Source organism: Meriones unguiculatus, chromosome 9 (genome assembly GCF_030254825.1).
Source record: "Meriones unguiculatus strain TT.TT164.6M chromosome 9, Bangor_MerUng_6.1, whole genome shotgun sequence".
In the NCBI taxonomy this organism is placed as follows: Eukaryota; Metazoa; Chordata; class Mammalia; order Rodentia; family Muridae; genus Meriones; species Meriones unguiculatus.
Window position 1 is genome coordinate 39,123,670 of NC_083357.1, and position 576,716 is coordinate 39,700,385.

Below are 576,716 nucleotides of genomic sequence, written 5' to 3' on the forward strand. Positions count from 1 at the left end.
TCTTGGTCAACAGGGAAATTCAAATCAAAATGACTCTGAGATTTCATTGTACACCAATCAAAATGGCTAAGATCAAAAACTCAAGTGACAACACATGCTGGCATGTGTTTGGAAAGAAGGCAACATTCTTCCATTTCGGGTGTGAGTACAAACTTGTACAAACACTTTGGAAATCAATCTGGCACCTTTTAAGAAAACTGGGAATAGCCATACCACTCCTGGGTATACACCCTAAAGATGCTCCACCTATGACAAGGACATTTGCTCACACATGTTCATAGCACCTTTATTCGTAATAGTCAGAATCTGGAAACAAGATGTCCCTCAACCAAAGGATGAATAAAGAAACTGTAGTACATTTATGCAATGGAATACTACTCAGCCATTGAAACAAGGAAATTGTGAAATTTGCAGGCAAATAGATGGAACTAGAAAAGATCACCCTGAGTGAGGCAATACAGACCCAGAAAGGCACACGTGGTATGTACTCACTTACAAACAGATTTTAGTCTATAGCACAGGATAGACATACTACAATGCACAGACCCCAAGAAGATAAGTTAATAAGGAGGACCCAAGGGAGGATGTGTAAATCTCACTCAAAATAGAACAGACAGAGATAGTGGTTGAAGAGTGGGAACAAAGTAGAAGAGGGATTGCAGAGAGAAATAAGAGAGGAGATCAGACCTGAGGAGAGTAGAGGTGGGAGGGCAGAAGGCCTTCAGAAAAAAGGGTGGTGGGTTGGGGCAAGCTGTGACAAGCTGCAGACCTGAATGAGAATAGGCCTCTGGGAGGATATGAGGGGTACTCAAGCTAAGATTCCTAGTAACAGGGGCAATGGAGAGTGAAGAAGACACAACAGTTCCAGTAGATGGAGGAGATCATTAACCCACTCACAAAATCTTCAATCCAAAACTTACCCTTTCTACAAGACCCAGAGGAACAAAGATAGAGCAGGTAGAGAGCAGAGATTGAGGAAATGTCCAACTAAAGCAGGGCCCAATCCTAAGAATCACTCTATGCAAGAAAGTCATCCCCTATCACTATTTACAACACTCTGATATGCTTACCAGAGGCTCCACCCAGCATGGATTGAGACAGATACTGAGACTCACAGCTAAACATTGGGTGAAGCATAGGGAGGAGTCTCTTGGAAAAGACAGGGGAAGGATAAATGGACCTAGAGGTGCAAAAGCTCCACAAGAAGACCGTCAGAGCCAATTAGCCAGCGGCCAGAGGGGCTGTGGAGTTTGAAGCACCAACAAAGGACAATGTGTGGTCTGGATCTCTGTCCTTTACATGTTTGTAGCTGATGGACATCTTAGGCTTCATGTCGGCCATTAGTTAGCAGAGTGGGAGATATCTCCGACACAGACTACGTTGCCTGCTTTTTGATCACTTCCCTCCTGATGGGGCTGTCCTGCCAAGCCACAGGGGAGGAAGAGGAACTCAGTTTTGTTGTGAATAGATGAGCTGGGGTGTCTGGGGGGGGTCCCCTCTTCTGAGGAATAGTGGAGGGGTGATGCAAGAGGATTTGTGGGGCTGGGAGGAGAGGAGGGAGGGGCCTATCACTGAGAGGTAAATGGAATTAATGAAAAAAGAAAAAAGAAAAATTATCAATCATTACATGAACATATTTTAAATGTTCAAATTCTGAGATATGAGTAATAGCTGTCAAATGGCATTAGCATTTAACACCTGAGTATTAATTCTGCCAGTAGATGGCAGTGGTACAAAAGAATAATAAAGTAAAGAAATTCATGAGACTTTTGAGAAGCCCCAAAAGAAAGCATTAGGAGTGAGGAGCAGGCCAGTGCATTGGCTTGGGCATTAGCGAATGCTAACAGACTTGGCAAATTAGAATAAGCAGAAAAATGAGTTATGAAAAAATGTTGAATTCATTGTCATATAAACATCTGAAGGGAGAGAAATCACGGTGAAATAAGATAAGTGAGTTGGGTTTAAGTCTTGCAGTTATTAAAAGTGGAACAGTTTGAGCACAATCTGCAGTCAGTCAAAATTTTCAAGGACTGAGAAAAATCTAATAAAAGCTGGTTGATTACAGTGAGTTCAGCTGTTGAGCTGTACAACTAGGAGTGGGTACAATTTCTCTCTCTTTTGTGGATGATGTGGAATTTGTATAAAAAAATAAACTCCTCGTCCTTTTGAAGAGCCATCAGTAAAAGCATTAAGAGCAATCTTTATAAGAATACTCTACACATGATGATGTAGCCCCAAGAACTAAATAAGGTTAATGCTAAGTAGCTAAACAAAGAGAATAATATTTTAACTCATTGACTCTGGTCCCAGTAAAAGCTGAGTGGGGAGAAATTTAGCCAAAGGATAAAAGCTTAAACCCTAGTACCAACCAGTATTTGATTCTGTTTTGTAAGAATCATTGGAAATTGTTGTTGAAAATATATGGTATCAGGCTAAATAATGTTTATTACTATCCCTATAATTGTTATGCCTAACCCACTATGTTAATCAATAAGACACAGACACCTGTAGATTTTATAATTGCTTTATAACACCTCAGCCACATCCACCTCTCAGCCCCCATCCAATGCCACCTGCCAGCGCCAGCCAGGCAGAGTAGAATGGTTCTTGAGTTGGGTGTGAGGATTAAAATTAATAAAATAAACACACAGCACACAGGAAAGTTTTAAAGGTCTAGACTCGACAGCCATAGCAAAAGGCAGACTGCTGCAGCAAGCAGTGCCAGCAGCCAGTCTCAAGACTCTGCCTGCCTCCACTGCCTCCAGCCTTCTGACCACTTTATTCTTTGAGGAGTTACTTTAGCCAGTAAAATATCTCAGAACAATAAGTTAATTTGCACAAGGAGCCTGAGCAAGAGGTGTAACCCTCACAAGCTATCCCACCTGTTGTCACAAACAAAAGGAGATGGACTTGCAAGTTCTCCTCTGCCATTAGTAAAGGCCTGCTAAAAGCCATCTCTCCGCCGAGATTTAAATATCAAAGCAGGCCGCTGAGTCACGGCTCCTGACAGCGACCAACCTTAATCATCCTTATCTGGCTTCCATCCATAATTTCATAAATATTTGCTTATCATTCATCTGGATCACTTTTTTCCACCATCCTCAGAATCCTTTCTCCCTGCCCACGTGGTTTCTTTTCCACGCTAATCTATCATGGCATCCCTCTCTCTCCTCTCTTCCCTTCTGTTGTCTACTTCCTGTGATCCTCCTGTCCCAAAGCCCTCTAACTTTGGCCATGCCTACCCCATTCTGTTCTGCCCAGGCTTGGGTCTTTTAATCAGCAAATTAGGAATAATTTCATGGCCAAGGTTAAATGGCAATACTTGAGGTACATGACAGTTTGCTCATAAACAGTAAAATCTTGGGGACAAGCAATTAACAAATACAAAGTACCAGATCATACTCCAACAGAAAAATGATCTAAAGTGACCAATGTCTTAGGTCTTTATGGCTCATTGCCATAATGGGGGCTACACAAAAGATAATAATAAAAGGAGGGAACTAAGCCCTACATCGCTAGACAATGTCTCCTAAAGAAAATTCTTGGATCTCTAGGAATAATTAGAGTCCATATTCTTATTTTTTAAATCATATACCCTCAAAAAATTCAAGAAAATCTAAAGAGATTCTCTGGAGACCCCAGAAAATCACTAGAAAGCTAATGATGTTATCTAGGCACACAGGAATGAGTTCATTTTATTATTGGAAATGTTGGGGAGTTCTAGCAAAGCCCCCACATGATGCTGGGAAAATTTGGGCTTTCCTCTTAGGGTTCTCAGTCTCATTAATAAAATAATTTAAGAACAGACACAAATGGAATCTTGATGACAATTTATTAGTTTAGAAGAAAAACCCAAGGGCAGGCAAGTTGTAAATCTGATACTTACCTGGAGGAGGATAAAAAAAGGTAAGCTGCTAGGCATATAGGTCAGCCAAAGTCAGGCAGGCACATAGTCAAAAGGGTACTTTATAGAAAAAGAGTATGGAATCCCAAAGCACTGACTTTAAAATCATACACACACTGTGACCAGTATCTGAAAAAAAAAAAAAAAAGAAGGTAAGAAAAGTAGTGATTAAGAAAGGCAGAATTCCATGGCAGCTCCTAGGGACTGCTCTAGCAGGTGGGTATTCTGGGAAGGAAAAGCTCATTTTCATAAAATGAACACATTTTCCTAATGGTGGTCATCTTGCAGTCCCAGACCTGTACTATGGGACTAATTCTTTTTTTCATTTTTTTATTTTTTTATATTAATTACAGTTTATTCACTTTGTATCTCAGCTGTAGCCCCCTCCCTTCTCCCCTCCCAATCCCACTCTTCCTCCCTCATCTATGCCTCTCTCCAAGTCCAAAGATAGGGGAGGTCCTCCTCCATTCCCATCTGACCCTAGCTTATCAGGTCTCATCAGAACTGGCTGCATTGTGGGACTAACTCTTTTTTATTAATTATTTTTATTTTATTAATTACAGTTTATTCATTTGTATCCCGCCCTGTAGCTCCCTCCCTCCTCCCCTCCCATTCCCACCCTCCCCCCTCTTCCCCACCCATGCCCCTTCTGAGAAACATACTCCAGCCAAGGACCATTCATGGAGATAAGCTAGAATCCCTGCACAGATGTAGTCCACGGCAGTTCAGTGTCCAAGTGGGTTCATAGTAATGGGGACAGGGACTGGCTCTGACATGAACTGATTGGCCTGCTTTTTGATCACCTCTCCCTGAGGGGGAGAGCAGTCTTACCAGGCCACAGAGGAAGACAATATAGTCACTCCTGATGAGCCCTGATAGACTAGGATCAGAGGGAAAAGGAGGGGACTAACTCTTAAGGGAGGAAAAAAAGGGCATGTTTTCACCAAGAGGTAAATGCTGTTCTTCATATTAGTATACAATGGCCATGTATAAATCTGCCCTCATCTTGATTTTTTTTCTTCTCACAGGCACTTAGAAACCCCTCCGTTCTCTACCTCCAAGCCACAACAGTCTTCCTTCCTGTTACCTTCTCAAATAAGTAAGACTATTCCTCATAGCTATGCGTGCTATTATTTTTCTTTTAACTCCTTAAAGAATATTTCTAAAACTTACTCACAGAAAGAGAGAGAGTGGAGGTGTAGGGGTGGGGGGGTGTCACTGTGCATGTGTGGTCAGAGGACAGTCCCCAACCCCTACACCTCTACTCTCTCTCTTTCACACACACAAACTCAGACACACAAAAATGAATGTAAAATGCTATTTGCTTATGTAAAGTAAGCTTAATTGGGATCATAAGATTAAAGTTTCATTAGAGTAAAAAGGGAGCATAGAATACAAAATCTTGAAAATGGTTTCTTCCCAAAACAGGTTCTAAAATTTTTATTATTTTATTTTGAATAATATTTGTATTTTATTTGAATAATAGCCATGGATCACATAAAATAACAGACATAAAAATGTTTTATGTGCTGCACAGGGTGGTACATGCTTTAATTTTGTTAATCCAAGGCCAGCCTGATCTACATAGAGAGTTTCAGGACCTCCAGGGCTACATACTGAGATTCTGTCTCAAAACAAACAAGCAAAATGATTTTTTTTTGTAAAACAATGCTTTATGTTTTAAACTATGTAAGGGTATAAATGAGAAACGTCCTGTACAGGATCACAAATCTGAACACACACTCTCCAGCTGGTGGTACTGTTAGAAGAAATCATGGAAACTTTTGCAGCATTACTGGATGAAGTACTTTACTGGGGATAGGCTTTTATATTTATAGTTTTGACCCACTGCCACTCCTTGCTCTCTGCTTCCTGTGAGGAGTTGAAAGATTAAAAAGTGGTTTTTCAGCTTTGTACTCTGGACTCCTGCCACTATGCCTTCCCTGCTGTTATGGGGATAAGATCTTCTGGAACTATAAAATCAACCTTTGCTTCTATAAGTTGCTTTTGTTCATGGTATTTATACAGCATTAAAAAAGTAACTAATACAGAAATTGGTATCAGGAATTGCATTGCTGTGTAGAACTTGACCATGTTTTTTTAGAGCAATATGGGGGACTTTGGAATTGGGGCTGGAAAAGCAAGTCAATGCTATCAGCAGAGCTCAATGGAACATTCTCATCTCCTAGATAGCATGAAATAGACACAACCTGGAAGATAATAGTGCTTAGAGAAATGTGAACTACGGAGGCCCAGCTCATGGAGCCTCAGAGAGAACCAATATCAGCAATTGGGCTACAGTCCATTTGTGTGATATTTTTACAAATATAAAAATAAACATTTATTTTTAAAAAGAAACATTCTTCAAGTGTTTTCTGTCATTTCCTAAAAATTTAATGAATCTGAATTTTAAAATAATGGACTAATTTCTTTGATGAAAGAAGTTTTAAATCAGCATATTATTGAGTCTGTGAAACAGTCATTACTGATTTACAATGAAAAAGAGATGTTAATTGTTAAGGAGACCAGAGACATTACAAAGAGTTCTCCTGTGTTCCCTGTATTGGAAAGATGCCCTTGGTGTGAGATCACCACTGAGATAAATGTGGAAGAAGAAAGCCTTATGAGGTTTTTGCTCTTAGAGTGTATAGATAAAATGACTACAAACATGTCCAAGCCATCTAGGATCCATCGCATGAGGGAATCGGAATATGGCAGTGTCATCCACATGACATTAGCTTCGGAAGCATGAAAAATGCAAGAGTGATGTCCTCTACAGTTTCAGAGAGAGATGAGGCTAGCGGTATAGCAGGAAAGTCCCTGAAAAAAAGGCCCAGGGGGAGATCATTGAATGAAGCTTGTGAAAGTGAAGCCTGAGTTACAATGGAGATGCCAGGCTGCTGGAGATGTGAGAGCTCTGGGACACCTGGTACGGAGACCTTCATACAGAGACTAGAACCAATCCAAGTGAGAGATAGCTGTTGTTGACAGCAAAACTGCAGGGGCAAAGGCATCTAACCCCTTCACAACTAAAACACCAGGTGCCTAATATGGGGCTATAGGATTGGAGTTTTCGCTGATGAATTTCAGTTTTGCTTTGGTTCAGCATTTTCCCAGTATGCTTGCATTATTCATTTATGAAATAGAAATACATATTTTATCCCATTTTATTTTGAAAGCTTTGATTTTAGAGGGATTATATTTTCTCTGGAAAGACTTTAGACTTTGATTTTTTCAATACTTTTGAAATTATAATTACATCATTTTACCCTTTTCTTCCTCCTCCAAACCTTTCTATGAACTCCTCTCCTCAATCTTCCTCAGACTCTGGCCACTTGAACAGATTATGATTATGGGTACTTTTGAAGTTGTACTAAGTACATTTTGCATTGTAAGAATGGTTATGAGCACATGGAGGTCAAGGAGCCAAAAGGACTGGTTTAAGTGAGAGATAGTCCATATAACCTCATGTACTTTGATACCATGTTTTTTTCCAGGTGCTGGCAGGCATGGTTTGAGAATGTTATGGAGGAGCAGCCTTGCTGGAGGAAGTATATACATAGGGGCTGACCTGGGACTATAATCTCCTCCCATTCTCACATCCCACTTCTTGTGTGTGGCCAAGAGGTGGAAGTGTGATTTTTCAGCTTCCTATCTTTGATTCTGGCTACAATTTCTTGTCTACCTCTTGCCTTCTGGAATCATAAGCCAAAAACCTTCTTTATATAACTTGCTTTTGTCCATGGTATTTTATCACAGCAACAGAAAAGTAACTAATACTATCCAGTACACTAAAATATTTATTTTACCAGTTCCTATGAATTTCTTTTTCAGGAACTGTTGTTTTAAAAGCAAGATCTAATTCTTTCTTCAGAGACTTGAAATTTTTTTCATACAAGTCTTTGACTTGCTTGGTTAGGGTCACACCAAGGTACTTTATGTCCTTGGTGGCTATTGTGAAGGGTGTTGTTTCCCTAATTTCTTTCTCAGCCCTTTTGTCTTTTGTATACAGGAGGGCTATTGATTTTTCTTTTTGAGTTAATTTTGTATCCAGCCACTTTGTTGAAGGTGTTTATCAGTAGGAGTTCCCTGGTAGAATTTTTGGGGTCACTCAAGTATACTATCATATCATCTGTGAATAGTGATACTTTGACTCCTTCCTTTCCAATTTGTATCCCCTTGATCTCCTTCAATTGTCTTATTGTTCTAGCAAGGACTTCAAGAACAATGTTGAAGAGATATGGAGAGAGTGGGCAGCCTTGCCTTGTCCTTGATTTCAGTGGGATTGATTTAAGTTTCTCTCCATTTAGTTTGATGTTGGCTATAGGCTTGCTGTAAATTGCCTTTACTATGTTTAGGTATGTTCCTTGTATCCCTGATCTCTTCAATGCTTTAAACATGAATGGATGTTGGATTTTGTCAAATGCTTTTTCAACATCTAAGGAGATTATCATGTGTTTTTTTCTTTCAGTTTATTAATATGGTGGATCACATTGATGGATTTCTGTATACTGAACCACCCTTGCATACCTGGGATGAATCCTACTTGGTCATAGTGGATGATATCTTTGATGTGTTTTGTGTTCAGTTTGCAAGTATTTTGTTGAGTATTTTTGCATCAACGTTCATATGGGAGATTGGCCTGAAATTCCCTTCCCTTGTTGGGTCTTTGTGAGGTTTAGGTACCAAGGTGGTACAGAGCTAAACAGAGAATTCTCAATAGAGGAATATAGAATGCCAGAGAAACACTTAAAGAAATGTTCAATGTCATTAGTCATCAGGGAAATACAAATCAAAACAACCCTGAGATTTCACCTTACACCCATCAGAATGGCTAAGATGAAAAACTCAAGGGACAATACATGCTGGAGAGGATGTGGATAAAGGGGAACCCTCCTCCACTGCTAGTGGGAATGTAAACTTGTACAACCACTTTGGAAATCAATCTGGTGTTTTCTCAGACAATTAGGAAGAGTGCTTCCTCAAGATCCAGCTATACCACTCCTACACATATATACAAAAGATGCTCAACTATACAACAAGGACATCTGCTCAACCAAGTTTGTAGCAGCTTTATTTGTAATAGCCAGAAGCTAGAAACAGCCCAGATGCCCCTCAGTTGAGGAATGGATACAGAAATTGTGGTACATCTACACAATGGAATATTACTCAGCAATTAAAAAAACAAGGAAATCATGAAATTTGCAGGTAAATGGTGGGAACTGGAAAAGATCATCCTTAGGGAGGTATCCCAGGAGCAGAAAGACACGCAGGGTATATACTCACCCATAAGTGGATATTAAGCATATAATATAGGATAAACATACAAAAATATGTACACCTAAGGAAGCTAATCAGGAAGGAGGACTCTGGCTAAGATGCTCAATCCCCATTCAGAAAGGCAAAGAGGATGGTCATCAGAGGAGGGAGAAAACAGGGAACAGGACAGGAGCCTACCACAGACGGCCCCTGAAAGACTCTACCCTGCAGGGTATTGAGGCAGATGTTGAGACTCATAGCCAAACTGGGCAGAATGCAGGGAATCTTATGAAAGAAGGGAGAGATAGTAAGACCTGGAGAGGACAGGAGCTCCACAAGGACAGTGACAGATCCTAAAAATCTGGGTACAGGTCTTTTCTGAGACTGATACTCCAACAAAGAACCACTCATGGAGATGGACTGGAACCCCTGCAGAGGTAGCCTATGGCAGTTCAGTATCCAAATGGCCTCCATAGTAATGGGGACAGAGAATGTCTCTGACATGAACTGATTGGCCTGTTCTTTGATCAGCTCCCCCTGAGCAGGGAGGAGCCTTACCAGGCCACAAAGGAAGACAATACAGCCACTCTTGATGAGACCTGATAGACTAGGGTCAGAGGGAAGGGGAGAAAGACCTCCCTTTTCAGTGGACTGGGAGAGGGACATGGGTTGGGAAGAGGGAGGGTGGGATTGGGAGGGAAGGATGGAGAAATGTACAGGGGGATACAAAATTAATAAACTGTAATTAATAACAATAAAAATAATTAAAAAATAAAAGCAAGATCTAGCAAGTTTTATTAAAAAGTTACTGCCTTAATTTTTGTCATTCTATTCTGGAATTCTTCTGATAATCACCTGAATCAATGATAGCCACTCTGCATACTCTAGTAGCTTTCTTACGCTGTTCCCTATTTAGTAGTACTGCCAGTATATTGATGGATATCAGTCTTGGCCAACAGGGCATAGTATTCCATTTTGGATTTCCTTGAAGCTGGACCATTGTTGGTGAGAATGACCAATTTCCCTTTGTCCTGTCTAATCATATTCAAAATCTGCATGTATCCCAGTATGTACTTTCAATTTTCCCAAATAATTGGAAGCCTCAAGTTGACCAATTTTTGAGATTGTTTTTGTTCTTGTCTTTTTTTTTTTTTTTCCTGTAGTTACCATCTTTCTTCTTTTAGTGTATGATAGCCCCAACCAAGAGCAGCCACCTACATGGCTAGGAACTAAGAAACTAAAAACCTCCCACAATACTCAACTCTTTATGGCAGGTACAGAATTCTGGGGCAGGAACTCACACATTTTAAATATCAAATGTTAAATATAAGACTTTTGTTAAGCCTGTAATACATGAAAAATAATAGTTTTTTTTTTCAGAACAGGGTTTCTCTGTGTAGCCTTTGCTGTTCTGGACTCACTTTGTAGACCATGCTGACCTTGAATCCACAGAGAACTATGCGCCTGCCTCTGCCTCCATGGCAAAATGATAGATTTTTGTTGTTGTCAAGTATCTTTTTATTAAATCTCCTTTTCATGGTGGGTGTTATAGGGAGTTTAATATGAAAAAACAATAACATTCCAAATTTAGATAAGCTTATTGAGTGTAATAAAATGTCTACATTATTAAGTCTTATAATAAATAATATATTTTAAGATAAAATTTAACTTATAGTTTTATATATAATTCATATATATGTATAACTATAGTTTGTATATATAAAATATATTTGTATTAATATATGCATTTATTTATTTATAAATATATATAAATTTGTATAAATATACAAATATTTATAGTTATATGAAGTAGAAATTTCTGGTTCCTTTGAAGACTCAGTTTTGTCATGAGATGTTTTGTTGTAGGTTGTCTTGTGAGAGGGCACATAATGTTTTGCTGTGAGCTCTCACATGGGAGGGACGTGACTTTGGCAAGCTGAGACCATCTGTGGGTGGACTCTGTGTAAAGGAGATATATAGAGGGATATTCAAAGTGAAGCATCACTTTTTGGATCAACATCACTGTGCTGATCTTCATTCTTCCACACTTGATTTTGCAGAGAGAAATGTTCCAGAGAACATCTAGGGGCAATCCAACTGAGTCTTTTGGCTTTTGCTGACTTTGTGTTACTGCTTGGTGTTGGCCTTTGGATTGGGCTGCTGGTATCTTGATGACTGGGTTTGGTAATTCCCTAAAGACCCATTGACCCTAATCAGCAGGAAGTAGGTCTACAGCCCTTTTCCCTACTAATATCCTATCTAAGATCAGGAGGTTGGAAGGGAGGTAAAGGTGTTTAAGAGCCCAAATAAAGTAGGTTTGGTGAAAAATCTAGGCCTACAGTTAGAACATCAAGAAATAAAATCATTGCCTAAGTAAAAGATAACAATAAAGGTGATGGTGGTGCACACCTTTAATACCAGCACTCAGGCAGAAGCAAGTAGATCCCTGAGTTCAAGGCCAGCCTGGTCTACAGAGTGAGTGCCAGGACTGTATATAGAAACACTGCTTTGAAAAACAAAAGCAAAACAAACAAAAAAGGAAAAAGAATAAAAGAAAGAAAAACCATGTTCTCCCTTTTTAAAAACAAGGTTCTTATTTTATTTTTTGCTTTTTAGGGTTCATATGTTGTACACTTTAAAGAATAAAAGGTAGTAATTTTAAAAGTTTATGTCTGTTTAAAGCATATCAATGATCAGGTTGAACTCATATCTTTAAAATAAATTTTTTCTTTATTTTAAAAGTCATATGTTTAAAAGAGCAGAGTTTTGATTAAGGATTACTAATGCCATTAAAATATAATCTGATCAACAGTCTATCTTAAAATTGACAAATGAAACAAAATTCTGATTAAAAACTGTCTTTATATCTGGTTATATATAACTATCTGTATATGCTTATGTTTATAAAACATTTATATAGTACTAAATTGTTTTATTTAAAATGACCATATTAATTTAATCTGTCATATTAACCCATGCTCCTTTTAGTTTAAAATGTAACTCAAGTTTTAAAACAAAACCTGAAGAGTATATGTAAATGAACAATGTTAGTCAAGATGCTCTTTGGTGTCCCAACTGTGATTCTACAAGTGGTATATAGAAATTCCCTTTATTTGGGAAAATAAACAGGTTTTCAGGATTTGAGGGTTCTGCTTCAGGGTACAGTCCACCTTCTTGAATAATTGTTTTTATTTCCTAGAATCCAAAAATTGTAACAATGAACTAGTCTTGTGCTTTAAAATTTAAGTAATTAATGTGTGTATTAGTTACTTTTCTGAGTTTACTTGGACTTATGATTCCAGAGCACTGAATTCATCACCATCAATGGGAAGTGTGAAGCATGGCAGCTGGAGTAGCTGAGAGCTCACACCTTGAATCACAAACAAGAAAAACCAAAAGCAACTCAAAATGATGAGTTTTTAAATGCTACACTAACTCCAGTATTGTCAGTGTAGCATATCAATAGATTGTGCTACAAGATGGAAGACACGTTTCCTATGGGAATCAGCTTCCTGGAAGTCCCTAGCAAGAACCCTAACATGGCCATCTAAGCCAAAAGACATATTCTAAGTCCTACGCTTACTTGGTTGCAGGATTAAATTGATGAGCTTTTTTGCTGTTTCTCTATGATTCTTGAAACAGTACAATTAACTATTCAAGGAAACATTTCTAATAGATCACTAAAAGCTTTAGCAAATAAGAGTAGAAGGAAAATAAAATTTTAGGAGAGGTAATAAATCAGATTCAGCATCAGGAACTGCTTGTGGAAAAACAAAACATTGTAGGTAGTAAAAGGACAAGAGTTTCAGGGCTTTCTAAAGAAAATGTTTAATCAGGATCTGTTAGGATAAATGCTCTGGATATTCCCACTGCAGTAAAGCTACTACAAAACCATTACCTAACACAGATGTTTATGATGAGGCAAAAAGAAGATAGGCAAACATAGGTCAGAGAGTTTTGTATTATACTATAAGTTTTATGGACAGGCTAGCACAAGCATCTTATCTCTGAGGAAAGAGTGTAAATCCTTAGCAAGACAAACAGGAGGAATTCCCTTAGTGCTTAACTCTAGCGGGGGGGGGGGGGTTGTAAATCTTTAGCTGACTTGGTTTGGAAGGCAATGACAGCCCCTGGCCTTCCACTCACTAATTAGTACCAGTAAACTGTGTAAACACCATTCGTTCTATGTTTGCTCTGCTTAAGAGGTTGTTAGGCCAAGATTTTTGTAGACACTGCTTTTACCAGGTTACTCTTTCAGTTAAAATGTAAACTTTGTATTGTTGGTAAAAAGTCTGAATGCTCCGGGAAATATGTCAACTTCAGGTGCTTCTTTATGTAATCACTATATAAGTGCTAGTTTGACTTCAGTAAATTGCAGAAGATCCAAATCAATATTACATGGTGTGGTCTCTGTCATTTCACCTCTCTGTGCCTTCCTGATATCTGAATTCTGTGATTCTCCCTTGGGTGAGGGACTCCCAGCTGGGTCGGCCTGCGGCATTTAAATTCTCAAGTTCACCTCCACTGGCATAGTTCTTTCAATAAGGCCACACCTTCTAATCCTCCCAGAGTTCCATCACCTGGGGACCAACAACTAAAATGCCTGAAACTATGGAGGACATTCATTTAAATCATCACGTTACGTTCTCTGGTTCCTATAACCTCATGGACATATCATAATGTAAAATTTATTTAGCCTAACTTCAAAGCTCCCCATAGTCTTTTATAGTCTCAACACTCTATAAAAAGTACAAAGTAGAGGGACTCCAAGATGGCGGCGAGCAGAGCCCACTGTTTTGGAGAGGCAGAAAACATGAATCTCCGTAATTGGTGAGTGGAGAGTCAATCAAAGCTAGAATTTGGACTGTTGGGCTTTCTAAAGGAGAGGGGACACCACAGAAGCGTGGAGTGCTTGTAGATTTAGATGGGGCACAGACTTCTCCGGGAAGGAAATAGGGCGCTTTCCTTGTCTGGGCCTCCCGTGGGGAAACCTGAACACAGCAGCAGGCAGCTGAGCACAAAGCTCACATCCGGGAGATCAAGGCAGCAGAGAGAGACAGTGCTCTGGGCCCCTTACAGCAGCGGTCTGCTGTAACCACCCGTTGAACACCCATCCCCTCTTGGGACACAAGTCCCACTCAGGACCCTCTGGACGCGTGGAGCGTCCCCTCCCCCATCCCGCTGACGTGATCCCGCGGCTTAGACCGCAGCAGGAAGTGCAGTGGAGCTCACGTCCCAAGCGGCCAGAGCACAATAACCCCAGAAACCTCCTCACAGGAGGAGCGCAGGCCCAATCACAGAGCTCCAACCACTGAGCGCTAACCACAGAGACTCAGAGCAACAATACAATTCTTCCTGGATACCAAAGCCGCAAAACTCAGTGCCTGGGACCGAAGACAGGTGGAGGCAGGGAGGCAGGGCTCCAGACCCCGCAGCCGCAGCAGAGAGCAGTACACACCCCACACTACCACCACCACCCGGCTCTGCAGGAGTGCACGCACCGCCAGAACTCCATCCTGCCAGAGTGCACGCCCAATACAGTGCTAGCCACAGAGACTCAGACCCACACTACAACCCTTCCCAGATCCCAAGCCTGAAAGTGGCAGCACGTACTACACAGGGCTGCCCAGCCAGTGATTGTATGGGCCATCCAACCCCTCAGTGGCAGAAAACCGGCTGAATAGACACCAAAGACCAGCAGACCTGTAAAATCAATACGCGCACGCATTCTTCAACAGCGCTTGCGATCCCTTAGCGCCTGCAACAACTTCAGTGCCTGCAAAGTACCCCTCTCACACACTGAAGGCCTCTTCATTCACCAACACCCTGTCTCTTAGGACACACCCACAAGCACACGCTCAAACACACGCTACCCCGCATTTGCCCTTCTGCGCCTGCGAACTTTCCTTCTACAGGTATAGCTGAATAACCAACACACACACTGAAACCACTAGATCTCACTAGACCTTCATTTTCCTGAAGAATTCTCCAGATACCAGAGAAAAACCAGTCTGACCTGCAGAATCCAGGAACAGACAGTGAACACGACAGATAACCAAATGGCCAGAGGTCGGCGAAAGAACACAACCAACGCAAATCAAGATATCATGGCTTCACCGGCAACCTCCAAAATTATTGGACACTCCAACTCAGCAGAAATAGAAAAAGAAAATGATTTTAAAGCTATGATTATCCAGTTATTTGAAGCACATAAAGAGAAAACAAAAAAATCTCTCAGAGAAAGAGTCATAGAGATTCAAATAGTTAAAGAGGATACAAAAAAAATCCCTGAACAATTTGGACTCCCAAATAGAAACAAAGAAAAACGAAGTGAACGAAGAAGCTCTTAAAGAAACACATGCAAAAATAGCCAAACAATTGGAAGCAGAAGCAGAGGCACTAAGAGAGGAAACAAACAAAAAAGTAGAGGCCATCTTGGAGACACAGGAATCCACACTCAAACAGATGAAGGAAATGTCGCAAGACATGAAAACAGAATTAGAATCAATAAAGAAAACACAAACTGAGAAAACCCTGGAACTGAAGAACTTAGAGAAAAGAGAAGGAATCTCAAAGGTAAGCATCTGTGGTCCCTTAGGGCCTGCATGATATCTCCCCAGGCTCTTCTGGCTTTCATCGTTTCTGATGAGAAGTCCGGTGTGATTCTGATAGGTTTGCCTTTATATGTTACTTGGCCTTTTCCCCTTGCTGCTTTTAGTATCTTTTCTTTGTTCTGTAGATTAAGTGTTTTGACTATGATGTGTTTTGACTAATAGAATACAAGAGATGGAAGAGAGAATCTCGGGTGCTGAAGATACACTCACAGAAATTGATACTTCTCTCAAAGCAAAAATTAAATCAGAAAAATCCCAAATACAAGCCATCCAAGAAATCAAGGATGCCATGAAAGGCAAAATATAAGAATAATAGGAATTGAAGAAGAAGAGGAGTCCAGGTTACAAGGTCCAGAAAATATTTTCAAGAAAATCATAGAAGAACATTTTCCCAACCTAAAGAAAGAGATGTCCACAAACATACAAGAGGCCTACAGAACACCAAATAGACTAGACCAGAGAAGAAACTCTTCACGCCACATCATAGTCAAAAATCAGCAAAATCAGAAATAAAAAGGAGGACATAACTACAGACACTGAAGAAATCCAAACAATCATTAGGTTATACTACAAAAGCCTATACGCCACAAAATTGGAAAATTTAAACGAAATGGACAATTTTCTTGATAGATTCCATCTACCAACATTAAGTCAAGATCAGATAGAAAGACTGAATAGCCCTATATCCCCCAAGGAAATTGAAGCAGTCATTAACAATCTCCCCTCCAAAAAAAAAAAAAAAACACAATCTCCCCTCCAAAAAAAGCCCTGGACCCGATGGTTTCAGCGCAGAATTCTACCAGACCTTCAAAGAAGTGGTAATATCAATTCTCCTCAAACTATTCCACAAAATAGAAACAGAAGGAACATTACCAAACTCATTCTATGAAGCAACAGTCACCTTGATACCCAAACCACACAAAGACCCAACAAAAAAAGAGAACTTCAGACCTATCTCTCTTATGAATATTGATGCAAAAATACTCAATAAAATACTTGCAAACTGAATCCAAGAACACATCAAAGATATCATCCACCATTACCAAGTAAGCTTCATCCCAGGCATGCAAGGGTGGTTCAACATACAGAAATCCATCAATGTAATCCACCACATAAACAAACTGAAGGAGAAAAACCACATGATCATCTCCTTGGACACCGAAAAAGCATTTGACAAAGTCCAACACCCATTCATGTTTAAAGTATTGGAGAGATCAGGGATACAAGGCACATACTTAAACATAGTAAAGGCAATATACAGCAAGCCTACAGCCAACATCAAACTAAATGGAGAGAAACTTAAATCAATCCCACTGAAATCAGGGACAAGACAAGGCTGTCTACTCTCTCCATATCTCTTCAACATAGTACTTGAAGTCTTAGCCAGAGCAATAAGACAATTAAAGGAGATCAAGGGGATACAAATTGGAAAGGAAGAGGTCAAAGTGTCACTATTTGCAGATGATATGATAGTATACATGAGTGACCCCAAAAATTCAACCAGAGAACTCCTTCAGCTGATAAACACCTTCAGCAAAGTGGCTGGATACAAAATCAACTCAAAAAAATCAGAAGCCCTCCTGTATGCCAAAGACAAAAGGGCCGAGAAAGAAATTAGGGAAACAACACCCTTCACAATAGCCACTAATAACATAAAGTACCTTGGGGTGACACTAAGCAAGTGAAAGACCTGTTTGAGAAAAACTTCAAGTCTCTGAAGAAAGAAATTGAAGAAGATCTCAGAAGATGGAAAGATCTCCAGTGCTCATGGATTGGTAGGATTAACATTGTAAAAATGGCCATCCTGCCAAAAGCAATCTACAGATTCAATGCAATTCCCATCAAAATACCAACTCAATTCTTTTCAGACCTTAAAAAAAAGATTCTCAGCTTCATATGGAGAAACAAAAAACCTAGAATCTCCAAAACAACCCTGTACAACAACAGATCATCTGGAGGTATCTCCATTCCCGAAAACTGCATGGTATTGACATAGAAACAGAAAGGAGGATCAATGGAACCGAATAGAAGACCCAGAAATAAACCCACGTACCTATGAATACTCAATTTTTGACAAAGCAGCCAAAACCATTCAATGGAAAAAAGATAGCATCTTCGACAGATGGTGCTGGTCTAATTGGATGTCTACATGCAGAAAAATGAATATAGATCCACATTTATCACCCTGCACAAAACTAAAGTCCAAGTGGATCAAAGACCTCAGCTAAATCTGTTAGAAGAAAAAGTGGGGAACAGCCTAGAACTCATTGGCACAGGAGACAACTTCCTGAACAGAACTCCAACAGCACAGGCTCTAAGAGCAACAATCAATAAATGGGACCTCATGAAACTTAAAAAGCTTCTGTGAAGCAAAAGACACCGTCATCAAAACAAAACGACTGCCTACAGATTGGGAAAGAATCTTCACCAACCCTTTATCTGACAGAAGGCTAATATCCAGTATATATAAAGAACTAAAGAAGCTGAAAAGCAGCAAACCAAGTAATCCAATTAAAAAATGGGGAACGGAGCTAAACAGAGAATTCTCTGTAGAGGAATCTCGAATGGCAGAGAAACACTTAAAGAAATGCTCAATGTCATTAGCCATTAGGGAAATGCAAATCAAAACGATCCTAAGATTTCACCTTACACCCACCAGAATGGCCAAGATGAAAAACACAAATGACAACACATGTTGGAGAGGTTGTGGAGAAAGGGGAACCCTCCTCCATTGCTGGTGGGAATGTAAACTGGTACAACCACTTTGGAAGTCAATCTGGCGCTTTTTCAGACAATTAGGATTAGCGCTTCCTCAGGACCCAGCTATACCACTGCTAGTCATATACCCAAAATTTGCTCAAGTACACAATAAGGACATTTGCTCAACCATGTTTTGTAGCAGCTTTATTTGTAATAGCCAGAACCTGGAAACAACCCAGATGTCCATCAACAGAGGAATGGATACAGAAATTGTGGTATTTTTACACAGTGGAATACTACTCAGCAATCAAAAAGGAGGAAATCATGAAATTTGCAGGCAAATGATGGGATCTAGAAAAGATCATTCTGAGTGAAGTATCCCAGAAGGAGAAAGACAAACATAAAATATACTCGCTTATATAGACCTAAAAGATAGGATAAACATAATGAAATCTATACACCTAAAGAAGATAATCAAGAAAGCAGACACGGGGTATGTTGATCTATCCTCATTTAGAAAGACAAATGGGATATGCATTGAACGTATGACAGGAGTTTACCACAGAAAGCATCTGAAAGACTCTACCTAGCAGTGCTCCAAAGTAGATACTAAGACTCATAACCAAACCTTTGGCAGAGTGCAGGGAATCATATAAAAGAAGGGGAGTTTGATGTGGAAAAGATAGGAGCTCCACAGGACCAAACGTATCTGGGCACAGGGTCTTTTCTGAGATGGACACTCAACCAAAGTCCATGAGAGGATAAAACCTAGAACCTCTGCTCAGATGTGACCCATGATAGCTCAGTAATCATTTGGTTTCCCATAGTAAGGGGAACAAGGACTATTTCTAACAGGAACTCAATGACTGGCTCTTTGACCTCCCCACCTACCAAGGGAGGAGCAGTACTGTTAGGCCACAGAGGAGGACTTTGCAGCCAGTCCTGAAAATACCTGCCAAAAGGGAGTCATATGAAAGGGGAGGAGGTCCTCCCCATCAATGGACTTGGAAAGGGGCAGGGAGGAGATGAGGGAGGGAGGGTGGGATTGGGGAGGGAAAATACAGCTGGGATACAGAATTAACAAAATGTAACTAATGAGAAAAATAGAATTATAATAAAAAAAAGAAAAAAAGTACAAAGTACAAAGTCCTGAGACTCAAGGCAATCTCTTAATTGTCATACTTCCAATATATGTACAGAATGTACATTACTGTTCCAAAAGGAAAGAATGGTGGTATAGAGAGAAAATACTGGAACAAGGTAAGCCTAAAACCCAACAAGGAACAATACCAAATCCCGTTGCTTCATTTGTGGTGTCCAAAGAATTCAATGGTTCTGACCTTTCAGTTTTGCTGCCTGAAACATGTTTCTTTCTGTTTTTTGTTTGCACCTCTTCTTAGTAGATATCTCATGCTTCTGTCATTTCCCATGTCATTTGAACACATTGGAGACAGCTCTGAGACACCAAAAATGCATTGGAAAGAAAACAAAGCACTTCCTCTTGGAGTAATTTGTCTAAGAGTGAGCCCAAATTTGAATTATTCTCTTCTCTCCATGTAAAGTGTGGTAACATGGGAATCTAAAGCAAGTAAGTTTGGTTGTTGTTATCTTAAAAGTGCTTAAACAAGCAGGTTAAATATAAAAAAGGATATCAAATTGACATCTTAAATGACCTCAAGGTATATTACTAACTTGTCTGTCAAGTCTAGCAAAAGTTCCAGTTTCTTTGAATGTAAGAGATATTTTCATAACAATTTTATTGCCACAGTTTTCAATATCTTGTGGTCTTCAACACAACCTCTACAGACTTACACAATTCCCTGTCAGGGACGCTTGTTTTCTCAGGGTCTTTGCAATGGAACTCCTCAGCAACACATTTCCTGGTCTCAGTGGCTCTCAGAAACCAAGGAAAAATTCCAAGACCTCTTTACTCTTAAGTCCTGGCCATGTAGACAATATGGCCAAGTTCAGCTGCCATTTTCTGATGGATTTTTTCCCCTGTGAACTATATTTGCAGGAGCTTTTGTTTATTGTTGCTTTTTTTTAGCCCCAAGGAAATCCTTCATTTGTTGCAAGCTAAGCTGAGCAGGGAGCTTAACTGAGGACACTCTTCCCTTTATTCCAGTGTGAATTAAGACTCTCCTTTAACAATTTCAGTCTTCTAGCTCAAGCCTTGGTTATAGCATCAACTTTGTCAGTGTTCTTTTTTTTCTTTAAACTGTACATTTTGTATTTCTTTTTTCCCCATTTGCTCATGGTAGACCAGCATTGGTGGTTATTAATAATCACATGTCAGAATCAATATTGGGCTGTCTTGAAATCTTCCTGACCAAAGAAATGAGTGCATTACTTTTGAATTTAGCCTCAGACAAGTTCTTAGGACTGGAGCAGAAAGGAGCCACATTCTTTGCCAAAATCACAAGAGTAGTCTGGAGCCCAGATGCTAATATTTCTTTCTCTGTAAACCTGTAGCCTCCATAGTTCCTATTGCCTTTTGCTCCACTACAATGGCCCATTTAGCTCCACTTATAGTGTTAGTATACTTTTTCAGTTCAAAGTTCCAAAGTCTTCCACATTCCTCCAAAACCCAGCATGATCTCTTTCCTGGTACTAATTTCTGTTGTAGTTACTTTTTTTTTGTGATAAAATACAATAGCTAGGGACAAAGATTTTATTTGGGCCAATGATTCCATTGGGTTGCATCTTAGTTAATGTTTTACTACTGTGAAGAGGCACCATACATAAGACAACTTACAAAAAGGAGCATTTAATTAGGATTGTTTATAGTTACAGAGGTCATGAATATCATGGGAGGGAGCATGGAAGCAGGCAGGCATGACTCTGGAGAGATGTATGCTGAGAATTTACATTTAATATATAAATTGCAGACAGAGAACGTTAGAATGGACTTGGTGTCAGCCTTTGAAACTTCAAAACCTACTTCCAGCATAGGCTTCTCCAACAAGGCCACACACTGTAATCCTCCTCAAACAGTTCCACTAACTGGAGACCAAGTATTCAAACATATTAGTCTATGGGGGCTATTCTCATTTAAACTACCACAATTAATATAATGGGAAAGCAGTGAGCATGGTAGCAGGCCTGGTGGCTGGACTGGAAACCGAGCACTCATGCATTTTCTTTTTGCATTTACTGGTTTACATTTGTTTTCATACAATGTATTTTGGCCATATTTTCTTTGTTTTTTGTACTTTTTATTAAAGCTTAATATTTTATATTAATTATAATTTATTGATTTTGTATCCCAGCTGTAGCCCCATCTCAAAACCTACCCTCCCTCTCTCCTCTCTTCTCATGCCCCTCTCCAAGTCCACCGACAGGGGAGACCCTCCTCCCCTTCCATCTGACCCTAGCTTAGCAGGTCTCATCAGGACTGGCTGCTCTGTCCTGCTCGCTGCTCACCAATTAGGGGGAGGTGATCACAGAGCCAGCCACTGAGTTCATGTCAGAGACAGTCCCTGTTCCCCTTACTAGGAAACCCGCTTGGATACTGAGCTGCCATGGGCTACATCTGTGCAGGGTTTCTAGGTTATATCCATGAATTGTCTTTGGTTACAACATCAGTCTCAGTAAAGACCCCTGTGCCCAGATTGTTTGGTTTAGTTGCTCTCCTTGTGGAGCTCTTGTCCTCTCCAGGTCTTACTATCTTCTCCTTCTTTCATAAGATTCCTTGCACTCTGCCCAAAGTTTGCTTATGAGTCTCAGCATCTGCTTTGATATACTGCTGGGTAGAGCCTTTCAGAGGCCCTCTGTGGTAGGCTTCTGTCCTGTTTCCTGTTTTCTCCTTCTTCCAATGTCCATCCCATTTGTCTTTCTGAGTGAGGACTGATCTTTTACCCAGGGTCCTCGTTCTTGCTTAGCTTATTTAGGTGTACATATTTTTGTATGTTTATCCTATATTATATGTCTAATATCCACTTATAAATGAGTATATACTGTGTGTGTCTTTCTGCTTCTCAGATACCACACTCAGGATGATATTTTCTAGATTCCACCATTTGCTGAAAATTTCATGATTTCCTTGTTTGTATTTGCTGAGTAATATTCCATTGTGTAAATGTACCACAATTTTTGTATCCATTCCTCCGTTGAGGGACATCTGGGTTGTTTCCAGGTTCTGGCTATTAGGAATAAGGCTGCTACAAACATGATTGAGCAAATGTCCTTGTTGTGTAGTTGAGCATATTTTGGATATATGTCTAGGAGTGGAATAGCTTGATCTTGAGGAAATGTTATTCCTAATTATCTGAGAAAGTGCCAGAATGATTTCCAAAGTGGCTGTACACGTTTACATTCCCACCAGCAATGGAGGAGGTTCCCTTTTCTCCACATCCTCTCCAGCATGTGTTCTCCCTTGAGTTTTTCATCTTAGCCATTCTGATGGGCAGAAGGTGAAATCTCAGGGTTGTTTTGATTTGCATCTCTCTGATGGCAAAGGAATTGAGCATTTCTTTAAGTGTTTTTCTGCCATTCTATATAACTCTACAGAGAATTCTCTGTTTAGCACTGTATGACATTTTTAATTGGATTACTTGATTTGCTGCATTTTAAGTTCTTTAGTTCTTTATATATTCTGGATATTAGTCCTCTGTCAGACATAGAGTTGATGAAGGTCCTTTCCCAGTCTGTAGGCTGTCATTTTGTTCTGATGACAGTGTTCTTTCCTTACAGAAGCTTTTCAGTTTCATGAGGTCCCATTTATTGATTGTTGCTCTTCGAGCCTGTGCTGTTGGTGTTCTATTCAGAAAGTTGTCTCCTGTGCCAATGAGTTCTAGGCTCTTCCCCCCTTTTTCTTCTAACCGATTTAGTGTGTCTTGTTGTACTTGGACTTTAGTTTTGTGCAGGGTGATCGATATGGATCGATTTGAATTTTTCTACATGTAGACCTCCAGTTAGATCAGCACCATTTGTTGAAGATTCTGTCTTTTTTCCACTGTGATGTCCTCCTGGTGGATTTTTCCTTTGATGAGAATGTAGTGTCCCTCCTCATCTTTTTTTGATTAATTTTGGTTGAAAGTCTATTTTATTAGATATTAGGATCGCTACCCCAGCTTGTTTTCTGGGTTCATTTGCTTGAAAAACATTTTTCAGTCCTTTACTCTGAGGTAGTGTTTATCTTTGTTGCAGAGGTGTGTTTCTTGGATGCAGCAGAATGTTGGCTCCTGTTTCCACACCCATTTTGTTAGTCTGTGTCTTTTTATTGGAGGGTTGAGTCCATTGATGTTGATAAATAATAGTGACCAATGAATGTTAGTTTCTTTTATTGTGGATTTGGTGGTGTTACTGTGTTTCATTTCTTGTTTCCTTTTAATTTTTTGTTTTGAAGTTATCTACATCATATATTTTCTTGGGTGTATTTGTTTTCATTGGATTGACTTTTTTTTTCTAGTATCTTCTGTAGGGCTTGGTTGCTGTGTAGATATTGTTTAAATTTGTCATGGAATATTTTTTTTTCTTCATCTATGTTGATTGAAAGCTTTGTTGGGTACAATAGTCTGGGTTGGCATCTGTGGTCCCTTAAAGTCTTCATGACATCTGCTCTGGACATTCTGTCTTTCATAGTTTCTGTTGAGAAGTCTGGTGTGATTCTGATAGGTCTACCTTTATATTTTACTTGGCCTTTTTCCCTTGCTGCTTTTTATATTTTTTCTTTGTTCTGTAGATTTAGTGTTTTGACTATGATGTGATGTGATGTTTTTCTTTTCTGGTCTATTTGGTGTTCTGTGACCTCTTGTGTTTTTATGGACATCTCTTTCTTTAAGTTGTGCTGTAAGCGGTGATTAATTTTTACTATTGATTTATCTTCTGGTAATGCTGCTGTTAATCCTAAGCAGCTGTATAACCAAATCACCACACATACACTGGGATTTCTTTAGTTAACCTAGAACACAATGCTGGGCAAGTTACTCCTTCCTAATCCTCCAAGGCCTCATAGTTTCCTAACATTTAGATTTCCCACATTATACTTGCTTTTTGTGAAATCTTAGGTCTGGTTCATGCTCCACGTATTTCCAAAATCTCTCCTCCAGCTTTGTCTCTCACCCTTTCTCCTCCTACTCATTTCCTCCCCTCTAGCTCCTCCCCTCTTTCCTGTGCTTTGGCTCCTCCCAGCTCAACATTGTGTCTAGTTGCTTTATTTGGAAGTTTACACCAAGTTGAGATAGGATGCTTAGAATGAGTATCACAATGTAATATCTGGATTGGAAACCAGAGAGTGGGGGGTAGAAATCAGCATTTGATTGAACAAAGTTGGGAAAAATTTCTTCTGTGATTTTCTTGAAAATATTTTCTGGACCTTGGAGACTGGAATCCACTCTTTTCATCTTTTCATGGCATCCTTGATTTCTTGGATGTTTTGTGTTTGGGACTTTTTCAATTTTACTTTTTCTTGAGAGAAGTATCAATTTTGCAAGTGTATCTTCAGCTCCTGAGATTCTCTCTTCCATCTCTTGTATTCTATTGGTGATGCTTACCTTTGTGGTTCCTGCTCTTTTCTCTTAGTTTTCTAGTGCCAGGGTTTTCTCTGTTTGTGTTATCTTTTTTTTTTTCTTGAACATCCTTTTTTTTTCCCCGTGTTTTCTTTATTGAATTTAATTCTGTTTTCATTCCTTGCACCATTTCCTTCATCTGTTTGAATGTGGATTCCTGGCTTTTTATGATGGCCTCTATTTCTTTTTTTGTTTGTTTTTTTCTTTCTATATGCTACTAATTGTGCCTCTACTTGTGTCTCTATTTGTTTGGCTGTGTTTGCCTATATTTTTTTGAGAGCTTTGTTCACTTCCTCTTTATTTGCCTACGTGTGTGGCTATTTCTTTGAGAAATTTATTTGTTTTTTCCTTGTTTGCTTGTAATAACTGGATAAGCACAGCTTTAAAATATTTTTTTCTGTGTTTCTGATGAATTTGAGTATCTATTGATTTTGGGGTTTGCTGGTGAAGCCATGATATCCTGCCTTTTTTTTTTTTTTTTTTTGTTGTGTTCTTACTCTGATCTCTGGCTTATCCTTAACCTTCACTGTTTGTTCCTGGAGTTTGTACTTCAGACTGGGTCCATATTTCTCTGGTATCTGGAGTATTCTTCAGGAAACTGAGAGAGGTCCACTGGTTTGAGAATGTGCATTGGTGTTTCAGCTCTACCTAAGGGAGGAAGGTCCACAGGCACAAATGCACGAGTGTGGGGGAGCAAGCATGTACGGGTACCTGGAAATGTGCCTTGAAGGATAGGTTGCTAGAGAGTATAGATGTTTGGAATGTGGGGCAGGGGAGGTGCAGGCGTAGGAGGGGGTGCAGGGGCTGGCTCTGTTCATGGGTGCAATTCGCATGCGCAGATTCTTTGAATACCTCAGTGGCCTATAGGCCTGTCATACTGTCCTTCTGGTATTCAGATCTGTCTGGGTTCTTGGAGTTGTTTGCCTGGACTCCACTGGTAGACCTGCAGAACTGGGGCTTCAATGGTGAGATCGCTGTCCCAAGAATCCCTATGTTGCCCACACTGGGGCTGAGAGTAAGAGGGACCTAATGTCTGGCTGCTAGGGTAGAGGGGCCCTGGATCTGGGGCTCCACACACATTCACATGAAGATACACTCATTCTCTAGCAGGTCTAATTGGAAGGCACAGGGTTTCACCCTGTTTTCTACTCTCAGATTTGGGCCTGCTGGTGCAAATGGGAGTGTAGATTTGTCAGCTCAGTGGTGCTGCAGCTGCAGAACTTGGAGGTTGGTACAGTGGTCCACTCTGAGTCTAGCCACAGCAGCAAGAGGTGTCTTGCTACTGGTGGGAGGCTGTCGGTACAGGTGTCTGCTGGGAGGTCCTGGGAAGCTCCTACAGCTGTCTGTGGACCTGGATGGGTCATCAGTTCTGGGTGGCCTCGTGGACCTGGGTGGCCCACACAGCTGGCAGCCCACTACTGGGGGACTGGGAGGCCCACCTTCTCTGTCTCAGATACTGAGCAAGGAGTTTTGGGCTAGGAGCATTGGGCACTGTGGGCTGCCTCCACCAATGAAGAAGGAGGGAGGCTCAATAAGGGGAAGTGCAAGGGATTGAATATTCGCCATTCTCAGTCCCCAGAAAAGTCCATGGTTGACCTAGATCCAAATGGTCTCCGCTCATGGGCTGTCCCCTCTTACCCAGGAAGGCTCAATGTCGATGTTTTGACTTCAGCTGCCCCTCCACTCAACAATTTCGGAATTTCAGACCCTCTGCCTCTCAGATACAGCACACGCTGGTTGCCACCATCTTGGATCCCCTTCGGTCAACTATCCTCCTTCTTTTCCAAGATTTGCCTATCCACCCTACTTCATGTTCTACACCCCCTCTGTGCATGTGTGTGTGCATGTATGTGTATGTCCCCTCAAATCCCCTGAAAGTCAAAACAAACAAACAAACAAACAAACAAATATAAAACAAACAAAACAACACCAAAAACATGTTGTCTTGACTCTAAAAAGAGATAAAATAATTCAGGTCTTATGTTCCCATTAAATCCTATGTGTGGACACTCATAACAGCTTGAGCTATGATATAAATCTAAGCTCTGCCATGACCTCCAGGGAAAAGTGCAGGGGAGTTTGGCTCAAATTGTAGATTCAGCAGAACCAAGGGACTCCAGGTGGGTTGTGTTGATCCCTTTACTAGTTTTCTCTGAAAGTTTTAATCCCAGATAGTTTAGGGTTCAATGAAGGGACAAAGAGCAATGATAAACATACAGACTTATCACTTCCACCAGATGTGTTCTTAAGAATCATGGTCAAATAGGAGCAGTAAGCATAATATCCTTAAATGTCCTAAGGTAGGGAAAGGAAACATTTTGTTCATGGTATTCCTTGGGCAAGAGGGGGCGGCATGTCTCCCTGAAAAGTAAACAAAACTTTAAGGGAGAAGAGTTCATGCAGAAGGCTCATATAGGAATGTCTATATTATATTCAGGCTCCAAGCTCTATGTATATAAATGTATTCAGATAGATTTTTCTAAGTTTATCAGTAGTGATAACCTTTAATCATGCTTTGGTTTGCTACAATATTTTTCTTTTGGCACTGTTGGCACTACAGCTTTACAGACTCTTCCTTTTAATGTAGTCCACATTAGATTTTTTTCTTAAAATTTTTCTTTTCTATCTCACCAACTTATATTGAAAATATATAATTTTATATTTATGCTTGCTTTTCCGGCTTGTGTGCATGTGCATTACATTCATTTATTGCACACAGAGCCCAGAAGATGGCAGCGGATCCTATGGAACTGGAATTGTTGATGGCTATTAGGCTCAATATGGGTGCTGGCAACCAAATCTGGGTCCTCTGCAAGAGCAACAATTGTGCTTACCCTGTAAGTCATCTCTTCAGTCCCACTTGCCATACTCTTTTTTTTTTTTTTAATTCTAGTTTACCTGAGTTTTTTATTTTATGGTCCAATATTGCTCCACAAAACTGAGTTTGAAATATAACATCTTGGTCCTGTTTACTGTCCTAAGGCCTTACTCAGCTAGTAGAGCTGGTGATCCTTAGAGCACCTCCCAGGCTCACCAAGGGACATGAACAGCTTAGAGCAGCAGCGCCCTCAGACGTCCAACCACGAAGAAAGCCCGCCCTAAGTCTGTGGAACCAGAGCCTCGGCTTCCGCAAGGGGCGGGACGCGGGAGAGGCCTGCTTCCGGGGGGGGGGCGGTAGCTTCCGGAAGGGCGGTGAGTGAGAAGGGAGAAAGGTCTTTGGAGGAGATGTCTGGAAGCGGTTGTCCCGGCACGTCCAAGGTTCGCTGGGCTGTTGCTATGGAAGCAGAGGGCTCCTCGTGGCTGGTCCTGGCGGGGTGGAGGGATATGGTGCTCTCAGTTTGTGGGCACGAGCTGGTTGGTGGCTGCTGGTCTAGAGCCGGGCATCCTGCCCTGTCCTCTTGCCCAGGTCTTCGCGCTATGGTCCTGGCAGCCGAGCGAGTGGGCGGCAGACTGGGAGGACGACACACGCTGCTGGGGATTGATTTGGAATGCGTGTGTTAGCTGGCGCCTGGCAGTTCGTTTGCCTACGTTTTATTCTGTTGCTTAACATTCCAAGATAGTAGTGATATGTTAGACTAGCTCTTTTGATTTTTCCCAGGTATCTTTCGCTACACTTTGCTTTCTCGCCCAAACTTTCTGAGAGGAGTTGCTTTTCATGAGTCTCCCGCGGTCTCTGTATACTGTAAAAGTATGGAATATAGGAACGTACCTTCTATTCATTTTTCCTTCATTGTATTCCTTTGGATCGTATTTTGCCTTTTCAAAGTTTCTTATTTACAGATACGTGTTTCATAATTCTCAAACTTTAAAACAGCAAACAGTGCTTCATTCTCTGGCCTGCTCTTCATTTTACTGAAAAACCTGCTGAGGAAAAAAAATCCCATATAAATGCCTCAACACCTTATCACTGCTGTTCTTTCTCAAACCAGCCCTGATAGACTACACTTTGAACTTTAAGCAAAAGTACATATAACTTATCACTGAAAGACCAATTCAATTTCAGAAAGACTAAAATGTGAAAAAAAAAAATCAAGGAATTAAAACGTTGCTAAATCTAACATAAATTGTTTCATTATTGCAGCCTTTGATACCCTTGACACCAGTGTTTATTAAAAGCATCCCTAAAGTCCTGATCGCTCTCATAGCTTCTCTTTTACTTTTTCTTATTGTCTTCTCCAAATTTTGACTTTGTACTTTTTCTCCACTTTAAGAGTTTACCCCCTGGCGTCTTTACATTGATTTTAGCTGCCACTATTGTATAAACAAATTATCGTGTATTATGAAATCATTCTTTTAGTTTACCAGGCCCTAGCAATTTTTCCTTAGAAATCCAGTGTTTTTGACTTATTTATTTCTGCCCTCTTCATTCTATTATTTTTCAATAGTTTTTCTTGTCAGTAGTTGTGTTACTTATTGTTGTGTAAAAATTGCCTCAAAACTGAAGCAGCTTTCAACAAGTAATGCTACTAGGAATCCGAGTGTAGCTTAACTTTGTGGTTATAGCCCAAGGTTTCCCACAGGGTCATCTCCCAAGTTCACTGAGGTGGTGGTTGGTAAGTTTCAGTTTGTTATTTCCACAGGGTGGCTCACAACAGAGCAGTCAACTTTCTCAAGAGCAAATAAGACAGGATCTTATGTAACACAGGCTGGCTCTGAATTCACTGTTTAGTGAAACTAACCTTGAACTCATCATCCTGCTTCTACCTTTCTATTACTGGCATTATAAGTAGCATGTGCCACCATGCTTGGCTTTCATTTCATTTCATTAATTAATTAACTAACTAATTTATTTTAGGTGTCGGGAGCAGGGCTCATAGCTAGTTTGGAACTTACTATGTAGATGAGGTTGCAGTTTTCTTTTCTCTACCTCCCTACTGTTATGATTACAAATGTGAACCGCCACACCAAGCTTCATTTAATTTTTTTGTCAATTCTTTGAAGAATGTACTACTCGTCTCATTTTATGGATAATGAAAGTGACTGCTAGCAGGAGGTTAAGGATTTTGCCCATGTGTACAGCAGTTGAGTAAAGAAGTGAAGATTTTATATTCAGGTTGTCTCTCATAGATCTTCCTTTGTGTTCAAGCTCTCTTTCACACTTTCCATAATATGGTTTAGTTCTTAAATTAATAGTCTTCTTTGTTATTTATCCTCAGATAAGTTAGACTTCTTGACTTCTTGTTACTGTACGTTTTTGGCTCTTAGTATTTGCTCATATTCTTGATTTGGAGTATTGTCTTTTTTTTTTTTTTAAACTGTTATTGCTTATTGAAGGTAGCAAAGCCTACCTTTACTGCAGTTATCCCAGTTAGGAGCTTTCTTTTGTATTCCTGTGGAATTTTGTGTTTCATTCTTAACCATGTCATGACTTGTAAATATCTGATGAACTTGTGAGTATTCTAGGTGTGAAGAAACATGGAGAAATACCCTGATCAATAATCTTGAATATCAGCTTCAGCCCTTTAACTTCCTGGTCATAGAGTTTTGGACAAGGCATTGTCAACCTAAATAACACCTAGAGAGATATTTCTAAATACTAATGATACTAATTTGAGATGTGTAGTAAAATTATAAGGGCATTCAAAGAGATTGAGGCAAGGGGATAATTTTAAATATTATAAGAGAGAAATAAGGAAAAAGTGCATTTTTCTGATGTCACATTCTGACTTAGGATTTCTGTTGCTCGAATGAAACACTATGACCAAAGCAAGTTTGGGAAGAAATGCTTATTAGGCTTACACTTCCACATGTCAGTTCATCATCAAAAGAAGTCAAGACAGGAACTCAAAACAGGAACTTGGAGGCAAGAGCTGATACAGAGGCCATGGAGGAGTGGTGCTTACTAACTTGCTCCTCCTGGGTTACTTAGCCTGCTTTCTTGTAGAACTCAGGACCAACAGCCAAGGGGTGGAACCACAAACAATGGGCTGGGCCCTCCTTTATTAATCACTAATTAAGAAGATGTCCTAAAGTTTTGCCTACAGTCTGATCTTATGGAGGCATTTTTAAAAACTTTTTATTGATTCTTTGTGAGTTTCACATTATGCACCCACGTCCCACTCATCTCCCTCATCTCCTGTTCTTTAGTTCCGCCCTCTGCCCTGTCTTCTCATACTTCCCCTCCAAAAGAACACACACACAGACAAAAAAATAAATCAAGAAAATCTCATCCTGGAAACTGTGGTTTGTCATAGTGTGTCCCATAGTAAATCCCTCTGTCCATGTATCTTCATTTGCAAATATTCATTGTAGTGAGCCATTGGTCTGATTTGAGGTCTCCAGCTTCTGTCTTACCATCAATAATGGATCCTCAGTGAGACGCCTCCTGGTTATCTTCTTGCTTTCTATGTCATGGAGATCCTGCAGCTTTGGATTGGTCCTTTAACACATCCCAACAGTTCACAGATGATGTAGATTATAGGGTGGAACAACTCAAAGCCCTGAATATGGGTCTGGGTGGTAGCTGAGCTGGCTCTCCTGGGTCTCCTCTATCTGCACCACCAGCGTGAGCTCCCTAGCACTGCTAGCATGTTGGGAGATTGTTAAAGGATTTTTCTGCATCTTTTGAGATGGTCATGTAATTTTTGGCTTCAAGTACATTTATATGATTTCATTTATGATTTGCATATGCTGAATGAGTTCTACATTTCAGGGATAAGCCAACTTAGTCATGGTGGTTAATCTGATGTATTCTGTTTGCAAGTATTTTATTGAACATTTAAAAATCTGTTCATAGAGGTTATTGACCTGTAACTTTTTAATTTAAAAAATTACTTTGTTGCTTCTTTGCCTATTTCTGGTATTTAGAGTGATACTGACTTCATAGAAACACTTTGGGAATACTTACTCTTTTTTTTTTTTTAATAGTTTAAGAAGGTTATTGGCTATAAGTCTTCTTTGAAAGTCTGGAAGAATTCTGCTGTGAATCTCTGGTTCTGGACTTTTCTTAGTGGGAAGGCATTTTATTACCATTTTAGTCTTGCTTGTTATCAGTCTTTTTTAGGTTGCTGATTCATGTTTGGTTTAGTTTTGATGGTTTGGCTGAATCTAGAAATTCATCCTTTATTTTACGTTCTTCAGCTCAAAGGAACACAAGTATACCCTTTAATATTATGAATTTCTTTTGTATCTGTTTTGATACTTTCTTGTATATTTCAGATTTGGGTCTTTATTTTCCCTAAAATTTTGAGTTACATCATCAAGTCATTTATTTGTGCTCTTTCTGATTTTTTTAATGTATGCACTAAAAGCTATAAAATTTCATAAGACTGCTTGCAATATGTAAATTAGCTTTTGTTATGTTGTGACTCATTTTCATTTAATTCCATGAATTATTTTAATTTTTTTAAATTAATTTTTCTTTATTTTTTATATTAATCACAGGTTATTTACTTTGTATATCAGCCGTAGCCTTCACCCTCATTCCCTCCCAATTCCACCCTCCCTCCCTTATCTCCTCCTTCCCCCTTTCCAAGTCCACTGCTAGGGGAGGTCCTCCTCCCTTTTCATCTGACCGTAACTTATCAGGTATCTTCAGGACTGGCTGCCATGTCCTCCTCTGTGGCCTAGCAAGACTGTTCCTCCCTTGGTGGGGGGTGGCGGGTGAGGTAAAGGAGTCAGTTCATGTCAGAAATAGTTCCTGTTCCCCTTACTAGGGAAACCCACTTGGTTACTGAGCTACCATGGGCTACATCCGAGCAGGAGTTCTAGGTTATATCCATACATGGTTGTTGGTTGGAGAAACAGTCTCATAGAGGACCCCCATGCCCTGATATATTTTGTCCTTGTGGAGCTCCTGTCCTCTCCCAGTCATGTTAACTCCCCCTTTTATTGTATGATTCCCTGAACTCTGCCGAAGGTTTGGTTAGGAGTCTCCGAATCTGCGTTGATACACAAATAGGTAGAGTCTTCAAAGGCCCTCTGTGGTAGGCTTTTGTCCTGTTACTTGTTTTCTCCTACTTCCCATGTTCATTCCATTTGTCTTTCTAAGTGAGGATTGATCATCTTACTCTGGGTCTTTTTTCTTGTTTATAGGTGCACATAGTTTAGTACATTTATCCTATCTTATTGGTCTATATAAGTGAGTATATACCGTGTATTTCTTTATGTTCCTGGGATACCTCACTCAGGATGATCTTTTCCAGATCCTACCATTTGCCTGCAAATTTCATGATTTCCTTGTTTTTAATTACTGAGTAGTATTCCAGTGTGTAAAAGTACCACAATTTCTGTTTCCATTCCTCCTTTGATGGACATCAAGGTTGTTCCCAGTTTCTGGCTATTACAAATAAAACTGCTACAAACATGGTTGAGCAAATATCCTTGTTATGTACTTGAGCCTCTTTTGGATATATGCCTAGGAGTGGTATGGCCGGATCTTGAGGAAGTGCTATTCCTAGTTGTCTGAGAAAGTGCCAGATTGATTTCCAGAGTGGTTGTACGAGTTTACATTCTCACCAGCAGTGGAGGAGGGTTCCCCTTTCTCCACATCCTCTCCAGCATGTGTTGTCACTTGAGATTTTAATCTTAGCCATTCTGATGGGTATAAGGTGAAATCTCAGGGTGGTTTTGATATGCATCTCTCTGATGGCTAAGGACGTTGAGCATTTCTTTAAGTGTTTCTCTGCCATTCGATATTCCTCTACAGAGAATTCTCTGTTTAGCTCCATGCCCCATTTTTTAATTGTATTGCTTGACTTACTGCTTTTTAATTTTTTTAGTTCTTTATTTATTCTGGATATCAGCCCTCTGTCAGATATAGGGTTGGTGAAGATCCTTTCCCAGTCTGTAGGCTGTTGTTTTGTTCTGATGACAATGTCTTTTGCTTTACAGAAGCTTTTCAGTTTCATGAGGTCCCATTTATTGATTGTGCTCTTAGAGCCTGTGCTGTTGGTGTTCTGTTGAGGAAGTTGTCTCCTGTGCCAATGAGTTCCAGGCTCTTCCCCCCTTTTTCTTCTAACTGAATTAGTGTATCTGGTTTTATATTGAGGTCTTTGATCCACTTGGACTTTAGTTTTGTGCAGGGCGATAAATATGGATCTATTTGCATTTTTCTTCGTGTAGACATCCAGTTGGACCAGCACCATTTGTTGAAGATGCTGTCTTTTTTCCATTGAATGGTTTTGGCTTCTTTGTTGAAAATCAAGTATTCATAGGTGTTTGGGTTTATTTCTGGGTCCTTTCTGATTCTATGCCAATACCATGCTGTTTTTATTACTATTGCTCTGTAGTACAGCTTGAGATCACGGATGGAGATGCCTCCAGAGAATCTGTTATTGTACAGGATCGTTTTGGAAATTCTGGGTTTTTTCTTTCTCCATATGAGGTTAAGAATTGTTCTTTCAAGGTCTGTTGAAAGAACAATTCTTTCAATTGTATTGGTATTTTGATGGGAATTGCATTTAATGTGTAGATTGCTTTTGGCAGGATATCTATTTTTACTATGTTAATCCTGCCAAGCCATGGGCATGGGAGATCTTTCCATCTTCTGATATCTTCTTCAATTTCTTTCTTCAGAGACTTGAAGTTTTTTTTTTTTCAAACAGGTCTTTCACCTGCTTGGTTAAAGTCACCCCAAGGTACTTTATGTTATTAATTTAATGGCTATTGTGAAGGGTGTTGTTTCCCCAATTTCTTTCTCAGCCCTTTTGTCTTTTGTATACAGGAGGGCTATTGATTTTTTTGAGTTAATTTTGTATCCAGCTACTTTGCTGAAGGTGTTTATCAGCTGAAGGAGTTCTCTGGTTGAATTTTTGGGGTCACTATTGTATACTGTCACAGTGAAAATTTGACCTCTTCCTTTCCAATTTGTATCCCCTTGATTTCCTTTACTTGTCTTACTGCTTTAGCTAGGACTTCAAGTACTATGTTGAAGCAATATGGATAGAGTGGGCAGCCTTGCCTTGTCCTTGATTTCAGTGGGATTGATTTAAGTTTCTCTCCATTTAGTTTGATGTTGGCTATAGGCTTGCTGTATATTGCCTTTACTATGTTTAGGTATGTGCCTGTATCCCTGATCTCTCCAAGGCTTTAAACATGAATGGATGTTGGACTTTGTCAAATGCTTTTTCAGCATCTAAGGAGATTATCATGTGGTTTTTTTCTTTTAGTTTGTTAATATGGTGGATCACATTGATGGATTTCCGTATATTGAACCACCCTTGCATACCTGGGATGAATCCTACTTGGTCATAGTGGATGATATCTTTGATGTGTTCTTGTATTCAGTTTGCAAGTGTTGAGTATTTTTGCATCAATGTTCATAAGAGAGAGAGGTCTGAAGTTCTCTTTTTTTGTTGGGTCTTTGTGTGCTTTAGGTATCAGGGTGACTGTGGCTTCATAGAATGAGTTTGGTAAAGTTCCTTCTGTTTCTATTTTGTGGAATAGTTTGAAGAGAATTGGAATTAGCACTTCTTTGAAGGTCTGGTAGAATTCTGCACTGAAACCATCTGGCCCAGGGCTTTTTTTTGGATGGAAGACTGTTGATGACTGTTTCGATTTCCTTGGGGGATATAGGGCTATTCCGTCTTTGAATCTGATCTTGACTTAATTTTGGTAGATGGATTCTATCAAGAAAATTGTCCATTTCCTTTAGATTTTCAAATTTGTGGCATATAGGATTTTGTAGTACAACCTAATGATTGTTTGGATTTCCTCAGTGTCTGTTGTTAGGTCACCCTTTTCTTTTCTGATTTTGCCGACTTGGATTGTTTTTCTCTGCCTTTAAGTTAGTTTGGCTAAGGGTTTGTCTATCTTGTTGATTTTCTTAAAGAACCAGCTCTTTGTTTCATTGATTCTTTGACTAGTTTTATTTGTTTGTAATTGATTGATTTCAGCTTTAATTTTAATTATTTCCCGCTGTCTGTTCCTCTTGGGTGTATCTGCTTCCTTTTTTTCTAGGGCTTTCAGTTGGGCTATTAAGTTGCTTGTATGAGATTTTACAAATTTCTTCTTTGAGGCCACTTAGTGCTATGAATTTTCTTCTGAGCACTGCTTTCATTGTGTCCCATATATTAGGGTATGTTGTACCTTCATTTTCAGTGAATTCTAGGAAGTCTTTAATTTCTTTCTTTATTTCTTCCTTAACCCAGCTGTCATTGAGTAGCAAGTTGTTCAGTTTCCATGTATGTGTATGCTTTATTGTATTTCTATTGTTGTTGTGGTCCAGCTTTAGTCCATGGTGATCAGATAGAATACAGGGGATTATTTCAATTTTCTTGATCTGTTGAGGCTTGCTTTGTGACCAACTATATGGTCTATTTTGGAGAAAGTTCCATGAGGTGCTAAAAAGAAGGTATACTCTCTTGAGTTTGGGTGAAAAATTCTGTAGACATCTATTAGGTCCATTTGAATTAGGACCTCCATAAGTGCCATTATTTCCCTATTTGGCCTTTGTCTAGATGATCTTTCCTTTGGTGAGAGTGGGGTGTTAAAGTCTCCCACTATTAAGGTGTTGGGATCTATGTGTGGTTTAAGTTTTAATAATGTTTAGATGTTCAGAATTGTGATGTCTTCTTGGTGGATTTTTCCTTTGATGAGAATGTAGTGCCCCTCCTCATCTTTTTTGATTAATTTTGGTTGAAAGTCTATTTTAGTAGATATTAGGATCACTACCCCAGCTTGTTTTCTCGGTCCATTTGCTTGAAAAACATTTTTCAGTCCTTTACTCTGAGGTAGTGTTTATCTTTGTTGCAGAGGTATGTTTCTTGGATGCAGCAGAATGTTGGCTCCTGTTTCCGTACCCATTCTCTTAGTCTGTGTCTTTTTATTGGAGAGTTGAGTCCATTGATGTTGATAGATAATAGTGACCAATGAATGTTAGTTCCTCTTATTTTGGAGTTGGTGGTCTTACTGTGATTCATTGCTTGTTTTCTTTTAATTTTTGTAGGGACATTATCTGTATGCTGTGTTTTCTTGGGTATAGTTGTTTTCATTGGATTGAAGTTTTTCTTCTAGTGTCTTCTGTAGGGCTGGTTTGCTGTGTAGAAATTGCTTAAATTGCTTAGTTTTATCATGGAATATTTTTTTTCTCCATCTATGTTGATTAAAAGCTTTGTTGGATACAATAGTCTGGGTTGGCATCTGTGGTCCCTTAAAGTCTGCATGACATCTGCCCAGGCCCTTCTGTCTTTCATAGTTTCTGATGAGAAGTCCGGTGTGATTTTGATAGGTCTACCTTTATATGTTACTTGGCCTTTTTCCCTTGCTGATTTTAATATCTTTTCATTGTTCTGTATATTTAATGTTTCGACAATGATGTGATGTGAGGTTTTTCTTTTCTGCTCTAGTCTGTTTAGTGTTCTGTAGGCCTCTTGTATGTTTATGTGCATCTCTGTAAGTTGGGGAAATTTTCTTCTGTGATTTTCTTGAAGTTATTTTCTGGACCTTGGAGACTGGAATCTTCTTTTTCATCATTTCCTGTTATAATTAGATTTTGCCTTTTAATGCTGTCCTTGATATCTTGGATGTTTTGTGTTTGGGACTTTTCCAATTTTACTTTTTGTTTGAGAGAAGTATCAATTTCTGAAAGTGTATCTTCAGACCACAGATTCTCTCTTCCATCTCTTGTATTCTTTGGTGATGCTTACTTTTGTGGTTCCTGATCTTTTCTCTAAGTTCTCCAGCTCCAGGGTTTTCTCTGCTTGTGTTTTCTTTATTGATTGTAATTCTATTTTTATGTCTTGCACCATTTCTTTCATCTGTTTGAATGTGGTTTCCTGTCTCTGTATGATGGCCTCTATATTTTTTGTTCGTTTCTTCTCTCTGTGACACTAATTTTGCCTCTACTTGTCCCTCTATTGGTTTGGTATATTTGTCTATGTTTCTTTTAGAACTTTGCTCAGTTCCTCTTTCTTTGCCTTTACCTGGGAGGTCAATTCTTTGAGAGATTTGTTTGTTTCCTCTTTAACTGTCTGTATTTGTTTGGCTGTTTCTCTGAGAGATGTGTTTGTTTTCTCTTTATATGACTCTAATAACTAGGTAAGCATATCTTTAAGGTCATTTTCCTGTGTTTCCGAAGAATTGGAGTATTCATTGATTTTGGTGGTTGCTGTTGGAGCCATTATTCCTGATTTTTGTTGGGTGTGTTCTTTCACCGACATCTGGCCATTTGCTTAACCATAACCTTCACTGTTCTTGGGTCCTGCAGTTCAGATTGGTACTGTATTTCTCTGGCATCTGGAGAATTCTTCAGGGAGATGAGAGAGGTCCAATGGTTTCAGCATGTGCGTTGGTGCTTGAGCTATACCTGTGGGAGGAAAATCCGCAGACACAGATGGACAAATGTGAGCAAGCGTGTATGCTAGAGTGTGTGTGGAAGTTTGCCTTGAGGGACAGAGTGCTAGAGGCCTTCAGTGTGAGGGAGGGGTGCCTTGCAGTCACCGAAGGGGTTGCAGGCCTGAAGTTATTGCAAGTGCTGGTGATGATCGTGTGTGCAAATTCCCTGAGTATGTCAGTGGTCTACAGTCCACTGGTATCCGTCTGTAACTGAGATCCAGGAGTTATTTGCCTAAACTCCGCTGGTAGCTCCACAGAGCCAGGGCTTCCTTATCCCAAGAAACCCTCTGTTCCCCACAGTGGATGGGTGGGAGATTTCTGATGTCTGGCTGCTAGCTTAGAAGCACCCTGGATCTGGGGCTCTGCAGGGACTTGGGGGCACACTCACTCTCTAGCAGGGCAAATTGTCACTTACAGGGGTTCCTCCTGTTCTCTTCTGGCAGGTTTGGATTTGCTGAGCCAAATGTGCGCTCAGACAGCTCAGAGGTGTTGCAGACTGTACCTGCGAATCCAGCCACAGCTGCAGAACTGGGGTGTCTAGGTGCCTGCCGGAAGTCCTGCTGCGGAGCCAGTGCCTTGGCTTCGCGCTTGGTGCATCTGGGCGGTTTTGAAGGTCTGCTGGACTTTGGTGGCTGCACAGCCACTGAGGGGCTGAGCAGCTTGTACAGTCAGGCTCTGTGGAGTCAGTAAGGCTGGCCGCTTGCAGGTGTGGGGCCCCTGCAGGATTATACCGCAGATCTCGTGCTTGTGACCCAGATGAGGCTGGCTGCTGAGGCTGAGGTGCTAGTTTTCCCGCCTCTGCTGTCTCGGTTCTCAGGCAGCAAGTTCTGTGCCATTGGTGCTGTGGCTTGATTCCTCTGAGGGGGAGGGAGGTCCGAAGAAGGAAAGTGCCCCTCTCTGTTCCCAGAGAAGTCCGTGTCTGACCTGAATCAAAAAGTTCTCTGCTCCTGTGGTGTCCCTCCTCCTTCAGGAAGCCACAATGTCAATTTTCCGATTTCAGTTTCTCCTCTACTCACCAATTTCGGAGTTTCAAATCCTCTGCCTTTCAGAAACGGTGCGCGCTGATCGCCGTCATCTTGGATTCCCTATTTCAGTTCTTTCTTGATTTTTTTTTTCCTCTCTAGCCCATTCATCATTCAGTAATGAGTTGTTGAATCTTCATGAATGTATGTATTTACCAGAGATTTTTTTCTTTTTTCTTTTTTTTTCTTTTTGCTGTTGTTTTAAGTTGTACCATGGTCAGAGAGGATCCAAGGGGTGATTTCAATCTTCGAATTTGTTAAGATTTGTTTTATGTTTCAGCATGTGGTTTATTTTAGAAAAGCTTTCATGTGCTGCTGAGTAGAATGTGTATTCTTTGATGCTTGTGTGGAATATTCTGTAGACATCTGTTAAGTTCATTTGATGTATGATGTCATCTAGTTCTAATATTTCTGTTTATTTTTTGTTAAGAGGACTTGTCAGTCAGAGTGGTATACTGAAACCACTATTAATGGGTTGATGTTAATGTATGTCTTTAAATCCAGGAGTAGATTTTTATGAAATTTCAGCATCCAGAGGTTGGTGAATATATGCTTAGGATAGTAATGTGTTCTTGGTTAACTGTTTTCTTGATTACAATGAAGTGTCTGTCTTTATCTCTTATGATTCATTTCAGTTGAAGTCTATTCCGTCAGAAATTAGTTTGACCGCACCTGCTTTTTTTCTGGTCCCAACTGATTGGAGTGCTTTTATTCATCTTTTTACTCTATGGCAATGCCTATCCTTAAAACTGAAATGTGTTTCTTCTAAGCAACAGATAGGTGATTCACCAAACTCTGGAGTGCTGAATTACATAAAAATAAAAATTTACTCTTATTACACATCCTGGTGCCCCTTTCTCCTCAAACTATACATTTTGTATTTTTCCTTGCTCATCTTGCACCTTTTCTTTATAGATCTGCCTAAGATTGGCCACTAATAACTGAGATACAGTCAATGCTAGGCTGTTTTGAATTCCCCTTTGCCAATGACATTAATCCAAAACTCTTCAATTTAGCCTCAGGAAGACTTTTTGGACAAGGGCAAAAAGTCACATCCTTTGCCAAAATAAGTCAAGAATGATTTCTAGGCCACTTACTAGTATTCTTTTCCTTTGAAACCTGCTGATCTGGGCCATCATAATCAACATTGCTCTTAACACCTACCATTGCCTTCCATGCTTCTACTAGTATGGGTCATTAAGCCCCACTTAAATCATTGAATTGCTTTCATAATCTGAAGTCTCAAAGTCCATTCCACCAACAAGTAACATGGGCAGGCATGTCTGTAGTCCCTGCTACCAACTTCTGTCTTATTCAGTGTTTTATTGCTGCGACACCGTGATCATGGCGGCTCTTACAAAATAAATCATTTAATTGGTGCTTGCTTATACTTCAATAGATTTAGTCCATTATCTTCATGGTTAAGATCCTGGTGGCATGCAAGTAGACATACTGTTGGAAAGTAGCTAAGAGGCAGGTAGCAAGCAGAGTGACATTGGGGATGGCTTAGGTTTTTGAAATCCCAAAGCCTGCCCCCAGTGACACACTTTCTCCAACAAGGCCACACCCACACCAACAAAGCCACATCTCCTAATCTTTCAAGTAGTACCACTCTATGATGGCCAAACATTCACTTATATGAGGCTATGGTTGCTAGCCAATAAATTTTCTTGGGCTGACACTGCTACCCTATTGGACTGGATAGAGCAGTGCCTCTTTGACTTCTTCATTTTCATGCCTCTTGGAATTTCTAAACTAAAGGCAACAAGATTGCAATAAGCACGGAAAGTCACAGGAACACACAAAACTAGAGTCCTGACAAAGACAAAAAACCAGATGCTAGCTAATTAGCAAATCAAATGTTCTATAAGCAAACAAATTGAAGAAAACAAAGCATATACCATTCAAAGGTCTGAAAGTGAACAAATCTGAAAACTTTGGAAAGGTCAGAAATTGAAATGTGTCTAAAGCAAACAAAACAAATTGATATCTTAAACTAGAAACAAATAGGACTCTCCTCCCCAATACCCACATCTTACCAACTAAACATCAGTTATATTAAATGAGATATGAGCCCCAGGAAAATCTCATTATCAGACACTTGAACACAGAGGGCCCTGTGGTGATACCTTGTGCCTTTATTGATTAATTGTGCGAATGAAAACTTATTGTTTTCTTGGGTCCCGTCAGTAGAGAAACAGCTCTTACCTTAAAGGAAATAGTTTGTTTTGTTTCCTGGATCTAAAGATGAATGACTCTGCACGGTCCAGAAATACAGATTCAGTTTCCCAGAATACCATGTTTCAGAAAAGTAGCACAAGCTTTAAAAAGTACAAAGAAAACCAGGGAGAGTCCACTTGTAGGCCATAGTAATATGTGTGGGGAATCTTTTAAAATTGCTTTTTTACCTTCTGTTTCTCTTCCTTTTTTTAAAAGACAGTATATATGTATTTATATTAAGATTTATTTATTATGCATACAATATTCTGCCTACACGCATGCCTGAATGCCAGAAGATCCCATTCTAGATGCTTATGAGCATCTAGATCTCATTCTAGATGCTTATGAGCCACCATATGGTCACTGGGAACTAAACTCAGGACCTCTGGAAGAGCAGCCAGTGCTCTTAACCTCTGAGCCATCTCTTCAGCCCAGCCCCCTTTTGCTTTAGTCTTTTCTTTCTTTCTTTCTTTCTTTCTTTCTTTCTTTCTTTCTTTCTTTCTTTCTTTCTTTCTTTCTTTCTCTCTCTCTCTCTCTCTCTCTCTCTCCTTTCTTCTTTCTTTCTTTCTTTCTTTCTTTCTTTCTCTCTCCTTTCTTCTTTCTTCTTTCTTTCTCTCTCTCTCTCTCTCCCTCCCTCCCTCCCTCCCTTCCTTCCTTCTTTTTCTTTTTCTTCTTTTTTTTTTTTTTTTTAGACAGGGTTTCTCTGTGAGGTCTTGGCTGTACTGGACTTGCTCTGTAGACCAGGCTGGCCCTCGAGCTCACAGAGATCCACTTGCCTCTGACTACCAAGTGCTGGATTACAGGCATGCTTCACCACTGCCTAGCTTGCATTAGTCCTTTTACACCTCAGGAGATATTTAAATTTTATTCTGCTTCTTTCTGGCTTTTCATTTTATTTCTGAGTATTACTGAGTATTATAACAATATTTTCCCTTGTATTGAGATGTCAGCTATTGGTTTACCAGTTTTGTAATTGAAAATAAATTCTTTTTCATACAATACCTCCCAACCACATTTCCCCTCTCTCCACAACTTCCAGCTAACCTTTTCCCTCTTTCCAAGATCCACTTCCTTCCTTTCCCTTTCCTCTTCAGAGATGAACAGGTCTCCAAGAGATAGCAGTCAAACAGGGCAAGACAAAATGCAGTAAGACAAGGCAAAAGCCCTCATATCGAGGCTGAACAAGACCACCCAATAGGAGGAAAAGAGTCCCAAGAGCAGGTAAGAGAGTCAGAGATACACTTACTCCCATTGTAAGGAGTTCCACAAAGCTACCAAACTAAGAGCTATAACATAGATGGAGAAGACCTGGTGCAGACCTATGTAGGCTTTGTATTTGCCACTTCAGCCTCTGTGAGCCTATGTGAGCCCTACTTCGTTGATTTGGTGAGCCATATGTGTCCTGGTGTCCTTCATCTTTTCTGACTTTTAAATCTTTCCTTCTCCTCTTCCAAAGAGTTTCTTGAGCTCCCAGGGGAGGGACTCAATGGGGACCTCCAATTTAGCTTCTCTCTGCATAATGTCTGGCTGTGGGTCTCTGTATTCTCTCCCAGGCATGGATCTATAGGAATCATTTCCCTCCTTTCCTCCTTCTCTCTCTTCCTTTTTCTTTCTTATTTTTGCTAGTTGTGTTTGGTTCTACTCTAGGTCTCTGAGTTATACAGTCTCTGGGTCCTGGACATCCAGGCAGGATGGGCTTCCAGGTAGAGCACAGGCCCTCTCTCATGGCACAGCCTCAAGTTAAACCAAACTTTAGTTGGCTATTTCCACAAGTTCTGCTATGACCATTGCCCCAGCACATCTTGCAGGGCAGGACAGATTGTAGGTTGTAGGCTTTGTGGCTGAATTAGTGTCTAGGTTTCTCTTTCAGTAGCCTACAGAGTACCCTCCCACTCCAAAGAGACTAGAACATGAGGATGAAGACTTCATGTATGCATCAGCTTAAGCTCTCCACATTTAATGAGCTACGTGGATGTTGTCCTTGGCAATGGGCCCCACTGTTAGTTTTCAGAGAGCAAGAGAGCAACATTCTGCCCTACCATCAGCCTGCATTGTTTAGTAGTCTCCATGTGGACCCCCTCAGCCAACAACTTAACTGAATGTAACCTAGTCCTACTACTGGAAGCCTTGTCTGACTACTACTTTTTTTTTAAAATTTTGATGTATCAATTATAAGAATTCTTTTATAACTTTAAAATTATTGAGACAGAAATGTTAGTATGAGAGGTGAAAATAAGTTACTATGGTTCACTAGTGATTAACTTGATTAATTTATTATTCCCTCAAAATGACACACCACTTGCCTTTTGATTTGTTATTTTTTTTTCATTTTATTTTTATTTGATTTTTTTATCAGTTACATTTTATTAACTCTGTATCCCAGCTGTGTCCCGATCCCTCATTCCCTCCCAGTCCCTCCCTCCCTCCCTCGTCTCCACCGTGCCCCTTTCCAAGTCCACTGATAGGGGGGGACCTCCTCCCTATTCATCTGATCCTGTTTTATCAGGTATCTTTAGGACTGGCTGCAAAGCCCTCCTCTGTGGCCTAACAGGACTGCTCCTCCCTTCGGGGGTGGGGAGACCAAAGAGCCAGTCACTGAGTTCCTGTTAGAAATAGTCCTTGTTCCTCTCACTTTGGGAAACCAATTGAGCTACCACAGGCTACATCTGAGTGGAGGTTCTAGGTTATATCCATACATGGTCCTTGTGTGAATGTCAGTCTCAGAAAAGACCCTGTGCCCAGATATATTTGGTCCTTGTGGAGCTCCTATCCTTTCCCCATCAGACTAACTCCCCTTCTTTCTTATGATTCCCTGTACTCTGCCAAAGGTTTGGTCATGAGTCTTTGCTTTGAAAACACTGCTAGTTAGAGTCTTTCAGATGCGCTCAGTAGACTCCTGTCATACATTCAATGCACATCCCGTCTGTCTTTCTAAACGAGGATTGATCATCTTACCCCATGTCCGCTCAATTGATTATCTTTTTTAGGTGTATAGATTTCATTATGTTTATCATATCTTATAGGTCTATATAAGTGAGTATATCCCATGTTTGTCTTTCTCCTTCTGGGATATTTCACTCAGAATGATCTTTTCTAGATCCCACCATTTGCCTGCAAATTTCATGATTTCTTCCTTTTTGATTGCTGAGTAGTATTCCATTGTGTAAAAATACCACAATTTCTGTACCCATTCCTCCATTGATGGACATCTGGGTTGTTTCCAGGTTCTGGCTATTACAAATAAAGCTGCTATAAACATGGTTGAGCAAGTATCCCTTTTGTGTACTTGAACGAACTTTGGGTCTGACTACCTCAGTAGGGTCTCCTAGTTTCCAGGAAATTTCCACTGCACAAGGTTTCCATACCACTCCCCCAGTGGTCCCAAATTCTAGCCCTATTCCCACCCATCTGATCCCTCCCAGACCTGTTCCTATCCACTCCCAGTTTACCCACAAAATTTATTCTTTCTCCTTTTCCCTGAGAGGTCCATGCATTCCCCTTAGAGCATTACTTTATCCCTAACTTCAGGGTCTGTGGATTGTAGCTTGATTATCATGTACTTAATAGCTAATAGCTAGTTATGAGTGAATATATACCATACCTCACTCAGGATGATTTTTTTTCTAGGTCTACCCATTTGCCTCCAAATTTCATGATATATATTTAAAACAACTGAGTAATACTACACTCTGTAAATGTACCACATTTTTAAATCCATTCTTTGGTTAAGGAACATTCGGTTGTTTCTAGTTTCTGGCTCTTATGGATAAAGCCATAATGAACATACTAAGCAAGTGTCCTTGTAGGAGGATAGAGTGTCCTTTCTGCATATGCCCAAGAGAGGTATCGCTAGGTCTTGAGGTAGATTGATTCCTAAATTACTGAGGAACCACCATAGTTTTGACTTGCATTTCTCTGTTGGCTAAGGATGTTGAACATTAAATGTTTCTCACTTAAAAAAATTTGAGATTCCTCTATTGAGAATTCTCTGTTTAGATCTGTACCCTTTTTAAAAATTGGATTATTTAGTTTTATTTGTTATCTATTTCTTGAGTTCTTTATATATTTTGGATATTAGCCCACTACCAGATGTGGAGTTTGTAAAAATCTTTTCCCATTCTGTAGGCTGCCTCTATCTAATTCATGGTGTTCTTTGCCTTACAAGAACTTTGCAGTTTCACAAGGTCTCATTTATTAATTGTTAATCTTAGTGCCTGTGCTGTTGATGTTCTGTTCAGAAAGTTATCTACTGTGCTAGTACATTCAAGGCTCTTCCTCACTTTCTCTTCTATTAGATTTTTTTTTTGTTTAGTTGTTGTATCTTTTTTAAAAATTATTTTAATTTTTATTAATTACAGTTTATTCACTTTGTATCCCCCCTGTACCCCCCTCCTTCCTCCCCTCACAATCCCACCCTCACTCTTCCTTACTGGTGTCCCTCTCCCAGTCCACTGATAAAGGAGGTCTTCCTCCCCTTCCCTCTGATCCTAGTCTATCAGATCTCACCAGGAGTGGCTGCATTGTCTTCCTTTGTGGCCTGGTAAGGCTGCTCCCCCCTCAGGGGGAGGTGATCAAAGAACAGGCCAACCAGTTCCTGTCAGAGACAGTCCCTGTCCTTATTACTATGAACCCGCTTGGACACTGAACTGCCATGGGCTACCTCTGTGCATGGGTTCCAGGCCATCTTCATGAGTGGTCCTTGGCTGGAGTATCAGTCTCAGAAAAGACCCCTGTGCCCAGACTTTTTGGATCTGTTGCTCTCCTTGTGGAACTCCTGTCTCCTCCAGGTCTTACTATCTCTCCCTTCTTTCATAAGATTCCTTGCACTCTACCCAAAGTTTGGCTATGAGTCTCAGCATCTGCCTCAATACTCTACAGGGTAGAGTCTTTCAGAGGTCCTCTGTGGTAGGCTATTGTCCTGTTCCCTGTTATCTCCCTCTTCATTTTTTTTTCTCTTTTTATTATTAGTTATATTTTATTAACTCTATCCCAGCTTATCTCCCTCTTCTGATGTCCATCCTCTTTGCCTTTCTGAATAGGGATTGAGCATCTTAGCCAGAGTTCTCCTTCCTATTAGCTTCCTTAGGTGTACAGATTTTAGTATGTTTATCCTATATTATATGTCTAATATCCACTTATGGGTGAGTATATACCCTGTGTGTCGTTCTGCTTCTGGGATACCTTCCTAAGGATGATCCTTTCCAAGTCCCACCATTTACCTGCAAATTTCATGATTTCCTTATTTTTCATTGCAGAGTAATACTCCATTGTGTAGATGTACCACAATTTCTGCATCCATTCTTCAGTTGAGGGGCATCTGGGCTGTTTCCAACTTCTGGCTATTACAAATAAAGCTGCTACAAACATGGTTGAGCAAATGTCTTTCTTGTGTACTTGAGCCTCTTTTGGATATATGCCTAGGAGTGGTATGGCTGGATCTTGAGGAAGTGCTATTCCTAGTTGTCTGAGAAAGCGCCAGGTTGATTTCCAGAGTGGTTGTATGAGTTTACATTCCCACCAGCAGTGGAGGAGGGTTCCCCTTTCTCCACATCCTCTCCAGCATGTGTTGTCCCTTGAGTTTTTCATCTTAGCCATTCTGATGGGTGTAAGGTGAAATCTCAGAGTTGTTTTGATTTGCATTTCCCTGTTGACTAAGGATGTTGAACATTTCTTTAAGTGTTTCTCTGCCATTCTATATTCCTCTATTGAGGATTTTCTGTTTAGCTTTGTATCCCATTTTTAAATTGGATTACTTGGTTTGTTCCTTTTTAATCTCTTGAGTTCTTTATATTTACTGGTACCAGCCCTCTGTCAGATACAGGGTTGGTGAAGATCCTTTCCCAATTTGTAGGCAGTCGTTTTGTTCTGATGACAGTGTCCTTTGCTTTACAGAAGCTTTTCAGAAAGTTTCATGAGGTCCCATTTATTGATTGTTACTCTTCGAGCCTGTGCTGTTGGTGTTCTATTCAGGAACTTGTCTCCTGTGCCAATGAGTTCCAGGCTTCTATTTCCTTAGGGGATACAGGACTATTTAATTGATTTACCTGGTCTTGGTCCAGCTTTAGTAAGTGAAATCGATCAAGAAAGTTCATTTAGATTTTCAAATTTTGTGGTGTATAGACTTTTGAAGTAAGTCCTAACGATTGTTTGGATTTCCTCAGTGTCTGTTGTTGTGTCCCCCTTTTCATTTCTGATTTTGTTAATATGGATAGTGTCTCTTTGCCTTTTAGTTAGTTTGGCTAAGGGTTTATTTATCTTGTTGATTTTGTCTTCTATTAGATTTAATGTATCTGGTTTTATGTTGAGGTCCTTGATCCACTTGGACTTCAGTTTTGTGCAGGGTGATAAATTTGGATCTATTTGTATCCTGCTATGTGTCCAGACATGAAGTTTGGCAGCACCATTTATTAAAGATGCTTTCTTTTTTCTAGTGTGTGTTTCTTGCTTCTTTATAAAAAAAATCAGGTGTACATAGGTTTGTGAATTTATGTCAAGGTCTTAAGTTTGATTCCGTTTATTAACTTGTCTGTTTTTTATGCCAGTACCATTCAGTTTTTTATTACTATATCAAATTTTATTACTAACATCAAATTTAATGGAGAGAAACTCAAGGCAATTTCACTAAAATCAGGAACAAGACAAGGTTGTCCATTTTCTCTGTATCTATTTAATGTAGTAGTTCAAGTCCTAGCTAGAGCAATAAGACAAAGGAAGGAGATAAAGGGGATACAAATTGAAAAGAAAGAAGTCAAAATATTGTTATTTGCAGATCATATGATATTATACGAAGTGATGCTAAAAATTCCTTTAGGGAATGCCTACATCTGATAAACACATTTAGCAAAGTAGCTGGATACAAGCTTAACAACAATAAAAATCAGTAGCCCGCCTATGTACAAATAACAAATTGACTGAGAAAGAAATCAGAGAAACAACATCTTTCACAATATCCTCAAATAATATAAAATATCTCAGGGTAACTCTCACCAAGCAGTGAAAAAGGCTGTATGATAAAAACTTCAAGTCTGGCTTTCCATTTAATTTGTGTGGTTTGTCCTTGATCTGTTTTCATTGTGTATAGGAATATTATTCTCTTTTTTTATTCTTTCCCCTCAACAATATGTGTGGCATGTATCTTTGATACTTCTTTGTTGTTTATTTTTATAGAATAGTTTTTATGAACTCTCCTATGGATATAGAAACAAGGACACTCATTTTCTGTTATGTAGATGCCTCCTGGTACTGCTTTGTGCTTTGCCCTACTAGCCTTTTTTTTTTTTTTGGTCTCTGTCACCTCTCTGTTGTTAAGTGGGTTCTACTTTCTAAGTGAGAGTCTTTGCTTAGTTTGGAATAGGTTTCAGTGTAAGTGTACTTCCTATTGATCAATGGGTGTAGAAAAGGGAAGGGTTATTTCCTCCAGCTTTCTTGGCTTCTTCCCCTCAGATATGGGTACATATAAGAGTTTATGTTGGTGCTGGTTTGTCCTCACTCTTTGAAGTTTGTTGATTAGTTATCAGTGAGGTTTCAGTTTTGATATCTAGTTGCTCTCTCCATATGAAGATCCAGAGGCGTATAAATGCTATCCTTATCCTGTCACCATTCCTGGCTTCTAAATTGCTAATTATATTGTAACAAAGTTTCTTTTTTCTTTTCTTTTCTTTTCTTTTTAAATCACTTCTGCAGAGGAAAAGGAATTGGTGTGCGGAGCACTCATCCTTTCTAGAAGAAAGGTCACAACAGTTGAAAAGAGCACATTTCAAAACAGTGGAAACAGCGCTCTCTCTCTCTAAAGCATGGCTCAAGTGTGGAGAAGGATTTCAGAACGCTTCTGAGTTCGTGGTAATAGAGCTATAAAATTGTTTTTCCTGAATGTAGAAGGTCCTGGGTATCTAGACTGTTGTAGCTAGTTTCTTTGGAATTCTCTTACTTTTCAGAGCACTACTTTTCCTGAAGAATGTACACTGAGAATGCTGTCAGGTATGAATGTAATACTCCTTGTAAGGAATATACTTATAAAATATTTGTATATTCAGAGTCTTTTGTCAGTCTGATTGCAATTAATTTTTATGTATGGTGTAAATTATAGAGGAATACTGTTATAAACTAAAGATAATATAGTTACATGTAGTAAGGTCATATATATGAGAAGACATTAACATTGACTACTATGTGAAATGTTTCAACAGCTTAATTTAGAGTCCAGAAAAAGATGAGAATAAATTTTTGTATCTACAAGGACTACATGTTTTGGGAACATTCAATTGGTGACTATTTTTAAAAAGCATAGGAATATGTCAGAGAGGGTATAATTTAGTACATTTTACAAAATACTATTGGTGGTTAGCCTTTATTCACGTGAGTCATATAAGTGAAATTATTTTTATTATTATTTTGCACACAGCCATTAACAAGTGAAAAGACAGCTGTTACCGAAAAACATGTCGAATTATCTCCAAGACCAAAGAAAGGTAACAATGCTTTGTTGATTATTTCTTATTTTTTATTTTTTTAGCTTCTGGCTTTGGAGACACAAACTTTGGAGCCCTTAGATTTGTAGGTAAGCCTTCTACCACCTAACTAAATTCCCAACCCCTAACATGTTGATTTATTTACAGATGAGCTTAAGGCTATTTTTCTGTGGTTTATTTTCATCCTTTTAAAATGTCAGTTATACAGTTTGAATAGTTTGTATATTCAGGGTTAAAAGGAAGGAAAAAGGTGTTTTTTGAGAATTCATCTTTCATATTTATCACTATCTACCCATTTGCTCCTGCTGGTGACCATTTAACATGTTGGTTGTTTTTACTGAGTTTACTTAAAAAAAAACAACTTTTATTTATTATTTCATATATTACATCTCGACTACATTAAATCCCAAGTCTCCTCCCTCCTTTTTTTTCTGACCCCTCCCTTCCCTCAGTTTCCCTTCAGAAGAGGACAGGCCTCTGTTGATATAATGTTCTTTTGGAATGTATACAATTTACCTTGTTCATTCAAATGCTGATTTTTCTCCCCCACTATATGATTTTAATCAGGACATTGCATTGTGATGCTTATCCTTAAGCATCACCTGTCTCAAGTTTGTGTGAACATGCCACCATTTGTTCTCTAAATTGTCAGTTAAAACAACTAGCGACAATGTTGAGCAATGGAGAGGATAGGGTGGGACATCCTGGTCTGGAGTGGGAGGAGGAGGAAGGAAGCAGGAAGAGAGGAGAGGAGGAGGAGAATCTGCTGGAGTGGTCTGGAAACCACATGGAGAAATGAACTGGTTCTCAGATATGACTAAAAGCAAGTGTAATGGGTGAAATCTGAATGGTAGGAAACTGCAGGCTTGGAGATTTAGGATGGAGTAACTTGCTCAGCATGTGTTCTAGGTTAATTAAATAAATCCTAGTCTCTGTGTGGTGATTTGGTGATACAGCTGTTTAGGAATAACTGTGGCTTAACTGAAAGATTCAACAATAGTAAATTTAATTTATAACTATAGGCCTCCCAGGGATATCAGCCAAACATGTCAAGTTGCAATAAAACTAGGCACCTCCCCTCATATTAAGGGTGGTTGAGGCAACCCAGTAGGAGAAAAAGGGTCCCAAAAGCAGTCAAAAGTGTTAGAAAAAGCCCCTGTGCTCAATGTTAGGTGTTCACAAGAAGACCAAGCTCTACAACCATAACATTTGCGGAGAGCATAGGTCAAACCCATGTAAACTCCCTGACTGTCAGTTCAGTCTCTGTGAGACCCTATAAGCCCAGGTTAGTTGATTCTGTGGGTTTTCTAGTCATGTCCTTGATCTCTCTGGCTCCTACAATCCTTCCTCCCCCTCTTTCTCTTCACGATTCAGTGAGTTTTGCCCAATATTTGGTATGGGTCTCTGCATAGCAGAATAGCATTAGGATTTTTTTTTTTTCCAGGTGTGTTTGTCTCTGGGCTATCTGGCCTCCAGTTCCTAGTCTTCTAGGCAGTGTCAGGGGTATGCTCCCTCTTGTGGCATGGGTCTCAGGCTGGGCCAGTCATTGCTTTGACACTCCCACATTTTCTGCTACCTATACCCCTTACTGGGTTTACTTTAATAATAGAATCTAATACAGTAGTTCTCAACCTGTGGATCATAACCCATTTTGGGCCAAATGGAGTTACCTAAGACTATTGGAAAACACAGATATTTATGTTATGACTCATAACTAACAAATCACAGTTATGAAGTAGCAATGAAAATAATTTTATGGATAGGAGTCACCACAACATGAAGATCTGTATTAAAAGGATACAGCATTTAAGAAGATGGAGAACCAATGATCTAGTATAATAGCTCAGGTTTAGAACTTTAGGGAAATAATGAATAAATGAAGAAGCAAATGCTCTGGTTTGAATTCTAGTACTAGAAAACATTTTCATAAGGAAAATAAACATATGACTTATACTGTAGGAACCACTGCTACAAACTGTAATTTTTGCTTGATAACTATATGGGTGTTTTCTAACTACAAATACGAGAAAATTCTGCTCACAAAAATTAAGGATTGATGTTATCTTCTGCAACAAAACATCTAGAGAATCAACTATTTTGAGCTCTGTAATGTTAATATGGGGTTGGTTCTCCTGAGTGAAAGGTGGATTTTAGACTAAATTCTTGAGGGGACTGTTTTTGTTGAGAGTTTTTTTTTTTTTTTTTTTTTTTTTTCAATGCAGTTTATTCAGGAACCTTGAACAATCATCTGACCCTGGGTAAAGGCAGCCCACTTTAAATAGCCTCTGGGTAGCCAACCTCAGCATGCCACATGGGCAATGCAGATAGGTCCACATACATGGAAGCAAGCCAGATCCTCAGCCTTAGCCAAATGTGGAGTTGTTTGTGACAGAGAGCACTCACCATCAGGAAGGTGGAAGGCGGAAACCAGCTCCATCTTTCAGGCGCAACATTACGCAGCTCTCTACAGTTCCCCCTTTTTGTTTTGGACTCATCAGGCAAGAGTAGAGGTCTGATCTCTGATATTAGAAATAAATTGGGACTTTGTACCGATGTTCATTTAGGTGTCATCCACCCAAAGAGCATCAGACCCATCCGATACCTTTTTCTCAGAGGCGGGACCTGGGGCATCAACCCGCATGCAATCAGACATGCTCTTCTCTGGGTCGAAAGAGGCTGACCCTGAGTGCAGTGCTTAGCCTCGCATCCTGAGCATAACATTTTGGCTTTTTATGGTAGCCAACCATGCTTGGGGAGACTGTCCTGCTTCAATGGCTGTAAAGGCCTGAATGGTCATGGCTGCATTACGCTGTTGTGAGACTCTAATCTTGCATATATACCACAGGCAAACCAAGGTGACCAACACCAGAAGGCCTGCTAACGCTCCCATGCCCGCCCATTCCTTCAGATGATTCATGGCTGCAGCAATCCATGATGATAATCCTGTGGCTAGTCCTGCGTCCACTCTGGTAGAATTTACCATGACAATGGCCACTCTCAGCTGCTCCATCGTAGTATCGAATTCTCCAGTCCAGTTACCTAAAATATAGCTAGACAATTGTTTAGACAGATTTGCAGCACATGTAAATTGACTAACTCCATGTTTTCCTCCACTTTTGGAAGTCATTTAAGGTTCTTAAATTATTTTTTCCCTTTTTTTTTAAAATTTTTCATCAATTACACTTTATTCATTCTGCATCCCCCCATAAGCCCCTCCCTCCCCTCCCAATCCCACCCTCCCTCCTCCCTCTGCATGCATGCCACTCCCCAAGTCCACTGATAGGGGAGGTTCTCCTCTCCTTTCTGATCTTAGTCCATCAGTTCACATCAAAAGTGGCTGCATTGTCCTCTACTATGGCCTGGTAAGGCTGCTCCTCCTCAGGAGGAGGTGACTAAAGAGCAGGCCAGTCAGTTCATGTCAGAGGCAGCCCCTCTTCACATTACTATGTAACCCAATTGGACTCTGAACTGCCCTGGGCTACATCTGTGCAGGGGTTCTGGGTTATCTCCATGAATAGTCCTTGGTTGGAGTATGAGTCTCTGGGAAGTTCCCTGTGTTCAAATTTTCTTGTTCTGTTGCTCTCCTTGTGGAGACCCTGTCCTCTCCAGCTCTTACTATTTCCCAGTTCTTACATAAAATTCCATTCACTCTGCCCAACAGTTGCCCATCAGGCTTAGCATCTGCTTTGATAGTCTGTAGGGCAGAGGCTTTCAGAGGCCCTCTGTGGTAGGTTCCTAGGCTGTTTCCTGTTTTCTTCTTCTTCTGATGTCCATCCTCTTTGCCTTTCCGGATGGGGATTGGACATTTTAGTTAGGGTCCTCTCTCTTGCTTAGTTTATTTAGATGCACAGGTTTTAGTAGGTTTGTCCTATGTTGTATGTCTATATGAGTGAGTATATACCATGTGTATCTTTTTGCTTCTGGGACAACTCACTCAGGATGATCCTTTCCAGATCCCACCATTTACCTGCAAATTTCATGATTTCCTTATTTTTCATTGCTGAGTAATATTCCATTGTGTATATGTACCACAATTTCTGCATCCATTCTTCAGTTGAGGGGCATCTGGGTTGTTTCCAGCTTCTGGCTATTACAAATAAAGCTGCTACAAACATGGTTGAACAAATTTCCTTTTTGTGTGCTTGAGCCTCTTTTGGATATATGCCTAGGAGTGGTATGGCTGGATCTTGGGGAAGCACTATTCCTAGTTGTCTGAGAAAACGCCAGATTGATTTCCAGAGTGGTTGTACCAGTTTACATTCCCACCAGTAGTGGAGAAGGGTTCCTCTTTCTCCACAACCTCTCCAGCATGTGTTGGCACTTGAGTTTTTGATCTTGGCCATTCTCATGGGTGTAAGGTGAAATCTCAGGGTTGTTTTGATTTGCATTTCCCTAATGGCTAGTGAGGTTGAGCATTTCTTTAAGTGCTTCTCTGCCATTTGGTATTCCTCTACAGAGAATTCTCTGTTTAGCTCTGTTCCCCATTTTTTAAGTGGGTTACTTGGTTTGCTGCTTTTCAGCTTCTTTAGTTCTTTATATATACTTGATATGAGTCCTCTGTCAGATAAAGGGTTGGTGAAGATTCTTTCCCAATCTGTAGGAGGTCGCTTTGTTTTGATGATGGTGTCCTTTGCTTTGCAGAAGCTTTTCAGTTTCATGAGGTCCCATTTATTGATTGTTGCTCTTAGAGCCTGTGCTGTTGGACTTCTGTTCAGGAACTTTTCCCCTGTACCAATGAGTTCTAGGGTCTTCCCTACTTTTATTTCAAGCCGATTTAATGTGTCTGGTTTTATGTTGAGGTCTTTGATCCACTTGGACTTCAGTTTTGTGCAGGGTGATAAGTATGGATCTATTTTCATTTTTCTACATGTAGACATCCAGTTGGACCAGCACCATTTGTTGAAGGTGCTATCTTTTTTCCATTGTATGGTTTTGGCGTCTTTGTCAAAGATCAGGTGTCCATAAGTGTGTGGGTTTATTTCTGGGTCCTCTGTTCGGTTCCATTGATCCACCATTCTGTTTCTATGCCAGTACCATGCAGTTTTTAAAACTGTTGCTCTATAGTACAACTTAAGATCAGGGATGGAGATACCTCTAGAAGATCTTTTATTGTAGAGGATTGTTTTAGCAATTCTGGGTTTCTTGTTATTCCATATGAAGTTGAGAATTTTTCTTTTCAGGTCTGTAAAGAATTGTGTTGGTAATTTGATGGGCATTGCATTGAATCTGTAGATTGCTTTTGGTAAGATAGCCATTTTTACTATGTTAATCCTGCCAAGCCATGAGCATGGGAGATCTTTCCATCTTCTCATATCTTCTTCTAGTTCTTTCTTCAGAGATTTGAAATTTTTTTCATACAAGTCTTTGACTTCCTTGGTTAGGGTTACTCCGAGGTACCTTATGTCATTTGTGGCTATTGTGAAGGGTGTTGTTTCCCTAATTTCTTTCTCAGCCCTTTTGTCTTTTGTATACAGGAGGGCTACTGATTTTTTTGAGTTAATTTTGTATCCGGCCACTTTGCTGAAGGTGTTTATCAGCTGTAGTAGTTCCCTGGTAGAGCTTTTGGGGTCACTCACATATACTATCATATCATCTGCAAATAGTGATAATTTGACTTCTTCCTTTCCAATTTGTATCCCCTTGATCTCCTTCAACTGTCTTATTGCTCTAGCAAGGACTTCCAGAACTATGTTGAAGAGATATGGAGAGAGTGGGCAGCCTTGTCTTGTCCCTGATTTCAGTGGGATTGCTTTAAGTTTCTCTCTGTTCAGTTTGATGTTGGCTATAGGTTTGCTGTATATCGCCTTTACTATGTTTAGATATGTGCCTTGTATCCCTGATCTCTCCAATACTTTAAACATGAATGGATGTTGGATTTTGTCAAATGTTTTTTCAGCATCTAGGGAGATTATCATGTGGTTTTTTTCTTTCAATTTGTTAATATGGTGGATTACATTGATGGATTTCTATATATTGAACCATCCCTGCATACCTGGGATGAAGCCTACTTGGTCATGGTGGATGATATCTTTGATGTGTTCTTGTATTCGGTTTGCGAGTATTTTGTTCAGTATTTTTGCATCAATGTTCATAAGGGAGATTGGCCTGAAATTCTCTTTCTTTGTTGAGTCTTTGTGAGGTTTAGGTACCAAGTTGACTGTGGCTTCATAGAATGAGTTTGGTAATGTTGCTTCTGTTTCAATTTTGTGGAATAGTTTGAAGAGAACTAGAGTTAGCTCTTTTTTGAATGTCTGGTAGAATTCTGTGCTGAAACCATCAGGTCCTGGGCTTTTTTTGGATGGGAGACTTTCGATGACTGCTTCTATTTCCTTGGGGGATATAGGACTATTTAATTGATTTACCTGGTCCTGATTTAGCTTTGGTAAGTGGAATCGATCAAGAAAATTGTCCATTTCATTTAAATTTTCAAATTTCGTTTCGTATAGACTTTTGAAGTAAGTCGTAATGATTGCTTGGATTTCCTCAGTGTCTGTAGTTATGTCCCCCTTTTCATTTCTGATTTTGTTGATTTGGATGGTGTCTCGCTGCCTTTTAGTTAGCTTGGCTAAGGGTTCGTCTATCTCGTTGATTTTCTCAAAGAACCAGCTCTTGGTTTCATTGATTATTTGAATTGGTTTATTTGTTTCTAATTGATTGATTTCAGCCCTGAGTTTGATTATTTCCAGCCGTCTGCTCCTTCTTGGTGTGTCTGCTTCTTCTTTTTCTAGGGTTTTTAGGTGAGCCATTAAGTTGCTTGAATGCGCTGTCTCAAATTTCTTCTTGAAGGCACTTAGTGCTATGAACTTTCCTCTTAGCACTGCTTTCATTGTGTCCCACAAGTTCGGGTATGTTGTGTCTTCATTTTCATTGAGTTCTAGGAAGATTTTAATTTCTTTCTTTATTTCTTCCCTGACCCAGCTGTCTTTTAGTAGCAAGTTGTTCAGTTTCCATGTATGTGTAGGCTTTTTGCTATTTGTGTTGTTACTGAGGTCCAGCTTTATTCCATGGTGATCTGACAGGATACAAGGGATTATTTCAATCTTCCTGTATTTGTTGAGGCTTGCTTTGTGACCACCTATGTGGTCTATATTGGAGAAGGTTCCATGAGGTGCTGAGAAGAAGGTAAATTGTTTTGTGTTTGGGTGTAAGGTTCTGTAAATGTCTGTTACGTCCATTTGATTCATGATCTCTGTCAGAGATATTGTTTCTTTGTTTAATTTCTGTTTTGTTGACCTGTCCTTTGTTGAGAGTGGGGTGTTAAAGTCTCCCACTATTAGTGTGTGTGGATCTATATGTGGTTTAAGTTTTATCAATGTTTCTTTCACAAATGTGGGTGCCCTTGTATTTGGGGCATAGATGTTCAGGATTGTGATGTCTTCTTGGTGGAATTTTCCCTTGATGAGTATGAAGTGTCCTTCCCCATCTCTTTTGATTAATTTTGGTTGAAAGACTATTTTATCAGATATTAGAATGGCTACTCCTGCTTGCTTCTTGCGTCCATTTGCTTGAAAAGCCGTCTTCCATCCCTTTACCCTCAGGTAATGTTTATCTTTGTGACTTAGGTGTGTTTCCTGTATACAACAGATTGCTGGGTTTTGTTTACGTATCCATTCTGTTAGTCTGTGTCTTTTTATTGGAGAATTAAGTCCATTGATATTGAGAGAGAGTAATGACCAGTGGCTGTTAAATCCTTTGACTTTGATGTTGGCTGTGGTGATCAGGTTGTGTGCTTGGTTGCTTTTTGTTTTACTGAAGTGAGGTTATTTATTTCCTGTGTTTTCTTGAATGTAGCTAGCTTTCTTGGGTTGTATTTTCCCTTCCAGTGTCTTCTGTAATGCTGGATTTGTTTGTAGGTATTGTTGAAATTTGTTTTTGTCATTGAATATCTTGTTTTCTCCATCTATGAGGACTGAGAGTTTTGCAGGGCATAGTAGCCTGGGCTGACATCTGTGTTCTCTTAGGGTCTGCATGATATCTGTCCAGGCCCTTCTGGCTTTCATAGTCTCTGTTGAAAAGTCAGGTGTGATTCTAATGGGTTTGCTACTTGGCCTTTTTTTCTTGCAGCTTTTAGTATTTTTTCTTTGTTCTGTATACTTACTGTTTTGATTATTATGTGACAGGAGGATTTTCTTTTCTGGTCTAATTTATTGGGTGTTCTATAGGCCTCTTGTATTCTTATTGGCCTCTCCTTTAAGTTGGGGAAATTTTCTTCAATTATTTTGTTGAAAATATTTTCTGGGCCTTGGTGCAGGGAATCTTCTTTTTCCTCTATTCCTATTATTCCTAGGTTTTGTCTTTTTATGTTGTCTTGAATTTCTTGGATGGTCTGTGTCAGGAATTTTTTAGATTTATCATTTTATTTGACAAATACATCTATTTCTTCCATTGTATCTTCCACACCTGAGATTCTTTCTTCCATTTCTTGTAGCCTATTGGTTATGCTAACCTCTGTAGTTCCTGCTTTCTTCCCTAAGTTCTTTCTCTCCACAATTTCTTCCATTTGTGTTTTTTTTTAATTTTTCCAATTCTATCTTCAGGTCTTGAGCTATTTTGTTGGTTTCCTTCCCCTGTCTGACTGTATTTTCATGTTTTTCCGTCAATTCCTTCAGCTGTTTGTTTGAACCATCCACTGTTTCTTTTATTTCATTCAGTGATTTAAGCATTTCCTCTCTAAAGGCCTCATACTTTTTGGCTTCAGCTTCTTCTATTTCTTTTCGTATTTTATTTGTTTCCTCTGTTATCATCTTCTTGAGCATAGATGTTAGGTTGTCTCCTTGAATTTCATTTTTGCTGGGGTATCTAGGGCTATTTGCCCCTGGATAACTGGGTTCTGGAGATGCCATAATGCTCTGGCTTTTGTTGGTTGGACTTTTACGCTGTCCTCTACCCATTGGGCTATCTTAGTTGTTTGAATTTAGTTTCTGGTTGTTCCTGTACTCTTGTAGTGGAGAGAATCCCTTTGGCAGGAAGATGTTTTTTCCTGAAGGAAGCCTTCCCAGCTTTTTGGGTATAGTCCCTGGATGTCCGGTGTTTTTCAGGAGTTCCTACAGCTCACCTCAGGCCTAGAGACCTGGGTGGTAACTGTGGTCCTGATTAGTCAAGAGGGCTCTCCTCTCACCTCGAGAAGTCCTGGGGGCAGCTGCCCTCCTTCTGGGTTTCTTGCTGTAAATTTAGTGATCAGCTTCGGTAGTCTGTGGTGGGTGAGTACTGCTCTGGTGTCTTGGGGCACTCAGTTCTGTCTGTTTACAATCTGCAGTCTGCTAGACTTTCCCTAGGTGACCCCAGCAGCACGGTTTCTTCCTTCTCTGTGGGGTCCTCTCCAGACAGGGGTTCCCAGTCCCTGTTGTACTGGGGCGCACAGCTTGTCTGTACAACCACTGAGCTGAGTGCAAAGCTCTCTGCGCGCGGCAGGAGCTCGGCTGTGATGGCAGCAGAGACCTTCTGGGGAGAGACTGGGTGACCTGCGATCAGACCCGCAACCCTGCTTCCTCGTGGGGTCCCCCCGCGACTGGGACTCCCAGTCTCAGGTACCCTTGTGCCCATGGATCAGCCTGGGAAAGTGGCATGGACCCGCCCGCTTGTGGCTCCAGCCCGGAGACCCAAAGCCCGCGTTACCCGGGATTTCTTCCGGGTTCTGGCTGGGTAGCCGTGAGTTGACCCGACCGATTCCCACGCCGTGGGAGCCTCCCCTCACCTGGGAAACAGGTGATCGATGTAGTTTCAGGGCCCCGAGTTCAGTCTCCTGGTCTCTGCACGGAAAGTGCTGTCCTGCTGCTCAGACACGCTGTTTTCGGCGCTGCCATCTTGGCTCCCCCCACCTTGTTGAGAGTTTTTAATCCAATGAACTTTGCCTTCTTTGGGAAATAGACTTTTTTCAGGACTGTTGTTGGTTCTAATGCTAGCCCTCAAGATCTGGTTAAACCTATCCTTGTTATATAAACCTGCGTAAGTCATTATATCTGATTGGTTGATTAAACAGCCTATACCTGGGCAGGGCAGATTGAGGTAGGCGTGGCTAGGGTTCCCAGCTTTTGGGTTAAAGAGAGAATCATGGAGAGACAGACAGACAGACCGGAAGAGAGGAGGAAAGAGGATGCCACAATGGGTTAGCATGGAAAAGAAACCACATGGGTGAGAAGAAAAGACTCCCATATGAAAAAAATAAAAGCAAGTATTTATAAGATTATGGATGGAAGATAGTTTATATGAGGACGATTAAGGCTGATGGCATTGGATGGGGGCTGGGATATATATGGTGAGGTTACTGAGACACTGTAGGTGAAATATCTGCCCTGCCCAAGGTAAATAAGGCAACTATAAAATCTAACAGATGTCTGTGTCTTATTATTTGTGATAGCGGGTTACATACTACTGCTGTGATAACCTTAGGGCTAATAATAAACATTATATAGCCCAACATTTATTTTTATTTTTAATTTTTAATTTATAATAACACAGGACCATGGCTAGAATCTGTCATATGGGATTATCTCTATTAAAAATGGTGTGGTGAAGTTCGGGATTTTAGGGATTTTTATACATGTATATTGTTGCTGGTAAAATTAGGATTAGTTGTAATGGAGAAGAGTGGGTATATGGAACAGGTACCACTGACTTTATTGCTATTATCATTTCATCTTCCTGTGGGTGGATTAGAAGAGTAAAGCCTTGTGATTTCAGAGATTTTTCTGTCTTGGGAAAACAAGGTAAATGCTCAAATCTCAGATTCTACATCTGGAAAATGGGCATAAGGTTGTGGGTTTTCTGGGATATTAGGTTAGCTAGAAAGCTAGATAAAATTTCTAGTTCAAATGTACTCATTTGATACCAACAATTACTGTTGTATCTGATAGCATAAAGAGCTGTGTGTGGGCTTGCCCAAAATTCTCTATGAGTGGAGTAATTTTCTATGATTCAGAGGCTGATCATTCTAAGCCATATTATCATTCCATTTTCCATTCAGTTTCTTTTCTTTTCCCCTTTCTTTTGGGACACTGTCTGATGTAACTGCAGCTGACATTAAACTTGTTGTGTAGCTGAGGCTAACCTGGAACTTCTGATCCTCTTGCCTCTGCTTCTAGAGTGCTAGGATAGCAAGTATGTACCTCTGTGCTCCATTTGAGGATGCTGAGGATTTGAACTCAGGGTTTCGTGTACTGTAGACAAACCGTCTAAAAATTGAGTTACTTTCATAGCCAGTGTTTCTTTTCTGTGTGAATGAAAAATAAAATTCCCAAAAATATTTCTTTAAAATTTGTAAAATACTGTCTTGTAGAAAAAACTGTCAGATATTTTTGTAATATCTTCTGATCGTAGTCCAGAATTATGTATTTCTTTCTATTAGTGCCAAATGCTCTTATATTTATATCAGTTTATAATATATATGTAAAACAAGGTCTGTTTCTTTGAATAAATATGGGTTTATATATTTTTCTGGAATTATAGTATATTCAGCTTTGGGAGAAAACTAAATATTACATAAGTAGCTACTTGTAATTAATTAAAAAAGGTTTCTTTGAGATGATTTCCTCAGGCTGGAAGATATTTGACCCACAGTGTTGTTTTTATTATGTAAATGATATATAATACATTCTGGAATGCTCAAAGTGTTTGTTCTTTATATATAACATAGCTATAACTAAGCAAAGATAAAGATATAAAAGACTTATGAATAGAGGCCACTGGGAAAAGGTATGTAAAACATTTCCTAGAACTTGTTCATTTTTAAAGTAGCCGTTCCTAAAATTAGTTTACAGTAGTATTAGTAAGAATTTCAAGGTAAAGGTTCACAACAACAACAACAACAAAACCCTCTAAAATAAAAATCAGGCAAACAGGAAAACTCAACCACACTTATTTAGTATGCTGAAGAGCAAATATTTTTATGAGAGCTAGAAAATATAAGAAAGGAACATATTTTTGCAAATGATATTTAGGATCTGAGGCCTGTGTCCATGATGTTTCCTTATCTCTTTCTGTTTTAATTTACCTTTTTATAATTCATTTTAACTCTAGATTTTGTCCTTGGCTTTAATTCAGGAATTCTTGTGAAACTATTTTTGGAACAGTGTATGAAGATCTAACACAACAGTATTTTCATTGTCATTAGAGTTTTTTTGTTTGTGGCTTTGTCTAAACGATATGCATAAAATCTCATTCTGATAAATAACAATTATTAGCTAATATTTGTGTTTTCTTTTTCTGTAACAGAAACAAGTAAGAGTGCTAGTGAGCTTGTAGATATAACATGGAGTTCAAGTGAAAGTGATTTCTCAGATGAAGAAAAGGTAGCCCCTGAATTACAGAGAGATGGTGCACATGGCTGTAGAGCAGACAGGACTCTGTTATGTCCAGAAGATGGAGCCACTGAAGGTAAAATGCTGATTTTGTAAAGTCCACTGTTTTTTTTTAAATACCAGGTTCAGTAGTAGTGGAAGAATTTTTGTTTTATATATTTATTATGAATTATGACTTTACTGAGTTATATCCTCTATAGAAATTTTTTTTACATAATATTTCTCATGACAACTTTAAGAAATAAATATCATAGTGCCTTCATATTTTGTTTTTGCTTTATTTTTAAATTCATTTTTTATTTTTATTTTTTGTGAATTTCACATCATGCACTCCAATCCCACTCATCTCCCCTTCTCCTCATACCTGCCCTCCACCCAAATCTGTCCAAAAGGGAAAAACAATATCTTATTGTGGAAGCTGTAGTGTGTCACAGTTCATTCCCTGTTACACTCTTTTGTCCACAATTCTTTGCTTGTAAATGTTCTTTGCAATGAGTCATTGGTCTGGTTTGAAGCCTTTGTCTTCTGCTACACTGTCAGTATTGGAACCTTACTGGGACTCCTTTCAGATATCCTGTTGTTTCCTTGTGTCATGGAGATCCTGTAGTTTTGGGTATATAGGACTGGCTGCTTTATGCATGCCAGCAGTTCATCAATGGGTTAAATATTGGGGTGGGCCAATTTAAGGCCCTGGATCTGAGACTGAGAAGTATTTGAGCTGGTCATCCCACCAGCTCTCTCACACCCACACCATCAGTGTAAGCTCTCCTGCCCTTCCCAGATAGACTATCCAGTGCCTCTGCCATCAAGGGTAGAGCCAACTTTCCTAATCTCATGTCCATGGGCCAGGCTCATCTGTGCCCATGCCAGCTCTACTGTGCTGCCCAGATGAGGTGGAGGGACTGCTCTCCTGAATGCTGTAGCAGGTAAGAGACAGGGCACGTTCTCCCACTTTCATGACCCTGGTGCCAGCTCACTCACCATACGTGATGAGGGACAAGGGAGGGAGGGAGGGCATCTTTCCCTCATCTGCACCACCACACAGCAGACAATAGTCAGGGTCAGCTCTCCTATGTTCACACTCTCCAGCTGGCTAGCCTACAATCCCTACATTCAGGGCTCCCTCTGCTGTGCTGCCCAGGTGAGGTCCAGAGCCCACTGTGCTGCAGCAGGTAAGGGGCAGTGCCAGCTCTTTCACTTGCCTTAAGTGGCAGAGGCAAGGATGTGGGAGGGCATCTATCCCTTGTCCATGTTATAACATGGCAGACAAGTTGCGGGGCGGCATACCTGTGCTCCCCACTCTCCCCCACCCCTGTCAGCTTTAGAGGTACATGGCCTGTCAGATGTGTATTTAGCAAAGGATTTTCTCATTCTGTAGGTGGTTTCATCATTCCATGGCTTCAATTGTTATACAAGAGCCTTTTAATTGCATGATGTCCTATTTGATGATTGATGGTGATAGGAGTCCTTTTCAGAAAATTCTTGCTTATACCTACATATTATTTTCCTTATTTTCCCTCTAATAATTTCAGAGTTTTATGTCTTATATTAATGAGTTGCCTTAAGGTTGGCAACTCATTTGGAGTGAACTTTCATTCAGTGTGAGAGTAAGAGACCTAGTTTTGTTCTGCAAGTGGATATACAGTTTTCATATATGATTTCCTGAGGCTGTCATTTCTCCAATGTATTTATAGGCTGTAGTTACATGGTTTTACATGTGGGCCCTCTATTAAACACATTGATTTATGTATCTTTATTTTAAAAATTTATTTATTTGAAGTGTATGTGTGTATGTATGTATCCCTACAAGCATGTGTGTTTGTCACAGCTTGCATGTGGAAGTGAGACTAACTTTCTGGAGTTGGTATATGTGGTGGTTTGAATACTTGGCCACAGGGAGTGGCACTATAGGAGGTGTAGTTTGTTGGAGGAAGTGTGTCACTGTGAGGGTGGGCTTTGGGGTCTTGCTCAAACTACACTCAGTGTGATACACAGTCTCCCTCTGATGCCCATGGATCAAGATGTTGAACTCTCACTGGATGTGTGGTGCACACCTTTAACCCCAGCTCTAGGAGGCAGAGGCAGGTGGGTTTCTGTGAGTTTGAGGCCAGCCTGGTCTACAAATCGAGTCCAGGACAGGCAGGGCAACACAGACAGGCTAAACCCTGTCTCAAAAAATAAAAAAATAAAATAAAATAAGTAAATTAAGATGTCTGACTCTCCAGCACCATGCTGGCCTGTATACCAGCATGGTCTTGTTTTTGCATTTTACTTTTTGAGATAGAGTGTGTGTAGCCCAGGCTAGCCTTGAGCCTGAAATCCTCTTGTGTCCACCTCTCATGAAAACCTGTGCTACTGTACCTATTTTTACTGTGTGTCTTACAAACCCACACCACTGTGCCTGTCCTTACTGTGTTTTGTGTCTTACAAACCTGCACCTGTGTGCCTGTCCTTACTGTGTTTTCTGTCTTATAAACGTGCATCACTGTACTTGTCCTTACTGTGTTTTTTTGTCTTGCTGAAGTAATAAGTTAGGTTTTATTTACTTAGATTTAATTGGAGTTCTAGTTTCATTCTTTAATGCTACACCAGCTCTTCTAATTCCTAAGTAATGCCACACCTGTGCTTCTTCCAGGCTAACTTTTTATTAAAATGAATAAATATTGTAAGAATCAGTATATGGTAGAAGTTTAACTTAGTAATAGGTATCTGTTCTAATGATAGTTTATAGTGTATTTTGTTTATTTTAAAACAAGGCTTCTCCAAATTAGCACTTTTGTTTTCAAAATAAGCTTGTTGCCTTTACTCAGATTGTTCATGTTAGTTACTCCATCAGCTTAGGTCTGCTCAGACGTCTCTGGAAGATGCTTCAAATCCTCTCCCCACTGTGAATGCCATCCTGGCAACCACCAATGACATTTAGTAGTTATCTGATAATATAGTCTTTTGTGTTATATGAAGCTGATAACTGTTATGTTAGTAATTAACTTATGTTGATTGAGACTCATTGTGATATGACTCTTGGCTTGTCTTACATGATTTAGAACATAGTTTCAATATTAAAAACTGGGTGATTCATATTAATTATATCTTAATAAGGCTGATATTTAAAAACACTGTTGTCCTTTTCTACTAAAAGATATATTTGGTAGGTTATAAAATTCTGTTTGTAAATAGAAACATACTCTGGGCTAATTATTTAAAATGAATTAACCTTTCAGTACTTCAGGGTCTGAGAAGTGAGATGGTTGTGAGTTCAAAGGCAGCTTGGCATACCTATGGCGTTTCAACCCAGGCTTGGTTCCATATTAAGATCTTGTTCCAGAAAAAAACAAAAAAATAATGACTAGACCAATAAAGTGTTAGCTGTGCAAGTGTGAGAACCCAATCTCAATCCCGAGCAGTCATGTTAACAAAGGCTGGGCACAGCATGCGTCAGCCCGCGAATGGAAGACATAGGAAAATTCCTAGTGTTTACAGCTGGTTAGTTAGATCATCCTGCTTAGGAAGAGGCCCTGTCTCCAAGTACAAGGTTGAAAGTGATGCAGAAAGATACCTGACACTGACTTCTGGCCTCTACATACACGTACACACACGTGTGTGTGTGTATCCTCACACACTAGCCAATAAATTAAAAATTAGAATACTTAAAAGTGATATTATTTAACATATGTTGACTTTTCTTACAAAGGTGATCCTTAGGTAAAGAATAATGATTCTTTGAAGTATTTGTAGGCATGCATGTAGTTGCTGAACTGTCTCCATCTTGTTCTATAGTTGTTTAAATCTTTAATGGAGGACAAATACCATAGTTATCAAGACATTATTTTGTCTAAGACACAAAGCTAGGTATTAAATGTTATTTCCTTTTATACATACTCTATTTAATGAGCTAAAATATCTTCATTTTATTAAAAGAAGATTACGACTTATAAAAGGTCAGGTGAAGAGAGGCATATTAATTAGTACTCTATTTGATGATTCAGACCTAGGGATGCCTATGTTTAATAATATACTGCTTGCCAAATCTTTCTTCATTTTCTTTACAAATAATATCCCAGACCTAGGATTAGAATGTCTTGATTACAGGGTCCAGAATTGGGTTTAAGAAGGAAGAACTCTAAGTTAAAATTGTAAAAATATTTTTTTCTTAAAAATTTCTCTTCTTAGGCCCAAGGAAGTAGTTCAGTTGGTGAACAGAAGTTGCGCTCATTACCCAGAATCTATGGTTTTAAAGTCACAAGGCAGGGTTTAGTGATACACACCTTTTATCCCAATACTTGGAGGATCTCTGTGAGTTCAAGGCCACCTGATCTACATACCAGATTCCATTTCAGCCAGGACTAAACTATAAAACCCTATAAACAAAGCAAAACAAAACAAAATCAGTGGTGTAGGAATCTGAGCATTAGGGACAGAGATAGGCAGATCCTAGAGTCTTGATGGCTGGAGGGCCTTGTTTTCTTGGTAAGTTACAGGCCAGTGAGAGACTCTGTCTCAAAAAACACATATGACAGTGTATGAGGATCAACACAGTCATATATACCCATGCACACATGTACCTCCCCTCTCCACCCATGGACATAAATCTAGATAGTTCTGTCTTTTAGAGCTTTTGCAAAGACCCTCAGTCATAGGTTTTTCTCCACCGATGAAATGAGCTAGTTAAAGATTAAAGCATTGACAGATTTATTGGATGCAGATCTTAGGCAGGTTCACTACTTCCCAAGGAATGAGGCCAGTGAGGTCTCCATGGGGAGGAGACAGACAGAAAGAGGGAGAGGAAGAGAGAAAATGCAGAGAGAGGGAGGGAGCCAAAATGTCTGGCTTATATAGGGAAGCCCTGCCCCTGGGCTAGAAAGTTCAGGGTAGAGGGCAGGTATGCCAGCAGTGTCCTGTAACAGGTAGAATGCTGGGAGAACCTGGAGCGGAGGTCCATCCACTTTGATATATTAAATATTCACCTTAGCTGCTTGTCCCAGGTCTGAAACCCAACACTTAGCTTATTAGAAACCCAGTCTTCATTTGTAAAGTACATGGCATTACTATGGTTTAGTCATAAGATCCATGTTTTGTTTCTGGAATATTATTTAATATTGTAATATGTATGTTAGTTTTCTTTGGACTACTTAAAGTCAGTACCTTTTTTTTTTTTTCTCCCCTTTCACTTCCATATTTTCAATGTCCATGTCTGGATTTTGACAGACCCTTCTAAGACACTCTCTGTTTTGAGTGAAAACAAGAGTTTATAATGGTTTCTCCACAGATGTATAGTGTTAGTGGCAGCGCTGAGTGTGTGCTCCTTCAGCTCACATGACTTCCTGCTGTGATAATGCAGTGGCTAGAGAATATGTCGGGCACTTCCTTGCCTGGATTCTGAGTCTAAGTACACACTGAGACGTGAGACGTGAGTGGTGGTTTAACCTCTAGTTTTCTGTAATTAGTATAGTGTACTTTTACTGTATCTCCTCAAATCTTAACAGACTAAAAAAGTTATATCTATCTATCTCTCTCTCTCTCTCTCTCTCTCTCTCTCTCTCTCTCTCTCTCTAACTCTCTATCCATTTTTGTTTGTCTTTTCAAGACAGGATTTCTCTGTATAATAGCCCTGGTTACCATAGAACTTGTTCTGTAGATCAGGCTGGCCTTGAAGTCACAGAGTCTGCATGCTTCTGGCTCCCTAAGCACTGGGTTAAAAGTGTGCACTCGCCTGCCCAACAATAATGCTCGTATTTTTTAAGATTTATTTATTTATTGTTTATATAGTATTCTGTGTGGATTTGTGCCGACACACCAGAAGAAGGCAGTAGATCACACTGTAGATGGTTGTGAGCAACCATGTGGTTGCTGGGAATTGAACTCAGGACCTTTGGAAGAATAGCCAGTGCTCTTAAGCTTTGAGCCATCTCTCTAGCCCTCAGAATTTGTACTTTGAAGTATAGGGAATATTTATTTCATGTATAATGCCTCACAGTTTAATTTTTCTGTGATAACTACGTTCAGTTATTTAGGTATCTCAGATTAAATTTAGTATATTTAGTCATGTAATATATATGCATAATTTAACCTGTCTTAAAATTTTTCTAAGGTTGTAATGAGATTATGTTTATAAGGTAGAATGAAAATAAATTAGTTTTTTTTCTATATTGCTGAAAGATATTTCTTTTCAAACTAAGCAACACATTTTATTTTATTTATTTTTTAAGTTTTTTTTCTTTATTAATTACACTTTACTCACTTTGTATCGCCCCTGTGGTTCCCTCCCTCCCTCCTCCCATCCCAATCCCTCCCTTCCTCCACCCTCTGCCTGCATGCCCCTCCCCAAGTCCACTGATAGGGGAGGACTTCTTTTCATTCCTTCTGATCCTAGTCAATTAGGTCTCATCAGGAATGGCTGAATTGTCTTCTTCTGTGGCCTGGTAAGGCTGCGAGGGGGAGTTAATTAAAGAGCAGGCCAATCAGTTCATGTCAAGAGACAGTCCCTGTTCCTATTACAATGGAACCCACTTGGATACTGAACTGCCATGGGCTACATCTGTGCAGGGGTCTTAGGTTATCTCCATGCATAGTCCTTGGTTGGAATAGCAGTCTCAGGAAAGACCCTGTGCTCAGATTTTTTTTGGTTCTGTTGCTCTCTTGTCCTCTCCAGATCTTACTGTTTCCCACTTCTTTCCTAAGATTCCTTGCACTCTGCCCAAAGGTTGCCCATAAGTCTCAGTATCTACATTGATAGTCTGCAGGGCAGAGATTTTCAGAGGTCCTCTGTGTCAGGCTTCTGACTTGTTCCCTCTTTTCTCCTTCTTCTGATGTCCAGCCTCTTTGCCTTTCTAGATAGGAATTGAGCATTTTAGCAGGAGTCCTCCCTCTTGATTAGTTTCTTTAGGTGTATAGATTTTAGTAGGTTTATCCTATATTATATATCTATATGAGTGAGTATATATCGTGTGTGTCTTTCTGCTTCTGGGATAGCTCACTCAGGATGATCTTTTCCAGATCCCATCATTTACCTGCAAATTTCATGATTTCCTTCTTTTTTATTGCTGAGTAACAGTCCATTGTGTAGATGTACCACAATTTCTGCATCCATTCCTCCACTGAGGGGCATCTGGGCTGTTTCCAGCTTCTGGCTATTACAAATAAGGCTGCTACAAACATGGTTGAGCAAATGTCCTTATTGTGTACTTGAGAATCTTTTGGATATATGCCTAGGAGTGGGATAGCTGGATCTTGAGGAAGCGCTATTCCTAGCTGTCTGAGAAAGCGCCAGATTGACTTCCAGAGTGGTTGTACAAGTTTACATTCCCACCAGCAGTGGAAGAGGGTTCCCCTTTCTCCAAAATCTTTCCAGCATGTGTTGTCTCTTGAGTTTTTCATCTTAGCCATTCTGATGTGTGTAAGGTGAAATCTTAGGGTCATTTTGATTTGCATTTCCCTGATGGCTAATGAGGTTGAGCATTTCTTTAAATGTTTCTCTGCCATTCGATATTCCTCTGCAGACAATTCTCTGTTTAGTTCTGCACCCCATTTTTTAATTGGATTACTTGATTTTTTGCTGTTTAACTTCTTTAGTTCTTTATATATACTGGATATTAGCCCTCTGTCAGATATAGGATTGGTGAAGATCTTTTCCCAATCTGTCGGCTGTCGTTTTGTTCTGAGGACAGTATCCTTTGCTTTACAGAAGCTTTTCAGTTTCATGAGGTCCCATTTATTGATTGTTGCTCTTAGAGCCTGTGCTGTTGGTATTCTGTTCAGGAAGTTGTCTCCTGTGCCAATGAGTTCAAGGGTATTCCCCACTTTTTTTTCTAACCGATTTGATGTGTCTGGTTTTATGTTGAGGTCTTTGATCCACTTGGACTTCAGTTTTGTGCAGGGTGATAAGTATGGATCTATTTTCATTTTTTTACATGTAGATATCCAGTTAGACCAGCACCATCTGTTGAAGATGCTGTCTTTTTTTCCATTGAATGGATTTGGCATCTTTGTAAAAAATCAGGTGTCCATAAGTGTGTGGATTTATGTCAGGGTCTTCTATTCGATTCCATTGATCCAGCAGTCTGTTTCTATGTCAGTACCATGCAATTTTTAGTATTGTTGCTCTATAGTATAGCTTGAGATCAGGGATGGAGATACCTGATCTCAAGCTATACTATAGAGCAACAATACTAAAGATACCTGAAGATCTTTTACTGTAGAGAATTGTTTTAGCAATTCTGGGTTTCTTGTTGTTCCATATGAAGGTGAGAATTTTTCTTTCGAGGTCTGTAAAGAATTGTATTGGTAATTTAATTGCATTGAATCTGTAGATTGCTTTTGGTAAGATGGCCATTTTTATTATATTAATCCTGCCAAGCCATGAGCATGGGAGATCTTTCCATCTTCTGATATCTTCTCCTAATTCTTTCTTCAGAGACTGGAATTTTTTTTTCATACAAGTCTTTGACTTGCTTGGTTAGGTTCACACCAAGATACTTTATGTCCTTGGTGGCTATTGTAAAGGGTGTTGTTTCCCTAATTTCTTTCTCGGCCCTTTTGTCCTTTGCATACAGGAGTGCTACTGATTTTTTTGAGTTAATTTTGTATCCAGCCACTTTGCTGAAGGTGTTAATTAGCTGTAGGAATTCCCTGGTAGAGTTTTTGGGGTCACTCAGGTATACTACTATATCATCTGCAAATAGTGATACTTTGACTTCTTCTTTTCCAATTTGAATCCCCTTGATCTCCTTCAGTTGTCTTATTGCTCTAGCTAGGACTTCAAGAACAATGTTGAAAAGATATGGAGAGAGTAGACAGCCTTTTCTTGTCCCTGATTTCAGTCAGACTGATTTAAGTTTTTCTCCATTGAGTTTGATGTTGGCTATAGGGTTGCTGTATATCGCCTTTACTACGTTTAGATATGTGCCTTGTATCCCTGATCTCTCCAATACTTTAAACATGAATGGATGTTGGATTTTGTCAAATGTCTTTTCAGCATCTAAGGAGATGATCATGTGGTTTTCCTCCTTCAGTTTGTTTATGTGGTAGATCAATCACATTGATGGATTTCCGTATATTGAACCACTCCTGCATGCCTGGGATGAAGGCTACTTGGTCCTAGTGGATGATGTCTTTGATGTGTTCTTGGATTCAGTTTGCAAGTATTTTTTTGAGTACTTTTGCATCAATGTTCAGAAGGGAGATTGACCTGAAATCCACTTTTTTTGTTGGGTCTTTGCGAGGTTTATGTACCAAGGTTACTGTGGCTTCATAGAATGAGTTTGGTAATGTTCCTTCTGTTTCTATTTTGTGGAATAGTTTGAAGAGTATTCGTGTTAGCTCTTCTTTGAAGGTCTGGTAGAATTCGGCGCTGAAACCATCTGGCCCTGGGCTTTTTTTGAATGGTAGACTTTTGATGACAGCTTCTATTTCCTTAGGGGATATAGGACTATTTAATTGGTTTACCTGGTCTTGATTCAGCTTTGGCATGTAGAATCGGTCAAGAAAATTGTCCATTTCATTTAGATTTTCAAATTTTGTGGCATATAGACTTTGGAAGTAAGACTTAATTATTGTTTGGATTTCTTCAGTGTCTGTGGTTATGTCCCCCTTTTCGTTTTTTATTTTGTTGATTTGAATAGTTTCTCTCTGCCTTTTAGTTAGTTTGGCTAAGTGTTTGTCTATCTTGTTGATTTTCTCAAAGAACCAGCTCTTGGTTTCATTGATTCTTTGAATTGTTTTATTTGTTTCTAATTGATTGACTTCAACTTTAATTTTGATTATTTCCAGCTGTCTGTTCCTCTTTGGTGTGTCTGCTTCTTTTTTTTCTAGGGCTCTTAAGTGAGCCATTAAGTTGCTTGCATGAGATGTTTCGAATTTCTTTCTGAAGGCACTTTCCTCTTAGCACTGCTTTCATTGTGTCCCATAAGTTTGCATATGTTGTGCCTTCATTTTCATTGAATTCTAGGAAGTCTTTAATTTCTCTCTTTATTTCCTCTCTGACCCAGCTGTCATTTAGAAGTTGTTCAGTTTCCATGTGTGTGTAGGCCTTTTTCTATTTTTGTCATTGAGGTCCAGTTTTAGTCCATGGTGATCAGATAGGATACAAGGGATTATTTCAATCTTCTTGTATCTGTTTAGGCTTGCTTTGTGACCAATTATATGGTCTATTTTGGAGAAGGTTCCATGAGGTGCTGAGAAGAAGGTAAATTCTTTTGAGTTTGGGTGAAAGGTTCTGTAGATGTCTGTGAGGTCCATTTGATTCATGACCTCTGTCAGAGTTATTGTTTCTTTGTTTAATTTCTGTTTTGTTGACCTGTCCTTTGTTGAGAGTGGGGTGTTGAAGTCTCCTACTACTATTGTGTGGGGGTCTATGTGTGATTTAAGTTTTATTAAAGTTTCTTTTACAAATGTGGGTGCCCTTGCATTTGGGGCATAGATGTTCAGGATTGTGATATCTTCCTGGTGGATTTTTCCCTTGATGAGTATGAAGTGTCCTTCTCTATCTCTTTTGATTGAATTTGGTTGGAAATCTACTTTATTCGATATTAGGATGGCTACGCCTGCTTGCTTCTTGGGTCCATTTGTTTGGAAAACCTTCTTCCAGCCCTTTACTCTCAGGTAATGTCTATCTTTGTGATTTAAGTGTGTTTCTTGTATGCGACAGATTGTTGGGTCTTGTTTATGCATCCATTCTGTTAGTCTGTGTCTTTTTATTGGAGAATTGAGTCCATTGATGTTGAGGGTAATTAATGACCAGTGGCTGTTAGATCCTTTGATATTGATGTTGGCCATGGTAGTGTGTTTGTGTGTTTGGCTACTTTTGTTTTGCTGTAGTGAGGTTATTTATTTCCTATGATTGCTTGAAAGTAATTAGTTTTCTCGGGTTGTATTTTTCCTTCTAGTATCTTCTGTTACGCTGGATTTGTGTGTAGGTATTGTTGAAATTTGTTTTTGTCGTTGAATATCTTGTTTTCTCCGTCTATGAGGATTGAGAGTTTTGCTGGGTACAGTAGCCTAGGCTGACATCTGTGTTCTCTTAGGCTCTGCATGATATCCGTCCAGGCTCTTTTGGCTTTCATAGTTTCTGTTGAGAAGTCAGGTGTGATTCTGATGGGTTTGCCATTATATGTTACTTGGCCTTTTTCCCTTGCAGCTTTTAGTATTTTTTCTTTGTTCTGTATACTTACTGTTTTGATTATTATGTGACAGGAGGATTTTCTTTTCTGGTCTAATTTATTAGGTTTTCTGTAGGCCTCTTGTATTCTTATAGGCTTCCCCTTTATGTTTGGGAAATTTTCTTCAATGATTTTGTTGAAAATATTTTCTGGGCCTTGGAGGAGGGAATCTTCTTTTTCCTCTATTCCTATTATTCTTAGGTTTTGTCTTTTTATGTTGTCTTGGATTTTTTGGATGGTTTGTGTCAGGAATTTTTTAGATTTATTATTTTCTTTGATGGATACATCGATTTCTTCCATTGTATCTTCCACTCCTGAGATTCCTTCTTCCATCTCTTGCAGTCTGTTTGTTATGCTTACCTCTGTAGTTCCTGTTTTCTTTCCTAGGTTCTCCCTTTCGGTGATGTCCTCCATTTGTGTTTTCTTTAATTCTTCCAATTCTATCTTCAGATCTTGAACCGTTTTGTTGATTTCCTTTACCTGTCTGACTATATTTTCCTGTTTTTCCTTAAATTCCTTCAGCTGTTTGTTTGAGCATTCTTCTGTTTCTTTTATTTCTTTCAGTAACACAGACTGTTCGGCTGCATCTTCCTGTATTTCTTTACGGATGACCATAATCTCTTCCATTATATCTTCCCCTAATTCTTTTCGCATTTTATTTACTTCATTCATTAACCTCTTTATTAGCATGGATGTTAGGTCATCTTCTTGAATTTCACTTATGTTAGGGTGTCCAGGGCTACTTGCCCCTATATAACTGGGTTCTGGGGATGCCATGTTGTTTTGCCTTTTGTTGGTTTTACCTGTTTGCTGGCCTCTACCCATTTCTCTGTCTCAGGTGTTGTCTGTTAATTTCTGGTGCCTGCTGAGTCCTGGGGTGGGGAGAGTCCACTTGGCGGAGTTCTGAAGTTCTCCTCTGCTTTTTGGGTATGGTCAACTGAATAGTGGTGCTTCTCAGGAATTGTCTCAGTTCACTTCAGGTGTATGGACCTGTATGGTAACTATGGTATTCAGGAAGGCTCTCCTCTCCTCAGGAGAGGTCCTGGTGATGGCTGTCCTGCTGCTGGGTTTCTTGCTTTGAGTTTAGTGAGCAGCAGCTGTTGCTCTTAAGGTGTAATTTTTGGGTGCAGCCCTCTTGAAGGACCAGGGATTCCCACAGTTTTGTCAGTCTAGCTAGGATAACTGGTTGATCCTTGGCACAGTATCTGAGGGCTGCTGTAATGGCTCTCTGGCTTTTGTAGGTCTGAGGATGCAGCTGTGTGCCCCAGTGCCCTAGGGGTACTCAATAATGGCGGCTGAGCACAGCGCTCCTGCCTGCAGTAGAAGGCTAGAGCCTAGAATCTGCGTGAATCCAGAAAGTCTTTTGGTGCTGGGTGTCCTGAGCAATAGACATGATGATCCCCCCGCTGTGGGGTTTCCTCATGACAGGGACACCCAGTCTTTGCTTTGGGGACAAGTCGTTCTGTCTGGATGGTGAGTAGAACCCGCAGGCACAGACACGCGTGTCTCTGCCTTTCCAGTCTTTGGGAGTCTGGGAGTCTGCCTACACTGGGAAATTTTCCTGAGACCTTTTCAGGGTGGGGGTGTTGGCTCAGTGCTCTGAGATCAGACCAGCTGTTTCTCTCCCTGTGGGTTTGCACCCCACAGTGAAACTCAGTCTCTGGTGCCCTGAGGCCCGCAGTTCTATCTGAGGCGGCAAATCAGGAGCGCAGGCAGGCAGGGCTCTGTGCTGGAGCCTGGGTCCCCGGCTCTGGCTCTGGGCTGGCTCCTGGGGTGCCCTTGGAGCCCGAGTCTTTTTCAGGAGATGTCTGGGTGACCTAAGGTCGGTCCCAATCGTTTCCTGCTCTGTGGGGTTATCTCTCGACTGGAAAATCCAGTCTGTGATGTTGTGGGCCCACAGTTCAGTCTGGGACCGTGACCAGAGCACACTAGCGTGTGGCTCTGGGTTGGCGACCAAGCATCTGGCAGAACCGGGATTTCTTCCGTGGTTTAACTGGGTGAGTTAAAGCTGATTGAATCCCCCACCGTGGGGTATCCTCTCACCTGTGAAACACAATCACTTGTGTTTTATGGCCTCAAGTTCTGATTGCTGGTCACTGTGCCAATCCTGCTGTGCTGCTGGTCAGACGGAGAGTCCTCCCAGCGCCGACATCTTGCCCCCTGAAAGAAATATTTTGAAAAAAAAAAATCTTCGGTGAAATTATTTCTTTTAATTAAATCTATTTATTTATTTATTTTATGTATGTGGATGTTTTGCCTACATGTGCCTGCATACATGTTTGTACACCACATGCATGCAGTACACATTGAGGCCAGAAGAGGGCACTGAATTTTCTTGGAACAGGAAGTACAAACATTTTTTAGAACCACGTGGGAGCCAGGAATTGAACCTGGGTACTTTGCAAGAGCAGTCAGTACTGCTAACTACTGAGCCATTTTTCTAGCTCTGAAAAAGTTATTTTTTAACAATGAACTATGTAAGTAAACCATGGTTCATTGATAGCCTAGAGCACTGAATTATGTAGAAAAATGATGCAGTTTTCTGTAATTGATAAGGAGGGATTAAAATATTAAAAAAAACAACAAGATGTATAAGACAGGAGAAATAAGATGTACTTTTCTTGAGTATGATGGATAAACTGCAAGGATTCAAAACGATTGGATAAAAGTTGTTCACTTGTATTTTAGGTTTGGGTAAGAGATGGGAAGAGGGGTTACAGTTTTCAGTGTTGGTGTTATGGGTATGTCAATCACTGAACATAAGTTTGTAAAATAAATGTTAAGGGGATATAATATTAATAAAGTTAAAAATATATTTTGTTTTAGACGAATTACAGTTTATTGACTGGGAGATTAACAGTGACACAGAAGATCCTAGGGAACCTAGTGAGTGTGAAGATGGTGATGGGGCCGTGGACATCTCGGATTATGCTTCTTGTGCAAGTGGTCATTCTTTGACAAATGATGACAGGCTATCTGAGGTAAGAACAAATTGTTTAAAAATCTCTTATTCTCCTTATAACATTTGGTAATTGTAGCTTTCTTGGTATCCAACCTTAATCCCATCTTTTCAAGGACAGTTACTTTTAACTCTTGCTAAATCATTTCCTTCTTCATTCTTATCTCTAAAGTAACAGAGACCTCCTGTCCTGAGCTCACATCTGTCCTTCCCTCTTCTGTGTGTTGTCCTTGTAGTCTCCCTCCTAGTATATATATGTCAAGGTTTGTGACTAGCATTTGACATTTTTCACAGTTGGAATCAATCATGTTTATGAACGAGGCTACTATTTTTTCGTAGTTTTTTGTTTTCCTTGGACATAGTAATTACTATTTTTTTTTTACTTGTCTAATTTAGCACTAATAATTAATTTGCCACTCTTAGTTAGCTGTTTAGACATAGTAGGGTTTTTATCCCTTTTGTTTTCTTAGAGTAACTCTACAATCATCTAGCTATTCAAATTTTGAATATTGTATTCTCACTAGTTATGGATGTTGTCACTATGGGGTCAGTATTAGTTATTTTTTAGTAGCCATGACCAAAAATTCTACGATAACAACTGAAGGGTAAAGCATTTGTTTTCATTTGCCATCTCAGTAGCTGTGTGGTATCATGTGCTTAAGCAGAGCATCATGGTTATGGATTTGGTGGATGCCACGTAGTAATAGAAAGGGTGAGCTATCTGTTATAATCTTAAGAAGCATGGTCCTAGTCATCAGCTTCCTTCAGCTTAACACTAGGTGTTTCAGAATTTCACAAAATAATGTTTGCAGAGGGGACAAGTGTGCACCACAAGAGTCTGCAGAGGATTTTCCTACCCAGCTGCTACCACTGTCATCCCAGGAATTTACTTATGAACTTTAAGGCTGATTTTTTTTTTTTCTTTTAAGGCTTTGAAAACATGCCTTTATTGTCCTTTGTCTTGAGTCATTTTTTTTTTTTTCTGGCTTTTTACTGGTTTTAAACAGCTTGTTTGATTGTGTTGTGTCTTGGTATGGTGTTTTGTTTGATATTTGTTAGGATTCTCGTGAATCCATGATTGTGTTTTGGGAAGTCCTCAAGACCAATAATAACAGTATATGTTATCTTCTGTATTTTGCTGATAGGGCAGGCATATATGCTGGTATCTTTGTATGCCACTGAAGTATATGACCTTAGTATGTTTTTATAATAGCTATTTTAGCCAGTACTGGGTGATAGCTCATTGTTTTTTTATTAAAGATTTATTTCATTATTTGTGTGTATATTATTGTGTGTGCACATGCACATGTATGTACATGCTTGTGCATGCTACAAGGCCAGAAGAGGTCATCAGGTCTCCTGGAGTTGGAATTATAGTAGATAATGAGCCACACAAGTGCTTTTGATAATGGAACCGTTTCTCTAACTCCTTATTGAGATTTTACTTTGCATTTCTTAGAAGAAAACTGAGAATGTGCATATTTGGTCATTTGTGTGTCTTCTTACATTATTAAAGTTTCTCAACAATAGCAACAATAAAAACCCCACTAAAAATTAGAACTACCCTATAACCCAATAACCATACATTTGGATATATATGCAAAGGAATTGAATCAGTGTGATGAAAATTTATCTGTACTTCTGCTATTCTTCTTTCCTTCTCTTTCTGTTGTGAAAAAACCGACCAAAAGCATCTTGAGAGAGGATGAGGAGTCAAGGCAGGAATTAAAAGAGCTTCAAGTAGAAACTACTGATGAATGCGGCTTAATGGGTTGCTCCCTGGCTTGCTACCTTTCTTTCTTTATTTTCTTTATTTTTTAAACAATTTTTTAAATTTTAATTTTAAATTTTAATTTTAATTTTAATTTTAAAATTTAATTTTAAATTTTAATTTTTTATATTAATTACAGTTTATTTATAGCCTAAATTTTAATTTTAAATTTTAAATTTAAATTTTAATTTTAATTTTAAAATTTAATTTTAAATTTTAATTTTTTATATTAATTACAGTTTATTTATAGCCTAGCTTTAGGCCCTTCCCTCATTCCCTCCTAATCCCACCCTCTCTCCCTCATCTCCTTCCTGCCCCTAAGTCCACTGATAGGGGAGGTCCTCCTCCCCTTCCACCTGACCCTAGGTTATCAGGTCTCATCAGGAGTGGCTGCAGTGTCCTCCTCTGTGGCCTAGCAAGGCTGCTCCTCCCTCGGGGGAGGGGGGAGATCAAAGAGCCACCCACTGAGTTCATGTAAGAGACAGTCCCTGTTCCCTTTACTAGAGTTGCCATGGGCTACATCTGAGCAGGGTATCTAGGTTATACCCATGTATGGTCCTTGGTTGGAGAAAAAAACCCCTGTGTCCTGATATATTTGGTCTTTATGAAGCTCCTGTCCTCTCCAGGTCTTACTAACTCCCCCTTCTTTCATATGATTCCCTGTACTCTGCCCAAGGTTTGGTTATGAGTCTCAGCCTCTGCTTTGATATTCTCCTAGGCAGAGTCTCCCAGACGCCCTCTATGGTAAGCTTTTAGCTTGTTTCTTGTTTTCTCCTACTTTCAATGTCCATCCTGTTTGCTTTTCTAAGTGAGTATTGATCATCTTACCCCAGGTCCTCCTTCTTGTTTAGCGTCTTTAGTTGTACAGATTTTAGTATGTTCATCCCATCTTTTAGGTCTAGTATCCACTTATAAGTGTCTTTTTAGTATCCACTTACCATGTGTGTCTTTTTGCTTCTGGGATACCTCATTCAGGATGATCTTTTCTAGATCCCACCCTTTGGATTTCCTTCTTTTTATTGTTGAGTAATACTCCATTGTGGCTCCCCAGGACTTCCCAGCAGGCTACCTTTCTAACACAACCCAGGTTTCTATGCTCAGGAATGATATCCCCTGGAGTTAAGAAAATGTTCCACAGATATTCCCAGAATGCAGTCTGATGAATTCAGTTCTTAATTGAGATTCCTCTTCCCAGGCTTGTCTAGTTTTGTGTCAAGGTGACAGAAATTGACAACTATGGTACTGCAGAATTATTCATCATAGCAAGATCTAGAAGCAACTGAGATGTTGAGAGATGAACAAATGCAAATAGGTAGATAAAATGTGTTATAAATATGTGATTAATTCTATTCATCCTTTAAAAAGAAAGGAATTCTGGCATTTGTACCAATGCTGGTGATCTTAGAGGACATCTGCTAACTAAAATAAATCAGATACATATAAAGATAAAATAGGTTTAGTATCCTATATCTGAGGTTGCTTTAGATAAAATATGTTTTAGATTTTAGAGTTTTTGGAATATTTGCATACATATAATGAATTATCCTGGATAATAAGTCTAAATTACTTTGTTCAGTTACACTTGGTTTATAACCATGTACACAAAGACTGAAGAAAATTTATCCATTGCTTTTAGTGTGCCTGGCTTTTAACTATAATTGAACACATGAGATCAAGGGTACAATTTTCCACTTAGTGTATCCTGTCAGCAACTCAGAAAGTTTTAGATTTTGGAGTTTGTATTTTTGATTTGATGCTCAGTCTATTTTACTATGGGATAATTTAGGAAGAATTGGTATTAGCTTTTTTTTTTTTTTTTTTTTTTTGAGACAAGATCGCACTATGTAGTTCTGGTTGGTCTGGAACTTCCTATGAACACCAGATGGCCTCAGATTGACAGAGATCCACCTGCCTCTGCCTCCCATGTGCTGGGATTAAAAGCATGTGCCACCAACCCTCCTCCATTGCTGGTGGGAATGTAAACTGGCACAACCACTTTGGAAGTCAATCTGGCACTTTCTCAGACAATTAGGAATAGTGCTTCCTCAAGGCCCAGCTATACCACTGCTAGGTATATACTAAAAATTAGCTCAAGTACACAACAAGGACATTTGCTCAACCATGTTTGTAGCAGCTTTATTTGTAATAGCCAGAAGCTGGAAACAACCCAAATGTCCATCAATGGAGGAATGGATACAGAAATTGTGGTATTTTTACACAATGGAATACTACTCAGCAATCAAAAAGGAGGAAATCATGAAATTTGCAGGGAAACGGTGGGATCTAGAAAAGATCATTCTGAGTGAAATATCCCAGAAGGAGAAAGACAAACATGGTATATACTCGCTTATATAGACCTATACGATATGATAAACATAATGAAATCTATACACCTAAAAAAGATAAACAAGAAAGCGGACACAGGGTAAGATGATCAATCCTCACTTAGAAAGACAAATGGGATGTACATTGCACATATGACAGGAGTCTACCGCAGAAGGCATCTGAAAGACTACCTAGCAGTGTTTCAAAGCAGATACTAAGACTCATAACCAAACCTTCGGCAGAGTGCAGGGAATCATATGAAAGCAGGGGAGTTAGTATGACGTGGAAAGGATAGGAGCTTCACAAGGACCAAATATATCTGGGCACAGGGTCTTTTCTGAGACTGACACTCCACCAGGGACCATGTATGGATATAACCTAGAACCTCTGCTCGGATGTAGCCCGTGGTAGCTCAGTAACCAATTGGTTTCCCATAGTAAGGGGAACAAGGACTATTTCTGACAGGAACTCAAAGGCAGGCTCTTTGACCTTCCCCCCTACCCCCAAGGGAGGAGCAGTCCTGCTAGGCCACAGAGGAGGACTTTGCAGCCAGTCCTGAAGATACCTGATAAAACAGGGTCAAATGAAAGGGGAGGAGGACCTCCCCAATCAGTGGACTTGGAAAGGGGCAGGGAGGAGATGAGGGAGGGAGGGTAGGATTGGGAGGGAATAAGGGAGCAGGATACAGCTGGGATACAGAGTTAATAAAATGTAACTAATAATAAAAAATAAAATTAAAAAAAAAAGCATGTGCCACCATTAAGTTGCTTAAATGTGCTGTCTCAAATTTCTTCTTGAAGGCACTTAGTGCTATGAACTTTCCTCTTAGCACTGCTTTCATTGTGTCCCACAAGTTCGGGTATGTTGTGTCTTCATTTTCATTGTTTTCTAGAAAGACTTTAATTTCTTTCTTTATTTCTTCCCTGACCCAGCTGTCATTTAGTAACAAGTTGTTCAGTTTCCATGTGTGTGTAGGCTTTTTGTTATTTCTGTTATTGTTGAGGTCCAGCTTTATTCCATGGTGATCAGACAAGATACATGGGATTATTTCAATCTTCTTGTATCTGTTGAGGCTTGCTTTGTGACCCACTATGTGGTCTATTTTGGAGAAGGTTCCATGAGGTGCTGAGAAGAAGGTAAATTCTTTTGTGTTTGGGTGTAAAGTTCTGTAAATGTCTGTTAGGTCCATTTGATTCATGACCTCTGTCAGAGACATTGTTTCTTTGTTTAATTTCTGTTTGGTTGACCTGTCCTTTGTTGAGAGTGGGGTGTTGAAGTCTCCCACTATTAATGTGTGTGGATCTATATGTGCTTTAAATTTTATCAATGTTTCTTTCACAAATGTGGGTGCCCTTGTATTTGGGGCATAGATGTTCAGGATTGTGATGTCTTCCTGGTGGAATTTTCCCTTGATGAGTATGAAGTGTCCTTCCCCATCTCTTTTGATTAATTTTGGTTGAAAGTCTATTTTATCAGATATTAGAATGGCTACTCCTGCTTGCTTCTTGGGTCAGTTTGCTTGGAAAGTCGTCTTCCAACCCTTTACCCTCAGGTAATGTCTATCTTTGTGTCTTAGGTGTGTTTCTTGTATGCAACAGATTGCTGGGTTTTGTTTACGTATCCATTCTGTTAATCTGTGTCTTTTTATTGGAGAGTTGAGTCCATTGATGTTGAGAGAGATTAATGACCAGTGGCTGTTAGATCTCTTGATTTTGATGTTGGCTGTGGTGATCAGGTTGTGTGCTTGGTTGCTTTTTGTTTTACTGAAGTGAGGTTATTTATTTCCTGTGTTTTCTTGAATGTAGCTAGCTTTCTTGGGTTGTATTTTCCCTTCCAGTGTCTTCTGTAATGCTGGATTTGTTTGTAGGTATTGTTGAAATTTGTTTTTGTCATTGAATATCTTGTTTTCTCCATCTATGAGGACTGAGAGTTTTGCTGGGTATAGTAGCCTGGGCTGACATCTGTGTTCTCTTAGGGTCTGCATGATATCCGTCCAGGCCCTTCTTGCTTTCATAGTCTCTGTTGAAAAGTCAGGTGTGATTCTAATGGGTTTGCCATTATATGTTACTTGGCCTTTTTTTCTTGCAGCTTTTAGTATTTTTTCTTTGTTCTGTATACTTACTGTTTTGATTATTATGTGGCGGGAGGATTTTCTTTTCTGGTCAAATTTGTTGGGTGTTCTGTAGGCCTCATATATTCTAATTGGCCTCTCCTTTTGCTTGGGGAAATTTTCTTCAATGATTTTGTTGAAAATATTTTCTGGGCCTTGGAGAAGGGAGTCTTCTTTTTCCTCTATACCTATTATTCTTAGGTTTTGTCTTTTCATATTGTCTTGCATTTCTTGGACGGTCTGTGTCAGGAATTTTTCGGATTTAACATTTTCTTTGACAGATACATCAATTTCTTCCATTGTATCTTCTACACCTGAGATTCTTTCTTCCATCTCTTGTAGTCTGTTGGTTATGTTTACCTCTGTAGTTCCTGTTTTCTTCCTTAGATTCTTCCTTTCCATTATTTCTTCCATTTGTGTTTTCTTTAATTTTTCCAATTTTATCTTTAGGTCTTGAGTTGTTTTATTTACTTCCTTCACCTGTCTGATTGTACTTTCCTGTTTTTCTTTTAGTTCCTTCAACTCTGTTTCTATCATTTCATTCAGTGTTTTAAGCATTTCCTTTCTAAAGGCCATAAACTGTTTGGCTGCAGCTTCCTCTATTTCTTTACGGATGGCAATATTCTGTTTGAGTTTATCTTCCTCTATGTCTTTACGAATCTTATTTATTTCCTCTGTTATCATCTTCATGAGCATACTTGTTAGGTCATCTTCTTGGATTTCAGTTATGGTGGGGTGTCCAGGGCTACTTGCCCCTGGGTAACTGGGTTCTGGAGATGCCATATTGCTCTGTCTTTTGTTGCTTGAGCTTTTACGCTGGCCTCTACCCATTGTGTTATCTTAGGTGTTTGGGGTTATTTTCTGGTGCTTTCTGGGGATCCTGTGGTGGAGAGAATCGCCTTTGCAGAAAGCTGGTTTTTCCTGAAGGATGTCTTCTCAGCTTTTTGGGTATAGTCCCTGGATGGCTGGTGTTTTTTCAGGAGTTGCTCACCTCAGGGATATAGACCTGAGTGGTAACTGTGGTCTTTGTTAGTCGAGAGGGTTCTCCTCTCACGCAGGGAGGTCCTGAGGGCAGCTGCCCTGTTTCTGGGTTTCTTGTTGCAAATTTAATGATCAGCTGCTGTGACCCAGTTGGACATCAGGTGCGCCTCAACTGTTTGTGCTTGTGTCTGGAGCACAGCTGAGTGCTGGCGCCTCGGCCCCACTAGACTGCTAGACTTTTTCTAGGGAAGGATTGGGTGATTTAGATCAGTACAGTTTCCTTCCTTCCCCGTGGATTCTCTGGAGACACGGACTCCTAGTGTCTTTTTTTGCCCTGGTGCACACTGCTCAGTGTCCGCCAGCTGGCTGGCCGCAGAAATTGCCTGTGCCTGGAGCACAGCTGTGTGATGGCGGCTCAGTCTCTGCCAGCTGTCTGGTGTGCAGAAACTGCCTGTGTCTGCCTTTGCGGCTTTTGGGAGCCTGAGTGGCTCCCTAAGCTGGGTAATTTTCCGGGGACCTTTTCAGGTTGGGGGTGAGCTGAGTGCTCTGAGATCAGACCCGCCGTTTCTATGTCCGGCGGCGAATCAGGCGCGCAGGCAGGCAGGGCTCTGTGCCGGAACCTGGGTCCACGGCTCTGGCTCCGGGCTGGCTCCTGGGGTGCCCGTGGAACCCGCCCGAGTCTTTTCCAGGGGATGTCTGGGTGACCTAAGGCCGGTCCCAATCGTTTCCTGTACCCTGGGGTTATCTCTCGACTGAAAATTCCAGTCTCTGATTGTGTGGTGCCCACGGTTCAGTCTGGGACCGTGACCAGAGACACTGGCTTGTGGCTCTGGGCTGGGGCTGGGGCTGGCGGCCGGCAGCCAAGCGTCTGGCGGAACCCGGATCTCTTCCGCGGTTTAGCCGGGTGAGTTAAAAGCTGATTGAATCCCCCACCGTGGGGTATCCTCTCACCTGGGAAACACAGTGACTGTGTTTTATGGCCGAGAGTTCTGATTGCTGGCCACTGTGCTGGTCCTGCTGTGCTGCTGCTCAGAATGAGAGTCCTCCCGGCTCTGCCATCTTGCCCCTCTTATTATTACACACATTTTTAAAATATTGTTGTACTTTGAAGTATTGAAATAATGAGCCATGGTGATCAAAGTATTTAAAAAGTGCAACTGATAAGTAGATTACATGCCCATGATGATATAAATATAGGTAATTAAATTACTAGTGTTGTGATCTCATAACCTTTGACTTCTATTTTGTCATTTCTACAGTAGTAGTATATACTTACATTACTTTGTTTCTCATTTCTGAGAGAAGTGTTTGAGGGAAAAAAAAAACGGTAAGGAATGTTTGATTATGGCCTGCTGTTTGAAGACATATGTTATGGAAAACATGGTAGTGGCATCATGTTGTGACTGGTCTCATTGTTTCTACAGTCAGGAATCAAGACAGAGGTAAATCCTGGTGCATGGTTGACTTTCTCTTTGGTACTTTTTATTCAGCCTGGAGCCCTAATCCATGGGATGGTGACATGAACATAAAGGGTAATCTTCCCTCTTTTGCTAAACCTCGCTGGAAACATCCTCATTGGTACACCCAAAGATGAAGCCTCAGGCAATTCAAATCTAGTCAGGTTCACATTGAAGATTAACTATTATTATTCCTTTAGCACTGTATTATTTATATGAAGTAATAAGATAAAGAAGTGTTTTGTAAATGGGAATAAATTACTGCTTTTTAATTTAGTTAAAGTCAGGCATAGTGTCATATTTCTATTGTTCAACCCCTGAGGTGGCTGAATCAGAACACCTGTGTTCAGAATTTCAAGGCAAGCGTGGGCAACTAGATGAGATCTTGTCTCTCAAAAAACAAAAAACAAACAACAACAACAAACATAACAACAAAACCCAGTTCATCCCATACTGAATGCCTTTTAGTTATCTAAACAGTGGTTAGGAAGACACAGAATGAGCTCACAAAGATGCTGCTTTAATGTAGTCTGGATGGAAACCATTAGTCATTGTTCCAGAAAAGGTTACATGCAGTCATGTCAACAGTCATTTTTTTCTTTTCATTATTGTGCCTTCTCACATATACATATTCTCATGTTTTTCCTTCTGTGATATACTGGTTCCCTTCTGAAGCTGTAAAGGAAAATAAATATAAATAAATTATATATGTGTATATGTACACATATGGATGTTTCTATGAGGTTCAAGTATCTACAGAGGAAGAGACTAGAAATAACTTTTTACTAGTTATTCAAACCTTATGATGGAAACATTACAGCTGTATTGCCAGAGAAAGGACAGGTGTTGTATTTTTTAACTAGTGTACATTTCCTAGGCACATGGAAAACAGTCTTTCTGTGAAGCTAGCCATTCATCATATAGAGATTGAAAGCTTACTGGAAGAGAGGCTTTGGTGGTGGTAGTGATTATAGCTGAAGAGGATACTTTTTTCAGGTGTTTGTAAAATGAAGATAAACATTACCTTAAGATTTTTACAGTGGCAGGAGCAAATAAGGGAGAATATTTCCCCCGACACCATTTAGTTGGTATCATTATCATATTTTTCTTTCCAGAAAATATTTGTATCAGAAATACAGTTGGAGATAGGTAGCTACTTCTTAATGGAATGAGGTTTACATAGACATGATTTGACTTGTGGACTGTCTTTACAAAGTGCATTGTTGAGGTTTTATATTTATAATTAAGGATAATCTGAACTTAGTATTTCAGTTACATTTGAGACCTTAGTTTCTTCAGTATTTTCTTAAGTGCTTAAGACTCTTACTCTCCCTCCTAACTTCCTCTTCATCTTAGAAGCTGCAATTTCCTTGTGAGGAACAACTTACTGCTGTGTGCTCTTCTTTCCAGCCACTTCTGTCTTGAGTGCTTTACGTTTTTATCTAAAGCTGTAAGTGCATTGCGACACTAACTGGCTATTTCATCATGATTTGAATTGAGAAAGTCTATCAGGAAATCACAAGTGGATTGTCCATAGCATAGCCTTTAGACCCCTGTTTCTCAGGTGCTATGGTGTTCTGATTAGCACAAGTGTAGTAATTTACAGGTTAAGTAATGGCTTAATTGTATCATTTGGTCTATTTGGAGGGGCTGTTCTTGGATGTGACATGTATAAATGGCTCATCTCATGAGGCAGAAGGAACCCCTTCAGTTTCCCTGTCTGTTAGCCTGAGAAATGATTCAAAGTGTAGCTCCTCAGTGTTCTTTAGAAGTTGCCCCTGGGGTCCTGGAACCTGAGGAGAAGGTATGCTGTGAATGAAGAGTCTTTCTTGTCACTGTTTAAGTCAGATGAGGAGTTTTCAGTGAGGATAATGGTGAAGATTATGTATCTCATAGTTTTTCACAGTAGATTACTCCAGGGTAGACTATATTCTTAGGCAGATACATAAAATATAAGCCAGACTTTCAAAGAGCTCACAGTCTGAAAAGTAGTTGTAATACAAATAAATTTATTAATGAAACGATCATAGTATGTGCTAGTGATCCATCCTTAGTGGGTTAAGAAAGCCCTTATAATATATGCTCCTATAGCAAGTATAGGAAGCCTCCCCTAATGATTGAACTTCAGTGCACTGTCTGGACGCTCAGCTGTAACATTTACCCAGAATGTTGAGTTGGAAAAAAGGAATTATAGGTGAAGGACACTTGAATTATGCCTATGGCACCACAGCTGGAGCTGGGGCTTGGTGATAGAGTATTTGCTTAGCATGCACAAGCCACTGGGCTCTGTTGTCAACTATATTCTTTCCTCATACTTGTATTGAGTAGCAGTTAGGGTAGGAAAGAAAGAGGAAGACCACTTCTGGTAGAAGAACAGTGTGTGTGTTTGGGTGTTGTGTGTAAAAGAAGCCACCATGATGGCCCACCTTGCTTCCTGGCTTTCTCTTTATATATAAGTTGCATCTTTCCTTACTTGAAAAATTTATGTATTTTTTTACATAATCACATTTGTATGAAAAATTATTATATTTAATCCCCTAAATTGCTAATTAATCCCCGTTTGAAAAGAAGTGGAATCCTTAAGTGTGTAGCCTTATTCAGAGTACATTTTTTTTGATCCAAATCAAGTTTTACCTAACAATGTGAAAAGAATTGGATATACACAGTAGTAATTAGCATCATTTCCCAACAAGTTGGAGGTGACAGGCATTCAAAGCATTTTCAGTTTCACGGTTTAAAAGTTGTCAGCAGCTTTGCTGGAGGTTTTCTTTTACAGGTACATCAGACCCTTTCATTGTATGCTTTGCCAAATGGAGTTAGTATTTTCTTTTTTTCTGTAGCCACGAAGTCAGTTCAGCATTACTGATTTTTCATATCAAGAGGAGTTTTAATTTTAATGGTAGGCACAAACCATGATTGTTTAATATGTTTCCAGTAATATAATCATATTTGATTGTGTTGAAAGTCTGGCTTAAATCCATCTTTTAGAATTCTAAACTAAGACTGTAAATCAGGAAGGGACTGATCTTCAGATATAGGTATGTACCAGGCAAAGCCTAGGAATTAGTTTGGGCAATTACCTAAGCCCTGCTTTTAAAACTGCGGTTCCTAGTCTCGATAATCAGTTTGTTACTATTTGGTTTTCTTTTTTTCTTTTAGTGAAAGTTGAACTGTTTCTTGTAAATTAGTTTTTACTCTAAGTTTGGTTTTTAGTAAGCCATGTATCTTTTTGTTTATCAGATAAATTTTAAATATGAATTGATTAGGGTTAGACATTGAGAAAAGCAATCATAATGGATTTTAGGAGATATCCATTTTTCCTAGAAGTTAAAATGACATGATATAAACCAGTACTATTAAAAGATTGTTTACTTTGTATATATCCTTAGTTGTCTGTTTTAATTTTTAAGATGAATACTATACTCACAAGCAATTAAATTTTTTACTTCAAAGTAAGAAAAAACTAACAGTCTCCACAGTTTGTATGTTTCCAAACTATTTTGCCCCGCATATCTAGTTTTGGAGTTCCTACTTGTGTCTCCATAGAAGCTTCAGTGTTGCTAATTTGTTCTCTGTTCAGTATCATACAAGGCTATTGGGTGAGTTAAGTTTTCCTTTGTAATGGCCAGTGGAAGGATCTGTGGATGGCTAGGGTAGCCCAAAGATTAGCTATTGCTTGATGGCTTTGAAGATGGAGGAGATCATGGAACAGTGCTGACTGACTGGAAGCAAAGAAGCCGAACAAGCAAGGGACAGAAGATTGTGACAAAGATAAACTTAGAAAATCATCTTGGGAAGGAAGGGAAAGATGGCTCAACAGTTAAGAAGATTGATTCTTTTTTCTCAGAACCCAGTTTTAATTCCCAGCACCCCTATGGTGGTTCACAATCATCTGTAACTCTGGTCCTAGGGACTCCTGCGTCCTTTTCTGGCCTCTGAGGGTACCAGCTACACAAGTGGTGAACAGATACCTGTGCAGAGAAAACAAAACATCCACACACACAAATAATTAAACCAAAAGGAAGGATGTTAAACTCCAGAAGTGTAGGGAACCCAGCTAGCCTCTTGGTTATAAACTTGGGAACTCTGTAACGACCCATCTATGCTGTGTCAGGCTTTCTGTTTGCTGAGATAAGGCCTAAATAAAACCTGTGACAATGAACATGTGCTATTTTAAAGCTACTAAGTATGGTAATTTTTTATGAAGCATTAGAAAACCTGTGCAAGGAAATATTAGCCACTTCTTAATATGACAGTACAGTGAGCAAGCAGTAGGGTTTTTTCTTTTTTCTTTTTTTCCCCCACCGTTTGGGATTATACTAAATTTATATTGTGTCAGTGGATATTGTGTTAGTCAGTTTTCTGCTACTCTAACAAATACCTGACACAACTGATTTATAAAGAGAAAAGGTGTATTTTTTAAATTTATTTTTTATTAATTACAATTTATTCATTTTGTGTTCCAGCTGTATCCCCCTCCCTTGTCCCCTTCCAGTCACACCCTCCTTCCTTTATCTCCTCCCATGCCCCTCTCCCAGTCCACTGATAGGGGAGGTCCTCCTCCTCTTCCCTCTGACTCTACCCTATCAGGTCTCATCAGGACTGGGTGCATTGTCTTCCTCTGTGATCTGGCAAGGCTGCTCCCCTCTCATGGGGAGGTGGTCAAAGAACCAGTCCCTGAGTTCATGTCAGAGACAGCGCCTGTTCCCACTTGGAGACTGAGTTGCCATGGGTTACAACTCTGCAGGGTTTATCTCCATAAAAGGTCTTTGGTTGGAGTATCAGTCTCAGAAAATACCCCTGAGCCCATATTTTTTGGTTCGGTTGGTCTCCTTGTGGCGCTCCTGTCTTCTCCAGGTCTTTATCTTTCCTCCTTCTTTCTTAAATTCCCTGCATTTTGACCAAAGTTTGGCTATGAGTCTCAGCATCTGCTTTGATAACATGCTGGTTAGAGTCTTTCAGGGGCCCTCTATGGTAGGTTCCTGTCCTGTTCCCTGTTTTCTCCCTCTTCCAATATCCATCCCCTTTGCCTTTCTGAATGAAGATTGAACATATTATCCAGGGTCCTCCTCCTTGCTTAGCTTCTTTATGTGTATAGATTTTAGTATGATTATCCTATATTATATGTCTAATTATGTCTAATATATAGGTGAGTGTATACCATGTGTGTCTTTCTGCTTCTGGGATACCTTTCTCAGGATGATCTTCTCTAGTCCCTACTATTTGCCTGCAAATTTCATGATTTTCTTGTTTTTAATAGCTCAGTAGTATTCCATTGTGTAAATGTACCACAATTTTTGTATCCATTCCTACATTGAGGGACATCTGGGTTGTATCCGGATTCTGGTTATTCCAAATAAAGTTGCTATGAACATGGTTGAGCAAATGTCCTTTTTGTATACTTGAGCATATTTTGGATATATGCCTAGGAGTGATATAGCTGGATCTTGAGGAAGCAGTATTCCTAATTGTCTGAGAAAGCACCAGATTGATTTGCAAAGTGGTTGTACAAGTTTACGTTCCACATCTCAAGCTGTACTACAGAGCAATAGTAATAAAAACTGCATGGTACTGGCATAGAAACAGAATGGTGGATCAATGGAATCAAATAGAAGACCTGGAAATAAACCAACACACCTACAGATACCTGATTTTTGACGAAGAAACCAAAACCATACAATGGAAAAAAGATAGCATCTTCAACAAATGATACTGGTCTAAGTGGATGTCTACATGTTGAAAAATTCAAATAGATCCAAATATTTCACCTTGTAGAAAATTAAAGTCCAAGTGGATCAAAGACCTCAACATAAAACCAGACACACTAAATTGGTTAGAAGAAAAAGTGGGATAGAGCCTTGACCTCATTGGCACAGGAGACAACTGCCTAAACAGAACACCAACAGCACAGGCTGTTGATTAACAATCAATAAATGGGACCTCATGAAACTGAAAAGCTTCTGTTCAGCAAAAGGACACTGTCATTAGAACAAAACGACAACCTACAGACTGGGAAAAGATCTTCACCAACCCTATATCTGCCAGAGGGCTAATATCCAGAATATATAAAGAACTCAAGAAGTTAAAAAGCAACAAAATAAGTAATCCAATTTAAAAATGTGGTACAGAGCTAAACCGAGAATTCTCAATAGAGGAATGTCAAATGGCAGAGAAATATTTAAGGAAATGTTAAATATCCTTAGTTATCAGGGAAATGTAAATCCAAACAACCTGAGATTTCACCTTACACCCATCACAATGGCTAAAATCAAAAACTCAAGTGATAATACATGCTGGAGAGGATGTGGAGAAAGGGGAAAAGGTATGTTTTGAATCACAGTTTTAGTAACTTCAGCCTGCAGTCCATTGACCCGGTTACTTTTGCTCCTATGGTAAATGGGGAGTCTGTGGCGGAGCAAGCCTCTTGGTGAAAGTCAGGAACCAGAGATAGAGAAGAAGAGAAAAAGGTCCTTTGATACCACAGTGTTGTTATTTTCTCTGGATATAACCTTACCACTTTGATTTTGAAGAAGAGGGACTTTGATAACCTACAGGAGACTTTGTCCAAAGCAGCTAAGTGTCTGCTAATAGGACTACTGACACTCCCTCGGTGTAAGTTTGTGTGTCCTGGGACTCTACTGAGATTCTAACCTTCCCCTGCTCCACTGCAGATTATACTGCATTATATATGAGGCTAAAAAAATTAACTTGAAGCAGGACATTTCAGTCATCTGTGGGTCACTCATGTGTTTCCAACTAACCTCAATAACCGTACTCAGCAGGTTAGACTGGATGGAACTGTTCTTGCATTCATTGGCTCTTTTCCTGTTAGGGAAGAATAGAGAATAATAGGAATAATAGAAGGTCATGAAACATTTTTATTGAGAGCTAACTGCTACTGACTCAGAACCTCTTATGTGATCCATTTCATGATTCCGCCATAATCTGGGGACCACGGCTCTTGGAGGGCACTTACTTAAGTCATAGTAAATAGTAAGTTAAAATTTAAAATTTACTCATCCTTCTGACTTAGGTGATTGAACTTTAGTTGTTAATATTAAGTTAAGTGGCGTAATTAAGAAAAAAAATCTATGTTGTTCCCTTTTGTTGTTTAATTGCCCACTTTTCTATTCCAACCTAGGAAAAAAAGTTTAAAAAATTTTCTTATTGAAAATCAATTACTTAGCAATAGGATTGACAGATTTTAGTTTGCAGGCCAAATCCAGCCTCCCACCTATCTTCACAAATACAGTTAAAACTGTAGTTCAGCTACATTCATTCATGTGAAGTTTATAAGATGTAGGTGGCTGTTCTTATGCTACAGTGGCAGAGTTGAGTGTGACACGCACATATGGTCCTTCATAGAAAAATTTGTTGAGGGCTGGTGAGATGGCTCACCAGGTAAAGGTGCTTGCCTGCAAGCCTGACAATCTGAGTCTAATCCCTGGGACCTCCATAGGGGTAGGGATGAAGGGAAAGAGAGAGTGAGAGACAGACAGAGACAGAGACAGATGGAGATAGAGACACAGAGAAAGAACACCTGCCAAGTTGTCCTCTAACTCCTTCATGCACACATTTCCATAAATAAATAAATAAGACATAAATGTAAAAAAATTGAGCCCTGTTTTAGATGATTTATTTTTTTAGCCGTATTCACTTAAACTTAAGTAGCTCCCATGTATTGAGATTTCTATTTTTTTAAGTCCTAAACATGTTATTTTAAAAATTCAGGTTTAGCTGATTACCAAGGATATATAACTATATTTTTACTCCTTTCTATTGAAATGATGAAAAATGTGTTAAAATAATAAAATCCATAAACTTTGTGTCCTGAGTTTCCAAGACCATCTTCAAGGTCACATCCTCCCCAACAATTTATTTTATTTTATTATTATTATTTTTTTTGATGAGGTTTTTAAAAAATAATTTATACATTCACTTGTATCCCAGCTGTAGCCCCGTCCCTTTTTTTCTCCAAATCCTCCCCTCCCTCCTGCATCTCCTCCCTGTCCCCTTCCTAGTCCGCTGATAGGGGAGGTCCTCCTATCCTTCCATCTGACCCTAGCTTATCAGGTATCTTCAGGACTGGCTGCAATGTCCTTATCTGTGGCCTAGTAAGGATGTTCCTCCCTTGGCAGGGAGGGGACACTCAATGAGCCAGTCATTGAGTTCATGTCAGAAATAATTCTTGTCCCCCTTACTAGGGAACCCACTTGGATACTGAGCTACCATGGGCTATGTCTGAACAGGGATTATAGGTTATATCCATGTATGGTCCTTGGTTGGAAAAACAGTCTCATAGAAGACCCCTGTGCCCCGATATATTTGGACCTTGATGGGGCTCTTGTCTCTTCTAGGTCATACTAACTTCCCCTTCTTTCATATGATTCCCTGCACTCCGCTGAGGGTTTGGTTATGGGTCTCAGCATCTGCTTTGATACACAGTCCTGTTATTTGTTTTCTCCTTTGTCCAGTGTTGATCCCCTTTGTCTTTCTAGGTGAGTAATGATCATCTTACCCCTGGTCCTCTATCTTGTTTATCTTCTTTAGGTGTATAGATTTTAGTATGTTTATCCTATCTTATAGGTCTAGTGCCCACTTATAAGTGAGTATATACCATGTGTGTCTTTGTGCTCCTGGGATACCTCACTCAGGACAATATTTTCTAGATCCCACCATTTGCCTGCAAAATTCATGATTTCCTTGTTTTTAATTGCTCAGTAGTATTCCATTGTGTAAAAGTACCACAATTTCTGTATCCATTCCTCTGTTGAAGGACATCTGGGTTGTTTCCAGGTACTGGTTATTATGAATATAAAGCTGCTACAAACATGGCTGAGCAAATGTCCTTGTTGTGTACTTGAACATCTTTTGGATCTATGCCTAGGAGTGTTATAGCTGGATCTTGAGGAAGCAGTATACCTGATTGTCTGAGAAAGTGCCAGATTGATTTCCATAGTGGTTGTACAAATTTACATTCCCATCAGCAATGGAGGAGGGTTCCCCTTTCTCTGCAACCTCTCCAGCCTGAGTTGTCACTTGAGTTTTTGATCTGAGCCATTCTGATGAGTGTAAGGTGAAATCTCAGGGTCGTTTTGATTCTCCCCAAGAATTTAAAAATTAAAAAAACTTTTTTTTCTCACAAGGCAGAGTTTCTTTGTGTATGTACCTCTGGCTGTCCTTGGACTCACTCTGTAAACCACGCTAGTCTTGAGCGCAGAGATCCACCTATCTCTGCCTCCCTAGTGCTGGTATTTTAGGTGTGTACTATCACTGATTGAAACACACACACACACACACACACACACACACACATTATCTATCTATCTATCTATCTATCTATCTATCTATCTATTAAAGAGAAATGTATTTTTTAATGTTTGATTTGTTTTTTTGCCTTTGTTTTCTTGGACGCCAACATGGTTCCATTACTCCACTGTCTTATTTTTTCAATTTTATTTTATTTTATTTTATTTTTTTGTTTTTTTGAGACAGGGTTTCTCTGTGTAGCCTTGACTGTCCTGGACTCACTTTGTAGACCAGACTGGCCTTGAACTCACAGTGATCTGCCTGCTTCTGCCTCCTGGAGTGCTAGGATCATAGGTGTGTATCATTGAGCAGGCTCCTCTGCCTTCTTAAAAAACAGCTTCTTTGTCAATTCTTCCCTTCCTCAGTCTTTGCCTTGAATATAAAAGAAGTCTTACTTGTAACCAGAAATAGTGTATGGGTCTGGAGGCTTAGCTTAGTGGTAAAAACATGCCTATAGTGAATAGGTCTCTGTTCCAAATCCCGAACCTTGAAGAACAAGTCATAGCAATATCTTGTGTCTTTCTGTTGCTTTGTTTATGTAAATGAATAAGTTTATTTTTATCAGGCTGTTGTGTTTGTTTTTTGGTAAGCTCTAAGCAGATAGCCTTCAACTTTTACCAGACTGAGAGTGCCTGTTGGTCTTGCCTGGGGCTGGCAGAGGAGGGCAGCCTTTGAAAGTACTCTGGGCTGTGTCCCAGTAAATTCGCCTTGAAACAGTATGAGTATATAGTTTTCATCAGTTTTAATCAAAATTCCAGTTTGTATCCTGTACTTTGTGGGTCCTTTTTTCTTTCTTTATCCCTTCTCCACCCCTTCACTTCTTCCCTTTCAATACCCTCATGTTAGATATGAGAACAAAAAAAAGGATAGAAGGGAAAGGGAACATTATTATCATTAGACTACTTTCTGTTGATGAGGGGTTTCTAATTTCTTGGGACAAGTTTGATCTGTGCCATCAGGATATTTAATTTCTTTCCTCCTCTTTATACACAACCTCTTGACAAATAACAGCCAACAGCATCTAACCATCAACCAGCCACCTATCATTGGGACATTTATATATCCTTGGAAAAGTCCCTAGAATTCCAAATGTCACACACTTGCAGAAATTATCTGCCACTGGCAAAATCATGCCCTTGTTAGAGCAAAGCAGCTCCATTTCCCCATTCCTAGGGTTAAAATGAAAATATATTACAAAATTCTCACTATAGTGCCACGGACCAGCCCAGTCGGGTTCCCCGCGTCCGCCGGAGAATCAGAGGTTTGGATATCAGGAAGGCACAGTTTCAGACGAGTTGACAGTCAGAGGCCACACCAAAGAGTGATTCTGCTGCAATTTTGCTGAAGTCAGGCTAATAATTTTATAGTAATTACATAGGGAAACACCTTAAAGTTGGCATACTTCCCGGAACACTTAAATTTTTACCAAGAATACAAAGTTTACATTTTAACTCAAAAGTGTAGCCAAACATAAAGCAGTGCCCACAAGAAATTTCGGCCTAGGAACTTTTTGATCAGAGCAAACAAAGGACAAAAAAACCTCAAACTGCAGTTTCATTATTGCTAACCAGTGAAGAGGAAAGTCAGGAGCTAAGTCAGATACCTGCCAAAATCTTTCTCTGTATCAAAGTCTAAATACACCTTTGTTAACCATCCTCTCGTATGTCTTGCTAAAGATTTATAATCTTCCTTAGAAACAAGACGCCAAAGGGAGGCATGCTCGAACCAGCTGTACTTTTCTATGCTCCCTTTTCCTAAGGAGGAGCCCATTATTTTTTCACTATTCTTGTAATGCTTTCTGATACTGAATCTGATTCATTACTTCTTTTAAAATTATTTTTTTCCATTCTATTCTTGTTAAAGCTTTAGTAATCTATCAAAAATATGTTTCCTTGAATAGTTAATTGTGCTATTTCAAGAATCATAGAAAAAAATCAAAAGACTCATTAATCCAACCCCACAACCGCGACCGAGAAAGCGTAGAAATCTTAGAATACGTCTTTTTAACTTAGTTGGTGGGGGGGGGAGGAGAGGGGGGACACACTTGCTAGGGACATCCAGGGAGCGTATTTCTGAAGAAAGTGTATCTCCCACCTAGTAGCACAATCTATTGATATTCTACACTGACGATGCTGGGTGTAGCACTATAGTATAGCATTTCTTTTACTTTTTGTCCATCTGTGATCAGTGCAGAAAAAAACAGAGGCTGAGGGAATGAGGGAGTGCTTGTGTCAGGCAGAGTTCTGCATCGTTTACCTGAGAAGTCCTTTTGGCCTTGGCAGTACTCAGCTCTTTCCCCTCTCATCTACTGCTCAATGAACTTTGATTCAGCAGATTCTTTTCCAGAACATTGTAATTTCTCCCTCCATCTATTCTCCTTAGGTGTACCTTTGCCTCATGTTTCTCATTTTCTTTCCTCTTTCAGCCTTTGTGCTTTGGGACAGAGGAGATGAACAGTATCTTTTTAATGCACCCTTTGTCTGAACATGAATTCTCATTCTCAACAAACTGTCACTTGAGGTTGGAAATGTTTGGTTTGGAAAGGTGAACTAAGTGGGTTACAGATCTGTAACTGGCTGTAGCTTGTGAAACCTGTTTATCCCAGCAAAGATTTTTGTTTGATTGTTTTCTTTAATGTGAGAAAATCCATGGCTTTAGCTTTTCCACAGATAAGGCCTTTGTAGCAGCTGGGTGGAAGCTGAAGAATGACTGCTATAATTGAATAACCTCTCTAGGTCTGGAGCAATGGCTCAGTCGTTAAGAGCCTATGATGTAATTTTAAACAATCATTCCAACTGCAACCGCTATATCATGACTTTCCTTGTTTTCTTCTTTAACAAGTAAGAAATAGGTACTTGTAAAGAAAGCAGAAGACTCTTCACCTTTTTCACAGTCTTTTTGAAATTGCCAGATTAACTACCAATTGACTGTAGTGTGAGTAAGGGAAGACCTTTGCAAGACTTTCTGTTAATATATCTTCTACTCCCCCCCACCAGTGATCTTGTATTCTGTGCTGTGGTCAGATATGGAGGCAATCCAGGCATTTCTCCTACTCACCAGGGTCTCCTAGCTTGAGCGCATTAACATACTATGTAATCTGATATGTAACATCCTTATATCTATCTATACAGCACACCAGAAGTAATTTGCTTTCAGTTGTCAAGGCCAGTAGCACACTGTCCAGTAGCACACAGTAGGTCACTGTGATAACCTCCATTCCTATGTCATCATTTAGTTCATAGTGATCTTGGTGTCTTTCACTAGTGATCTGATACATGGATGGCACAATGCAGATTGGACCAAGTGAATATGATATAGCAAGTATGCCATGGGATGGGAAATAAATCAGACCAAATTAAAGCAGGAGCTAAACTTCGTGGAGTCTAGGGGTATGGATCATGCGTAGATACACCCTCTAAGATGAAAGATAACTTGTTGTACCTTGTCTCAGATACCATCAAAGTAAGTTATAATGCTTTGTGGGCATATTTGAATTTTAGAGGTAGTACTTTTGACACTTGGATGTGTTAATGTGGCCTGTATATCAGCAGTCCTCAACCTGTGGGTTGTGCCTCCTTTGGAGATCAGACTTCCCTTCGTGTATCATATATCCAGCATATCTGATTACATTATACATTATGATTCAAAACAATAGCAAAATTACAGTTATGAAGTATCAATGAAAATAATTTTGTGGTTGGGATCAACACAAACATGAGGAACTGTATGAAAGTGTCACAAAATTAGGAAGGTTGGAAACCAGTGCTGTATACCAAGTTACTTAAAAAACTTTCAGTAAGCCTAGAATAGAAGACTTGACAGTTTCATGCTGCTCTGCCATTTTGAGTCATATGACCCAGCCAGTCCATTAGTATTTGAGATTTCCCTAGCAGATAGGTTTTAGATCTAGAAGCAGGACCAAAAAAGCAAATCAGCAGAGATTCTCAGGGTTTGGGTGCAAGGACTCAGTGTAACTTATGAGCATCTCTTCTCCCTTCTAGAGATAGCTCAGGGCTGTAGTGGAAAGAGGATGTTTGATGATAGGCCACTAAGTTTTCATGTGTCCTGCATGGTCCTTTGTGAACTGGCTGAATCACTAAGTCATAATACTGTATGTGTAAACCAGTGATCTATCATCAAAGGGTTGTAATAAATGTCAGCAAATACAGGGAGACATGGCTTCACTTGTCTGTATTGTCACTTGCTCCAACTTTAAGAAGTCATTCCAGAGACCTTCGAGTATGCCAAACTGGGATTCATGGCTTTAATGCCAAGAAAAGTAACTTTGGGATGAGCCTTAAGGAAGAAAAATTTTATAACTGTGTAAGAGTGATCACTAATAACTACTCAAGAGTCAGTATTATGCTGTCTTAAAAACTTTGCCAAAGAAAGTAATCTGTTACTTTTTTATTTTTATTTAACTTTTATTAATTACACTTTATTCATTTTGTATCCCCCCCATAAGCCCCTCCCTCCTCCCCTCTCCATCCCCTTTCTACATGCATGTCCCTCCCCAAGTCTGATAGGGGAGGTCCTCCTCTCCTTCTTTCTGATCTTAGTCTATCAGTTCTCATCAGAAGTGGCTGCATTGTCATCTTCTGTGGCCTGGTAAGGCTGCTTCCCCCTCAGGAGGAGGTGATCAAAGAGCAGGCCAAAATCAGATTATGTCAGAGGCAGTCCCTCTTCCCATTATTATGTAACCTACTTGGACACTGAACTGCCCCGGGATACGTCTGTGCAGGGGTTCTAGGTTATCTCCATGAATAGTCCTTGGTTGGAGTATGAGTCTCTGGGAAGTTCCCTGTGTTCAAATTTTCTTGTTCTGTTGCTCTCCTTGTGGAGTTCCTGTCCTCTCCAGCTCTTGCTATTTCCCACTTTTTACATAAAATTCCATTCACTCTGCCCGAGAGTTGGCCATCAGGCTCAGCATCTGCTTTGATAGTCTGTAGGGCAGAGGCTTTCAGAGGCCCTCTGTGGCAGGTTCCTAGTTTGTTTCCTGTTTTCTTCTTCTGGCTTTCAGAGGCCCTCTGTAGCAGGTTCCTAGGTTGTTTCCTGTTTTCTTTTTCTTCTGATGGACATCAGATGAATGCATTTTTTTTTAAAAAAAATAACCATTTTATTTTTGCAACAGAATTTCATTAATGTCAGATGCCCTGGAATTTGCTGAATGATAGAGAATGACCTTGGGCTTTTATCCTCATGCCGTTAGCTCATGGTAGGACCATGATCTGCAGTTTTGGGGATCAAACAAGACTTCATTAAGGCTACCAAATGACAAATAGGAACTTAAAATCAAAAATCTTCTGTATAGTTAAAGAAACAATCAACCAAGTGTAGAGGAAGCTCATAGAGTGGGAGAGGGTCTTTGCCAGCTCAACATCTGACAGATAATTAATATCCAGAATATAGAAAGAACACAAAAGCCAAAGAGTTTTATTTTTCTTTCAGAGACCCATTCAAAAAGTGGCCTATAGATCGGAACAGAGTTCTCAGAAAAAGAAGAAAAGAAAAACAGATCTTAAAAAATGTTCATTATACCTAGCAATTTAGGGATATGTAAATCAAAGCAACTTTGAGATTTCATTTCTCCCCAGTCCCAAGGGTCACTGTCAAGAAAACAGCCAATAACAAATGCTGGTGAGGATATGAACAAAGGAACCCTCACTTGTTTGTGGGATTGCAAACTGGTGCAGCCACTATGAAAATTAGTGTGGAGAGTTCTGAAAAAAGAAAAAATATATTTACAGTTTGACCCACCTACACCACAACTTGGCATATGCTCAAAAAATTCCATAGCCTACTCTGCACACTGCACAGCTGTGTTCATTGCTTCTCTATTACAATAGCTAGGAAATGGAAACAACCTAAATATCCCCAAACTGATTAGTAAATAATAAAAACGTGATACATACAGTGGAATGTTATTCAGATGTAAAGAAAATAGAAATGAATTTTTCAGGTAAGTAATTTGAGTAAACATTTCTAACAGTTAGTTTCAGTATAAGACAACTTCTGCCTGTTTAAATATCTTGGTTCTGTCTGTGTTTATGCATGGAGAGTTCATCTGTCTTCTTCAGATTCTATGGATGTAAGCAAGTTGGTTACCCATTGTTCCCCATAGATGTTCGTTTGTACTTTGGTTCTGTTAATAGGATACGATGAATTCATGTTTTCTTTGGTCATCTAAGACAATGTTATTTTTATTGTCACCAAATACATTACTTACTAAATTTTTCATTGCCCTTTATTGTATGAAATTTGTGTTAAAACTGAGGAAAAATCTTTATAAAAATAAATATAAAATGTATATTTAAACTACCACAGGAGTTTAAATATAAGCACAGCTAACATTTGCTAATTATTTAATATAGTATTATTCTCTCCAGTTTGAAGATGAAGAAACAAAGGAAAGTTAAATAAATACTTTGCTTTTAGTGTAGTAACTTGGCAGCAGGTCAAGGCTTGGGACCCTGTCAGAGTCAAATTCTATATGGAAAGAATATCTAAGCTATTCCTGTCCCCAGTGAACTTCTTTGTTCCTTTTTCTTTTCTATACATACTATGTTTGGGATTGTTCCCAAGTTGTTGTGTGATTTTAGTTTATTTTCTCCTCTTCAATTTACTGTAAGTATATAAAACAAGCTAAGGGTTTTATCAATTATAGCAGCTATGATAGTGTGTGGATGGGAGACATTCATTGTATTCTAATATATAATTTACTTCTCATTTAACAATTGACAGCATAAACCATAAGTAAATCATGCTTGATGCCTGATTTCTAAGACACTACCTACTCTACTCTTAATATTTACTGTCCTTTGCTGAGTAAATTTATGTGGATTTTATGATGTGACTTTAAAAGTATCTTACTAGCTGTGTAAAGCTGAAGAAATGCTTCTTTTTGTTACCTTTTCTACTATTGAAAGCAAATACAAGAGCTATGAGCTTTCTAAGAGGATTAGCAGATCTGCTTTTTTAAACCTCACCTCCAAATTATTCTCCAAACATATTGTCACCAGGTCTTTTGGGTTTTTTCTATCTGCAGTCTCTCTTTTGTCAGATGAAAACCATTTTTTTTTTTTTTTTTTTTACACTGTCTTCCTTGCCACAAGTCAGCTTAAGTGTTTTTAATATTCTCAAGTTGCTAGACTGGCCCTTCTCTTCTCAAAGATATGTACTTTCCTTGGGTAGTCTCTCTTTTTTTACAGATTGTTCCTAATCTTTGGATTCCCAAAGGTGTATCTTCTACCCAAGCCACAGCTTCATGATGGCCAGTTTGTCCTATGAATTCCACGTGTGTGTATCAAGATCAAACTCATTGTTAGAATTGCCCATCCACACCTGAGTTCCTAAAATCCCTTCTGCACAAATGCAGCCTCACTCATTTCTTGCTCACGTGTGATACATAGAGTCTTCTGACTTCATATCCACATTTCATTCCCAGTAGAAGAGGCCTCCATGTACTTGGATTTTTTTTTTTTTTGTTGTTGTTGTTGGCTTTCTTTCACATCCACCTGTCCCTGTTCCCAGTCTACTCAAATTCTCTTATGACTTGCTCTGATTATTGAGCAGCCTTCTGGTAGGCTTATGCTGGCATAAGTCCTCTCACTTTCTTATGTCACAGTCTGTTCTTCAGAATGTTGTCTTGCTAATCCTTCCACATTAGCATTTGATATTATAAGCTTCTGCTTAAAAAGTCAGAACAACGCTGTATCCACTGCCCAGTAGTGTAAACACTTAAACAGCTGTGTCTCTTGCTACTGTTTCCCTGCCTGTCTTGTATTCCCTTAGATCACACACTATTCTTTCTGCTTGGACTGTCCTTTCTCCCTGTCTTCAATGAGAATACCTAGCATTCTATTCCATGTGACAGATCTTGGGAAGTAAACTCTTACTTCTCCTCGTCTCTGTCCTCTGAGCTTTGCTCTTAGTGATTTTTTGAACCAAAGTAAATTTTCTCTTGCAATACTTGTACTGCAGTGTTTTATAAGGAATTGAGTTCAGCCTCCATCCTACCTCCAATGTACTTTGAATCCTCTTCACATTTGCCTATGAGTCTATAGCACAAGCTGTGTCCCTTTCTAGGACAGTGGTTCTTAATAATGGTGTGTTGAGGGTTGGCCTGGTACTGTGTATTTTAAAGATGCCCCCCATCTTATCCCTGCTCAGAAGAGCTCATTCTCACATATACCTATCCTTATTGTGTAAACCTATCCTTATTGTGTAAACTTTACCAAGTCATTATATCTTGGTTGGTTAAACAGCCTATACCTGGGGAGGGCAGAATGGGGTAGGCATGGTTAAGGTTCCCAGGCTTTTGGGTTCAAGAGAATCATGGGGAAACAGATGGACAGGAAGAGGGGAGGAAAGACCCCACAGTGGATTAGTGTGGGGAAAAAAAACCACGTGGACCAAGAGGAAGGACTCCAGTAATGGTGCAAAAAGGCCAAGATGAAAAATACAAGCAAGTACCGTGGGATTATGGATGGAAGGTAGATCAGATGAGGATGATTAAGGCGGATGCCATTGGATGGGGGCTGGGAGATGGATGGTGAGGTTATTGAGCCAGTGTAGATGAAATATCTGCCCGCCACAAGATACATAAGGCAATTATAAAATCTAACAGGTGCCATTATTTGTGATAGTAGGTTAAATAATACTGCCATGATAATTTTAGGGCCAATAATAATAAATATTATATAGTCTCACACTTATTTTTTTTTTTTTTATTTACAACAAGGGTACTTTTGTTTCCAGTAAACATTAGGCTATGTCTAGAAATGTTTTCATTGTCATGACTTGTTCAGCATGTGCTACTATTATCTGGTGGGTATAGGCCTGGGATATTACTAACCATTCCACAGTGCATGACCTTCATATTGTCCTAACAATAGCTGGCAGTAGAACTGAGGTTGAGAGATCTTGCTTTAGAATGAAATGAAAACCTTTATTCTAAAGAAACTTTCTCAGCCATTCTTAGGGGTACAGTCTTAAAATCCCAGCTATTCAAAAGTTGAGGCTGGAGCATTACAGTTCATAGTATACCTGGGCTATGTAGAGTTTCTAATTTAAAAAAAAAAATGCTCAGAGTTAGCTAAGTGATGAAGAATTCAATCCCCGAAGGGGTTGGGGGGACGTCTCATAAGGAAAAGGTTGAATTATTTAGATGTACAGTTCTCAAGGAATACAAAAGGTATCATGTATCATCCTTTTCAGTTTAAAATGCTCTGGTTCCTTTTGTGGCTTATTTTCAGTATTTATGCAGAAGTATTGTGAGGAAAGCATGTACTTCTAGTGCTTATTAATTATGTAGCTGCCATGACTTAGACTTAGAACTACAAGTATGGAAAGGCAATAGAACCATGCTTTTCATTCTTTTCAAAGGTTGTTTTGTTTTGTTTTTGTCTTTTGAAAACTGTGAAGGTATGTACCAGAACTATTTCTTAAATGATACAGGATGGATAATGTAATTTTAAAGGCTCTTCACAAGTACTTAATTATATAATTTCAAAAAAGACCCAGTGCAGTAAGCCTCTGTCTACATTAGCAAACTCTAGCACTTTCTGTACCCACTTGGATATTGAACTGCCACAGGCTACCTATGTGCTGGGGTTCCAGGCCATCTCCATGAGTGGTCCTTGGCTGGAGTATCTGTCTCGGAAAAGACCTCCATGCCCAGACTTTTTGGATCTGTTGCTCTTCTTGTGGAGCTCACACATGCTCACAGACTCTGCTGCTTGAATATTCTTCCTGTTTTCAGTGCTTCCTGCATTACCAGGGATGAATATGGACTCTTAAGGATGGGACACAGACATATGTTTGAAATAAATGTTTATAGAAGTCCCATTTAACTCATGATGAAGTACACTTTTAGGAAATTTATGCTTTAGTGTACATAGTAAATTATAGAAGGCTGCTAGAAACTGTGAAATCCAAATATTGAAGGATAAATTATTACTAAAACTAGGACAACATGGAATTGACTTGTAAAACCAAGTAATATGAAAATAAAATTCCATTGCTGGAATGAAAATGAAATTGAAATGAAATGAAAATGAAAATTTCTATTGCTGTAATAAGACAGCAAAAGTGTCTTATTACAAAAGTGACCAAAAGTCACCTGGGGAAGAAAGGCTTATTTCACTTACACTCCCACCTCACAATACTTCGAGTAAGGAAGTCAAGGCAGGAACTCAAGCAGAAACCTGAAGAGCAGAGCTAATACCTAGGCCTTGTAGTAATGCTGCTCACTGGCTTGTTGGATCTGGTTTTTATACACTGCCAGGACTACTTAGTAGAAACAGCATCACCCACAATGGTCTGGGCACTCCCTGTTAATCACTAATTATGAAAATGCCCCAAAGGCCAGTCTGGTGAGGGCATTTTTTAGCTGATGTTCTTTTGTCACAAATAACTCTGGCCAGGGTCAAGTTGACAAAACCAGCCAGTATATTTAACCTGTGTCAGAGAAAGACAGAACATCAAAAGAAAGCAGTGATTAGCTCCTGTAGGATGGTCTTGTGATGCAAATTTCTTTTTTCTAATCCACTTCATAAATATGAGTAAGAAAAAAAATGCTAGACAATTACATTCTTAAATAATTCCTATTAATGCTAAAGATTTCTAACTGGACTCTAGAAAATATGTTGGAATTATGACAGATAAAGCAAGTTTATTTATTTATTCTTAGTGGCTACTTTGCTGAATTAAAATGCTTTATACCTAAGGAGACAATATCTTTATATTTGGTTTGTGGCAAATAATGAATGTTATCTACTCATTGAAATTTAAAAGCTAAGAAATAACCATCCATCCCCATGATTGTTAGGTATTGACTGCTCTTAGACTTTTAGGTAGTGTTTATTAGTTTACTTTGGAGATTTCTGTATATATGGTGCATGTGCCTAGTTTGCTGAAGGAAGAGAAATACAATTGTGGTGATTTTGGTGTAGTCTATAAGATAATCCCTGGCTTAAAACTAGTTTAACCTATTTTTGTCATTTATTTATTTATCCACTCATCTATCTATCTATCTATCTATCTATCTATCTATCTAGAACACTTAGACTTTTTCTTTTTTAAATCAAAACGATATATATATTCTTAAGTGAAGAATATTTAATTATATCTATTTTGATTTTTTTTTTCAGCCAATTTCTACAGAAATTTTGGAGTATTCATCAGATAGTGAAAAAGAAGATGACCCAGAGAATGCCCTGGTCATTGATTCAGAATCCCCTCACAAATACCAGGTGGATTTTAAATCAGATGCAAGACAATTTTTAGGTAGACAGACTCACTCAGAGCCAAATTCAGCTGAGCCCATATTGAGCACACCCAAGAAGTATATGGCCAAGTTTCCAAAGACTCCAGAAAATTCAGCAACAAAGAAGAAGCTTTTAAGGTTAAATCATCTTTTAAATTTCTTTTTTTTTTCTCTGTTCTTCTCTTTCTTTAAAATGTTGACTGAGACTTTAAAAATAATTCTTTAATTGAGAAATAAAATTAACAAAATAAAATTCTGATTTTGGTAAACAATTATTAAGCCTGTTAGGGAGGTAGTTTATGAAATTCTTCATTCAAGTGGAGCATTAGTGGATTTAGTCATGACTAGCTTGCATGACTGCTTTCCTTAATAGAAATGTGTTGTTTGGCTTATCAAGTTTTATTTTATGTCAGTGTTGCAGGTGGTGCATTTGACTGTAGAGACGTGTGAATCATTGTTTCATTATCAAATATAATTTATAAAGAGAAAGATAAAAATAAACATAAGCTCTTTAGCTTACCTTTATGCCATGTATGGCTTGAACATGTAAGAGAGATTGACCAGATTAATGGCTTACAAGTGGAAGAAAATATAATAGAGATCTATCTGTTCTATCTTTGCAGGTCTTGTAGATGGGTTAAGTTTTGGATTGAGGTTTTTGTGGGTGGGTTGGTGATTTCTTCAGTCTTCATGGCTCCTGTTATTCTCCCAGAGGTCTATTCTGATTTATGTCTGCAGCTTGTTGCAGAAATGCCCCTGCCCACCATTTCTCTTTTCTCTGAAGGCCTTTTGTCCTTTTGCCCCTATTCTCTCCAGGTCTGACCTTCTCCCGTATTTCTGTCTGTGCTCCCTCTCCTACCTTGTTTCCTCTCTTCAACCACTACCTCTGCCTATTCTATTTCTCCTTCTGGGTGAGATTTATACATCCTCCCTTAAGTCCTTCTTGTTACTTTTCTTCTGTGCACTGTAGTATATCTATCCTGACTAAAATATGCTTAAAAGTGAGTACATACCATGTGTGTCTTTTTGGGTCTGTGTTACCTCACTCAGGATGATCTTTTCTAGTCCATCCATATGCCTGCAAATTTCATGATTTCCTTGTTTTTAATGGCTGAGTAGTATTCCATTGTGTAAAAGTGCCACAGTTTCTTTATTCATTCTTGGTTGAGGGACATCTAAGTTGTCTCCAGGTTCTGGCTATTATGAGTAAAGCTGCTATGAACAAGCTTGAGCAAATGTCCTATTTATATGATGGAGCATCTTTAGGGTGTATGCTCAGTAGTGGTATAGCTGGGTCTTGAGGTATGGTTATTCCCAGTTTTCTGAGAAAGCTCCAGATTGATTTCCAAAATGGTTGTACAAGTTTGCACTATCATCAGCAATGGAGGAGTGTTCTCCTTTCTCCACAGCCTCTCCAGCATGTTTTGTCACTTGAATTTTTGATCTTAGCCATTCTGACAGATGGTATATCAGAGTTGTTTTGATTTGCATTTTCCTGGTGACTAAGGTTGAACATTTCTTTAAGCGCTTTTCCATCATTAGGGAATCCTCTCATGAGAATTCTGTTTAGGTCTGTATTGCATTTTTTTAATTGGATTATTTGGGTTGTTGGTGTTTAACTTCTTCAGTTCTTTACCAATGCCAGGCCCAACTCTAAGATCCATCCCATGGAAGAATGCCATCCCCTGTCACTATTAATGGTATTCAGATATGCTTGCAGACAGGAGCCTACCAGAATTGTTCTCTTAGAGGCTTCACCCAGAAATAGCAGAAATAGCTTGAAACAGATACTGAGACTCCCAAACATTGGGTGAAGCATGGGGAGTCCACTGGAAAAGAGGGGGGAAGGATAAATGGACCTAGAGGTGCAAAAGCTCCACAGGAAGACCATCAGAGCCAATTAGCCAGGGCCCAGAGGCGCTTTGGAGTCTAAAGCACCAACAAAGGACAATGAATGGTTTGGACCCAAGTCCTCTAATTATAAGTAGCCAATGGGAATCTTAGGTGTCATGTGGGCCCACTAGTTAGGAAGGTGGGGTATATCTCTGACATGGATGATGTTGCCTTCTTTTTATCATTTCCACCTGATGGGACTGCCCTACCAGGTCACAGGGAAGGACTACCATCTCAGTCCTCATGTGAATAGATGAGCTGGGGTGTCTAGGTACGGCTTTGCTCCCCTATTCTGAGGAATAGGAGAAAGGAGATGCGGGAGGGTGGGACTAGGAGGAGAAGAGGGAATGGCATATGAGGAAGATGTAAATTGAATTAATTAATAAAAAATGAAAAAAAAAAAGAAAATATAAGAGAGCTTTGATGAAAGGTTAAAAAAACACCTCATATGGCTGAGGAGAGCCAAGTAGAGGAAAATCTTTGTTCTTGCTCTATCAGTCAGAGACTGGCCTTTGTTACCAAGCAGATGTGTAAGGGAGCATTTAGAGACGTGTTCCACCATCATGTCATACATTGGTTATAAATTGGAACAAAAATAATGTTTTTTTTTTTTCCCTACAACAAAACCATGAAAGTGAGAAAGAACTTGTCAAGCTGTGTGCCTAATAAGAAAAAGTAGCCAAGAGTTCCTAGGAGAATGTATCATATAGTAGGAAGAACATATGTGGAGGGGTGGGTCGTCTATTAATACTATTTCTACCGCAAACCAAGAGCAACTGGCTAAAGAGTACATGGGACATAGGACAGACTGATGGAGAGATGGAGTGTTATATTTCGAAAGGGATCTAGTCTTTAAAGCAATTTCAAAGAGTAGTATTTCCAGAGACAGATAATGGGATGAGCACTTTATGCTAAGAAAATTATTACCTATTTCCTATTGTTTTCACAAATAAGGCACAAGTTTGTGTACTCATTCTAGAAAAACCACTTCCTAGTATCCAAAAACCTTGGAAGATGTCATTAGACTAAAGAACAAGAAAGATCCAAGATTACATAGAGTACAATTAGTGACTTAGTGATAGAAGTTTGGTTGTATACGGCTTTAAGACCAGTGGCTTCCTGTGATTTGAGTCAAAGGAAGAGGGCTTATTAAATGGTCAAGAGAAAAGTGACCTCACCTAGGCCAAAATGGACATGGCCTATATGAAGCTAATATCAGGTATGTCAGACATATTCCTGATGCTGATGGGTCCAGTAGTAAAGCGATGCATACTACTCTGATGGCTTAGTTTACTTTTATTATACTGGAAATGCTGCAAGTGAGACCCTCCAGTATTACTCAGTGGCCATTATGACTGAAGATAGTCACAGTTATGCCAGTTTGAATCCATCAGTGCCCCAAATGAAGTTGTGGTTTTAGAAGGGAATGGTAATTGGACATGATAATGCACGCAAATAATCCTACCACAAGCAGTAAGTTTGTAGTTCACGACAAGCTCAGGTGACACAGTTACTTTGGAATCTGACTAGAGTGGTATGTAGTTAGTTCTCATCTCAAAAATTCAAGATCTATGAATCTACCTCAGTGATAGAATATTTGTCTGGTATGTGTAAGGCCCTGGGTTCAGTTACCAGGAAGGAAAGAGACTGTGGGGAAGATGTTGTGCTTGACATTAGAAAGATTTTCATGGCACAAGTGACATCATCCAATTCCAGACGTCATGTTTTCAACTCTATTGAGGACCTTTTGTGTGCCAAGCACGTTTTTTATATGCAGGAGACAAAATAGCCAATGAAACCTCAGCCTGTCCTGTCAGCCAGAAAATCAAGTACTTATAATATTAGATGTGAGATAGTATATTTTGGATGGGAAGTAATTGATTAAATACATTTGAAGTTATGCTACTAGAGGATGGTAGGTTCTTAGACTTGAATTAATGGGGAGAGACACCTTGTAAATTTCAAATTAAAAAATAACTTATTTATTTATTTCATGTACATGGATGTTTTGCTTGCATGTATGTCTCTCGAAGGTGATGGACCCTGGAGTTATACACAGTTGTGAGCTGCCATGTGCATGGTGGGAATTGAACTCAGGTCCTCTGGAAGAGCAGCCAGTGCTCTTAACTGCTGAGCATCTCTCCAGCTCGTAAATTTCAAATTTAGAATTGATTGTAGTGTGGGTAGATGAGGTAGGTAGAAGAAATAGAGGAAAGTCATTCAAGAAATCTACAACATTTTCCTTTCCTTCCTCTACTTCTTTCCCTTCTTCCCCTTGCCTCTCTTTCATTCCTTTGCCTTTCCTGTCCTAGTCCTATAATTTTTTTAAAAAAATTCTTACTTTATTTCTAATTTTTCTCAACTTTGTGTTCCATATAGTGTGTTTGTAATTGTTACTAAATTATCTTAGGGAATCCAGATACTATTCTTATTTGATTATCGCGCCCATCAACAAATTAGCAAGTTCATTCTTGTCTGAGTTTGCATTTATCTACTTGCATGTTTGGAGTCCCTATTTGTATGATAGGATGGAGCATTTTTCTCACCCTAGCAAAGTGATAACTGCAGGTAGTAAATGCACAACACGTTTAAGGAGTGATCAAATTAAGTGTAGAAAGGGAATCAAACTGATTTAAGTGTCAAATTCTGTATAATAGCAGTCCAACTTTTTTGTGAATCAGGAAATAGACCTGGTAAGAAAACTAGAAATTGGAAATGATACACAGAAAGAGAATGTAATATAAAAAATGTTAACATTTCCCTTGTTTCATCTGTTTCTGGTTGGGGGATGTAAAATGTAAAAGCTGCAGCTATTTTGAAGACTTTAGCTTTTAAACATAGTATATTACAATTCAACAGAGGCGGGCTAGCAGAAAGACTACAAGAACTGCAGAATCGAGAGAGATCTGCCATTTCTTTATGGAGACATCGATGTGTTTCTTACCAAATGACACCTTTAGGTAAGATTTTTCACAAGCTTCTAAGTTAATGGGTATAAAATATTCCAGGTAAAAAGTGTTTTTATACATTAAAATACATTTATATATTTATATTTATAATTTTGTGACTTAAATTCTTTCCTATAGTCTTTGTTTTGGGGAGGGTAACTTTTCAAAATATAAGTTAAAACTGTTTAGGTGGGGTATGGGGCTTGGCTAAGGTGGTCAAATGCTTGTTGTGTAAGCATTAGGATCTAAGTGTGAGTCTCTGGCATGCACTTGAGAAACTGGATGTGACATCGAAGACCTGTAATCCCAGCTTTCTGGAGGCAGGGAGAGAGGAGGAAGGATCCCTGGCCTGTCAGTCTAGCCAAATGGGTGAGCTCCTGCTTCTGTGAAAGATACTGATACATGATAAAGATACATGCACACACACACTACACATGTATCCTTCTCTCACACACAGACATGAATATCAGTTGTTAAAACATTTGCAAAAACCACACATTTTATTTCAGCTTTATTGTATAACAGCTATAAGAAAATTTAGTATACAAATCAGAAAACATAAAACATGTTTTCAGTATAGAATAGGCATTCTAATTTTAAAGATGACATAATATATAAATGCCTACTCAAAAATCAAACTCTTAAGAGATCACCAAGCTGAGCCTATTGGTGGTGGCCATACCTTTAATCCCAGTACTCTTGGGAGGCAGATGTAGGAGGATCTCTTGAGTTTGAGACCAGTCTGGTCTACAGAGTGAGTTCCACAACATCCAGGGCCACACTGAGGAATCCTGTTTAGAAAAGCAAAAACAAACAACAAAACAAAAGAAACAAACAAATACAAAACAAAGAAAGAAGGAAGGAGAGGAAGAAAGAAAGAAAGGAAGGAAGGAAGGAAGGAAGGAAGGAAGAAAAGAAAGAAAGAAAGAAAGAAAGAAAGAAAGAAAGGAAAGAAGGAAGGAAACAAAGAAGGAAAGAAAATAAAGAGAAGTTATCAGTCAGGACAGTTACTTCAGTAAATCTCATACATAGTCAAAAACACTTAATCAAAACTGAATCATTATTCTCTAGTCATTCAAGGTACACTTTAAAATGTTGATGCTTTTTCAGGCTGAACATTTTGAACATCTCACACGTCAGATGCACTGCCTACTTGCTATCCATTTAGTTTTTTTTTTTCCTTCTAGAATATTTCTGGCAACAGTTTTAAATGTCTGTTAGTGACTTCTTTTTTAACTTATGCTGATAGAAAAATAAGTTTAATATAATTTTCATATCCTGTTCTTTCAAAAGAAATTGATTTTATAAATTTGTATCATAAAAAGTAGTGTCAAGGACTGTCAAGATTACTTTATTTTACATGGTGATATATTAGTTTGTTTTTCCAGAGATGGGATGGCAGATATTTCTCTTTTCCTGTATTCCATAGTTAATAAATAAGCCTGAGCACTAATCCAGAGTCCCATAGATCGGGCTCCAAGAAGGTTCAAAAGGTGTAGATGCTTGCTGACAGTATTACTTTGCGTCCCAGAACCCACATCCTAAAAAGAGAGAACCATCTTCAATAAGTTGGCTTTTGATTTCCACATGCTTCCCATAGCATGTATGTGTCTCCATCCAAACATAAAATACATAAATGAAATGTTAAGAAGGAAGAAAGAGAAGGACGGTGGTATGATGGGTTTTACTGGAATATAGTTCTAACCTATTAAGCAACTTGATATTCAAATACTGACAGCTTTCTTTGGTGAGATCATGTAAAGGAAAATCTTTATATGTACATTATTGGTGACCTTATATGTATCATAGAAATGAAAAAATTTTCTTATTGCAATGAGGATTCATCAAATTGATACATTTATAGAGGGACTAAATATAATTTCCTATTAAGACATGCTAACTCAGTCTCAAGTGTTCTCAGGTTTATTCCTCAGAGGTTATCATTTGAAATATAAAGTTAAACACAACAAGCATTTATGCAAAGATTCATTTGAATCATGGCATGTATAATTTTGTTATAGGTGGACAGAGTTATCAAAATGTTTCGTCATCAAACATTCCATCATTTAAGCTCTTTTTCATAGGAATAAAAGAAGGGCTTTTGAGAGTTCAAATATTACATAATAGAAACTTTGTGTTTGTCTCAACTTATTTGTCAAGTGTGTTCTGTAGCCTTGAGTTACATATTTAAAACTATTGCACAGAAAACAATTTGTAAATCCTTGATGTGAGAACATTCAGAAACAGATACCACTAATAGCCATGTTGTCTATCTTTAAGTAAAGGTTTTGTGTCAGATGAAGGACAAGCCATGCGGTATCTTCTTTCAGCATCAAAGGCAGCCGGTGAGAGGCCGTGTTTTATATACTAACCAGCCACATCATGATCTTGTTTAGTTTCATGTTCATGAATTGTCAATCATTTGAAATTTATTTTTTGTAAATGTGCTCTTCTATCTTTGTTCCTTTATCTTATAAGTGTGCTAGCAAAGCTCTCTGGTGATAAAGAAATGGTTGAATGAATGAGAGTCCTTGCTGCCTAAGAAAAAGGAGCTAGGTGCAGGTACCAGCACCCAGCCATATAGAAAGCCAGGTTTGGTTACATGTGTGCCTGTAGCCTTATGACAGGAAAATAGGGGTCAGAGATAAGAGATTGCTAAGGCTTATTGCCTGCTTCTAAGATCAGTGAGAGACTCTGTCTTATAATTGAAAAGACCAAGCACAGCAACATTCTTCCACACATCCTGGTGATTTTTGTACCAAAACTGACTATCAGGGACTGTGGAACATTGAAATAACACAGTTATACAAGTTTATATTCCCACCAGCAGTGGAGGAGGGTTCCCCTTTCTCCATAACCTCTCCAGCATGTATTGTCACTTGGGTTTTTTATTTTAGCCATTCTGAGATAAACAAGAAAGAGGACCTGAGGTAAGATGATCAATCCTCACTTAGAAAGACAGTTGGGATGGACATTGGATGTAGGAGAAAATGAGTAACAGGACAGGAGCCTACTACAGAGGGCCTCTGAAAGACTCTACCTAGCAGTGTACCAAAGCAGATGCTGTGACTTATAACCAAACCTTCAGCAGAGTACAGGGAATCATATGAAAGAAGGGGGAGTTAGTATGCCCTGGAGAGGACAGGAGCTCCACAAGGACCAAATATATCTGGGCACAGGGGTCTTTTCTGAGACTGTTTCTCCAACCAAGGACCATGTATGGATATAACCTAGAACGCGTGGTTGGATGTAGCCCATGGTAGCCCTAGTAAGGGGAAACAGGGACTATTTCTGACCTGAACTCAATGGCTGGCTCTTTGAATTTCCCCTCGCCCCTGGAGAGGAGCAGCCCTGCTAGGCCACAGAGGAGGACTTTGCAGCCAGTCCTGAAGATACCTGATAAACCAGGGTCAGATGAAAGGGGAAGAGATCCTCCTCTATCGGTGGACTTGAAAAGGGGCAAGGAGGAGAGGAGGGAGGGAGCGTGGGATTGGGAAGGGATGAGGAAGGGGGATACAGCTGGGATACAAAGATAATAAACTGTAACTAATATTAAAAAATAAAAAGAAATAAGATCACTGCCAACTCAATTACTGTTTGCCTTTCTTTTGATAGAAGATGGCTAAATTTGTACTGTACAAAGTTATCTTCAATACTAGTGTTTTTTTCATTTTTTCAATACTAGTTTTTATTATACTATTTTATTACTTAAAACAATTTTTAAATTTAAATATATGTTGATGATATTCTTCTCCTTCCCCAAGTCCTACCAGGTCCTGTTCTTCTCCCTACCCACCCAATTTCAAATTCTTTCTCAGAAAACAAACAAAACCACAATATAACCACCTTCCCCTCCACAAAAGGTAAGAAAAATAAAACCAAATCCAAAAAGCAAAGCCCAAACTGACCAAAGTTTAATCAAATCAAAGCACACACAAAAATAACTGTGGAGTCTATTATATGTTGGTCAATGGCTACAGAACATGAGGCCTGCCCTGGAGTGGTTGATATACTCAGTTTTACTCTTTTGGAGAAAGCGGATTTTTCCTCTCCTTGGAGGTTTAAGTGACAGTTCAGTTGCTAACGTTATAGTTAGCAACTGTAGGTTTTCATTCATTCATTCATTTATTTTTAAATATATAAAAATGAAAATATAAGATAAAAACTATCATTTTATAGTTGGACAAGACAAACAAGTAGAAGAAAAAGAGTCTTAAGAGAAGGCATAAGATGTTCAGATTTTAGTATGTTTATCCTATCTTATAGGTCTAGTATCCACTTAAGTGAGTATATACCGTGTGTGTCTTTCTGCTTTTGGGATACCTCACTCAAGGTGATCTTTTCTAGTTCCCACCATTTGCCTGCAAATTTCATGATTTCCTTGTTTTTAATTGCTGAGTAGTATTCCATTGGGTAAATGGACCACAGTTTCTGTATCCATTCCTCCGTTGAGGGACATCTGGGTTGTTTCCAGGTTCTGGTTATTATGAATAAAGCTGCTTCAAACATGATTGAACAAAAGTCCTTGTATACTTGAGTGTCTTTTGGATGTATGTCTAGGAGTGATATAGCTGGATCTTGAGGAAGCACTATTCCTGACTAAAGAAGCTAAACAAGAAGAGGTTCCGGGGTAAGATAATCAATCCTCACTTAGAAAGGCAAATGGGATAGACATTGGAAGTAGGAGAAAACAAGAAACAGGACAGGAGCCTACCATAGAGGGCCTCTGAAACACTCTACCTAGCAATGTATGAAAGCAGATGCGGAGACTCATAACCAAACCTTGGGCAGAGTATGGGGAATCATATGAAAGAAAGGAGAGTTAGTAAGACCTGGAGAGGACAGGAGTGCCACAAGGGTTTTTTTTTTTTTTTTTTTTTCTGAGACTGATTCTCCAAGCAAGGAGTATGCATAGATATAACCTAGAATCCCTGCTCAGACGTAGCCCATGGCACCTCTAATAAGGGAAACAGGGACTGTCTTTGATGTGAACTCAGTGGCTGTCTCTTTGACCTCCCCCACCCCTGAGGGAGGAGCATCCTTGCTAGGCCATAGAGGAGGACATTGCAGCCAGTCCTGATGAGACCTGAGAAACTAGGGTCAGATGGAAGGGGAGGAAGACCTCCCCTATCAGTGGACTTAGAGAGATGCAGGAAGGAGATGAGGGAGGGAGGGTGAGATTGGGAGAGAACGGGGGCGAGGCCTATGGCTGGGATACAGAGGAAATAACTTGTAATTAATATAAAAAGTAAAAATTATAAAAAAGGAGAAGGCATAAGAATCAAGAGAGAGAGGCAAAATCATTCACACCCTCAGGTATCCCATAAAAATGCTAAACTGGAAGCCTTATTATATCTACACAGAGGACCTGGTATAGAACTCTACAGGCTCTCGACATGCTGTCACAATCTCTATGAGTTATATGAGGTTTGATCATGTTGATCTATTGAGGGCCTTATTATTGTTATTATTGATATGCTCCACCTCCTCTGGCTCCTACACTCCTTTTCCCTCCTCTTCCACTAGTTTCCCTGAGCCATGGGGGCAGAAGTTGATGGAGACATCCTTTTTAGATCTGTGTATTCAGAGGTCTCTCACTGTCTGCATACCGTTTGGCTGTGGGTCTCTATTTGTTCCCATCTGCTGTTGGAAAAAGCTTTTCTGATAATGGCTGAGGAAGTCACTAATCTATGAGTATAGCAGAATATTATTATTATGAGTCATTTTATTGCTACATTATTTTCTAAACACAGTAGTATTTGTTTTTTATATAGGTCTTTGGGCTGTTTAGTCTCAGGGTTATATTCATGAAGTGAGCCTTAAGACAAAGTCAATAATTGGCTGGTTACTTCCACAAGCTTTGTGCCAACATTGCCCTAGTATATCTTACATGTAGGACATCACTGAAAATGGAAGGATTTGTGGCTGGCTTGTATTTTTGTTTCTCTTTTGATATTCTGCAGGAAGATGTGTGATATTTTCCTGTACCAAAGACCCTTAAACATACAGAATCTTGGTCCTTGGTGAGTGTGTGAGAAACAGCCCGCTCAGGGGACAGCTCCAGTGAGGCAGCTCATTTAGTTGGAGGGAATAAAGGCTATTTAAACCTTTGGAAAGTGGGTAGAGGCTTTGGGGCGAGTGTACATTATTGGCCAGTGCCAAGGTGCTAGGAATACTTTATTCACATGAAGAGGTACTCTCTGGAGAAGACCTTATAAGCAGAGAGGAAGTATACCCTGTAACCTGGCTGCCAGGGTATCTGACCACCTCAAGGGTGGCAGAGGTGGGTGGCATAAGGCTAAGTGCATCAGGACATGCAGGCCCAGGGCATGGAGGGAGCAGTTCTACACCTGCTGTTCTCAAATGAAGATTTTTGGTGTTTGGACACACCTCGACCTAATTCTAGCTCGGGGCCTGCTCTTCTGTGTCACACAGCTACAGCTCAGCCCCACAGCTCAGTAGTATTTGCTGTTCTTCAAGTTTGATTTCGACGCACCAATATTTCAACTCCAAGGTATATGATACCCTCTTTTGGCTTCTTTGAATACTAGGCATTCATATGTTACATGTACATGTATATATGTATATACATACAGGCAAAACACTCATATATATAAAATAAAAAAAAATTAAAAAAGGAATGTTTTTGTGCACATGACTGCAAGTCCCAGAAGAGGGCAGAGTTGTCAGATTTTTGGTAGGAGCCACCTGACAAGAGCACACAGGCTGAGCCATCTCTCCATCCCCACAGATAAGAGTTTTTTTTTTTTTTTAATTTACTTCCATTATAGAACATCTCTTTATTGGATTGGTAGCTGGTAAGCAATGAAAGAAAACAGGATAGTCAGGGTTCGGATAGGAGATATGGAAGCTATACTAAGACAGCCTGTCTTGAAATATCCTTGTTTTTCCATCAGTTTTAAAAGAACCCTTTTCAATATATCTTGGTCAGTGGTTACTTAACCCTGGTCCTTGAATTTTCATTTCTTGCTTTTCTCGCTTTGTGAGTTGCTAATAAGAGATCTGATGTTATTCTGGTGTCTTTGCCCTTTTGAGTTAGCATTTTTCCTTCACAGTGTGTTGTTTGTCAACATGGGAAGGGAATGTATATGTTGAGTCACAAGGTTTATGCCCAGTGTCTTCCTCAGTCATACTCCATCTAATATATTGAGGCAAGATCTATCATGTGAATCCAGGGCTCACTGATTCAACCAGGCTTTCGAGCCAGTGTGCTCTGGAGATCTGTCTGTCCCTCCTATTATATTGTTTCCAGTTGTGATTTTATGTAATGTTTTATATTTTCTATAAAGAGAATTTTCTCCAATGAGGTGTGCTACCTATACCTGTCTTTGGTTATGAAGGTTAGATCTAGAACATAATAAGGAGTTATTATGTTATTATTATTATTATTATTATTATTATTTTATTATTATTCCAGTTTATTATTATTATTATTATTATTATTATTTTATTATTATTCCAGTACCAGACAGGATTTTCCTACCACTGAATGTTAACACCAACTTTTACAAATATCCTGCCTTTGTCTATGTTTACAGGTGTTACAGATAGGTAGGATGATTAACTGCTTCTTTCCTTTGCAGCTTGCATAGTCCTACTATGATGTGGAAGCTAGACTGTTGGAAGCTAGTCTTTCAGGTTATGTCCAGCTCGAGTTGTCCAGAGTCCCATGTCCTGAGGGTATGTGATCTTTAGCAGAAGAGACTTACCTTTACATGCTGAGTGGCAAACAAGAACAGCATCAGTAGTCTATATTGTGTGTATGTTGTTTATATGACCCTGAACATTGCAAAGGAGGTTTCTTGTGGCTGGTAATGGAGTTTGTATTAGTCTATACTTCTTGTGTGGAGCATTATCAGTCCAAGTGCCATAACTTCCTTTAAAGATTGAGACATTGTGTATATGTATATATGTGTATATGTATGTTTGTATATATATGTATAGTGTATAATTATAGTTAAACATAAAATAATATAATTTATTAAAGCTTTATCAAATATCTGTGTTGGGGTTTTATTCCCTTGACCCTCCTCTTTCTGTATTAACTTCCCTTCCTCCTTCCTAGTTGGATCCCCAAAACCATTTTTCTGTTCCCGACTTCATCTCAATTGTCTCCTGCTAATTCTGTCTCGACTGACCCTCCATAATCCCTTTCTGCTTTCCTTGTTTCTATGATAACTTTATGTTATATGTTCACATCTGAAGATTGGGGCCTAGGAAGCACAGATGAGAGAACATGCAACATTTGTCTTTCTCTGAGCTACCTCACTCAATATAATCTTTTCTATATCCATCCATTTACCTTTGTCTTACTCAGTGTTCTGTTGTTGTGAAAAGACACCATGACCAAGGCAATGCATACAATAACAAAGGCAATTTATTGTTATTATTATTAATTGTTTTTATTTTTAGATTTTAGAGACAGATCTTTTTAACCTTAATTTTTATTTTATGTGTCTGGGTGTTTTGCCTGCATATATGTTTGTGTACCATATACATGCTTGTGAACCACCATGTGAAGGCTGGGAATTGAACCTAGATCCTCTGAAAGAATATCTAATTGTCTTTCTTTTAAAAACTTAATTAATTTGTTTATTCACTTTACATTTCTGTGATAGCTCTCATCCCGGTCTCACCCTTCCTCCCTTTTCTCCTATCCTTTCTCCACTATTCCTCAGCTCATTAAGTCGTATCGAGATTGAGCGTGTCCTCTTCCCCTGTGGCCTGAGAGGCAGCTCCAAAGCATGCAATAGAGTCCAGTATGAGATAGCCTTCATTCCCCTTAGTAGGGTACCCACATAAAGCTCAAGCTACCCAATGGCTACATTTGTGTAGGGGTCCTAAGTCTGGTCCATACATGGTCCTTGGTTGGGTGCTTCACTCTCTGCAGGTCCCTCTGGGCTGTGGTTAGTTGGCTCTGTTGGTCTTGTGGAGCTCTTTCAGGTCCTTCTAGCCTCCCCTCCACTTTTTTCACAAGACTCTCTACGCTTCACCCAATGTTTGGCTTTGAGTTTCAGCATCTGTTTCAATCTGCTGCTGGGTGGAGCCTCTCTTTGCTAGGCTCTTGTCCATAGACTTAGCAGAGTATTGTTAATAGTGTTAGGGCTGGGCTTTCTTCCATGGGGTGGGTCTCAGGTTGGGCCAGGCATTAATTGGACATTTCCTCAATCTGTGCTTTATCTCTATCCCTGCACATCGTGTAGGCAAGGTAAATTTTTAGTTGAGTTTTATGGGTGATTTGATGTTTCCCTCCCTCCACTAGGAGTCCAGTCTAGTTAGAGGGTATTCTCTTCAGTCTCCATAACCTACTACTGCTACTGGGAGTCTCAGCTGAGTCAAGTCACCCCCATACCCTCCCAGAAGCTTACCCTGTCTTGGGTCTGCAGCTTTTTATAGAGATTTTTCCACCCATGGTTTCCTTTTTTTCTCTACGCTCTTTGTCCTCCTACCCGTGCTGTCCCCAGGTCTAATCTCTGCTCTCATTTCTTTCTGTACTACTCCTCTTCAGCCGCTCCTGCTGTCTGTTTGGGTCCTCCTTGTTACTTATCTTCTTGGGGTATGTGAATTGTAATATGTTTATCTTGTACTATATGGCTAAATTCTGCTTATAATTGAATACATACCATGTGTGTCTTTCTGGATCTGGGTTACTTTACTAAGGATGATCTTTTCTAGTTCCATACATTTGCCTACAAATTTCATGATTTTCTTGTTTTTAATGGCTGAGTAGTATTCCATTGTGTAAATATGCCACAGTTTCTTGATCCATTCTTTGGTTGAGGGACATCTAGGTTATTTTCAGATTCTGGCTATTACATGTAAAGCGGTTTAGTGTGTCTGATTTTATATTGAGGTCTTTGAGCCACTTGGACTTTAGTTTTGTGCAGGGTGATAAGTATGGATCTATTTGTATTTTTCTACATGTAGACATCCACTTAGACCAGCACCATTTGTTGAAAATGCTGTCTTTTTTCCATTGAATGGATTTGGCATCTTTGTCAAATATCAGGTGTCCATAAGCGTGTGGATTTATGTCAGGATCTTCTATTCGATTCCATTGATCCACCAGTCTGTTTCTATGCCATTACCATGCAGTTTTTAGTATTGTTGCTCTATAGTACAGCTTGGGATCAGGGATGGAGATACCTCCTGAAGATCTTTTACTGTAGAGAATTGTTTTAGCAATTCTGGGTTTCTTGTTGTTCCATAGGAAGGTGAGAATTTTTCTTTCAAGGTCTGTAAAGAATTGTGTTGGTAATTTGATGGGAATTGCATTGAATCTCTAGATTGCTTTTGGTAAGATGGACATTTTTACTGTGTTAATCCTGCCAAGCCATGATCATGGGAGATCTTTCCATCTTCTGATCTCTTCTTCTTCTTTCTTCAGAGATTGGAAATTTTTTTCATACAAGTCTTTGACTTGCTTGGTTAGGGTCACACCAAGGTACTTTATGTCCTTTGTGGTTATTGTGAAGGGTGTTGTTTCCCTAATTTCTCTCTCGGCCCTTTTGTCTTTTGTACACAGATGGGCTACTGATTATTTTGAGTTAATTTTGTATCCAGCCACTTACGCTGAATGTGTTAATCAGTTCTAGGAGTTCCCTGGTAGAATTTTTGGGGTCGCTCAGGTATACTATGATGTCATCTGCAAATAGTGATACTTTGACTTCTTTCCCGTTTATATCCCCTTGATCTCCTTCAGTTGTCTTATTGCTCTAGCAAGGACTTCAAGAACAATGTTGAAGAGATATGGAGAGAGTGGGCAGCCTTGCCTTGTCCTTGATTTCAGTGGGATTGATTTAAGTTTCTCTCCATTGAATTTGATATTGGCTGTAGGCTTGCTGTATATTGCCTTTACTATATTCAGGTATGTGCCTTGAATCCGTAATCTTTCCAAGACTTTAAATATGAATGATATTGGATCTTGTCAAATGCCTTTTCAGCATCTAAGGAGATGATCATGTGGTTTTTCTCCTTCAGTTTGTTTATGTGGTGGATCACATTGATGGATTTCCGTATATTGAACCACCCCTGCATGTCTGGAATGAAGCCTACTTGGTTGTAGTGGATGATACCTTTGATGTGTTCTTGGATTCAGTTTGCAAGTATTTTGTTGAGTATTTTTGCATCAATGTTCATGAGGGAGATTGGCCTGAAATTCTCTTTTTTTGTTGGGTTGTGAGGTTTAGGTACCAAGGTGACTATGGCTTCATAGAATGAGTTTGGTAGTGTTCCTTCTGTTTCTATTTTGTGGAATAGTTTGAAGAGTATTGGTGTTAGCTCTTCTTTGAAGGTCTGGTAGAATTCGGCGCTGAAACCATCTTGCCCTGGGGTTTTTTTGCATGGTAGAATTTTGATGACAGCTTCTATTTCCTTAGGGGATATAGGACTATTTAATTGGTTTACCTGGTCTTGATTCATCTTTGGCATGTGGAATTGGTAAAAAAAAAATTGTCCATTTCATTTAGATTTTCACATTTTGTGGCATATATGCTTTTAAAGTAAGTCCAATTATTGTTTGGATTTCTTCAGTGTCTGTGGTTATATCCCCCTTTTTGTTTTTGATTTTGTTGATTTGGATAGTCTCTCTCTGCCTTTTAGTTAATTTGGCTAAGGGTTTATCTATCTTGTTAATTTTTTAAAAGAACCAGCTCTTGGTTTCATTGATTATTTGAATTGTTTTATTTGTTTCTAGTTGATTGATTTCAGCCCTGATTTTGATTATTTCCAGCCTTCCACTCCTCGTTGGTGTGTCTGCTTCTTTTTTTCCTAGGGCTTTTAAGTGAGCCATTAGATTGCTTGCATGATATGTTTCGAATTTTTTCTTGAAGGCACTTAGGCTCTCAGCATTTTTATGCTCTGCTTTTATAGGATGCCACTGAGGAAATATTTAAATTAAGAAAAGTGGTTTATTAAACATTAGTTTGTTTCTATTTTTGATATTCATGTTTCTTTAATATGATATTCTCACATGAAAATGTTTTCAGCTACTATATTTGAATTTTCTCGCTATATGCCTTTCAATGAGGTCTACTTGTGATATCCAGCTCTTTTTTTATTCTAACATCTTCTCATTTGAAAACCCAGTTTCACTTCTCGTTTTGTGTTCTTTCTATATTTGTTCCAGGACTCGGAGATAGCCCCAAGACTTACTTGTACTGATCATTGTAATTTTGCTATGTTGAGACATTCATTTGCTATGTTGAGACATTCATTTTTTCTGGGTCATGATAAATTTTGTCTATTTTCATCTAAATAAAGTAACTTGACTGGTGAATTAAAAATTTTTCTTTAGAGTATACTTTTCTAATCATCATTAGAAAGGGGTAGGGATCAAAGGATTGATGAAACAGATATTAAGCATATACTATAGTGGGGACACCTTGGATTCCATCAATTTTTTCCATGAATGTGTTCTAACTTTTTGCTGTATGGTTGAAATGAGTTTATTTCATGGAGACATTATTTTGTATGCGTGCTAACTGAAAATGGTTAGTCTTTTGATACATCAAAGCCCGTCCTTAGAGACATACTTCCTAGAGCAAATCCATACCTTCTAATCCTCCTCACAAAGGTAGTAGTAGTGGAGGGGGGTGCCCAGGACACATGCTCATCACACACACACACACACACACACACACACACACACACACACACACCAAGGATTCAACTTTTCAAGACTTATGTTGGATATCTCATTCAAACCGCCACATCCTACTTCCTGACCATTATAATACAAAATGTATTCAGCCTAACTTCAAAAGTCCCCACAGTCTTTCATAGCCTCAGCACTGTTTTAAAACCCCAAGATCCAAATCTCTTCTGAGACTTAAGACATACTCTTAATTGTACCAACTTGTAAAATCAAAATTATGTGCTTATAATACACAAAATACACGTTACCATTCCTAAGGGGGTCACACTGAGGAAATATTGGATCAGAGCAAGACAAAAATCTTGCAGATCATCTTTCAAATCTATAGCACATTGTCTTCCTCTTTTCAGTTATGCTGTCTTTCCTTTTGTGCAGCTCCCCTTGGCACACATCTCACGGCTCTGTCACCTCTAACATCTTAAGCTCTCTAATGCTGTTCAGGCTTCACTTTGAAGCTTCTTGAAATGGTGTCTCAGAATCTCTTGTCCTCTCTGGCGTTCCTGTAGGGATTGTCCTCCCACATGTTGCCTGGCCTCAGTAATCCTCCATAACCATAGAGGAAGATTCTGAAACCCTTTTACTTCAAAACTCTAAAGCCAGAACCATGTGGCTTACACTGTCAATTTCAGCTAACCCTTTGGGATGGAGTCTGGCCACTTGAATCACACCTGTAGCAGCTTTAGTTTGTTGTTAATATTTAGGAGCAGAAAATTTCCTTAGGCTTTTTCCTTTCACAGTATTATAAACTAAACTGGATGGGAAATTGCCCAGAGGGCATCCTTTCCTTTATTCCACTGTAGGGTGGGCTGAACCATAATCTCCTGGCTTTTAACAATAAACTGGACTAGCTTTAGAATAATTGTATCTGGTGCTGAGCAGTGTCAAGAGTGTTGGTGTAAGAAATCTTTCTGCTGGGAAAGCCTTAATGTCCCATGATGCCTATGGCTGACCTTCTTACACATTTTTGTGTATGTGTGTCTGTCTGTAGAGCTATATATCACAGGTTTGCTGTGTAAAGAGTAAAAGTAGAATACTGAGCTGGAAGAGAAAGAAGTGCTCATTTCAGGGAAAGGAGAGCTTGCATTATTAAAGCATGAAAGTGAATAGGTTAGTATTTGGGGTCATTTGTGGGGACACATTGAGTAATTTAATATCAGAGAATATCAGTTAAGCTACACATTCATAGGAAACAGACTCAGCAGCTCAGACTTCTCTATGTGTAGCTAATTGATGGTGTAGTTGAGTTCTTTGCTTTTCTTTCTTGTTTTTTTTTCCTTTGTTCTGATCATTCTTCACCTGTGTTGGGAAGCTTTCTTGATTTGTAGAGAGTACTTACTGTGCTCAGTATGCACATTAGTTCACTGTAAGAATCCTGACCATAGCTTCCTTTTACAGCTATTCCAAAAGTAGTTTGGGTGACACTGAAGACTTTCTTGGTTTTACTATGTTGACATTAAACAATAAGATTTATTTATTCATGTGTTTTATGTATTTATGTATATGGGTGCTCTGTCTTCATGCATATCAGTAGAGGGAATCAGATCCCATGTGGTTGCTGGGAACTAAACTTAGGACCACTGGAAGAGCAGCTAGTGTTCTTAACTGCTGGGCCATCTCTCCATCCCCTATAGTGACTTTATGGGGTATTTATTTTGAAGAGCATCCATTCCTTTGATGTATGCAATATCACCCTTCTGATAGATTCACATTTACGTGGGTAAAGGAACAACTCCATGTTTTCTGAAAGGGCTAGAGAATATACGTTAAGTGCTTCTCTTTTTTCCTTTGTATTAATTTTGGTGAATTTCTAGAAGATGCTTTTGCCAAAAGGAAAGTATTTCTTTAGGAAGACTTACTGGGCTTGGGGATATAGTTCTGTTGGTGGAATACTTCCCTCTCATTCATGCTTATGCTGTGCTCATTGCTCAGAACTTCTCAAGTTAGGTAGGGTGATGCACACCTGTAATCTCAGCACTCAGAAGCAGAGGCAGGAGGATAGACATTGAAGGCCATCCTCAACTAGAGAGTAAATTTGAGGCCAGCCTGGGTTACCTGAGACTCTGTCTTTAAGAAAGACAGGGTGAGAGAGTTTTTATCCTCTATAAAAGAATGATTGTAAATGCTCTGCTCACATCCTAACTTACTTCACATTATCCTTTCTTCTTCTGATCCACAACCCTATCCAAGATAGGTTTTTTTCTGTGTAGCTCTGGCTGTCCTAGAACTCGCTCTCTGTAGACCAGGCTGGCACTCAAACTAAGAAATCCACCTGCTTCTATCTCCTGTGTGCTGTGATTAAAGGCATGGGCCACTATCTTCTGTCTTTATTCTTTCTTAATTAGCCTTGTGCATTAATTTTCAGAATGATGTTTGAGTTCACATGCATGTCAGTGGACTCTTATTTCAGATAGCCAAAAATCAGAATAACCACAGTTTTTATTTTTCAGTCTCTCTCTCTCTCTCTTTCTCTCTCTCTCTCTCTCTCTCTATATATATATATATATATATATATATGTATATATATGTGTATGTGTGCTGGCAGTAGTGATTCTACCAAAGTCTGACTTTGCGAACTAGTTAGTTTTAAGGGTTCATATTTAGAAGTATGGGTGATAAGTTGCAAACAGGACCAGGAATAACTCAAAGGCAACTGCATCACCAAAAGCCCACCCTAGTCTAGTGACAACTAATGGAAGCTACAGTGTTGGAGCTGCATAACAGGTCAGAGAGTCTCCTGTAGGTGACTCAAACTTGTCAGTGTCCCCTCCCTTAACTATTTTCTACTTCTTGTGAATCTTGTTGGTTTCATGAAGTCCCTTAGACTTAAAGGTTCCTTTCTCTTGCTTCTACTTCTGGAGTTCCCCCATTCCCTCCATGAATGAATTGTTACACAACTGTCCACCCTTTCCTCCAGCAGTTAGATTCCTCCTGTCCCTGTTTTTACAGTCATCTAAGCATTTTTTGGGAGTGATAGAAATGTTATCTCTGGTAAGCACTGGGCCTCTCTGCCACAGCCACAGTCACTTTTTCTCAGGAGCTTCACTAGAGTCATTATAAGTTTCTCAAAACATCTGATTAACAAAAGGAAGTTTCTGTCCATGAAAAATTGGCACTAACAGCAGTATTCTAATGATGTAAACACAAATGTTATATATTGCCGGGGCCAGCCAGGCAGAGTTGAACGGTTCTTGAGTTGGGAGTGAGTATTAAAATTAATAAAATAAACACATAGCACACAGGAAACTTTTTAAAGGTCCAGACTCGACAGCTTTTGCAAAAGGCAGACTGCTGCAGCAAGCAGTGCCAGCAGCAAGTCTCAAGTGCTGCCTCATCCTCTGCCTCCAGCCTTCTGACCACTTTATTCTTTGAGGAGTTACTTTAGCCAGTAAAACATCTCAGAACAATAGGTTAATTTGCAGAAGGAGCCTGAGGAAGAGGTGTGACCCTCACAAGCTATCCCACCTGTTGTCACAAACAAAAGGAGATGGACTTGCAAGTTCTCCTCTGCCATTAGTAAAGGCCTCCAAAAAGCCATCTCTCCGCTGAGATTTAAATATCAAAGCAGGCCGCTGAGTCATGGCTTCCGACAATATATGTCACGGGCACATATAACATTTATTCAATAAAACAGTGATTTCTTCTCAACTAGGGCCTGTGATACCCCATCAACAGCCTTTTGCCCTGGGTTAACGTACCAGATAGGAATTTCCTCGTATGGAATAAGCCTTAATTCAGCTGAGAAGCTGATTCTTGTAGTCATAGTAAGTATTCCATTATTTCATTAGTAGGAATATCTTGTCTGGCATTTTAGTATGATAGCACACTTTGTCTAACTTCTTGATTGTTTCTATAATTTTATTACAGTCCCCAGGTTGTCCACATATTTTGATATCACATCTTCATTTGAGGTAGACAACTTTACACAGATTTCATTTCTTTCAACCTGTTTTTTTTATATAGTTCTTATAGAATGAATAAAAAAATGACTTGAAAATGATTTGAAATGCTTTGAAAAGTTGATGCTATAATTATTGTACATGTGCTGGACCAGACATTATACTATGTATCTCTTGTGTCCCCATTGATTCTCAGTGCTCTCAGAGGTAGCTAATGCTGTATGTATGTATGTATGTATGTATGTGTATGTATATATTTTTAAAACGGAAACTCTTATTAGAGAAGTACAAATAAGGTATTTGGAGTTTTTTTTAAATTTCAGTATTAGACACATTTTATTCTTTGAAAGTTTCACACAATAGATTTGGGTCATTCACCTGCAACTTCTCTTCCTAGAGAGATCATTCACCACTACCTCTGTAACCCCCTGATTTTATATCCTCTTTTTTGTGTGTGTGTATGTGTGTGTGTCTTCTTTTCATTGTTGTTACTGTTTCTGATAGTCCATAACTCCAATTTGTGCTGCCAATATATATACACATATATACATACATATGTATACACACACATATATACAACTTACCAGGAGCCATTACCTAACGAAAACTGACTCTCCCTCCCCCACAAGCCATTTACTGTTCATAGTTCCTCATTTTAGCTTCAGGCTCAAGAAGCCCTTTTCACTCCATGCTACAGTGCTGACTAGCTGAACTTTATGCATGTTTTGTGCATACACCAGAGCTGTTGAGTTCATGACTACAGTGATTCTGTCATATTGAGAAGACAGTTTTGCTCAGATCCTCTTTTAGTTTTGGCTTTTAAAATCTTCCCAGTCCTGCTTTTGAAACAGTCCCTATGTAATGGTTTCTGGCAGTTACTAAAACTATTTTCTGGATGATGTGACATTTTAGTTAAGTGCTCCAATATTTATGGAAAATACTGCCCTAGCAGCATTAGAAATGAACTTTTTTTGTACCATTCATGAAATTACAAAACAATATTCTTTATAAAGTGAGTGTCTCTGGTACTCAGTTCTCTTGTACCCTAATTAGGAGCTTGCCTCCAGCATATAACTTTCAGACCTTACTACATGCTAATCTTTGCCTTTATGCTTTTATGTGTGTTTTACAGTAAAGAGTGTAAATAGATCGATTTGAAATCCCCAGCTTCCCTTCTGAGTAAGAGTAGCCATTGTCTCTCCTCAGAGACATTGTGACTTGTTTTGTGCTCCCTACTATGATTTTTATTCCTTCCAGCTAACCTCCCTCCTTCTTCTCCTTCTGGTTTAATTGTCTGTGTTACCCAGAGTAGCTTTTTTTTTTTTTTTAAGATTTACTTATTATTTGTTATTTATACAGTGTTCTGCCAGTTACATGCCAGAAGAGGGCACCAGATCTTATTATGGGTGGTTGTAAGCCACTATGTGGTTGCTGGAAATTGAACTCAGGACCTTTGGAAGAACAGCCAGTGCTCGTAACCTCTGAGCCATCTCTTCAGCCCCCAGATTAGCTTTTAGCTCAATGTTCTCTTGACTTAGTCTCCGAAGTTGCTAGGATTACAGATGACATTTACCACACCTAACATAACAACTCTGCAAAGATTTTGATGTTTGTGGGGAATATTTTGTGTGTCCTACCCCACTCTAACCACTTGAGCTCATGGATTGAACCATGAGGATCACACACATGCTAAGCAAGTGTTCTACAACTGCTAGTTCTTTGCACCTTTACATTGGTACAACATGTGTGTCCACGAATATTATTGTATTGGTTCACCATAGTTTATCTCCTCTAATTCTGTCAGATGTTTGTTGTAGCAAGTGTTCTAAATGAGATTAATATTTACTAATAATTATCTTTTAGTAAAGCTGCTGTTAACCCTAAACAGCTGTATAACCAAATCACCACACAGAGACTGGGTTTATTTAGTTTACCTGGAACACAATGCTGGGCAATAGTTACTCCCTCTTAAACCTCCAAGCCCTCATAGTTTTCTAACATTTAGATTTTACCCATTATGCTTGCTTTTTGTGAAATCTTAGGTCTGATTCATTCTCCACGTCGTTCCAAGATCTGTCCTCCAGCTCTGCTCTCCTAGCTCTCCTCTTGCCCTCTCTCCTCCCACTCATTTCCTGCCCTCTGGCTCCTCCCATTGCTCAATATTGTGGCTAGTTGCTTTATTTTGGCCTGTTTACACAAAGTTGAGACAGGATGCTTAGAATAAGTATCACAATGCAATATCTGGATTGAAACTAGAGAGTGTGTGTGTGGGGAAAAATCAGCATTTGAATGAACAAGGGTAAGGTGTATACATTTCAAAAGAACATTATACCAACAAGCAAGTGATATGATCTGTTTCATAGATGAGAAGACTGAAGAGTTAAAAGCTGTGTAATCTGGGTAGCTCTGTAAGAGAAGCACTACTGTAATGTAAACCAAATTACCCTTGTGAGTCCATACCCCGAATACCCTACAGGCCATGAACATCCTTGTATAGCTACTTTTCCTAGTCCTTGTACATAGTATCTGACAGAAGCACTTTAAGCAGGGATTTTTGTTCAGAAAATGTGCACTAGTTTTTGACTTTTTGTTTTCTTTTTATTCTGTCTTTAACTTCTAGGCAGAAGATCTGGAGTATTAACCGTGAAAATTCTAGAGCTACATGAGGAATGCAGCATGCAGGTTGCAATATGTGAGCAGTTGGCAGGGCCACCAACCACCAGCCTTCCTAAGGAAATAGCTCCTTGCCTGGGAACATGTCTGAAGGTTCTCTTTACCAGAGAAACTGCAGACTACCTAAAGGGCCATCCCCAGGACATCATTTACATCTTCCCTCCTTGGTGAGTATGAAGAACTGAGTGTAGCATCCATCAGCTCTACATCTGCCTTATTACGGAAGACATTTTTATGATGAAAATTCTTGTGACTTATTAGAGAAATGCCAAGGGGGGAAAGCTAGGATGCAACATAGATTTTATGTGAGAGAAGTTACTGAAAGTGTCCTTCCGGCAGCAGAAATTTTATAATTTGGACTCAGGAGTAGGAAAAATCAACTACTTGAGGATTCTTGCCTAAGAGGTTTGTTGTGTGATCTCTGATCTGACCATTTTTGTTTCTATTCTTCTTGGGAAAATAGATATAGTAGGAGATCTTATGTGACAATACATATTAATTTGTCATTTCCTTGCTAGTCATTTAAGAGGGAACTATAAAAAGAATGGATAAAACATAATATTGTTTGAACTCCAGGAGCATAAATAATCAGTACTGAATCAAAATGTATCAATAATACTACTGTTTGCTTTCTTTTGTGTGGCAGATTAGTTTTTACTATGAAAACTACCCAACTTTATTGCTTTTGATAGAAATTAATTATTAACTTTATTAGTTATTATAAAAAGTTTCATCTATAAACATTTTAAATTCTTAGATTTGTGATTGAGTACAAATGTTAAAAATTAAGGTTACCTTCCATAGGAGGTCTTTCCAGAGTGTTGTAAATCAGTGGTCATTTATGGTCTGTAGTGACCTCTTTATGGTTCTGTGGGTCACGTGTGGCAGGGCCTCAGACCACCTGTGGATACAGCTCCTATCTTGTTATGTTCTTATACCCTTCCTCGTTCTTGTCTCCTGGTTATTTTTGTTTTTATTCTTTGAGTACTTTTGCTACCTAATTGGAGTGTAGACTTAAAACAATAGTCTTATATTTGCCTGAGAAATGGCATGTGAAGTCTAGCTGTTTTTAATGCTATATCATGCTATAGGAAATTAATTTTCCTCTCAGAGAAGACAATCCAAAATGCTTGTGCTAACCAGGCCAAGTGGCAGCATATTTTAATGTTGTCATTAGTCATTTTAGCAAACCTACAGATAAAAAAATAATTGAAATAAAGGTAATGTCATGAATTTCCTCAGAGTCCCTTGGTATGTCATAAAATGGCCATCTCAAAATAAAAACAGGGTTAGTGATTGAACTCAGTGCTAAAGCAAATATTTTGCACATAGAAGGCTTAACGCAGTTCTAGTGTGGGGGTTTAGTGGGAGGGGGAGAGTTGGGGGGAGGAGGGAGAGAGGGGGAGGACAAGTTAAATATAAAAATATAATCAGTAGCTACAAACACATGAAAGAAGTTTGCTGTTCTGTCAATGATGGCAAACAAGACACAGCATTTGGATTTTCCTAAGTGCTGCTAGGATCTCAGTATGTTACTTTTTTTTTTTTTTCTTAAAAAAAAGGTCTTGCTTAACCCTCTATTATAATTACATTTTAAAACAGCATAAAAGGCAAGTTTATTTGAGGCATATAATTTCATAGAATTGGAGCTTATTACTGTAATGGTGGAGAGCATGGCCACAGGCAGGCATTGCATTGACACAAAAGCTGAGAGTTCACATCTGGAGACATAGCCACAAGACTGACTGAGATGGAAGGAGTCTTTTGAAACTTCAAAGCCCAAGGACACATCTTCTACAACCAGGGCACATCTCTTAATTCTTCTCAGTCAGTTCCACCAAGTAGAAACCAAGTATTCAAATATATGAGCTTATGGAGGCCATTTGAAATCTAAACTGCCTATCTAGCCAGCAGCATAGAGTGGATTAAATTATCTGCTGCACATTTCTGAAGTGAACAATAATTTAATTAAATGATAGTAATGCATAACATATTTACTTCTAGAACAATGTCCCTATAACAAAGAACAGGTCAGTAGTCAAAGTCCCCTAGGGAAGGAGAAGCCATAAAGTTGCTAGAGAGATGGGAAAGTTCAGGTCTCTTGAGCTGTGCAGGAATACCACTTTTACCTTGCTCATCATTAACAGCAGGTAAATTCTCACTAGCTGCTTAGTCTGTTCAAGCTGGCTTAACAAAATGCTACCTTATCTTGCTAAATAATAGAAAATTGTTTCTTCCAATTATGGATAATGATGGCTAAGGTACCAGCCAAGATGAATATCCTTTGAATCTTCTCTCCTTGGCTGTTGGACATAACCTACTTGGTATAATCTTTCAGGATCTTTCCTGTGTGTGCCTAGCCCTGGTGTCTTTTCATACACAGATTTCTCATTTTTTTAAGGACCTGTCAGATTAAATTGAGCCCACTCTACAGGCCTCACATTAACCTAACTACCTCCTAGTGCCCTGGGCCTAGTGTTTCAACACAGGAGTTTTGTAGGGGCTTATTAGTTCATCCCTTATCCCTATCATAAAAACAAACACATTTCCTGCTGAGTAGTTTAATTCTGTGGTGAGTTAAATCAACTGAATTTTCTGTCTTTGTATTGATTTTTTTAAAAAATATTTATTTATTATGTATATACTGTTGTGCCTGCATGTATGCCTGCACATCAGAAGAGGGCACCAGATCTCATTATAGATGGTCATGAGGCACCATGTGGTTGCTGGGAATTAAGCTCAGGACCTCTGGACAAGCAACCAGTTTTCTTAACCGCCTAAACCATCTTTCCAACCCCCCTTTGCATTGATCTTAAATACCAGTGTCCTAAATAGCTTCCTTGGAAGAACTTTTTTTTTCTTTTCCATAATTTTATTTTTCTCATTAGTTACATTTTGTTAATTCTGTATCCCAGCTGTATCCCTCATTCCCTCCCCAATCCCACCCTCCCTCCCTCATCTCCTCCCTGCCCCTTTCCAAGTCCACTAGTAGGGGAGGACCTCCTTCCCTTTCATATGACTCCCTTTTGTCAGGTATTTTCAAGACTGGCTGCAAAGTCCTCCTCTGTGGCCTAACAGTGCTGCTCCTCCCTTGGGAGGTGGGGAGGTCAAAGAGCCAGTCATTGAGTTCCTGTTAGTAATAGTCCTTGTTCCCTTACTATGGGAAACCAATTGATTACTGAGCTATCACGGGTCACATCTGAGCAGAGGTTCTAGGTTTTATCCTCTCATGGACTTTGGTTGAGTGTCCATCTCAGAAAAGACCCTGTGCCCAGATACGTTTGGTCCTTGTGTAGCTCCTATCCTTTCCACATCAAACTCCCCTTCTTTCATATGATTCCCTGCACTCTGCGGAAGGTTTGGTTGTGAGTCTTAGTATCTATTTTGGAGCACTGCTAGGTAGAGTCTTTCAGATGCTTTCTGTGGTAGACTCCTGTCATACGTTCAATGCATATCCCATTTGTCTTTCTAAATGAGGGTAGATCATCATACCCGTGTCTGCTTTCTTGATTATCTTCTTTAGGTATATAGATTTCATTATGTTTATCCTATCTTTTAGGTCTATATAAGCGAATATATTCCATGTTTGTCTTTCTCCTTCTGGGATACTTCACTCAGAATGATCTTTTCTAGATCCCACCATTTGCCTGCAAATTTCATGATTTCCTCCTTTTTGATTGCTGAGTAGTATTCCATTGTGTAAAAATACCACAGTTTCTGTATCCATTCCTCCGTTGATGGACATCTGGGTTGTTCCTTGGAAGAACTTTTGAAAACATTTTAAAAATTATACATACGTATATGTGTCTGCAGGGATTTGGGGGAGTGTACATGCATATCAGTGCAGTTTCCCTCAAAGGTCAGAAGAGGAAATCAGATTCCTGAGAGCTGGTGTTATAGGCAGTTTTGAGCCACCTTATCTAGATACTGGATATTCAACTTGGGTCCTCTATAAGATCTCTAAGAATTCTTAACTGCTAAGCCATCTTTCTAGCCTCTCAAATTGGAATGATCTCCTTCTGTTTCAAAGAGAAATTTTCTTGATGCAGGGTGTAGATTATACTTACCTGTGGGTAAGAGAACAAATATTTATAGATTATTGGTAGGAACTATGCTAGCTTAATTAATTAATGGTTGTTGATTTTTCTTCAATAACCATGACTTCACTCCCATTGTAAAGGTTTCCAGTACCAGTTTCTTTCTTGTTAAGCAAGTCTTAAACATAATTAGAGAACAATTGGTTAATGCTTAGGAAAATAATAAAAAGGGAGAATTGTAGGAGTTAAGTAATCTGAAAGGGAAATGGGAAAGGCAGGGCTCCTTAGGGAAGGTGAAAGAAGATAAATACAGAAGAGGGAAGGAGGTAAAAATAACAGTATAGATGGCTGAAAAATTCATAAGGAATCATACTGTTAACTGTTTACCTCAAATACTATAATGCACATAATTCAGGTAGAAATATACCACTGCACCCGTAAGCTTATCATGCCATGCTGCTTGTTGATATTGTTCAAAAGTGTAATAGGTAGGTGAGATTATAAGGTTGCACCCCTCCTTTGGAAGCTTGCATGGTACCTTCTGGTTCCATGAAAACTAGTCCTCAAGGAGGAGGTACTCAGGACAGTTCTATCCACAGTCTCTTTGTTATGTTCATTTATCTTGTTAGTCCAAAATAATGCTTCCTGTACTTTTCCTTTGGTTCAGTTTTTGGATATAAATATTTAGGCTATTTATGTCATAGAATATTTTCTTCCTTTTTAAAATTATGGCTGGTAAGTTTTCAGGGTAGTATTTGTACGTAGTTAGTGTTGACATTAGTATAGTTAGTGGAATTGCTGTTAGTGTAGGTTTACTGACATAGTCCTTTAGGATTTAGAATTCAGTGTTTCAGGTTCTTTTCTCTTTCACTGTTTCTTTTGAGAAATCAGCTGTTAATCTGGTTGGTTTTCCTTCATAGATGATTTGTGATCTTTCCCTTGTACTTTCTTTGTCTATATAGTGTTTCAAATATGATTTGCTGTGGGGATTTTCTTTTCTGTGGGGTCTTGTCCATTTGGTGTTTTTCTGTGACTCTTGTTTGTAGATGGGTGTGTCTTTCCTTACTTTGAGTCAGTTTTCTTCTGTGTCATTTTTGAAGTTCTGGTGTGTCATTGACTTGGAATTCTTCCTCATCTATATCTATAATTAGGATGTTTGGATTTTTCATGGTGTCACACAGGTTCTTTGTGTTCTTTTCCTGTGTTTAAAATTTTGTATATGTTCCTTGCTTTTTTGTATATTCTCTATCTTATTTTTGAGAGCTGTTACCCTGTCTTCTGCTTGATTCATTTTTACTTATAAGGATTTCCTTTGATTTTTCTTGTTGGGCTGTTGGGTTTTTCTTCTCTGTATCAGTTGCAAGTTTAGAATATGTGCTGCTGAAGTGAGCACAAAGCTTTATGTGTACAGTGGTCTGTCCCGTGTGCCAGAAGAGGGCACCAGATCATTATAGATGATTATGAGCCATCATGTGGTTGCTGGGAATTGAACTCAGGACCTTTGGAAGAGCAGCCAGTGCTCTTAACCTCTGAGCTATCTCTCCGGCCCTGGGTTTTTCAATTCTGTCTTCATTTCAGCTTAAGTTCTCTTCAGTGTTTCTATCTCTATTGAATTTCCTTTTCAAGTCTTTAATTCTTTGACATTTTCGTCAGTCTTATGTTCAGTTTTTCTTTTTTGTTTGTTTTTTTGTCATCACTCAGGTGTTAATCCTTTTTAGTTTTTCGAGACAAGGTTTTTCTGTGTAGCCTTGAATGTCCTGGACTCACTTTATAGACCAGGCTAACCTCGAAGTCACAGTAATACACCAGCCTCTGTGTCCCTGAGTGCTGGGATTACTGGTGTGAGGTGTTTATTTTCATTAAGCTCTTTCTTCTTGATTCTCTTAAGCTGTTTCTTTGTGTCTTCTTTAAACTTCTTGAAGAGATTTATGTTGATTCTTTCAATGTGTGTGTCCTGGAGTTGATCTAGATAATTCTTACTGGCAAGCATTTCTATAGGATTGGTAGGTTTTATAGATAAAATACTGGTTTACATAACTTTAATATCATTGCTATTCCTGCAGTGAGATCCAGGCATGAGGACTTTGTTAATCTTTAGTATGATATGGATAGAGCTGGGTCAGGGAGTAGAGAAGATGTGGGTGTAGATTTGACGTAGACCATCAGTTCTCAGCCTGTGGATTGAGAGGTTACCTGAGACCTTCAGAAAACACAGATGTTTAAAATTCATTATGTGGGAGTACCACAATATGAGAGCATTGCAGCATTAGGAGTGTGGAGAACTGCTGGTTTAGAGATTGGAAACAGCTTGGGTGGAATGGAATCAGGTAGATAGAAGAGTTAGGGTGGTTGGTATACAGGATGTGCTTCTTGTTCTGCAGTGAGGGTAGGGAAAGCTAGGGGAGTCTGTTGTACTGGTTGTGTGACTCAGGCAGAACCTAACAGATTGCAGAAAAATGCTCAAGAAAAGGTTAGAGTTAGTGAGCAAGGTTGTCTCTGGAGGAGGATGTGGGGTCTGTGGATATGAAATGTGGTGATGGAGATTATTCAAAAGGTCATGTGAGTGGGTGCCCATAGGAGAGGTCCTGGTAGAAGAAGCTGAGACATTAACTAAGGTGCAGGAGGAGTATTAAATAGGGCCATACGATACATGACCTTTTGGGAACCTAGAGGTTGGTTGCTGCAGGGCCAGATTAGAGCACTGGCTGTGGGACCCAGGCTAGATTTAGTGGATTTCAAAAAACAAAACAAAACAAAACAAAACAAAACAAAAAACAAGTATTAGCTAGTGGAGCATATTCACTGGAGTATGGCAAGTCTGGGTACGCAGTGGGATGGTAGAGTGCAAAGGGTAGGCAGTTCCTAGCAGAAGCCTAGATGTTGGCTATGATGTAGGAGAAGGTGGTGTGACTAGGCCTAGGCAAGGGATTTCGTACCCTGTGGTAGCTGTAAGTTGTCAGTGGCCAGACCAGGCTGGGACAATAGCTGTGGGACCCAAGCTAAATCCAGTGGGTTTTGGGAAAACAGTTTTAGGTTTGTAGGTGGTATTCACCAGGCTAGACCCAGGAGGGAAACATGGGAAGTCTGGGTATGGATTCAGGTAGTGGAGACAGCCCCTGTTGGCTTTTTAAAAAAATTATAATTTGCTTATTTTTATTTTCTCTTTTATTGTGTCTCATAAATACTCATATAATTGTATTTGTGTTGTTTGTTCATGTATAGGATTTCTTTAAATTTTTTTGATAATGTGGTCATGAATTTTTTTATAGAAGATCTTTATTTTCAATTCTGAGAGGTAAAGTTTAGATACACAGTGTTGACAATTATTGTTAGGCCTTGGAATGCTTAGAATGCATTATTACATGTCCTCCTGGCCTTAAAAGAGTCTCTACTGAGATTTAATTATCATTTTCATGGTTTTACCCTTCAAGTCTTTTCAGGCTTCTTTCTTGTAGCTTTCACTATTTTGTTTTGTGTTTTTCGATTTAACCGTATAATTCATGATTTAATTTTCTAGTTAAAATTGCTTAAGCTTCTACATTCTTCTCATAACTAAAAGTCCTTGCCTTTCCCAGTTTTTCACTGCTGGAATATGCCAGGCTTCATGGTATCTAGAGTCAACTGTAATTTTTCTCTGTTGTCCCTAGACAGTTGATGGATGAGAGCTGAGAGCAAGGCAGTCTGTGGTGTCTTGTCAGTCACAGGGCTACACTTGCTTTAGAAATGTCACAGATTTACTTATTTGCTAATCCCAATGAATTTTGCATCCCGTGGTCCATTGGGTCCTCAGCATCTTCTCATGTGTCCTTATTCCCAGTCTATATGCCATGAGGTATTGTAAATTTTTCTTCTAAATGTGTCAGAAAAGGAGAGAAGCAAACAGATTATGGAATTCTTCACTAGCTTTGTGGAGTTACGGGAATAGAACAGTCCACCTGGGAGTAAAACTTTGAAAGTTTTCCTCTTACCATGATGATATTTTATGTCCATTTACTACTCTATATACTCTGACAGAGTATCCCCAACCACCCTGGATGGTAACTGATTCGTATTTTCTGAACCCAAGAACAGTCCAGTCTTGAGATGAATCCCTAGGGCTGGCAAGTGTTGCACTGAATCTTCTCCAGAGGAAGCCAGAAATTCAGGAGCCACTTTCAGACTAAATCTTCCAACATAGCTTTTCCTATGGCGGTGACAGCCAGTGTACTGTTATTAGTGCCACTTTTGCTTATCTTGCAGTTTCTTGTTCTACTCTCATAGGGCAACCAAAATTGTATGTCAAACAAAGCTGTTGTTTGTGGACCATTGGTGATGATGAAAATGAGCATTATTACCTGTGCCCTAACAACAACAGCAACAACAACAGATATTGATTAAAGAGTCTTTTAGGTCCAGGCGTGGTGATACGTGTCTTTAATCCCAGCACTCAGGGAGACAGAAGCAGGCAGATTATTATAAGTTTAAGGCCAGCCTGTTCTAAAAAGTGAGTCCAGGACAGCCAAGGCTACAAAGAGAAACCCTGACTCAAACAAACAAACAAACAACCCCTCCAAAACAAAACAAAGCAAAACAAAATAAAAATTAGGCTACAAGGAAAGATAGCAATGTCTTTAAACCAAAAGATATAGTTAAAGATAAAAGTCAAAAAGTCACTATTGTTGTAGTTTTGATATTATTTATAATTTTGTCATATATGATTATGCAAATGCACTATATACTAATTACAAATCTATGCTAATACATATTATATATAATTACTCTTTATAGAATAATCTGTGACAATAACAACATGAAAAAAGAGGGATAGAGATGTGTAGGAGCAGAATTTTTGCATACCATTGAAACATGCTTGGTATTAGCCAAAATAAGTTGTTAGAAGTTTGAGATATTGATACTAATTGGAATGATAAGAATTAGGAAAATGACTAAGGACCATGAGATGGCTCAGTAAGTAAAAGTGTTTGATGTGTAAGTTTGATGACCAAAGTTTGATCCTTGGAAATCACTGTGGAAGGAGAGAACAAACTTTATTTTCTTTCTCCCTTTTATTGAATATAGATTCTTATATAATATGTCATGATTACAGTTTTTCCTCCCTCTAGTTGTTCCAGTTCCTCTCCACCTTCCTGCCTATAAGAATCCACTCTTTTTCTGTCTCTCATTAGAGAAGAACAAGCCTTTAAGAGATAACATCAAAACAAATCTTCCCACCCTCTCTTTCACATAGATTCCCAAGCCTTGAAGTTATACTGTAGATATTCTATTTAGGGCTGAGCATTCCAGAGCTTTTTCTTCTCTGGACAGTCATCAGTTGTAGGTTTCATAGTTAATTACCATCTATTGCAAGAACAAGCTTCTCTACTGAGGGTTAAGTGATATATCACTCTGTGGGTATGAAAATATGTTATTAAGAGTCAGTACATTGCTGTGTTCATTTAGCATAATAATTGTAGCAGGTGTTTCCCCTGGGGCCCATGAGCTATCTAGCCTGATTCTTTTTTTTTTTTTTTAAATTTGCATATGTTTAGTATCAATGTGGCTTGAATACTGAGTTATCCTTTTTCTTGTTTGAAACAAGGTAGCCTTGTAGATTCAGACTAGCCTGGAACTCTACATCCCCCTGACTCAGCCTCCTGAGTGCTTGGATTCTAGGTGTGAGCCACCTCACCTAGCGTACATTCTTACATTAAAAAGATGTCCCCAGGACTTAGATGAAGCTCAGTAGTAGAGTACTTGCCTAGCAAAATAAATCCTTGGGTTTAATCCCCAGTGTGGCATATAATCCCAGTACTGGGGAAGGCCAGCCTGGGCTACATGAGACCCTGTCTCAAAAAAATAAAAAAAATAACTAATCAGGTGTGGTGATACACACCTTTAATCTCTGGGAGGTGAGGCAGGTGATCACTGAGGCCAGCCAGGTCTACAAAGCAAGTCTTGGACAGCCAAGGCTACACAGAGAAACCCTGTCTCAAAAACAAACAAAAAATAACTATCTGAAATTTAGTTTTGAGATAGGGTCTTGCTCTATCAAACCAAGTGGCCTCCAGTTCTAAAACTGGGGTTACAAGTGTGTGTCACTCTGTTTTACTCCAGCTCCCCCAGTCATGTGGCATGTGGCACTTGCACATGCCACAGTGAAAGGTCAGAGGTCAGACATAGCTTCAGAGTCTAGGTTACCTGAGCCATCTGACAGCACAGGTGTTCTAGTGTTTAATTTTTGTCTTCATGGTGCTGGGTGTCAAACCCACAGCCTTGTGCCTACAGGGCAGGCCCTCTACAGCTGGTATATCCTCAGCCATGCCCTGCCTTTCACATGGCAACTCTATTTTTGGAGACTCTTGAAGAAGGAAGGTTCAGAATCACGGCTCTGAGGCATTCTCTCTAGGGACTAGAGATCTGCAAGGAAGCCCTTTAAAGGGAAAGGGTCTGAGCACTTATTCCAGAAAGCAACAGGACATAAAAACAGGAGATCCATGTATAACAGTGCACTCAGGTCTAGCCTGATGCTTAGCTTAGGTTGGTTTCCATATTGTGGAGCAGATTTGAAATCCAAACAAAAAGTAGTTGATGTCTCTCATAATATTCTTGGTATTATTGCACGAGTGGGTATACTTTCAAGGCAGGTTGTTACTGTGGCTTTTAGGTTCATAGCTGTGCATGATTAAAGATAACTTTTTCCTCTGGTAGTGTATGTATAGCACTTCTCAGTACTATGAAAGTTTGCCAGTAGGGATGGTGATTCCAGCTGAGTACTATGACATAAGTATGTGGTGTCTTCAATAATAGAGTATTTTCATCAAATTGTGCAGAATATCCAGTAACATTGACAATAGCCTGTAGTGCCATGGTTGGGATGGGGGTTACTAGAGGATCCAATTGACCAACAACTTAAAAAGATGCAATTCTTTCCTGGTACTGGAGCTTTTATTTAGTAGCTTATGATACCTAGGTAGGAAATCACCCCCCCCCCCATTGTTTAAATGATAGCTCCATTTAAATTCCTTTCATCTATACATATATTTTAGGAAAAGTAGGGTTTTTTTTATGGCTTTTAAAAGAGTTCTTTAGTGTTAGTTATCTGTTCCTTCCGTTACCCTGTCTTCTGTTCCCACACCCCTTTTTAATTCTCTCTTCTTCATTTGTTGATAATACTATATTATATTTCGCTTCCTTGGAAGAGCCCATTCTACCCTCTAGTCCTTTACCAGCTATCTAGCCTCTGTGAGTACTCTAAATGAAACCTACATATTAATGCTTAAAAGCTAACATATTATAAAAACATAATATTTGTCTTTCTGGCTATAGATTACCAAACTCAGGATGATTGTTTCTAGCTCCATCTGTCTACCTGCAAATTTCATAATAATTTCATTTTTCTTAACAGCTGAATAATATACCATTGTGTAAATATTTCACATTTTCATTATCTATTCATCAGTTGAGGAAATCTAGTTAGTTTCCATTTCCTGTCTATTGTAAATAGAGCAGCAATGAACATGGATGAACAGGCATCTCTGTAGTAAGATATAAAGTCTTTTGTGTTTATGCCTAAGAGTGTTATAAGCTGTAGGCTTAGATTTTTGTTTTTTTTAAAACCTACTTTTTTTCTGTACCTCCCTTCTAATTCCCCAACCCTAGGTAGGAGAAGAAAGAAGGTTAGTAGGGACAGGGGATGTAGACTGCTTTACAGTTTCTTGTGTGATTCCACTCTTAGTCATCAGGATACCTAGCAATCCAGCAAACCATCAATCCAGCAATTCAGTAATAGCAGGAGCAGCAATAAGGATCAGCAGCAGTTGGGGCAGCAGTGGCAATCAGCAAACGACAACAGCGGCACGAATCAGCAGCAACGACCTTGAAGCATTGTTCGAAGCATTTCTCTTCCTCTGTCTCTGTCTCTTTGTCTCTGTCTCTCTTGGCACCTATTTATATCTTCTCAGAGTCAGCACCAGGATGTTTTTCAGCTGGCAAAACCCATATTCCCATGCACAAGGCAGTTTCCAGCTGACAAAGATCACTTGCCTCTCACAAGGCTATAACAGCTGTAGATTGCTGCATTCCATACTTGTGATTAAAACAAAAACATATTTATATGACAGAACCAAAACTTGTACTACAATAAACTGTATCATATGGTAGATTTAAAAACAGTGGCTGTACCAGTTTATACTCACACCAGCAATGAGTAAGTGTTGTATTTTCCAGGTATCCTTGAGAGTATCGGTTGCATTTTTTATTATTGTTGTTGTTGTGCATTCTGACAATTGAAATTTCAGAGTACTTATTTTGATTTGCATTGCTCTGATGGCTAAGTATGTTGAAGATTTAAAAAATGCTTCCCAACCATTTGCTTTTCATTTTTTGACAACTGTTTGTTTCTCATCCTTTAATTGAAAATTTTTTAAATGTTCAGATTTATTGGTTATTTGTATATTCTATATACTAATCCCCTGTCAGGTGTATTTATTAATTGCTAGTCTTAATGCCTGTGCTATCAGTGTTCTACTGAGAAAGTCCTTTCCTATGCCAATGAGTTCAGACATTTTTTTCTACTTTTTCTTCTACCAGATTTGAGGATAATAGGTGTTATATTGAAGTCCCTGATCACTTTGTATTTGAATTTTGTTAGGGTAAGAGATATGGCTCTAATTTCATTCTTCTCCATGAAGCTATCCAGTTTGATCAGAATCATCTATTAAAGATGCTGTCTTTCTTCAGTTTGTACTTTTGCTTACTTTGTTAGAAATTAGGTGTCTAGCTGGGCGGTGGTGGCACACAGTTTTTATAACAGCACTTGGGAGGCAGAGGCAGGTGCATCTCTGTGAGTTCAAAGCCAGCCTGGTCAACAAAATGAGTTTCAGGACAGCCGTGGCTACACAGAGAAACCCTGTCTCAAAAAAAAAATCAAAACCACAAGGAAAAAGAAATTATGTGTCTGATGTGTCTGGACTTAGATCTGGGATATCAGTTTTATTCTGTTGACCACCATATCTGTTTTTATGCCAATACTATTTTGCTTATACTGATCTGTAGTGCAACTTGAAATCTGGGATGGTGATACTTGCAAATAGTTTGTTTGTTTGTTTGTTTTGTTTTTTAAGCTATCCTGGACTTTGTTTTTTTTTTTTCATATGAAGTTTAGGAAGAGGGAGAAAACAGGGAACAGAACAGGAGGCTACCACAGAGGGCCTCTGAAAGACTCTACCCAGCAGGGTATCAAAGCAGATGCTGAGGACCTCCCCTATCACTGGACTTGGAGAGGGGATTGGGAGGGAGTGAGGAAGGGAGTTACAGCTGGGATACAAAGTGAATAAACTATAGTTAATAAAAAAATTAAAAAATTAAAAAATTTAAAAAATTAATGTAGAAAAGCAAAAATTAAAAACCAAAAGAAAAAATATTTTTAAATATTTCTTTGGAGAATTGTGTTAGATATTTTGTTGAATTTTTGATTGGGGTTACATTGAATCTGTAACTTGGTTTTTTTAGAATGGCCATTTTCACAATGTTAATCTTGCTGATCCATGAGCTTGGAGGAATCTTAAATTTCCGATGTCTTCAATTTTTTCTCTGTAGTGTCTTAGGGTAGAGGTTTTCAATCTCCTAATGCTGTTAATTTTTAATACAGTACCTCATGTTTGTGGTGACCCCCAACCATAAAATTACTTTCTTTGCTTCTTCATAACTGTAATTTTGCTACTGTTATGAATCATAACACATATTATTGGTGAGAGTTTTGCAAAAAGGGGTTGCAACCCACAAGTTGAGAATTGCTGTCTTAAGAGTTTTTGTTATTCAAGTCTTTTCCTCCTTTAGTTGGTGGTTTCCCAAGTGTTGTTTGTTTGTTTTTTGAGGCTGTTGTGAAAGATTTTTCTCTGATTTTTTTCCCCCTCAGTGTATATGTCATTTGTATAGATATTGAGGGACAAGGGAGGGAAGGAGAGTGTCTCTCTCTCATCACTACCCAGCAAACAAAAGGCAGGGCTAGCTCTCCTGTACTCTGCTCTTGAGGCTGCTGGCTCACCTGCAACCCCTACATCCATAATCAGTTCTACTGCACTGCCCAGGTGAAGGGCAGGACCAGTTCTCCTGCCTGCTGTAGGTAGCAAGAAGCAAGGGGGGGGGGGGGGGTTCATCTCTCCCTTTCCCAGAACATGATACAGGAGACAAAATGTGGAGGCCAGTTCTCTCATGCTCAACACCCTCAGGGCCACTTACATCCTCAGGTCCAGCTCACCCATACCTCTGCCATCAGGGTCAGCTCTACTGTGCTGCCCAGGTGAGATGCAGGGCCTGTTCTCCAAAGTGCTGTAGCAAGTGTGGGACAGGGATAGCTATCCTGCTCTCAGGACCTTGCCAGGGCCAATTCTCCCACTCTCTTGTTTCCTGTGGTGAGGGTAAATGGGAAGACAGGGGATCTCTTCCCTGCCTATACAACCACATAGCAGACAAGAGCTAGGCCTGCCTCTCCCATACTCATGCCCTTGGGTGTGACTCACCTGCGACCCCCATATCCATTGCTATTCCTCCACTGTGATGATTTTGGGTGGCAAGGAGTGTGTGTGTGTGTGTAGGGGGGGTGGTCATCTCTTCTTGGCTCATGTCACCACATGGCAGACAAGTGGCATGCCCTCAGCAATGTCCCCACCAACAGGGTCAGCTCCACTCTGCTACCCAGGTGAATTGCAGGCCCTGGAGTGCTGGGCCTGGTGAGGAGCAGGGACAGCTCTCCTGCTCTCATGACTCCAGGGCCAGGTCTCCGGCTTGCTACAGGTAGTGAGGGATGAGTGGGGAGGAGGGTATCTCTCCCTTGTCCATCTCTCCCTTGTCCACACCACCGCATGGAGCCAAGTGGTAGGGCCAGCTCTCCCATCTTGTATCCTTGAGCGCTGGCTCATCTGCATCTTCTGAAATGTAGGTGGGGTAGCATTCTCCCAAGTACTGCAGCTAGTTGGGGTGGTGTCATCTCTTCTGTGCTTATACTCCCAGTGGTATTATGCCCAAGTGAGAGGTGGGACCATTTCTGCACAGCCCTCAGGCATCAAAAGGTCCTCAGGCGGCAGCCTAGACCAGGGACATTTTCCTGTCCTTTGGTGGTAACAGTCCTTAGCTACTGCTAGGCCTTTGACTCGGATTGGCCCTCTGTGGCAGCACAGGCAGGACCCCACCATGGTCCCAGGTGACATCACTGGCTTCTCACACCAGCCTGTTTCTCACTGTTCTCAAGTCTCCAGCTCTGCCTTACTGCATTGTGCCCACCTCCTTCTGTTTTTCTTTCCTTTTTCCAGTTCTTGTTCTTCTTAGGGATGCCCAGGGTCTCTGAGTGTCTGGGGTAATTTCAGGAGTGCCATGCCCTACTGGTGTATTACTGTACCACCAGGTAGGAGTCATTTCGGCCGTTGTCTGCTGCTCCCCCAAGGCCTGTGTAGTGCCTGACTGGCTGGTGGCCGTCTCAGACTAGCTCCCTGTCTAGTCCTCATGGCATGGGTCTGGTGGTCATTTCGGGCTCATTCCTAGACCAGCCTGCCTGAGTGACCCCATGCAAGTATTTTTGTTTTGGGCTCACTTCTGCCCTGGGCCCCCAGTCCCAAGTAGGGACTCTGGCTTGCTCCCTGCTCTTGGGGCCTTTTCAGTGCCAGACTAGCTGGCTTTTTTCAGGGAATGTTATGCTAGATATAGCCTCTCTCCTCTCTCCCACCTACTGAGGCATATGTAACACAGCAGCAACACCTACAATGCTTCTAGGGGCAGGCAACTTACTTCTCTTAATCAATTGTGATTTAGTAGATTCTTTCCTCCTCAAGTTGCTTTCCTTTATCACAGCAATATGATGTAAACTAAAATAGACACTTTTAATCCAAAGGTTCTATATTTACTTTTTGTCTGGATGACTTATCTAGTAAGAGTCAGGCATTGAAGTCATCCACTTTTAATATGTTACAGTCTATTATGTGATTTTAGATCCAAATGGATCTAAATATAATTTCTTTTAAGAAATTATATACTTGTACTTGATGTATGTGCTGGCTAGTTTTATGTCAGCGTTACATACACTAGAGTCATTTTGGGAAAGGTAGCTTCAAATGAGAAAATTCTTGAACCAGACTGGCCCATTGACATGTCTGAAGGTCATTGTCTTGATTGATGGTTAATGTGGGAATATCCAGCTCATTGTTGGCATTTTTACCCAGAAAAGATGGTCCTGGATGGTAGAAGAAAGCAGCCTGAATAAGCCAGTAAACCGTGTTCCACCATGACCTTTGTATTAGTTCTTGCCTCCAGGTTCATGCCATGAATTCCATCCCTGGCTTCCCTGTAAGATGAAATAAACTCTTTTCTCCTGAGATTGATTTTGGCCATGCTGTTGTATAACATCAATAGAAACTCTAAGATAGTACATAAGTATTCAAGTTGTAATATTCTTTTAAAGGATTTTTTTTTTAATGAATATGTGATGTTCCTCCCTATCCTGTCTAATGACCTTTGGGTTCATTTCCATCCTGTCAAATATTAAAATAGTTAAATCTTCTTGTTCTATCCTTTTATCCTAAGGTGGTGTCTGTCTGTTGTTATAGTGTATTTCTTTGGGACAGCAAAAAGATGACTTGTGTTTTCCAATCCAGTCTTTCCACCTGTGTCCTTATATTAGGCAATTGACACCGTTAACATTGAGATTTAAAACTGTACATTGTTCCAGTTTTTGTTTGTTTTGTATATGTGGTGGTTTTGTTAAGACCACTTTTTATTAAATAGTCTGTCTTCACTGAAAAGTGAGGTGTTATTCTTATGGACTTGCCTTAAATATGACTTGGGTCTTTTTCAGCTTTTAGTATTCATTCTTCAGTACATGTACTGTTTTGATTCTTATGTCTCAGGAGTTTCTTTTGAGTAAGGCTCCATGAGGTTCTAGAGACTGGCAATGAAGAGTGGTGCCTGATATTGGGCATCTGGGTGGCTCAGGCAGTTTCTTCCTAAGTCAGTTTAGATGTAGGTTTAGATTCCAAGCTGAAGTTCTGGTTTGCACTCTGGAATCAGACTTCAAGCAGTCCCAGAGGTTTGGTGAATGAGGTGGCTGATAGGCAAGCAGGTGAGGAGAGGAATAACTCTGGACATCTTTAAGTAGGCTCCACATGGTGGAGCTTAATGGTTGTTAGTGTGTTGAACAGTGGGGGGCAGAGGCACCTGGCTCCTGCCTCCTGGCTCTGGGTTTTATTCTTGAAGTTCTGGCTTGGGAACTCAGGGTTCAGACTTAAAAGTAGACCCAGATCCTCATGCTGTTGCAGTGGCTGGTAGTGGAGCAGTCTGTAGAAGGAGACTGACTCTAGTAGTCTCTAAGGTTTCAGGTTCTACCTCCACACAGTCCTGGACCTATAGGTAAGAATATAGCTGACAAGGGGTGGGTGAACTGACTTTACGATTCTTTACTTGAAGTTCTGCTTAGAATTCTGGGTTCAGACTTCAAGGAATTCCAAATCAGTGCAGGGAACGAGGACTCAAAATTCAATTATTAAAATGTTCTAAGTGGCCATTAATATTTACTATTGATCTATCTTCTGGTAAAGTTTGCTATTAATCCTAAACAGCTGTATAACCAAATCACCACACAGAGACTGGGTTTATTTACTACCTGGAACACAATGCTGTGCAATAGTTACTCCCTCTTAAATCTCCAAGCCCTCATAGTTTTCTAACATTTAGATTTTACCCATTATGCTTGCTTTTTGTGAAATCTTAGGTCTGATTCATTCTCCATGTCGTTCCAAGATCTGTCCTCCAGCTCTGCTCTCCTAGCTCTCCTCTTGCCCTCTCTCCTCCCACTCATTTCCTGCCCTTTGGTTCCTCCCATTGCTCAATATTGTGGCTAGTTGCTTTATTTTGGCCTGTTTACACAAAGTTGAGACAGGATGCTTAGAATAAGTATCACAATGCAATATCTGGATTGAAACCAGAGTGTGTGTGTGTGTGTGGGGGGGGGGGGGAAATCAGCATTTGAATGAATAAGGGTAAGGTGCATACATTTTAAAAGAACATTGTACCAACATTAAAAGATAAGAGTGTTGTAGATTGTACAACATGATCATGATCTATTTATATGCACTTTTTAAAAGGTTCAATTTAAACATAAGGAAGTTGATAGCGAATGGAGAGATAGGATATTCTATACCACTGTTAATTAAAAGAATGTGGTGGTATTTTTGTTAGGGTCCAGAATACACTGAAAGAACCACTCCAGACTTGGGTATCGTGTAAGCAAGAAAGGATGTTTATTCTGCAGAAGTCCAACATGCTGGTGTTACCACCTTTACAACATGGCAGTGATCCCAAGAGTAGCACAAAGGCCCCATTTAATGCCAGAGAGGGGAATTCATACTGTGGCTATGTGGCCTTGATTCGGATTGGCCAGTGGCCATGGAAGCTAGTTGGGACTTAGGTGCTTTTTAAACCAGTAGTTAAGCAACCTTATCTTCCCCAGGTCAGATGTCTTGGCTGTTTCTGATTTGTTGCCTTTTTTCGTGTGTGTGTGTGTGTGTGTGTGTGTATGTGTGTGTGTTTTCTCCCTGTAACTCTTAGGCCTGTTCTGTCTAGAAAGAAAATTAAGCCTGGAGTTGGTCAGGCTCTCTCATTCTCTCCTCAAATAGGATTCAATCAAAACTCCGTGAGATGGGTCCAAGGGCATTATTGAGACTTTATCACCATGAGTTGGATTGTGGAGACCTGATCTTTAAATTTTTTTTTTCTAATACTAGGCATTATCATGCAAGGGGCACAAAGCATGACCAGGAGAAATAGAACTAAGGACCTGTTTTCTGGTATATCAATAGGTAGCCATTTGTCTCTTATGCCAGAGTTTCTTTTGACATAGCATTTCAGTGTGGTAGGTGGGATAATGGATGACGTTTTTCTCTTTTGTAACTTTTTCCAGCTGACATAAGGACGATGTTATCAGGGCCCAGGAAGGCTGATAGGCTAGTCAAAGGCTAGGCAATGGGTCATTTATCAGAAGCATCTAATTAATGATCCAGTTGAAGAGAGGGGGAGCAATCACATCGGCTTGACTGCTTTACATCAGCTTTACATTCAGCAAGTCCAGATCTCAGTAGCTTGAGATCCATAGGTGATCCTGATTGGAGTCCATCAGCCAAATAAAAATCTGCTTAGAGTGGGAACAGAAATTAACATTTGTCTAGTATTTGGAGAATGTGAAGAATCCCAAGACCAAGGGGAAAAAAATCCCATTTCAAGATCAAGTGAGTGTACGTATCTGGAGTTTGTTTGAGCTGCACCAGATCCAGGTTTTATGACTTTTTGATTTACTGAAGCTCCTATGATTTTTAATTAACAAAAAGAAGTATATTAGTGTCACCATTACATTGAGATTCATATTTTAGAAAAAGCAGTTGACAGTTGTCTATAAGACAGCATGAGTAGACTCATACCATTGAGACCTGTTAAAAGCTATAGCTTTGGGTTAACATGCATGACCTTTTTTTTTTTTTCCTTAGAGATATACACATTTGACAGAGATGTTTTTAGCAAGATGAGAAGCACTTTTAAGTCTATATCCAGGAGACAACCAAACAGAATCTAAAATCTTGAACTTGTGAGTAGATAGTAATAACCAGTGCTCTATCAGCTTAGCGGAACTCCATTTATCAGTGTTAAATTTTGAACTTCTGAAATCTTATAACAACGTAAGTATAACAATAGCATAAAGGGAGGAAAGATATCTGAAACATTATTCATTAAATCACTTTTGGTATAGCATTACAACTCATATTTGCATACCTTAAAACACCTTATTAGACCTCCAAGTACTTTACAACTTGTATTTACCAGTCTTAAAATACCTTTTATACCCTCAAACCCTTCCTTGGAGGCTTTTCTTCTTAACTTTCATTTACCAACCTTGAAACATCTTCTTAGACCATCATAACTTAAACTTCAAATGCTCAGAACTTACATAAACTTCATACTTTTTCTATCCAGTTAGTCACCTCAAGGCACAGGTGGTTGATTACTAGGAGTATTAATGAAGGAATAGTAAAATGAAGGAATAGTAAAAAGTTACATTGAAATCTGTTTACCTTTTAACATGAAGCCTTTGAGCAAGGCAAACCTGTTTGCTTTTTTAAACAAGATTTTTAGTACCTAGCACTTTTAACTAGCCAATGAATCAACTAATAAAGGAACAGTGGATCTAACTGTATGTTCTCTGGTTGTTAAGCTAGTATAGGCTTAGCCATCAATGTGATCAGAGACCTGGGAAGGATAAATTGTAACCTAAATGAATCTATGTATTAATCAAAAGGACAGACCACCTAGATAGTTCTCCCAAGCTCTTGTGGTTTCAAAGTATCATAGAGGCAGTCAGGCCATCAGGCACAGAAGATAAGAGGTTGTTTATATGGAAGACGAACAGAAGAGACAGATCTTACCTCATTTTCAGCAATGTGAGACAATGACTTTCCAGGTGTCCAGTTTTGTCCACAGTTCAGGTTAGGCCTTAGCAGCAGGCAAGGCATTGGGGCATTCCTGCCCCATGGTTAGCATACCACAATCCAGAGTTGAAGTCATCTGTTGTTGTACCCAAATCTTCTTAGAGACCTTGGGGAGCTACTGCTAGGATTTGGAATTCTCTGTCATAATAAGCTTACACATGTTAAATGCCATATTCAGCACTTTTCAGTTAATATTTGTCTTTTTTAGTTATCTGCTCTAAACTGCATCAACATAGAACAGAATGTTATAATCTGTAATTATGCCATATTCTGTAGATAAGTGTCTTAGGACCATGTGTATTTCAACTGGATATACATAGGCAAACTTTGTAGTTACCCATTCAGTTCTCCTAGAACCAAACCAGATGAGATCCTTCAGAGCCTTCAGACTCACGCTGTCCCAGAACCAGATCAGAACCTTTAAGTTCTCCCAAAGTGGGGGGTGGTGGTGGTGGGGACAAACCAATTGAAAACTTCCAAGCTCTCCTAAAGCCAAATCCAAGGGAAATCTTTCATGTTCTCCCAAAGAGATGGCAAGAATATATTCTGCCACCTTGGGCTGGGTTGTCTCCAGCACATCCATTAATCCTGAGGGCCAATTCTAACTCCTTTTGCAGAAGGAAACAAGAAACAAGAATGTAGGCACAAAGAAATACAAAATATAAACCAATATATCTGATGTGGTGCCCCTCCTAACTCACTTACCAATTGGTGGGAAAGTCCAACGTTCCCCTTAAATGCCCTACAACTTGAGCATGGGGCTTCAGCAGATTCTTGGCCAATACATTAGATGTTAGGGTCTGGAATATGCTGAATGAACAAGTCCAGAGTCAAGTAGTATGTATACAACAAAGGATGTTTATTATGCAGAAGTCCAGCATGCATAATGTCACCACCTTTACAACATGGCAGTGACCCTGAAGGTAGCTCAAAGACCCCCTTTAAAGCCAGGAAGGGGAATTCCTGCTGTGGCTATGTGACCTTGATTAGGATTGGCTGGTGCCTATGGAGGCTATGTGACCTCAATTTAGATTGGCCAGCGTCCATGGAGGCTATGTGACTCTGGTTAGGACTTAGGTGTTTTCAAAGTGGTAGTTAAACGACCTTATCTTTCCCAGGCCAGGCCAGATATCTTGGCTGCTTCTGATTTGTTTCCCCTTTTCTGTGGTTTTCTTCCTGTAACTCTTAGACCTGTTCTGTCTAGAAAGAAAATGAAGCCTGTCATAGAGTTGGTCAGGCTTATTTATCCAGGTTCTCTGATTTTGTTTTGGTAGCTCTAGTAAACTAATACTCATTTTTATTTAAAAAATTAAATATTTGGGTGAATTTTAAAATAAGTAGTACATTTACATCATTTGTACCCACCCTTCCCTGTCTGCAACTCATTCTCTGAACATCTCCACCCCCAACTCTTTAAATCTTTGATTATAGTTGCTACAGATAGAAACATTCAGAATCCTTTGTTCATTAAGTGCTGCTCATGTACATGTGTTCAGAGCTGACCACTTTGGATTGGATAACATATCTAGCTAGGGAGCTCATCTCTAGGAAAAACTGATTCTCTCAGGAGTTATTGATTGCCTGTAGCTGTTCTTCTAGGGTTATGGACCTTGAGAAATTTTTCCAAGCCATGTTAGAATGTTACCTGGGATTGTCATTATACTAGTGTTCCTTAAGCAATCAAATTGTTGAGATTTCATTGGTATATTTTACTTGTCATGTTTCAGGGTCACTATCGGAGCAGGTGTACTAATCTTCTATTTCTTTTATTCACTCTGCTCCTTCATGATATTAACGGTTCTCTCCTTCTCTCACACACTCTTTTATCAACTTCAGTTGAGAGAACACATATGATATCTTTTTTTCCTGTAATACAATCTATTTTAGGTCCAGATTTTATTTTTTCTTCAGATTTCATTATTTTACTTTTCTTTACAGATGAATATAGTATTCATTGTGTGTATGTACACATCTCCATTATCCTTTCACTTTTTGAAAACTTGTTGTTTCTTTTCCTCCTCATTGTGATTAGAGCACCAGTGAAATGATGGAACAGGTTTCTGCAAAGTAGAAACATATACCTGGTACATGTCTCAGTAGCATGGGCTTTGAACTAGCGATTGACATCCTAAGCCTTAATCTACTTTTTAGTTTGTTGGGTTTTGTTTTTTTTTTTTCTCTGATGCTTTGTCTCTTGAGTTGTTTGCATATTCTGGGTACTAATCCTTTGTCACATGTTTTGTAGGTAAGGATTCTTTCCTGTTCATTGGATTTCTTCACTTGCTTATTTGCTTACTTGGCTGAACAAAGGCTTTTAGTTCTATAAGGTTCACCTTGTCAATTGTTGGCTTTAATTGCTGAGAAAATGAAGTCCTGTTCAGAAAGTGCTTTCCATACTTATATCTCATAGGCCACTACCTATATTTTCTTCTACCTATATTTAGGTTCAAATCGAGTATTTGATGCTCTTGGATCTAATTTTTGTTCAGAATTATTGAGTCTAATCTCATTTTTGTCTTATTTGTATATCCAGTTTTCCTAGCACCATTTGTTGAATATGCTGTTTTTTTTCTCCAGTGAATGTTTTTGCCTCTTTTTCATATCAGATGGCTGTAGTTAAGCATACTCATATTTCAATCTTCTTTTTTATTCTGTTTATGTGCATGTCTGTTTTTATGTCAGTACTGCTTTGGTTTTATTTCTATAGTTTTGTAATATATTCTTTGGCTATTCAGGGTACTTTCTCCTTCCATATGAACTTTAGTATTTTAAAAAATATTTTTTGAAGTATATCGTGGAATTTTCATTGGGATTGCATTGAATCTGTAAATTGCTTTTGGTAGGATGATCAGTTTTACAATATTCTTTTCATAAACTTGGGTGTCTTTATTTTCTAATGTCTTTCTTCAGCTATTTGAAGTTTTATTAATAATTTATTATAATGTATTCACTTTGTATCCTAGCTGTGGTCCCCTCCCTCATCTCCTCCCAATCTCTCCCTCCCTTCCTCTTCTGCTCTGATGACCCTCCCCTGGTTTGCTGATAGTGGAGGTCCTCCTCCCCTTCAGTCTGACCCTACCCTATTTTATTGTAAGAGTGTTTCACCTTTTTCGTTAGTTTTGTTCCAAATTATTTTATCGTCTTTGATGCTGTTGTATCTGAGAATGGTCCATGATCTCTTTCTTAGTGTGTTTGTTGTTGGTACATAGAAAAGCTATTGATTTGTGTATATTGGTTTTATACTCTGCCACTTTCAGTGAAGTTGTTGTTTGTAAAAGTTTCCTAGTTAATATTTTGGGTCTTTTGGTATATCATACCATGTGCTCTTAGAGATAGTTTGACTTCTTTTCCTATTTCCCCTTAATTTCTCTTTCTTGCCTTATTGTTATAACTAGTGCTTCTAGCACTGTCCTGAAAAGCGGTGAAGACAGTGAACCGCCCTGCCTAATGAGATCACTTCAAGTTTTTCTCTGTTTAGGATAATGTTGGCTGTAGGACTGTTTTATATAGTCTTTATTATGTTGAGATATGTTCACAACATTTCTTCCTCTAGGACTTTTATCATGAAAGCCAGTTAGATTTTTCTCAAAGGATTTTCTGTAGATATTGAAATGGTCATGTAATTTTTCCCTTTAAGATATACTTACTTAATATATTTGTGTTGAAACACCCTTGCATTTTTAGGATAAATCCAACTTGCTTCTGGTGGATTCAGTTTGCTAAGATTTTTTTTGTTAATATGTTCATCAAGCTGTCTATGTCTAACTGTGTTCTGTAGTTTTGTTTTTCTTTTGTTTTATAGTCTTATTTTTTTGGGTATTGGAGTGATACTGGCTGCATTCAGTTTGGTAATGATCCCTTCTCCTCTCTCTCTCTCTCTCTCTCTCTATCTTTTTCTCTCTGTAATTTAAGAAGAACTGGTTATAGGTATTTCAATGTCTGATAGAATTCTGTTGTGAAGCCATCTTGGCCTGTGCTTTCTTTTTAGTGAGAAGGCTTTTGATTACTGTTTGAATCTCCTCTCTTATGGGTCTGGTTAGGTTCATCTTTTCATTTAGCTTAGGTAGTTTGAAGAATCAAAAAATTAACCTTCCTTTTTTTAATTTCATACTTAATAGAGTACAGATTTTCAAAGTATCAACATAAAAATTCTATATTTTTAAAAGCCCCAGCCATGTATAAGGCAGGCAGATCTTTGGGAGTTTGAGACTAACCTGGCAACCTGGCTTACAAAGCAAATTCTAGGACAGCCTGACTGCACAGTAAGATCTTGTATCAAAAACAAAACAAAACAAAACAAAACAAAACAAAACAAAACAACAGATAGATAGATAGATAGATAGATAGATAGATAGATAGATAAAACAAAAAAGCTATCAGAGTAGAGGAGATAGCTTAGTTGTCAAAGTAAATGACATTCAAGAATGAGGACCCTAGTTCAGATACATAGAACCTATGTAAAATTCAGGCTTGTTAGCACTTATCAGCAGTCTTCGTACTGGGGATATAGAGGGAAGTCAGCCAGCCTTGATAATTGGTGAGTCCCAGGTCCAGTGAGACCTTTTTACAAAAAGGTAGTTGTCTAAGGACCATGCATGGAGAGGACCTAGACCTACCCTGTTCAAAGGAAGCCCGTTGGCTGCTCAGTTTCTAAGTGGGTTTCCTAGTAAGGGGAACAGGGGCTGCCTCTGACATCAACTCAGTGGCTGGCTCTTTGATCAGGAAAACAATGCAGCTAGTCCTGATGAGACCTAATAAGCTAGGGTCAGATAGAAGGAGAGGAGGTCCTCCCCTATAACGGGACTAGGGAAAGGGCCTAGGGAGAAGAGGGAGGGTGAGACTGGGAGGAGATGAGGGAGGGAGCTACACTGGGGATACAAAGTGATTCTACTAAATAAATGTATAAATAAAATTTTAAAATTTTTTAATAAAACATAGTTGTCAGCTTCTGGCCTCTACATACATGCACTCATCTACACACATCTACACAAATATGTATATGTAACATACATAACATATCCATGTAAATAAATAATAGAGTAGTCTCCTATCTCTCCTGCAGAAGTTTCATGGTGTTGGTCTTTACAGAAGGGTAGTGGTACATCTGTGACTGTGTTTCCAGAGAGGTTTAAAGAGGATGGCAGTTACACTTTAGCCCTATTCCATGGACTGAATAAAAAAGAGAAAGCAAGTGGATCATGGGCATCCATTGTACTCTGATTCCTGGCTGTGGACAGAATGTTACAGCAACCTCATACTCTTCCTTCCATGCTTTATGTTATCATAGCTACAAGTAAACGAAGTAACTACCAATTTATCTACAGATCACTTGATAAATTGAATATGGACTGTTAGGAGTCTGCCCATGAGTTTCCCCTGGGGTGCAGCATGTCGGTTTTTTTCAGGGCAGTAGTTCCTGGTAGGTTACCCAAGATCCACATATAGATAGCACTTATTGATTTAGTAGGTTATGAAAAACAAAAAGACATGAAGTTAGGACTGGGACTTGGAGATGAGTGTACAGGGAATATATGGGTTAAAGGTGGACATCATGAAAATACATTCATTCTCAAAGAATTACATTTTTAAAATTAAAAAAATGCTGTTTGTATTTCTGAAATTGAATTTTGGCTTAACATTAGGAAAGAATTTTCAGCAATTTTCTTATTGATCATATATATAATTTTTTATATTTATACATATTATATTTTTATTTGTTTGTATGTATGTGTGCATGCCTATACATGTATGTTATAACATGTTAAATGGAAGTATTCCTTATAACATGTATGTCCCATGTTTTGAAATTGTGTCATTAGGCTTGGTGGCAAGCATTCTTATCCATTGAGCTATTTCATAGGCCCTGGGATTAGTGATTACAAAGTCAAGCTATCAATCAATGTTGAAAAAATTTGAAGATATTCAAGTCAAGATTTAATTAGTAGATGTTTGAATTATATACTTACATACTCCTATAACTGGGTTGTATGAAGATTTCTGTGATGAAAAGTTGTCATTTAAAAAAAAGAGTCGAAGATGCTCTAATCCATGGCAAAGTATGTTTACTTTATAGAAACTTTATGTCTCTGATCTTAAAATAAGTGAATCTGATTCAGCAAGGCAATCAGTAAGACAGTGTTGATACAGCATTTAAGAGCAGTAAGAACTTTATGGCTTAAACAGTAATTTTATGGATAAATATTAAACATTATTAAAAGAATGGAATCCTTCATATTTATTATGGGTTTTCAGTTTGTCTTTAATGTTCTTTTTGTTTGTTTGTTTTTGTTTTTTTATTAAGAATTATTTTTATTGGGATTCTTTTTTCATACTTTTTTTTAATTTATTACAATTGATTTACTTTGTATCCCAGCAGTAGCCCCTAGCCTTGTCTCCTCCCAATCTCACCCTCCATCCCTCTTATCCTCCTATGCTTCTTCCTCAGTCCACTGATGGGTTCGGATGTCCTCCCTTTCCATCTGACCCTAGCCTATCAGGTATCATCAGGACTGTCTTTCTTAGTATTCCTCTATGGCCTGGTAAGGCTGCCCCCCACCTAAGGGGAAGTGATCAAAGAGCTAGCCACTGAGTTGATGTCAGAGACAGCCCCTATTCCCCTTACTAGGAAGACAGTTTGGAGATTGAGCTGCCATGGGCTACATCTGTGCAGGGGTTTTAGATTATTTCCATGAATGGTCCTTGTTTGGAGAATCAGTCTCAAAAAAGACCCTTGGTCCCAGATTTTTTGGTTCTGTTGCTCTCCTTGTGGAGCTCCTGTCCCTTTCAGGTCTTTCTATCTCCCCCTTCTTTCATAAGATTCCCTGTACTCTGCCCAAAGTTTGGCTGTGAGTCTCAGCTCAGTTCTCACTCAGAAAGGCAAACGGGATGGACATTAGAAGAGGGAGAAGACAGGGAACAGGACAGGAGCCTACCACAGAGGGCCTCCGAAATACTTTACCCAGCAGGGTATCAAAGCAGATGCTGAGACTCATGGAAATAGTCTTAATAGATTAAATGGAGATTAAAAAAAGAAACAATTAATATTAAACTTAATACAAAAATATGATGCCTGTGTAAATATATTAGTTCATTTATTATTCATAAAAATTTGTATTATTATTATTATTATTTTTTTACCAAGATGTCTACTTTAATATCCTTTTTCGAGGGTATTCAAAACGCTTAAATACCTTCCACTTAATCCATGAGCTCTCCACACATTCCAGTACCCAAACACTTAGCATCTTAGTATTTATAAGATAATATCTTGATTAGAAGAAATGAGCCATGCGTCTCTGGACTCACATTGCAGACTACTATTTCCTAGTTAAATTCTAAGGAATAATAAAACATGCAGCTATTTGAGTATCAAAAGATGAGCTGTGCAAAACACTTTAGTAGTCTTTTAGTAGGTGGTATTTTGTTATCTTCAGATTTCTCTCACACAGCAGTTCTCAGCCTGTGGGTGACAATGGCTTTTTTTTTTGTTGTTGTTGTTGTTTGTTTGTTTTGGCCTGTCTGAAGCAAAATGAAAAAAAATCATAGAATGTACTTATGTTTTACAACACTGTAAATCATTTTTAGCTTTTCACATTCATATTTTATTTAATCTGAATTATAGCTAAACAAAAAGAGCATTCCAGGATTGTTTTCTGTCTAAGCTTAGATTACAACTTTCATGATGGGGACAGTCTCAGAAATCCTACTTACTTCAAGGAGAACCTGTGACTTTTAAGGGGTACAGTGTTGTACAAATCAATTTAAAGTCAATATTGGGTGTTTTTTTTTACAGTGTGTTCTAGCACACTGTAAACTTCATATTAGTCACCTGCCGCTTGTTAATAATGGTTGTTGGTTAATAATGATTGTTGGCCCATCCTGGGCCAGTGAAAGCCTTCACTAGTAATGACTTGATTGCTTTATTACAAAGTTGTAAGGTTTCTATGATCATTTTCCTTTAAAGAGTGAGAACTGAACATACCTAATGAGTATTTTAGAATATTTATTCACTATTAAAAGAAAATAGTTTTTAAAAATGAGGGAATACAAAAACAGTTAATTATTTTCTAGACCTTTCAGTACAGTTCATCATGTTGTAGTGACTCCCAGATATAAAATTATTTTTGGTGCCTCTTCACAACTGTAATGTTGCTACTCTTATGAATTGTAAAATACATATTTTTGGAGATAGAGGTTTGCAACAGGTTTGTCACCCACAGGCTGAGAACTGCTGTGTGAGAGAAAAATTTGTATTATTTTTTAAACTTGAAGTAATTTTCAAAATCTATAAATAATATGACTAATTCAGGGATATTTTTAATTTTCATTGAAAACGGTATTTTTTTATTTTTTTCTTTATTAATTACATTTTACTCACTTTGTATCCCCCCGTGGTTCCCTCCCCCCTCCCATCCCAATCCCTTCCTTCCTCCACCCTCTGCATGCATGCCCCTCCCCAAGTCCACTGATAGGGGAGGACTTCTTTTCCTTCTTTCTGATCCTAGTCAATTAGGTCTCATCAGGAGTGGCTGGCTTGTCTTCTTCTGTGGCCTGGTAAGGCTGCTCTCCCTCAGGGGGAGGTAATTAAAGAGCAGGCCAATCAGTTCATGTCAGAGACAGTCCCTGTTCCTATTACAATGGAACCCACTTGGATACTGAACTGCCATGGACTACATCTGTGCAGCGGTCTTAGGTTATCTCCATGCATAGTCCTTGGTTGGAATAACAGTCTCAGGAAAGACCCCTGTGCTCAGATTTTTTGGATCTGTTGCTCTCCTTGTGGAGTTCCTGTCCTCTCCAGATCTTACTGTTTCCCACTTCTTTCTTAAGATTTCCTGCACTCTGCCCAAAGGTTGCCCATAAGTTTCAGTATCTATATTGATAGTCTGCAGGGAAGAGCTTTTCAGAGGTCCTCTGTGTCAGGCTCCTGACTTGTTCTCTCTTTTCTCCTTCTTCTGATGTCCAGTCTCTTTGCCTTTCTAGATAGGAATTGAGCATTTTAGCAAGAGTCCTCCCTCTTGATTAGTTTCTTTAGGTGTACAGATTTTAGTAGGTTTATCCTGTATTATATGTCTATATGAATGAGTATATACTGTGTGCATCTTTCTGCTTCTGGGATAGCTCACTCATTAAAATATTTTTATTTTAATTTTTATTAATTATACTTATTCACTCTGTATCCCCCCTGTAGGTCCCTCTCTCCTCCCTTCCCAATGCTACCCTCCCTCTTCTCCATGAATGCCCCTCCCCAAGTCCACTGAAACTAGTCCATTTGCTTTTATACAGCATATTCTGATCATCCCTCTCCACTCTTTCCAGATTCTCCCCACCTACCCATCAACTATGTGCCCTTTCTTTCTCTCTAAAAAGAAACAACAGAAACCTCACACATACGCATACTTTCTTTCCCCCACAAAACCTCTAAAAAAACACAAAATCAGAAACCAAAATATACAAATGAAAACCAATAAGACAAAAAATGTCCAAACAAAGCTATAAGAGATAAAATGTCTATAAAAATACCATCAAATCCATTTTGTATTGGCCATTTACTCCTGAGGTTGTATCTTGTAGGACACATACTGAAGAGAACTGAAAGTGATCAAGAGGGACACAAATAAGAAATGAAGAAATAAAAGTATTCTTATTTGTAAATGATGTGTTTTATCTATAAAACTACCAAAAAATTCCATCAGAAAACTTCTATAGCTTTCAGTAAAGTATCAGGATACAAAAATTAACACAGAAAAATTAGTATTCCTGCTATATACAAATGACAAACTGTCTGAGAAAGAAATCAGAGAAAATGTACCTATGCAATGCCCTCCATAGTGTGTGTGTGTGTGTGTGTGTGTGTGTGTGTCCACATACCAGGCGAGAGAGAGAAAGAGAGAGGACTCTAACCAAGCAAGTGAAAGACTTGTATAATAAGAACTCAAGACATTAAGTTGCTGAATACATCAGAAGATAGAAAGATCTTTCATGCTTATGGATCAGTAGTATAATATTATAAAGATTGCCATCCTATCAAAAACAATCTATGTATTCAGCACAACCCTCATCAGAATGCCAACATAATGCTTCCCAAAATTAAAGTATTTTCTGCCTCATATGGAAACACAAATCCTCAAGATAGTTAAAACACTCCTGAATAATAAAATAATCTGTCCTAGATTTCAAGTTCTACTTTAAAACTATGCTAATAAAAGCAGCATGGTACTTGCATAAAGCAGACACATTGATCAATGGAGTCAAATTGAAGACACAAACATAATTTCACATACCTATGGATTCCTGAGTTTTGACAGTGAAGCCAAAAATACACATTAGAGAAAAGACAGAAGAATCTTCAACAGATGGTACTGGTCAAATTGAATAGTTGTATTCACTTTAAGGAAGGCAAATAGATCCATATCTATCACCCCAAACAAAACTCAACTTCAAGTGGATTAAAGACCTCATCATAAGATCAAATACCCTGAATCTGATTAAAGAAGAAGAAGAAGAAGAAGAAGAAGAAGAAGAAGAAGAAGAAGAAGAAGAAGAAGAAGAAGAAGAAGAAGAAGAAGAAAAACAACAGTGGCTCAATAGTCTTGAACTAGGAAAAGTCTTTCTGAAAGGGACACTAATAGCATGGGTACTAAGTCTGACAGTTAATCAAATGGAACCTCATGGAAGCTGCAAATCTTTTGTGTGGCAAAGGACAACATCACAAAGTGGCAGGCTACATCCATTACACATCTGGTAGGGTAATTGTCTAAAATAAATAAAAAACAAAAAATAACAACCTTCTAAAAAAGAAATAACTGAATTTAAAATTGTGGTACATAGAAAACAGAGAGTTCTCAAAAGATGAGACACAAATGGCCAAGAAACACTTAAATGTTCAATATCCTTTGCTTTCAGGAAAATCCAAATTAAAACTAATTTAAGATTTCAACTTAAATAGTCAGAATGGCTCATACTTGCAAGTATGTACAGAAATGAAAACTAACTTATTTCAAGTGGAAGTTCAAACTTGTATGGACACTGTGAAAATCAATGTGATGTTTTCTCAGGAAGCTTGGAATATATCTGCCTCAATATTCAGCTATACCACTCTTGGGCATATACCAAAGGACTCTGTAGTAGAAACTACAGATATACTTGCTCATCCATGTTCATTGCTATGCTGTTTATAATATCCAGAATTTGGAAACAGCCTAGATGTCCATCAACTGATGAAGGGATAGTGAAAATGTACATGTATATAATGGACTATTAATCTGCTGTTTCAAAAAAGAAGAAATTATGAAATTCTCAGGTAATTGGGTGAAACTATAAATAAATCATTTTAAGTGAGGTAACACAGACCCAAAAGAGAAATATTGTATGCTTTCTCTAATATCAGGAATATTTTAAAGATACCTAGTGAAAAGGAGAGGTAAACATACATCCATACATCAGTAAAAATGTGGATTTAATATCCAAAGTAAAAGATTAAGAAACAAGCTATTTAAGCAGTTATATCATATTGCCAGAATTATGTGAGGTATAATGTTTGGCACAAACATGTTTGTCTTTTAGTATATGAATTATGTATTTCCACATAACTCTACCTTGATAATCTAGGGTAAAGGTGCTGAGTCCCTAGATGTAATAGCATGCACTGTTTTATGAGAGACTACAGTCTGTACTTGAAACTTCCCAAATCTTACAAATGAGGAAATTCCAAGCATTCTGGAATAGATAATTTTAGTCGATGACATGAAATGTTGGAATGGTAAATATCTCTCTGTTCACATAAACTGAAAAGTACAGTTTGGAATCAAGTATTCTCTGTGCTGTGGGTGATAGGTGGGTGGGCAGCCTGTCTGTGCAACCTGTGGCTTGGCTTGGGCTCTATAGTTTCAGTAGGAGTGTCTGAGCATCAGGAACAGGCAAATCACCAGTGCATTTCCATCTAGCCCACCGATGCAGCAGGAGTGTCTGGAACTAGTTGCTACAGTCCTTTGAGCTGATTTCTTCACTTTGTTATGGTGAATAATCCCTTTTTGGGGACCAGCTTGTTTTGTCAGACAAATACTGTGGGCTACATTTTAACAAAATTATTTGAGAAATTGACAATGTGGAAACAGTTATGTGTTTCAAAATTAGCTTTATTAAATCTGTGGTAATTTTCCTGATGAAATCATAAGAAATATAATTGTTCTTTGTTAAAAACTTAATTCATTATCATTAGGCATCTGCTTTTATGGAATTATCGAGTAGTGTAGGTGGTATTTGACAAATCACTGAAGGATATTATAAGATACCCACACTAGAGGTGTCTGTGGCATTGTGTTTTAGAAGTATTGTGCATGCTCTTATCCTCTAACTGACAGACCTCCTAGTCACGGTTTCACAGTGTTATGATTGCTGTAAGGTATAATCCTGATTTCTATTCTTTACATTACACTTAGAGTTTATTATATTTGAGAGCAATCTAGGAAACAGAAAAAATAATTTGATATTTTTGTGTATGTGTGTATATTAAATGAACAATACGGAACTATCATGTAATCTATGACCATACTACCCTGAGTAAGCCTAATCTTTTCTGGTCTTAAAAACTAAACAGGTGCAGTCTAGTTAGTGCTTCAGTGGAACAGTCAGCTCAGTGTAGCCTCTAGGATAGCCAGTGAAACAGCACGTACTAGTAAGGGTTGAGGGAGTTTTCTGTTATATGTGTTATGTTCTATAGCTTAGCAGTTGTTTGGCTTTCACAGATTGTGTTCATTTGTCAAAACTTAGTGACTGTTCATTTTCTTTTAAAAAAAAAAATTAAAATAGCAATCCCTAGGTGAAAATATTTGACAGGTGTATACAAATTTCTTTATCTTTGATTTGCTTTTCAAGACAGAGTCTCAGTATATATCTCTGGCTGTCTGGAACTCACTATCGCTTTTAACTCACAGACAAGTTCTCACTGTTAGTCTTGGCTGGCTAGCTTTCAACTAAGATCTGCCTGCCTCTTCCTCCAGAGTGCTGGGATTGAAGGCTTGGGCTACTAGATACCAACAAGTTAAGACTTCTAGACAGCTATAGAAGAAATATGTATTAAACAAGTATGATAAGTCTGTATTGTCAGCCTAGACATGTTTCTTTTAAGATCTACTTTTTAAAAAATTTTATTTTATTATGTATTTATGATATATTTATTGTATTATGCTCTGCCTGAATGCCAGAAGAGGGCACCAGATCTCTTATAGATGGTTGTGAGCTACCATGTGGCTGCTGGGAATTGAACTCAGGACCTCTGGAAGAGCAAGCAGTGTTCTTAACCTCTGAGCCATCTCTCCAGCCCCTAGACATGTTTCTTAAAATCGTTTTAATTTCTCTTTATGCTTGAAGTTTTTCATTATTAGAAAGACAAATGGGATGGACATTGGTAATAGGAAAAAACAAGAAACAGGAGAGGAGCCTACCACAGAGGGCCTCTGAAAGATTCTATCTAGCAGTGTATCAAAGCAGATGCTGAGACTGACTCATAACCAAACCTTGGGCAGAGTGCAGGGAATCTTATGAAAGAAGGGGGAGATAGTAAGACCTGAGAGGACTGGAGCGCCACAAGGACCAAATATATCTTGACACAGGGGTCTTTTCTGAGACTGATTCTCCAACCAAGGACCATGCATGGATATAACCTAGAACCCTGCTCAGACGTAGCCCATGGCAGCTCTAGTAAGGGGAACAGGGACTGTCTCTGACATGAACTCAGTGGCTGGCTTTTTTACCTCCCTTCCCACAACCCCCAGGGAGGAGCAGCCTTGATAGACCACAGAGGAGGACATTGCAGCCAGTCCTGATGAGACCTGATAAACTAGGGTCAGATGGAAGGGGAGGATGACCCCCCCTATCAGTGGACTTAGGGTGGGGGGAGATGAGGGAGGAAGGGTGGGATTGGGAGGGAATGAGAGAGGGGACTAAAGCTGGGATACAAAGTAAATAAAATGCAATTAATATAAAAAAGTAAAAAAATAAATAAGAAACTCAATTTTTCTTTTAACCTAAGGATATCTAGGAAAATAGGAAAAGTAGAGATATTTTCTGTCTTAAAGTTCTAGCTAAAGCTTTTATTAAGAGATATCATTTGGGGGCTTAATGGTTAAGGACAGTGTCTACTCTTCCAGAGGACCAGGGTTCATATCCCAGCACCCACATGGCAACTCACAACTGTCTGATATTCTCACATAGACATACATGCAAAACACCAATGCACATTAAATAAAGATAAACAAATTAAAAAAAAGAAAAAACATGTTAAAAAAGAGAGAGAGAGAGGTGTTATTTGTACAGTATGCCACCACAGCGATAGGGCCATCTGTTTGAAAGAAGACAGACTACCCTCTGTGGAGTCAGCTTGTACCAAGTAAGAGCTCCTTCAGGAAACTGCCTGGTTTTTTCACCACTGTGTTTCTGACCACTAGAATAGTGTCTTCTTCATATTGGTGCCCAATATGTATTAAATTAATATGGGTGGAATGGATACAGGGTCATAGAGGAACAGTAAAGGTCAAAAGACTATTTAAAAAGACCCATGTGTGCAGGTCACTTAACCAAAGCCAGTTTTTTCATTGACAGTTACTGGCATGTAAATTGAATTTAAATAATACTTCAGACAAGGAGTTAAGATATAGAATATATGAAGAATTGTGTGTTTGATTATAAGGCCAATAAAGTAATCCATCTCCTGTAAGGATAGACTTTGTTACGGCTTCTGCCATTGAGTCTACTGGAGTGAATGTAGCTGTGAGGGATGGTTAGCAGCTCTGGACATATAAAGGCAAAATATAAAGGCATAAAAAGGCATACAAACCCAAATATTGAAATGCTGATGCTTCTTCTGATTAAAGTCCTGTATTAGAAGCACTGCTCTAAAAATACCGTTGGGACAGCAGACCCAGTCTAAATATAAACTGCATATTAGATTATAATGTTGTTCACATCTCAGATGTTTTCATTATACTGTGGTTTTGCAAGGGGAAGCCTTGTTTTTTAGAATACATCTAAATGTATTTAGAGTTAAATTGTATAGTGTCTACAGGTTATTATCTGTAGTTCTACAAATTAGTTAACAGTTGTAACTACAATGACCACAACTACATATTTGTTTGGAGATAGTGACAAAGCTAATATAACCAAAGGCTTACTATTCGTTAATATAGGAGATGAATACAAAGGCATTTGGTGAGTAGTTTCTTAAAGTCTAAAATTTAAAAATGAAATGGTTGATTTTAGCACATAGTCTGTTTTAGCAAGCTATGTACAGAAAAGAAAGTTCTTATTAAACATGAAGGGCAGAGGAATCAGATCAAAGCAGATCTTTTTACGTACTTTCATAATCAGAATAGACATGCAGAAACTTACATCAACCCAATATTGAGCCTCTTAAGTTTTGTTTTAATTTACTGATTTTTTTTTGAGGTAGTCTCAGGTGTCTCAGGCTGGCCTCAAACTTACTTTGTAGATGTGTCTGGCCATAACTCTTACCTCTACCTTCCAAATGCTAGGATTTCAAACAGGTGCCACCACAACCAGCATTTTTGTTTTTAAAATGATTCTGTATCGAGGACTCTTTATACAAACTGCTATGGAGCTGTGGCAGATAATAAGCTGAGATAGCCAAGGCCTCCAACCTGAACTGATATTATGCTCCCCTTGGATTGCATAGAGAGCCCATTCCCTAATCTGCAAAGACACAGCTTGCCTATCTGTGCCTTCTCCATGCCAGTTGCAAACAAAACAAAACAAAACAAAACAAAACAAAACAACAAAACAAAACAAAACAAAAACAGAAACCAAGATGTGTTGTATCATATCAAGATTAGCTAGTGATCCCTTCAAGCAGGAAAATCCTAACTTCAGTGACCCATGTTTAGCCCACAGGATTACTCTACTCCGCCTCAACTCCATCTATCCCTAACTTTATTCTTCACAAGCAAGACAACCTGAGTTAGCAAAGGGTCTCTTCACCCTAGAAATCAAGTAAACCCTGGTACCTTTGTTTTCCATGTATTCACTTGTGATTAGTGGTTGTTATTAGTGATTAGCTTGGAAAGCAGAATTTTAGGGGGCAATTGTCTCAGACCTAGGCTGCCCCTTGAAATGCCTCTTGATTCTTCCTTTTCACTGCTGCCTTTTTCGTGCTTGTCTGAAACTTTGCAGGATTTTCAGCTGGTAGCCTACCCACTTCTAGGGCCCTCGCCCCCTAAGCCACTTCTGGTCTTGCCACATTTCTGTTGTAGATTTAGGAGACAGAGTTGGCTCACCTCTAGCCTGGTTCTTAGCTTGCATGTTACAATTTCCCTTCAGCTTGTTCAAATGTGTTTTTGGTTGCTCTGCCGTTGTTTGACCCAGTTAATGAACCAATTCTAAATCTCTAGAATTTCTCTCCTGCTCTGTCTGGAATATCTTGACTCTGCATTTGGACATCCCAAATTCTACTTCCTAGTGAAGTGTCTTCTGATTTTTCAGCTGAATGGGCTCTCTCTTCTAGGTTTGAACCATTATAGTTTTTGCTAAGTTTTGTTTTAACTTGTTTTTTTTCATATAGTACTTGTCATATTCTGCTTGGTAGTTTGGTTCTACTTCCTGTTTTGTAGATTTTTTTTTTTTAGCTTCTTTAGAACTGAAAGTATAAATATTCTATAGAAAACAGATCTGAAAAAATGTGATAAAATGTGCTATAGTTTGGATTGATATTATGAATATGATATTGCAGACATGGTAGTATATGCTTGTACTCAAAGCTCTTGGGGTCTGAGGCAGGGTAGCATGGACCAATCTGTTTATCAGACCTATTTCCAAAAAAACAAAAAAAAAAAACCAGCCTCTATTATTGTTGTTGTTGTATGTTATTATTATTTTAGACAGGCTAAGTTACTAGAGTCAGAAAGGTTTTTATCTGTTAGTCATAGGATGTTACTTCCAATACTTAGGTAGGCATAGAATGGCTAGTTGTTTGGGGGGCCCAAGATAAAACGATAAATCTCTGGACTTATAATACTGCAGTCTTTCCACAGTATGGATGTTCTCACAGAAGCTTTACTCAGGCAGTCTCTGTTGACACAACTTCTTTTTAGGAGCTCTTTACACCAGAAGATTCCACTTTGGAACCATACAGTCAAGGAAACTGTCAAGAGTATGATGTGAATATTTGTCTGTCAACATTTAAGTAATTCTTACTTATCAATGTCATGAAGATGATCTTTTCTTTGTCCAAGTTCATTTAAGACTAGCTATCATTATATCCCTTCAGGTCTTAGCTTTCCACCGGGGGAAGACTGTCTGCACAGGATACTTGGTGTCTGGCTGTGGAGACAGGGTCCTGGAGACCTCTGTAAATGTTTATTAACTTTGCTTTGCTCCACTTTTGAGTGTCTACCCCAGCAGTACGATATGAATCAGGAGAATGAGATTTTGAGCTCTGCTTTGGCTGCTGCATAGTTCATTTTTAAATAATATTTGTTTTTATTGATTTTTTTTGTCTTTTTAAAAAATAGCCTCAAGTAGGGTTTGTCCCAACCTGCTATATTTTTGTTATATATCTGAAGTTTCACTTTTTAATGAAGTACTTTTTAAAGACTTGCTTTTATTTATTTATTTGTTTTGTAAGTGTGCAAAGAAGAGTATTGCATCCATAATAGCTGGCATTACAACTGTTGAAGCTGTACTATGTTTAGATATGTGCCTTGTATCCATGATCTCTCCAAGACTTTAAACATGAATGGGTATTGGAATCTGTCAAATGCTTTTTCGGCATCTAAGGAGATGATCATGTGATTTTTCTCCTTCACCTTGTTTATATGGTGGATTACATTGATAGATTTCTGTATATTGAACCACCCCTGCATGCCTGGGATGAAGCCTACTTGGTCATAGTGGTTGATATTTTTGATGTGTTCTTAGATTCGGTTTGCAAGTATTTTATTGAGTATTTTTGCATCATGTTCATAAGAGGATCGGTTTGAAGTTCTCTTTGGCACACAGCTAATCATAGTAAAGAAAATATACATCAAGCCTACAGCCAACATCAAACTAAATGGAGAGAAACTTAAAGCAATCCCACTGAAATCAGGGACAAGGCAAGGCTGCCCACTCTCTCTGTATCTTGACAACATACTACTTGAAGTTCTAGCTAGAGCAATAAGACTACTAAAGGAAATCAAGGGGATACAAATCAGAAAGGAAGAAGTCAAAGTATCACTATTTGCAGATGATATCATAGTATACCTGAGTGACCCCAAAAATTCAGCCTGAGAACTCCTTCAGCTGATAAACATCTTCAGCAAAGTGGCTGTATATAAAATTAACTCAAAAAAAAATCTGTAGCCCTCTTGTATATGAAAGACAAAAGGGCTGAGAAAGAAATTAGGGAAACTACACCTTCATAATAGCCATAAATAACATAAAGTACCTTGGTGTGACTAATCAAGCAAGTGAAAGACCTGTTTGAAAAAAACTTCAAGTCTCTGAAGAAATTGAAGAAAATATCAGAAGATGGAAAGATCTCACATGCTCATATCAGTAGGATTAACATGGTGAAAATGGCCATTGTGCCAAAAGCAGTATACAGATTCAATGCAATTCCCATCAGAATACCAACACAGTTTTTTACAGACCTTGGAAGAACAATTCTCAACTTCATATGGAAAAACGACAACAACAACCACACACACACACACACACACACACACACACAAACCCAGAAATGCCAAAACGATCCTGTACAACAAGATATTGTCTGGAGGTGTCTCCATCCTGGATCTCAAGCTGTATTACAGAGCAATAGTAATAAAAACTGCATGGTACTGGCATAGAAACAGAATGGTGGATCAATGGAATCGAATAAAAGACCTGGAAATAAACCCACACACCTACTAATACCTGGTTTTTGACAAAGAAACCAAAACCATACGATGGAAAAAAGATAGCATCTTCAACAAATGGTGCTGGTCTAACTGGATGTCTACATTTAGAAAAATGTAGATAGATCCATATTTATCACCCTGCACAAAACTAAAGTCCAAGTGGAAAGACCTCAACATTAAACCAGACACACTAAACTTGTTAGAAGAAAAAGTAGGGGAGAACTTAGAACTCATTGGCATAGGAGACAACTTCCTGAACAGAACGCCAGCAGCACAGGCTCTAAGAGCAACAATCAATAAATGGGACCTCATGAAACTGAAAAGGTTCTATACAGGAAAGGACACTATTATCAGAACAAAATGACAACCTACAGACTGGGAAAAGATCTTCACCAACCCTATATCTGCCAGAGGGCTAATATCCAGAAAATATAAAGAACTCAAAAAGTTAAAAACAACAAATCAATAATCCAATTTAAAAAATGTGATACAGAGCTAAACAGAGAATTCTCAATAGAGGAACATAGAATGGCAGATAAACACTTAAAGAAATGCTCAGTGTCCTTAATCATCAGGGAAATGCAAATCAAAACTACCCTGAGATTTCACCTTACACCCATCAGAATGGCTAAGATTAAAAACTCAAGTAACAATACATGCTGGAGAAGATGTGGAGAAAGGGGAACCCTCCTCCATTGCTGGTGGGAATGTAAACTTGTATAACCACTTTGGAAATCAATCTCATGCTTTCTTAGAAAATTAGGAATAGCGCTTCCTCAAGATCCACCTACACCACTCCTAGGCAGATATCCAAAATATGCTCAAGTACACAACAAGGTCATTTGCTCAACCCTGTTCGTAGCAGCTTTATTTGTAATAGGCAGAATTGGAAACAACCGAGATGTCCCGCAGTAGAAGAACGGATACAGAAATTGTGATACATTTACACAATGGAATACTATGCAGCAATTAAAAACAAGGAAATCATGAAATTTGCAGGCAAATGTTGGGATCTAGAAAAGATCAAACTGAGTATGGTATCCCAGAAGCAGAAAGTCACACATGGTACATACTCACTTATATGTGGATACTAGACAAACTAAGCAAGAAGCTAAGCAAGCTAAGCAAGCTAAGCAAGAAGGAGGACCCTGGGTAAGATGATCAGTCCTCATTCAGAAAGACAAACGGGATGGACATTGGAAGAAGGAGAAAACAGGAAACAGGACAAGAGCCTACCACAGAGGGCCTCTGAAAGACTCTACCCAACAGTGTATAAGCAGATGCTGAGACTCATAACCAAACTTCGAGCAGAATGCAGGGAATCTTAGGAAAGAAGCGGGAGATATTAAGACCTGGAGAAGACAGGAGCTTCACAAGGAGAGTAACAGAACCAAGAAATCTGGGCCCTGCGGTCTTTTCTGAGACTGATACTCCAAACAAGGACCATTCATGGAGATAACCTAGAACCCCTGCTCAGATGTAGCCTGTGGCAGCTCAGTATCCAAGTGAGTTCCCTAGTAATAGGAACAAGAGCTGTTTCTTACATGAGCTCAGTGGCTGGCTCTTTGATCACCTCCCCCTGAGGGGGAAGCGGCCTTACCAGGCCACAGAGGAAGACAATGCAGCTAGACCTGATGTGACCTGATAGGTTAGGGTCAGAGGGAAGAGGAGGACCTTCCCGATCTGTGGACTTGGAGAGGGGCTTGGGAGGAGATGAGGGAGGGAGTGTGAGATTGGGAGGGGATGAAGGAAGGGGCTACAGCAGTGATACCAAGTGAATAAACTCATTAATATTTAAAAACAAAACAAAAAAGTGTTGAAGCTGCTCTGGGTTGATGTCAAGAGCCAAAATGTTCATATACAAGAGCCGCGGCCACTGAGCCTCCAGCCCCTGGTGAGTAACTTTTTAAATGCTAATGTGTACTAAATTCTCTTTTTTAGATATTTTATTAAGAGATTTATATTTCAAAAGCATCATTTAAAATCTGCCCATTGCAGCTCAAAACTATTTCTAACTCCTGTTCTCAGGTATCTATACCTGAGATATACATGCAGGCAAAACAGCAGTGTCCATAAAATTAAAGAAAGACATCAATAATAAATATCTTCCCATTGAATAAGAACTTTATGTATTATTTTTAAAAAAAAAACCTAAGATTAGTATACAAGGTATATAAGTAGTAGGTATAATTATGGTTTTTTTGGGGGGGGTCTCATTGATTATCCTTCCCTTAAATGGGTTCATTTTCTACCTGTATGTTTTGTCACTGTGGTTTGAAAAAAAAATTGGTGGCTATAGCTTTTTCTGTTTGCTTCCAAATACTTAATTCTGTTCCTTCGGCCCAGTTCTCCTTTTATGCCAGCGCCAGGCTGTCTTTTTTCACTGTAGCTCTATACTGCAATTTGAGGTCAGGTATTACTACATTTCAGCTGTGTTCTTTCTCTTCTGGACTGCTTTTATAGATTATGGATTATTGTTTCTGGTTCTGCAAAGAGTTACATAGGAATTTGGTGAGAATTGCTTTAAATCTGTAGATGACTTTTGGTAATGTAGCCATTGTTGATACTGCAAGTGAAAGTATGAATAATCTTACCATTGGCTACTGTCTGCACTGACGTTTTCATGATATCTGTGTTTCACTTCCTTGCTTAGATTTATTCCTAGATATTCCTAGTTTTTTTTTTTTTATTAATTTTTAAGCTATAATGAATGGGGTTTTTGTAATTTGTTTTTTACAAGTTTCTTGTTGATATCTGTGGAGGGTACCGATTTCTGTGTATTGATTTTGTATACTGCTACTTTATGAAATGTGCTTATTAGCTCTAAGAGTCTTCTGGTAAATTCTGTAGGGTCTTTGAAGTACAGAATCATGTCTGCAAATAGGGGTTCCTCCTTTTCCTAGTTTTACTACCTTTATGTCTTTTTTAAATTATTTTTTATTTTTGTCTTACTGCTCTAGCTAAAATTTCAAGCATTTTATTGAGTAAGAGATGGGAGAATCAACATCCTGACTATAAATAAAATGTTCTCAGTTTGTCTACATTTAGCATTATATTGGGTATGTGTTTTATATAGCCTTTGTTAATTTGAGGTATACTCCATTTTTTATTAATATCTCCAGGACTTTTATGGTGAAGGTATTTTAAACTTTATCAAATACCTTTTTGCATCTAGAAAGATAATTATGTTACTTCAGTCCTTAAGTCAATTATATCATGTGTTACATTTTTTATTTGTATATATTGAACTACCCTTGTATCACTAAGATAAAGCCTTCTTGGTTATGATGTATTTTCTTAATGATTTTCTAAACTTAGTGTTTGTTGAGAATTTGTGTGTCTTTATTCATCAGTGAAACTGGTATATGATTTTTTTTCCTTTAATTTTCTTAAATCATGTCTTAATGTGGTTTGGAGATCTAGATAATACTGACTCTGTAGAATAAACCTTCTCCTTATATTTCATAAACCATTTGGGAAGTGTTGTGTTCAATCTTAAACTTTTATAGAATGTAGCAGTGAATCTATCTGCTACTGGCTTTTGATTTTTGGAGAGATTTGATTACAGCTTTGATTTAGTGCTTTATAAGGATTTTGTTTAACTTCCGTGTATCTTGTACTTTTAATTTCACCTATTTCTTCTAGGTTTTTCAGCTTTTTGGAGAATAAGTTTTCAAAGTTCTGGATTGTATTACCATCTGTTTTAACAATACTGCTATTGTCTCTAATTTTGTTTGTTTTTTTCCCTACTTGCTGGTTCAATGGGTTTAGTTTTTTTGTGTCTTATTGTTTGCTTTACTTTGCTTTTACAGAATAGCCCTATAGTCATGGCTGGCCTAGAATTTACTGTGTAGACCAAATGGCCTTAAACTCAGAAGTCCACTGGCCTTTGCTCATGCATGTTCTAGAAATGAAAGTGTGCACTACCTGGCCCACCGGGAATTGTCTCTAAAAGACAATAAACATTTATTTATTCCTTGATCTTTATTATTTCTTGCATTCTACTATTTTTGGTATTGGCTTCTTATTTTTATTCCAAACCCTGAGGTATAACACTTTTTTTTTCTGTTGATTTACTTAATCCCACTGTAGTCTGATAGGACATATGGCATTGACTCATTTTGTTAAGATTTGGTAAAGTTGTTTAGTGATCCACAATGTGATCAGTTTTTGAGAAGGTTCCATGTACTACTTAAGAATATGTTCTTTATCTTACGAGTGGAATATTCTGGATATATCTGTTAGGTCCAGTTGATTTATGGTTTATTTTAGCTCTGAAGTTTCTTTGCTTATTTTTAGTTTGGAAGACTCATCTGAGAATGGATTATTAAAGTTTCCCACTAACATTATATTTGAACTGATGTAGACTCTTTTAGTGTTTACTTTTTGGAATTGGGAAACTCCAATATTTAGTACATAAATATTTACAGTAATTGTCTTATTTTATATTTTTTTAAATTCAAATACAATTGTGTAGGTTTCTCCCTCCCTTTCCTTCTTACAGCCTTTCCCAGTTACCTTTTCACCCCATGTCTCCTCTACTCTCAAGTTGATAGGCTCTTTTCTTTTATTATTGATGTTCATTTTTATATATCTATGAATATATTTAAAATTTATGTATATGTATATAAGCCTACATGAGTTTATATGTACTAAATATGTGTTTGGGTGCATTTGGAAACCAGAAGAGGACATCAGATTCTCTACTACTGGAGTTTTCATGGTTTTCTCCCTGATCTGGGTGCTGGAAACTGAACTCTGCTGCCAGAGCAATATACACACTCTTTACCACTGAGCCATCTTTCCAGCCCCACCATTGTTAGATCTTGTGGGTGTATTGTTTTCTTTATTAATATATATTGACCCCTCTTTATTGGTCTGATTACTTTGGTTTGAAGGCTTTTTCTCAGTTGCAAAGACAGCTAGTTATGCCTGCTCGTTTATAGCTTTTGTTTACTTAGTATGATTTACATTCTTTGATTCTCAATTTTTTTTGATGTCTTTGTATGCTAAACGTATTTCTTGGAAACAGCAGACAGTTCATATTTTTAATCCAATTGATGTGTCTGCGTCTTTTTATTTGTAAATTCAGGCCATGTACACTTAATGTCTTTATTGAAAGGGGTTTTGAATTTCCTACAAATGTTTTAGATGATGGTTTCCTACATTGTTGAAATTTCTTTTCATTCTTCTGTATTACTTTTGGGAGTTTGCTTAGTTTGCTTAGTTTTTGTTTTAGGAATGGTTTATTTATTTATTTTTTTCCTAGCTCTTCTTTGTTCCTCTCATGGAATCTATACTTTTATGTTCTTGTGGGCTAATTTTTTTTTTCTTTCTTTCTTTCTCTATAGTATTCCTTTGAAAATTGTTCCCTAGTGCTGGTTTGGTTGTCATCAGTTGCCTTAATTTGTGTTTGTCTGAAATACTCTTGTTTTTCCATCAATTTTGAGAGATAACTGTGCTAGGTAGAACTTCTTGTTTTGATTCTCAGTTATTTACTTTTAGAGCTTGAAGTATATCATTCCATGCTCTTTCAGCTTTTTAGAGGTACTAATGAAAAGACTTAGGTAATTCTGATAGCTATGTCATTGTATATGATTTCTTTTTTCATACTGTTTTGACATCTTCATTACAATGTGTCATGGGTAGTTCCTTCTCTGGACATTTCAGTTTAGGGTTCTACATTTTTATGTCTATATTTGGATGTTTGGGAAGTTTTCTGCTCTAATTTGATTAGGTCTATGTATTACTTACTTTCCTGTTGCTGTGAGAAAATATGATGACCAAGACAACTTATAGAATGAAGAACTTGTTTAGGCTTATGATTCCGGAAGAAAAATCCATAATGGTAGGTAAAGTACAGCCATCTCTGTGATGTTTAGATTCCATTGTAGGGGAGTTAGGACAGTTGAGAATTGTTTATGGTTAGGACTTGTGTCATATTCTTTAGATTTGTGTATGTGCGCACATATGTTGGACTGGACTGTCTTCCAGTCTTTCCTTATTTTCAGTTATATTTGGTTGTGTAGGGTTTTTTTTTATTTTTTATTCAGAATTGCTGTTATGTATAGACATCATAAAAAACACATATACTGGATATTTTCTATGACGTAAGATCTAGAAATAAAGTTTAAGGGCAATTAGGAGATGTCTGAGGATGGCTCCTCCTTAGATGTCCTTGATCACCTCCTTGAGTTCTTCCTTTGTGAACATGTGGAAATTCTGACCAAGCTGCACCATGGTTATAGTAGTATCATTCAGCTTCTCCTCCACAACTTGCTTGAGGATGATTAGTGAAGACTTGATGACTTCTTTCAGTGTCATAGAATTATGGTAAACTTCTTGCAAGGAGCTCTTGGCGTCCTCTGAAGCAGAGCCAATTGCTCGAGCATCATACTGTACAAAGGTCCCAGACAGGTCCATGTGAAACAACTGGGGTCCTTTTTCATCAGTTCCTCCAAACAACAATGCTACTCCAAAGAGATGAGACATGACACCTGGATCTGCATCTTCTCTCAACTGCAAAGCCAGATTGGACATACCCTGGTCACACTCTCCACCATTATTCTCTTATCATAGGTGAACCAGTGGTTCTGTCTTCACTCTGGATTTACCAATTGAAGTTTTATCAGCAAGTAGCCCACTCATGGCACAACCTATATGAGCATCAATTTCTACAATGTTCTCAATGCTGTGAGGCTCCATTAGTGGGAAGGTAATTCTCTTTTCCACATCCTCTGGTGTTTGGATGCCAATGGCTGTAGAACCAAGCTTGATATCCTCAATGGCATATAACACTTGAAATAATCTTCCTTAGGAGAAAAAGTATTCACACCCTTGTCTTTCTCAGACCAAGTGAGGATCAAACATAGCAAGGATAGAAGGAGGTGGATGTGACTACATGGGGTTTTCAAGGTCCACACAACTCCAAGAAGCACCCTAATCAACCACACTACTACAGCACCAAGGACCTTGCTTCTTGTGTAGTTTTGTTGTTGTTGATTGATTGGTTGTTGTTAGGCTTTTTAAAAATTTTATTTGTGTGTGTGTGTGAGTGTAGATCAATGGGGGGGGGGGCTTTTCATATGTGTGTCCAAAAGCCAGAAGATATCAGATCCCCTGGAGCTTGGGTTACAGGCAGTTGTGAGCTACCCCATGTAGGTGTTGGAAATTCAACTCAAGTTTTTTTAATCACAGAGTCATCTCTTCATGTCTGGTTATTTGGTTTTCTGTGAGTCTTCCTAGGAGAATGTCTATATTTTGTACAGTTATGGATACTGGTGGAACTGTATTAGCTGTAAGAGGGGTTCACTAACCTGATCAAATTGTGGCTAGGTGGCAGCAGGACCAAGGATGAAGCTACAGCAGATGCTGCCAAAAACCCATTGCACTTTGTACTCTACTAATTCTCTGCAACCTAGATTCACATGTGGGTCTTGAGTCAAATGTGGGTCCCAGTGAACTTTCAGAGCTTTAATACACCCTTATCATAATTAAGGTGATCATGGAATGTCTTGTTTAATGTTTGAACTGTTACTGAAGATTTTTTGAGTTAATCAACATTTCTTACTTAATCTGTATACCAGGTAAGCAATTTTTATTTTAAAGTAATTTGTTAGTTTTGTTTTTTTTTTAAGATTAAGTATTTTTATGTGTATAGGCTCTTTGCATGTTATCTGTACACCTTTCCTGGCCTTTAGAGGCCAGATAAAGACATCAAATCTCCTGGAATTAGAGTTGACTTGTGGGGGCTGGGAACAGATCCTTGTCCTCTGCAAAAGCAGTAAGTGGTCTTAACCACTGAAGCATCTCTCCCGCCCCTTAAAGTAACTTGGTTTAATTAAAACAGTTGTTTGAGGGAAAGTAGCATTTATTCTTGGAATTAAATAAATAAATAACAACTATTGAGCTTTCACCATGATTTCTTTTCTTTTCTTTTTAAGCCATCTGTCCCTGGCTAGCCTGGAACTATGTAACTAAGAATGACTTGTATTTCTAGTCCAGCTCCTTCTCTCTCCTGAGTGTCAGGATTACAGTCATTGCCATGACTCCTGGTTACTTATGGTGCTGAGGATCAGTCCCTAGAACCCCATGAATGACAGGAAGCCCTCCATTAATTGAGCTACATACCCAGTTGATATTTTCAGGTTCCTCTTTTAAAGAAGTAATGAATAATCCTCTAACTTTAAGTATTTTTAAATAAGTTTTATATGTCATATACAATAAAAGTAACCTTGAAGTATAATTTCCAAATTATTAACTTGAAAAGGAAATACATTTTGTTTTCATATTTCTTATTTGTATGGATAGTATGTATCATTTTTTATTGCATGCTTTTAGACACAAATGTATGTTTTTGTGCTGTGCAGCTGGATGCCCCATATTAATGAAGGAAGTCATCCAAAGTCACTCATTCTCCTTATTTATTTAGGCTGAGTCTTTTAATCAAGCCCAGAACTTGCAGAAGAAGTTGGTTAGGCTTACTGTTGGTGGCTTGTAGCTTGTAGCTTGTAGCTTGTAGCTTGTAGCTTGTAGCTTGCTCATTAAATAGGTCAGTTGACACCAAAAAACAAAACAAAACAAAACCAGCCAACCAAAGAAACAAACAAAAAACAACAAATACACACACACACATACACACATTCTCCCCAAACACCTTTTTTCCTCTTTTTTTGTTTTTCCTCCTTCCCTATTTCCTTCTTCCTTTCCCCTTTCTTTACTCCTTCCTTTCTTCTATGCAAAGTACTTTTTTCCCTTTGAAAGAAGTCTAGCACTATGTTTCACTTCCTTCTCTTGCTTTGATCCTGGCCTGCACTAAAACACAGCACAAAGGTTCTTTCTCTGTACTATTTAATGAGGGCCTTAGCTGCTATCTCTTCCAGGGTTTAGCTGAAGGCCAGAGCTTCCCAAAAGCCCTGACTGGGAAGACATGGAATGCAGCTCTGACATCACAGCCTCAGCTCCTGGGAATGCTTTACATTCTTTTTCCTGGCAGTGGTGGGGTGGCTTCCAGCAAGGAAAGACTACTGTTCCAAAAGGGGGGGAAAAAAGAGAGGGGAACAGTTTATAATCAAACCATTGTATGGGAGGTATTTTTATTCTGAGCCAAAATTGGTATTGGAACCAGATGTCTTACATTTGATCCTCCTGAAATGCTGAGTTCATTAATTGTTGTAACAGCTGAACTATTGGGGTTGTTGCTTGAAATTTTTTTGAGACTTTTTAAGATTTAAGGGGACTGTTTTCTGCATCTCTGCAGCTTGATTGGTTGTGGTTTCTGTAATGTTATCCATCTGTTGTAAAGAAATACTTGCTGTGGGGTGATTTTATACATACAACAACAGCAATTAACGAAAAAAAAGAGGCCATGAAATAAAAAGGACCAAAGAAGAGTATATGGAAGGGTTTAGATGGAGGAAAGAGAAGGGGAAATATATATATATATATATATATATATATATATATATTATATCTCAAGAACCCTGATAAACTTACTTGCAGACAGTATACAGACTGTTTTAAAGACTGTTAATCTGAAAGTAGCTTCTGAAACAAAACTCCAGTCCATTAAGAAAACCATTTTACCATGTGCTGCTCAGTAGACACCCAAAAGAGCACTAAAGAAGTTATTAAGGAGATAAGCACGTGTTCAGAGCTAGGTGGGTCCTCCACAGTAATATGTAGCAGGAAGAGCTCAGATACTGAGTTAAATTTTGAACTTAATTTGTCTTTTTTTCTGTCTACTAGTTTGTAAACAGCTTTTGTGCCAGTGTAGCTAATCACAATTTGCTTTTCTACATTTTAAAAATAAAATTTAAGTCCTTATAAAAATATGCCTTTTGCTTATTTTGATATAATATTAACAATAATTCTCCAGTTAGGCATAAACCCATTTGAATACTTCCTGTTGTACAGAGGCCGAGTCACTGATTAGAGCTTTCAGAAATGTGGAAAAGCACCTACTCGTAGTGTCCTCTGGCCTGATCCATTAACAGCATGGCTTTAGAAGATATTCTTAGAGCTCTTGGCAGAACTAAAAAAAGTTTTATGTCTGTTTTATTTTTAGATATAAGGGTTGGAGTGGAGGACAGACTATTGCTTGAGATGGATACCCTGTTAGTTTAACAATGGCCAGAATTGTTAGGTGTGTGTTTAAGTGTATGCTTTTGTATAGTTCATTAGGATTTGGTAGACAAGTTTTTTTGTTAGTATTTTTTTTTTGTTGTTGTTTGTTTGTTAAAAACAAAACATTTTCATATAGTATATTCTGATCACAGTTTTCCTTCCCTGAAATTCTCTCAGCTGTTCCTCTCCTCCTTACCCACAAAGCTCTATAGCAGTTTACTGTCTCTTTGAGCTCCACAAGTTGAGCAACAGAACCCAAAATCTGATTCCAGTGGTCTTTTTTGAGACTGATATGGCCAAGGACCATGCATGGAGATAACCTCTGCTCAGATATAGCCCATGGCAGCTCAGTCTCTAAGTGGGTACCCTAGGAAGGGGAACAGGAGCTGTCTCTGACATGAACTCAGTGGCTGACTCTTTGATCATCTCCCCCTGAAGTGGGACAGCCTTACCAGGCTACAGAGGAAGATAATGCAACCAGTCTTGATGAGACCTGATAGACTAGGGTCAGATGGAAGGGGAGGAGGACCACCTCTGTCAGTGGACTTGGGAGGGAATGGGAGGAGAAGAGGGAGGGAGCCTCAGTTGGGATTCAAAGTGAATAAATTGTAATAAATAAATAAAATAAAGAAAAACAAACAGGCAAACCAGAATTTAAAATAATAAATAACAAAGAGAAAACACAAGAAGCACATACATGCAAACCTATAAAGAAGGAAAATCGGAAGCTATAATAATAAAACCCCAGTTGCACAAAAAAATGTATGCAAAGTGACGAGACAAAAGTTTACAGAAACACCATTGAGTTTGCCATGTTGTGGCCATCTACTGCTAGGCATGCCTCGCCTCTATGTGTGGTTAATAGCCCCAATGAGTACCTTTGGAGAAAACTAATTTTTTCCTTTGCAAAAGGATGTCAGTTGAAGATAGCTTCTTAGTTAGGGATAGGAGATTATGTCCATTCCTGCTCTCAGTTCTGGGACCCCATCTAATTTGAGCCTGTCCAGGCCCTGTGCATCTGCCACAGTCTGGGACTTCTTATGTGTATTAGTTCTGTTGGGTCTGGAAGACTCAGTTTCCTTGGTGTCATCCATCCCTTCTGGCTCTGAGAACCTTCCCATCTCCTCTTCACCATAGCTCTCTGAGTTTTGTCACAGGGAGGAGGATTGCTAAAGACATCCTATTTAGTACTAACTGTTCCAAAATATCTTACTCTCTGCACATTGACAAACTCTTTTCTTTTTTTAAGCATATTAACCTACTGTTGCTATCTTCTACTTCCTGCCCCATGTATGACTTACTTGGGTGGTGGGTGGTGGCTCCTGTTATATGTGCCAATCCCATCTGTACATGTGTATAAAGGGTATGTCCAAAAAAATGTGCAGCATGCATTATACCTTTTGTCATTATGATTAGAAAGGTCTAAATCTAATAGCATTTTTTTAAATGTTAAATATTAGGCACTGAGAATAAAGAGAAAAGTAGGATTTATTGACTATTAATATGCTGAACTCTGCCATGTTTTATATTTATTAAATTGCCAGAATCTGAAGTTATTGATGTTTGTCATTTGGTTGGTAGGTTGTTATGAAAATGGAGGGATGGGCTGTGGGGGTTGGGGAATGGGTAAACTTGTAAATGGGTCTCTGATCTCAGAGTTTATGTGTCTGTCAGCTCCATAAACACTGGGTAAGATGCAGTATTGAAGACATGAAGAAGAAAATGTGTGTATATAAGCATGTAACACTGCTTAATGGTGAACATTATGGAGATCTGTGGGCACAGGAAGGAACATGGGAGAGTGCATTTAAATCTGCTATATGGGATGGGAAGCGGTATTCTTTTGCTGTGATTCTTTCACTGTTACAGTTGGTGATTGGAAGTTGCTTAACTTCTCATATGAGTGTTGGCATGTTTACACAGCAAGTACTTTACCACTTGAGCCATGCTCCCAGCCACTCCAGTCAGTTTATAGAGAAGGATGGGTGTTAAGGATGGGTGTTCCTAGTTCTTAAGAATGAAAAAGAATTGGGCCGCCAAAGAATAGACCTGTTTCCTTCAGTTGTGCATGTTCTACACCACTTATTCTTCTGCTCTCTAGTTTCTGCACCATCTACATATTATATATATGTAGATGTATATGTATAAACATGACGATTTACTCATGTTTTCCTTAAATCTGGGAGCAAATAACTTTTTTTAAAATAACTTGAAATTCGATTTTCTCCACTTGGTTGAAAGTTTAGATTCTTTGTAGAGATGGAAAGAGGACATTTTTCAGATCATGGCTGTTCTAGTGACGCTAGGCTAATGACTATCCTTGCTAAGTTGATTAGTATTCAAATGTGTTTACAGAAAAGCAAATCAAATCATTGAGGTAGTGGTGTAGCTTAGCATGTAAAGTGCTTGCCTAGCATGAATGAAGCCTCAAGTATTGAATAATAATAATAATAATAATAATAATAATAATAATAATAATGAAGCATCAATACTGAATAAACCTGGTTCAACATCTTAACAGAATGAGTTTAAGTCCAGCTGGGACATAGGAGACCCATTATCAAAACAACAACAAAGCAAACTATCACTGTGTTGTATGGGTACAGTATTCAACTAATTTGTTTGCTTATTTAAAAAGAGGACTGGGAATGCATGAGTCCAGTACTGAAATGGATAAATATGAAAAAAAAAATGAATAAAACTTACAGGAGTAAAGTAGAAGTTTAGGTATGAGAGCACATGCTTAATCACAGCTTTGGAGAAGTGGAAGCTAAAGCATCTAGATATAAAGATCACCCACCTCTACTATTGCACTATAAGTTTTTGGAACTATTATTTTTTTAGAAATGTCAATAATGTTACAGATGAGTTGATACCTGGATAATGTTACCAGTTCCTGCTCCCAGTTCCTGCTCTGACTTCCCTTTAGGGACTTCATAGCCCCATCCTTCTTTAGTGTTTATTAGTTATAGCATCTGTCGGGATGGGTTTGAGACTACTGATGATGTTGTTTTGCTTGGCAGGCTTGATGTCATTTCCTACTGTTGACTCTGCAGAATATGTATTGATTACTGGCTAGCCTGTGAGTCTTTACAGCCTCTCTGATCAATAGATAGGTTAGATAGACTTAGAAGAACTACAGTGTCCGTGGAGAGATGTTCCTCATCCCCTGGAACCTATCAGGCCTAGAGGCAAGGGTCAGTATATTCACCATCTTCTAAGCCCTATGTATTCATTACTTTTGGACTTCAGTTTTGCTTGTTAAAACACCCAGAAGGTCAGATACACCACCCTCAAAGAAGAGCTTGTTTATAGGGCACATCTGGTTGTCTTTTATGAAACAGATTCATCATTCTTTCCAAAAATAAATTGCCTGGTAAGTTAAATAAAGCCACGTTAAATCTTTCTTTTTAGGCTTGGTGATCAAGTTGTTTCCAGGCATGGAGAATACATTTGAGAACCAAATCAATAGGAATCAATAGCAACTAACAGCTTGGGAATTGGGAGTTACCTAAGTCATTAAGAACTAAGTTTTCTGACCAGCATGGATCAGGACTCACAAGCTTCTTAGAGATCAGTAATAATCTTGTAGTGATTAATCCTAGAATTACTTTGTTGAAAAGCAAGATGCAAAAGCACAGTGGGAATTGGGGTAGCCTGATGTCACCACCTCCAGAGTTGCTTTAGTCTATAGTAATAAATTTTCTGACCTGTGAAGTTCAGGACCCATGGTCACCTTGATCAGTAGGGATCAAATTTTATTCTTTTATAAAAGTATGATTTTAAAAGTCTGTTTTAAGTCTGGCAGTAATATTCTTTTTGGAAGGATCTGAAGTGGTTAGGAGGAAACCCAAAGTGAAAGAGGCATTTTATTCTAGCTTCTGACCATGGAGGAAATCTGAGAGATAGATCTTTACGAATCAGAGATTCTGATTATGTAAAATAACTTCCTCAATGCTAGAAGAACTCACCATGAAGGTCTGTTCCATATAACTCCTTAGTGTGAAACAAAAACCCACATAGACCTTGTTATATGGCAATAGGACACACAGAAAACATACATGTGTATAGACATCATTTTTAATAAAAAGCACTTGAATGAGATTGTATAAATGCAGGAGACTGAAGTACATACGAAGCAAGAGAAAGTGACCTGATGTATTTAGGCCCTGGATTAGGAAAAGTCCTGTAGGTTGGCACAGGAGTACATGCACAGAAGAAAATTGTAGGTAGAAAGGAATGGAGAATTTTATAATCTTGACCCAAGGTAGGAGAGTCCATATCTTACCATTGTGAAGGGGAAAGAAATCCATTTGTAAGTAGGAACAACAAAAGACTTCAGTTTGGCTTTTTTCTCGGCTCCTAGGTCCTTGGTTTTCCAAGCTGCTCATGGATGAGGAACCCATGAAAGAATTGGGAGGGATCAGGAAGTGTGTTCAATATGACTTTGCACTGCTGCTTTGGAAGCACTTGTGGATACCATAGCCCACCTTAGGTTGGAGTGGACTGAGACTAGATAGATTTGTGACCTACACTGTATTAGTAGAGCAGTCAAGTGCTTCTGAAACAAAGGTGTTAAAAGCCATCAACCTTGATTTTAATACCTCAGCAGTTCTGCCCAATTAAAAATTTAAATACCTGTGGACTTTTGGGCCTTTACCAGCTGTGAGCACAGCACACATAGTGCAAGCCATTGCCAGTTCTTTCTATTTTGGTCAGAAGCAGAGGGTGAGATCCAAAGATCTCACTGAGAGCCTATCCTTTATGGTTTCAAGTCTGCTAATACTTGATAATGTGTCATAATGTAATTTTAAAAGTGTTCTCTCCTACACCTAAACCTTTCAGTTTGGAATAATTGTGCATCATCTTCTATTCTTTCCTCCCATATATATCCAGTTTAATAAGTTTGTGCCTGACTTTTAGCATACTGTTTCATTTGTTCGACTAAAATCTGGGCTTCTATAATTACATCATTTTGGGAAGGCTGGCCATAGGCAGCTGGCTTAAGTCCACACTTCTCCTGAGGCCCTGTGTAGAACTACAGACTGGCAGCATTTGTACTTGTATGTCTTTTTGAAGTTGTTTGATAGTTTTGGCCAACTCTGGAGGCACAAAAAACAGGCATGTGAACCAACTGGCACATGTGGTTAAAATGTGGTTGGGCCAAAGTATGTGGCTGTCCTAATTCTCTTGGGATCTCAGCATTTTCATACTAACTTATCAAGTGTCCCAAAGAACAAGAGGGGAATTGAAAGTTGGCATTATGTCAGAGATAACTCAGAGATTACAAAGAAGTTTGGAGAAGAATGAGTGATAGGCTCTTGATATTCAACCATCAGTAACCAAAGGAGAATCTACCAAAGGGCCTCTACCAAAAATGGTAGTTGTTGGAACTCAGACATGTTTTGCAAAATATTTCTGAGTATAATATTGTGAATAAAGTTTAGTCTTTGTGGGAATATTTTTAAGAAGGAACCTTTACTATACAAAGAATTTTATGAAAGGTATAAAGGCCACAGTGTGAGTTGAGGATGACACACCCTGTTTTGAATTGGATTTCCTGCTAGCTGTGATCAGAGGCATTCTTCCCGGACTAGGGTGAATTCAGTTCCAGTGTTTACTTGTAAAACTGAATTCAGTCATTGTGTTTGCACTTTGGCTTTCTGCCTGCAATTAAAGTGCAGAGCAGGCTTCAGTTAGTTACTCTCTATGATTTTGTGTCCTTTATAAAGAGGAGGGAGAATAGAGGGGAAAACCCAAGAGGTGACTGAGTTCATTTACATAAAGTGCCAGTGGGCAGCTGCTGGCTGCCTGTGATCACATGATTATGTGGAGAATCCTGATATTCCACTTACTGGAATTGGGAGTGGGGCAGATAACCCTCCCGTAAGACTTCTAGTTTTGCAATTACCAGTTGAATTACTACTTGTACTTTGCTAATAAATTCAGATGAATATTTAGGAGACTTTCTTTTCCTTGTTCTTTTAAAACTGTTTTATGTATGTAGAAAGAACTTCTAAAAGGAAAGGTCACAGGCCTTGAAGTAGCATCGAGGCTGGAGGGCCTGACTGCCTCTGGGTTGCCCTAGGGAGAACACCAAGCTATGAACATACTTGGCTAAATTTATGGGGAGTATCTATGGGATGCACTCCTCCTCTCTAGAATCACACAAATGGGAAAATGTTTGTTCTTTATAACTCCAGTGGTTATATGAAGATTTCTGGTAACTACCACATAGTAAGAATCTGAATGAATTGTTCTTCTAATGGCAATGAAGGCAGCATCAGTCCTCACACCCAAAAATGTAGTGTACTAAGTCATTTTTTTAATCTAATTTAGAGCTGCTGGATTTGGAAAAATCAGAGAAAAGGAATGCTCTTTTGGGGGACCTGTTTCCAGAATTTACTCACACTGAAGAAATATCCTCTAGTACTAAAATAAGGAACATTGAAATATATGTTTCTTATATATAATGAATTTTAGTTATTTTTACTGCAGTTAGTCTCTGCCATACATTCTCTCTCTTCCATTGGAATCCTTTTTCTCCTAATTTCCTATCTTTTTGTGTGTGTGTGTGAACCATTAAGCTTAATTAGGGTTGCCTAATTAATTAGTATTAATTAGCAATGGTAAGAGAGGCTATTTACTGAAGGATGGGCAGTTTATCAGTGGTTATACCACTGAAGAAAATGGCAACCACCACCACCACCACCAAATGGGTAGGGTCTCATGGGCCCCTCTCACATCTATGATGAAGTATTGACCTTCATTCTACAATCTTGTATACTTCTTATATGAGTAACCCTGGCTGCAGTGAGCTCTCCTAAGTATAAAATCTTGCACTTAAATTTTTTTTTTTACATTTATTTGTATATGTATTAGATGGGGGAAAAGACTCATATGTGCTATAGCACACATATGGAAGTCAGATTACAACTTGGAGTTACTTTTCTTTTACCGTGTGGTCCCAGTTATCAAATGCAGGTTATCAGGTTTGGTTGCACACCCACTGAGCCATCTTGTGAGACCCTATCAGAGCATTTGGAGGCCAGAGAGAACACAGGTGCTCCCAACATTGGAATGACTAATATGTAAATACAGAAAATCACAGACTTCAACAAGCAGCAAGTATGAACACTTTGACTAATTGTCAAATTGCTGGAGGCCCACTATGAACAAAGCTCAAAAGGGAAATACTCCAAAGAGCACAGACCTGGGGAGATAGGCACACTTATTGGACTTTTATATCTAGGAAACCTAATAGCTTTTCACAATAAAGACCAGAGGAAACATTTCCTGTCCTTCTTCCACAATGATCTCTGAGACTAGGGCTGAGAACTCCAGATTCTTGCTTTTTGCACCTTTGCTAGTTGTGGGTCTCCATTAAGCCTCATCTACTATTAAAAAAAACAAAACAACAACAACAAAAGAAACCAAAGCTTCTTTAATGAGATTTGAGAGAATGCACTAATATGTGGGTGTAACAATTAGTCATTTTGAGTTGGTTTAATACTTTGTTCCTTTAGGAGGGTAAGAAGAGTAAATTTTTATGACCTTTCTAGCCACAGGTTCTTGGCCCCAGTAATTGTGCTGGGTATAGATTATATGCTGAGGAGCAGGCTTAAACTACAATTTTAAAAAGTAGTTGCTAACTCCCATGACATTTGTGCCACTGTTGGACAGGTGAATAAGACATGTCTTGCCAGGCCTATTGTTATTTTAGCTTGCAAGGATCACAGCTGTGTAAATCAGATGATTGTATTTTTACTACAGCTGTGTACATACCACCTCTAGCACTGTGAATAGCACTGTGTTAGCTATTAGGGATAAATATCAGTACTTGTGAAACTTTTATTCACCTGATGTAATTGTCATCTCCGAGACTTACTGCCACCTTCTGCCAACCTAAGCCTTGTCCTGGAATCTTCTAGCCTCCGTACAATCTAATCTAGGCCTAGAATATTTTCAGCTTCTGAGACTTATTGCTGAATAAACACTCCTTTTCTAGTTCTTTCTGAATTCTGCCTGTCTGGCTCAACTCAGCAGTCTGGCTCAAAACTCTTCTTCTACTGGCTTCTTTCTGCTTCTGACCGAATTATTCTGCTTGCCCTCAAACCAACTTTGGCAATATGTTCTAATCTTATGGCGCATTCTCCTATGTTCTAATTTTCTGGCTCATTCTGTCTTCATTTGTGTCTAGCTTGTTCTCTCTCTGTAACCTGTCTCTGTACAACTGTCTAATAGAACTGCCTCCTCCTTCTCTCCCTCTGTACTGCTCTCATAACTCTTTTTCTCTCTCTTCTAGTGAGAGTTAGGTGTCTCCTATCTCTGGCTCATTCTGTCAAATTACTCTCTGATTTGTCACTTTGTCTGCCCCTCAATTAGACATCATTTTCAAACATTGGTGCTTTCTTCTACCAACTAACTTTATGTTCCGTGTTTGGAATTAAAGATATATACTAAAGGTGTGTTTGTATTCCAGCAAGATGGATTAAAGGTGTGTACATTTCAGCCAGACCACATATTCTTAGGTCTTGGGATGTGATCCTTTGCCACAGCAGCCATATTTATGGATTAAAATTACTCTACAAGAACTAGTTTGAATTCTATGTGCTATCTTCAGTAAGTAGGTCTTATGGCCAAGTTCTGGGGGATAACCAAGTGCAGTGGCAAAACGTTGTATGGGTTAACTCCATTTAAACAATATATGTATGTTTGTAAATAGGAAGTTTCTGCAGTAGTAGTTTTTCCATATTGTTTTCAGAAGTTCTTTAGTCTTCGTTATCTTTTGTAATGCCAGGATCACGGGACCCTCAGAGACCACCAGGAGACCACTTGATGCAAGAGAGCTTTATTATGAGAGCAATCGAACTCGGGACTCAAGTCTCACTGACACAGCAGTAGAGAAGTGGGACCCCAAACCCTGAGTGAGCAGGGTTTTTAAAGGAAAAGTCTGTGAGCAGGGGGTTTCCATGACAGCAAGCAGGGGAGTTCATGTTTCCATGAGAGAAAGCAGGGGGTGGGTTTACTGTTTACATAATCACATTTGCCACGGTGATTGTCTCTATTTTTTACTAAACTTTTCTTCTATAATATATTTCCTGGAGGCCATTGCTTGGAGAGCTAACTTTGTTTTCTTCCAGGTACACATCCTATGATATTTCCTGGAACCTGAGTTTAGCTCCTGGTCAAGATGGCTCCTTATTTCAAAATGGAGTCACCCAGGCTAACTTAAACTCTTCACTTTCTCCATATTTTCTTCTCTTCCCTGTTCTCTTCTCTCTCCCATAGTTAACACTTTTCCATTAATTCCATTTCCCTTTGTCTCCCCCTTGAAAACACCCCTTCCATGGTTCATTAATAATTATCTGGCTTCTGTAGGTATTCCAATTGAAACACATATCTAAAAATTCAAAGTCAACATCCACAAAAGAAACAGGATTGCCCAAATATTTTTGAACAATTTAAAAAAAATACTTGAGTTATCACTATTCCCAATTTCAAATTACTACAAAAGTTACAGCAATAAGAATAATCTAGTACTGCCGTAAAAACCGAGATTGATCAGTAGAATAGAACTGAGAGGTTATACATACAAGCCCATATTCTTACAGACACAGTTTTTTACATAGGTGCCAACAGTATTCATTGGAGAAAAGACAACTTCTTCAATAAATAGTGCTTCTCAAATTAGATAGCTACATGTAGAAGAATGAAACTAGATTCTTTCGTCTTTCCATGAACAAAACTCAACTCCAAATGGACCTAGGATTTCATTATAAATTAAAACCTAGTACCCAGAACCTGATCAAGCAGAAAGTAGGGAAATTATAGACACAGGAAAGAACTTCCCTGAACAGATCCCCAATAGCACAAGCATTAAGGTCAACAAATAATAATTGGACCATATGAAATTTAAGCTTCTGTATAGCAAAGGACACTATCATTGAGTGAGGAAGCAGCCTACAGAATGCAAAAAAAATAGCTATAATCTGACAGAGGGTTCGTATCTAGAGTATACAAAGAACTAAAAAACAAAAACAAAACAAAACAAAAAAAACATTGAGAAAACAAATAGGCAAATATGAATATTCATAAAATCAACTTCACACACTGCTGGTAGCTATTAGGGAGTTGTGGAACCTTTGGGAGGTAGAGACCAGGTGGAGGAAGTGTGTCCCTGGAAAGGAAGGATTGGGAGTTATAGCCTCACCCTCAGCTCCATGGAGTCCTGTTCCACCAAGATGTCAGGAGCTGAAAGTGTCAGGTACTTATTTCACCATGACCACACCCTTAAGTTATGAACCAAAATAAATTACTGCTTTCTTTATCTTACATCTTGTAAGATACTTGGTTACAGCAATGAGAAGTAATTAATACAGATAATTGATACCAAGAAATGAGGGCTTTGTTATAGAAAACCTAGCTATGTGGTTTATTTACTGTTCGCAAGAGAAATGAGAACAAGATTAAAGTAACAGGCTTGAGAAGCTCTGGAATGCTGCAAGCAGAGATTAATGTTCACTTTTTTTTTTTTTTTAAGGGCAAGCATCAGAGTAACACCTCCTAGAACCAGAAAGAGGTCTCCTGAGATGCCTCAAAGGGCATTTCTTTTTTCTTTTTCTTTTTTTTTTTAATGTTACATACCAAGGGTGCCCCTCCCTAATCTCCTCTCAGTTCTCCACTTACTTTCTCCCCCTTCCACTCTACCTTTTCCCCAAGAAAAGGAGAGCAATTCTCCCTATCAACCTTCCCCAGCATTAGGACTGAGCATATATCTTCATTCCCTGAGGCCAGGCCAGGCAGCCCTGCCAGGGGGAAGTTACCCAAAAGCAGGCAATAGAGTCCATGTTGGAAACAGTTCCCCTTCCAATTGCCTTCCACTTCAGTTTGTAGTACATAGTGTTTACATAGACATTTCTGAGATATGAATCAGAAAACACTTTGATAAAATGGTATTTTTATTAAAGTATCTTTTTAAGAAAGCTTTTAATAGAAAGCATAGCATTTGGACTTTAATGCTAAGTGTCACCTCTATGCTTTGTTATATTTCATAACATAATTAGGTTTAAGCCTGTCATGTCACCATAGCTGCAGACTTCCCAAGGGTATACTGAGAATTTATTTAAAAATACTACTTCTTAAAAAGTTCCTTATAGAATGCAATTGTAGGCTCTTGAATATACGTAGAAATAATATAAATATAGTGCATGTGTATGAAATTCTCAAATATGTGGGGCAGGGCAGGTTACCAGAACTTGAAGAAAAGGCAAAGGAATTAGGACATTCAAACAGTGACAAAAATAAATTAATTTATAAAATATTTGAAATCTGTGGAGCACTATTAAAAGATAACATCTGCAAATCATAAGACTAGAAGGGGAATAGTATCATTTTAATAATATAGAAAAAAATTAATTAAATGATATAAATATCCTCATCTGTTGAGATTCTTATACAGGTAGAAGAGTCATGTAGAAACCACGAATGAACATGATCAGAAAAGAACCTCCACAAGTCATAGTATAGGTACAAGCCTGTAAGTGAAGCACCAAGAACAGAAAAAAAAATGTAGAAGACAGAAAATATATTAAACACAAGAGAAAGAAACACTATATAAGTGGTCCTATCGGAACAAGAGCAGATTTGGCAACAGAAACTTTAGAAGCCATGACCTTGAGCCAAGAATGCTTGGAATGATTTATTTCAAGCACCGAACATTAACTCCCAACACAGATAATTGTACCTAGCAAAACTATCTTTTGTAAATGAAAGAGAAAGGAAAATATTTCCTGTTTTTAAAAAAAGTCTAAAGGAATTCCTGAACACTAAGCTAGCTTTACAGAAGACACCTGAAAGAAACCTTTATACTAAACAGAAAGATAAACACATTCATGATGCTATGGGAAAGAATAAACTCAACAATAGTTAAATAAGTGAATCATAGAAGTACATCAGATATTCCCACCAGCATGGAGGAGGGTTCCCCTTTCTCCACAACCTCTCCAGCAGGTGTTGTCACTTGAGTTTTTGATCTTAGCCATTCTGATGGGTGTAAGGGTTGTTTTGATTTGTATTTCCCTTATGACTAAGAATGTTGAACATTTCTTTATGTGTTTCTCTGCCATTCGACATTCCTCTACTGAGAATTCTCTGTTTAGTTCTATTCCCCATTTTTTAATTGGATTACTTAATTTGTTGCTGTTTAACTTCTTGAGTTCTACACTCTGGAAAGCAATCTGGCCCTTCCTCAGACAACTAGCAATAGTGCTTCCTCAAGATCCAGCTATACCACTCCTAGGCATATACCCAAAAGATTCTCAAGTACACAATAAGGACATTTGCTCAACCATGTTTGTAGCAGCCTTATTTGTAATAGCCAGAAGCTGGAAACAGCCTAGATGCCCCTTAGTGGAGGAATGGATACAGAAACTGTGGTATATCTACACAATGGAATATTACTTAGTAATAAAAAACAAGGAAATCATGAAATTTGCAGGTAAATGATGGGATCTGGAAAAGATCATCCTGATTGAGCTATCCCAGAAGCAGAAAGACGCACATGGTATATACTCACTCATATAGATATATAACATAGGATAAACCTACTAAAATCTGTACACCTAAACAAACTAATCAAGAGGGAGGACTCTTACTAAAATGCTCAATTCCTATCCAGAAAGGCAAAGAGGCTGGACATCAGAAGAAGGAGAAAAGAGGGAACAAGTCAGTAGCCTGACACAGAGGACCTCTGAAAGGCTCTGCCCTGTAGACTATCAATGCAGATGCTGAGACTCATGGGGGACCTTTGGGCAGAGTGCAGGGAATCTTAGGAAAGAAGTAGGAAACAGTAAGATCTGGAGAGGACAGGAATTCCACAAGGAGGGCAACAGAACCAAAAAATTTGAGCACAGGGGGCTTTCCTGAGACTGTTATTCCAACCAAGGACTATGCATGGAGATAACCTAAGACCCCTGCACAGATGTAGCCCATGGCAGTTCAGTATCCAAGTGGGTTCCATTGTAATAGGAACAGGGACTGCCTCTGACGTGAACTGATTGGCTTGCTCTTTTGTTACCTCCCCCTGAGGGGGAAGCAACATTACCAGGCCAAAGAAGAAGATAATGCAGCCACTCCTGATGAGACCCAATTGACTAGTATCAGAAGGAGGAAAAGAAGACCTCCCCATCAGTGGACTTGGGGAGGGGCATGCATGCAGAGGGTGGAGGAAGGGAGGGATTGGGACAGGAGGAAGGAGGGAACCACAGAGGATACAAAGTGAATAATGTGTAATTAATAAAGAATAAGTTTTAAAAAATGAAAAAAATTAAAAAAAGTACGTCAAATACTACAAAATCAACAAAATGATAAGAACTAATATGCATTTCAGTAATAACTAGTCAAAAGCAAGACAAAAGGCAGAGTACTATACTGGAGTGTTTGTTTATGTTTTTTTTCTGGTTTTAGAAATTATTTTGTTATTAAAAAAGCAAGATTTGTTTTGTTTTGTTTTGTTTTGTTTTGTTTTCCCCTCTGTCTATGAAATGTACCATCCTGTCAAACATACCCTTTGGGTAAAAGGATAGAAAATGAAACTGTGAAACAAGCAAATTTTAGCTGGCAAAAGTAAATTCAAATTGAAATTAATCAGAATCGATAAACAGGATTACTTTAAAAAGAGAACAAGACATGAAGAGAACATTACAATTTTAAAAAGCAAATATACCCTTCAACAAATGCTCACCATTTTTGTAAAACAAGTATTATATGTAATGGCACAAACAAGGCAACATAGTAATATTGGATGACTTCATTATGCCAACAAAAAATAGCAATTTGTTTGAGTTAAATGACATCGTAAATTAAATAGACCGAATAAATGGATACAGAACACTTTATGCAAACAATATAGAATACCCATTTCTTTGGAGCAACTCATGGAACTTTCTTCAAAATGAACAGTTTTAATAAATATAAAAAGGTTAAAGCATTTTTTATATGATTGAAGTTGAATAGAAGTCAAGAAGAGCATACACAAACTGTTAGAGATTGAACTAAACATTAATGAATGATGAGTGAATCATCAAAAACAATTTTTAGAATAAAAGGGAACTACCAAATAAAACACAACTACCAAAACCTATGTGATTCAATGAAAGCAGTCCCAAGAGGGACTAAAATAATATTTTAGAATAATATTATTTTAAAAAATAATAAAAAACATCTTGAAAAAAATAAGCCCTTTAGTCTTACAGAAAACCAAACTTCAAATCTGTAGATTCAAAGAAATAATTAAGCTCATATAATGAAACTGAAGAGAGAGAATAAACAATATTAAGAAGCAGTGAAACAAAGTAGTTCATTGAAATAATAAAGAAAATCTATAAACCTTAAGCCAAACTGACCAAAAAAGAGATGATCCAAATTTATAAAATTAGAGATGAAAAGGAAGTTGTCAACAACAGCTACTAATGAAATTTGGAAAATCATTAGAATATAACTTAAAGATTTATGCCCCACTGAATCAGAAAACTGAAGTAAGTGATTTTCTAGACACACAAAAATTAAACCAAGAAGAAATAAATGAGTTAAACAAATATGTAGTAAATAGTTGAATTGAAGCAGTCATAAAAGTATTTTCCAACCCCCAAACATTGAAGTCCAAATGGATGCATTGCTAATTTCTACCATAGACTTAAAGAACTATTTTGTTCAATAAAATAGAAAAAAAAAAAGGACTGCTACCTAATATTTTTTCAAAGTCAGTGTCACTTTGACTCTAAACCAAATAACAAAATTTATTTATTACCCATCTCTCTGATGGATATAGATGCAAAAATATTCTCAGTAAAATATTTGCAAAACAAAATCAAGAAACATCAAAAAGGTCATCCAACACCGATTAAGTCAGCTTCATCCCAAAGATACATGATAGATCAATATTCTCAAAACAATGAGTGTAATATGCCATAAAAATCATGTCAAGAACAGAAATCATGGTCATCTCAATAGATACAGAAAAGACTTGATAAACTCTAACACAAACAAACAAACAAACAAAGAAAACCCCTAAAGAGACTCAAGGAGAATAGAAGGAACATGTCTCTACACAATAAAGGGTATATATGACAAATGCATAGTCAATGTTCTATAAAATGGAGAAGAACTGAAAGCATTTCCATTATATTCAATAACAAATGTGGGTGTCCCACTTTCTTCACTCTTGTCCAATTCAGTGCTTAGTCTTAGCTAGAGTATAAGTCAAGAAATAAAGAAACTAAAATAGGAAAAGTAAATATCCTTATTTGCATATATTTTTCTATGCAGAAGGCCCTAAAGATTTCATAATAAGACTCTTGGAACTTGTAAATACTTTTAGTGAGATGGTAGAATTTAAAAATTAACATTAAAAAATTTGTGAATTTCATTATAGAAATCTGGTGCTAGCCAGAGGGATGCATCTCCAGTACAACAACTTCACATAGGACTTGGAACATCACAGGAGGGAGAAAGGAGTATAAACACCAGAGAACCAGGAAATCTGCTTTGAGATTGTGTCTCCTAGAATTGATGAGGAGCATCAACCCATTCACCTTAAGAATGTAGCTGACTTAATAGGATTTAAACAAGGAAAGCACAGGCATGCTAATTTGAAGGGAAAATTCACACAGAGCCTTTTCTTGGGACAAAGAATTACCATCAACTAAGGAATGCTGAGGGCCAGAGAATTACTCTTCTCCAGGGTGAGCCTCTTAAGTGTGCAGCCCTGAAATTATATCGTACAAGCATCCATAACCAGATTCAACCTGTTGTACTTTTATATATTTGAATGGTGTGTGACTCTGTGAGTGTGTGTGTGTGTGTGTGTGTGTGTGTGTGTGTATAATAACAGAAGGGCCATGGAATTGAGATGAACTGTGAGGATAGTGGAAGGGTGAATTGAAAGGAGGAAAGGGGAATGATGTTATTATATTTTAATTTAAATTTTATGGAAATTTTATTTTGTGTGTGCGGTATTTGTCTGCATGCATATCTGTGCGCTTGTTCAGTCACCCCAGAAGCCAGAAGAGCATGTGATATGCCATGGGACTGGATTACAGACTTGTAGCTACTATGTGGGTGCTAGAGACGGAACCTGGCTTGTGGCTGCTGAATGATCTCTTCAGCCTGTGATGTTTTAATTTAAAAATAAAAGAAAGAATTGTGGTCTTTCTATTTGCCAATAATAAGTATGCTGAGAAAGAAATCAAGGAGTCAGTCACATTCATGGTTACCTATTTGTTTAAAAGTGAAAGACCTCTTCAATGAAAACTTCAACATTAAAGAAGGCACTAGAAGGTGAACTGGCTTTTTATTCTCATTATTAACTTATTATCATAAGTTTCTCTGCTGGGCCTGAAGATACATCTCAGTAGTGAAGAGCAGTTCTGCTCTTCAAGGGGACAGAAGTTTGGATTCTAACACCTACGTCAGGAAGCTCACAACTGCCTGAACTCTAGCTTCAAGGGAACTGACATCATCATCTAGCCTCTGGAGACACCAGCACCATATCACATCCCTCAAACAAATACACATATGCACACATACCTAAAGTAAAAATAATAGAATACAAAAACCTTAAAAAACAAAAAGTAGCTCCACCAAAAGTAACCTGTAGATTTAATGTAATCATAAAAAGAATCACAGCTTTGGGTCAGTGAGAAGCTCAGCAGAGAAATTACTTGCCTTAAAACCTGATGGCCTAATTTTGATCCCCAGACCCACGTAATGGAAGGAAAAAACTGTCTCCTACGAGTTATCATCTGTCCTCCATACACACAGGAAAATCAGAAGTTCAAGGTCACCTTCAGTACAAACTGTATGAGACTTTTGGAGTTCATGAGACCCACATCTTAAAATAGCAAACAAAGCTAGGCTTGAGTGCCTAGCACTGGAAGCCAGTTGCTGGAGGATATTCTTTATGTTTAATGGCCATTTCTCTAGCTGCTGTTTGGGAGGGATTCAGCTATGGGACCAAGAACTTCTACCTCAAAGCCCCTATGAATGCACCTGTTCTCAAACACGGTCATGCTGATAGGAATTTGTATATGCTGCGTAGACTTGTATATTTACATATGCTGCGTAGACTTTTTGGTTTATAGAACAGAGCAAGATCAAGATATAAAGAAAATCGAGAAATTCCATAGTCAACTAAGTTAATTGTTGTGGCCAAGGAGTCCCACAGTGTCCATGTGGTGGTAGAATGAATGGTTTTAAATGAGTTTGATATGTTCTTAGTAAGTAATAACTTTTAAATTCAATAAAGTGTAGGGAAGAAAATATTTACATAACTATTGAGCTATTCAAAAGCTGACACACCAGTCTTTGCTCTTTTTAGAGACATGGGAATGTATTTCATTTTAGAAATTGGATAAAAAAAATACCTTAGAAAATCCTTGCAGGTGTTTTATGTTTGGCAAAATATGTAGTATTTTTCTAGGAAATGTGAATCAGTAACTTGAAGATGAAATATTATGTACTTGCCTTCAAACTTAACAACCTGATTGTCATACCCAGATCCACATGGTTTTTAAGAGAAAATGGAATGTAAACATTTCCTTGGATCATTATATTTCTTTGAACATAAAATTTGTGCTATTAATACTCCATCAAATCTGGGTGGTGGTGGCACATGCCTTTAATCCCAGCACTTTGGAGGTAGAGGCAGGAAAATGTCTGTGGCAAATCCTGGTATACAAAGTGAGTTCCAGAACTATTACACAAAGAAACCCTGTCTCAAAAAACAAAAACAACAACAACAAAACCCAGTAATCTATCAATATAGGGCAGCTGTAGTTAACTGCACTGTAATATACCTGATTGTATATAGTGGTTTAATTTCAATAATGAACAGCGAGTATGCTTTATCTTTCTTTCTAGATTTAAACTGTATTTTTAATTATTTTTGTTTTTTTAAGATTTAAATATAATTGCAACCTTTTTCCTTTCTCTCTCCATCTCCTCCTTTGTACACCCTGCTTTCTTTCAAATTTATGACTTCTTTTTCTTTTATTATTGTTACATAATTCATTTGTATCTTAATATGTAAGTAAAACCTGATCAATCTGTATAATGTTACCTGTATATATATTATTTCAGGGCTGTAATGTAAGAGACTAGTGGTATTATCAGCTTGTTCTATAGTATGTATCTTTAAATCTTACATTTACTGACCAAAACCAAGGACAGTTATTTAAATGCAAGATCAGAAATGGACTAAAATGGACCGAAGTCACCATTTACAGAATATCACATATTTCCTACCTATAACTTCTCAGACTACAGTTCTCAACCTGTGGGTCAGGACTCATTTGTGAGTCTAACAACTCTTTCACAGATGTTGCCTAAGACCATCAGAAAACACATATGTACATTATGATTCATAAAAGTAGCAGAATTGCAGTTATAAAGTAATAACAAAATTATTTTATGTTTGGGGGTCACCACAACATGAGGATCTGTTTTAAAGAGTGATAGCATTAGGAAGGTTGAGAACCACTGATTTAAACTCAAGTGTTACCTATGGGATGGCTGTCACAATTTTAACCCTTCACTTTAGTCTCCTCCCTGTCTTTCTCTTAACAATCTATTCTATTTCCCCTTTGAGATCCTCTCTTCCACGAGGTTCTTTACTAGATACCTAATCTATGTCATGTCAAAGATTAAAAAGCTAACATCCACATATAAGAATCCTCAGAATAATTTTCTTCTAGTTCTATCTATTTACCTGCAACTTTCACCTTTTACAGAAGAAAAACATTCTGTTGTGTTAATGTACCACATTTCATTTTTCATTCATCAGTTGATGAACATCTAGGCTATTTCCATTTTCCAACAATTATCAGCAGAAGCAGTGAATGCGGATGAGCAGGTGTCTCTGGAATAAGATGTAGAGTCCTTTGTGTGTGTACTCAGGAGTAGAATAGCTGCCTTTCAGGTAGATGTATTTTCATCTTTTGAGGAACTGCCATACTGGGTTCCATAGTGGCTGTACCAGTTTGCACTCCTTATGGCATTGGTGTTTCCCCTTTCCCCATAATCTTGCCATCATGAGCTGTCATTTAATTTGTTGGTCTTGGCCATTCTGACTGGAGTAATAATGGAATCTCAAAGTAGTTTTAATTTATGTTTCCTGATGGTTGAGGATATTGAACATTTCTTGAAGTTTTTTTCAGCCATTTGTGTTTCATATATTGAAAACTTCCTGTTTACATCCCAATTTTATATTCACTCATTTCTTGATGTTCAATTTCTTTCTTAGTTCTTTATTTTTTTTCCTTTGTATACACATTGATTTTACTCTAACAAAGCAACTTGTACACATTAACATTTAAAATGAGCATCTTTTCTTTACAGTAAAAACAAGCAAAATTTAAAAAGTTAAAAATAAGGTTAAAAAAAAATAGAGAATGTCAAATCCAAATAAAACCTTACAGATTCTGCTGATTCTCACATTGAGTGGCAGGGCTCAAGTCATCTTTTGAGAGAATTTTATTTTAAAAATGTCACCTTAAAATGCAAGGATGTTCATTAAACATCACAATTAAACATGCCAAAGGAGAAGCTGTGTTGTCAAAATGCCCACTTAACTCCCCAGACACCTCAAGCCCACCCTTTGCTGACATTCTGTACCCCCTCCTTTTTTCTTTTTCTTTTTTCTTTTTATTAAACAAGAGAAAGTAGACATGTTGGTAAATGCCAGTTGTCTGTATTCACATGGAGACACAACGTATCTCTAAGCATCAATATACAAAGAAAGGAAAAAAAAAAGCTAGAATTTTTTGTACTACTCCACAGGGCCTACCACCCTCCAGTCTCCAGCAGAGTCAAGGGAACTACAGGTTTGTTGTTGTTGTTGTTGTTTTTTCCCCACAGAGAAGAATGTTGGTTTTGAGACAAGAAAGGATAAAAAATGAATTTAGAACAGAAAAGTGGAGATTCTTTTCCTGTTGTATTTTCCTCAAGGTTATTTCCCCCTAAATAAGTTGAAAACCATGGTTTTAAGAGAGACCTCAAAATAGGGAGACTGAGCACAAGGGTTAGGGGGAGAAAAATGACTGCAACTTGCTCCCAGGGACTGGAGAAAATAAAGAAAAGAGGAGGGGAGGGGAGGGGAGGGGAGGGGAGGGGAGGGGAGGGGAGGGGAGGGGAGGGGAGGGGAGGGGAGGGGAGAGAAGAGGAGAGAAAAAAGAAAAGAGAACGTTGGAATCCATCGGTCTTCTGTGCTAGTCATCCTTGCCTTCATCCTCCTCTCCTTCCTCTCCTTCCTCTCCTTCACCATCATGTTCATCTTCTTCACCTTCCTCCTCATCCCCTTCTTCATCAATCTCTTCCAATACTTCTTATTCTTCATCATCATCATCTTCTGCCTCTCCTTCATCATTATCTATATCAAGAACGAAATAGCACTGCAAGGAATTTGGCCAGTATCATCTTTGATGACCGCTCCTAACTCATCTGCATTGGAATGGTCACTGAACCAGGTAAACAAGCTATCTGGCTCTTCCAGCTGCTGCTTCTGCTGGCCTTATTCACCTTTTGACTTGAGCGCTTTGTCAAATCCTTTCCAGATTTCTGTTGTTTTTTGGTGGACTTTGAAGATGGGTCACCACTGTCATTCCGAGAAATTCTTTGGAGAGAATTTTATTTCCAAAGTAAGGATTTTCATCAAAATAAAAATCTACTCTGTAACCTGATTTAATGTCTTCAAATTCTCTCATTTCAACTCTGGTCAAATAATGCAGAGCCTCTTCGTCCTCCTACCCCAGCAGTGCAGACATTTGTGGATAGTTGACAAATATTGTTAACCAAATATTGGGGATTTTGGCAATCAATTCTGACCTCTTCTCAAAAAAATGGTTGATGGAGTTTCAAAATTTTCTCACTGGGCTGTTCATTAAGTCTATTTTATTTTGTACTTCATCAGTGTGTTCAATTGCTTCTTGCTGTTCTTTTTCTCCATTTGGCAGTCCAGGAGAGGCTGATGTATTTTTCAGCTTCAGGGCAGCAATTGGACTGAGTTTCTTGGACTGAGGCAGGATCGCAGACTGCTGTTCTAGGGCTATGGCACGAGGGAGGTGGCCTGAAGCCAGACAGCAGAGGCTTTATGTTCACAGCAGGAAGAAACTCGCAGAAACACTCTTAAATCTTTATTTTAGATACTAGTCTTCTATCGGATGTATAATTCGTAAAGATATTTTTCCAGTCTGTAGGGTGCTGCTTTGCCTGAAAGATGGTATCCTTTGCAGTACAAAAGCTCTTCCACTTCTGAGGTCCCATTTATTAGTTGTTGTTTTCCAAGTGTCCTATTCAGGAAGTCTTCTCCTGTCACAATGAGTTCAAGTCTTTTCCCTTCGATCACATTCAGTGTGTCTTCTCATGTTGAGGTCCTTGATACATTTGGAGTTGGTTTTGTACACTGTGATAAATATGGATCTATTTTCATTCTTCTGTATTCAACCATCCAGTTGGACGAGCACTGTTTGTTGAAGATGCTGTCTTTTCACCAGTGTGTGTATTTTTTGGCTTCTTTGCCACAAAACAGACTTATGTCTAGATCTTCAATTCCCTCACTGAACTCACTAGATTTAGGAGTTATCTTCAGATTCATTGGGAATTATTTACTTTGTGCTGGTATGTATGTTTTGCTATCTTTGGCCATGGTGTTGAAAAGCAAACATGGAGGCATGAAGAATCACAATTCAATATAATCCTCAACCGTATAGAGAGTTTGTAGCTAGCTTGCACAACATGACACTTATCTTAAAGTATAAGTATCTGTGTGGAAAGTCATTTGACTGCTTCTTTTCTGATATGTGTGCTTCCTCTTTCCTTATGGTGCCTTGTGTTATGGACTAGGACTTTTGGCATTATATTTAATAAAAAGGTAGAAAGAAAAATTCTTGATTTTTATTTTTAGCATTTACTTTAGTTGTCATTTAAAAGTTAAAAGAGTGTCCTTTGTGTAAAAGTTCAATGAATTTTTCAATACACATGAGTTTTTATTCACTTTACGTCTTTGTTGTAGCCCCTCTTACCCACCTTAGCCCCACCCTTCCTCCCACCACCTTTTATTCTCAGAAAGGGGGAGCTCCCTTTCCCATCCAGTGTATCAAATTACATCAGGACTGAGCCTATCCTATTCCCCTGTGACCTGGCAAGGCAGTCCTGCCAGGGGAAAGTGATCAAAAAGCTGACAAGTGAGTCCCTGTCCAATGCAGACCCCACTTCCCTTACTAGAGGACACACATAGTGTCGCCTAAGGTGCCTATCAGCTACATCTTTGTAGGGGACCTAGGTCCAGTTTATACATGGTCCTTGGTTGATGATTCAATCTCAGCTAGCCCCTCTGGACTGTGTTTACTTGCCTTTGTTGGTGTTCTTGTGGAGATTCTGTCACTTCCAGATTCTTTTCTCTTTCCTCCCAGTTTTCCACTAGATGCCCTATGCATCACCCAGTGTTGGGCTGTGAGTCTCGGCTTCTGTTTTGAGGCACTGCTGGGTAGTGCCTCTCAGAGGACAGCTCTAACAGGCTCCTGTCTACAAGTTTAGCAGAGCATTGTTCATAGTCTCAGAGGTTGGCAGTCTCTGATGGGGTCGGTCTTTGGTTGGGTTAGGCATTCCCTCCATCTCTTCTCTTTCTGCTCTATCTGTATCCTTAAGCATCTCATAGGCAGGGTAAATGTTGGGTGAAGTTTTTGTGAGTAGGTTGGTATTCCCTGCCCTTTACTAGAAGACTAGTCTTGTTAGAGAAAGTCTTTTTCAGTCAGTATGGTCTCTGTAACTGAAGTCTCTGCTTGAATTCCCCTTATATCCTCCCAGGAGCCTGCCCCGACTTAGGCCTCCAGCTTGTCACAGAGATGCCCACACCCTCTGTTTCTGTTTTGTCTTCTCCTAGTTGATCTCCCCAGGTCTGTTCACTACCCTCTTAACTCTCTGTTCCTACCTTCTTCCGTCTCTTCAGCCACTACCTCTGTCTAGTCTGTCTCCCCTTCCAAGTGAGATTTGTGCATTCTCCCTTGCATCCCCTATATTACTTATCTTCTTTGAGTCTGTGCCTTACAGTATGCTTATCCTGTATTATATGGCTAAATAAGTGAGTACATGCTATGTGTGGCTTTCTGGGTCTGGGTTATCTCACAACAGAATGATCTTTGCTAGTTCCATCCATTTGCCTGCAAACTTCATAATTTCTTTGTTTTAAATAGCTGAGTAATATTCCATTGTGTAAATGTGTCACGGATTCTTTATCCATTCTTTGGTTGAGGGACATCTAGGTTGTTTCCAGATTCTGGCTATTATGAATAAAGCTGCTATGAACATAGTTGAGCAAGTGTCCTTGTTATATGGTGGAGCATCTTTTGTGTATATACCCAGGAGAGCTATAGCTGGGTCTTGAGGTAAAGCTATTCCCAATTTTCTGAGAAAGTGCCAGACTGATTTCCAAAGTGGTTGTTCAAGTTTACACTCCCGCCAGCAATGGAGGAGTGTTCCCCTTTCTCCACACCCTTGTCAGTATGTACTGTCACTTGAGATTTTGATCTTAGCCATTCTGACTGGTATGAGATGGAATCTTGGAGTCATTTGGATTTGCATTTTCCTGATGACTAAGGAAGTTGAGCATTTCTCGGACATTTGAGAATTGTTTATTGTGAACGCTCTGTTCAGTTCTGGGCCCCCTTTTTCAAGTGGGTTATTTTGTTTATTGGTGTTTGATTTCTTGAGTTCATTATATATTTTGGCTATTAGCTTTTGTCAGATAGAGGGTTGAAGATCTTTTCCAAATCTGTAGACTGTTGTTTCATTCTATTGACTGCACCCTTTGCCGTACAGAAGCTTTTCAGTTTTAAGAGGTCCTGTTTATTAACTGTTGATCTTAGAGCCTGAGCTTTTGGTTTTCAGGAAGCTGTCTCCTGTGTCAGTGAGTTCAAAGCTCTTCCCCACTTTCTCTTCTAATAGATTTAGTGTATCCAATGTTATATTGAGGTCTTTGATCCACTTCGATTTGAGTTTTGTGCAGTAAGATAAATATGGATCTATTTATATTTCTCTCTCTCTCTCTTTTGCTTTGCTTGCTAACTGTCTTTTCTTTTTTTAAATTTTTTTTAAACTTCAAATAATTTTATATATTCACTTGTATTCCAGCTGTAGCCCTCTCTCTCTTTCTCTCCCACTCCTCCCCTCCCTCCCTCATCTCCTTCCTGCCCCCTTCCGAGTCCACTGAGAGGGGGTGTCCTCCTCTCCTTCCATCTGGCCCTACCTTATCAAGTATCTTCAGGATGGTTGCAATGTCCTTCTCTGTGGCCTAGCAAGGCTGCTCCTCTCTCAGGGGGGAGGGGAAGCTCATGAGTTCATGTCAGAAACAATTCCTGTCCCCCTTACCAGGGAATCCACTTGGATACTGAGCTACCATGGACTATGTCTGAGCAGGGGTTGTAGATTATATCCATGCATGGTCCTTGGTTGGAGAAACAGTCTCATAGAAGACCCCTGTGCTCAGATATATTTGGACTTTGTGGGGCTCCCTGTCCCCTCTAGGATATACTAATTCCTTCTTTCTTCATATGATTCCCTGCACTCTGCCAAAGGCTTGGTTATGTGTCTCAGCATCTGCTTTGCTACACTGCTCGGTAGAGTCTTTCAGGTGCCTTCTGTGGTAGGCTACTGTCCTGTTATTTGTTTTCTCCTATTTCTAATGTCCATCCCCTTTGTCTTTCTAGATGAGGGTTGATCATCTTACCCCTGGACCCCTTTCTTGTTTATCTTCTTTAGGTATATATATTTTAATATGTTTATCCTATCTTATAGGTCTATATAAGTGAGTATATAACTATGCCTTTCTGCTTTTGGGATACCTCACTCAGGACTATATATTTTTCTATATGTAGACAGCACCATTTGTTGAAGATGTTGTCCTTTTGGCTCCTTTGTCACAAATCAATTTGTCATAGGTGTGTGGGTTTATTTCTGGGTCATTAATTCAATTCCATTCATCCACCAGTCTGTTTCTATGCCAGTACCATGCAGTTTTTATTACTATTTCTGTGTAGTATAGCTTGAAATCAGGGATGGAGATACCTCCAGTTCTTTTATTGTATAGGTTTGTTTAAACTATTCTGGGTTTTTTGTTTTTCCATGTGAAGTTTAGAATTTTCTTTCAAGGTCTGTAACAAACTGTGTTGGTATTGTGCTGGGAATTACATTGAACCTGTAGATTGCGTTTGGTAAGATGGCCATTTTTACTATGGTAATCCTACTAATCCATAAGCAAGGGACAGCTTTCCGTCTTCTGGTATTTTCAAAATCAGGAACAATATAAGGCTGCCCACTTTCTCTGTATCTCTTCAATATAGTACTTGAAGTTCTATCTAGAGCTATTAGAAAACTAAAGGAGATCACGGGGATACAAATTCGGAAAGAAGAAGTCAAAGTATCACTATTTGCAGATGTTATGATAGTATACAAAGTGACCCCAAATATTCCACCAGAGAACTACAGCTGATAAACATCTTCAGCAAAGTGGCTGGATACAAGATTAATTAAAAAAAATTATTAGCCCCCTGTACACAAATGACAAAGGGTCTGAGAAAAAAATTAGGGAAACTACCCTTCACTACATATAGCCACAAATAATATAAAGTATCTTGGTATAATTCTAAGCAAGCAAGTGAAAAACCTGTATGACAAGAACTTCAGGTCTCTGAAGAAAGAAAATGAAATAAAGAGTTATTATAAGATTTTTCTAGCTTCCTAAGGTGGCCAGTTGGCTCTTGTTGGGACCAGTGATAATGTGATTTGTCAACTCGACACAACCTAGAGTCATCTGAGAAGACTCTCAGTGAGGAATTGTCAACATTGGCTTGGGCTTTGGGTGTGTCTGTGGGAAATTATAGTTAATGGATGTAGAAAATCCCAGGCCATTGTGAATAACACCATTCCTTAGATAGGGGTCCTAAATTGTGTAAGAGTCCAGAAATGAGGACCTGGAGAGATGACTCTGTGGTTAAGAGTACTTGCTGCTCTTACTGTTGTATTATTCCTCAGGTCTGTTCTTGTTCCTGTCTGTCTGTCTGTCTGTCTCTCTGTGTGTGTATGTGTGTGTGTGTATCTCCCTTTCTTCCTCCTTTCTTCCTTCCTTCCTCCCTGGTTGATATTCTTCCTTCTCTCCAGATAGTTTAATGAGGTGTCATATTCTTCCTTCCAGAACCTGAGCTTTTCAATTTTTCTTATTAACAGCACAACTTGTTTTAAAGAATGTACGTTAAAGGTTTTATCACATTAGAGCACTGAGAAGAACCTCTTCGGCTGTTTTTCTGTTTCTGCACTAATAGTGTTGATTTTGACCAGTTGGTATCAAGGGTCTAAGTTCCTTAAATATTATATTTTTTGAACAATGAGAGCTTCTTAAATACATAAAGATCGTATTTGTAAATAATATCCAATTCATTGCTTGAGTGTATGTAGTCTTTGCTCATTTTTTTCAAATCTGTAATTCTTCTTGAGAGGAGGACATCGGTCTCCCCAAGAGGGCCCATGCCTAGGGACTTAATTTTACCCTCTGTTACTAACATAGAGCTTCAGTCAGAAAGTAAAGTTATATCATTGAGTCATACTTAGTTGTTATGGGCTGTGGATAACTGCTGAAAGGCATGGTCCTAGCTGTTCATTGCTAGGGATGGCTTTCTTCCAAGAATGATGTGGTCTTATTTATTCAATTTCTTGGAGAGCTGTCATGCCATGCCCTGGTCTGGTGTTAGCCATTCATTGTTAGGAGTACACAGTCTTGAATTTAACAGCATTCCTTGCTTAAATTATAAGGAAAACCTGACTTGCAAATAAACTGACAAATCTCTCTTTTTTCCTAGGCAAAAACTTTTCATTCCAAATGGAAGTTACTCTGTTATTCTGAATACTTATTTTTGTCAGAAAGCTATTGCTAATGAAACAGTTCATGAAATAGTATACAGTCAGGACACATCTCTTCCAAGAAGATATATAACTTTGGCGCAGATGTTTAGAATTAAGGACATACCAAACAGTTCTTCCAGCAGTCAGGTAAATTTTTAATTGATTTGTGAGTTTTACACTTTAATAATACTGTTATCTGTATTTTAAAAGACTTATGAATAAGTGAGTATATTCATCTTCTGTCCCCAGCTATATATTTTAAAGCCTGTTGTTATCATCATTGTACCTAGAGGTTTGAAAATTGATGTAGCATGGTCTCATTACAGTTTTTCATCCTTCTATTATGTAGTTTTAATCTTTAGTTCAATTTATTAAAACATGAGAGTACTTTCAGTTCCATGGGGTTATAATTAGCACATCAGGACTCAGAAAGTATTTTCTCTATTTTCACTTTGAAACTAAGAGTTTTAAGCCTTTATTTGCTAAGTTCTTTGTTTTCCTTAGAAACAGAAATATTATGTCTATAAGCCTTGAGCTAGAACATTATAGTTATATTGAAGTTATGTGATAGAGTTTGATTTAGTGGAATATGGTGTGGGTTCTGAGCTATTTCAAAATGAACTTAGAATTTCACTGTAATTCACTGATAGTGGCCAGGGTATGTGGGCAGGACTCTCAGCTATGGGAATTTGTTTCTGGTACACTGTTTCTGGTACTTTCACTTTCCTTTGAACTATATAATAAACATATTCCTTTGACTATCCAAAGAAATATCTGGAAGTGATAATTTGAAGAGGACACCAAAGCTGACCTATAACACGTACACACTTGCCATGTAGTATGTCCAAGCACACACATGGGGATGGGAGTGTTATTAAATTAAAAAATAAATTTGTAAAAGTACACTTTTAATCAGTTTATGTTATGTAAAACTGTTAACATATGTTTTGTTAGAGAACAGTAACCATGTAGCATACTAGTGAGTAATATAGATTTTGAGGGGGCTTTAGAGAGGGCTCAGCATTAAGACTGTTCTTGCTGCTATTCCAGAGAACCCAAGTTCAGTTTCCAGCACCTGTATAAGTGGCTGATAACTGATTGTAATTCCAGCTGCAAGGGATCTGATGCCCTCTTCTGTCCTCCATATGTGCCTGCAAACATGTATGCATACAAAGTACAACTGACACTAAAGAAAAATAAAATAGGATTTTGGAACCATGTGCATTGTTTCACATCCTGCCCTAGCACCTTTATGATAGGTCACATTAGGCAATTTCTCTGTGCCTCAATTTTATCTCTGAGAATAATTAGGATCATTGTGAGGATAAGTATTATTATGGAAATTAACAGTCTTAAAGTATTTCAGATGTATCATTGACTTATGATCATTGATATTATTCTGTAGTTGTTGGGAGAATATGTGAGTATGCAAAGTGTATAAATTAGCAGATTATATTCAACACCTAATAAAATGACTCATTTTAATTAAACTGTATTCATTATTTCTGGACAAACCAAAAAGGGAAACTATCCCCAAGAGGTAATTAATAGTGGGGCTGTCTCCTTGGTGCTGTTGGAAGGGGAATGTCTTCTGTGTTGCCCTTACCCATTTCCGCTCTTCAGCAGGCTAGATACCAGTGCTGCATTGTTTGTCTGTCTCTTTGGTGCACTAATGTCACTATTTTTGAACAGCATGACACTATTAGCCAGACTAAAACTGTTCCTTTTGCATGTCTTGGACAGATGATATGTGGTAGCCTGGCTGCCACTAGCACAAGCTTGACCCACGGGCATGACAAGACAGAGCAACATCTTGTGGTTGGTGCTCCCCTGAGGGAGTCTCTTCTGGACATTGTGGAAAGCCAAAGAGCTGGCCTGTGGTCTGAAATTGGGGTCCGAGTAGTAGTGCAGAGGGCCTACTCCCTTCTCAGTAGAGATGGTGCCAGGAACCAGCAAGGGCACAGAGTGGGGCATGCAGATTCACCTGGAGCATGGTGAGTAGCAAACGTAGGCACGGGAAAGGGTATGCATAACAGGCAGTTCCCAAGAAAGGAAGCCTGCTTAAGAATTTCTAGGTGGTGTTCACTGCATACAAAGGCTGTTTTGCATATCTTTTTCTTATATCAAATTTGGAGCATGTATGTATCAGTCAGAATTCTCTAGAGGAATGGAGTTGACTGAATGAATATGGGATTTATTAGAGTGGCTTACAGGCTGTGGTCCAGCTAATCAAGCAATGGCTGTCTACCAACATAAAGTCCAAATATCCAGTAGTTGTGGGTGTGGATGGCTCATCTGCTCTTCAGTATATGCTGGAACCCTGAAGAAGTAGACTGTAATGCCTCTGATCTTGCCAGCAAGAGTGAGGCCAAGCCGGCAAATAGCAAAAGTTTCTTCCTTCTGTATTATTTATGTAAGCTGCTAGCAGAAGGTATAGCCCAGATTAAATATATATCTTCCTACTTTAAAAGATCCAGATTAAAGTTTGGTCTTTGAATTTCAAATTATTTAATTAAGAAAAATTTCTCACAGGTGTACCCAGCTGCTTGGGTTTTAGTTAAAATAACCATCACAATGTGGTATATTATATATATAGCAAAGGGTGTGTATATATATATAGCAAAGGGTCTCATTTATATGAGAATTCTTACTGAAAATGTTCTTGGACTAATGAATAGATTAAAAAATATATATATGGTGTGTCTACCAAGGTCTGGTCAGGACCTACCCTGAAATTGTTGCATTTACTTTTGATTTCTCATATTATAGAAAGTAATACAAATTTAAGAAACATTTGTAGGGCTACGGAAAAGCAAGGACATGTGGTTAATATACCTAAAATAGCCATTACAGTATCAATTCTTAAAAACCAGAGTGGCAGTTTGACAGTCTGTGACTTTATGAGACTATTTTTTGAAATAATATATGTGATGCTAATAGAATGTTCTGTGATGATATGTGTATTATGTGTCTTAATTATCCAATTCATTACTGTGTACTAGAATTGTGGCTGGTGTAACTAAGAAACTAAATTTACATTTTTATTACATTAGTCATTTATGTTGTGACTATATGTCTATTTGTAAGCATGTGCATGCTACTGCATGTGTATGCAAGTCAGAAGACAATTTATGGGCATCAGTTCTCCCTATCATCACGTTAGTCCTGGGGATTGAACTCAGACTTGACAATAACTTCACCTACTAAGCCATCTCACTAACTCAGTAACTATTTTAAGTAGTCTCCTGTGGCTAAGGGCTACTGTGGTAGGTGGCTCCATCAGCAAAGGCCCAACCATAATCTAAAATACTTTGTGCTCAGAAAAGCCACAGAAGGAATGTCTTCAGATTTAGGCACTTTCTAGTTTATCTGTTTGCTTTGTTTTTGTTTTTTCCAGTGGCTATAGAAATCTCATTGACTGAGCATTTCTCATAATATTTGAATGCTATTTTTCTGGTGCTTTGGAATAGCCCTCAAAGCAATAGAATATAAATTGAAAGTAAATATGCTGTTCATCAACTAGTCTGAGTTGGACACACGTCCTATTTTGATGGAGCCTCTGACTCCAGTGAGACACACAGGAACAGCTTCTGTGTTGATTGACATTGACCTTCAGGTGAATGGTCTTCTAAGTTTAGAAATCCACCCGGGGCCTAGAGTAAAATTATCAAACACAGTTCTAGATTGGATATAGATTTTGTTTTGTATTTTAATTTTGCTTTAAAGAAAGGCATACTACTGAGGTGGTAATGAGGAACATCCTGCTAAAGCCTCTCCTGACAGTGCTGAGCATACTCCTATTATACAGGGTGGCTGAATCACCATGATAATGAGTACCTTGGAGTAATCAGTGGACATCTTTTTTTTTTAATTGTTTATTTTCAATTTTTTCCTTTTTATTTATTATATTTATTTACTTTTTATCCCAGCTGTAGCCCTCTCCCTTGTCCCCTCCAAGTCCCACCCTTACTCCTTCTTCTCCCATTCCCCACCCCAAGTCCACTAATAGGGCAGCTCTTCCTCCCCTTCCATCTGACCGTAGCTTATCAGGTCTCATCAGGAGTGTCTGCATTGTCTTCCTCTGTGGGCTGGTAAGACTGCCCCCTCCTCAGGGGGAGAGGATCAAAGAGCCAGCCATCAGTGGAGGTCTTGAAAGACATCCTCTGTGTCCTTCACTGGCACCTGTTGTACATATCAAATGAAGAGAAGAAAATGCAAAGCCAAAGTCTGATAAGCCGAAGCTTATCTTTGACATTATTGCACTTTAGAACATTGCCATAATATGAGCAATAATATATTTGTGGAGGTTTGGAGGAAGACCATGTACAAACCTTTAAAATTCAGAAACAAGTAACATTCAGTTACTCAGTTGTGGTGAATATGGTACCTGTGTACATTCTTGGTAGTACATATGCAGCTGTTGACACTTAGACTAAATAACATCATTTCCTTAGCATGGATGAGGTTCTTACTTGCTGATGGCTACACAAGAGAACAAAATGAAAAATGTAATGGAATATAAAGTCTCGAAGTGACAGCGTGGAACAGCCTGTATCCTGATTAATGCAAGAGAATAGCCTCCCTAGCCCTATGATCCTTGTTTGGATTGTGTAGGAAAATGAAATTTTGAGTATTTGGCCTTGGATTTAAGCAAAGGGCCACTGGTCCCATGGGTACCTAAAGTTCTAGTCATCAACATTTTCTAGATTTGTTTGTTGTGATCATAAACAGTGTGGTTTATGGATCACTAATATAGAAAGAGAATTGTACTTTACTAATTGCTGTTGTATTAAGTCTTGTGCATATGTTGTATATGGGTGTGCATTTTCATCTGCATATAATTATATATTAATATATTTGCCTTAGAGATAAATTTAACCATGTGATTTATTATAGTAGTAATAGCGTGTATATATGAGAGGGAAAAAGAGAGAAAGAGGGAGAACAGGATCCCATGTAGCCCAGACTATTCTTGAACTTACTTTGTAGCCCAGAATGACCTTGAATTCCACATTTTTCTGTCTCTACCTCTCAAGTGCTGGGATTACAGGCAAGTACCAAAACAACATGGTTTCTAATATAACGTTTTTATCTCTCTCTGTCTACACACACACACACACACACACACACACACACACACACACACACACATATGTATCTTACCTCTCTCTCATACACACACGCACACACACACACACACATATGAGCCAGTAAAAGTAAATACGGCAATAGATATTTCATTGAGTGGTTAAGATCATTTGTTGGTCTTTAAGAGGACCAGTGTTCCATTCCTGGTACCCATATGTTGGATAACAACCATTTGTAATTCTAGCTTCAGAAGGTATGATGCCCCCTCTGCACTGAAGCACATGGTTCACAGATACCATGCAGGGAAAACACCATACATGAAATATATAAATGTATATAAACATAAAATTTATAAATATATAAATATAAAATGAAAATAAAGTACAATCTAAAATCCTTCCACACAAATGTTTATATGGCAGCATTATTCATAGTAGTCGAACTAGAAACCATCTATCAGCCCCCAACGTAAGAGTTTTCCTGTAGACCATTTTATTTTTCTTTGGTACATCCTACAATAGATCTGCTGAGCGATATGATATTGTATTTACATTTAAAAATATTGTGTACTTTTTCATTCTAACTATACAATTTTAAATTTCTACCAACAGTACACAACAGTTTGAAATTTTCACCTGCTGTGGGGGTACTCACCTATAATCCAAGCACTAGTTACATGAAGGCCAGGGGATCTGAAGGCAGCCTGAGAATTTATCTCCAGAGGAAAAGTGGAGAGCGTAGTGGTGGAGAGATGGCTCAGTGGTTAAGATCACTGTCTGCTCTTTCAGTGGATCTCGGTTCAATTTCCAGCATGTACATGGTAGCTTACAACTGTTTGTAACTCCAGTTTCAGAGCTACTAACACTAACACATCCAAATAAAAAGGAATACAGAATAAAATATAATTTTACATATTTCTACATATGCACTAAAACATTCTTCTCCCTCTTCCTTTCCTTCTTCTCTCTTTTTTTCTTTTTAAAAATAAGAACTGTTCTAATATTTATAAAGTGATGTTTTATTGTAGCTTTGATGAGATTTTCCAAAAGATGTTGATCATCTTTATATGTGTTTGTTGCCTGGTTTTATATCTTTCTTTGATGATGTTTACTTGACTTTTTTTACTTATTTTTAAATTATATTGTTTTCTTTTTTATTAAATTTTTACTTTTTATATTAATTGCAGTTTATTCACTTTGAATCCCATCTGTAGACCGCTCCCTCATTCTCCCCCAATTGCACCATCCCTTCCTCGTTTCCTCCCATGCCCCTCTCCAAGTCCACTGAGAGGGGAGGTCTTCCTCCCCTTCCATCTGACCGTAGCTTATCAGGTATTATCAGGACTGGCTGCATTGTCCTCCTCTGTGACCTGGCAGGGCTGCTCCCCCATAAGGGGGAGATGATCAAAGAGCCAGCCACTGACTTCATTTCAGAGAGTGTCCCTGTTCCCCTTATTAGGGAGACAGTTTGGAGACTGAGCTTCCATGGGCTGTATCTGCAGGAGTTCTAGGTTATCGCCATGAATGGTCCTTGGTTGGGGTATCAGTCTCAGAAAAGACCCCTGTGCCCAGATTGTTTGGTTCTGTTGCTCTCCTTGTGGAGCTTCTGTCCCCTCCTGGTCTTACTATCTCCTCTTTGTTCATTAGATTCCCTGCACTCTGCCCAAAGTTTGGCTGTAAGTCTCAGCATCTGCTTTGATACCCTACAGGGTAGAGTCTTTCAGAAGCCCTCTGTGGTAGGCTTCTGTCCTGTTTCATGTTTTCTCCTTCTTCCAGTACCCTTCCCATTTGTCTTTCTGAGGATTGATCATCTTAACCCAGGACCTCCTTCTTGATTAGCTTCTTTAGGTATACAGATTTTAGTATGATTATCCTATATTATAGGTCTAATATCCACGTATAAGTAAGTATATACCATGTGTGTCTTTTGGCTTCTGGGATACTTAACTCAGGGTGATCTTCTCTAGTTCCTGCCATTTGCCTACAAAATTCATGATTTCCTTGTTTTTAATTGCTGCATAGTATTCCATTGTGTAAATGAACCACAATGTCTGTATCCATTCTTCTGTTGAGGGACATCTAGGTTGTTTCCAGGTTATGGCTATTACAAATAAATCTGGATTACTTGATTTGTTGCTTTAAACTTCTTGAGTTCTTTATATTTTCTGGATATCAGATATAAGGTTGGTGAAGATTTTCCCAGTCTGTAGGCTATTGTTTTGTTCTGAGGACAGTGTCCTTCGCTTTACAAAAGCTTTTCAGTTTCATGAGGTCCCATTTATTGATAGTTGATCTTTGAGCCTATGCTGTTGGTGTTCTATTCAGGAAGTTTTTTTCTGTGCCAATGAGCTCAACACTCTCCCCACTTTTTCTTCTAACAGGTTTAATATGTTTGATTTTTTGTTGAGGTCTTTGATCCACTTGGACTTTAGTTTTGTGCAGGGTGATAAGTATGAATCTGTTTACATTTTCCTACATGTAGACATCCAGTTAGACCAGCACCATTTGTTGAAGATGCTATCTTTTTTCCATTGTATGGTTTTGTAATCTTTGTCAAAGATCAGGTGTCCATAAGTGTGTGGTTTTATGTCTGGGTCTACGATTTGATTCCATTGATCCACCATTCTGTTTCTATGCCATTACCATGCAGTTTTTATTACTGTTGCTCTATAACAGTTTAAGATCAGAGATGGAGATCCCTCCGGAAGATATTTTATTATAGAGGTTTGTTTCAGTGCTTCTGGGTTTCTTGTTATTCCATATAAACTTGAGAGTTTTTCTTCAGTGTCTGTAAAGAATTGTGTTGGTAATTTGATAGGAATTGCATTGAATCTGTAGATTGCTTTTGGTAAGATGGCCGTTTTTACTATGTTAATCCTGCCAAGCCATGATCATGGGAGATCTTTCCATCTTCTGATATCTTCTTTGAATTCTTTCTTCAGAGACTTGAAGTTTTTTTCATGCAAGTCTTTGACTTGCTTGGTTAAAGTTACAACAAGGTACTTTATGTCCTTTGTGGCTATTTTGAAGAGAGTTATTTCCTTAATTTCTTTTTCATACTTCTTGTCTTTGGTATACTATCATATCATTTGCAAATAGTGATACTTTGACTTCTTCCTCTCCAACCTGAATCTGCTTTAATTGTCTTACTGCTGTAGCCAGGATTTCAAGAACTATGTTGAAGAGATATGGAGAGAGTGGGCAGCCTTGCCTTGTCCCTGCTTTCTGTGGGATTGATTTAAGTTTCTCTGTTTGGTTTGATGTTGGCTGTAGGCTTGCTGTATATTGCCTTTACTATGTTTAGGTAAGTGCTTTGTTTTCCTAATCTCTCTAGAACTTTAAACATAAATGAATGTTGGATTTTGCCAAATGCTTTTTCAGCATCTAAGGAGATTATCATGTGTTTTTTTTTTCTTTCATTTTGTTTATATGTTGGATCATATTGATGGATTTCCCTGTATTGAACCGTCCTTTCATAGCTGGCAAAACGCCTACTTGGTCATAGTGGATGATATCTTTGCTGTGTTCTTGAATTCGGTTAGTGAGTATTTTGTTGAGTATTTTTGTATCAATGTTCATAAGGGAGATTGGCCTGAAATTCTCTTTCTTTGTTTGGTCTTTGTGAGGTTTAGGTACCAAGGTGACTGTGGCTTCATAGAATGAGTTTGGTAGTGTTCCTTCTGTTTGTATTTTGTGGAAGAGTTTGAAGAGTATTGCTGTTAGCTCTACTTTGAAGGTTTGGTAGAATTCTATACTGGAACCACCTGACCCTTGGCCTTTTTTGAATGTGAGGCTTTTGATGACAGCTTCTATTTCCTTAGCGGATATAGGACTATTTAATTGATTTACCTGGTCTTGATTCAGCTTTGGTAAGTGGAATTGATACGGAAAATTGTCCATTTCATTTAGATTTAGAATTTTATGGCATATAGGCTTTTGAAGTAAGACCTAATGATTGTTTGGATTTTCTCAGTGTCTGTTGTTATATCGCCCTTTTCATATCTGGTTTTGTTGGTTTGGATAGTGTCTCTCTTCCTTTTAGTTTGTTTGGCTAAGGGTTTGTTGATTTTCTCGAAGAACCAGCTTTTGGTTTCATTGATTCTTTTAATTGTTTTATTTCTTTGTAATTTATTGGTTTCCGACCTGAGTTTGATTGTTTCCAGCCATCTAATCCTCTTGGGTGTGTCTGCTCTTTTTTTTTTTTTTTTCTTCTAGGGCTTTCAGGGGAGCCATTTAGTTACTTGTATGAGATGTTTTGAAAATCTTCTTGAAGGCACTTAGTTCTGTGAAATCTTAGCACGGCTTTCATTGTGTCCCATAAGTTTGGGTATGTTGTGCTTTAATTTTTCATTGAATTTTAGGAAGTCTTTAATTTTTTTTCTTTATTTCTTCCCTGACCCAGCTGTCATTGAGTAGGGAATTGTTCAGTTTCCATGTGCATGTAGGCTTTTTGCCATTTCTGTTGCTGTTGAGGTCCAGCTTAAGTCCATGGTGGTCAGATAGGATACAAGGGATTATTTCAATCTTTGTATCTGTTGAGGCTTGCTTTGTGACCAACTATATGGTTTATTTTGGAGAAGGCTCCATGTGGTGCTGAGAGAAGGTAAATTCTTTTGTGTTTGGGTGAAAGGTTCTGTCGATGTCTGTTAGGTCCATTTGATTCATGACCTCTGTTTGAGTCATTGTTTCTTTCTTTAATTTCTGTTTTGTTGACCTGTCCTTTGTTGAGAGTGGGATGTTGAAGTCTCCCACTATTAATGTGTGGGGATTTATGTGTTAATTAATGTTTTTAATGTTTCTTTTACAAATGTGGATGCTCTTGTATTTGGGGCATAGATCTTCATAATTGAGATGTCTTCTTGGTGGAAGTTTCCTTTGATGAGTATAAAGTGTCCTTCCCCATCTCTTTTGATTAATTTTAGTTGTAAATCTATTTTATTAGATATTAGAATGGCCACTCGGCTTGCTTCCTGGGTCCATTTGCTTAAAAAACCGTCTTCCAGCCCTTTACTCTCAGGTAATGTCTATCTTTGTAATTTAGGTGTGTTTCTTGTATGCAACAGATTGTTGGCCCTTGTTTATACATCCATTCTGTTAGTCTGTGTCTTTTTATTGGAGAGTTGAGTCCATTGATGTTGAGAGAGATTAATAACCAGTGGCTGTTAGATCTTTTGATTTTGAGTCTGGTTGTGATAGTTTGTTTGTGTGCTTGGCTACTTTTAATTTTGCTGTAGTGAGGTTATTATTTCCTGTATTTACTTAACTGTAGTTAGTTTTCCTGGGTTGTATTTTTCCTTCTCATATCTTCTGTAATGCTGGATTTGTGGGTAGGTATTGTTTAAATTTGTTTTTGTTGATGAATATTTTGTTTTCTCCATCTATGATGACTGAGAGTTTTGCTGGATATAGTAGACTGGGCTGACATCTGTGTTCTCCCAGAGTCCCCATGATATCCGTCCAGGCCCTTCTAGCTTTCATACTCTCTGTTGATAAGTCAGGTGTGATTTTGATGGGTTTGCCATTATATGTTCCTTAGCCTTTTTTCCCTTGCAGCTTTTAGTATTTTTTGTTTGTTCTGTGTACTTACTGTTTTGATTATTATGTGGTGGGAGGATTTTCTTTTCTGGTCTAATTTATTAGGTGTTTTGTAGGCCTCTTGTATTATTATAGGCCTCCCCTTTAAGTTGGGGAAATTTTCTTCAATGATTTTGTTGAAACTATTTTCTGGGCCTTGGAGACATGAATTTTCTTTTTTCTGTGTTCCTATTATTCTTAGGTTTTGTCTTTCATGTTGTCCTGTATTTCTTGGATGGTTGTTTTAGGAGTTTTTTAGATTTAACATTTTCTTTGACGGATACATCGATTTCTTCCATTGTATTTTCCACAGCTGATAGTCTTTCTTGCATCTCTTGCAGTCTGTTGGTTTTGCTTACCTCTGTAGTTCCTGCTTTCTTCCCTAAGTTCTTTCCTTTCCATTATTTTCTCCATTTGTGTTTTCTTTAATTTTTCCAATTCTATCTTTAGATTTTAACTGTTTTGTTGATTCCCTTTACCTGTCTGACTGTATTTCTGTTTTTCCTTCAAATCATTTACCTGTTTGCACATTCCTCTGTTTCTTTTATTTCTTTCAGTGAGTTAATTATTTCCTCTCTGAAGGCCACAAACTGTTTGGCTGTATCTTTGCATTTCTTTATGGATAGGCTGAGTTTATCTTCCTCCATTTCTTTACGGATGGCCATAATCTGTTTGACCTTATCTTCCTCTAGTTCTTTACACATTTTATTTGTTTCCTCCATTAGTCCTTCATAAGCATAGATGTAAGGTCATCTTCATAAATTTCACTCATGAGAGGGTGTCCAGGGTTGCTTGCCCCTGGATAACTGGGTTCTGGAGATGCCATACTTCTTTAGCTTTTGTTGGTTGTGCTTTTAAGCTGGCTTCTATCCATTTGGCTATCTCACATGTTGGCTGTTAGTTTCTGATACCTTCTGGAATCCTGGAGTGGGGAGAATCCCCTTTTAGGATGATGGTTGTTCTTGAAGGAGGCTTTCTCTGCTTTTTGGGTATGGTCACCGAATGGCCAGTGCTTCTCAGGAATTGTCATAGCTCACCTCAGGGGTATGGACCTGTGTGCTAACTTTGGTCAGGGGTAGTTGGGGCACTCTCCTCTCAACAGAAGTAGTCCTGGAGACAGCTGCCCTGCTGCTGAGTTCCTTGCTCTGAATTTAGTAGGCTGCTGCTTCTGCTCTGACACTGTGTTTGCTGGGTGTAGCCCTCTTGAAGAACTAGGGAGCCCCACTTTGGTCAGTTTAGCTAGGGAGCCAGGTTGAGCCTTGGTGCAGTGTCTGGGGCTGAACCCGTGGATCCCAGGCTTCTGTAGGTCTGAGGTTGGAGCTTTGTTCCCCAGTACCCAAGTGGTGCTCAGTGGGAGGTGATCGCAGCAGTCCTGCATGCAGCAGGAAGCTAGAGTCTGGAGCCTGCAGGAGTCCAGAAACTTTTCCAGGTGTGTCCTGAAGTAGGACCTGATGTTTACCCCACCATTGGGTTTCCTCCCGACAGAGAGTCCCAGTCTGTGGTGTTTTGGGTTCCACAGTTCAGTCTGGTATGGTGAGTAGAGCACGCAGGCACGTTGCTCAGCACCGTCAGCTGGGTGCCTGTAAGAACCCAGGAACTTTTCCCAAGAACTTTTCGGGCGGGGAATTTGGCTGAGTGCCCTGAGGTTGGACCTGCTGTTTCCCTCACTATTAGATTTCTTCCTGACAGAGAAACACAGTCCCTGGTGTCCTAAGGCCCACAGTTCTGTCTGGGACGGTGAGTAGGGCACATAGGCAGGTCTCTGGGCTGGCAGCTGAGTGCACACCGGACCCTGGGTCCTTTTCCAGGAATTGTCTGGGTGACCTGAGATTGGTTCTGATTGCTCCCTTCATCGTAGGGTTTTCTTTCTACTAGAACTCCCAGTCTGGTGTTGTGGTGTCCATAGTTCAGTCTGGGATGGTGATCAGATCACACAGGTGTTTGCCCTGGGCTGGGGACCGAGCACCTGCCAGGACCCAGAAACTTTTCTGGGGTTTAGCTGGGTAACCTGAGAATGGACCTGATTGCTTCCCACACCATGGGGTTTCCTTTCACCTGGGAAACATAATCACTGGTGATTTAGGGCCCAGAGTTGGTTGTCCTGTAGTCTCTGGTGTCCTCTCAGTGCAGCCATCTTGGGTCCCCTCTCAGTATCAGTGTTTTTAAAGAACCTCCACCTTCCCTCTTCTTCTCTTTGACAATACATAACTTAAAAATTGTTGCTAGGAAGACAGGCCTTCAGAGAGGGGTATAAAACAATTTGACTTAAAGTTAGAAACTTACCACTTCCACTGGGAAATTCACCCCACAACCTCCTGGTTGTGAGGGTCAGAGAGATTGTGTTAGGGTTTTATTGCTGTGAAGAGACACCAATGACCAAGGCATCTCTTATTTATTTATTTATTTATTTATTTTTTATTTTATTTTTATCAGTTACATTTTATTAACTCTGTATCCCAGCCATGTCCCGATCCTTCATTCCCTCCCAGTCCCTCCCTCCCTCCCTCATCTCCACCGTGCCCCCTTCCAAGTCCACTGATGGGGGGGACCTCCTCCCCATTCATCTGATCCTGTTTTATCAGGTATCTTCAGGACTGGCTGCAAAGCCCTCCTCTGTGGCCTAACAGGACTGCTCCTCCCTTTGGGGTTGGGGAGGCCAAAGAGCCAGTCATTGAGTTCCTGTTAGAAATAGTCCTTGTTCCCCTCACTTTGGGAAACCAATTGGTTACTGAGCTACCACAGGCTACATCTGAGTGGAGGTTCTAGGTTATATCCATACATGGTCCTTGGTTGAATGTAAGTCTCAGAAAAGACCCTGTGCCCAGATATATTTGGTCCTTGTGGAGCTCCTATCCTTTCCCCATCAGACTAACTCCCCTTCTTTCTTAGATTCCCTGTACTCTGCCAAAGGTTTGGTCATGAGTCTTTGCTTTGAAAACACTGCTAGTTAGAGTCTTTCAGATGCGCTCAGTAGACTCCTGTCATACGTTCAATGCACATCCCATCTGTCTTTCTAAGGCATCTCTTAATTAAGGCAAATATTTATTTGGTGCTGGTTTACAATTCAGACGTTTACTTCATTATCATGTCAGGAAACATGGAGGCATGCAGGCAGACATGGTGCTAGAGGAGGAGCTGAGAGTTCTACATCTGGTTCTGCAGACTAAAGCTTGACTGTGGTAATTTTGAGGTCAACCTGTGCTTTAGAGAGGGCGTGGAAGTTGAGAGTCCTTGCTGCTCTTCCAGAGGACCTGGGTTCAGTTTCTATAACATGGCTTCCCACAGTTGTCTGTAACTCCAGTTCTGTGGGATGTGATCCCCTCTTCTGGCCTCTGTGACCACCGTGTATGTCTGATTCTCAGATATACATTCAGATATACATCCATACACATAATATGATTTTTTTTTTAATCAAAGAACCTGGGAGCTGAGGACCTAGCTTAGTTGGTAAAGTTGTGCAATTTGAGAACCTGGGATCAATCCCCAGCACCCACACAAAACTCCTAGCCTGATGAGGTGCCCTTGTATCACCGATACTGGGGGTAGATGAAGACAAGAAGACCCCTGGTAGTCAGCCAGTCTAACCTGCTCAGCAAAGCTCCATACCTCTGCTAGGTGAGTTCTGTGGAATGACGATGAAGGGTAACTACTTACCTTTATTCGCATGCATACTGTATGTGTCTGTGTGTACACACAAATACACCTATGAAAAAGTGAGCATTGGGGTACATGTCTGTAATGTTCTCAGGAGGTGGAAATAGAAAGAACAGAAGTTCAAGATCATCCTCTGCTCTACAGCAAGTTTGAGGCCATCCCAGATCATATGAGACTCTTTCTCAGAAGAAAGAAAGAGGGGAGAGAAAGGAAGGGAGTGGCCAAGTGGGGAAGGAAAGCAGATTGCTAAGAGTACTTTTTGCCTTTGAAATTGTTCTGTGTTCTATTTGCTGCAGAACTAAACCCAAGATCTTCTGGGGGGGGAGGGGAAAGGCATGTGAAACTCCACCCCCAACCACTAGTGCTTGGCAAATTTCTTGCACATACTGTTCAGTAAACAACTTCAGGGAACTAGCCCCAGCCAGTTCATTCACTGAGAGCCTTTGGAAGGGGCTGGCTTAGTACAGCCTTGACGTGGGAGAAGTTGAGAGGTTAGCATTTGTGTTTTCATTAGTTCTTTTTATAACAATGAACCAGCTGTGGCTGGTTAACAGGAGCCCAGACTGCCTTTTAGTGTGCAGCTCTCTTACGCATGATAAAGGCCTTCTGACGGAAACAGGTTTTATTACTCATGATATCATTAGTGCTGTTTACATAAAGTCACTTGTGCGGTCATGCGATGTGATTAAGAATGGCCCAGTTAATAACTCCCTGGATGCTATTCCACTCCATAATGTAAAAACAAACAAAAGACTCCAAAATATAGATCACTTCCTAGTGAATGCATCATCCAAGTCATGCTTGAAGATGCATTCAAGCAGACCTAGATCCTTGCTTCGGAGGATTTTTACCCCCTTTCAATGTTTTAAATCAGATGGAGAAAGTAATTTTTGTCCCAAACACAACTAGGAATCATCATTAGAGGGATAGAAAATAATTTACCAACTATTTCTAGTTCAGTTAAACAGAATCATTCATATTACTGTGACTTCTCCTGCATAAACTGCCTGAAGGCAAAATTTAGCTTTTTATGAATCATTAATTTAGAATATATTAATACCTTTTGTTAAAATGTGTGTATTTTTATTTCTTTCTAACAAAGTGAAATGAGAAGTGAAAAACTTTTTAAATATGGTTTATAAGGTTTTTTGTGTGTGTGACTTGTTTAGAGATTAAGGGATAAGCCAATTTAGCTAATTTTCTTAAATAGCAAAGGATCTGTACAGTTCGACTATTTTGTGAGTCAGTCTCATTGTTCACGAAGAGAGCATGGGCCTTTGAAAAATGATTAATGAGCAATTTGTGAAACTAGAAAGACTGACATTCCTTCTGTGAGCATGACAGCCAGTGTGTGAAAAGATGCAGCCAGTTTAGTTCAGTCACTTGAGAGGGATTTTAACTTTTCTGGTGTTTTATTCCCATTTATGAGCAGTATAAAAAATTTAGTAATTCCTATGTTAAGGTGGAAAGGAGTCCTCAGCTATGACCATCACCATCCCACAGAAACAGTTAATGAGGTCGAAAGATGAATTGGCTGGGCTACACTAGATCTTCATTTATTTTTTCACATATAACATGGGCAAACATAGTACTTAGACTTGGCAAGCCATGTCACTTTCTTTATAGCCAACATTCATCTAAAACAGCCATGGAAATAACATAAATAGATGGCCACTGCTGTGAGCCAGTAGAAGTTTACCTACAAAAATGGTAGTAGTGAGAATTTGGTCCACAGAATGTAATTTGCCAGTAGGAAGATATCTTGATGACTAGATATTCTTTGTACTGTCAATAAGGAGGGATATTTCAGCCTCTGTGTAGGGATAGCTATAACCTCACACATTGTACATCAAAGCAATAATGGAAAGTGTAAGTGGACTTTTTTTTATCTACCTTCAGAAAAAAATGAAATTACAGTAGTACATTGTATATTAACATAAGCATCTGTTATTAAATACAGTGAATTAATTAATTCACATTAATTTTCAGATTCTCAGGTCTCTGCCACATGATGTAAAATGACTCAGAAATGTCAGGGTTTCCCTGAACATCCTGCCTCTCAGATATTATAAATCATAAAATTATTCAGGCTGGGGTGTATAGCTTGATGGGATGTACCATGTACCATGTGCAATGCCTTGGGTTTGATCCTAAGCACCCAGCTACTACCAAATCAAGTCACATCTCAGATTTTTGAACTATAAAAAACTAAAGCTTTTATATCAGAATTTATGTAGTTATTTTACCCTTACTTGTTTTTCATCTGTCCAGCATACAATGAGCTCCATTCTTTTTGTATACATATTATCATTAAATCTGGTTATTGTTCTCCCCAGCCATTATCCCCTCTCCTCTGTTCTCCCTCTCCCTGCCTGTTGTTTCCTTTCTATCTACTACCTTTTGCTTTCATGACTATTGTCTCATGATCTTGGATTACCCACATATGCTCCCTCTGCCTGCTGGGAGGAAGAATAGAAGCACACCAAAAGAAAAAAAAAAAGTAAGTTGCATAAAAATAAATGTACAAAACGAAAGCAAGAATTAATGTAAATTCTGAAAAAGCAGTAGAGGTTAGTGGGAAAGAATACAGGTGTAAATTCTAATGCCCCAGCTTGAATCTTGACATAAGCCCGTGACTCTGAATTATGTGTTGCTCACAGCTTCAGGTTTCTATCACCTGTCTACTGAACAATAGCTTCTCTTAGTTACCCATCATCCATCTTGACTGCCACACTCAGAATATGTGCTAGATGCAGAGCAGAAGAAAAGAAATTCTTACTCAACAAAAAGCACAGCATGCAGCCTTACTTTTCTAAGCATGGCTTTGTGGCTGATCTCATTTTCCTGCCCCTTGTTCTCATGATCTAGAAATCAAATCTTCTTCCTGATTCATAAGAGTGCAAGTTCTGCATCATTGTGAAGATTAAGACTGTTAGAACAGGAAAAGAGCCAGGAGCCTAGGCACTCCAAGAGAAGGGGGCCAGAAGGAGGGGCCAGTGATGAAGAGGCTGAGCTATGCTCACATTTGTGACCATCCCCAAGGATCCCAGAGGCAGTGGGGGTTGTGATGTGAAGGTGTTCTGTCCTGTCCTGGGAGTGCTAACAAATCTGAGGTTGTCGTATCTGGGACTGTCCCAAAGCTTTCTAAGTTTGGCTTAAGTAAGGCTGTGTATTCTCTATGCTCTTGGGTTTTAAGGAAGATCCATATTATGGAAATAAGCTTGTCTTTGCAGTCTTTGGGACTCTTACCTCGTGATCATTGTATATTTAATACATTAAAGATATTTTTTTAAGTCACACATATTTTACTTACAATGGAATTCAGATTTAAATTACATGACAAACTTTATGTCTTTATTTGCAGATCAGTGTCTAGAATTTAGCCATTTGTCTGCAAGAGTCTGAGGAAGCTGAAGGACCTACCGTTTTAAATTAGTTAGGTGATGATAACCATGAGCATTTATAACATTATTTTAGAATTGGCCCTGTGAGTTTTAAACACAGAACTGAATGTACTGCCAGATATTTTCTCAGGAGTCACAGATGTGAAAGAGAAGTCTGTACACACATTCTCCCCTCCCAGCACCCAAATGAAACGTATGAGTTAAGCCATCTGAATTTGACTATTTTTAGACAAGTGAAGGTAAGGCCAGGAAATACTTTTTTTTTTTTTTTTGCTACATTGGTTATATATGTATCCTATATTGCTATTTACCCTACTGATTCTCTCTCCCTACTCATCTCTTTCAAACAAAGGGCTCAGTTTAGCTGCCTAAAATTTGAGAGCTAACACATGGTACCTTAGCAGAACTCAAAATAAAAGCAGCAGCATTCAGTGTTTCATCTGTGTGCTGTTTGTGTTCATGGCTCAGGTTGTGCATGGAATAATGTGACCCCAGAACTGGCAGTTGATCCTTCAGTGTTTATAGTACATCTGTAGTTCTACTTTTATTAATTATTTGTTTGTGAGGAGGCATGCATGTGCCATGTGCCTGTGGGGGGAGGGTCAGAGGACAACTTATAGGAGGTGCTTTTCTTGTTCCACCATGTGGATTCCAAGCAGTAACCTCATGTTATCAGATCTAAATATTTTGAAGATTTTCAGTATTTGCAAAAATAGTAAATGTGTTCTGAATCTCCTACCCATATGATTACTTTACATTTACTTTGGGTTGAAATCATGAAGCGCTCTGTGTAAAGAATACCAGTGAACATTCTCTTCTATTCAACATGCTTGACTGTTCAGAAGGAAAAGAAGGAACTTGGCTGAAAAAACTAGAACATCTGAGTACTTGGGAGTGCAGAATTATAGTCTTTTGTTTGTGTGTTTTTATAAGAAATCAGGAAATACAACATTAAAAATCCCCATACAGTTCCAGGCTTTGGGGGGCATTCTACACAAGAACATCTAAAGGGATGTTAGAACAGGATCCCTTTAGATGTTAGAACACATCTAAAGGGATCTTAAACATTTAAGATCCCCACTTGTCCAGGGACTCCCCTGATGGGTTCTGAGGTTAAAGGCTCATCCCAGCCTGAGATGGAACACAGAGCCAGGTTTGTCTGGCTTGGAACACTAAAGATGACAAAGGCAAGAGGCAGTAATCAAAGTAGCATGCAAGTAATTTCACAATGACAGTATAAGAAGTTATTCTCAGGACTGGAGACTATAGCTTATTAGTATGCACTTGCTTAGCATGCATGATGCCGTAGATTCAGTTCCCAAGGCCACACTCAAAGAAACATTATTTTCAATCATTCACTATAGTGGGAACCAACACTGTTGTAGATAATTTTTAGATACAAGTAGTATTTTCACTTGCTTCATGAGCAATAAAATATCTGTCAGTTTTTACCTGGAAAGAGCCTAGCTATAAAAATAGGTATCTATAACCAGCAGTTAAGTAAGTTAACATTGCTATTACCATGTTATTTCTTAATGACTAAAAAGCATTTTGAGACAAAAGTCGGTTATCTTAGACTCTGATGTAATGAGGAAATAAGTGAGTGTATTGTTGTTCCCTCTTACTTCCTTTGGCTATCTGGGCAACTAGGAAAGATTTCAGTTTTTCATCATGAAGGAATAGGACTTAAAAATGAGCAGTGTTATCGCAGCCTCTATACCTTCTTCCTTGCTGTGGATGTGGAGAGAAAGTGAGTGAGTGAGTCTGTCTGGCCTTCTGCATGTCTGCATGCGGGTATGCTTACTCTTCTCGTGGAGGCAGGAAGACAGCATTGGATTTCCCAGAGAGCTTACCGACACTTGTGAGCTGCTGGATGAGTGCTAGGAGTGTAATTCTGAAAGAGCAGCACACATTCTTAACCCCTGGGCCTTCAGAACCAACCATTTTCCTAATTTTTAAAGACGAACGTGGAAATGACAATAGAAGAAGGATGATATAAAGATGAAAGAGCATATATCAATATGACATAATACAGGGAAGGGAAAGAGGAGGATCCTTTCTTTTCAGGTTTTTAACAGTAGAACTCATATTCATACTTATTAGTGACCTATTTAAACCAAACCTAGAACTGCAACCACTGCACTGAGTCTGTTGTATCCTGCTCCACCTCAGACTGTGAATGTGCATCCTTGCCCTGCCTGACCTTAAGCTTAAGTCACTCACACGGTTCCTGAGAGATGTGACCTGTAAAACTTCTTTCTCAACTAGCATATCTTAGTTGAAAGGTCAGTACCATGGATGTGTAACTTCTCTGTCTACTCAAAATTGTGGTGAGAATATACCAACTAGAAAGATGCTTATTCTTGGATAAGTGTTGGGAGATAATATTTGTGGTAAAAACAGTTGTGGTTTTATTTTCCAACATAGAGCCTACAGTGATTTTTTTAATAGTAAGTGCTATAATTGTGTTCAGTAAGGTTTTTAGTGCCATTGGTGTCAGAGAAGAGCTTTTATTTTTTGTTCATTTTTTATTTAATTTATTTAATGTAAGTGTATGAGAGAGACAGACAAAGACAAAGAACACCAGGGCACATGTATGAAGACGACCAGTACACAACTATCAGGAGTCTATTCTCCACAGATTCTGAGACCAAACTTGTATATTCAAGTTTGTGTGGCAAGCACTTTTACTTACTGAGCCATCTTACCAGCCTCGTTCTCTTCTTATTTGCACTTTTTGGAGGTGAGTGTTTAATTCTATGCATTTTGTCACACATGTATGCTTGTGTGTATACTACCACAGTGAAATACCAAACAGATGAAATATTCCATTTCCAGCCCATTAACATGTTCTCTATTTCTCTAGTTTTATCATTTCAAGGATGTTATTTACATGTTTCATGAATACATACATAACCTTCTAGCTTTTCTTCATTAAATGTAATTCTCTATAACATGGCTGGGTATAGTTATAGTTTATTCATATGCTGAAGGACATCTGGGCTGACTCCGTTTTATGGTTTTATGAATGAAGTTGTTATGAACATTTGTGACATTTGGACTCTCTGGTTAAAACCCACAAGAACAGTGCTGGATTTTACAACTGTATGAGTAATATTTTGTTTTATAGTTTTATATAGTTTTGTAATCTATTCAGGACAGTTGGCCATCCAATTTTATAGTCCTATCAGCAACATTAAACTTGTCTTGGTGCCTGCATCTTTAACAGCATCTGGGATTCTTAGTATTTTTTATTTAAGTATTCTTATTGGTGTGTGTGTGTGTGTGTGTGTGTGTGTGTGTGTGTGTGTGTTTTGGTGTTGATTTTAAAATTTTTAGAGTTTTGGTAACCTTTCAATTTCCCCATTGTGGAGCATATCACCTGAACAATTTTCAAAAATCATTTGTACTTGTCTTTCTGTGGATCTCACTGGTACCTACACTTTCAACAATGGAAGAGACATTTTTCATTCATGTTTGCAACCTTCACTTAGGAAGCAAGTATGTCAAATAGAAGGAACGCTTTCTACTAATTGCATTTCTCATCACAATCAAACAATATGTATTTATTTATTTTATTGTGCCTTATCTTTTCTACTTACTGTACAGTACTGAGTGTACTGTAGGAGTATTATATTTACTTTGTATGTTCTGTAAAGCTAAAGATGTATTTTTGTGTGGCACACAATTGTGTGGTATACACATCCATGTGTATTGTTGGGGTGGGTATTAGGTTTACCTTGTGAACCCTGCAAAACTAAAGTTATATTTGTGTGATATTCACATATATGTGCAAGTGTGAGGATACCTGCCTCTACTTCTTCAGCTTGTTGTTGTGGGGTTTTGTTCATTTATTTAGATGAGAATTCACTCTGTAGCCCCAGTTTGCCTGGTCTAAAACTCATAGAGATTCTCCTGCTTTTGCCTCACAAGTGTAGGGATAAAAGGCATGCACCACTATGTCCCCACTCTGTGTCCCCACTTCCCCACACACCTTATTTTGGGGGACAAAGTCTCTCACAGAATCTGGAGCTTGTAAGTTTTATAGACTGGATGGCTAGAAACTATCCAAGGTCTACCTTTGTCTTAGTTAGGTTTCTACTGCTATAATAAAACACTGACCAACAGCAACTTGGGGATCATTTTATAGCCTACAAGGTGTCACTGAAGGAACTCAAGGCAGTAATTCAATGCAGTCACCTAAAGGCAGGAACTGATGCAGAGCCATGAAGCAATACTACTTACTGGCTTATTTCTCGTGGCTTGCTCAGCCTGCTTTCTTCGATCATCCAGGACCACCTATAATGGCACCATCTGGGCTATATTCTCTAACATCAATCACCAATCACATGTTTGCCCACAGGCTAGTCTGGTGGGGGATTTTATTTTTTTATTTATTTTTTATTTTATTTTTTTTCTGATTTGAGGTTCCCTCTTCCACAGGGACTCCAGCTTCTGTCATGTTGACATAAAACTAGTCAGTACAGTGTGTCTGCATAACTCCAGCAGTGATGTTACAGGAATGTATGGCTACACTGGGCCTTTTACATGAGTGCTAGGATCTGAATTCCAGTCCTCATGTTTGTACAGCAAGAACTTTACCTGCTGAGCTGACTCCCCAGCCTCACTAAAGATATTCTTTGTATCAGATATGATTGTAGTTTGTATTTAAGAGCTATCAATAGAACATTGTTTTTAGATCAAACTCGCAACATTTATAAAAATGGCCAAATTCCAATAAAAGTTGTGCCATAGTAAAAAAAAAATAGCTAATAATATTTGTAGACACACACATCGTATGGTATTATATGTTCATCATTTTGTATTTTACCCTCTAAATGTGCTTGTTGAAGAGTACATTTAATGAGGAGAGTATATAGATTTCCTTACCATGAAACTTTACTTCTCATTACATTACTTATATCATGAAAGTGTCCATTTTGGTAATAATGAATTTTGGGGCAGGGTGGTGGAGGCCTTTAATCTCAGCACTCAGAAGGCAGAGGCAGGCAGACCTCTGTGAGTTTTGAGGCCAGCTTGGTCTGCAGAGTGAGCTTCAGGACAGCCAGGTCTTATCTCAGGGGGGAAAACCAACAAACAAACAAATACAAAACTAAATTTTTGTGCTGTGATTTGAACTATGATTTAAAAGAAAATAATTAAATATGGGAAGTGGTTATACATTCTAAATATTTATCAGATACTGTAACCATTAGTAAATCAATTTTTATTTTGCCGTGTGCTACCTGCTATTCTAATTCATGACTTATTTTTAATAATGTATATTTTGTGAGATTAGTCATAAATTTATTTCGGCTTTTTTGAAGCAAAATCCAGTTCAACTGATTTACTTGAGATGTTTTTAAAGAATAAAGTCATTGTCGTATATACATAGTAACAGTAAAACTGTTAAGACCAGTGGCTAATCATTTTTTTTTTTTTTTTAATTCATGTGAGCTAGACAGATGATTCAGTGCTTAAGATCACTGGCTAATCAAGAGGATTTGAGTTTGATTTCTAGAACCCACATGGTGGCTCACAACCATCTGTAACTCACGTTCCAGGGGACCTGATGCCCTCTTCTGGCCTCCATAGTCATTAGGCAAACTGTGGTGCAGAAATATATATATTCAGGCAAAATGCCTATATCAAAAATTATTTTAATATCATTAAGAAAGATAGCACTTTAGCAAAGACTGAAAAAGTTTTGAATTGTTCCAGAATATGGAAAATTTTCACTGAAAATCCAATTTGAGGTTTTCTTCATTTGTAGTTTCTCCCACTTTCTCATGTTCTTTCTCACTTTTGCTTAATAAATCTATTCAAATAATTAAATAAATAAACCAATTTGGTCAAAAGATGGAACATGTAGAAACACTATTTTTTTTTTTTTTCAAATTGGGGAACTTAGAAAACTCTTAGAATGGATTGTTTAGTTGGGCATAAGGATTGTAGCATGTGCCATCTTGTGAACTTAATCTAGAATTTTTTATTTTTATTTTTATTTTTATTAATTACAGTTTATTCACTTTGTATCCCACCTGTAGCTCCCTCCCTCATCCCCTCCTCTTCTCCACCCATGCTCCTTACCCAGTCCACTGATGGGATTTTTAATATATTCTACTACATTGAAAACTGCTGCTAATGTGTCATTTTTTCCAACCAACATCTTCCACATAGAATATAGTAATGATTTATAAAAGTCTAAAAATGTTAATAGCACATACACAATGATAAGGTGCTTCTCTTTTTAAATTGAATGTAGGCTGGAAGTGTTGGCAAACAGGCAGATCTCTGTAAATCAAGGTTAGCCTGATCTACACAGGAAGTTTCAAACCAGCCAGGACTACATAATGAGATCCTATCTCAATATTTCTTGGAGAGATGGTTCAGTAGTTAAACCTTCTTGCTTTTGTGCAGAGGACCCAGGTTTCATTTCCACCATATGGTTCACAACCATCTATAATTACAGTTTCAGGGGAACCAACACCTTCTTTTGACCTCTGCAGCCACCAGGCACATACGTGGGACTCACACAGTATTTTAACCAAATTCAGCCTGTAGCCCATACCTACTAACTTTAATAGAAAATACTAACATTTGGGTGGTTTATAGGTACAAGATTCTGTTTCTGTTCTATATTATTATTCTTCATAGTTCTATAACTGTGAACCTTATATGCTAGAGAAAACAAAAAATTTCTTTATTCATAGAATATTTTCTGTGTGTTTTATACAACAGAAAGCATTTGCATTAGAACACTTGAAATTGTATGACCTCTAATGATATTATTCTCTTAGACAGAAATTCTTCCTATACCAGGGAAGTTAAAATCCATCTGTATACCATTTTGACCTTGTACAGTAACCCTATCCTTTATATTCAGTAATGGTTGGTTTTTTCTCCCCCGTGATATGTTCTGTTCAACTATATAAACTTTTTTTGAGGTCATTCATGAGAAATAATGACATGTAGATTCTTTTAATTAGTGTTAAAATTCTAGCACTGAGTGTGGTATTCTCATTTGTGGAAGCTGTGAACATCACCCTCAGTCTGTCCTGACTAACAGTTGGGACAGAGGACTGGTTAGTGGTCCATAACAATGATTATACCTCATAATCATGCTCAGGTACACAGCCATTAAGCCAGTCTTGTGAGAATAACCAGTGAAGAAAAGCCACGAGGATAACAGGTTTAATGTGCACACACAGCAGGAAAATTTAGATCCGACAACTAAACAGCATAAACCCAAATGGAAAATGAAGATATCTCTGTCTCTCCTTAGAGCATCAATACTATACCACTATCACATAAGGGTTTTCACAGAGAGAATATTTCCAGGATGGTGGGGGTGGTCATGTTATCTTTTGTTTTCTAAGTGCTTATGAGTATTTTAAAACTTATGTAGGTTATGTTGTAGGGTTAAGTGTATAGAGCAAAGAACAAGAGATAAGAGATACTCCCAAATTTTCTTTCCAGTGGAACAGAGATATGCAGTGAGATGGTATGTGTTTATGTGAATTTGGAAATAACTATTTGGGGCCTTACTTATGGCACCTGTACAATGAAGCGATGTGTGCTAATTCAGGCCAGAACTTGAAGCTGACATCATGTTGGATATTGCTTGTTGGATTTCTCTCAGGCTTATACAGCCCAGCACCACCTACCTCCCTAAGAATGATGCCACCCACAGTGGGCTGGGCCCTTGTATATAAATTAGCAATCAAAATAACCCCCAGGAACATACCCGCAGACCATATGATCTGGCCAAGCCCTCAACTGAGATTTCCTTCTAGGCTCTGTGAAAGTTAAAGCAATCTAGAACCTTTCATGACTTTTCTCAATTTTCTCAAAGCTCTGCATAACGTGGCCCCCTCTGCATGCAATGAAGAGACATTCATTGATCCAATGCAAGTAGTAAGGCCTTGAGGTTTTGTTGACCTCCTCCTTTCCCTCCTCCCCCTCCTCCTCCTCCTCCTCCTCCCCCTTCTCCTCCACCTCCTCCTTCTCCTCCTCCTCCTCCTCCTCCTCGTCCTCCTCCTCCTCCTGCTCCTCCTCCTCCTCCTCCTCTCCCTCCCTGCCCCCTTCTTCTTCTAGATAGAGTCTCTTTTGTTTAGCCTTGACTATCCTAGAACTCACTCTATACACCAGGCTGTCCTCAAATTCAAGATCCGCCTACATCTGCCTCTTGAGTGCTGGGATTACAGGCATGCACCACCAGTCCTGGCGGGCCTTGGGGTTTTAAAGCTTCCTTCTTTCTCAGGGTGTTGGCTAAGAAAATGTGTGATAACTTATCTTGGCAACTACCATTCGATGACCAGAGGAAAACATAGTAAACTGTCTCTTTTCTATGTTATTTCAAAAGCAAATATCACATAGGTGGTGCATGCCTTATTCTTTACTCTAGTGCCCATGTGACTTAATGAATAGTAGGCATGAGTAAGTAGCGCTACTCATTTGGGATGGATTAGTTAGAGAAAAAGCGAGAGAAAACAAACCACAGCCTGTGTACCATTGCTGATACATCTTGAGAAATGAACTAGAGTACATCCTTCTATCTGTCCTTTCCTTCACTAAAACAAAGAGAATCAAAGAAAAGCAAGAATTGTTTACACCACAGTAGTGAAAAAGTGTGACAGACTTGTGGTGAGTTCAGTACCAGCCTGGGCTATATGAGTTATAAATTTTTAAATAAACATTTTTCTAGAGAAGATGACCAGAGGACCAGTAATCACAAGGTGATCACTAGTAGCCATTAGGAAATACAAATCCAAGCTTAATGAGGTAACACTTGACACCTAGTACAATGACAGTAGGCAGGGAGTGTTAATATGGGATCTGGAAAAGTTGACCCTAATTAGGCACACGGTGTGCCAACAGGGTAAAATGGCGCTGCCACTTGGAAAAATAGTCTAACATAACTTCCAAATTTTAAAAACAAAGTTACCTTATAGCAAGGTAATTTCATGCTCAGTTTATGCCATGAAACTTGACTCAGAATTTCAGAGTAGTATTATTTTTAACTCATAGAGAATAGAAACAACCCCCAATGTTCATCAGCTATGGACAAGTTTGAAATGTGATATGCATAATAGAATATTATTCAGTAAAAGGGCTAAGCATAGAAACATTATGATATGTGCAGCATTCTCTGTACCAGTGGTTCTTAACTTGTGGCTCGCAACCCCTTTTGGATTGCATATGAGATATTTATATTACAATTCATAACAGTAGCAAAACTACAGTTATGAAATAATAGCAATGAAATAATTTTATGGTTGGGGGTCACAACAACATGAGGAACTGTATTAAAGGGTCTCAGTATTAGGAAAGTTGAGGACCACTGCTCTATAAACTACTAATATTTACTTCTATCTCAATAAAGCTGTTAAAAATAAAAGACATAATAGCTTAATTACCAATGAATTATACGGAGAGAAATAAATCCTATCCCAAAGATTACATCCTGGGTGACTATACTTCTATGACTTTTCTGAAGTGATAATTTTTTATTTTATTTTACTTATTTTTATTTTAGTTTTTGAAACAGGGTTTCTCTGTGTAACAGCCCTAGCTGTCCTAGATCTCACTCTGTAGACCAGGCTGGCCTCAAACTCACAGAGCTCTGCCTGCCTCTGCATCTGCCTCTGCCTCTGCTGGGATTGAAGGTGTGCACCACTGTATTTGGCTTATGATGATTTTTAATAAGAATAGATCCAGATGTCAGGAATGGCAAAGGTAGAGGAGGTCAGTCATCAAAGGACTACTTAATAGTAAGCCTAGTGGCATGTGCCTGTGATGTCAGCACTCTAGAGACTATGCTTGAAGGTGATGAGTTCAGAGCCAGTCTAAGTTACATAGTAAAAGAAAGGTGGTGTGGAAGGGGAGTGGAGGAATACATAGCTCAGTGATAGAGCACTTGCTGACTTGATCCCCGCTACATCATAAGTCATCGTGCAAATCTTTGATTTCAGCACTCAAGGGGTGCAAAAGGGAGGATCAGAAGTCCAAAGTCTTCCTCGACTACATAGGTTGGGACCAGCTTGGGCTATAGGAGGCTTATTTCCTATCTCCCTGTCTCCCAAAAATGAAGCAGCAGAAGGAGACAAAAGTCTGACCTTCAGCAGACAGACGGGACTATTTATTAATACACACAGCCTCTCTTGGGCTAGAAACTGAGGGTTCTGCAGGGGGAAAGCTGACTGTGGCCTCAAGACAATCGTTTCTGGGACAGCTGATAATAGATGAGTAAAATCACCTGTAATCTCACAGGAAGTGCTTAGTGCTGTGACAGTGGTGGTGGTACAGTGTCCTTCCTACACGGTATCAAAACCATACCAAGTATACATTTAGCAAGGAAAGATTGTTGTTTGTTCCTGTCCAGTGATACTGGAAAGTTCATACCAAGCATGGTGGCACATGCTTGTAATGCCAGTGCTTAGGAAGCTGAAACAGGGAGCTTCAAGTTTGAGGTAAGCCAGGGATACATAGGGAGACACTATTTCAGTACAAAAAAACAAGAAAGGATTTAAAGAGAGAAGGAAGGAAGAAAAAAAGAAAAAGAAAGTTCCTGTCACATTTTAGCAGAAAAAAAATAAGGTTTTTAAATGAGTAAGAAACATTTCTCTGTACAGCAAAAGAAAACATGCTATTAACGTCTCTTCATGTTAAAAAGATAAACAGCAGGATTAGCTGTTTACTTTGAGATCCCATGCCTGGTTGTTTTTGAGAAAAGAGAACGCAGTGTCCCGTCTAGTTCCCAGCTGCAGGGAAGCAGCCCTCCTCCCTTCTTCTACTGAGCTCCTCTCTCACTGGGGTCAAGCCTATCCCGCCTTTTCGTGCTCCCATGCCTTCTGTCTTTGTCTCTTGCTTTTTACTTTTGTACTTCATACTCCAGTTTCTTTTCCCTTTTTCTTGAGTTGATGCTTAGTAAGAGATTTTGAAGTAGAGAATAAGATCTTGTAGATCCTTAGAGACTGCTGCCTCTGACAGTGACCTAGAATAGAACAGCCAGCCTGTCTTGATTCCCGGAATTCTTGGTGGACTGCTAAGAACTGCTCAGATCTCAGTGTAAACACCCACATGGCCACTTAATCTTCCTTCTTGGCACATGTGCATGTGCTGACACACACGTCCACAGTTTCCCTGCTCACTGGCTGTGGAACAGTGAAATCAGACTAGTGAATGAAAGTGAAGTTATATAGTTTAGAAGGAAGGGGGAGAGATTGAAATTCAGGAATTATTGTACGTGTTAAGTCTCCCTCTACAAATATAGAGTGCTTTCTTTGTCATTCATTCTACTGTTTTGTGTTTTATTATTTATAAACTTTGAAACATTCTCCAATGACACTGATAAAGACAGGAAATAAAACTTTTCAGGGTCTGGATATAGCTCTGATTAAATACTTGATTTATATACATGAGGCCCTCAGTTCAATCACCAGTGCACATAAATGTATGCGTGTGTTCTTACACACGTACACACACACACACAGGAGGGTGAAAATTTTTCAAAGGCAAATGTTAAATATATACTGGACCTTTATGTTTCCAGCATGTTATACCTCTTGTGTGCGTTATTTTTGTTGTTTTGGAAAGGGTAATATGGTTTTGCAAACATAATTTGCTTTATTTTGTTGTTTTGTCACTATGTATCAAAGAGTAGTTTTGAGCTTACTGTATATAGCCCAAGATGATCTCAAATCTTCTCTCTGGCTTGGTACTGGGTTTACAGGGGCTATTAAATTGTATTTACCACTGTGAAGATGTCTCCTGATTGCTGTGGTTCTTCCTAGGTGGAACTAAGTGGCTGGCTGGGACAGGGAAAATTACAAGTTATTTATTTCAAGTAATTTATTGCTTTACCCTTAACAAAAACTTGCATTACAAATAAAACTACAGTAACTAAGGGATGAGATCACTGTTATAAGACCCATTGTCACAGGTTAGTTTCCATCTGAGGAACTCATGGGGCAGAGAGAGGAGCTTTATGCTGCTTTCATATCTCTCCCTCTTTGGTTCACATAAAGATTACACCTTTACAAAGACAGATACATGACTGTCACTAACAATTCAGATTTTCCAGTTGGGTGGCAGAAACTAAGATTTTGTGTTTGGAAAAGTATTGAAACTTAGCTGGGTGTTAAAGAGATTAAAGTCACCTGGATTGTGTAGGTATGAGGATTGATTTGAGCCAAGTGGAGTCTTGTTCATCAGGCACAGAGCTCAAAATGAAATCTCTTTACCAGGCCTTTTGGGATTCTCTGTACTATATAACAGCCAGAAAAATGGGAACCTGTTTGGTTAAGGGTGTTTGTTTTATGCCTCAGTACCTTAAGAGTGCAATTTACTTATTAGAATGTTATTCCAAGCATAGAATAGTGAGCTGTCTCGTGGAATGGATCCAGTTCTGGGCTCTTATTCTAACCATTGGCATCTTACTGCCCCCCTGTGAGACAGTTTCTCTTGGTAATCTAAATGAGACACTCCTAAAAATAGTGGCCCTCTCACCTGAATCACAGGTGAATCAATGTGCATGTTTACTTCATCCCGTGGCAGGGCAGCTAACAGATACACACACTAATTTATATTATAACTAATTCATATCATACATCACACCAATTAATATCATAACTTTAAAATGTCACATCTCCTGACACACACTCTCATGGCTTGGCTCTGCTATTCTCCAGGGTCTCAACCTTCTACAGATGGTGCTGTGCTCACTTGTTGTCTTCCAGGATACAGCCACACAGTGTGCAATATCTCTTCTGAAAGTTCCAGTGTTGGTATAACACCTTGAACTAAAATCATTGAAGCTCCTTGTCTGTGAAGGGAATCCACACCCATAGAGAGCCATGGTCAGATTAGTTCTGAGCAGCAAGCCACTATTCTAATCCATCCATGCTTGTGTTCTTTCTGCCACCTTGGCAATCTTTCTTCCTACATGTAGAGTGGCAATCATTGTGCCTGTATTGAGCAGTTTGAATTTCCAGGCTCATAATGGCAAACTAAGCATTTTGCCCTCTTGGCTCTATAGAGAGAGACCTGACACACAGGTAGTCACAGACTGTGAGAATACTCAGGGTGAAGTGAGCAGACTGCTGTGATAATAATGCAGGTGTGTTTCTCCTTCTGGGATATTTCACTCAGGATGATCTTTTCTAGATCCCACCATTTGCCTGCAAATTTCATGATTTCCTCCTTTTTGATTGCTGAGTAGTATTCCATTGTGTAAAAATACCACAATTTCTGTATCCATTCCTTCGTTGATGGACATCTGGGTTGTTTCCAGGTTCTGGCTATTACAAATAGAGCTGCTATAAACATGGTTGAGCAAGTATCCCTTTTGTGTACTTAAGCAAAGTTTGGGTATATACCTAGCAGTGGTATAGCTGGGTCTTGAGGAAGCACTATTTCTAATTGTCTGAGAAAGCACCAGATAGATTTCCAAAGTGGTTGTACCACTTTACATTCCCACCAGCAGTGGAGGAGGGTTCCTCTTTCTCCACAACCTCTCCAGCATGTGTTGTCACTTGAGTTTTTCATCTTGGCCATTCTGGTGGGTGTGAGGTGAAATCTCAGGGTCATTTTGATTTGCATTTCCCTGATGGCTAATGAGGTTGAGCATTTCTTTAAGGGTTTCTCTGCCATTTGATATTCCTCTGTCGAGAATTCTCTGTTTAGCTCTGTTCCCCATTTTTTAATTGGCTTACTTGGTTTGCTGCTTTTCAGCTTCTTTAGTTCTTTGTATATACTGGATATTAGTCCTCTGTCAGATAAAGGGTTAGTGAAGACAACACAGTATATACTCACTTATATAGACCTATAAGATATGATAAACATGATGAAATCTATACACCTAAAAAAGATAATCAAGAGAGTGGACATGGGGTAAGATGATCAGTCCTTGTTTAGAAAGACAGATGGATGTGCATTGAACGTATGACAGGAGTTTACTGAAGGCATCTGAAAGACTCTAACTAGCAGTGTTTTCAAAGCAAAGACTCATGACCAAACCTTTGGCAGAGTACAGGGAATCATATGAAAGAAGGGGAGTTAGTATGATGGGGAAAGGATAGGAGCTCCACAAGGACCAAATATATCTGGGCACAGGGTCTTTTCTGAGACTTACATTCAACCAAGGACCATGTATGGATATAACCTAGAACCTCTGCTCGGATGTAGCCCGTGGTAGCTCAGTAACCAATTGGTTTTCCATAGTAAGGGGAACAAGGACTATTTCTAACAGGAACTCAATGACTGGCTCTTTGACCTCCCCACCCCCAAGGGAGGAGCAGTCCTGTTAGGCCACAGAGGAGGACTTTGCAGCCAGTTCTGAAGATACCTGATAAAACAGGGTCAGATGAATGGGGAGGAGCTTGGAAAGGGGCAGGGTGGAGAAGAGGGAGGGAGGGTGGGAGTGGGAGGGAATGAGGGAGCAGGATACAGCTGGGATACAGAGTTAATAAAATGTAACCGATAAGAAAAAAATAAAATTAAAAAAAAAAGAAAAAATAGTAATGCAGGTGTACTGTTCTTGCCTTTGTGGTCAGGGGGTTTAAAATGAAATGGTCTTGTATTAATTGGAGATCTCTAAAGGAATAAACATATGAAGTGAATATATATTAAACACGGATTTATTAGACTAGCTCACAGGATATGATCCATGTAGTCCCACAATGGCTGTCTCATGATTGAAGCACTCAGAATCTAGTGGTTGTTTGGTTCACAATACTGGGATATCATAGCAGTCCCAATCTGATACTGGAGTCCTAGAGGATTTTTGTAGAGCTGCTGATTGTCAGTCTACATTAGACTCATGAGGAAGTTAGTACTAATATTGTTGGAGTAATGCAGCAATGGGAATGATGATGTTCCTGAGAGAGAATGAGGACAAGTCCTTTTCTGTATGTTGCTACCAGAAGATGTGGCTTCTGGTACTTAGGGTGTGACTTTCTACTTTCAATAATCAAAACTCTCTCACAGGAGTCCCCAGCAGTTTGGGTTTCAGTTAATTTCAGTTGTAATCAAGTTGACAACCAAGATTAGCTATCATAAGTCCATTTCTTTTCATTTTGACATATAATCACATTTCCTTCTATCATGTTTAATGTACGAATGAAACAATAATTAAGTCATAATCTCACCTAGCAGTATTTAACTATCCCAAGTACAAGACTAAGTGCATCTTCTTCATTGAGGCAAGGTAAGGTAGCCCAGTTAGGGGGAAGGGATCCCAAGGCAGGCAACAGAGATACCGCTTCTGCTCCTGCTCTTAGGAGTCCTACATGAAGACCAAGCCACAGAGCTTTAACATGTGCTGAGGGCTTAAGGTCCATCCCATTTATGCTCCTCTGGTTGGTGGTTCAGTTTTTGTGGGCACCTGTGGGCCTAGGTTGGTTGATTCTATACGTTTTCTTATGGTGCCCTTGATCTCTCTAGCACCTTCAATCCTTCCTCCCCATCTTCAGTCGAATTCCCCAAACTCTGCCTAATGTTTGGCTGTGTGTCTGCATCTGTTTCCATCAGTTGCTGGGTGAAGCTTTTCAAATGACAGTTATGCTAGGTGCTTGTCTGGAAGTATAGTAGAATATCATTAATAGTATCTCTCATGGCATGGGTCTCAAGCTAGGCCAGTCATTGACTAGCTATTCCTTCAGTTTCTCCTCCATCTTTGTCCCTAAACATCTTGTCGGCAGGTCTAGGGTTTTGTGGCTGGGTTAGTGTCCCAGTTCTTCCATAGGAAGTCTTTTCTGATTACAGCAGATGGCCATTTCAGGATCCATATTCCCCCATTACTAGGAGTCTGAGCTAGGGTCACCTTCATAGATTCCTGGGATTTTCCATTGTCCTAGGTTTCTAGCTTGTACCAGAGATACGCACCCAACACCACCACCACCACCATCATGGATTCCAGTTTTCTCTCCCTGTTTCTGTCCCCTTCTGACTTGATCCTTGCCGTCCCCCTCCCACACCCAGTTCCCTCCATACATCTACCCCATATGTCTATTCTATTTGTCCTTTTCAGTAAGATTTAAGTCTCTCCCCTTTGGCTCTCCTTGTAAAATACTTGCTTTTAAAGAAGACTGAGATTAATGGGCCTTTCTTCTTCTAAAAGGTAAAGAATAGTAGAATAAATTCGCTTTAGAAAATAGAATATATATGTAGAAATTACTGGCATAAGCAAACAGAAAAAGCAAAAATGTTGACTCTGTGAAACCATTAATGAGAATCTTAAAGTAGGGTTGGTAAGATGTATGAGCAGGTGAAGATGCTTGGCATGAAATCCTTGAGACCTGAGTTTTAGCTGCAGAACCCACATAATGATAATAACCTAGTACTCCTAGTTGTGCCTTGACCTCCTTACAAGCTCCATGACAAGTACTCCCTACCCTATCATACATACACATGCAATAAAAATAAATACATAATTAATTTTATAAGAATTCTAAATTGGAAGACCTCCCCTATCAGTGGACTAGAGGAGGGGCATGGGTGGAAAAGGGCGAGCATGGGTGGGATTGGGAGGGGAGAAGGGAGGGAGCTACAGGGGGAATGCAAAGTGAATAAACTGTAATTAATAAAAATAAAAAACTACAAAAATTTATAAAGAAAAAAGAATTTTAAATTAATAAAGAAAAGATTAAAATAATAAAAAGAATTATCGGTACATTCAGTGACTGCAGAGTGAGGAAGAAGACAAATGGAAAAGCCACAACAAAAATATATGTTACCAAAATGTCCCAGGAAAAATTAAAAAACTCAAAATAGTTCACTTACATGAGGATGTTTTCTTTCATAGGAACTAAAAGCACTGGGACCAAATTATTTTATTACAAAGTTCTCCAAAGCCCTCAAAACCTTGTACATATTTTTCAAAGAAAACTGAGCGGGCTTTATCAACTTGTTCTATAAGCCAGTGCAGATGATCATCATGCCATATCATGAATGAAAAAAATAAATGTAGCATGAGAAACGTAGGATGAGAACCAAAGTCCATCATCCCTCATGGTTATGAAAATCCTAAGCAAACTACAAGCACTGTCTCAGCAATGAAAACTATCATCCTTGTTAACTGTATATAATTGTTCCTTAACATATTAACAAATCAAAGATTAAAAATAATCATTTAAATTAATACAAAAATGTGTTTGGTAATATCTAAGAGTTAGAGACACCTGACAAAAACAAAAGTTTTTATTTTTTCCCCTTTTATTAAATAGATTCTTTTCTCATGTAATGTAATCCGAATATAGTTTTCCCTCCTTCTACTCATCCCAGTTCCTACCCATTTTGTTGTAGTAATTAATTTTTAAAAAGTATTGGGATATATGTTTTATCATGGTGGCATTATCTAATATACTATCACAAATAATAAGACACAGACACCCGTTAGATTTTATAATTGCTTTATTTACCTTGAGCTCTCAGCGCCCATCCAATGCTGTCTGCCTTAATCCTCCTCAATTGGACTACCTTTCATCCATAATCCCATGGTACTTGCTTTTATTCTTTATCTGGGCCTTTCCATGCCATCATTGGAGTCCTTTCTTCAGTCCCACATGATTCTTTCACTAAGCTAGCTCATCCTGGCATCCTCTTTCCTCTTTCTTCCAGTCCATCTGTTTCTCTTTTTATGAGAATCACAGATTATCCACAAAGCCCAAGAGCCCTAGCCATACCTACCCCATTCTTCCCTGCCCAGGTATAGGCTGTTTAATCAACCAGTCAGGAATGTCTTAGACAGATTTACACAAAAAAGGATGGGTGTATCCTTCAGGCAGTAACCATATTTTCAGGCCCAGTAATTAGCATTAGACTAACCACCAACACCACTTCCTCTCCCATCCAGACCTGCTCCCTTTCTGTCTCACATTAGAAAAGAGCAGGCTTATGGGAGATAACAACAAAACATAACAAATTAGAATATCATATAATAAAACAAAATCCATCATATCAAAATTGGATAGAAGAAGGCAACAGAAAAATAAAGGAACATGAAGAGAAGGTACAAGAATGAGAGACTGACTCATTTGTACATTTACAATTCACACAAAAACAATAAATTCAAAGCTATAGTACAATAGCTTATAGTATAATTCAAGGACCTAGTACAGAACATAGTAGCTGCTATACATGCTCTTTCATTGTCCGTGAGTTTATATGAGCTTTGCTCAGTTGTTTTAGAGGGCCTGTTCTCCTGGTGTCCTCCATCTCCTCTGTCTCGCCAGTTCTCTGTGCCTCCCCTTCTGTAAGGTTCCCTGAGCTCTGATTGGAAGGATTTGATGGGTATGTCTTGTTTAGAGTTGTGTGTTCCAAGGGGTGTGTTTGTATGCATGCGCACCTGTGTAATGTCTTCCCGTGGGTCTCTGTATTTGTTTCCATCTGCTGCAAAGCCTTTCTGATAATAGCTGAATAAGGCACCAATCTCTGAATGTGGTGGTTTGTATAGGTATGGCCCCCATAGACTCATATATTTGAATACATGGCCATAGGGAGTGCCATTATTAGGATGTGTGGCCTTGTTGGAGGACGTGTGTTGTTGTGGTGGTAGGCATTACGATCATATATGTTCAAGCAATTCCCAGTGTGACACAGTTTCCTTCTACGGCCTGTGGATCAAGATGTAGAATTTTCAGCTCCTTCTCCAGCATTATGTCTGCCTGGATGCTGCCATGCTTCCCACCATGATGATAATGGACTAAGCCTCTTAAAAAAAAAAAAAAAAAACTGTAAGAGTAAATGTTTTCCTTTATAAGAGTTGCTATGGTCATGTTCCATTCCTCACAGCAATGGAAACTCTAACTAAGACAGTGAGTATAACATAATATCATTAGGAATCATTTTATTGTTTTTTTTTTTTTTTTTTTTTTGTGTGTGTGTTTTGTTTGTTTGTTTGATTTTAGACCAGCAATATTTGGTTTTATCTTATGTCTCTGGGCTATCTCAGCTCTGGTTCTTGATCACCCAAATGGTGTCATGAAGTGGGCCTTAAGTCAAATCAGACATTGGTTGGTTACTCCTATAAGGTTTGTGCCACCATCTCCCTACCGTATTTTGTAGCAGAACAGATTTTAAATCAAAGGTTTTATGGTTGAGTTGGTGTTTACTTCTCTTTTTGGTAGCCTACAGAATACTTTTGTGTGGTATAGACAGTAGACCATGGGGTGTACAATGAGTAGTGTGGGTTTGTCTTCAACAGTGGGGCCTTGCTATCAGTTTTTGGATAACAACAGCCTGGATTGCAAAACAAAGTTTTTAAAAAGCAAGAATCTCATGGTAAATCTATTTCTAGCTTTTTGAGGCACCTCCACACTGATTTCCATAGTGACTACCAGATTGTCCTCCCACTGGCAATGAATGTTCTCTTCTCTCTACATCTGTCTTACTTTTTTAAAAAAAATCCTGACAATTCTACCAGGGGTGGGAGTGTGAAATCACGAAGTGGTTTTAATTTGCGTTTTCCTGGTGTTCCATTTTAAAACATTTTTAAAATGTTTCTCAGCCATTTGTATTATATCTTTTGAAATATTGTTTTATATATATTATACTTTTCTGTTGTGATAAAATTCTGTAACCAAAAAGCAGCTTAGAAATGAAAGCATTTATTTTAACTTAGAGTTTCAAAGAAATAGAAACCATGACAGTGTGGGAGCAATGGCAACATGTAAGTAAGTATGGTGGCAAAATCAGAAAACTATCTGATCAAATATTCCTCTACACACAGAAAGTAGAGTTTGGCTTCAAACTCTAATTTAGCCCCTAGTGACTACTTCCTGTAACTAGGCTCCATCTCCTAAAGTTTCCATAAATTCTACAGACAGTGATCTCAAGTGGGAAACAAGTGTTTAAATAAATGAAACCTTTCTCATTGAAACTACCATAGTTGTCTACTGGAACTAGATAATGTTATTGGTAAAAACATTAGAACATAGAAAAATCAAGCTGAAGCTGAGCCAGAAGCTTCCTCTGCTTTATTTGGGATGATGATCGAGAAGAGTCATCCATGGTCAGTACTCACTGGTAGACCTCTGATGGTACAGTACTAATCCACTGGGGGAAAAGTGCCAATACTGGTGCAATAGTACCACTGGTACAATGGTGGTATGGCCATTAGCGGATAATAAAGCATTTGTCTTTGCATTTGAGGCCCATTCTAGGAGAGGAAATTCACACCTAATACACTAAATCCAATATTAAAAAACAAACAAACAAACAACTTCATTGCCGGGGAGATCATCCTTGGGGAGGTGGGGCTTACTGCTTTACCACATGGACATGATGTGAAACTGTCTTCTGAATATTTGTTTTATACCCATAGAATGGTTTCAGTGTTAGACAGAGAAGCTTCTTTTTGTAGAAACTCATACCTGACTGAAGTACTGAAAATAAAAAAATTCTGGTTCTTCATCCTTAAATAGGCCATCTATATTATCTGTCTATAGACATCCAAAACTCAGGAAATGTATCCAAAAAGAGAGAAGACTGTAAAAGCTAGAGCATAGGGAAGAATGCTATGTGCTAGTGAGTTTTATGTCAACTTGACACAAGTCATTTGGGAAGAGACACTCTCAATTAAGAAAAAGCTTCCATAAGATTTGCCTGTAGACAAATTTGTAGGACATTTTATTAATTAGTGATGTGAGAGGACCCTGCCTAATAGGGGTGGTGCCACCCCTGGGCATGAGGTCTTGGATCATATAAGAAAGAAGAGTAAGGAAGCCAGTGATCACATCAGCTCCTGCCTCCAGGTTCCTGTCTTGAGTTTCCTCATTGACTACAAGCTGTATGATGAAACAAACCCTTTCCTTCCAAAATTGTTTTTGGTCAGTGTTTTTATCACAGCAATAGCATCAAACCCTAAGACAACTGTAAAATGCTGTCTTCTGGACATGACATAGAGATTATTCTCAGGAACACACAGCAGCTGGAGTTGGACAAATTTAACAGTCCAGCATAGATGAAGGAGGGGGTCATAAGGACCCACCCCTAGATGAGAAGCTGTGGGCAGTTCATGACTGGTAGGGAAAAGGACTAGTTTTTCTTAAGTGGTGTAGCCACAGGTAAGTTACCCATACTCCAGTAAATAATCCCCAACCTGTACTCATGAAACAACTTTACTTAAATTCAGCAAGTTATTTAAACAAACAAAATAAACATACATATGGCACATGCTATAATCTATTACTTGGGATAGAAGTAGATCAAGAGTTCAAGGTTATCCTCAGCCATACAAGTTCAAGGCCAGCCTAGGCTACATTAGATCCTGTTGTCCACATAAGAACCACAGCTCTCATCTTTTTGGTTTTTCAAGACAAGTTTTCTCTGGATGTCCTGGAACTTACTCTGTTGATCATACTGGCCTCAGACTCAGAGATCTGTTTGCTTTTGTACTCCTAGGAGCTGGGATTTATAGTTTCATGGAACAGAGAAAGTCATAAATCAAGGCAAGTTTAAAATACATTGGTGAATACACCAGAGAGGTGGTTACAATGAGATGGGGTAGAGGAGAAAGGTCCAAGATGCTATCTCATGACACTCATAGCTCTTAGGATGTGAAAACTATAGCTCTGTTAAAGTTAATAGCTTCTAAGAGCCACTTATTTTTAATATAATGTATTCATTCACATACAGAGTTTAGCAAGGAATGTCTTTCCAGAAGCTAAAAGTAATTAGCTTCTGAACCTACAAAATCCCAGTCTCTCCACAGCACTGACATTCCAATCAAAATCTGCAGGGCACAGCTTCTTTTCAGAATTTCTGTTCACACTGTTACAAAGCAACCAGAATTGGAAGTGAAGAAGCAAAATTGACATGGTGAAATGATTCCATCATTACAAACAAGTAAAATTAGTGAGGGTGATAGGTCACAGAAGTTCAACATGCAGTTGAACTGGTTTTTTGTATACAATATCTAAGAAACAAAATTATCATTTAATACAGCAAGTAAATCCATAGACATTTCCAGCAGTTGACCCAATGTAACATGTGCAAAAATGTTTTAGAAAAAAATATTTTTAAGCATTGATATCAAATATGCCCACCAAAGAAAGATTTGTATACCATACCATTCACTGAATCCCGCCCTGTGCTATGTGGGTCACTTTAATCCTTGTCACAGCTCTCTGAATTAGCTTTTGTTATTTCCATGTTAAAATGAGTAAATTCAAGCTCATATAGGTAAGTAATTTTTGTAAAGTCCTAAATCTCTGACAGTATGGTGCTTCGCTGGGAAGCCATTTAGGTTCCATTCAGTATTTCTGGTGGCTCAAGAAAAGCAAGTGGATCATGGAATTTTTCTATAGAGACCTGCACGTGCATTGATTTGTTTAGAGATAGTGTTTCCCTAAGCAGGAAGCACCGACAAGTACTGTAAGCTAACTGACTTTGTAGAAACTCACTACAGGCATGAGCCAGCATGTCCCTAAGCAACAGCACTGTGTGTGGAACAGTGGGAGAGCATATCCAGTCAGAATGAACCAAGGGAGAAGAACCGTACTCGTACTCAGGGTAGTAATTCAAAGCAGGAACCTGGAGGCAAAGGCTGTGGAGCAACACTGCTTCCTAGCTTGTGCCTTCTGACTTCTCTGCTTGCTTTCTTATTAGATCTAGGACCACCTCTAGGGCAAAATAACAAACAAAAGTAGTCTCCAGGTCCCTTGGCTACTTGAGATACAAGCAGTAGTCAGGCAAACCAGGAGATAGTCAATCAGTTACCCACCCCTCCCTTACTAGTACAACCAAAAAAGAGAACTTTATATTGAGTTCCATAGAGATTTCTGTCCTAACTTTTTAAACAGTAATGTTTGGTAGGCCTTATTACCATCATCAGCAGAATGTCACTTTGACTCTAATTGACTATATTTCTAGAGAAGCCGAAGGCCTCTCTAGTCATGGACCTCCCTCCACCCTCATCACCATGGCCCTGCTTAGCTCTTTAAAGGAAATAGAGAGAAAAACCAGATGAGGAGGTAGCTGTGAAGTGAAGAGACATGTAAATGGCTTGTGACAGAAAGAGAATGTCAGTTCAGTATAAAAGTATACACTTTCATTCTTGCTCTCACACAGGATGCTAAAAACAACAGAAAGTAGGGACAGAGAGAGAGCATGATTGGATTTTAAATGAAAAACTAGATCTAAAATCCAGATCTGTATATCCATTTCAACAGGCCAAAGTGTCTGAGAGCACAGAGGATCAACAGCTTCATGAATGATTTCCAACATGTCTCTTTCTACTTCTCCCTTTCCAAGAATTGTTAATCCAGAGAAAAACCAGTTCCATAATTTTGAGGCAAATTTGAAGCAAGCTTTAATTAAATAGTGACCAGAATGGACTACGCTCAGGTCCACTCTCTGGAATTTCAGCAAGTTGTTTTATAGAGGCTTTTTAAGGCCCAAACAAAAGGGTCACACTATTTCCGAAGTAGCCTTGTTATTTACCAAGAATTACAATTCCCAGTGTTCTAGGAGATTATCGTGGATAGGTGGGGCCGATGGGTTGACTTTGGCTCTCACAGAATCTGCAAGAAGAGAGCTCCTGAATTCAGAAAGTACTTAAGAAGGAAAGATAGCTTCATGTACACATCTACAATATTAATACTTAAAATTATATATGTATGCACATACTATATGAGGCCAGTGAAGTGGCTCAGGGGGTAAAAGGCCTTGATGCATAAGCTTAATGGCCTGAGTTCAGTTCCCAGAATCCATATAAAGGTGGAAGGAGAGAAACAATTCCACCAAGTTTCCCTCTGACCGGGATCCACATGTATACTGTAGTCCATGTGTGTGAGACTTTGTGGCAAGATGATTGGCACTGACCTGAGTATAGTCAGTGACTGATGTGGACTGTATCAGAGAGAGCTCCAGGAGACCTGTTTTAGAACTGGACAGCAGCTTAAGGAAACATTGGTAACCGCAGAGGTTTGATGTAGAGTTTGGGACAACGACATAGAAAACTAATTTAAAACAAAACAGAAAGGCTGAAGATATAGCTCAGTAGCAAGAGATTGCAGGTACAAGGTGCTAGGTTCAGTTCCCACCACTATAAAAAGTAAAATTTAATAGAAAACACAGTTTTATTATATAAAACACTGTCGTTTCCTTAGCAATAAGTTTTTACATTCATTTTTAGCAAATAGATCATAGTATTTTTTCTATTTGTAATTTCCTGTTTGATTTATAAATTCAAAAGTATGTTATAGTTTCCAAAAGCAGTTGAGCTTGGGAGGTAGACAGAGGAAGATCTTAAATTCAATCCAGCATATACTCTGTGGGGACAGGAATATATACATTATATTATTACAATATATAATATATCATAAACATAAATAAATAATAACAAATATACCTTCCAAAGCTAGACATCATAGTATACACCTGTAATTCCAATACTTTGAGTACTGGAGGCAGGAAGATCAGGATTTCATTAACTACACAGTGAATTTGAGACCAAAATGGGCATACTAAGACCTTCACTCAGAACTGGCAAGATAAGTCAGTAGGTAAAGGCCCTTGCCTACACAAGCCTAGTGACCTGTGGTCAACCCTGGAATAGCAACCCGTGTGAAGGTACAAAAGAGAGCTGACCTCACAAAGTTGTCCTTTGACTTACACACTTGGACCATTGCTGCTACACAGACACACACACACACACACACACACACACAAACACACACACACACACACACACACACACACACACAGCATCTTAAATCCAATTTCATTTCCCCTTATGTGTCATTATGAAGGTGACTACAGTGGAGTTTTAGGGTCCTCTTGATTCTTCTTACTTAGAAAATAAATATGCTGCTCTTTACAGGTCCTGCCTGCTAGTGCAGGATGCCTGTGGGATGTTCGGGGAAGTATACTTGGACAGCACCTTCTGGAAGAACAGACCATTAGAAGGCAGGGCCTGCAGCATGTCAGGAATGAAGGTTCTACAGAAGGCTACAAGAGCAAGGTGAGAACATGCTGCAAATAAAAAAGCAAACTTTTCATGCTTTTATCTCTAATTTTTATTTTTAAGACTATAAGCCAGGACTGCCACATGCTTGGACTATAAAGTAAGACTGGCTTTCAGTGACCACACAGTGTCCCTAGAGAAACATAATAGACAATCAAAATAATTAAGCACCTTTCTGATTGATATTATATTGAAATAAAGAGAAAATGAATTAAATCAGTATGTCTTTTAGATATGTATATGCTAAGTAAACTGTCTCTAGTAAAAAATTTAACTGTTGTTAACATTTGTGTTTGTTCTACAGATATCTAAGTGCTTGGTTTTTTTTAAGTCTCTTCATTTCAGGGACTCGTTTTAGAAATTAATACATTTTGATGATAATATTATTTTTGCTTCTTTGCATACTATTTCAAGTTAAGATAGCTTAAGGATAGCAAAGTTTGTAGATATAACTGTTCAGTTTTAGTTTTACTTATTGTGTAAGCAGAGACCTAGTAAAGAATGAAAGCCTGCCGTCACTCCAGCTCTTCCCACTAGGCCTACCTCAACAATTAGCCAGGACTTTCAGCATTGGAACTATACCATTTAAGTCATAATAAAGGGAAATGGGGGGTGGGAATGTTGTATGTGTGTTTTACTTCTTGACCTTATAAGTGAATATTTGTTTTCCGTAGTTTTCTAAACTATGTAATTAAAAAAAAAAATCTCTGTATAATGGCATGTATATGAAAGTCTAACTTAATGAGAAGTCATTTTATAAGATGTGAACAAAACATTTTTTGTTTTGTTTTGTTTTGTGTTTTTCCTTTGAGACGTGGTCTCACTACATACTCCTGGCTGACTTAGAACTCTGTCTAAAGAACAAGCTGGCCAGAAACTTACAGAGATCTACCTGCCGTTGCTTCCTGAATGCTGAAATAAGCAAAACTGTTGATGTTGTCAAGTATTAATGCTTTTTCTGAGTATGATGGTGTAGCTCTGTAATCCCAGCACTTGTTAGGTAAAAATAGGAAGATCAGAAGTTCAAAGCCATTATTGGTTACTGACAGTTTGAAGCCAGCCTGGGCTACATAAGATCCTGTCTCAAAAAATATCAAAAATACTTAGTGCTATCATACGGGAACTTGTTCTGTGCCAAGTGCTGTGGTGAACTGTTTGGATGGTAGGAGATAGAATGGTGCATAGACCTGACCGAACAATGGTTCTTGCTTCACCAGTAATCATTTTAAACTGTAAATTAGAAGAAATAAGGGACACAGTTTTTGTTTAAGTATTTTAATTTACTTTTTGACAGTTACAGACAGTTGTGAACTGCCATATGGGTGCTGAGAATCAAACCCCAGTTCTCTGCAAAAGTAACAAGTGCTCTTAACTACTGAGCCAACTCTCCAACCCTGAATGCATTCTCTTAATTAAGGTTCCCTCTTCTCAAGTTGACATAAAACTGTCCAGCACAGTTGGCTACCTTTTTAAGATTTGTGCCACTGTTTCACCAACGGCCATATCTAGAAAAAAAAATTTTTAATAAAAGTATCCTATGATATAATTAAATACCATAATCAATAAATTTGGGGATCTCAAATGCATTGTTACCTTTCTTCAATTCACATGTTAAACCTTCATATTTATATTTATAAGTTTAGTAACACGTGAGCTTCTAGTATTGTTGGTAAGCCTGTTACAAGCCTGTAACATTCTGAATCATTTGTTGATAACATCTTCTGTGCTTTGGGATGACCACCCAGTATGGCCATTCTAAGTTATTCATAAGCATTTCTTCTGATTGGCCTAATCTCTGTCCTGTCAAACTTTCTGTAACACCTTTCAGATGAGCGACAGCTCTGTCTGAGAGTTTATGTACCTGGAAGAAGTATATTCCATAAACAGATCTGTATGTATATGTCTTAATGACAAATGCATCCTAACATTATATGGTTTAGGGATAGAAGTGAAGATTTGCTCAGGTGTTTGGAAAACATACATAGATATAAGACAGGCTCAGTTGGGCATATGACCCCCTCCTTTCTAAAGCTGACCCTCACTTCAGTGCTCACTAGAATATTTCTTGTAAACACTTTCCAACTCAGAAGACTCTGAAGACTGAGTGGGTAGGGTCAAATATCTACAGTTAAGACTCTCCTCTCTTACCAGCAGGATGCTCTGGTAAGAATGCTCCATGACTCTAGATTCACACTTGAGCTGCTCCTTAGTCCCATGTGGCCCAGAGAGCTGCTCAGGCTAGAGACTGTGGGAACACATTGTGGAAATTCTGATGCAGATAGGCATAGCCAAGCCTGGGACCAGGGATCTGTACGTATGTGGAATTGATGATGTTCTTCCAGCATCATGCTGTGCATGTACTTAATATTTAATCTAGTTCTTATGTGTTACTTTTGGAGCCTCATCGCCATCTTTAGCCTTTCAAAGGAATAAGAAGTGCCCCAGTGATCCAGATAATTCATCTGCAGGTTAACTTCCCAAGGCCTCACCTCTGTGCCACTTTATCAAAAACGTTTGAATACTTTTCCATATTTAACTTGCTGGCAAAATATTTGACACTATTAGGAGTTAGGACTCGTTTCTTTATTTTATGCATTTCACTTCACTTCAGCATACAGCCATCCAAATAAATAATTTGGAGTATCTTTTTGTTCTTTTGGAAGCTGTATTTCTTCAAAACAAATTACTAAATACTTTTGGAATGTTGGATCTTATAATTGCCTATTAATGACATCATCCACTGTTGGTAACCCACCCAGAAAACAAGGTAGTGAATCTTTTTATGCCATTTACTGTTTGTGAGCTTTAACAAAGCTCTACTTTAACAAAATACACTATTTGTCAACCTTAACAAAATGTGATTACTTCTAAAAATGTAGGTCAGAATAATTATGTGTTCAATAATGATATATAGAAAAATATTTTGGGAGCTTTTTGTTGTTTTCGGGGGGTTCTTTTTTCTGTTTGTTGTTTTTTGGGTTTTGTTTTTGTTTCTTTTTTCAGTTAGAAGATACTTGTATGGTTAAGCTAAGACATACTGTCTTTCAGATCTACTCTAGCAGATTTCACATGAAAACAGTTTTAGTGACAGAATACCAGTTATCGCTCATTGCCACAGGCACATCCCAGCAGGCAGACATGCTGCTCCATTTCTGTAAGGAGCACTCATTGGCTACTGCCTCAGTCCGGAGGCTTGCAGAAAGACTACCCGGCATACTTTTCTGACTTTTATATTTTTAAGTGTCTATAATCACTGGTAAGAGTAAGATGAGTCTGATAACCTCCAATTAAGTTTAGAAAATTGTACAGTTTCAAAGTCATCCATGTGAGGTGTGTGCTTACCCCTGTTCTCTGTCCATTCAATTTGATTGCTCGAGGCACTGTGTAATAAAGAATTTTGTAGTGTCTCACATAGTAGAAGAGAAATACAAGTATGCCTTGGTATATATGCCCCAACACATACACACACAATAAGGTAAATTAATTTGAAATTTTAAAATAATGTTAAAGGAGGTGCTGATTTGGAGGAAGGGACCATCCTGAGGATTGAACCCCAGGCTTCCGATATGCTAAACAAGTGCTCTACCTCTCACTAATCTACACCCAGATGGAAAGTGGCAGTTACTAACTTTGCCATTGAGATTATTTGGGGAAATTAGGGCAAATGTTCATAACACATAGGCCCCCTGGCCGGGTGGTATTTTCCTTTTACAGAAAAAAACCCTAATGCTCACTGAGTCTAAGTAATGTAGTTCCATAATAAACTGGACCTTAGGTGAAATTTTAAGGCCTGTATATTTGGTTCTATAGCTGATATTTAATTACTGTTTTCAGGGAAATCATTTACAAAAGCTTCTAATTTGTTAGAATTACTGACGCTCAAGCCAAAAACATAGTTAATTCTTATCAGTAATGTTGATATCCACATAGATTCTGGTGTTTTCCATTGTTCAGTAAAAATAAGCAGAACAACTCAGAATGATCAGATCCACAAGGAATAATCAAACCAGCTGCTTTGAGTTTAGACAATGTGTGTATATGGTATGTTAGTTTATGTCAGTTCCCAGCACCCACATGGTGGATCACAACCATCTGTAATTCCAGTTCCAGGGAATCCAACACCTTCTGACTTCTGGGGCCACCAGGTACTGACATAGTACAGAGACATGTATGCAGGCAAAACATTCATACACATAAAATAAATAAATCTTTTTTTTTAAGATGCTATGTGCATAATGCATAGCCTGAAATTTTGAGTCTTTTAGGAAGGAAAATTTTATTACTATTTAAGAAAATAAAAAGTGATTAATTAATTTCTCCCCCTAGAACTATCAAAATGCAGTAAACTACCTGTTGATCCTGGACCACAAATTAGTGAAACACCTCAAATTTGATCTTTTACTCTTCTCTGCAAATAAGATAATATAGCTATTGCTTCTGTTTGCTGCTGTCAGAAAAATTAACATAAGAAAATCTTGGCTGTTGGTGTAAACATCATTAAAGATTAAGTTAAATTGACATGCTAAAGAAATGAATGTGCTTGTGCTTGTTTATTTTTAGATAAAGCGTTAGAACTTGCCTATCTATGATTGATATTTAGAATTTTTTTAATAGTTGCCAATGCAGGAAAATGCTATAGGAACTTCAGTATGGCAGAAAAATGTTTGGTACTATTTCAGAAATCACTGACTTCTATCCTAACCACAAGCCAAAATTTGTGTATTAGACTTTTACAAGACTCAAATCAGCAACTCAAGCTGCAGTTTCTCAAATCAAACAATCTACCAACAAAATACAAGGATATACTTACTGGTTTGATACTTAAGTGCTGAACAATGAGAGTAGGAAGATATTAAAAATCTTTGTTTTCTACAATTAAATTCTGCTTCTACAAGTTCAGACATCCTTTGTGTACAGTAAAATACTGCAGTTGTAAAAATCTGAATGTTTGTTAGTGCTGTGGGGCATTGCACAACGCACATGTTATGTGTTGAGAATCAAGGCTTCACTGGAGTCGAGCAGCACAGCACAAGTGAGCACTGCCGCTGATCACCTCAGGTTCATTCTGCATTTGATGTTAAATTAACTTTCAGTTGTTGACCATTCAGAAACTTTCACTACTGTCATATTTTCATGAGCCCCACATTCAGTTATTTGAAGATGTGGGCATTACATAGAGAGTTCTTCTCCTTTCCTCGGTGGTGCCCTCTTCACAAAACAGAAGTCCAGTGCTGTGCCCATTACTAATGTGCTGCTCCCTGCTTAAGTTAACAGTCTCTGAGTATTCCCAGCCTAGGAACATGTGGACAGGCAGATACCTGGAGCCCTCTCACCCCAGCCTGGTGATCTCCAGCAGTGAGAGACCATGTCTCAAAGAACAAGGTGGACAACACCCGGGAATCAGCACTGGAGGTTGTCCTCTAGCTTCCGTATGTGTGCATGTGACGGCACCTGCAGGCACAATCATATATATATATATATATTATATATATATATATATATATATATATGCAATTGCGCACTAGATTAACTAATTAGTGCGTTAAAATGAACTTCTTTTGTGCAGTGTTACTCAAGTCTTGCTTATTTTTCTTTGGGAATCTTGAGCTTTAAGTGTTTGTTTGTTTGTTTGTTTGTTTGTTTTTAAATTTTTTACTTATTTATTTAGTGTGTATGTGTGCTTCTAACTTGGAATCCTCCTGCCTCAGCCTCTTGAGTGCTGGGATTACAGGTGTGTCCATACCCAGCCCATATATAAATATTTTCTTAGAGTCTGAGCTTAGCATTGAAGCACTAGTGTGTGAAAAGTCCTGAGTTTGGTCCTTAGCACAGAGTTTTTCTGTTATATGAGGGGCTTCATTACGGCTTTTCAAAGCTGAACACGACCCCAACACTTAATGTGGAGGCAACAGAACTAGTGAGTTCAAGGCCAACCTTAGCTACAAAAGACCCTGTCTCAAAAACAAAACTTATATAAAAAAAAGAATACAGGGTTTTGGTTTTTTTTTTTTTTTTTTTACTATATTATACATCTAGAAAGTGGAAAAACTGAAGTTAAAGCTGCTTTCAAATCACTCAAAGAAAATTTTGCTTTTATTTTTTTAGCTGTGATTTTCTTTATTTTTGAGAATTTCATATATGCATTAAGAAATATGATTGCTCATAACCAAACCTTGGGCAGAGTGCAGGGAATCATATGAAAGAAGGGGGAGTTAGTAAGACCTGGAGAGGACTGGAGGGCCACAAGGACCAAATATAACTGGGCACAGGGGTCTTTTCTGAGACTATTTTTCCAACCAAGGACCATGCATGTATATAACCTAGAACCCTTGTTTAGACATAGCCCATGGCAACTCAGCATCCAAGTGGGTTTCCCTAGTAAGGGGAACAGGGACTGTCTCTGACATGAACTTAGTGGCTGTCTCTTTGACCTTCCCACCCCCGAGAGAGGAGCAGCCTTGCTAGGCCACAGAGGAAGACATTGCAGCCAGTCCTTATGAGACCTGATAAACTAGGGTCAGATGGAAGGGGAGGAGGACCTCCCCTATCAGTGGACTTAGAGAGGGGCAGGGAGGAGATGAGGGAGGGTGGGGTTGGGAGGGAATGAGGGACAGGGCTACAGTTGGAATACAAAGTAAATAACCTGTAATGAATATAAAAAATAAAATTAAAAGAAATATGATTGTATACACTCCCAACTCTCCTCATATGTCCTCTCCAATAGGTCTCCTCTTTTAACTCAATGTTCTTTTATTTCCTGATCACCCATAATATTTAGTTAATGCTGCCAGAATGTGCTTCAGTTTAAAACTATCTACTGGAGCCTGGGAAAACCATCTAATAGGAACACCCTCAAAAAGAATGATCTCCCTCATCCAGAAGGTCCTCAGTAAGGGTGATGTCTAGAGAGCACCTCCCACACCTGTGCCAAAATTTTGACTGGCTTGATGTTCTGCAAGTCTTGTGCAGGTAGCTGTAGCTGCACCCGTAACATGCCATGTTATATTCAGAAGAGAGCATTTCACAGTTCTCCTCATCCTCCAACTCTTCTTACATTCTTTCTACCTCTTTGAAGATGTTTTCTGGACCTTGTTATTGCAGCCTGAAGCACAGCTTCATTGCAGAGCTTGAGGCAGTGGGGAAGTCTAGACCATATTCTTGACCCTAAGTAAGCTATCACTCTTTTCCTCTATCTGATGGGAGAAGGTGAACTTTAAGAGCCTTTCTCAGAAATCTCAACTTTAGACTGTGTACCAGAAGCAGGTAGAGCAGAGGATAAGTACTGGTTTATGTAGGTCTAGACATGTAGCTCAGTGGTAGACCATTTACACAAAATATATCTCGTTCCATCTCTAGCCAAAAAGGAAAAAGAATTATGTTTGAGCAGTTGAGTCAGTTGGTAAAGGTGCATTATTTTTTTTTCTTCATTATTTAGTACATCAAACAAAATTCTGAGTCAAGCATGGTAGCATATATCTGTAATTCTCAGTATTCAGGAGGCTAAGTAATTTTAAAAGATACTTTTAATAGAATATTAAGTACCACTTGAAACATGAGAAGTGAACAAGAACTGTGTGCAGTTTCAGAAAGCAACACACACAGAAGGGAAATGAGAGCCTGATTAAATAAAACAAATACACACAAAAAATTGCTTTTTACAAAGTTATATAGCTTGTTAATTTCATATCTCAACTCCTTTTTATTTACTTTGTTTGATCTTTCCTGATACTTTACTTTACTGATTTGTTTTGTTTTTTTTTCCAACAATGTCACTGAGTAGCCAAGTTTATGATCCTCTGACCTCAGCCTCCCTGATAATAAGCACCACAGCTGGTCTCAGATGTGTGCTTTGCTTTCCTCCCTGCTCCCCTTCATCTCCCTTCACTTCAGTTAAGTTTAGCTTGCAAAGTATCTTTCTGAAATTCAGTGAGTGACTTTGGGAAACACTTTGTAATTCTGCTCATCTATAAGATATTCCTGGGACATCTGGAATCAGCCTGGCCTGGTACCCTTAGGAAGGCACTGCCTCGGTAGTTAGAGAGCTGACTGCTCTTACACAAATGTTGAGCTCAAAGCTGAGCAGGTAGTCCATTCTCATTAAGGGTCCACATTAGTTGTTCTTGCTGTTACTGAAATACTACTCATGTTGTTACTGACATACTTCTTCATGGTGTATATTCCATACTTTTGCTTTACAGTAGGTCATTATAGTAAAGGCTATAAACATGAAATTCCTTATCTATGATGGCAGGTTGCTCATAAAGCTGTAAACCAAAGTAAAATATACTCTATTATTCTCACACAGAGAGAAAGAGAGAGCAGAGCACAGCACTAAAGAGTACTTTCTGTTCTTGCAGAGGACCCAGGTCCATTCCCAGCACCCAGCCTTCTGTAACTCCAGTTCTAGGGGACCCAGTGTCCACCTCTGTACCTCAGGTACCACGCATACACATGTGCACATACATGCAAGTAAGACATTCATATACATAAAATCAGAATTCTATTTAAAGTGAGAATGTTTGTACCAAAATCATTTAAGCAGAGCTGAAGAAGACTGATTGATTGATGGAAGTGTTTCAATTTCAGGCTCAAGGTATCTGTTATAGAAAACCCTGTCTTAAGTTAATGATCTTTTGTTTTACTTTGTCAGAACATAGGGCCTTTACCTGCAAGGTAAGGGCTCTCCTACTTATATACTCTATACACTAACACTGTTTAAAATGACAGCTTGATCTAGATATACTTTACCATAAAATTTACCGTTTTAAAGTGAGCAACCTTGTTTTTATCTTTTTCACCAAGATGGGCAACCATCACCATGGCCTTAATTCCAGAACATGTTTTAACTCTCTACACACACAGACACACAAACACACACACACATACACACACACGCACTCGTGCGCACATGCATGGGCACACATGCACACACTCACATAGTTTATAAATATAAAAATACAACTTGCTCATGTGCTTACTATTACTTTTGTATGTTAGGGATGACCATTGGCATCATTTCTGACCATTGGGACTCATCTTTGGGAAAGACTATTTTTTCCCCTCAGCATTCCTTAATTGTCTGTGGTTGTTTGTTTAGAGGTGGGGCTCCATGAAATTTCCTTTTTTTGTGTTAATATGTGTGTTTCTTTTGTATTTGTTCAGGAATGGCTGGCTTAACAGAATTTTGCAAGTACCTTTTATTCATCTTCTCACAACCTTTGTTATTCTACGGTCCCCCTACAGCCTGTAGCTAAGAGCTCTTGTAAACAAACCACAGAGATGCCATACACAACCCTAACTGACCACAGAAGCCTGTTTTCATGGATTGAGTTTATGGGAAACTCAAGCACTTTTCTATTTACTCTGTAGGAAGGGCTATTTCCATCTTAGTGGTGCGTTGGGCAAGTGCTGTGGCACTGAGCTGACACCGTCCCGTTAGTGTCATATCAAAAGAGCATCTTTTTGCACTGGTCTCTTGCACTAGTTCTATTCAGTTTCTTTACGAAGAACTCTGGGATTAAAATGCTGCAGTGAGTGGACTGTGATCATAATCCTGTGATGCTCTGTAATCTCAGCTATGCAGAAGAATGAAGCAGGTTCACAAAGCTTCAGGGCCTGCCTAGGGGGGGAAGAATGGTGAGTTTACAGCTAGCAAAGACCATAGTATATAGTGTTCCAGGTTTGCCTTGGGGTGTAATGAGAGACTGTTGTTTTACTTAAAGTGTAAATACTTTTAAGAAAAAATAGCACAAAAAAAATGTCTCTAACTATAACAGTTTTAAGTATAAGATGGCTAACATGGTAGGTCCTGCTCTAGACCTAGAAATTTTTGTAGGGGCTTTTTTTTTTTTTTTTTTAAATAAAGTAATGTAGTCCAAGCTAGTGTCAAACACATTTGAACATCTGACCATTTAGCCTCTATTCCCTGAGTGCTAGAATTACAGGTCTGTGCTGCTGTGCCCTATTTAGTGCTGGGGATGGAACATAGGGTTTTGTGCATGTTAGGCATACATTCCACCACCTGAGTGATGGCCCCAGCCCTCTTGCTCATTTCTTTTATTTCTTGCAATAACTCTATCAGACATCACCATTTACAGAAGGGAAAACACAAAGTCCAAGAGTAATGTTTCACATGTTTGTAAAGGTGGAAATAAAACAGAACCCATATGACTTCTTTCTCTGTTAATGAGGGGCTAGATCAGAGGTCCAGGATTTTGTCTTAGAAACACAAATCTTAGACCAGAATATATAAGTGGACTCATAGGTTTTTTTAAGACTATTTGACTATATTTTATGCTAGATAACTTTTGTTAACCTACAAGTCACACACAGACAGTCCCTTATTTACAGTGGTTCAGTTTAATAATTTCTTTATATTATGGTGGTACAAAAGTGATGTGCACTCAACAAATACTGAGACAGGGTCTCATTATATAGTTGAGGTTGACCTGAAATTGGTAGAAATCCTGTAGCTTCAGCCTCCCAGTGCTTAGAATTTCAGCTGAGTTGCACACCTGGCTTATACTTTAAATTTTTGTCTTTCCAAAAACTGCAGCTCCCACTCAACTCTGCAATCACAGGGGAAGTAGTTCACCCTGCTGTTGAGCACTGCTGCCAAGCTTGGGAAGTTAGGCAAATTAATTTTTTTTAATTTCTTTTTTATGTATATGTGTGCATACCTGCATATGTTTGAGCGTACTAGGTATATAGTATGTTCTGTTGCTATAAAGAGACACCAAGACCATGATGATTTAAAAGAAAGCATTTAATTGGAGCTTGCTGACAGTTTCAAAGGTGAGTCCATTTTCATCATATTGGGGAACACGGCAGCACACCGGCTTACATGGTACTGGAGAAGGAAGGAGCTAAGAGAGAGGTCTACATCCAGATCCACAGGCATCAGAAAAAGAGAATCATTGGGACTGAGGTTTTGAAATCTGAACTCCCTCCCCCAGTGACACACTTCCTCCAACAAGGCCACACTACTCCAACGAGGCTACTCACCCTCATTCTTCCTAAGTAATACTACTCCCTCATTATTAAGCATTCAGACATATGAGCATATGGGCACCATTCTTACTCAAAACACCACAAAACCCCATGGAGCTGGAGTTAGAGATAGCTGTGAACCTCCCAGCATTGGTACTGGGAACCTACCTTCTGAGCCAGCCTCTGGATGTGTTTTTGACACATGGTATTTTCAAATTACAATGAGTTTAGCAGAATATGACCCCATTGTACCTAAGTTGAAAAGCATCTCTGTGTTTGTTTTTAAATAGGGTAGGCTTTTAGTTTCTAGAATGTTTGTCCAGCATGCACAGAGCCTTTGGTTCCACCCCCAGCGCTGCCTACATGGAATACAGTGGTGTATGCTTGTAGCAGAGCACTTGGGAACTGGCAGTAGGAGGATAAGAAATTGAAGGTCTTTCAGAGGACATCCATGGTAGGCTCCCATCCTGTTCCCTCGCGTCAAGTGCTTCCAGTGTCTATTCTATTTGCCCTTCTGAATGAGAATTAAGCATCCTCCTTAGGGTACTTCTTGTTATTTTGCTTCTTTAGGTCTGTGGATTGTAGTTTGGTTATCCGGTATTATATGGCTAATATCTGCTTATATGTATGTATTTCTGGTTCTGGGTTACCTCACTCAGTATGATCTCTTCTAGTTCCATTCCTTTTCCTGCAAATTTTATGATTTCCTTGTTTTTAGTAGCTGAAAAAGACTCCACCTAGCAGGGGATCAAAACAGATGCTAAGAATCACGGCCAAACTTTGGGCAGAGCGCAGGGAGTTGTAGGAAAGACTGGGGGAATAGAAGGACCCGGAGGAGACAGGAGCGCCATAAGAAGACCAGCAGAGCCAACAAAGCTGGGTCCAGGGAACCTGCAGAGACTGATGCACCTAACAAGGACCATGTATGAAGAGGACCTGGACCCCTTGCTCAGATGTAGCTGATAGGCAGCTCAGTCTCCCTGGGGTTCCCTAGTAAGGGGTACAGGGGCTGTCTCTGACATGGACTCTATTGCCTGCTCTTTGATTGCTTCCTCCTGGTAGGGGGAAGGGGGTCCTTGCCAGGCCACAGAGGAGGAGAATGCAGACAGTCCTAATGAGACTTGATAGGCTAGAGTCAGGTGGTAGGGGAAAAGAGCTCCCCATTTCTGAGGTTTAGGGGAGGGGATAGGGAGGAAACGAAGGGAAGAAGGGTGGAAACGAGGAGATGAGGGAGGGGGCTACAATCAGGATGTAAAGAAAATAAATTTAAATTAAAATTAAAAAAAAGTTGAAGGTCATCCTCAGCTTCCTGTGGAGTTGGAGGCCAGCCTGAGCTATACAAGATACTGTCTTAAAACACAAAATCAGTGTGCTGTTGAATAATGGCTCCTAGGACCTGCACAGTGGAAAGTGAGAACTGACTCCTGCAAGTGTAATTTAACTTCTTTGCAAGCACATGTATGAGTGCATGTGCATGTGTGCATTTGTACACACACACACACACACACACACACACACACACACAGGTCTTACTGTGTATCCCTGGCTGGCCTGAGACTTGTAGAGATTTGCCTCTCTCTCTTTCTCTCTCTCTCTCTCTCTCTCTCTCTCTCTCTCTCTCTCTCCAGTGCTAGGATTAAAAGTATGTGCCATCAGCCTAAAACTTTTGTCAAAATTCAAAAAGTAAGGGCCAGCAAAATGACTCAGTGGATAAAAGTGTTTCCCACTGTGGCACATGTACCCACATAGACATCATGTATATTCACAGTAGTAGTGATAATTATATATAAGGCATACATGTTTATACATTTTTAACTGTGCATGTTTTATAGATTTATATATATATATCCGCTTATATAAAACAATCATATATGCATATACACACATAGATACATACATACATACATACATACAAAACAATCCTAAGGGAAAATATAAATGTTGCCTCTAAACCATTTTCAGATAACCATTCAAAATAGCTTATATCTTTTAGTCACTGCTATGTACATAAGGACATTTTAGTTTGTTTCTTACTTTTTATATTTATTTTTATTTTATGTGCATTGGTGTATTCTCTGAATGTATATGTCTGTGAGAACTTCGGATCCTCTGCAACCATAGTCACATCAGTTGTGAGCTGCCATGTGGGTACTGGAAATTGAACCCAGGTCCTCTGGAAGAGCAGCTTCTTAACCACTAAGCCATCTCTCTAGCCCTGATTTTACTATTGTTATTGTTTTGAGGGTTTTTTGTTGTTGTTGTTATTCTTACTATTGGTAGGTAGTGAAAATATCTCTTGATCTTCCTACTCATGCTCCTTGTGCTGGAGTTGAGGAGGTGCCTGCTCTTCAGGTGTTTTCTGCATATTTGTTTTCATGTGCAGGTTCATCACAGTGTAAAGAACTGTCTTCTTTAAGTACACTGTCTGGTACTTTATTGGCAAATGTTTGTTGATTAATGCTTCCAAGAAACAAGAAAGTGTCTTTTCTTGTTCCAGAACACCAGGGCTTTTCAGTTTAATTGACACTATGTGGCCCCCAGTGATACCTCTGATCGAGCCTTCCTGTACCCATCCCAGTGAAGAGGTAAGCCCAACCTTGAAAAACTGCTGAGGGTACAGACAACTGCCCTTCTCAGGAGACGAGTTAGGCACTCCTACTGCAGTCATATGGTACATGTCATTCCTTGGACAATAAGAACTGTACAACTAGTTCCTTTGTCTGGAGTGATGTAGGAATGTCATCTAGGACTGTGACTCCAATGCCAGCATTCTGATGGTTCTTTTCCCTGCTGCTCTGGTAAATTCTTGATGAATTTTTGTTTGTATTTCAGTTTTTGTTAGAAATACAAAATAGGCCTTACTCTGGAGCTTATACTGACCTTAAACAGTCCTTCTGCTTCAGCTTTCCACGTGTATAGCACATTGCATGTTGCAAGTCAAAGTCTCAGCCTTATCCTGGAAGCACACGCCATGTCTTTCCCATCCCTTGGCACTTGACTAGCAATTAAAACATACACTAGGTAAAATCCATAGATGGTCAACACAATTTCTCTTTTTCTCACCACATTGTTCATTGTAGTGACTCAGAAGCTACAAAACAAATAACGAAGTTTCTTCTACTGGCTTGTTCATCAGGGTGGCTGCTTTGGCTACAACTTACCTGTCTCTGTCTCTTGCTCATATGCGCACGCACACACACACACACACACACACACACACCTCTTTCCCTCTCCCTCTCTCTCCCTCAACTACCCTCCTCTCTTGTCTATGTGGTGTGTATGTGTATGCTCTAGTGCACTAATGCATCCTTCTAACAGGCATGTGTGGATACCAAAGCTTGATGTCAGAATATCTTTAATTATTTCTCCACCTCAAGTGTTTGACAGAGGATCTCTCTTGAGCCTGGAGCTCACCATTTTGGTTAGATTGCCTGGCCAGTGAGCCTTTGGGGTCCTTCTGTCTTCACACCAACTTGTTTGTGAGTTCTGGGGAACTTAACTTTGTGACAAGTACTTGACTTACTGAGCCATCTCCCCAGCTTCTTAGCTGGTTTCTTAGGGAGTGTGTGTGCATGCATGCATGTGTGTATGTGTGTGTGTGTGTATGTGTATGTGCGTGCATTTGTGTTCATCCCAGTCTCATGAATGGAAGCTAAGGCCTCCTTCATGCTTTACACTAAGTTATGTAGGTCTCACTTAAGTGATGAAGGCTGCATATACAGTCCTCCTATAGCCCAGGCGGGCCTTGAACTTGTGTTTCTGCCTCCCAGGCTGAGATTACAGGCCTACATCACCAAGCCAAGCACGTGTATACTACAGAACTTATGTTAATAGCATTTTTTGAATGTTTTAACAGGACATTCTTACTCTGCATATTCCTTTATGCCAAACAGATAAAGACTCATCTGCCTCCTCCTTTCTTCTGTTATATCTTCTCTGCATATCCGAGTCTGGGACAAATTGATGCAATTGAAGGAGACCCCATTTCTAAGCTTTACCAGCCTCCAGTTGTCCACTGCTTAAGAGAAATCCTCCAGGTAATGACTGTGTTTTTAACGGGTTCTTCAAATACTTTTATTGCTTCCATGTGCTTTGTGCAATATTTTTAGTCTTTGTATGCCTTTCCAGACTGATGAGCATGGTACTTGTTGCAGTTTCTATGCCAGAGTGATTTATCAAAGACCACAGGTAATATCTCTGTCTCCTTGTTAGTCTGTCTGTGTGTCTTCCCTCCCACTCTCTTTCTCTTTCCTATGGGAAATCTCTTAGAAATTAGCAGTTCACCATAACAGAAAAGTATCTGTAGAATCTAGATAAGCCCATAATTTATCCTCCTAGTTTAGAGTCATCCTTCTTTGTATAAACTATGTGGAGCTCTTTTGTATTTTGTTGTTGCTGTTGTTTTTAATTTTGGTTTCTTTTGTAGTTGTTTCTATTGGGGAACTATTGCAGACATTTGTTTGTTTGTTTTACATTTCTCTAATCCATAGTCAGTGAAAAAGCTATATAAGTACTAAATGAATGAATATGTTCCTTAACTTATAATTATGAGTTACTGGTGGATTGCATGTATATAAATAAAATTCAAATTGTGTCATCATAAATATGATATACTAGCTTCTTCCTCAACCATAATAGAGGATAGACTGGTTTGTTTTTGTTGTTGTTTGGGTTGGCTCTTTTTTTTTCAGGGGAGTGTTTTTGTAGCCTTGGCTGTCCTGGAACTTGTTCTATACCATGCTGGCCTCAAACTCAAAGAGATCCACCTGCCTCTGCCTCCCAAGTATTGGGATTAAAGATGTGCACTACCACCCAGTGACTGTTTTAATAAAATGCCAAATATGTATTTTATGATTTTTGAACCATGGAGTTTCATTAGCAATTAGTTGGTTTTAGTGTGTAATGTGAAAGTCATTTTGACATTCATAAATCAGTGAACAGGATTTGTTTTTAATGGGTGGGGGGCACTTCCTCTAAATGCAAAGCAAACTGAAAGCTGACTCTGTGTTTTCCGTGAGTCTGCAGAACATCTGGTGTATGATGACACTCAAAGTGTCTGAGACTCCCTATTATTCCAAAGTCCATTCTAGGCATAACTCAAAGGCTGAGAGTGAGAAAGACAGTGACAGAGAAAGACATGTTGAGTCCTCCACTTCACTACCTCAGGGGACTGGGTAGGCATGCTAATAGCCCTGTATATAATAAACAGATTCCAAATATGTAAAGGAAGTCGGCTTCGCTTTTGGTGGTCCTACAGTTAGGAACAAGTCAGGGACCCAGAGCTATCACCCATGTTCAAGTACTTTTTCTAGGTTACATGTAAGCTATAACATGTTTAACATATGTTTTAGAATAGTTTTGGGTCTACATAAAATCAAGGATAAGGTAAAAATTTTCCCATAAATTTCCTGCCTCATAGACACATAGCATCCACTGTTATCACCATCCCCCAAAGTTGACACAGTCACTTTGAGTTCCTCATTAATGACACTTGTTCTTCATTATAATTTGGGACAGAATCATTACATGACCATAAAAGTCTTCTGTGCTTGGACCTTGGTCTGTGCTTCAGACCTTTTAGAAAAAGTTGAAACCCAGCATGCTGCCATGTTCTAATCATAGAGTGCATACTTTTCTCACATTGGCTTTTTTCTTTCCAGACTAAACACTTAGCCGCCCATGTCTCATCAGTGACTTGAACTCCTTTCTGTAATAAGTATTCTGTTATCTAGATGTATCAAAGTTCATTTATCTACTATGATGATGAGTATTGTCAACCTGACAGAATCTAGGAAAGAAGTTCAATCTGAGTAGTGCCTTAGGCTGGATCTCTCTAGAGATAGCCTGCAAAGTAGACAAAGGCCACTATGGGCTGTGCTCAAGTGGGGCAGATTCACTCTTTTTTTTTTTCATTTTTTCATTATTAATTACACTTTATTCACTTTGTATTCCCCCCCATGGTTCCCTCCTTCCTCCCATCCCAATCCTTCCCTTCCTCCACCCTCTGCATGCATGCCCCTCCCCAAGTCCACTGATAGGGGAGGACTTCTTTTCCTTCCTTCTGATCCTAGTCAATTAGGTCTCATCAGGAGTGGCTGCATTGTCTTCTTCTGTGGCCTGGTAATGCTGCGTCCCCCTCAGAGGGAGGTAATTAAAGAGCAGGCCAATCAGTTCATGTGAGAGACAGTCCCTGTTCCTATTACAATGGAATCCACTTGGATGCTGAACTGCCATGGGCTACATCTGTGCAGGGGTCTTAGGTTATCTCCATGCATAGTCCTTGGTTGGAACAGCAGTCTCAGGAAAGCCCCCTGTGCTCAAATTTTTTGGTTCTGTTGCCCTCCTTGTGGAGTTCCTGTCCTCTCCAGAGCTTACTGTTTCCTACTTCTTTCCTAAGATTCCCTGCACTCTGCCCAAAGGTTGCCCATATGTCTCAGCATCTACATTGATAGTCTGCAGGGCAGAGCTTTTCAGAGGTCCTCAATGTCAGGCTCCTGACTTGTTCCCTCTTTTCTCCTTCTTCTGATGTCCAGCCTCTTTGCCTTTCTGGATAGGAATTGAGCATTTTATCAAGAGTCCTCCCTCTTAATTAGTTTCTTTAGGTGTACAGACTTTAGTAGGTTTATCCTATATTATATGTCTATATGAGTGAGTATATACCGTGTGCATCTTTCTGGGATAGCTCACTCAGCATGATCTTTTCCAGATCCCACCATTTACCTGCAGATTTCATGATTTCCTTGTTTTTTGTTGCTAAGTAATATTCCATTGTGTAGATATACCACAATTTATGCATCCATTCCTCCACTGTTTCCAGCTCTTGGCTATTACAAATAAGGCTGCTACAAACATGGTTGAGCAAATTTCCTTATTGTGTACTTGAGAATCTTTTGGATATGTGCCTAGGAGTGGTATAGCTGGATCTTGATGAAGCGCTATTCCTAGTTGTCTCAGAAAGCGCCAGATTGCTTTCCATAGTGGTTGTACAAGTTTACATTCCCACCAGCAGTGGAGGAGGGTTCCCCTTTCTCCACAACCTCTCCAGCATATGTTGTCTCTTGAGTTTTTGATCTTAGCCATTCTGATGGGTGTAAGGTGCAATCCTAGGGTCATTTTGATTTTCATTTCCCTGATGGCTAATGAGGTTGAGTATTTCTTTAAGTATTTCTCTGCCATTCGGTATTCTTCTGCAGAGAATTCTCTGTTTAGTTCTGTACCCCATTTTTTAATTGGATTACTTGGTTTTTTGCTGTTTAACTTCTTTAGTTCTTTATCTATATTGGATACTAGTCCTCTGTCAGATATAGGGTTGGTGAAGATCTTTTCTCAATCTGTTGGCTGTCATTTTGTTCTGAGGACAGTGTCCTTCGCTTTACAGAAGCTTTTCAGTTTCATGAGGTCCCATTTATTGATTGTTGCTCTTAGAGCCTGAGCTGTTGGTGTTCTGTTCAGGAAGTTGTCTCCTGTGCCAATGAGTTCAAGGGTATTCCCCACTATTTCTTCTAAGCGGTTTAGTGTGTCTGGTTTTATGTTGAGGTCTTTGATCCACTTGGACTTTAGTTTTGTACAGGTTGATAAATATGGATCTATTTGATTTTTCTACATGTAGACTTCCAGTTAGACTAGCACCATTTATTGAAGATGTTATCTTTTTTCCATTGAATGCATTTTTTCCATTGAATGGCATCTTTGTAAAAAATCAGGTGTCCATAAGTGTGTGGATTTATGTCAGGGTCTTTTATTTCATTGATCCACCAGTCTGTTTCTATGCCAGTACCATGCAGTTTTTAATATTGTTGCTCTATAGTACAGCTTGAGATCAGGGATGGGGATACCTCCTGAAGATCTTTTACTGTAAAGAATTGTTGTTAGCAATTCTGGGTTTCTTGTTCCATATGAGGGTGAGAATTTTTCTTTCAAGGTCTGTAAAGAATTGTGTTGGTAATTTGATGGGAATTGCATTGATTCTGTAGATTGCTTTTGGTCAGATGGCCATTTTTATTATATTAATCCTGCCAAGCCATGAGCATGGGAGATCTTTCCATCTTCTGATATCTTCTCCTAATTCTTTCTTCAGAGACTGGAATTTTTTTTCATACAAGTCTTTGACTTGCTTGGTAAGGTTCACACCAAGGTACTTTATGTCCTTTGTGGCTATTGTTAAGGGTGTTGTTTCCCTAATTTCTTTCTCGGCTTTTTTGTCCTTTGTATACAGGAAGGCTACTGATTTTTTTTTTTGAGTTAATTTTGTATCCAGCCACTTTGCTGAAGGTGTTAATCAGCTGTAGGAGTTCCCTGGTAGAGTTTTGGGGGTCACTCAGGTATAGTATCATATCATCTGCAAACAGTGATACTTTTACTTCTTCCTTTCCAATTTGTATCCCCTTGATCTCCTTCAATTGTCTTATTGCTCTGGATAGGACTTCAAAAACAATGTTGAAAAGATATGGAGAGAGTGGACAGCCTTGCCTTGTCCCTAATTTCAGTGGGAATGATTTAAGTTTCTCTCCATTGAGTTTAATGTTGGCTATAGGCTTGCTGTATATCGCCTTTACTATGTTAAGGTATGTGCCTTGTATCCCTGACTTTAAACATGAATGGATTTTGTCAAATGCCTTTTCAGCATTTAAGGAGATAATCATGTGGTTTTTCTTCAAATCAACAAAATCCAAAACGAAAAGGGGGACATAACCACAGACACTGAAGAAATCCAAACAATAATTAAGTCTTACTTCCAAAGTCTATATGCCACAAAATTTGAAAATCTAAATGAAATGGACAGTTTTCTTGACCGATTCTACATGCCAAAGCTGAATCAAGACCAGGTAAACCAATTAAATAGTCCTATATCCCCTAAGGAAATAGAAGCTGTCATCAAAAGTCTACCATGCAAAAAAAGCCCAGGGCCAGATGGTTTCAGCGCCGAATTCTACCAGACCTTCAAAGAAGAGCTAACACCAATAGTCTTCAAACTATTCCATAAGATAGAAACAGAAGGAACACTACCAAACTCATTCTATGAAGCCACAGTCACCTTGGTACCTAAACTTCACAAAGACCCAACAAAGAAAGAGAATTTCAGGCCAATCTCCCTCATGAACATTGATGCAAAAATACTCAACAAAATACTTGCAAACCAAATCCAAGAATATATAAAAGACATCATCCACTACGACCAAGTAGGCTTCATCCCAGGCATGCAGGGGTGGTTCAATATACGGAAATCCATCAATGTGATCCACCACATAAACAAACTGAAGGCAGATTCATTCTTGACCAAGCAGCACAATTTAGCAGCATTGTCCTGCAGTTCTTGTTTTGTAGGCAACACAGATATAGGAGCCCTCATAGGCTCATGGCCATCTATAAAGCAAAATGCATTTGATTCAACCTCAAAAGTGTTGAATAGTTTTAACTCTGCACAAAAGAAAATATAAGTGAGGCACCTCTTCTGATACTCAGACAATCTCTTAACCATGAGCCCCTATAACATAAAAAGTAAGTTGCACACTTTTGACATTCAGTGAAACATTCCAAAAGGGAATAAATATCCTGACTTTTCTCCAACTTTCACCCACTCATTTAAACTTCCGTTATGATTCTTGTCTAAATTAACTGTACTTTGATAGTGACCAAATGGTAATTTCTAACTTAGCATTTCTTCTGCATTTTGTTAGGTGCCATTTTGCTCCAATTATCTTTTCACTTATCCATTTTGTTAGGCCACCTGGTTATTGGCCTACTGTATCAAAATAGATTAATGAATTTTTTTTTATTTAGTATTTACTTATTTAAGCTTTTTTTTTTTTTAACTTGGCTTGGTAAACCAATAGATTTATTGAGGTTGGAGTTATTTATAAAAGTATAAGAGGAGGGTTCAGAGTGACTCTCCCTCTGTTGTTTATTGAATACATAACACTGGCTTTGTGATTTATCATGCTTCATGCACGTCCTGCATCTTATGAACCTCCTTCCCCCACTCCAGAAAGGATCCTTAATTACAATGAAAGGGCTATACAGTTCTTCTTATGGCTCTTACATTCTTTTTGCCTTCTCTTCAATGATGGCCCTTTACCCTCAGAGGGAGTAATATAAATATTGAGGTTTATTTTTTTCATTTATGGCTGAATATTGCATCATTATGTCCCAACAGCAGTCTCTGTTTTCAACAGCTTGACAAGTTATGAGATTCAATAAGTATTTATTTACCTCAGGGAGTGAGTGAGGAAGGAAGGAAGCAGGCAAGCAAGGGGTTCCCTCCATGTTCAAGGCTGACAGTAGCCGCACTAAGTGAGGCTTGTTCATTTGGGAGCCTCTGCTCTCCTGGTCTATGTCTGATGAGCATATTTGGCTCCTGAGCCTGTACTCGTGGTCAGAGTGCTTACGAAATAAAAGGTTGTCCAACACAGACACTTTAAGATCCTACACAAACCTATTACAACATTGAAGTTGCACCCCATCGTGAATGAGTCTCAGGAAAGCTACACTGTTTAGTCCCCTCATTTTTTTCCGTATTTTTTTTAATTCATGTATTTATTTACTTTGCATCCTGGTCATAGCCCCATCCCTCCTCATTTCCCAGTCCCTCCCTCCTTTCCTCTATTCTCTCCCTTTTCCCCCTCCCCTGTTCCTCAGAAAAGGGGAACCCCTTCCCATCCACTCCATTTCAGTGCTGAGCATGTCCATTTTCCCTGTAGCCTGGCAAAGGCAGTCCCTCCAGGGGGAAGTAATTGAAAAACTGACAAGAGAGTGCATGTTAGAAAGGGCTTCTGCTCTCCTTACTAGGGAACTCACACGAGGCCTGAGCTGCCCATCAGTTACAAAACTCAAATCTAAGTAAATCAAAGACCTCAACGTAAAACCAGGTACACTAAATCTATTAGAAAAGAAAGTAGGAAGAGTCTTGAACTCATTGGCACAGGAGACAACTTCCTGAACACCAACAGCTCAAGCTCTACAATCAACAAATAATAAATGGGACTTCTTGAAACTGAAGTTTCTGTAAGGTCAAGGACCCTGTCAATAGAATGAAATAACAGTCTATAGACTGGGAAAAGATCCTCACTAATCCTACATCTGACAAAGGGCCAATATTCAAAATATATAAAGAACTCAAGAAATTAAACACCAACAAACAAAATAATATAATTTTTAAAACATGGCACAGAGATAAACAGAGAACTCTAAACAAAAGAATATCAAATGGCCGAGAAGCACTTTAAAAAAATTGTTCAATGTGATTAGCCATCAGGGAGATGCAAATCAAAATGACTCTAAGATTCCATCTTACACCCATCAGAATGGCTAAGATAAAAAATTCAAGTCCCCTCATTTTTTATTCAATAGGTCTTATATAGTCTGTTACTGTCATTCATTTGGTGTTCATGGTTTTCCAGATTTAAGCTATCTCATTGGTTCTTTGAACATATTCATATCTATGGTATTTTAAATGAAAAATGTCTTCCAAAGGAGAAACGACTTTGAATACTTGGTCTCCAGTTGGTTGTACTGTTTGGGAAGTTTATGAAACCTTTAGGAAATTTCTGGAGGAAGTATCTCACTTGGGGTGGGCTATGAGATCCCGCCCTCTCTCCCTCTTTTTTCCTCCTTCATTTTGGTAGCTGAAATGTGTCTCTCTGCTTTCTGGTTGTCAAACCAGCCCCATGTTCCTGTTATTGTGCCTTCCCCATTGTTATGCACTGTGTCCCCTTTGGAGCTATTAGCTAAGAAATTATTTCTCTTCCAAGTTGCTTTTGTTTGTGGGATTTTATAACACAACATTCTTTAATCCTTCCTTTATGACACAGTAAGATATTTCCAGCTGACATTTGGTGGTTTGTTTTCATGATTTTTGCCTTTCAGTGTATGTAAATGTACACATGCATATGTGTACAAATGCATGTTTGTATGTGTGCCTGTCTATGTATGTGTTCATGTACAGGTACATGTGGAAGCCAGAGGGTAGCTTATGAGATTCAGTTCTCCTTATAACACATGAGTCCTGGGACTGAAACTCAGATTGTCAAGCTTGGCAGCAGGCTCCTTTATCCACTAAACAATCTTTTCAACCTGCTTTTGGGGCTATAGACTCAGCCCTTTCTCCAGGGAGTGCTGGTGAAATTTAAAGCCAATATCTGGTTCTAGGTAGGCTTGCTTCTATTGGAAAGTAATTATTTCTAGGCCCTCTCTATGCTTAGAGCATGGCGACAGATATGGATGTATCCCATGCACACCTGGCCTGTCTGCCAAAAGTCATGTGGCATACCATTACTTCCTGCCATAAACCATTATCACAGAATTTGCTCTAGGATTCCCTTGTGTAATTTCCTCTCCATCTCAATGTGGTGGCTTAGAGATGAAAGCAGGAAGATAAGGAGTTTTAAGATGACCCTTGGTTCCATAGGGAATTTGAGGCCAGTCTGGATACCATGAAATCCGGTTTCAATAAATAAATAAAACCTTCCCATACCAACAGGGAGAAAGCTGTCTCTGTTTATATTATCCTCAGTAGGACTTATTTTATGTAATAAACTTCATAATGGTATAGGACCCCCTCTTCACCCCAACCCACATCTCTTAAGCATACCACCCACTCCAGACACACCAACTGAGCTCTAAACCAGCTCAGGTCCTGGGCCTATGCATTGTCCTTTACTTGCATTTGTTTGTACTGATGTAAGTTCTGATTCACTAGTAGAGGCAGAACACCAGTTTACTGCAACTTCCAAAAGTATCACAACTCCTGCAAATGCCAAAAATAATATTTTTAAAATATATGAAAGGGAAGAAGAAAGACAAAACTGATCACAATGAACTCTGCTGCATGTGCGACAGAGTTGTTACACTTGTTCCATTCCAGAGTCATCAGCAAGGTCAGGTGAAATCTGTCCCTAACCCTCAGGAGTAGCTGTGCACTCAACAGAAAGCAGGACTTTGTACATATAGACATTGGCTGGGAGAGAAGAAAAATGAGCTCCTCCTGACTGTTTCAGGGACAAGTAGGAAACTGCCAGTGAGGGCTGTACTGCACCTTTTAGAGGATGGTGACAGGCACAGAGCAGAGGTGACTGTGTCAGTGCATACTAATAACCTTGATCTGTAAACTTTATTGTATGTTTTAAAGTATTTTTGAGATTGTATGTTAAATTATGAGTATAAATAATCACTAAATTGCTTTTAAAAGGTTTTTGATATCCAGAGTTAATAGTTTTTTAACTTTGAAATTGTAGCTAAAGAATTTTTTGGCACAAAAGGAGATCTGGCTGCTGGTGACTGATACCACCCTACAAACACAGGACGAAAGGGAGCACTATCTTCCCAAAACACTGCCAATCTGTGTAGCCCCCTCATGTGTGCTGGGCCCAGAAGTTCTAGAAGAACTTGCCATGCCTGTGCCTCATAATATACTCTTCAGGGATGCTCTTCGAGACAAGGGTATGCCAGTTTCTCTTCGTTGCTTTGAGTAGTAAAACAGCCTGGGTTACACACTGAGACCTTGTTTCATGATGATGATGATGATGATGTTGTATGTTTTAGTCCATTACATTTTTGGGAATCAAACATACAGAATTTTTGTTTTTTCATTTTATTTGGGTATTAAGTTGAATACCATAAAATTCACTCTTTTCAATTGTATATGAATGTAGTATCTGTGTTCTTTTCTCTTTAATTCACTGGTGTCTTTAAGATGTACTTCCATGTACTCACTTACATGCTGGACATGCCTGACACTTGAAACAGATAAGCTCCTATCTGTGCCTTCCTTCCTACAAGGCTTGCAGTAGCTAATGAAGGAAACTGGCTGGGAATTTCATGCTTCCCTTTATTGCTTGAATAATCTGAAGTGTCTCCATGACAGGTCAGATTCTTTGTGTTGAACGGACAGTCCTCCTACCCCAGAAAGCTTTTGTACCTTCTGTTGACTTACCTGGCCCAGTGACACTAGATGAACTGAATTCCCTCACTCCTGTCAACTCCATCTGCAGGATTCAAGGTTGGTAGCCCCTGGATTGGATGCAGAATTTCTGTTGTCTTACATGCCATTTTATTTTTAACTATAATGCTCAGTAAGTTTTATTGAGTGTCTATGTTCTAGACATTGGGTATATATGGACAGAATAATAAGATAGTCTTTTGTTTTGAAATAGGAGTCTATACGGGAAGATATAAATCAGATATGTACACAAACAAAGAGGACTCCATTGTGTCAAATGCAGCTTCCAGACTGTAGAGTAAGATTTAGGAAGGCTCCCTTAGATCTGAGATAGCTCAGCAAATGAAGGTGTTTGTCCTCAAACCCAGTGAACTGAGTTCAATACTTGTCACTGACAGTGTAAAAAGAGAACCAATTCCCACAAGTTGTTCTCTGTCCTCTGCACAAGTGTGACTGTGTGTAGCATGAGTGTTTGTATGTGTGCATGCACACACACACCAAAAATAAATAAACAAGCAAACAACTCATTTAAATACCTGAATTCCTTTTTTTCTCATTAATTTATTTTACTCACTTTATATCCTTATAGCCCCATCCCTCCTCCCCTCCCAGTCATACCCTCTTTCCCTCCCTTTCTCCTTTTTCTCAGAAAAGGGGAGCCCTCTTTCCCTTCTACCCCAACTCATCAAGTTGCATCAGGACTGAACATATCCTCCTCCCCTATGGCTTGTCAAGGCAGTCTCGCCAGGGGAAAGTGATCTAAAATTTAGCAAGTGAGTCCTTGCGACCTCCACCTCCCTTACTAGAGTGCCCACTTGAAGCTGAAGCTGCCCATCTGCTACATCTTTGTAGGGGGCCTACATCCAATTCACATGTGGTCCTTGGTTGATGCTTTAGTCTCAGGAAACCCCTCTGGGCCCTGGTTAGTTTGCTCTGTTGTTTTTCTTATGGAGCTCCTGTCACTTCCAGATTCTTTTCTCTTTCTTCCCACTATTCCCCAAGAATCCCTACATCGATCAATGTTTGGCTATGAGTCTCAGTTTTGAGACGCTGCTGGGTAGAGCGTCTCAGAGGACAACTCTGACAGGCTCCTGTCTGCAGACTTAGCAGAGTATTGTTCATAGTGTCAGGGTTTGACATTCTCTGATAGGGTGGGTCTTTGGTTGGGCCAGGCATTGGTTAAGTAATCTCTGCTCTATCTGCTCTATCTTTATCCTGCACACCTTGTAGGCAGGGTAAATTTTGGGTCGAAGTTTTTGTGTGTGAGTTGATATTCCCTGCCCTTTACTAGAAAATTAGTCTAGTTAGATAATGTCCTCTTCAGTCCCTATGGTCTCTGCATCTAGGAGTCTTTGCTTGAATTCCCCTCATATCCCCTCATGCCCTGTCTTAGGTCTCCAGCTTATCACAGAGATGCCCCCACCCTCAGTTTATCTTTTCTCTTCAGCCCTTCTGTCCTCTCATCCTCACTTTCCTCAGATCTGATCTCCACCCTCTTAACTCTCTGTGCTCCCTCTCCTACCTTGTTCTCTCTCTCTTCAGCCACTACCTCTGTCTATTCTATCTTCCCTTCCAAGTGAGATTATGCACCATCACTTGGGTCCTCCTTATTATCTTCTTTGAATCTGTGCCTCGTAGTGTGCTTATACTGCACTATATGGATAAAATCCACTTAAAAGTGAATACATACCATGTGCGTCTTTATGGATCTAGGTTACCTCAGGATGATCTTTTCTAGCTCTGTCCATTTGCTTGCAAATTTCATGATGTCTTTGTGTTTAGCTGAGTAGTATTCCATTGTGTAAATGTACCACAATTTCTATATCTATTCTTCGGGTTGAGGGACATCTAGGTTGTTTCCAGATTCTAGCTATTATAAATAAAGCTGCTATGAACATAGTTGAGAAAGTGTCTTTTTTGTATGACAGAGCCTCTTTTGGATATATACCCAGGAGAGGTATAGCTGGTTCTTGAGGCAAAGTTATTCCCAATTTTCTAAGAAAGTGCCAGATTGATTTCCAAAGTGGTTCTTAAGTCAACATCTGAAAAGTACATCAAGGATTGGGACTAAGAGCAGCTGACAAGCCAATGGAGAAGGGGGGGTAGGCTGGTGACTAGTGGGAGGTACCAAGAGGAAGCTGAAGAAACAGCCAAGTGTCAAAATGATAGCCTGTTGTTCACATAAGAAGTGGGCAGCTTCGGTATTGATGAGGCAAGAGAGACAAACATCTGCACAATGCGATGGTGATATAGGAAGTGGCTAAGAAACTAGCTTTGAAGACTAGAGGGGTTTGCTATGGATTCCATCCTGTAGGTAGAAAGGGCGAAGAGGAATAATGCAGTGAGAGAAAAGTAAATATGGGGTAAGTGAAGGAGTGAGTTTCCTTAGGAGTACTGATGGGTTGGATAATAAGTCAGATCAAGAGGAAGACAGAGAGAATATGTGCAGTAACCTGCAAGCATCCACTCAGGCCCAGAGACATTGGCAGGAGATCTGTCCCAGTAGGACATAGACTATGAGGCAACTTTGAGGGCATGCCTGTGTCCTACTCAAGACTTTGGCAGTTTGCTTGTTTGTTCTTACTATTGTTATTTAGCATATATTAATTATGCACAATAATGTATTTCACTATGACATTTTCATCCATATACATAAAGTATTTTAATCATATTCACCACTTATTACCTTCTCTTTTCCCCTTCCATTCCCACTGATCCCTTGTTTGGATGGTTGTTTTGTTTGGAGGTAGTTAAAATTATATTTTTAATAATATTTTTATTTTTAATTGTGTGTATGTATGTAGGTATCTGTGAGGTATGTGCACATGAGTACAGATGCCCTCAGAGGCCAGAGCTCCTCCTGGAGCTGGACTTACAGACAGTTATGAGCTGCCCAGCATGGGTACTGGGAACTGAACTCAAGACCTCTCCAAGAGCAGTCCACAGTCTAATCACTGAGCATCTCTTCAGATCAATTCTATTTTAATAAGCTTATAAAATAGTTGGTTTGCGTGTTTTTTGAAGCATGAGGAAGAGGTGTTTCAGCAGCTGGTTAGATATATGAATCCAGAGATAAAAAGACTATCAGTGCTTTTTTAACTTTATAAAAAATAATTTAATAATAAAAGTACACTGGAGCTAGGTAAAGCTGATTGCAGAGGAAGGTAGCAATCTCCTACTATATACTTGTGTTGCTGTGCCACACACACATACACACACACAGCCTTGGAGGAGATGAAATGTTCTAGGCTGTATGGGAAGCTAGAGGTTCACACGGGCATAGGCAGGCCTTTATGGACTGCTCCTCCACCAGCACACACATAGGATGTCCCAATACTTTCTTAGATATCATTTTCAGTTTCTGTAAAGGAGGATTTCAGGGACCCTATCTGGGTTTTGTTGATTTTAGGTTCATGAAGTTCTGGAAATGAAACCCAGTCTTTTTCATATTTGTCACATACTGTACCACTGAGCTACATCTTCAGCCCTCATGAGCTTTATAAAAACCTTTACATGCTTATGCAAAGTGTTTTAATATGCCCGTGAAATTGTACAAGCATCACTATAATGTTGAAGCAAAACAAGCAAACCAAACCCTATTACATGCTGCCACCCACACCCTTAAGAAATCATCAGTCTGCTTTCTGCTTCTACAAACTTGCCTGGTCTGGACTATTTGCTATTGCTGATGACTTGAGACAGGATCACTTGTAGCCCTTGAACTCCTGATCCTCTGGCCTCCATGTCCTGAGTATGAGTGGCAGTTGCAGGCAAGTACCTCCATGCCTGGTTTGTTTTATTGTTGTGTGTCAGACATTCTCTTTAGTGTGTCTGTGTAAGTGCCTACACATCATATGCATCCTACATACATACCTGGGATGTGTGAAGGAAAGAAGAGGGTGCTGGATGTACTGGAACTAGAGTTATAGGTAGTTGTGAGCCACCTGATACAGTTGCTGAGAACAAAGCCTGCATCCTTTGCAAAACCAGCAAGTGCTCATAACCACTGACTTATCTCTCTAGCCACTACTTTTTGCTTTGTTTTGTTTTGCTTGAATTGGTTTCCTAATATTGCCTATCTTACAGCCCACTGTGTAGTCCAGGCTAGACTTGAATTTGAAATCCTGCTAGCTTAGCCTTCCAATTACAAACCACCATACTCAGCTCTACACTTACGTTTTTATTTTTCATCATCATCATCACATGTGATGGATATGTATGTAGGGTGTACACATGTGGAAGTCGACTTTGTGGAGTTAGTTCTCTCCTTCCACCTTTATGTGTCTCCCTGTGATGGAAACTAGGTCTTCAGATTTTCACAGAAATTAACCATGCGAACCATCTCCTCCACCTGATTTCTGTTTTTCAAATGATTAAGTGTGTTTTATGACCTGGGATATGCTCTTTTGAAGTGAGTTTTCTCTCTAAGCATAAGAATGCTTTTTTTCTGATATTGAGCGAAAATATCAAATAATGTCAGTTCAATCCTGCTGATCAGTGAAAATGCCTGTGCCATCCTCCTTCTGCTGGACCTGGCAGTCACAGGCAACAGGAGTGTTGGTTTTGGATTATACTCATGAATTTATAGCTCCTACAGGTTCCATCTCTTTGCTTTATGTATTTTTTAAACTTTTGTTTTTGATCTTACTAATGTCACCCTGGCTGACCTGAAACTCTCTGTGTAGAATATTCTGGCCTTGAGAGCGACCTGTGTCTGCCTCGAAGGTGCCGGGATTACAGGCGTACAACTGACTGTTCGAGTATTTTGATGTACTGTGGGGTGTGTACACATTAATGAACTGCCCTTATTATTGTTACTTTAATCATTTTTAGCCCCAGTAATTTTCATTACTCTGGGGTTTGCCCTGTCTGAAATTACAATTATGGCGGCATTCTCTTACTAGTTTTAGCATCCTGGCATGTTCTGTTCTCTCTTTTCATGTTTAATATGTTTTTATACATAATGGAAGTTTCATTTAGATAACGTATTCTTGTTCTTGCTTTTATCCATGCTGATGATTGTTTTAATCTTTATTGTAAGATTATTCATTATTATTATTATTTAAAAGGATTATTGTTGTTGGGTATGGTGGTGCATGCCTTTAATCCCACATTTCTTCTCTAACTGAAAGAACATTACTTAGTCCCACATAAATGTAAGGACTGCTAAGACCCTCAGGTACCCTAGAGTAAAACGGAACTTTGATTAGTAGCAGCCTACTTTTTTGATTCATTTACAGGAAGAAGGTTGGGATATATCCAAGTGCTTTCATCCACAGGCCCTAGGTTCAAGCCTCAGTACTGCAATGTGGAAAAAAAAAAGATTACAGGGAAAGATTTGGGCTGCAGGATGAGCAGAACTCTAAGTACCAGCTGGTGTCTTGGTCCATTGCCTACGCTCTTCCTCTGGATCTTCTTCTGTAGATCCTCAACTAAGGCAGCTAAGAGTGACTAGGAGAAAAGAACCCAGTTTTGTTTGTTTGTTTGTTTGTTTGTTTTGGTTTTTTTAATTTATTTTTATTTTTTTACAATTTATTCACTTTATATCCCAATTGTAGCCCCCTCCCTCATCTTCTCCCTGTCCTATCCTCCCTCCCTCTTTCCACCTATGCCTTTCATCTAATCCACTGAAAAGGGTAGTTCTCCTCCTGGGGGACTTCTCTCCTGTCATCTGCCCATAGCTAATCAAGTCTCATCAGGATTGCCTGGATCCTCTTCCTCTGTGGCCTGGCAAGGCCACATTGCCAGGGGAAAGTGATCAAAGAGCAGGCAACTGAGTTCATGACAGAGGCAGCCCCTGCTCCTCTAACTTAGGACCCACATGGAAACTGAGCTGTCTATCAGCTACATCTGAACAGGGCTCTGAGGTCCTCTCTAGGCATTGACCTTGGTTGGTGCATCGGTCTCTGTACAGCCCTTGAGTTTATCAAGAATCTGCTTCCATACCCTGTTGGGTGGAGCCTTTTAGGGGACATCTATGGTAGGCTACTGTCCTGTTCTCTCTCTTCTATCGCTTCTGGTGTCTTTCCTGTTTGCCATTCTGAATGAGATTTAAACATCTTCCCTAGAGTTCTCCTTGTTGTTTAGCTTCTTAAGTCTGTAGATTTTAGTAAGTTTATCTTATATTGTATGGCTAATATCTACTTATAAGTGAGTATATACCATGCATGTCTTTATGGAGAACCCAGTTTTTAAGGGTACAGGCCCTGGTGAATCAACCACCATCTTCTGAAAAGTAACACATCCAGGCATACATGGGCAGCATAGACCCTCTGATATGGGGGATGATGTAAAATTGATTGGGGAGGGAGGGAGGGAGGAAGGGAGGGAGGGAAGGAAGGAAGGAAGGAAGGAAGGAAGGAAGGAAGGAAGGAAGGAAAAGTGGGTCTTTGAGGAGTGAATACAATAAAAATATGGATTTTTCACATAACCAGTAAGAAATGGAAAATATTTTGCTGACTATTCTTCATCCACTTATCCCATTCTTGATTACATTTATAATGACATTTCAGCATCATTAACTGAAGCAAGATCTTCAAAATCAAGACCTATTTTCATTTTTAAGTCATTCAAGTTTGCATTGCATCAATATATTTCAATAAGCCACACTTTCTAGTTCTCATAATTCTGCTTAAGTGTCTGTACACATTGTTTCCTGATGCTTGTTCTAGTAGAGAAAGACATTTTGCTTCAAAAATGGGACTGGTATGGCCTGATCTTGGATCACCTCCCACTGAGGGGGTGGGGGCAGCCTTACCAGGCCACAGAGGAAGACAATGCAGCCAGTCTTGAGGAGACCTGATAGGCTAGGGTCAGAGGGAAGGGGAGGAGGACCTGAGAGAGGATATCTGTGGACTTGGGGAGGGGCGTGGGAGGAAACAAGAAGGGAATGTAGAATTGGGAGGGGATGAAGGAGGAAGTTACAACTAGGATACAAAGTGAATCAAATGTAATTAATAAAAAATAAATAAAATTTTAAAAAGAACAGAAAAAAAATGGGAATGATACGGGGAATATACCTGTTCAGTGGTTTGATCACCGTACAAACATTAAGCAGGAGATCAATATGTGGAAGGAGAGAGGAATAGGAACAGGAGTCCTTCTGAGGTTTTGGAAACTCAGTCACATTGTATTTTTTCTTTTACTATGGAATTGACTGTATTCAACAAGGATGGTCTAAAGTAGACCAGTAATCCAGATGGTAGTTGCATTCTCCACATCTCCACTGTGAACTGCCAGCTGTACAGCCATACTGCCTTCTGTCCCCATGCCAACAGCTTGCAGACCTAACTCCCTCCCCAGGCCCTGAGCCAGCCTCTGTACTGTGCTGTTTAGGGGCTTATTCCAGCTCTCAATGTAGACTTTGTCTTCTGGTACTTGTGCTCGGTGTTTACCTATTTTGCCTTCTGCCTCCTGAGATGGAGGTGAAAGGAGAGACTGCCAGTTTTGGTTTTCAGACCCTTTATATCCCAAATTGCCACAAGTATCTTCATTGATTGGATCATAATTGTTTTGCCAGAAAAAGTATGAGGGGTGTGTGTGTGTGTGTGTGTGTGTGTGTGTGTGTGTGTGTGATGGTGTTGGTGGTAGTATATGCCCCAGTGCCTATGCACAGAGGCTGCAGGAGGACATCAGGTGTCCTGCTCTTACTCATCTGAGACGGGGTCTCTTACTGAACCTGAAGCCAACAAGCCCAAGGTTTCCTCCTGTCTCTGTCCCACTCAGATGTAGAGTTACAGGTACATGTACAGCCATACTTGGCATTTTTTTTTAATGGGTGCTGAAGATTTGATCTTGGTTCCTTATGTTTGCACAATAAATACTCTTAGCCACTGAGCCAGCCCTGTAAGTGTTTTTGTTTGTTTGTTTGTTTGTTTGTTTGTTTTTGGCTTTTTGAGACCAGGCTGGCCTCGAACTCAAAAACTCAAAAATCCTTCTGCCTCTGATTCGCAAGTGCTGGGATTAAAGGTGTGCACCACTATACTGGGCTATGCATTCTTAATTATAAGTAACCAGTTAAGCCAGAAAAATCACATAAAAGAGGAATAACAGTTAGCAGACTTAGCTCTTCCTGTGGAAGAAGCAAGAGCTAAGATAGGCAGTTCTGGAGGCCAGGGAGGTCTGTGGTGAATTCAGTCTCTCTTGTTCCTGGGCTTAGGTGCTGTGGTTGATGTAGATGAGAGCACTGCTTTCTCATGGCCTGTGTGTGACCGGTGTGGCAATGGAAGATTGGAACAGAAGCCAGAAGATGGGTAAGGCTGCCTGAAACCCCCAGGGCATAAAGGACACAGCCTGAGGGTCCTGCAACCTTCTAGCCTATATGTGGGTTCTGCAGGCACTGAGGGACCCACTCTGCAGAGCTGCAACATAGAGGCTGTAGTACCGCTTTGTGGGTTTTCCTAATAGAGAACCCAGTCTTTGAGGTGTTTCCTGCCCTTAAAAATGTAGAGTTGAGTTTTGTCCTTAGTGCCTTCATTATTAGAAGAAAGGGAAAATGTGAACAGATAGGACAAGCTGCATGGCATGATCCAGGACTCCTGCAGACTTCCCCTGAGGACACTGAGAAGCTGACAGTAGACACCCCTTTCCTGCCCACTTATCTTACCCTGGTGGGCAGAGGTCAAGGCTAAATATTTGTCTTAGTTATGTTTTCTTTGTTGCTGTGATGAGACACTGTGACCAAAAACAAGTTGCAGAGAAAAGGATTTATTTGGTTTACACATTATACTCCATCATTGGAGGAAGTCAGGACAGGAACTCAAACAGGACCGGAGTCATGGAGGCAGGATGAAGAGGCCATGGAGTGGTACTGTTTACTGGCTTGCTCCCCATTGCTTGCTCAGCTTGTTTTTCTTATAAAGCGCAGGGATGGTATCACCAGCAATGGACTGGGCCCTTTCTCATCAATCATTAATTAAGATAATGCCCTATTGCCTACCACCAGATCTTAGGAGGCATTTTCTCAATTGAGGCTCTATCTCTTCAGATGACTCTATTTTGTGTCAAGTTGTCATAAAATGCTGCAGCACAGTGTTGGTACCATTTGTTTCTCTAGAGTGACTCTCTGCCTCCCACTGGACTTTGTCATGTGACAGACCAAAATGTGTCGTTAACTTGTCTGTTTCTTAGAAGCAAAGAGCAGGGCCTAGAGAGATGGCTCAGCAGACAGAGTTTGGATTCCCATCACCCACATGGCAGCTCACAGTTGTCTGTGACATTAGTTCCAGTGGATCAGCTGCACTTTTCTGGCTTCTTCAAGCCCCAGGAGTATATCTGATGGACAGTAAACCTACAGGGAAACATCCATATATATAAAATAATATCATTTTGATGCCTACTGTGATGTTGGCCTTGTGAGTACACAAGTCATTTCTGGATTATGTCAAAAGAGGCAAGGGAACAGGGATCCATGTGAAAGCAGTGTGGGAATGAAGACAACAGGGTTGCTGAGCAAGGTTGACCTGCCAGAAGGGTAGGAAACTCACTCCCCTGACTGCCTTAAAAGTCTGGCCTCATTTCCTAGAAGATTCCTGTGCCCAGTACTCCTCATGATGAATGCCTCTTTGTGTATCCAAGGGCGCAGCTTGCAACTGTTAACCCACCAGAACAGTCCCAGTTCCTGCCACTTTTGACTTTCCAAAAATTTAATTCTAACAGCAAAATTTCTCTCGCTAAATGTTTAAAGAAACTTCTCTTTGCTGTCCAGCTCTTCTGATACATGTCTTTCTGGTTGCTCTCAACAGAGGCTCCTTCTCCTGTGGGGACTGTTCCCAACTAGTCACGTCGCCTCTTCAGAAGAGGCAGCTGCACGTCTTTCTGCATTGTCCCATGAGGCCCCAGAGTACCGTGAAGGTCAAGGTAGGGAAAGGGACCGGAAACTCATGTTTGATTCCATGTGTCTACTCTGCAAGGATGAGGCTGGAGCTGGGGTATATGTGTGATCTTTTGTTCACCTTGTGGCAAACTGTGTGCACCAAAGAGGAGATTTGGCAAGAACTCTTCAGCCCCTGGGAGAAGAAGCGGGTGTTACCTATCACAGTTTCTGTACATGGTATCCTACTTTACCTAAGACTCCAAGGCTGTCGCTCTGAAGAGGAGACAGAGAGCTTACATTCAGGGTAAATCTCCTGATAGGAGTACCTTGGGTGAGTACTTGCCACTTGGAATCTCATTGAGCCCTTCTTCTCTGTTACTGCAGCTGTTGGAGAGAAGTATTTCCTCACTGCTGATGTCTGCTACCTCCAAGGATGGGGTAAGTCCCAGCCTGAGTGTGTCGCATGCTTTTGAATCTGAGTGAGGTTTTCCCTTGATTAACACCCCTTTGCTGTATGTGATCATTTACAACAAACCCTACCATAACACCACCAGTCACTTATATGTTAAAACATACCCACCTTGCCACTGTCATACTTGTAGAATGGCAGGATCAGTTTCTTTCCTCTTTGGAAATGAGATTATTTACATATCAACCATAAAACAGACAGTAGGAATCTTCTTTTTTGGCTTCTGTTATAGTCATATAGCGTGGAGACAAGTGTCCTTCCTCATGACTTCCCAGTCACAACACAGAATTGCTAAAACATGCTTTTTATTACGTTTATTTATTTGTATATTTATTAAGTGTTTGTGCACATGTGTGTGCATGTGTTTGTATCAATGTGTACATCAGTACATCCCACCGTACACAGTAGATGTTAGAGGGCAACTTACAGGAATTGGGTCTCTCCTGTGGTTCTCCAAGATTGATTGAACTCAGGTCATCAGGCCTGATGACAAATACCTTTACCTACAGAGCTATCTTGCTGGCCCTGTGACATACTTTTAGCTTTTTCACTGCTGGATAGACTCTGAATAACATTATCATTGTTTTTATTTCTCAGAACTCTGGGGTTGGTTGCCTTGAGAATTACTATATCAAGACTTAGTAAACTGTGGCATATGCCTCCAAAAAAAGAATTACCACACTGTGAAAGTTGGTCCTCAGAGTGGAGCTTCTGCCCTTTGAAATGCCACTTACCTTTTAAAAGGCAGTTGAGGACACTATAAGGGGCTGACGATGTAACATGCACAGGGCCTTCGGACCAGAAGTTCAAGATTATTCTTAACTACATAGCAAGTTTGAAGCTAGCCTGTGGCTACATGAACCCTGTCTATAAATAAGTGCACCATTGATAACTGTTGGAATTGATAACCCAGAAAGGGGTGTCTGGGACTGCCACCTGAAAAGACATCAGTCTTGTTCAGTGTGGTACAGGGAAGCTGACCAGAACAACTTTGGCTACCAAACAGGAGTATTTTCTTAATGATCTCCATGGCCCAATTCCAGCTTGAATGTATGCAGTGTTGACCCTCTTGTCAGGTTCCTCATTAGCCCCTCCTGCCTATCCCAGCCAGTGCTAAACAGGGCAGCCCATATACAGAGCCAGCATGAATCCTCTTCTGTCTACACTAGGGCTGCCGTAGTTTGGATGAAATTAAAAGCTACATAAATAAGCTTTGAGGGGTATTGGACTGATCTGTGGTTCTCAACCCTGACTTCACAAGGTGCCACAGTTTCTTTATCCCCCTGGAATAAAGCCCACCAGCTTTAAAGCTCTTCAGTGGCCTTGTACTCTATCCTAAAACTTTCATCTGAGCTGCTGCTGATACTGTCACTGTTGTCGGAATAAAGAGTCATGCTTTGACACCATGTTAGAGGACACAGAAGCTGATATTTTCTTATTATATAGCAGTCACCATGGCCTAAGAATCAAGACCATTGCATCATTCACACATTGTCCTTACTGTCACCCATCTCCATGAGGGACTCACCACAAAGACATCCACCAAGGTAGCATTTATCTCTGCAGAAAAGAACAGCTTGTGGTTGGTGTCCAACCCAGGTGGGAAGCATGAGACAGGGACTTGAAGAACTTATGTTGTTTAAAAGGGAAGGAAGCAGTATCTATTAGCTGAAATCTATCTCCTGCCTTTTGGTCTTTATGAGAGGGAAGGTGAAAGAATCGGTGATGTTAGACCAGGAGAACACCAAGACTGATAAGTTAGAAGTTTCCAGTGTGATGTAAGTGCTCAGGTGGGGGCTTTAAGAAATGGATATGGGTTTTCTAAGAACATACTCTGTGGAGAAAGTTGGGGAAAGCATGAAACGCCCTGCTTGAAAATGAGTAACAAAACGAACCCTACCTCCCTACCTAAAGAAACTTCAGACCCATAATCATCAATATCCACATCTGATTCATGCATATAGAGGCTGTTGTCTGCCCTCTGACTCAGTGCCACCATAGCACAGATGTTCCAAAACGGCAGTGTCTAGTGTGCTCTGTAAGGTAATGTCTCCTTAGGAACCCAGACACCGGGAAACATTGTCAGAAATCCTCCCTCCTTTCTTTGATTTCCTGCTGAGATATCTTGTTTCTCCAGCACACTTAACTTCTCAAGCAGAATACTCTGGTAGCTGAAAACCTGGTGGTAGAGCTTTAGAAAGTCATGTGGGCATGTGTTCCTGTGTGTGGAAATCAGGAATCTTGTATATGAGTCTACTTGGACACTGGCTGTAGTGTGTGTGTGTGTGTGTGTGTGTGTGTGTGTGTGTGTGTGTGCAGGAGTGTATGCACTTAGATATGAGGAATTTACTTGGACACTGGCTATACATACATATACATTTACTTGTGTGTGCATACTTGTACATACATGTGCACAGATGTTAAATAAAATGACAAAGGGAGGTACAGCTCTTGGTGTCACTTTTGTAGGTGCTCTAGTTCCCGAGTCTAGATCAGTAGGACAAGGGCACAGTCAAAGCATGGAGCACATTTTAGCAGACTCTCTCTACTGCCCCCAGCTCTGCTCACAGTGACTAGTGGGCCCTTTACCTCTGGCCTGGAGTGAAGGTTGAATATGGTTTTCAGAGGCCTGTGAGCAGACACAGCTGTAAATCACCCACTCTAGGCTCTGTGGGTCCTCTGTGGGTGAGAATGCACATTCACAAAATCCAGAGAATCAAATTAGGGCTCCCCATAAAAACCACACTCCATTCCCTGGAGCAAATGTGCTGTTTCTGGTTAAGATACATGGATGTTAAACCATATGTATTTACTGTGGTCACACTGTGACTGAAAGCAGCAGGGTTAACTTTTTTTTTTTTTTTCTGTTTCTTACTGGTGACATTATGTGATGTGGGGATGAAATCTGTTTTCTCAGTTTTCAGAAAAGGCAAACATATATTGTGTCTTAAAAAAACATAGTAAGACACAGGCTGTAGCTTATCAGAATACTAGTTTTCTGTAATTCAGAAAAACTTGGGTTCAATCCCATCACATTTTTCCTAGAAAGACATGCACTTAAATAAGTATATACTTATTTAAGTATATACTTAAAATCAGATAGACACATTTTTATATATGCAGATACATATTCACATAGACAGAGCTTATGTGGATGTTTTAAATTCACCATGTTGATTTCTCTAAAATATGTACGATTTATGAACATAAAACACATGAGTTTAAGGTCCACTCATAGGTGATAGAACTAAACCTAACATTCTACATAGAAAGGATTTTTCATTGACCTTTATGAAATTGAATACATACTTTGGAGTTAGGCATTGGTGTTTCATTTGAGAGGTGAGGCAGGAGAATCAGGAATTCAAGGTTATTCTCAGCTACATAGCAAGTTTGAGGTCAGCCTGAGCTACAAAGCATGAGATCCTATCTCAAAAGAAAACAACAACAAAAATGCAGACTTTTACCAGAGAAGAACATGAGGATTCCTGGGTCATCTTTTCACACTTACACAAACATTGGTTAAGTAAAGTAATAAGACACTGAATATTCAGCTGTCCCTCCTTCATCACCCTTCTGCCAACTAATGACCTGACCCTGTACTGGCACTCTGTCCAGACCTCACTGTCAAGCAGTGAACCTGCAGCAAAGCACCTGCCAAGACACTGATCTTCCTCCCTGGACCAGCAGTTCTCTTTTTCCTGTCAGACTATGGAACCACGCTGTAGACCTTGCTTGTTTATAAAGTATTAAGTAAGCTACATTGGGAAATTGAGTCAGCATGTCATGCTCACATCCCACACTGATCCTGACAATCACTCTACAAAGCAGAACACCTAGCCCTTTCCACACAGACATACAGTCCATTCTGGGCTTCATTGGGATGGTTCATCTCTGCTCCTTGGGCAACAGCTGGTTCCCTCAAGGCAGGGCTGCAATCACAAAAGCCTCCCCAGCCAGGGCTCTTGGCCCAACTTCCTCATAGCTCCTGACTGGGCTGGCCACATTTTCAAACTGAGCTTAGGGCATTTCTGCATCCCTCCAATTGCACTATGTCCCAGGCATAATTTTGAGAACATAATCACTGTGGCTAGTCCAGTCCTGGGATGAAACTAAATATACAAGTAGAATATTAGGACCCAAAATCTGTGTTGGCCACATTTTCTGGCCTCTCCAGCTATCCATCTCCTTGGTCCTAACAACCATGGGTGCCAGCTGTCCTGTTGTCAATGTGCCTGTCACACTCTGCAATACTCACCATTACCTTCTGCGCTATCAATCTCTCATCCTCAAGTTCAAGCTTTTATTTTTAGTTCCCCCACCCCCTGCCACTGAAAATGCTCTGAAGTTATATGTGTAAAAGCCCATCCAGGGCACAGCCACATCAGGGACAGACAATTTGCCTAGTACCTGTGTCTCTGACTGGAGATGAGATAATTTTCCCAAAATTAACTATGTGCATAAAACCTCAAGTCATGTTACCACAGCACAGAAAGAAATGTTTAGCCCCATGTAACTCAAGAAGAAATGGGATCTAACTGAAGAGGGAAGTTCAGGGCATGCACCAGGAAATCCTTTGACCAGAAATGTTGCTAGATTGGGGAAGTGTCCCCAAAGGAAGTGGGAGACATATGCAAGTCAAAAGCCCAGCCCCCATGGAAGAATAGCACTTCCTCTGCATATTGTCTTCCAAATCCTGTCCTAGGCCAGTTTACCCTGGCAGCCACTGAAAACAGCAAGACTCAACTATCAAAATAAAGTAGCTCATTTATTTGCTATAATAAAGGGGGTTTTTATAGTGTACACACACACACAAACATTTTCCACTGGAAGGAAGGTAGGTTGCAGCTTATGGAAGGGCCTTTGCGCTGGTGGTGGCATTTTGGGGGGAGCAGAATGTCCAGGAATCCGGGACTGTTTGCTTTAACCAGCATGCTTCTGTCACTGCAGAATTATGAGGTGGAGAATGTCCTTGGGAAGGAGATGGGGCCCTTACTCTGCTTTGTCCAGTCCATCACCACACAACAGAGCAGCTGTGTCACCCTGGAGGAGATTGAGCTTCTGAGTGCAGCAGGAGCCACTGCCATCCGCCCTCCTTCCAGACAGCCGAGCGGTTGCATTAAGGGCAGCCCTTTACTCGGGGAGCCCTGTTAACTCCAGAGATTTTCATGCTTTTAAACTACCCAGGCTCTCTTTTTCTCCTGGTAGATTAATAGGATGGTTTGTAAATTAAAAATCAAAAAAATCTTTTATTACATCTTTTTTTCTTACCTTCCTACAAGTTTGAGGACGTGTTTGAGTATCCATGTGTCTTCACTTTGCATTACTTAAGCAATATTATTGATTTATTAGGAAATGTTCTTTGTTGTAGCTTTAAAGTATTTAAGATTTTACCAATATTGTACCTTTTATTTTGCAGTACTTAATATTTCCTGGAAGACTATTATGTAAAGCTTCAACCAGCATCTCATATTGAGATATTGCTGTTCTATTACAATAAATAAATGCTCAACCTAAACGCTTTGTGGTTTTAGTATTCTGAGGGACTAGGGACTGCCAGTGTAAGTGAGTTGGGTGTGACAAGAGCTATATAAAGCAGAAATTTCTGTAGCTCACTTCACCACACACCTGTCAGAGACCCTGGAGAACCTCAGAGGACAAAGATAACACAGTGCAATAGTCCACCATCCTGTGCTTTGTTCAGGGATTTGAATTACAAACAAAATTTCCTATTTGGACCCTGGACATTTTGTGTCTTCTGTGCAGCAACATAGTAACAAGCAGTGCAAAGATCAGGGAAAGGTTCCTAACACACAATTTTCTTTGGAGAAAGACACATAGCTTAAACCCTCAAACATTACAATTAATGGTGTTTGGAGCATCCCTTTTATATACTGCAATATTAATTTGTTCTGATGCACACTTTGAAATCTACACATTGTCCCTAGTATTGAGGAAAGTGAAAGCAAAGTCCACACAAGTAAAAAGAGCTCTCTTCCACCCTCTCACCGTTTAGTACGCACCTAAAAAGTTAGGGGACTCTCAGCTGCTCTCTGGCCCAGAGCAGCATGTTATGCAGTAGTCATTGTTTTCCCTTGTTCCTTCCGCAGGCAAAATAGCATGAGGAGGCCAACTCTGCTAGGCTTCCAAAGAAAGCAAACTCATTTATCTCCTTACCCCATGTGGGCAACACACCTGGTTCTGGTGGCTCTCTCGGGAGGTCCCAGGGCATTGTGTGCGGGAAAGATTGAATATGGAAAGCTGCAGCGATTTAAATGCTTCTTTATTCTTACAAATACTGTAAAAATTAATATAAAAAGCATGCGAAGTCTCCTCCTCTGAGCCAAAGTCTGTCGGAAAAGTCATTTCTACAAATGTACCTTAGCTGTAATGGTAATAAGACATAGAAAACGTTGCCCTTATAAAAAAATAATTTAAGAGGGAAAGATTCATATAGCTTCTCTTGGAGTCCAGTGCCCAAGCCGCAGCTTCCTGTCACTCGTACGTCCCAAAGAAACTGCAGTGGCTCTGGCGGCGCCTGCTCCCGCCGTCGGGGTCTGAGGTATTGGTCGTTTGGAGTCTTTGAGGCCCACGCCTCGCGTTACCGGCAGTCGGAGCCAGTGGGCGGCAGGAAAGGCGGGCTGGGCAGGTTTTTGAAGAACTGCCGGAGGCCGGCCAGATCGCGAGTGAGCTGCTCCACGCGCTGGTGCAGCTTCTCGTTCTCGGCGGACAGCTCCACCAGCTTCTGCTGCATCTCCTGATTACGGCGCTTGGCCTTGTCGCGGCTTTTGCGCACAGCGATGTTGTTTCGCTCGCGCCGCTGCCGGTACTCGGGGCTGCCGCGGTCCGGGCCCCTCTTGCCCGCGCCCTTCTCTCGGACGGGGCCGGGCGCGAGGCTCGGCACTGGGCTCCCTCGAGGGGGCTCGGGCGAAGTTGGTGGCGTGGGTTGCGCAGCGGCTGCCAGGCTCACCACCGTCTGCGCGCACACTGCTACTTGCGCCGGCAGCACGGAGGCCGGCGGGTCGCCGTCGCCCCAGTCGGGTTCGCGCTTGAGCGGTCCCCTGGCGGCTGAAACCGCATGCGGGGGTCTTAGAGGGCCGCCCTGCGCCAGCTCCAGCCCGCCTGCGCTGGCCGCTTTGTGGTTGCTGTTGAAGAGGTCGGCGAAGAGCTCGTCGTGGCACAGCTCCAGGGTGGGCACGGCGGCCATGGAGTCAATGTAGGCACTAAAGTCGATGGCGCTCTCGTCGTCGTACATGGCAGGGGTCGTGGAGCCTTGCTCCCCCAGGTCTCCCGGCTCGCACCCTCGGCCCGGCTTACCCACCCTGCCTGGCTCGTAGAAGGCCGCGGGCTCTGTGGACCAGGGTGTGCCGCGCGCGGGGCTGTCCAGGCTGAAAAGCGCGGCGCTCATGGCGGCGGCTGCGGCGGCGGCCGGGCCGGGCATTCAAGCTGGGCTGTCACCCTGCAGGGCCGAGCTGCCTCCTTTTCTAGCCCCAGCTGACGCGCACGCCCCGCCCCGGCCCCAGCAGGTCCGGAATCTGGGCGGGTAGGGACAGCGGCGCTGCTGGGAACGACCCGCCCTCTGCCCGCAAGGCTGCCCTTCCCCTTTTCCTATTCTTGTTCTTTGGAGCATACTTAGCTCTCCGATCCTGGAGGGAAATAAAAATCTGGATTTGGTCCCGACACGCACCAAGCGCTCCGCCCTCAGTCGTCACAAACGAGGAATCGGGAACGGGGCCCTGCGGCCCGAGTCCACAGGTTTTATCCTGGCGCCTCAGCCGTGGGGCCAGGCGGAGTGAACGGTGGACGGCGTTCAGGGGCTCAGCCTCCGCCGTCCGGAGCCAGCGCAGCCAGCGGGCTTCTCCGGAAATTCGAACACACTCTAGCCACACTTCTCCGGATGCTGGTTACGGGCATCATAATGGTGCCCAGCTGCCATAATGGGTTAAGCTCCGCGACACAAGCTCCTGGACGACAGGACCTCCTAGCTGACTACAGACCCCAAGGGAGAGTGACAGCCAAGCTAAATGCGGTGCATTTCTCCGCATCTGACCAAGATCTTGGGTGCGCCGGTATTTCTTCAAGGTTATTAAAGCTGTGCCACCTGATGATAGCATAGCCTCTTGCTGTTTCTTTTCCTTGCTAATTGTTCCCAAAAGAGATGCTGTTCTAAAGTAATGTGGTTTGCTGAGAGAAAGCTAAGATTTACATCAATACCTATAAAGAGGTATGAAGTTGCTAGCTTTTCAAAACGCATAAAAAGATTTGTTGCAAAAATGAAATTGCAACTCCAGCTACTCAGCGGAAGTTGAGTGCCAGGAGTTCAAATGCCCAAACATCTGGCTCGAACAAACAAAAGTCAAGAAAAACATCTGTCCAAATTCAGGTGTATTCGTCATTACTCTCCTTAATTGTCCTTCCTATCCACCGGCTGTTTTGACCAGTACCAACTGAGCCACATAAGGCATCCTGGCTCCTACCGTCAGTTACAGAGGAAAATTCTAATGATAGACCGTGGAATATTTAATGGCTTTTTTGAAAAAGGGTGAATGCAGCTTTGGACTTCTAAGATGGTACATGATGTTGACGTTATAACTAATTACCTTTAATGCCAGCATGTGTGAGCTGATGCACAGGCAGAGGAAAGCCCTAGGACAATGTTCTTGGTTAAGCCATAGGAGCACGATTAAGGCCTTCTATCAATTAGGGAACATGTGTTTATCTCTCATAGAGGGCTCATTCCAAGGGTGTTTTCAATGAGACAACCTACTATTTCTAGTACCTGGGTCCACTCAATATATTTATGAAAACTAAGTTGTGTTTACAAGACAGTAGGGCCAGAATGTCTCAGAAGGTTAGTAAAAAGCTGGCACCGTTGGCCTGCACCCAAAAGCTGTGTGAAGTCTGCATTCAGAAATCTGCTGAGCAGTACTTAATAATCACATCTGGATCGCAAGACTTTTTTTTTTCCGTTTTCAGAAACAGGAGAACATGATAGAACAAGAAAGCATGATTGTACTATGACATTTGAGAGCTATTAAAGACCCTTTAAAAATAACATCTAAAGTTTAGTTCTCATCACAGTCAGTTGTAATCCTTTCACAACTGCTTCCACCCACTGCTCTTATCTCAAGGACTTTTCCTAGCAGGTATTCAAAATGTAACAAACACTTCCAGTGCTTTTTTCCTGTGAGAAATCCAAAATCCAGGTGCTCGTTTAAGCTGTTCTCAGAACACCCATCAAAAAAGCCTTCTGGCTAGAATTCTTGATTCCACCTCCCTTTGTCTTCTGCAGCATTCACATATGGAGCATAGTGGAGAGGTTCCAATGATACCGACTCTATGTGGACGTTCTGTAATCCTTGGTGCTTAAAACTTCAGGAGGCTAACAATGTTGAGTGTCCTAGATCCAGGGAGCATTGTTGGACTGGAAGGTCAGTCTGGCCACTCAATAACCAACCAATAACCCTGACATCCTGCCAGTGCATTTCATTCTACACAAGAGGAGGTCTCCAGATGGAATACTCAAATGTGGAGCATCTCTGGATAGTTCTAGGTAAAATTAAATATGAAATTACGTTTGGAGAGAAGTAAAACTTTGTTGAACTCTAGTGCCCTCTCAAATTGTTGTTTTCAATATCAGATTATATACTTTAAATTTTCATTATTGTATGTGTGTTTGAGGAAAGGGGGAGGAAGTGAGAGAGTACATTATAGCATTTGGAAGTCAGAGAACAACTTTCTAGCATCATTTCTCTCCTTCCACAATGTAGGCCAGAAGTGGAACTCAAGTTCCCAGGCTTGGGAGCACATGCCTTTACCCAGTGAAGCCAGTCTTAGCAACTCCAGATTAGTGCTTTATTTGTTTGTGTGTTTGTTTTCTCAATTTTTGCCCTAGGGCTAATTTTGTTTTATTTTTATTTTGTTTTCAGAAGAAAGCCTGGGGACAGTTTTAATACAGCAAAAAGCAAGTATTAAATTTGCTAAGTGATTTAGACAATATGTAACCACATGGCAACTTCAGGAGAAAAAAATAGCTTGGTAAAACTGAATTGCTAAAGACTTTCAGTCTATTAAACTGTCAAAGGAAGAAAACTGAAAATACTTTCTTCTGCTGAAACAGAAGAAATTACATGTCTTTTCTTTGTAAGTGTTTAAATGTTTCCCCATCCTCTTAAGGTACTTCATATCTCCTCTCTCTCTCTTTCTCTCTTTTTCTTTCTCTCTCCTTCTCTCTCTCTTTCTTAGTTGTCATCTTTGGTTACACCTTAAATGTATTAAATACTTTCAGGTAGAGTGTCACTTAATTTTCTTTCCTTTTTTAATATATGAATCTATTAGTATACTTTTAAATTTATCTTTTAAAATTATTCACTTTTCATCCCAATCGTAGCCCTCATCTCCTCCTTCTTCCCCAGCACCCCTCTCCTAGTCCTCAGAAAGGGGGAGCCCTCCTCTCCTATCATCTGACCCCAGCCTATCAAGTCTCATCAGGACTACCTGCATCCTCCTCCTCTGTGGCCTGGCAAGACTGTCCCTGCCAGGGGGAAGTGATCACAGAGCAAGCAACAGAGTCCATGTAAGCTATAGCACCTGCTCCCCTTACTAGGGAATACACTTGGAGACTGAGCTGCCTATCAGCTACATATAAGGAGGATATATAGGTCTTCTCCATGCATGGTCCTTGGTTGGTGCTTTAGTCTCCACAGGCCTCATATGCCCATATGCCCAGATTTGTTGACTCTGTTGGTCTTCTGGTGGAGCTCCTGTCCCTTCCAGGTCCTTCTATCCTCCCACCTAGGGCTAATTTTAATTATATTTTCCTATATGTTAATGTCACAGTTGTCAGGTTTATTACTACTCTAGATATTTTACTTCCAAAAATGAATTCTTTTCAAGATAAATCATTAACTATGGAATTGGAAAAACAGTGTCCACAAGAATAAAACCAATGGGATGGGGATTGCTGCTCAAACTTCATTCTTTTTAAATTTTAAGTCTACCATAAAGACAGATGTGGTGGTACTCATTTGTTATCCCAGTGTTCAGGAAGTGAAGGCAGGAGGATTGTGGATTTGAAGCCATACTGAGGCCAAATATCGAGAAAAGAAAGTTGTGATGTGTGCTGGTTTGAATGAGAATCCCCCTCCCCCCCAAAAATAGGCTCATATGTTTGAATTCTTAGTCCCTAGTTGGTAGAACTGTTTGTGAAAGATTGAGAGGTGTGGCCTTGTTAGAAAAGGTGTGTCACTGTGGTCGACTTTGAGGTTTCAAAAGACCCTGGCCATTCCCAACATGGCTTTCTCTATCTCCTTCTTGCAGTTTAAGATGTGAATTCTCAGATGTTCCTGCTGCCATGTCTTTGTTCAGTCATCATGGACTTTAATCCTTTGAAACTATGCACCCAATTAAGCTATTTCTTTTATAAGTTGCCTTGGTCAGACTCTTGACAGGGAAGTAGGTAGGCTGACTGTAGATCTTCATCTCTCCTTCTCTCCTTCAAATATAACCCCCCCAGTCTCATCCCTAGCTCAGTAGAGAACACCTGCTGCAGCCTTCCTTCTCCCCTTGCCCACACTTCTTGTGGATCCCAAAGACCATCCCCTCCTAACCTTCCTCCCTCAACTCATTGCTTATCCCAGCCTTCAACTCTAGCTAACCCACAGGTCACTTCTGCCTGGGAAGCAGGTAGATGGGCTGCAGATCTTCACCTCTCCTTTCATTTCTCCAGATCCAATCTCCCAATCTCATACTTGGCTCTATAGCAGACCTTCTGGGGTCACCTCCTTTCACTCTGCCCCCATTCAAGATATTAAATAAATAGATCCTGGTGAAACATTCTGTTCTCCTCTCTCCTGTGGACCCCCTCAAGTCCCTAGCTATCCCCATTCTAAGTGTCAGAGTATCCAGAGAAACATTTTACTTGGAATCACCAGTGGCCACATCTATCAGGTCCGTAGAAAATACCCTACAAGACAACACACTCCAAAAAAAAAAAAATTAATGAAACAAACCAGGCATTGAAGATATGATAGAAGAAATTGCTACATCAGTCAAAGACAATGTTAAATCTAAAATAACCCCTGCCACAAAACTTCCAGGAAATCTGGGACACTATGAAAAGATTAAATCTAAGACTGGAAGAGGAAAAGAAACCCAGCTCAAAAATCCCAGAAAATATTTTCAACAAAATCATAGAAGAAAGTTTTCTTAACGTAAAGAAGGAAATGTCTATAAAAGAAAAAAAAAAAAAACATACAGAACACCAAATAGATTGGACCAGAAAAGAAGTCATCATAGACATAATAATCAAAACCCTAAATATACAAAACGAGAAGAAAAAATGTTAAAAACTGAAAGGGGAAAAGACCAAGTATATATAAAGACAGACTTATTAAAATTATACCTGACTTGTTGATGAAGAGTCTAAAAGCTAGAACGGCCTGGACAGATGTGCTGTAGACTCTTAAGAGAACACATATGGCAGCCCAGACTACTATATTCAATAAAACTTTCAATCACAATAGATTGAGAAAATAAAATTTAAGTGCTGTCTCTCTACAAATCCAGCCCTACAGAAGGAACTAGAAGGAAAACTTCAACCTAAAGAAATTAGCTCCAGCCATAAAAACACAGGAAATATTCTCACTACAGCAAAATCAAAAGAAGGGACACACACACACAGACACACACACACACACACAGACACACACACACACACCATTGCCAACAACAACAGAATAACAGGAATCATCAATCACTGGTCATTGATATCCCTCGACGTCAACTTAAATGGAAAGAAACTCAAAGCAGTTCCACTAAAAATCAGGAACAAAACAAGGCTGTTCACTCTCGCCATACATATTCAACATAATATTTAAAATTTGCCCAAAGTAATAAGACAACTGAAGGACAGGGGAATAGAAATTGTAAAGAAGTCAAGGTATCTTTACTTGCAGATGATATGCATAAGTGACCTGAAAATTTCTACCAAGAAACTTCTACAGCTAATAAACACTTTTAACAAAGTAGCTGAATACAAAATCAACTCTCAAAAACTAGTAGACTTCCTATACATATGACAAATGAATGGAAAAAGAAATCAGGAAACCGAACTATAGAAATGATCCCTGAAAATGGGCTATAGAGATGTCTCAGAGGGTAAGAACTCAGAGGTCCTGAGTTCAATTCCCAGTAACCACATGGTGGCTCACAACCATCTATAATGAGATCTGGTACCCTCTTCCCTCTTCTGGCGTGCAGGTGTACATGAAGACAAAACACGGAAACATAATAAATAAGTAAATCTTTATGAGGGAGGGGTCTACAAACAGGATATAAAATGAATAAATTGTAAAAAATAAAAAAGTAAAGATTTTTAAAAGAAATCTGGAAAATAGCACCTTTTACAATAGCCTCAAATAATATAAAATGTCTTGGGGTAATACTAACAAAGCTTGTGAAAGACTTGTGTGCTAAAAACTTCAAGTCTCTGAAGAAAGAAATTGAAGAAGATAACAGAAGATGGAAAGATCTCCCATGCTCATGGATTGGTAGGATTAAATAATAAAAATATCCATCCTTCCAAAAGCCATCTATAGATTCAATGCAAGCCCCCTCAAAATTCCAACACAGTTCTTCACAGATCTTGAAAGGACATTTTCAGCTTCATACGGAAACACACACAAAAACAAAATAAAACAAGAACAAAAACAAAAACATAAAAACAAGTATAGCTAAAAACACTCCTGAACAATAAAAGAACTGCTGGAGGTATCACTGCTACCAATTTTGAATTGTACAGAAAGATACAGTAGTAAAAAGGGGGGAAAAAGCAGTATTGGCACAAAAATAAACATGTTGCCAATGAAATCAAGTTAAAGACCCACCCATGCATAAATACACATAATGTCTGTGTGTGTGTAACCTGATTTTTTTTTCTTTATTAATTACAATTTATTCACTTTGTATCCCCCCCCCGTGGTTCCCTCCTTCCTCCCATCCCAATCCCTCCCTTCCTCCACCCTCTGTATGCATGCCCCTCCCCAAGTCCACTGATAGGGGAGAACTTCTTTTCCTTCCTTCTGATCCTAGTCAATTAGGTCTCATCAGGAGTGGCTGTATTGTCTTCTTCTGTGGCTTGGTAATGCTGCTTCCCCCTCAGGGGGAGGTAATTAAAGAGCAGGTCAATCAGTTAATGTCAGAGACAGTCCCTGTTCCTATTACAATGGAACCCACTTGGATACTGAACTGCCATGGGCTACATCTGTGCAGGGGTCTTAGGTTATCTCCATGCATAGTCCTTGGTTGGAATAACAGTCTCAGGAAAGACCCCTGTGCTCAGATTTTTTGGTTCTGTTGCCCTCCTTGTGGAGTTCCTGTCCTCTCCAGATCTTACTGTTTCCCACTTTTTCCTAAGATTCCCTGCACTCTGCCCAAAGGTTGCCCATATGTCTCAGCATCTACATTGATAGTCTGCAGTAACCTGATTTTTTATAAAGAACAGAAATACATACTGGGAAAGAATACAGCAGCTTCAATAAATTGTGCTGGTCTATAAAGAGATCTCTGCAAATAGAAGAATCTAAATAGAGCCATGCTTATTACCTTGCACAAAACCCAAGTCTAAATAGATCAAAGACTTCAACATAAAACCTGACACACTGAATTATATAGAAAAGGTGAGGAAGAGCCTTGAAATCATTGGCACAGGAGACAACTTCCTGAGCAGAAGACCACTATCATAGGAACTAACATCAATAATTAATAAATGGACCTCATGAAACTGAAAAGGTTCTGTAAGGCAAAGGACACTGACATTCAAACAAATCATCATCCTACAGAATGGGAAAAGTTTTTAAAATAACTCCACATCTGGAAATTGAGACATTTGAGGGTGGTATGGAAACCTAGTGCAGTGGAAACTTCCTAAAATATAGGAAGACAATCAAGTGAAGCCTCAAAATAATTGGGGAGATGGAGTCCCAACTGGCCATCTCTTGTCACCAAAGAAGCCCCCAGTACTGAAACTGGGTTACACCCAATTGAGTTATTGGTCAGAGGGGTTCCATGGAAATAGTAAACAACTAAGGCTGTTGCCAAGAGAAACTGACAGCAAGGCCTTATTGCTGAAGACAAAACCTACACAATTTGTTGAATATAGAGAGATTGAGCTGGTACCTTTATAGAACCTTCACCCCTATGTTCTAGTGTCTATGACACCAAAAGGTACTCTGCAGCCTACCAAAAAAGAAACATATATGCCAACCCAGCCACAAAACCTTTGATCTACAATTTTGTCCTACTACAAATATGTTAGGGAAATGATGGCACAGAGCTTGTGGGTGTAGCCAACCAATATCTGATTTGACTTAAGACCCACTCCACAAGATGGAATTCATACTTGACATTGCTCAGGTGACCAAGAACCAGAACTAGATGGCCAAGACACCTTGGATAAAACCAAACACTACTGATCTCAAAAATATCTCCTAATATCTCTATACTCATAGATGAATGCTTTATTCAGTCATCATCAGAGAAATCTCCTACCTCCGCAGATAGGAACAAATACAGAGACCCACAACCATATATCACACATATATAGAGAGAGAGTTTGTAACACTCAGATCTAAATGGGATGTCTCTATGAAATCCCTCCCTTTAGAGCTCAGGGAACACTGAGGTAGATGAGGCAGAAAAAAAGTGTTAGAGTCAGAGGAGATGGAGAACAAGACCCTCTAAATCAACTGAGAAAAGGTCTTATGAACTCAGACTGAGCAGCAGCACAGGGCATGCACAGATCTGCACCAGGTTCTCTTCACATATAACATGGCTTTCAGTTTAAAGTTTTTGTGGGATTCTTGAATGTGTGAACAAGTGGGTTTCTGATTTTTGTCTCTTCTCTTGGGATCTTTTCTTTCTGTTGTTTTGTCTTGTCCAACTTTAATGTGATGGGTTTTGTTTCCTCTTAATCCTATTTATTTTGTGTCTTGTTGTCATCTGTCTGTTCTTTTCTAATGGATTAGAAGTAGATCTTTCCATTTCAAATGAAACAATTAAGGAAAAATATCCCTCACAGGTGTGCCCAGACTTTTTTATTATTATTAATTTCAGATGTAGTCAAGTTGATAACCAAGAATAGCTATCATACAATTTATCTCTTGTCAACTTGACATACAGTCATATCTCCTATGTACTGCTTAATTTCTAAATGAAACAATAACCAGTATCATGTTAATTATACTTAACATGATATAACTATCCCACAAATGTATTATAAATTTTAAAATAGATAACAATGTCCCTTAGGGGACATTCTTTAAGTCTATCAAGCTTAAATGTACCAGTCACTAATATTCTCTTCGTTGATGTTACAGTATGATAAAGAAATTTAAAAAAAATACAAATATCTGCACAAATGTATTATTAACAAAATAAACAGAAACACTCATGTCAATTATAATCCTCATTTCTACAACTGTTGTGTGGTCTTAGCTAGTAGTTATGACTGCCTTCCTCTATTACCTAGTCTTTTTTTTTTTATCAGTTACATTTTATTAACTCTGTATCCCAGCCGTGTCCCGATCCCTCATTCCCTCCCAGTCCCTCCCTTCCTCCCTCATCTCCACCGTGCCCCTTTCCAAGTCCACTGATAGGGGGGACCTCCTCCCCATTCATCTGATCCTGTTTTATCAGGTATCTTCAGGACTGGCTGCAAAGTCCTCCTCTGTGGCCTAACAGGACTGCTCCTCCCTTCGGGGGTGGGGAGACCAAAGAGCCAGTCATTGAGTTCCTGTTAGAAATAGTCCTTGTTCCCCTCACTTTGGGAAACCAATTGGTTACTGAGCTACCACAGGCTACATCTGAGTGGAGGTTCTAGGTTATATCCATACATGGTCCTTGGTTGAATGTCAGTCTCAGAAAAGACCCTGTGCCCAGATATATTTGGTCCTTGTGGAGCTCCTATCCTTTCCCCATCAGACTAACTCCCCTTCTTTCTTATGATTCCCTGTACTCTATTACCTAGTCTTTATGTCCTCCACCATCAGCAAGTACCTCAGCAGGTCTTGGCTCTTTTCTTGTAGGATTGACTCATACTTCATTCATTCCTCATTTTTATCCTGCTTGGATTAGGCTGTTGTACTTTCCCATTGACTGATCGCAGTACACAGTAGCATGTAAGACACACCCTATAGGATCTCTTGCACTCCAGACATAATCTTTCTAACCTCAATTGTGGAGAAGCAATCCAATCTCCCTATGGAAATCTGGGCCAGTCACCCTTCCCAACACTGTTGTTCCTTTCTTAGCATCAGAAGCCCACAGTGACCCTGGAGATGTCTGAGCTTCCAGTCCAATGGAATGTTTGTTGTGCTTCCTGGAAGGAGCACTTTACCCTCTGGAACCTAAACCTCTAAGCCAGCAGGACTTAAGGGAACAGGAAGCAGAAAGCTTTCTATTGGATCACTAGGGGTGATAGTGAATGGAACTATTACTTTTTTCACCCCTTGATCCATATACAGAGAACCTTCTAGAGAACCCTTCTGCAGCCTTCTTGGCTGCTGCCACCTAATTAGTACTGTAACTGTGTCTTCAAAAAGCCATTTCAATTCATCTTTCTATAAGGCCAGTTGCTTCAGGATGGTGGGGAACATAGTAAGACCAATGGATTCCCTAAGCATGGTCTGTCTGTCACACTTCCTGGTTGTGAAATGAGTCCCTTAGACTGAAGCAATGCTGTGTGAAATATCAGGATCATAGATAAGGTATGCAATAAGTCCAGATGTTAGTTTTGGCAGAAGTATTACATGCAGGAAAAGGCAAATTCAGAATCACAGTAAGTATTTACTCCAGTAAGGACAAAACATTGTATTTTTAAAGGAAGAAGTGGTGCAATGTAGTCAACCTGAGACCAGACTGGTGACTCCTGGAAATGGTACCACACAGGGTCTCTGCTCTTGGCAGATCCTGGCACTCAGCAGCAGCTGTAGCCAGGTCAGTGTTGGCGAGTGAAAGTTCATGTTGTCAAGCCCATGCGTAACTTCCTTTTCTACCATCATGGCTACTTTGTTCATGAGCCCATGTGGGCAGTGATAGGGATGGCTTGGGGGGGGGAGGCTGACTGTCCGCAGAATGGGTCATGCTAGCTACTTGATTATGAACATCTCAGCTGATGACTTTTTGATGAACTCTGCTGCAGCAGGGGCAGAACCAGCAGCAGGAGCTGCATGGAGAGTTCTCTGGAGTCTTTCTCTCTAAGAGCGAAGCAAAGCAAAGCATTCTCTCTCTGTCTGTGGGCTCCTATTTATACCTTCCCAGAGTCCACACCACGATGTTTTCCCACTGGCAAACACACTTCCTGTATGAAGGCAGTTTCCTGGCTGCTTATCAGCTGACAATGATCATGAGCCTCTAACAAGGCTGCTACGAACAAAACATTCCCTCATCCCATACTTGGGATATAATAAAAACATATCCACACAGCACAACCAAACTTTCATTAAGCTGTTCAGCCACAGAGCACATAGAGTTGTCTTTATCTGAACTCAGAGCACTTTAGGGAGCTCCCCTTTTTGTTTGTGCATGACAGGATTTTGGTCTCTCTATGCAGCTCTGCCTGGCCTGAACTCAATATGTAGACTAAGCTAGCGTCAAACTCACAGAGATCGGCTTATCTTTGCCTCCTTGGTGCTGGGACTAAGGTAAGTACCACCACACCTGGCAAGAGTTTATGATATCACGAAAACCTTCTATTTTTCAATCCTGTTTTTCATCTTGTTTTAAAGGTCTTATTATGATTCCAGGTGTTTGGAATGAGATCTTTGTGCATCCCTGCATTCAAGTTCTTTATCATCAGTATTAACAGCATCTGTGTTTCTTGAGGGGCTGTGACTTCAAAAGAATAACTTATAAGGAATCAATTACATAGTGAATATAAATATATTCACCAAGCACATAGGTTTGCATGCTCACTACCTTGGACATTTAGGAGACTCTTCAGTTTGTCTGTTATTACTATGTCCTCTGCTCTCTTTTCAGTATAGTAAATAACCCTGTTTTCTCTCTTTACTCATGTTAAAATAGACTAAGCGCCTTGTCTTAGCCATTTGAACTGCTGTAACAATTCAAATGCCCCTTACTGGGTTTATTTCTCCCATTCCAGAATCTGAGGACACTGAAAAAAATCTTTCTGTTTAGCACAGCCTTTTTCTATAAATAGCCGTTCTTATGCTGTGTACCTTCATGGAGAATGGGTGACAATTTCTCCTGTAGGCAGGGACTTTCTTCATAGGGGTGCCAGTCACTTCCATATTCCCTTGTGTCCAGTCACTTCCCCAAGGCTTTACTTCCTCAGCATGGAAATCTATTGCACAAAGCCTATCTTTTGTCTGAGTTAGTTCTGTAAAGTATCGACAACAGGAAGATTTGTCTTAGGATTCCCTAGAGATCCCATGGAACATCAGGCAGGAGTCTACCTGGGATTGGTGCTGAGAGAACACCAATGAAGTTCAGATTTCTTACAGCTGCTGTCCATAGTAGGAATTCTTCCTCTTTAGGAAGAAAATGCCCAGTGACAGCAAAGAGAAGATCAGCAGGTACTCTCTCTGTCTCTATGAGCTAGCATTTTCACCTCAGCATCTGGCTCCCTCTTCTTTATTGATAAAATTGAATGATTGAGATTTTGTTAAAAACAACATTTGGCAGTCCAATGCATTGCATGACTACAGGGGCAGAGAAATCATGCCAAATGCAGACAAACTCAGAAGCCATAAAATTTGGGGTTTGCTGTTTTATGTTTCTGGGAGAATAAAAGCATCCCACTAAGGAATCTGCAGACCAGTGGACAAGTGAAACATCTGAAAACAAAGGACAAATCATCAAGAGAAAATGTCCCAAGAAAAAGGGTAAATTGGCCAAGCAGTACTGCCCACCTCCAGCTGACCATCCTGAAATCTTGCCTCCAATACCCAAGCCACCATCTTGCCCCTTCCAGCCAGACTACCAGCCTATATGTGTCAGGGAGAGGGGGATGGAGAACACCCCAGCAGTCACCCCCTTCTTCTGGCTTTGCAGCTGGCCCACCCACAGTAGATCCCCAAATGCCTTTCTCTGTTGCCCCTACAGACATAAATGGCAAATAGTCTTTATGTGGTCCCAATTCAGTGAAAAATTAAAGCTAGCTTTGGGTTGGAGCATGGCTTTCTCCTTTTCAAGTCCCACACATGCTTGTTAAAGGAAAATCCACAATCTCTGTCTTATATCAGAAGAGCTGCTTGCTATGCAAAAGAGGAAAACATCTTTTTGTTTTCATCTGATTCTAAAGCTTTTCTTAAGGTATAAGTAATCTCAAAATCTGTTAGATTATTATGTATACATAAACTTTCTGCTGTGATACTAGTAGTCATACACAGTACTAATTCTAGAAATAAACTATTGTATTTAGACAGGGACACCTAACAAGACAGACAAAGCATCCATCAGGGAGAAGTTTTGAGGCTGTGTTTTCCTGTGGGGTGACTGAACCGGCTCCAGTATCCAGTCTTTGCAGGGTAGAGAAACAACTGTAACTTCTGTCATGAAATGGATAGAAATAAACTATCACTCCAAATCCATATTCACACAAAAATTTCTGTTATAGAAGCCACATTCCAGCACTAAAGAGGCATAGCAAAGTGTGGCTGTGTGTGTTCATAGGGCTGTGAAAGTAGCCAGAATATTGACTTCCTGCAAATGTCACAGTAGTGACTTAATGGGCAGTCCCCACTCACACATCCCATATCATTTTTACATAAACATGGTATAGAAGTATTGAGGATGTTATCCCAGAATAAATGGCACTCTCAGCCTTGACCACTGATGGTGATTTGGAAATGGTCAGGGAGGCAGAATTATTGACAGAAATCAGACTCAATCTGGACTCCGAAAAAGCAAACTCATTAGCAGATGTTTACACCATTTTAAAAATTTTCTAACTAATTAATTTGTATGTGTATTGTTTGTGTGTATGTGTCATTGTGTGTGTGTGTGTGTTTGTGTGTGGTGTCTGTGTGTATGTATGTGTGTGGGGTGTGTGTGTGTGTGTGTGTGTGTGTGTGATGTGAGTGGTATGTGTGAATTTGATTTGAAACCATCCCATGGGCTGGAATCCTGTAATCAACAATAGATAGGAACTCAGTTGAGCACCAGCATTCATTGCACTCTGCCTCCTGGCTACAAATACAAAGTGATAAACCATCTTATACTCTGCCACTGTGCTTCCCTCACTCACCATGATAAACTGCAAAATGTCAAAGATGAGGACTCAAGTTCACTGAGATGGATTGTGGGGACAAGTTTAGTAAAGGAATTCTTAACACCATGGAGAAGCAGAGAGCCAACAGCATAGCAGAGGCTCTGAGGAGAATTAAAGCCCAGCACCAGAGACAGAAAACATGGTGAGAGGTCTGAAAAGAGGCATCAGGGCATTCCTGGAATCAGGCTCCCTTCTTATCTTTGATTCTAGAACAGTATTTGGAAAGGATGAAGAGAAGATAGTGTGGCTAGTAACACCTTCTGGGATGTAAGCTTTCATCCCCAGGTAAAAAGGTGTGGTTCCTGGAAATCCATTGGCTGGAAATTCGTAGGCCTATTGATGCCTGGGAGGGGAAGGTGCTGCAGGTACTAAGACCTTCGCAGCAGCAGAGCTGGACTCTAATGTTACAGACTTCCCTCAGTGTGAGCCAAAATGAACTTACTTCTCTTGCTTCTGTCAGACATTTTGTTACAATAAGGAAAGTGAATGGAATGCCCTCTTAAGTGGGACAGTCTGTGGTCAGCTGCAGCAAGGTGCTAAACTTTGTGTCTATCTGTGTTTAATATACAGCATCCTTAGCTTCAGGATAACAGAGAGGGTCCTGTTCTCTGATTTTGAGACACAGTCCTAGAGGATTTTTACTAATAGGAGATGATAGCCCAGATATCAAGGCTACTGACTGTCACACTTCAATTACTATGAAGCAATGTTATGACCAAGACAACACTTATCAAAAAAAAAACATTTAAATTAAATAGAGAAATATGACATGACCCACTATAAATACTAACAGGGCTCATAGAGTCTCACAGAGACTGAAGTTTCAAGCATGGGGCCTGCATGGATCTGCCCAAGGTCTGTGTACATGTTATACCTGTTACTCTGTTGTTCTTGTGGGACTATTAACAGTGGGAGCAGGTGTATCTCTGACTTTTTTTGCCTTCTCTTGGGACTCCTTTCCTCCTATTGGGTTGCCTTGTCCAGCCTCCATAGGAGGGCTTTTGCCTTGTCTTATTATATCTAGTTTTGTCCTGCTTGGCTTTTGTCTCTCGTCCTTTTTTTTTTTTTTCTATAAAAAGGAAATAGAGGGGGAGTGGATTGGGGAGAGGAAAAGAAAGTGTTAGGAGTGGGGAGAGGGTAAAATGTGGTAAGGATATATTGTATAAGAGGAGAATCCATTTTCAATAAAAAGGAAAAATATGAAAATGTGGTTGTAGTTATCAAATCAGCACTCATGAACTTGAGCTAATACCATTGTTAATATATAAATTCAAAACTGTGATATGAGACCAGTAAGATGGTTCAGTGGGAAAGGGTGCTTGTCACTCATCTTGATGATCTGAGTTCCATGTCAAGAACCCACATGTTGGATGGAGAGAACTGAATCCTGCAACTTGTCCTCTGTTCTTTACACTATATATATATATATATATATATATATATATATATATCTGTAGAGAGAGAGAGAAATATATACATAATTACATAGAGAAATGTAAAATAAATGCATATAAAGGATTGTGTTATGATGGATGAGTTTTTATAAGTCACTTCTATATAATTATTAATGTTTGCATCAACACCATAATATTAATGGTATAATAGTTATAATAGTCATTATAATTATAATTTTGGAGCCTTTTTCTCCTGATGGATGCCATAGCAGCTTGATCTTGAGAACCATTTCACATAGTTTACACAACACCAAAAGGAACATGCTATGGCCAGGTCCAGGTATTCCCTCAAGGACAGGATTTGTTTGTAGACAGGTTTTCAATGGTGACTACAGAAACATTAAACGTAAGCAGAAAGAGAAGGGGAGACTTCAACTCTGCATGTACTGCCATCCAGAGCAACTGGCCTCAAATCCTGGGCCTCTCTGAAAGACTATGTAAAGACAGAGAGTAATGGGCAGCTCAAGTATTGGGCAGGACAAGGCTTAAGGACAAGTGAGTGGAAGGTACTCACAGGCAGTTATACCCTCCTAAAGAGAGAGTCTTCGGCACACTCTGTCACACACAAGGAACATTTGTCTCTTTATATAAACTGATTAACAAATTCACAAAGCGTGGAAATTTCAAAGGCAGGAATTTGTGAGACATTTCCACTTTCCTTAGTAACCTCTGCTGAAGTGAACAGCTTTGGTTATTCCAATTTTAATTGGAAATTTGAGTGATCAATTACATATTACATGGTAAATCTATCAGTCTCTCTGTCTCTTAATCTTTCTTTCTTCCTTCCTTCCTTCCTTCCTTCCTTCCTTCCTTTCTTTCTTTCTTTCTTTCTTCTTTCTTCTATTTTTTCTCTCTGCTTGCTTTCTTGGTTGCTTGCTGTCCACCCACCAGTCCCTGAGCTTTCCACAGAAACTGTTATGCTCAGTTCAAGAGGCCCCCAAAGACTACCAGGAATTGACTCTGCGGCAAAACACATGAGGGTTTGTTTATTTATTACAAGCTCTAGCCAGGGTTGCAGCAACCTCCTTGGTGAAGAGGAGGAGTGCAGCAGGGCTGTTTAGGGGAACAAGGTTTTTAAAGGGAAAACTGTAAGCAATGGGTTACATGCTTGGCATTACATGATTGGATAAGGAAACTTGACTTTTGAAATGATTGGTTGCCTGGCCATCTGTGTGGGTTTCCTATCAACTGTATCTCTAGTGGGCAAGAGAAGAATGCAGTAAAGCTAGTTCCTCTCCCCAGATGGCTAGACATGTCTCTATCTGGCTGGCCTTTGTTCAGGCTTGTGCTTTACACTTTAAACCAATACCCCAAAAAATCTATTTTTTAATTCTTTAGTGTCTCAAATTTCACCAATCCTTGAGCTCCCCCAATCTCAGGACTTGAAATCCCACCATTCTTTACCCTGGAAATCTTTTCCCTAGGAAGTTCCACCCCCTAAGTAGTCCTATATAAAGGGTGTGTTTGCTCAGTTCCCTGCTGTCTTCTCCCAGGTGCAGGAATAGCCAGACAACCCTGGATTCATCCCTCCACACCCTGAATCCTCCCAACAAATCTTTTCTTTGAGATTTGCTGCCTGGTGTGACTCTCTCATCAGAAGAAGCCAAGAAGCAATGAAGAGATGAAGGTAAAAAGCAGAGTGGGGCTGAGACTCCAGAGCTCCTGAGCTCAGCTGGAGACACCCACCCCTGGGAGCTGCAACACTGAACTGCAGGGTTGAGGCTCCTGAGCTCCTCATTTAGCTATGGATAGCCTCCCCTGGGAGCTCCAACAAATTTGCTGAGGAGGCTTCCTCTCAGAGATGTGTGGCCTCCTGGGCTCCTCTGTCTCATGATGCCCTTCCATTGGGATACCTTACCATCTCATAGCTGTGTGGTTTCTGGTCTCTGTGTCTCAGGATACCCTTCCATTAGGATACCTTCTCCTCTCAAAGCTGTGTGGTTCCAGGGCTCCCAAGTCCCAGGACACCTTTACATCCATGCAGGAAGGCCAATAGTCATAGTAAATAAGCCACTGAATTATTCTATAGGTTCACTCTCAAACTAGTCCAGACCTGTGTCCCTAACCCAAATAAGCACAGAGTTCCTGAGTCTGTGGGGCTTGTGTTATTAACATCAAATTCTCTTCCTAAAGAAGGCCTCAAATTCTCTTCCTGGGAAGGTCTCACACCTTCTCATGTGTATGAATGCTTAGTCTCTAGCCTGGAGTGCTGATTGATTGGGAAGGTAATAAAACCCCAGTACTTTAGAAAGCAGCAGGAGGAATTAGGTGACTGGCCTGCCAAAGCTGTGTGATCAGCTACTTCAGACCCATCTTGCCAAGTCACAACTCCTCCAACTGCCATACATTCCTGTTCTCTGAAATCTTGGGAGAAGGGATACTTTTATTTTAAATGTTGCATTTTGTTAAGGAATTGTTCACTGTCATGATAAAAATAATGCAGTCCCTGGGGATGGATAGAGAAACTGCATTAGGTTATTCCCTGCTGTTACTGGTCCATCCCTTGTAGTGACATTATGAAGAACATTGTGAGAAAGGATGGAAATCTGTTCATAGAAGGTATTGCAGTGTGCTGGGGTTTGTCCTAATGCTGTGGAGAATCTCTTGTTGGATGGAAAGCAGTTGGACTTCAGCATTGGTCCTGCTACACTTGTGCTTTCCTAGGCTTCGGGAATTCTTTCCTTGACTTTGGGAGATTTCCTCTGTTGCTGTGAGTTTCATGTTTCCTTTTGATTCATGCACTCACTGTTTTTGTGTAAGTCATTGATTTCTTCTGAGTTTCATTTTTTTTTTCCAAATGATCCTCTTTCAATAATTTTGCTTTGCCATGTTGTACTCTGGTTTCTTCTTTCTTCTTCTTCTTCTTCTTCTTCTTCTTCTTCTTCTTCTTCTTCTTCTTCTTCTTCTTCTTCTTCTTCTTCTTCTTCCTTTCTTCTTCTTCTTTCGATTTGAAATCTTAACTTTGTAAATAAGAAATTTCTGTGTGATACTCCTATACACATATGTTGTGAACTTGGATCATTTCCATATGCTCTGTTACATTGAATTACATCTGGCATGTGTCTACAATTCTCCCCTTTTTAATCAAAAGGTCCCACTTACCCAATCACAGCTCTAGTTAGGCTCAGTATATCCCTGGAACTGGCATGTTACAGATAAGCAACCCTATGTCTATGTGTATTTCAGAAAATGACAGAATTTAATTTTTGGTGTCTGAGCATGACCTCTTTCCTTGACCTCCTTACCTGCTTTTTGTTGACCAGGTTTTTGTAGAATTATCCTAGAATTCTGTGCTGAACACACCATGAACATGAAGTATATGTTTTCTATGTTGTTGGACATTGTGTGATTATGGGAGATGTTCGTGTAGATGTTTATTAAGAATATTAACTTATACAGTATGTGTGTTTGTCTAGTGTGCATGTATCTAATTATGTTTTTGGCATTAGGGTAAAACTGGCTTTGTAGACTAAGTTCAGAATGATCTTTTCTTGTCTCTGTGGTAAAGCAGCTTGAGGATCATTGATCTCCATTGCATTTTATAGCCAATAGATAAGATCCTCTCTGTAATCTGTTGGTCCTGACTGTCCTTGTTGGGAGATACTGTATTCCTCTTTGAATCTTGTGCTTGTATTGATTGCTTTACATGTCAATAAGCTCCTTAATGTATCATAATACCCAGGATGTAGCAACAGGAAGGCAAAAGGTGGTGCATGTTTGGTAATCTCTTGTTTCAGTGTTGGTGTCTGTTTTGCAAATGGAGCAATCTCTTTCTTTGAGGCTTCTTAACACTCTGGAGTACAAGCTTGCAGAGTAGCCCCTAGAGTTCCCATGGATTCTACTTGTCTCTAATGGAAGGTTTGTCAGATTTGTTCATCCTTTTGAAGAACCAGTTCTTTTTTTTTTTTTTCTTTCATCTTGTTTCAACCTCTCAATGTCCAGTTATTTCCAGTTCTGATATTTCTTATGCTTTCTTATAACTGCTTTGGGATTTGGGTTGTTGTTATTGCTTAATCTTGCATCCCGAGATGCATCATTAGGATACTTGAGACATCTTTGATTTTCATGAGGTACAAATTGATCATGATATATAAATTGATAGCCATAACCTTGTCTTCTAGATATGCTCTTCTTTTTATAATTCTAGCATATTTGTGGTGGTGCCATCCTAAACCTGAAAACATGGGGGACATGGAGGATGAATTTTTGTTAATGGATCTGAGTGATGCAAACTTATCATCAGCATCCAGCCAAACAGGTTCATGGTGGTCCTTCTCTACTCTGGTGAATACTATGTGTTCTCTGAGCCACATGACAGAGGAAAATTTGGACACCATGGCAACAAAGTGCTTTAATGATACCCTGGCAAAAAATGATATGCTCTATCAGAATAAAAGTCATTACATTCCTGGACAAATAGTACATCTTCAAAAGAGCCACTCAATCAAGAGGCCTGCACATTTTATCATCCACCCCCCCCTTCTCTTAAAGAGGAGATGGAGTGAATTGGCTCTGCCTATGTTCACAATGACATCAACAAAAGGTAACAAAGTGCAGGAGGCATATGATAAAAGTAGCAAGGGTTTCTCTAGGTCCAGCTCACCTGCTTGATACAGATCAGCTTATCTGAATTCTTCCCCACAGGATGACCCTGTGAATACAATAAACTGATTCTGAGTGGACAGAGCACTGACTCATTTGCGGACACGTCTGAGGGAGCGCTTATGGAGGCTGAGGTTGAGAAGACCGGCATCCCTGACATTCAGTCACATAACTCTGGATGTGTTGTAATTCTTGGAGGACACCAACAGTAAACAGAACCCTGTAACACAGAATGATGTCAGAGTTACCAAGAGCATCTACATATATGTAGATGTGAATGAAATTGTCATTGAGACAAGATGTGACATTATATTCTCTGTGTAACCTCCCCAGCATGGAGACTATGACTATTAAGGTGGCAAGGACATAATCCTTGTGTTACCATCTACTAAGGACTACCCTCAGGAGGCATCCGTAGTCTCAGACAGGAACAGCAGAAGGTGATGGAAGGGGGTGAGGAGGCTGATTAGTCACCTGTTTAGCAGCTTGTGGTCACTGCCTCCCCACCTCAAGGAAAAAAGTCACAACAAGTAAGGGATAACGAACGTTAAACAATGGAGTCCTAAAAAACTGAATGGGCAGGGCCACCAAAATTTACATGTGTCTTGATTTTTCCTTTTCAGGCACTTTGCCACTGACAGGCTGAACCCATTTGTAGAACATGAAATTCAAGATGTCTGTGACCCTAGAAGGAGGTTTCCCATTGATTTCTGCTTATGTGGATTCTGGGGGAAGACAAGCCAAAAAACAGAGAGCAGAGGATGTGACCAGGGGATGGGGATGGGGATGGAGAGAAGGAGGAGAGAGGAGGGCTTGGTGAAGGGAGCACTGGTTAGGAAGGTAGGAATCCTATGGAAACCTATGGTACCACAGGGTAGCTCTTTGCTAAGTCCTTTGGTATCAAAGTCACTAACACAGTCCTTTTGTTTCTATCTTCCTTCAAAGGTTGATCGTCAGGCCTAGGCCCATGGTTTTTAAACCTTGGGTCTATGTTTGGCCTGGTCTGGCATAACAGCCACATGAAGGAGCCTGGCCAGAAGAGTCAGTGTGCTCATGTTGTTTCCTGTCAGAGCCCTCCAGCCACTAGGGCACACCTCTGTAGCCCTTATATCTTTCCCAGTGTGAGCCATTAGCTCCCCCACTCTTTAAGATCATTGCTCTTGCTGCACTAGTGGGTGGAGAGAAAAGTTGGAAACATAACCATCTTGTTCAAAAGAGATAGCCATCTGCCTCTGCCATCCAAGTAAGAGACTCATGATCATTGTCCCTGCTTTCTGCCACATTAATTCATGACTAGATTCATAGAAGTGCTTGTACTCTTTAAGCCAAGGAGGTAAAGAGATACAAGAAGAGGAGAGGAGAAAAGGAGTGGGGCAAGTGGGCCAGGTCAAGAGAGAAATGCAGTGAGAGAGAGGACAGGGCATGAAGCTGGGTGAAGGAGGAGAAGAGTCTGCGCTTAGGAAATCCAGTGGGAGCAGAGGAGAAAGGGGTGAAGGTGTGGGGGCCATTGACAAGCAGAGGAAGTAGTAAAGTTCCCCTGGAGAGGGTGATTGGGGGGTATAGGGAATGACTACCCAGGAGGAGAAGACTGCATCTTCCTGGTGGGCATCAACTTGTTCCAGGGTGCAGCACTTGGACGCTGTCTGGGTATCCTCAGGCAGGGTGTGGCTGTAGAAAAGAGAAGCCACATGCTTCCCAGGAGCCTTTCCTTTTACTGCTTTATCTGGACTTGGGCTAATCTAGAAGCATCTGTGCTTTTGTCTTTGCAGTCTTCAGATACCATGGTGCTGTCACCCATCCAAGGATTATACAAACATATAAATTTCATGCCACCAAAAGGTATCCCTTTCCTTTAGTTGAGTAAAATAGCAAGATCATCATTCTGCCTGCTGTGAATAGGTGAGTAGGGCTGTGCACCATCACTGCCCAAAGACCAGCATCTTTGGGACCGAGAGAGCAGTGTCCACCTTCATGGTCAGGATTAGAAGGAAACCTAATTTCCATGGAGCTGTGGGTGATAGCCAGTGGTATTGTGTGCAGCCTTGCTGAGTGAGCTGTCTGCAGTGTCCTCCTGGTAGGTAGGGAACAGCTTTATGGGTTGGCAGGTCCCACCAGCTACAGGAGTGCAAGCAATAATGTTAGGATCATTCCAATGAAGTAGTTTAACTTCATTAAGTATCTCTTGTGGTGGAAGAAGAGTTTCTGATGCCTAATTTTGCTATAACATACCAAGGGCACTGACCTTTCTTTCCTCTGCAGAGGATGCTGACCTTGGTCCTTAGTAACATGGCCCTTTGCACAAGCTTAGTAATTTGTCTGGAATACAGTTCCTGGGCTATAGGTGTAGCCCCAGTCTATTGGCTATGACAGTCTGCACTGTTCAACCCCTGTGACAGAGGGTTATCAGGGTCATCATAATGAGAACTTGACTCTTGCATCTCTGTTTCTCTGAAACCTTTTCCAGCTGCTCTAGGCCCCACAGGAATTTGTTGCAGAGGAATACAAAATATTTCTCTTCTGGCATCTCCTTACTGAATTGGCCCATTTCTACTTTTTGTTTTGTTTTGTTTCTGATCTATGGCCATGACAAAACACTGTGCCAAGGCAACTTATAAGAGAAAGCATCTCACTTAGTGTCCATATTTCCAGAGGGTTAGAGTACATGACTATCACAGCAGGGAATGTGGCAACAAGCAGGCTGGCATTGTGTTAGAGCAATAGCTGATAGTTTATCTCTGATTCTCAAGCATAAGACAGAGGGTGGGAATGAAGGAAAGAGAGACACAAACAGAGACAGAAAGACAGATAGACAGAGCTTACTTGGAATGGTTTTGACTTTTGAATCTTTAATTCTTTGTGACCCTCTACTGACACCTTCTCCAACTAGGCCATACCTCCTGGTCCTTCTCCAAAAGACCAAGTATCCAACCTTGTGCATCTATGGGGGCCATTCTCATTCACAAACAACACTCCAAATTGTCTGGACACTTGATAGAAGTCCCTTGGGTATCATCACACTGTGTTCTGACTGGTAAAATAATGCTCCCCCACCTTGTGCTATAACTGCATTTGTAGACAGCAGAAATGTCAGTTGTGGCTCTCTTTCCATATAGATATTCCAGGAAACACCCTCAAAAAATTTACAGACTTGTCCTCATGAACATATGAAAAGAGACTACTATTCTCCTCCCCCACCCCCAGATGCTTCTGGGAGAAAGCTGCAGACACAGGAAACCCATGTTTGGTTTTTGGCAGCCATGTTGGAGATTCATGAGCAAATCATAAGGTCACATCAATGTAGATCTTAAGACTATGTCTTTGAACTACCAGTAGTCTACCATAGGTAACAATAGAAGTATGACCATGGTGGCAGCCAGTCAAGCCCCCCATGCCATGGTCCCTGAGTCAATTGGCTCAAACAGGTGGGACACTCAATGTCAGTGTCTCCAAGCCCATAAGTACCCAAGACATCCTATGCCAATGTAAGCATAAAACCAGTGAGGATGAGGTGTTTAGGGAGTATTCTTTCAATGATTGGGATTGGATTTGGAAAGTCTTCTAAGCAAGCAATGAAAGATTTTTACAAACTTTGTCATGAGGCTTGGCAAGTAGTAGAAATGGCAACTTTGGGCAACCATTACCTCCTCTATTTCCTGTTATGGTCAAATAGCAGTAGGGTTGAGGATATTTAGATTGAGGATTCTAGAAGCAGAGAACCTGAGGCATACATCTGCCCATCTCCCATCAAGACAAAGGGTTCCTAAACTGAGGCATTGTTAGTTCTTTTCAACAAGTCTAAGGCACCAGGCCTCCTCTGCCTTGTGGACTTTGTTCAGAATAGGACCTGATCACTTGTGTTTCCCTTTGAGCCAACAAATCCACACTGGAGATCTTAACACAAGTCAAGATACAGCTGAACTTCCTGGTTCCACAGGCTGCTCACCATGTCAGGAAGCTGATAATAACAGATGGTCTTCCTCAGTTTGTAAGTTTCCACAAGTCCTACATGTTCCTCTCAGATAAGATACTCATTCTTCAGCTGCTTATGCTGCTTGTACAAAGAAGCAATACAGATTTACCACCACAAAGGTCTATGATCCATATGTTCTTTTGAATATAATATGCTCATGAAAGATATCATCAGATTAAAACCTAGCCATCAAAACTGCCCTTATTGTGGCAGGGATAGACCAAGTACTTGTTCTGCAAGCATGAGGATATGAATTCAGATCTGGTAACCATAAAAAGCCTTGCATAACAGTGTGAACCTATAATCTCACTCCTATGGTGATAGGAGACAGACCCCAGGGATCCTCATGAAGATGGCCTAGCCAAATTTCTAACTTCCAGTTCGAGGCAAGTGTCTTGGAAATGATGGTTATGATAACACTTGAGACCACTTACTATTAACACAAGAGGAAGTGATGGTTAAGATAACACTTTAGACCACTTACTACTCAAACATGAGCTAACATATACAAGTTCTCCAGAGACACTGTGAAGTCAGACAACCGTACTTAGATGAACATACACAAGACAGGAGGTATGAAGAAGGGGAAGTAGAGAAAACCATAGATGAACATTTCATCTCTCAGAAATGATTGTTCTTATGTGTGAGATGTGTTTCTCATCCTGCTGTCATCATGATTTTTGTCCAGCAACATTCAAGTGAAAGGCTCATGCATAACTGTGTTTGACTTTGATTTTTGTCTCATCAGGTTTCTTTTCTAAAGAGCATACATTGGCTGCAATCTGTGAAGAACAGCAGGTAAATGCTCAGCTCCTTGGCTGGGAGTGCCACAGAACAGCAGCTTCTAGCTTGTTGTAGGAGGCCTGCCCACAATGCCTCAGTTCTGTGAACCCTGTGTATTCCTTTAAGTCCTGATGTGAAAACTCAAGATGTTTCAAGAAACTGGATCATTGTAACAATCTCTATAGGTTAAGCAAAATTTCTCAGGCCTAACATGTTAATTTCTCAAAGTTATTAAATGCTCACTTGATTTTCATCCTGTCTTCTTGGAAGAAACCTAAACCCTCCAAGCTCAAGTGAATAGAGCTATTGGGCCACTTCCTTCTCAGTTAGGATCTTCTGCTCATGTGTACTCTTCATCATGGCATATTCTTTCTGGAGCTATTCCAGCACAAAGCTTTGGCACTGACATCTCTAGCTGCTCTTTGGCCAAGGTACCTTTGTCTTACAGGTAGCTGTTTATGAAGCCCTGAAATGTCACATCTGCAGCACAGCCACAGGGCTACACAGTTCTGTTAGTGTGTCTAAACATGTTACAATGTCAGAATCCAACACTGTCAGAGATCAATGTTTTTCCCTTTGAGACTCTAGGAAAGTCAGATTGTTATCCAAGGCTGCAAATACAGAGAGCTGCTTAGAGCAGTGCGTGCCCTGGCAGCCCAGGGCTATTCATTTTAATCATTTACTTCTTCTGACTGGGTTCTAGTTATTACTGCAGTTGCATTAGTAATACCAGCCAAGTAAGCTCTCAGCTTTATGTTCCTGAGATGCAAACTAGGTGAACTGAGTAAATATGTTCTAAGCCCTCTATCCCCTCACAGACATTCCTTTGAGCATTCCCCAAACTCTCTAGACACCTAATCAGTTATAAGGAGCCAGGCAGCACAAACTGACAATTTCAGGACAGTGAACCTGGCCATCAAAACACACAGGAATAGAAATCTCCCCCCTCAAGTCATCAAGATGGTTTTCCCTTATGCGCTATGAGACAACTTGAATTGCTGTTGCAAAGGGCTTCTCTACAGTGGCTTGGCCATCTCTGAGCCAAGGCCAACTCCATGCATTCAAAGATGCTAGAGGTCACACTAGCAGAATTCTACCACCAGGTAACTGTTTTGTTCTGCCAATGATGCACAAATCAATAGTCATTGGCTCAGAAACAAAACTATCTGCATAGAGAGAGACTTGTGTTGACATTGGAACCTGCAGATTACATGAACAGTGTAGGAAGGAAGTAAAGGAAAGTCTTATATATTTAGAGTCAAAAGGTCACAGAGTATTGATTGATGAGAACAAAACAGACATTTTTTCCTTTTTATAAATTTTATTTATATATTTATTTATTACAATTTATTCACTTTGTATCCCCTCTGCAGCCCTCTCCCTTGTCTCCTCCCAGTCTCATCCACCCTCCTTCTTCTCCCCCTATGCCCTCTCCTTAGTCCCCTGATAGGGAAGAACCTCCTCCCCTTCTATCTGACCCTAGCTTATCAGGTCTCATCAAGGCTGGCTGCATCATCTTCCTCTGTAGCCTGGCAAGACTGTACCCACCATGGGGAGGTAATCAAAGAGCTGGTCACTGAGTTCATGTCAGAGGCAGCCCCTGTACCCCTTACTAGGGAACTCACTTGGAAACTGAGCAGCCAATGGGCTTCTTTTGAACAGGGGGTCTAGGTCCTCTCTGCACATGGTCCTTAGTTGGAGTATCAGTCTCTGCAGGGCCTGCTGGGCCCAGGTATTTGGCTCTCCTTGTTCTCCTTGTTCTTCTGTCCCCTCCAGGTCTTTCTATCTCCCTCTTCTCCTGTAAGGATTCTGGCACCCTGCCCAATGTTGGGCTATGAGTCTCGGTATCTCCTTCGATACCCTGGTGGGTAAAACAGACATTTTCTAAGAGGGGCAAATGAAAAGGAGACCCCAAGGAATATAAAGCCTCTAGCCCCGGAGGAAACCATTTACAGGTCAATAAAACACCAAAGGCCGGAGAAGTATCTCAGTTCAGATAAACCTGCTTAAGGTATTCAGCAGTCTGAACAGAGCAGCCTCAGAAAACTGGGAGACATAGGAAGATGCAGAGAAACTGGAGACAATATGGAAACAAAACACAAAGGAAGCTTAAGAGGGCCTGGTCCATAAATTACTTGGTAGGCAAACAGGATGCCCTAACATCCATTTCCCCCTCTTTTAAGAAATACCAATGATGTCATATGTTTGAAGGCCAACACTGGCAAGGTGGAGACCTGCTGATTCCTGAGTATCACAGTCCAGCCAGCCTAGCTGAATAACTAATATATTTATATAAAGGAGACACCCTATCTCAAAAAAGCCAGAGGAATGTGTCCTGGGGCTTCTCTGTGCACATACACCCAATGTATATATGTATCCACACAGACACAACAGCAGACAGAAAGGTGTTTGTTGGGAGAGGGAAAACATGCATGAAGCACACAAAGAAAAAGGAGAGGTCAGGAAGATGAAAAATCCTGTCTCTTCTTAAGGGCTGGGGCTTTAAAGCTTCTGAAGTTTTCCTCCCCTCACTTAGGTGTGGTCAATTTGAAGAAAGGATAGTTTATGGGGCTACAACTCTTGGCTTCCAAAGAACTTGTTGGGCCAGTGATGGACCACTGTTAGGAAAAAAAAATCCTAGAAATTCTTTGTTCGAAGGTGTCTGGCTTTTGTTTTAGGTCGCCAGGGTAAGAACAACGTTGTCAGTCCTGTAAGTTCACCATCTTTATTTATTACCTGGACATGGCCCCTCTCCCTGTCTGCCTGCCTCCCTGGAAATCTAACTCCTAGTCTTAATTTTCTGTGCTTCCAATTCCTTGGCTTGTTTCAAGTACTTCCTAGACTCATTTAAGCCCAGACCACCAAATACCAGCTCCTTCTCTGAATTTAAAAAAACTTCAAACAATGCATGGCTTTTGATAATCTGGGGACTTCATCCTGATATCTATATGCTACAAGATGAATATTGCATGTTCTGATATTTGGAATAAGCCATGAAAGTGACTCTTATGGGCTTGAGCAAGGGGACATAGTGGGAGGGGACAATAGACAAACAGTTTGATGATATAAATATGAGCAAATACCATATACATATAAATATGTCATAAACAACTTTATTATTTTATATGCTAATTAAAATAAGCATTAAAATATGTGTAATGGCCTCCATAATAACACTCAGCAGTCCAGACATGGGAGTAAGATAGATGAAAAAGCCCACTGTACTCTCATTACCTGTGACTGTCACTGTTGACCTGAGTGGACCTACTGCTTGCTCAGGGATTAGATCTTGTTGTTTCCTTTCTTTAGATGTGAGCATGTGGAAATGTCTTTTTCTTAGTGTATTAGTTTGATCTTTTGCTACTATAAGTTTTCCATAATCAAGTCTAAAAATCAGTTTCTAGATATCAAGTTTCCTCCAGAGTAAGGATATATGATAAAGAAAGTGTTTAAATTTTCTCACGTGTAGCACAGTATACTAGATTGACTCAAAAACGTGTGTGATTTGAGAGTTTCTGAGCAGTTATTGAGTTCATTTCCCAAGTCCATCACTACTTGGAAACTTCTAGTTCCAATTTGTCTCAAGAGTTCCCTTTTCTCCTGGGGCTCAGCAATAACAAGCCTGTGTCTGTCTCAAGAATATTGAGAAAACAGCCTCCATCCACTGTGTGATGAGATAGTGTGACCTCCTAGTGAGTCCAGGGACCTCTGACTTCAGGCTTCCACTCAGATCAGTCTGGATCAACAACCACCTCTTTCCTGCAGCTGGGATTAGCAGCTCCTCATGCCAGGCTCCATGACTGTCATAGGATTAGAAACATATCCAAATGAAGCTCTCTCACACAAAACTATTATCAGAGTGAGAACAGCCCCTGCTCAAGGTTGGAAACTATCTCTTGGGATATCTTGGACTTGTCCAGCCTCCCTCCTCAATATTTTTTTTTATTGAAGGATTTTTTTTTTTTTAATAGCATGAGAAGTGCCTTGGACCAGCTTCAGATACGAGTGAGATCTAGCAAAAGAGTCAGTGTGGTCATCCTGTTTCTCAGTTTCATGTGATCTTACCTGATTATGAATGACCTCTTGTCTTCCTCCAGAGTCTTACAGTACTTAGGCTGCTGTAACAGAAGGCCCTAAAATGCCAAGCTTACAAACAAAAGGTATTAAATTTTATAGTGATGGAATCTGCTAAACACGAAATAAGAATTCCAGAGGATTCAATGTCTATTGAGGGCCACACTAGCCCATAAATGGTGTCTTCTCACTGCAAACAACTGAAACTAGGACGGGAAATATGATTTTTTTTATTGTATCCTTATCTTATTAGTGGTGACTTTGCTTTCAGATGCAATTTCCACTGGCCTGTGATTTCAACATATGCATTTTGGCAGAGAGAGAAATTTAAGTCAAAGCTTCTGAGGACCTTACTTTTCTTTCATGTCTCCAAAGGAAGGAACATTGATTCTAGTTGTAGTCCTCCATCTATGCTGATTTATTATTTCTCCCCATCACTTCTGTTTATAGTCTCATCATATAATTTAGCAAACAGAATATTCCAGGGGATCCTTTCCTTAAAGTATTGATTCCAAATCTATCCACCACTCCTTGTCAAACCATGTTCTTCCTGGGCTCATAGAGTATAGCAGATTGTGAGCACATTCTTGAATCATCCCCAGAAAGCTTAACACATGGGAATTGACTTTTCATTTTCCTCTACTTCTTTCTCCTTCTTGCATTTGCAGGTAATGTATACAAAGGATATAAAACAAGTAAAGTTTATTTAAAATCGGGTATATTTAATAGATGGTCCTCAAACTCCTTAATGATCTGCTGAGTAAAACATTTAAAATCTTTAGTGAGAGCTGAGAGTGGTGGCACATGCCTTTAAACCCAGCACTAGGGGAGGTAGAGGCAGGTGGATCTCTGTAAGTTTGAAGCCAGCCTGCTCTTCGAAATAAGTCCAGGACATCCAGGGTTACACAGAGAAACCCTGTCTCAAAAAAAAAAAAAGGCTTAATAAAAAGACTTTAATAAAAAGACTTCCTGGCCATTCAGAATGTACTTCCTGCCCTAATGTATCCTTTTCAGATCTCCAGTGGTTCTAATGACTAACTCTGTCAGTTTAACAGTAGGATTAACAAATTAAAAATGTATTCATCTTGTGTTTTATCACTAAAACTTCATTATTTAAATTTATATCTTTATACAGCATAAAAATTTAAAATAACAATGTAAGTAGACTTGAGGTAGATTTCTAAAAAATAATTTTAAAGGTTAGTTTTTAATTTTATTAATTTTTATAAATTTTTATTAATTTACTTTACATCTGATCATAGCTTCCCCTCCCTTTTCTCCTCCCATTCCTTCCCCTCACTTCACTTCTCCACCATCATCCTGTCCTCTCTCCTGAGAAAGGCTCAGAAAAAGGGAGGCCTCCCATGGATATCAACCTTCCTTGACAAGTTGTAGTAGGACTAAGCACATCTCCTATTGTGGCTAGGCAAGGCAGCCCAGGTAGGAAAAAGGGATCCCAACTCAGGCAACAGAGTCAGATACAGCTCCTGCTCCTGCTATTAGGAGTCCCACATGAAGACCCAGCTGCACCATTGTTACATATGTACAGAGGCCCTAGGTCCATCCCATGCATGCTCTCTGCAATGTCCGGATTGAAACCAGATAGTGGGGAAGAGAAATCAGCATTTGAATGAACAAAGGTAAATTGTATACATTCCAAAAAAACATTATACCAACACTCTAGCAAACAAATAGGCACATTAAAAAAAAAAAAAAAAAAAAAGAACGAAACAAAACAAAATGAAAAAGAAAACAACATAAAGCCAGGAGAAACATACACATGTAGACACACACACAATCCCCATGAAAACACATATTTAGAAACCATATATATAAGGAAAAGAGCAGTCAGGTTAAAAAAAAAATGCCCAAAGTATCATGAGACAAAATATCCCCTAGAGTGCCACTGCACAAATCTTAAATGAATCTCCTGGTCCCCTTTCCCTCTGCGTGGGTACTCCTGGTTCCCAGGTGGCAGCGACACTTGACTCATGATGGCTGGTCAAGCACTTGGCATACTCATCATACAGGCCAAGCTGATGTGTTGAGTTCATCTCTTGCCGAGATGTTTATCTTCAGAAACAGACGCTAACCAGCCGGCTAACGCAATGCGGAAGTACTGTCGCAAAGCTGTGTCATCAAGCCACGCCCCCTGCCTAGGGGGAAAAGCGCCACTACCTCTCGGGAAAGGCGCCTGCGCAAAGCAAAGGCCAACCAAGCTTAAGGGCAGGAGCTGTTAGCCACAAAGGCGCATGCGCAATGACGGCTCGGCGACCCTTTGAGTTTAATTTTTATGCCTACCAGCGGGAAGAAGTGCGTGTGAGCATGAAAACGAAAGCTTTTTAGGGACCCTCAGCAGAACAGGTAATTAAATGCAATCATGAGTACCCACCATCCAAAAAGAATTTACTAAGTACCCAATATATTCTGAACACTATTCTGGGTGCTGCTACCTAAGCCAGCGGTCTATTGAGGTTCTGATCGGCAGGTAGCGGACAGAGGCGCTCAGAACAATCTTGCAGTCGACTATGTAAAGGCCTCTTGGGACCCTTGCTCACTGTGCTGGAGGACCCTGCATGGAAACGGGTGGTCAGTAGCAGGGCCAAAGACTCACTTTTTCCAGGCTTCACGGATGGCGGCAGTGGGTGGTAGTGCTGGAATCGCGGCATCCACCGGACTGGAGGCAGCGACATTGCAGAAGCTGGCTTTTCTGCGGAAGAAGGTGCTCGGCACCGAGGAGATGGAGCTGTATGAGCTTGCGCAGGCTGCGGGCGCCGCCATCGACCCTGATGTGTTCAAGTGAGAAGGCGAGGGTCGGGACTTCCAAATGCCTGCTTTGGGATCCTTTTGACCTTCATCTGTTACTCTGAAAAAAATTCCACTTTTCCGTGTGGGTTTTCAGGGCTGTGGCCCAGTTCTCCCAACTCCTGACGCAGGTCTGTCCTGCAGCTTGCAGGGTTCTCTAAGCACTGCATTTGTTCCCCCAGGATCCTGTTGGATTTGCTGAATCTGAACGTGGCTCCCCTCGCCGTCTTCCAGATGCTGAAATCCATGTGTGCTGGGCAGAGGATAGCAAGTGATCCCCAGGATTCTGTGTCCATATCTCTGTCAACATCAGAGACCCGAGGTTAGAGGTGGGCTGGCTGCTTCCAGCCAAGGGTGGCAGTAATGGGAGGAGGGTCTGAGAACCCAAGGTTGGCTTGGTTTAGAATGGCTCAGTTTATCTGCAGACCCATCCACCTTCTGGGGACTTTAGTTGGCTCCACCGTTGGGACTGTACTGCTGGATCAAGGACCAAGCAGGATAGGGTCCCTCTGTCTGACTCCTTCCCACTTCTTCATCATGCCTTCTATCCACAAGTATTGGAATAAATATGGTTTTGCTCTCCATCTATCTGACAATCACAGGTTCAGGGAAGTACTCAGAGAACAAGGCAGGCAACTCGTTATCTATCTTCCCAGTCCCAGGTCTAGCTATCCTTCATCTAAGGCAAGGCCTGCACACCTCCCATCTGGTAATATTTTCGGTTTCAAGACTGGAGGCATCTGATTGCCTTGGAACATAGAGTAGTGGTCTGTTAGAATAGTAGCCCAGTGCTCAGGTGTGAAGGGCTCCCCCACTCTGTGGTCATGACTGGAACTGGGTTAAGAGGATGGTGGTAAGCAGAATAAGCGATTTCAGGTCCTTGAACCTATCCATCCTATCTGTTGCCTTTGTTCTCTTTGGCTGATGGGACCCTCTGAAATACAGAGTGTCCTTGCAGGCAAGGGGATGGAGAGGCAGTGCTGGTTCACTGCCTGGAAGCCCAGGAACAACCTGGAAGGCATCCAAGTAGGGTAAAGTGCCAGTCTGGTGGTCAGGCCACACATACTCACTGATCTATCCTCTCTGCTCAATTTGCATCTCTGTGGCCTCTATGGCCCTCCTTTCTCTGCTATGAACAGAAGCAAGGCCATCCTTTCCCTTAGGCCTGCAGCCTCTCCAGGTCTGCTCTATGACCCAGCTGTCATGCACCTGCCTCGGCCCCATGCCTCACTCTGGTTCTCTTGCTGCGTGTCTTTTTCTTTTACAGGCATTTGTATTGTCTATCTATGGGTTTGATGTTGATGTGTACTCTTCCACTGGAAACTGCCATTGTCCCCACAAGGCCAGGGCAACTTTGAGCTACAAGATCAGGGCACTGTAGGCCATCCCAGCTATGCAACTCAGAAACAAGACATGTTTTCTAGTTTACCAAAGACACAGTATTTTTAGAATATACAATTGGGCTGGTGCTCCAGGATAACACCCACATGTGCACAGTTTTAAGATCACTAACCCAGGCAGAGGATGTAAGACAGGGGCAAAGATGAGGCATCATAGTAAGCTGTTGGGAACTTCGCCTCACTCACTTTAGCATTGTCCCTCAGGTGAATGTAAAGTATGACATAGGGAACAGATTCCTCACCCCAGCCTCCTCCATAGAGTGACATTTGCTGGTCACATACACCTACTTAAAACTGAGTTTCTCTCATGCTTCATTTGTGATCTTGAGTATCCTTCAGGTATTTCTAGGTAGGAGGTCAGAAATTCATAATCAGGATATGTGAGCTCCCAGGAATTATCTATTTGTCCCTTCTTCCATAACCTCCTCCATGTTGCTCAGCTTTGTCCTAAATGCCACATTTAAGTTGGTAACCCTGAGGAGAAGGATTGGGGATGGACTACAGGATGAAGCGAGGAATTTCTGAGGAGGAGGGTTTAGTCCTAGCCCTGAGGGACATGGTGTCAACAAGAAGCATTGGGAAAGTGGCTGCTCTCAAAGATGTGAAGGGGAGTGAGGAAAGAGATGGAGCTGAACCTTAAATGGACTACAGCTCATAGGCTACCAGGTGAGGCAAAGAGGGATCTCTGACTTCTGTGTGTCATCTGTGTGTCATCCATACACACAGACCTTTTAGCCACCCTATCAGTAACCAAGTATGGGGTGGAAAAAGTAACAGGAGAAGTCATTGTGATCCAGCTGGAGGGATGTGATGGCCTGTATGACAAAGTGTATGCCCACTGATGCCTACCATAGCTTTCTTGGAGGAACTAGATTGGTATTGCTCCAGGCCATGTTAGAGTGCTGTTTAGCCCCTAGAGTCTATAAGATACTACAGGCACAGCAGGATCATCTGGATAGCTGGACCCCAGCTTTCCATTTAGATATGGAATCTCTCATGTCTAGCAGAGATATGAGAAACAAATCTGCAGAAGCTGGCCAGCTAGCCACAGTGGCCTTCTGCCATGCCAAGGAAAGTAGGCCCAGTTCAGTGCTCCCTATTTATGTTTAGGGAAACTACACAGTTTGAAAAGCTGTCCCTCCAGAAAGTACAAGGTGAAATTTTGTATATAAAAGACAGAAATCTCACATAAGGTAGACTGTCCAGTAAGTGCCTTGAGCTATAATAGGGCTGCTGTTGTCAAGGCTGGATATTGAAGGACTGGCATGAAAAGTAATATAACAGCTTATGAACATATATAGAAATATATTGAGATATTAATACAGTTGTCCCTTGATAGCTGCAAAGATTCGTTCCAAGACCACCCTTCCCCCAGAAACATCAAAATCTACAAATGCCCCAGTACCTCTTATAAAGTATGTGCCATTATGCATGCTTTCTTCTTCTTTTCTTCCTCTTCTTCCTCCTCTTTCTTCCCTCTATCTCTCTAAACGGACTTAATTCACTTTATTTTTCTTGTACAAAAAGCCCCTTATGTGGTAGCCACATCTGGAGCCTGGGTCCTCTGGACACAGACTCTGGTGTGGGTTTTCACAAAATGATCAGTGAATTCATGACAAGGAGACTTGGTGAACACTGTCTCTTTCCAGAGGTTGGGGGTCAGGTAGCTGTAGGTCTTGGAGATAACATCAAAGGTGGCCTTGGCAAAGTTGCCCAGGGTGGCAGTCCAGCCCCTGGTTGATTGATGTGTAGCAGTCATCAATACCAATCACCATCACTAGCTTCTTGGGCACAGGAGCAGAGTCTATGCCAGTACCTCTGGGGACAGGGATGAGATGCACCAAAACAGGGCCACAGCAGCCTGTCAACCTGCATCGAATAGTGTGGGACTTGTCAGTCTTGTTCCCTCAGTAGCTTCTTTGCACAGGGATGATGGAAAGGTTGGCCAAGAGGAGATAGGAGCTCCACAAGGAGACCAACAGAGCCAATAAATCTGGGCCCAGAAGGGCCTACAGAGACTGATGAATCAACCAAGGACCATGTACAGAGAGGACCTATACCCTCTTCTCGGACGTAACCCATGGGCAGCTCAGTCTCCATGGGGATTCCCTAGTAAGGAGAGCAGGGGCAGTCACTGGCATGAACTTGATTGTCTGCTTTTTGTTCAACTCCCTCTGGTAGGTGGACTTATTAGGCCACAGAGAGAGGATCCAGATGGTCCTGATGAGACCTGATAGGCTAGGGTCAGATAGTAGGGGAGGAGGACCTCCCCTATCAGTGGACTAGGGGAGGGACATAGTGGGGGGAAGAGGAAGAGTGGATGGGACTGGGAGGAGACGAGGAAGGGGGCTATAGCCAGGATATAAAGTGAATAAATTGTAAATAATAATAATAATAATAATGAAAAACAAAAAGATCATGGCTTCTTACATGGCAGTGACTACCTCCCTGTAGCACTTAACACCAAGACCAACATGACCATTGTAGTCCCCAGTAGCAACAAAAGCCTTGAACCTGGTCCACTGGCCATCCTGTGTCTACTTCTGCACTGGCATGATCTTTATATCCTCATCCTTTTAGGGATGGGCCCAGGAAAAAGTCAGTAATCTCGGATTCCTTGATGGGCAAGGAGAATAAGTAGATCTTCAAGGACTTGATCTTCGTGTCCTTAACTAGGCAGCCCAGTTTGGTGATGGAGATCTACTACTTCTCTTTGGCTTTACCCCCACAAGACCCTGGGCCTTTGCATGACTATAGCCCCTAAAATTGCTGCCAAATCCTCCAAGGAAGCCACAGCATCCTCCTAATCCTGGGCCTCCGGGTCCTCTGGCGCCTCCTATTGCACCATCTGCCACTTGGTGTTTTCCCAAAGAAGAAGTGCATGCTTGCTTCTTAATTCCTTCCTTCCTTTCTTTTATTTATTTATTTATTTTCTGTGCTGGGGAGTGAACTTAGGACTTTTGTACTATGTTCTCCCCCAAACCCTGGTATGTTAATTTTCTATGTACTAGGCATGGATCATGCCACTGAGCTACATTCCCTGATCTGTCCAAAACACCTGTGTCACAAATACTGGGAGGAGTACAGGTATCTGACACACATGTTCATGTGCATTAACACAAACATACATACATGACATGAAGTAATTTCCTACCTTTTCTCTTCTAATTAGTTTTGGTTTGAAGTCTGTTTTGTTAGCTATTAAAAATAGCTATACCTGCTTGCTTGAGTCCATTTGCTTTGAATACCATTTCCATCCTGGCATGGTGATATTTGTCCTTCATAGTGAAGTATGTTTCATGGGTACAGCAGAAAGATAGACCCTGTTTTCTAAACCAATCTGTTAGTCTTTGTGTTTTTTATTGAGGGAATTGAGACCATTAATATTGAGAGTTATTAGTAAAAAGTGTTTATTACTTTCCATTATTTTTTGTTGTTATTTTATGGGTTTTAGTTTTTCCTTTCCTTTCAGCTGTTTCTGGATTATATTATTCCTTATGTCGTCTTGGGTATAGCTAAGTTTCTCTTCAGGATGCTACCTCCCCTTCTGGTATATTTTGTCAAGCTTGATTGACATTATTTAAGTTTGTTTTTAATGTGAAATTTTTTTCTGTCAATTGTGATTGATAGTTTTGCTGGGTATAGTAGTCTGGACTGTTGTCTATGGCCTTAAGAGTTTATAGGACATCCATCTAGGCCCTTCTGGCTTTCCGATTATCCTTTAAAAAGTCAGGTGTTAGTCTAATAGGCCTACCTTTATTTGACTGGACCTTTTTTCTCTTTTAATATACTTTCTTTGTTCTGTATTTTAAGTGTTTTAATTATTATTATTTAATAATATTGTTTAATTATTTAATAATAATTATTATTATGTGTTATGGGGAATTTCTTTTCCAATCCTTTTTATTTGGTGTTGTGCATGTTCCTCGATGGGCACCTTTTTCTTCAGACTGGGAAAATTTTCTTTCATGATTTTGTTTAAAATATTTTCTGTGACCGACCATGACATGTATTTCTTCATTCTTTGTATTATTATTTGTAGGTTTGATCTTTTCAGTGTCCCAGCTTTTTTGGATGTTTTGAGCCTGAATTTTTTTTTAACATTTTCTTTTACTGAGCTCTCCATTGTCTTCAAGACCTGATATTCTTTCTTCCATTTTTTAAAACTCTTGGTGAGGCCTGCCTCTGAGGTTTTTGTTTGACATCCTGAGTTTTTCCTTTCCAGTTTTATTTCAGTTTGGTTTCTTTTAGTGCTTCTGTTTCTGTGCCAGATTCTATCTATCTATCTATCTATCTATCTATCTATCTATCTATCTATCTATCTATCTATCTTTTTTTTTTTTGAGATAGGTTTTCTGTATGTAGCCTTAGCTGTCCTTGAACTCACTCTATAGACCAGGCTGGCCTTGAACTCAGAACTCTGCCTGCCGCTGCCTCCTGAATACTGGGATTAAAGGTGTGCCCCACCACTGCCCAGCTTTTCAAGGTCTTTATTAAGCCTTTATTCATGTCCTCTTTAGGGTCTTTGAATATATTCACAATTATTATTTTTAAATTCTTGTCTTATGCTAAGTTGCTTTTCCCAGAGCCTAGCACAATTAGGTTGCTGGTTTCTGGAGGAGACATAATGTCTTGGATGTTCTTTTTTGTGGTTTTGAAGTGGGACATATGCATCTGGAATTTCAATATTTGACGTGCTTTTGGGTATATATAGCTGATCTTGTCTTTATTGATTGAGTTTTCCATTCTTTGGTTGCTGTTGTCCAGTGTAGTCCTAGCCAGGTGTGGAATCCCAGCCAACTGTGGTGGCTTTTGGGGTCTCTGGCAGAAAGTGGTTCTGGGTCCCAGCCAAGTTTAAGGAGTTAAGTTGGTTAAGGGGTCCCTAATAGAAAGCTGTTTTGCAGGCCAGTGGCGAATCACAAAGGAATGGAGATAGGCTGAAAGGAAAGGTTGAGAGGGTGGTGGGGTAAAGTGAGGGGAACCCTGTATTCAACCAAAGGTGGAGTCTGTAGGGAATGGGTCAGGTTGGAAGGAGGCACTCCTGTGGACAAGCTACAGCCAGACTAAGAGTAAGTCTGGAGAGACCTGAGTGGAGGACAGGAAGGAAGATGAAGATCAGCCTAGTGTGGCAGCTTTGGGTCCCTGGCAGAGAGAGGTTCATCAGGACTGGGGAGTCACATGGGCTAGAGATGAGCTAGAAGGAAAGGCCTTCTGGACTTCCAAGAAGAACTGAGGGCACTCTGGTTTATACCATGAAGTGGTACTAGGAGGAAGTATTTGTTAGTCTTTTGAGAAAAGGTTGACACTGAACTCTTATATATTTGGTATCTCCTTCAGGAAGGCCTGATTCTTTGTGTTTTCTTAGACAAAGATGCTGAAGGAAGTACTGGAGGGGTTGGGGTAGGGATGCATCCTCTGCTAAGGATGGAGAGACTACTTACTCAGATGGATAAGCCATTCAGAATGTGAGGGTTCATAGTCCTCAGCCTCAGTAGGCTCTTCCCACACATCTGCACACCACGTCACAGGTTCCCATTCTTTAGCAATAAGTGCCCATTAACTGCCAATACCCTCTGAGACTGAAACTGACTTTTTTTTTGTGTGTGTGTGTACTCAGCCAGTCTTATAATGAGGGCTTCAGTTTGATTTTCTACAGCTTAATCTCTGTGGCTGTTAAAAAGAGGATTTGCTTCCAGGGACAACTAAGTTGTGTATCCAGAGATACTAGAGGCAATAAGCCAGCATCATTATTTTCTTTATTTTTTCTACAAATTGTCACTACAATTTAGTGTTCAGTTATACTTGTTTCTTTCAGTAGGTGACTCAGGATAATCTGATGCATTTATCTTGATAAATTGTTTAAATAGTCCACACCATAGATTTTTAGTGTTCTCCTTTAAAAACTGCAGCTATTAGTGAATTGAAAAACCTGTTTCAGGATTTTTTCTTAAAATTGATTTTATACATATATAAAATTGTATGTTCTATATAACATTCATATATATAAGTTATAGGTATGCATATATTTATAATTCTATTTTATATATTCATCCTTAAAATTCTATTTCTGTAGATCCACTTCTGGTACCACAGTCTTTATTAGTCAGGGTTCTTTTAAAAAAAATGAAAATGATGGAATGAAAATATATATTAAAATACTACATTTTACTATATATAAAATATATTTAAAAGGGATTCATGAGAGTGGCTTACAGGCTGAAATCAGTGGTACAGTCCAACAATCAAGTAGTTGTTCAGTTTCCAAGATTGAATATATCTGTATTTCCAGTCTGGTCTGGAGTTCCCAAGGATTCCTACAGAGATCCTGGTATTCAGTTTATGTTGGAATCCCAAAGAAGGAGATTTTAACTTTAGCAAATGCCTCGGCAACAGGATAGATGAACTAAGGAGAATGAAAACAAGCAGACAAAAACTAAAGTTTCTTTCTTCCCTGCCCTTTCATGTGGGCTGCCACCAGAAGATGTAACCTAGATTTAGTGTTTCTGTTCCCACATTAAAAAAGCCAGTTAAGAAAATTTTTTCTTAAAATTTATTTTATATATAAATAATTATATATATTATATATAACAGTCATATAATATATACATATATTTATAATTCTATTTTATATATTCATCCCTAAAATTCTGTTTCTCTAGAGCCAGCCCTTATCTGTGTACCAGCATCTTAAGTTTTTCGAGATCTCATATGTCGTCAAGTTGTCAACCAAGATTACCAAAAACATATTTGCAGCTGCAACAGGTTGGATACAGCAGATAGATAGGCACGTTTCCCAGGAAACAAAAATGGTGAATGTGCTGGATCTAGAGTTTGTTCCCATCCTAATTATTGGTTTCTATATCTTTACAGGAAGAAACAGAGGTGGCCCCACTCTTGGCAGTGTTCCCATAGTGGCAGAACGTGGAAGCCGTGAAAGACCCATCCAGAGGATGCCACGCCAGCCCAGTGCTACTAGGCTGCCCAAGGTGGGAGGACCTGGGAAAAGTAACTCCTAAAGCAGCCCATAGCCTGGAACAGAGACTGCACCTTGCACAGAGTCCTCACAGCAGATGCTGTTCACCTCTGCACTTCCTTAAACCTTTCTGAGGAGCTGGGTATCTCTATCTGCTGCTTTTTGATATTATTAAAGCAGAGATTTAGTGCAAGTTCTGTGTGCAGTCCTGGATTTGCTACAGCCAAACTAACTAGGATACATAACAGTGGTTTTTACCTTTTTGGATCTTATTTGGATCTAAGAATATAAGTATATTGATGAGCCTTTTTATAAACAAGTCTGCATGCTTTCCAAAATGTAAAAAGTTCCCTACAAGACCAGCGGTAGGCAGGGTGCCAATATGATCACCTAGTGAGCTGAAGCTCAGGAATGGATGGACTGTCACTCTCTGGATCATACATGTTATAGAGACCTCAGTAATATGTGTTTACTCTGACCCCCAAATCCCTCCCACCTTCACAACCCAGTTTTAGGGATTTTGTGGATACTGCCCCCTCCCTCCCTTCCTTCCTTCCTTCCTTCCTTCCTTCCTTCCTTCCTTCCTTCCTTCCTTCCTTCCTTTTTTAAATTTTATTTGATATAAGTGCTCACTATAAAACCCATGCTGGCCTAGAATCCTCTGGCCTCTGCCTCTTTAGTTCTAGGACTGAACTCCATGTACATTCCACACTTGCCATGCCTAACTGGACTGTTTATTTCTAAGCTTTTTCACTTTGTTAGAATGCTTCCTCAGTGTAGAAATGACCAAACATGTGCTCTTAGTGGGCCCAAGCCTCCGCCATAGTTTTGATGTTGTTGAGCATTCATACAGTCTGTTGCTCTTTGCCCTGGTCTCCCCAAGGCCATAGTTGGGAAAGGGCTAGTAGTTACTGCTCACCTGCCTGAGAATACAAGAAAGCACTCCACAATGCTGGAATCAAGCCCATAAACAGTGACTACTTTCTATTAAACAGAAAACACACCCTTCTGTGACCACCTTCTGCCCATACTCTGGGGAAAACATTATTTCCATCAGCACCCCCATCACCCTTATGATCTTTGTGTTGAGGGCAGGCATGTTGTGAGCTGCAGTCATATAATTATTTTTGTCTCTACTTCATGACTGTGATTTTGCTACTGTTATGAATCCTAATGTAGCATCTGATATGCACGATATCTGATATGTGACCCATGCAAAAGGGGTCGTTCCACCTTCAAAGGGGTCACAACAGGTTAAGAACCACTGACTTAGGAGGTTGAGGCAAGAGGATCATGAGTACTAAAGAGCCAACAACCTATCTAAAAAAAAAAACTGTTTTAGTGAACTTACCAGAAACAATAAGGATCAAACTACAAAAGGGAACATGAAAAGCAAAACACAGGTCCACACTTCTAACATACAAAGAAGCTGCAAGACTTGGTGATCAACTAGGAAAAAGCAGAGAAGTGACAAAAAAATTATTAAATGTCAGAATTAATTTTTCATACAATTCTCGGGGTGACAAAAATGTAATTTTAAGCACAATAAAATTTACTATAGTTTATTTTTGAATCATATACAGTATGACATTTAAATACAAGCTGATATCCACATGCTTATAGAATGAAATAGCACCTAGGTGAAGATGGCCTATTAACATGTTAACATTCCCATTTAAATATATATATACGTATATATACGTATATATGTATGTGTATATATATACACACACACACACACACACACACCAAGGCAGTAATGGTTGCTATGAAACCCAAATTGTCTTGAACTTACAGTAGTGATCCTTCTGAACATTTCTATGCAGATAGCTATTGATGGTCAAGGGGAAAGCATTTTCTCCAGTGTTAAGATGCACACACTCCTGTAAGCCCAAATTACACTCATTGGGTCACAAAGGCATGAAAGTAGAAGGGATCTAGTTAGTAAATAAAAGGAGGATTTACAGGAGAGGGAGAAGGCCATAAGAAAATAAGTTGTTCATTCAGTCCATTCTCCTGGATGTCTTTGCTGGTCTTCAGTAATATGGAGTCCTGAAGTAGGCTCTAATGACAGTGAAGGAATGGGCTTGAGAGCAAGAGTGAGGGTAAGCAGGTTTGCAAGAACTTCCTTCTATGTTCTTCCTACAGGCTGCTACCAGAAGGTGTAGCCTACATTTAGGATGTCTCTTTCTACTTTAAATGATTTAATCAAGAAAAATCCCTCAAAGGAATACCCAGCCACTTAGGTTTAGTTAATTCCAGATGTTGACAACCGTCATACTGCCTTAGGGTAAAAGGACGGGGAAAAATATTCCAAGCAAATGATCTAGGAAACAGGCAGATGTGGCTGTTTTAATATCTGACAGAATATTTTTAAAAAAACTAATTAAAAAAAGGGACACTTCATAATGGTTAAAAGAATATTATGATTCTACACCATGAGGACGGATAAAAAGAAGAGAAGTGATGTAATATCTCACTGGCTACTTCCTTCAAAAGGGGAACGATGGGAAAGGAATGGTGGGGTGAGGGCTAGGCTCTGTCCCCAATATCTAAGGGTCATACTTCAGATTGACTTTACATAGCAGTGTTGGGGTCCAGAGGAAGCTGCATAAACCACTCAGGCACCAGTCTCAGTCAGATATAGATGTTTTATTGAACTGCATACCCCAAGACTGATCATCATCAGGGACACAGAGTGAACTAGGGAGCCAAACTGTGACAATGAGTGTTTTTCAGAGTTAGCTTATAAAGGCAAACCCTGCAGTCAGCTCATATGGGGCGGGGGTGGTGGATGGTGGGACAGGTTTGTCAGCTCTGACTCAAGTTATGTTTGCTAACTAGACAAACAGTTCTAGTTTACCTTGAAAGTGTGCTTGGCAGCTGGGGATAGCTGTGCTTGTGGTTGGGGAATTTCTAAGAACAAGAAGGCCATAGAGTTTCTCATTGAATATAAACATAGTTTAAGGTCAACCTGACATTGTACAGAGATTCTTTTACATCAGCAATGAGCTGGGATGATGTGGCTGGTGGGCCTGAAACCAAAATGGCCTCAATAGCTGGAGCAGGCCTTAATAGCCAGAAGAGAGTTTTAACTTGATCAGCTGTGGTGAATCATGCAATTGCCTGCATGCACTTCTAGAGAACCCTCTGAAACATAATCATTAGAGGGGCTTATGGGGGGATGCAGAATGAATAAAGTGTAATTGATGAAAAATTAAAAAAAAAAAAGGCTGAAAATGTATGATTTGGTTATAGAGTGAAACTGAGAATTTGCCCAGGAAAATGGAATAGGGGGTGGGGAGGAGTAGAAGTCAGGGAGCAACAAAGAGGAGCCAGTGAGAAGAGGTGGGTATTCATAGATAGGAGCTTCCATATAGAGGTGTGGGAGAGCTGTGGATATTTAGAAAGGGTGAGTCAGGTCAAAAAGTAAAAGATCCAGGAGAGTTGAAAGGTTGGAGGAGAGCCATATGGCTCATTATTCAGGGTTAGGGTGGGACTTGGTAAGGAGGCTGGAAGGTCTGTTCTGGGTATAAGCATGGGAAGGAGTCTGTTGCTATGAAAAGATGTTACTTGAAAGGAATGTGGATCCCTATTGAGGAGGGGACAGGGAATCCTAGGAGTGCTGGACCTTAGTGAGCAGACCGACCTGTTGGTTGGATAAGTACAGAACTAGATGCCTTTCATTGCTAGTGAGTTCTGTTTTTCTTAGCTGTAGTGCTGAAACAAACCAATATCTTGTTCTGTGTCTGGGATATATATTATGCTCAGGAAGAGAGTCATTAATGAGAAATAATTATCCAAATAACATTGTACTTGGTTAAGTATGATATCTAAATTTTGCTGTCCCTTGAACTGTAAAAAGAAACATACTGATCACTTTAATCTTGGTTTTATTTTCCTGCTGGGTGTTTAAGACCATGCTGGTAACAGAACTTAATTTTTTTTTTCTCATTAGTTACATTTTGTTAATTCTGTATCCCAGCTGTATCCCTCATTCCCTCCCCAATCCCACCCTCCCTCCCTCATCTCCTCCCTGCCCCTTTCCAAGTCCACTGATAGGGGAGGACCTCCTCCCCTTTCATATGACTCCGTTTTGTCAGGTATTTTCAGGACTGGCTGCAAAGTCCTCCTCTGTGGCCTAATAGTACTGCTCCTCCCTTGGGAGGTGGGGAGGTCAAAGAGCCAGTCATTGAGTTCCTGTTAGAAATAGTCCTTGTTCCCCTTACTATGGGAAACCAATTGATTACTGAGCTATCACGGGTCACATCCGAGCAGAGGTTCTAGGTTTTATCCTCTCATGGTCTTTGGTTGAGTGTCCATCTCAGAAAAGACCCTGTGCCCAGATATGTTTGGTCCTGTGGAGCTCCTATCCTTTCCACATCAAACTCCCCTTCTTTCATATGATTCCCTGCACTCTGCCGGAGGTTTGGTTATGAGTCTTAGTATCTACTTTGGAACACTGCTAGGTAGAGTCTTTCCAGTGCTTTCTGCGGTAGACTTCTGTCATACGTTCAATGCATATCCCATTTGTCTTTCTAAATGAGGATTGATCATCATACCCCGTGTCTGCTTTCTTGATTATCTTCTTTAGGTGTGTAGATTTCATTATGTTTATCATATCTTTTGGGTCTATATAAGCGAGTATATTCCATGTTTGCCTTTCTCCTTCTGGGATACTTCACTCAGAAGGATCTTTTCTAGATCCCACCACTTGCCTGCAAATTTCATGATTTCCTCTTTTTTGATTGCTGAGTAGTATTCCATTGTGTAAAAATACCATAATTTCTGTACCCATTCCTCCGTTGATGGACATCTGGGTTGTTTCCAGGTTCTGGCTATTACAAATAAAGCTGCTACAAACATGGTTGAGCAAATGTCCTTATTGTGTACTTGAGGAAATTTTGGGTATATGCCTAGCAGTGGTATAGCTGGGTCTTGAGGAAGCACTATTCCTAATTGTCTGAGAAAGCGCCAGATTGACTTCCAAAGTGGTTGTACCAGTTTACATTCCCACCAGCAATGGAGGAGGGTTCCCCTTTCTCCACAACCTCTCCAGCATGTGTTGTGACTTGATTTTTTGATCTTGGCCATTCTGATAGGTGTAAGGTGAAATCTCAGGGTCGTTTTGATTTGCATTTCCCTAATGGCTAATGACGTTGAACATTTCTTTAAGTGTTTCTCTGCCATTCTATATTCCTCTGTCAAGAATTCTCTGTTTAGCTCTGTTCCACATTTTTTAATTGGATTACTTGGTTTGTTGCTTTTTCGACTTCTTTAGTTCTTTATATATCCTGGATATTAGCCCTCTGTCAGATAAAGGGTTGGTGAAGATTCTTTCCCTATCTGTAGGCAGTCGTTTTGTTTTGATGACGGTGTCTTTTGCTTTACAGAAGCTTTTCAGTTTCATGAGGTCCCATTGTTGCTCTTAAAGCCTGTGCTGTTGGAGTTCTGTTCAGGAAGTTGTCTCCTGTGCCAATGAGTTCTAGGCTGTTCCCCACTTTTTCTTCTAACAGATTTAGCGTATCTGGTTTTATGTTGAGGTCTTTGATCCACTTGGAGTTTAGTTTGTGATAAAAGGCAGGGTGATAAATGTGGATCTATTTTCATTTTTTGCATGTAGACATCCAATTAGACCAGCACCATCTACATGTAGAAAAATGCAGTTGGACCAGCACCATTTCTTAAAGTTGCTGTCTTTTTTCCATTGAATGGTTTTGGCTGCTTTGTCAAAAATCCAGTATTCATAGGTACATGGGTTTATTTCTGGGTCTTCTATTCGGTTCCATTGATCCTCCTTCCTATTTCTATGCCAATACCATGCAGTTTTTATTACTATTGCTCTGTAGTACAGCTTGAGATCGGGGATGGAGATACCTCCAGATGATCTGTTATTGTACAGGGTTGTTTTGGAGATTCTGGGTTTTTTGTTTCTCCATATGATGCTGAGAATCTTTTTTTTCAAGGTCTGTAAAGAATTGAGTTGGTATTTTGATGGGAATTGCATTGAATCTGTAGATTGCTTTTGGCAGGATGGCCATTTTCACAATGTTAATCCTACCAATCCATGAGCAAGGGAGATCTTTCCATCTTCTGAGATCTTCTTCAATTTCTTTCTTCAGAGACTTGAAGTTTTTCTCAAACAGGCCTTTCACTTGTTTGGTTAATGTCACCCCAAGGTACTCTATGTTATTAGTGGCTATTGTGAAGGGTGTTGTTTCCCTAATTTCTTTCTCAGCCCTTTTGTCTTTTGTGTACAGGAGGGCTTCTGATTTTTTTGAGTTGATTTTGTATCCTGCCACTTTGCTGAAGGTGTTTATCAGCTGAAGGAGTTCTCTGGTTGAATTTTTGGGGTCACTCATGTATACTATCATATCATCTGCGAATAGTGACACTTTGACCTCTTCCTTCCGATTTGTATCCCCTTGATCTCCTTTAGTTGTCTTACTGCTCTGGCTAGGACTTCAAGTACTATGTTGAAGAGATATGGAGAGAGTGGGCAGCCTTGTCTTGTCCCTGATTTCAGTAGGATTGATTTAAGTTTCTCTCCATTGAGTTTGATGTTTGCTGTAGGCTTGCTGTATATTGCCTTTACTATGTTTAAGTATGTGCCTTGTATCCCTGATCTCTCCAAGATTTAAACATGAATGGGTGTTGGACTTTGTCAAATGCTTTTTCGGGCATCTAAGGAGATGATCATGTGGTTTTTCTCCTTCAGTTTGTTTATGTGGTGGATTACATTGATGGATTTCCGTATGTTGAACCACCCTTGCATGCCTGGGATAAAGCCTACTTGGTCATGGTGGATGATATCTTTGATGTGTTCTTGGATTCGGTTTGCAAGTATTTTATTGAGTATTTTTGCATCAATATTGATAAGAGAGATAGGTCTGAATTTCTCTTTTTTTGTTGGGTCTTTGTGTGGTTTGGGTATCAGGGTGACAGTCGCTTCATAGAATGAGTTTGGTAGTTTTCCTTCTGTTTCTATTTTGTCGAATAGTGTGAGGAGACTTGGTATTAGCATTTCTTTGAAGGTCTGGTAGAATTCTGCGCTGAAACCATCGGGCCCAGGGCTTTTTTTGGAGGGGAGGCTGTTAATGACTGCTTCACTTTCTTTGGGGGATATAGGGTTATTCAGTCTTTCTACCTGATCTTGACTTAATGTTGGTAGATGGAATCTATCAAGAAAATTGTCCATTTCGTTTAGATTTTCAAATTTTGTGGCGTATAGGATTTTGTAGTATGACCTAATGATTGTTTGGATTTCTTCAGTGTCTGTAGTTATGTCCCCCTTTTCATTTCTGATTTTGCTGATTTGGATAGATTCTGTCTGCTTTTTAGTTAGCGTGGCTAAGGGTTTGTCGATCTTGTTGATTTTCTCAAAGAACCAGCTCTTGGTTTCATTGATTCTTTGAATAGTTTTATTTGTTTCTAATTGATTGATTTCAGCCCTGAGTTTGGTTATTTCCAGCCTTCTGCTCCTCTTGGGTGTATCTGCTTCTTTTTTTTTTTAGGGTTTTCAGTTGGGCCATTAAATTACTTGTATGTGATGTTACAAATTTCTTCTTGAAGGCACTTAGTGCTATAAATTTTCCTCTGAGCACTGCTTTCAATGTGTCCCATAAATTTGGGTATGTTGTGCCTTCATTTTCATTGAGTTCTAGGAAGTCTTTAATTTCTTTCCTTATTTCTTCCTTAACCCAGCTGTCATTGAGTAACAAGTTGTTCAGTTTCCATGTGCGTGTAGGTTTTTGGTTATTTCCATTGTTGTTGATGTCCAACTTTAGTCCATGGTGGTCCGATAGAATACAAGGGATTATCTCAATCTTTTTATATCTGTTGACGCTTGCTTTGTGACCAACTATATGGTCTATTTTGGAGAAGGTTCCATGAGGTGCTGAAAAGAAGGTATACTCTTTTGAGTTTGGGTGGAAAGATCTGTAGACGTCTATTAGGTCCATTTGATTTAGGGATTCTGTGAGTGCTTTTATTTCCCTATTTGGTTTCTGTCTAGTTGATCTGTCCCTTGGTGAGAGTGGGGTGTTGATGTCACCCACTATTAGGTATTGCGATCAATGTGTGGTTTAAGCTTTAATAATATTTCATTTATGAATGTAGGTGCTTTAGTATTTGGGGCATAGATGTTTAGAATTGTGATGTCTTCTTGTTGGATTTTTCCTTTGATGAGAATATAGTGGCCCTCCTTATCTTTTTTGATTAACTTGGGTTGAAAGTCTATTTTATTAGATATTAGGATGGCTACTCCAGCTTGTTTTCTGGAACCATTTGCTTGAAAAACATTTTTACAGCCCTTTACTCTGAGGTAGTGTTTATCTTTGTTGCATAAGTGTGTTTCTTGGATGCAGCAGAATGTTGGTTCCTGTTTCTGCACCCATTCTGTTAGTCTGTGTCTTTTTATTGGAGAGTTGAGTCCATTGATGTTGATAGATAATAATGACCATTGTATGTTATTTCCTATTATTGTGGAGTTGGCGATGTTCCTGTGAATCATTGCTTGTTTGCTTCTGATTTTTTTTGGAAATTATCTTTAACCTATGTTTTCTTGGGTGTATTTGTTTTCATTGGATTGGAATTTTCCTTCTAGTATCTTCGGTAGGGCTGGGTTGTTGTTCAAATATATTGATTGAAAGCTTTGCTGGGTAAAGTAGTCTAGGTTGGCATCTATGGTCCCTTAGGGCCTGCATGATATCTCCCCAGGCCCTTCTGGCTTTCATAGTTTCTGTTGAGAAGTCCGGTGTGATTCTGATAGGTTTGCCTTTATATGTTACTTGGCCTTTTTCCCTTGCTGCTTTTCCTATCTTTTCTTTGTTCTGTAGATTAAGTGTTTTGACTATGATGTGGCGTGAGGAGTTTCTTCTCTGGTCTAGTCTATTTTGTGTTCTCTAGGCCTCTTGTGTATTTGTGGACATCTCTTTCTTTAGGTTGGGAAAATTTTCTTCTATGATTTTCTTGAAAATATTTTCTGGACCTTGTAGCCTGGACTCCTCTTCTTCTTCAATTCCTGTTATTCTTAGATTTTGCCTTTTCATGCCGTCCTTGATTTCTTGGATGGTTTGTGTTTGGGATTTTTCTGATTTAATTTTTGCTTTGAGAGAAGTATCAATTTCTGTGAGTGTATCTTCAGCACCCGAGATTCTCTCTTCCATCTCTTGTATTCTATTAGTGATGCTTACCTTTGTGATTCCTTCTCTTTTCTCTAAGTTCTTCAGTTCCAGGGTTTTCTCGGTTTGTGTTTTCTTTATTGATTCTAATTCTGTTTTCATGTCTTGCAACATTTCCTTCATCTGTTTGAGTGTGGATTTCTGTGTCTCCAAGATGGTCTCTATTTTTTTTGTTTGTTTCCTCTCTTAGTGTCTCTGCTTCTCCGTCCAATTGTTTTGCTATATTTGCATGTGTTTCTTTAAGAGCTTCTTTGTTCACTTCGTTTTTCTTTGTTTCTATTTGGGAGGCCAAATCTTTAAGGGATTTATTTGTATCCTCTTTAACTGTTTGAATCTCTATGACTATTTCTCTGAGAGATTTTTTTGTTTCCTCTTTATGTGCCTCAAATAACTGGATAATCATAGCTTTAAAATTATTTTCTTTTTCTGTTTCTGCTGAGTTGGAGTGTCCAATAATTTTGGAGGTTGCCGGTGAAGCCATGATATCTTGATTTGCGTTGGTTGTGTTCTTTTGCTGACCTTTGGCCAGTTGGTTATCTGTCGTGTTCACTGTCTGTTCTTGGATTCTGCAGGTCAGACTGGTTTTTCTCTGGTATCTGGAGAATTCTTCAGGAAAATGAAGGTCTAGTGAGGTCTAGTGGTTTCAGTGTGTGTGTTGGTTATTCAGCTATACCTGTAGAAGGAAAGTTCGCAGGCGTAGAAGGGCAAATGCGGGGTAGCATGTGTTTGAGCGTGTGCTTGTGGGTGTGTCCTAAGGGACAGGGTGTTGGTGAATGAAGAGGCCTTCAGTGTGTGAGAGGGGTGCTTTGCAGGCACTGAAGTTTTTGCAGGCGCTATGGGATCGCAAGCGCTGTTGAAGAATGCGCGCGTATTGATTTTACAGGTCTGCTTGTCTTTGGTGTCTATTCAGCTGGTTTTCTGCCACTGAGGGGTTGGATGGCCCATACAATCACTGGCTGGGCAGCCCTGTGTAGTCCATGCTGCCATTTGCAGACTTGGGATCTGGAAAGGGTTGTACCATGGGTCTGAGTCTCTGTGGCTAGCACTGTATTGGGCGTGCGCTCTGGCGGGGTGGAGTTTCAGTGGTGCGTGCCCTCCTGCAGAGCCGGGTGGTGGTGGTAGTGGTGGGGGTGTTCCGCAGAGCTCGGGGAGAGGGCCCTAGGTGGGGTGTGTTCTCCTCTGAGTGGTGGCGTTCAGCAGGTCGTTACTGCTCTCCAATGTGGCTGCGGGGTTCCCGTCTTGGGTCCTAGACTTTGTGGCTTTGGTATCCAGGAAGAATTGTATTGTGGATCTGAGTCTCTGTGGTTAGGGCTCAGTGGTTGGAGCTCTGTGATTGGGCCTGCGCTCCTCCTGTGAGGAGGTTTCTGGGGTTATTGTGCTCTGGCCGCTTGGGGTGTGAGCTCCACTGCACTTCCTGCTGCAGTCTAGCAGCAGGGTCGCATCAGCGGGATGGGGGAGGGGACACTCCTCAGGACCGGAGGGCCCTGAGTGGGACGTGTGTCCAAGGAGGGGACGGGTGTTCAACGGGTGGTTACAGCAGACCGCTGCTGTAAGGGGCCCAGAGCACTGTCTCTGCTGCCTTGATCTCCCGGATGTGAGCTTTATGCTCTGCTGCCTGGTGCTGTGTGCGGGTTTCCCTGTGGGAGGCCCGGGCAAGGGAAGCGCTCTATCTCCTTCCCGGAGAAGTCCGCGCCCGATCTAAATCTACAAGTACTCCACACTTCTGTGGTGGCCCCTCTCCTTTAGAAAGCCCAAAAGTCCAAATTGTAGCTTCGATTGACTCTCCACTCACCAATTCCGGAGATTCATGTCTTCTGCCTCTCCAAAATGGTGCGCTCTGCTCGCCGCCATCTTGGAATCTAATCAGAAGTTAATTTTTGTTTTGGGATAACACTGGGACAGAAATTGCATGTAAACAGACGTGCTTATGTCTCCATGGGATGGCACAGGGACACAAATCAAGCTGAATTACAAGTGCCTAAGCTACAAGGGGATAGCACTGGGATTCAGTTTGTATATAAACAAGTATACCCACTCTGACAAGAGATGGTACTGGGACACGGCCTGCATGAAAACATGTTCACATGCTCCCTCAGGATGGTCCTGGGACACAACACCCATGTAAACATGTGTGCCCACTCTGACATAGAACTGTGTAGGAACATGCTTTGCCTGTGAACAGCCATGCTTACGCTGTTGAAGCATGGTGCTGGGACGTGGCTCATGTGTGACTATGTGTCTTCACACCGCCATAGGATGGGGCTGGGACACAGCTCAACTGTGAACATGCGCCCATACTGCAATGGTCTGCCCCTGGGTACCAGTTGGATGTTCCACAGGGTGACACTGGGACACAGCTAGCATGTGAACATTTTTGCCAAATTTTACACAGAGCTGTTGTATTTTGTATTTTGTAGCACATGCCATCAAAGAATGGCTGAGAAATGGCTTTCATGTGTACAGGCATGTCCATGCTGCCACTGACTAGGGCTGAGACACAATTTGTGTGTAAATAGGCATGTAAATAGGATAGTAATGAGGTGGGTACAAAATGCAAGCTGTTTCAACAGCTCTATGTGTGAATATATGTGGCCATATTCTACAAGATGGTTCTGAAACATGGCACTGACATCATATGCCCATGATGTCAGGGAACTATGCTCAGGTGTGAGTATGCTGACACTTCCACAGTATTATGCCGGGACATGACTCATGTATGAACATGTGCACTCATGCTATCACATGTGAACTGTGACACAACACACATGTAAACATGTGTGCCCATGCTATCATGGTCTATGCAGGAACACAATTTTTGTGTAAGTGCCTATGATAATAAGAAAGCACTGGGTTCTGTTTTGTGTATGAACAGGCATGCTCATGTCACCACAAGATGGCAGTGGGGCATGGTATATGTACTGTGAACACACATGCTCATGTTATCATGAGAAAACATTGGGACATTGCATGCATGTGAAGAATCAAGCTCATGTTGTCATGGAATGGTGCTGGGACATGGCTCCTGTATGAACATTTGTGCTTACATTTGGGATAGTGTTTAGGACAGGGCACATGTATAAACATGTGACCCATCCTCTGAAGGGTAGGACTGGAACACAGCATATATGATCAGGCATGCCCATGCCACCACAGAATGGTGCTGGTACATGGATCATGAGTAGGCAGGAATGTTTATGCCACCAGAAGGATGACAATGAGACATAGATCTTTTGTGAACACACATGGCCACGCCACAACAGGATAGTAATAGGGACATGTCTCATATCTGAATATGTATGTGTCCGTGCTGCTACAAGACAGTGTAGAGACACATGTCTCATGTGCTTACACAAAGTCCATGCCTATAAGAAAACCCTGCAATTTAAAGTGCAGTTCTGCCATTTCCAGATAGCTCACCTGAGCTCATCGCAGTATGGAGGCTTCCCTTTCTCAATAGGGACCTTCTTCTTTGTCTCTGGCTGAATTCATCTGTAGAGTATCTCTAATGCCAGTCCCCACTCCTGAGGGAGGTCATGTAGCTCAAGACCAAAATGCAGGTTCAACTTCCCTTCTCCTGATAAGAACCTGCCTGACAAATATCTGGAATTCCTGGTATGTAAATAAAGCATTTCTGACACCTGAAGCCTAGCTAGTAGTATACACCTACCCTGGAAACCCTCCACCTACTCCCCAAGAACTATCTATATAGCCTTCGTTCACCCTGAGTAAAGTTGAGCAGTCTCTTCAAAGCTGGTCCTGAAAGTTAGGGTCATCCTTACCTTATTTCACCCCACCTCCTGCCTCTGTTCCCTCACCTGCATGGACTGGTGTCCTTTGATCCCCCCACAAACTTGGAACAATACTAGGACATGGCTCACATGTGAACACATGTACCCACAGTGCTGCTTGACAGCCCTGGGACATACCTCATATGTGAACATACATTTTCACACTTCCATGGGACAGTTCTGGGACCTGGATCATATATGAATATACATACCCCAAACCATCATAGGACGGTGCTGAGAATAACACATATGTGAGCACTATTAGTTTAATGTTCTTGTGGAATGTATACAATTTACCCTTGTTTGTTCAAATGTTGACTTTTCTACCCCACTATCTTGTCTCAATCTGGATATTGCATTGTGATGTTTATTCTCAGCATCACTTGTCTCAAGTTTGTGTAAACATGCCACCATTTGTTCTCTGTATTGCCAATAAAAACAACCAGCCAATACTGAGCAATGGAGAGAATAGGGTGGGACATCCTGATCCGGAGCGGAGGAGACGGAAAGAGTGGAAGGAGAGATCAGAGAGGACAGGACGAGGAACCATCAGTAGAAATGAACCAGACATAAGATATGACTGAAAAGCAAGTGTAATGTGGGAAATCTGAATAGGAGGAAGCTATGTGGTCTTGGAGGTTTAGGACAGAGTAATTATTGCCCAGCATTATGCTGTAGGTTAATTAAATAAATCCTAGTCTCGGTGTGGTGATTTGGGTATACAGCTAGTTTAGGAATAACCACTGTTTAAGTAAAAGGTAAATCAATATTAAAGAATAATAATCATCAACAGAACACGGTGGCATGTGTGTGAACATGTGTGTCCACATTGCCATGGGATGACACTAGTACACAGATCACATGTGAACACATGTGCCCACACAGCCACATGTTTGCATGTGAACAGTTGTGCCCACACTGCCATAGTACAGTGCCAAGGGCTCCCATGTGGACAAGCATTCCTACACTGCCACAAGATGATCCTGGGACATGATCTACCATATGCACTAATAGGAGGTGTGGCCTTGTGTGTAAATAAGCATGCCCATGCCACCAGAACACAACTCTAGAACACATGCTCAGTTCTGAACACATGCTGTTGTGAATATAATGGTGGGACTGCACTTGTGTGAAAAGAGGCATGCCCATGTCACCATGGGATGGTGCAGAGAAATAGCTTACATATGAATAGGCATGCTCATGCAACCAAGGGGTGACACTGGGACATGGCTGTGCCCATGCCATCAGACGATGATGCTGAGATAGGGCACAAACAAGCAGGCATGCACATGCTGTCACAGGATGGCACTGGAACATGGCTTGCATGTTGTGGTGGTTTTAATAAGTATGCTCCCCATAGACTCATATTTGAATGCTTGGTCCACATGGAGTGGCACTATTCGGAGGTATTCCTTGTTGGAATAAGTGTGGCCTTGTTTGAGGAAGTATGTCACTGTTGTGGGGGCAGGCTTTGAAATCTTATATATGCTCAAGCTGTGCTCAGTCACACAGCCTCCTGCTGCCTTTGGATCAAGATGTAGAGCTTCTCCAACACCATGTCTTCTTGCCATGATGATAATGGAGTAAACTTCTGAAACTGTAAACAAGATTCAATTAAATGTTTCTTTTTTAAGAGTCCTGGTGTCTCTTCACATCAATGGTAATTCTAGCCAAGACACACATGAACAGGTGTGCCCACAACATCAGGGATCAGTGCTAGGAAAGGGCCCACATGTAATCAGGAATGCCCAAGTCACTATGGAACAGCAGTGGGATATGGCTCATGTGTGAACACATATGCCCACATTCTCAAGGGATCAGAAGAGCTGGGTGAACATGTGTGCCCACCCTGTCACAGGACTAGATCCCCTGCTCAGTCATAGGACTGTGTAGAAACACTGTTCCCATGTGAATGGCATGCCCATGCTACCACATATTGTGCTGAGACATGGCTCATGTGTGATCATGTAAACACATGTGTGAACATTAAACACATGGTGTCATGTAATGATACTGTGACAAAACTTCCATGTGTTTGTGCTGCCATAAGGTGGCACAGGCTTGTATATGAACATGTGTGCCTACTTTGCCAAGGGATGGTACTGGGTCATATCTCAAGTGTGAACTGATAAGCCCACACTGGGACCCTGCATGCATTTTGACAGTCATATCCATGCTTCCAGAAGACCACACTGGAACATAACTTATGTGTGTAAACAAATATACCCACACCAACATATTAGAGCCCTGGAACATGGCTCATGTATGAAGTGGAGTTTAGGAAATGGCATGTGAACATGCTTACCCACTCTGCTACAGGGCAGCACTGGGACACAGCTTGTGTGTGATCATCCGTGCCCATCCAGCCATGAGATGGGGTGGCACAGCCGTATCTAATAGGTACAGTGAAAGTCATAGATGTAACACAACTGCTTGACAGAATTCCAGCAAAGCTGAGTCACATGGTGCAATTACCATCTTTCATGTGTTAAATGTTTGGGGAGCTTTTAATATTTGTACAACTTAGGGATATTGAATTGATGGGAAATTTCTTATGAATCATTTAGGCCTTCCCCTAGGAGTACTGATTCTAAGCTTTTCTAGGAAAGTTCTGAGCATACTACCCCTCCAGCTTTTAGAGAGATATCCTTATCTGGCCTATTTGAAAGCCCTCCTTGAGCTCTGGAGGTTGTAACTCACATGAAAATGCCAAAGCCCTCCTTATGAAACTCCACCTCCAAGATACTCCTAGAACAGCTATCTGCCCCCTCTACTTACTCAGGAACAAGCTGATCAGAACAAAGTAAACTTAAAAAGGTATACAAATTTGGTGGGCTAGAAGAGTTAGCAGTAGATCAGATTATAAGCCTCTTCCTACCATATGCTAAGGCAATTATGTAGCAAAAAAAGGGCCACATATGAAAAAGATACAGCAACAAAGTAAGATTGGCTGCAGTTATCTTTGTCCTACACAGGGCCTTATATTTATGGACAAAGATGGTATGGAAAGATTTAAAAAACAACAAAAAGAAAGTACTAAGACCTCCATTTCTTAGAAAAGTTGGCTCATGTGGTGTCTATGACCAAGGAACAAAAGAATACCAAGATTAGATGTATAAATAAATTCTATAAAGATATCAAATGTAAACATTGTATTATGCCAGAAATTGGACAATAGCTGCAGCAGCTTTGGCCTGAATGTTTTTGGGGGCCCTTAATGACAATTAGCACTCTGACCATTAAAAGTTGATAATATACTGCTTGAGACATGACAATCAGGCCAGCTGGCTTGAAGATTTTCTGTCTAGTGCCCTTGAAACCACAGATTTTTTAAATTTGGATTATGGGATTGACGAGAAAAAAATGATTGTAAAATTCTAACATGATCTATCAATGATGACTAAATTTATGACCAAGAGGAAGTTAAAATACTTATCTCAGGACAAAAATGATATGATCTCTGTTTGGAACAACATGTATCTATCCCTGCCTACTGAATTCTATATAAATAAAGAAGCACCTCAACTGCCAGTCAGTTAGGCTCCAAGATACAACCATGCCTGACTCACTCCTCCTTTGCAGACTCCTTATCTCTTCTGTAGGACCTGGCCATCACTGAGGCTGGCCCCGGGCCATGGGGCAGAGACATGGCTTGCATGTGACTATGAGTGCTTTTGCCACCAGGGCTGTTCCTGGCACATGTCTCATATGTGAACATGACCAAGGTCACCACAGGATTATGCTGGTGCATGGCTCAGCTGTGAACAGGCATGCCAGCACCACCACAGGTGGCATGGGGACATGGCTTGCATGTGAACATGTGTGCCTAACACCCCAAACATTGCTGGGAAACAGCTGGGATGGAAGCAGCCATTCCCATACAATCAGATAGTGCTATAACACGGCTCACATGTGACTAAGTACCCATGCCACTGCGAGATGATGTTGGAACATGTCTCAGATGTAAACACATGTGCCTATATTGTCACATGATAGTGCTGTAACATGGCATGCTGCAATGGTACTTTATGGAAACAAGCTTATATTTTAACAGAATTGCCCATGCCCCTATAGAATGGTGGTAGCCCATGGCTTGCATGAGAACAGGCATGCGCACATTGATATTTGACGGCCCTGTGGCATGGCAGGTATATGAACATGTGTGTCTATGCTGTCACTTAACAGTTCTGGGACATGGATCACAAGAGAACAAATACATTATACCCATCTATCAAGGGATATGATGGACAGAGCTCTAATGGGAACATGCATGCCCATGCCACCACAGATCAACACGGGTAAACTACATGATGTGAACACACATCCCCATACTGCCTTGGGACTGTTCTGAGAATTGGCTCAAGTATGAACAAGTATACCTATGCCACCACGGGACAGCACTGAGTCACAGCTCATGTCTCAATAATTAAATATCTATTTATTCTTCTCTCATATATTACATCTGTAGTTTCTCCTCCCTCCACTCCTTCCAGTCCCACACACACCTCCTTTTAGCCCCCTACCCCCATCCACTCTGTTTCTCTTCAGAAAAGAGCAGGCCTCCCATGGATATCAACAAAACATGCCATATCAACTTGCTATAATACTAGGCACCTCCCCTCATAATTAAGGCTGAACAAGTTAACCCACTATGAGGGATAGGGTCCCAAAAGCAAGAAAAAGAGTCTGAGACAGCCCTGCTTCTACTGTTAGGAGTCCCACAAGAAGACCAACGTATACAACTGTAGTATATGTGCAGAGGACCTAGATTAGACCCATGTAGGCTCCTTGACTGTCAGTTCAGTGAGCCCCTATGGATCCAGGTTTGTTGGTTCTGTGGATTTTCATGTGGTGTCTTGACTCTTCTGGCTCCTACAGTCCTTCCTCTCCCACTTCCACAGGATTCCCTGAGCTCCACCTAATGTTTGGCTGTAGGTATCTGCATCTGTTTCCATCAGTTGCTGGGTGAAGCCTCTCTGATGACATCTGGGCTAGGCACCAATTTATAAGTATAGAAGAATATCATTGGGGATAATTTCATTGACCTTTTTCTCCAATCATATTTAATTCTATCCTAAGCCTCTGAAACGTCCTGCCTCTTGGTTCCAGGCTTTCCAGGTAATGTCAGGGATGGGTTCAGCATAGGTTTCAGGCCGAATCAATTTCTATGCACATCTTGCAAGAAGGACACATGGTAGGTCAAAGGTTAAGATCAAAACACAAGTGACTGCTCATGCTGCTGAGGATGTGTAGAAAGGGAACACTCCTCTATTGTTGGTGGGAGTGCAAACTTGAACAGCCACTTTGGAAATCACTGTAGTGGTTCCTCAGAAAATTGGGAATTTTATCTACCACAAAATATCTTTTTAAAAATGAAGATGTTTTAAGAAATTTTTGTATGTGGACATATATGCCATGAAAAGGTTAGAGGATAACATTGTATGTTGGCCCTTGCCTTACATCTTTTTAAAATTTATTTTTTTATTAATTACAGTTTATTCACTTTGTATCCCAGCTTAGCCCCCATGTGCCTATATTGCCACATGATAGTGCTGTAACATGGCAATCTCACCCTCCCTCCCTCTTCTTCTCCTATGCCCCTCCCCCAGTCCAAAGATAGGAGAGGTCCTCCTCCCCTTCCATCTAACCCTAGTCTCTCACGTCTCATCAGGACTGGTTGCATTGTCTTACTCTGTGGCCTGGTAAGGCTGCTCCCCCCTCAGAGGGAGGTGATCAAAGAGCCAACCCATGAGTTCATGTCAGAGACAGTCCCTGTTCTCATTTCTAGCTCACCCTCTTGGACACTGTTTAGTGCCACGGGCTACATATGTTCAGGGGTTCTAGGTTATCTCCATTCATGGACCTTGGTTGGAGTATCAGTCTCAGGAAAGATGCTTGTGTCCAGATTTTTTGGTTCTCTGCTTTCCTTGTGGAGCTCCTGTCCCCTCCAGGTCTTTCTATCTCCCCCTTCTTTCATAAGATTCCCTGCACTCTGCCCAAAGTTTGGCTATGAGTCTCAGCATGTTCTTTGATACCCTGGAGGGTAGAGTCTTTCAGAAGCCCTCTGTCATAGGCTTCTGTCCTGTTCCCTGTTTTCTCCCTCTTCCTATGTCTATCCCATTTGCCTTTCTGACTGAAGATTGAGCATCTTACCCAGGGTTCTCCTTGCTTAGCTTCTCTAGGTGTACAGATTTTAGTCTGATTATCCTATATTACATGTCTAATATCTAATTATAAGTGATTATTACCATGTGTGTCTTTCTGCTTCTGGGATACCACACTTGGGTATCCCAGTGATCTTCTCTAGTTCCCACCATTTGCGTGAAAATTTAATGATTCCCTTATTTTTAATTGCTAATCAGTATTCCATTGTGTAAATGTACCACAATTTCTGTATCCATTCCTCACCTGAGGGACATCTGGGTTGTTTCCAGCTTCTGGCTATTACACATAAAACTACTGTGACATGGTTGAGCAAATTTCCAAGGCAAGGCTACCCACTCTCCATATCGCTTCAACATAATTCTTGAAGTCCTTTCTAGAGCAATAAGATAATTAAAGGAAATCAAGGGGATTCAGTTTGGGAAGGAAAAAGTCAAAGTATTTGCAGATGATATGATAGTGTACCTAAATTCCACCAGAGAACTCCTACAGCTGATAAACACCTTCAGCCAAGTGGCTGGATACAAAATCAACTAAAAAAAATCAGTAGCCATCATGTATACAAAAGACAAATGGGCTGAGAAAGAAATTAGGGAAACAACACCCTTCACAATAGTCACAATAGCCACATAAAGTACCTTGGTGTAACTCTAACCAAGCAAGTCAAAGACTTGCATGAAAAAAACTTCTAGTCTCTGAAGAAATAAATAGAAGAAGATATCAGAAGATGGAAAGATCTTCCATGCTTATGGTGTGGCAGGATTAACATAGTAAAAATGGCCATGTTACCAAAAGCAATCTATAGATTCAATGCAATTCCCATCAAAATATTAACACAATTAATTCTTTACAGACCTTGAAAGAAAAGTTCTCAACTTCATACAGAATAACAAGAAACCCAGAATCCCTAAAACAATCTTCTACAATAAAAGTTCTTCTGGAGGTATCTCCATCCATGATCTCAAGCTGTACTAGGGAGCAACAGTAATAAAGACTGTATGGTACTAGCATAGAAACAGAATGGTGGATCAATGGAATCAAACAGAAGACCCAGAAATAAACACACACACTTATGGACACCTGATTTTGACAAAGATGACAAAACCATACAATGGAAAAAAGATAGCATCTTCAACAAATGGTGCTGGTCTAACTGGATGTCTACATATAAAAAAATGCAAATAGATCCATATTTATCACCCTGCAAAAAACTAAAGTCCAAGTGGATCAAACACCTCAATATAAAACCATACACACTAAATCTGTTAGAAGAAAAAGTGGGGAAGAGCCTTAACCTCATTGGCACAGGAGACAGCTTCCTGAACAGAACACCAACAGCACAGCGCTAAGATCAACAATCGATAAATGGGATCTCATGAAACTGAAAAGCTTCTGTAAATCAAAGGATACTGTCCTCAGAACAAAACGACAGCCGACAGATTGGGAAAAGATCTTCACCAATCCTATATCTGACAGAGGGCTAATATCCAGTATATATAAAGAACTAAAGAAGTTAAACAGCAAAAAATCAAGTAATCCAACAGCAACAAATCAAGCAATCTAATTTTAAAAATGGGGTACAGATCTAAATAGAGAATTCTCAATAGAGGAATATTGAATGGCAGAGAAACATTTAAAGAAATGTTCAACATCCTTAACTATCAGGGAAATACAAATCAAAATAACCCTGAGATTTCACCTTATACTTCTCAGAATGGAATGGTTACTATCAAAAACTCAAGTGAGGGCACATACTGGTGAGGATGTGGAGAAGGGGAACCCTCCTCCACTGCTGGTGGGAGTGTAAACATGTGCAACCACTTTGGAAATCAATCTGGCGCTTTCTCAGACAAATAGGAATAGTGCTTCCTCAAGATCCAGCTATACCACAACTGGGCACATAATGAAAAGATGCTCAAGTATACAGCAAGGACATTTGCTATGGCCCCAACCAGCGGGGCTTCAACAGGGTTCCTAAGGGAGGAGAATGGAAGGAATGGGGGGGGGGATGAGAAGCGCAAGGAAGAAAGCCAAATCTGTTTGTCTGATCAAGGCTTCATTTATTAGAAATTTTTACTGAACTTATATAGGGAGAAGGCAGGAAAGGGGGAAGATAATTAGCTGCTGCAGGAGACAGGAAGAGTGCTTTCATGTGTTAAATAGGGTGCCTGCAAGATACCATAGGGATGTTTTCTCACGGATGCTCTACCAAACTGATGTCCTCACAGTCTCTCACCCATGAGTTAGGGTCCTAGATAGCTTTCACTAAATAGCTTTAGGTCTCCACTAAATGACCTTTGCTCACTATTTGGCTTTGGCCTAGTAAACACCTTTTGTCTCCACTAGATAGCTTTGACTCACTAATTGACTTAGGCTTCAGTAGATAGCTTTGGCTCCACTAGATAGCTTTGACTTAGGCTTCAGTAGATAGTTTTGGCTCCCGGCATCTCCTCCCTTCTAAAACAATTTAAGAGGCTAGCAGGTAGTCTGGACATGAGGTCTTTTGCAGATGGTGGGCATTAACCAGAGGGGGGAAGTAGTGACCTGACCCTCCCAAGGCTTTTTGCAGCCTTTTTGGAGAAGAGAGGAAGACCCCATCAACACCTGAGGGCATCCCCAGCAGGTTGTGGTTAGGGGTAATCAGACACCAACCTCTATGCAATCAGGTTTGCTTCTCAGGGGACTCAGAAGCGGGCAATTGGGCCCTCCCCTTGCAATGTCGTCTTGCAGCCCATTACAGGTACCCAAGAAAACATATATCTGAGTTTCATTCTGTTCTCATGAGAGCCAAACACAAGCAGTCAAGACCCATGTGATGGGCTGTCAGCAGTCTTCCTCCGGCTCAGCTAAGCCTCTGTCAGCCAAATCAAGTCTGTGATAATGAACCTGTATGGGTTTAGATGCCAGGGAGTCAATTTGCTGTTTTACAAAGCCAGTAAGACTTTTAATGGCCCATCGGCCAAAAGATATGAGGAGAAGGAAACCCACCAAGGGTCCCAAGATTGAAGGAAGGAGGGTGGTGAGCCAGGGAGAGGTTGAAAACCAATTATGAAACCAACTTTCCTCTTGTTCTCTCTGGCTCTTTTTCTCTTCTAAGCCTCCCTAACCTTAGCCATACTGTCCCTTACAATCCCAGTATAATCTGTGTAAAAGCAGCACTCTTCCTTAAGGGCAGCACATAAGCAGTCATCTTGACTGGAGGGGTCTTTTTTGACATCATCATCATTGTCAGGAGAAAACTCCTCATCCTCTTGTTGCACCAGGTGTTCCAGTAGCCATCAAGCTGTATCCTTTTCCTGTGAAAGAAACACAGACAGCTCCTCGTCCCCATATGAGTACAGGGTCAGGTCTATGCCATTGATTTGTTAAAGGATTTTTCCATTTTACTTTAGCAGAAGTTTTTTGGCTTTTGTATGCCAAAATCTATCTGTTGCAGATTTACCATGCTTATCCAAATTTTTTAGAAAATTTAGGTGTCCGGGGGAGTGGCTTTCCCTTCTTTGTTTTTTTGTAAATAAATCTTAATTGTTTAGTGGGCACGCTCTAGCATGCCTTGTCCTTGAAGATAGCAAGGTATTCCAGTTATGTGAGAAACTTGAAACTGATGACAAATCTTTTAAAAGATTTGTTAGTATATCCTGCTCCATTGTCAGTTTTAAATTGCTTAGAAACTCATGGAACATTAAAAGCCTGCAGACAATGAGCATTAACATTTTTTGCAGTTTCTCTTGGTTGAGGAGTAGCAAAAATGAATCCAGAATAGGTATCAAAGCAAACGTACATATTTTAATTTTTTTAATTTAGGAATTATGAGTAATATCCTTTTGCCAAATCTGATTTGGAACCAATCCTTTAGGACTGACTCTTAAATGAGAAACAGGCTGAAATTGAGGACAAATTTTGCAAGCCTTGACTATAGTACATGCCTGTTTCTTAGTCAACTCATATTTAAATCTCAAGGTTTGACTATTAAGATGATGCATGTTATGGGCATCTTGGGCTCTTTAACTGTAAACAGTGAGCTTTGGTGGCTTTTAGACAGGGGTCCTGGCAAATTAGAATGAGCCCTCAAATGTCCTATAAAAAAGGAAAAGTTTCTTTTTTGTATCAAGGTTTGAATTTGTAAAAATAAAATTCCAGCAGGAAAAAATATCTGGATTTGACTTGAAGTCTCTAACCTAGGAAACGACAGAGCTATATATGCACTATCTGTAAAAAATGTTCAAAGACTACTTATTAAAACTTTAAAACACAGCCAATACTGTAGATAACTCTGTTATTTGTGCAGATGTGCTAGACACTTGCAAAGACATTGTTTTTCTTTTATAAGCACAGGCAGCAACACCAGATCTCACTATAGATGGTTTTGAGCCACCATGTGGTTGCTGGGGATTGAACTCAGGACCTTTGGACGAGCAGCCAATGCTCTTAACTGCTGAGCCATCACCAGCTCTCTCTGTTTGTGACTCTGTTATAATAAGCTTACACATGTGAAAATGCCATATTTATTAGATCTTTAACATGTCTGACAGCCAGCATATTTGAATTACTCTTTGTCTACCTTTATTATCTGCTCTAAACTGTATCCTATAAAACAGGATGTTATAATCTCTAATTTTAGCATATATATATATATATATATATATATATATATATATATTATAGTATGTTTTAGAACCAAATTTTAGGTAGATCTACATAGACAAACTTTATGGTTATCTATTTTCCCTTAAAAAAAAAAAACAACCTAAACAAAGGGACTAGGTAAAACTTAATTTTGTACTCAACTATAATCTTTAGCATAACTTTAAATCTGTTCTTTTTAAACTAAAATCAAAGCAAAATTTTTAATTAAACATAATTTGTAAAGGGCTAGCAAATCTTATCAATCCTATAATATTGTATTAAAACTTAACAGCAAAAAATTAAAGGACAAAAGTTTTATTTAGCATTAAACAGAGAACTAAACTTAGCCTGCAGCCTTTAGCAAAAATAGACTATTCTGGTCATACCAGATAAATAGGCCAGAAAGAAACAGCATTAAATCATTTATTTAGGTACTATCAGTCAGGCATACTTTTGACCTCCCCCAAAGGGTTGAGAAACTGTTTTTAAGTTTTTTGTTAGACTGTCCAAGGGTTATTATTTTAAAATACCTGACAAATTTTAAAATGTTTTATAGAATTTAACTCTGATGGTCCAGGACCAAACTTAGAGGTGTTGATTTAAACTGTCTCATGTCCACAAATATTAATATCATCAGTCAGATTTTAAAATATCATCAATTGAAGTCCAGAGATAAACATGTACACATATAGAGACACAGCTAAGGAACACAGAAATCCGACATTGTCTCCTTGGAGTAACCAGAATACCCAGATACCAAGATTTGACTGGCCTGGAACGAGTGGACTCCCTCACGATTCCTCTCCACAGCTCCCAGATGGAAAGCAGGCTCTAGCAGCCTTCTTTCTACACAGAATAGGGTCCCAGATTAGGGGAGCAATTTAGGGCTCTTTTTCCAGGAAATGGGGTGTCACCCAAATTTCCTTGATCAGATTGGAAACTCTCCAAGTTTTTCAAAAACAGACACCAAAACAGACAGCCGGCACACAAACACAAAACACAGAGAAAAAGACAAAAAACAACTCCGGTACCTGCTTTTTAAACATTTAAATATATATACAGAACATAACCATGATTTTTAAAAGTCAGAACTAGAAAAACTCAGAATTTATCAGTGAACACAATTTAATCTTTAAAACTAGAAGTGGCTCCATCCCTCTGGTTTCTGTCTGAGAGCTGGCTGAAGCTGACACTGGCTGAAGCCTGTGGGAGGGGGCGGGGTAAACTGCCGCTCCACTGAGCAGTCCTGAATCCTGCTCAGCTCTGCAGCTGGCAGAGGCAGGTCTTAGGCTGATTCTGAGGGTTTGGGCGTTCTCAACTACCCAATTCTCCGCAAGCCATCCAAGCCTGGCCCGCGGTAGGGGAGTGTAAAGGAGACAGAAAGTGTCCCGTTCCTCCTGCTCACCGCTGCCCCAGCCCACCTGGAGGCCTTTTTTTCTTTGTTTTGGGTGGAAGGAAAGCAGCGCAAGTGAAACAGGCTATGAGACTTAGCAGTTTTTTCCCCTGACTCTGTTTCATCCTCACTATCTAGCTCCTAAATAATTTTTTGCTCTCAAATTACAGAAAACTGTTTGAGCTCCTTTATGAACACTTGAAATAACCTTAGAAGTACCTCCTTTTTTTTTTTTTTTTTTTTGACTGCTCTAATTTCCCAAGTAACTTTTTAGCTTTTGAGATTCCTTTTTATTTACCCTTACTCCTTGCGCCTTGAGGGACTCCTTCAGTCCCTGTAAGAATAAGACATGCTTATTCAAATCTCGTCGTTCTGACTTACCTCTCAGATCAAGCTCACAGATGGGTGGCTCTGTGGAGATCTCTTATGCAGTTTTAGTTCCTGGTGGAAATGCTGAATCCTTGTGTATTTTAGTGGCCACTTTGAAGAACAACGTTCAATCCAGATCTCCGTACCTTTAGGTCACGTTGGGCTCCAGATATGCCCCGACCAGGGTTCCTAAGGGAGGAGAATGGAAGGAATGGGGGGGGGGGGGACGAAAAGTGCAAGGAAGAAAGCCAAATCTGTTTGTCTGATCAAGGCTTCATTTATTAGAAATTTTTACTGAATTTATATAGGGAGAAGGCAGGAAAAGGGGGAAGGTAATTAGCTGCTGCAGGAGACAGGAAGAGTGCTTTCATGTGTTAAATAGGGTGCCTGCAAGATACCATAGGGATGTTTTCTCACGGATGCTCTACCAAACTGATGTCCTCACAATCTCTCACCCATGAGTTAGGGTCCTAGATAGCTTTCACTAAATAGCTTTAGGTCTCCACTAAATGACCTTTGCTCACTATTTGGCTTTGGCCTAGTAAACACCTTTTGTCTCCACTAGATAGCTTTGACTCACTAATTGACTTAGGCTTCAGTAGATAGCTTTGGCTCCCGGCAATTTGCCTTCCTTCTTTTTTGAGACAGAGTCTGTTTTGTTTGCCATTTCTTCATACACCAAGCTAGCAGGCCCATGATCTTTCTTGAACTTTCCTGTTTCTGCCCATCTTCTGTAGGGAGGATGGGATTACAAAAGAGCACTCTATTGCAGTTGGCTTTTATGTGAGTTCTAGGGATATAAACTCAGGTTGTCACACTTACATGTTGCATATTTTACCTAATAAGCTATCTCCCCAGGCCCTACAGGGTAACTTTTAAGATCTATATTCCTCTCATTTTTTTTCCAATAAAAGGAAAAAAAATATTTTGTTTTTAAAAATGAGTATGTTTGTATATGTATTAAGCAGATAATCTGTTTTCTTTCCTCTTCTATTTTTTTTTACAATGCAACATAATAACACTTAAGTAAATATCAGTGTCTGTTATTAAATCTATATGGTCATATTTCAGTTATAAGATATCAAGGTGCAAGTGTTCTTCAAGGTTTCTTGCCATGTGCAGGAAGCATTCGTGTGGTTTGGGGTGTATATGGGGTACTATATTATGTTGAAAATAATTATGAACTTGTTTCTTTATTGGAAATTAAACTGGATATTAAAAAAAAAACCACGAGATTCACGCGGTGGCTGCACCATCCACCCAGGGATCCGAGTCTGCTAGACGCCATACTAGCTCCGCAGGATCACCATCACTGATGGTACGGCCTGTCCAATCCCACAGTGACAGAGAATACGCTATATACTCACCAAAACCAGGCAGAAACACCATACAAGCTAGACACACCAGGCGCTGGGCCTCCCAAGCTTGGAGAGCACAATGATGAGACCCCAGGACTTCCCAGAAAGCATCGGGACTAGCAACCCAGTCTCCAGTTACAGCAGGACTTTCTAACCTGGCAGCAGAGCAGCACTGAGCTGGCGGGGCACAACAGCCCTCCAGTTTAAGACTAACCAGGGCCAAACCAGAAAACAGAGAGCCCGATCCCTACTGACGTGACCACCCTGAAATCTCCAGCTGCAGCAAGACCTCAGAACCTGGCAGTGACAGCAGCAGGGAACGGGCGGAGCACATCAAAGAAGCAGGGCCAAACCAAAGAGCAGAGAGCCCGGATACCCCAATATCTGCCAAGTGACCTGCCTGTAAGTGAGTGCACCCTTGAGAATCTGCAAATCCCCAGATCCTGGGTCCTTCTAAAACAGAAGCCAGCCATCGACCCCCCTCCCACCCATATACCCACTTTGGGAAACAGAGGGGCACTAGGGACATTGAAGTTCCTGCTCTGTGGGTCTAATTGAGGAGTTAAGGCAGTTAATGCCAGAAATTACCCTGCGATCATCACTAGCACCTGCGACATATACAGTGCAGAGCCCCTCCCTCACACTCAAGGGTTCAATATTAGCCATCACTCTGTCCCTCGAGACACATGTCCACGCACACTTACACACACACACACACACATGCTTGCATTTGCCCCGTTTGGGCCTGCGTACTTTTCTCCCACAGGTACAGCTAGTCCTCAGCACATGCTGAGAGTTCTCAGCTTCCTGAAGAACTCTCCAGACGCCAGAGAGAGACAGCACCAGTCTGATCTGCAGAATCCAAAAACAAGCAGGGAAGGTTTCAGATAAGCCAATGGCCAGGGGTAGGTGAAAGAACACTTCCAACATAAATCAGGACATCATGACTTCACCAGCAAACCCAAAATCGATGGATACTCCAATTCATCAGATGCACAGGAAAATGATTTTAAAGCCATGCTTGCCTAATTATTTGAGGCTCATAAGGAGGAAATGAACAAATCTTTCAAAGAGTTGGCCAGTCAATTGGAGGTAAAGAAAGAAGAAATAGACAAAATCCTTAAAGAAACACAGGCAAACATAGCCAAACAAATAGACACAAGTAGAGAAAAAATTAGTGGCATATAAAAAGGAAATGAACAAAGAAATAGAGGCCATCGTAGAGAGACAGGAATCCGAATTCAAGCACATGAAAGAAATGGTGCAAGGCATGAAAACAGAATTAGAATCAATAAAGAAAACACAAAATGAGAAAACCCTTGAGCTGGAGAACTTGGAGAAAAGATCAGGAACCACAAAAGTAAGCATCACCAACAGAATACAAGAGATGGAAGAGAGAATCTCTGGAGCTGAAGACATACTTGCAGAAATTGATACTTCTATCAAAGAAAAAGTAAAATCAGAAAAGTTCCAATCACAAAATATCCAAGAAATCAAGGATGCTATGAAAAGACAAAATCTAAGAATAATAGGAATTGATGAAAAAGAAGATTCCAGGCTCCAAGGTCCAGAAAATATTTTCAAGAAAATCATAGAAGAAAATTTTCCCAACTTAAAGAAAGAGATGTCCATAAATATACAAGAGGCCTACAGAACTCCAAATAGACTAGACCAGAAAAGAAACACATCACATCACATCATAGTCAAAACAATAAATCTACGGAACAAAGAAAAGATATTAAAAGCAGCAAGGGAAAAAGGCCAAGTAACATATGAAGGTAGACGTATCAGAATCACACTGGACTTCTCATCAGAAACTATGAAAGCCAGAAGGGCCTGGGCAAGTATCATGGAGACTCTAAGAGATCACAAATGTCAACCCAGACTACTATACCCTGCAAAGCTTTCAATCAACATAGATGGAGAAAACAAAATATTCCATGACAAAACTAAATTTACGCAATATCTACACAGCAAACCAACCCTACAGAGGATGCTAGAAGGAAAACTCCAATCCAACAAAAACAAATTCACCCAAGAAAACAGGGCATACAGATAATATCCCAACAAAAATGAAAAGAAAACAAGCAATGAAACAGGGTAAGATCACCGACTCCATTACAAAAGGAACTAACATGCATTGGTCACTATTATCTATCAATATCAATGGACTCAACTCACCAATAAAAAGACACCAATAAAAAAACAGAGTGATTACGGAAACAGGATCCAACATTCTGTTGCATCCAAGAAACACACCTATGCAACCAAGGTAAACACTACCGCAGAGTAAAGGGCTGGAAAACTGTTTTTCAAGCAAATGGTTCCAGAAAACAAGCTGGAGTAGCCATCCTAATATCTAATAAAATAGACTTTCAACCCAAGTTAATCAAAAAAGATAAGGAGGGCCACTATATTCTCATCAAAGGAAAAATCCACCAAGAGGACATCACAATCTTGAATATCTATGCCCCAAATATAAGAGCACCTACATTCGTAAATGAAACATTAAAACTTAAATCATACATTGATCCTAATACCTTAATAGTGGGAGACTTCAACACTCCACTCTCACCAAGGGACAGATCAACTAGACAGACACCAAATAGGGAAATAAAAGCACTCACAGAATCCCTAAATCAAACGGACCTAATAGAGGTCTACAAATCTTTTCACCCAAACTCAAAAGAGTACACCTTCTTCTCAGCACCACATGGAACCTTCTCCAAAATAGACCATATAGTGTGTCACAAAGCAAGCCTCAACAGATACAAAAGGATTGAAATAATCCCTTGTATACTATCTGACCACCATGGACTAAAGCTGGACATCAACAACAACAGAAACAACAAAAAGCCGACACGCACATGGAAACTGAACAACTTACTACTCAATGACAGCTGGGTTAAGGAAGAAATAAAGAAAGAAATTAAAGACTTCCTAGAATTCAATGAAAATGAAGGCACAACATACCCCAATTTATGGGACACATTGAAAGCAGTGCTCAGAGGAAATTTTATAGCACTAAGTGCCTGCAAGAAGAAATTTGTAACATCATATACAAACAACTTAATGGCCCAACTGAAAACCCTAGAAAAAAAAGAAGCAGATACACCCAAGAAGAGCAGATGGCTGGAAATATTCAAACCAGGGGCTGAAATCAATCAATTAGAAACAAATAAAACTATCCAAAGAATCAATGAAACAAAAAGCTGGTTCTTTGAGAAAATCAACAAGATATACAAACCCAAACTAACTAAAAAGCAGAGAGAAACTATCCAAATCAGCAAAATCAGAAATGAAAATGGGGACATAACTACAGACACTGAGGAAATCCAAACAATTATTAGGTCATACTACAACTACAAAAGCCTATATGCCACAAAATTTGAAAATCTAAATGAAATGGATAATTTTCTTAACAGATTCCATCTACAAAATTAAGTCAAGATCAGGTAGAAAGACTGAATAGCCCTATATCTCCCAAGGAAATTGAAGCAGTCATTAACAGTCTCCCCTCCAAAAAAAGCTCTGGACCAGATGGTTTCAACGCAGAATGCTACAAGACCTTCAAAGAAGTACTAACACCAATTCTCCTCAAACTATTCCACAAAATAGAAACAGAAGGAACACTACCAAACTCATTCTATGAAGCCACAGTCACCTTGATACCTAAACCACACAAAGATCCAACAAAAAAAGAGAACTTCAGACCTATCTCTCTTATGAATATTGATGCAAAAATACTCAATAAAATACTTGCAAACCGAATCCAAGAACACATCAAAGATATCATCCACCATGACCAAGTAGGCTTCATCCCAGGCATCAAAACAAAATGACAGCCTACAGACTGGGAAAGAATCTTCACCAACCCTTTATCTGACAGAGGGCTAATATCCAGTATATATAAAGAACTAAAGAAGCAGAAAAGCAACAAACCAAGTAATCCCATTAAAAAATGGGGAACGGAGCTAAATAGAGAATTCTTGAAAGAAGAACATCGAATGGCAGAGAAACACTTAAAGAAATGCTCAATCTCATTAGCCATTATGGAAATGCAAATCAAAATGACCCTGAGATTTCACCTTACACCCATCAGAATGGCCAAGATGAAAAACTCAAGTGATAACACATGCTGGAGAGGTTGTGGAGAAAGGGGAAGAACCCTCCTCCATTGCTGGTGGGAATGTAAACTGGTACAACCACTTTGGAAGTCTATCTGGCGCTTTCTCAGACAACTAGGAGTAGTGCTACCTCAAGACCCAGCTATACCACTCCTAGGTATAATTTGCTCAAGTACACAACAAGGACATTTGTTCTACCATGCTTTTAGCAGCTTTATTTGTAATAGCCAGAACTTGGAAACAACCCAGATGTCCATCAAAGGAGGAATGGATACAGAATTTGTGGTATTTTTACACAATGGAATACTACTCAGCAATGAAAAAGGAGAAAATCATGAAATTTGCAGGCAAGTGGTGGGATCTAGAAAAGATCATTCGGAGTGAAGTGTCCCAGAACAAACATGGTATATACTCACTTATATAAACCTAAAAGATATGAAAAACATAATGAAATCTAAACACCTAAAGAAGATATTCAAGAAAGTGGACACGGTGAAGATGATCAATCCTCATTTAGAAAGACAAATGGGATGTGCATTGAAGCTATGGCAGGAATCTACCACAAAAGGCATCTGAAAGACTCTACCTAGCAGTGTTTCAAAGGAGACACTAAGACTCATAACCAAACCCTCGGCAGAGTGCAGGGAATCATATGAAAAAAGGGGAGTTAGTATGATATGGAAAGGATAGGAACTCTACAAGGACCAAACATATCTGGGCACAGGGTCTTTTCTGAGACTGACACTCCACCAAGGACCATATATGGATATAATCTAGAACTTCTGCTCGGATATGGCCTGTGGTAGCTCAGTAACCAAGTAGTTTTCCAAAGTAAGGGGAACAAGGACTATTTCTAACAGGATCTAAAGGTCAGGCTCCTTGACTCCCCTCCCCCACCCAAGGGAGGAGCAGTCCTGTTAGGCCACAGAGGAGGACTCTACAGCCAGCCCTGAAGATACCTGATAAAACAGGGTCAAATGAAAGGGGAGGAGGTCCTCCCCTATCAGTGGACTTGGAAACGGGCAGGTAGGAGACCAGGGAGGGAGTGTGGGGTTGGGGAGGAAATGAGGGAGTGGGATACAGCTGGGACATAGAGTTAACAAAATGTAACTAAAAAGAAAAATAAAATTAAAAAAAAAAAACACATAGGGGAATCCAAAATGGTGGTGAACAGCATGCACCATATCTGAGAAGCAGAGAATCTGAAACTCTGAAATTGGTGAGTGGAGGGGCATTGACATCTGGGCTTCTGGGGAGAAAGGGGACAAACCCTGAACTGAGACGAATAGGAGGCAGGTCAACTGTGGACTTCTCCATGGACTTCTCTTGGGAAATCAATTCCTAGGCACTTCCCCTTTAACAGGCAGAGGCAGTGGTGGAGGCAGTGCAGATGTTTGGCAGTGCACGCAGCTCCTAGCACAGAGTGCAGTGCTGGCTGCCCCTAGCATAGAACACCCTGCTTGAGATTTGAGACAGAGAATACTCAATCCCACAGGATTTCCCCATGACAGGCCTACCTTCTCCTTCCTTGGTGGAGGAGGAGGCTGCAGAGACGGCCCACAGTGCCCACCACAAACCGCACTGCCTGGCCCACACTGCCCACAACTCCTAGCACAGTGCAGTGCAGGTGGCTCCACCAGGCCAACCAGGCCCACAACATCCCAGGGCCTACCAGAAGGTATCTGTGCCAGCGGCCTCCTAGTTCTGCCATGGTGTCTCGACTCCCAGTGGACTGCAACACCAGCTCCCAGCAAATAGGAATGCTAAGGATAGCATTGTCAACATTGAAGTCCCTGCTCTCCCAGTCTACCAGGGAAGTCCAGGAAATCAACTCCTGGAGCTCAGACAGATTTGAATACCAGAATGACAGTATGACAGGATGGTAGACCACTGAGGTATTCAGGAAATCAGCACCTAAAACTGAGCCCATGAACAACACTAGCATCTGCACCCCCTCCTGTGCCCGCACCCCCCAACATTCCAAGCATCTACACTCTCTAGCACTCTCTCCTTCAAGATACACTTCCATGCGCGCACACACACACACTTTCTCCCCTGCAATTGTGATTCTGCGTCAGCGGCTCTTCCTCCCTTAGGTAGAGCTGAAACACCAATGCACACTCTCAAACCAGTGGACCTCTCTCGTCCTCTTGAAGAATAGTCCAGACACCAGAGAAAGATGGACCGAATCGGAAGTACAGACTCCAGGAACAAACAGTGAAGGTTACAGATAAGCAGATGGCCAGAGGTCAGCGTAAGAACACACCCCACAAAAATCAGGACATCATGGCTCCACCAGCCATCACCAAAATCAATGGATATTTCAATTCATCAGAAACACAGAAAAATGACTTTAAAGCTATGCTTGTCCAGTTATTAGAGGCACTTAAAGAGGAAACAAACAACTCTCTCAAAGAAATAGCCATACAAATGGAGGCAAATAAAGAGGAAATGAACAAAGCTCTCAAAGAAGCACAGGCAAATATAACCAAACAAATAGAGGCACAAGTAGTGACACAATTAGTGGCATATAAAGAGGAAATGAACAAAAAAATAGAGACCGTCATAGAGACAAGGAATCCACATTCAAACAGGTTCAAGGACTGAAAACAGAATTAGAAGCAACAAAGAAAACATGAACAGAGAAAACCCTGGAGCTGGAGAACTTAAATAAAAGATCAGAAACCAGTAAGGCAAGCATCACCAATAGAATACAAGAGAATCTCTGGTGCTGAAGATATACTTGCAGAAATTGATACTCCTCTCAAAGAAAAAGTAAAATCGGAAAAGTCCCAAACACAAAACATCCAAGAAATCAAGGACGCCATGAAAGGTGAAACTAAGAATAGTAGGAATTGATGAAAAAGAAGATTCCAGGCTCCAAAGTCCAGAAAATATTTTCAAGAAAATCAAAGAAGAAAATTTTCCCAACTTAAAGAAAGAGATGCCCATAAACATACAAAAGGTGTTCAGAACACCAAATAGTCTAGACCAGAAGAGAAACTCCTCATGTCACATCATAGTCAAAACACTAAATCTACAGAACAAAGAAAAATTATTAAAAGCAGCAAGGGAAAAAGGCCAAGAAACATAAAAAGGTAGACCTATTAGAATCACACCAGACTCCTCATCCGAAACTATGAAAGCCAGAAAGACCTGGACAGAAGTCATACAGACTTTAAGGGACCACAGATGCCAACCCAGACTACTATACCCTGCAAAGCTTTCAATCAATATAGATGGAGAAAACAAAATATTCCATGACAAAACTAAATTTGAGCAATATCTAAACAGAAAACCAGTCCTACAGAAGATAGTAGAAGGAAAACTCCAATATAACAAAACCACAAGAAAACATAAGATACAAATAATTTCTCAACAAAAATTAAAAGAAGCAATGAATCACAGTAACACTATCAACTCCACAATAAAAGGAACTAACATTGGTCACTATTATCTATCAGCATCAATGGACTCAACTCTGCAATAAAAAGACACAGACTAACAGAATGGTTCAGAAACAGGATCCAACATTCTGCTGCATCCAAGAAGCACACATCTACAACAAATTAAACACTACCTCAGAGTAAAGGGATGGAAAAATGTTTTTCAAGCAAATGGAAAACAAGCTGAGGTAGATATCCTAATATCTAATAAAATAGACTTCCAACCAAAATTAATCAAAAAATATGAGGAGAGGCACTTTTTTCTCATCAAAGGAATAATCCACCAGGAAGACATTATAATTCTGAATATCTATGCCCCAAATACAAGAGTGCCTACATTTGTAAATGAAACATTATTAAAGTTTAAATTGCACATCGATCCCAACACCTTAATAGTGGGAGACTTCAACACTTTACTCTCACCATTGGACAGATCATCTAGACAGAAAATAAATGGGGAAATAAAGGCACTTACAGAGGTCCTAAATCAAATGACGTAATAGATGTCTAAAGAACTTTTCACCCAAATTCAAAAGATTATACCTTCTTTTCAGCACCTCATGGATTCTTCTCCAAAATAGACCATGTAGTTGGTCACAAAGCAAGTCTCAGCAGATACAAGAATATTGAAATAATCCCTTGTATTCTGACCACCATGGACTAAAGCTGGACCTCAACAGCAACAGAAATAGAAAAAGCCTACACACATATGGAGACTGAACAACTCCCTACTTAATGACAGCTGGGTCAGGGAAGAAATAAAGAAATTAAAGTCTTCTTAGAATTCAATGAAAATGAAGGCACAACATACCCAAACTTATGGGACACAATGAAAGCAGTGCTCAGAGGAAAATTCAGAGCAATAAGTGCCACCAGAAAGAAGTTTGAGACATCTCATACAAACAACTTAATGTCCCACCTGAAAGTCCTAGAAAAAAAAAAAAAAAGCAGACACATCAAGAGAAATAATGGCTGGAAATAATCAAACTCAGGGCTGAAATCAATAAATTAGAATCAAATAATACTATTCAAAGAATCAATGAAACAAAGAGCTAGTTCTTTGAGAAAATGAACAAGATAGACAAACCCTTAGCCAAACTAACTATAAGGCAGAGAGAAACTATCCAAATCAGCAAAATCAGAAATGAAAAGGGGGACATAACAACAGACACTGAGGAAATCCAAACAATCATTAGGTCTTACTACAAAAGCCTATTTGCCTCAAAATTTGAAAATCTAAAGGAATTGGACTATTTTCTTGATAGATTCAATTTACCAAATTTAAATCATGATCAGGTAGAAAGATTGAATTATCCCTATATCCCCCAAGGAAATAGAAGCAGTCATCAAAATCTCCCTTCCAAAAAAAATGCCCAGGCCCAGATGGTTTCAGCACAGAATTCTACCAGACCCTCAGAGAAGTACTAACTCCAATTCTCTTGAAACTATTCCACAAAATAGAAACAGAAGGAACATTGCCAAATTTATTCTATAAAGCCATAGTCACCTAAATCACACAAACACCCAACAACAAAAAAAAAAAAAACAGAACTGCAGACTATCTCTCTTATGAACATTGATGTAAAAATACTCAATAAAATACTGGAAAACAGGATCCATGAACATATAAAAGATATCATCTACTATGACCGAATAGGTTTCATTCCAGGCATGCAGGGGTGGTTCAATATAAAGAAATCCATCAATGTGATCCACTGTATAAATAAACTGAAGGAGAAAAACCACATGATCATTTCCTTAGATGCCAAAAAGCATTTGACAAAATCCAAGACCCATTCCTGTTTAAAGTATTGAAGTGATCAGGGATACAAGGCACATACCTAAACATAGTAAAGGCAATATACAGCAAGTCTATAGCCAACATCAAACTCAATGGGGAGAAACTTAAATCAATCCCACTGAAATCAAGGAGAAGATAAGGCTGCCCACGCTCTCCATATCACTTCAACATAATACCTGAGGTCCTACCAAGAAAAATAAGAGATCAAATTGGTAAGGAAGAAGTCAAAGTATCATTATTTGCAGATGATATGATAGTCTACATGAGCAACCCCAAAAATTCATCCAGAGAACTCCTTCAGCTAATAAACATCTTTAGCAAAGTGGCTGTATACAAAAATAACTCAAAAAAATCAGAAGCCCTCCTATATACTAAAGACCAAAGGGTCGAGAAAGAAAATGGGGAAACAACACCCTTCACAATAGCTACTAATAACATAAAGTACCTTGGGGTGACTCTAACCAACCAAGTGAGAGACTTGTTCAAAAACAATTTCAGGTTTCTGAAGAAAGAAATTGAAGAAGATATCAGAAGATGCAAAGATCTCCAGTGTTCATGTATCAGTAAGATTAACATAGTGAAAGTGGCCATCCTGCCAAAACCAATGTACAGATTCAATGCAATTCCCATCAAAATACCAACATGATTCTTTACAGGACTTGAAAGAAAAATTCTCAACTTCATACAAAAAAACAAAAACCCAGAATTGCCAAAACTGTCCAGTACAAGAACCAACTATCTGGAGATATCTCCATCCCTGATCTCAAGCGGTACTGCAGAGCAATAGTAATAAAAACCACATGGTACTGGCATAAAAACAGAATGATGGATCAATGGAATTGGGTTGAAGACCCAGAAATAAACCCTCACACCTATGGATACTGGATTTTTGACAAAGAAGCCAAAACCATACAATGGAAAAAGGATAGCATATTTAACAAATGGTGCTGTTCTAAGTGGATGTCTACATGTAGAAAAATGCAAATAGATCCATATTTATCATCCTGAACAAAACAAAAGTCCAAGTGGATTAAAGACCTCAACATAAAACCAGACACACTAAATCGGTTAGAAGAAGCGGGGAAGAGCCTAGAACTCATTGATACAGGTGACAACTTCCTGAACAGAACACCAACAGCACAGGCTCTAAGATCAACAATCAATAAATGGGACCTCATGAAACTGAAAAGCTTCTGTAAAGCAAAGGACACTGTCCTTAGAATAAAACAACAACCTACAGACTGGGAAAGGATCTTCACCAATCCTGTATCTGACAAAGGGCTAATATCCAGAGTATATAAAGAACTCAAGAAGTTAAAAAGTAACAAATCAAGTATTACAATTAAAATATGGGGTACAGATCTAAACAGAGAATTCTCAATAGAGGAATATCAAATGGCAGTGACTCATTGAAAGAAATGCTCAACATTCTTACTCATCAGGGAAATGCAAATGCAAACGACCCTGAGATTTTACTTTACACCTCTCAGAGTGGCTAAGATCAAAAACTCAAGTGACAATACATGCTAGAAAGGATGTGGAGAAAGGGGAAACCTTCCTCCATTGCTGGTGGAAATGTAAACTTTTAAAAGCACTTTGGAAATCAATCTGGTGCTTTCTCAGACAATTAGGAATAGCGCTTTCTCAAGATCCATTTATACCACTCCTAGGCATATATACAGAATAACTCAAGTACACAACAAGGACATTTGTTCAACCATGTTTATAGCAGCTTTATTCATAATAGCTAGAACCTGGAAACAACCCAGATGTCCCTCAATGGAGGGATACAGAAATTGTGGTACATTTACACAATGAAATACTACTCAACATTTAAAAACAAGAAAATCATGAAATTTGCAGGCAAATGGTAGGAACTATAAAAGGTCATCCTGAGTGAGGTATCTTAGAAACAGAAAGACACACATGGTAAGTGGATACTAGACATATAATATAGAATAAACTTACAAAAGTCTGTACACCTATAGATGGTGAGCTAGAAGGAGGATCCTGGTTATTATGATCCATCCTTACTCAGAAAGGCAAATGGGACAGACATTGGAAGTAGAAGAATACAGGAAACAGGGCCCCACAGGGGGCCTCTGAAAGACTCTACCTAGCATTGTATCAAAGCAGATACTGAGACTCATAAACAAACTTTGGGCAGAGTGCAGGGAATCTTAGGAAAGAAAGGGGAGATAGTAAGACCTGGAGAGGACAGGAGCTTCACAAGGATAGTTACAGAACCAAAATATCTGGGTCTTTTCTGAGACTGATACTCCAATCAAGAACCATTCATGAATATAACCTAGAACCCTTGCTCAAAACCCCTGCCCCATGGCAGCTCAGTATCCAAATTGGTACTTTAGTAAGCAGAACAGGGACTGTCCCAATGGCTAGTTCTTTGACCACCTCCCCTGGATGGGGGAGGAGCCTTGTCAGGCCACAGAGGAGGACAATGCAACCAGTTCTGATGAGACCGGATAAGCTAGGGTCATGTACTTGGAGATGGGCATAGGAGGAAATGAGGGACAGTGGGTGGGATTAAAATGGAAGGAAGGAGAGGACTACAGCTGGGTTACAAAGTGAATAAACTAATTAATATAAAAATAAAAATTTAATTAATAAAAACATACATAGGCTGTTTGCCACGTTGACAAGGGACATGTGGTAAGTATAGTCTGTTGACTCTAGAAATACTGAACCCCAGGATGTAGAATTTAAAGGAATGCAAGGAGTTTAAAGAAAACATAAAGAAACAGTTTTATGAAATTAGGGAGAATAAATGCCTGAGCGATACACATGAAAAGACAATCAAGGCTGATGGAAATGATGATGACAACCCAAGACTTGAGATCGGAATTCAATAGGGAGAAGTATGCATTAAAGAGGGCTTAAGCTGAAATGAAGATGAAATTAAAAAAACAACAACATAATAACTAAAGAATTCAAAGGAAAGGCATACAAATAAAATTAATCAAACAGAAGATCAGGGCTTAAATATAAAGTCCAAATTATCAAGAAATACGAAAAATAACTAAATAACAAAAAGGAACACACAGAGAATGTGGAACACCAGGAAAAAAAAAAAACAAAACAAAACCTACTCATGTCAATGGCATAAATGGGATGTTCCAACAAGATCGTAGCAGGAAGCTTCCCTAAACTAAGGAAAATCACAGTCATGCAGACACAAGAAACACACAGAACTTCAATTAGACAAGACCAAAAGAGAAAATCTCCACAGTATATCCTAGTTAAAACAATAAGTATATCGGACAAAGTATATTTAAAGCTGAAAGAAGAAACACAAATTACATATAAAGAAAAACCCATCAGAATAATAGCTGGTTTCTAATGGGAACTTTGAAAGCTAAAAGAGCCTGGATCAATGCATTTCAAGCCCTAAAAAATGATGCCAGTGAACCCAAAATAATCTGTCCAGAAAAATTATCTTCCATAATTGAATGGAAAAGAAAAGCATTTCACATATAAAAAATTATATCTGAACTCCTGCAGAACTCCTCTCCTCCAATAGAGGCCAAGCCATCAAGCAGAAAAAAGCCTTCTCCATATCCTACAGATCACCAACACTCCCTCAGTACCTACACCCAAGATCCTCCTCTCTTCCATACCATTTTCTGGCCTGGAACTCTAGCAGAAGTGTAGCCCCATAAGAGGCCACACTGGCACCCAGAACCTCAGTGTGCCCACATAAGCCCTCTGCCCACAGACCACCCAACACTCTTTTAATGCCCACCCAGCGTACTCACTCTGTCCCTCCTCCCCTTGTAACCCAGCTCACAACTCTGATAGAAGCTTCCTGCCCACCAGAGGCCATTCTGGCTGCTTACCCAAGAACCCTGATTTTCTCAGTCTTGCCCAGCATTCTCCAATTGGCCCTCCCCTCTCATCACTATATCCCAGCCCCCAATTACACTTGAAACACTCTGTTAGACCAGAAACCACACTGTCCATCAGAACTCCAGCTTTAGTAGCCATTCTCTACTTGATCAGAGGCCATGCTGGCCATAAGAAACAGCACTCTCAGGTTGGAACAGAGGCTATGCCAGCCTCCAGAACTCCACATCCCAATTCAGGCTGAAACCCCATGATTGACCAGAGGACATTTAAGTTAAAAGAAATCAGGTCCCAACTCTGGTGGAGACCCACTAATTAACCCACTGGTCAATCAGGCCAGAAAACTACAGAGGATACAGAAAGGTAGGAAACAAACACATCAAACAAAGGCAAACTGAGAAATCAGCACCTGGACCTAGATCAAACTCAGATGCCTAAACACCAGTGTAAGAACAATCAACACAACCAGTGTAAGAGCAGTCAACAGCAGCCAGGGCAATATGGCACTATCATAGCCTGGCCATCCTGGTATAGAAAGACCTTAATATTCCAAAAAAAAGCTGAAACACAAGAAAACAGCCTTGAAAAACAACTGAAGATGATAGAGGTTCTTAAAGAGGAAATGAATAAATCCCTTCAAGAATGCCAAGAAAACTGATTAAAATCTGAAAAGGGAAATAGAAGCAATAAAGAAAACACAAACTGAGGGGATTCTTGAAATGTAAAATTTAGGTACACAAACAGGAACTATAGACCAAAGCATCACTAACAGAATGCAAGAGATAGAAGAGAGAATCTCAGATGTTGAAGATACAATAGAAGAAATAGATATACTGTCAAAGAAATTGTTAAATTTAAAAAATTTCTGACATAAAACATTCAAGAAATCTGGGACACTATGAAAATACCAAACCTAAGAAGAATGAGAATAGGAGGAGAATCCTAGCCCCAAGGCCCAGAAAATAAGTTTAACAAAATCATAGAAAAAAAAATTTTATAACCTAAAGAAATGCACTCCAACAAACATACAAGAAGCTTACAGAACATCAACAGATACATTGAACCAGAAAAGAAAGTCTCCTTACCACAAACATATAGATCAAAACATATATTACAAGGAAAGACTAATAAAAGGACAAAGGGCTAAGAAACACCTAAGGGCAGATCTATTAGAAATACCCCAGACTTCTCAACAGCAAGAAGGACCTGGACAGATGTCCCGCAAAGCCTAAGAAACCACAGACGCCAGACAACTATACACAACAAAACTTTCAATTACCATAGATGGAAATAACAAGATATTCCATATCTATCTATAAATCCAGCCAGATAAAAGGTACTAAAGAAAAACTCCAGCCCAAGGAGGTTAACTACATCCATGACAACACAGGAAATAAATAATTACACATCAGCAAAACCAAAAGAAGGGAAACACACACACACACACACACACACACACACACACACCACCACCACCACCAATACCAACACCAACACCATCAACAACAGAAGAACAGGAATTAACAATCATTTGTCATTGATATCTCTCATTTTCAGTGGACTCCATTCCCCAATTAAAACACAGAGACTAAGAGAAGGAATGTAAAAACAGGATCCATCTTTTTGTTGCATACAAGAAACACACCTCAATACCAAATATAAACATTATCTCAGAGTAAAGGGTTGGAAAAAGACCTTCCAAACAAAGGGATCTAAGAAACAAGTTGGTATAGCCATTCTAATATCCAACAAAATAGACCTCAAACCAAAATAATCAAAAGATATGTAGAAGGACACTTCATATTCATCAAAGGACACATCCACTAAGATATTTCTGTAGTGGATGTAAATATTTTTGTTTTGATCTCAAGTGTAGGGTATGGATATGTTTTTTGTTATATTCCCCATAGAAAACAATCCCCATGGAATAGTGCATGATATTTGTAAGCTGGAAGCTGTCTCATGTGGGGGACATGGTTTTGTCAGCTGAAAAACATCCTGTACAGACTTTGGGAGGGTAAAAAATAGTCACATAACAAAGAGAGATTGCTTTGCATTACTTTGCATCTTTTGGCTTCTTTTGTATCTTCTTTGCTTCACATTACTTTGACACACTCCTAGCCAGAAATGCTCCAGAGAATGCTTCAAAGTTGCTGCTGAGGTTGCTATTGTATTTGCTGGATTACTGGTTTGCTGTTTATCTGGACTTCTGGAATACAAAGGACTGAGATTGGCATTAACCAAAATAACCAGTGCCTCTAACCAACAGGAAGTAGCTAGAGAGTTCTGCATCCCTTGTCCCTACTAACCTGAATTTTCTCCTAACTAGTGTTGAGGGGGTTGGAAGGCATTTAAGAACCCTAAATATAGTAGTTTTTTTTTTTTTTGAAAAAAAAAATCATAAGGCTACAGGTGGCACACATACATGGCTTAAGCATAGTGCGGAACCTAGTTTCTAATGCTGGAGAGGAAATGGCCTGTTTTGATGGGATGAAAATACTGTTTAAAGAAGCTAGCAAAATGGTGTCTGGTGCTAATGGATTCTTTCCTATTTTGCTCCCAGAGGGGATTTTCTGGTTTTGCTTTCTCTCCATTTTGCAAGAATTGAAAAAAAAATCAGAAGGTTCACTCTTTTTTTTTTTTTATAAAGGATTGCAGAGTTGGCTATGCACCTAGAGTTTTTGAGTAAAGGTTGAAGTTCTTGGAAAGCAAAATGTGTCAGTGGGAGTAGAACAAAAGGGTTCAGGCTAGATGTCTGAGAGTGATGAAAAAGATGGATGAAAAAACAGGGAAGCAAACTAGGCTGGAAGGCAGATTTGTTGTTCTGCCATGCTCCACCCCTTTTTCTGCCAGCTTCCCAGAGCATGGGCATGAAGCTAGGGGGTAGGAAGAGCACTACACTGTACAGGAAACCAGGGTTAGTTTTGAGCCAAGTGTGCCACTGCAGGAGTTGCAATTTTCCCAGTCTTTGATGACACAGCATCCAATTGAAATTATAGATCTGAAGCATTTTTAAAAGTCTATTGTATTGTACAGAAAGCATTTCCCATTTGTTAAAGAAATATTAAGTAACTGGGCTACACAAAACAGACTTATTACCCAAGATTGGAAGGGATTAGTGTTAGCTGTGCTAGAAGCTGGTCAACAATTACAGTGGTTGTCATGGTGGAGTGACAAAGTCATGAAAAATAAAACAATGAAATATAGCAAGGGGAATAAATGTTTTTTAACCACCTCATTTCAGGGCCCTGGAAAAGCCTTCACTGACTTTTCAGGGATTGGCTTCAGCTGTGAATAGAGCCATATCAGACCCTTATAACAGACAGGCATTCATAGAGCTCTTGGCATTTTAAAATGCAAATACTGGATAAAAAGAGTAATTAGACCATTAAAAGCACAGCAGCTCCAATAGACTAATAGATAAGTGAAACAACTGATGCTCTTAGGAGCATCATATCAATATCATAGGACTGACCTTCATCTCTCCAAAGTGTGGGCAGTCCTTCTTCATTCAAGCACCAGCATGGCTGGTGGGGACCTGGGTGGTCTCTAGGACATAGCTGTCATCTGACATTCCCCTGATAGCTGCTTCCAGGCATAGCACAGGGGCTCCTGGGTGCCACTGGGCTGAATGCTCATACTGGAATCCCAGGCTTCTGGACAGTAACAAAGTCAGGGAGAAGCTTGTGCATTAGTTAAAGCTCCTAGACTCACTATGGGAAGTGGAAGTCAGTTTCCACCAGGTATTTCAGTTAGTTAGCTCTTTTAAAATGAGATTGCTGATGGCAGTGGAATCTTGGCCATCCCAAAGTGTATCCTCAGTTAAGCTACCATGCTAAACACAGCAGAGGATTCAGGCAAAAGCCCATGCTGGTCAGCTTGCAGCTTAAACACAAGCCTGGTAATGCTCAGGTCCAGTGGGCCAGAAGGCAGGTCTAGGCCTGGTAGGTTCTTCCCTAACAGTCATTGAGCTCATGATGGTTTGGCAGGCCCCAGCCACCTTAGCTGTCAGCCAAGCCCTGAAAGTTCAATGGCAATTCTCCAGGGAGGTGGGGAGATCTCCCTTCCCCAGAATAAATGAAGAATCTCAGGTGGCCATGATAGGAAGCTGATGGTATCATGAAGCACACAGCACCTTGAATCTTTGTTTTATGTGAAATCAGGGATTCATAAACCTTGGGCAGGAGGAGAGGTTTCAAGGGTGAATGAGTTTGAATCACTAGGGCTAGAAGTGGTAGGGATATTTGATTTACATGTAGTGGTATAGTACCTCATTTACATGCAGTAGAACAGTCATATCACAAGGAGAACATAGTACTTAAATATCCTGTAGGTGGGGGAAAATCTCTTGAGTAAAACCGAAGGTCATTGCTGAAATCCCCAGGTGCTTGCTGAGCATGTTTCTTATCAAGAAAGGGTGAGCCTGCAATCTTCCCTGAGGGAATATCTGGGATTATGAGATCAGGCTAAGAGAGAGAACTTCCCTGGGAAATAGAAGTCCACCCTCATTGACCAAGCACAGAAGCTATCCAGAAATGTCAGATTCCAGCAGTGTCCCACATGCAGTAGCTAAAAGTCTCAGATATCAAAACATCTAGTGCTTTCATTGTGGTGAATTTGGCCATTTACAAAGAAATTGTAAGACTAAAAGTTTAGAGCTCTAAATATCAGGAGCATTGACTATGCAGAATATGGTGTTCATAGAAGAGAACAAGCAGTCTCTGGTTTCAATGGAATGAAAAAGCTTCTAGGGTTTTGTAGCCACTGTGAGAAGGGAAAACATTGGTCTAAGGATTGCAGATCCAAGAGGGACATTTGAGGTAACCTCTATTGGAGGCACTGTCAACTTGAGGCCCAGCCGCTATCTTTCTTTGGTCAGCCAGGAGGTAACAAGCAGATAGGAAGAGCAAAACTAAGTATTGCATGCAGTAGCAACTTTGGTTCTGGCCACAAATACACCTCTTACAACATCCCCAAGAACTGAATTTTATAAAATAACCTCTGGCATTTGTGGTCCTTTGCTTTCAGGGACAGTGGGGGTAATCTTAGGATGAAGTGGATTAGCTTCTCAATGATTTACAGTATATCCGAGTATTATAGATTGGGATTGCAATGAAGAAATTAAAATCATGGCATATGTAAAAAAAGATGCAAATTAATGCAGGGGATAGAAATTTTTAACTATCACTGTTTCCTTACATCAAGCACAAAGCTGTTCCAGTAGAAAAAACAGGCAATTTGGTAGTATTGGAAAACATGTATTCTGGCAAACAGTGGTTAATGATCAAAGACCCAAATTAATGGTACAAATGAATGGTGTTGAAATAGAAAGATTGATAGATACAAGAGCTGATGTCAGTATCCTTTCCCAAAAAGTCTTTGGAATCCAGATTGACCACATCAGAAACTTTACACACAGTTTATAGAAATTTGTAAATTATCTCAAATAAGAGAAAGTATCCCATGAATTAAATATGTGGGACCAGAGGGGCAAACAGGGAAGTTGAGAGCCTATGTATCTGACATACCCATAAAGTTATGGGGAAAGGATCTTTTACAACAATGGGGTACTCAAATTAATATTCCTGCAATCCCAGAGACAGCCAATGATGAAATAAGGGGTGAAATGATAGTTGCTCTTATGGAAGATATTGAACACAATACCATAGGAAGGCAATCAGAAGCTGTGCCCGTTGTTCAAGCACAGTACACCATATGGACTGAGTTTCCAAATCTATAATAGGGAACACTGATGAAATAGCCTTGCCTCTGAAATGGTTATCAAACATACATTTATGGCAAAATCGTTGGTCCATAACAAAAGAAAAATTGTAGGCATTTAAACAATTCATACAAGAACAACTAGAGGCTCAACACATAGAAGAGACTACCAGCCCATGGAATTCCCCTGTGTTTGTTGTAAAAAAAAAAAAAAAAAATCAGGGAAATGGAGGATGGTAATGGATTTAAGAGCAGTAAATGGAGTAATTCCACCAATGGGTCCTTTATAGCCTGGATTTGTTTTTACCTTTATTGTTATCTAGTTCATAGCATATAATAATAATTGACTTGAAATAATTGCTTTTTCACAATGCCCTTGCATGAACAACAATGATCCAATAAATAGATAGCTGACAACCATTTGAATTAATTTGTAGGCATTTTTTTTCAATCTATCTTTTATCATTACATGGATAATATTTTGTTGGCTGTTTCTGATGCAGATACTTTAGAGAAAATGTTTAAGAAAACACAAGGAATTCTGCCATGCTGGGGGTTACAGACTGCTCCAGAAAAAAAAAAGTACAAAGAAGAGATTCACTTAGCTATTTATGTTATAAAATAAGTCATCAAAAAATTTAACCACAAAAGGTACAGATCCATAGGGACCATTTGCAAACTCTTAACAATTTTCAAAATTTAATTGGCTGAGGCCTACAATTAGATTAAGTACTTATGAGTTGATTTATCGCAAACATTACAAAAGAAATTCAAATTTAAACAGTCCAAGATGTTTAACAGCTGAAGCAGAAGAAGAGTTAATTCTAGTAGAATAAAGACTGCAAGATGCATATATGGATTAAATTGATCCTAAATTTGATTGTATTTTGGTATTTTTGTGTTCAAATCATTCTGCTACTGGGCTCATTATGCAAAGTGAAGATGTTATTATGGAATGGATTTTCTTAGTGCATAAACAAAGTAAAAAGAAGACATTTATAGAAAATATTTCTGAAATAATTATAAAAGGTAGAATGAGACTACAGCAATTATCAGAAACAGACCTGGCTGAAATTGTAAGTAGCTCTTTTTTTTTTCTTTCAACTTTTATTAGTTACACTTTATTTACTTTGTATCCCCCATAAACCCCTCTCTCCTCCCCTCCTAATCCCACCTTTCCTCCCCCTTCTTCACACATGCCCCTCCCCAAGTCCACTGATAGGGGAGGTCCCCCTCTCCTTCCTTCTGATCTTAGTCTATCAAATCTCATTAGGAGTGGCTGCATTGTCATCTTCTGTGGCCTGGTAAGGCTGCTCCTCCCTCAGGGGATGATGATCAAAGAGCAGGTCAATCAGTTTATGTCAGAGGCAGTCCCTCTTCCCATTACTATGTAACCCACTTGGACACTGAACTGCCATGGGCTACATCTGTGCAGGGGTTCTAGGTTATCTCCATGCCTGGTACTTGGTTGGAGTATGAATCTCTGGAAAGACCCCTGTGTTCAAAGTTTCTGGTTCTGTTGCTCTCCTTGTGGCGTTCCTGTCCGCTCCAGATCTTACTATTTTCCACTACTTTCATAAGATTCCCTGCACTCTGCCCAACGGTTGGCCATAAGTCTCAGCATCTGCAGGGCAGAGCCTTTCAGAGGTCCTCTGTGTCAGGCTCCTGACTTGTTTCCTGTTTTCTTCTTCTTCCGATATCCATCCTCTTTGCTTTTCAGGATTGAGCATTTTAGTCAGAGTCCTCCCTCTTGATTAGTTTCTTTAGGTGTACAGATTTTAGTAGGTTTATCATAATTATATATGTCTATACGAATGAGTATATACCGTGTGTGTCTTTCTGTTTCTGGGGCAGCTCACTCAGGATGATCCTTTCCAGTTCCCACCATTTACCTGCAAATTTCATGATTTCCTTGTTTTTCATTGCTGAGTAATATTCCATTGTATAGATGTACCACAATTTCTGTATCCATTCTTCAGTCAAGAGACATCTGGGTTGTTTCCAGCTTCTAGCTATTACAAATAAAGCTGTTACAACTAATGCTGAGATTATGTCATTGTGGCTACTCGATGAAGATTGTTAAGGAACTTGTAGTAACTATTTGGGATGAATTAATAATAAATATCTTAAAATCAATGATTACAGTTTAGAAAAAGAACTAATTAGATTCTTCCACGTATTGTAAAGAAAACATGAATTCCAGGGCCATCAACATTATTTGCAACATACTGATGCAAATAAGATGGGAATAGTAGGTTATAAGTCACAAAAAAATAAGTAAGGTCAACAAAAGCCCATTACCTCAGTTCAAGATCAGAATTGTATATGATTTTTATGGCATTATTAGATTTTCCTGAATCTCTTAATATAATTATTGACTCTCAATATTCAGAGAGAGTTGTTTTACATATTGAAACTGCTGAATTTACTCTTGATACTTCAGAATTAACTTCATTGTTTATGCATTGTAACAGCCATGAGAAGTAGAACCTATTCATTATACATTACTCATATTCAATCTCATACAATTTTGCCAGGTCCATTGGCACAAGAAAATGAAGAAATTGTTCAGTTACTAATCGGAAATGTGTTCGATGCCTCAAAATTTCATGAAAAACATCATGTTAACAGTAAAGGTTTAAAGAAAAAAATTCTCTATCATGTGGCAACCAACCACAGAAATAAAGTAAAAAAAAATGTTTTATGTCTTCTCTGTATAATCAAATGCCAAAAGCTGCTGGAAGTAACCCTAGGGGCATCAGAAGAAATGAAATCTGATATGTGGATGTGTTTTATTTTGCAGAATTTGGAAAACAACGGTATATACACCATACCATTGACACATACTCAGAGTTTCAATGGGCAAATGCTTTAAGTTCTAAAAAGGTTGATTGTGTAATTACACACTTATTGGAAATAATGGCAATAGTGGGGATATCTGAACAAATTAAGACTGATAATGCTCCTACATATGTATTCAATAAGTTGAAGCAATTCTTTGTTTATTATAATAATATAAAGTACATTACTGGTATACTACACAATCCTACAGGACAAGCAGTTGTTGAAAGAGCTAACTGTACTTTGAAAGAGATGCTTATTAAACAAAAAGGAAGAGTAAAGACCCCCCCAGAACAGACGAAATAATGCTTTATTAACTCTATCTTTTCTTAATGTTAATGAAAAAGGAAAAACAGCAACTGAGAGACACTGAGTAATAGAAAAAAAAACAAAATGAGGAACTAGGTCAACCAAGGTACTGGAAGGATATGTTAACATCACAATGGAAATCTTCAATAGTTTTGAGATGGGGATGAAAAAATATGGTTACCAACAAAACTTATAAAGATTAGGTGTGACCAGGGAAAACCTCCTACTATCTGAGACATGGATGTCTTCATATGGCAACTGAATCTTATTGGGCTACCTAGTCTTCATAACATGCCATGTTTCATATAACATGGATAGAGATTTATATTACAGTTCAGACAGACTTATAATGTTGATAGATGCCTTTCACCTGCTCAAACATAGAGTAGAAAATGATCTTTAGCTGATTTGTGCAGCTTGCATATTACATGTATATATATATACATATATGTATACATAAGTATATATACATATATATAGAGAGAAAGGATATATAGATATATAGATAAAGATATATAGGTATACTGATATATATGTATATATCAATGAAGAAATGTACACAAACTAACATCTTTAAATTTTATTTATTTTCAGAGCAAAAGACCACAAAGCAAGTAGCCCAGATAATTAAGCCTCACAGACTTCCTCAATTCCTTGAGAATTTGTATGCATATCAACTTCAAAAAAGCTAGCCCAAAGGATCACTCGCACAGAGACTATACAGATAACACAAAGACTGGACAGAAAATAGAGATTGGATGGAAAACACAGACTGGAGAGAAAAAAATTACAGCTAGCTTTCTCAGGACTTGGCAAATATCCCAATTTTCATAGGGTACCCAAAAGATGTCTTTGCCCCTACACAGCAAAAAATAATTTCTAAGAACATGATGCTATAATTCCCAGTAGGTGGGGTGAGTGTTTTTGATGGGTTATGGATGGTTTTTTTTTTTTGTTTTCTAAGGGGTGTTGGTTGTAAGTGATGGTAAAGGAGGAAAATGGTAAGGGATCTTTTTATTTCTCTCCTCTATCCTTTTTTTCTCTTTTTTTTTTTTCTATATTGTGTTAGGGAAAAGGAAAGAAAAGGGGAATGATAAAAAAGAGGGAGAATATAGGATTATATGATGAAAGGTAGATTATTGAATCTAGTAGCCTCAAATATTTTACATTGGTATTGTGTATTGATAGAAGTTATAAGAGAATGATTTAGGTACAGAACTTTGGGCACTAGGAATAGGACTCACTAGAATAGTATTCATTAGAATTCTTTCTTTAAGATTGTCAAATACAAAATGGACTGGACATTGTAAATGTAATTTTTACCTGATAATTCTCATAATTATTCTTACTGTATATAGTTTATTAATGTTAGATAAAAGACATTGTTTAACAGAAAGGAGGACATGTATTGGATGCAAACATGTTTTTGCTTTGATCCCAAATGTGGGATGTGGAAATGTTTTTGGTATATTCCCCATGGAAGACAGCCCATGAAAAAAATGTGTAATGTTTGTCATCTGGAAGCTGTCTCATACGAGGGTGGGGGGTTGTCCACTGAAAAAAATCCTGTATGGCCTTTGAAAAGGTATAAAATAGCCCCAAAACAAAGAGATACTGTTTTGGGTTGCTTTCCATCTCTTGACTTCTTCTCTTTGAATTGTTTCAAGACACCCGTAGATAGAAATGCCCCAGAGAATACTTTGAGGTTGCTGCTGAAGTTGATGTAGTATTTGTTGGATTGCTGGCTTTCTGTTTAACTGGACTCCTGAATATGGACAACTGAGGTTGGTATTATCCCCCAAACCCAAATGCCCCAATTTTCCTGGGACCAGTAACCAATGGGAAACAGCAGCATGTTCCATAATCTGAGCCTGCTCCATTTCCCAGGACCAGCAACTGCCAGGGAACAGCAGCTCCTGTCCCAAATCAAAATCATAGAAGAAAATTTCCCCAACCTAAAGAAAGAAGTGCCTACAAGAAGCTTAGAGAACACCAAATACATTAGACCAAAAAAGAAAATCCTCCGGCTATATAATAACCAAAACACCAAATGTACAGAACAAATAAAGAATATTAAATGCTGCAAGCTGAAAAGACCAAGTCACATATAAAGGCAGACCTATCAGAATTACACCTGATTTCTTATGAGAAACTCTTTTAGAAGGGCCTGGGCAAACAGACCCTAAGAAACCACAGATGCCAGTCCAGACTACTACACCCAGTAAAACTTTCAGTTTCCATATATGGAAATAACAACATATTCCATGATAAATCAAATTTAAACCATATATATCCACAAATTCAACCCTAAAAAGGAACTAGAAGGAAAACTCCAACCCAAGGAGGTTAACTACATTTCAGAAAACAGGAAATAAATAACTACACATCAGCAAAACCAAAAGAAAGGAAGAAGATGCACACACATTCTACCACTACCAACATCAAAATAACAGGAATTAACAACCTCTGATCATTAATATCTTTCAACATCAACCACAAAAAAGGCACAAACTAACAGAATGGATGTGAAAACAGGATCCATCAACCTGCTGCATACAAACACACACACACACACACACACACACACACACACACACACCCCTCAGCAATAAAGATAGTAAAGTAATGGAAAAAGGTTTTCCAAGAAAATGGACTGAAGAAACAAGCTGGAGTAGCCATTCTAGTATCAAAAAAAAGACTTTTAAACAAAATTAATTAAACACACAAGAAAGAAGCTGCAGTAGCTATTCTAATATTTAATAAAACAGACTTTCAACTAAAATTAATCAAAAGAGATGGGGAAGGACACGTCATACTCATCAAAGGAAAAATCCACCAAGATGACTTCTCAATTCTGAACATCTATGTCGCAAATTTAAGGGTACCCACATTTGTAAAAGAACCATTACTAAAGCTCAAATCACACACTAAACCCCACAGGTTAATAGTGGGAAACTTCAACATCCCACTCTCTCCAATGGACAGATTATCAAGACAAACTAAATGGGGAAATAAAAAAAGTAACATATGTCATGAATCAAATGGACCTAACACATATCTATAGAACATTTCACCCAAACACACACACACAAATAATATACATTCTTCTCAGCATCTCATAGAACCTTCTCCAAAATTGACTATATACTTGGTCACAAAGCAAGCTTATACAGATACAAGAAGATTGAAATAAGGCTTTGTATCTTATCAGACCACCATGGATTAAAGCTGGAACTCAGCAACAACAGAAACAACAGAAAACCTATTAACACATGGAAACTGAACAACTCCCTACTCAATGGCAACTGGGTCAGGGAAGAAATAAAGAAATTAAAAACTTTCTAGAATTCAATGAATATGAAGGTACAACATACCCAAGCTCATAGGACACAATGAAATGGTGCTAAGGGAAAGTTCATAGCACTGAGTGCTTTCATAAAGAAATTAAAGAGTTCTCAAACTAGCAATTTAAAAGCACCTAAAAGTTCTAGGACAAAAAGAAGCAAACACATTCAAGAGGAGTAGACCTCAGGAAATAATCAAACTCAGGGCTGAAATCAATAACTTAGAAACAAAGAAAACAATGAAAAGAATCAATGAAACCATGAGCTGGTTCTTTGAGAAAATCAAAGAACAAACCCCTAGTCAAACTAACTAAAAGGCAGAGGGACAGCATTCAAATTAAAAAAAAACCAAAAAACAAAAAAACAAACCAGAAATCAAAAGGGGGATGTAACAACAGACCCTGTGGAAATCCAAAGAATCATTAGGTCTTACGTCAAAGGCTTATAGTCTACAAAATTGGAAAGCCTAAAGGAAATGGATGATTTTCTTGATAGATTTCATTTACAAAAGCTAAATAAAAATAGGTAAATGCTTTAAACAGTTCTATAAGGAAATAGAAGCCGTCATCAAAAGTCTCCCAAGTAAAAAAAGCTCAGAGCCAGATGGTTTTAGCTTAGATTTCTACCAGATTTTCAAAGAAGAGATAATACCAATAATCCTCAAACAATTAGACAAAATAGAAACTGAAGGAACATTGTCAAACTTGCTCTATGAAGCTGTAGTCACTCTGATACCTAACCCTCACAAAAACTCAACAAAGAAAGAGAATTTTAGACCAATCTTCTTGATACTAATGCAAAAATTCTCAATAAAATAAAATAAATCAAAGAACACACCAAGTACATCATCCATGAAGATAAAGTAGGCTTCATCCCAGGGATGTAGGGATGGTTCAATATATAAAAATCCTTCAAAGTAATCCACCATATAAACAAACTGAAAAAAATCACATGATCATTTTTTTAGATGCAGAAAAAGCCTTCAACAAAATCCAACACTTCTTCATGAGAAAAGGCTTATAGAGATCAGGGATACAAGGACCATACTTAAAGGTAATAAAAACAATATACAAGTTGATAGCCAACATTAAACTAAATGGAGAGAAACTCAAAGCAATTACACTAAATTCAGGGACAATACAAAGCTGTCCACTCTCTCTATAGCTCTTCAATATAGTACATAAAGTTATAACCATAGCAATAAGACAAGCAATAAGGAGATCAAGGGAGTATGAATTAAAAAGGAAGAAGTCAAAGTATCACTATTCACAAATGATACAATAATATACATAAGTGACTCCCAAAATTCAACCAGGAAAAGCATAAAGTTGATAATCTTCAGCAAAATGGCTGGATGCAATAACAACAACAACAACAAAAATTAGTAGCGCTCCTGTATAAAAATGAGAAACAGGCTGAGAAAGAAATTAGGGAAATAACACCCTTCACAATAGTCACAAAAAAAGCCCATAAAATATCTTGGTGTGACCCTAACAAAGCAAGTGAAAGACCTGTATGACAAGAACTTCAAGTCTCTAAAGAAAGAAACTGAAGAAAATATCAGAAGATAGAACGATCTTCCATATTCATGAATTGGTAGGGTTACCATAGTAAAAATGGCCATATTACCAAAAGCAATCTACAGAACCAATGCAATTCCCATTTGTGGAGAGCTGCTTAAAAACACATTTTTACCCTGGCCTTCACCTGGAGACAGGGATAGGCAGGAAGTTTTTGCCAAGTTCATTTCCTCTTGTTTGTGTGGGGATCACACAGACAGGTGGTCAAGGTAAGTAAGTTTCACTTCTGCATGAACCCCTTCATTGCATCAAGGTGCTTTGCTCTATAAAAAGGGATTATTGGAATAAAAACTGGTGTGTGTGTCAGTTCTACTGGCTGCTCTTTCGAACAGATCCCATGTGTAGTGTGTTGGTTTATTAAGTTTTCTTTCAGTCCTCACTCTTCACTCAAGAACTGTTCAACTCTTCTGGTAGGTTCAGTCAGTTTGGCACCCGAACAGGGACTTGAGATATGGGAAAGCAGTGATGGACACTGCTGGTGTTGGCGAGCTCAGGTCATAAAGTAAAGAGAAAAGGGCATGGTGAGTAAAAATTGAGAGTAAAAATGGGACAAGGCTGTAGCCTTATGTTTTTTGTTTTTGTTTGTTTGTTTGTTTGTTTGTTTTTTGTATGGAATTTCATTGGAAATAGTCTGTATATGTAGCACAGGACTGAAAAGTGAAACTTTTGGGGTTAGAGAGAAAGAGGAAAGAAAGATGGGAGGCTTTGAGACAAAATGAGGTTAAACCATTGGCTCCTCCCAAAGAGCTGTATGTCCCTTCTAATGAGAATTTCTTGTTAGAAGACTTTGAGGATGACTTAGATCCTGATGAGGTTGCAGAGTTGGAGGAAACCTCCAACTCTGAGAGATACCGTCTGATTCAGGCTATGAGTGTTAAAAAACTTAAGCCTTGGCAAAAAGAAATAAAAAGTTGGAATGGGACTTGGAGAAATAAACAGAAAAATTGGAAAATTAACTACTAGGGAAAAGGAGGCTCACCTCCCCCACTCCTACTCCCTCATTAATTGCAGGCTTAGACCCTCCTCCTGGAATGGCTACAGTTTCAAAATACAAGGGGACCCTTTTCTTTGTCCATTGTGTGGTCAGCTGTATCCCCTTTACAAGCTTCTTTACAACACACTAGGCAGAAAGAAGATATAACTGAGGTTTGTGATTTTCCATTTCTAGAGCATCTGATGGAGAAGATAATGTGGTGAGAATCTATACTCCTATACCTTTTAAACAATTAAAAGAATTGAAAATTGTGTGTGCTCAATATGGTCCTACAGCATGTTTTACTCAAGCTCTGTTAGAGTCCTTGTTTACTGAGGCCCTCTGCTCAGGGGACTGGAAGCAATTAGCAAGAGCATGTTTATCAGGAGAAGATCATTTATTATGGAAGTCAGAATTTACAGAGCACTGTCAAGTTACAACTGAACTCAATCGAGCTCAAGGAGTTCCTATAACTTATAACATGCTTGCTGGAGAAGGAATTTACAGGGAAATAGGACAGCAATTGGATTTTGATGTAGCCTTTATGCTCAAGTAAATGCTGCTGCCCAAAGGGCCTGGAAAACTTCCACAAGCAGGTAGACAGGTGGAGGATTTGTCTAAAATCTGTCAGGGACCTGATGAATTATTTCAAGATTTCATAGCAAGATTAATGTAAGTAGACTTGTAGGAGATACAGATTCTGGATTGTTATTAATAAAATAATTGGCCTATGAAAATGCTAACAGTGCCTGCCAAGCAGCTTTGAGACCCTTTAGGAAGAAAAGAAATATTTCTGACTATATTAGGTTATGTTCTGACATCATGCTGTCTTATACTCAAGGAGTGGCCATGAGTGCTACTCTACAAGGGAAGATTATTACAGAAGTATCAGCAATAGAAAGGCCAAAGAAGGGAGTATCTAGAAATTGTTATGGTTGTGGGTAAATGGGACATCAAAGAACAAATTGTCCTAATGCTGGTAAGAAAGGAGTCAAAAGGAACCTCATCTATGCTCCAAAAGAGGAAAGCATTGGGCTAATGAATGTAAGTCTAAAAGAGGTGCTGCAGAAAACCCTTTTATGCAGGGAAACTGGAAAAGGGGCCAGCCTCAGGCCCCTCAACAATGTTATGGGGCCCTATAGAACTTCATCCCTCAGCAAAGAAATCCATTCAGGATCTCTGTAGAACAACCACAGATAGCATAGGACTAGCCCTCAGTTCTTCCACCTACACAGTATTAACTCCTGAAATAGGGATGCAAGCCCTACCTACAGGAGATTATGGTCCATTACCTAGGGGGACTATAGGATTATTACTAGGAAGTAGTACAACTATGAAGGGAATTTTAGTAGCTCCTGGGGCAATTAGTGTGATTTATGAAGGGGAAATAAAAATTATGACACTCTTTCCAAATGGAATTTCTGTAATAAAACATGGTGAATGATTAGCCCAATTATTATTGCTTCCACAAGTTCAGACAAAAAAAATGCAAGTAAGAAGGATAGGAGAGGAGATGCAGGTTTTGGATCCTCTGATACTTATTGTTTTTTTTTTTTTTTAAGATTTCCATGTCTTTTTAATAATTTCATCATAGGGTTCACCTTTATAATATAATAACACCCAAATAATGTCACATCAGAGAATAGAATCTCAAATCCAAGAAAAAAATATATGTTATACTAGCTCATGTGCATACATGTAACTATAAATATTTGGGATATAGCCACCCAAATCTATGTGAGTCCATACTGATATTTACAACTCTATTTTATCAACACATCTATCACAATAGCCTCCTACCTTGTTCGCCTGCAACTTCTATATCTCACTTCAAACATTAAACATGTTTACATCACTCAGTTGTTTAATCCTAGTGTACCAGCACAATGACTTTAACATTCATATCTATTCCTTTGTAGAAAAAAATCTTTATTATCACTATTTGCAGATGATATGATAGTATACGTGAGTGACCCCAAAAACTCTACCAGGGAACTCCTACAGCTGATAAACACCTTCAGCAAAGTGGCAGGATACAAAATTAACTCAAAAAAATCAGTAGCCCTCCTGTATACAAAAGACAAAAGGGCTGAGAAAGAAATTAAGGAAACAACACCCTTCACAATAGCCACAAATGACATAAGGTACCTCGGAGTAACCCTAACCAAGGAAGTCAAAGACTTGTATGAAAAAAATTTCAAATCTCTGAAGAAAGAATTAGAAGAAGATATGAGAAGATGGAAAGATCTCCCATGCTCATGGCTTGGTAGGATTAACATAGTAAAAATGGCCATCTTACCAAAAGCAATCTACAGATTCAATGCAATTCCAATCAAATTACCAACACAATTCTTTACAGACCTGGAAAGGAAAATTCTCAACTTCATATGGAATAACAAGAAACCCAGAATTGCTAAAACAATCCTCTACAATAAAAGATCTTCTGGAGGTATCTCCATCCCTGATCTTAAGTTGTACTATAGAGCAACAGTTTTAAAAACTGCATGGTACTGGCATAGAAACAGAATGGTGGATCAATGGAACCGAACAGAGGACCCAGAAATAAACCCACACACTTATGGACACCTGATCTTTGACAAAGACGCCAAAACCTCTGATACTTATTGGATACAAGCTATCAGCCCCAATTAACGTGAACTAGTGTTACAAATTAATGGAAAAAAATTTACAGGGTTATTGGATATAGGAGGTGATGTCTTGACTGCTGATCATTGGCCTAAACAATTCTCTATTACACAATTACAAGGGATAGGACAAAGCCAATGCCATGAACAAAGTAGTGATGAATTAACTTGGAAGGATGAGGAAGGACATGGGGAAACCTTTAAACCATATATTGTTCCTGGCCTTCCTGTTAATCTGTGGGGTAGATATGTGATGAGTAACATGGGGGTGTATCTTTTCATCCTAGTAATGTAGTTACCAATCAGATGCTTAATCAAGAATATTTACCAAATTCAGGATTAGGAAAATTTGGAAAAAGCATAGCTTAGCCATTAATGCCTACTCCAAGAAATGTTAAAAAAAAAAAAAAAAGGTTGGGTTATTTTTAGGGGAGGTCCCTGAACAACCTGTATCCCATGCAGATCCACTGACATGGAAAATGAATATTCCTGTGTGGATGAATCAGTGGTCTCTTTCCTTTGAGAAAATTAAAACCGCCAAGCAAAGGAACAATTCAATAGCTGTTGTAAAAAGGAAATCAGGAAAATGGAGACTTTTACAAGATCTCAGAAAAGCAAATGAGACCATGGAGTTAAATGGGAGCCTTGCAACCTGGATTGCCTACTCCTGCTAGACCTAGAGATAATTTTAAGATTATATTAGATTTGAAAGATTGTTTTTATACTATTCTTCTTGCTTCTCAAGACTGTGAAAGAGTTGCTTTTGGCATGCCATCAGTAAATTTTAAAGAAACTATGAAGAAGTATCCACAGCCATGTGCAGCCTTGTTATATAGGGTATATTAGAGCTCATTCAGGGCTTCCTGGACCTCTAACTTCAGGGAATGATTTAGCAGATGAAGCCACATACTTGGTCAGATTAACTCAACAAGAACTGGCTCAACATTCTCATGCCTTACATCATTAAAATAACATTTAAGAAAGCAACTTAATATTACCAGAGAAACCATTAGACAAATTGTAAGATTATGTTCCTCTTGTCCTGAACATTTTAATGTACCTCAATATAGTGTCACTCCTAGAGGACTGACTCCCAATCATTTGTGGCAAATAGATATAACTCATATCCCAGAATATGGAAAACTAAAATATGTTCATGTAACAATTAATACTTTTCAGGATTTATCATGGCAATTCCCTTAACAGGAGAAGCCACTAAACATGTTATAAGTCATTGCTTAAAATGTTTTGTTACAGTTGGTATTCCTTCCATTATAAAGACTGATAATGGTTCTGCATGTATTAGTCAACCTTTTCAGCGTTTTTGTGCACAAATGAATATGAATCTTAAAATGGTATTCCATATAATCCTCAAGGTCAAGGAATTGTGGAGCATGCCCATGGATCTCTTAAGAACCAATTACAAAAAATAAAAAAGGGCGAATTATATCTCCCAACACTACAGAATTATCTTAATAATTTTTATTTTTATTTTAAATTTTTGAATCTGGATCTGTTCTGGGCTGTTGAATCTGGGCTGTTCTGTGGCTGATAGATTGTGGCACCCTAATACCAAAGATAATTATGCCCAAGTAAAATGAAAAGATGTGATTACTGGAATATGGCAGGGCCCTGACCCTATATTAATATGAGTAAGAGGGCATGTTTGTGTTTTTCTGCAGGATGCAGAAGGAGCCAGGTGGATCTCAGAAAGGCTGGTGTGATTTGCAGGAGATGTGCCCTAGAAGGAGGATGTTTATGCTGTTGGAATTCTGTCCTGATGGTGAATGGAGAGCTGTATTGGGCTTATGCTACTGACACACCTTTGTCTCATTCCGCTCCAGAGAGAAACTTTTTAAGATACAATGTGACTGGACTTTGTTGGTCTAGTAATCGGGACAATTCTCAAGAATGAAAAAGAGGATTGACTATGGGACTTTGGTCTGATTCTGGTTTTCAGCAGACCTATATTTGGAAGTTTGCCGTGCTTTGTTGTTTAGAAATGTTATACAAGATTCAAACTTTAATGTTTCTTGCCATCAATGTAAACTCACAAACTTTATTTCTAAGCTTTCAAATGGACAACAGGTTCTGCTTGATAAATAGTCTTTTATTATGGTTCCTGTGAATGTTTCTCAGGCTTGGTATTCTGATAAGAGCTCATCTTTTAAGTCACTTTTATGGAGTGTTATAGGACTTGGCTTATTAATGCTAAAGCTGATCTGCATAAGATTAAACTCGTGTCTACCCTAGTGGAGGTTGGTAGTCAAAGACACGTAAGATCTCTCTGAAGAATATTCAACCTAAGTCAGGGCATGAAAGAGGGAATTCATGTACCAATGACTGGTAAATATATCTTTCAAGAAAGACAATGTAAGACAGGCACAATCTTTTGCTCCATAGCTCTTAAGTTATGGTCAATTTTTAAAATATATTTAAAAAAGGAAGACCTGTGGAGAGGTGCTTATTTGTCATGCTGCTTAAAAACATGTTTTCACCCTGGCCTTCACCTGGAGACAGGGATAGGCAGGAAGTTTTTGCCAAGTTCATTTCCTATTGTTTATGTGAGGATCACATAGGCAGGTGGTCAAGGTAAACAAATTTGACTTCTGCATGAACCCCTTCATTGTATCAAGGTGCTTTGCTCTATAAAAAGGGATTATTGGAATAAAACTGGTATGTGTGTCAGTTCTACTGGCTGCTCTTTCGAACAGATCCCATGTGTAGTGTGTTGGTTTATTAAGTTTTCTTTCAATCCTCACTCCCTGCTCAAGAAACGTTTGACTCTGCTGGTGGGCTCCAGCGCCCATTAAAATATCATCACTATTCCTTACAGATATCAAAAGAACAATTCTTAACTTCATATGGGAAAACAACAACAACAAAAAACCCAGAATAGCTAAAACAATCCTGTACAATAAGAGATCTTCAGGAGGTATCTCCATCCCTGATCTCAAGCTGTACTATAGAGCAACCATAATAAAAACTGCATGGTATTGGCATAGAAACAGACTGTGGGATCAAAGGCATTAAATTGAAGACCCAGAAATAAAACCACACACATATGGGCACTTGATTTTTGACAAAGGAGCCAAAATCATACAATAGAAAAAAGACAGCATTTTCAGCAAATGGTGTTGTTCTAACTGGATGTCTACATATAGAAAAATGCAAATAGATTATATTTACTACCCTGTACTAAACTAAAGACCAAGTGAAGCAAAGACCTCAACATAAAACCAGACATACTAAATCTACTAGAGGAAAAGGTGGGGAAGAGCCTTGAGCTCATTGGCACAGGAGACAACTTCTTGAACAGAACAACAACAGCACAGGATCTAAGATCAACAATTAATAAATGAAAATGAAAAGCTTCTATAAAGGAAAGGACAATGGAGATTGAGCCAAGATGGCGGAGCCGGGAGAGCACTGTGTCTGAGAAGCAGGACAGCACTCTCCATGCAGCAACCAGGAGACTGAACTCTGGGCCCTAAAACTGCAGCGATCCTGTTTCCCAGGAGAGGGGAGGCTCCCACGGCATGGGAATCAGTCGGGTCCACACTCGGCAGCCCAGCCAGAACCCGAAAGAGATCCCAAGTAACGCGGGCTTTGGGTCTCTGGGCTGGAGCCACAAGCCTGCGTGTCCCGATCACTTTCCCAGGCTGATCGGTGGGCACAAGGGTGCCTGAGACTGGGAGTCCCAGTCTCAAGAAAACCCCACGGGGAAGCAAAGTTGCGAGTCTGATCACGGGTGACCCAGTCTTTCCCTGGAAGGTCTCACGGACCCACGGGTACCTGCCGCCATCACAACTGAGCTCCCACCGTGCAGAGAGCTGAGAGCCAAGCTCACCAGTACAGACGGGCTGCACACTCCAGTGCAACAGGGACTGGGAACCCCTACCCGGAGAGGGCCCCACAGGGAAGGAAGAAATGAAGCAAAGGGGACGGACTTAGGCAACCCAGTATATCCCCAGAAAAGGTCCCACAGACTGGCCCGACCCAGGGAACTGCTGTGCCCCAGATAGCCTGCTGTTACCAGGACAGCAGTACTCACCCACCACAGATTACCTCTTGGGTCCTGGGGCACAGAGCCCCAACCTCAGACCTACAAAAGACCGGGAACCCTGAGATCAACCCCCAGATACTGCTCCAAGGGGCAACCAGTTATCCCTAACAAAACCGACCAAACCACGGGACACACAGGTTACAGCAGCTGATCACTAAATTTACAGCAAGAAACCCAGAAGGAGGGCAGCTATCTCCAGGACTTCTCCCAGTGAGAGGACAGCCCTCTTGACTAATCAGGACCACAGTTACCACCCAGATCTCTAAGCCTCAGGTGAGCTGTAGCAACTCCTGAAAAACACCAGCCATCCAGTGACTATACCCAAAGAGCTGAGAAGGCTTCCATCAGGAAAAACCATCTTCCTGCCAAAGGGATTCTCTCCACTACAGGAGTCCAGGAACAACCAGAAACTAACTTCAAACAACTAAGATAGCCCAATGGGTAGAGGACAGCGTAAAAGTTCAACCAACAAACGCCAGAGCAATATGGCATCTCCAGAACCCAGTTATCCAGGGGCAAATAGCCCTAGACACCCTACCCTAGACACTCCTTGAAATTCAAGGAGATGACCTAACATCTATGCTCATGAAGAAGATAACACAGGAAACAAATAAAATACGAAAAGAAATGGAGGAAGCTGTAGCCAAACAGTCTGTGAACTTTAGAGAGGAAATGCTTAAATCACTGAATGAAATAAAAGAAACAATGGATTGTTCAAACAAACAGCTGAAGGAATTGATGGAAAAACATGAAAATACAGTCAGACAGGTGAAGGAAACCAACAAAATAGCTCAAGACCTGAAGATAGAATTGGAAAAATTAAAAAAAAAAAACACAAATGGAAGAAATTGTGGAGAGAAAGAACTTAGGAAAGAAAGCAGGAACTACAGAGGTTAGCATAACCAATAGGCTACAAGAAATGGAAGAAAGAATCTCAAGTGTGGAAGATACAATGGAAGAAATAGATGTATCTGTCACAGAAAATGTTAAATCTAAAAAATTCCTGACAGAGCCCGTCCAAGAAATTCAAGACAACATAAAAAGACAAAACCTAAGGATAATAGGTATAAAGGAAAAAGAAGATTCCCTGCACCAAGGCCCAGAAAATATTTTCAACAAAATCATTGAAGAAAATTTCCCCAACTTAAAGGAGAGGCCAATAAGGATACAAGAGGCCTATAGAACAACCAATAAATTAGACCACAAAAGAAAATCCTCCCGCCACATAATAATCAAAACTGTAAGTATACAGAACAAAGAAAAAATACTAAAAGCTGCAAGAAAAAAAGGCCAAGTAACATATAATGACAAACCCATTAGAATCACACCTGACTTTTCAACAGAGACTATGAAAGCCAGAAGGGCCTGGACGGATATCATGCAGACCCTAAGAGAACACAGATGTCAGCCCAGGCTACTATACCCAGCAAAACTCTCAGTCCTCATAGACGAAGAACACAGATATTCAATGACAAAAACAAATTTCAACAATACCTACAAACAAATCCAGCATTACAGAAGACACTAGAAGGAAAAATACAACCCAAGAAAACTAGCTACATTCAAGAAAACACAGGAAATAAATAACCCCACTACAGTAAAACAAAAAGCAACCAAGCACACTGTATGACCACAGCCAACATCAAAATCAAAGGATTTAACAGCCACTGGTCATTAATCTCTCTCAATATCAATGGACTTAATTCTCCAATAAAAAGACACAGACTAACAGAATGGACGCGTAAACAAAACTCAGCAATCTGTTGTATACAAGAAACACACCTAAGTCACAAAGATAGGGTAAAGGGATGGAAGACAGCTTTCCAAGCAAATGGATGCAAGAAGCAAGCAGGAGTAGCCATTCTAATATCTGATAAAATATACTTTCAACCAAAATTAATCAAAAGAGATGGGGAAGGACATTTCATACTCATCAAGGGAAAATTCCACCGAGAAGACATCACAATCCTGAACATCTATGCCCCAAATACAAGGGCACCCACATTTGTGAAAGGAACATTGATAAAACTTAAACCACACATAGATCCCCACACACTCATAGTGGGAGACTTCAACACCCCACTCTCAACAGAGGACAGGTCAACTAAACAGAAATTAAACAAAGAAACAATATCTCTAACATAGGTCATGAATCAAATGGACCTAAGAGACATTTACAGAACCTTACACCCAAACACAAAAGAATTTACCTTCTTCTCAGCACCTCATGGAACCTTCTCCAAAATAGACCACATAGTTGGTCACAAAGTAAGCCTCAACAGATTCAAGAAGATTGAAATAATCCCTTGTATCCTGTCTGATCACCATGGAATAAAGCTGGACCTCAATAACAACAGAAATAGCAAAAAGCCTACACATACATGGAAACTGAACAACTTGCTACTAAAAGACAGCTGGGTCAGGGAAGAAATAAAGAAAGAAATTAAAATCTTCCTAGAACTCAATGAAAGTGAAGACACAACATACCCAAACTTGTGGGACACAATGAAGGCAGTGCTAAGAGGAAAGTTCATAGCACTAAGTGCCTTCAAGAAGAAATTTGAGACAGCACATTCAAGCAACTTAATGGCTCACTTAAAAACCCTAGAAAAAGAAGAAGCAGACACACCAAGAAGGAGCAGACGGCTGGAAATAATCAAACTCAGGGCTGAAATCAATCAATTAGTAACAAATAAAACAATTCAAAGAATCAATGAAACCAAGAGCTGGTTCTTTGAGAAAATCAACAAGATAGACAAACCCTTAGCCAAGCTAACTAAAAGGCAGCGAGACACCATCCAAATCAACAAAATCAGAAATGAAAAGGGGGACATAACTACAGACACTGAGGAAATTCAAGCAATCGTTAGGACTTACTTCAAAAGTCTATACAAAACAAAATTTGAAAATTTAAATGAAATGGACAATTTTCTTGATCGACTCCACTTACCAAAGCTAAATGAGGACCAGATAAATCAATTAAATAGTCCTATATCCCCCAAGGAAATAGAAGCAGTCATCGAAAGTCTCCCATCCAAAAAAAGCCCAGGACCTGATGGTTTCAGCACAGAATTCTACCAGACATTCAAAAAAGAGCTAACTCTAGTTCTCTTCAAACTATTCCACAAAATTGAAACAGAAGCAACATTACCAAACTCATTCTATGAAGCCACAGTCAACTTGGTACCTAAACCTCACAAAGACTCAACAAAGAAAGAGAATTTCAGGCTAATCTCCCTTATGAACATTGATGCAAAAATACTGAACAAAATACTCGCAAACCGAATACAAGAACACATCAAAGATATCATCCACCATGACCAAGTAGGCTTCATCCCAGGTATGCAGGGATGGTTCAATATATGGAAATCCATCAATGTGATCCACCATATTAACAAATTGAAAGAAAAAAACCACATGATAATCTCCCTAGATGCTGAAAAAGCTTTTGACAAAATCCAACATCCATTCATGTTTAAAATATTGGAGAGATCAGGGATACAAGGCACATACCTTAACATAGTAAAGGCAATATACAGCAAACCTATAGCCAACATCAAACTGAATGGAGAGAAACATAAAGCAATCCCACTGAAATCAGGGACAAGACAAGGCTGCCCACTCTCTCCATATCTCTTCAACATAGTTCTGGAAGTCCTTGCTAGAGCAATAAGACAGTCGAAGGAGATCAAGGGGATACAAATTGGAAAGGAAAAAGTCAAATTATCACTATTTGCAGATGATATGATAGTATACGTGAGTGACCCCAAAAACTGTACCAGGGAACTCCTACAGCTGATAAACACCTTCAGCAAAGTGGCCAGATACAAAATTAACACAAAAGAATCAGTAGCCCTACTGTATACAAAAGACAAAAGGGCTGAGAAAGAAATTAGGGAAACAACACCCTTCACAATAGCCACAAATGACATAAGGTACCTCGGAGTAACCCTAACCAAGGAAGTCAAAGACTTGTATGAAAAAAATTTCAAATTTCTGAAGAAAGAACTAGAAGAAGATATGAGAAGATGGAAAGATCTCCCATGCTCATGGCTTGGTAGGATTAACATAGTAAAAATGGCCATCTTACCAAAAGCAATCTACAGATTCAATGCAATGCCCATCAAATTACCAACACAATTCTTTACAGACCTGGAAAGAAAAATTCTCAACTTCATATGGAATAACAAGAAATCCAGAATTGCTAAAACAATCCTCTACAATAAAAGATCTTCTGGAGGTATCTCCATCCCTGATCTTAAGTTGTACTATAGAGCAACAGTTTTAAAAACTGCATGGTACTGGCATAGAAACAGAATGGTGGATCAATGGAACCAAACAGAGGACCCAGAAATAAACCCACACACTTATGGACACCTGATCTTTGACAAAGACGCCAAAACCATACAATGGAAAAAAGATAGCATCTTCAACAAATGGTGCTGGTCCAACTGGATGTCTACATGTAGAAAAATGAAAATAGATCCATACTTATCACCCTGCACAAAACTGAAGTCCAAGTGGATCAAAGACCTCAACATAAAACCAGACACATTACATCGGCTTGAAAAAAAAAGGAATACCCTAGAACTCATTGGTACAGGGGAAAAATTCCTGAACAGAACACCAACAGCTCAGGCTCTAAGAGCAACAATCAATAAATGGGACCTCATGATACTGAAAAGCTTCTGTAAAGCAAAGGACACCGTCATCAAAACAATGCGACCTCCTACAGATTGAGAAAGAATCTTCACCAACCCTTTATATGACAGAGGACTCATATCCAGTATATATAAAGAACTAAAGAAGCTGAAAAGCAGCAAACCAAGTAATCCACTTAAAAAATGGGGAAGAGAGCTAAACAGAGAATTCTCTGGAGAGGAATACCAAATGGCAGAGAAGCACTTAAAGAAATGCTCAACCTCACTAGCCATTAGGGAAATGCAAATCAAAACAACCTTGAGATTTCACCTTACACCCATGAGAATGGCCAAGATCAAAAACTCAAGTGACAACACATGCTGGAGAGGTTGTGGAGAAAGGGGAACCCTTCTCCACTGCTGGTGGGAATGTAAACTTGTACAACCACTCTGGAAATCAATCTGGCATTTTCTCAGACAACTAGGAATAGTGCTTCCCCAAGATCCAGACATACCACTCCTAGGCATATATCCAAAAGAGGCTCAAGCAGACAAAAAGGACATTTGCTCAACCATGTTTGTAGCAGCTTTATTTGTAATAGCCAGAAGCTGGAAACAACCCAGATGCCCCTCAACTGAAGAATGGATGCAGAAATTGTGGTACATCTACACAATGGAATATTACTCAGCAATGAAAAATAAGGAAATCATGAAATTTGCAAGTAAATGGTGGGATCTGGAAAGGATCATCCTGAGTGAGTTGTCCCAGAAGCAAAAAGACACACATGGTATATACTCACTCATATAGACATACAATATAGGACAAACCCACTAAAACCTGTGCATCTAAAGAAACTAAGCAAGAGAGAGGACCCTAACTAAAACAGTCAATCCCCATCTGGAAAGGCAAAGAGGATGGACATCAGAAGAAGAAGAAAACAGGAAACAACCTAGGAACCTACCACAGAGGGCCTCTGAAAGCCTCGGCCCTACAGACTATCAAAGCAGATGCTGAGCCTGATGGTCAACTGTTGGGCAGAGTGAATGGAATTTTATGTAAGAAGTGGGAATTAGTAAGAGCTGGAGAGGACAGGGTCTCCACAAGGAGAGCAACAGAACAAGAAAATTTGAACACAGGGAACTTCCCAGAGACTCATACTCCATCCAAGGTCTATTCATGGAGATAACCCAGAACCCCTGCATAGATGTAGCCCGGGGCAGTTCAGAGTCCTATTGGGTTACATAGTAATGTGAAGAGGGACTGCCTCTGATATAATCTGATTGGCCTGCTCTTTGATCACCTCCCTCTGGGGGGGAGCAGCCTTACCAGGTCATAGTAGAGGACAATGCAGCCACTTTTGATGTGAACTGATAGACTAAGATCAGAAAGGAGAGGAGAACCTCCCCTAGCAGTTGACTTGGGGAGTGGCATGAATGCAGAGGGAGGAGGGAGGGTGGGACCCAGAGGGGAGGAGAGAGGGGCTTATGGGGGGATGCAGAATGAATAAAGTGTAATTGATGAAAAATTTTAAAAAAAGGGAAAAATAATTTAAGAACCTTAAATGACTTTCAAAAGTGGAGGAAAACAGGGAGTTAGTCAATTTACATGGAGCACGTCTCACCCCTGGGGGCAATGGTCTCCTGAACCTACTCAGACCTCGGACACCACCACTGCTAGTTCTAGAACTGATGCAGGATGTTCCAACGAGGGGGTTAAGGCTTCCCATAATATTTCCTATAAGCCCACACCTGTTTGTTTATATCCCCCATTTTTATTCATTATTAGCCAGATAGAGCCAAGTAATTGTGGTAATGATACTTGCTTTTTTGCCCAATGCTGGAATGCTAGTAAATTTAGGTATGCCCTGGTTACTCGAATGCCTCGCTGGGTGCCTGTGCCCGTTGATGCCCCTCATGCTATGACTCTCTGCAGACAGAAAAGGGATCTTGGAATTACAGCCACCATTGTTACTGCCATCTCATTGGCGGCTGTTGGAGCTACCTCCGCGGCATTAACCATGAGTCATACTGTGCAGACTGCTCAGACCCCGAATAATCTTTTAGCCAATGTAGCTCATGCCTTAGATGTACAAAAAGGAATTAATGCTCAACTAAAAGGAGGCTTGATGGTGTTCAAGCAGAGGATTGACCTCGTGCAGGAGCAAATTGATACCCTATGGCAAATCGCTCAACTTGGCTGTCAATGAAAGTATGCTGGACTTTGAGTCACTAGCATACAACATGAGAATTTTCCCTGTGCTGCAAATCTGTCTAAACAATTGTCTAGCTATATTTTAGGTAATTGGACTGGAGAATTTGATACTACGATGGAGCAGCTGAGAGTGGCCATTGTCACGGTAAATTCTACCAGAGTGGATGCAGGACTAGCCACCGGATTATCATCATGGATTGCTGCAGTCATGAATCATCTGAAGGAATGGACGGGCATGGGAGCGTTAGCAGGCCTTCTGGTGTTGGTCTCCTTTGTTTGCCTGTGGTATATATGCAAGATTAGAGTCTCACAACAGCGTAATGCAGCCATGACCATTCAGACCTTTACAGCCATTGAAGCAGGATAGTCTCCCCAAGCATGGTTGGCTACCATAAAACGCTAAAATGCTACGCTCAGGATGCGAGGCTAAGCACTGCACTCAGGGTCAGCCGCTTTCGACCCAGAGAAGAGCATGTCTGATTGCAGGTGGGTTGATGCCCCAGGTCCTGCCTCTGAGAAAAAGGTATCGGACGGGTCTGATGCTCCTTGGGTGGATGACACCTAAATGAACATCAGTACAAAGTCCCAATTTATTTCTAATATCAGAGATCAGACCTCTACTCTTGTCTGATGCGTCTAAAACAAAAAGGGGGAACTGCAGAGAGCTGCGTAATGTTGCACCTTAAAGATGGAGCTGGTTTCTGCCTTCCACCTTCCTGATGGAGAGTGCTCTCTGTCACGAACAACTCCACATTTGGCTAAGGCCAAGGATCTGGGTTGCTTCCATGTATGTGGACCAATCTGCATTGCCCACGTGGCACGCTGGGGTTGGCTACCCAGAGGCTATTTCAGCTGTGGGCTGGCTTTCCCCAGGGTCACATGATTGTTCAAGGTTCCTGAATAAACTGAATTGAGAAAAAAAAAGAACAGAAACGTAAAGCACAACTTTGTAAACTAAATTACATTTGTCTTGCGCAGTCAATTAGGAATAAAGAAACACTGAAAAGTGATATCTGGCACTGCACCTCACAGAAACAAGTTTCAAACAAAAGAACAGAAACTTAAAGCACAACATTGTGAACTAAATTACATTTGTGTCGCACACTCAAGTAGGAATACCAGAAAACTGAAAAGTAATATCTCACACTGTACTGAACAGAAACAAGTTTCCAACAAAAGAACAGAAACGCAAAGCACAACTATGTAAACCACATCACATTTGTGTTACCCGCTCAATTAGGAATAAAGGAACACTGAAAAGAGATATCTCGCACTGTACCTCACAGACACAAGTTTCCAACAAAAGAACAGAAACGCAAAGTACTACTTTGTAAACTACATCACATTTGTGTCACCCGCTCGATTAGGAATACAGGAAAACTTAAAAGTGATATCTAGCACTGTACTGAACAAAAACAAGTTTCCAACAAAAGAACAGAAACGTAAAGTACAACTTTGTAAACTAAATTACATTTGTGTCGCCCGGTCAATTAAAATACAGGAAAACTGAAACGTGATATCTTGCACTGTACTGAACAGAAACAAGTTTCCAACAAAAGAACAGAAACACAAAACACAACTTTGTAAAGTAAAAGACATATGTGTCACATGAACAATTAGATTTATAGGAAAACTGAAAATTGGTATCTCGCAATGTACAGCACTGAAAGAAGTATCCAACAAAAGAACAGAAACGCAAAGCAGTATGTTGTAAACTAAATCATGTGTGTCGCTCACTCAATTAGGAATACAGAATAACTGAAAAGTGATATATCGCACTCTACAGCAAGGAAACAAGATTTCAATGAAAGAAGAGAAACACAAAGCACTACGTTGTAAACTAAATCACATGTGTATCGCTCGCTCAATTAGGAATACAGGAAAACTGAAAAGTGATATCTCACACTGTACAGTGCAGAAACAAGTTTCCAACAAACGAACAGAAACGCAAAGCACAACATTTTAAACTAATTCACAAACGTGTTGCCCGCTCAATTAGGATAACAGAAAAACTGAAAAGTGATATCTCACAATGTAGAGCACTGTAGGAAGTTTTCAACAAAAGAACAGAAACGCAAAGCATTATGTTGTAAACTAAATCATATGTGTGTCCCTTGGTCAATTAGGAATACAGGATAACAGAAAAGTGATATATCGCACTCTACAACACAGAAACAAGATTTCAACGAAAAAACAGAAACGCAAAGCACTACGTTGTAAACTAAATCACATGTGTTTCGTTCACTCAATTAGGAATACAGGAAAACTGAAAAGTGATATCTCGCAATGTAGAGCACATAAACAAGATTCCAACAAAAGAACAGAAACGCAAAGCACAACTTTGTAAACTAAAACACATATGTGTCAAACACACGATTAGATTTACAGGAAAACTGCAAAGTGATATCTCGCAATGTACAGCGCAGAAACAAGATTCCAGCAAAAGAACAGAAACTCAAAACCAAACTTTGTCAACTAAAACACATATGTGTCACACGCACAATTAGATTTACAGGAAAACTGAAAAGTGATATCTTGCAATGTAGAGCACAGAAAGAAGTTTCCATCAAAAGAACAGAAATGCAAAGCACTATGATGTAAACTAAATCATATGTGTGTTGCTCGCTCAATTAGGAATACAGGAAAACTGAAAAGTGATATCTCGCACTCCACAGCACAGAAACAAGATTTCAACGAAAGAACAGAAACTCAAAGCACTACGTTGTAAACTAAATGACATGTGTGTTGCTCGCTCAATTAGGAATACAGGAAAACTGAAAACTGATATCTCGCACTATACAGTGCAGAAACAAGTTTTCAAAGAAAGAATAGAAACGGAAAGCACTATGTTGTAAACTAAATCATATGTGTGTCGCTTGGTCAAATAGGAATACAGGATAACTGAAAAGTGATATCATGAAATGTAGAGCACAGAATCAAGTTTCCAACGAAAGAACAGAAAAGCAAAGCACAACATTGTAAACTAATTAACATATGTGTTGCCCGCTCAATTAGAATAACAGGAAAACTGAAAAGTGATATCTTGCAATGTAGAGCACAGAAACAAGTTTCCAACAAAAGAACAGAAACACAAAGCACAACTTTGTAAATTAAAACACATATGTGTCACACGCACAATTAGATTTACAGGAAAACTGAAAAGTGGTATCTCGCAATGTAGAGCACAGAAAGAAGTATCCAACAAAAGAACAGAAAAGCAATGCACTACGTTGTAAACTAAATCACATGTGTGTTGCTCCCTCAATTGGGAATACAGGAAAACTGAAAAGTGATATCATGAAATGTAGAGCACAGAAACAAGTTTCCAACAAAAGAACAGAAACACAAAACACAACTTTGTAAACTAAAACACATATGTGTCACACGTACAATTAGATTTATAGGAAAACTGAAAAGTGATATCTCGCAATGTAGAGCACAGAAACAAGTTTCCAACAAAAGAAGAGAAAAGCAAAGCACTATGTTGTAAACTAAATCATATGTGTGTCGCTCATTCAATAAGGAATACATGATAACAGAAAAGTGATATATCACACTCTACAGCACAGAAACAAGATTTCAACGAAAGAACAGAAACGCAAAGCACTACGTTATAAATTAAATCACATGTGTGTCGCTCCATCAGTTAGGAATACAAGGAAAACTGAAAAGTGATATCTCACAATGTACACTGCAGAAACAAGTTTCCAAGGAAAGAACAGAAACACAAAGCACAACATTGTAAACTAATTCACATACATGTCGCCCGCTCAATTAGGATAACGGGAAAACTGCAAAGTGATGTCTCACAATGTAGAGCACAGAAACAAGATTCCAACAAAAGAACAGAAACGTAAAACACAACTTTGTAAAGGAAAGGCATTTGTGTCACATGTACAATTAGATTTACAGGAAAACTGAAAAGTGATATCTCACAATGTAGTGCACAGAAAGAAGTATCCAACAAAAGAACAGAAACGCAAAGCGCTATGTTGTAAACTACATCATATGTGTGTGGCTCACTCAATTAGGAATACAGGATAACTGAAAAGTGATATATCGCACTCTACAGCACAGAAACAGGATTTCAATGAAAGAAGAGAAACACAAATCACTACACTGTAAAATAAATCACATGTGTGTCACTCGCTCAATTAGGAATACATGAAAACTGAAAAGTAATATCTCACAATGTACACTGCAGAAACAAGTTTCCAACGAACTAACAGAAACACAAAGCACAACATTGTAAACTAATTCACATACGTGTCGCCTGCTCAATTAGGAAAACAGGAAAACTGAAAAGTGATATCTTACAATATAGTGCACAGAAAAACGTTTCCAACAAAAGAACAGAAACGCAAAGCACGACTTTGTAAAGTAAAACACATATGTGTCACACGCACAATTAGATTAACAGGAAAACTGAAAAGAGATATCTCGCAATGGAGAGCACAGAAACAAGTTTCCAACAAAAGAACAGAAACGCAAAGCACTATGTTGTAAACTACATCAAATGTGTGTCCCTCAATCAATGAGGAATACAAGAAAACTGAAAAGAGATATATAGCACTCTCCAGCACAGAAGCAAGATTTCAAAGAAAGAACAGAAACGCAGAGCACAACATTGTAAAGTAATTCACATACATGTTGCCCACTCAAGTAGGGTAACAGGAAAACTGAAAAGTGATATCTCCCTATGTACAGGAAAGAAAGAAGTTGCCAACAAAAGAACAGAAATGCAAAGCACTATGTTGTAAACTAAATCATATGTGTGTTGCTCACTCAATTAGGAATACTGGAAAACTGAAAAGTAATATCATGCAATGTAGAGCACAGAAACAAGTTTCCAACAAAAGAAGAGAAACGCAAAGCACAATATTGTAAACTAATTCACATAGGTGTTGCCCGCTCAATTAGGAATACAGGAAAACTGAAAAGTGATATCTCACACTGTACAGCAGAGAAACAAGTTTCCAACAAAAGAACAGAAACGGAAAGCACTATGCTGTAAACTAAATCATATGTGTGTCGCTTACTCAATCAGGAATATAGGAAAACTGAAAAGTGATAGTATGGCACTCTATAGCCCAGAAACAAGATTTCAACCAAAGAACAGAAACAAAAAGCACTACGTTGTAAACTACATCACATGTGTGTTGCTCGCTCAATTAGTAATACAGGAAAACTGAAATGTGGTATCTATCACTGTACAGAGCAGAAACAAGTTTCCCACGAAAGAACAGAAACGCAAAGCACAACATTGTAAACTAATTCACATACCTGTCGCCCGCTCAATTAGGATAACAGGAACACTGAAAAGTGATATATCGCACTCTAGAACACAGAAACAATTTTCCAACAAAAGAACAGAAACGCAAAGCACAAATTTGTAAACTAAAACACATATGTGTCACAAGCACAATTAGATTTACAGGAAAACTGAAAAGTGATATCTCGCCTGTAGAGCACAGAAACAAGTTTCCTACCAAAGAACAGAAACGCAAAGCAAAACTTGTAAACTAAAACACATATGTGTTACACACACAATTATATTTACAGGAAAACTGAAAAGTGATATCTCGCAATGTAGAGCACAGAAACAAGTTTCCAACAAAAGAAGAGAAACACAAAGCACTATGTTGTAAACTAAATCATATGTGTGTCGCTCGGTCAATTAGGAATACAGGAAAACTGAATAAAAAAACTGATATCTCACAATGTAGAGCACAAAACAAGTTTCCAAGGAAAGAACAGATTCCCAAAGCACAACATTGTAAACTAATTCACATACGTGTTGCCCGCTCAATTAGGATAACAGGAAAACTGAAAAGTGATATCTCACAATATCGAGCACAGAAACATGTTTCCAACAAAAGAACAGAAACGGAAAGAACGACTTTGTAAACTAAAACACATATGTGTGACATGCATAATTAGATTCATAAGAAAACTGAAAAGTGATATCTCGCAATGTAGAGCACAGAAACAAGTTTTCAACAAAAGAACAGAAACGCAAATCTCAACTTTGTAAACTAAAACACATATGTGTCACAGGCACAATTAGATTTACAGGAAAACTGAAAAGTGATATCTCGCAATTTAGAGCAGAGAAAGAAGTTTCCAACAAAAGAAGAGAAAAGCAAAGCACTATGTTGTAAACTAAATCATATGTGTGTGTCGCTTACTCAATCAGCAATATAGGAAAACTGAAAAGTGATAATATGGCACTCTACAGCCCAGAAACAAGATTTCAACCAAAGAACAGAAACGAAAAGCACTACGTTGTAAACTAAATCACGTGTGTCGCTTGCTCAATTAGGAATACAGTAAAACTGAAAAGTGATATCTCGCACTGTACATTGCATGAACAAGTTTCCAATGAAAGAACAGAATCACAAAGCACAACATTGTAAACTATTTCCCATACGTGTCACCCGCTCAATTAGGATAACAGGAAAACTGAAAAGTGATATCTCGCACTCTACAGCACAGAAACATGATATCAGCGAAAGAACAGAAACTCAAAGCACTATGTTGTAAACTAAATCACATGTGTGTCGTTCACTCAATTAGGAATACAGGAAAACTGAAAAGTGATATCTCGCACTGTACATGGCATGAACAAATTTCCAATGAAAGAACAGAAACGCAAAGAGTAAACTAAAACACATATGTGTCACACGCACAATTAGATTTACAGGAAAACTGAAAAGTGATATCTCACAATGTACAGCACAGAAACAAGTTTCTAACAAAAGAATAGAAACGCAAAGCACTATGTTGTAAACTAAATCACATGTGTGTCGCTCACTCAATTAGGAATACAGGACAACTGAAAAGTGATATATCACACTCTACAGCACAGAAACAAGATTTAAACGAAAGAACAGAAAAGCAAAGCACTACGTTGTAAACTAAATCACATGTGTGTTGCTAGCTCAATTAGGAATACAGGACAACTGAAAAGTGATATATCACACTGTACATTGCAGAAACAAGTTTCCAACAAAAGAACAGAAACGCAAAGCACAACATTGTAAAATAATTCCCATATGTGTCGCCTGCTCAATTAAGAATACAGGAAAACTGAAAAGTGATATGTCCCAATGTACTCCACAGAAACAAGTTTCCAACGAAAGAACAGAAACGCAAAGCACAACTTTGTAAACTAAAACTCATATGTGTCACACGCACAAGAAGATTTACAGGAAAACTGAAAAGTGATATCTCGCTATGTAGAGCACAGAAACAAGTTTCCAACAAAAGAACAGAAAAGCAAACACTATGTTGTAAACTAAATCATATGTGTGTTGCTCACTCAATTGAGAATACAGGAAAACTGAAAAGTGATATCATGAAATGTAGAGCACAGAAACAAGTTTCCAACAATAGAAGAGAAACGCAAAGCACAATATTGTGAACTAATTCACATACGTCTTGCCTGCTCAATTAGGAAAACTGAAAAGTGATATCTCGCACTGTACAGCACAGAAACAAGTTTCCAACAAAAGAACAGAAACGGAAAGCACTATGTTGTAAACTAAATCATATGTGTGTCACTTACTTAATCAGGAATATAGGAAAACTGAAAAGTGATAGTATGGTACTCTACAGCCCAGAAACAAGATTTCAACCAAAGAACAGAAACGAAAAGCACTACGTTGTAAACTAAATCATATGTGTATTGCTCGCTCATTTAGGAATACAGGAAAACTGAAATGTGGTATCTCGCACTGTACAGCGCAGAATCAAGTTTCCCATGAAAGAACAGAAACGCAAAGCACAACGTTGTAAACTAGTTCACATACGTGTCCCCCACTCAATTAGCAATACAGGAAAACTGAAAAGTGATATCTCACAATGTACAGCACAGAAACAAGTTTCCAACAAAAGAACAGAAAAGCAAAGCACAACATTGTCAACTAATTAACATATTGTTGCCTGCTCAATTAGGATAACAGGAAAACTGAAAAGTGATATCTCTAACCCTAACCCTAAAACTATCCCTACCGTACCATAAACCTAACAACCCTAACCCTAAACCTAACCCAAACCTTGACCCCTAAACCTAACTCTAGCCTTAAACCTAAACTTACCCTAACCCTAACCCTAACCCTTACCTTAACCCTAACTCTAACCCTACCCTAACCATAACCCTAAATGTAAAATCTAAACTTAACCCTAACACAAACCCTAACCCTAGCCTTAGCCCTAAACCTACCCTAACCCTACCCCTAACCCTAGCACTAACCCTAATCCTGACCTAAATCTAACCATAACACTTCCTTAATCCTAACCCTAAGCTAACCCTAACCCTAACCCTATCCCTACCCCGACCGTAACACTAACACTAACACTACCCTGACCACAATGTTAACCCCAACCCCAACCCTAACCCTAACCCCTACACCTAGCTCTAACCCTAAACCTAACACTAACACTAAGCCTATACAAACCCTAACCCTAACTAAACCCTAAACCTAACTCTAAACTTAACCGTACCCTAACCCTAACCCTAACCCTGACACTACCACTAACCCTAAGCCTAACCCTACTGTAACCTTAACCTAACCCTAACCCTAACCCTAACCCTAGCCCTAACACTAACCCTAACCCTGACCTAACCCTAACCCTAACCTCTAACTCTAATCCTAACCCTAATGCTAACCCTAACCCTAACCTTACCCAGACCCTAACACTAACACTACTTTGACCATAACCCTAACTCTAACCCTAACCCTAACACTAACCCTACCCTAACATAAACCTAACAACCCTAACCCTAAACCTAACCCAAACCTTGACCCCTAACCCTAACTTAAACCTAAACCTACCCCAACCCTACCCTAACCCTAATCCTAACCCTAACCATTGCCGTAACCTAATGCTAACCTAACCCTAACCCTAAACCCTAAGCCAGACCCTGAGCCTAAACCTAACTGTACCCTAACCCTAACCCTTACCTTAACCCTAACCCTCACCCCAACCCATAACCCTGACCCTGACCCTAACCCTAACTCTAACCCTGAACCCTAAACCTACCACTGATGTGAACCCGAACCCCAACCCTAAACAGAACCCTAACCAGAATCCGAAAACTAAACCGAACACTAACCTGAAACTTAACCTAACCTGAAACCTAACCCAAACTCTAAAACACTCGCTAACCAGAACTCTAACCATAACCATAACCCTTTACCCCAAAACCCTATCCCTAACCCTCACCCTAGCCCTAATTCCTAACCCTAATGCTAACCCTAATCTGAAACCTAACACAAACCTGAAACAAAATCCCAACCCTAACCCTAACTCTCTAACCATCTAACCCTAAACCTAACTTTAAACCTGAACCTAACCCTAACCCACTAACCCTTTAACTCTAACCCTAACATAACGCTAAATCTAACCCTAACCCTAAACCTAACACTACCCCTAATAATAACCCTAACCCTAACCCTCTAACCCTAACCCTAATCCTAACCCTCAAACCCTAACCCTAATCCTAACCCTCTAACCCTAACCCTAACCCTCAAACCCTAACCCTAACCCGAACTCGAACCCTAACCTTCTAACCCTAACCCTAACACAAACCCTCTAACCCTAACCCTAACCCTAACCTTAACCCTAACCCTAGCCCTCTAAAACTAATCATAACTTTAACACTAACCCTAACCCTAACTTTAACCCTAACCCCTAACTCTAATCCTCTGACCCTAACCCTAACCCTAACACTATCACTTACATAACCATCTAAAACTCTTACCCTAATCATACCTTTAACCCTAACCCAAACTGTAACTTTAACCCTAACCCATAACCCTCTAACCCTAACTTTAACCCTAACCCTAACCATAACCCTGAACCTAATCCTCTAATCCTAACCATAATACTAACACTAACCCTCTAACCCTAACCCCAACTTTAACACTACCCCTAATTCTAACCCTATCCCTAAACCTAACCCTTAAACCCTACCCCAACCCTAACCTAACCCTAATTCTAACCCTAACTCTCTAACCCTAACCATAACCATAACTCTAACACTAATCCTCTAACCCTAACCCTAACTTTGACCCTCTAACCCTAACCATAACCCTAACAGTACCCTAACCCTAACAATCTTAACCCTTTGATGCTAACCCTAACTTTAACCCTAACTATAACTTTAACCCTAACCTTAACCATAAAGCCTAATCCCAACCCTAACCCTAACCCCAAAGCCTAACCCTAACCCTAAAACTCTGACCCTAACCCTAACCTAACCTTAAACCTAACTCTAACACTAACCATAACCCTCTAGCCATAACCCTAACCCTAACACTCTAACCATAACCCTAACCTTAACCTAACCTTAACCCAACCCCTAACCCTAAACCTAACACTAACCCTTTAACCCAAACCCTAACCATTAAACCTAACCCTCTAACCATAACCATAACCATCTAACCAAACTCAAACCCTAACCTGAACCTAAAACTAACCCTAAACCTAACCCTCTAACCAAAAGCCTGACCCTAACCCTCTAACCTTAACCCCAACCCTCTAACCCTAACGCTAACCTAACTCTAAACATAACCCTAATCCTCTCACCCTATTCCTAAACCTAACCTCAGCCTGAACCCTAAAATTTATTCCTAATCCTACCCTTACCCCTACCCCTAACTCTCTAACCTTAACCTAACCATAAACATAACCCTAACCCTCTAACCTTAACCCTAACCCTAATCCTAAGGGTCTTCAAACTGATTCCATTGATCAACTTGTCTGTGCTTTAACCAGTATCATGTGGTTTTTATTATATCCCTGTAGTACACCTTCAAATCAGGAATGGTCCGATCTCAAGATGGCCTTTTATTATACAGGATTGTTTTAGCTATCCTGGATTTTGTTGTTGTTGTTGTTGTTTTTTTTAAACAAATTTGTATCTGATTGTTCAAATATAAGAAAATATATAAGAATTACAGCAGAGGCTAGCTAGCCATTACATAGGAACAAATGGACGTCCTAGAAATCAAAACAAAGTAGTTAAAATTAAGAATGTAGTAGACTCAACAAGCATCAGCCTCAGCTGAGGGAACAATTAACATAGACTAATGCACATCCAAGAAGAACAGGTGTGGTGCACGGAGGTGGGGGTCAGACACAGAGGGTTCCTTGAGTGGTTGTCCACTATGATGCTGCGGTTGACGGCAACAAGGAAAGCAGGGAAGAAGGAACCCTGGAAAGAACATTGAGAAGTCGATGCTGTGCCACCAAGGTAAAGAAAGCTCCTAGATCTTTAGAAATTTAAAAATGATAAAGAAAACGAAACCTTCATTCTAGGAACCACAACAACATATATGAAATAATGATACTAGAAACCAATGAATGGCATGCATTAAAATAAACCAAAAGCTATTTCTATTAATGCAATAAAACATACCTTAATTTTTTTTTTCAGATAGAAGGAAAATTATAGAGGATGTGAAGTTGGAGGTCCAAGAGAATATATAGAACAAAGACAAAAAAAGGAAATGGTCAGATCCAAGAAAATGTTGATTATAAAATAAAAAAGTGTACATGCAATTATCACTTTGAGCTGAAGTGTAACACCATGTATGGTGATAGTAATATAAATTGAAGTAGGGAAAATTTAAATGCCCAAGATTTTTGCGTTACCTGGAAAACAACAATTAATGCAGTACTTTTTTTTTCCTTTTTTTTTCAATGCAGTTTATTCAGGAACCTTGAATTGACTATTGTCCTTTCAATATCTGTAAAGAACTGTGTTAAAATTTTGATGGGAAATTTTGATGGAGATTGGTGGGATGGCCATTCTTTCACTGTTTATCCTATCAATCCATGATTATGGGAGATATTTCCATCTTCTGATATCTTCTTTCATTTCTTTTTTCAAAGACTTGAAGTTCTTGTCATACAGCTCTTTTACTTGCTTGGCTAGGGTTACTCCAAGACATTTTATATTTTTGTGGCTACTGTGAAGGGTGTTGTTTTGTTTCCCTGATTTCTATCTTAGCCTGTTTATGTTTATGTGTATAGGAGGGGTACTATTTTTTTAAGTCAGTATTGCATCCAGCCACTTCACTAAAGTTATTTATCAGCCATGGGAGTTCCCTGGTAGAATTTTGGGGGTAGCTTATGTATACTATAATATCTGGAAATAACAATAAATTTGACTTCCTTTTTTCTAATTTGTATCCTCTTGATTTCTCTTAGTTGTCTTATTGCTCCAGCTAGAACTTCAGTTACTATATTGAATAGACATGGAGAGAGTGGACAGCCTTGTCTTGAACATGATTTTAATTATGTTGTTTTGGCAATTTTTGAATTATTTTGGGCTTCTCTCCATTTAATCCATTTAATTTGATGTTGGCTATAGGCTTGCTATAAATTGCCTATATTATGTCTATGTATCCCTTTTATCATGAATCAGTGATGAATTTTGTCAAAGGGTTTTTCAGCATCTAATGAAATGATTGTATGTGTTTTTTCATTAAGTTTGTTTATATGGTAGATTTCATTGACTGGTTTTTGTATGTTAAACCATCCTGCATCTCTGGGATGGAGCCTACTTGATCATAGTGGATGATTTTTTGATGTGTTCTTGGATTCAGTTTGCTAATATTTTGAGTATATTTGCATCTATGTTCACAAGGAAAATTTGTAATTCTCCTTCCTTGTTGACTATTCTGTGGTTTGGATAACAGGGTGACTGTGACTTCATCAAATAATGTGGGAAATGTTCTTTATGTTTCTATTTTGTTTAATAATTTGAGGAGTATTGGCATTGGCTCTTTCTTGTGAGGACTTTTTTCCTAATTTCCTTAAGTCTATTTATATTGTTTATCTGTTCTTGATATAACTTTGATAAGTGGTGTCTATTGAGAAAATGATCCATTTCTGGTAGGTTTTCCAGTTTTGTAGAGTTCAGGTTTTTAAAGTTTGGCCTTTGATTCTCTGGATTCCCTCAGTGTCTGTTGTTTTGTCCCCCTTTTTGTTTCTAATTGTATTAATGTGGATATTCTGTGTTTTAGTTTGGAGAAGGGTTTGTCTATCTTGTTGATTTCTTAAAGAATGAGCTCATTGTTTCACTAACTCTTTGTATTGTTTGTTAATATTTTATTGATTTCAGTCCTCAGTTTGACTACTTCCTTCTATCTCCTCTTGGTATGTTTGCTTTTTTTTTTTTTGTTCTAGAGCTTTCAGGTGTGCTGGTAAGTAACTAATTTCCTTTATGAAGGCACTTAGTGCTATGGACTTTTTTCTTAACACTGCTTTCATTGTGTCTCATAAGTGTGGGTATGTCATATATTCATTTTCATTGAATTCTAGAAAGTCTTTAATTTCTTTATTATTCTGTTTTGAAATAGAAGTCATTCATTAGAGAGTTGTTTAGTTTCCATGAGTTTGTAGACTTTCTGTTGTTGAAATCCAGACTTAATCTGTAGTGGTCAGATGAGATATAGAAGCTTATTTTAATTTTATTGTATCTGTTGAGACTTGCTAGGTGACCTAGTATGTGGTCAGTTTTGGAAGCTCTTCCATGAGGCACTGAGAAGAAGCTGTCTTCTTTTGTATTTGTGTGAAATGTTCTGTAGATGTGTTAGGTCCATTTGATTCATAGCATCTGTCTCTTGTTGGCTTTTGTCTGGCTAACCTATCTATTGGTAAGTGTGCAGTTTTGAAGTTTGTCACTATCAATATATAAGGGTTGATGTGTGATTTAAGCTTCAGTAAACTTTACAAACATGTTCTTAATAAACATGATAAATAATTTACTTATTCAAAAATACATGAGAAATAATAATTTTCATCAAATTATTGAGTTTTGCTAACTTTTTATTAATCCTATATGAAAATTTATGCCTATATGGGAATTAACTCTAGGATGCCAAAAACTATGACTTTAGCCATTTTTTTTTGAGTAAAGATGGAACCCCTCATCTCAATCTGAAATCCTAAAAATACCTTTAAGTGTCATTTTAGTTTTGGAGGACAGACAGCAAAAACTTTAAAGAATTGCCACTGGTTTCTATAGGTAAGGATCAAGATAATTACTGCTGCTAAATAGTAATTATATTAAACATTATGATTAGCAAGAATATCTAGTAATTTGCTCTTGTTTACTCTTTTTATTAAGCAATCTATCTAGAATGTTCTCAAATCAGACAATAACTCAAGGAATCATGTTTCTTTGGGAGGTTCATCTTGGAGTTCCATGTGATGAAAAATGGATATGAAGTTAGGGAAAAGGGACAAGCCAGTTAGCAGTGTATTACTAAGCAAGTTACTTCCTGACAGGATCCGATCCAATTAGAAGCTCTGAAGAACTATGCAGAAGTTATCTTAAAATTGTTCCTTCCCTGATATTAGAAATAAATTGGGACTTTGTACTGATGTTCATTTAGGGTATCATTTAGGGTATCAATTTGCTCCTGCACGAGGTCAATCCTCTGATTGAACACCAACAAACCTTTTAGTTGAGCATTAATTCCTTTTTGTACATCTAAGGCATGAGCTACATTGGCTAAAAGGTTATTCAGGGTCTAAACAGTCTGCCCAGTATGACTCATGGCTAATGCCGTGGTGGTAGCTCCAACAGCCGCCAATGAGATGGCAGTAACAATGGCAGCTGTAACCTCTACCTCTTGCCTGATGCGTCCAAAACAAAAAGGGGGAACTGTAGAGAGCTGCGTAATGCCGTGCCTGAAAGATGGAGCTGGTTTCTGCCTTCCACCTTCCCGATGGTGAGTGCTCTCTGTCACAAACAACTCCACATTTGGCTAAGGCTGAGGATCTGGCTTGCTTCTGTGTATGTGGACCTATCTGCATTGCCCACGTGGCATGCTGAGGTTGGCTAACCAGAGGCTATTTAAAGTGGGCTGGCTTTCCCCAGGGTCAGATGATTGTTTAAGGTTCCTGAATAAACTGCATTGAAAAAAAATACTAGCAATGGCAGGCTGTTAGTATTATGACAAGAATGACTGCAAAACCTTGTTTGCAATTTCTACTTAATAATAAAGCAATGATGTGTGTGTGTGAGAGAGAGAAAGAGAGTTCTTTCTTCCAGGTCCTCTTTAAAAATTACAGTATAGAGGCATGATTTGAGTTATACATGTATTTGCTGTATAATTTGGAAACTCACACAGCATTTTTAGTGATAAATACATTTATTTTGTGTTAATTCATTAACTTAGTTGTCCATTAGTTACATACAATTATTAAAATTAGTTGCATACAATTATGAAAATAAATCCTGGCTTATATGGAGATTATCCCAGGTTTAGGAAGCTGGAGAGACATGGATGCTGAGAATGGAGGTATTAAAGGCTCGTCCTCCCCTTCAGATCTCACATAATATTTTGACACTAACATGTTCATGATAATAATCTGTCCCAACCCTTTTATTTTACAGATGAATTGGGTATTTGAATTCTTCACTAAGGTGGCATAGGTAATTTCTAAGAATTCATAATTCCTTGAATATTTCTATTTTAAACAATAATTCAAATCTTGAAAGCTCAAAGTTAAGGATCATTGGTAAACTATGTGTGGCCAATCATAGAGCTAAGAGTGTTTCCCTTCTAGGAAGACGACCAGTTTCACATATTGCTATAATTGCTCTTTCGCTTTGATATTCTCAGCCTTTCACAAATGAAAGTCCTTCCTAATATCTGGCATGAGTAGCTCCTTGCAGTGATAAGGTTTTGTTCAGAAAGTAGAAGCTCACAGTGGGTGATGAGTCCCTGTTCATGTATACTATGTTGTTGTACTAACATCTTATTGAGTCTTGAGGGTTATATTGTACTAAAATACTTGAATTTTATTTGAAAAGTTTTGAGAAATTATTAAATAATTTTGATTACGGAAAAAAAAATTGTTCCTTCTCTGTCTAAGTCAGCACTTCTTCACTGTCAGGGCATTCTTCCACTGCAGGATTTCTTTGTGATACATTTCACAACTTTCATGTTTGACTCCATGCAATGAACAAGCCCTTCAGAAGAGGCTTTTCAGGAAGAAGCCTAAAGAGCTATTATTTTTTTTGTTTGTTTTTATTTTATTTTATTTTATTAATTACACTTTATTCATTTTGTATCTCCCCATAAACCTCTCGTGATTTAGTTTACAACGTAGTGCTTTGTGTTTCTCTTCTTTCATTGAAATCTTGTTTTTATGCTGTAGAGTGCGATATATCACTTTTCAGTTATCCTGTATTCCTATTTGAGTGAGCGACACACATATGATTTAGTTTACAGCATAGTGCTTTGTGTTTCTGTTTTTTCCTTGGAAACTTGTTTCTCTGAATTACAGTGCGAGATTTCACTTTTCAGTTTTCGTGTATTCCTAATTGAGCGGGCAACACAAATGTGATTTAGTTTACAAAGTTGTGCTTTGCATTTCTGTTCTTTCATTGGAAACTTGTTTCTGTGAAGTACATTGCGACATAACACTTTTCAGTTTTCCTGTATTCCTAATTGAGCGGACGACGCAAATGTGATGTAGTTTACAAAGTTGTGCTTGGCGTTTCTGTTCTCTTGTTGGATATTTGTTTCTATGCTGTAAAGTGGGAGAAATCACTTTTCAGTTTTCCTGTATTCCTAATTGAGTGGGCGACACAAACGTGATGTAGTTTACAAATTTGTGCTTTGTGTTTCTGTTCTTTTGTTGGAAATTTGTTTCTGTGCTCTAAAGTGTGAGATATCACTTTTCAGTTTTCCTGTATTCCTAAATGAGCAGGCAATACACATTAATTTAGTTTACAAACTTGTGCTTTGCATTTCTGTTCTTTCCTTGGAAACTTGTTTCTCTGAATTACAGTGCGAGATTTCACTTTTCAGTTTTCCTGTATTCCTAATTGAGCGGGCAAAACACATGTGATTTAGTTTACAAAGTTGTGCTTTGCGTTTCTGTTTTTTTGTTGGAAATTTGTTTCTGTGCTCTAAAGTGTGAGATATCACTTTTCAGTTTTCTGTATTCCTAATTGAGCGGGCAACACACATGTGATTTAGCTTACAAAGTTGTGCTTTGCGTTTCTGTTCTTTTGTTGGAAACTTGTTTCTGTGCTGTACAGTGGGAGAAATCACTTTTCAGTTTTCCTGTATTACTAATTGAGCGGAGGACACATATGTGATGTAGTTTACAAAGTTGTGCTTTGCGTTTCTGTTCTTTTGTTGGAAACTTGTTTCTGTGCTCTAAAGTGTGAGATATCACTTTTCAGTTTTGCTGTATTCCTAATTGAGTGGGCAACACAAATGTGATTCAGTTTACAAAGTTGTGCTTTGCGTTTCTGTTCTCTTGTTGGAAACTTGTTTCTGTGCTCTAAAGTGTGAGATATCACTTTTCAGTTTTGCTGTATTCCTAATTGAGTGGGCAACACAAATGTGATTCAGTTTACAAAGTTGTGCTTTGCGGTTATGTTTTTTTGTTGGAAATTTGTTTCTGTACTCTAAAGTGTGAGATATCACTTTTCAGTTTTCCTGTATTCCTAATTGAGCAGGCGACACAAATGTGATTTAGTTTACAAAGTTGTGCTTTGCGTTTCTGTTCTTTCCTTGGAAAGTTGTTTCTCTGAATTACAGTGCGAGATATCACTTTTCAGTTTTAATGTATTCCCAATTGAGCGGGCAACACAAATGTGATTCAGTTTACAAAGTTGTGCTTTGCGGTTATGTTTTTTTGTTGGAAATTTGTTTCTGTACTCTAAAGTGTGAGATATCACTTTTCAGTTTTCCTGTATTCCTAATTGAGCAGGCGACACAAATGTGATTTAGTTTACAAAGTTGTGCTTTGCGTTTCTGTTCTTTCCTTGGAAAGTTGTTTCTCTGAATTACAGTGCGAGATATCACTTTTCAGTTTTAATGTATTCCCAATTGAGCGGGCAACACACATGTGATTTAGTTTACAAAGTTGTGCTTTGCGTTTCTGTTTTTTTGTTGTAAACTTGTTTCTGTGAGGTACATTGGGACATATCACTTTTCACTTTTCCTGTATTCCTAATTGAGTGGGTGACACAAATGTGATTTAGTTTACAAAGTTGTGCTTTTCGTTTCTATTCTTTTGTTGGAAACTTCTTTCTGTGCTCTAAAGTGTGAGATATCACTTTTCAGTTTTCTGTATTCCTAATTGAATGGGCGATGCGAATGTGATGTAGTTTACAAAGCTATGCTTTGCATTTCTGTTCTTTTGTTGGAAACTTGTTTCTGTCCTCTAAAGTGCGAGATATCACTTTTCAGTTTTCCTGTATTCCTAATTGAGTGGGTGACCAAAATGTGATTTAGTTTACAGAGTAGTGCTTTGCGTTTCTGTTCTTTCCTTGGAAACTTGTTTCTGTGGGGTACATTGGGACATATCACTTTTCAGTTTTCCTGTATTCCTAATTGAGCGGGCAATACACATGTGATTTAGTTTACAAACTTGTGCTTTGCGTTTCTGTTCTTTCCTTCAAAACTTGTTGCTGTGCTGTAGAGTGCGATATATCGCTTTTCAGTTTTCCTGTATTCCTAATTGAGCGAGAGACACACATGTGATTTAGTTTACAAAGTAGTGCTTTGCTTTTCTGTTCTTTAGTTCGAACCTTGTTCCTGTGCTGCACAGTGAGATATATCACTTTTCAGTTTTCCTGTATTCCTAATTGAGGGAGCGACACACATGTGATTCAGTTTAGAAAGTAGTGCTTTGCTTTTCTGTTCTTTCGTTCGAAACTTGTTCCTGTGCTGTACAGTGCGATATATCACTTCTCAGTTTTCCTGTATTCCAAATTGAGCGAGTGACACACATGTGATTTAGTTTACAAAGTAGTGCTTTGCTTTTCTGTTCTTTCCTTGGAAACTTGTTCCTGTGCTGTACAGTGGGATATATCACTTTTCAGTTTTCCTGTATTCCTAATAAGCGAGTGACACAATTTGATTTAGTTTACAAAGTAGTGCTTTGCTTTTCTGTTCTTTCGTTGGAAACTTGTTCCTGTGATGTACAGTGCGATATAAGACTTTTCAGTTTTCCTGTATTCCTAATTGAGCAAGATACAAACATGTGATTTAGTTTACAACATAGTGCTTTGCTTTTCTGTTCTTTCGTTGGAAACTTGTTCCTGTGCTGTACAGTGAGAGATAACACTTTTCAGTTTTCCTGTATTCCTAATTGAGCGAGCGACACACATGTGATATAGTTTACAAAATTGTGCTTTGCGTTTCTGTTCTTTTGTTCGAAACTTGTTCCTGTGCTGTACAGTGCGATATAAGACTTTTCAGTTTTCCTGTATTCCTAATTGAGCCAGATACAAACATGTGATTTAGTTTACAACATAGTGCTTTGCTTTTCTGTTCTTTCGTTGGAAACTTGTTCCTGTGCTGTACAGTGTGAGATAACTCTTTTCAGTTTTCCTATATTCCCAACTGAGCAAGGGACACATATGTGACTTAGTTTACAAAGTAGTGCTTTGTGTTTATGTTGTTTTGTTGGAAACTTGTTCCTTTTAGGAACAAGTTAGGGTTAGGGTAAGGGTTAGGGATAGGTTTAGGGTTAGGGTAGGCCTAGGGTTAGTGTTAGGGTTAGGTGATTAGGTGTAGGGTTAGGGTTAGGGTCAGGGTCAGGGTCAGGGTTAGGGTTAGTGTTAGGGTTAGGGTTAAGATTATATCACATTTCAATTTTTCTGTTATAATCATTGAACAGGCGACACGTATGTGAATTAGTTTACAATGGTGTGCTTTGTGTTTCTGTTCTTTCGATGAAAACTTGTTTCTGTGCCGTAGGGTGCAATATATCACTTTTCAGTTTTCCTGTATTCCTAATTGAGCGAGCGACACACATGTGATTTAGTTTACAAAGTAGTGCTTTGCTTTTCTGTTCTTTCGGTGGAAACTTATTTCTGTGCTGCACAGTGCAATATATAACTTTTCAGTTTTCCTGTTATAATAATTGAACGAGCGACACGTATGTGAATTAGTTTACAAAGTTGTGCTTTGCGTTTCTGTTCTTTCGATGGAAAGTTGTTTCTGTGCCGTACAGTGGGAGATAACACTTTTCAGTATTCCTGTATTCCTACTTGAGCGAGCTACACACATGTGATATAGTTTACAAAGTAATGCTTTGCGTTCTGTTCTTTCGTTCGAAACTTTTTCCTGTGCTGTACAGTGCGATATATCAATTTTCAGTTTTCCTGTATTCCCAATGAGCGAGCGACACACATGTGATTTACTTTACAAAGTAGTGCTTTTCTTTTCTTTTCTTTCGTTGGATACTTGTTCCTGTGCTGTACAGTGCGATATATCACTTTTCAGTTTTCCTGTATTCCTAATTGAGCGAGATACAAACACGTGATTTAGTTTACAAAATAGTGGTTTCCTTTTCTGTTCTTACGTTGGAAACTTGTTCCTGTGCTGTACAGTGCGAGATAACACTTTTCAGTTTTCCTCTATTCCTAATTGAGCGAGCGACACATGTGTGATATAGTTTACAAAGTAGTGCTTTGCGTTTCTGTTCTTTTGTTCGAAAATTGTTCCTGTGCTGTACAGTGCGATATATCACTTTTCAGTTTTCCTGTATTCCTAATTGAGCAAGGGACCCACATGTGATTTAGTTTACAAAGTAGTGCTTTGCTTTTCCTTTCTTTTGTTGGAAACTTGTTCCTTAGGAACAAGTTAGGGTTAGGGTTAGGGTTATTTCATAGGGTTAGGGTTAGGGTAGGTTTAGGGTTAGGGTTAGGGTTAGGGTTAGGGTTAGGGTTAGGGTATATCACTTTTCAGTTTTCCTGTTATAATAATTGAACAGGCGACACGTAGGTGAATTAGTTTACAAAGTATTACTTTGCTTTTCTGTTCTTTTGTTGGAAACTTGTTTCTGTGCTGTACAGTGTAATATATCACTTTTCAGTTTTCCTGTATTCCTAATATAACGGGCGACACGTATGTGAATTAGTTTACAAAGTAGTACTTTGCTTTTCTGTTCTTTCGTTGAAAAATTGTTCCTGTGCTGTACAGTGCGAGATAACACTTTTCAGTTTTCCTCTATTCCTAATTGAGCGAGCGACACACGTGTGATATAGTTTACAAAGTAGTGCTTTGCGTTTCTGTTCTTTTGTTCGAAAATTGTTCCTGTGCTGTACAGTGCGATATATCACTTTTCAGTTTTCCTGTATTCCTAATTGAGCAAGGGACACACATGTGATTTAGTTTACAAAGTAGTGCTTTTCTTTTCTTTTCTTTTGTTGGAAACTTGTTCCTTAGGAAAAATTTAGGGTTAGGGTTAGTGTTATTTCATAGGGTTAGGGTTAGGGTAGGATTAGGTTTAGGGTTAGGGTTAGGGTTAGGGTTAGGCTTTATCACTTTTCAGTTTTCCTGTATTCCTAATATAACGGGCGACAAGTATGTGAATTAGTTTACAAAGTAATACTTTGCTTTTTTGTTCTTTCGTTGGAAACTTTTTCCTGTGTTGTACAGTGCGATATATCACTTTTCAGTTTTCCTGTTAAAATAATCGAACGGGCGACAGGTATGTGAATTAGTTTACAAAGTTGTGCTTTGGTTTTCAGTTCTTTCGTTAGAAACTTGTTCCTGTGCTATACAGTGCGATATATCACTTTTCAGTTTTCCTGAATTTCCAATTGAGCGAGCGACACACATGTGATTTAGTTTGCAATGTCGTGCTTTGCGTTTATGTTCTTTTGTTGGAAACTTGTTCCTGTTAGGAACAAGTTAGGGTTAGGGTTAAGGTTAGGGATACGGTTAGGGTTACGGTTAGGGGGTTAGGATTAGGGTTAGGGTTAGGGTTAGGGTTAGGTGGTTAGGATTAATGTTAGGGTTAGGGGTTTAGGGTTAGGGTTAGGGTTAGCGTCAGAGTCAGGGTCAGTGTCAGGGTCAGGGTTAGGGTTAGGGGTATGTCACTTTTCAGTTTTCCTGTTATAATAATTGAACAGGCGACACGTATGTGAATTAGTTTACAAAGTAGTGCTTTGCTTTTCTGTTCTTTCGTTGGAAACTTGTTCCTGTGCTGTACAGTGTGTTATATCACTTCTCAATTTTCCTATATTCCTAATTGAGCGAGCGACACACATGTGATTTACTTTAAAAAGTAGTGCTTTGCTTTTCTGTTCTTTTGTTGGAAACTTGTTTCTGTGCTGTACAGTGTGAGATAACATTTTTCAGTTTTCCTGTATTCCTAATTGAGCAAGTGACACACATGTGATATAGTTGACAAAGTAATGCTTTGGGTTTCTGTTCTTTCGTTCGAAACTTGTTCCTCTGCTGTACAGTACGATATATCACTTTTCAGTTTTCCTGTATTTCTAATTGAGCCAGCGACACACATGTGATTCAGTTTACAAAGTAGTTTTTTTTGTTTATGTTCTTTCATTGGAAACTTGTTCCTTTTAGGAACAAGTTAGGGTTAGCGTTAGGGTTAGGGATAGGTTTAGGTTCAGGGCAGGGTTAGGATTAGGGTTAGGGGGTTAGGGTTAGGGTCAGGGATAGGGTCAGAGTTAGGGCTAGGGTTATATCACTTTTCAGTTTTCCTTTTATAATAATTAAACAGGTGACACTTATGTGAAGTAGTTTACAAAATTGTGCCATGCGTTTCTTTTCTTTTGATGAAAACTTGTTTCTGTGCCTTACAGTGTGATATATCACTTTTCAGTTTTCCTGTATTCCTAATTGAGCGAGGGACACACATGTGATACAGTTTAAAAATTAGTGCTTTGCGTTTCTGTTCTTTCATTGGAAACTTCTTTCTGTGCTGTACAGTGCGATATATCACTTTTCAGTTTTCCTGTATTCCTAATATAACGGGCGTCACGTATGTGAATTAGTTTACAAAGTAGAGCTTTGCTTTTCTGTTCTTTCATTGGAAACTTTTTCCTGTGCTATACAGTGCGATATATCACTTTTCAGTTTTCCTGTTAAAATAATTGAACGGGGGACAGGTATATGAATTAGTTTACAAAGTAGTTCTTTGCTTTTCTTTTTTTTCATTGGAAACTTGTTCCTGTCCTGTACGGTGCGATATATCACTTTTTAGTTTTCCTGAATTCCTAATTGAGCAAGCAACACACATGTGATTTAGTTTACAAAGTAGTTCTTTGCAATTCTGTTCTTATGTGGGAAACTTGTTTCTGTGCTGTACAGTGCAATATATCACATTTCAGTTTTCCTGTTATAATAATTGAACAGGCGACACGTATGTGAATTAGTTCACAAAGTTGTGCTTTGCGTTTCTGTTCTTTCAATGAAAACTTGTTTCTGTGCTGTACAGTGCGATATATCACTTTTCAGTTTTCCTGATATAATAATTGAACAGCGACACGTATGTGAATTACTGTACAAAGTTGGGCTTTGCGTTTCTGTTCTTTTTTTTTTTTTTTCAATGCAGTTTATTCAGGAACATTGAACAATCCTCGGACCCCGGGGAAAGCCAGCCCACAGCTTAAATAGCCTCTGGGTAGCCAACCCAGGCGTGCCACGGGGGCAATGCAGATAGGTCCACATACATAGAAGCAAGCCAGATCCTCGGCCTTAGCCAAATGTGGAGTTGTTCGTGACAGAGAGCACTCACCATCGGGAAGGTGGAAGGCGGAAACCAGCTCCATCTTTAAGGCATAGCATTCCGCAGCTCTCTACAGTTCCCCCTTTTTGTTTTAGATGCATCAGGCAAGAGTAGAGGTCTGATCTCTGATATTAGAAATAAATTGGGACTTTGTACAGATGTTCATTTAGGTGTCATCCACCCAAAGAGCATCAGACCCGTCCGATACCTTTTTCTCAGAGGCGGGACCTGGGGCATCAACCCGCATGCAATCAGACATGCTCTTCTCTGGGTCCAAAGCGGCTGACCCTGAGTGCAGTGCTTAGCCTCGCATCCTGAGCGTATCATTTTAGCTTTTTATGGTATCCAACCATGCTTGGGGAGAATGTCCTGCTTCAATGGCTGTAAAGGCCTGAATGATCATGGCTGCATCACACTGTTGTGAGACTCTAATCTTGCATATATACCACAGGCAAACCAAGGAGACCAACACCAGAAGGCCTGCTAACACTCCCATGCCCACCCATTCCTACAGATGATTCATGGCTGCAGCAATCCATGTTGATAATCCTGTGGCTAGTCCTGCGTCCACTCCGGTAGAATTTACTGTGACAATGGCCACTCTCAGCTGCTCCATCGTAGTATCGAATTCTCCAGTCCAATTACCTAAAATATAGCTCAACAATTGTTTAGACAGATTTGCAGCGCAGGAGAAATTCTCATGTTGTATGCTAGTGACACAAAGTCCAGCATACTTTCATTGACAGCCAGGTTGAGCGATTTGCCATAGGGTATCAATTTGCTCCTGCAAGAGGTCAATCCTCTGATTGAACACCATCAAGCTTCCTTTTAGTTGAGCATTAATTCCTTTATGTAAAACTAAGGCATGAGCTACATTGGCTAAATGATTATTCAGGGTCTGAGCCGTCTGCCCAGTATGACTCATGGCTAATGCCCTGGTGGTAGCTCCAACAGCCGTCAATGAGATGGTAGTAACAATGGTGGCTGTAGTTTCAAGATCCCTTTTCTGTCTGAAGAGAGTCATAGCGTGAGGGGCATCAATGGGCATAGGCACCCACTGAGACATGCGAGTAACCAGGGCATACCTAACTTTACTAGCATTCCAGCATTGGGCAAAAAAGCAAGTATCATTACCACAATTACTTGGCTCTATCTGGCTAATAATGAATAAAAATGGGAGATATAGACAAACAGGTGTGGGCTTATAGGAAATATTATGAGAAGCCTTAACCCCTCGTTGGAACATCCTGCGTCAGTTCTAGAACTAGCAGTGGTGGTGTCCGAGGTCTGAGTAGGTTCAGGAGACCATTGCCCCCAGGGGCGAGACGTGCTCCATGCCAATTGACTAACTCCATGTTTTCCTCCAATTTTGAAAGTCATTTAAGGTTCTTAAATTATTTTTTTCCCTTTTTTCTTAAATTTTTCATCAATTACACTTTATTCATTCTGCATCCCCCCATAAGCCCCTCCCTCCTCCCATCCCAATCCCACCTTCCCTCCTCCCTCTGCTTGCATGCCACTCCCCAAGTCCACTAATAGGGGAGGTTCTCCTCTCCTTTCTGATCTTAGTCTGTCAGTTCACATCAAAAGTGGCTGTATTGTCCTCTACTGTGGCCTGGTAAGGCTGCTCCCCCCCCAGAGGGAGGTGATCAAAGAGCAGGCCAATCAGAGTATGTCAGAGGCAGTCCCTCTTCACATTACTATGTAACCCAATTGGACTCTGAACTGCCCTGGGCTACATCTGGGCAGGGGTTCTAGGTTATCTCCATGAATAGTCCTTGGTTGGAGTATGAGTCTCTGGGAAGTTCCCTATGTTCAAATTTTCTTGTTCTGTTGCTCTCCTTGTGGAGACCCTGTCCTCTCCAGCTCTTACTATTTCCCAGTTCTTACCTAAAATTCCGTTCACTCTGCCCAACAGTTGCCCATCAGGCTCAGCATCTGCTTTGATAGTCTGAAGGGCAGAGGCTTTCAGAGGCCCTCTGTGGTAGGTTCCTAGGTTGTTTCCTGTTTTCTGTTCTTTTGATGGAAATTTTTTTCTGTACCGAACAGTGCGAGATAACACTTTTCAGTTTTCCTGTATTCCTAATTGAGCGAACGAAACACATGTGATTTAGTTTACAAAGTAGTGCTTTTCTTTTCTTTTCTTTCATTGGAAACTTGTTCCTGTGCTGTACAGTGCAATATATCGTTTTCAGTTTTCCTGTATTCCTAATTGAGTGAGATACAAACATGTGATTTAGTTTACAACATAGTGCTTTGCTTTTCTGTTCTTTCATTGGAAACTTGTTCCTGTGCTGTACAGTGCGAGATAACACTTTTCAGTTTTCCTCTATTCCTAATTGAGCGAGGAACACACATGTGATTCAGTTTACAAAGTAGTGCTTTGCTTTTCTTTTCTTTCGTTGGAAACTTGTTCCTTAGGAACAAGTTAAGGTTAGGGTTAGTGATAGGGTTATGGTTATGGTAGGGTTAGGGTTAGGGTTAGGGTTAGGGGGTTCGTGTTAGGGTTAGGGTTAGGGTTAGGGGGTTAGGGTAGGGTTAGGGTTAGGGTCAGGGTCAGTGTCAGGGTCAGTGTCAGGGTCTAGGTTAGGGTTAGTGTTAGGGTTAGGGTTAGGGATAAGGTTATGATTAGGTTTAGGGTTAGGTTTAGGGGGTTAGGGTTAGGGTTAGGGTTAGGAGATTAGAGGTAGGGTTAGGGTTAGGGTCAGGGTCAGTGTCAGGGTCAGCGTCAGGGTCTTGGTTAGGGTTAGTGTTAGGGTTAGGGTTATATCACTTTTCAGTTTTCCTGATATAATAATTGAACAGGCGACAAGTAGGTGAATTAGTTTACAAAGTTGTACTTTGTGTTTCTGTTCTTTCGATGCAAACTTGTTTCTGTGCCATACAGTGCGAGATAACACGTTTCAGATTTCCTGTATTCCTAATTGAGCGAGTGACACACCTGTGATTCAGTTTACAATGTAGTGCTTTGCTCTTCTTTTCTTTCATTGGAAACTTGTTGCTGTGCTGTACACTGCGATATATCACTTTTCAGTTTTCCTGTATTCTTAATTGAGCAAGCGACACACAGGTGATTTAGTGTACAAAGTAGTGCTTTGCGTTTATGATCTTTGTTGGAGACTTGTTTCTGTGCTGTACAGTCCGATATAAGAGTTTTCAGTTTTCCTGTATTCCTAATTGAGCGAGATACAAACATGTGATTTAGTTTACAAAGTAGTGCTTTGCTTTTCTGTTCTTTTTTTGGAAACTTGTTCCTGTGCTGTACAGTGTGATATATCACTTTTCAGTTTTCCTGTATTCCTAATATAATGGGCGTCACGTATGTGAATTAGTTTACAAAGTAGTGCTTTGCTTTTCTGTTCTTTCATTGGAAAATTTTTCCTGTGCTGTACAGTGTGATATATCACTTTTCAGTTTTCCTGTATTCCTAATTGAGCAAGCGGCACACATGTGATTTAGTTTACAAAGTCCTGCTTTGTGTTCATGTTCTTTTTTTTGGAAACGTGTTCCTGTTAGGAACAAGTTAGGGTTAAGGTTAGGGATATGGTTAGGGTTAGGGTAGGGTTAGGGTTAGGGTTAGGGTTAGGGTTAAGGTTAGGGGATTAAGATTAGGGTTAGGGTTAGTGTTAAGGGGTTAGGGTTAGGGTTAGTGTTAGTGTCAGAGTCAGAGTCAGGGTCAGAGTCAGGGTTAGGATTAGGGGTATGTCACTTTTCAGTTTTCCTGTATTCCTAATTGAGCGAGCGACACACATGTGATTTTGTTTACAAAGTAGTGCTTTGCTTTTCTGTTCTTTCGTTGGAAACTTTTTCCTGTGCTGTACAGTGCAATATATCACTTTTCAGTTTTCCTGTATTCCTAATTGAGCGAGCGACACACATGTGATTTAGGTTACAAAGTAGTGCTTTGCTTTTCTGTTCTTTTGTTGGAAACTTGTTTCTGTGCTGTACAGTGCGATAGATCACATTTCAGTTTTCCTGTATTCCTAATTGAATGGGCAACACGTATGTGAATTAGTTTACAAATTAGTGCTTTGCTTTTCTCTTCTTTCTTTGGAAACTTGTTCTTGTGCTGTACAGTGAGAGATAACACTTTTCAGTTTTCCTGTATTCCTATTTGAGCGAGCGACACACATGTGATATAGTTTACAAAGTAATGCTTTGTGTTTCTGTTCTTTTGTTCAAAACTTGTTCCTGTGCTGTACAGTGCGATATATCACTTTTCAGTTTTCCTGTATTCCTAATTGAGCCAGCGACACACGTATGATTCAGTTTACAAAGTAGTGCTTTGTGTTTATGTTCTTTCGTTGGAAACTTGGATAGGGTTAGGTTTAGGGTAGGGTTAGGGTTAGGGTTAGGGGGTTAGGGTTAGGGTCAGGGTTAGGGTCAGAGTTAGGGTTAGGGTTATATCACTTTTCAGATTTCCTTTTATAATAATTAAACAGGTGACACATATGTGAATTAGTTTACAAAGTTGTGCCATGCTTTTTTTTTCATCAATTACACTTTATTCATTCTGCATCCCCCTATAAGCCTCTCCCTCTTCCCCTCCCAATCCCACCCTTCCTCCTCCCTCTGCTTGCATGCCACTCCCCATGTCCACTAATAGGGGAGGTTCTCCTCTCCTTTCTGATCTTAGTCTGTCAGTTCACATCAAAAGTGGCTGCATTGTCCTCTACTAGGGCCTGGTAAGGCTGCTCCCCCCCAGAGGGAGGTGATCAAAGAGCAGGCCAATCAGATTATGTTAGAAGCAGTCCCTCTTCACATTACTATATAACCCAATTGGACTCTGAACTGCCCTGGGCTACATCTGTGCAGGGGTTCTGGGTTATCTCCATGAATAGTCCGTGGTTGGAGGATGAGTCTCTGGGAAGTTCCCTGTGTTCAAATTTTCTTGTTCTGTTGCTCTCCTTGTGGAGACCCTGTCCTCTCCAGCTCTTATTATTTCCCAGTTCTTTTCTTTTGATGAAAACTTGTTTCTGTGCCATACAGTGTGATATATCACTTTTCAGTTTTCCTGTATTTCTAATTGAGCGAGCAACACACATGTGATTTAGTTTCAAAAGTAGTGCTTTGCATTTCTGTTCTTTCATTGGAAACTTCTTTCTGTGCTGTACAGTGCGATTTATCACTTTTCAGTTTTCCTGATATAATAATTGAACAGCGACATGTATGTGAATTAGTTTACAAAGTTGGGCTTTGCTTTTCTGTTCTTTTGATGGAAACTTGTTTCTGTACCGAACAGTGCGAGATAACACTTTTCAGTTTTCCTGTATCCCTAATTGAGCGAACGAAACACATGTGATTTAGTTTACAAAGTAGTGCTTTTCTTTTCTTTTCTTTCATTGGAAACTTTTTCCTGTGCTGTACAGTGCAATATATCACTTTTCGGTTTTCCTGTATTCCTAATTGAGCGAGTGAAACACATGTGATTTAATTTACAAAGTAGTGCTTTGCGTTTATGTTTTTTGTTGGAAAATTGTTCCTGTAGGAACAAGTTAGGGTTAGGGTTAAGTTTAGGGATATGGTTATGGTTAGGGTAGGGTTAGGGTTAGGGTTACAGTTAGGGGCTTAGGATTAGGATTAGGGTTAGTGTTAGGGTTAGTGGGTTAGGATTAGAGTTAGCGTCAGAGTCAGGGTCAGGGTTAGGGTTAGGGGTATATCACATTTCAGTTTTCCTGTTATAATAATTGAACAGGCGACACGTATGTGAATTAGTTTACAAAGTAGTGCTTTGCTTTTCTGTTCTTTCATTGGAAACTTGTTCCTGTCCTGTACAGTGCGTTATATCACTTTTCAGTTTTCCTGGTATAATAATTGAACGGGCGACAAGGATGTGAATTAGTTTACAAAGTTGGGCTTTGCGTTTCTGTTCTTTTGATGGAAACTTGTTTCTGTGCCATACAGTGCGAGATAACACTTTTCAGTTTTCCTGTATTTCTAATTGAGCGAGCGACACACATGCGATTCAGTTTACAAAGTAGTGCTTTGGTTTTATGTTCTTTCGTTCGAAACACACATGTGATTCAGTTTACAAAGTAATGGTTTGCTCTTCTGTTCTTTCGTTGGAAACTTGTTCCTGTGCTGTACAGTGCGATATATCACATTTCAGTTTTCCTGTTAAAATAATTGAACGTGCGACACGTATGTGAATTAGTTTACAAAGTTGTACTTTGCGTTTCAGTTCTTTCGATGGAAACATGTTTCTGTGCTGTACAGTGCGAGATAACACTTTTCAGTTTTTCTGTATTCCTAAATGAGCGAGTGACACACATGCGATTCAGTTTACAAAGTAGTGCTTTGGTTTTATGTTCTTTCGTTTGAAACATGTTCCTGTGCTGTACAGTGCGAAATATCACTTTTCAGTTTTCCTGTATTACTAATTGAGCGAGCGACAGGTATGTGAAATAGTTTACAAAGTAGTGCTTTGCTTTATGTTCTTTCGTTGCAAACTTGTTCTTGTTCTGTACAGTGTGATATATCACTTGTCAGTTTTCCTGTAATCCTAATTGATTGAGCGACACACATGTGATTTAGCTTACAAAGTAGTGCTCTGCGCTTCTGTTCCTTTATTGGAAACTTGTTTCTGTGCTGTACAGTGCGATATATCACTTCTCAGTTTTCCTGTTATAATACTTGAATGGGCGACACGTATGTGAATTAGTTTACAAAGTTGTGCTTTGCGTTTCTGTTCTTTCGTTGGAAACCTGTTCCAGTGTTGAACAGTGCAATATAAGACTTTTCAGTTTTTCTGTAATCCTTTTTTTTTTTTTTTAGTGGTGAAAATCATCTTTTAATTTCATAAACAATGGATTTCCCTCAATCAGGAAATTACAAAGAGAATATTCATGAAAATATTATAAGTAATATTTAAATATGAAGACAATGGAAAATCACAATGGATTTCTGTCAATCAGGAAATGACAAAGAGAATATTCATGAAAATATTATAAGTAATATTTAAATATGAAGACAATGGAAAATCATTTCAACATAGCAATTTCTTTTTTTTTAAATTTTTCATCAATTATACTTTATTCATTCTGCATCCACCCATAAGCCCCTCTCTCCTCCCCTCAAAATCCCATCCTCCCTCCTCCCTCTGCTTGCATGCCACTCCCCACGTCCACTAATAGGGGAGGTTCTCCTCTCCTTCCTGATCTTAGTCTATCAGTTCACATCAAAAGTGGCTGTATTGTCCTCTACTATGGCCTGATAAGGCTGCTCCCCCCCAGAGGGAGGTGATCAAAGAGCAGGCCAATCAGATTATGTCAGAGGCAGCCCCTCTTCACATTACTATGTAACCCAATTGGACTCTGAACTGCCCTGGGCTACATCTGTGCAGGGGTTCTGGGTTATCTCCATGAATAGTCCTTGGTTGGAGTATGAGTCTCTGGGAAGTTCCCTGTGTTCAAATTTTCTAGTTCTGTTGCTCTCCTTGTGGAGACCCTGTCCTCTCCAGCTCTTATTATTTCCCAGTTCTTACCTAAAATTCCGTGCACCTGCTCAACAGTTTCCCATCCGGCTCAGTATCTGCTTTGATAGTCTGAAGGGCAGAGGCTTTCAGAGGCCCTCTGTAGTAGGTTCCTAGGTTGTTTCCTGTTTTCTTCTTCTTCTGATGGCCATCCTCTTTGCCTTTCCGGATGGGGATTGGACATTTTAGTTAGGGTCCTCTCTCTTGCTTTGTTTCTTTAGATGCACAGGTTTTAGTAGGCTTGTCCTATGTTGTATGTCTATATGAGTGAGTATATACCATGTGTGTCTTTTTGCTTCTGGGACAACTCACTCAGGATGATCCTATATTCCTAATTGAGCAAGCAACACATATGTGATTTAGTTTACAAAGTAGTGCTTTGCTTTTCTGTTCTTTCGTTCGAAACTTGTTCCTGTGCTGTACAGTGCAATATATCACTTTTAAGTTTTCCTGTATTCCTAATTGAGCGAGCGACACACATGTGATTTAGTTTACTAAGCAGTGCTTTGCTTTTCTGTTCTTTCGTTCAAAACTTGTTCCTGTGCTGTATAGTGTGTTATATCACTTTTCAGTTTTCCTTTTATAAGAATTGAACAGGCGACATGTATGTGAATTAGTTTAAAAAGTATTGCTTTGCTTTTCTGTTCTTTCTTTGGAAATGTGTTCCTGTGGTGTACAGTGCGATATATCACTTTCAGTTTTCCTGTATTCCTAATTGAACGTGGGACACACATGAGATTTAGTTTACAAAGTTGTGCTTTGCATTTCAGTTCTTTTGATTTAAACTTGTTTCTTTGCCGTACAGTTCGATATATCACTTTTAAGTTTTCCTGTATTCCTAATTGAGCGAGCGACACACATGTGATTCTGTTTAAAAGTACTGCTTTGCTTTTCTTTGTTTTCGTTGGAAACATGTTCCTGTGCTGTACAGTGCGATATATCACTTTTCACTTTTCCTGTATTCCTAATAGAGCGAGTGACAGACATGTGATTTAGTTTACAAAGTAGTGCGTTGCGTTTATGTTCTTTCGTTGGATACTTGTTCCTGTTAGGAACAAGTTAGGGATAGGGTTAGGGTTAGGTTTAGGGTTAGGGTTAGGGTTAGGGGTTGTGGTTAGGGTTGGGGTTAGGGTTATGGTTAGGTGGTTAGCGTTAGGGTTAGGGTTAGGGTTACATCACTTTTCAGTTTTTTTCTTATAATAATTGAACAGGCGACACATATGTGAATTAGTTTACAAAGTTGTGCTGTGCGTTTCTGGTCTTTTGATGAAAACTTGTTTCTTTCTAAAACAGTTCGATATATCACTTTTCAGTTTTCCTGTATTCCAAATTGAGCGAGCGACACACATGTGATTTAGTTTACAAAGTAGTGCTTTGCTTTTCTGTTCTTTCATTTGAAACTTGTTCCTGTGCTGTACTGTGCGTTATATCACTTTTCAGGTTTCCTGTCATAATAATTGAACGGGCGACACGTATGTGAATTAGTTTACAAAGTAGTGCTTTGCTTTTCTATTCTTTCGTTGGAAACTTGTTCCTGTGCTGTACCGTGGGTTATATCACTTTTCAGTTTTCCTGTTATAATAATTGAACAGGCGACACGTATGTGAATTAGTTTAAAATGTACTGCTTTGCTTTTCTGTTCTTTCGTTGGAAACTTGTTTCTGTGCCGTACAGTGCGAGATTACACTTTTCAGTTTTCCTGTAATCCTAATAGAGCGAGTGACACACATGTGATTTAGTTTACAAAGTAGTGCGTGGTTTTACGTTCTTTCGTTGGGAACATGTTCCTGTTAGGAACAAGTTAGGGTTAGGGTTAGGGTTAGGGTTAGGGTTAGGGTAGGGTTAGGGTTAGGGTTAGGGTTAGGGTTAGGGTTAGGGTAGGGTCAGCGTTAGATTTAGGGTTAAGGTTAGGGGTTAGGGTTATGATTAGGTTTAGGGTTATATCACCTTTCAGTTTTCCTGTTATAATAATTGAACAGGACAGACGTTTGTGAATTATTTTACAAAGTTGTGCTTTGCGTTTCTGTTCTTTCATTGGAAACTTGTTCCTGTGATGTACAGTGCGATATATCACTTTTCAATTTTCCGTATTCCCAATTGAGCGAGTGAAACACATGTGATTTAGTTTACAAAGTAGTGCTTTGTGTTTATGTTCTTTCGTTTGAAACTTGTTCCTGTTAGGAACAAGATAGGGTTAGGGTTAGGGTTAGGTTTAGGGTTAGGGTCAGGGTAGGGTTAGGGTTAGGGTTATATCACTTTTGAGTTTTCCTGTTATAATAATTGAACGTATATGAATTAGTTTACAAAGTAGTGCTTTGCTTTTCTGTTCTTTCGTTGGAAACTTGTTCCTGTGCTCTACAGTGCGATGTATCACTTTTCAGTTTTCCTATATTCCTAAGTGAGCGAGCGACACACATATGATTTAGTTTACAAAGTAGTTCTTTTCGTTTCTGTTCTTCTGTTGGAAACTTGTTTCTGTGCTGTACAGTGTGATATATCACCTTTGAGTTTTCCTGTTATAATAATTGAAAAGGCGACAGGTATGTGAATTAGTTTACAAAGTTGTGCTTTGCGTTTGTGTTCTTTCGTTGGAAACTTGTTCCTGTTAGGAACAAGTTAGGGTTAGGGTTAGGGTTAGGCTTAAGGTTAGGATTAGGGGTAGGGTTAGGGTATGGTTAGGTTTAGGGTTAGGGTTAGGGTTAAGGTAGAGTTAGGGTTAGGGTTAGGGTTAGGGTTAGGGTTAATGTTAGGGTTAGGGTTAGGGGGTTACGTTTAGGGTTAGGATTAGGGTTACGGTTATATCACTTTTCAGTTTTCCTGTTATAATAATTGAACAGGCCATATGTATGTGAATTATTTTACAAAGTTGTGCTTTGCGTTTCTGTTCTTTTGATTTAAACTTGTTTCTTTGCCGTACAGTTCGATATATCACTTTTAAATTTTCCTATATTCCTAAATGAGCGAGCGACACACATGTGATTCCGTTTAAAAGTAGTGCTTTTCTTTTCTTTGCTTTCATTGGAAACTTGTTCCTGTGCTGTACAGTGGGATATATCACTTTTCACTTTTCCTGTATTCCTAATATAGCGAGGGACAGACATGTGATTTAGTTTACAAAGTAGTGCTTTGCGTTTATGTTCTTTCGTTGGATACTTGTTCCTGTTAGGAACAAGTTAGGGTTAGGGTTAGGGTTAGGGTTCGGGTTAGGGTTAGGGTTAGGGTTAGGGTTAGGGTTATGGTTACGGGGTTAGTGTTAGGGTTAGGATTAGGGTAATATCACTTTCCAGTTTTCCTCTTATAATAATTGAACAGGCGACACATTTGTGAATTAGTTTACAAAGTTGTGCTGTGCGTTTCTGCTCTTTCCATGAAAACTTGTTTCTTTCCAAAACAGTTCGATATATCACTTTTCAGTTTTCCTGTATTCCAAATTGAGCGAGCGACACACATGTGTTTTAGTTTACAAAGTAGTGCTTTGCTTTTCTGTTCTTTCGTTGGAAACTTGTTCCTGTGCTGTACAGTGCGATATATCACGTTTCATTTTTCCTGTATTCCTAAATGAGCGAGCAACACACATGTGATTTAGTTTACAAAGTAGTGCTTTGCTTTTTTGTTCTTTTATTTGAAACTTGTTCCTGTGCTGTACTGTGCGTTATATCACATTTCAGGTTTCCTGTCATAATAAATGAACAGGCGACACGTATGTGAATTAGTTTACAAAGTATTGCTTTACTTTTCTGTTCTTTCGTTGGAAGCTTGTTCCTGTGCTGTACAGTGCGTTATATCACTTTTCAGTTTTCCTATTATAATAATTGAACAGGCAACACGTATGTGAATTAGTTTACAAAGTAGTGCTTTGCTTTTCTATTCTTTCGTTGGAAATTTGTTTCTGTGCTGTACAGTGCGTTATATCACTTTTCAGTTTTCCTGTTATAATAATTGAACAGGCGACACGTATGTGAATTAGTTTAAAATGTAGTGCTTTGCTTTTCTGTTCTTTCGTTGGAAACTTGATTCTGTGCCGTACAATGCGAGATAACACTTTTCAGTTTTTCTGTATTTCTAATTGAGCAAGCAACACACATGTGATTCCGTTTAAAAGTAGTGCTTTGCTTTTCTGTTCTTTCGTTGGAAACTTGTTTCTGTGTCGTACAGTGCGAGATTACACATTTCAGTTTTCCTGTAATCCTAATAGAGCGAGTGACACACATGTGATTTAGTTTACAAAGTAGTGCTTTGTCTTACGTTCTTTCGTTGGGAACTTGTTCCTGTTAGGAACAAGTTAGGGTTAGGGTTAGGGTTAGGGTTAGGGTAGGGTTAGGGTTAGGGTTAGGGTTAGGGTTAGGTTTAGGGTTAGGGTTATATCACTTTTCAGGTTTACTGTCATAATAATTCAACAGGCAACACGTATGTGAATTAGTTTACAAAGTAGTGCTTTGCTTTTCTATTCTTTCGTTCGAAACTTGTTCCTGTGCTGAACAGTGCGTTATATCACTTTTCAGGTTTCCTGTTACAATAATAGCACAGGCGACACGTATGTGAAATAGTTGACAAAGTAGTGCCTTGCATTTCTGTTGTTCTGTTGGGAACTTGTTTCTGTGCTGTACAGTGTGATATATCAGTTTTCAGGTTTCCTGTTATAATAATTGAACGGGCGACACGTATGTGATTTAGTTTACAAAGTAGTGCTTTGCTTTTTTATTCTTTCATTGGAAACTTGTTCTTGTGCTGTACAGTGCGTTATATTACTTTTCAGTTTTCCTGTTATAATAATTGAACAGGCGACACGTATGTGAATTAGTTTAAAATGTAGTGCTTTGCTTTTCTGTTCTTTCGTTGGAAACTTGTTTCTGTGCCGTACAGTGTGAGATAACACTTTTCATTTTTTCTGTATTCCTAATTGAGCAAGCAACACACATGTGATTCCGTTTAAAAGTAGTGCTTTGCTTTTCTGTTCTTTTGTTGGAAACTTGTTTCTGTGCTGTACAGTGCGAGATTACACATTTCAGTTTTCCTGTAATCCTAATAGAGAGATTGACACACATGTGATTTAGTTTACTAAGTAGTGCTTTGTCTTACATTCTTTCGTTGGGAAATTGTTCCTGTTAGGAACAAGTTAGGGTTAGGGTTAGGGTTAGGGTTAGGGTAGGGTTAGCGTTAGGGTTAGGGTTAGGCTTAGGGTTAGGGTTAGGGTTACGTTTACGGTTACGGTTACCGTTAGGTGGTTAGGATTAGGGTTAGGGTTATATCACTTTTCAGGTTTCCTGTCATAATAATTTAACAGGCAACACGTATGTGAATTAGTTGACAAAGTAGTGCCTTGCGTTTCTGTTGTTCTGTTGGGAACTTGTTTCTGTGCTGTACAGTGTGATATATCAGTTTTCAGGTTTCCTGTTATAATAATTGAACGGGCGACAGGTATGTGATTTAGTTTACAACGTTGTGCTTTGTGTTTCTGTTCTTTTGATGGAAACTTGTTCTTGTGATATACAGTGCGATATATCACTTTTCACTTTTCCTGTATTCCTAATTGAGCGAGTGACACACATGTGATTCAGTTTACAAAGTGCTGCTTTGCATTTATGTTCTTTCATTGGAAACTTGTTACTGTTAAGAACAAGTTAGGGTTAGGGTTAGTGTTAGTGTTAGCGTTATATCACTTTTCAGTTTTCTTGTTCTAATAATTGAACAGGCGACACTTATATGAATTAGTTCATAAAGTTGTGCTTTCCGTTTCTGTTCTTTCGATGGAAACATGTTTCTGTGCTGTACAGTGCGATATATCACTTTTCAGTTTTCCTGTATTCCTAATTGAGCGAGCGACACACAAGTGATTTAGTTTACAAAGTAGTGCTATGCTTTTCTCTTCTTTCGTTGGAAACTTGTTCCTGTGCTGTACAGTGCGTTATATCAATTTTCAGTTTTCCTGTTATAATAATTGAACAGGCGACACGTATGTGAAATAGTTTACAAAGTAGTGATTTGCATTTCTGTTCTTCAGTTGCGAACTTGATTCTGTGCTGTACAGTGTGATATATCAGTTTTCAGGTTTCCTGTTATAATAATTGAATGGGACACCTATGTGATTTAGTTTACAAAGTTGTGCTTAGCGTTTCTGTTCTTTCAATGGAAACTTGTTTCTGTGCGGTACAGTGCGAGAAAACACTTTTCAGTTTTCCTGTATTCCTAATTGAGCAAGTGACACACATGTAATTCAGTTTACAAAGTAGTGCTTTGCATTTACGTTCTTTCTTTGGAAACTCGTTCAACAAGTTAGGGTTAGGGTTAGGATTAGGGTTACGGTTAGAGTAGGGTTACATTTAGGGTAGGGATAGGGTTAGGGTTAAGGTAGAATTAGGGGTTAGGGTCAGGGTTAGGGTTAGGGTTAGGGGGTTAGGGTTAGTGTTAGTGTTAGGGTTAGGGTTATATCACTTTTCAGGTTTCCTGTTATAATAATTGAACGGGTGACACGTATGTCATTTAGTTTACAGAGTTGTACTTTGCGTTTGTGTTCTTTCGATGAAAACTTGTTACTTTGCCGTACAGTGCGATATATCACTTTTCAGTTTTCCTGTATTCCTAATTGAGCTAGCGACACACAAGTGATTTAGTTTACAAAGTATTGCTATGATTTTCTCTTCTTTCTTTCGAAACTTGTTCCTGTGCTGTACAGTGCGATATATCACTTTTCAGTTTTCCTGTTATAATAATTGAACAGGCGACACGTATGTGAATTGGTTTACAAAGTAGTGCTCTGCGTTTCTGTTCTTCTGTTAGGAACTTGTTTCTGTGCTGTACAGTGTGATATATCAGTTTCCAGGTTTCCTGTTATAATAATTGAACAGGCGACATGTATGTGAATTGGTTTACAAAGTAGTGCTCTGCGTTTCTGTTGTTCTGTTGGGAACTTGTTTCTGTGCTGTACGGTGTGATATATGAGTTTTTCAGTTTTCCTTTTACAATAATTGAACGGGAGACACGTATGAGAATTAGTTTACAAAATTGTTGTAATTGTTGAAATGCTTTGCATTTCTGTTCTTTCCATGGAAACTTGTTTCTGTGCTGTACAGTGCGATATATCACTTTTCAGTTTTCCTGTATTCCTAATTGAATGAGTGACACACATGTGATTTAGTTTACAAAGTATTGCTTTGCGTTTATGTACTTTCGTTGGAAACTTGTTCCTTTTAGGAACACGATAGGGTGAGGGTTAGGGTTAGCGTTAGGGTTAGGGTATTGTTAGGGTTAGGGTTAGGGTTGGGTAGGGTTATGGTTAGGCTTAGGGTTAGGGTTAGGGTTAGGGTAGAGTTAGGGTTAGGGTTAAGGTTAGGGTTAGGGTTAATGTTAGGGTTAGGGTTAGGGTTAGGGTTAGGGTAGGGGGTTAGGGTTAGTGTTAGTGTTATATCACTTCAGTTTTCCTGTTATAATAATTGAACAGGCGACACGTATTTGAATTAGTTTACAAAGTTGTGCTTTGCATTTCTGTTCTTTCAATGGAAACTTGTTTCTGTGCCGTACAGTGCGAGATAACACTTTTCAGTATTCCTGTATTCATATTTGAGCGAGCGACACACATGTTATTCCGTTTAAAAGTAGTGCTTTGCTTTTCTGTTCTTTCGTTGGAAACTTTTTTCTGTGTCGTACAGTGTGAGATAACACTTTTCAGTTTTTCTGTATTCCTAATTGAGCAAGCAACACACATGTGATTCCGTTTAAAAGTAGTGCTTTGCTTTTCTGTTCTTTTGTTGGAAACTTGTTTCTGTGCTGTACAGTGCGATATTACACATTTCAGTTTTCCTGTAATCCTAATAGAGAGATTGACACACATGTGATTTAGTTTACTAAGTAGTGCTTTGTCTTACATTCTTTCGTTGGGAAATTGTTCCTGTTAGGAACAAGTTAGGGTTAGGGTTAGGGTTAGGGTTAGGGTAGGGTTAGCGTTAGGGTTAGGGTTAGGCTTAGGGTTAGGGTTAGGGTTACGTTTACAGTTACGGTTACCGTTAGGTGGTTAAGGTTAGGGTTAGGGTTATATCACTTTTCAGGTTTCCTGTCATAATAATTTAACAGGCAACACGTATGTGAAGTAGTTGACAAAGTAGTGCCTTGCGTTTCTGTTGTTCTGTTGGGAACTTGTTTCTGTGCTGTACAGTGTGATATATCAGTTTTCAGGTTTCCTGTTATAATAATTGAACGGGCGACACGTATGTGATTTAGTTTACAACGTTGTGCTTTGTGTTTCTGTTCTTTTGATGGAAACTTGTTCCTGTGATGTACAGTGCGATATATCACTTTTCACTTTTCCTGTATTCCTAATTGAGCGAGTGACACACATGTGATTCAGTTTACAAAGTGCTGCTTTGCATTTATGTTCTTTCATTGGAAACTTGTTACTGTTAAGAACAAGTTAGGGTTAGGGTTAGTGTTAGTGTTAGCGTTATATCACTTTTCAGTTTTCTTGTTATAATAATTGAACAGGCAACACGTCTTTGAATTAGTTGCGTTTCTGTTGTTCTGTTGGGAACTTGTTTCTGTGCTGTACAGTGTGATATATCAGTTTTCAGGTTTCCTGTTATAATAATTGAACGGGCGACACGTATGTCATTTAGTTTACACAGTTGTACTTTGCGTTTGTGTTCTTTCGATGAAAACTTGTTACTTTGCCGTACAGTGCGATATATCACTTTTCAGTTTTCCTGTATTCCTAATTGAGCGAGCGACACACAAGTGATTTAGTTTACAAAGTATTGCTATGCTTTTCTCTTCTTCTTTCGAAACTTGTTCCTGTGCTGTACAGTGCGATATATCACTTTTCAGTTTTCCTGTTATAATAATTGAACAGGCGACACGTATGTGAATTGGTTTACGAAGTAGTGCTCTGCGTTTCTGTTCTGTTGGGAACTTGTTTCTGTGCTGTACAGTGTGATATATCAGTTTTCAGGTTTCCTGTTATAATAATTGAACAGGCGACATGTATGTGAATTGGTTTACAAAGTAGTGCTCTGCGTTTCTATTGTTCTGTTGGGAACTTGTTTCTGTGCTGTACAGTGTGATATATGAGTTTTTCAGTTTTCCTTTTACAATAACTGAACGGGAGACACGTATGAGAATTAGTTTACAAAATTGTGCTTTGCATTTCTGTTCTTTCCATGGAAACTTTTTTCTGTGCAGTACACTGCGATATATCACTTTTCAGTTTTCCTGTATTCCTAATTGAATGAGTGACACACATGTGATTTAGTTTACAAAGTATTGCTTTGCGTTTATGTACTTTCGTTGGAAACATGTTCCTTTTAGGAACACGATAGGCTGAGGGTTAGGGTTAGCGTTAGGTTTAGGGTATTGTTAGGGTTAGAGTTAGGGTTGGGTAGGGTTATGGTTAGGCTTAGGGTTAGGGTTAGGGTTAGGGTAGAGTTAGGGTTAGGGTTAAGGTTAGGGTTAGGGTTAATGTTAGGGTTATATCACTTCAGTTTTCCTGTTATAATAATTGAACAGGCGACACGTATTTGAATTAGTTTACAAAGTTGTGCTTTGCATTTCTGATCTTTCGATGGAAACTTGTTTCTGTGCTGTACATTGCGAGATAACACTTTTCAGTTTTCCTGTATTTCTAATTGAGCGAGCGACACACATGTGATTCCGTTTAAAAGTAGTGCTTTGCTTTTCTGTTCTTTCGTTGGAAACTTGTTCCTGTGCTGTACAGTGCGATATATCACTTTTCAGTTATCCTGTATTCCTTATTGAATGAGTGACACACATGTTATTTAGTTTACAAAGTAGTGCTTTGCGTTTATGTTCTTCTGTTGGAAACTTGTTCCTGTTAGGAACACGTTAGGCTTAGGGTTAGGGTTAGTGTTAGGGTTACGGTAAGGGTAGTGTTAGGGTTAGGCTTAGGGTTAGGTTTAGGGTTAGGGTCACGGTTAGGGTTAATGTTAGGGTTAGGGTTAATGTTGGCGTTAGGGTTAGGGTTAGGGTTAGGGTTTTGGTTAGGGTTAGGGTAGGGGTTTAGGGATAGTGTTAGGGTTATATCACTTTTCAGTTTTCCTGTTATAATAATTGAACAGGCGACACGTATTTGAATTAGTTTACAAAGTAGTGCTTTGCGTTTCTGTTCTTCTGTTCGAAACTTGTTCATGTTAGGAACATGTTAGTGTTAGGGTTAGGGTTAGGGTTACGGTTAGGGTACAGTTAGGGTTAGGCTTAGGGTTAGGGTTAGGGTTAGTGTTAGGCTTAGGATTAGGGTTAGGGTTATGGTTAGGGTTAGGGTTAGGCTTAGGTTTAGGGTTAGGGTTAGGGTAGGGTTAATGTTAGGTTTAGGGTTAGGGTTAGGGTTAAGTTAGGGTTAGGGTTACGGTTAGGGTTAGGGTAGGGGGTTAGGGTTAGTGTTAGGGTTATATCACTTCAGTTTTCCTGTTATAATAATTGAACATGCGACACGTATTTGAATTAGTTTACAAAGTTGTGCTTTGCATTTCTGATCTTTCAATGGAAACTTGTTTCTGTGCCGTACAGTGCGAGATAACACTTTTCAGTTTTCCTCTATTCCTAATTGAGCGAGCGACACACATGTGATTCCGTTTAAAAGTAGTGCTTTGCTTTTCTGTTCTTTCGTTGGAAACTTGTTCCTGTGCTGTACAGTGCGATATATCACTTTTCAGTTTTCCTGTATTCCTAATTGAATGAGTTACACACATGTTATTTAGTTTACAAAGTAGTGCTTTGCGTTTCTGTTCTTCTGTTGGAAACTTGTTCCTGTTAGGAACACGTTAGGCTTAGGGTTAGGGTTAGGGTTAGGGTTACGGTTAGGGTAGGGTTAGGGTTAGGCTTAGGGTTAGGTTTAGAGTTAGGGTCATGGTTAGGGTTAATGTTAGGGTTAGAAAAAATGTTAGGGTTACGGTTAGGGTAGGGGGTTAGGGTTAGTGTCAGGGTTATATCACTTTTCAGTTTTCCTGTTATAATAATTGAACAGGCGACACGTATTTGAATTAGTTTACAAAGTAGTGCTTTGCATTTCTGTTCTTCTGTTGGAAACTTGTTTCTGTGCTGTACAGTGTGATATATCACTTTACAGTTTTCCTGTTATAAAAATTGAACGGGCGACATGTATGTGAATTACTTTACAAATTTGTGCTTTATATTTCTGTTCTTTCGATGGAAACTTGTTTCTGTGCCGTACAGTGCGAGATAATACTTTTCAGTTTTCCTGTATTCCTATTTGAGCGAGCGACACACATGTGATTCCGTTTAAAAGTAGTGCCTTGCTTATCTCTTCTTTTGTTGGAAACTTGTTCCTGTGCTGTACAGTGTGATATATCACTTTTCAGTTTTCCTGTATTCCTAATTGAGCGAGTGACACATATGTGATTTAGTTTACAAAGTATTGCTTTGCGTTTATGTACTTTCCTTGGAAACTTGATCCTGTTAGGAACACCATAGGGTTAGGGTTAGGGTTAGGGTTAGGGTTAGGGTTAGGGTTAGGGTTAGGGTTAGGAATAGGGTTATGGTAGGGTTAGGGTTAGGCTTAGGGTTAGGGTTAGGGTAGGGTTAGGATTAGGGTTAGGGTTAGGGTTAGGGTTAATGTTAGGGTTAGCGTTAGTGTTGGGGTTAGGATACGAGGTTAGGTTTAGTGTTAGGGTTATATCACTTTTCAGTTTTCCTGTTATAATAATTAGACAGGCGACACGTATTTGAATTAGTTTACAAAGTTGTGCTTTGCATTCCTGTTCTTTCGATGGAAACTTGTTTCTGTGCCGTACAGTGCGAGATAACACTTTTCAGTTTTCCTGTATTCCTAATTGAGCGAGCGACACACAAGTGATTCCGTTTAAAAGTAGTGCTTTGCTTTTCTTTTCTTTCGTTGGAAACTTGTAACCTGTGCTGTACAGTGCGATATATCACTTTTCAGTTTTCCTGTGTTCCTAATTGAATGAGTGACACACATGTGATATAGTTCACAACGTAGTGCTTTGCGTTTCTGTTCTTCTGTTGGAAACTTGTTCCTGTTAGGAACACGTTAGGGTTAGGGTTAGGGTTAGGGTTAGGGTTAGGTTTAGGGTTAGGGTTAGGGTAGGGTTAGGGTTAGGGTTATGGTTAGGGTTACTTTAGGGTTAAGGTTAGGGTTAGGGTTAGGGTTAGAGTTAGTGTTAGGGTAGGATTAGGGTTTGGGTTAGTGTTAGGGTTAATGTTAGGCTTAGAGTTAGGGTTAGGGTTAGGGTAGGGGGTTAGGTTTAGTGTTAGGTTTATATCACTTTTCAGTTTTCCTGTAGTCCTAATTGAATGAGTGACTCACATGTGATTTAGTTTACAAAGTAGTGCTTTGTGTTTCTGTTCTTTGTTGGAAACTTGTTCCTGTTAGGAACACGTTAGGCTTAGGGTTAGGGTTAGGGTTAGGGTTACGGTTAGGGTAGGGTTAGGGTTAGGGTTAGGGTTAGGGTTAGGGTTCATGTTAGGGTTAGGGTTAGGGTTAAGGTTAGGGTAGGGTTAGGGTTAGGGTTAGGGTTACGGTAGGGTTAGGCTTAGGGTTAGGGTTAGGGTTAGGGTTAGGGTTAGGGTTAGGGTTAATGTTAGGGTCAGGGTTAGGGTTAAGGTTAGGGTTAGGCTTAGGGTAGGGGTTTAGGGTTAGTGTAAGGGTTATATCACTTTTCACTTTTCCTGTTACAATAATTGAACAGGCGACACGTATTTGAATTAGTTTACAAAGTTGTGCTTTGTGTTTCTGTTCTTTCGATGGAAACTTGTTTCTGTACTGTACAGTGTGATATAGCACTTTACAGTTTTACTGTTAAAATAATTGAACAGGCAACACGTATGTGAATTAGTTTACAAAGTTGTGTTTTGCATTTCTGATCTTTCGATGGAAACTTTTTTCTGTGCCGTACAGTGCGAGATAACACTTTTCAGTTTTCCTGAATTCCTAATTGAGCTAGCGACACACTTGTGATTCCGTTTAAAGTAGTGCTTTGCTTTTCTGTTCTTTCGTTGGAATCTTGTTCCTGTGCTGTACAGTGCGATATATCACTTTTCAGTTTTCCTGTATTCCGAATTGAGCGAGTGACACACATGTGATTTAGTTTACAAAGTAGTGCTTTGCGTTTCTGTTCTTCTGTTGGAAACTTGTTTCTGTGCTGTACAGTGTGATATATCACTTTATAGTTTTCCTTTTACAATAATTGAACGGGAGACACCTATGAGAATTAGTTTACAAAACTGTGCTTTGCATTTCTGTTCTTTCGATGGAAACTTGTTTCTGTGCTGAACAGTGCGATATATCACTTTTCAGTTTTCCTGTATTCCTAATTGAATGAGTGACACACATGTGATTTAGTTTACAAAGTATTGCTTTGCGTTTATGTACTTTCGTTGGAAACTTGTTCCTGTTAGGAACACGATAGAGTGAGGGTTAGGGTTAGGGTTAGGGTTAGGGTAGGATTAGGGTTAGGGTTAGGGTTAGGTAGGGTTATGGTTAGGCTTAGGGTAGGGCTAGGGTTAATGTTAGGGTAGAGTTAGGGTTAGGGTTAAGGTTAGGGTTAGGGTTAATGTTAGGGTTAGTATTAGGGTTAGGGTTAGGGTAGGGGGTTAGGGTTAGTGTTAGGGTTATATCACTTCAGTTTTCCTGTTATAATAATTGAACAGGCGACACGTATTTGAATTAGTTTACTAAGTTGTGTTTTGCGTTTCTGTTCTTTCGTTGGAAACTTGTTCCTGTGCTGTACAGTGCGATATATCACTTTTCAGATTTCCTGTATTCCTAATTGAGCGAGTGACACACATGTGATTTAGTTTATAAAGTAGTGCTTTGCGTTTCTGTTCTTCTGTTGGAAACTTGTTTCTGTGCTGTACAGTGTGATATATCACTTTACAGTTTTCCTGTTATAATAATTGAACAGGCGACACATATGTGAATTAGTTTGCAAAGTTGTGCTTTGCATTTCTGATCTTTCGATGGAAACTTGTTTATATGCCGTACAGTGCGAGATAACACTTTTCAGTTTTCCTGTATTCCTAATTGAGCGAGTGACACACATGTAATTCCGTTTAAAAGTAGTGCTTTGCTTTTCTTTTCTTTCGTTGGAATCTTGTTCCTGTGCTGTACAGTGCGATATATCACTTTTCAGTGTTCCTGTATTCCTAATTGAATGAGTGACACACATGTTATGTAGTTTACAAAGTAGTGCTTTGCGTTTATGTTCTTCTGTTGGAAACTTGTTCATGTTAGGAACACGTTAGGGTTAGGATTAGGGTTAAACTTAGGGTTAGGTTTATGGTTACGGTTAGGGTTAGGGTAGGGTTAGGGTTAGGGTTAGGGTTAATGTTAGGCTTAGTGTTATGTTTAGGGTTAGGGTTATGGTAGGGGGTTAGGTTTAGTGTTAGGGTTATATCACTTTTCAGTTTTCCTGTATTCCTAATTGAATGAGTGACACACATGTTCTGTAGTTTACAAAGTAGTGCTTTGCGTTTCTGTTCTTCTGTTGGAAACTTGTTCCTGTTAGGAACACGTTAGGCTTAGGGTTAGGGTTAGGGTTAGGGTTAGGGTTAGGGTTACGGTTAGGGTAGGGTTAGGGTTAGGGTTAGAGTTAGGGTTAGGGTTAGGGTTAGGGTTAATATTAGGGTTAGGGTTAGGGTTAAGGTTAGGGTTAGGGTAGGATTAGGGTTAGAGTTAGGGTTATGGTTAATGTTAGGGTTAGGGTTAGGGTTAGGGTTAGTGTTAGTGTCAGAGTCAGAGTCAGGGTCAGAGTCAGGGTTAGGATTAGGGGTATGTCACTTTTCAGTTTTCCTGTATTCCTAATTGAGCGAGCGACACACATGTGATTTTGTTTACAAAGTAGTGCTTTGCTTTTCTGTTCTTTCGTTGGAAACTTTTTCCTGTGCTGTACAGTGCAATATATCACTTTTCAGTTTTCCTGTATTCCTAATTGAGCGAGCGACACACATGTGATTTAGGTTACAAAGTAGTGCTTTGCTTTTCTGTTCTTTTGTTGGAAACTTGTTTCTGTGCTGTACAGTGCGATAGATCACATTTCAGTTTTCCTGTATTCCTAATTGAATGGGCAACACGTATGTGAATTAGTTTACAAATTAGTGCTTTGCTTTTCTCTTCTTTCTTTGGAAACTTGTTCTTGTGCTGTACAGTGCGAGATAACACTTTTCAGTTTTCCTGTATTCCTATTTGAGCGAGCGACACACATGTGATATAGTTTACAAAGTAATGCTTTGCGTTTCTGTTCTTTTGTTCAAAACTTGTTCCTGTGCTGTACAGTGCGATATATCACTTTTCAGTTTTCCTGTATTCCTAATTGAGCCAGCGACACACGTATGATTCAGTTTACAAAGTAGTGCTTTGTGTTTATGTTCTTTCGTTGGAAACTTGGATAGGGTTAGGTTTAGGGTAGGGTTAGGGTTAGGGTTAGGGGGTTAGGGTTAGGGTCAGGGTTAGGGTCAGAGTTAGGGTTAGGGTTATATCACTTTTCAGATTTCCTTTTATAATAATTAAACAGATGACACATATGTGAATTAGTTTACAAAGTTGTGCCATGCTTTTTTTTTCATCAATTACACTTTATTCATTCTGCATCCCCCTATAAGCCTCTCCCTCTTCCCCTCCCAATCCCACCCTTCCTCCTCCCTCTGCTTGCATGCCACTCCCCATGTCCACTAATAGGGGAGGTTCTCCTCTCCTTTCTGATCTTAGTCTGTCAGTTCACATCAAAAGTGGCTGCATTGTCCTCTACTAGGGCCTGGTAAGGCTGCTCCCCCCCAGAGGGAGGTGATCAAAGAGCAGGCCAATCAGATTATGTCAGAAGCAGTCCCTCTTCACATTACTATATAACCCAAATGGACTCTGAACTGCCCTGGGCTACATCTGTGCAGGGGTTCTGGGTTATCTCCATGAATAGTCCTTGGTTGGAGGATGAGTCTCTGGGAAGTTCCCTGTGTTCAAATTTTCTTGTTCTGTTGCTCTCCTTGTGGAGACCCTGTCCTCTCCAGCTCTTATTATTTCCCAGTTCTTTTCTTTTGATGAAAACTTGTTTCTGTGCCATACAGTGTGATATATCACTTTTCAGTTTTCCTGTATTTCTAATTGAGCGAGCAACACACATGTGATTTAGTTTCAAAAGTAGTGCTTTGCATTTCTGTTCTTTCATTGGAAACTTCTTTCTGTGCTGTACAGTGCGATTTATCACTTTTCAGTTTTCCTGATATAATAATTGAACAGCGACATGTATGTGAATTAGTTTACAAAGTTGGGCTTTGCTTTTCTGTTCTTTTGATGGAAACTTGTTTCTGTACCGAACAGTGCGAGATAACACTTTTCAGTTTTCCTGTATCCCTAATTGAGCGAACGAAACACATGTGATTTAGTTTACAAAGTAGTGCTTTTCTTTTCTTTTCTTTCATTGGAAACTTTTTCCTGTGCTGTACAGTGCAATATATCACTTTTCGGTTTTCCTGTATTCCTAATTGAGCGAGTGAAACACATGTGATTTAATTTACAAAGTAGTGCTTTGCGTTTATGTTTTTTGTTGGAAAATTGTTCCTGTAGGAACAAGTTAGGGTTAGGGTTAAGTTTAGGGATACGGTTATGGTTAGGGTAGGGTTAGGGTTAGGGTTACAGTTAGGGGCTTAGGATTAGGATTAGGGTTAGTGTTAGGGTTAGTGGGTTAGGATTAGAGTTAGCGTCAGAGTCAGGGTCAGGGTTAGGGTTAGGGGTATATCACATTTCAGTTTTCCTGTTATAATAATTGAACAGGCGACACGTATGTGAATTAGTTTACAAAGTAGTGCTTTGCTTTTCTGTTCTTTCATTGGAAACTTGTTCCTGTCCTGTACAGTGCGTTATATCACTTTTCAGTTTTCCTGGTATAATAATTGAACGGGCGACAAGGATGTGAATTAGTTTACAAAGTTGGGCTTTGCGTTTCTGTTCTTTTGATGGAAACTTGTTTCTGTGCCATACAGTGCGAGATAACACTTTTCAGTTTTCCTGTATTTCTAATTGAGCGAGCGACACACATGCGATTCAGTTTACAAAGTAGTGCTTTGGTTTTATGTTCTTTCGTTCGAAACACACATGTGATTCAGTTTACAAAGTAATGGTTTGCTCTTCTGTTCTTTCGTTGGAAACTTGTTCCTGTGCTGTACAGTGCGATATATCACATTTCAGTTTTCCTGTTAAAATAATTGAACGTGCGACACGTATGTGAATTAGTTTACAAAGTTGTACTTTGCGTTTCAGTTCTTTCGATGGAAACATGTTTCTGTGCTGTACAGTGCGAGATAACACTTTTCAGTTTTTCTGTATTCCTAAATGAGCGAGTGACACACATGCGATTCAGTTTACAAAGTAGTGCTTTGGTTTTATGTTCTTTCGTTTGAAACATGTTCCTGTGCTGTACAGTGCGAAATATCACTTTTCAGTTTTCCTGTATTACTAATTGAGCGAGCGACAGGTATGTGAAATAGTTTACAAAGTAGTGCTTTGCTTTATGTTCTTTCGTTGCAAACTTGTTCTTGTTCTGTACAGTGTGATATATCACTTGTCAGTTTTCCTGTAATCCTAATTGATTGAGCGACACACATGTGATTTAGCTTACAAAGTAGTGCTCTGCGCTTCTGTTCCTTTATTGGAAACTTGTTTCTGTGCTGTACAGTGCGATATATCACTTCTCAGTTTTCCTGTTATAATACTTGAATGGGCGACACGTATGTGAATTAGTTTACAAAGTTGTGCTTTGCGTTTCTGTTCTTTCGTTGGAAACCTGTTCCAGTGTTGAACAGTGCAATATAAGACTTTTCAGTTTTTCTGTAATCCTTTTTTTTTTTTTTTAGTGGTGAAAATCATCTTTTAATTTCATAAACAATGGATTTCCCTCAATCAGGAAATTACAAAGAGAATATTCATGAAAATATTATAAGTAATATTTAAATATGAAGACAATGGAAAATCACAATGGATTTCTGTCAATCAGGAAATGACAAAGAGAATATTCATGAAAATATTATAAGTAATATTTAAATATGAAGACAATGGAAAATCATTTCAACATAGCAATTTCTTTTTTTTTAAATTTTTCATCAATTATACTTTATTCATTCTGCATCCACCCATAAGCCCCTCCCTCCTCCCCTCAAAATCCCATCCTCCCTCCTCCCTCTGCTTGCATGCCACTCCCCACGTCCACTAATAGGGGAGGTTCTCCTCTCCTTCCTGATCTTAGTCTATCAGTTCACATCAAAAGTGGCTGTATTGTCCTCTACTATGGCCTGATAAGGCTGCTCCCCCCCAGAGGGAGGTGATCAAAGAGCAGGCCAATCAGATTATGTCAGAGGCAGCCCCTCTTCACATTACTATGTAACCCAATTGGACTCTGAACTGCCCTGGGCTACATCTGTGCAGGGGTTCTGGGTTATCTCCATGAATAGTCCTTGGTTGGAGTATGAGTCTCTGGGAAGTTCCCTGTGTTCAAATTTTCTAGTTCTGTTGCTCTCCTTGTGGAGACCCTGTCCTCTCCAGCTCTTATTATTTCCCAGTTCTTACCTAAAATTCCGTGCACCTGCTCAACAGTTTCCCATCCGGCTCAGTATCTGCTTTGATAGTCTGAAGGGCAGAGGCTTTCAGAGGCCCTCTGTAGTAGGTTCCTAGGTTGTTTCCTGTTTTCTTCTTCTTCTGATGGCCATCCTCTTTGCCTTTCCGGATGGGGATTGGACATTTTAGTTAGGGTCCTCTCTCTTGCTTTGTTTCTTTAGATGCACAGGTTTTAGTAGGCTTGTCCTATGTTGTATGTCTATATGAGTGAGTATATACCATGTGTGTCTTTTTGCTTCTGGGACAACTCACTCAGGATGATCCTATATTCCTAATTGAGCAAGCAACACATATGTGATTTAGTTTACAAAGTAGTGCTTTGCTTTTCTGTTCTTTCGTTCGAAACTTGTTCCTGTGCTGTACAGTGCAATATATCACTTTTAAGTTTTCCTGTATTCCTAATTGAGCGAGCGACACACATGTGATTTAGTTTACTAAGCAGTGCTTTGCTTTTCTGTTCTTTCGTTCAAAACTTGTTCCTGTGCTGTATAGTGTGTTATATCACTTTTCAGTTTTCCTTTTATAAGAATTGAACAGGCGACATGTATGTGAATTAGTTTAAAAAGTATTGCTTTGCTTTTCTGTTCTTTCTTTGGAAATGTGTTCCTGTGGTGTACAGTGCGATATATCACTTTCAGTTTTCCTGTATTCCTAATTGAACGTGGGACACACATGAGATTTAGTTTACAAAGTTGTGCTTTGCATTTCAGTTCTTTTGATTTAAACTTGTTTCTTTGCCGTACAGTTCGATATATCACTTTTAAGTTTTCCTGTATTCCTAATTGAGCGAGCGACACACATGTGATTCTGTTTAAAAGTACTGCTTTGCTTTTCTTTGTTTTCGTTGGAAACATGTTCCTGTGCTGTACAGTGCGATATATCACTTTTCACTTTTCCTGTATTCCTAATAGAGCGAGTGACAGACATGTGATTTAGTTTACAAAGTAGTGCGTTGCGTTTATGTTCTTTCGTTGGATACTTGTTCCTGTTAGGAACAAGTTAGGGATAGGGTTAGGGTTAGGTTTAGGGTTAGGGTTAGGGTTAGGGGTTGTGGTTAGGGTTGGGGTTAGGGTTATGGTTAGGGGGTTAGCGTTAGGGTTAGGGTTAGGGTTACATCACTTTTCAGTTTTTTTCTTATAATAATTGAACAGGCGACACATATGTGAATTAGTTTACAAAGTTGTGCTGTGCGTTTCTGGTCTTTTGATGAAAACTTGTTTCTTTCTAAAACAGTTCGATATATCACTTTTCAGTTTTCCTGTATTCCAAATTGAGCGAGCGACACACATGTGATTTAGTTTACAAAGTAGTGCTTTGCTTTTCTGTTCTTTCATTTGAAACTTGTTCCTGTGCTGTACTGTGCGTTATATCACTTTTCAGGTTTCCTGTCATAATAATTGAACGGGCGACACGTATGTGAATTAGTTTACAAAGTAGTGCTTTGCTTTTCTATTCTTTCGTTGGAAACTTGTTCCTGTGCTGTACCGTGGGTTATATCACTTTTCAGTTTTCCTGTTATAATAATTGAACAGGCGACACGTATGTGAATTAGTTTAAAATGTACTGCTTTGCTTTTCTGTTCTTTTGTTGGAAACTTGTTTCTGTGCCGTACAGTGCAAGATTACACTTTTCAGTTTTCCTGTAATCCTAATAGAGCGAGTGACACACATGTGATTTAGTTTACAAAGTAGTGCGTGGTTTTACGTTCTTTCGTTGGGAACATGTTCCTGTTAGGAACAAGTTAGGGTTAGGGTTAGGGTTAGGGTTAGGGTTAGGGTTAGGATAGGGTTAGGGTTAGGGTTAGGGTTAGGGTTAGGGTTAGGGTAGGGTCAGCGTTAGATTTAGGGTTAAGGTTAGGGGTTAGGGTTATGATTAGGTTTAGGGTTATATCACCTTTCAGTTTTCCTGTTATAATAATTGAACAGGACAGACGTTTGTGAATTATTTTACAAAGTTGTGCTTTGCGTTTCTGTTCTTTCATTGGAAACTTGTTCCTGTGATGTACAGTGCGATATATCACTTTTCAATTTTCCGTATTCCCAATTGAGCGAGTGAAACACATGTGATTTAGTTTACAAAGTAGTGCTTTGTGTTTATGTTCTTTCGTTTGAAACTTGTTCCTGTTAGGAACAAGATAGGGTTAGGGTTAGGGTTACGTTTAGGGTTAGGGTCAGGGTAGGGTTAGGGTTAGGGTTATATCACTTTTGAGTTTTCCTGTTATAATAATTGAACGTATATGAATTAGTTTACAAAGTAGTGCTTTGCTTTTCTGTTCTTTCGTTGGAAACTTGTTCCTGTGCTCTACAGTGCGATATATCACTTTTCAGTTTTCCTATATTCCTAAGTGAGCGAGCGACACACATATGATTTAGTTTACAAAGTAGTTCTTTTCGTTTCTGTTCTTCTGTTGGAAACTTGTTTCTGTGCTGTACAGTGTGATATATCACCTTTGAGTTTTCCTGTTATAATAATTGAAAAGGCGACAGGTATGTGAATTAGTTTACAAAGTTGTGCTTTGCGTTTGTGTTCTTTCGTTGGAAACTTGTTCCTTTTAGGAACAAGTTAGGGTTAGGGTTAGGGTTAGGCTTAAGGTTAGGATTAGGGTTAGGGTTAGGGTATGGTTAGGTTTAGGGTTAGGGTTAGGGTTAAGGTAGAGTTAGGGTTAGGGTTAGGGTTAGGGTTAGGGTTAATGTTAGGGTTAGGGTTAGGGGGTTACGTTTAGGGTTAGGATTAGGGTTACGGTTATATCACTTTTCAGTTTTCCTGTTATAATAATTGAACAGGCCATATGTATGTGAATTATTTTACAAAGTTGTGCTTTGCGTTTCTGTTCTTTTGATTTAAACTTGTTTCTTTGCCGTACAGTTCGATATATCACTTTTAAATTTTCCTATATTCCTAAATGAGCGAGCGACACACATGTGATTCCGTTTAAAAGTAGTGCTTTTCTTTTCTTTGCTTTCATTGGAAACTTGTTCCTGTGCTGTACAGTGCGATATATCACTTTTCACTTTTCCTGTATTCCTAATATAGCGAGGGACAGACATGTGATTTAGTTTACAAAGTAGTGCTTTGCGTTTATGTTCTTTCGTTGGATACTTGTTCCTGTTAGGAACAAGTTAGGGTTAGGGTTAGGGTTAGGGTTCGGGTTAGGGTTAGGGTTAGGGTTAGGGTTAGGGTTATGGTTACGGGGTTAGTGTTAGGGTTAGGATTAGGGTAATATCACTTTCCAGTTTTCCTCTTATAATAATTGAACAGGCGACACATTTGTGAATTAGTTTACAAAGTTGTGCTGTGCGTTTCTGCTCTTTCCATGAAAACTTGTTTCTTTCCAAAACAGTTCGATATATCACTTTTCAGTTTTCCTGTATTCCAAATTGAGCGAGCGACACACATGTGTTTTAGTTTACAAAGTAGTGCTTTGCTTTTCTGTTCTTTCGTTGGAAACTTGTTCCTGTGCTGTACAGTGCGATATATCACGTTTCATTTTTCCTGTATTCCTAAATGAGCGAGCAACACACATGTGATTTAGTTTACAAAGTAGTGCTTTGCTTTTTTGTTCTTTTATTTGAAACTTGTTCCTGTGCTGTACTGTGCGTTATATCACATTTCAGGTTTCCTGTCATAATAAATGAACAGGCGACACGTATGTGAATTAGTTTACAAAGTATTGCTTTACTTTTCTGTTCTTTCGTTGGAAGCTTGTTCCTGTGCTGTACAGTGCGTTATATCACTTTTCAGTTTTCCTATTATAATAATTGAACAGGCAACACGTATGTGAATTAGTTTACAAAGTAGTGCTTTGCTTTTCTATTCTTTCGTTGGAAATTTGTTTCTGTGCTGTACAGTGCGTTATATCACTTTTCAGTTTTCCTGTTATAATAATTGAACAGGCGACACGTATGTGAATTAGTTTAAAATGTAGTGCTTTGCTTTTCTGTTCTTTCGTTGGAAACTTGATTCTGTGCCGTACAATGCGAGATAACACTTTTCAGTTTTTCTGTATTTCTAATTGAGCAAGCAACACACATGTGATTCCGTTTAAAAGTAGTGCTTTGCTTTTCTGTTCTTTCGTTGGAAACTTGTTTCTGTGTCGTACAGTGCGAGATTACACATTTCAGTTTTCCTGTAATCCTAATAGAGCGAGTGACACACATGTGATTTAGTTTACAAAGTAGTGCTTTGTCTTACGTTCTTTCGTTGGGAACTTGTTCCTGTTAGGAACAAGTTAGGGTTAGGGTTAGGGTTAGGGTTAGGGTTAGGGTTAGGGTAGGGTTAGGGTTAGGGTTAGGGTTAGGGTTAGGTTTAGGGTTAGGGTTATATCACTTTTCAGGTTTACTGTCATAATAATTCAACAGGCAACACGTATGTGAATTAGTTTACAAAGTAGTGCTTTGCTTTTCTATTCTTTCGTTCGAAACTTGTTCCTGTGCTGAACAGTGCGTTATATCACTTTTCAGGTTTCCTGTTACAATAATAGCACAGGCGACACGTATGTGAAATAGTTGACAAAGTAGTGCCTTGCATTTCTGTTGTTCTGTTGGGAACTTGTTTCTGTGCTGTACAGTGTGATATATCAGTTTTCAGGTTTCCTGTTATAATAATTGAACGGGCGACACGTATGTGATTTAGTTTACAAAGTAGTGCTTTGCTTTTTTATTCTTTCATTGGAAACTTGTTCCTGTGCTGTACAGTGCGTTATATTACTTTTCAGTTTTCCTGTTATAATAATTGAACAGGCGACACGTATGTGAATTAGTTTAAAATGTAGTGCTTTGCTTTTCTGTTCTTTCGTTGGAAACTTGTTTCTGTGCCGTACAGTGTGAGATAACACTTTTCATTTTTTCTGTATTCCTAATTGAGCAAGCAACACACATGTGATTCCGTTTAAAAGTAGTGCTTTGCTTTTCTGTTCTTTTGTTGGAAACTTGTTTCTGTGCTGTACAGTGCGAGATTACACATTTCAGTTTTCCTGTAATCCTAATAGAGAGATTGACACACATGTGATTTAGTTTACTAAGTAGTGCTTTGTCTTACATTCTTTCGTTGGGAAATTGTTCCTGTTAGGAACAAGTTAGGGTTAGGGTTAGGGTTAGGGTTAGGGTAGGGTTAGCGTTAGGGTTAGGGTTAGGCTTAGGGTTAGGGTTAGGGTTACGTTTACGGTTACGGTTACCGTTAGGTGGTTAGGATTATGGTTAGGGTTATATCACTTTTCAGGTTTCCTGTCATAATAATTTAACAGGCAACACGTATGTGAATTAGTTGACAAAGTAGTGCCTTGCGTTTCTGTTGTTCTGTTGGGAACTTGTTTCTGTGCTGTACAGTGTGATATATCAGTTTTCAGGTTTCCTGTTATAATAATTGAACGGGCGACAGGTATGTGATTTAGTTTACAACGTTGTGCTTTGTGTTTCTGTTCTTTTGATGGAAACTTGTTCTTGTGATATACAGTGCGATATATCACTTTTCACTTTTCCTGTATTCCTAATTGAGCGAGTGACACACATGTGATTCAGTTTACAAAGTGCTGCTTTGCATTTATGTTCTTTCATTGGAAACTTGTTACTGTTAAGAACAAGTTAGGGTTAGGGTTAGTGTTAGTGTTAGCGTTATATCACTTTTCAGTTTTCTTGTTCTAATAATTGAACAGGCGACACTTATATGAATTAGTTCATAAAGTTGTGCTTTCCGTTTCTGTTCTTTCGATGGAAACATGTTTCTGTGCTGTACAGTGCGATATATCACTTTTCAGTTTTCCTGTATTCCTAATTGAGCGAGCGACACACAAGTGATTTAGTTTACAAAGTAGTGCTATGCTTTTCTCTTCTTTCGTTGGAAACTTGTTCCTGTGCTGTACAGTGCGTTATATCAATTTTCAGTTTTCCTGTTATAATAATTGAACAGGCGACACGTATGTGAAATAGTTTACAAAGTAGTGATTTGCATTTCTGTTCTTCAGTTGCGAACTTGATTCTGTGCTGTACAGTGTGATATATCAGTTTTCAGGTTTCCTGTTATAATAATTGAATGGGACACCTATGTGATTTAGTTTACAAAGTTGTGCTTAGCGTTTCTGTTCTTTCAATGGAAACTTGTTTCTGTGCGGTACAGTGCGAGAAAACACTTTTCAGTTTTCCTGTATTCCTAATTGAGCAAGTGACACACATGTAATTCAGTTTACAAAGTAGTGCTTTGCATTTACGTTCTTTCTTTGGAAACTCGTTCAACAAGTTAGGGTTAGGGTTAGGATTAGGGTTACGGTTAGAGTAGGGTTACATTTAGGGTAGGGATAGGGTTAGGGTTAAGGTAGAATTAGGGGTTAGGGTCAGGGTTAGGGTTAGGGTTAGGGGGTTAGGGTTAGTGTTAGTGTTAGGGTTAGGGTTATATCACTTTTCAGGTTTCCTGTTATAATAATTGAACGGGCGACACGTATGTCATTTAGTTTACAGAGTTGTACTTTGCGTTTGTGTTCTTTCGATGAAAACTTGTTACTTTGCCGTACAGTGCGATATATCACTTTTCAGTTTTCCTGTATTCCTAATTGAGCTAGCGACACACAAGTGATTTAGTTTACAAAGTATTGCTATGATTTTCTCTTCTTTCTTTCGAAACTTGTTCCTGTGCTGTACAGTGCGATATATCACTTTTCAGTTTTCCTGTTATAATAATTGAACAGGCGACACGTATGTGAATTGGTTTACAAAGTAGTGCTCTGCGTTTCTGTTCTTCTGTTAGGAACTTGTTTCTGTGCTGTACAGTGTGATATATCAGTTTTCAGGTTTCCTGTTATAATAATTGAACAGGCGACATGTATGTGAATTGGTTTACAAAGTAGTGCTCTGCGTTTCTGTTGTTCTGTTGGGAACTTGTTTCTGTGCTGTACGGTGTGATATATGAGTTTTTCAGTTTTCCTTTTACAATAATTGAACGGGAGACACGTATGAGAATTAGTTTACATAATTGTGCTTTGCATTTCTGTTCTTTCCATGGAAACTTTTTTCTGTGCTGTACAGTGCGATATATCACTTTTCAGTTTTCCTGTATTCCTAATTGAATGAGTGACACACATGTGATTTAGTTTACAAAGTATTGCTTTGCGTTTATGTACTTTCGTTGGAAACTTGTTCCTTTTAGGAACACGATAGGGTGAGGGTTAGGGTTAGCGTTAGGGTTAGGGTATTGTTAGGGTTAGGGTTAGGGTTGGGTAGGGTTATGGTTAGGCTTAGGGTTAGGGTTAGGGTTAGGGTAGAGTTAGGGTTAGGGTTAAGGTTAGGGTTAGGGTTAATGTTAGGGTTAGGGTTAGGGTTAGGGTTAGGGTAGGGGGTTAGGGTTAGTGTTAGTGTTATATCACTTCAGTTTTCCTGTTATAATAATTGAACAGGCGACACGTATTTGAATTAGTTTACAAAGTTGTGCTTTGCATTTCTGTTCTTTCAATGGAAACTTGTTTCTGTGCCGTACAGTGCGAGATAACACTTTTCAGTATTCCTGTATTCATATTTGAGCGAGCGACACACATGTTATTCCATTTAAAAGTAGTGCTTTGCTTTTCTGTTCTTTCGTTGGAAACTTGTTTCTGTGTCGTACAGTGTGAGATAACACTTTTCAGTTTTTCTGTATTCCTAATTGAGCAAGCAACACACATGTGATTCCGTTTAAAAGTAGTGCTTTGCTTTTCTGTTCTTTTGTTGGAAACTTGTTTCTGTGCTGTACAGTGCGAGATTACACATTTCAGTTTTCCTGTAATCCTAATAGAGAGATTGACACACATGTGATTTAGTTTACTAAGTAGTGCTTTGTCTTACATTCTTTCGTTGGGAAATTGTTCCTGTTAGGAACAAGTTAGGGTTAGGGTTAGGGTTAGGGTTAGGGTAGGGTTAGCGTTAGGGTTAGGGTTAGGCTTAGGGTTAGGGTTAGGGTTACGTTTACAGTTACGGTTACCGTTAGGTGGTTAAGGTTAGGGTTAGGGTTATATCACTTTTCACGTTTCCTGTCATAATAATTTAACAGGCAACACGTATGTGAAGTAGTTGACAAAGTAGTGCCTTGCGTTTCTGTTGTTCTGTTGGGAACTTGTTTCTGTGCTGTACAGTGTGATATATCAGTTTTCAGGTTTCCTGTTATAATAATTGAACGGGCGACACGTATGTGATTTAGTTTACAACGTTGTGCTTTGTGTTTCTGTTCTTTTGATGGAAACTTGTTCCTGTGATGTACAGTGCGATATATCACTTTTCACTTTTCCTGTATTCCTAATTGAGCGAGTGACACACATGTGATTCAGTTTACAAAGTGCTGCTTTGCATTTATGTTCTTTCATTGGAAACTTGTTACTGTTAAGAACAAGTTAGGGTTAGGGTTAGTGTTAGTGTTAGCGTTATATCACTTTTCAGTTTTCTTGTTATAATAATTGAACAGGCAACACGTCTTTGAATTAGTTGCGTTTCTGTTGTTCTGTTGGGAACTTGTTTCTGTGCTGTACAGTGTGATATATCAGTTTTCAGGTTTCCTGTTATAATAATTGAACGGGCGACACGTATGTCATTTAGTTTACACAGTTGTACTTTGCGTTTGTGTTCTTTCGATGAAAACTTGTTACTTTGCCGTACAGTGCGATATATCACTTTTCAGTTTTCCTGTATTCCTAATTGAGCGAGCGACACACAAGTGATTTAGTTTACAAAGTATTGCTATGCTTTTCTCTTCTTCTTTCGAAACTTGTTCCTGTGCTGTACAGTGCGATATATCACTTTTCAGTTTTCCTGTTATAATAATTGAACAGGCGACACGTATGTGAATTGGTTTACGAAGTAGTGCTCTGCGTTTCTGTTCTGTTGGGAACTTGTTTCTGTGCTGTACAGTGTGATATATCAGTTTTCAGGTTTCCTGTTATAATAATTGAACAGGCGACATGTATGTGAATTGGTTTACAAAGTAGTGCTCTGCGTTTCTATTGTTCTGTTGGGAACTTGTTTCTGTGCTGTACAGTGTGATATATGAGTTTTTCAGTTTTCCTTTTACAATAACTGAACGGGAGACACGTATGAGAATTAGTTTACAAAATTGTGCTTTGCATTTCTGTTCTTTCCATGGAAACTTTTTTCTGTGCAGTACACTGCGATATATCACTTTTCAGTTTTCCTGTTTTCCTAATTGAATGAGTGACACACATGTGATTTAGTTTACAAAGTATTGCTTTGCGTTTATGTACTTTCGTTGGAAACATGTTCCTTTTAGGAACACGATAGGCTGAGGGTTAGGGTTAGCGTTAGGTTTAGGGTATTGTTAGGGTTAGAGTTAGGGTTGGGTAGGGTTATGGTTAGGCTTAGGGTTAGGGTTAGGGTTAGGGTAGAGTTAGGGTTAGGGTTAAGGTTAGGGTTAGGGTTAATGTTAGGGTTATATCACTTCAGTTTTCCTGTTATAATAATTGAACAGGCGACACGTATTTGAATTAGTTTACAAAGTTGTGCTTTGCATTTCTGATCTTTCGATGGAAACTTGTTTCTGTGCTGTACAGTGCGAGATAACACTTTTCAGTTTTCCTGTATTTCTAATTGAGCGAGCGACACACATGTGATTCCGTTTAAAAGTAGTGCTTTGCTTTTCTGTTCTTTCGTTGGAAACTTGTTCCTGTGCTGTACAGTGCGATATATCACTTTTCAGTTATCCTGTATTCCTTATTGAATGAGTGACACACATGTTATTTAGTTTACAAAGTAGTGCTTTGCGTTTCTGTTCTTCTGTTGGAAACTTGTTCCTGTTAGGAACACGTTAGGCTTAGGGTTAGGGTTAGTGTTAGGGTTACGGTAAGGGTAGTGTTAGGGTTAGGCTTAGGGTTAGGTTTAGGGTTAGGGTCACGGTTAGGGTTAATGTTAGGGTTAGGGTTAATGTTGGCGTTAGGGTTAGGGTTAGGGTTTTGGTTAGGGTTAGGGTAGGGGTTTAGGGATAGTGTTAGGGTTATATCACTTTTCAGTTTTCCTGTTATAATAATTGAACAGGCGACACGTATTTGAATTAGTTTACAAAGTAGTGCTTTGCGTTTCTGTTCTTCTGTTCGAAACTTGTTCATGTTAGGAACATGTTAGTGTTAGGGTTAGGGTTAGGGTTACGGTTAGGGTACTGTTAGGGTTAGGCTTAGGGTTAGGGTTAGGGTTAGTGTTAGGCTTAGGATTAGGGTTAGGGTTATGGTTAGGGTTAGGGTTAGGCTTAGGTTTAGGGTTAGGGTTAGGGTAGGGTTAATGTTAGGTTTAGGGTTAGGGTTAGGGTTAAGTTAGGGTTAGGGTTACGGTTAGGGTTAGCGTAGGGGGTTAGGGTTAGTGTTAGGGTTATATCACTTCAGTTTTCCTGTTATAATAATTGAACATGCGACACGTATTTGAATTAGTTTACAAAGTTGTGCTTTGCATTTCTGATCTTTCAATGGAAACTTGTTTGTGTGCTGTACAGTGCGAGATAACACTTTTCAGTTTTCCTCTATTCCTAATTGAGCGAGCGACACACATGTGATTCCGTTTAAAAGTAGTGCTTTGCTTTTCTGTTCTTTCGTTGGAAACTTGTTCCTGTGCTGTACAGTGCGATATATCACTTTTCAGTTTTCCTGTATTCTTAATTGAATGAGTTACACACATGTTATTTAGTTTACAAAGTAGTGCTTTGCGTTTCTGTTCTTCTGTTGGAAACTTGTTCCTGTTAGGAACACGTTAGGCTTAGGGTTAGGGTTAGGGTTAGGGTTACGGTTAGGGTAGGGTTAGGGTTAGGCTTAGGGTTAGGTTTAGAGTTAGGGTCATGGTTAGGGTTAATGTTAGGGTTAGAAAAAATGTTAGGGTTACGGTTAGGGTAGGGGGTTAGGGTTAGTGTCAGGGTTATATCACTTTTCAGTTTTCCTGTTATAATAATTGAACAGGCGACACGTATTTGAATTAGTTTACAAAGTAGTGCTTTGCATTTCTGTTCTTCTGTTGGAAACTTGTTTCTGTGCTGTACAGTGTGATATATCACTTTACAGTTTTCCTGTTATAAAAATTGAACGGGCGACATGTATGTGAATTACTTTACAAATTTGTGCTTTATATTTCTGTTCTTTCGATGGAAACTTGTTTCTGTGCCGTACAGTGCGAGATAATACTTTTCAGTTTTCCTGTATTCCTATTTGAGCGAGCGATACACATGTGATTCCGTTTAAAAGTAGTGCCTTGCTTATCTCTTCTTTTGTTGGAAACTTGTTCCTGTGCTGTACAGTGTGATATATCACTTTTCAGTTTTCCTGTATTCCTAATTGAGCGAGTGACACATATGTGATTTAGTTTACAAAGTATTGCTTTGCGTTTATGTACTTTCCTTGGAAACTTGATCCTGTTAGGAACACCATAGGGTTAGGGTTAGGGTTAGGGTTAGGGTTAGGGTTAGGGTTAGGGTTAGGAATAGGGTTATGGTAGGGTTAGGGTTAGGCTTAGGGTTAGGGTTAGGGTAGGGTTAGGATTAGGGTTAGGGTTAGGGTTAGGGTTAATGTTAGGGTTAGGGTTAGTGTTGGGGTTAGGATACGAGGTTAGGTTTAGTGTTAGGGTTATATCACTTTTCAGTTTTCCTGTTATAATAATTAGACAGGCGACACGTATTTGAATTAGTTTACAAAGTTGTGCTTTGCATTCCTGTTCTTTCGATGGAAACTTGTTTCTGTGCCGTACAGTGCGAGATAACACTTTTCAGTTTTCCTGTATTCCTAATTGAGCGAGCGACACACAAGTGATTCCGTTTAAAAGTAGTGCTTTGCTTTTCTTTTCTTTCGTTGGAAACTTGTAACCTGTGCTGTACAGTGCGATATATCACTTTTCAGTTTTCCTGTGTTCCTAATTGAATGAGTGACACACATGTGATATAGTTCACAAAGTAGTGCTTTGCGTTTCTGTTCTTCTGTTGGAAACTTGTTCCTGTTAGGAACACGTTAGGGTTAGGGTTAGGGTTAGGGTTAGGTTTAGGGTTAGGGTTAGGGTAGGGTTAGGTTTAGGGTTATGGTTAGGGTTAGTGTAGGGTTAAGGTTAGGGTTAGGGTTAGGGTTAGAGTTAGTGTTAGGGTAGGATTAGGGTTTGGGTTAGTGTTAGGGTTAATGTTAGGCTTAGAGTTAGGGTTAGGGTTAGGGTAGGGGGTTAGGTTTAGTGTTAGGTTTATATCACTTTTCAGTTTTCCTGTAGTCCTAATTGAATGAGTGACTCACATGTGATTTAGTTTACAAAGTAGTGCTTTGTGTTTCTGTTCTTTGTTGGAAACTTGTTCCTGTTAGGAACACGTTAGGCTTAGGGTTAGGGTTAGGGTTAGGGTTACGGTTAGGGTAGGGTTAGGGTTAGGGTTAGGGTTAGGGTTAGGGTTAGGGTTCATGTTAGGGTTAGGGTTAGGGTTAAGGTTAGGGTAGGGTTAGGGTTAGGGTTAGGGTTACGGTAGGGTTAGGGTTAGGCTTAGGGTTAGGGTTAGGGTTAGGGTTAGGGTTAGGGTTAGGGTTAATGTTAGGGTCAGGGTTAGGGTTAAGGTTAGGGTTAGGCTTAGGGTAGGGGTTTAGGGTTAGTGTAAGGGTTATATCACTTTTCACTTTTCCTGTTACAATAATTGAACAGGCTACACGTATTTGAATTAGTTTACAAAGTTGTGCTTTGTGTTTCTGTTCTTTCGATGGAAACTTGTTTCTGTACTGTACAGTGTGATATAGCACTTTACAGTTTTACTGTTAAAATAATTGAACAGGCAACACGTATGTGAATTAGTTTACAAAGTTGTGTTTTGCATTTCTGATCTTTCGATGGAAACTTTTTTCTGTGCCGTACAGTGCGAGATAACACTTTTCAGTTTTCCTGAATTCCTAATTGAGCTAGCGACACACTTGTGATTCCGTTTAAAGTAGTGCTTTGCTTTTCTGTTCTTTCGTTGGAATCTTGTTCCTGTGCTGTACAGTGCGATATATCACTTTTCAGTTTTCCTGTATTCCGAATTGAGCGAGTGACACACATGTGATTTAGTTTACAAAGTAGTGCTTTGCGTTTCTGTTCTTCTGTTGGAAACTTGTTTCTGTGCTGTACAGTGTGATATATCACTTTATAGTTTTCCTTTTACAATAATTGAACGGGAGACACCTATGAGAATTAGTTTACAAAACTGTGCTTTGCATTTCTGTTCTTTCGATGGAAACTTGTTTCTGTGCTGAACAGTGCGATATATCACTTTTCAGTTTTCCTGTATTCCTAATTGAATGAGTGACACACATGTGATTTAGTTTACAAAGTATTGCTTTGCGTTTATGTACTTTCGTTGGAAACTTGTTCCTGTTAGGAACACGATAGAGTGAGGGTTAGGGTTAGGGTTAGGGTTAGGGTAGGATTAGGGTTAGGGTTAGGGTTAGGTAGGGTTATGGTTAGGCTTAGGGTAGGGCTAGGGTTAGGGTTAGGGTAGAGTTAGGGTTAGGGTTAAGGTTAGGGTTAGGGTTAATGTTAGGGTTAGTATTAGGGTTAGGGTTTGGGTAGGGGGTTAGGGTTAGTGTTAGGGTTATATCACTTCAGTTTTCCTGTTATAATAATTGAACAGGCAACACGTATTTGAATTAGTTTACTAAGTTGTGTTTTGCGTTTCTGTTCTTTCGTTGGAAACTTGTTCCTGTGCTGTACAGTGCGATATATCACTTTCCAGATTTCCTGTATTCCTAATTGAGCGAGTGACACACATGTGATTTAGTTTACAAAGTAGTGCTTTGCGTTTCTGTTCTTCTGTTGGAAACTTGTTTCTGTGCTGTACAGTGTGATATATCACTTTACAGTTTTCCTGTTATAATAATTGAACAGGCGACACATATGTGAATTAGTTTGCAAAGTTGTGCTTTGCATTTCTGATCTTTCGATGGAAACTTGTTTATATGCCGTACAGTGCGAGATAACACTTTTCAGTTTTCCTGTATTCCTAATTGAGCGAGTGACACACATGTAATTCCGTTTAAAAGTAGTGCTTTGCTTTTCTTTTCTTTCGTTGGAATCTTGTTCCTGTGCTGTACAGTGCGATATATCACTTTTCAGTGTTCCTGTATTCCTAATTGAATGAGTGACACACATGTTATGTAGTTTACAAAGTAGTGCTTTGCGTTTATGTTCTTCTGTTGGAAACTTGTTCATGTTAGGAACACGTTAGGGTTAGGATTAGGGTTAGACTTAGGGTTAGGTTTATGGTTACGGTTAGGGTTAGGGTAGGGTTAGGGTTAGGGTTAGGGTTAATGTTAGGCTTAGTGTTATGTTTAGGGTTAGGGTTATGGTAGGGGGTTAGGTTTAGTGTTAGGGTTATATCACTTTTCAGTTTTCCTGTATTCCTAATTGAATGAGTGACACACATGTTCTGTAGTTTACAAAGTAGTGCTTTGCGTTTATGTTCTTCTGTTGGAAACTTGTTCCTGTTAGGAACACGTTAGGCTTAGGATTAGGGTTAGGGTTAGGGTTAGGGTTACGGTTAGGGTAGGGTTAGGGTTAGGGTTAGAGTTAGGGTTAGGGTTAGGGTTAATATTAGGGTTAGGGTTAGGGTTAAGGTTAGGGTTAGGGTAGGATTAGGGTTAGAGTTAGGGTTATGGTTAATGTTAGGGTTAGGGTTAGGGTTAAGGTAGGGGTTAGGGTTACTGTTAGGGTTATATCACTTTTCAGTTTTCCTGTTATAATAATTGAACAGGCGACACATATTTGAATTAGTTTACAAAGTTGTGCTTTGCGTGTCTGTTCTTTCGATGGAAACTTGTTTCTGTGCCATACACTGCGAGATAACACTTATCAGTTTTCCTGTATTCCTAATTGAGCGAGTGACACCCATGTGATGTAGTTTACAAAGTAGTGCTTTGAGTTTCTGTTCTTATGTTGGAAACTTGTTCCTGTTAGGAACACGTTAGGCTTAGGGTTAGGGTTACGGTTAGGGTTAGGGTTAGGGTTAGGGTTAGGGTTAGGGTTCATGTTAGGGTTAGGGTTAGGGTTAAGGTTAGGGTAGGGTTAGGGTTAGGGTTAGGGTTACAGTAGGGTTAGGGTTAGGCTTAGGGTTAGGGTTAGGGTTAGGGTTAGGGTAGGGTTAGGGTTAGGGTTAGGGTTACGGTTAATGTCAGGGTTAGGGTTAGGGTTAGGGTTAGGGTTAGGATAGGGGGTTAGGGTTAGTGTTAGGGTTATATCACTTTTCACTTTTCCTGTTATAATAATTGAATAGGCGACACGTATTTGAATTAGTTTACAAAGTTGTCCTTTGCGTTTCTGTTCTTTCGATGGAAACTTGTTTCTGTGCTGTACAGTGCGAGATAATACTTTTCAGTTTTCCTGTATTCCTAATTGAGCGAGCGATACACATGTGATTCCGTTTAAAAGTAGTGCTTCGCTTTTCTGTTCTTTCATTGGAAACTTGTTCCAGTGCTGTACAGTGCGATATATCACTTTTAAGTTTTCCTGTATTCCTAATTGAGCGAGTGACACACATGTGATTTAGTTCACAAAGTAGTGCTTTGCGTTTCTGTTCTTCTGTTGGAAACTTGTTCCTTTTAGGAACACGTTAGGGTTAGGGTTAGGGTTAGGGTTAGGGTAGGGTTAGGGTTAGGGTTAGGGTTAGGGGTAGTGTATGGTTAAGGTTAGGGTTAGGGTTAGGTTTAGAGTTAGTGTTAGGGTAGGGTTAGGGTTAGGGTTAGGGTTAGGGTTAGGGTTAATGTTAGGCTTAGAGTTAGGGTTAGGGTTAGGGTAGGGGGTTAGGTTTAGTGTTAGGGTTATATCACTTTTCAGTTTTCCTGTATTCCTAATTGAATGAGTAACACCCATGTGATGTAGTTTACAAAGTAGTGCTTTGCGTTTCTGTTCTTCTGTTGGAAACTTGTTCCTGTTAGGAACACGTTAGGCTTAGGGTTAGGGTTAGGGTTAGGGTTACGGTTAGGGTACGGTTAGGGTTAGGGTTAGGGTTAGGGTTACGGTTAGGGTACGGTTAGGGTTAGGGTTAGGGTTAGGGTTAGGGTTCATGTTAGTGTTAAGGTTAGGGTTAAGGTTAGGGTAGGGTTAGGGTTAGGGTTAGGGTTACAGTAGGGTTAGGGTTAGGCTTAGGGTTAGGGTTAGGGTTAGGGTTAGGGTAGGGTTAGGGTTAGGGTTAGGGTTATGGTTAATGTTAGGGTTAGGGTTAGGGTTAGGGTTAGGGTTAGGGTTAGGGTAGGGGGTTAGGGTTAGTGTTAGGGTTATATCACTTTTCACTTTTCATGTTATAATAATTGAATAGGCGACACGTATTTGAATTAGTTTACAAAGTTGTCCTTTGCGTTTCTGTTCTTTCGATGGAAACTTGTTTCTGTGCCATACAGTGCGAGATAATACTTTTCAGTTTTCCTGTATTCCTAATTGAGCGAGCGATACACATGTGATTCTGTTTAAAAGTAGTGCTTTGCTTTTCTGTTCTTTCGTTGGAAACTTGTTCCTGTGCTGTACAGTGCGATATATCACTTTTCAGTTTTCCTGTATTCCTAATTGAGCGAGTGACACACATGTGATTTAGTTTACAAAATAGTGCTTTGAGTTTGTGTTCTTCTTTTGGAAACTTGTTTCTGTGCTGTACAGTGTGATATGTCACTTTACAGTTTTCCTGTTATAATAATTGAACAGGCGACACATATGTGAATTAGTTTGCAAAGTTGTGCTTTGCATTTCTGATCTTTCGATGGAAACTTGTTTATGTGCCGTACAGTGCGAGATATCACTTTTCAGTTTTCCTGTATTCCTAATTGAGCGAGTGACACACATGTAATTCCGTTTAAAAGTAGTGCTTTGTTTTTTTTTCTTTCGTTGGAAACTTGTTCCTGTGCTCTACTGTGCGATATATCACTTTTCAGTTTTCCTGTATTCCTAATTGATTGAGTGACACAAATGTTATTTAGTTTACAAAGTAGTGCTTTGCGTTTCTGTTCTTCTGTTGGAAACTTGTTCATGTTAGGAACACGTTAGGGTTAGGATGAGTGTTAGGGTTACGGTTAGGGTACGGTTAGGGTTAGGCTTATGGTTAGGGTTAGGGTTAGTGTAGGGTTAAGGTTAGGGTTAGGGTTAGGTTTAGAGTTAGTGTTAGGGTAGGGTTAGGGTTAGGGTTAGGGTAGGGTTAGGGTTAGGGTTAGGGTTACGGTAGGGTTAGGGTTAGGCTTAGGGTTAGGGTTAGAGTTAGGGTTAGGGTTAGGGTTAATATTAGGTTTAGGGTTAGGCTTAGGGTTAGGATAGGGGGTTAAGGTTAGGGTTAGGGTTAGGGTTAGGGTTAGGGTTAGAGTTAGTGTCAGGGTAGGGTTAGGGTTTGGGTTAGGGTTAGGGTTAATGTTAGGGTTAGAGTTAGGGTTAGGGTTAGGGTTAGGGTAGGGGATTAGTTTTAGTGTTAGGGTTATATCTCTTTTCAGTTTTCCTGTTATAATAATTGAACAGGCGACACGTATTTGATTTAGTTTACAAAGTTGTACTTTGTGTTTCTGTTCTTTCGATGGAAACTTGTTTCTGTGCCGTACAGTGCGAGATAACACTTTTCAGTTTTCCTGTATTCCTAATTGAGCGAGCGACACACATGTGATTCCGTTTAAAAGTAGAGCTTTGCTTTTCTGTTCTTTCGTTGGAATCTTGTTCCTGTGCTGTACAGTGCGATATATATCTTTTCAGTTTTCCTGTATTCCTAATTGAGCGAGTGACAAACTTGTGATTTAGTTCACAAAGTAGTGCTTTGCGTTTCTGTTCTTCTGTTGGAAACTTGTTCCTGTTAGGAACACGTTAGGGTTAGGTTTAGGGTTAGGGTTAGGGTTAGGGTTAGGGTAGGGTTAGGGTTAGGGTTAGGGTTAATGTTAGGCTTAGAGTTAGGGTTAGGGTAGAGTATTAGGTTTAGTTTTAGGGTTATATCACTTTTCAGTTTTCCTGTATTCCTAATTGAATGAGTAACACACATGTGATTTAGTTTACAAGGTAGTGCTTTGCGTTTCTGTTCTTCTGTTGGAAACTTGTTCCTGTTAGGAACACGTTAGGCTTAGGGTTAGGGTTAGGGTTAGGGTTACGGTTAGGGTACGGTTAGGGTTAGGGTTAGGGTTAGGGTTAGGGTTCATGTTAGTGTTAAGGTTAGGGTTAAGGTTAGGGTAGGGTTAGGGTTAGGGTTAGGGTTACAGTAGGGTTAGGGTTAGGCTTAGGGTTAGGGTTAGGGTTAGGGTTAGGGTAGGGTTAGGGTTAGGGTTAGGGTTAGGGTTATGGTTAATGTTAGGGTTAGGGTTAGGGTTAGGGTTAGGGTTAGGGTTAGGGTAGGGGGTTAGGGTTAGTGTTAGGGTTATATCACTTTTCACTTTTCATGTTATAATAATTGAATAGGCGACACGTATTTGAATTAGTTTACAAAGTTGTCCTTTGCGTTTCTGTTCTTTCGATGGAAACTTGTTTCTGTGCCATACAGTGCGAGATAATACTTTTCAGTTTTCCTGTATTCCTAATTGAGCGAGCGATACACATGTGATTCTGTTTAAAAGTAGTGCTTTGCTTTTCTGTTCTTTCGTTGGAAACTTGTTCCTGTGCTGTACAGTGCGATATATCACTTTTCAGTTTTCCTGTATTCCTAATTGAGCGAGTGACACACATGTGATTTAGTTTACAAAATAGTGCTTTGAGTTTGTGTTCTTCTTTTGGAAACTTGTTTCTGTGCTGTACAGTGTGATATGTCACTTTACAGTTTTCCTGTTATAATAATTGAACAGGCGACACATATGTGAATTAGTTTGCAAAGTTGTGCTTTGCATTTCTGATCTTTCGATGGAAACTTGTTTATGTGCCGTACAGTGCGAGATATCACTTTTCAGTTTTCCTGTATTCCTAATTGAGCGAGTGACACACATGTAATTCCGTTTAAAAGTAGTGCTTTGTTTTTTTTTCTTTCGTTGGAAACTTGTTCCTGTGCTCTACTGTGCGATATATCACTTTTCAGTTTTCCTGTATTCCTAATTGATTGAGTGACACAAATGTTATTTAGTTTACAAAGTAGTGCTTTGCGTTTCTGTTCTTCTGTTGGAAACTTGTTCATGTTAGGAACACGTTAGGGTTAGGATGAGTGTTAGGGTTACGGTTAGGGTACGGTTAGGGTTAGGCTTATGGTTAGGGTTAGGGTTAGTGTAGGGTTAAGGTTAGGGTTAGGGTTAGGTTTAGAGTTAGTGTTAGGGTAGGGTTAGGGTTAGGGTTAGGGTAGGGTTAGGGTTAGGGTTAGGGTTACGGTAGGGTTAGGGTTAGGCTTAGGGTTAGGGTTAGAGTTAGGGTTAGGGTTAGGGTTAATATTAGGTTTAGGGTTAGGCTTAGGGTTAGGATAGGGGGTTAAGGTTAGGGTTAGGGTTAGGGTTAGGGTTAGGGTTAGAGTTAGTGTCAGGGTAGGGTTAGGGTTTGGGTTAGGGTTAGGGTTAATGTTAGGGTTAGAGTTAGGGTTAGGGTTAGGGTTAGGGTAGGGGATTAGTTTTAGTGTTAGGGTTATATCTCTTTTCAGTTTTCCTGTTATAATAATTGAACAGGCGACACGTATTTGATTTAGTTTACAAAGTTGTACTTTGTGTTTCTGTTCTTTCGATGGAAACTTGTTTCTGTGCCGTACAGTGCGAGATAACACTTTTCAGTTTTCCTGTATTCCTAATTGAGCGAGCGACACACATGTGATTCCGTTTAAAAGTAGAGCTTTGCTTTTCTGTTCTTTCGTTGGAATCTTGTTCCTGTGCTGTACAGTGCGATATATATCTTTTCAGTTTTCCTGTATTCCTAATTGAGCGAGTGACAAACATGTGATTTAGTTCACAAAGTAGTGCTTTGCGTTTCTGTTCTTCTGTTGGAAACTTGTTCCTGTTAGGAACACGTTAGGGTTAGGTTTAGGGTTAGGGTTAGGGTTAGGGTTAGGGTAGGGTTAGGGTTAGGGTTAGGGTTAATGTTAGGCTTAGAGTTAGGGTTAGGGTAGAGTATTAGGTTTAGTTTTAGGGTTATATCACTTTTCAGTTTTCCTGTATTCCTAATTGAATGAGTAACACACATGTGATTTAGTTTACAAGGTAGTGCTTTGCGTTTCTGTTCTTCTGTTGGAAACTTGTTCCTGTTAGGAACACATTAGGCTTAGGGTTAGGGTTAGGGTTAGGGTTACGGTTAGGGTAGGGTTAGGGTTAGGGTTAGGGTTAGGGTTAGGGTTAGGGGTAGGGTTAGGTTTACGGTAGGGTTAGGGTTAGGCTTAGGGATAGGTTTAGGGTTAGGGTAGGGTTAGGTTTAGGGTTAGGGTTATGGTGAACGTTAGGGTTAGGGTTAGGGTTAGGGTTAGGGTTATGGTTAGGGTTAGGGTAGGGGGTTAGGGTTAGTGTTAGGGTTATATCACTTTTCAGTTTTCCTGTTATAATAAATGAACAGGCGACACATATTTGATTTAGTTTACAAAGTTGTGCTTCTGTTCTTTCGATGGAAACTTGTTTCTGTGCCGTACAGTGCGAGATAACACTTTTCAGTTTTCCTGTATTCCTAATTGAGGGATATTGTAGGGTTAGGGTTAGGCTTAGGGTTAGGTTTAGGGTTAGGGTTAGGGTAGGGTTCGGGTTAGTGTTAAGTTTATAGTTAGGGTTAGGGTAGGGTTAGGGTTAGGGTTAATATTAGGCTTAGGGTTAAGGTTAGGGTTAGGGTAGGGGGTTAGGTTTAGTGTTAGGGTTATATCACTTTTCAGTTTTCCTGTTATAATAATTGAACAGGCGACACATATGTGAATTAGTTTGCAAAGTTGTGCTTTGCATTTCTGATCTTTCGATGGAAACTTGTTTATGTGCCGTACAGTGCGAGATAAAACATTTCAGTTTTCCAGGATTCCTAATTGAGCGAGCGACACACATGTTATTTAGTTTACAAAGTAGTGCTTTGCGTTTCTGTTCTTCTGTTGGAAACTTGTTCATGTTAGGAACACGTTAGGGTTAGGATTAGGGTTAGGGTTACGGTTAGGGTACGGTTAGAGTTAGGCTTAGGGTTAGGGGTAGGGTTAGTTTAGGGTTAGGGTTAGGGTTCATGTTAGGGTTAGGGTTAGGATTAGGTTTAGGGTTAGGGTAATGTTAGGGTTAGGGTTAGGGTTATGGTAGGGGGTTAGGCTTAGGGTTAGGGGTAGGGTTAGTTTAGGGTTAAAGTTAGGGTTAGGGTTAGGTTTAGAGTTAGTGTTAGGGTAGGGTTAGGGTTAGGGTTAGGGTTAGGGTTAATGTTAGGCTTAGAGTTAGGGTTAGGGTTAGGGTAGGGGGTTAGGTTTAGTGTTAGGGTTATATCACTTTTCAGTTTTCCTGTATTCCTAATTGAATGAGTAACACACATGTGATTTAGTTTACAAAGTAGTGCTTTGCGTTTCTGTTCCTCTGTTGGAAAGTTGTTCCTGTTAGGAACACGTTAGTCTTAGGGTTAGGGTTAGGGTTAGGGTTACAGTTAAGGTAGGGTTAGGGTTAGGGTTAGGGTTAGGGTTCATGTTAGGGTTAGGGTTAGTGTTAAGGTTAGGGTAGGGTTAGGGTTAGGGTAAGGGTTACGGTAGGGTTAGGGTTAGGCTTAGGGTTAGGGTTAGGGTTAGGGTTAGGGTTAGGGTTAGGGTAGGGTTAGGGTTAGGGTTAGGGTTATGGTTAATGTTAGGGTTAGTGTTAGGGTTAGGGTTAGGGTTGGGGGTTAGGTTTAGTGTTAGGGTTATATCACTTTTCACTATTCCTGTTATAATAATTGAACAGGCGACACCTATGTGAATTAGTTTACAAAGTTGTGCTTTGTGTTTCTGTTCTTTCGATGGAAACTTGTTTCTGTGCCGTACAGTGCGAGATAATACTTTTCAGTTTTCCTGTATTCCTAATTGAGCGAGCGATACATATGTGATTCCGTTTAAAAGTAGTGCTTTGCTTTTCTGTTCTTTCGTTGGAAACTTGTTCCGTTGCTGTAAAGTACGATATATCACTTTTCAGTTTTCCTGTATTCCTAATTGAGCGAGTGACACACATGTGATTTAGTTTACAAAGTAGTGCTTTGAGTTTCTGTTCTTCTGTTGAAAACTTGTTTCTGTGGTGTACAGTGTGATATATCACTTTACAGTTTTCCTGTTATAATAATTGAATAGGCGACACATATGTGAATTAGTTTGCAAAGTTGTGCTTTGCATTTCTGATCTTTCGATGGAAACTTGTTTATGTGCCGTACAGTGCGAGATAACAATTTTCAGTTTTCCAGGATTCCTAATTGAGCGAGCGACACACATGTTATTTAGTTTACAAAGTAGTGCTTTGTGTTTCTGTTCTTCTGTTGGAAACTTGATCCTGTTAGGAACACGTTAGGGTTAGGGTTAGGGTTAGGGTTAGGGATATTGTAGGGTTAGGGTTAGGCTTAGGGTTAGGTTTAGGGTTAGGGTTAGGGTAGGGTTCGGGTTAGTGTTAGGTTTAGAGTTAGGGTTAGGGTAGGGTTAGGGTTAGGGTTAATGTTAGGCTTAGGGTTAAGGTTAGGGTTAGGGTAGGGGGTTAGGTTTAGTGTTAGGGTTATATCACTTTTCAGTTTTCCTGTTATAATAATTGAACAGGCGACACGTATTTGATTTAGTTTACAAAATTGTGCTTTACGTTTCTGTTCTTTCGATGGAAACTTGTTTCTGTGCCTTACAGTGCGAGATAACACTTTTCAGTTTTCCTGTATTCCTAATTGAGCGAGCGACACACATGTGATTCCGTTTAAAAGTAGTGCTTTGCTTTTCTGTTCTTTCGTTGGAAACTTGTTCCAGTGCTGTACAGTGCGATATATCACTTTTCAGTTTTCCTGTATTCCTAATTGAGCGAGTGACACACATGTGATTTAGTTCACAAAGTAGTGCTTTGCGTTTCTGTTCTTCTGTTGGAAACTTGTTCCTGTTAGGAACACGTTAGGGTTAGGGTTAGGGTTAGGGTTAGGGTTAGTGTTAGGGTAGGGTTAGGGTTAGGGTTAGGGTTAGGGTTAGTGTAGGGTTAAGGTTAGGGTTAGGGATAGGTTTAGTGTTAGTGTTAGGGTAGGGTTAGGGTTAGGGTTAGGGTTAGGGTTAGGGTTAGGGTTAATGTTAGGCTTAGAGTTAGGGTTACGTTAGGGTAGGGGGTTAGGTTTAGTGTTAGGGTTATATCACTTTTCAGTTTTCCTGTATTCCTAATTGAATGAGTAACACACATGTGATTTAATTTACAAAGTAGTGCTTTGCGTTCCTGTTTTTCTGTTGGAAATTTGTTCCTGTTAGGAACACGTTAGGCTTAGGGTTAGGGTTTGGGTTAGGGTTAGGGTTACGGTTAGGGTAGGGTTAGGGTTAGGGTTAGGGTTAGGTTTAGGGTTAGGGTTAGGGTTCATGTTAGGGTTAGGGTTAGGGTTAAGGTTAGGGTAGGGTTAGGGTTAGGGTTAGGGTTACGGTAGGGTTAGGGTTAGGCTTAGGGTTCGGGTTAGGGTTAGGGTTAGGGTAGGGTTAGGTTTAGGGTTAGGGTTAATCGTTAACGTTAGGGTTAGGGTTAGGGTTAGGGTTATGGTTAGGGTGAGGGTAGGTCGTTAGGGTTAGTGTTAGGGTTATATCACTTTTCACTTTTCCTGTTATAATAATTGAACAGGCGACACGTATTTGAATTAGTTTACAAAGTTGTGCTTTGCGTTTCTGTTCTTTCGATGGAAACTTGTTTCTGTGCTGTACAGTGCGAGATAATACTTTTCAGTTTTCCTGTATTCCTAATTGAGTGAGCGATACACATGTGATTCCGTTTAAAAGTAGTGCTTTGCTTTTCTGTTCTTTCGTTGGAAACTTGTTCCTGTGCTGTACAGTGCGATGTATCACTTTTCAGTTTTCCTGTATTCCTAATTGAGCGAGTGACACACATGTGATTTAGTTTACAAAGTAGTGCTTTGCGTTTCTGTTCTTCTGTTGGAAACTTGTTTCTGTGCTGTACAGTGTGATATATCACTTTACAGTTTTCCTGTTATAATAATTGAACAGGCGACACATATGTGAATTAGTTTGCAAAGTTGTCCTTTGCATTTCTGATCTTTCCATGGAAACTTGTTTATGTGCCGTACATTGCGAGATAACACTTTTCAGTTTTCCTGTATTCCTAATTTAGCGAACGACACACATGTGATTTTGTTTAAAAGTAGTGCTTTGCTTTTCTGTTCTTTCGTTGGAAACTTGTTCCTGTGCTGTACAGTGCGATATATCACTTTTCAGTTTTCCTGTATTCCTAATTGAATGAGTGACACACATGTGATTTACAAAATAGTGCTTTGCGTTTCTCTTCTTTTGTTGGAAACTTTTTTCTGTTAGGAACACGTTAGGCTTAGGGTTAGGGTTAGGGTTAGGGTTACGGTTAGGGTAGGGTTAGGGTTAGGGTTAGTGTAGGGTTAAGGTTAGGGTTAGGGTTAGGTTTAGAGTTAGTGTTAGGGTAGGGTTAGGGTTAGGGTTAGGGTTAGGGTTAATGTTAGGCTTAGAGTAAGGGTTAGGGTTAGGGTTAGGGTAGGGGGTTACGTTTAGTGTTAGGGTTGCATCACTTTTCAGTTTTCCTGTATTCCTAATTGAATGAGTGACACATATGTGATTTAGTTTACAAAGTAGTGCTTTGTGTTTCTGTTCTTCTGTTGGAAACTTGTTCCTGTTAGGAACACGTTAGGGTTAGGGTTAGGGTTAGGGTTAGGGTTAGGGTTAGGGTTAGGGTTAGTGTAGGGTTAAGGTTAGGGTTAGGGTTAGGTTTAGAGTTAGTGTTAGGGTAGGGTCAGGGTTAGGGTTAGTGTTAGGGTTATATCACTTTTCACTTTTCCTGTTATAATAATTGAACAGGCGACACGTATTTGAATTAGTTTATAAAGTTGTGCTTTGCGTTTCTGTTCTTTCGTTGGAAACTTGTTCCTGTGCTGTACAGTGCGATATATCACTTTTCAGTTTTCCTGTATTCCTAATTGAGCGAGTGACACACATGTGATTTAGTTTACAAAGTAGTGCTTTGCGTTTCTGTTCTTCTGTTGGAAACTTGTTTCTGTGCTGTACATTGTGATATATCACTTTACAGTTTTCCTGTTATAATAATTGAACAGGCGACACATATGTGAATTAGTTTGCAAAGTTGTGCTTTGCATTTCTGATCTTTCGATGGAAACTTGTTTATGTGCCGTACAGTGCGAGATAACACTTTTCAGTTTTCCTGTATTCCTAATTGAGCGAGTGACACACATGTAATTCTGTTTAAAAGTAGTGCTTTTCTTTTCTTTTCTTTCGTTGGAAACTTGTTCCTGTGCTGTACAGTGTGATATATCACTTTTCAGTTTTCCTGTATTCTTAATTGAATGAGTGACTCACATGTTATTTAGTTTATAAAGTAGTGCTTTGCGTTTCTGTTCTTCTGTTGGAAACTTGTTCATTTTAGGAACATGTTAGGGTTAGGATTAGGGTTAGGGTTACGGTTAGGTTACAGTTAGGGTTAGGCTTAGGGTTAGGGTTAGGGTTAGGGTTAGGATTAGGCTTAGGGTTAGGATTATGGTTAGGGTTAGGGTTAGGGTAGGGTTAGGGTTAGGGTTACGGTAGGGTTAGGGTTAGGCTTAGGGTTAGGGTTAGGGTTAGGGTTAGGGTTAATATTAGGTTGAGGGTTAGGCTTAGGGTTAGGATAGGGTGTTAATATTAGTGTTAGTGTTATATCACTTTTCAGTTTTCCTGTTACAATAATTGAACAGGCGACACGTATTTGAATTAGTTTACAAAGTTGTGCTTTGCATTTCTGATCTATCGATGGAAACTTGTTTCTGTGCCATACAGTGCGAGATAACACTTTACAGTTTTCCTGTATTCCTAATATAGCGAGCAACACACATGTGATTCTGTTTAAAAGTAGTGCTTTGCGTTTCAGTTCTTCTGTTGGAAACTTGTTTCTGTGCTGTACAGTGTGATATATCACTTTATAGTTTTCCTGTTATAATAATTGAACAGGCAACACGTATGTGAATTAGTTTCCAAAGTTGTGTTTTGCATTTCTGATCTTTGGATGGAAACTTGTTTCTGTGCCGTACAGTGCGAGACAACACTTTTCAGTTTTCCTGTATTCCAAATTGAGCGAGCGACACACATGTGATTCCGTATAAAAGTAGTGCTTTGCTTTTCTGTTCTTTCGTTGGAAACTTGTTCCTGTGCTGTACAGTGCGATATATCACTTTTCAGTTTTCCTCTATTCCTAATTGAATGAGTGACACACATGTGATTTAGTTCACAAAGTAGTGCTTTGCGTTTCTGTTCTTCTGTTGGAAACTTGTTCCTGTTAGGAACACGTTAGGGTTAGGGTTAGGGTTAGGGTTAGGTTTAGGGTTAGTGTTAGGGTAGGGTTAGGGTTAGGGTTATGGTTAGGGTTATTGTAGGGTTAAGGTTAGGGTTAGGTTTAGGGTTAGAGTTAGTGTTAGGGTAGGGTTAGGGTTTGGCTTAGGGTTAGGGTTAATGTTAGGCTTAGAGTTAGGGTTAGGGTTAGGGTTAGGGTAGTGGGTTAGGTTTAGTGTTAGGGTTATAACTCTTTTCAGTTTTCCTGTTATAATAATTGAACAGGCGACACGTATTTGATTTAGTTTACAAAGTTGTACTTTGCGTTTCTGTTCTTTCGATGGAAACTTGTTTCTGTGCCGTACAGTGCGAGATAACACTTTTCAGTTTTCCTGTATTCCTAATTGAGCGAGCGACACACATGTGATTTAGTTCACAAAGTAGTGCTTTGCGTTTCTGTTTTTCTGTTGGAAACTTGTTCCTGTTAGGAACACGTTAGGGTTAGGGTTAGGGTTAGGGTTAGGGTAGGGTTACGGAGGGTTAGGGTTAGGGTTAGGGTTTGTGTAGGGTTAAGGTTAGGGTTAGGTTTAGGTTTAGAGTACGTGTTAGGGTAGGGTTAGGGTTAGGTTTAGGGTTAGGGTTAATGTTAGGCTTAGAGTTAGGGTTAGGGTTAGGGTAGAGTGTTAGGTTTAGTGTTAGGGTTATATCACTTTTCAGTTTTCCTGTATTCCTAATTGAATGAGTAATACACATGTGATTTAGTTTACAAGGTAGTGCTTTGCGTTTCTGTTCTTCTGTTGGAAACTTGTTCCTGTTAGGAACACGTTAGGCTTAGGGTTAAGGTTAGGGTTAGGGTTACGGTTAGGGTAGGGTTAGGGTTAGGGTTAGGGTTAGGTTTAGGGTTAGGGTTAGGGTTACGGTAGGGTTAGGGTTAGGCTTAGGGTTAGGGTTAGGGTTAGGGATAGGGTTAGAGTTAGGGTAGGGTTAGGTTTAGGGTTAGGGTTATGGTGATCGTTAGGGTTAGGGTTAGGGTTAGGGTTATGGTTAGGGTTAGGGTAGGGGGTTAGGGTTAGTGTTAGGGTTATATCACTTTTCACTTTTCCTGTTATAATAATTGAACAGGCGACACGTATTTGAATTAGTTTACAAAGTTGTGCTTTGCGTTTCTGTTCTTTCGATGGAAACTTGTTTCTGTGCCGTACAGTGCGAGATAATACATTTCAGTTTTCCTGTATTCCTAATTGAGCGAGCGATACACATGTGATTCCGTTTAAAAGTAGTGCTTTGCTTTTCTGTTCTTTCGTTGGAAACTTGATCCTGTGCTGTACAGTGCGATATATCACTTTTCAGTTTTCCTGATTTCCTAATTGAGCGAGTGACACAAATGTGATTTAGTTTACAAAGTAGTGCTTTGCGTTTCTGTTCTTCTGTTGGAAACTTGTTTCTGTGCTGTACAGTGTGATATATCACTTTACAGTTTTCCTGTTATAATAATTGAACAGGCGACACATATGTGAATTAGTTTGCAAAGTTGTGCTTTGCATTTCTGATCTTTCGATGGAAACTTGTTTATGTGCCTTACAGTGCGAGATAACACTTTTCAGTTTTCCTGTATTCCTAATTGAGCGAGTGACACACATGTAATTCTGTTTAAAATTAGTGCTTTTCTTTTCTTTTCTTTCTTTGGAAACTTGTTCCTGTGCTGTACAGTGTGATATGTCACTTTTCAGTTTTCCTGTATTCCTAATTGAATGAGTGACACACATGTTATTTAGTTTACAAAGTAGTGCTTTGCGTTTCTGTTCTTCTGTTGGAATCTTGTTCATGTTAGGAACACGTTAGGGTTAGGATTAGGGTTAGGGTTACGGTTAGGGTACCGTTAGGGTTAGGCTTAGGGTCAGGGTTAGGGTTAGAGTTAGGCTTAGGGTTAGGGTTAGGGTTAGGGTTAGGGTTAGGGTTAATATTAGGTTTAGGGTTAGGCTTAGGGTTAGGATAGGGGGTTAATGTTAGTGTTAGGGTTATATCACTTTTCAGTTTTCCTGTTATAATAATTGAACAGGCGACACGTATTTGAATTAGTTTACAAAGTTGTGCTTTGCGTTTCTGATCTTTCGATGGAAACTTGTTTCTGTGCCGTACAGTGCGAAATAACACTTTTCAGTTTTCCTGTATTCCAAATGGAGCGAGCGACACACATGTGATTCCGTTTAAAAGTAGTGCTTTGCTTTTCTGTTCTTTCGTTGGAAACTTGTTCCTGTGCTGTACAGTGCGATATATCACTTTTCAGTTTTCCTGTATTCCTAATTGAGCGAGTGACACACATGTGATTTAGTTTACAAAGTATTGCTTTGCGTTTCTGTTCTTCTGTTGGAAACTTGTTTCTGCACTGTACAGTGTGATATATCACTTTACAGTTTTCCTGTTATAATAATTGAACGGGCGACACGTATGTGAATTAGTTTACAAAGTTGTGCTTGCATTTCTGTTCTTTCGATGGAAACTTGTTTCTGTGCCGTACAGTGTGAGATAACACTTTTCAGTTTTCCTGTATTCCTAATTGAGCAAGTGATACACATGTGAATTAGTTTACAATGTATTGCTTTGCGTTTATGTTCTTTCTTGGAAACTTCTTCCTGTTAGGAACAAGATATGGTTAGGGTTAGGGTTAGGGTTAGGGTTAGGTTTAGGGTTAGGGTAGGGTTAGGGTTAGCGTTAGGGTTAGGGTTAATGTTAGGGTTAGGGTTAGGGTTAGGGTAGGGTGTTAGGGTTAGTGTTAGGGTTATATCACTTTTCAGTTTTCCTGTTATAATAATTGAACAGACGACACGTATGTGAATTAATTTACAAAGTTGTGCTTTGCATTTCTGTTCTTTCGATGGAAACTTGTTTCTATGCCGTACAGTGCGAAATAACACTTTTCAGTTTTCCTGTATTCCAAATTGAGCGAGCGACACACACGAGACTCCGTTTAAAAGTAGTGCTTTGCTTTTCTGTTCTTTCGTTGGAAACTTGTTCCTGTGCTGTACAGTGCGATATATCACTTTTCAGTTTTCCTGTATTCCTAATTGAATGACTGACACACATGTGATTTAGTTCACAAAGTAGTGCTTTGCGTTTCTGTTCTTCTGTTGGAAACTTGTTCCTGTTAGGAACACGTTAGGGTTAGGGTTAGGGTTAGGGTTAGGGTTAGGTTTAGGGTTAGTGTTAGGGTAGGGTTAGGGTTAGGGTTATGGTTAGGGTTAGGGTTACGGTAGGGTTAGGGTTAGGCTTAGGGTTAGGGTTAGGGTTAGGGATAGGTTTAGGGTTAGGTTAGGGTTAGGTTTAGGGTTAGGGTTATGGTGATCGTTAGGGTTAGGGTTAGGGTTAGGGTTATGGTTAGGGTTAGGGTAGGGGGTTAGGGTTAGTGTTAGGGTTATATCACTTTTCACTTTTCCTGTTATAATAATTGAACAGGCGACACGTATTTGAATTAGTTTACAAAGTTGTGCTTTGCGTTTCTGTTCTTTCGATGGAAACTTGTTTCTGTGCCGTACAGTGCGAGATAATACATTTCAGTTTTCCTGTATTCCTAATTGAGCGAGCGATACACATGTGATTCCGTTTAAAAGTAGTGCTTTGCTTTTCTGTTCTTTCGTTGGAAACTTGATCCTGTGCTGTACAGTGCGATATATCACTTTTCAGTTTTCCTGATTTCCTAATTGAGCGAGTGACACAAATGTGATTTAGTTTACAAAGTAGTGCTTTGCGTTTCTGTTCTTCTGTTGGAAACTTGTTTCTGTGCTGTACAGTGTGATATATCACTTTACAGTTTTCCTGTTATAATAATTGAACAGGCGACACATATGTGAATTAGTTTGCAAAGTTGTGCTTTGCATTTCTGATCTTTCGATGGAAACTTGTTTATGTGCCTTACAGTGCGAGATAACACTTTTCAGTTTTCCTGTATTCCTAATTGAGCGAGTGACACACATGTAATTCTGTTTAAAATTAGTGCTTTTCTTTTCTTTTCTTTCTTTGGAAACTTGTTCCTGTGCTGTACAGTGTGATATGTCACTTTTCAGTTTTCCTGTATTCCTAATTGAATGAGTGACACACATGTTATTTAGTTTACAAAGTAGTGCTTTGCGTTTCTGTTCTTCTGTTGGAATCTTGTTCATGTTAGGAACACGTTAGGGTTAGGATTAGGGTTAGGGTTACGGTTAGGGTACCGTTAGGGTTAGGCTTAGGGTCAGGGTTAGGGTTAGAGTTAGGCTTAGGGTTAGGGTTAGGGTTAGGGTTAGGGTTAGGGTTAATATTAGGTTTAGGGTTAGGCTTAGGGTTAGGATAGGGGGTTAATGTTAGTGTTAGGGTTATATCACTTTTCAGTTTTCCTGTTATAATAATTGAACAGGCGACACGTATTTGAATTAGTTTACAAAGTTGTGCTTTGCGTTTCTGATCTTTCGATGGAAACTTGTTTCTGTGCCGTACAGTGCGAAATAACACTTTTCAGTTTTCCTGTATTCCAAATGGAGCGAGCAACACACATGTGATTCCGTTTAAAAGTAGTGCTTTGCTTTTCTGTTCTTTCGTTGGAAACTTGTTCCTGTGCTGTACAGTGCGATATATCACTTTTCAGTTTTCCTGTATTCCTAATTGAGCGAGTGACACACATGTGATTTAGTTTACAAAGTATTGCTTTGCGTTTCTGTTCTTCTGTTGGAAACTTGTTTCTGCACTGTACAGTGTGATATATCACTTTACAGTTTTCCTGTTATAATAATTGAACGGGCGACACGTATGTGAATTAGTTTACAAAGTTGTGCTTGCATTTCTGTTCTTTCGATGGAAACTTGTTTCTGTGCCGTACAGTGTGAGATAACACTTTTCAGTTTTCCTGTATTCCTAATTGAGCAAGTGATACACATGTGAATTAGTTTACAATGTATTGCTTTGCGTTTATGTTCTTTCTTGGAAACTTCTTCCTGTTAGGAACAAGATATGGTTAGGGTTAGGGTTAGGGTTAGGGTTAGGTTTAGGGTTAGGGTAGGGTTAGGGTTAGCGTTAGGGTTAGGGTTAGGGTTAGGGTTAGGGTTAGGGTAGGGTTAGGGTGAGGGTTAGGATTATATCACTTTTCAGTTTTCTTGTTATAATAATTGAACAGGCGACACGTATGTGAATTAGTTTACAAAGTTATGCTTTGCATTTCTGTTCTTTCGATGGAAACTTGTTTCTGTGCCATACACTGTGAGATAACACTTTTCAGTTTTCCTGTATTCCTAATTGAGCGAGTGACACACATGTGATTTAGTTTACAAAGTATTGCTTTGCGTTTATGTTCTTTCTTTGGAAACTTCTTCCTGTTAGGAACACGATAGGGTTAGGGTTAGGGTTAGGGTTAGGGTTAGGGTTAGGGTTAGGGTAGGGTTAGGGTTAGGGTTAGGGTTAGGGTTAATGTTAGGGTTAGGGTTAGGGTTAGGGTAATGTTAGGGTTAGGGTTAGGGTAGGGGGTTAGGGTTATATCACTTTTCAGTTTTCCTGTTATAATAACTGAACAGGCGACAAGTATGTGAATTAGTTTACAAAGTTGTGCTTTGCATTTCTGTTCTTTCGATGGAAACTTGTTTCTGTGCCGTACAGTGCGATATATCACTTTTCAGTTTTTCTGTATTCCTAATTGAGCGAGCGACACACACGTGATTCCGTTTAAAAGTAGTGCTTTGCTTTTCTGTTCTTTCGTTGGAAACTTGTTCCTGTGCTATACAGTGCGATATATCACTTTTTAGTTTTCCGGTATTCCTAATTGAGCGAGTGACACACATGTGATTTAGTTTACAAAGTATCGCTTTGCGTTTATGTTCTTTCTTTGGAAACTTCTTCCTGTTAGGAACAGGATAGGTTTAGGGTTAGGGTTAGGGTTAGGGTTAGGGTAGGGTTAGGGTTAGGGTTAGGGTTAGGGTTAGGGTTAGGGTTAATGTTAGGGTTAGGGTTAGGGCTAGGGTTAGGGTTAGGGTATGGTTAGGGTTAGGGTTAGGGTTAGGGTATGGTTAGGCTTAGGGTTAGGGTTAGGGTTAGGGTTAGGGTTAGGCTAATGTTAGGGTTAGGGTTAGGGTAGGGGGTTAGGGTTATATCACTTTTCAGTTTTCCTGTTTTAATAATTGAACAGGCGACACGTATGTGAATTAGTTTACAAAGTTGTGCTTTGCATTTCTGTTCTTTCGATGGAAACTTGTTTCTGTGCCGTACAGTGCGATATATCACTTTTCAGTTTTTCTGTATTCCTAATTGAGCGTGTGACACACATGTGATTTTGTTCACAAAGTAGTGCTTTGCGTTTCTGTTCTTCTGTTGGAAACTTGTTTCTGTGCTGTACAGTGTGATATATCACTTTACATTTTTGCTGTTATAATAAATGAACGGGCGACACGTTTGTGAATTAGTTTACAAAGTTATGCTTTGCATTTCTGTTCTTTCGATGGAAACTTGTTTCTGTGCCGTACAGTGTGAGATAACACTTTTCAGTTTTCCTGTATTCCTAATTGAGCGAGTGACACACATGTGATTCCGTTTAAAAGTAGTGCTTTGTTTTTCTTTTCTTTCGTTGGAAACTTGTTCCTGTGCTGTACAGTGAGATATATCACTTTTAAGTTTTCCTGTATTCCTAATTGAGCGACTGAGACACATGTGATTTAGTTTACAAAGTATTGCTTTGCGTTTATGTTCTTTCTTTGGAAACTTCTTCCTGTTAGGAACACGATAGGGTTAGGGTTAGGGTTAGGTTTAGGGTTAGGGTTAGGGTTAGGGTTAGGGTTAGGATTAGGGTTAGGGTTAGGGTTAGGGTATGGTTAGGGTTAGGGTTAGGGTTAGGCTAATGTTAGGGTTAGGGTTAGGATTAGGGTAGGGGGTTAGGGTTATATCACTTTTCAGTTTTCCTGTTATAATAATTGAACAGGCGACACGTATGTGAATTAGTTTACAAAGTTGTGCTTTTCATTTCTGTTTCGATGGAAAGATGTTTCTGTGCCCTACATTGCGAAATAACACTTTTCAGTTTTCCTGTATACCTAATTGAGCGAGCGACACAGACATGATTCCGTTTAAAAGTAGTGCTTTGCTTTTCTGTTCTTTGGTTGGAAACTTGTTCTTGTGCTGTACAGTGCGATATATCACTTTTCAGTTTTCCTGTATTCCTAATAGAGCGAGTGACACACATGTGATTTAGTTCACAAACTAGTGCTTTGCGTTCCTGTTCTTCTGTTGGAAACTTGTTTCTGCGCTATACATTGTGATATATCACTTTACAGTTTTCCTGTTATAATACTTGAACGGGCGACACGTATGTGAATTAGTTTACAAAGTTGTGCTTTGCATTTCTGTTCTTTCGATGGAAACTTCTTTCTGTGCCGTATAGTCCAATATATCACTTTTCAGTTTTCCGGTATTCCTAATCGATCGTGTGACACACATGTGATTTAGTTTACAAAGTATTGCTTTGCGTTTATGTTCTTTCTTTGGAAACTTCTTCCTGTTAGGAACATGGTAGGGTTAGGGTTAGGGTTAGGGTTAGGGTTAGGGTAGGGTTAGGGTTAGGGTTAGGGTTAGGGTAATGTTAGGGTTAGGGTTAGGGTTAGGGTTATATCACTTTTCAGTTTTCCTGTATTCCTAATTGAGCGTGTGACACACATGTGATTTAGTTCACAAAGTAGTGCTTTGCGTTTCTGTTCTTCTGTTGGAAACTTGTTTCTGCGCTGTACAGTGTGATATATCACTTTACAGTTTTCCTGTTATAATAATTGAACGGGCTACACGTATGTGAATTAGTTTACAAAGTTGTGCTTTGCAGTTCTGTTCTTTTGATGGAAACTTGTTTCTATGCCATACACTGCGAAATAACACTTTTCAGTTTTCCTGTATTCCTAATTGAGCGAGCGACACACACGAGATTCCATTTAAAAGTAGTGCTTTGCTTTTCTGTTCTTTCGTTGTAAACTTTTTCCTGTGCTGTACAGTACAATATATCACTTTTCAGTTTTCCTGTATTCCTAATTGAGCGAGTGACACACATGTGATTTAGTTTACAAAGTAGTGCTTTGTGTTTATGTAATTTTGTTGGAAATTTGTTCCTGTTAGGAACAAGTCAGCGTTAGGGTTAGGGTTAGGGTTAGGCTTAGGGTTAGGCTTAGGCTTAGGGTTACGGTTAGGTTTAGGCTTAGGGGTATGGTTAGGGTTAGGGTAGGGTTAGGGTTAGGGTTAGGGTTAGGGTAGGGGGTTAGGATTATATCACTTTTCAGTTTTCCTGTTATAATAATTGGACGGGCAACACGGATGTGCATTAGTTTACAAAGTTGTGCTTTGCATTTCTGTTCTTTCGATGGAAACTTTTTCTGTGCCGTACAGTGCAAAATAACACTTTTCAGTTTTCCTGTATTCCTTATTGAGCCAGCGACACACACGTGATTCCGTTTAAAAGTAGTGCTTTGCTTTTCTGTTCTTTCATTGGAAACTAGTTCCTTTGCTGTACAGTGCGATATATCACTTTTCTGTTTTCCTGTATTCCTAATTGAGCGAGTGACACACATGTGATTTAGTTAACAAAGTATCGCTTTGCGTTTATGTTCTTTCTTTGGAAACTTCTTCCTGTTAGGAACACCATAGGGTTAGGGTTAGGGTTAGGGTTAGGGTTAGGGTTAGGGTTAGGGTTAGGGTAGGGTTAGGGTGAGGGTTAGGATTATATCACTTTTCAGTTTTCTTGTTATAATAATTGAACAGGCGACACGTATGTGAATTAGTTTACAAAGTTATGCTTTGCATTTCTGTTCTTTCGATGGAAACTTGTTTCTGTGCCATACACTGTGAGATAACACTTTTCAGTTTTCCTGTATTCCTAATTGAGCGAGTGACACACATGTGATTTAGTTTACAAAGTATTGCTTTGCGTTTATGTTCTTTCTTTGGAAACTTCTTCCTGTTAGGAACACGATAGGGTTAGGGTTAGGGTTAGGGTTAGGGTTAGGGTTAGGGTTAGGGTAGGGTTAGGGTTAGGGTTAGGGTTAGGGTTAATGTTAGGGTTAGGGTTAGGGTTAGGGTAATGTTAGGGTTAGGGTTAGGGTAGGGGGTTAGGGTTATATCACTTTTCAGTTTTCCTGTTATAATAACTGAACAGGCGACAAGTATGTGAATTAGTTTACAAAGTTGTGCTTTGCATTTCTGTTCTTTCGATGGAAACTTGTTTCTGTGCCGTACAGTGCGATATATCACTTTTCAGTTTTTCTGTATTCCTAATTGAGCGAGCGACACACACGTGATTCCGTTTAAAAGTAGTGCTTTGCTTTTCTGTTCTTTCGTTGGAAACTTGTTCCTGTGCTATACAGTGCGATATATCACTTTTTAGTTTTCCGGTATTCCTAATTGAGCGAGTGACACACATGTGATTTAGTTTACAAAGTATCGCTTTGCGTTTATGTTCTTTCTTTGGAAACTTCTTCCTGTTAGGAACAGGATAGGTTTAGGGTTAGGGTTAGGGTTAGGGTTAGGGTAGGGTTAGGGTTAGGGTTAGGGTTAGGGTTAGGGTTAGGGTTAATGTTAGGGTTAGGGTTAGGGCTAGGGTTAGGGTTAGGGTATGGTTAGGGTTAGGGTTAGGGTTAGGGTATGGTTAGGCTTAGGGTTAGGGTTAGGGTTAGGGTTAGGGTTAGGCTAATGTTAGGGTTAGGGTTAGGGTAGGGGGTTAGGGTTATATCACTTTTCAGTTTTCCTGTTTTAATAATTGAACAGGCGACACGTATGTGAATTAGTTTACAAAGTTGTGCTTTGCATTTCTGTTCTTTCGATGGAAACTTGTTTCTGTGCCGTACAGTGCGATATATCACTTTTCAGTTTTTCTGTATTCCTAATTGAGAGTGTGACACACATGTGATTTTGTTCACAAAGTAGTGCTTTGCGTTTCTGTTCTTCTGTTGGAAACTTGTTTCTGTGCTGTACAGTGTGATATATCACTTTACATTTTTGCTGTTATAATAAATGAACGGGCGACACGTTTGTGAATTAGTTTACAAAGTTATGCTTTGCATTTCTGTTCTTTCGATGGAAACTTGTTTCTGTGCCGTACAGTGTGAGATAACACTTTTCAGTTTTCCTGTATTCCTAATTGAGCGAGTGACACACATGTGATTCCGTTTAAAAGTAGTGCTTTGTTTTTCTTTTCTTTCGTTGGAAACTTGTTCCTGTGCTGTACAGTGAGATATATCACTTTTAAGTTTTCCTGTATTCCTAATTGAGCGACTGAGACACATGTGATTTAGTTTACAAAGTATTGCTTTGCGTTTATGTTCTTTCTTTGGAAACTTCTTCCTGTTAGGAACACGATAGGGTTAGGGTTAGGGTTAGGTTTAGGGTTAGGGTTAGGGTTAGGGTTAGGGTTAGGATTAGGGTTAGGGTTAGGGTTAGGGTATGGTTAGGGTTAGGGTTAGGGTTAGGCTAATGTTAGGGTTAGGGTTAGGATTAGGGTAGGGGGTTAGGGTTATATCACTTTTCAGTTTTCCTGTTATAATAATTGAACAGGCGACACGTATGTGAATTAGTTTACAAAGTTGTGCTTTTCATTTCTGTTTCGATGGAAAGATGTTTCTGTGCCCTACATTGCGAAATAACACTTTTCAGTTTTCCTGTATACCTAATTGAGCGAGCGACACAGACATGATTCCGTTTAAAAGTAGTGCTTTGCTTTTCTGTTCTTTGGTTGGAAACTTGTTCTTGTGCTGTACAGTGCGATATATCACTTTTCAGTTTTCCTGTATTCCTAATAGAGCGAGTGACACACATGTGATTTAGTTCACAAACTAGTGCTTTGCGTTCCTGTTCTTCTGTTGGAAACTTGTTTCTGCGCTATACATTGTGATATATCACTTTACAGTTTTCCTGTTATAATACTTGAACGGGCGACACGTATGTGAATTAGTTTACAAAGTTGTGCTTTGCATTTCTGTTCTTTCGATGGAAACTTCTTTCTGTGCCGTATAGTCCAATATATCACTTTTCAGTTTTCCGGTATTCCTAATCGATCGTGTGACACACATGTGATTTAGTTTACAAAGTATTGCTTTGCGTTTATGTTCTTTCTTTGGAAACTTCTTCCTGTTAGGAACATGGTAGGGTTAGGGTTAGGGTTAGGGTTAGGGTTAGGGTAGGGTTAGGGTTAGGGTTAGTGTTAGGGTTAATGTTAGGGTTAGGGTTAGGGTTAGGGTTAGGGTTAGGGTATGGTTAGGGTTAGGGTTAGGGTTAGGGTTAGGGTAATGTTAGGGTTAGGGTTAGGGTAGGGGGTTAGGGTTATATCACTTTTCAGTTTTTCTGTTATAATAATTGAAAAGGCGACACGTATGTGAATTAGTCTACAAAGTTGTGCTTTGCATTTCTGTTCTTTCGATGGAAGCTTGTTTCTGTGCCGTACAGTGCGATATATCACTTTTCAGTTTTCCTGTATTCCTAATTGAGCGAGCGACAAACACGTGATTCCGTTTAAAAGTAGTACTTTGCTTTTCTGTTCTTTCGTTGGAAACTTGTTCCTGTGCTGTACAGTGCGATATATCACTTTTAAGTTTTCCTGTATTCCTAATTGAGCGAGTGACACCCATGTGATTTAGTTTACAAAGTATTGCTTTTCGTTTATGTTCTTTCTTTGGAAACTTCTTCCTGTTAGGAACACCATAGGGTTAGGGTTAGGGTTAGGGTTAGGGTTAGGGTTAGGGTTAGTGTTAGGGTTAGGGTTAGGGTAGGGTTAGGGTTAGGGTTAGGTTTAGGGTAATGTTATGGTTCGGGTTAGGGTTATATCACTTTTAAGTTTTCCTGTTATAATAATTGAACAGGCGACACGTATGTGAATTAGTTTACAAAGTTGTGCTTTGCCTTTCTGTTCTTTCGATGGAAACTTGTTTCTGTGCCGTACACTGTGAGATAACACTTTTCAGGTTTCCTGTATTCCTAATTGAGCGAGCGACACACACGAGATTCCGTTTAAAAGTAGTGCTTTGCTTTTCTGTTCTTTCGTTGTAAACTTGTTCCTGTGCTGTACAGTACGATATATCACTTTTCAGGTTTCCTGTATTCCTAATTGAGCGTGTGACACACATGTGATTTAGTTCACAAAGTAGTGCTTTGCATTTCTGTTCTCCTGTTGGAAACTTGTTTCTGCGCTGTACAGTGTGATATATCACTTTACATTTTTGCTGTTATAATAAATGAACGGGCGACACGTATGTGAATTAGTTTACAAAGTTGTGCTTTGCATTTCTGTTCTTTCGATAGAAAGTTGTTCCTGTGCTGTACAGTGCGATATGTCACTTTTTAGTTTTCCGGTATTCCTAATTGACCGAGTGACACACATGTGATTTAGTTTACAAAGTATTGCTTTTCGTTTATGTTCTTTCTTTGGAAACTTCTTCCTGTTAGGAACACCATAAGGTTACGGTTAGGGTTAGGGTTTGGGTTAGGGTTAGGGTTAGGGTTAGGGTAGGGTTAGGGTTAGGGTTAGGGTTAGGGTAATGTTAGGGTTAGGGTTAGGGTAGGGGGTTAGGGTTATATCACTTTTCAGTTTTCCTGTTATAATAATTGAACAGGCGATACGTATGTGAATTAGTTTACAAAGTTGTGCTTTGCATTTCTGTTCTTTCGATGGAAGCTTTTTTCTGTGCCGTACAGTGCGATATATCACTTTTCAGTTTTCCTGTATTCCTAATTGAGCAAGCGACACACACGTGATTCCGTTTAAAAGTAGTGCTTTGCTTTTCTGTTCTTTCGTTGGAAACTTGTTCCTGTGCTGTACAGTGCGATATATCACTTTTAAGTTTTCCTGTATTCCTAATTGAGCGAGTGACACACATGTGATTTAGTTTACAAAGTAGTGCTTTGCGTTTCTGTTCTTTCTTTGGAAACTTCTTCCTGTTAGGAACACCATAGGGTTAGGGTTAGGGTTAGGGTTAGGGTTAGGGTTAAGGTTAGTGTTAGGGTTAGGTTTAGGGTTAGGGTTAGGGTTAGGGTAGGGTTAGGGTTAGGGTTAGGTTTAGGGTAATGTTAGGGTTCGGGTTAGGGTTATATCACTTTTAAGTTTTCCTGTTATAATAATTGAACAGGCAACACGTATGTGAATTAGTTTACAAAGTTGTGCTTTGCCTTTCTGTTCTTTCGATGGAAACTTGTTTCTGTGCCGTACACTGTGAGAAAACACTTTTCAGGTTTCCTGTATTCCTAATTGAGCGAGCGACACACATGTGATTCCGTTTAAAAGTAGTGCTTTCGTTTTCTTTTTTTTTCGTTCGAAACTTGTTCTTGTGTTGTACAGTGCGATATATCACATTTCAGTTTTCCTGTATTCCTAATTCAGCAAGTGACACCCATGTGATTTAGTTTACAAAGTATTGCTTTTCGTTTATGTTCTTTCTTTGCAAACTTCTTCCTGTTAGGAACACCATAGGGTTACGGTCAGGGTTAGGCTTAGGTTTAGGGTTAGGGTTAGGGTTAGGGTAGGGTTAGGGTTAGGGTTAGGTTTAGGGTAATGTTAGGGTTAGGGTTAGGGTTATATCACTTTTAAGTTTTCCTGTTATAATAATTGAATAGGCGACACGTATGTGAATTAGTTTACAAAGTTGTGCTTTGCATTTTTGTTCTTTCGATGGAAACTTGTTTCTGTGCCGTACACTGTGAGATAACACTTTTCAGGTTTCCTGTATTCCTAATTGAGCGAGCGACACACATGTGATTCCGTTTAAAAGTAGTGCTTTCGTTTTCTTTTTTTTCGTTCGAAACTTGTTCTTGTGTTGTACAGTGCGATATATCACATTTCAGTTTTCCTGTATTCCTCATTGAGCAAGTGACACCCATGTGATTTAGTTTACAAAGTATTGCTTTTCGTTTATGTTCTTTCTTTGGAAACTTCTTCCTGTTAGGAACACCTTAGGGTTAGGGTTAGGGTAGGGTTAGGGTTAGGTTTAGGGTAATGTTAGGGTTAGGGTTAGGGTTATATCACTTTTAAGTTTTCCTGTTATAATAATTGAATAGGCGACACGTATGTGAATTAGTTTACAAAGTTGTGCTTTGCCTTTCTGTTCTTTCAATGGAAACTTGTTTCTATGCCGTACAGTGCGAAATAACACTTTTCAGTTTTCCTGTATTCCTAATTGAGCGAGCGACACACACGAGATTCCGTTTAAAAGTAGTGCTTTGGTTTTCTTTAATTACGTTGGAAACTTGTTCCTGTGCTGTACAGTGCGATATATCACTTTCAAGTTTTCCTGTATTCCTAATTGAGCGTGTGACACACATGTGATTTAGTTCACAAAGTAGTGCTTTGCGATTCTGTTCTTCTGTTGGAAACTTGTTTCTGCGCTGTACAGTGTGATATATCACTTTACATTTTTGCTGTTATAATAAATGAACGGGCGACACGTATGTGAATTAGTTTACAAAGTTATGCTTTGCATTTCTGTTCTTTCAATGGAAACTTGTTTCTGTGCCGTACAGTGTGAGATAACACTTTTCAGTTTTCCTGTATTCCTAATTGAGTGAGCGACACACATGTGATTCCGTTTAAATGTAGTGCTTTGGTTTTCTTTAATTTCGTTGGAAACTTGTTCCTGTGCTGTACAGTGCGATATATCACTTTTAAGTTTTCCTGAATTCCTAATTGAGCGAGTGACACACATGTGATTTAGTTTACAAAGTATTTCTTTGCGTTTATGTTCTTTCTTTGGAAACTTCTTCCTGTTAGGAACACGATAGGGTTAGGGTTAGGGTTAGGGTTTGGGTTAGGGTTAGGGTTAGGGTTAGGGTAGGGTTAGGGTTAGGGATAGGGTTAGCGTTAGGGTTACTGTTAGGGTTAGAGTAGGGGGTTAGGGTTATATCACTTTTCAGTTTTCCTGTTATAATAATTGAACAGGGGACACATATGTGAATTAGTTTACAAAGTTGTGCTTTGCATTTCTGTTCTTTCGATTTAAACTTGTTTCTGTGCCGTACACTGTGAGATAACACTTTTCAGTTTTCCTGTATTCCTAATTGAGTGAGCGACACACATGTGATTCCGTTTAAATGTAGTGCTTTGCTTTTCTTTTCTTTCGTTGGAAACTTCTTCCTGTGGTGTACAGTGCGATATATCACTTGTAAGTTTTCCTGTATTCCTAATTGAGCGAGTGACACACATGTGATTTAGTTTACAAAGTATTGCTTTGCGTTTATGTTCTTTCTTTGGAAACTTCTTCCTGTTAGGAACACGATAGGGTTACGGTTAGGGTTAGGGTTACGGTTAGGGTTAGGGTTAGGGTTAGGGTAATGTTAGGGTTAGGGTTAGGGTAGGGGGTTAGGGTTATATTACTTTTCAGTTTTCCTGTTATAATAATTGAACAGGCGACACGTATGTGAATTAGTTTACAAAGATGTGCTTTGCATTTCTGTTCTTTCGATGGAAACTTGTTTCTGTGCCATACAGTGCGATATATCACTTTTCAGTTTTTCTGTATTCCTAATTGAGCGAGCGACACACACGTGCTTCCGTTTAAAAGTAGTGCTTTGCTTTTCTCTTCTTTCGTTGGAAACTTGTTCCTGTGCTTTACAGTGCGATATATCACTTTTTAGTTTTCCGGTATTCCTAATTGAGCGAGTGACACACATGTGATTTAGTTTACAAAGTATTGCTTTGCGTTTATGTTCTTTCTTTGGAAACTTCTTCCTGTTAGGAACATGATAGGGTTAGGGTTAGGGTTAGGGTTAGGGTTAGGGTTAGGGTTAGGGTTAGGGTAGGGTTAGGGTTAGGGTTAGGGTTAATGTTAGGGTTAGGGTTAGGGTTAGGGTTAGGGTTAGGGTTAGGGTTAGGGTTAGGTTTAGGGCTAGGGTTAGGGTTAGGGTTATATCACTTTTCAGTTTTCCTGTATTCCTAATTGAGCCAGCGACACACACGTGATTCCGTTTAAAAGTATTGCTTTGCGTTTATGTTCTTTCTTTGGAAACTTCTTCCTGTTAGGAACACGATAGGGTTAGGGTTAGGGTTAGGGTTTGGGTTAGGGTTAGTGTTAGGGTTAGGGTAGGGTTAGGGTTAGGGATAGGGTTAGCGTTAGGGTTACTGTTAGGGTTAGAGATAGGGTTAGGGTAGGGGGTTAGGGTTATATCACTTTTCAGTTTTCCTGTTATAATAATTGAACAGGCGACACGTATGTGAATTAGTTTACAAAGTTGTGCTTTGCATTTCTGTTCTTTCGATGGAAACTTGTTTCTGTGCCGTACAGTGTGAGATAACACTTTTCAGGTTTCCTGTATTCCTAATTGAGCGAGTGACACACATGTGATTTAGTTTACAAAGTATTGCTTTGCGTTTATGTTCTTTCTTTGGAAACTTCTTCCTGTTAGGAACACGATAGGGTTAGGGTTAGGGTTAGGGTTAGGGTTAGGGTTAGGGTTAGGGTTAGGGTATGGTTAGGGTTAGGGTTAGGGTTAGGGTTAGGGTAATGTTAGGGTTAGGGTTAGGGTAGGGGGTTAGGGTTATATCACTTTTCAGTTTTCCTGTTATAATAATTGAACAGGCGACACGTATGTGAATTAGTTTACGAAGTTGTGCTTTGCATTTCTGTTCTTTCGATGGAAACTTGTTTCTGTGCCGTACAGTGCGATATATCACTTTTCAGTTTTTCTGTATTCCTAATTGAGCGTGTGACACACATGTGATTTAGTTCACAAAGTTGTGCTTTGCGTTTCTGTTCTTTCGATGGAAACTTGTTTCTGTGCCGTACAGTGTGAGATAACACTTTTCAGTTTTCCTGTATTCCTAATTGAGCGAGCGACACACATGTGATTCCGTTTAAAAGTAGTGCTTTGTTTTTCTTTTCTTTCGTTGGAAACTTGTTCCTGTGCTGTACAGTGAGATATATCACTTTTCATTTTTCCTGTATTCCTAATTGAGCGAGTGAGACACATGTGATTTAGTTTACAAAGTATTGCTTTGCGTTTATGTTCTTTCTTTGGAAACTTCTTCCTGTTAGGAACACGATAGGGTTAGGGTTCGGGTTAGGGTTAGGGTTAGGTTTAGGATTAGGGTTAGGGTTAGGGTTAGGGTATGGTTAGGGTTAGGGTTAGGGTAAGGCTAATGTTAGGGTTAGGGTTAGGGTTAGGGTAGGGGGTTAGGGTTATATCACTTTTCAGTTTTCCTGTTATAATAATTGAACAGGCGACACGTATGTGCATTAGTTTACAAAGTTGTGCTTTGCATTTCTGTTTCGATGGAAAGATGTTTCTGTGCCATACATTGCGAAATAACACTTTTCAGTTTTCCTGTATTCCTAATTGAGCGAGCGACACACACGTGATTCCGTTTAAAGGTAGTGCTTTGCTTTTCTGTTCTTTCGTTGGAAACTTGTTCCTGTGCTGTACAGTGCGATATATCACTTTTCAGTTTTCCTGTATTCCTAATTGAGCGAGTGACACACATGTGATTTAGTTCACAAACTAGTACTTTGCGTTCCTGTTCTTCTGTTGGAAACTTGTTTCTGCGCTATACATTGTGATATATCACTTTACAGTTTTCCTGTTATAATACTTGAACGGGCGACACGTATGTGAATTAGTTTACAAAGTTGTGCTTTGCATTTCTGTTCTTTCGATGGAAACTTGTTTCTGTGCTGTACAGTGCGATATATCACTTTTCAGTTTTCCGGTATTCCTAATTGAGCGTGTGACACACATGTGATTTAGTTTACAAAGTATTGCTTTGCGTTTATGTTCTTTCTTTGGAAACTTCTTCCTGTTAGGAACATGGTAGGGTTAGGGTTAGGGTTAGGGTTAGGGTTAGGGTTAGGGTTAGGGTTAGGGTAGGGTTAGGGTTAGGGTTAGGGTTAGGGTTAGGGTTAATGTTAGGGTTAGGGTTTGGGTTAGGGTTAGGGTTAGGGTATGGTTAGGGTTAGGGTTAGGGTAATGTTAGGGTTTGGGTTAGGGTAGGGGGTTAGGGTTATATCACTTTTCAGTTTTCCTGTTATAATAATTGAACAGGCGACACGTATGTGAATTAGTCTACAAAGTTGTGCTTTGCATTTCTGTTCTTTCGATGGAAGCTTGTTTCTGTGCCGTACAGTGCGATATATCACTTTTCAGTTTTCCTGTATTCCTAATTGAGCGAGCGACACACACGTGATTCCGTTTAAAAGTAGTGCTTTGCTTTTCTGTTCTTTCGTTGGAAACTTGTTCCTGTGCTGTACAGTGCGATATATCACTTTCAAGTTTTCCTGTATTCCTAATTGAGCGTGTGACACACATGTGATTTAGTTCACAAAGTAGTGCTTTGCGATTCTGTTCTTCTGTTGGAAACTTGTTTCTGCGCTGTACAGTGTGATATATCACTTTACATTTTTGCTGTTATAATAAATGAACGGGCGACACGTATGTGAATTAGTTTACAAAGTTATGCTTTGCATTTCTGTTCTTTCAATGGAAACTTGTTTCTGTGCCGTACAGTGTGAGATAACACTTTTCAGTTTTCCTGTATTCCTAATTGAGTGAGCGACACACATGTGATTCCGTTTAAATGTAGTGCTTTGGTTTTCTTTAATTTCGTTGGAAACTTGTTCCTGTGCTGTACAGTGCGATATATCACTTTTAAGTTTTCCTGAATTCCTAATTGAGCGAGTGACACACATGTGATTTAGTTTACAAAGTATTGCTTTGCGTTTATGTTCTTTCTTTGGAAACTTCTTCCTGTTAGGAACACGATAGGGTTAGGGTTAGGGTTAGGGTTTGGGTTAGGGTTAGGGTTAGGGTTAGGGTTAGGGTAGGGTTAGGGTTAGGGATAGGGTTAGCGTTAGGGTTACTGTTAGGGTTAGAGTAGGGGGTTAGGGTTATATCACTTTTCAGTTTTCCTGTTATAATAATTGAACAGGGGACACATATGTGAATTAGTTTACAAAGTTGTGCTTTGCATTTCTGTTCTTTCGATTTAAACTTGTTTCTGTGCCGTACACTGTGAGATAACACTTTTCAGTTTTCCTGTATTCCTAATTGAGCGAGCGACACACACGTGCTTCCGTTTAAAAGTAGTGCTTTGCTTTTCTCTTCTTTCGTTGGAAACTTGTTCCTGTGCTTTACAGTGCGATATATCACTTTTTAGTTTTCCGGTATTCCTAATTGAGCGAGTGACACACATGTGATTTAGTTTACAAAGTATTGCTTTGCGTTTATGTTCTTTCTTTGGAAACTTCTTCCTGTTAGGAACATGATAGGGTTAGGGTTAGGGTTAGGGTTAGGGTTAGGGTTAGGGTAGGGTTAGGGTTAGGGTTAGGGTTAGGGTTAATGTTAGGGTTAGGGTTAGGGTTAGGGTTAGGGTTAGGTTTAGGGTTAGGGTTAGGGTATGGTTAGGGTTAGGGTTAGGGTTAGGGTAATGTTAGGGTTAGGGTTAGGGTAGGGGGTTAGGGTTATATCACTTTTCAGTTTTCCTGTTATAATAATTGAACAGGCGACACGTATGTGAATTAGTTTACAAAGTTGTGCTTTGCATTTCTGTTCTTTCGATGGAAACTTGTTTCTGTGCCGTACACTGCGATATATCACTTTTCAGTTTTTCTGTATTCCTAATTGAGCGTGTGACACACATGTGATTTAGTTCACAAAGTAGTGCTTTGCGTTTCTGTTCTTCTGTTGGAAACTTGTTTCTGTGCTGTACAGTGTGATATATCACTTTACATTTTTGCTGTTATAATAAATGAACGGGCGACACGTATGTGAATTAGTTTACAAAGTTATGATTTGCATTTCTGTTCTTTCGATGGAAACTTGTTTCTGTGCCGTACAGTGTGAGATAACACTTTTCAGTTTTCCTGTATTCCTAATTGAGCGAGCGACACACATGTGATTCCGTTTAAAAGTAGTGCTTTGTTTTTCTTTTCTTTCGTTGGAAACTTGTTCCTGTGCTGTACAGTGCGATATATCACTTTTCAGTTTTCCTGTATTCCTAATTGAGCGAGTGAGACACATGTGATTTGGTTTACAAAGTATTGCTTTGCGTTTATGTTCTTTCTTTGGAAACTTCTTCCTGTTAGGAACACGATAGGGTTAGGGTTAGGGTTAGGGTTAGGGTTAGGGTTAGGATTAGGGTTAGGGTATGGTTAGGGTTAGGGTTAGGGTTAGGCTAATGTTAGGGTTAGGGTTAGGGTTAGTGTAGAGGGTTAGGGTTATATCACTTTTCAGTTTTCCTGTTATAATAATTGAACAGGCGACACGTATGTGAATTAGTTTACAAAGTTGTGCTTTGCATTTCTGTTTCGATGGAAAGATGTTTCTGTGCCGTACATTGCGAAATAACACTTTTCAGTTTTCCTGTATTCCTTATTGAGCGAGCGACACACACGTGATTCCGTTAAAAAGTAGTGCTTTGCTTTTCTGTTCTTTCGTTGGAAACTTGTTCCGGTGCTGTACAGTGCGATATATCACTTTTTAGTTTTCCGGTATTCCTAATTGAGCGAGTGACTCACATGTGATTTAGTTTACAAAGTATTGTTTTGCGTTTATGTTCTTCTGTTGGAAACTTGTTTCTGTGCTATACATTGTGATATATCACTTTACAGTTTTCCTGTTATAATAATTGAACGGGCGACACGTATGTGAATTAGTTTACAAAGTTGTGCTTTGCATTTTTGTTCTTTCGATGGAAACTTGTTTCTGTGCCGTACACTGTGAGATAACACTTTTCAGGTTTCCTGTATTCCTAATTGAGCGAGCGACACACATGTGATTCCGTTTAAAAGTAGTGCTTTCGTTTTCTTTTTTTTCGTTCGAAACTTTTTCCTGTGTTGTACAGTGCGATATATCACATTTCAGTTTTCCTGTATTCCTAATTGAGCAAGTGACACCCATGTGATTTAGTTTACAAAGTATTGCTTTTCGTTTATGTTCTTTCTTTGGAAACTTCTTCCTGTTAGGAACACCATAGGGTTACGGTTAGGGTTAGGCTTAGGGTTAGGGTTAGGGTTAGGGTTAGGGTAGGGTTAGGGTTAGGGTTAGGTTTAGGGTAATGTTAGGGTTAGGGTTAGGGTTATATCACTTTTAAGTTTTCCTGTTATAATAATTGAATAGGCGACACGTATGTGAATTAGTTTACAAAGTTGTGCTTTGCCTTTCTGTTCTTTCGATGGAAACTTGTTTCCATGCCGTACAGTGCGAAATAACACTTTTCAGTTTTCCTGTATTCCTAATTGAGCGAGCGACACACACGAGATTCCGTTTAAAAGTAGTGCTTTGCTTTTCTGTTCTTTCGTTGGATACTTGTTCCTGTGCTGTACATTACGATATATCACTTTTCAGTTTTCCTGTATTCCTAATTGAGCGTGCGACACACATGTGATTTAGTTCACAAAGTAGTGCTTTGCGTTTCTGTTCTTCTGTTGGAAACTTGTTTCTGCGCTGTACAGTGTGATATATCACTTTACATTTTTGCTGTTATAATAAATGAACGGGCGACACGTATGTGAATTAGTTTACAAAGTTATGCTTTGCATTTCTGTTCTTTCGATGGAAACTTGTTTCTGTGCCGTACAGTGTGAGATAACACTTTTCAGTTTTCCTGTATTCCTAATTGAGTGAGCGACACACATGTGATTCCGTTTAAAAGTAGTGCTTTGGTTTTCTTTAATTTCGTTGGAAACTTGTTCCTGTGCTGTACAGTGCGATATATCACTTTTAAGTTTTCCTGAATTCCTAATTGAGCGAGTGACACACATGTGATTTAGTTTACAAAGTATTGCTTTGCGTTTATGTTCTTTCTTTGGAAACTTCTTCCTGTGAGGAACACGATAGGGTTAGGGTTAGGGTTAGGGTTAGGGTTACGGTAGGGTTAGAGTTAGGGTTATTGTTAGGGTTAATGTTAGGGTTAGGGTTAGGGTTAGGGTTAGTGTTGGGGTTAGGGTTATATCACTTTTCAGTTTTCCTGTATTCCTAATTGAGCGAGTGAAACACATGTGATTTAGTTTACAAAGTAGTGCTTTGCGTTTATGTAATTTTGTTGGAAATTTGTTCCTGTTAGGAACAAGTCAGGGTTAGGGTTAGGCTTAGGGTTAGGCTTAGGCTTAGGGTTACGGTTAGGGTTAGGCTTAGGGGTAGGGTTAGAGTTAGGGGAGGGTTAGGGTTAGGGTTAGGGTAGGGTTAGGGTAGTGTTAGGGTTAGGGTTAGGGTTAGGGTTAGGTTTAGGGCTAGGGTTAGGGTTAGGGTTATATCACTTTTCAGTTTTCCTGTATTCCTAATTGAGCCAGCGACACACACGTGATTCCGTTTAAAAGTATTGCTTTGCGTTTATGTTCTTTCTTTGGAAACTTCTTCCTGTTAGGAACACGATAGGGTTAGGGTTAGGGTTAGGGTTTGGGTTAGGGTTAGTGTTAGGGTTAGGGTAGGGTTAGGGTTAGGGATAGGGTTAGTGTTAGGGTTACTGTTAGGGTTAGAGATAGGGTTAGGGTAGGGGGTTAGGGTTATATCACTTTTCAGTTTTCCTGTTATAATAATTGAACAGGCGACACATATGTGAATTAGTTTACAAAGTTGTGCTTTGCATTTCTGTTCTTTCGATGAAAACTTGTTTCTGTGCCGTACAGTGTGAGATAACACTTTTCAGTTTTCCTGTATTCCTAATTGAGTGAGCGACACACATGTGATTCCGTTTAAAAGTAGTGCTTTGGTTTTCTTTAATTTCGTTGGAAACTTGTTCCTGTGCTGTACAGTGCGATATATCACTTTTAAGTTTTCCTGAATTCCTAATTGAGCGAGTGACACACATGTGATTTAGTTTACAAAGTATTGCTTTGCGTTTATGTTCTTTCTTTGGAAACTTCTTCCTGTGAGGAACACGATAGGGTTAGGGTTAGGGTTAGGGTTAGGGTTACGGTAGGGTTAGAGTTAGGGTTATTGTTAGGGTTAATGTTAGGGTTAGGGTTAGGGTTAGGGTTAGTGTTGGGGTTAGGGTTATATCACTTTTCAGTTTTCCTGTATTCCTAATTGAGCGAGTGAAACACATGTGATTTAGTTTACAAAGTAGTGCTTTGCGTTTATGTAATTTTGTTGGAAATTTGTTCCTGTTAGGAACAAGTCAGGGTTAGGGTTAGGCTTAGGGTTAGGCTTAGGCTTAGGGTTACGGTTAGGGTTAGGCTTAGGGGTAGGGTTAGAGTTAGGGGAGGGTTAGGGTTACGGTTAGGGTTAGGGTTAGGGTAGGGTTAGGGTGGTGTTAGGGTTAGGGTTAGGGTTAGGGTTAGGTTTAGGGCTAGGGTTAGGGTTAGGGTTATATCACTTTTCAGTTTTCCTGTATTCCTAATTGAGCCAGCGACACACACGTGATTCCGTTTAAAAGTATTGCTTTGCGTTTATGTTCTTTCTTTGGAAACTTCTTCCTGTTAGGAACACGATAGGGTTAAGGTTAGGGTTAGGGTTTGGGTTAGGGTTAGTGTTAGGGTTAGGGTAGGGTTAGGGTTAGGGATAGGGTTAGCGTTAGGGTTACTGTTAGGGTTAGAGATAGGGTTAGGGTAGGGGGTTAGGGTTATATCACTTTTCAGTTTTCCTGTTATAATAATTGAACAGGCGACACATATGTGAATTAGTTTACAAAGTTGTGCTTTGCATTTCTGTTCTTTCGATGGAAACTTGTTTCTGTGCCGTACACTGTGAGATAACACTTTTCAGTTTTCCTGTATTCCTAATTGAGCGAGCGACACACATGTGATTCCGTTTAAATGTAGTGCTTTGCTTTTCTTTTCTTTCGTTGGAAACTTCTTCCTGTGCTGTACAGTGCGATATATCACTTGTAAGTTTTCCTGTATTCCTAATTGAGCGAGTGACACACATGTGATTTAGTTTACAAAGTATTGCTTTGCGTTTATGTTCTTTCTTTGGAAACTTCTTCCTGTTAGGAACACGATAGGGTTAGGGTTAGGGTTAGGGTTACGGTTAGGGTTAGGGTTAGGGTTAGGGTTACGGTTAGGGTTAGGGTTAGGGTTAGGGTAATGTTAGGGTTAGGGTTAGGGTAGGGGGTTAGGGTTATATTACTTTTCAGTTTTCCTGTTATAATAATTGAACAGGCGACACGTATGTGAATTAGTTTACAAAGATGTGCTTTGCATTTCTGTTCTTTCGATGGAAACTTGTTTCTGTGCCATACAGTGTGATATATCACTTTTCAGTTTTTCTGTATTCCTAATTGAGCGAGCGACACAACGTGCTTCCGTTTAAAAGTAGTGCTTTGCTTTTCTGTTCTTTCGTTGGAAACTTGTTCCTGTGCTTTACAGTGCGATATATCACTTTTTAGTTTTCCGGTATTCCTAATTGAGCGAGTGACACACATGTGATTTAGTTTACAAAGTATTGCTTTGCCTTTATGTTCTTTCTTTGGAAACTTCTTCCTGTTAGGAACATGACAGGGTTAGGGTTAGGGTTAGGGTTAGGTTTAGGGTAGGGTTAGGGTTAGGGTTAGGGTTAGGGTTAATGTTAGGGTTAGGGTTAGGGTTAGGGTTAGGGTTAGGGTTAGGGTACGGTTAGGGTTAGGGTTAGGGTTAGGGTTATATCACTTTTCAGTTTTCCTGTATTCCTAATTGAGCGAGTGACACACATGTGATTTAGTTTACAAAGTATTGCTTTGCGTTTATGTTCTTTCTTTGGAAACTTCTTCCTGTTAGGAACACGATAGGGTTAGGGTTAGGGTTAGGGTTAGGGTTAGGGTTAGGATTAGGGTTAGGGTTAGGGTTAGGGTATGGTTAGGGTTAGGGTTAGGGTTAGGCTAATGTTAGGGTTAGGGTTAGGGTTAGGGTAGGGGGTTAGGGTTATATCACTTTTCAGTTTTCCTGTTATAATAATTAAACAGGCGACACGTATGTGAATTAGTTTACAAAGTTGTGCTTTGCATTTCTGTTTCGATGGAAAGATGTTTCTGTGCCGTACATTGCGAAATAACACTTTTCAGTTTTCCTGTATTCCTTATTGAGCGAGCGACACACACGTGATTCCGTTAAAAAGTAGTGCTTTGCTTTTCTGTTCTTTCGTTGGAAACTTGTTCCTGTGCTGTACAGTGCGATATATCACTTTTTAGTTTTCCGGTATTCCTAATTGAGCGAGTGACTCACATGTGATTTAGTTTACAAAGTATTGCTTTGCGTTTATGTTCTTCTGTTGGAAACTTGTTTCTGTGCTATACATTGTGATATATCACTTTACAGTTTTCCTGTTATAATAATTGAACGGGAGACACGTATGTGAATTAGTTTACAATTTTGCTTTGCATTTTTGTTCTTTCGATGGAAACTTGTTTCTGTGCCGTACACTGTGAGATAACACTTTTCAGGTTTCCTGTATTCCTAATTGAGCGAGCGATACACATGTGATTCCGTTTAAAAGTAGTGCTTTCGTTTTCTTTTTTTTCGTTCGAAACTTGTTCTTGTGTTGTACAGTGCGATATATCACATTTCAGTTTTCCTGTATTCCTAATTGAGCAAGTGACACCCATGTGATTTAGTTTACAAAGTATTGCTTTTCGTTTATGTTCTTTCTTTGGAAACTTCTTCCTGTTAGGAACACCATAGGGTTACGGTTAGGGTTAGGCTTAGGGTTAGGGTTAGGGTTAGGGTTAGGGTAGGGTTAGGGTTAGGGTTAGGGTTAGGTTTAGGGTAATGTTAGGGTTAGGGTTAGGGTTATATCACTTTTAAGTTTTCCTGTTATAATAATTGAATAGGCAACACGTATGTGAATTAGTTTACAAAGTTGTGCTTTGCCTTTCTGTTCTTTCGATTGAAACTTGTTTCTATGCCGTACAGTGCGAAATAACACTTTTCAGTTTTCCTGTATTCCTAATTGAGCGAGCGACACACACGAGATTCCGTTTAAAAGTAGTGCTTTGCTTTTCTGTTCTTTCGTTGGATAGTTGTTCCTGTGCTGTACATTACGATATATCACTTTTCAGTTTTCCTGAATTCCTAATTGAGCGAGTGACACACATGTGATTTAGTTTACAAAGTATTGCTTTGCGTTTATGTTCTTTCTTTGGAAACTTCTTCCTGTGAGGAACACGATAGGGTTAGGGTTAGGGTTAGGGTTAGGGTTACGGTAGGGTTAGAGTTAGGGTTATTGTTAGGGTTAATGTTAGGGTTAGGGTTAGGGTTAGGGTTAGTGTTGGGGTTAGGGTTATATCACTTTTCAGTTTTCCTGTATTCCTAATTGAGCGAGTGAAACACATGTGATTTAGTTTACAAAGTAGTGCTTTGCGTTTATGTAATTTTGTTGGAAATTTGTTCCTGTTAGGAACAAGTCAGGGTTAGGGTTAGGCTTAGGGTTAGGCTTAGGCTTAGGGTTACGGTTAGGGTTAGGCTTAGGGGTAGGGTTAGAGTTAGGGGAGGGTTAGGGTTAGGGTTAGGGTAGGGTTAGGGTAGTGTTAGGGTTAGGGTTAGGGTTAGGGTTAGGTTTAGGGCTAGGGTTAGGGTTAGGGTTATATCACTTTTCAGTTTTCCTGTATTCCTAATTGAGCCAGCGACACACACGTGATTCCGTTTAAAAGTATTGCTTTGCGTTTATGTTCTTTCTTTGGAAACTTCTTCCTGTTAGGAACACGATAGGGTTAGGGTTAGGGTTAGGGTTTGGGTTAGGGTTAGTGTTAGGGTTAGGGTAGGGTTAGGGTTAGGGATAGGGTTAGTGTTAGGGTTACTGTTAGGGTTAGAGATAGGGTTAGGGTAGGGGGTTAGGGTTATATCACTTTTCAGTTTTCCTGTTATAATAATTGAACAGGCGACACATATGTGAATTAGTTTACAAAGTTGTGCTTTGCATTTCTGTTCTTTCGATAGAAACTTGTTTCTGTGCCGTACAGTGTGAGATAACACTTTTCAGTTTTCCTGTATTCCTAATTGAGTGAGCGACACACATGTGATTCCGTTTAAAAGTAGTGCTTTGGTTTTCTTTAATTTCGTTGGAAACTTGTTCCTGTGCTGTACAGTGCGATATATCACTTTTAAGTTTTCCTGAATTCCTAATTGAGCGAGTGACACACATGTGATTTAGTTTACAAAGTATTGCTTTGCGTTTATGTTCTTTCTTTGGAAACTTCTTCCTGTGAGGAACACGATAGGGTTAGGGTTAGGGTTAGGGTTAGGGTTACGGTAGGGTTAGAGTTAGGGTTATTGTTAGGGTTAATGTTAGGGTTAGGGTTAGGGTTAGGGTTAGTGTTGGGGTTAGGGTTATATCACTTTTCAGTTTTCCTGTATTCCTAATTGAGCGAGTGAAACACATGTGATTTAGTTTACAAAGTAGTGCTTTGCGTTTATGTAATTTTGTTGGAAATTTGTTCCTGTTAGGAACAAGTCAGGGTTAGGGTTAGGCTTAGGGTTAGGCTTAGGCTTAGGGTTACGGTTAGGGTTAGGCTTAGGGGTAGGGTTAGAGTTAGGGGAGGGTTAGGGTTACGGTTAGGGTTAGGGTTAGGGTAGGGTTAGGGTGGTGTTAGGGTTAGGGTTAGGGTTAGGGTTAGGTTTAGGGCTAGGGTTAGGGTTAGGGTTATATCACTTTTCAGTTTTCCTGTATTCCTAATTGAGCCAGCGACACACACGTGATTCCGTTTAAAAGTATTGCTTTGCGTTTATGTTCTTTCTTTGGAAACTTCTTCCTGTTAGGAACACGATAGGGTTAGGGTTAGGGTTAGGGTTTGGGTTAGGGTTAGTGTTAGGGTTAGGGTAGGGTTAGGGTTAGGGATAGGGTTAGCGTTAGGGTTACTGTTAGGGTTAGAGATAGGGTTAGGGTAGGGGGTTAGGGTTATATCACTTTTCAGTTTTCCTGTTATAATAATTGAACAGGCGACACATATGTGAATTAGTTTACAAAGTTGTGCTTTGCATTTCTGTTCTTTCGATGGAAACTTGTTTCTGTGCCGTACACTGTGAGATAACACTTTTCAGTTTTCCTGTATTCCTAATTGAGCGAGCGACACACATGTGATTCCGTTTAAATGTAGTGCTTTGCTTTTCTTTTCTTTCGTTGGAAACTTCTTCCTGTGCTGTACAGTGCGATATATCACTTGTAAGTTTTCCTGTATTCCTAATTGAGCGAGTGACACACATGTGATTTAGTTTACAAAGTATTGCTTTGCGTTTATGTTCTTTCTTTGGAAACTTCTTCCTGTTAGGAACACGATAGGGTTAGGGTTAGGGTTAGGGTTACGGTTAGGGTTAGGGTTAGGGTTAGGGTTACGGTTAGGGTTAGGGTTAGGGTTAGGGTAATGTTAGGGTTAGGGTTAGGGTAGGGGGTTAGGGTTATATTACTTTTCAGTTTTCCTGTTATAATAATTGAACAGGCGACACGTATGTGAATTAGTTTACAAAGATGTGCTTTGCATTTCTGTTCTTTCGATGGAAACTTGTTTCTGTGCCATACAGTGTGATATATCACTTTTCAGTTTTTCTGTATTCCTAATTGAGCGAGCGACACAACGTGCTTCCGTTTAAAAGTAGTGCTTTGCTTTTCTGTTCTTTCGTTGGAAACTTGTTCCTGTGCTTTACAGTGCGATATATCACTTTTTAGTTTTCCGGTATTCCTAATTGAGCGAGTGACACACATGTGATTTAGTTTACAAAGTATTGCTTTGCCTTTATGTTCTTTCTTTGGAAACTTCTTCCTGTTAGGAACATGACAGGGTTAGGGTTAGGGTTAGGGTTAGGTTTAGGGTAGGGTTAGGGTTAGGGTTAGGGTTAGGGTTAATGTTAGGGTTAGGGTTAGGGTTAGGGTTAGGGTTAGGGTTAGGGTACGGTTAGGGTTAGGGTTAGGGTTAGGGTTAGGGTTATATCACTTTTCAGTTTTCCTGTTATAATAATTGAACAGGCGATACGTATGTGAATTAGTTTACAAAGTTGTGCTTTGCATTTCTGTTCTTTCGATGGAAACTTGTTTTTGTGCCGTATACTGTGAGATAACACTTTTCAGTTTTCCTGTATTCCTAATTGAGCGAGTGACACACATGTGATTTAGTTTACAAAGTATTGCTTTGCGTTTATGTTCTTTCTTTGGAAACTTCTTCCTGTTAGGAACACGATAGGGTTAGGGTTAGGGTTAGGGTTAGGGTTAGGGTTAGGGTTAGGATTAGGGTTAGGGTTAGGGTTAGGGTATGGTTAGGGTTAGGGTTAGGGTTAGGCTAATGTTAGGGTTAGGGGTAGGGTTAGGGTAGGGGGTTAGGGTTATATCACTTTTCAGTTTTCCTGTTATAATAATTGAACAGGCGACACGTATGTGAATTAGTTTACAAAGTTGTGCTTTGCATTTCTGTTTCGATGGAAAGATGTTTCTGTGCCGTACATTGCGAAATAACACTTTTCAGTTTTCCTGTATTCCTTATTGAGCGAGCGACACACACGTGATTCCGTTAAAAAGTAGTGCTTTGCTTTTCTGTTCTTTCGTTGGAAACTTGTTCCTGTGCTGTACAGTGCGATATATCACTTTTTAGTTTTCCGGTATTCCTAATTGAGCGAGTGACTCACATGTGATTTAGTTTACAAAGTATTGCTTTGCGTTTATGTTCTTCTGTTGGAAACTTGTTTCTGTGCTATACATTGTGATATATCACTTTACAGTTTTCCTGTTATAATAATTGAACGGGAGACACGTATGTGAATTAGTTTACAATTTTGCTTTGCATTTTTGTTCTTTCGATGGAAACTTGTTTCTGTGCCGTACACTGTGAGATAACACTTTTCAGGTTTCCTGTATTCCTAATTGAGCGAGCGACACACATGTGATTCCGTTTAAAAGTAGTGCTTTCGTTTTCTTTTTTTTCGTTCGAAACTTGTTCTTGTGTTGTACAGTGCGATATATCACATTTCAGTTTTCCTGTATTCCTAATTGAGCAAGTGACACCCATGTGATTTAGTTTACAAAGTATTGCTTTTCGTTTATGTTCTTTCTTTGGAAACTTCTTCCTGTTAGGAACACCATAGGGTTACGGTTAGGGTTAGGCTTAGGGTTATGGTTAGGGTTAGGGTTAGGGTAGGGTTAGGGTTAGGGTTAGGGTTAGGTTTAGGGTAATGTTAGGGTTAGGGTTAGGGTTATATCACTTTTAAGTTTTCCTGTTATAATAATTGAATAGGCAACACGTATGTGAATTAGTTTACAAAGTTGTGCTTTGCCTTTCTGTTCTTTCGATGGAAACTTGTTTCTATGCCGTACAGTGCGAAATAACACTTTTCAGTTTTCCTGTATTCCTAATTGAGCGAGCGACACACACGAGATTCCGTTTAAAAGTAGTGCTTTGCTTTTCTGTTCTTTCGTTGGATACTTGTTCCTGTGCTGTACATTACGATATATCACTTTTCAGTTTTCCTGTATTCCTAATTGAGCGTGCGACACACATGTGATTTAGTTCACAAAGTAGTGCTTTGCGTTTCTGTTCTTCTGTTGGAAACTTGTTTCTGCGCTGTACAGTGTGATATATCACTTTACATTTTTGCTGTTATAATAAATGAACGGGCGACACGTATGTGAATTAGTTTACAAAGTTATGCTTTGCTTTTCTGTTCTTTCGATGGAAACTTGTTTCTGTGCCGTACAGTGTGAGATAACACTTTTCAGTTTTCCTGTATTCCTAATTGAGTGAGCGACACACATGTGATTCCGTTTAAAAGTAGTGCTTTGGTTTTCTTTAATTTCGTTGGAAACTTGTTCCTGTGCTGTACAGTGCGATATATCACTTTTAAGTTTTCCTGAATTCCTAATTGAGCGAGTGACACACATGTGATTTAGTTTACAAAGTATTGCTTTGCGTTTATGTTCTTTCTTTGGAAACTTCTTCCTGTGAGGAACACGATAGGGTTAGGGTTAGGGTTAGGGTTAGGGTTACGGTAGGGTTAGAGTTAGGGTTATTGTTAGGGTTAATGTTAGGGTTAGGGTTAGGGTTAGGGTTAGGGTAGGGTTAGGGTAGTGTTAGGGTTAGGGTTAGAGTTAGGGTTAGGTTTAGGGCTAGGGTTAGGGTTAGGGTTATATCACTTTTCAGTTTTCCTGTATTCCTAATTGAGCCAGCGACACACACGTGATTCCGTTTAAAAGTATTGCTTTGCGTTTATGTTCTTTCTTTGGAAACTTCTTCCTGTTAGGAACATGATAGGGTTAGGGTTAGGGTTAGGGTTTGGGTTAGGGTTAGTGTTAGGGTTAGGGTAGGGTTAGGGTTAGGGATAGGGTTAGCGTTAGGGTTACTGTTAGGGTTAGAGATAGGGTTAGGGTAGGGGGTTAGGGTTATATCACTTTTCAGTTTTCCTGTTATAATAATTGAACAGGCGACACATATGTGAATTAGTTTACAAAGTTGTGCTTTGCATTTCTGTTCTTTCGATGGAAACTTGTTTCTGTGCCGTACACTGTGAGATAACACTTTTCAGTTTTCCTGTATTCCTAATTGAGCGAGCGACACACATGTGATTCCGTTTAAATGTAGTGCTTTGCTTTTCTTTTCTTTCGTTGGAAACTTCTTCCTGTGCTGTACAGTGCGATATATCACTTGTAAGTTTTCCTGTATTCCTAATTGAGCGAGTGACACACATGTGATTTAGTTTACAAAGTATTGCTTTGCGTTTATGTTCTTTCTTTGGAAACTTCTTCCTGTTAGGAACACGATAGGGTTAGGGTTAGGGTTAGGGTTACGGTTAGGGTTAGGGTTAGGGTTAGGGTTACGGTTAGGGTTAGGGTTAGGGTTAGGGTAATGTTAGGGTTAGGGTTAGGGTAGGGGGTTAGGGTTATATTACTTTTCAGTTTTCCTGTTATAATAATTGAACAGGCGACACGTATGTGAATTAGTTTACAAAGATGTGCTTTGCATTTCTGTTCTTTCGATGGAAACTTGTTTCTGTGCCATACAGTGTGATATATCACTTTTCAGTTTTTCTGTATTCCTAATTGAGCGAGCGACACAACGTGCTTCCGTTTAAAAGTAGTGCTTTGCTTTTCTGTTCTTTCGTTGGAAACTTGTTCCTGTGCTTTACAGTGCGATATATCACTTTCTAGTTTTCCGGTATTCCTAATTGAGCGAGTGACACACATGTGATTTAGTTTACAAAGTATTGCTTTGCCTTTATGTTCTTTCTTTGGAAACTTCTTCCTGTTAGGAACATGACAGGGTTAGGGTTAGGGTTAGGGTTAGGTTTAGGGTATGGTTAGGGTTAGGGTTAGGGTTAATATTAGGGTTAGGGTATGGTTAGGGTTAGGGTTAGGGTTAGGGTTAGGGTTAGGGTTATATCACTTTTCAGTTTTCCTGTTATAATAATTGAACAGGCGATACGTATGTGAATTAGTTTACAAAGTTGTGCTTTGCATTTCTGTTCTTTCGATGGAAACTTGTTTCTGTGCCGTATACTGTGAGATAACACTTTTCAGTTTTCCTGTATTCCTAATTGAGCGAGTGACACACATGTGATTTAGTTTACAAAGTATTGCTTTGCGTTTATGTTCTTTCTTTGGAAACTTCTTCCTGTTAGGAACACCATAGGGTTAGGGTTACGGTTAGGGTTAGGGTTAGGGTTAGGGTTAGGGTATGGTTAGGGTTAGGGTTAGGGTTATGGTTAGGGTTAGGGTAATGTTAGGGTTAGGGTTAGGGTAGGGGGTTAGGGTTATATCACTTTTCAGTTTTCCTGTTATAATAATTGAACAGGCGACACGTATGTGAATTAGTTTACGAAGTTGTGCTTTGCATTTCTGTTCTTTCGATGGAAACTTGTTTCTGTGCCGTACAGTGCGATATATCACTTTTCAGTTTTTCTGTATTCCTAATTGAGCGTGTGACACACATGTGATTTAGTTCACAAAGTTGTGCTTTGCATTTCTGTTCTTTCGATGGAAACTTGTTTCTGTGCCGTACAGTGTGAGATAACACTTTTCAGTTTTCCTGTATTCCTAATTGAGCGAGCGACACACATGTGATTCCGTTTAAAAGTAGTGCTTTGTTTTTCTTTTCTTTCGTTGGAAACTTGTTCTTGTGCTGTACAGTGAGATATATCACTTTTCAGTTTTCCTGTATTCCTAATTGAGCGAGTGAGACACATGTGATTTAGTTTACAAAGTATTGCTTTGCGTTTATGTTCTTTCTTTGGAAAATTCTTCCTGTTAGGAACACGATAGGGTTAGGGTTAGGGTTAGGGTTAGGTTTAGGATTAGGGTTAGGGTTAGGGTTAGGGTATGGTTAGGGTTAGGGTTAGGGTTAGGCTAATGTTAGGGTTAGGGTTAGGGTTAGGGTAGGGGGTTAGGGTTATATCACTTTTCAGTTTTCCTGTTATAATAATTGAACAGGCGACACGTATGTGAATTAGTTTACAAAGTTGTGCTTTGCATTTCTGTTTCGATGGAAAGATGTTTCTGTGCCATACATTGCGAAATAACACTTTTCAGTTTTCCTGTATTCCTAATTGAGCGAGCGACACACACGTGATTCCGTTTAAAGGGAGTGCTTTGCTTTTCTGTTCTTTCGTTGGAAACTTGTTCCTGTGCTGTACAGTGCGATATATCACTTTTCAGTTTTCCTGTATTCCTAATTGAGCGAGTGACACACATGTGATTTAGTTCACAAACTAGTACTTTGCGTTTCTGTTCTTCTGTTGGAAACTTGTTTCTGCGCTGTACAGTGTGATATATCACTTTACAGTTTTCCTGTTATAATACTTGAACGGGCGACACGTATGTGAATTAGTTTACAAAGTTGTGCTTTGCATTTCTGTTCTTTCGATGGAAACTTGTTTCTGTGCCGTACAGTGCGATATATCACTTTTCAGTTTTCCGGTATTCCTAATTGAGCGTGTGACACACATGTGATTTAGTTTACAAAGTATTGCTTTGCGTTTATGTTCTTTCTTTGGAAACTTCTTCCTGTTAGGAACATGGTAGGGTTAGGGTTAGGGTTAGGGTTAGGGTTAGGGTTAGGGTTAGGGTAGGGTTAGGGTTAGGGTTAGGGTTAGGGTTAATGTTAGGGTTAGGGTTAGGGTTAGGGTATGGTTAGGGTTAGGGTTAGGGTAATGTTAGGGTTAGGGTTAGGGTAGGGGGTTAGGGTTATATCACTTTTCAGTTTTCCTGTTATAATAATTGAACAGGCGACACGTATGTGAATTAGTTTACAAAGTTGTGCTTTGCATTTCTGTTTCGATGGAAAGATGTTTCTGTGCCATACATTGCGAAATAACACTTTTCAGTTTTCCTGTATTCCTAATTGAGCGAGCGACACACACGTGATTCCGTTTAAAGTTAGTGCTTTGCTTTTCTGTTCTTTTGTTGGAAACTTGTTCCTGTGCTGTACAGTGCGATATATCACTTTTCAGTTTTCCTGTATTCCTAATTGAGCGAGTGACACACATGTGATTTAGTTCACAAACTAGTACTTTGCGTTCCTGTTCTTCTGTTGGAAACTTGTTTCTGCGCTATACATTGTGATATATCACTTTACAATTTTCCTGTTATAATACTTGAACGGGCGACACGTATGTGAATTAGTTTACAAAGTTGTGCTTTGCATTTCTGTTCTTTCGATGGAAACTTGTTTCTGTGCCGTACAGTGCGATATATCACTTTTCAGTTTTCCGGTATTCCTAATTGAGCGTGTGACACACATGTGATTTAGTTTACAAAGTATTGCTTTGCGTTTATGTTCTTTCTTTGGAAACTTCTTCCTGTTAGGAACATGGTAGGGTTAGGGTTAGGGTTAGGGTTAGGGTTAGGGTTAGGGTTAGGGTAGGGTTAGGGTTAGGGTTAGGGTTAGGGTTAGGGTAAATGTTAGGGTTAGGGTTAGGGTTAGGGTTAGAGTGAGGGTTAGGGTATGGTTAGGGTTAGGGTTAGGGTAATGTTAGGGTTAGGGTTAGGGTAGGGGGTTAGGGTTATATCACTTTTCAGTTTTCCTGTTATAATAATTGGACAGGCGACACGTATGTGAATTAGTCTACAAAGTTGTGCTTTGCATTTCTGTTCTTTCGATGGAAGCTTGTTTCTGTGCCGTACAGTGCGATATATCACTTTTCAGTTTTCCTGTATTCCTAATTGAACGAGCGACACACACGTGATTCCGTTTAAAAGTAGTGCTTTGCGTTTCAGTTCTTCTGTTGGAAACTTGTTTCTGCGCTGTACAGTGTGATATATCACTTTACATTTTTGCTGTTATAATAAATGAACGGGCGACACGTATGTAAATTAGTTTACAAAGTTGTGCTTTGCATTTCTGTTCTTTCGATAGAAACTTGTTCCTGTGCTGTACAGTGCGATATGTCACTTTTTAGTTTTCCGGCATTCCTAATTGAGCGAGTGACACACATGTGATTTAGTTTACAAAGTATTGCTTTGCCTTTATGTTCTTTCTTTGGAAACTTCTTCCTGTTAGGAACATGACAGGGTTAGGGTTAGGGTTAGGGTTAGGTTTAGGGTAGGGTTAGGGTTAGGGTTAGGGTTAGGGTTAGGGTTAATGTTAGGGTTAGGGTTAGGGTTAGGGTTAGGGTTAGGGTTAGGGTATGGTTAGGGTTAGGGTTAGGGTTAGGGTTAGGGTTATATCACTTTTCAGTTTTCCTGTTATAATAATTGAACAGGCGATACGTATGTGAATTAGTTTACAAAGTTGTGCTTTGCATTTCTGTTCTTTCGATGGAAACTTGTTTCTGTGCCGTATACTGTGAGATAACACTTTTCAGTTTTCCTGTATTCCTAATTGAGCGAGTGACACACATGTGATTTAGTTTACAAAGTATTGCTTTGCGTTTATGTTCTTTCTTTGGAAACTTCTTCCTGTTAGGAACACGATAGGGTTAGGGTTACGGTTAGGGTTAGGGTTAGGGTTAGGGTTAGGGTTAGGGTTAGGGTATGGTTAGGGTTAGGGTTAGGGTTAGGGTTAGGGTAATGTTAGGGTTAGGGTTAGGGTAGGGGGTTAGGGTTATATCACTTTTCAGTTTTCCTGTTATAATAATTGAACAGGCGACACGTATGTGAATTAGTCTACAAAGTTGTGCTTTGCATTTCTGTTCTTTCGATGGAAGCTTGTTTCTGTGCCGTACAGTGCGATATATCACTTTTCAGTTTTCCTGTATTCCTAATTGAGCGAGCGACACACACGTGATTCCGTTTAAAAGTAGTGCTTTGCTTTTCTGTTCTTTCGTTGGAAACTTGTTTCTGTGCTGTACAGTGTGATATATCACTTTTAAGTTTTCCTGTATTCCTAATTGAGCGAGTGACACCCATGTGATTTAGTTTACAAAGTATTGCTTTTCGTTTATGTTCTTTCTTTGGAAACTTCTTCCTGTTAGGAACACCATAGGGTTAGGGTTAGGGTTAGGGTTAGGGTTAGGGGTAGGGTTAGGGTTAGTGTTAGGGTTAGGGTTAGGGTTAGGGTTAGGGTAGGGTTAGGGTTTGGGTTAGGTTTAGGGTAATGTTAGGGTTCGGGTTAGGGTTATATCACTTTTAAGTTTTCCTGTTATAATAATTGAACAGGAGACACGTATGTGAATTAGTTTACAAAGTTGTGCTTTGCCTTTCTGTTCTTTCGATGGAAACTTGTTTCTATGCCGTACAGTGCGAAATAACACTTTTCAGTTTTCCTGTATTCCTAATTGAGCGAGCGACACACACGAGATTCCATTTAAAAGTAGTGCTTTGCTTTTCTGTTCTTTCGTTGGAAACTTGTTCCTGTGCTGTACAGTACGATATATCACTTTTCAGGTTTCCTGTATTCCTAATTGAGCGTGTGACACACATGTGATTTAGTTCACAAAGTAGTGCTTTGCGTTTCAGTTCTTCTGTTGGAAACTTGTTTCTGCGCTGTACAGTGTGATATATCACTTTACATTTTTGCTGTTATAATAAATGAACGGGCGACACGTATGTGAATTAGTTTACAAAGTTGTGCTTTGCATTTCTGTTCTTTCGATAGAAACTTGTTCCTGTGATGTACAGTGCGATATGTCACTTTTTAGTTTTCCGGTATTCCTAATTGAGCGAGTGACACACATGTGATTTAGTTTACAAAGTATTGCTTTTCGTTTATGTTCTTTCTTTGGAAACTTCTTCCTGTTAGGAACACCATAAGGTTACGGTTAGGGTTAGGGTTTGGGTTAGGGTTAGGGTTAGGGTTAGGGTTAGGGTAGGGTTAGGGTTAGGGTTAGGGTTAGGGTTAGGGTAATGTTAGGGTTAGGGTTAGGGTAGGGGTTTGGGTTATATCACTTTTCAGTTTTCCTGTTATAATAATTGAACAGGCGACACGTATGTGCATTAGTTTACAAAGTTGTGCTTTGCATTTCTGTTCTTTCGATGGAAACTTGTTTCTGTGCCGTACACTGTGAGATAACATTTTCAGTTTTCCTGTATTCCTAATTGAGCGAGTGACACACATGTGATTTAGTTTACAAAGTATTGCTTTGCGTTTATGTTCTTTCTTTGGAAACTTCTTCCAGTTAGGAACACGATAGGGTTAGGGTTAGGGTTAGGGTTAGGGTTAGGGTTAGGGTTAGGGTATGGTTAGGGTTAGGGTTAGGGTTAGGGTTAGGGTAATGTTAGGGTTAGTGTTATGGTAGGGGGTTAGGGTTATATCACTTTTCAGTTTTCCTGTTATAATAATTGAACAGGTGACACGTATGTGAATTAGTTTACAAAGTTGTGCTTTGCATTTCTGTTCTTTCGATGGAAACTTGTTTCTGTGCCGTACAGTGCGATATATCACTTTTCAGTTTTTCTGTATTCCTAATTGAGCGAGCGACACACACGTGATTCCGTTTAAAAGTAGTGCTTTGCTTTTCTGTTCTTTCGTTGGAAACTTGTTTCTGTGCTGTACAGTGCGATATATCACTTTTTAGTTTTCCGGTATTCCTAATTGAGCGAGTAACACACATGTGATTTAGTTTACAAAGTATTGCTTTGCGTTTATGTTCTTTCTTTGGAAACTTCTTCCTGTAGGAACACGATAGGGTTAGGGTTAGGGTTAGGGTTAGGGTTAGGGTTAGGGTTAGGGTATGGTTAGGGTTAGGGTTAGGGTCAGGGTGAGGGTTAGGGTTAGGGTTAGGGTTAGGGTATGGTTAGGGTTAGGGTTAGGGTTAGGGTTAGGGTTAGGGTTAGGGTAATGTTAGGGTTAGGGTTATGGTAGGGGGTTAGGGTTATATCACTTTTCAGTTTTCCTGTTATAATAATTGAACAGGCGACACGTATGTGAATTAGTTTACAAAGTTGTGCTTTGTATTTCTGTTCTTTCGATGGAAACTTGTTTCTGTGCCGTACAGTGCGATATATCACTTTTCAGTTTTCCTGTATTCCTAATTGAGCAAGCGACACACACGTGATTCCGTTTAAAAGTAGTGCTTTGCTTTTCTGTTCTTTCTTTGGAAACTTCTTCCTTTTAGGAACACGATAGGGTTAGGGTTAGGGTTAGGGTTAGGGTTAGGGTTACGGTTAGGGTTAGGGTATGGTTAGGGTTAGGGTTAGGGTTAGGGTTAATGTTAGGGTTAGGGTTAGGGTTAGGGTTAGGGTTAGGGTTAGGGTATGGTTAGGGTTAGTGTTAGGGTTAGGGTTAGGGTAATGTTAGGGTTAGGGATATGGTAGGGGGTTAGGGTTATATCACTTTTCAGTTTTCCTGTTATAATAATTGAACAGGCGATACGTATGTGAATTAGTTTACAAAGTTGTGCTTTGCATTTCTGTTCTTTCGATGGAAACTTGTTTCTGTGCCGTACAGTGCGATATATCACTTTTCAGTTTTTCTGTATTCCTAATTGAGCGAACGACACACACGTGATTCCATTTAAAAGTAGTGCTTTGCTTTTCTGTTCTTTCGTTGGAAACTTGTTTCTGTGCTGTACAGTGCGATATATCACTTTTTAGTTTTCCGGTATTCCTAATTGAGCGAGTAACACACATGTGATTTACTTTACAAAGTATTGCTTTGCGTTTATGTTCTTTCTTTGGAAACTTCTTCCTGTTAGGAACATGATAGGGTTGGGTTTAGGGTTAGGGTTAGGGTTAGGGTTAGGGTTAGGGTTAGGGTAGGGTTAGGGTTAGGGTTAGGGTTAGGGTTAGGGTTAATGTTAGGGTTAGGGTCATGGTGAGGGTTAGGGTTAGGGTTAGGGTTAGGGTATGGTTAGGGTTAGGGTTAGGGTTAGGGTTAGGGTTAGGGTTAGGGTTAGGGTAATGTTAGGGTTAGGGTTATGGTAGGGGGTTAGGGTTATATCACTTTTCAGTTTTCCTGTTATAATAATTGAACAGGCGACACGTATGTGAATTAGTTTACAAAGTTGTGCTTTGTATTTCTGTTCCTTCGATGGAAACTTGTTTCTGTGCCGTACAGTACGATATATCACTTTTCAGGTTTCCTGTATTCCTAATTGAGCGTGTGACACACATGTGATTTAGTTCACAAAGTAGTGCTTTGCGTTTCAGTTCTTCTGTTGGAAACTTGTTTCTGCGCTGTACAGTGTGATATATCACTTTACATTTTTGCTGTTATAATAAATGAACGGGCGACACGTATGTGAATTAGTTTACAAAGTTGTGCTTTGCATTTCTGTTCTTTCGATAGAAACTTGTTCCTGTGATGTACAGTGCGATATGTCACTTTTTAGTTTTCCGGTATTCCTAATTGAGCGAGTGACACACATGTGATTTAGTTTACAAAGTATTGCTTTTCGTTTATGTTCTTTCTTTGGAAACTTCTTCCTGTTAGGAACACCATAAGGTTACGGTTAGGGTTAGGGTTTGGGTTAGGGTTAGGGTTAGGGTTAGGGTTAGGGTAGGGTTAGGGTTAGGGTTAGGGTTAGGGTTAGGGTAATGTTAGGGTTAGTGTTATGGTAGGGGGTTAGGGTTATATCACTTTTCAGTTTTCCTGTTATAATAATTGAACAGGTGACACGTATGTGAATTAGTTTACAAAGTTGTGCTTTGCATTTCTGTTCTTTCGATGGAAACTTGTTTCTGTGCCGTACACTGTGAGATAACATTTTCAGTTTTCCTGTATTCCTAATTGAGCGAGTGACACACATGTGATTTAGTTTACAAAGTATTGCTTTGCGTTTATGTTCTTTCTTTGGAAACTTCTTCCAGTTAGGAACACGATAGGGTTAGGGTTAGGGTTAGGGTTAGGGTTAGGGTTAGGGTTAGGGTTAGGGTTAGGGTATGGTTAGGGTTAGGGTTAGGGTTAGGGTTAGGGTAATGTTAGGGTTAGTGTTATGGTAGGGGGTTAGGGTTATATCACTTTTCAGTTTTCCTGTTATAATAATTGAACAGGTGACACGTATGTGAATTAGTTTACAAAGTTGTGCTTTGCATTTCTGTTCTTTCGATGGAAACTTGTTTCTGTGCCGTACAGTGCGATATATCACTTTTCAGTTTTTCTGTATTCCTAATTGAGCGAGCGACACACACGTGATTCCGTTTAAAAGTAGTGCTTTGCTTTTCTGTTCTTTCGTTGGAAACTTGTTTCTGTGCTGTACAGTGCGATATATCACTTTTTAGTTTTCCGGTATTCCTAATTGAGCGAGTAACACACATGTGATTTAGTTTACAAAGTATTGCTTTGCGTTTATGTTCTTTCTTTGGAAACTTCTTCCTGTAGGAACACGATAGGGTTAGGGTTAGGGTTAGGGTTAGGGTTAGGGTTAGGGTTAGGGTATGGTTAGGGTTAGGGTTAGGGTCAGGGTGAGGGTTAGGGTTAGGGTTAGGGTTAGGGTATGGTTAGGGTTAGGGTTAGGGTTAGGGTTAGGGTTAGGGTTAGGGTAATGTTAGGGTTAGGGTTATGGTAGGGGGTTAGGGTTATATCACTTTTCAGTTTTCCTGTTATAATAATTGAACAGGCGACACGTATGTGAATTAGTTTACAAAGTTGTGCTTTGTATTTCTGTTCTTTCGATGGAAACTTGTTTCTGTGCCGTACAGTGCGATATATCACTTTTCAGTTTTCCTGTATTCCTAATTGAGCAAGCGACACACACGTGATTCCGTTTAAAAGTAGTGCTTTGCTTTTCTGTTCTTTCTTTGGAAACTTCTTCCTTTTAGGAACACGATAGGGTTAGGGTTAGGGTTAGGGTTAGGGTTAGGGTTACGGTTAGGGTTAGGGTATGGTTAGGGTTAGGGTTAGGGTTAGGGTTAATGTTAGGGTTAGGGTTAGGGTTAGGGTTAGGGTTAGGGTTAGGGTTAGGGTATGGTTAGGGTTAGTGTTAGGGTTAGGGTTAGGGTAATGTTAGGGTTAGGGATATGGTAGGGGGTTAGGGTTATATCACTTTTCAGTTTTCCTGTTATAATAATTGAACAGGCGATACGTATGTGAATTAGTTTACAAAGTTGTGCTTTGCATTTCTGTTCTTTCGATGGAAACTTGTTTCTGTGCCGTACAGTGCGATATATCACTTTTCAGTTTTTCTGTATTCCTAATTGAGCGAACGACACACACGTGATTCCATTTAAAAGTAGTGCTTTGCTTTTCTGTTCTTTCGTTGGAAACTTGTTTCTGTGCTGTACAGTGCGATATATCACTTTTTAGTTTTCCGGTATTCCTAATTGAGCGAGTAACACACATGTGATTTACTTTACAAAGTATTGCTTTGCGTTTATGTTCTTTCTTTGGAAACTTCTTCCTGTTAGGAACATGATAGGGTTGGGTTTAGGGTTAGGGTTAGGGTTAGGGTTAGGGTTAGGGTTAGGGTAGGGTTAGGGTTAGGGTTAGGGTTAGGGTTAGGGTTAATGTTAGGGTTAGGGTCATGGTGAGGGTTAGGGTTAGGGTTAGGGTTAGGGTATGGTTAGGGTTAGGGTTAGGGTTAGGGTTAGGGTTAGGGTTAGGGTAATGTTAGGGTTAGGGTTATGGTAGGGGGTAGGGTTATATCACTTTTCAGTTTTCCTGTTATAATAATTGAACAGGCGACACGTATGTGAATTAGTTTACAAAGTTGTGCTTTGTATTTCTGTTCCTTCGATGGAAACTTGTTTCTGTGCCGTACAGTGCGATATATCACTTTTCAGTTTTCCTGTATTCCTAATTGAGCAAGCCACACAAACGTGATTCCGTTTAAGAGTAGTGCTTTGCTTTTCTGTTCTTTCGTTGGAAACTTGTTCCTGTGCTGTACAGTACGATATATCACTTTTCAGTTTTCCTGTATTCCTAATTGAGCGTGTGACACACATGTGATTTAGTTCACAAAGTAGTGCTTTGCGTTTCTGTTCTTCTGTTGGAAACTTGTTTCTGCGCTGTACAGTGTGATATATCACTTTACATTTTTGCTGTTATAATAAATGAACGGGCGACACGTATGTGAATTAGTTTACAAAGTTATGCTTTGCATTTCTGTTCTTTCGATGGAAACTTGTTTCTGTGCCATACAGTGTGAGATAACACTTTTCAGTTTTCCTGTATTCCTAATTGAGCGAGTGAGACACATGTGATTTAGTTTACAAAGTATTGCTTAGCGTTTATGTTCTTTCTTTGGAAACTTCTTCCTGTTAGGAACACGATAGGGTTAGGGTTAGGGTTAGGGTTAGGGTTACGGTTAGGGTTAGGGTATGGTTAGGGTTAGGGTTAGGGTTAGGGTTAGGGTAATGTTAGGGTTAGGGTTAGGGTTAGGGTTAGGGTTAGGGTTAGGGTATGGTTAGGGTTAGGGTTAGGGTTAAGGTTAGGGTAATGTTAGGGTTAGGGATATGGTAGGGGGTTAGGGTTATATCACTTTTCAGTTTTCCTGTTATAATAATTGAACAGGCGATACGTATGTGAATTAGTTTACAAAGTTGTGCTTTGCATTTCTGTTCTTTCGATGGAAACTTGTTTCTGTGCCGTACACTGTGAGATAACACTTTTCAGTTTTCCTGTATTCCTAATTGAGCGAGTGACACACATGTGATTTAGTTTACAAAGTATTGCTTTGCGTTTATGTTCTTTCTTTGGAAACTTCTTCCTGTTAGGAACACGATAGGGTTAGGGTTAGGGTTAGGGTTAGGGTTAGGGTATGGTTAGGGTTAGGGTTAGGGTTAGGGTTAGGGTTAGGGTAATGTTAGGGTTAGGGTTAGGGTTAGGGTAGGGGGTTAGGGTTATATCACTTTTCAGTTTTCCTGTTATAATAATTGAACAGGCTACACGTATGTCAATTAGTTTACAAAGTTGTGCTTTGCATTTCTGTTCTTTCGATGGAAACTTGTTTCTGTGCCATACAGTGGGAAATAACACTTTTCAGTTTTCCTGTATTCCTAATTGAGCGAGCGACACACACGTGATTCCGTTTAAAATTAGTGCTTTGCTTTTCTGTTCTTTCGTTGGAAACTTGTTCCTGTGCTGTACAGTGCGATATATCACTTTTCAGTTTTCCTGTATTCCTAATTGAGCGAGTGACACACATGTGATTTAGTTCACAAAGTAGTGCTTTGCGTTCCTGTTCTTCTGTTGGAAACTTGTTTCTGCGCTATACATTGTGATATATCACTTTACAGTTTTCCTGTTATAATAATTGTACGGGCGACACGTATGTGAATTAGTTTACAAAGTTGTGCTTTGCATTTCTGTTCTTTCGATGGAAACTTGTTTCTGTGCCGTACAGTGCGATATATCACTTTTCAGTTTTCCTGTATTCCTAATTGAGCGAGTGACACACATGTGATTTAGTTTACAAAGTATTGCTTTGCGTTTATGTTCTTTCTTTGGAAACTTCTTTCTGTTAGGAACACGATAGGGTTAGGGTTGGGGTTAGGGTAAGGTTAGGGTTATATCACTTTTCAGTTTTCCTGTATTCCTAATTGAGCGAGCGACACACACGAGATTCCGTTTAAAAGTAGTGCTTTGCTTTTCTGTTCTTTCGTTGGAAACTTGTTCCTGTGCTGTACAGTGCGATATATCACTTTTCAGTTTTCCTGTATTCCTAATTGAGCGAGTGACACACATGTGATTTAGTTTACAAAGTATTGCTTTGCGTTTATGTTCTTTCTTTGGAAACTTCTTCCTGTTAGGAACACGATAGGGTTAGGGTTAGGGTTAGGGTTAGGGTTAGGGTATGGTTAGGGTTAGGGTTAGCGTTAGGGTAGGGTTAGGGTTAGGGTAATGTTAGGGTTAGGGTTAGGGTTATGGTAGGGGGTTAGGGTTATATCACATTTCAGTTTTCCTGTTATAATAATTGAACAGGCTACACGTATGTGAATTAGTTTACAAAGTTGTGCTTTGCATTTCTCTTCTTTCGATGGAAACTTGTTTCTGTGCCATACAGTGGGAAATAACACTTTTCAGTTTTCCTGTATTCCTAATTGAGCGAGCGACACACACGTGATTCCGTTTAAAAGTAGTGCTTTGCTTTTCTGTCCTTTCGTTGGAAACTTGTTCCTGTGCTGGACAGTGCGATATATCACTTTTCAGTTTTCCTGTATTCCTAATTGAGCGAGTGACACACATGTGATTTAGTTCACAAAGTAGTGCTTTGCGTTCCTGTTTTTCTGTTGGAAAATTGTTTCTGTGCTGTACATTGTGATATAACACTTTACAGTTTTCCTGTTATAATAATTGAACGGGCGACACGTATGTGAATTAGTTTACAAAGTTGTGCTTTGCATTTCTGTTCTTTCGATGGAAAGATGTTTCTGTGCCGTACATTGCGAAATAACACTTTTCAGTTTTCCTGTATTCCTAATTGAGCGAGCGACACACACGTGATTCCGTTTAAAATTAGTGCTTTGCTTTTCTGTTCTTTCGTTGGAAACTTGTTCCTGTGCTGTACAGTGCGATATATCACTTTTCAGTTTTCCTGTATTCCTAATTGAGCGAGTGACACACATGTGATTTAGTTCACAAAGTAGTGCTTTGCGTTCCTGTTCTTCTGTTGGAAACTGGTTTCTGCGCTATACATTGTGATATATCACTTTACAGTTTTCCTGTTATAATAATTGTACGGGCGACACGTATGTGAATTAGTTTACAAAGTTGTGCTTTGCATTTCTCTTCTTTCGATGGAAACTTGTGTCTGTGCCGTACAGTGCGATATATCACTTTTCAGTTTTCCTGTATTCCTAATTGAGCGAGTGACACACATGTGATTTAGTTTACAAAGTATTGCTTTGCGTTTATGTTCTTTCTTTGGAAACTTCTTTCTGTTAGGAACACGATAGGGTTAGGGTTAGGGTTAGGGTAGGGTTAGGGTTATATCACTTTTCAGTTTTCCTGTATTCCTAATTGAGCGAGCGACACACACGAGATTCCGTTTAAAAGTAGTGCTTTGCTTTTCTGTTCTTTCGTTGGAAACTTGTTCCTGTGCTGTACAGTGCGATATATCACTTTTCAGTTTTCCTGTATTCCTAATTGAGCGAGTGACACACATGTGATTTAGTTTACAAAGTATTGCTTTGCGTTTATGTTCTTTCTTTGGAAACTTCTTCCTGTTAGGAACACGATAGGGTTAGGGTTAGGGTTAGGGTTAGGGTTAGGGTATGGTTAGGGTTAGGGTTAGGGTTAGGGTAGGGTTAGGGTTAGGGTAATGTTAGGGTTAGGGTTAGGGTTATGGTAGGGGGTTAGGGTTATATCACATTTCAGTTTTCCTGTTATAATAATTGAACAGGCTACACGTATGTGAATTAGTTTACAAAGTTGTGCTTTGCATTTCTCTTCTTTCGATGGAAACTTGTTTCTGTGCCATACAGTGGGAAATAACACTTTTCAGTTTTCCTGTATTCCTAATTGAGCGAGCGACACACACGTGATTCCGTTTAAAAGTAGTGCTTTGCTTTTCTGTCCTTTCGTTGGAAACTTGTTCCTGTGCTGGACAGTGCGACATATCACTTTTCAGTTTTCCTGTATTCCTAATTGAGCGAGTGACACACATGTGATTTAGTTCACAAAGTAGTGCTTTGCGTTCCTGTTCTTCTGTTGGAAACTTGTTTCTGTGCTGTACATTGTGATATAACACTTTACAGTTTTCCTGTTATAATAATTGAACGGGCGACACGTATGTGAATTAGTTTACAAAGTTGTGCTTTGCATTTCTGTTCTTTCGATGGAAACTTATTTCTGTGCCATACAGTGCGATATATCACTTTTCAGTTTTCCTGTATTCCTAATTGAGCGAGTGACACACATGTGATTCATTTCACAAAGTAGTGCTTTGCGTTTCTGTTCTTCTGTTGGAAACTTGTTTCTGCGCTGTACATTGTGATATATCACTTTACAGTTTTCCTGTTATAATAATTGTACGAGCGACACGTATGTGAATTAGTTTACAAAGTTGTGCTTTGCATTTCTGTACTTTCGATGGAAACTTGTTTCTGTGCCGTACAGTGCGAAATAACACTTTTCAGTTTTCCTGTATTCCTAATTGAGCGAGTGACACACATGTGATTTAGTTTACAAAGTAGTGCTTTGCGTTTCTGTTCTTTCTTTGGAAACTTCTTCCTGTTAGGAACACCATAGGGTTAGGGTTAGGGTTAGGGTTAGGGTTAGAGTAGGGTTAGGGTTAGGGTTAGGGTTATATCACTTTTCAGTTTTCCTGTTATAATAATTGAACAGGCGACACGTATGTGAATTAGTTTACAAAGTTGTGCTTTGCCTTTCTGTTCTTTCGATGGAAACTTGTTTCTATGCCGTACAGTGCGAAATAACACTTTTCAGTTTTCCTGTATTCCTAATTGAGCGAGCGACACACACGAGATTCCGTTTAAAATAGTGCTTTTCTTTTCTTTTTTTTTCGTTGGAAACTTGTTCCTGTTAGGAACACGATATGGTTAGGGTTAGGGTTAGGGTTAGGGTTAGGGTTAGGGTTAGGGTTAGGGTATGGTTAGGGTTAGGGTTAGGGTTAGGGTTAGGGTTAGGGTAATGTTAGGGTTAGGGTTAGGGTTAGGGTAGGGGGTTAGGGTTATATCACTTTTCAGTTTTCCTGTTATAATAATTGAACAGGCGACACGTATGTGAATTAGTTTACAAAGTTGTGCTTTGCATTTCTGTTCTTTCGATGGAAACTTGTTTCTGTGCTGTACAGTGCGATATATCAGTTTTCAGTTTTCCTGTATTCCTAATTGAGCGAGTGACACACATGTGATTCATTTTACAAAGTATTGCTTTGCGTTTATGTTCTTTCTTTGGAAACTTCTTTCTGTTAGGAACACGATAGGGTTAGGGTTAGGGTTAGGGTAGGGTTAGGGTTATATCACTTTTCAGTTTTCCTGTATTCCTAATTGAGCGAGCGACACACACGAGATTCCGTTTAAAAGTAGTGCTTTGCTTTTCTGTTCTTTCGTTGGAAACTTGTTCCTGTGCTGTACAGTGCGATATATCACTTTTCAGTTTTCCTGTATTCCTAATTGAGCGAGTGACACACATGTGATTTAGTTTACAAAGTATTGCTTTGCGTTTATGTTCTTTCTTTGGAAACTTCTTCCTGTTAGGAACACGATAGGGTTAGGGTTAGGGTTAGGGTTAAGGTTAGGGTTAGGGTATGGTTAGGGTTAGGGTTAGGATTAGGGTTAGGGTTAGGGTAATGTTAGGGTTAGGGTTAGGGTTAGGGTAGGGGGTTAGGGTTATATCACTTTTCAGTTTTCCTGTTATAATAATTGAACAGGCTACACGTATGTCAATTAGTTTACAAAGTTGTGCTTTGCATTTCTGTTCTTTCGATGGAAACTTGTTTCTGTGCCATACAGTGGGAAATAACACTTTTCAGTTTTCCTGTATTCCTAATTGAGCGAGCGACACACACGTGATTCCGTTTAAAATTAGTGCTTTGCTTTTCTGTTCTTTCGTTGGAAACTTGTTCCTGTGCTGTACAGTGCGATATATCACTTTTCAGTTTTCCTGTATTCCTAATTGAGCGAGTGACACACATGTGATTCATTTCACAAAGTAGTGCTTTGCGTTCCTGTTCTTCTGTTGGAAACTTGTTTCTGCGCTATACATTGTGATATATCACTTTACAGTTTTCCTGTTATAATAATTGTACGGGCGACACGTATGTGAATTAGTTTACAAAGTTGTGCTTTGCATTTCTGTTCTTTCGATGGAAACTTGTTTCTGTGCCGTACAGTGCGATATATCACTTTTCAGTTTTCCTGTATTCCTAATTGAGCGAGTGACACACATGTGATTTAGTTTACAAAGTATTGCTTTGCGTTTATGTTCTTTCTTTGGAAACTTCTTTCTGTTAGGAACACGATAGGGTTAGGGTTGGGGTTAGGGTAAGGTTAGGGTTATATCACTTTTCAGTTTTCCTGTATTCCTAATTGAGCGAGCGACACACAAGAGATTCCGTTTAAAAGTAGTGCTTTGCTTTTCTGTTCTTTCGTTGGAAACTTGTTCCTGTGCTGTACAGTGCGATATATCACTTTTCAGTTTTCCTGTATTCCTAATTGAGCGAGTGACACACATGTGATTTAGTTTACAAAGTATTGCTTTGCGTTTATGTTCTTTCTTTGGAAACTTCTTCCTGTTAGGAACACGATAGGGTTAGGGTTAGGGTTAGGGTTAGGGTTAGGGTATGGTTAGGGTTAGGGTTAGCGTTAGGGTAGGGTTAGGGTTAGGGTAATGTTAGGGTTAGGGTTAGGGTTATGGTAGGGGGTTAGGGTTATATCACATTTCAGTTTTCCTGTTATAATAATTGAACAGGCTACACGTATGTGAATTAGTTTACAAAGTTGTGCTTTGCATTTCTCTTCTTTCGATGGAAACTTGTTTCTGTGCCATACAGTGGGAAATAACACTTTTCAGTTTTCCTGTATTCCTAATTGAGCGAGCGACACACACGTGATTCCGTTTAAAAGTAGTGCTTTGCTTTTCTGTCCTTTCGTTGGAAACTTGTTCCTGTGCTGGACAGTGCGATATATCACTTTTCAGTTTTCCTGTATTCCTAATTGAGCGAGTGACACACATGTGATTTAGTTCACAAAGTAGTGCTTTGCGTTCCTGTTTTTCTGTTGGAAAATTGTTTCTGTGCTGTACATTGTGATATAACACTTTACAGTTTTCCTGTTATAATAATTGAACGGGCGACACGTATGTGAATTAGTTTACAAAGTTGTGCTTTGCATTTCTGTTCTTTCGATGGAAAGATGTTTCTGTGCCGTACATTGCGAAATAACACTTTTCAGTTTTCCTGTATTCCTAATTGAGCGAGCGACACACACGTGATTCCGTTTAAAATTAGTGCTTTGCTTTTCTGTTCTTTCGTTGGAAACTTGTTCCTGTGCTGTACAGTGCGATATATCACTTTTCAGTTTTCCTGTATTCCTAATTGAGCGAGTGACACACATGTGATTTAGTTCACAAAGTAGTGCTTTGCGTTCCTGTTCTTCTGTTGGAAACTGGTTTCTGCGCTATACATTGTGATATATCACTTTACAGTTTTCCTGTTATAATAATTGTACGGGCGACACGTATGTGAATTAGTTTACAAAGTTGTGCTTTGCATTTCTGTTCTTTCGATGGAAACTTGTGTCTGTGCCGTACAGTGCGATATATCACTTTTCAGTTTTCCTGTATTCCTAATTGAGCGAGTGACACACATGTGATTTAGTTTACAAAGTATTGCTTTGCGTTTATGTTCTTTCTTTGGAAACTTCTTTCTGTTAGGAACACGATAGGGTTAGGGTTAGGGTTAGGGTAGGGTTAGGGTTATATCACTTTTCAGTTTTCCTGTATTCCTAATTGAGCGAGCGACACACACGAGATTCCGTTTAAAAGTAGTGCTTTGCTTTTCTGTTCTTTCGTTGGAAACTTGTTCCTGTGCTGTACAGTGCGATATATCACTTTTCAGTTTTCCTGTATTCCTAATTGAGCGAGTGACACACATGTGATTTAGTTTACAAAGTATTGCTTTGCGTTTATGTTCTTTCTTTGGAAACTTCTTCCTGTTAGGAACACGATAGGGTTAGGGTTAGGGTTAGGGTTAGGGTTAGGGTATGGTTAGGGTTAGGGTTAGGGTTAGGGTTAGGGTAGGGTTAGGGTTAGGGTAATGTTAGGGTTAGGGTTAGGGTTATGGTAGGGGGTTAGGGTTATATCACATTTCAGTTTTCCTGTTATAATAATTGAACAGGCTACACGTATGTGAATTAGTTTACAAAGTTGTGCTTTGCATTTCTCTTCTTTCGATGGAAACTTGTTTCTGTGCCATACAGTGGGAAATAACACTTTTCAGTTTTCCTGTATTCCTAATTGAGCGAGCGACACACACGTGATTCCGTTTAAAAGTAGTGCTTTGCTTTTCTGTCCTTTCGTTGGAAACTTGTTCCTGTGCTGGACAGTGCGACATATCACTTTTCAGTTTTCCTGTATTCCTAATTGAGCGAGTGACACACATGTGATTTAGTTCACAAAGTAGTGCTTTGCGTTCCTGTTCTTCTGTTGGAAACTTGTTTCTGTGCTGTACATTGTGATATAACACTTTACAGTTTTCCTGTTATAATAATTGAACGGGCGACACGTATGTGAATTAGTTTACAAAGTTGTGCTTTGCATTTCTGTTCTTTCGATGGAAACTTATTTCTGTGCCATACAGTGCGATATATCACTTTTCAGTTTTCCTGTATTCCTAATTGAGCGAGTGACACACATGTGATTCATTTCACAAAGTAGTGCTTTGCGTTTCTGTTCTTCTGTTGGAAACTTGTTTCTGCGCTGTACATTGTGATATATCACTTTACAGTTTTCCTGTTATAATAATTGTACGAGCGACACGTATGTGAATTAGTTTACAAAGTTGTGCTTTGCATTTCTGTACTTTCGATGGAAACTTGTTTCTGTGCCGTACAGTGCGAAATAACACTTTTCAGTTTTCCTGTATTCCTAATTGAGCGAGTGACACACATGTGATTTAGTTTACAAAGTAGTGCTTTGCGTTTCTGTTCTTTCTTTGGAAACTTCTTCCTGTTAGGAACACCATAGGGTTAGGGTTAGGGTTAGGGTTAGGGTTAGAGTAGGGTTAGGGTTAGGGTTAGGGTTATATCACTTTTCAGTTTTCCTGTTATAATAATTGAACAGGCGACACGTATGTGAATTAGTTTACAAAGTTGTGCTTTGCCTTTCTGTTCTTTCGATGGAAACTTGTTTCTATGCCGTACAGTGCGAAATAACACTTTTCAGTTTTCCTGTATTCCTAATTGAGCGAGCGACACACACGAGATTCCGTTTAAAATAGTGCTTTTCTTTTCTTTTCTTTCGTTGGAAACTTGTTCCTGTTAGGAACACGATATGGTTAGGGTTAGGGTTAGGGTTAGGGTTAGGGTTAGGGTTAGGGTTAGGGTATGGTTAGGGTTAGGGTTAGGGTTAGGGTTAGGGTTAGGGTAATGTTAGGGTTAGGGTTAGGGTTAGGGTTAGGGTTAGGGTTAGGGTATGGTTAGGGTTAGGGTTAGGATTAGGGTTAGGGTTAGGGTAATGTTAGGGTTAGGGTTAGGGTTAGGGTAGGGGGTTAGGGTTATATCACTTTTCAGTTTTCCTGTTATAATAATTGAACAGGCTACACGTATGTCAATTAGTTTACAAAGTTGTGCTTTGCATTTCTGTTCTTTCGATGGAAACTTGTTTCTGTGCCATACAGTGGGAAATAACACTTTTCAGTTTTCCTGTATTCCTAATTGAGCGAGCGACACACACGTGATTCCGTTTAAAAGTAGTGTTTTGCTTTTCTGTTCTTTCGTTGGAAACTTGTTCCTGTGCTGTACAGTGCGATATATCACTTTTCAGTTTTCCTGTATTCCTAATTGAGCGAGTGACACACATGTGATTTAGTTCACAAAGTAGTGCTTTGCGTTCCTGTTTTTCTGTTGGAAAATTGTTTCTGTGCTGTACATTGTGATATAACACTTTACAGTTTTCCTGTTATAATAATTGAACGGGCGACACGTATGTGAATTAGTTTACAAAGTTGTGCTTTGCATTTCTGTTCTTTCGATGGAAAGATGTTTCTGTGCCGTACATTGCGAAATAACACTTTTCAGTTTTCCTGTATTCCTAATTGAGCGAGCGACACACACGTGATTCCGTTTAAAATTAGTGCTTTGCTTTTCTGTTCTTTCGTTGGAAACTTGTTCCTGTGCTGTACAGTGCGATATATCACTTTTCAGTTTTCCTGTATTCCTAATTGAGCGAGTGACACACATGTGATTCATTTCACAAAGTAGTGCTTTGCGTTTCTGTTCTTCTGTTGGAAACTTGTTTCTGCGCTGTACATTGTGATATATCACTTTACAGTTTTCCTGTTATAATAATTGTACGAGCGACACGTATGTGAATTAGTTTACAAAGTTGTGCTTTGCATTTCTGTACTTTCGATGGAAACTTGTTTCTGTGCCGTACAGTGCGAAATAACACTTTTCAGTTTTCCTGTATTCCTAATTGAGCGAGTGACACACATGTGATTTAGTTTACAAAGTAGTGCTTTGCGTTTCTGTTCTTTCTTTGGAAACTTCTTCCTGTTAGGAACACCATAGGGTTAGGGTTAGGGTTAGGGTTAGGGTTAGGGTTAGGGTTAGGGTTAGAGTAGGGTTAGGGTTAGGGTTAGGGTTATATCACTTTTCAGTTTTCCTGTTATAATAATTGAACAGGCGACACGTATGTGAATTAGTTTACAAAGTTGTGCTTTGCCTTTCTGTTCTTTCGATGGAAACTTGTTTCTATGCCGTACAGTGCGAAATAACACTTTTCAGTTTTCCTGTATTCCTAATTGAGCGAGCGACACACACGAGATTCCGTTTAAAATAGTGCTTTTCCTTTCTTTTCTTTCGTTGGAAACTTGTTCCTGTTAGGAACACGATATGGTTAGGGTTAGGGTTAGGGTTAGGGTTAGGGTATGGTTAGGGTTAGGGTTAGGGTTAGGGTTAGGGTTAGGGTAATGTTAGGGTTAGGGTTAGGGTTAGGGTAGGGGATTAGGGTTATATCACATTTCAGTTTTCCTGTTATAATAATTGAACAGGCGACACGTATGTGAATTAGTTTACAAAGTTGTGCTTTGCATTTCTGTTCTTTCGATGGAAACTTGTTTCTGTGCTGTACAGTGCGATATATCACTTTTCAGTTTTCCTGTATTCCTAATTGAGCGAGTGACACACATGTGATTCATTTTACAAAGTATTGCTTTGCGTTTATGTTCTTTCTTTGGAAACTTCTTTCTGTTAGGAACACGATAGGGTTAGGGTTAGGGTTAGGGTAGGGTTAGGGTTATATCACTTTTCAGTTTTCCTGTATTCCTAATTGAGCGAGCGACACACACGAGATTCCGTTTAAAAGTAGTGCTTTGCTTTTCTGTTCTTTCGTTGGAAACTTGTTCCTGTGCTGTACAGTGCGATATATCACTTTTCAGTTTTCCTGTATTCCTAATTGAGCGAGTGACACACATGTGATTTAGTTTACAAAGTATTGCTTTGCGTTTCTGTTCTTTCTTTGGAAACTTCTTCCTGTTAGGAACACGATAGGGTTAGGGTTAGGGTTAGGGTTAGGGTTAGGGTTAGGGTTAGGGTATGGTTAGGGTTAGGGTTAGGATTAGGGTTAGGGTTAGGGTAATGTTAGGGTTAGGGTTAGGGTTAGGGTAGGGGGTTAGGGTTATATCACTTTTCAGTTTTCCTGTTATAATAATTGAACAGGCTACACGTATGTGAATTAGTTTACAAAGTTGTGCTTTGCATTTCTGTTCTTTCGATGGAAACTTATTTCTGTGCCATACAGTGCGATATATCACTTTTCAGTTTTCCTGTATTCCTAATTGAGCGAGTGACACACATGTGATTCATTTCACAAAGTAGTGCTTTGCGTTTCTGTTCTTCTGTTGGAAACTTGTTTCTGCGCTGTACATTGTGATATATCACTTTACAGTTTTCCTGTTATAATAATTGTACGAGCGACACGTATGTGAATTAGTTTACAAAGTTGTGCTTTGCATTTCTGTACTTTCGATGGAAACTTGTTTCTGTGCCGTACAGTGCGAAATAACACTTTTCAGTTTTCCTGTATTCCTAATTGAGCGAGTGACACACATGTGATTTAGTTTACAAAGTAGTGCTTTGCGTTTCTGTTCTTTCTTTGGAAACTTCTTCCTGTTAGGAACACCATAGGGTTAGGGTTAGGGTTAGGGTTAGGGTTAGGGTTAGGGTTAGGGTTAGAGTAGGGTTAGGGTTAGGGTTAGGGTTATATCACTTTTCAGTTTTCCTGTTATAATAATTGAACAGGCGACACGTATGTGAATTAGTTTACCAAGTTGTGCTTTGCCTTTCTGTTCTTTCGATGGAAACTTGTTTCTATGCCGTACAGTGCGAAATAACACTTTTCAGTTTTCCTGTATTCCTAATTGAGCGAGCGACACACACGAGATTCCGTTTAAAATAGTGCTTTTCTTTTCTTTTCTTTCGTTGGAAACTTGTTCCTGTTAGGAACACGATATGGTTAGGGTTAGGGTTAGGGTTAGGGTTAGGGTTAGGGTTAGGGTTAGGGTATGGTTAGGGTTAGGGTTAGGGTTAGGGTTAGGGTAATGTTAGGGTTAGGGTTAGGGTTAGGGTTAGGGTTAGGGTATGGTTAGGGTTAGGGTTAGGATTAGGGTTAGGGTTAGGGTAATGTTAGGGTTAGGGTTAGGGTTAGGGTAGGGGGTTAGGGTTATATCACTTTTCAGTTTTCCTGTTATAATAATTGAACAGGCTACACGTATGTCAATTAGTTTACAAAGTTGTGCTTTGCATTTCTGTTCTTTCGATGGAAACTTGTTTCTGTGCCATACAGTGGGAAATAACACTTTTCAGTTTTCCTGTATTCCTAATTGAGCGAGCGACACACACGTGATTCCGTTTAAAAGTAGTGCTTTGCTTTTCTGTTCTTTCGTTGGAAACTTGTTCCTGTGCTGTACAGTGCGATATATCACTTTTCAGTTTTCCTGTATTCCTAATTGAGCGAGTGACACACATGTGATTTAGTTCACAAAGTAGTGCTTTGCGTTCCTGTTTTTCTGTTGGAAAATTGTTTCTGTGCTGTACATTGTGATATAACACTTTACAGTTTTCCTGTTATAATAATTGAACGGGCGACACGTATGTGAATTAGTTTACAAAGTTGTGCTTTGCATTTCTGTTCTTTTGATGGAAAGATGTTTCTGTGCCGTACATTGCGAAATAACACTTTTCAGTTTTCCTGTATTCCTAATTGAGCGAGCGACACACACGTGATTCCGTTTAAAATTAGTGCTTTGCTTTTCTGTTCTTTCGTTGGAAACTTGTTCCTGTGCTGTACAGTGCGATATATCACTTTTCAGTTTTCCTGTATTCCTAATTGAGCGAGTGACACACATGTGATTTAGTTCACAAAGTAGTGCTTTGCGTTCCTGTTCTTCTGTTGGAAACTTCTTTCTGCGCTATACATTGTGATATATCACTTTACACTTTTCCTGTTATAATAATTGTACGGGCGACACGTATGTGAATTAGTTTACAAAGTTGTGCTTTGCATTTCTGTTCTTTCGATGGAAACTTGTTTCTGTGCCGTACAGTGCGATATATCACTTTTCAGTTTTCCTGTATTCCTAATTGAGCGAGTGACACACATGTGATTTAGTTTACAAAGTATTGCTTTGCGTTTATGTTCTTTCTTTGGAAACTTCTTTCTGTTAGGAACACGATAGGGTTAGGGTTAGGGTTAGGGTAGGGTTAGGGTTATATCACTTTTCAGTTTTCCTGTATTCCTAATTGAGCGAGCGACACACACGAGATTCCGTTTAAAAGTAGTGCTTTGCTTTTCTGTTCTTTCGTTGGAAACTTGTTCCTGTGCTGTACAGTGCGATATATCACTTTTCAGTTTTCCTGTATTCCTAATTGAGCGAGTGACACACATGTGATTTAGTTTACAAAGTATTGCTTTGCGTTTATGTTCTTTCTTTGGAAACTTCTTCCTGTTAGGAACACGATAGGGTTAGGGTTAGGGTTAGGGTTAGGGTTAGGGTTAGGGTATGGTTAGGGTTAGGGTTAGGGTTAGGGTTAGGGTAGGGTTAGGGTTAGGGTAATGTTAGGGTTAGGGTTAGGGTTATGGTAGGGGGTTAGGGTTATATCACATTTCAGTTTTCCTGTTATAATAATTGAACAGGCTACACGTATGTGAATTAGTTTACAAAGTTGTGCTTTGCATTTCTCTTCTTTCGATGGAAACTTGTTTCTGTGCCATACAGTGGGAAATAACACTTTTCAGTTTTCCTGTATTCCTAATTGAGCGAGCGACACACACGTGATTCCGTTTAAAAGTAGTGCTTTGCTTTTCTGTCCTTTCGTTGGAAACTTGTTCCTGTGCCGTACAGTGCGACATATCACTTTTCAGTTTTCCTGTATTCCTAATTGAGCGAGTGACACACATGTGATTTAGTTCACAAAGTAGTGCTTTGCGTTCCTGTTCTTCTGTTGGAAACTTGTTTCTGTGCTGTACATTGTGATATAACACTTTACAGTTTTCCTGTTATAATAATTGAACGGGCAACACGTATGTGAATTAGTTTACAAAGTTGTGCTTTGCATTTCTGTTCTTTCGATGGAAACTTATTTCTGTGCCATACAGTGCGATATATCACTTTTCAGTTTTCCTGTATTCCTAATTGAGCGAGTGACACACATGTGATTCATTTCACAAAGTAGTGCTTTGCGTTTCTGTTCTTCTGTTGGAAACTTGTTTCTGCGCTGTACATTGTGATATATCACTTTACAGTTTTCCTGTTATAATAATTGTACGAGCGACACGTATGTGAATTAGTTTACAAAGTTGTGCTTTGCATTTCTGTACTTTCGATGGAAACTTGTTTCTGTGCCGTACAGTGCGAAATAACACTTTTCAGTTTTCCTGTATTCCTAATTGAGCGAGTGACACACATGTGATTTAGTTTACAAAGTAGTGCTTTGCGTTTCTGTTCTTTCTTTGGAAACTTCTTCCTGTTAGGAACACCATAGGGTTAGGGTTAGGGTTAGGGTTAGGGTTAGGGTTAGGGTTAGGGTTAGGGTTAGGGTTAGAGTAGGGTTAGGGTTAGGGTTAGGGTTATATCACTTTTCAGTTTTCCTGTTATAATAATTGAACAGGCGACACGTATGTGAATTAGTTTACAAAGTTGTGCTTTGCCTTTCTGTTCTTTCGATGGAAACTTGTTTCTATGCCGTACAGTGCGAAATAACACTTTTCAGTTTTCCTGTATTCCTAATTGAGCGAGCGACACACACGAGATTCCGTTTAAAATAGTGCTTTTCTTTTCTTTTCTTTCGTTGGAAACTTGTTCCTGTTAGGAACACGATATGGTTAGGGTTAGGGTTAGGGTTAGGGTTAGGGTTAGGGTTAGGGTAATGTTAGGGTTAGGGTTAGGGTTAGGATAGGGGGTTAGGGTTATATCACTTTTCAGTTTTCCTGTTATAATAATTGAACAGGCGACACGTATGTGAATTAGTTTACAAAGTTGTGCTTTGCATTTCTGTTCTTTCGATGGAAACTTGTTTCTGTGCTGTACAGTGCGATATATCACTTTTCAGTTTTCCTGTATTCCTAATTGAGCGAGTGACCCACATGTGATTCATTTTACAAAGTATTGCTTTGCGTTTATGTTCTTTCTTTGGAAACTTCTTTCTGTTAGGAACGCGATAGGGTTAGGGTTAGGGTTAGGGTAGGGTTAGGGTTATATCACTTTTCAGTTTTCCTGTATTCCTAATTGAGCGAGCGACACACACGAGATTCCGTTTAAAAGTAGTGCTTTGCTTTTCTGTTCTTTCGTTGGAAACTTGTTCCTGTGCTGTACAGTGCGATATATCACTTTTCAGTTTTCCTGTATTCCTAATTGAGCGAGTGACACACATGTGATTTAGTTTACAAAGTATTGCTTTGCGTTTATGTTCTTTCTTTGGAAACTTCTTCCTGTTAGGAACACGATAGGGTTAGGGTTAGGGTTAGGGTTAGGGTTAGGGTTAGGGTTAGGGTATGGTTAGGGTTAGGGTTAGGATTAGGGTTAGGGTTAGGGTAATGTTAGGGTTAGGGTTAGGGTTAGGGTAGGGGGTTAGGGTTATATCACTTTTCAGTTATCTGTTATAATAATTGAACAGGCTACACGTATGTCAATTAGTTTACAAAGTTGTGCTTTGCATTTCTGTTCTTTCGATGGAAACTTGTTTCTGTGCCATACAGTGGGAAATAACACTTTTCAGTTTTCCTGTATTCCTAATTGAGCGAGCGACACACACGTGGTTCCGTTTAAAAGTAGTGCTTTGCTTTTCTGTTCTTTCCTTGGAAACTTGTTCCTGTGCTGTACAGTGCGATATATCACTTTTCAGTTTTCCTGTATTCCTAATTGAGCGAGTGACACACATGTGATTTAGTTCACAAAGTAGTGCTTTGCGTTCCTGTTTTTCTGTTTGAAAATTGTTTCTGTGCTGTACATTGTGATATAACACTTTACAGTTTTCCTGTTATAATAATTGAACGGGCAACACGTATGTGAATTAGTTTACAAAGTTGTGCTTTGCATTTCTGTTCTTTCGATGGAAAGATGTTTCTGTGCCGTACATTGCGAAATAACACTTTTCAGTTTTCCTGTATTCCTAATTGAGCGAGCGACACACACGTGATTCCGTTTAAAATTAGTGCTTTGCTTTTCTGTTCTTTCGTTGGAAACTTGTTCCTGTGCTGTACAGTGCGATATATCACTTTTCAGTTTTCCTGTATTCCTAATTGAGCGAGTGACACACATGTGATTTAGTTTACAAAGTATTGCTTTGCGTTTATGTTCTTTCTTTGGAAACTTCTTTCTGTTAGGAACACGATAGGGTTAGGGTTAGGGTTAGGGTAGGATTAGGGTTATATCACTTTTCAGTTTTCCTGTATTCCTAATTGAGCGAGCGACACACACGAGATTCCGTTTAAAAGTAGTGCTTTGCTTTTCTGTTCTTTCGTTGGAAACTTGTTCCTGTGCTGTACAGTGCGATATATCACTTTTCAGTTTTCCTGTATTCCTAATTGAGCGAGTGACACACATGTGATTTAGTTTACAAAGTATTGCTTTGCGTTTATGTTCTTTCTTTGGAAACTTCTTCCTGTTAGGAACACGATAGGGTTAGGGTTAGGGTTAGGGTTAGGGTTAGGGTATGGTTAGGGTTAGGGTTAGGGTTAGGGTAGGGTTAGGGTTAGGGTAATGTTAGGGTTAGGGTTAGGGTTATGGTAGGGGGTTAGGGTTATATCACATTTCAGTTTTCCTGTTATAATTATTGAACAGGCTACACGTATGTGAATTAGTTTACAAAGTTGTGCTTTGCATTTCTCTTCTTTCGATGGAAACTTGTTTCTGTGCCATACAGTGGGAAATAACACTTTTCAGTTTTCCTGTATTCCTAATTGAGCGAGCGACACACACGTGATTCCGTTTAAAAGTAGTGCTTTGCTTTTCTGTCCTTTCGTTGGAAACTTGTTCCTGTGCTGGACAGTGCGATATATCACTTTTCAGTTTTCCTGTATTCCTAATTGAGCGAGTGACACACATGTGATTTAGTTCACAAAGTAGTGCTTTGCGTTCCTGTTCTTCTGTAGGAAACTTGTTTCTGTGCTGTACATTGTGATATAACACTTTACAGTTTTCCTGTTATAATAATTGAACGGGCGACACGTATGTGAATTAGTTTACAAAGTTGTGCTTTGCATTTCTGTTCTTTCGATGGAAACTTATTTCTGTGCCATACAGTGCGATATATCACTTTTCAGTTTTCCTGTATTCCTAATTGAGCGAGTGACACACATGTGATTCATTTCACAAAGTAGTGCTTTGCTTTTCTGTTCTTCTGTTGGAAACTTGTTTCTGCGCTGTACATTGTGATATATCACTTTACAGTTTTCCTGTTGTAATAATTGTACGAGCGACACGTATGTGAATTAGTTTACAAAGTTGTGCTTTGCATTTCTGTACTTTCGATGGAAACTTGTTTCTGTGCCGTACAGTGCGAAATAACACTTTTCAGTTTTCCTGTATTCCTAATTGAGCGAGTGACACACATGTGATTTAGTTTACAGAGTAGTGCTTTGCGTTTCTGTTCTTTCTTTGGAAACTTCTTCCTGTTAGGAACACCATAGGGTTAGGGTTAGGGTTAGGGTTAGGGTTAGGGTTAGGGTTAGGGTTAGGGTTAGGGTTAGGGTTAGGGTTAGAGTAGGGTTAGGGTTAGGGTTAGGGTTATATCACTTTTCAGTTTTCCTGTTATAATAATTGAACATGCGACACGTATGTGAATTAGTTTACAAAGTTGTGCTTTGCCTTTCTGTTCTTTCGATGGAAACTTGTTTCTATGCCGTACAGTGCGAAATAACACTTTTCAGTTTTCCTGTATTCCTAATTGAGCGAGCGACACACACGAGATTCCGTTTAAAATAGTGCTTTTCTTTTCTTTTCTTTCGTTGGAAACTTGTTCCTGTTAGGAACACGATATGGTTAGGGTTAGGGTTAGGGTTAGGGTTAGGGTTAGGGGTAGGTTTAGGGTATGGTTAGGGTTAGGATTAGGGTTAGGGTTAGGGTTAGGGTAATGTTAGGGTTAGGGTTAGGGTTAGGGTAGGGGGTTAGGGTTATATCACTTTTCAGTTTTCCTGTTATAATAATTGAACAGGCGACACATATGTGAATTAGTTTACAAAGTTGTGCTTTGCATTTCTGTTCTTTCGATGGAAACTTGTTTCTGTGCTGTACAGTGCGATATATCACTTTTCAGTTTTCCTGTATTCCTAATTGAGCGAGTGACACACATGTGATTCTATTTACAAAGTATTGCTTTGCGTTTATGTTCTTTCTTTGGAAACTTCTTTCTGTTAGGAACACGATAGGGTTAGGTTTAGGGTTAGGGTAGGGTTAGGGTTATATCACTTTTCAGTTTTCCTGTTATAATAATTGAACAGGCGACACGTATGTGAATTAGTTTACAAAGTTGTGCTTTGCATTTCTGTTCTTTCGATGGAAAGATGTTTCTGTGCCGTACATTGCGAAATAACACTTTTCAGTTTTCCTGTATTCCTAATTGAGCGAGCGACACACACGTGATTCCGTTTAAAAGTAGTGCTTTGCTTTTCTGTTCTTTCGTTGGAAACTTGTTCCTGTGCTGTACAGTGCGATATATCACTTTTCAGTTTTCCTGTATTCCTAATTGAGCGAGTGACACACATGTGATTTAGTTCACAAAGTAGTGCTTTGCATTCCTGTTCTTCTGTTGGAAACTTGTTTCTGCGCTATACATTGTGATATATCACTTTACAGTTTTCCTGTTATAATAATTGTACGGGCGACACGTATGTGAATTAGTTTACAACGTTGTGCTTTGCATTTCTGTTCTTTCGATGGAAACTTGTTTCTGTGCTGTACAGTGCGATATATCACTTTTCAGTTTTCCTGTATTCCTAATTGAGCGAGTGACACACATGTGATTTAGTTTACAAAGTATTGCTTTGCGTTTATGTTCTTTCTTTGGAAACTTCTTTCTGTTAGGAACACGATAGGGTTAGGGTTAGGGTTAGGGTAGGGTTAGGGTTATATCACTTTTCAGTTTTCCTGTATTCCTAATTGAGCGAGCGACACACACGAGATTCCGTTTAAAAGTACTGCTTTGCTTTTCTGTTCTTTCGTTGGAAACTTGTTCCTGTGCTGTACAGTGCGATATATCACTTTTCAGTTTTCCTGTATTCCTAATTGAGCGAGTGACACACATGTGATTTAGTTTACAAAGTATTGCTTTGCGTTTATGTTCTTTCTTTGGAAACTTCTTCCTGTTAGGAACACGATAGGGTTAGGGTTAGGGTTAGGGTTAGGGTTAGGGTTAGGGTTAGGGTATGGTTAGGGTTAGGGTTAGGGTTATGGTAGGGTTAGGGTTAGGGTAATGTTAGGGTTAGGGTTAGGGTTATGGTAGGGGGTTAGGGTTATATCACATTTCAGTTTTCCTGTTATAATAATTGAACAGGCTACACGTATGTGAATTAGTTTACAAAGTTGTGCTTTGCATTTCTCTTCTTTCGATGGAAACTTGTTTCTGTGCCATACAGTGGGAAATAACACTTTTCAGTTTTCCTGTATTCCTAATTGAGCGAGCGACACACACGTGATTCCGTTTAAAAGTAGTGCTTTGCTTTTCTGTTCTTTCGTTGGAAACTTGTTCCTGTGCTGTACAGTGCGATATATCACTTTTCAGTTTTCCTGTATTCCTAATTGAGCGAGTGACACACATGTGATTTAGTTTACAAAGTATTGCTTTGCGTTTATGTTCTTTCTTTGGAAACTTCTTCCTGTTAGGAACACGATAGGGTTAGGGTTAGGGTTAGGGTTAGGGTTAGGGTTAGGGTATGGTTAGGGTTAGGGTTAGGATTAGGGTTAGGGTTAGGGTAATGTTAGGGTTAGGGTTAGGGTTAGGGTAGGGGGTTAGGGTTATATCACTTTTCAGTTATCTGTTATAATAATTGAACAGGCTACACGTATGTCAATTAGTTTACAAAGTTGTGCTTTGCATTTCTGTTCTTTCGATGGAAACTTGTTTCTGTGCCATACAGTGGGAAATAACACTTTTCAGTTTTCCTGTATTCCTAATTGAGCGAGCGACACACACGTGATTCCGTTTAAAAGTAGTGCTTTGCTTTTCTGTTCTTTCCTTGGAAACTTGTTCCTGTGCTGTACAGTGCGATATATCACTTTTCAGTTTTCCTGTATTCCTAATTGAGCGAGTGACACACATGTGATTTAGTTCACAAAGTAGTGCTTTGCGTTCCTGTTTTTCTGTTTGAAAATTGTTTCTGTGCTGTACATTGTGATATAACACTTTACAGTTTTCCTGTTATAATAATTGAACGGGCGACACGTATGTGAATTAGTTTACAAAGTTGTGCTTTGCATTTCTGTTCTTTCGATGGAAAGATGTTTCTGTGCCGTACATTGCGAAATAACACTTTTCAGTTTTCCTGTATTCCTAATTGAGCGAGCGACACACACGTGATTCCGTTTAAAATTAGTGCTTTGCTTTTCTGTTCTTTCGTTGGAAACTTGTTCCTGTGCTGTACAGTGCGATATATCACTTTTCAGTTTTCCTGTATTCCTAATTGAGCGAGTGACACACATGTGATTTAGTTTACAAAGTATTGCTTTGCGTTTATGTTCTTTCTTTGGAAACTTCTTTCTGTTAGGAACACGATAGGGTTAGGGTTAGGGTTAGGGTAGGATTAGGGTTATATCACTTTTCAGTTTTCCTGTATTCCTAATTGAGCGAGCGACACACACGAGATTCCGTTTAAAAGTAGTGCTTTGCTTTTCTGTTCTTTCGTTGGAAACTTGTTCCTGTGCTGTACAGTGCGATATATCACTTTTCAGTTTTCCTGTATTCCTAATTGAGCGAGTGACACACATGTGATTTAGTTTACAAAGTATTGCTTTGCGTTTATGTTCTTTCTTTGGAAACTTCTTCCTGTTAGGAACACGATAGGGTTAGGGTTAGGGTTAGGGTTAGGGTTAGGGTATGGTTAGGGTTAGGGTTAGGGTTAGGGTAGGGTTAGGGTTAGGGTAATGTTAGGGTTAGGGTTAGGGTTATGGTAGGGGGTTAGGGTTATATCACATTTCAGTTTTCCTGTTATAATAATTGAACAGGCTACACGTATGTGAATTAGTTTACAAAGTTGTGCTTTGCATTTCTCTTCTTTCGATGGAAACTTGTTTCTGTGCCATACAGTGGGAAATAACACTTTTCAGTTTTCCTGTATTCCTAATTGAGCGAGCGACACACACGTGATTCCGTTTAAAAGTAGTGCTTTGCTTTTCTGTCCTTTCGTTGGAAACTTGTTCCTGTGCTGGACAGTGCGATATATCACTTTTCAGTTTTCCTGTATTCCTAATTGAGCGAGTGACACACATGTGATTTAGTTCACAAAGTAGTGCTTTGCGTTCCTGTTCTTCTGTAGGAAACTTGTTTCTGTGCTGTACATTGTGATATAACACTTTACAGTTTTCCTGTTATAATAATTGAACGGGCGACACGTATGTGAATTAGTTTACAAAGTTGTGCTTTGCATTTCTGTTCTTTCGATGGAAACTTATTTCTGTGCCATACAGTGCGATATATCACTTTTCAGTTTTCCTGTATTCCTAATTGAGCGAGTGACACACATGTGATTCATTTCACAAAGTAGTGCTTTGCTTTTCTGTTCTTCTGTTGGAAACTTGTTTCTGCGCTGTACATTGTGATATATCACTTTACAGTTTTCCTGTTGTAATAATTGTACGAGCGACACGTATGTGAATTAGTTTACAAAGTTGTGCTTTGCATTTCTGTACTTTCGATGGAAACTTGTTTCTGTGCCGTACAGTGCGAAATAACACTTTTCAGTTTTCCTGTATTCCTAATTGAGCGAGTGACACACATGTGATTTAGTTTACAGAGTAGTGCTTTGCGTTTCTGTTCTTTCTTTGGAAACTTCTTCCTGTTAGGAACACCATAGGGTTAGGGTTAGGGTTAGGGTTAGGGTTAGGGTTAGGGTTAGGGTTAGGGTTAGGGTTAGGGTTAGAGTAGGGTTAGGGTTAGGGTTAGGGTTATATCACTTTTCAGTTTTCCTGTTATAATAATTGAACATGCGACACGTATGTGAATTAGTTTACAAAGTTGTGCTTTGCCTTTCTGTTCTTTCGATGGAAACTTGTTTCTATGCCGTACAGTGCGAAATAACACTTTTCAGTTTTCCTGTATTCCTAATTGAGCGAGCGACACACACGAGATTCCGTTTAAAATAGTGCTTTTCTTTTCTTTTCTTTCGTTGGAAACTTGTTCCTGTTAGGAACACGATATGGTTAGGGTTAGGGTTAGGGTTAGGGTTAGGGTTAGGGGTAGGTTTAGGGTATGGTTAGGGTTAGGATTAGGGTTAGGGTTAGGGTTAGGGTAATGTTAGGGTTAGGGTTAGGGTTAGGGTAGGGGGTTAGGGTTATATCACTTTTCAGTTTTCCTGTTATAATAATTGAACAGGCGACACATATGTGAATTAGTTTACAAAGTTGTGCTTTGCATTTCTGTTCTTTCGATGGAAACTTGTTTCTGTGCTGTACAGTGCGATATATCACTTTTCAGTTTTCCTGTATTCCTAATTGAGCGAGTGACACACATGTGATTCTATTTACAAAGTATTGCTTTGCGTTTATGTTCTTTCTTTGGAAACTTCTTTCTGTTAGGAACACGATAGGGTTAGGTTTAGGGTTAGGGTAGGGTTAGGGTTATATCACTTTTCAGTTTTCCTGTTATAATAATTGAACAGGCGACACGTATGTGAATTAGTTTACAAAGTTGTGCTTTGCATTTCTGTTCTTTCGATGGAAAGATGTTTCTGTGCCGTACATTGCGAAATAACACTTTTCAGTTTTCCTGTATTCCTAATTGAGCGAGCGACACACACGTGATTCCGTTTAAAATTAGTGCTTTGCTTTTCTGTTCTTTCGTTGGAAACTTGTTCCTGTGCTGTACAGTGCGATATATCACTTTTCAGTTTTCCTGTATTCCTAATTGAGCGAGTGACACACATGTGATTTAGTTTACAAAGTATTGCTTTGCGTTTATGTTCTTTCTTTGGAAACTTCTTTCTGTTAGGAACACGATAGGGTTAGGGTTAGGGTTAGGGTAGGATTAGGGTTATATCACTTTTCAGTTTTCCTGTATTCCTAATTGAGCGAGCGACACACACGAGATTCCGTTTAAAAGTAGTGCTTTGCTTTTCTGTTCTTTCGTTGGAAACTTGTTCTTGTGCTGTACAGTGCGATATATCACTTTTCAGTTTTCCTGTATTCCTAATTGAGCGAGTGACACACATGTGATTTAGTTTACAAAGTATTGCTTTGCGTTTATGTTCTTTCTTTGGAAACTTCTTCCTGTTAGGAACACGATAGGGTTAGGGTTAGGGTTAGGGTTAGGGTTAGGGTATGGTTAGGGTTAGGGTTAGGGTTAGGGTAGGGTTAGGGTTAGGGTAATGTTAGGGTTAGGGTTAGGGTTATGGTAGGGGGTTAGGGTTATATCACATTTCAGTTTTCCTGTTATAATAATTGAACAGGCTACACGTATGTGAATTAGTTTACAAAGTTGTGCTTTGCATTTCTCTTCTTTCGATGGAAACTTGTTTCTGTGCCATACAGTGGGAAATAACACTTTTCAGTTTTCCTGTATTCCTAATTGAGCGAGCGACACACACGTGATTCCGTTTAAAAGTAGTGCTTTGCTTTTCTGTCCTTTCGTTGGAAACTTGTTCCTGTGCTGGACAGTGCGATATATCACTTTTCAGTTTTCCTGTATTCCTAATTGAGCGAGTGACACACATGTGATTTAGTTCACAAAGTAGTGCTTTGCGTTCCTGTTCTTCTGTAGGAAACTTGTTTCTGTGCTGTACATTGTGATATAACACTTTACAGTTTTCCTGTTATAATAATTGAACGGGCGACACGTATGTGAATTAGTTTACAAAGTTGTGCTTTGCATTTCTGTTCTTTCGATGGAAACTTATTTCTGTGCCATACAGTGCGATATATCACTTTTCAGTTTTCCTGTATTCCTAATTGAGCGAGTGACACACATGTGATTCATTTCACAAAGTAGTGCTTTGCTTTTCTGTTCTTCTGTTGGAAACTTGTTTCTGCGCTGTACATTGTGATATATCACTTTACAGTTTTCCTGTTGTAATAATTGTACGAGCGACACGTATGTGAATTAGTTTACAAAGTTGTGCTTTGCATTTCTGTACTTTCGATGGAAACTTGTTTCTGTGCCGTACAGTGCGAAATAACACTTTTCAGTTTTCCTGTATTCCTAATTGAGCGAGTGACACACATGTGATTTAGTTTACAGAGTAGTGCTTTGCGTTTCTGTTCTTTCTTTGGAAACTTCTTCCTGTTAGGAACACCATAGGGTTAGGGTTAGGGTTAGGGTTAGGGTTAGGGTTAGGGTTAGGGTTAGGGTTAGGGTTAGGGTTAGAGTAGGGTTAGGGTTAGGGTTAGGGTTATATCACTTTTCAGTTTTCCTGTTATAATAATTGAACATGCGACACGTATGTGAATTAGTTTACAAAGTTGTGCTTTGCCTTTCTGTTCTTTCGATGGAAACTTGTTTCTATGCCGTACAGTGCGAAATAACACTTTTCAGTTTTCCTGTATTCCTAATTGAGCGAGCGACACACACGAGATTCCGTTTAAAATAGTGCTTTTCTTTTCTTTTCTTTCGTTGGAAACTTGTTCCTGTTAGGAACACGATATGGTTAGGGTTAGGGTTAGGGTTAGGGTTAGGGTTAGGGGTAGGTTTAGGGTATGGTTAGGGTTAGGATTAGGGTTAGGGTTAGGGTTAGGGTAATGTTAGGGTTAGGGTTAGGGTTAGGGTAGGGGGTTAGGGTTATATCACTTTTCAGTTTTCCTGTTATAATAATTGAACAGGCGACACATATGTGAATTAGTTTACAAAGTTGTGCTTTGCATTTCTGTTCTTTCGATGGAAACTTGTTTCTGTGCTGTACAGTGCGATATATCACTTTTCAGTTTTCCTGTATTCCTAATTGAGCGAGTGACACACATGTGATTCTATTTACAAAGTATTGCTTTGCGTTTATGTTCTTTCTTTGGAAACTTCTTTCTGTTAGGAACACGATAGGGTTAGGTTTAGGGTTAGGGTAGGGTTAGGGTTATATCACTTTTCAGTTTTCCTGTTATAATAATTGAACAGGCGACACGTATGTGAATTAGTTTACAAAGTTGTGCTTTGCATTTCTGTTCTTTCGATGGAAAGATGTTTCTGTGCCGTACATTGCGAAATAACACTTTTCAGTTTTCCTGTATTCCTAATTGAGCGAGCGACACACACGTGATTCCGTTTAAAAGTAGTGCTTTGCTTTTCTGTTCTTTCGTTGGAAACTTGTTCCTGTGCTGTACAGTGCGATATATCACTTTTCAGTTTTCCTGTATTCCTAATTGAGCGAGTGACACACATGTGATTTAGTTCACAAAGTAGTGCTTTGCATTCCTGTTCTTCTGTTGGAAACTTGTTTCTGCGCTATACATTGTGATATATCACTTTACAGTTTTCCTGTTATAATAATTGTACGGGCGACACGTATGTGAATTAGTTTACAACGTTGTGCTTTGCATTTCTGTTCTTTCGATGGAAACTTGTTTCTGTGCCGTACAGTGCGATATATCACTTTTCAGTTTTCCTGTATTCCTAATTGAGCGAGTGACACACATGTGATTTAGTTTACAAAGTATTGCTTTGCGTTTATGTTCTTTCTTTGGAAACTTCTTTCTGTTAGGAACACGATAGGGTTAGGGTTAGGGTTAGGGTAGGGTTAGGGTTATATCACTTTTCAGTTTTCCTGTATTCCTAATTGAGCGAGCGACACACACGAGATTCCGTTTAAAAGTACTGCTTTGCTTTTCTGTTCTTTCGTTGGAAACTTGTTCCTGTGCTGTACAGTGCGATATATCACTTTTCAGTTTTCCTGTATTCCTAATTGAGCGAGTGACACACATGTGATTTAGTTTACAAAGTATTGCTTTGCGTTTATGTTCTTTCTTTGGAAACTTCTTCCTGTTAGGAACACGATAGGGTTAGGGTTAGGGTTAGGGTTAGGGTTAGGGTTAGGGAATGGTTAGGGTTAGGGTTAGGGTTATGGTAGGGTTAGGGTTAGGGTAATGTTAGGGTTAGGGTTAGGGTTATGGTAGGGGGTTAGGGTTATATCACATTTCAGTTTTCCTGTTATAATAATTGAACAGGCTACACGTATGTGAATTAGTTTACAAAGTTGTGCTTTGCATTTCTCTTCTTTCGATGGAAACTTGTTTCTGTGCCATACAGTGGGAAATAACACTTTTCAGTTTTCCTGTATTCCTAATTGAGCGAGCGACACACACGTGATTCCGTTTAAAAGTAGTGCTTTGCTTTTCTGTCCTTTCGTTGGAAACTTGTTCCTGTGCTCGACAGTTCGATATATCACTTTTCAGTTTTCCTGTATTCCTAATTGAACGAGTGACACACATGTGATTTAGTTCACAAAGTAGTGCTTTCCGTTCCTGTTCTTCTGTTGGAAACTTGTTTCTGTGCTGTACATTGTGATATAACACTTTACAGTTTTCCTGATATAATAATTGAACGGGCGACACGTATGTGAATTAGTTTACAAAGTTGTGCTTTGCATTTCTGTTCTTTCGATGGAAACTTGTTTCTGTGCCGTACAGTGCGAAATAACACTTTTCATTTTTCCTGTATTCCTAATTGAGCGAGTGACACACATGTGATTTAGTTTACAAAGTAGTGCTTTGCGTTTCTGTTCTTTCTTTGGAAACTTCTTCCTGTTAGGAACACCATAGGGTTATGGTTAGGGTTAGGGTTAGGGTTAGGGTTAGGGTTAGAGTAGGGTTAGGGTTAGGGTTAGGGTTATATCACTTTTCAGTTTTCCTGTTATAATAATTGAACAGGCGACACGTATGTGAATTAGTTTACAAAGTTGTGCTTTGCCTTTCTGTTCTTTCGATGGAAACTTGTTTCTATGCCGTACAGTGCGAAATAACACTTTTCAGTTTTCCTGTATTCCTAATTGAGCGAGCGACACACACGAGATTCCGTTTAAAATAGTGCTTTTCTTTTCTTTTCTTTCGTTGGAAACTTGTTCCTGTTAGGAACACGATATGTTTAGGGTTAGGGTTAGGGTTAGGGTTAGGGTATGGTTAGGGTTAGGGTTATGGTTAGGGTTAGGGTTAGGGTAATGTTAGGGTTAGGGTTAGGGTTAGGGTAGGGGATTAGGGTTATATCACTTTTCAGTTTTCCTGTTATAATAATTGAACAGGCGACACGTATGTGAATTAGTTTACAAAGTTGTGCTTTGCATTTCTGTTCTTTCGATGGAAACTTGTTTCTGTGCTGTACAGTGCGATATATCACTTTTCAGTTTTCCTGTATTCCTAATTGAGCGAGTGACACACATGTGATTCATTTTACAAAGTATTGCTTTGCGTTTATGTTCTTTCTTTGGAAACTTCTTTCTGTTAGGAACACGATAGGGTTAGGGTTAGGGTTAGGGTAGGGTTAGGGTTATATCACTTTTCAGTTTTCCTGTATTCCTAATTGAGCGAGCGACACACACGAGATTCCGTTTAAAAGTAGTGCTTTGCTTTTCTGTTCTTTCGTTGGAAACTTGTTCCTGTGCTGTACAGTGCGATATATCACTTTTCAGTTTTCCTGTATTCCTAATTGAGCGAGTGACACACATGTGATTTAGTTCACAAAGTAGTGCTTTGCGTTCCTGTTTTTCTGTTGGAAAATTGTTTCTGTGCTGTACATTGTGATATAACACTTTACAGTTTTCCTGTTATAATAATTGAACGGGCGACACGTATGTGAATTAGTTTACAAAGTTGTGCTTTGCATTTCTGTTCTTTCGATGGAAAGATGTTTCTGTGCCGTACATTGCGAAATAACACTTTTCAGTTTTCCTGTATTCCTAATTGAGCGAGCGACACACACGTGATTCCGTTTAAAATTAGTGCTTTGCTTTTCTGTTCTTTGGTTGGAAACTTGTTCCTGTGCTGTACAGTGCGATATATCACTTTTCAGTTTTCCTGTATTCCTAATTGAGCGAGTGACACACATGTGATTTAGTTCACAAAGTAGTGCTTTGCATTCCTGTTCTTCTGTAGGAAACTTGTTTCTGCGCTATACATTGTGATATATCACTTTACAGTTTTCCTGTTATAATAATTGTACGGGCAACACGTATGTGAATTAGTTTACAAAGTTGTGCTTTGCATTTCTGTTCTTTCGATGGAAACTTGTTTCTGTGCCGTACAGTGCGATATATCACTTTTCCGTTTTCCTGTATTCCTAATTGAGCGAGTGACACACATGTGATTTAGTTTACAAAGTATTGCTTTGCGTTTATGTTCTTTCTTTGGAAACTTCTTTCTGTTAGGAACACGATAGGGTTAGGGTTAGGGTTAGGGTAGGGTTAGGGTTATATCACTTTTCAGTTTTCCTGTATTCCTAATTGAGCGAGCGACACACACGAGATTCCGTTTAAAAGTAGTGCTTTGCTTTTCTGTTCTTTCGTTGGAAACTTGTTCCTGTGCTGTACAGTGCGATATATCACTTTTCAGTTTTCCTGTATTCCTAATTGAGCGAGTGACACACATGTGATTTAGTTTACAAAGTATTGCTTTGCGTTTATGTTCTTTCTTTGGAAACTTCGTCCTGTTAGGAACACGATAGGGTTAGGGTTAGGGTTAGGTTTAGGGTTAGGGTTAGGGTATGGTTAGGGTTAGGGTTAGGGTTAGGGTAATGTTAGGGTTAGGGTTAGGGTTATGGTAGGGGGTTAGGGTTATATCACATTTCAGTTTTCCTGTTATAATAATTGAACAGGCTACACGTATGTGAATTAGTTTACAAAGTTGTGCTTTGCATTTCTCTTCTTTCGATGGAAACTTGTTTCTGTGCCGTACAGTGCGAAATAACACTTTTCAGTTTTCCTGTATTCCTAATTGAGCGAGTGACACACATGTGATTTAGTTTACAAAGTAGTGCTTTGCGTTTCTGTTCTTTCTTTGGAAACTTCTTCCTGTTAGGAACACCATAGGGTTAGGGTTAGGGTTAGGGTTAGGGTTAGGGTTAGGGTTAGAGTAGGGTTAGGGTTAGGGTTAGGGTTATATCACTTTTCAGTTTTCCTGTATTCCTAATTGAACGAGTGACACACATGTGATTTAGTTCACAAAGTAGTGCTTTCCGTTCCTGTTCTTCTGTTGGAAACTTGTTTCTGTGCTGTACATTGTGATATAACACTTTACAGTTTTCCTGATATAATAATTGAACGGGCGACACGTATGTGAATTAGTTTACAAAGTTGTGCTTTGCATTTCTGTTCTTTCGATGGAAACTTGTTTCTGTGCCGTACAGTGCGAAATAACACTTTTCATTTTTCCTGTATTCCTAATTGAGCGAGTGACACACATGTGATTTAGTTTACAAAGTAGTGCTTTGCGTTTCTGTTCTTTCTTTGGAAACTTCTTCCTGTTAGGAACACCATAGGGTTATGGTTAGGGTTAGGGTTAGGGTTAGGGTTAGGGTTAGGGTTAGAGTAGGGTTAGGGTTAGGGTTAGGGTTATATCACTTTTCAGTTTTCCTGTTATAATAATTGAACAGGCGACACGTATGTGAATTAGTTTACAAAGTTGTGCTTTGCCTTTCTGTTCTTTCGATGGAAACTTGTTTCTATGCCGTACAGTGCGAAATAACACTTTTCAGTTTTCCTGTATTCCTAATTGAGCGAGCGACACACACGAGATTCCGTTTAAAATAGTGCTTTTCTTTTCTTTTCTTTCGTTGGAAACTTGTTCCTGTTAGGAACACGATATGGTTAGGGTTAGGGTTAGGGTTAGGGTTAGGGTTAGGGTATGGTTAGGGTTAGGGTTAGGGTTAGGGTTAGGGTAATGTTAGGGTTAGGGTTAGGGTTAGGGTAGGGGATTAGGGTTATATCACTTTTCAGTTTTCCTGTTATAATAATTGAACAGGCGACACGTATGTGAATTAGTTTACAAAGTTGTGCTTTGCCTTTCTGTTCTTTCGATGGAAACTTGTTTCTATGCCGTACAGTGCGAAATAACACTTTTCAGTTTTCCTGTATTCCTAATTGAGCGAGCGACACACACGAGATTCCGTTTAAAATAGTGCTTTTCTTTTCTTTTCTTTCGTTGGAAACTTGTTCCTGTTAGGAACACGATATGTTTAGGGTTAGGGTTAGGGTTAGGGTTAGGGTATGGTTAGGGTTAGGGTTATGGTTAGGGTTAGGGTTAGGGTAATGTTAGGGTTAGGGTTAGGGTTAGGGTAGGGGATTAGGGTTATATCACTTTTCAGTTTTCCTGTTATAATAATTGAACAGGCGACACGTATGTGAATTAGTTTACAAAGTTGTGCTTTGCATTTCTGTTCTTTCGATGGAAACTTGTTTCTGTGCTGTACAGTGCGATATATCACTTTTCAGTTTTCCTGTATTCCTAATTGAGCGAGTGACACACATGTGATTCATTTTACAAAGTATTGCTTTGCGTTTATGTTCTTTCTTTGGAAACTTCTTTCTGTTAGGAACACGATAGGGTTAGGGTTAGGGTTAGGGTAGGGTTAGGGTTATATCACTTTTCAGTTTTCCTGTATTCCTAATTGAGCGAGCGACACACACGAGATTCCGTTTAAAAGTAGTGCTTTGCTTTTCTGTTCTTTCGTTGGAAACTTGTTCCTGTGCTGTACAGTGCGATATATCACTTTTCAGTTTTCCTGTATTCCTAATTGAGCGAGTGACACACATGTGATTTAGTTCACAAAGTAGTGCTTTGCGTTCCTGTTTTTCTGTTGGAAAATTGTTTCTGTGCTGTACATTGTGATATAACACTTTACAGTTTTCCTGTTATAATAATTGAACGGGCGACACGTATGTGAATTAGTTTACAAAGTTGTGCTTTGCATTTCTGTTCTTTCGATGGAAAGATGTTTCTGTGCCGTACATTGCGAAATAACACTTTTCAGTTTTCCTGTATTCCTAATTGAGCGAGCGACACACACGTGATTCCGTTTAAAATTAGTGCTTTGCTTTTCTGTTCTTTGGTTGGAAACTTGTTCCTGTGCTGTACAGTGCGATATATCACTTTTCAGTTTTCCTGTATTCCTAATTGAGCGAGTGACACACATGTGATTTAGTTCACAAAGTAGTGCTTTGCATTCCTGTTCTTCTGTTGGAAACTTGTTTCTGCGCTATACATTGTGATATATCACTTTACAGTTTTCCTGTTATAATAATTGTACGGGCAACACGTATGTGAATTAGTTTACAAAGTTGTGCTTTGCATTTCTGTTCTTTCGATGGAAACTTGTTTCTGTGCCGTACAGTGCGATATATCACTTTTCCGTTTTCCTGTATTCCTAATTGAGCGAGTGACACACATGTGATTTAGTTTACAAAGTATTGCTTTGCGTTTATGTTCTTTCTTTGGAAACTTCTTTCTGTTAGGAACACGATAGGGTTAGGGTTAGGGTTAGGGTAGGGTTAGGGTTATATCACTTTTCAGTTTTCCTGTATTCCTAATTGAGCGAGCGACACACACGAGATTCCGTTTAAAAGTAGTGCTTTGCTTTTCTGTTCTTTCGTTGGAAACTTGTTCCTGTGCTGTACAGTGCGATATATCACTTTTCAGTTTTCCTGTATTCCTAATTGAGCGAGTGACACACATGTGATTTAGTTTACAAAGTATTGCTTTGCGTTTATGTTCTTTCTTTGGAAACTTCGTCCTGTTAGGAACACGATAGGGTTAGGGTTAGGGTTAGGTTTAGGGTTAGGGTTAGGGTATGGTTAGGGTTAGGGTTAGGGTTAGGGTAATGTTAGGGTTAGGGTTAGGGTTATGGTAGGGGGTTAGGGTTATATCACATTTCAGTTTTCCTGTTATAATAATTGAACAGGCTACACGTATGTGAATTAGTTTACAAAGTTGTGCTTTGCATTTCTCTTCTTTCGATGGAAACTTGTTTCTGTGCCGTACAGTGCGAAATAACACTTTTCAGTTTTCCTGTATTCCTAATTGAGCGAGTGACACACATGTGATTTAGTTTACAAAGTAGTGCTTTGCGTTTCTGTTCTTTCTTTGGAAACTTCTTCCTGTTAGGAACACCATAGGGTTAGGGTTAGGGTTAGGGTTAGGGTTAGGGTTAGGGTTAGGGTTAGAGTAGGGTTAGGGTTAGGGTTAGGGTTATATCACTTTTCAGTTTTCCTGTTGTAATAATTGAACAGGCGACACGTATGTGAATTAGTTTACAAAGTTGTGCTTTGCCTTTCTGTTCTTTCGATGGAAACTTGTTTCTATGCCGTACAGTGCGAAATAACACTTTTCAGTTTTCCTGTATTCCTAATTGAGCGAGCGACACACACGAGATTCCGTTTAAAATATTGCTTTTCTTTTCTTTTCTTTCGTTGGAAACTTGTTCCTGTTAGGAACACGATATGGTTAGGGTTAGGGTTAGGGTTAGGGTTAGGGTTAGGGTTAGGGTATGGTTAGGGTTAGGGTTAGGGTTAGGGTTAGGGTTAGGGTAATGTTAGGGTTAGGGTTAGGGTTAGGGTAGGGGGTTAGGGTTATATCACTTTTCAGTTTTCCTGTTATAATAAATGAACAGGCGACACGTATGTGAATTAGTTTACAAAGTTGTGCTTTGCATTTCTGTTCTTTCGATGGAAACTTGTTTCTGTGCTGTACAGTGCGATATATCACTTTTCAGTTTTCCTGTATTCCTAATTGAGCGAGTGACACACATGTGATTCATTTTACAAAGTATTGCTTTGCGTTTATGTTCTTTCTTTGGAAACTTCTTTCTGTTAGGAACAGGATAGGGTTAGGGTTAGGGTTAGGGTAGGGTTAGGGTTATATCACTTTTCAGTTTTCCTGTATTCCTAATTGAGCGAGCGACACACACGAGATTCCGTTTAAAAGTAGTGCTTTGCTTTTCTGTTCTTTCGTTGGAAACTTGTTCCTGTGCTGTACAGTGCGATATATCACTTTTCAGTTTTCCTGTATTCCTAATTGAGCGAGTGACACACATGTGATTTAGTTTACAAAGTATTGCTTTGCGTTTATGTTCTTTCTTTGGAAACTTCTTCCTGTTAGGAACACGATAGGGTTAGGGTTAGGGTTAGGGTTAGGGTTAGGGTTAGGGTATGGTTAGGGTTAGGGTTAGGATTAGGGTTAGGGTTAGGGTAATGTTAGGGTTAGGGTTAGGGTTAGAGTAGGGGGTTAGGGTTATATCACTTTTCAGTTTTCCTGTTATAATAATTGAACAGGCTACACGTATGTCAATTAGTTTACAAAGTTGTGCTTTGCATTTCTGTTCTTTCGATGGAAACTTGTTTCTGTGCCATACAGTGGGAAATAACACTTTTCAGTTTTCCTGTATTCCTAATTGAGCGAGCGACACACACGTGATTCCGTTTAAAAGTAGTGCTTTGCTTTTGTGTTCTTTCGTTGGAAACTTGTTCCTGTGCTGTACAGTGCGATATATCAATTTTCAGTTTTCCTGTATTCCTAATTGAGCGAGTGACACACATGTGATTTAGTTCACAAAGTAGTGCTTTGCGTTCCTGTTTTTCTGTTGGAAAATTGTTTCTGTGCTGTACATTGTGATATAACACTTTACAGTTTTCCTGTTATAATAATTGAACGGGCGACACGTATGTGAATTAGTTTACAAAGTTGTGCTTTGCATTTCTGTTCTTTCGATGGAAAGATGTTTCTGTGCCGTACATTGCGAAATAACACTTTTCAGTTTTCCTGTATTCCTAATTGAGCGAGCGACACACAGGTGATTCAGTTTACAAAGTATTGCTTTGCGTTTATGTTCTTTCTTTGGAAACTTCTTTCTGTTAGGAACACGATAGGGTTAGGGTTAGGGTTAGGGGAAGGGTTAGGGTTATATCACTTTTCAGTTTTCCTGTTATAATAATTGAACAGGCGACACGTATGTGAATTAGTTTACAAAGTTGTGCTTTGCATTTCTGTTCTTTCGATGGAAACTTGTTTCTGTGCCGTACAGTGCGATATGTCACTTTTCAGTTTTCCTGTATTCCTAATTGAGCGAGTGACACACATGTGATTTAGTTTACAAAGTATTGCTTTGCGTTTATGTTCTTTCTTTGGAAACTGCTTTCTGTTAGGAACACGATAGGGTTAGGGTTAGGGTTAGTGTAGGGTTAGGGTTATATCACTTTTCAGTTTTCCTGTATTCCTAATTGAGCGAGCGACACACAGGAGATTCCTTTTAAAAGTAGTGCTTTGCTTTTCTGTTCTTTCGTTGGAAACTTGTTCCTGTGCTGTACAGTGCGATATATCACTTTTCAGTTTTCCTGTATTCCTAATTGAGCGAGTGACACACATGTGATTTAGTTTACAAAGTATTGCTTTGCGTTTATGTTCTTTCTTTGGAAACTTCTTCCTGTTAGGAACACGATAGGGTTAGGGTTAGGGTTAGGGTTAGGGTTAGGGTATGGTTAGGGTTAGGGTTAGGATTAGGGTTAGGGTTAGGGTAATGTTAGGGTTAGGGTTAGGGTTATGGTAGGGGGTTAGGGTTATATCACATTTCAGTTTTCCTGTTATAATAATTGAACAGGCTACACGTATGTGAATTAGTTTACAAAGTTGTGCTTTGCATTTCTCTTCTTTCGATGGAAACTTGTTTCTGTGCCATACAGTGGGAAATAACACTTTTCAGTTTTCCTGTATTCCTAATTGAGCGAGCGACACACACGTGATTCCGTTTAAAAGTAGTGCTTTGCTTTTCTGTTCTTTCGTTGGAAACTTGTTCCTGTGCTGTACAGTGCGATATATCACTTTTCAGTTTTCCTGTATTCCTAATTGAGCGAGTGACACACATGTGATTTAGTTCACAAAGTAGTGCTTTGCGTTCCTGTTTTTCTGTTGGAAAATTGTTTCTGTGCTGTACATTGTGATATAACACTTTACAGTTTTCCTGTTATAATAATTGAACGGGCGACACGTATTTGAATTAGTTTACAAAGTTGTGCTTTGCATTTCTGTTCTTTCGATGGAAAGATGTTTCTGTGCCGTACATTGCGAAATAACACTTTTCAGTTTTCCTGTATTCCTAATTGAGCGAGCGACACACACGTGATTCCGTTTAAAATTAGTGCTTTGCTTTTCTGTTCTTTCGTTGGAAACTTGTTCCTGTGCTGTACAGTGCGATATATCACTTTTCAGTTTTCCTGTATTCCTAATTGAGCGAGTGACACACATGTGATTTAGTTCACAAAGTAGTGCTTTGCGTTCCTGTTCTTCTGTTGGAAACTTGTTTCTGCGCTATACATTGTGATATATCACTTTACAGTTTTCCTGTTATAATAATTGTACGGGCGACACGTATGTGAATTAGTTTACAAAGTTGTGCTTTGCATTTCTGTTCTTTCGATGGAAACTTGTGTCTGTGCCGTACAGTGCGATATATCACTTTTCAGTTTTCCTGTATTCCTAATTGAGCGAGTGACACACATGTGATTTAGTTTACAAAGTATTGCTTTGCGTTTATGTTCTTTCTTTGGAAACTTCTTTCTGTTAGGAACACGATAGGGTTAGGGTTAGGGTTAGGGTAGGGTTAGGGTTATATCACTTTTCAGTTTTCCTGTATTCCTAATTGAGCGAGCGACACACACGAGATTCCGTTTAAAAGTAGTGCTTTGCTTTTCTGTTCTTTCGTTGGAAACTTGTTCCTGTGCTGTACAGTGCGATATATCACTTTTCAGTTTTCCTGTATTCCTAATTGAGCGAGTGACACACATGTGATTTAGTTTACAAAGTATTGCTTTGCGTTTATGTTCTTTCTTTGGAAACTTCTTCCTGTTAGGAACACGATAGGGTTAGGGTTAGGGTTAGGGTTAGGGTATGGTTAGGGTTAGGGTTAGGGTTAGGGTAGGGTTAGGGTTAGGGTAATGTTAGGGTTAGGGTTAGGGTTATGGTAGGGGGTTAGGGTTATATCACATTTCAGTTTTCCTGTTATAATAATTGAACAGGCTACACGTATGTGAATTAGTTTACAAAGTTGTGCTTTGCATTTCTCTTCTTTCGATGGAAACTTGTTTCTGTGCCATACAGTGGGAAATAACACTTTTCAGTTTTCCTGTATTCCTAATTGAGCGAGCGACACACACGTGATTCCGTTTAAAAGTAGTGCTTTGCTTTTCTGTCCTTTCGTTGGAAACTTGTTCCTGTGCTGGACAGTGCGATATATCACTTTTCAGTTTTCCTGTATTCCTAATTGAGCGAGTGACACACATGTGATTTAGTTCACAAAGTAGTGCTTTGCGTTTCTGTTCTTCTGTTGGAAACTTGTTTCTGTGCTGTACATTGTGATATAACACTTTACAGTTTTCCTGTTATAATAATTGAACGGGCGACACGTATGTGAATTAGTTTACAAAGTTGTGCTTTGCATTTCTGTTCTTTCGATGGAAACTTATTTCTGTGCCATACAGTGCGATATATCACTTTTCAGTTTTCCTGTATTCCTAATTGAGCGAGTGACACACATGTGATTCATTTCACAAAGTAGTGCTTTGCGTTTCTGTTCTTCTGTTGGAAACTTGTTTCTGCGCTGTACATTGTGATATATCACTTTACAGTTTTCCTGTTATAATAATTGTACGAGCGACACGTATGTGAATTAGTTTACAAAGTTGTGCTTTGCATTTCTGTACTTTCGATGGAAACTTGTTTCTGTGCCGTACAGTGCGAAATAACACTTTTCAGTTTTCCTGTATTCCTAATTGAGCGAGTGACACACATGTGATTTAGTTTACAAAGTAGTGCTTTGCGTTTCTGTTCTTTCTTTGGAAACTTCTTCCTGTTAGGAACACCATAGGGTTAGGGTTAGGGTTAGGGTTAGGGTTAGGGTTAGGGTTAGAGTAGGGTTAGGGTTAGGGTTATATCACTTTTCAGTTTTCCTGTTATAATAATTGAACAGGCGACACGTATGTGAATTAGTTTACAAAGTTGTGCTTTGCCTTTCTGTTCTTTCGATGGAAACTTGTTTCTATGCCGTACAGTGCGAAATAACACTTTTCAGTTTTCCTGTATTCCTAATTGAGCGAGCGACACACACGAGATTCCGTTTAAAATAGTGCTTTTCTTTTCTTTTCTTTCGTTGGAAACTTGTTCCTGTTAGGAACACGATATGGTTAGGGTTAGGGTTAGGGTTAGGGTTAGGGTTAGGGTTAGGGTTAGGGTTAGGGTTAGGGTTAGGGTATGGTTAGGGTTAGGGTTAGGGTTAGGGTTAGGGTTAGGGTTAGGGTTAGGGTTAGGGTAGGGGGTTAGGGTTATATCACTTTTCAGGTTTCCTGTTATAATAATTGAACAGGCGACACGTATGTGAATTAGTTTACAAAGTTGTGCTTTGCATTTCTGTTCTTTCGATGGAAACTTGTTTCTGTGCTGTACAGTGCGATATATCACTTTTCAGTTTTCCTGTATTCCTAATTGAGCGAGTGACACACATGTGATTCATTTTACAAAGTATTGCTTTGCGTTTATGTTCTTTCTTTGGAAACTTCTTTCTGTTAGGAACAGGATAGGGTTAGGGTTAGGGTTAGGGTAGGGTTAGGGTTATATCACTTTTCAGTTTTCCTGTATTCCTAATTGAGCGAGCGACACACACGAGATTCCGTTTAAAAGTAGTGCTTTGCTTTTCTGTTCTTTCGTTGGAAACTTGTTCCTGTGTTGTACAGTGCGATATATCACTTTTCAGTTTTCCTGTATTCCTAATTGAGCGAGTGACACACATGTGATTTAGTTTTCAAAGTATTGCTTTGCGTTTATGTTCTTTCTTTGGAAACTTCTTCCTGTTAGGAACACGATAGGGTTAGGGTTAGGGTTAGGGTTAGGGTTAGGGTTAGGGTATGGTTAGGGTTAGGGTTAGGATTAGGGTTAGGGTTAGGGTTAGGGTTAGGGTTAGGGTTAGGGTAGGGGGTTAGGGTTATATCACTTTTCAGTTTTCCTGTTATAATAATTGAACAGGCTACACGTATGTCAATTAGTTTACAAAGTTGTGCTTTGCATTTCTGTTCTTTCGATGGAAACTTGTTTCTGTGCCATACAGTGGGAAATAACACTTTTCAGTTTTCCTGTATTCCTAATTGAGCGAGCGACACACACGTGATTCCGTTTAAAAGTAGTGCTTTGCTTTTCTGTTCTTTCGTTGGAAACTTGTTCCTGTGCTGTACAGTGCGATATATCACTTTTCAGTTTTCCTGTATTCCTAATTGAGCGAGTGACACACATGTGATTTAGTTCACAAAGTAGTGCTTTGCGTTCCTGTTTTTCTGTTGGAAAATTGTTTCTGTGATGTACATTGTGATATAACACTTTACAGTTTTCCTGTTATAATAATTGAACGGGCGACACGTATGTGAATTAGTTTACAAAGTTGTGCTTTGCATTTCTGTTCTTTCGATGGAAAGATGTTTCTGTGCCGTACATTGCGAAATAACACTTTTCAGTTTTCCTGTATTCCTAATTGAGCGAGCGACACACACGTGATTCCGTTTAAAATTAGTGCTTTGCTTTTCTGTTCTTTCGTTGGAAACTTGTTCCTGTGCTGTACAGTGCGATATATCACTTTTCAGTTTTCCTGTATTCCTAATTGAGCGAGTGACACACATGTGATTTAGTTCACAAAGTAGTGCTTTGCGTTCCTGTTCTTCTGTTGGAAACTTGTTTCTGCGCTATACATTGTGATATATCACTTTACAGTTTTCCTGTTATAATAATTGTACGGGCGACACGTATGTGAATTAGTTTACAAAGTTGAGCTTTGCATTTCTGTTCTTTCGAGGGAAACTTGTTTCTGTGCCGTACAGTGCGATATATCACTTTTCAGTTTTCCTGTATTCCTAATTGAGCGAGTGACACACATGTGATTTAGTTTACAAAGTATTGCTTTGCGTTTATGTTCTTTCTTTGGAAACTTCTTTCTGTTAGGAACACGATAGGGTTAGGGTTAGGGTTAGGGTAGGGTTAGGGTTATATCACTTTTCAGTTTTCCTGTATTCCTAATTGAGCGAGCGACACACACGAGATTCCGTTTAAAAGTAGTGCTTTGCTTTTCTGTTCTTTCGTTGGAAACTTGTTCCTGTGCTGTACAGTGCGATATATCACTTTTCAGTTTTCCTGTATTCCTAATTGAGCGAGTGACACACATGTGATTTAGTTTACAAAGTATTGCTTTGCGTTTATGTTCTTTCTTTGGAAACTTCTTCCTGTTAGGAACACGATAGGGTTAGGGTTAGGGTTAGGGTTAGGGTTAGGGTATGGTTAGGGTTAGGGTTAGGGTTAGGGTAGGGTTAGGGTTAGGGTAATGTTAGGGTTAGGGTTAGGGTTATGGTAGGGGGTGAGGGTTATATCACATTTCAGTTTTCCTGTTATAATAATTGAACAGGCTACACGTATGTGAATTAGTTTACAAAGTTGTGCTTTGCATTTCTCTTCTTTCGATGGAAACTTGTTTCTGTGCCATACAGTGGGAAATAACACTTTTCAGTTTTCCTGTATTCCTAATTGAGCGAGCGACACACACGTGATTCCGTTTAAAAGTAGTGCTTTGCTTTTCTGTCCTTTCGTTGGAAACTTGTTCCTGTGCTGGACAGTGCGATATATCACTTTTCAGTTTTCCTGTATTCCTAATTGAGCGAGTGACACACATGTGATTTAGTTCACAAAGTAGTGCTTTGCGTTCCTGTTCTTCTGTTGGAAACTTGTTTCTGTGCTGTACATTGTGATATAACACTTTACAGTTTTCCTGTTATAATAATTGAACGGGCGACACGTATGTGAATTAGTATACAAAGTTGTGCTTTGCATTTCTGTTCTTTCGATGGAAACTTATTTCTGTGCCATACAGTGCGATATATCACTTTTCAGTTTTCCTGTATTCCTAATTGAGCGAGTGACACACATGTGATTCATTTCACAAAGTAGTGCTTTGCGTTTCTGTTCTTCTGTTGGAAACTTGTTTCTGCGCTGTACATTGTGATATATCACTTTACAGTTTTCCTGTTATAATAATTGTACGAGCGACACGTATGTGAATTAGTTTACAAAGTTGTGCTTTGCATTTTTGTACTTTCGATGGAAACTTGTTTCTGTGCCGTACAGTGCGAAATAACACTTTTCAGTTTTCCTGTATTCCTAATTGAGCGAGTGACACACATGTGATTTAGTTTACAAAGTAGTGCTTTGCGTTTCTGTTCTTTCTTTGGAAACTTCTTCCTGTTAGGAACACCATAGGGTTAGGGTTAGGGTTAGGGTTAGTGTTAGGGTTAGGGTTAGAGTAGGGTTAGGGTTAGGGTTAGGGTTATATCACTTTTCAGTTTTCCTGTTATAATAATTGAACAGGCGACACGTATGTGAATTAGTTTACAAAGTTGTGCTTTGCCTTTCTGTTCTTTCAATGGAAACTTGTTTCTATGCCGTACAGTGCGAAATAACACTTTTCAGTTTTCCTGTATTCCTAATTGAGCGAGCGACACACACGAGATTCCGTTTAAAATAGTGCTTTTCTTTTCTTTTCTTTCGTTGGAAACTTGTTCCTGTTAGGAACACGATATGGTTAGGGTTAGGGTTAGGGTTAGGGTTAGGGTTAGGGTATGGTTAGGGTTAGGGTTAGGGTTAGGGTTAGGGTAATGTTAGGGTTAGGGTTAGGGTTAGGGTAGGGGGTTAGGGTTATATCACTTTTCAGTTTTCCTGTTATAATAATTGAACAGGCTACACGTATGTCAATTAGTTTACAAAGTTGTGCTTTGCATTTCTGTTCTTTCGATGGAAACTTGTTTCTGTGCCATACAGTGGGAAATAACACTTTTCAGTTTTCCTGTATTCCTAATTGAGCGAACGACACACACGTGATTCCGTTTAAAAGTAGTGCTTTGCTTTTCTGTTCTTTCATTGGAAACTTGTTCCTGTGCTGTACAGTGCGATATATCACTTTTCAGTTTTCCTGTATTCCTAATTGAGCGAGTGACACACATGTGATTTAGTTCACAAAGTAGTGCTTTGCGTTCCTGTTCTTCTGTTGGAAACTTGTTTCTGCGCTATACATTGTGATATATCACTTTACAATTTTCCTGTTATAATAATTGTACGGGCGACACGTATATGAATTAGTTTACAAAGTTGTGCTTTGCATTTCTGTTCTTTCGTTGGAAACTTGTTTCTGTGCCGTACAGTGCGATATATCACTTTTCAGTTTTCCTGTATTCCTAATTGAGCGAGTGACACACATGTGATTTAGTTTACAAAGTATTGCTTTGTGTTTATGTTCTTTCTTTGGAAACTTCTTTCTGTTAGGAACACGATAGGGTTAGGGTTAGGGTTAGGGTATGGTTAGGGTTATATCACTTTTCAGTTTTCCTGTATTCCTAATTGAGCAAGCGACACACACGAGATTCCGTTTAAAAGTAGTGTTTTGCTTTTCTGTTCTTTCGTTGGAAACTTGTTCCTGTGCTGTACAGTGCGATATATCACTTTTCAGTTTTCCTGTATTCCTAATTGAGCGAGTGACACACATGTGATTTAGTTTACAAAGTATTGCTTTGCGTTTATGTTCTTTCTTTGGAAACTTCGTCCTGTTAGGAACACGATAGGGTTAGGGTTAGGGTTAGGTTTAGGGTTAGGGTTAGGGTATGGTTAGGGTTAGGGTTAGGGTTAGGGTAATGTTAGGGTTAGGGTTAGGGTTATGGTAGGGGGTTAGGGTTATATCACATTTCAGTTTTCCTGTTATAATAATTGAACAGGCTACACGTATGTGAATTAGTTTACAAAGTTGTGCTTTGCATTTCTCTTCTTTCGATGGAAACTTGTTTCTGTGCCGTACAGTGCGAAATAACACTTTTCAGTTTTCCGGTATTCCTAATTGAGCGAGTGACACACATGTGATTTAGTTTACAAAGTAGTGCTTTGCGTTTCTGTTCTTTCTTTGGAAACTTCTTCCTGTTAGGAACACCATAGGGTTAGGGTTAGGGTTAGGGTTAGGGTTAGGGTTAGGGTTAGGGTTAGGGTTAGAGTAGGGTTAGGGTTAGGGTTAGGGTTATATCACTTTTCAGTTTTCCTGTTGTAATAATTGAACAGGCGACACGTATGTGAATTAGTTTACAAAGTTGTGCTTTGCCTTTCTGTTCTTTCGATGGAAACTTGTTTCTATGCCGTACAGTGCGAAATAACACTTTTCAGTTTTCCTGTATTCCTAATTGAGCGAGCGACACACACGAGATTCCGTTTAAAATAGTGCTTTTCTTTTCTTTTCTTTCGTTGGAAACTTGTTCCTGTTAGGAACACGATATGGTTAGGGTTAGGGTTAGGGTTAGGGTTAGGGTTAGGGTTAGGGTTAGGGTTAGGGTATGGTTAGGGTTAGGGTTAGGGTTAGGGTTAGGGTTGGGGTTAGGGTAATGTTAGGGTTAGGGTTAGGGTTAGGGTAGGGGGTTAGGGTTATATCACTTTTCAGTTTTCCTGTTATAATAATTGAACAGGCGACACGTATGTGAATTAGTTTACAAAGTTGTGCTTTGCATTTCTGTTCTTTCGATGGAAACTTGTTTCTGTGCTGTACAGTGCGATATATCACTTTTCAGTTTTCCTGTATTCCTAATTGAGCGAGTGACACACATGTGATTCATTTTACAAAGTATTGCTTTGCGTTTATGTTCTTTCTTTGGAAACTTCTTTCTGTTAGGAACAGGATAGGGTTAGGGTTAGGGTTAGGGTAGGGTTAGGGTTATATCACTTTTCAGTTTTCCTGTATTCCTAATTGAGCGAGCGACACACACGAGATTCCGTTTAAAAGTAGTGCTTTGCTTTTCTGTTCTTTCGTTGGAAACTTGTTCCTGTGCTGTACAGTGCGATATATCACTTTTCAGTTTTCCTGTATTCCTAATTGAGCGAGTGACACACATGTGATTTAGTTTACAAAGTATTGCTTTGCGTTTATGTTCTTTCTTTGGAAACTTCGTCCTGTTAGGAACATGATAGGGTTAGGGTTAGGGTTAGGTTTAGGGCTAGGGTTAGGGTATGGTTAGGGTTAGGGTTAGGGTTAGGGTAATGTTAGGGTTAGGGTTAGGGTTATGGTAGGGGGTTAGGGTTATATCACATTTCAGTTTTCCTGTTATAATAATTGAACAGGCTACACGTATGTGAATTAGTTTACAAAGTTGTGCTTTGCATTTCTCTTCTTTCGATGGAAACTTGTTTCTGTGCCGTACAGTGCGAAATAACACTTTTCAGTTTTCCTGTATTCCTAATTGAGCGAGTGACACACATGTGATTTAGTTTACAAAGTAGTGCTTTGCGTTTCTGTTCTTTCTTTGGAAACTTCTTCCTGTTAGGAACACCATAGGGTTAGGGTTAGGGTTAGGGTTAGGGTTAGGGTTAGGGTTAGGGTTAGAGTAGGGTTAGGGTTAGGGTTAGGGTTATATCACTTTTCAGTTTTCCTGTTGTAATAATTGAACAGGCGACACGTATGTGAATTAGTTTACAAAGTTGTGTTTTGCCTTTCTGTTCTTTCGATGGAAACTTGTTTCTATGCCGTACAGTGCGAAATAACACTTTTCAGTTTTTCTGTATTCCTAATTGAGCGAGCGACACACACGAGATTCCGTTTAAAATAGTGCTTTTCTTTTCTTTTCTTTCGTTGGAAACTTGTTCCTGTTAGGAACACGATATGGTTAGGGTTAGGGTTAGGGTTAGGGTTAGGGTTAGGGTTAGGGTTAGGGTTAGGGTATGGTTAGGGTTAGGGTTAGGGTTAGGGTTAGGGTTGGGGTTAGGGTAATGTTAGGGTTAGGGTTAGGGTTAGGGTAGGGGGTTAGGGTTATATCACTTTTCAGTTTTCCTGTTATAATAATTGAACAGGCGACACGTATGTGAATTAGTTTACAAAGTTGTGCTTTGCATTTCTGTTCTTTCGATGGAAACTTGTTTCTCTGCTGTACAGTGCGATATATCACTTTTCAGTTTTCCTGTATTCCTAATTGAGCGAGTGACACACATGTGATTCATTTTACAAAGTATTGCTTTGCGTTTATGTTCTTTCTTTGGAAACTTCTTTCTGTTAGGAACAGGATAGGGTTAGGGTTAGGGTTAGGGTAGGGTTAGGGTTATATGACTTTTCAGTTTTCCTGTATTCCTAATTGAGCGAGCGACACACACGAGATTCCGTTTAAAAGTAGTGCTTTGCTTTTCTGTTCTTTCGTTGGAAACTTGTTCCTGTGCTGTACAGTGCGATATATCACTTTTCAGTTTTCCTGTATTCCTAATTGAGCGAGTGACACACATGTGATTTAGTTTACAAAGTATTGCTTTGCGTTTATGTTCTTTCTTTGGAAACTTCTTCCTGTTAGGAACACGATAGGGTTAGGGTTAGGGTTAGGGTTAGGGTTAGGGTTAGGGTATGGTTAGGGTTAGGGTTAGGATTAGGGTTAGGGTTAGGGTAATGTTAGGGTTAGGGTTAGGGTTAGGGTAGGGGGTTAGGGTTATATCACTTTTCAGTTTTCCTGTTATAATAATTGAACAGGCTACACGTATGTCAATTAGTTTACAAAGTTGTGCTTTGCATTTCTGTTCTTTCGATGGAAACTTGTTTCTGTGCCATACAGTGGGAAATAACACTTTTCAGTTTTCCTGTATTCCTAATTGAGCGAGCGACACACACGTGATTCCGTTTAAAAGTAGTGCTTTGCTTTTCTGTTCTTTCGTTGGAAAGTTGTTCCTGTGCTGTACAGTGCGATATATCACTTTTCAGTTTTCCTGTATTCCTAATTGAGCGAGTGACACACATGTGATTTAGTTCACAAAGTAGTGCTTTGCGTTCCTGTTTTTCTGTTGGAAAATTGTTTCTGTGCTGTACATTGTGATATAACACTTTACAGTTTTCCTGTTATAATAATTGAACGGGCGACACGTATGTGAATTAGTTTACAAAGTTGTGCTTTGCATTTCTGTTCTTTCGATGGAAAGATGTTTCTGTGCCGTACATTGCGAAATAACACTTTTCAGTTTTCCTGTATTCCTAATTGAGCGAGCGACACACACGTGATTTAGTTTACAAAGTATTGCTTTGCGTTTATGTTCTTTCTTTGGAAACTTCTTTCTGTTAGGAACACGATAGGGTTAGGGTTAGGGTTAGGGTAGGGTTAGGGTTATATCACTTTTCAGTTTTCCTGTTATAATAATTGAACAGGCGACACGTATGTGAATTAGTTTACAAAGTTGTGCTTTGCATTTCTGTTCTTTCGATGGAAACTTGTTTCTGTGCCGTACAGTGCGATATGTCACTTTTCAGTTTTCCTGTATTCCTAATTGAGCGAGTGACACACATGTGATTTAGTTTACAAAGTATTGCTTTGCGTTTATGTTCTTTCTTTGGAAACTTCTTTCTGTTAGGAACACGATAGGCTTAGGGTTAGGGTTAGGGTAGGGTTAGGGTTATATCACTTTTCAGTTTTCCTGTATTCCTAATTGAGCGAGCGACACACAGGAGATTCCTTTTAAAAGTAGTGCTTTGCTTTTCTGTTCTTTCGTTGGAAACTTGTTCCTGTTAGGAACACGATATGGTTAGGGTTAGGGTTAGGGTTAGGGTTAGGGTTAGGGTTAGGGTTAGGGTATGGTTAGGGTTAGGGTTAGGGTTAGGGTTAGGGTTAGGGTATGGTTAGGGTTAGGGTTAGGGTTAGGGTTAGGGTTGGGGTTAGGGTAATGTTAGGGTTAGGGTTAGGGTTAGGGTAGGCTGTTAGGGTTATATCACTTTTCAGTTTTCCTGTTATAATAATTGAACAGGCGACACGTATGTGAATTAGTTTACAAAGTTGTGCTTTGCCTTTCTGTTCTTTCGATGGAAATTGTTTCTGTGCTGTACAGTGCGATATATCACTTTCCAGTTTTCCTGTATTCCTAATTGAGCGAGTGACACACATGTGATTCATTTTACAAAGTATTGCTTTGCGTTCATGTTCTTTCTTTGGAAACTTCTTTCTGTTAGGAACACGATAGGGTTTGGGTAGGGTTAGGGTTATATCACTTTTCAGTTTTTCTGTATTCCTAATTGAGCGAGCGACACACACGAGATTCTGTTTAAAAGTAGTGCTTTGCTTTTCTGTTATTTCGTTGGAAACCTGTTCCTGTGCTGTACAGTGCGATATATCACTTTTCAGTTTTCCTGTATTCCTAATTGAGCGAGTGACACACATGTGATTTAGTTTACAAAGTATTGCTTTGCGTTTATGTTCTTTCTTTGGAAACTTCTTCCTGTTAGGAACACGATAGGGTTAGGGTTAGGGTTAGGGTTAGGGTTAGGGTTAGGGTATGGTTAGGGTTAGGGTTAGGATTAGGGTTAGGGTTAGGGTAATGTTAGGGTTAGGGTTAGGGTAGGGGGTTAGGGTTATTTCACTTTTCAGTTTTCCTGTTATAATAATTGAACAGGCTACACGTATGTCAATTAGTTTACAAAGTTGTGCTTTGCATTTCTGTTCTTTCGATGGAAACTTGTTTCTGTGCCATACAGTGGGAAATAACACTTTTCAGTTTTCCTGTATTCCTAATTGAGCGAGCGACACACACGTGATTCCGTTTAAAAGTAGTGCTTTGCTTTTCTGTTCTTTCGTTGGAAACTTGTTCCTGTGCTGTACAGTGCGATATATCACTTTTCAGTTTTCCTGTATTCCTAATTGAGCGAGTGACACACATGTGATTTAGTTCACAAAGTAGTGCTTTGCGTTCCTGTTTTTCTGTTGGAAAATTGTTTCTGTGCTGTACATTGTGATATAACACTTTACAGTTTTCCTGTTATAATAATTGAACGGGCGACACGTATGTGAATTAGTTTACAAAGTTGTGCTTTGCATTTCTGTTCTTTCGATGGAAAGATGTTTCTGTGCCGTACATTGCGAAATAACACTTTTCAGTTTTCCTGTATTCCTAATTGAGCGAGCGACACACACGTGATTCCGTTTAAAATTAGTGCTTTGCTTTTCTGTTCTTTCGTTGGAAACTTGTTCCTGTGCTGTACAGTGCGATATATCACTTTTCAGTTTTCCTGTATTCCTAATTGAGCGAGCGACACACACGAGATTCCGTTTAAAAGTAGTGCTTTGCTTTTCTGTTCTTTCGTTGGAAACTTGTTCCTGTGCTGTACAGTGCGATATATCACTTTTCAGTTTTCCTGTATTCCTAATTGAGCGAGTGACACACATGTGATTTAGTTTACAAAGTATTGCTTTGCGTTTATGTTCTTTCTTTGGAAACTTCGTCCTGTTAGGAACACGATAGGGTTAGGGTTAGGGTTAGGTTTAGGGTTAGGGTTAGGGTATGGTTAGGGTTAGGGTTAGGGTTAGGGTAATGTTAGGGGGTTAGGGTTATATCACATTTCAGTTTTCCTGTTATAATAATTGAACAGGCTACACGTATGTGAATTAGTTTACAAAGTTGTGCTTTGCATTTCTCTTCTTTCGATGGAAACTTGTTTCTGTGCCGTACAGTGCGAAATAACACTTTTCAGTTTTCCTGTATTCCTAATTGAGCGAGTGACACACATGTGATTTAGTTTACAAAGTAGTGCTTTGCGTTTCTGTTCTTTCTTTGGAAACTTCTTCCTGTTAGGAACACCATAGGGTTAGGGTTAGGGTTAGGGTTAGGGTTAGGGTTAGGGTTAGGGTTAGGGTTAGAGTAGGGTTAGGGTTAGGGTTAGGGTTATATCACTTTTCAGTTTTCCTGTTGTAATAATTGAACAGGCGACACGTATGTGAATTAGTTTACAAAGTTGTGCTTTGCCTTTCTGTTCTTTCGATGGAAACTTGTTTCTGTGCTGTACAGTGCGATATATCACTTTTCAGTTTTCCTGTATTCCTAATTGAGCGAGTGACACACATGTGATTCATTTTACAAAGTATTGCTTTGCGTTCATGTTCTTTCTTTGGAAACTTCTTTCTGTTAGGAACACGATAGGGTTAGGGTAGGGTTAGGGTTATATCACTTTTCAGTTTTTCTGTATTCCTAATTGAGCGAGCGACACACACGAGATTCCGTTTAAAAGTAGTGCTTTGCTTTTCTGTTATTTCGTTGGAAACTTGTTCCTGTGCTGTACAGTGCGATATATCACTTTTCAGTTTTCCTGTATTCCTAATTGAGCGAGTGACACACATGTGATTTAGTTTACAAAGTATTGCTTTGCGTTTATGTTCTTTCTTTGGAAACTTCTTCCTGTTAGGAACACGATAGGGTTAGGGTTAGGGTTAGGGTTAGGGTTAGGGTTAGGGTATGGTTAGGGTTAGGGTTAGGATTAGGGTTAGCGTTAGGGTAATGTTAGGGTTAGGGTTAGGGTAGGGGGTTAGGGATATATCACTTTTCAGTTTTCCTGTTATAATAATTGAACAGGCTACACGTATGTCAATTAGTTTACAAAGTTGTGCTTTGCATTTCTGTTCTTTCGATGGAAACTTGTTTCTGTGCCATACAGTGGGAAATAACACTTTTCAGTTTTCCTGTATTCCTAATTGAGCGAGCGACACACACGTGATTCCGTTTAAAAGTAGTGCTTTGCTTTTCTGTTCTTTCGTTGGAAACTTGTTCCTGTGCTGTACAGTGCGATATATCACTTTTCAGTTTTCCTGTATTCCTAATTGAGCGAGTGACACACATGTGATTTAGTTCACAAAGTAGTGCTTTGCGTTCCTGTTTTTCTGTTGGAAAATTGTTTCTGTGCTGTACATTGTGATATAACACTTTACAGTTTTCCTGTTATAATAATTGAACGGGCGACACGTATGTGAATTAGTTTACAAAGTTGTGCTTTGCATTTCTGTTCTTTCGATGGAAAGATGTTTCTGTGCCGTACATTGCGAAATAACACTTTTCAGTTTTCCTGTATTCCTAATTGAGCGAGCAACACACACGTGATTCCGTTTAAAATTAGTGCTTTGCTTTTCTGTTCTTTCGTTGGAAACTTGTTCCTGTGCTGTACAGTGCGATATATCACTTTTCAGTTTTCCTGTATTCCTAATTGAGCGAGTGACACACATGTGATTTAGTTCACAAAGTAGTGCTTTGCGTTCCTGTTCTTCTGTTGGAAACTTGTTTCTGCGCTATACATTGTGATATATCACTTTACAGTTTTCCTGTTATAATAATTGTACGGGCGACACGTATGTGAATTAGTTTACAAAGTTGTGCTTTGCATTTCTGTTCTTTCGATGGAAACTTCTTTCTGTGCCGTACAGTGCGATATATCACTTTTCAGTTTTCCTGTATTCCTAATTGAGCGAGTGACACACATGTGATTTAGTTTACAAAGTATTGCTTTGCGTTTATGTTCTTTCTTTGGAAACTTCTTTCTGTTAGGAACACGATAGGGTTAGGGTTAGGGTTAGGGTAGGGTTAGGGTTATATCACTTTTCAGTTTTCCTGTATTCCTAATTGAGCGAGCGACACACACGAGATTCCTTTTAAAAGTAGTGCTTTGCTTTTCTGTTCTTTCGTTGGAAACTTGTTCCTGTGCTGTACAGTGCGATATATCACTTTTCAGTTTTCCTGTATTCCTAATTGAGCGAGTGACACACATGTGATTTAGTTTACAAAGTATTGCTTTGCGTTTATGTTCTTTCTTTGGAAACTTCGTCCTGTTAGGAACACGATAGGGTTAGGGTTAGGGTTAAGTTTAGGGTTAGGGTTAGGGTATGGTTAGGGTTAGGGTTAGGGTTAGGGTAATGTTAGGGTTAGGGTTAGGGTTATGGTAGGGGGTTAGGGTTATATCACATTTCAGTTTTCCTGTTATAATAATTGAACAGGCTACACGTATGTGAATTAGTTTACAAAGTTGTGCTTTGCATTTCTCTTCTTTCGATGGAAACTTGTTTCTGTGCCGTACAGTGCGAAATAACACTTTTCAGTTTTCCTGTATTCCTAATTGAGCGAGTGACACACATGTGATTTAGTTTACAAAGTAGTGCTTTGCGTTTCTGTTCTTTCTTTGGAAACTTCTTCCTGTTAGGAACACCATAGGGTTAGGGTTAGGGTTAGTGTTAGGGTTAGGGTTAGGGTTAGGGTTAGGGTTAGGGTTATATCACTTTTCAGTTTTCCTGTTGTAATAATTGAACAGGCGACACGTATGTGAATTAGTTTACAAAGTTGTGCTTTGCCTTTCTGTTCTTTCGATGGAAACTTGTTTCTATGCCGTACAGTGCGAAATAACACTTTTCAGTTTTCATGTATTCCCAATTGAGCGAGCGACACACACGAGATTCCGTTTAAAATATTGCTTTTCTTTTCTTTTCTTTCGTTGGAAACTTGTTCCTGTTAGGAACACGATATGGTTAGGGTTAGGGTTAGGGTTAGGGTTAGGGTTAGGGTTAGGGTTAGGGTTAGGATTAGGGTTAGGGTTAGGGTTAGGGTATGTTTAGGGTTAGGGTTAGGGTTAGGGTTAGGGTTAGGGTAATGTTAGGGTTAGGGTTAGGGTTAGGGTAGGGGGTTAGGGTTATATCACTTTTCAGTTTTCCTGTTATAATAATTGAACAGGCGACACGTATGTGAATTAGTTTACAAAGTTGTGCTTTGCATTTCTGTTCTTTCGATGGAAACTTGTTTCTGTGCTGTACAGTGCGATATATCACTTTTCAGTTTTCCTGTATTCCTAATTGAGCGAGTGACACACATGTGATTCATTTTACAAAGTATTGCTTTGCGTTTATGTTCTTTCTTTGGAAACTTCTTTCTGTTAGGAACAGGATAGGGTTAGGGTTAGGGTTAGGGTAGGGTTAGGGTTATATCACTTTTCAGTTTTCCTGTATTCCTAATTGAGCGAGCGACACACACGAGATTCCGTTTAAAAGTAGTGCTTTGCTTTTCTGTTCTTTCGTTGGAAACTTGTTCCTGTGCTGTACAGTGCGATATATCACTTTTCAGTTTTCCTGTATTCCTAATTGAGCGAGTGACACACATGTGATTTAGTTTACAAAGTATTGCTTTGCGTTTATGTTCTTTCTTTGGAAACTTCTTCCTGTTAGGAACACGATAGGGTTAGGGTTAGGGTTAGGGTTAGGGTTAGGGTATGGTTAGGGTTAGGGTTAGGATTAGGGTTAGGGTTAGGGTAATGTTAGGGTTAGGGTTAGGGTTATGGTAGGGGGTTAGGGTTATATCACATTTCAGTTTTCCTGTTATAATAATTGAACAGGCTACACGTATGTGAATTAGTTTACAAAGTTGTGCTTTGCATTTCTCTTCTTTCGATGGAAACTTGTTTCTGTGCCGTACAGTGCGAAATAACACTTTTCAGTTTTCCTGTATTCCTAATTGAGCGAGTGACACACATGTGATTTAGTTTACAAAGTAGTGCTTTGCGTTTCTGTTCTTTCTTTGGAAACTTCTTCCTGTTAGGAACACCATAGGGTTAGGGTTAGGGTTAGGGTTAGGGTTAGGGTTAGGGTTAGGGTTAGGGTTAGGGTTAGAGTAGGGTTAGGGTTAGGGTTAGGGTTATATCACTTTTCAGTTTTCCTGTTGTAATAATTGAACAGGCGACACGTATGTGAATTAGTTTACAAAGTTGTGCTTTGCCTTTCTGTTCTTTCGATGGAAACTTGTTTCTATGCCGTACAGTGCGAAATAACACTTTTCAGTTTTCCTGTATTCCTAATTGAGCGAGCGACACACACGAGATTCCGTTTAAAATAGTGCTTTTCTTTTCTTTTCTTTCGTTGGAAACTTGTTCCTGTTAGGAACACGATATGGTTAGGGTTAGGGTTAGGGTTAGGGTTAGGGTTAGGGTTAGGGTTAGGGTTAGGGTTAGGGTATGGTTAGGGTTAGGGTTAGGGTTAGGGTTAGGGTAATGTTAGGGTTAGGGTTAGGGTTAGGGTAGGGGGTTAGGGTTATATCACTTTTCAGTTTTCCTGTTATAATAATTGAACAGGCGACACGTATGTGAATTAGTTTACAAAGTTGTGCTTTGCATTTCTGTTCTTTCGATGGAAACTTGTTTCTGTGCTGTACAGTGCGATATATCACTTTTCAGTTTTCCTGTATTCCTAATTGAGCGAGTGACACACATGTGATTCATTTTACAAAGTATTGCTTTGCGTTTATGTTCTTTCTTTGGAAACTTCTTTCTGTTAGGAACACGATAGGGTTAGGGTTAGGGTTAGGGTAGGGTTAGGGTTATATCACTTTTCAGTTTTTCTGTATTCCTAATTGAGCGAGCGACACACACGAGATTCCGTTTAAAAGTAGTGCTTTGCTTTTCTGTTATTTCGTTGGAAACTTGTTCCTGTGCTGTACAGTGCCATATATCACTTTTCAGTTTTGCTGTATTCCTAATTGAGCGAGTGACACACATGTGATTTAGTTTACAAAGTATTGCTTTGCGTTTATGTTCTTTCTTTGGAAACTTCTTCCTGTTAGGAACACGATAGGGTTAGGGTTAGGGTTAGGGTTAGGGTTAGGGTTAGGGTTAGGGTATGGTTAGGGTTAGGGTTAGGATTAGGGTTAGGGTTAGGGTAATGTTAGGGTTAGGGTTAGGGTTAGGGTAGGGGGTTAGGGTTATATCACTTTTCAGTTTTCCTGTTATAATAATTGAACAGGCTACACGTATGTCAATTAGTTTACAAAGTTGTGCTTTGCATTTCTGTTCTTTCGATGGAAACTTGTTTCTGTGCCATACAGTGGGAAATAACACTTTTCAGTTTTCCTGTATTCCTAATTGAGCGAGCGACACACACGTGATTCCGTTTAAAAGTAGTGCTTTGCTTTTCTGTTCTTTCGTTGGAAACTTGTTCCTGTGCTGTACAGTGCGATATATCACTTTTCAGTTTTCCTGTATTCCTAATTGAGCGAGTGACACACATGTGATTTAGTTCACAAAGTAGTGCTTTGCGTTCCTGTTCTTCTGTTGGAAACTTGTTTCTGCGCTATACATTGTGATATATCACTTTACAGTTTTCCTGTTATAATAATTGTACGGGCAACACGTATGTGAATTAGTTTACAAAGTTGTGCTTTGCATTTCTGTTCTTTCGATGGAAACTTCTTTCTGTGCCGTACAGTGCGATATATCACTTTTCAGTTTTCCTGTATTCCTAATTGAGCGAGTGACACACATGTGATTTAGTTTACAAAGTATTGCTTTGCGTTTATGTTCTTTCTTTGGAAACTTCTTTCTGTTAGGAACACGATAGGGTTAGGGTTAGGGTTAGGGTAGGGTTAGGGTTATATCACTTTTCAGTTTTCCTGTATTCCTAATTGAGCGAGCGACACACACGAGATTCCGTTTAAAAGTAGTGCTTTGCTTTTCTGTTCTTTTGTTGGAAACTTGTTCCTGTGCTGTACAGTGCGATATATCACTTTTCAGTTTTCCTGTATTCCTAATTGAGCGAGTGACACACATGTGATTTAGTTTACAAAGTATTGCTTTGCGTTTATGTTCTTTCTTTGGAAACTTCGTCCTGTTAGGAACACGATAGGGTTAGGGTTAGGGTTAGGTTTAGGTTTAGGGTTAGGGTATGGTTAGGGTTAGGGTTAGGGTTAGGGTAATGTTAGGGTTAGGGTTAGGGTTATGGTAGGGGGTTAGGGTTATATCACATTTCAGTTTTCCTGTTATAATAATTGAACAGGCTACACGTATGTGAATTAGTTTACAAAGTTGTGCTTTGCATTTCTCTTCTTTCGATGGAAACTTGTTTCTGTGCCGTACAGTGCGAAATAACACTTTTCAGTTTTCCTGTATTCCTAATTGAGCGAGTGACACACATGTGATTTAGTTTACAAAGTAGTGCTTTGCGTTTCTGTTCTTTCTTTGGAAACTTCTTCCTGTTAGGAACACCATAGGGTTAGGGTTAGGGTTAGGGTTAGGGTTAGGGTTAGGGTTAGGGTTAGAGTAGGGTTAGGGTTAGGGTTAGGGTTATATCACTTTTCAGTTTTCCTGTTGTAATAATTGAACAGGCGACACGTATGTGAATTAGTTTACAAAGTTGTGCTTTGCCTTTCTGTTCTTTCGATGGAAACTTGTTTCTGTGCTGTACAGTGCGATATATCACTTTCCAGTTTTCCTGTATTCCTAATTGAGCGAGTGACACACATGTGATTCATTTTACAAAGTATTGCTTTGCGTTCATGTTCTTTCTTTGGAAACTTCTTTCTGTTAGGAACACGATAGGGTTAGGGTAGGGTTAGGGTTATATCACTTTTCAGTTTTTCTGTATTCCTAATTGAGCGAGCGACACACACGAGATTCCGTTTAAAAGTAGTGCTTTGCTTTTCTGTTATTTCGTTGGAAACCTGTTCCTGTGCTGTACAGTGCGATATATCACTTTTCAGTTTTCCTGTATTCCTAATTGAGCGAGTGACACACATGTGATTTAGTTTACAAAGTATTGCTTTGCGTTTATGTTCTTTCTTTGGAAACTTCTTCCTGTTAGGAACACGATAGGGTTAGGGTTAGGGTTAGGGTTAGGGTTAGGGTTAGGGTTAGGTTATGGTTAGGGTTAGGGTTAGGATTAGGGTTAGGGTTAGGGTAATGTTAGGGTTAGGGTTAGGGTAGGGGGTTAGGGTTATATCACTTTTCAGTTTTCCTGTATTCCTAATTGAGCGAGTGACACACATGTGATTTAGTTCACAAAGTAGTGCTTTGCGTTCCTGTTCTTCTGTTGGAAACTTGTTTCTGCGCTATACATTGTGATATATCACTTTACAGTTTTCCTGTTATAATAATTGTACGGGCGACACGTATGTGAATTAGTTTACAAAGTTGTGCTTTGCATTTCTGTTCTTTCGATGGAAACTTGTTTCTGTGCCGTACAGTGCGATATATCACTTTTCAGTTTTCCTGTATTCCTAATTGAGCGAGTGACACACATGTGATTTAGTTTACAAAGTATTGCTTTGCGTTTATGTTCTTTCTTTGGAAACTTCTTTCTGTTAGGAACACGATAGGGTTAGGGTTAGGGTTAGGGTAGGGTTAGGGTTATATCACTTTTCAGTTTTCCTGTATTCCTAATTGAGCGAGCGACACACACGAGATTCCGTTTAAAAGTAGTGCTTTGCTTTTCTGTTCTTTCGTTGGAAACTTGTTCCTGTGCTGTACAGTGCGATATATCACTTTTCAGTTTTCCTGTATTCCTAATTGAGCGAGTGACACACATGTGATTTAGTTTACAAAGTATTGCTTTGCGTTTATGTTCTTTCTTTGGAAACTTCGTCCTGTTAGGAACACGATAGGGTTAGGGTTAGGGTTAGGTTTAGGGTTAGGGTTAGGGTATGGTTAGGGTTAGGGTTAGGGTTAGGGTAATGTTAGGGGGTTAGGGTTATATCACATTTCAGTTTTCCTGTTATAATAATTGAACAGGCTACACGTATGTGAATTAGTTTACAAAGTTGTGCTTTGCATTTCTCTTCTTTCGATGGATACTTGTTTCTGTGCCGTACAGTGCGAAATAACACTTTTCAGTTTTCCTGTATTCCTAATTGAGCGAGTGACACACATGTGATTTAGTTTACAAAGTAGTGCTTTGCGTTTCTGTTCTTTCTTTGGAAACTTCTTCCTGTTAGGAACACCATAGGGTTAGGGTTAGGGTTAGGGTTAGGGTTAGGGTTAGAGTAGGGTTAGGGTTAGGGTTAGGGTTATATCACTTTTCAGTTTTCCTGTTGTAATAATTGAACAGGCGACACGTATGTGAATTAGTTTACAAAGTTGTGCTTTGCATTTCTGTTCTTTCGATGGAAACTTGTTTCTGTGCTGTACAGTGCGATATATCACTTTTCAGTTTTCCTGTATTCCTAATTGAGCGAGTGACACACATGTGATTCATTTTACAAAGTATTGCTTTGCGTTCATGTTCTTTCTTTGGAAACTTCTTTCTGTTAGGAACACGATAGGGTTAGGGTAGGGTTAGGGTTATATCACATTTCAGTTTTTCTGTATTCCTAATTGAGCGAGCGACACACACGAGATTCCGTTTAAAAATAGTGCTTTGCTTTTCTGTTATTTCGTTGGAAACTTTTTCCTGTGCTGTACAGTGCGATATATCACTTTTCAGTTTTCCTGTATTCCTAATTGAGCGAGTGACACACATGTGATTTAGTTTACAAAGTATTGCTTTGCGTTTATGTTCTTTCTTTGGAAACTTCTTCCTGTTAGGAACACGATAGGGTTAGGGTTAGGGTTAGGGTTAGGGTTAGGGTATGGTTAGGGTTAGGGTTAGGATTAGGGTTAGGGTTAGGGTAATGTTAGGGTTAGGGTTAGGGTAGGGGGTTAGGGTTATATCACTTTTCAGTTTTCCTGTTATAATAATTGAACAGGCTACACGTATGTCAATTAGTTTACAAAGTTGTGCTTTGCATTTCTGTTCTTTCGATGGAAACTTGTTTCTGTGCCATACAGTGGGAAATAACACTTTTCAGTTTTCCTGTATTCCTAATTGAACGAGCGACACACACGTGATTCCGTTTAAAAGTAGTGCTTTGCTTTTCTGTTCTTTCGTTGGAAACTTGTTCCTGTGCTGTACAGTGCGATATATCACTTTTCAGTTTTCCTGTATTCCTAATAGAGCGAGTGACACACATGTGATTTAGTTCACAAAGTAGTGCTTTACGTTCCTGTTTTTCTGTTGGAAAATTGTTTCTGTGCTGTACATTGTGATATAACACTTTACAGTTTTCCTGTTATAATAATTGAACGGGCGACACGTATGTGAATTAGTTTACAAAGTTGTGCTTTGCATTTCTGTTCCTTCGATGGAAAGATGTTTCTGTGCCGTACATTGCGAAATAACACTTTTCAGTTTTCCTGTATTCCTAATTGAGCGAGCTACACACACGTGATTCCGTTTAAAATTAGTGCTTTGCTTTTCTGTTCTTTCGTTGGAAACTTGTTCCTGTGCTGTACAGTGCGATATATCACTTTTCAGTTTTCCTGTATTCCTAATTGAGCGAGTGACACACATGTGATTTAGTTCACAAAGTAGTGCTTTGCGTTCCTGTTCTTCTGTTGGAAACTTGTTTCTGCGCTATACATTGTGATATATCGCTTTACAGTTTTCCTGTTATAATAATTGTACGGGCGACACGTATGTGAATTAGTTTACAAAGTTGTGCTTTGCATTTCTGTTCTTTCGATGGAAAGATGTTTCTGTGCCGTACATTGCGAAATAACACTTTTCAGTTTTCCTGTATTCCTAATTGAGCGAGCGACACACATGTGATTCCGTTTAAAATTAGTGCTTTGCTTTTCTGTTCTTTCGTTGGAAACTTGTTCCTGTGCTGTACAGTGCGATATATCACTTTTCAGTTTTCCTGTATTCCTAATTGAGCGAGTGACACACATGTGATTTAGTTCACAAAGTAGTGCTTTGCGTTCCTGTTCTTCTGTTGGAAACTTGTTTCTGCGCTATACATTGTGATATATCACTTTACAGTTTTCCTGTTATAATAATTGTACGGGCGACACGTATGTGAATTAGTTTACAAAGTTGTGCTTTGCATTTCTGTTCTTTCGATGGAAACTTGTTTCTGTGCCGTACAGTGCGATATATCACTTTTCAGTTTTCCTGTATTCCTAATTGAGCGAGTGACACACATGTGATTTAGTTTACAAAGTATTGCTTTGCGTTTATGTTCTTTCTTTGGAAACTTCTTTCTGTTAGGAACACGATAGGGTTAGGGTTAGGGTTTGGGTAGGGTTAGGGTTATATCACTTTTCAGTTTTCCTGTATTCCTAATTGAGCGAGCGACACACACGAGATTCCGTTTAAAAGTAGTGCTTTGCTTTTCTGTTCTTTCGTTGGAAACTTGTTCCTGTGCTGTACAGTGCGATATATCACTTCTCAGTTTTCCTGTATTCCTAATTGAGCGAGTGACACACATGTGATTTAGTTTACAAAGTATTGCTTTGCGTTTATGTTCTTTCTTTGGAAACTTCGTCCTGTTAGGAACACGATAGGGTTAGGGTTAGGGTTAGGTTTAGGGTTAGGGTTAGGGTATGGTTAGGGTTAGGGTTAGGGTTAGGGTAATGTTAGGGTTAGGGTTAGGGTTATGGTAGGGGGTTAGGGTTATATCACATTTCAGTTTTCCTGTTATAATAATTGAACAGGCTACACGTATGTGAATTAGTTTACAAAGTTGTGCTTTGCATTTCTCTTCTTTCGATGGAAACTTGTTTCTGTGCCGTACAGTGCGAAATAACACTTTTCAGTTTTCCTGTATTCCTAATTGAGCGAGTGACACACATGTGATTTAGATTACAAAGTAGTGCTTTGCGTTTCTGTTCTTTCTTTGGAAACTTCTTCCTGTTAGGAACACCATAGGGTTAGGGTTAGGGTTAGGGTTAGGGTTAGGGTTAGGGTTAGGGTTAGAGTAGGGTTAGGGTTAGGGTTAGGGTTATATCACTTTTCAGTTTTCCTGTTGTAATAATTGAACAGGCGACACGTATGTGAATTAGTTTACAAAGTTGTGCTTTGCCTTTCTGTTCTTTCGATGGAAACTTGTTTCTATGCCGTACAGTGCGAAATAACACTTTTCAGTTTTCCTGTATTCCTAATTGAGCGAGCGACACACACGAGATT

General features: G+C 39.4%; 3 protein-coding genes, 1 long non-coding RNA gene and 3 pseudogenes across 17 annotated transcripts; 2 read left to right on the forward strand and 5 right to left on the reverse strand.

Annotated features, from left to right (window-relative positions):
• The first annotated feature begins 28,148 nt into the window (after positions 1–28,148).
• Positions 28,149–289,590, forward strand: Spidr (scaffold protein involved in DNA repair). 11 transcript variants are annotated; one of them, XM_060391053.1, is made up of 20 exons: positions 28,149–28,244; positions 49,187–49,342; positions 49,905–49,971; positions 62,182–62,343; positions 76,247–76,401; positions 105,483–105,736; positions 110,351–110,451; positions 129,632–129,851; positions 206,139–206,328; positions 207,925–208,175; positions 248,724–248,864; positions 262,354–262,441; positions 263,750–263,893; positions 263,985–264,044; positions 273,086–273,290; positions 273,715–273,849; positions 281,948–282,041; positions 283,533–283,647; positions 283,988–284,041; positions 289,023–289,590. In XM_060391053.1, exons 1-20 carry the CDS (start codon positions 28,212–28,214, stop codon positions 289,224–289,226), a joined length of 2,829 nt encoding a protein of 942 aa, XP_060247036.1. In that variant the 5' UTR covers positions 28,149–28,211; the 3' UTR covers positions 289,227–289,590. The 11 variants fall into 11 exon arrangements, with proteins under 11 accessions (XP_060247036.1, XP_060247037.1, XP_060247038.1 ...); XM_060391054.1 differs by having other exon boundaries at positions 49,187–49,339; XM_060391055.1 differs by lacking the exon at positions 263,985–264,044.
• On the reverse strand, positions 145,353–145,473 carry LOC132656712 (small nucleolar RNA SNORA17; annotated as a pseudogene).
• Positions 175,279–183,929, reverse strand: LOC110539323 (proteasome subunit alpha type-5-like; annotated as a pseudogene).
• Positions 199,491–200,935, reverse strand: LOC110565255 (protein SET-like; annotated as a pseudogene).
• Positions 288,822–291,750, reverse strand: Cebpd (CCAAT enhancer binding protein delta). The gene has a single exon (XM_021662890.2). The coding sequence runs from the start codon at positions 291,511–291,513 to the stop codon at positions 290,674–290,676; it is 840 nt and encodes a 279-aa protein (XP_021518565.1). The 5' UTR covers positions 291,514–291,750; the 3' UTR covers positions 288,822–290,673.
• Positions 291,751–307,588: 15,838 nt separating this feature from the next.
• Positions 307,589–320,297, reverse strand: LOC132656433 (uncharacterized). The gene is made up of 3 exons (XR_009594179.1): positions 320,239–320,297; positions 311,422–311,640; positions 307,589–310,992 (listed from the first exon to the last, which is right to left on the reverse strand). It is a non-coding gene; the product is annotated as an uncharacterized LOC132656433 (long non-coding RNA).
• A 2,150-nt stretch (positions 320,298–322,447) lies between these two features.
• Positions 322,448–391,622, forward strand: LOC110565254 (mitotic-spindle organizing protein 2-like). Of its 4 annotated transcripts, none has more exons than XM_060391064.1 (5): positions 322,448–322,611; positions 322,871–323,046; positions 323,235–323,374; positions 331,323–331,438; positions 351,411–351,560. In XM_060391064.1, the coding sequence occupies exons 2-5, from the start codon at positions 322,880–322,882 to the stop codon at positions 351,543–351,545; spliced, it is 558 nt and encodes a 185-aa protein (XP_060247047.1). In that variant the 5' UTR covers positions 322,448–322,611; positions 322,871–322,879; the 3' UTR covers positions 351,546–351,560. The 4 variants fall into 4 exon arrangements, with proteins under 4 accessions (XP_060247047.1, XP_060247048.1, XP_060247049.1 ...); XM_060391065.1 differs by lacking the exon at positions 351,411–351,560 and adding an exon at positions 390,634–391,622 and having other exon boundaries at positions 322,452–322,611; XM_060391066.1 differs by lacking the exon at positions 351,411–351,560 and adding an exon at positions 381,004–381,042 and having other exon boundaries at positions 322,452–322,611.
• The last annotated feature ends 185,094 nt before the right edge of the window (positions 391,623–576,716 follow it).

What these genes read in the sequence shown, in the direction of transcription:
- Spidr (XM_060391053.1), top strand. Translation starts at nt 28,212, where the DNA reads ATGTCTGGAAGCGGTTGTCCCGGCACGTCCAAG. An exon ending in GTTGTCCCGGCACGTCCAAG is followed by an intron (nt 28,245 to 49,186) that starts GTTCGCTGGGCT and finishes TCACTTCTGCAG; the next exon opens with AGGAAAAGGAATTGGTGTGC. An exon ending in GAACAGAAGCCAGAAGATGG is followed by an intron (nt 282,042 to 283,532) that starts GTAAGGCTGCCT and finishes TGCTCTCAACAG; the next exon opens with AGGCTCCTTCTCCTGTGGGG.
- Cebpd (XM_021662890.2), bottom strand. Translation starts at nt 291,513, where the DNA reads ATGCCCGGCCCGGCCGCCGCCGCAGCCGCCGCCATGAGCGCCGCGCTT.
- LOC110565254 (XM_060391064.1), top strand. Translation starts at nt 322,880, where the DNA reads ATGGCGGCAGTGGGTGGTAGTGCTGGAATCGCGGCATCCACCGGACTG. An exon ending in GTCAACATCAGAGACCCGAG is followed by an intron (nt 323,375 to 331,322) that starts GTTAGAGGTGGG and finishes ATATCTTTACAG; the next exon opens with GAAGAAACAGAGGTGGCCCC. An exon ending in GTGCTACTAGGCTGCCCAAG is followed by an intron (nt 331,439 to 351,410) that starts GTGGGAGGACCT and finishes AATTCTTTACAG; the next exon opens with ACCTTGAAAGAAAAGTTCTC.